At 45.8% G+C, this 576,716-nt stretch overlaps 1 protein-coding gene across 2 annotated transcripts; it reads left to right on the forward strand.

Moving 5' to 3' along the window:
* Nucleotides 1-30,860: 30,860 nt before the first annotated feature.
* Nucleotides 30,861-450,087, forward strand: IKBKB (inhibitor of nuclear factor kappa B kinase subunit beta). 2 transcript variants are annotated; one of them, XM_069214097.1, is made up of 22 exons: nucleotides 30,861-31,044; nucleotides 52,503-52,625; nucleotides 58,729-58,823; nucleotides 117,602-117,719; nucleotides 141,609-141,678; nucleotides 172,143-172,234; nucleotides 176,841-176,930; nucleotides 205,037-205,161; nucleotides 205,549-205,656; nucleotides 243,677-243,806; nucleotides 252,583-252,774; nucleotides 253,160-253,274; nucleotides 273,041-273,164; nucleotides 293,871-294,022; nucleotides 322,666-322,727; nucleotides 324,039-324,148; nucleotides 344,282-344,331; nucleotides 349,962-350,061; nucleotides 350,861-351,008; nucleotides 374,135-374,265; nucleotides 418,549-418,639; nucleotides 449,790-450,087. In XM_069214097.1, exons 1-22 carry the CDS (start codon nucleotides 31,027-31,029, stop codon nucleotides 449,856-449,858), a joined length of 2,313 nt encoding a protein of 770 aa, XP_069070198.1. In that variant the 5' UTR covers nucleotides 30,861-31,026; the 3' UTR covers nucleotides 449,859-450,087. The 2 variants fall into 2 exon arrangements, with proteins under 2 accessions (XP_069070198.1, XP_069070197.1); XM_069214096.1 differs by having other exon boundaries at nucleotides 31,026-31,157.
* Nucleotides 450,088-576,716: the final 126,629 nt, after the last annotated feature.

A 576,716-nucleotide genomic window follows, 5' to 3' on the forward strand; every position in this document is an offset into this window, starting at 1 on the left:
CCCTCCACTCTGTGTCTCCAGCAGAGGAAGACAGAAACCGCGCGTCCCAGTCAGACACAGACCACGCTCCAGCACATCATCAGCTCACCTCCAGGAAGGATTCCAGATCCCCTCCGCCATGGGATCTCTGAGCGCACAGCCCCGCCCCGCCCCATCCCTGCTAAGCCCAAGAGCCAGGGTGGGCCGTCCTTTCCAGAAGGTGAGCTTCAACCGCGGCATCTGCCGCGTCCACATTGTACACTAGGGTACGTGATGGGCCACGGGGGTAAAACGTCTTCAGCAACCTTGTGTGCCCCCGGCAATGTCATTGCCACTAGTGCGTCCCCGCGGAGATGTCCTCGCGCCCCTGCGCATCAACAACGCACCACGCGAGTCGGCGGCAAACGCAGTGGGGTCGCCTTGGAAAGCTGTCCATCATTCTGGCAAGAGGTGGGAATTCCCCTACCTACTTCGAGGGTTGACGGGGCGTGGCTCAGCGGGCAGAGCTTACAGGTGCTTCATAAAGGGAGAACCTTCTACTCTGTGTCTCCAGGAGAGGAAGATAGAAACCGCGCGTCACAGTCAGATACAGATTACGCTCCAGTACATCATCAGTTCACCTCCAGGAAGGATTCTGGATCTTCCTCTGCTATGGGATCTCTGAGCGCACAGCCTTGCTTTATCTTTGCCAAGCCCGAGAGTTAGGGTGGCTTGTCCTTTCCAGAAGCTGAGCTTCGACTGCGGCACCTGCTACGTTTATATTGGTAAGTGCTTCCTTTGAGGTTTAGTTTCTGTAAAATGAGCATCGTGGCCTACACAACCGGAGTATTTTCTACGAGTATGTCAGTAAGCGTTACCTAGCATGTTTTATATACCCTGTTTATATTGTACACTAGGGGTACGTGATGGGCCACGGGGTAAAACGTCTCCAGCAACCTTGTGTGCCTTTGGCAATGTTATTGTTACTAGTGCGTCTTTGTGGAGGTGTCCTCGTGCTTCTGCGCATCAACAACACACCACCGGAATCGGCGGTAAACGCAGTGGGGTCGTTTTGGAAAGCTGTCCATCATCCTGGCAAGAGGCGGGAATTCCCCTACCTACTTCGAGGGTGGACGGGGGGTGGCTCAGCGGGCGGAGCTTACAGCTGCTTCATAAAGGGAGAACCTTCTACTCTGTGTCTCCAGGAGAGGAAGATAGAACCCGCGCGTCACAGTCAGACACAGACCACGCTCCAGCACACCATCAGTTCACCTCCAGGAAGGACTCCAGATCTTCCTCTGCTATGGGGTCTCTGAGCGCACAGCCGTGCTACATCCTTGCCAAGCCCAAGAGCCAGGGTGGCTTGTCCTTTCCAGAAGCTGAGCTTCGACTGCGGCACCTGCTACGTTTATATTGGTAAGTGCTTCCTTTGAGGTTTAGTTTCTGTAACTGCATGTGTGCAGTTATCGGGCATAGGCCTTTTACCCCATGTCCCTGTGATTAATTAGGGAACTCTAAGTGCATGGCGTAGTGCAGAGGGCTGCTGTGTCTGTAGTGTCCGCCAACAGTAGTGGTATTGCATGCACTGAACATGTCTTCCTTCTGTCTCCCCCCCCCTTTTTGTGGTCTCCCTGTTCTTGTGTGCATTAGCATCATCAGGCGGAGGAGCATTGGCACCGGAGCAGGAGGGAGCTGCATCCCACATGGCCCTTGAGGGTGAGACAACGGAGTCTGAAGCCACCAGTGGGACGGAGGGCGAGGGGAGCTCCACGGTGGAGACAGGAGGTGACATCAGCGACAGCGACTCTTCCTCTGATGGGAGCTCCCTTGCGGTGGCGGGCCCCTCTGTGCCCCCCGCATCAACAGGTACAGCCGCCACCCCCCCTACCAGCACCGCCCTCCCAGCAGCCCCTCAGCATGTGTCCCGTGGCCGCTCACCCAGGAGGATAGGCATCTCCTTTGCCCCAGGCACCTCAGGCCCTGCCCCAGTCAGCCCTGCTGTCTTCAGTGAGGAGGCTATTGACCTCCTGAGATCCCTCACTGTTGGGCAGTCTACCATTCTGAATGCCATCCAGGGTGTAGAGAGGCAGTTGCAACAAATAAATGCATACCTGGAGGGCATTCATTCTGGCCAGGCAACCCAGCAGAGAGCATTTCAGGCTCTGGCCTCAGCACTGATGGCAGCCATTGTCCCTGTGTCCAGCCTCCCCCCTCCAACTTCCTCCACCCAGACCCAATCCCCTGTACCTCAGCCTATCCCAAGCACACCATCAGACCAGCATGCAAACACCTCAGCACACAAGGGTGGCTCTGGCAAACACAAGCACCACACATCTCACAGGCACTCGCACAAGCATCATACCCATGCCCACATACCAACATCCACTGCCTCCACCTTGTCCCCCTCCTCCAAGTCTCCTCCTCCCTCCCTGTCTCGTCTCCACTCACACCTGCATGCACTACATCTTCAGCCACTACCTCCATCACCACACACCGCTCACGTGCACTCACCATCCCCACTACCATTCACACATCCCCTGTGTCCTCTACCAGTGTGTCTGTGAGCCCTCCTCCCAAACTACACAAACGCAGCCACACACCCACCCAACAGCCATCCACCTCACAACAGCCTCCAGCCCATGCACCTTCACCCAAAGTCAGCAAACGTACACCTCCTACAACCACTACCTCTTCCTCCACTCCCAAACCCCCTCCGTCTACCATCCCAGTGTGTCTAAAAAGCTTTTCCTGTCTAATATTGACCTCTTCCCTACACCTCCCCCCACCGTCCGTCCCCTAGGGCCCGGCTTTCCAGGTCCCAACCCAGCACCTCAGCCACCACATCACCGGGCATAGTGGTGCCAGCAACTGCGGGCTTTTGGAGTGCGCAAAGCAACAGGGCTGCCAGTGTTCCATGGAGCGAGGACAAGGATATTCCGCCACCTCCAAAAGTAAAAAAGTTGCCCACATCCCGGTGGGAGAAGGCGAAAACACCTGCCACCAAGGGCTCAGGCAAAACAAAAGTGGATAGTGGCAAGACAGCTGCGCCACCATCCAAGGTGGGGAAGGGCCAGAAAATCAAGGGCAGGTCCACGTCAACGCCAACCTGCACGGTGGACAAGACCACCACCAGCACCGCCACCTGCACCGCCACCTGCTCCGCCATCAGCACCACAGGCACTGAGGCCGCTACCAGCACCACAGTCACTGAGCCCGCCACAAGCACCGCAGTCACTGAGCCCGCCACCAGCTCCGCCGCCACAAAGACCGCCGCTACAGAGCACGCCGCCAGCACCGATGCCACAGAGCCCACCGCCAGCACTGATGCCACAGAGCCCTCTGCCAGCACCGATGCCACAGAGCCCGCCGCCAGCACCGATGCCACTGACACCGCTGCCAGCACCGCCAGCGGCCCCACAACATCCTGAGCCAGTGGCACCGTCGCAGACATGGCTCCCATCCCCAGTGGTCAGTCGTACGAGGCTGGTGGTCAGTTCAAGGAGCCTGGGCAGCTTGCATGTTGCACCACCGTCAGTGGAGTATCACATCCACTACCTCTGTCCTTGGTAGGATGAAGCACTTTGGGCAGAAAGCCCCCTCCAGAACCAGTGGAGAAAGGCATCCACTACCTCAGTCCTTGGCAGGATGAAGCACTCTGGGCACAAAGCCCCCTCCAGAACCAGTGGAGAAAGGCATCCACTACCTCAGTCCTTGGCAGGATGAAGCACTTTGGGCACCAAGCCCCCTCCAGAACCAGTGGAGAAAGTCATCCACTACCTCAGTCCTTGGCAGGATGAAGCACTCTGGGCACAAACCCCCCTCCAGAACCAGTGGAGTAGCACATCCACTACCTCAGTCCTTGGCAGGATGAAGCACTCTGGGCACCAAGCCCCCTCCAGAACCAGTGGAGAAAGGCATCCACTACCTCAGTCCTTGGCAGGATGAAGCACTCTGGGCACAAAGACCCCTCCAGAACCAGTGGAGTGTCACATCCACTACCTCAGTCCTTGGCAGGATGAAGCACTCTGGGCACAAAGCCCCCTCCAGAACCAGTGGAGACTGTTATCCACTTGAGAGACTGTGGCTTTGCACTCCCCAGGATAAAGCAGTGGGCAACCCACCCACTTGAGAGACTGTGGCTTTGCACTCCCTAGGATAGAGCAGTGGGCAACCCACCCACTTGAGAGACTTGAGAGACTGTGGCTTTGCACTCCCCAGGATACAGCAGTGGGCATGGGACCCCCTCGTGGAGCTGGCGTCGTGCACTCATCCTGCTGAGGTGCCCCCCCTTCCCTTCCCCCTGAGGTGCCTGTCTCATTTCAATCTGATGCCCCTGCAGTGTTCTCTCCATTTGGAGTCTGGTATCGAGTGTGGGCCTCGCCCATGCATTTTGGGCCCAGTGGTCCACGGACTATGAAGGGTGCACTATCCGGACTTGTGTAGTTGGTGTACATAATTGTTTATACTGTATTTCAAGTTTTGACTAACGGATTTTTATTTATTACAATTGTTCAACACATTTCCTTTTCTCCTTGCGTTCTTCCGGGGGGGTGTAAATGTAATGCTGCAGCATGTATTTGTGTGTATGATGTTGTGGGGGAGGGTGGGGGCGGGGGTGTTGCGTGTTGCGTGTGTGTGTCACTCTCTTTTCCCTCCCCCCTCCCCTGTGTTGTAGGTGCAGTACTCACCGTGGTCGTCGACACTGTCTTTCATGCTCCTGGTAGAGGAGCAGGAATACCATCGCAGGGATTATTTGGAGTTCTGGCTCCATGGCGTCCTGGTTCCTCGTGGAATGTGTAGAGGTGATTGTCCCTTCCAAGTCCTGTTTCCGCCGTGTTTTTGTTCGCGTTGGTTCCGCCCCAGAAAAGGTGGCAGATTGGACTCTCATAACAGTGTGGGCGGTACATTGTCTTCCGCCTGTCTATTGCCGGTGACCACCACAATGTTTGTTTGTACCACCGTGGCAGTCGGAGTGTTAAAGTGGCTGTCTATGTTGGCGTTTTCCGCCATGGTCGTGATTCCATTTTTTTTACCGCCGGCTTGTTGGCGGTCTTACTGCCGCTTTAGCACCGACCGCCAGGGTTGTAATGAGGGCCCAAGTCTGTAGAAAGCAAATACCAAGGGATAAGTCTCAGCACGTTTGGGGGCATCCAGAGTCCGATATGCATTACCTGCCAACACTCTTAAAGTCTTCTGCATTGAATAACAGGGACATTGTGGTACTACATGTGTTTTACCACCATGGCACCCAACAGCCATGGGCAGGAAGTCTCCTCTGGTGCTGCTGTTGCTTAGTCTTGGCTTCATCCTGAAAAGTTTGCATCAGTGGATCAGAAAGTTCCAGCAGACATTTGCCCCAGCATCCTTCATGAGTGTTTGTCTTTGGGCATGCTCTCTTGTATCGCAGGACCACCAATGCAGACAGATACTGCAAGGTTTATGGCTTTCTTTTCAGGCAGCAGGAGCTTTACATTTGGTTGAGCTTTTTCAAAAGCTAGCTGGATGTCATAATTCCATTCTTATTGATAATCATCTATTTATATACGAATTTATTGAAAATTATAACCACTAAAACATCCTCATATAGCTCCACTACTGCCTATGAGTGTACGGTTGAAATTCATCATCTACATTTTAAGTCCCATGGTACCTCCAATTGGGAGGACTGTTTTCTGATGTGACCACACTGGCTGAATTAATCAATGAGTTAGTAAAGTAAAAACAACAAAAAATGTAATCTTGGGTTCTGACAATTTTTCAGTTGATTATAGTGAACCTTACAGGAGACTTTGTAAACATGTTAAGCCAATACAATGTTCAGCTGCTTTCTTGCTATGAACATCTAGGACAGGGTTATTCAACCTTTTCTGTAGTGAGAACTACTTCTGATCAATGAAAATCATTGTGAGCTACTGAAGGCTAAGCAACTCAGGCATTGTAACCAGATGCCTTCACACCCAGCTTAATTGACTTCAAGCCTAATGTCCATAGAGCCAGATACAAAGGTTTGAATAAAAGACTTTGACTAGGGGCGCTATGACAGCGCTGCCATGTGTGTCAGTGACAGCATGGTTCTTGGGGATGTATAAACATGTGTGCATATGAATGGGATATATGTGTTTAGGTGACTGAGAGACTATGTTGTATGTACTTGTGGCACAGGACACACCTTTTGTAAAATAATTTCACTATCTGATGCATGGAGTGTCCTGTCTGTTCAGGAAGAACGTCAGCACCTGCTTTTCATTAGATTATATATATATATATATATTCATATATATATATATATATATATACACACACACACACACACACACACACACAGAACATTTGATGTTTTTGATGTGTTATATTTAGGAATCTGAATTCTCCTCTGTGTAGGATCAAATCAGCCTCCTCCAATCTCTAAAGCATTTTGTGTCTTGGGTTTAGTTCAGTGAGCGACTGGCCATATATGAGTATTTCCCTGCATAGACTGCTAACACCTCCCACTCCATTTACTCACCCTCACATCTTTTTTAAACACTTTGGCTGCTGGGGACACCCCAAATCTCAGCCACTTGTACCGCCAAAGTCAGGCGCGAGAAGCGCGAGAAGCACGAGCTGATGGTATCCAGTATTGAAGTCCTTTTTTGAAAACCACCTTGCCTCCATTTAGGTCAGCCAGTAGATCGCCCAAAGAAGGAGTAATGTTTCTCACTCTACAGCCATGTTTGACATTCTCATGTCAATGTCATTGCATATTCTGATGTGTCAGGTTGCTGTCGGTTTTTGCCATCACCATCGGAGAGATCCAAAGAGTATGTCCTGACACTTTTTCAATGACTCCTAAGTTTTCTAGTCGTTTGGGTTCCACTTCTACTTTGCCCTAGACCTGAATGGGAACATCCTATTTCGGAGGGCAACAGGCTTGATGGTGGTGTCTATGTGAAGTTTCATTGGTTTGATCTTAGACACCACTGTCCTTTAAGAGGTCGTTAAACTCTGTATTGCTCTTCTTCACATTGATGCCACAGATCAACAAGATGAGGCCCAATATTTCTGTTGTGTGGCATCTGAGGAGCATGCCGTACCTTCGATGAAAACAAAAAAGATTGTCATTAGAGTTCTGGCTTCCTGATGTATCATCGTGGTGAAAACACCCCCACTGAAAAGGGGTCTCAACTGCCATAGGCAAAAATGCGGTGCCCATCAGCTGGATGGGTGGTCTTGGTTTGAGTTTGTCCTGTAGTGTCCTGTCTGTGATGTTACGGATGCTCCTGTGTCTATGATTGTGACAATACTGGACCTAGGGATGTGATGTCACATATGGGCGATGGCCTCCACCATTTTGATTGTTGTCCCAGTACCAATGTGAGAACAATGTCTTTATCATCCTCTTCACTTTGACCAAGACCACGTGAGATTGTGTTGTTTCTCAGGGAGTGCCCTATGTTAAAGGCCTATATATTTATGTATGTCTCTTCCATTGGCATGAGTTAAAGTTCTTCTTCCAAATAGCTCTCTGCACGCCTTCGTGAAGTGGTTTTGGCAGCCAAACACTGAACATATCTTGCCTTGAGCCGGACATTAAATGGTTGAGTTGGGTTTTGCTCCAGTATGTGCATGCTTGAGGAATGCCTCCCACACTTCTGGCTTTACTTGGATTCTGTCTGGGCATCAGTCTGGTGAATCTTCGGCTTCTGACTCGAGGTGGTTCTTTGCTATCTTTGGCCTCAAGTTTCAGGAGGGCATCTTCCATAGTTGTAGCACAAGATGTAAGTGAGTTTGTGTGACCTCCCAATGGTTTGGATTTCAGTCAGGCTTACTCTGGGACCAAATGCCTTATGGCTGTGGCGCGGCATCCTTGAATGAGTTGGACACTTTCTTTTCACTCATTTCCTGTGTCTCCTGTCCTATGCAGGAAGAGGTGTCATGTATCCAGTTAAATACTGACCTCTTCTGACTTTGAGGTCACATGGAGCACATCTCAGTGACACCACAATTGGCACCTTGTAGTAACAATGCAATAGATGTACGTAAAGGATGTTTGACAGTTAAAGGAGCACCAATGACTGACTGGAATAACGGTCATAGAACATGTATCGTAAACAGCGTGTTTGGCTCGCACATACACAGCATGGAGGGAGTAAAGGTAGAGAACCATGCAATTATCTAATTGCAATAAAATGATCATGCATAATAAAAAGATATGCTACACAACTCCCATCTGAAGGTGTGATCGAGCTGTGACAATTACACCACCATAACAGTAGTGCTAGAAGGTCTATAAGTGAACGATTTTGAGCTTCCACTATGCAGTAACAAGCACAAGTCCACTGAGAATGTGCCTGGAAACTGGCAGAGGGCCACCCAGGTATGTTTGCTACATTCTGGCTGGGCTCTCTCATCCCAGGTTAGATATGAGAAGCTATAACAGGCATGTCAATGTTGTGTCCTTTCTATGCCATTTTTAATTGGTTTGAAGAAACCAAGAACCAAACATTGGGAACAGTCACTTTGTTTTGGTGCTGAAAGAATTCACTTTCCACTGGCATTCAACCCAATTGCTTTGTCTTTCCAATCAGCACGGGTGTTCTACATTTTTTTTCTGTGCACCTGACCATCTCTCTAGTGAAATCTCAATAAAGTTTAGAATGGTTTTACAACAGTTTTCACCCTTCTGCCTTTGATGCGTGATATTTTAAGGGAAATTAACACCTATGACTGGGTATTCTTATTTCATTTGATAATGTACTGCACTGTATTTCAAAGCACCTCAGAATATCCTGCAGCACTGGCCTTGGTGCCTGACCCTGCCACTAAAGGTGAACCAAGGAAACAGAGGGGCATATTTATACTTGTTTTGCACCAAATTTGTGTCATTTTTTTAATGCAAATTCGGTGCAAAACTATCTCCATATTTACACTTTGGCGCTAGACCCGTCTAGCCGCAAATTTATGGAGTTAAAGTAATTTCTTGGAAGTGGAAACCTACTTTGCGTCAATGAGATGCAAAGTAGGCCTTCCCGTGCAAAAAATGACTCTATGGCCTGAGCGCCATATTTATCCCCTGTGCTAAAATCACGCACGGGAGGGAGGAGGGGTAAAAAAATGGTTTAAAGCTTCCTTTGCACCATTTTTTAACGCCTGGTTCAGGACAGGCGTTAGGGGACCTGTGGGCCTATTTCCATAGTGGAACACCATGGGATAGGCCCACAGGTGCCCCCAAGGCCCCAGGGACACCCTCACCCACACCAGAGGGACACCGAAGGATGGGGGACCTCATCCCAGGTAAGTATAGGTAAGTACAGGTAAGTATTTTATTATTTTTTAAGTGCCATTGGGGGCCCTGAAATGCCCCCCCACATGGCACTGGGTGCAATGGCCATGTCCAGGGGACCCTGGTTTCCTGTGCTGGCCACTTGGGTGGTGGGCATGACTCCTTTCTTTTCTAACACAACAGTCATGTGGTATGGATGGTTTGTGTCAGAAAATTACTCAAGGCAGGTTAGAGTCTTTTTTTTTTTACTCTAACCTGCCTAACGTAATTTTCTGGTGCAAAATCCCCTTTCCATACCGCCAGCCACACCCTGTAGGAAAGTACCATCTTGCCTGGCATGTTACCCCCATATTTCACTGTATATATGTTGTTTTAGTATATGTGTCACTGGGACCCTGCCAGCCAGGGCCCCAGTGCTCATAAGTGTGCCCTGTATGTGTTCCCTGTGTGATGACTAACTGTCTCACTGAGGCTCTGCTAACCAGAACCTCAGTGGTTATGCTCTCTGCTTTCTAAATTGTCACTAACAGGCTAGTGACCAATTTCACTAATTCACATTGGCATACTGGAACACCCTTATAATTCCCTAGTATATGGTACTGAGGTACCCAGGGTATTGGGGTTCCAGGAGATCCCTATGGGCTGCAGCATTTCTTTTGCCACCCATAGGAGCTCTGACAATTCTTACACAGGTCTGCCACTGCAGCCTGAGTGAAATAACGTCCACGTTATTTCACAGCCATTTACCACTGCACTTAAGTAACTTATAAGTCACCTATATGTCTAACCTTCACCTGGTGAAGGTTGGGTGCTAAGTTACTTAGTGTGTGGGCACCCTGGCACTAGCCAAGGCGCCCCCACATCGTTCAGGGCAAATTCCCTGGACTTTGTGAGTGCGGGGACACCATTTCACGCGTGCACTATACATAGATCACTACCTATGTATAGCGTCACAATGGTAACTCCGATCATGGCCATGTAACATGTCTAAGATCATGGAATTGTCACCCCAATGCCATTCTGGCATTGGGGAGACAATTCCATGATCCCCCGACTCTCTAGCACAGACCTGGGTACTGCCAAACTGCCTTTCCCTGGGTTTCACTGCAGCTACTGCTGCTGCTGCTGCCAACCCCTCAGACAGGTTTCTGCCCTCCTGGGGTCCAGCCAGGTCTGGCCCAGGAAGGCAGAACAAAGGACTTCCTCAGAGAGAGGGTGTTACACCCTCTCCCTTTGGAAAAAGGTGTCAGGGCTGGGGAGGAGTAGCCTCCCCCAGCCTCTGGAAATGCTTTGATGGGCACAGATGGTGCCCATCTCTGCATAAGCCAGTCTACATCGGTTCAGGGATCCCCCAGCCCTGCTCTGGCGCGAAACTGGACAAAGGAAAGGGGAGTGACAACTCTCCTGACCTGCACCTCCCAGGGGAGGTGCCCAGAGCTCCTCCAGTGTGATCCAGACCTCTGCCATCTTGGAAACAGAAGTGTTGCTGGCACACTGGACTGCTCTGAGTGGCCAGTGCCATCAGGTGACGTCAGAGACTCCTTCTGATAGGCTCTTACCTGTGTTACTAGCCTATCCTCCTTCCTAAGTAGTCAAACCTCCTTTTCTGGCTATTTAGGGTCTCTGCTTTGGGGAATTCTTCAGATACTGAGTGCAAGAGCTCACCAGAGTTCCTCTGCATCTCTCTCTTTACCTTCTGCCAAAGGATCGACCGCTGACTGCTCAGGACGCCTGCAAAACCGCAACAAAGTAGCAAAGACAACTACTGCAACCTTGTATCGCTTAGTCTGCCGCCTTCTTGACTGTTTCCTGGTGGTGCATGCTCTGGGGTTAGCCTGCCTCCTTTCTGCACCAGGAGCTCTGAAGAAATCTCCCGTGGGACGATGGAATCTTCCCCCTGCAACCGCAGGCAACGAAAAGACTGCATCACCGGTCCTCTGGGTCCCCCCTCAGCACGACGAGCGTGGCCCCTGGAACTCAGCAACTCTGTCCAAGTGACTCCCGCAGTCCAGTGACTCTTCAGTCCAAGTTTGGTGGAGGTAAGTCCTTGCCTCCCCACGCTAGACTGCATTGCTGGGTACCGCGTGATTTGAAGCTGCTCCGGCTCCTGTGCACTCTTCCAGGATTTCCTTCGTGCACAGCCAAGCCTGGGTCCCTGACACTCTAACCTGCAGTGCACAACCTTCTGAGTTGTCCTCCGACATTGTGGGACTCCCTTTTGTGTCTTCGGGTGGACTCCGGTTCACTCCTCTTCCAAGTGCCTGATCCGGTACTTCTGCAGGTGCTGCCTGCTTCTGTGAGGGCTCCCTGACTTGCTGGGCGCCCCCTCTGTCTCCTCATCCAAGTGGTGACATCCTGGTCCCTCCTGGGCCACAGCAGCACCCAAAAACCCTAACCGCGACCCTTGCAGCTAGCAAGGCTTGTTTGCGGTCTTTCTGCGTGTGAACACCTCTGCAAGCTTCTTCACGACGTGGGACATCCATCCTCCAAAGGGGAAGTTTCTAGCCCTCTTCGTTCTTGCAGAATCCACAGCTTCTACCATCCGGTGGCAGCTTCTTTGCACTCTCAGCTGGCATTTCCTGGGCATCTGCCATCACATTGTTGCGACTCTTGGACTTTGTCCCCTTGTTTCACAGGTACTCAGGTCCGGAAATCCACTGTTGTTGCTTTGCTGGTGTTGGTCTTCCTTTCAGAAACCCCCTATCACGACTTCTGTGCTCTCTGGGAGTTATAGGTGCACTTTACACCTACTTTTCAGGGTGTTGGGGTGGGCTATTTTTCTAACCCTCAATGTTTTCTTACAGTCCCAGCGGCCCTCTACAAGCTCACATAGGTTTGGGGTCCATTCGTGGTTCGCATTCCACTTTTGGAGTATATGGTTTGTGTTGCCCCTATACCTATGTGCTCCTATTGCAATCTACTGTAACTTTACATTGCTTGCATTACTTCCTTTTGCTATTACTGCATATTTTTGGTATTGTGTACATATATCTTGTGTATATTTGGCATCCTCATACTGAGGGTACTCACTGAGATACTTTTGGCATATTGTCATAAAAATAAAGTACCTTTATTTTTAGTATATCTGTGTATTGTGTTTTCTTATGATATTGTGCATATGACACCAGTGGCATAGTGGGAGCTTTACATGTCTCCTAGTTCAGCCTAAGCTGCTTTGCTACAGCTACCTTCTATCAGCCTAAGCTGCTAGAAACACCCCTTCTACACTAATAAGGGATAACTGGACCTGGTACAGAGTGTAAGTACCCCTTGGTACCCACTACAAACCAGGCCAGCCTCCTACACACATAATTTCTTTTTTACGCTAGTCTACCCTTTGCACCAGCTTGCACCATTCCATATATATGGTGTCCCGCTGGTGCACAGAAATGGTGCAAGCCGGTGCTAATCGTTTTGGTGCAAAACTGCGTTAGTGTAGTTTTGCTCCAAAAGGTATAAATCAGGGCATTAGTGAGTTCCTATTTTACCAGTTTCTTCAGAAATAGTAATTGCAGTGCTGGATTTGATAGAGGGCGCAGTAGTGTCAGCTTTGTTACTGTCTATCATTCCTTTCTCACTGCATCTTCTCAAAGCCTAACCTCTTAGACCTAAATGGCTCAGTGTGTATTTTCAATACGTTTTTATTGTATTTTATCTCTTTTAAAATTGTTATTCCACGTGAAATGTGGTGTTCTTCTCCATGCTGCCAGCAAAAGCAACACGCTGGTAGAAAATCTGGAAGTTATTTACACCAGTCAAGGACACTTCCTCTATTTCTTGGCCTGGTGCTTTTTTATGCAGCCTTCCAGCTGTTTCCTGGAGCTGACCCTAACACAGGACCGAAAACCAGGAATCAGTTTCTCAGAACTCTTAGCCATTGCACTGACTACGGTGACCTTCCTTACCTAGGCTCTGGCCTTACTTACAGAAACTATAGCCCAGCAGTCCTCCTACCTAGCGCAATACAACAGTCAGGTACACAGTCTTGGGTAGGACACCCATTTAAACGTCAATAAGATTTTTTTTTTTGCTCATGCAGGACCTCCTTATCCCTGTTGCACCACTCATTAATATACTTAACTAAATAGTAAAGAGGTATGCATAAACATTCCCCACCCCTAAACAAATCATTTCACTTGGGTCAAAAGCATCCTCCCACATGCCCCGGATAAATCCTCCAGCCTCTGGACCTTTCCTTCGTTCTCTGTACATCCTGATCCACTCCTACACCCAACTGACCTCCCTTCACCCTTTTATTCCTTTTGTTTCTTCTTGGCTGTCCTTCTTTTGCTCAGCTGGAACTACTGTTCCTCAGACCAGGATACACGCTCAGTTAGGAAGGGTTGCCTGTATCCCTATATGTATCTCTCTAATCACAGAGTTGCTTATATCTCACAACCTAAGAGTACCCATCAACTTGACCGAACTTTAAATTCAACTTTACCCCAACTTCCTTTCTTCTGGCATTGCAGCGGCTATTCAGAAAACCCTTTCCAGATATTGATTTTTCTGCCTTTCCATCACATGCAGCTAGTTCCTTTTTCAGAAACTGAACTAACTCCTCCATAATTTTCATGTAGTGCACAATCGTACTCAGATTTGGCAGGTGAAAATGTGCCCCGTTTAAGTAAATTAAGATATTTCGACACAATTGCACACTCTGAACTGACAACATTGTGCCATCTACAAGTTATTTTACTATCTGTGTCTAGTTAAGTGTCATGGACATTACAGCTCAACTCCTTATCCAAAGGGGTAATGGATTCAGTGTTAACACCTACATTTCTGGCCATTTATATGTAGCACCTCCATTAATTCGCTCTACATTTCCCAATGGATCTTCCACAATGTCATCTGCACCCAATCGTTTTCACCTAAATAATAAAGACCAGCTCAAATATTCTGCCCTACAATTATATTAGCAAAGTTAAAAGTTGGGGCTATCTCATTATTTTGATTGGTGTGCTGCCACTTTCTCAAGTGAACATCATAGCTTCTTTATCTAAGCTTTATGTGCATGTCCCCTGGACCACTTAAGAGCGAAGTGGTCAAAGATGCTTAGGGCCAGATGTAGGTAGACAGCAAATTGCGACTTGCAATTTGCGAGTCCGAGCGACTTGCAAATTGCAACTCGCAATTTGCTATGCAGAAAGGTGTCTCAGACCCCTTCTGCGACTCGCTATGGGGTCGCAAAGACCCACCTCAATAATATTAATGAGGTAGGTTGCAGTTTGCGACCCCATAGCGAGTCTGGGCGCTCACGGGGATGGTGGCCTGCTGGAGACAGCAGACCACCATGTCTGTGACTGATTTTAAATAAAGCAGTTTTTTTTTTCTATCTGCAGCCCGTTTTCCTTAAAGGAAAACGAGCTGCACATAGAAAAAAATACCGAAACCTTTTTTTTTTTTTTTTTTTTTTTTAGAGTAGGCAGTGGTTCATAGGACCACTGCCTGCTCTGAAAAAATAATTTTGTGATCATTCACAAAGGGGAAGTTTGCAAATGAGTTACCATCCACTTCAAGTGGATGGTAACTGCGAGTTGATTTGTGACCGCTTTCGTGGTCGCAAATCAATTTACATTGCGGTGCGAGTCGCAAATAGGAAGGGAACACCCCTTCCTATTTGCGAGTCGGAAACGCATTTTGCGAGTCAGTTCCGAATCGCAAAATGCGTTTCTGCATCGCGAGCGGGCATTAGCGCCTCGCAAACTGCGTTTTTCGCCATTTGCGAGGCGCTAATGCCTTGCTACATCTGGCCCTTACTTCCTGCTTTTTTCTCCAGTCAACTTGTATCTTACATCAACAGATTTCAGTTTCTGCCCTTCTAACCTACCCTGAAATCAGTTGGCATGCATAAACCTCATCAAGCCCTCAATTGTCATCCTATTCCAGAATGAGTAGGTGCGTAAAACCTTATGTGCATGATCACTGTAGCCCAAATACTTCTTCAAGACCCCACAACTAATATCCATTTCCCAAAAAATACTCAGTAGACTTTTACAGCACACAACCCTATTCCCCCTGATCCTATTACCATTAGTCCTGCCTTCTAGCTCCTTTGAAAAATGCTGCTAATCTGTCCTGGTCTCACATATACACACACTCTTTTTCTCTATCTCTCCGTCTCTCCTTTTCTCTCCCTCCTTCTTTCCTACCCTCCACTCACTGATATCTGGCATTTCTAACCTCAATAACTCTTTTACTCCCTGGGACCAACATATGTGTTCCAGTGCATTAGTTATCCCCTTTACTACAGTAGCCAATCCTCCCAATATTCTCCAGTCCAACACATGCTCTTAGGCTTTCAGCGGCAGAAACATTTTCCATACAATGCTATTGATGTTATTTCTCTTGCTGTTGTGGCTGGTGACAACTCCTTCTCAATCCAATTTAGAGGTAATATTGTTATATAGTTCCTTTCTTGCTCCAACCGTTCCTTCAGCCTTCCGACACTCACCAAGTACTTACAGTTATCCTGGCTTGTCTGAATAATCTAAGTATATTGGGCATTAAGGATCCATCAGCCAGATGCACTCTTCAGCCTGCCAGAGATCATATGATACATGTGTCGCTCTGTCTTCTGATTCCACCGTCAACCAATAGACCACTGCAAAAGAGACAAGGCACCCAAGGGTCCTTGCTCAGTACGTGTTCTGTTCAATTTTAAACATTGCAATACCAATACCCTCAATAATCTTGACACACAATGGCAACGGTCAACAGCCTGCTCACAGTTTCCTTCAATGGCTTAGTCCATAAAAGATGTAATTCCTCAATTCAGCAGCGTAGCCTCCTATGATTACACCACTACCCCTATTAGCAGTTCCAGAGAGAATCCAGAATCACAGTCTTGCCTGCAATTGACTGGGTCATTTCTTTGCCACTCAAATAACATCCCAGAATAGCTCGACCTGCAACATCTTAAGAAATGTGCACTCTCTGGTAGAGTTGATTGGTCATTCTTGGCAATCTTTAGTACATATGAATTGGTATAAGGATTCTGTATCTTGTATTTTGAATTGTGAGTTTTGTATTTTGCGCTACTTTGTATATTTAATCACAAAAATACTTTTTATTTCACTTTTAAGAAGCTAATTAAACCTGATTTCACTTTCTAGCAGTGATTTGAGATGACTAATACCATCATACCATGTAGTGCAGTGCAGGGTTGGACCCCCACTTTATCATTATTGGAACCCGGGAACCCCCACTGAATCATTATTGAAATATGCGGACCCCCACACTAAGTCATTACTAGAAGCAGGGGACTCAGCCCTAAACATTGTCGTTATTTGAAAAGCAAAACAATACACAAAAAATACATAAACAAGAATTCCTGAAAAAGAAAAAGGAAAAGGAAAGAAAAGGAAAATAAAAGAACATGATCTACGACAACATCTATTACATTTCTGTTATGTATGTTTGCCTCCATCTAGCTTTAACCTTACTAAGCAGCTTTCATTCCCAATAACAAGGAATCCACCCCCCAAGGTCTCTAAAGTGGTACATTTGTTTTCTCCACATGATTCATAATGTTGCAGGAAACTTCATTTGGACCTTACCACCCAGCTTCTGCAGCTCTTCCATCCTCGATCCAAGTTCCCACTGTCGCTGTGTGGGCTTCTTTCCTATATCTGACAGAACCTTATACTTTTTACCCTCATAAGTCAGGTCCTTTGCTTTCCGGGCACGAGTCAAAATGATATCCTTAACTGCATATGTCTGAAAGTTTACAAGGATTTTCCGCAGGACTTTTCAATTTGATGACAGCTTAAAGGAATCCCTGCTGACTCTTTGAATCTCCTTCTGTAGATCGATATCTGGTCTATCTTGTAAGAAATGCATCTTCAGAAGACCTATCGTGAAGGACTTCAAATTCCCCAACACTGCTGGAATTCATAATATTTTAAGATCATTTAGTCTAGAATGGTTCTCCAACCTCTCTAAGTCATCCAATAGTGCTTTGTTGTGCATTTTCAGCTCTGCTCCTGGGTGCTGGTATGCAGAGTCAATCTTATTTTCTCCAGATTTTCCTCTAAAGTGGAGTTTCTTCCTGCCAACTCATTAAACATCTTCTCTAATGCATTACACTTGCTTTTTCATTTTCTTTTCTTCTAGTTTTTCTTTTTTCAGGTATAGGTTTGGGAGGACACCCCTTGTGGGAGGCTCTCAAATGGCTGATAATACGCCAAGCTAAGAGTGTGGATTCCTCAGGGAATGGGGGAAGGGAGGCACTTTGGGAGGGGAGCATGTGGATAAAAATGGAAAAAAGTCCTTCGAGCATACAATAGTTTTATGAGGGTGTAATGCTATCTGTGTTTAACCACTGACTCCATCTTGACCACTGACTCCACTTTGTGCTTAGCTTAGCTTCAGGTTCCGTTAGATCAGTGGTGCAGGTATTTTTCCAGAAAGCTTGTTTTCCATACTGAATATGTTTTTGCTTCTTCTCACCAGCACCGGGTTGCACCAAGCAGGAACTTAACATGGAGGATGTGGATGGTAGACATAATAAAAGAGTTTCAGCCTGGGAATGGTTTCAATGTTTTAATTACGGAAAAGTACTGCTCCTCTGTCTTTAGAAATGTGCATCGGGGCAGGGCCGTTCCTTTGCGTATTTTTGATGCAGACCGAGTACAGGCAACATTTGAAGTCAACAACCAAAGGAAGGAAGAGGTCTATTGCTTGAATCTTCTTCTCAAATTTGTTTAAGGTATACAAGGTGGGAAGGCTTGGCGCTAAGGCAGAATGAACTCATTTTGGGGGTGGATGCACTGCCCAGAACAAAGTCCCATCGGGGAAGCTTTTCCTGCCTCAGCTGTCCAGGGTTCCACAGCCTGACGTTGGCACCAGGATGATGTTGGATTCGATCCCCATGGTGATGCATTTTTTTTTTTTATTATTTAGCTTGGCTGTGCACATCCATCTATGTATATATTTACTGCATACATATTAATTGTTGACGCATTATGCTTTTTATGCCTGTCATTGTTTAACTGCTGTAAGTATTCTAGCACTTACACGTATTTTACTGCATTCAAATTAAGTGCTCGTATTTCTATCTTTGTGTGCGTATATTTGCTATCTGGGAAGTGCCTTAATAAATTAATCACCCAAACTAGAAGTGCTGCATTCATTGGCGTATTTTTCCTATTAGTTTGAAGCAAAGCAGAACAGAGAGGTTATAGGAACCATGAAAGATTTAGGGTGCAAGTACTTCTTTTCTTTCAGATATGTAAATTGCAGGGGTTAAAATAAAAAGAAAGGGCGAGTAATGGAAACTAAAATAGTAACTTGGAATATGAATGGGCTTAGACCCAGAAGGAAACAAGGTCTGGTCGCAGAGCATTTAAAAGATGAGTGGGCTCATATGACTATGTTGCAAGGAACACATTTGGAAAATTCAGAAAATAGAGGGCTCTTTAGAAAACATAGCTAGGTTCAGGATATGGTGTGTTCGGAACAGGTAGGGAGCACCAAGGGAGTGGCAATCATGATCCTAAATCATTCTGGGATAACGCTCCTTAATTGTGAGACAGATGGGATGGGGAGATGGCTAGTTTCTACATTATTAGTTGAAGACACCCAGTAAATGTGTGCCGTATATTATGGCCCTAATTATGACGACCCTTCATTATTAGGGGTCTTGCAACAGCATCTCATGGATAAAACAGCCCCTATTATAATTGGTAGGTATTTTAATTTAGTACTAAATCCTGAGATTGATAGGACCTCAAAAGGAAAATATATAAGATCCCTAAAATAAGGCATGTTTTAAAAGGAATTTTGAAAGATTTGAATTTAGTCAACATCTGGAGAAAGCAAAAGGGTATGGTTAAAGGATGTTTTTACAGTAAAAAGTATGGACACCATTCCAGAATTTAAATTTTCTTTTGAATCAGATCTTGAATGATTATATTGTGCAAATTACACACTCCCCTGCTTTGCTATGTGATCACTCTTCGGTATGTTTAAAACTGAGTTTACCGGGAGAGGGGGGTCTGAAAAGGTGGACACTGAATAGGTCCCTACTCTTAGATGAGACCCTGACAACAGAGTAAGCTAATTAAATTGATGGGTTCTTTACCTTGAATGAGGGAACAGCTAGCCAGCCTACGGTATGGGACACATATGAGGCTTACATAAGGTTAGTAATAACAACATTATCAATAGGGTGGAATCAGGGGATAGGGTAAAAAGAAAAGGCCTTGAAAGATAAAATGATGAGGAAGGAAGCAGAATTGTAAGATGCCTCAATAAATGATCCATCTAAACTGAGGGATCTGCAACATGGGTTAGAGGAAGCTTAAGCCCTATATCAAGGCAGTCTCACAAAGACAACGATAGATAAATGGAAGACAAACAAGTTAGACCATTTTGCATGTGGTGAGCATTGTAGCTCCCTTTTTGTGTGGAAAATTAAAACTGATAAAACCAGAAACACCATTCATACATTAGTTGAAACCGGCACTGGCAAGACGCTTGGCACCAATAAAGAGATTGAAGGGGAAATGTTAAAATTTATTAGTTGCCTATATAGAGGAGAGAACTATCCAGAGAGAAAAACTTAAAAATTGGTTAATGGATAAGGAACTCCCAGTCTTAACTAAAGCACAGGTAGCGGCGATAGATAAAGAGATCTCCGAAGAAGACGTTTGCATGCACATCATGTTTCAAAAAGGTGCTGAGGAAGCTGGACTTTGATGGGCTTCCAGCTGAGATATATAAATCGTTAATAGTAGTCTTGGCGCAGCCATTGACAGATATATTTAATAAGACATTTCAGCAGGGGGAAAAGGCCCCACCTTCTTGGTCATGTGCTAAAATTGTGATGGTCTTGAAACCAGCTAAAGACCCTACCTGGGCTGTATCAATCAGCCAGTTTACTGAATTCCGATTATAAGATCTTTGCAGGTATTCTAGCCAGCAGAATGGCAGGTGTGATTAGAGATATAGGGCCTGATTACAACTTTGGAGGAAGGTGTCAATCCGTCCCAAAAGTGACGGATATACCACCAGCCGTATTACGAGTCTATTATATCCTATGGAACTCCTAATATGGCTGGTGGTATGTGTAGGAAAGTACCATCTTGCCTGGCGTGTTACCCCCATATTTCACTGTATATATGTTGTTTTAGTTGTATGTGTCACTGGGACCCTGCCTCTTCACGACGTGGGACATCCATCCTCCAAAGGGGAAGTTTCTAGCCCTTGTCATTCTTGCAGAATCCACAGCTTCTACCATCCGGTGGCAGCTTCTTTGCACACACAGCTGGCATTTCCTGGGCATCTGCCCACTCCCGACTTGATTGTGACTCCTGGACTTGGTCCCCTTGTTCCACAGGTACTCTCATCAGGAAATTCATCGTTGTTGCATTGCTGGTGTTGGTCTTCCTTGCAGAATTCCCCTATCACGACTTCTGTGCTCTTTGGGGAACTTAGGTGCACTTTGCACCCACTTTTCAGGGTCTTGGGGTGGGCTATTTTTCTAACCCTCACTGTTTTCCTACAGTCCCAGCGACCCTCTACAAGGTCACATAGGTTTGGGGTCCATTTGTGGGTCGCATTCCACTTCTAGAGTATATGGTTTGTGTTGCCCCTATCCCTATGTGCCCCCATTGCATTCTATTGTGACTATACATTGTTTGCACAGTTTTCTATTACTATTACTGCATATTTTGGTATTCTGTACATATATCTTGTGTATATTTGCTATCCTCATACTGAGGGTACTCACTGAGATACTTTGGCATATTGTCATAAAAATAAAGTACCTTTATTTTTAGTATATCTGTGTATTGTGTTTTCTTATGATATTGTGCAAATGACACTAGTGGTACTGTAGGAGCTTCACTCGTCTCCTAGTTCAGCCTAAGCTGCTCTGCTAAGCAACCTTTTCTATCAGCCTAAGCTGCTAGACACCCCTCTACACTAATAAGGGATACCTGGACCTGGTGCAAGGTGTAAGTACCACTTGGTACCCACTACAAGCCAGGCCAGCCTCCTACATTGGTTGTGCAGCGGTGGGATAAGTACTTGCAACTACTTACCACTTTGTCATGTTGTACTTTTCATAAGAGAAAAATATACAAAACAAGTTCAGTGTATGTACACCTAACCAAAAGGTTTTGCTTTTCTTCTCTTACTCTTTTGCTAAGTGCTGAAAAGTACCTCTAAAACTTTCAAAAAGTTCTTTAAAAGTTTTTAAAAAAAAGAAATTCTGTTCTTTAAAAAGTTCTGGAACTTTTTCTTTCTTTTTCTGTCCCTTAAACTCTTGTCTATCATGTCTGGTACAGGCCAAACTCTTGATTTGGCCAGCATAGCTTATGACAACCTTAGCTGGAAAGAAGCAAGGAGTCTCTGCATAGATAGAGGTTTAGGGGTAGGGAAGAATCCCTCAAGACAACTGTTAGTTAATATGCTCTTTGAACAAGATAAGACCTTAGTTGGCACTTCTGGTGAGAGATTAGCTGATGGTTCCCACTCTGATTCTGGGGCACCCCTAATAAAGGAGTTAGAAGGGAACCTTCCCAACCTGCCCATTAGCAGACCACCTAGCAGGGTTGGTACTGATGTGAGTTCTCATCATAGTATAGAGATAACTCCTTTAGGCTAGGTTGTTAGAGTGCCATCTGTTAGGGACAGGTCTCCCTCTGTTCATTCTCATCATTCTTCTATGTCAAAGCATGCCCAACCCACCCTCCCTGAAGACAGAATGTTAGAAAGGGAGCTCAATAGATTGAGAGTGGAAGAATCCAGGCTGAAGCTCAAGAAGCAACAGCTGGATTTAGATAGACAAGCAGAAAGGCAGAGGTTGGGGTTTGGACCCCATGGTGGCAGCAGCAGTATTACAGATAGTAATCCTGTAAAAGAGCATGATTCTAGGAATCTGCACAAGATAGTTCCCCCTTACAAGGAGAGGGATGACATTAACAAGTGGTTTGCTGCACTTGAGAGGGCCTGTAATGTACAGGGGGTCCCTCAAAGGCTGTGGGCTGCTATCCTATGGCTATCTTTCAGTGGAAAGGGTAGGGATAGGCTCCTTACTGTTAAGGAAAGTGATGCCAATGATTTTACAGTTCTTAAGAATGCACTCCTTGATGGTTATGGCTTAACCACTGAACAGTACAGAATCAAGTTCAGACAAACCAAAAAGGAGTCTTCACAAGACTGGGTAGACTTTGTTGACCATTCAGTGAAGGCCTTGGAGGGGTGGTTACATGGCAGTAAAGTTTCTGACTATGAAAGCCTGTATAACTTAATCCTGAGAGAGCATATTCTTAATAATTGTGTGTCTGATTTGTTACACCAGTACCTGGTAGACTCTGATCTGACCTCTCCCAAGAATTGGGAAAGAAGGCAGACAAATGGGTCAGAACAAGGGTGAACAGAAAAGTTCATACAGGGGGTGACAAGGATGGCAAGAAGAAGGAGGGTAAGTCTTCTGACAGGGGTGGGGACAAATCTAAAAATGAGATTTCATCAGGCCCACAAAAACACTCTGGTGGGGGTGGTGGGCCCAAATCCTCTTCAAATCAAAACAAAGAAAAGAAACCATGGTGCTATTTATGTAAAATAAAGGCCATTGGACAACAGATCCCAGTTGTCCAAAGAAAAGCACCAAGCCTCCTACCACTACAACCCCTGCTGCCACACCTAGTGCCCCTAGTAATAGCAGTGGTGGTGGGAGCAAACCTACTAATAGCCAATCCAAGGGAGTAGCTGGGCTCACTTTTGGTAATTTAGTTGGGGTTGGTCTTGTTAGGGAGACCACAGAGGCTGTGTTAGTCTCTGAGGGGGCTATTGATTTAGCCACCTTGGTTGCTTGTCCCCTTAATATGGATAAGTACAAGCAACTGCCCCTAATAAATGGTGTTGAGGTTCAGGCCTACAGGGACACAGGTGCCAGTGTTACAATGGTAATAGAGAAACTGGTCCACCCTGAACAACACCTACTTGGTCACCAGTAAAAAGTAACCGATGCTCATAACAACACTCTTAGCCACCCCATGGCTGTTGTGAATCTCAACTGGGGGGGGGGGTTACTGGTCCAAAGAAAGTTGTGGTTGCCTCAGATTTACCTGTAGACTATCTACTAGGGAACGATTTAGAGACATCAGCTTGGGCAGAAGTGGAGTTGGAGGCTCATGCAGCAATGCTGGGCATTCCAGGGCATATTTTTGCTTTAACCAGGGCTCAGGCCAAAAAGCAAAAAGGACAGGGTGACTTGGATCCTGGAAGAATGGACCAAGTGCTCTCTAAAGCTAGGGTTAGTAAAGGTAAAACACTACCTACTATCCCTCCCTCTACAGTGGATTCAACTTCTGAGGAAGAAGAATTTCCACCCTGTGCAGAACCTACACCAGAGAAGCTGGAAGCAGACACTGCTGAGCTTTTGGGTGAAGGGGGCCTGCCAGGGAGGAGCTGAGTGTGGCACAGCATACCTGTCCCACACTAGAGGGTCTAAGGCAGCAAGCTGTCAAACAAGCAAATGGGGATGTCAGTGACTCTCACAGAGTTTACTGGGAGGACAACCTTTTGTATACTAAAGCAAGGGATCCAACACCTGGAGCTGCCAGGAGATTGGTGATTCCTCAGGAATACAGAAAGTTCCTCCTAACTCTAGCCCACGACATTCCCTTAGCTGGACATTTGGGGCAAATGAAAACTTGGGACAGGCTTGTCCCCTTGTTTCATTGGCCTAGAATGTCAGAGGACACAAAGGAATTTTGTAAGTCCTGTGAAACCTGTCAAGCCAGTGGCAAAACAGGTGGCACCCCAAAGGCACCCCTTATTCCACTGCCTGTGGTTGGGGTTCCCTTTGAAAGGGTAGGGGTTGACATTGTTAGCCCCCTTGACCCTCCTACTGCTTCAAGCAATAAGTTTATCTTGGTGGTAGTGGACCATGCCACCAGATATCCTGAAGCAATTCCTCTAAGGACCACTACAGCTCCTGCAGTGGCAAAGGCCCTCCTGGGAATCTTTTCCAGGGTGGGCTTCCCAAAAGAGGTGGTATCAGACAGGGGAAGCAATTTCATGTCTGCTTACTTAAAGGCCATGTGGAAGGAATGTGGTGTGACATACAAGTTCACCACACCCTATCATCCACAAACAAATGGACTGGTGGAGAGATTTAACAAAACTCTCAAAGGAATGATAATGGGACTCCCTGAAAAACTCCGGAGGTCATGGGATGTCCTGTTACCTTGCCTCCTTTTTGCTTACAGGGAGGTACCCCAGAAAGGAGTGGGCTTCAGCCCCTTTGAACTCCTATTTGGACACCCCGTAAGAGGTCCCCTAACACTTGTGAAGGAGGGTTGGGAACAACCTTTAAAAGCTCCAAAGCAACACATAGTGGACTGTGTACTTGGCCTAAGATCTAGGATGGCTGAGTACATGGAAAAGGCCAGTAAAAACCTTCAGGCCAGCCAAGAGCTCCAAAAGCAATGGCATGACCAGAAGGCTGTTCTGATTCAGTACCAACCAGGGCAGAAAGTGTGGGTCTTGGAGCCTGTGGCCCCAAGAGCACTCCAAGATAAATGGAGTGGACCCCACACTATTGTTGAAAAAAAGGGTGAAGTCACCTACTTAGTTGACTTAGGCACTGACAGGAGTCCCCTTAGGGTGCTCCATGTCAATCGCCTGAAACCCTAGTATGATGTGGCTGATCTCACCCTGCTCTTGGCAACAGATGAAGGACAGGAAGAAGAGAGTGACCCTCTCCCTGATCTCTTCCCTTCCACAGAACAAGATGCTCTAGTGGAAGGGGTAGTTCTGGCAGATTGTCTGACTGCTGAGCAGAAAGACCACTGCATAAATCTCCTGGGTCCGTTTTCTGAACTCTTTTCTACTGTGCCAGGCACCACTTCTTGGTGTGAGCACACTATAGATACTGGAGACAGCTTGCCTGTCAAAAGTAAGATCTATGGGCAGCCTGACCATGTCAGAGACTGCATAAAACAAGAGGTTCAGAAAATGCTTGAACTAGGAGTGGTTGAGCACTCTGAAAGTCCATCGGCCTCTCCTGTGGTACTTGTACCAAAACCTCATTCCAAAGATGGGAAGAAGGAAATGAGATTTTGTGTAGACTATAGAGGTCTCAACCAAGTAACCAAAACTGATGCTCACCCTATACCCAGGGCAGATGAGCTAATAGATACACTGGCATCTGCCAAGTATCTAAGCACCTTTGATTTGACTGCAGGGTATTGGCAGATCAAGTTATCAGAGGATGCAAAGCAAAAACTGCATTTTCAACCATTGGAGGGCACTACCAATTCACAGTAATGCCTTTTGGGTTGAAAAATGCACCTGCCACTTTTCAAAGGTTGGTGAATACAGTCCTGCAAGGGCTGGAAGCTTTTAGTGCAGCATATCTAGATGATATAGCTGTCTTTAGCTTCAGCTGGGATGATCACCTGGTCCACCTATGGAAAGTTTAGGAGGCCCTGCAAAAGGTAGGCCTCACTATCAAGGCTTCAAAGTGCCAGATAGGGCAGGGGAAAGTGGTTTATCTGGGCCACCTGGTAGGTAAGGAACAGATTGCACCACTTCAGGGGAAAATCCAAACTATTATAGATTGGGTTCCCCCTACAACTCAGACTCAGGTGAGAGCCTTTTTAGGTCTCACTGGGTACTACAGGAGGTTCATAAAGAACTATGGTTCCATTGCAGCCCCTCTTAATGACCTCACATCTAAAAAAATGCCTAAAAAGGTATTATGGACAGCAAACTGTCAGAAAGCTTTTGAGGAGCTGAAGCAGGCCATGTGCTCTGCACCTGTCCTGAAAAGCCCCTGTTACTCCAAAACATTAATTGTCCAAACTGATGCATCTGAATTAGGGGTAGGGGCAGTCTTATCACAACTTAATTCTGAGGGCCAGGATCAACCTGTTGCTTTTATCAGCAGGAGGTTGACCCCTTGAGAAAAGCATTGGTCTGCCATAGAGAGGGAGGCCTTTGCTGTGGTCTGGGCACTGAAGAAGTTGAGGCCATACCTGTTTGGCACTCACTTCATTGTTCAGACAGACCACAAACCTCTACTTTGGCTAAAACAAATGAAAGGTGAAAATCCAAAATTTTTGAGGTGGTCCATATCCCTACAGGGAATGGACTATACAGTGGAACATAGACCTGGGAGTACCCACTCCAATGCAGATGGACTCTCCAGATATTTCCACTTAGACAATGAAGACTCATCAGGTCATGGCTAGTCTTATTGTCCTTCGTTTGGGGGGGGGGGGGGTTGTGTAGGAAAGTACCATCTTGCCTGGCATGTTACCCCCATATTTCACTGTATATATGTTGTTTTAGTTGTATGTGTCACTGGGACCCTGCCAGCCAGGACCCCAGTGCTCATAAGTGTGCCCTGTATGTGTTACCTGTGTTATGACTAACTGTCTCACTGAGGCTCTGCTAACCAGAACCTCAGTGGTTATGCTCTCTCATTTCTTTCCAAATTGTCACTAACAGGCTAGTGACCAATTTCACCAATTTACATTGGCATACTGGAACACCCTTATAATTCCCTAGTATATGGTACTGAGGTACCCAGGGTATTGGGGTTCCAGGAGATCCCTATGGGCTGCAGCATTTCTTTTGCCACCCATAGGGAGCTCTGACAATTCTTACACAGGCCTGCCATTACAGCCTGAGTGAAATAACGTCCACGTTATTTCACAGCCATTTACAACTGCACTTAAGTAACTTATAAGTCACCTATATGTCTAACCTTTACCTGGTAAAGGTTGGGTGCTAAGTTACTTAGTGTGTGGGCACCCTGGTACTAGCCAAGGTGCCCCCACATTGTTCAGGGCAAATTCCCCAGACTTTGTGAGTGCGGGGACACCATTACACACGTGCACTATACATATGTAACTACATATGTATAGCGTCACAATGGTAACTCCGAACATGGCCATGTAACATGTCTAAGATCATGGAATTGTCACTCCAATGCCATTCTGGCATTGGGGAGACAATTCCATGATCCCCTGAGTCTCTAGCTCAGACCTGGGTACTGCCAAACTACCTTTCCCGGGGTTTCACTGCAGCTGCTGCTGTTGCCAACCCCTCAGACAGGTTTCTGCCCTCCTGGGGTCCAGGAAGGCAGGACAAAGGACTTCCTCAGAGAGAGGGTGTTACACCCTCTCCCTTTGGAAAAAGGTGTCAGGGCTGGGGAGGAGTAGCCTCCCCCAGCCTCTGGAAATGCTTTGATGGGCACAGATGGTGCCCATCTCTGCATAAGCCAGTCTACACCGGTTCAGGGATCCTCCAGCCCTGCTCTGGCGCGAAACTGGACAAAGGAAAGGGGAGTGACCACTCCCCTGACCTGCACCTCCCCTGGGAGGTGCCCAGAGCTCCTCCAGTGTGCTCCAGGCCTCTGCCATCTTGGAAACAGAGGTGCTGCTGGCACACTGGACTGCTCTGAGTGGCCAGTGCCAGCAGGTGACGTCAGAGACTCCTTCTGATAGGCTCCTTCAGGTGTTGCTAGCCTATCCTCTCTCCTAAGTAGCCAAACCTCCTTTTCTGGCTATTTAGGGTCTCTGCTTTGGGGAATTCTTTAGATAACGAATGCAAGAGCTCATCAGAGTTCCTCTGCATCTCTCTCTTCACCTTCTGCCAAGGAATCGACTGCTGACTGCGCTGGAAGCCTGCAAAACTGCAACAAAGTAGCAAAGACGACTACTGCGACCTTGTAACGCTGATCCTGCCGCCTTCTCAACTGTTTTCCTGGTGGTGCATGCTGTGGGGGTAGTCTGCCTCCTCTCTGCACTAGAAGCTCCGAAGAAATCTCCCGTGGGTCGACGGAATCTTCCCTCTGCAACCGCAGGCACCAAAGAACTGCATCACCGGTCCTCTGGGTCTCCTCTCAGCACGACGAGCGAGGTCCCTTGAACTCAGCAACTCTGTCCAAGTGACTGCCACAGTCCAGAGACTCTTCAGTCCAAGTTTGGTGGAGGTAAGTCCTTGCCTCCCCACGCTAGACTGCATTGCTGGGAACCGCGTGTTTTGCAGCTACTCCGGCTCCTGTGCACTCTTCCAGGATTTCCTTTGTGCACAGCCAAGCCTGGGTCCCCGGCACTCTAACCTGCAGTGCATGACCTCCTGAGTTGTCCTCCGGCGGCGTGGGACCCTCTTTTGTGACTTCGGGTGAGCTCCGGTTCACTCCACTTCGTAGTGCCTGTTCCAGCACTTCTGCGGGTGCTGCTTGCTTCTGAGAGGGCTCCTTGTCTTGCTGGGCGCCCCCTCTGTCCCCTCACGCAATTGGCGACATCCTGGTCCCTCCTGAGCCACAGCAGCATCCAAAAACCCTAACCGCGACCCTTGCAGCTATCAAGGCTTGTTTGCTGTCTTTCTGCACGGAAACACCTCTGCACGACTCTTCATGACGTGGGACATCCATCCTCCAAAGGGGAAGTTTCTAGCCCTTGTCGTTCTTGCAGAATCCACAGCTTCTACCATCCGGTGGCAGCTTCTTTGCACCCACAGCTGGCATTTCCTGGGCATCTTGTGAGGAGGGGAAGCTCTGTGAAACTTCTGCCTGTGTCCAGGACTGTTGGAGTCCGTGGACAGTGATTTAAGATGACCCAGTATGTCGGTGGGGGTCACCAGGAGCACTAAACACTGCAACTTTTTTGCTTTCCCCAACCCAGAGAAGTGAGGATGCCATGGAAGCATCTGTGCACCTTCACCCAGGAGAGGGATCCACAACAGGTTCATCATAGCCACTGCCCACTGGAAGCTGAACAAACAACCTGCGGAAGGAGCTGCAGAAAGACTCCAGTCACTTCAGGAGTGCAACCACGAGTAAAAGGCCCTCCCTCTGCTGAGTTCAGCCGCATGGGCTGTGTGCTGCCAACTTATCTGAAGTGGGCTGCAGCCACTGTGAAATGCCCGTGGACAGGGCACACTTAGGAACTTTGAACGCTTCACACCTGCTGGTGCTGGTAAGGCTTGTTTTGGGCTGGTGCCCTGAGGCAGCTTGCTGCTAGTAGTGCTGCAGCACTGGAACAGTGTTGACTGCAACCTAGTCAAAATGGACTCTTGAGAGTAGGACTGCTAATAGGGCATACCCTTGTATGTTACCAATACTGATTGGGGAATAACCACTAACGCTAATACAAAGAGGAACACATGGAATCGCACTGTAAACACTAGACCCCCGACTTCAAGGGGGACTGTATAATTGTTTGTTAATGTCATATTTTTCCTTTGTGTGGTATGCAGTAGAAATAAAATGCTCCTCTTTTTTCATAAAAGTTAGTATTTCCCTACACATTGATTTATTGCTGCTGTGTGCATTTTGAGGTGTAAGTCCATGTTCGGTAATCTGTATCCGTACCTCCCCTCCTTGAGGGAAGCTTGGAATGCTCGATCACACATGCCAACATTTAAGATTTAAGAAGATTAAAGTGGGAGATTTAACAAAAATAATTCGGAGAATGTATTTCCTCCATTGATTTCTATTACAAAAGAGGCAATTTCACACGGGATACAGCCAAAATGAAGCCATTTTGGGCTTTAAAAACTCAAGAGTCTTCAACCTAAATCAGGTCTCTTGGCATGTATGCGCTATCCAGAGTGAAGTGCAGAAGAGATAGTTGGCCCAGTTATTCAGAATCCATAGTAGGTCAAGCACCAGGACATCAGGAGTAAAAGGCCTCAACCCCCACGGTTGAGCGTTGAAGCCCCTGTGTGCCTGTGACCCTTTGAATGGGGCACTGACATCATACATACCAACAGACCCTCTTCAGATGGGAGACTCTTGATTTTTTAAACCAAAATGGGTATATGTCAGCTTCCACCTGCTTAAACTTACCTCTGCTTTAATATAAGTTAATGGGAAAAATTACATTCCTCCAAACTTTTTTTCCAAAATCTCCCAGTTTAGTTTTAAAATTTTTGAATGTATGAACATAAGCTCTGCCAAGTTTAACTGGTTCATGTGTGACTAGCTGCTCAGGTCCAGGTTTTTCCCGTTGAATTCTGGGACTTGTAATCTTGTCCAATCCATTACAAAACCAACACAAAAGTCTCAGAATTCAAAGAAAAAACACCTGGACTGGAGCATGTCCAGGTCCTCACGCATGCAGCTGGGAACCTTTATAGCTATGTAACAGAAGACTCATGGAGAGGTAGTCAAATACACGTCGTTGTTTTGATTTACTGGCAAGTAAGCGACGCATGAAGTTTGACACCTTTTACAGTAGGATGCCATCGATAAGCCAGCATAAACTAGAGATATATCACACATAACTATTCTGAAAACTTGGCAGCTGCGAATCGAATCCTATTTACTTCGCGACTGTTCTGTAGAACTGAGTGGAGATAGTCTTCAGTGGTCGGCTACCAATGCATTATCAGAAATGAAAGATCGTGACTGAACACCCAGTGTACAGATGACATGGATTCGTCCAGTCTCGTTGACTTCCAAAAACAGCGCATAAAACATTTTGTGTGAAGGAAAGTAATTACCTTTCAACGGCAGCATCACATTCACTTACTTTATTTGATAGGCTATATTATTATTTGTTAGACTGGCCTTCATTTTCTGTGGACATTCGAGGGAGCTGGTCCTTCTTCTGTTTCTCCGACCTGTTGCGTTTTTGCATCTTTCCCTCTGTGTCCCCGCCCAACTAATCACGTGGGCAAGACACAGTAGGAAGTAAACGAGGAAGTCGAGACGCCAAGTTGCATCAAGGAGTATATTTGGGGCCGTCGCTGAATGGGGGGGGAGGTCTGCTCTATCTGCACTGCAGCCCATCATTCAAGGAGGCTTCGGCGCTGAGCTGGCCACAGCTGCTATGGCTCTTCAGCCAGCGGTGAGCGGGGGTCCTGCGGGATCTATGCAAGCGTGACTAGGACTGTGTATGAAGGAATAGTACTGAGTTATAACTACAAGTGTTAATGAATGTGCGTGTTCGGCTTCACAAGGGTAAGCGGCGATTGGTAATGTTGACTGTGTTATAAGTTATCTGTGAAGCCCCTTTACACTTCTCACTATCGAGAGGAAATTAAAAAACACCTGAGTACAGTGTTGGAATTCGAATATAATTATGTACATTCAATTATTTAGGAACGGGAGCGGGGTTATTTTCTCTTCAATGTGTGTTGAAGTTTAAAGCGAATCAACACTAAAGTAATTACTTTTTTGGGTATTTTTTCTTAAATACTCTCCCTCTTATATTAGGATTGTTAGCATTCATGCAATTACTCCGGTGAACCCACTCAACACCCCCACCCCCCAAAAAAATACAAATTAGTAGAACGTTGTGTGGAAGGGAGCGGAGTCGTTCATAATCTAGTGACTGCCAGTTTTAAACCATTATTTTCATCAAACTCTAAGCTCGACGAAATTGACTACAACGAGGAGTGCCATAATGAACTTTTCTGGCTTTACTCTGGATATTGACATACTGTTAGATCGTTTTAGGTGCCAAGGCACCCACAGCAGAGATTTATTTAACTTCTGGGCTTTAATGCTGGTATGATCACTTGAACGGTTAATGCACTTGTGGCGTAGTTCTGAGTGTAAACACAAAAAAGTTTATAAGCCTGCTGCAAAACACTGGATGAAAACTACAAGTTTACAGGTTTCGTTTGCCAGTAAGATTGTTCTGTGGGTTAATTCTTATGTTGCAGGAAGCCTTATATGATACGCAGGTCACAAGGTCCACTCTTAGTAAAATAGCTTAGTGACTTATCTGCTATGACAAATACAAAAAGAACTGGTGATGGATGGAATGCTGAACAATGCAAACATTCACCCCCAGTCACAAAGATCTGGGTTTAATCCATCGTTTGTTTGCTCCCCACGCCCAGGTTGGACCCAGCCATAGGCAAATCAGTCTTGACCCTGTTCCTCTTGGGAACAGTCCAGTCTGAACTGCTAAGCCAGGTCCCCCTGGACCGTAAAAAAGCATTCTGGGACAGGTTTCAGGGTGACCAAAAAATCTGATGGATTAAATCCAGATCTGTCACTGGGGGAGAATGTTTGATTTTGTCTACATTCCATCCATCAACTGTTCTTTTTGCATTTGTCGCCCCAAGTGGTAAAGGTATGCCCAGACGTGGGTCCTGTGCTCACTATGCCACCAGATTCAGGCTAGCCTGACTGAAGAGGGGTGATACCCTGAAACCGGTCCCAGGATGCTTTTTTCTGGTCCAGAGAGGACCTGGCCTGGCAGTTTGGTCTGGACTGTTCCCATGGGGATCAGGGTCAGGACTGATTTACTTACCGCTGGGTCCAAACTGGAATGGCATGGTGAGCAAAAAAACAGATGGTTTAAACCCAGATCTGTGACTGGGGGTGAATGTTTGATTTGGTCTACTTTCCGTCCATCATCTGTTCTTTTTGCATTTATCTGCCCAAAACAGCACAATGCAATGCAGAAACACAAGTGATTGATTAATTGCAGCTTTTAACCCAGTTTTTCGTTTTTTAAGATTGATAAAACTCACTACAATTAGAATTGGTAACGATTAATATCTAACTGTGCTCCGTAAGTCTTCCAACACCTCCTACCAGTCAGGAGACAACAATGAAAAGATTGAATCCTCTAAGTGACGGATTTGAAGCTGTTTTTGTTGAATAAAAAACAGAACCTTCATCCCTCAAAACCCCTGCAACCTGTTTGGCACTTCACAGCGTAACTTGATAATGCCCAGGCGCCTGTGTGTTTCAGCATTGTTAAACTGACTGCACCAGTACACAGTTGAGAGGATTCATGTGTAATCGTAGGGGCCCATGCCCATTCATAGGATTGGCTTCTCGCATCGCAACCTGTCTAGTCCCTTTCTTTACCATCTCTGCTTGGACCCTTGGAGGATGGTTGAGAGTGTTTATAAGGTGATTATGAATAATGTGAAGTTTATTGTTTCAAATGGTAAGCTCACTGAGAGTGTAAATAATTTTCTAGAGTCTAATGGTGAACTAAGTTGTTGAGGAGACACTGAATAACAATAGTTGGTACTTGGGGAGTGTTGAAGGATATCTTGATGGCTAGAGGGTACCTAGAAGCGCTGGAGAGAGTGATGATTCAGTAGGATTGAAATGTTCACTGTAAGTGTTGGAGATTATGCTATTGGTTATAGCACTTTTGCAGCCCTACATTTGTGTTGGGGGTCGGGGAACCGAAGAGAAATGAGGAGGCGGTAGGAGAAAGAAGAAAACAAACTATTCAGTAATACCAGGAGGATAACTTGGGTGGTGGGAAATGGTGCTGAGAGTTACTTAGAGGGAATGATGATATTGTTAGATTAACTGTGCAATATTGTTACATTGTGTGGTGATGATGGATGACTTGGAGGGACCCCTGTACTATGAAGGGGCTGGACGTGGCAGCGTTTGTATGTTGTGTGTGTGTGTGTGTGTGTTTGTAGGCAGATAGGTTTAGGCGTTGAAGAGGAAGGAACTGGAGTGATGGAAAATACTGGAAGTTTGATTGCACTGCTGTACGGATGAATGGCTGGATTCCTGGAAAGCTGACCAGGAGTGAGGAGGGATCACTGGAGTGAAGTCGGAACACTGGTAGGGTTACAGGGAGTTTTAAAAGTGAATGGGGAGTAATTGAAGCTTCAGAAAGAGTGTAAGGCAGGTTTTGGGGTAGGAGGTCATGGTGCACTGTCGCTGTGCTGTCCTGCTTCCGATTTTGGAGTAAACCAATATGCTCTGGAGACTTATGTCCTGAGTACTTTGAGAGGTGTTCCACTTTTGTTTTGTATGTCACTGTCATGTATGCTAGGTCGTGATGCAAGTATTGTTTGGAGGCTTTTCACTATAGCCACAGCTTCTAGCGCATGGGCTTTAGTAACATTTGGGGGCATCGTGGTCACCTATCAAATGTCCTTCTTCTTCTTCTTTTTTTTGTTTTTTGTTTTTGCCGATCGTACAAATCAAGCACGGAAGTAAAACGAGCATCAATTTTGTATACCGCAAAGTAGGTCGATTCATAAGAATTAGAGTCAACATACATAGTTTTTGTGCACTTTTACGGACTAATCCATACCATATAACATAATTAGAACTTGGCTCAGTGAGAAAGACCCCTCCCACACCTCTGGTCCTATATCCCATGTTCAATATCCTCTGTAGTCTCACAGGCCCCGCAGAATTCCCACTTTTTGGGGTAGTCCCTTCTCTGGTAAAACACCTGTTCTGCTCTTTGGTACCGGTCCAGTCTAACTCCCAGTCTTCCAGCCTTGGTGGAGTTGTAATACCTCAGTTTCTTGCTACATTCTGTTTGGCTTCCCCCACTGCCATCACCAGCCAGATTCTCCTGTACCACAACCAGGATTTGTCCCCCGTCATCATTAGTCAGAACCATTTGGGATCCAGGGTAACTTCTTGGGATAGAACCCGGACAGTGTCTCTGTAATCTTCTGCCAATTCTTGTATATAAGGGGGCACTCATATACAATGTACCCTCCTGGCCACACCCCCAGAGACACAGCTGTGAGGGTGCTCTCTCTGTCTTCTAGAGGAGAGTCCTTGAGTAGTAGGACCTGTGTATAATTTTGAGCTGAACCAGCCGAAACCTGACCTGGATCACAGTGTCCCAAGGGCTCTGAAGGACTTCCAGCCAATCATCGTCTTCAGTGACTGCCAAGTCCCCCCTCTAAGCCTCTCTATGTCACCAGTGGGTCAGGGGAGTTGTTAACCAGCTTTCTGTTGAGTATTTGAAATTGCTTTTTCACCTATGGGTCTGTCAGAAGGCGATCTTCAGCAGGGACACCTCAGGAAGCTGCACCTCCACTACTATATGACATCTGAGGTTGTGTCCCAGTTGAAGATATCTATATTTCTCTGACTCAGCCAGTTAATAATCCTGACGGAGGACCTCGAATTGTACCATGGCCTGTTCGCGCCAGACATCCCTTAGGTGTTCAATGCCAATTAACTCCCACCTTGAAAACCTGGGTAAGCCACCCACCTCGTGTAGTAGGCCACTATCCCACAACGGGATCATACTAGACAGCCTATCCCTCCAGCCTAAGTAATCCCTGACCACCTATTTGCCCTGACCACTGGCTGGATATGCTCAGATGGACGTGCTCCCGCATTCTACGGTATAGGATAGCTTCATTACCTCTGCGGCCCATGACCTCCATGTCACTCCGATAGGCAGGTTCCTGTTGGACCGAGAATACCCAGTCATTGGCCACTAGTAGCTTCGTCTCCCAGTAGTACTTCAGGATGTCTGGTACTGCAAGGCTGCCGTCATATCGTGCCCGCTGCAGTTTGTTCAGCACTAAGCGTGGAGCTCCTCCATTCCACAGCAATATGCAAACCTCATGGACACATTTTTTAAATAACTCGGGGGGAATTTGGTATGGTGTATTTTGAAGGACTTAGAGTAGGCGTGCGAGGGTCATAATTATGTGTAATGCTGCCTCACCCATTAGGGACAAAGGCAGGACCCTCCAGTGAGTCACATCTTGTCTATCTCTGTCTAGTTGGGGGAGCAAGTTCCTGTGTAGGAATTCCTGTGGGTTTTGGGAACTCTCCAGCACCAGTGGCACCGTGCACCCTGTTGGGAGGTTCGAGGCGATGACTTAACCCAATTAATTCTATAGACTGAGTGGCTCCCGAAGATATCGAAGACCTGAAGTATCCTATTAATGGAGAGGGAGGGTTGGGTGACATACAACAGGATGTCATCTGTGTAGAGGGAGATACCCTCCTCCCATCCTCCCTCTGTCCACGCTCCTTGTGTTAACGGGTCTTGGTGAATCCAGGCCGCAAGTGGCTCTAGTGGCAGTGCAAATATCATATAGGAGAGGGGTCACCCCGGACGGTTACCCCTCTGAAGGGCAAATTCACAAGAGACCTCTCTATTGACCTGCACTTGCGCCAAAGGGGAGCGATAGAGGAGTCTGACCCAGCTACAAAACGTAGGTATGAATCCCAGTCTCGCAAGTGTGGCAAAAAGATATGTCCATTCACTGCTGTCAAATGCCGTTTTGGCATCTAGAGCAATTGCAACTGCCTGTTCCACCTGTGGCGAGCGTTTGAAATACAGTACTCTGTATAGTTGATGATTGAGGCAGGTGCTTCTAAGTGGCATAAAACCGGACTGGTCCGGGTGTACGAGTGAGGTTATGACCTTTCACAGCCTAGTTGCCAGGGCCTTTGCCAGAACCTTGCCCTCAACATTGAGTAATGAGATGGTTCTATATGACCCACAGTCAGTTGGGGGCTTACCCTTTTTATGAATGACAACGATGGTGGCGGTCCTCTGAACGACTGGAAGGCAGCCCTCTGCTCACTCTGTCTGGAACATGTCCAGCGTTGGCTTAGCTATTTTGTCTGCCACTCCCTTATATAGTTCAACGGGTAGGCTGTTGGACCCTGCTGCCTTTCCCGACTGTATTCCACGAAAGCCAACATGAGCTCTTTGGCTGTCAGGTCCACCTCTAAGGCCTCCCATTCTTCTCCCATAAGTGATATATTTTTCTTTAAAAAAATGTTTGCAGTCTTCGTCTGTCATTTCATCACTGGGGTATATAGCCACTTGTAGTAGGCCGCATATGTAGCAGCTATTGCGGCACTGGTCATCTGCCGGACACCATGAACATCATCTACTGCTAGCACCCATGAAATATCCCTATCTCACTTTTCTAGCCAGGCCAGCCGTTTACCGGCTTTGTCTCCAATATCATAAAGTCTGCTTTGTATCACCAGTGTGTGGGTTCTTGCCCTATTTACGGCTAGCTTCCTTAGATACTACCGCTGGAGGTGCAACCTGTGGCAACAGTTAGCCTCGGCGTCCGCAGACGCCTCAGCCTCTAACGCCGCAACATCTCACTCAATGTGTTCGCATTTCAATTTTCTTTATTTGTTTTTTCACCCCCCCCATCAACGCCTGGGCTCGTCCTCTCACCACTGTCTTGTATGCCTCCCATAGTGTACAGGCTGAGTTGACGATTCCCTGGTTTTCTGCAAAATAGAAGTCTGTACCCTGTCAGAGCTTCTCTTTAATACCCTGATCCTGAAGATAACATGGGTCTAGTCTAGGTGACAGAGTCCTGTCTTGTGGTGGTCCGACCAGCGTGACCCCCACTGGGGAGTGGTCCGAGATGCTTCTTGGATGGTGTGTCACCGCTCGGAAATAGTATATGTTCATGCGTTGTGTAAGTTGCAGTCCAAATAGGAGAAAATACCATATGTGGATGAAAAGTATGTGCATTGCCTCTAAGTGGGATGGTGTTCTCTCCAGAGATCCTGAAGGCCCAATGCATCTAAGAAGGCCTGCTGTGGACTCACTGTGGTTTGGGGGGTTGTTGCCCCTGTCCTGTCTATCCCTGGGTCTAACGCTGCCTTCATATCACCTCCCGATTTGAGCATTCTGGATGGAAATTCCAGGAGCAGGATGCGCACATCTGGGAGTGTTGTGGCATGCAGTCTAGGTGGTATTTAGTGTGAGCACATATTGAGAATGAGCCCTCAAATGCCCCCGTAAGTGGCTACAAAACTGTCCAGGGGGTCGTGCCACAGGCGGTGTGGGATAAGTAGGTGTCACTTCTTGACTGAAATGCCAGGTCCCCTTGCGTCTGCTGTATATCCTGCGTGTACCAGGAGCGTATAACCAGGTTTGTCAAGGGCCTTGAAATGGTTTCCCGAGAGGTGTGTTTCCTGTAGTAGCATCAGATCAGGGGCGTGTTTTGCAGGTGCTGTAGCACTAATGTATGCTTAATCTTCCCACTCAGACACTGACGTTCCGTGTGCAGATATTAAGCCCCTCTATGACTGGTCAGGTCAAAGTACTAGCCACAGTAAACCTGTATGTTGCCCCCATATAAAACTGGTATATACCAACATGGAGCTAGTTGGAATCCCGGGGGTTATTCTCCCAGTCTCCGTCCCTTCGGATTTGTGTAGCAGCACAGATGAGCAAGTATAATATGAATGTAAACAATTGAAACAACCCCCAAGCTCCGCCCTCTCGGTCTCCCCAATAAGAACATTTACCAACTTGGGTGGGCAACTGCCGTTGTCATCCGGTTATGCAGTGAAGGCATCTCAATGTCATTTGCCACACTTTAGGACTGCTGGGGCAGTCCGATGCTCTGTTTTGATCAGTATCTGAGTGTTCCTTCCGTCAGGTATGAGTGAGCCATTCCTGATCCTATGCTCCGTCTCGGAGGAGGAGGATATTCACTGAAATCCCACTTCTTGTTATTATCCCCGCTCCTATCAGAGTAGCCTCAAGGGCCAGCTTTCTTACATGTCCTTGGGCAAGTCTTAGGTCTGCTGGCTCCCAGGAAAGACCTGCCCCAGCCCACCACTGTACCTTGAGAGTGTGGAGCTCTATGGTATCCTTCCAGCCCATTACTCTTCATCCCTTGATCCAGTCCCACGCCTCTGTTCTGCTTTCCCTCTTATCTCATAACCGAGCTTACAGAACCTCTCTGGAATGCACTTCTGAGTCTAAAGAAGACATTTATTGTTGTAAATTCCCTACCCACTAGTTCCTGAGAGACGAAATTAGTAGATTGGAAGCACACGTTCAAAAGTAGTCGCAGCAATGAAAGCAAAATATATCAAAGTACTTCTCAGTTGCAATGTACACAGCAAATAGATGTGATTATAACTTCAAAGCAAAGCATAAAAGTCAAAATTCATCACCGTATGGGCAAGGTGGTAGGGCCTATATTCAGCTTCATCTTTCTGGGGTCTGCAAGTTGATGACTCCGGTCAACTGCAAGAAAGAGATTCTCTACCCCAACGGGAGACGGGCAACTGACGTCTAGTTGCTGTCTGAAGTCAAGCAGATTCAATCTACCTCTCTGTAGCCCAGAGTCATCCTTAAAAGCAAACTCAGTGTGAGAGCCGAAGAACCTTGGAGAGAGGCCAATTCTCCTGAGCTCCCCGTTCTCAGACTGAATTGCGAGGTAAACACAAAATCTACGTGCTCTTATCAGCTAAGGTCTGGTGTGAAGAAAACAGCTTGGTCCATCTTGTGGAAAAACACAGCTTGGAAAAACACAGCTCATCTGCAATGTCTGAGCCCACGTTAAAGCCAATAGGCAGCTAACCTAAATAGCAAATCTAATGTCATGTCAAAGCAAATAGGTAGCTAAACTGCTAAACTGAATACAGAATGTAATGGCTAATGCCATGTCAAAGCCAATAGGCAGCTAAACTGAATACAGAATGTAATGGCTAATGCCATGTCAAAGCCAATAGGCAGCTAAACTGAACAAAACATATAATGTGCTACTGGTTAACATTGAGCAACTAATATGCGCAGTGGTGAAACACAAAGTCATTGGTCAAACACAATTAATAGCATCACAGCCTCCTCCGGGAATGCAAAGTGCCACGTCTTGCCACTTGACACCACTGGCAGCCTGGCAGGGTCCAACATCATATACTAAATCTCCTCTGTTTCTGCACCTGAAGGGTGAAGTCTGGGAAGATACGATTAAGGGCGTTATCATATCAGAGATACCCATGTGTGCAGTCTGCCTGCAGGATTGCAATCTGATCTTTATAATTGAAGATTCTGGCGATGTTGGTGTGCAGTGGGGTGCCTTGGGTCTGAAGTCCTCTGTGTCCGTTCGACAGAAAAGAAGTTGGAGAGGTGTTTGGGGAAGTGTGTGTTGAGGGCAAGGTTCTCGATAAAGAGATTTACACTCAGTCCTCCCACTCCCCCAGAGACCTCAACCACTTGGATGTTGTTGCGCCTTGCTGTCCCCTCTTGATTTTCCAGTCTGGCTGACATAATTGCATTTTGTTGTCCGTGTGCAGACCTGCTCCTCTAGGTGCTTTGTAGTGGAAGTTAGTCTGTTGATTTGTGATTCTGCCCCTGAGACTTTCTCACAAATGTTCCACAGGTCAGCACAGCATCCAGCTTCGGCTCGAAAGTGCCTTTGAGTTCCCGTATGGCTGACATAATTTCTTGGAGTGAGGGGTCACTTTCTAGTGGAGCCTCCCAGACTCTTTCTCCACCCTTCATTGTCTGTGTCGCGTCGCTAGGGGCTGCTATCAGTTGTGCGTATTTGTCACAAGAGTTAAGCCGCTGTCCTCCCTCTGCGCGAGGTCCCTGGCGACCTCTTAACACTGATTGCTCTTCCATGCAGAGTGGGGGTTCCTGTATTTGTTGTCTATTCTTGCTGATGAAGTGTGATGCACTCTGTCCCACAGAGTTTTGGGGGGAGGGGGAAGCTCCCTTTGAACCCCCTTTTGTCCCTGATACACTTCTCTGGCTAGGTGCCCGACTCTGCCGGATTCACCCCCTCCCCCCCCCCCCGTACCTGATTTTTGCCACAGATGGTGGGGGTGGGCTGTCCACGTAGTCATGCGCTACCATGAAGGGCTATCTCACAATGTCCCAGGTGCTGGCAGCTGTGTTGTTTTAGCGGTGGGTGCTTCAGGCCCTGCAGTCAGGTTGTAGGTGTTGCGGACCTTCTGCTCCTCTGTTTCCCGCCTTTGACATCACTGCTTCTCGTCACCTTTCCATCGTAGTGGGGGGAAGGCTCTACTGGTCTCAAAACCTTACCAGGCCCACAGTGATGTCTCCTCCATGCCTCTAGGCCACCGCATTGTGGTTCAGCTCTGCCTCTGCTTCGGATGTTTCAGCCACACCGGGCGGCCCTCTCTGCCAGCTGGTCTTCTCTATGGTCAAATACTGGCGTACCTCCAGAGAGGAACCAGCGCTGCGTGTAACTGCTGCTCTATCACCGCCGATCTTCACCATGGTTCTCCATGCTCGGGAGGAGGAGGAGAAGGAGGGGGAGGTCTGCTGAGCTATGCTGCTTCTGCACCTCGGCATCTACCAGGCCTCGACGCATGCCGCCGCGCTTCAGTGGGCTGCAAGATTTTCCTGTCGCTGTGGTTCCCTATTGCCTTGTTGACCCCCAGGTGGGCCACCGCTGTTCTCCTTGTGTTCTGGGTAGTGGCAATTGCGAGCACCATACGGGTTACCTACGGATGTCTGAGGATAGTCGTTTGGCCGTTAGAGAGCCGTCTTAGAGTGCGCCCATTTCTGCCGGCGGTTAACCACTTCCTTGCCACTGGGATATTCACTCCCACATCAAGCACACCTTCATGTGCTTCTCCTACAGCTTTATGATTGCCACTGCGCAGACCATCACTTTTCACATCATCTACTGGCCACCCGGTCCCCCACTTCACTTTTAATATTGAAACATTATGTTTTCCACATACCATGGCAGCTTCCACAGCCAAGACAGACACCGTTCTCAAAGAAATCTCCCAGGTGAGGCATCAGAGACAACTTTCCTGCTCACCAGTGACTTATATTGCTCTTTGCACCCATATCAAGGGTAACATTTTTTTTAAACCCCATATACACCACCAAGGCAAATATCACCTGCTGCTCCACCACATCGTGTAGACTGGACTGATAATGCCACAGTTGCCTTTAAGTGGGTCAAACTATTCCCAGCTAACCAAGGATGCCCAAAAGCAACAAAGTTGTGCTTCTCCTGTAAAAGCCCAAAATGCACACTAGGATATCTGTAATTGTTAAAGGATTGTAAACTTGCTATTTTGGAGGCCGGTATTCCAACTACACAAAAAGATAATGATTAATGCTGTTGGAGGTGGAGCTGGGACACACCCAAGAAGGCCGCTCCATGTTGGAGCTCCATGAGATGCTGCGGTTCTTGGCCCATTTTCTGTATGTTGGGGGCCTATACAGGGAGTGCAGTATTATTAGGCAAATGAGTATTTTGACCACATCATCCTCTTTATGCATGTTGTCTTACTCCAAGCTGTATAGGCTCGAAAGCCTACTACCAATTAAGCATATTAGGTGATGTGCATCTCTGTAATGAGAAGGGGTGTGGTCTAATGACATCAACACCCTATATCAGGTGTGCATAATTATTAGGCAACTTCCTTTCCTTTGGCAAAATGGGTCAAAAGAAGGACTTGACAGGCTCAGAAAAGTCAAAAATAGTGAGATATCTTGCAGAGGGATGCAGCACTCTTAAAATTGCAAAGCTTCTGAAGCGTGATCATCGAACAATCAAGCGTTTCATTCAAAATAGTCAACAGGGTCGCAAGAAGCGTGTGGAAAAACCAAGGCGCAAAATAACTGCCCATGAACTGAGAAAAGTCAAGCGTGCAGCTGCCACGATGCCACTTGCCACCAGTTTGGCCATATTTCAGAGCTGCAACATCACTGGAGTGCCCAAAAGCACAAGGTGTGCAATACTCAGAGACATGGCCAAGGTAAGAAAGGCTGAAAGACGACCACCACTGAACAAGACACACAAGCTGAAACGTCAAGACTGGGCCAAGAAATATCTCAAGACTGATTTTTCTAAGGTTTTATGGACTGCTGAAATGAGAGTGAGTCTTGATGGGCCAGATGGATGGGCCCGTGGCTGGATTGGTAAAGGGCAGAGAGCTCCAGTTCGACTCAGACGCCAGCAAGGTGGAGGTGGAGTACTGGTTTGGGCTGGTATCATCAAAGATGAGCTTGGGGGGCCTTTTCGGGTTGAGGATGGAGTCAAGCTCAACTCCCAGTCCTACTGCCAGTTACTGGAAGACACCTTCTTCAAGCAGTGGTACAGGAAGAAGTCTGCATCCTTCAAGAAAAACATGGTTTTCATGCAGGACAATGCTCCATCACACGCGTCCAAGTACTCCACAGCGTGGCTGGCAAGAAAGGGTATAAAAGAAGGAAATCTAATGACATGGCCTCCTTGTTCACCTGATCTGAACCCCATTGAGAACCTGTGGTCCATCATCAAATGTGAGATTTACAAGGAGGGAAAACAGTACACCTCTCTGAACAGTGTCTGGGAGGCTGTGGTTGCTGCTGCACGCAATGTTGATGGTGAACAGATCAAAACACTGACAGAATCCATGGATGGCAGGCTTTTGAGTGTCCTTGCAAAGAAAGGTGGCTATATTGGTCACTGATTTGTTTTTGTTTTGTTTTTGAATGTCAGAAATGTATATTTGTGAATGTTGAGATGTTATATTGGTTTCACTGGTAATAATAAATAATTGAAATGGGTATATATATATTTTTTTTGTTAAGTTGCCTAATAATTATGCACAGTAATAGTCACCTGCACACACAGATATCCCCCTAACATAGCTAAAACTAAAAACAAACTAAAAACTACTTCCAAAAATATTCAGCTTTGATATTAATGAGTTTTTTGGGTTCATTGAGAACATGGTTGTTGTTCAATAATAATATTAAACCTCAAAAATACAACTTGCCTAATAATTCTGCCCTCCCTGTATTGACAACACAGAGATGGAGTGGAGGACTGTAGATTTCCAGAATTGAATGAAACCTTTACTATTGCCAGGGAGAGAGTGGTTCGTCCCCTAAAATAAACACTGTCACCAATCTCCGTTCTTCTCTCCAGGCTTGATAAAGCATTGTCAGATTTTCCTGTGATTGGGGAGCAGCAAGTCAGAAACTTTTGGCAGTGCATCCTTGGTACTATTGGTGGCAGAAATTGAAGTGTGACTGGCACTAGTTCAGTGGGGCTAACATTAGGATTTCAGTTTAATGTGTATTGAAGCTCGCAGGGTAGCACAGTGAGCAACCTGGGATTAGCTAACGAACCATGTTCTAATTCCCTGCAGCTGAAAAAAAACTTGTAGAGATGCCTATGACATCTCCTTGCCCGCACCTGCTTTCTGTGTGTCCCCCATCAGTATTGTGAATTTCCGCTGCACAGCCTCTTGGTATATCACCTAAGACTAATATGACTTGGCTTTGAGTTTATAATGTGATACACCATCATTATTCTGCTGATGAGACCTGCACACCCGGTGGGACATTCTTCAATTTAGAGTACTGTATTGTAGATGCTGCAATTGAACCCTTCCTACCATCTTTTTCATAATTTGATCTTTTCAGTAGCCCCTTTAAAACCACTGTATCCAACCAAGGCTCTAGTTGTTTAGAGGAGCAATAGCACCTTTTTTGAGAGGAAAGTATATCTTCTTGGTTTATCATCCCAGTGGTCCATATTCTCTGAAGTGAGGTTCAGTGGCACAATCCTCTGTGAAGGCTTTACATAGAACTGTTTCCCAGACTGACTTAGATAGGCATGCCTACTGGGGCTCCATTGTGACAGACATTTCTGTGATTGGCTTTAGGCCAAGATGACCCTTTTATCATAAGAAGTGAAATCAGTGTGTTCTGACATCTCATTTTTTCAGGTTTGTCTCAGTACTACAGAGAAGAGGTTTGAGGAAATTGAATCCAAATATAACCAAGTTCCCATTTGTGGTCAGGATGTCAGATTCTTCATGTGCATTTTTGAAAGACTTTGGGAACAATCCAGGAGAGACCATATCCTCACTTACGATATATCAAAACAGGCCAAAAAAACATAACATGATGACCTGATCCCATGACTCCAGAGTCTACGTTTCAAGTAACCCCTTTAGTTTCAAAGGGCTTGTTGGCTAAGATGTTAGAATTTAAACCAGAAGGGTTGACCCTGCCTGATAATTGCATACCTTGTGCACCATCAACACTAGTGCTATCCTTCAGGCAGCCAGAAAAGGAGTGTCAGCCAAATGTAGATGATTAACACCACGGTCTTCAAAAACAAACAAACCAGCTATTTGCATACTGATAAATAAATCTATTGCCACAAACTATAAAACCAGACTGTGCCCAGAGTTGGAGATAAAAATCATGGAAACTCAAATGCAGATTTTAAGATCTGCAGCGAATGATCACTGCAGTTGGAAAGGGTTCTCTATTTTTAAACGGAACTGTTGCTTTATATTTCCACATTGTTTGAACCCTGTAATCCATGGGCTGATAATAAGTTCACATCAGTTCCTCCCCCCCCCCCCCCCCCCCCCCCAAGTGCTTTTAGTGGAGGATTCATTCTTGCGCTAGCTTTTACGTGATGGGCTTAAATTGTGATCTTGGATCATGTTTTATCCCTTTTTTGTGTTCATGATTCTATCTTAATTTGAGTTCTTGATTACTGCTTGGAGCTGAGTTTATTACTACCTATCTTTTCCTCCCTTGCACATATGACTATTTCCTATAGCGTCGGTTGTGCAGACCTTTCTTTAAATTGTGTAATTGCCCCTCTTATTTAGGTATTATACCACCGCTTAACTGGCACTTGGACAGTGGCGTACTCCGCCACAGGTGTTGGACTTCTGATCCACCAATACATTTAACTAGAACTTATTTGTTTGTTCCCCACAGGGTTATATTACTAAATTTCATCACCATCTTCTATCTATTACCTTTTTACTCCATTTTCTGGGAATTTCTCTTGGTTTTCTCCACCCAATACTCCGATCTTTCCTGTTCTTCTCTCCTGGCGCCTGCTTTGATTGTAATAAAGTAAGGTGTAGTTGTCGCTGTAGAGTTCTCGTTCTTTGAACCGATTAAGGCACATTCCTTCCTCTGCCTGTATCCGGTGAGCCTTCATTTGCAAGTGTCGAGGCTGACATCCCAGATTTCGTCAGATGCACACCCCACCACTAGTACAGCCCTGTCGATCCCTAAAACTTATGTCGGTGGCATGCCACATTTTGTTAAATTAAAAAATACTTCTAAACTTAAAGCACCAAATATGTTGTGATTACCCTCATCCAGGAAACCCATTTAACTGCCACTGAATCTCAAAAAATTAAAAATGAGTAGGTGGGAATGGACATTGTCATACATAGCAGTAGAACAATGGGGTCATGGTGAATGTTCTGACACATGTAGTTGTTCCAAAAAGTGCAGTGTTGCACTACTCCATTTTTAAATGACTACCGTATAGGGTTTTCAAGAGATGAATGGATGCGGAGAGTTAATTTCCTTTAATGAATCTGAAAACTTTGGGTTGTATATTGTCCCAGTAATTTTAGTACCTCGTCTGAACACACACCAACAGGATTGTTGGCAAGACTTTCTGGGCTGCTTTTTGAGTTTGCCTCTTATGAATTACTGTATGGCTCGGTTGGCATTGACAGGAGTTGAAGTTCTTTCAGGCATTACATTTGTGAACTATATCTCATGAAAGTAGGTCTGTTCTTGAGGGTTAACTTACAGAAGCTGAGATCGAGGATGCTATTTCAGACTTGGACACATGTTAGGATGACTTCTCTTTAAAATGATATAAGACTGGCCGATCTCTTATAGTGCCTATACTCTATCGGGTTTTCATGGAAGTGGAGTCCACAGGCTTCCTAGGCCAGATACTTAATAAAACTATCACCACACTTTTACCCAAGGAGGGAAAAGTCCCCCAAGGAATGTTCTATTTACCATCCTATATTTTTAATCACTGATGATATAAAGATATCAGTGAAAGTTCTGGTGTCTAGGTGGCATAAAGTATTACTGTTCCTGGCCTATGAATCACAAGGGGTTGGTTGTCCCAGACGATTATCAAAGAAGCATCTTAGGACACTGGCATACCACTTATAGCAAACAGAAATACAGAATTTTTTTTTTGGCTGGAGGCAATGGGTCTTTCCTCTTTATGACATTAGACCGAGCAGGACTTGGATGGATTTTATGCTTGAGTGGGCTAGCTGTATGGCTCTCTAACTACAGACACTAACTGCGGAGGCTTCTTAGCCAGAACAATAAATATAAAACCAGGCACCCTCCAAGAGTGCCCTCTTGCCACTTTTGTTTCTCCTGACCTTGGAGCAGTTGTCGGCTTGTGTCTGTTAGTCTAGACAGTGCAGGCAATAGAATATATATATATATATATATATATATATTTATATATATCTCAATCAATGACAGCAGTTCCACTTAATACCGGCTACGTCCACCAAACGAGGCTGGTGCTGACCAAACGGTTGTGGCCTCCATTTATAATACAAAATAAATCTTTCAGCTCCTTTTTAAGCTGTAAGAGAAAGTTGCACCCAACGTGTCTGCATCTCTGTATTAATTCTTTATTCGGCTACACGTTTCAACCCCAAAGGATCTTCGTCATGGTTTGATAAAAAAAAAAAAAAAATAGTGCTCAGTCCCCCATAAACATAAATACACCAGTTTTATAAACATAGAAAAAAAGAGAAGAAGAAGATAAATATATATACATTACTTCCCAATCTCCTAGGCTCATCAAATAAACTTAATTTCCTAAAACAAATTTTGTAGGAGGTCTAAAGACTTAAATAATAATACAGCAAACGTAAAAAAAACACTCTAATGTGACTATTAGCATTACAAATCATGGTAGTCTGTTGTAAGTGTCTTAATTCTTATCTCATAATACATATAAATATGACTCCCATAAATCACACCATCTTGGTTTCTTAGTTGATTTTCTCACAATCAAGTTATTATCGTAATCTGCAAAAACACAATATTCTATGATATATTATAAATCTTAATAATTAAATAAATAAAGTCTGAAACCACTAATAATGCTGTCACATCAGCCGACGTGTACATAAAGTTCTTCATCCTCATTCAAACCTCCAGCCGACTTACTACCGAATAAGATGGTATATTCTGACTCTTTAACTCTCACAATCCTTTCTCTGTCTCCTCCACGTATAGTCTTCTCAATCCTCTCAATACCAAATAATGTCAAAAGATCAGCATACTCTTGCCCAATGTCTAACAATAGGATAAGAAACATCATGATTTTTAATCGCTCTGTAATGCTCTAAAATTCTCTTTTTCACAGGACCAAGTTCTGCCAACATGTTGTAATCCGCACAGACATTGTAAGACATAAATACAATGATCCGAACTGCAATACATAGATTTGTTTATCTTCATAACCTCCCCCAGGGCCGTCTTGTATGTTTTCACATTCTTAATCTTTTTACATACCTTACATATTCCGCATTTAAAAGAACCTTTTTGTTCATTGACCATCCAGTCTTTTTACAATGTATCCCCAGATGGCTATGCACTAAAATGTCACGTAATGACCTCGATTTATGATACGTAACTTGGGAAGACTCTTGCCCCTTTTCCTCAATCACAGAATCTTGTTTTTTTACTATATGCCAATTTCTCGTCGCCATCCTCTTAATAGCTGTACTTTCTCGATTGAAAGTTATTACTCTCATCTCTGGTATACTATCCTTACACTTACTACTTTTTACCAAAAGAGTTTCCCATGTGGTTTTCGCCACTTTATCACTAGCTACCCTGAAAACCTTGTTTGGATAACCTCTTGCTCTGAACCTGCCGATCATTCTGCTTTCCTCCTCTTTATAGGCTTTCGAGGTGCTGCAATTCCTCCTAGCCCTTAACAATTTGCCATAAGGGATACTGCATTTCAGGTTTGTAGGATGATGACTGTTTGCATGTAGAATACTATTCCCTGCTGTGCTCTTGCAGTATAGCTTAGTCTGCAGTCTCATTTCCTCTACCTCAAGTAGCACATCTAGAAAAACCATTCTTGTGGGATGTACCTTCCTGGTAAATTTCAGATTCAAAGTATTCTGGGAAATGTGTTTCAAAAACTCATCCAACTCCTGTTGCGTACCCTCCCAGATCATAAAGAGGTCATCTACGTATCTAGTCCAGATCGAAATATGTCTGGTCCATTTCTCATTTTCCTCCACCCACACCAGTGTGGCCTCCCACCAACCCATGAAGATCCCAGCGTAATTTGGAGCAAAGCAGCTTCCCATCGCGAGTCCAACCAATTGGCGATACCTCATATCCTTAAAGATGAAAAAGTTGTTATTCAAACAGAATTCCAGCAACTCCAATAACATCATGGAATGGTCGTATTTGCAAAGTGGCCTATCACAAAACAAATATCTGCATGCCTGGATCCCCAGACCATGCTCAATAGAAGTATATAGGGACTCCAAATTTAGGGTGCTAACAAAAAATGTGGTTCCCAGGGAATCCCATCAATTTTAGAGATAAAATCCATACTATCCCTACAATAAGAGGGTAAGGCCAATACATAAGGAAGAAGGAAAAAACTGATACATAGAAGTACCCTCTAGGAGACTATTTTTGGTGGAGATAATGGGTCTACCAGGTGGATTTTCTCTATCTTAATATACTTTTGGTAACATATAAAAACAAGGTACAGTAGGTTTTTTTAACCAGAAGAAACTGATATTCCTTTGTAGTAAGTAGTCCTCTATCCCTCCAATCAAACAATTTTGCGTGATATTGACATATAGACTTGTCATAATTTTGAATAGATGTTTTTCATAATTCCCTGTGTTATCTAGTTCCCTCTCTGCTTCATTGCAATATATCTTGACATCCCATAAAACAACATTTCCACCTTTATCAGAATGTTTGATGACAATGTTATGGTCCTCTGTGAGGGTTTTTAGAACATTTTTCTGTTCATTATTAAGCTTGGACGTGTAATCACTTCTTTTAGTCTTACGCCAAATCTCAATAAGATCACAAATAATGTCCTCATGAAAAGTATCTATAGAGTCCTGGGTGGTGGATGGATTAAAAATAGATTTTGGTCTAAATTGAGTGATTTCTGATCTATTCAGTTCTAAGTCCAAAGACTCTAGAAATTCTTGCTTACTCATCCCAATAGGCTCAACTTCCTCCAACTCAACTAGAGTTGATAACCCCTCTATATCACCTAGGCATAAGTCATTAAATATAGAGTCGGGTACATATGAGGTGACAAAGTCAGCCTTTCTCTTCATATTTTCTAGTTGTAAAAACAGCTTTCTCAATTTTAATTTACGTACAAAGAGAAATAGATCAATTCTAGTTCTACAGAAATCCTAGTCAGCTGTGGGACAAAAAGATAAACCAAGTTCCAATAAAGATTGTTCCGCTGGAGTTAACTGATGTTTAGAAAGGTTAATCACTGTAAGGGAATCCTCACCCTTCATTTTCTTTTCGTTTGCCTTGTCATTCTCCCACAAGGTATTGTATCTTTGTTCCAGTTGCCCCTTCATGTCCTTTTTCTCCTGCGTTGCTTCCTCCTCTTCCTCTTGGTCGTCTGCCCCATACAGTTTGATTTCTCTGTAAAAAAACAATATTCATTCAACGATGGAAAGGGAAGAGGATCCTTACAAGAGGTTATCTGGATTATCCCTTAACTTGGCTTTCCTTAACAGTGTTTCCTGGACTAACTTTCTATCACATGAATCTGATTCTTGTCATTGTGACTGCTCCATTTTCATATTGACTGCCCGTGTTGCCATGAGGACTGCAGACATCCAATCCAAATAAGACTTAACTGGTATGTGCTCCCCTTGCCCCTTCATGGTCTCTTTTCTTACTGTGACTTCCGAAGTTTTTCCCTTAGAGATGGCACATGCACATATCTGCTTTTTTATTTGGTCTGGTATATTTGACATTTGATAGTGATGCTCTATTTGTGGCCATTCATATTTATAGTCTCTGTCCACCTGACTTCAATTTATATGTCTGGAATACCTTGCACAAATGGTATTTGTATTTCTTAAATAAACAAAATGTTGGAAAAAAGTGTAATGCTCTCTCCCAGGACTGCTATTCTGATATTACACCACGATCTATTATGGAAACAACTGCATCTTGATGATCAATGGAATATTCCTGATCTGTCAGCGATAACCCTGGGCTCTTTGTCTTATTTGGACCGTTACTCTCAAATAGAACTGAGTGATGTACTGTATGCAAGAAGAGCTGCAGTGCCATCCACATCCTCTGATCGATTAAGGCATCCCAGAAGTCGATGCACATCCGTGTAATATTCTGGGATTCCTTGTCACCATGGTACTAGAAGTGTGCACAATGGGAAATGTAGTTGAATTTGGTTGGCTCCTACCAAATTAATAAGTGTAGCTAATAATATCTCTATCTGGTTGGCCTGGCAACAACTACCGCAACTTTGGGATATAAGCTGAACTTTTGGGTCAGATTATCAGTTTCGTTGACTCTAGTGATGCTTTGTGAGCCGAGGCAGAGTAAGGATTGAATCGGAGGCAAGATTCTTGTAGCTCCCTCCTTTTGAATCCCGTCATAGGCTTGATTTCTTTGCTATGTCCTGAGGAGAATGAATTAGATTGTGTTATAAATTGTTAGAACCTGCCCAAACCAATCCCGCAAAGATCAAGGTGCTTCAAGTGTTCTGTGAGAACCTCCTGCTAGTAAGGAGCATGCCCAAGTAACAGGATGCTGCTGCCTTACCTAGCCCAACCAAGGTGCATTTGTATGCATGTGCAGTTTGCTTCTCCTCTGCAAGAGAGATTGTTTATTTGGTTGTTTTGCTGAGAATGCAGACTTACCCAGGTGCCCTATGGGCCAATGCCTGCCATACAGTGAGTTTACCAAGGTGCTCTTCCTTGTCTCACCCCATTTGTTTCTGGGCATGTGGTTTTCTTTGGTCCTCCTGTGCTCTTGCTTCCAGCTGTCTGCTGTGCAGCCCAGTAGTGAAACTCAGATTTTCCCCTCATTGGCTCCCGGTGACCACCTTTCCCTCACTCCCCCAGCTGGTATGTTTTTGTATCCCCTAGATTGTGTCTGTGGATGTCCCCCTGAGACTGCGATGACTCCCAGTGACAATAGCATCATTCCTAAACATGACTTGTCAGAACAGTGTTTCCTTAATTGCCGCTCTATCTTATGTACCTGATACTTGCCATGCTCAATCTGTATAAAAACTTCCCGACATCATGAGCTTTGCGTAGATCCTACCCAAATAAGTCTGAACTAGCATATGCTTGTAAACCGTTAGATACTGCTTGTGCCAACCAGACCCAAACATTTACCCTGCAGAGTATGATAACCCACATTTGTTCTCTATGCTTTGCTGGAGTGCTCACACAAAGAACTGTTCTATCTTCTAACGAGAATCAGATTGTTCCCATTTTTGGGTAGAAATAGTTTACTTATGATGTACCACAGTTTAACTGAACTCTTTCACCTTTGACTAAATAATAGTCGTATTTTGAAAATAAAGTAAATGAAATAATAAGACAGCCCATTTGTTGTGAATTGCTTATGTGTTAATTTGGAGGGAGTTGCAGTTAACAGTAGCACCACTAAGTAAGTAGTGACTGGGTATGCTCAAGGAATCCATAGTGGCCAGAAGTCTGCTTTAAGTGGCCAACAGGGATAACATACAGGAGATAGACTTGGTTGTAGGATGTGAAGATTGCTGAAGAGGGTTAAGTTGGGGAAGAATATGGCTGAAGTAAACATGGGTTTGGAAAGGATGGACCTTTCTGAGGAGCTGTTGAAAGAAGGTACTCAATATAGTTAGGTAAGTGCTAAATGAAGTATATGGTTTGGTATAAAGGGCTTGTGATAAATGCTTTTTGGGGTTGAAGGATGTTTGGGGGTGGATTGCTTAGGGAGTGATCTCCGCTGTAACTTACTCCCTTTTTCCCTTGTTCTGTTAGCCTGAAGCTGCAGGCAGGATGAGCTATCCTCCATCCCTGCAGACCCAGACCTGTGGTGGCTGGGAGATGAAGGAGCGACTGGGAACTGGGGGTTTCGGAAACGTCATCCGGTGGCAGAACAAGGTGAGACCATCATTCTTTGTTTGTAAAGCTGTGTTGGGTTTTAGAGAGGACTTTCGTAGAGCCTATGGTTATATTAAAATCATTTTGTCGGTTAAGGGTTTTTTAGTATGTGTAATGGCCCAGAGCCATAAATGTGGAGTGTTGCATCTTGGAGGTGACTGTGGAAGGCCATTCTTAGAATTTTGGTGCGAAGTTTCCAGCCTCTATTTTAAAACACTTTAAACATATTCTATTGTAATTCCATTCCATTGAAGCATTTAAAGTACAGATGAAAAAATGGTGAAGACAGATTTTCAGTTGCTCCAGCTGGTGTAGCAAAGGAGGATTTGACTATTTTAAGAAATGTCTCCCTCTTGAGTCTTTGCTGCTTAGGTACAGGGATAACAAGCATTTGAAATGCAATAGGTCTCGGATTTGCTTGAGTTAGAGCTATCGGCGTTGTAAATTCATAACTGGACTTTTCTTGCCACAAACATTGGCCAACCCTGCCACATAATTTGGTCCTTGATGCCACATAATTCCAGTTGCCCTGCATATAACTAAAGGACTTCCATTTACCTCCTCCTCTATCTGCAGCAAAAACTGACAATTTTGCCATTATTTACTATATTGTTTTATATTTTTATTTTGGGTTCCCCCTCAACCTAGCATGGGAACCCAGAGATGACCTAGACAGAGCAAGTCTTGTGGTGAGTTATGGGCAGAAATGTTTTGTCAAAGAAATGCCTTGCAGAGCATTTTGGGGCATGTTTCCAAGCGCACTTTTACCACTATAAAAATAACATTTGTAAGAAACAGGGTCATGTAACCATATATTCAGCCCCTAGAGGGCATAACAACGTGAAAACAGGATGGCAGAACATAAAGCAGTGTAACCATATACTTAGCCCCTAGAGGGCGTAGTGCATTATACATTTTCAGACCTAGCAGGCCTACTAGAACAATATTACAAACACAGTCCTTAAAACACAAACTACTCCCAGTTGTAAAACAAACGTTCCAGCCATGAGACAACTTCAAAAGACACTGACTGGTGGGTGGGAGGGGTTATTATTTTGGAGAGTGTGGGGACTCATAGATCCTCTAGACAGAAAGAGTGTGTTGTGCTGAACATTTTGATAGCGGTCCCATTGTCCTAGGACCACCATACAGTGAGTTACGGGCAAACATGTTGTTTTGTAAAATGAATGCCTTGCAAAGCGTTATGGGGCAAATTTTCGAGTGCAGCAACTATTGTAGTATCCTGACTGTAATGCTCTGAACAGCCCCTAGAGGACTCCATAATAAAATTAGCATTTGTATGAAACATGGTCGTGTAACCATGTAGTTGGCCCCTGGGGGACGTAATGACATGAAAACAAAATGGCAGAAAGTAATGCAGTGTAAACATATATATTTTAAAACTGTTTGTATTGTCTATACAGTTATTTCCTTATATCTACTCATTGACTTTACAGCAGATTTGTTTTTCATTAGAAATATGTTAATACTTACCCTGGGGGACTACACCTATTGAACTATTGCAGTGCCTCTTGTCCCGCATAGGCATGAAAAATGCGAGTCTAGTTGGAGTCAACAATGTTATTCAATAACAGGTGCCCCTGCCCCACAGGTATAAATTAACATATTGCAACACACCTATGGATTTCATATTCATAGCTGCATTATAATTGCTTTCAAATTCATTATTGAATATTTCAAGAATCCCCCTTCGTGCCTTCAAGCATAGTACAAGAGTGCATTGGCTTTATACCTTGTGAGGTCTGATTAGCCTCAGTGGAAGAGAAGCCCTTGGGGTTGTGCAGTCCGGCTCCAAGAGGCCGTGTGACGGGAACACGCTGTGTAGAGCGTACCCAAGCCAGTCAGAATGTGCCACCTAGCTGCTAAACTCAAACTCTGATGCAGCGCATTTTCCATGACCAAAGGCATGTAACCTCAAAACAGTGAAAAGTGGCATCCTCAAATGCAATAGCACAGTACTTCATTAAAACATCTTGTTCAGGATTAATTTGAGCCGGAAAATTACAGGATAGCCTATTAGGTTATTTATTTGGAAAGTTAACTGGAATCCAGGTTAGCATTAACATTTTTATTAGTTGTATAGATTATCTGTAAGCTATGGATGACCTTAGTTCACCGAACGTTCTTTAGGCAATGAGACGTGAGCCGGCATGTCATCCAGTCATAAAACATATACTTGATTATGAGGTCTGAGGATGGCTTAGATCAATACACTGTATCACTTTGAAACTGCGGATATTTAAGTGCCTCACTGGGATCTGCGTCTAAGGGGAATAAATAAGAAATGAATAAAGCAAAACATACTTTGTTCTCTTTTCTGACTATGTAATGCATAGTTTCTGTCCATTATTTATGTTCTGGAGATCCTAAGCCGTCATGATTTGTTCTTGTTTCTTTTAAGTTTCCATTACAACCGCAGGAGAAATTTATTCTCCGGGAATAGGAACAAAAAAAAGAGCACTGTGGTTTGACACTTGTTTTATGAAACAGTATTGAGAAGTGTGAGGTGTGCAGGTGATGGATGGACTGTCGTAGGCTATGAGGAAACAACGGGCTGCCTGGTGCAATGGCAAGGCTGCAGAGATTAATTCATGTTTTGCAATTGCTAGGGTGTTCTGAGGAGGCGTTGCAAGGGCAGGTGTGGCTATCAATGACTAGATTTTTCCACTGTCAGACCAAGCCACACCACTGCTTCAAATACCATACAAAACCTATTAAGGCAAGCTCACTGAAGATTTCTTGCATTGATGGTGTATTGTCTCTACAGCAATAATGTGACATAAATAACAACAAGATCAAGTAAAGTATGTGAAACGTAGGCAGGAATAACATGGTTATGTTTCCGCTTTTACACTTATAATATTCTGGCTGAAAAAAAAACCTGGAACATTTACAGTTCTAATGTGCACGAAGCATGGAAAGGGTGCAGTACCACAGGCTGACCTGAGGTGTACCTCTTTTTTTTGGCCACGTAAGTTAATGCACCCTGCAATCATGAATTGATCACATCCCCAGTGACTTTTATGCGCCATGCTGAAAAATGAAGTGCGGCACCCGTTTTGTGAAAAGTTTTACACTGTGCCTTCAGGTTATTAGGGAGAGGAGACAAAAGTAAGATGCTGTATGAAAAAAGCAAACACTCCTAATGAATGCTAGATTAAGTAAAGCATGTCAAATGTAAGCATGAACAACATGGTTACGTTAGTTGAGAACAAGAATGCTTTGGAAATGAAAAGGGAAGCTTCGCTGAACACGAGTAGGAAACCAAGGGAAAAATAGTCCCCCAAAGAATAGAAATGCATGATAAAGTGTAATTATACAGTAGTTAGTCCCTGTTCCCAAAGAGAAAAAGAAGGGACAAAGGGGCATGACTGACCACTAGCAAGTAAGGATTTTCAAATGACACTGAAACTAATGAAATTGCTTTAAGCCCACGGAAGACATATACTAAAAGTATACAAGTGGCCGTATGCTTACGCTCGACCTAAAAATGGTTCTTGGATTCTTTATTAAAAGTAGAAGTATTTTGCTTCCACTGTGAGAAAAATCATTGCTTGTGGAAATTTTAAATTACCATAAGGTATCGGAGAGTGAATATATCAGGGTCCTGAACACCTTAACTTACTGTCTGTGCTGATTGCTCTCTGACCTATGCCAATACTGATGCAAAGATCCAAGGCATCTTGCTACTGTTGCTCACCTCCAGCTGTACCTTCTCTTGTGCCAACCTGAACACTGCCCTAAAGCTGGAGAAGAGTGAGCATTGATTCATCTGTGATGCAGTGCATTGCCTGTCCTGTGGAGCTGGTTCAGAGCATACTGTAAACCTATGTGGGTTAACCTTCAGCACAAAGGGCCCAATTTAGAACTTGTCGTACAGCTTACTCTGTCACAATGGTGATGGATACCCCGTCCGCCAAAAGCGAATTCCCATTATATTCTGTAAGATTCAGATTTCAGCTGACGGGATATCCGTCACCGTTGTTATGGAGCACCTCCCCGACTCCATGCGACATGTTTGCTTCCTCATTGTTTTCAAAGGTACTGTGCCTGGGGTCCATGCGACTCCTTGACCAGCCTGTGCTCCTTTGCGAGTAGCACCACAATGCTGGGAACGAGTCAGTCACCGACATCGGGATAACCCCAGTTGAAGCTATTGTGTTTCTAAGCACTTTGAAATTTAACCTTTAAAAATGTGTATCCTTGCTTGTGTATGTTGGATTTTTTTCATTTTGGTCTTGTTTTATTCTGATAAAATTGGCTAACTTTCTAAACTGGTGTGGAATCCTTTGGTAGTGTTTTCACAGTGCTAATGTGTGTGCACGCACAGGGGTTATCTCAGCTGTGCGGCTCCCGTACCCTGACTACAGCAAAGGTTCCTTCTTGGACAGAGTGCAAACCACAGCGAACTAGAGACTCCATTTCTAACAGCTGGCCTAAGTGAGAATTGTTTGTTGTCTTCTCTGAAACTTGTAGGATGGCGCTGCCCCTAAGCATGCTTACTTTTAGGTGTGTATTGGCAGATGGACTACTCATATATTTATCAGTTGAAGGCATATAGTACAATAGATATGATACGTACTGATGAGTCAAACTTTTTTTTTTTTTTAAAGTTACCATATGTTCCATTATCCCTTCAGATATGAGGGCCTGATACGAGAAAGATATTATCTGTCAAAATACATGTGCTGTTTCCTGATTGGACTGAATTGGTTAGTGGAATCCACGATTTTGGTCAGTAACTCTCATGAGGACTAATGAATACATTTTCTGCTAGAACTGATCAGATCGAAAGCCAGGGACCAATTGGTAGGATTATGTAGTTTCCATCTTTAATAGGTTCACTGTTTGTTGGGGACAATAATATATTAAGTTGTTTGTTGGAAGAATATAACCTCTTGTTATGAGAAGGTAGTGGGATGTTTGCATCTAGGTTTATTTTTTAATGGTTTAATCCTATCATTAGGATGGTGGCAGAAGACATGTTTTGCGAGTTCTTTAGAAGCCCACATTGTAACATAGGACATCATTTTGAGTTTGGCATAAACGAACGGGAAACTCAAGGTTCGCTTAGAGGTGGCGAAGTATTAGGTATCCACTGGAGGACTCTAAGATGGCTCTCTAGGTATAAACCTCTTTTCAGTAATAGTTTCTAGAAATTGGGGTTAAGTTGCATTTTTATTTTATTTTTTATTTTATTTTATTTGTAGAGAATGATGCAGAGAGCTTCCAAGGCAATGTCTGCCCATTGGCAGCTGCAGTCCTTGCAAAGCTTTCAAACTGTCATTTTGAGGAGACCGGTAAGGGTTTACTTTTATTTTTGCACTAGTGATACAAGGTGCATTTCGTTAGCATAATCGAGTTTCGGGGGGGGGGGTACAAGTGCGAGGGTCACCTATATACTTTGTGTGAATCCAAGAATTTTGAATATTCTTCTTTGTAGCCTTAACATGATGGGAATGGGATTGACCATGTCTTCCAGTTCCAATGCTAGTTATAGATTAGAGCTAAGTAAAATTATCCAATAATTGTTGGCTGTTTGTAGATGCAAGAGTTTCCTTAGTCTAATAGTATGGTTTCTGTAGTAAGGTAGACTTCTTGCATATTAGAATCTGTTTTTGAAGGGTTAAGTTGAAAGTGGATTTAACCCATGAGGTTGTTATGCAAGAAGGCAAGGCCCTAAAGTGTTGCCTTTAGCATGTATCTGTTATGATGTGGCTGTGGGGAGGCTGAGGTTTTAAAGGTGCCTACCCATCGTAAATCATCATGTGACTTTGGGTAGGTTGGATTTGGAGGGGTGCTCTTCCATTAGGGATTGTGAAGCACCTCTTGTGTGCTTGGGGTTGGACGGGTGCTTTTCCCTCAGGAAATGTTGATGTGATACTGGACAGTGTGTTTTTAAAGGAGAGCAGTTCCATGCACATGAAGGTGTTGCTGTGTTGGGGAATGCAAAGGTGCTATCTTTTTGGACAGTGTGTCTTGCCTCTGATCAACCTACACAAACTGGGAAGAGCAGTTCTGTTTTACAGTTCCCGTAGTCTTGAAATGGTGGTGCTAACTCTTTATTTTTACACCTTTTCAGGAGCTTGGAGAACAAATCGCAATTAAACAGTGTCGTCAGGAACTTAGTCTACGGAACAAAGAACGCTGGTGCCTGGAGATTCAGATCATGAAGAAGTAAGTGGAACTTCCTTTCCTCCTAGGCACTGCATGCTTTCCTGTGATTCATTTTGTATAGAAAGCTTGCACTCTTCGTCGCACTACATGCATGAGTTTGTTTCTGTGATTAAATCTGTATGAGGTGCTTACTCCTGCACTAGGGTTGCTTATCACTGTTGGTTTCAGTGTATACGACAGTCTTTCTCCTCACTAGCGATGTGGGCATCTTTAGTAGCAAGTCAGCATTAGAAGGATTATTTCTTATTCAAACCTGTACCTCTTTTCTTGTAAAACAATTGCTGGAGCCTGAGTATTCGGAATCTCATTCCTCCTTCCCTCTTTGAGCAACGTGGAAGCTATAAAGACATTACTTGATGTAGTATTTAATCAGCTTTCTCTCTTACAGTTCACCCCTGCAGCTTTGCTTCTGTAAAACGTCTGCAGGATTACATGGTCGGCCTTTTACTGTGCCTGTCTGTGATAGCGCCCTTATTAGACCAGCGTCGATAAATTATTTCTAGTGGTGGTAGGTGATCTTTGAAGGTTGTGGGATATAAATCACCACTGAGTTACACAAAGCAAGTGAACCCAACTTGCTTCAGAGGAGTACATACATACTTTTTCCCACCCGAGGAAAGTCTGACAAATTTGGTACAGATTTTAAATGTTGCATAACAACTGTAAAATGAATTTGTTAAAAGCCATAGGCACTGGACATGTGCCCTCATGAAAAGTTTCAGTCCTTTGACTGACACTCCGCTGGAGTGTTTTTCACCCATGCCACTTAAAAAATTTTTTTTAAACTATTGTTCCAAACACTGAATTCATTAGCACAGCTTCCCTAAATTTGCCTAAAACTGTTGGTACCTGTAGGTCCTATTACATTTTCATAGTATTTTTTTTTTAAATTCTAAATTTCACTTTCTTTCACTTTCCTTATCCATTCCTTGCCAAGCACATTCTCAGTCTTAGGTTAGGACTGAAAATCACCCCGGAAGGGGCATCTTGGAAAAATAAATTAAGAAACAAATCTCACAATCTAGTCCGTGTCCAGCTAGGCTAGATACATTTAACAGGTTTAAACAGCAGCTCTTTTGTTGGTGAGGTTCCAATGACCTAATGGGTCAAGTCTGCAAACAATTGCTCTGCCCTTTACAGGTGAGGGTCTCGGTCACAAATGGCAGCTGATTTACATGTGTATTTGAACATGAAACTATTTTGTTTGTCCCCAAACGTGAGCTTTTCAGTGTATGAAAATTCATTTGTTTCTATCATCTTAAAGCTATGTATTTTCAAAATGTAAACCGAAAATAAAACTGTATCAGTTTCATGAAAACACAGTTTTGTTCTGAATGTAATCTTTTCATTTTAGTATATGCATGTTTGGTGCTCAAACACTAGTTTGTAATTTTCATCAAGGTCTTGCATGTTAATGTCACATGAATACATTATGTCTGGCATGCCCTGTATCGCCATCCCATACCATGGATCCCAATAAAATGCCAAGAATTACCACTGTTATGCCAGGGCCAGCATTACACCAGCAGCAGGCACCTTAATGCCTCGGATTTCATCATCATTTTGGGAATTGGCACCATTTGGACATGGCCAACATTATGCCAAGGACTGAGACCAACGTGCCATGGGGGTTCACAGTAGTTAGAGTTGCCACCATACAGGGGTGATCCTTACACCAGGAGCGGTTACCATCATGCATTGGATGCCCACAAAGTGTCAAGAATTATTGCCATTATGCTGGTGCCAACATTGTACCACGGACATGCATGACATGTTGATTGAATGAATGTGCGACAACTTACCATGTTTTTACTATATAACCTTAAAAGGCTTTGCAGTATTCCCCTCCTGGCTGCTTTCCACGTCACTCCCTTGCTTCTGTGCTTGGCTCTCAATTCAAATTCATGCTGCATGGCAGGTTCTGGGTCACTCTTACAGTATGATATTAAAGGGCTTAAACTACATATTGACTGACAGACTCTACCCTGTAAATCACACTGTAAGTGTGGTAGGGGGCCTGTTGTTCTTATTCACGTTCACATGCAGCACTCTGATGGAGAAAGGTGGTGTATGGTTTCAGGCCCCAAAATTCTTAGAGATCCTAAGCTCTAAGGATCCCCAAAATGTATGCCTGAAGGGCTGAATATGCAGTGCTAGCCTATCCAATATGATCTGTTTCTCCCCTATTTGGGCATTGCCCAAATGCTCTCATGGGCCAGCCATCCCATTTCCTTTTTTCTCTTTCTCCCAATTTATCTCTGTAAATATGTGTTTTAAACTTTCTACTGAATTCACGGTGTTTGAGCATCTAGTTCTCTGAGTAGTAGTATGTTTGAGTCACCTCCTACTGGACTCCATACTGATAGGAATGACCTACCCTCGCTTTGCATAAAGGAGTGAGAGGCAAAGATTTTGTGGTTCCCACTTGCATGCTGCTTTTTCCTAGCTGATTTGAGATATTCTTGGTTGCTTCACAGTAGCCAATCATAAGTTCACTTTGTGATCTTGTATGTACAACTGGGGAATTTGTCTTTTTCGCAGTCACTCTAAGATATTTGTGGTAAGACTATAGGAGACGGAATTGCAATTAACCACATCTATTATGTAAGACCTGGATGGAAAATTACAGAATTACTAGTCTGTGGGTAAAAATGTTATAATAATAATATTAATAGGAAGCACTCACATAGAGAAAATAGTGGTATATGATTTTGAAAGATAGATGACTGCACTGAGGTACAGGAAGATAAAGTTGGTTGACCGGGGTGTATCTTATGGCAAGACTATGATGTGCAATGTTCATCACCTCTTATATATCAAAATGATCTAAATATGATGGGTGCAAATTGTGGCATTATTCCGAACAAATGTAATATTGAAGGTCCTCTGCTTAATCTGATAAATCTTATTAGAAATGTGTTTCAGCATAATTTTCACCCTCCGGAAACCACAAATAAAATAATGTTGATTGAATCAAAAACAAATAGCTCTGTGTTTCACTAACACTTTGTATGTAAGTGTGAAAGTGAATAATTAAGCCACATAAAGAAATGTCTAATGAGAGAGTATGTCAAATGACATTGTGACAATTTCTGTTTTGTGTAGCACTTTCTAGTGTGTTGTTTGCAGTTTGTTAGTGCTGTACATAACAGACTTTATTACCCACATCAATGTATTAACCCTGGAGGGATGCCTGTCTTGACTCGCTGGCTATGCACTGTGATCAACAGCACTATATACATCCTGGACCTCCCCTCGCACTCCAGAAAACAAGCACTGGATATAGAGATGTAATTGGGATCTAGTTGGCTAAAGATGGTGTGCCATATAAGGCAGTGTGGATGGGCAACAGTGTATAAGATAGGGGAGACTGGTTCAAGGAAGACTGAGCATGATCCAGGACAAATACCACCATGAATGAGCGGGGACTGGTGTAGACAAGTGAAAGGATGCTAAAATAGACTGAGAGTCTGCAAAAAAGATGAAAAAGCCTGGGACAGGCAGAACGATCTATATGAAAACTACAGGAGAGCAGAACCATTATTGAACTGCACAGACTGATAGTTATGGCAACAGACAGAGAGACTGCAGGAGTTCAAGGAAAGTCTTGGACTCCCAGTGGAGTAGATCAGAGGCAACCTAGAACTCAGGTGGTGGATCGGGCATTAGAGACTAAACTGAAACAGTCAACAGACAGAACAGAGACAGACTGACTGGGACTGTGGAAGATAAAAGGAAACCAGAGATGTCATAGTTATTTTAAAGACCGGCTTTGGTTACCAGAAACTGAGGCTCAGAAACCATGAGATTACAGTGGATCAGAGACAACATAGACAGCCTAAGTCTGACAAAGGCTCTGGGGAAGCAAAAAGAAGTTTGAGAGGGAAGACAATGGTCCAGTTACAATGCTAGTGGAATAAGAAAACTGCTAATAAACTCAAGTGCAAAGGAGAGACTACTTTAATGAGTCAGAAACATTTTTTTTCCTATAAAATGTTCCCAATTCTGTGCTGGGTACTCTGCATTGGGCGAACAGCTCCAATAAATGAAACTTTTTGGTGACAGCAACCAGTCAGAATGTATAGATTCAAGGATCTGGCTGCAGATTTGCAAATCCACTGTGGTCAATGAGAGCAAAACTTCTCTCGTCCAAGTGTATATACCTGTTTGTTTTAAACAGCTTTGTGGATCCAGGGAGGATCTGAAAGATCCACAAATTAATGGATAGTAGTTCAATATAGACACATTTGTCAGTTAAATTTATGCAGTAAAGTAGATCAAATTAGTTTAAACACTATTCTAAAATTAAAAAGATTGATAATATCGTTTAACATCAAATAAGTAACATCGGAAATCTATCACCATATCTAAGAAATTCATATCTACCAACAGATAGAGAATTGTTATGTATTTTAAAAAGGTTAAAAAAAATAATTTAAAAAAAAAGAACTCCTACCTTGTGAATTCAGAAATGGTTAACAGTCCAAAACAAATGTATGTGAATTAATTCCACTATAATCCCCATCCATTAACTCTTCAAAGCCTGGCAACACCTTTTTATAATATGTTCTCAACAACTACTGTACAGATTTATGTGAAACCAAGCAACACCATATCGCATAGTATAGTTCTAGTATCATGCCATATCTTCTCTAATTATGTTCAGTAGGTTTGACTGTTGTGGAGTGCAAACATTCCCCGGAGTAAAATACATTTTTATGTGTCTGTTTTCTGTCGAAGATCTATTGTGGATCATATCAGTGCATACAGGGGTCTTTGGGTCAATCCACTACTAATTATTTTGTGGCTTTCTCGTCCATCTCGTTTGCTTAAGTCCTATTTAATAGCTTAATTTTTCTTCTTGTGTCCCCTCCTTGAAGCATAGGTTCTTTACTGTCTTTTTGTTTTGATAAATTGTGTCCTTTTGATTGGTCTTGTTCAGGAAACTGCTTTTCACCTTTTAGCACTTTGTGGGAGTACATGTGTGTTCTTGCACACTCTCTTTCCCATGTGCTGATTCCCTCTCACTCCAGCTCGCTTTTCGTGTTGCTCTGTCAATTTTGCATTTTTTTTTTTTAATTCAACGTGCCTCCTCACTTGTGTTCCCCACCTTCTTAACCATTTTTCTTACTCATAAGCAGCATTTACTCTCCCCCTCCTGCTCCACTGTTGCTCACGCATGACTCCCTCTCATGTCATTTCATTATTTTTTTTTATTCATTTATTTTTTTGGAGGCCCAACAGCTGGAATTTGCAGCTGGGGTGCCGCTTTTCAAAAATGTGCTTCCATGCATATTTAATTCACTTTTTATATTTATTGCTCTAAGATGCTGATTATTGATTTTGGAATACTGAGTAACAAAAAACAAAATGGCAACTGTCACAATGCGTATTGTGGAATGTAACAAAATATCTAATTGTCCATGGGACAGGCTGTGTCATAAATCCACTTGTCCTGTAATAAAATCCGCTTGTCTCTTTGGTGCCAATTTGTGCGGCGACAAATTATGGCAGCAATTTCATTATATAAGAGCTCTGATCATAGCCATTCTGATTATGCCAGGGCTCATACTATAGCATGGTTTAAATACTAGCAATTTCTTTAGTTTGCCACCATTCCACAGACCACATACTGGGTTTTGATGTAGCGGTGAGCAATAGTTCCAGGAATGTAATCTGTGCCAGTTTACCAATTTGCCTGATTTAGGGGTTTCACCAGCTTTTCTCTGATCGTTTCCTATACTGAGAAAGTTTGGAAATTTACTCCTAACTTGGAGAGAAGTAAAACCAGTGCTTAATTTGTGTTTGTTGTGTCTGGTGCAGAGCACCAACACTTATTTTTGAGGGCCGGCACTTATTTTTCTGCCTCAAGCATTTACTGCAAGCAAAAGACACATATGGGAAAGAAGAAGGAAGAGAAAAAAGAAAAAGCGTCACAATGAGAGAAATCAGACAGCTGCAAGAGCGAGCTGAAGGAGAAGGAAGTGGCTTTAAATATATTGAAGAGGCCCAAAATGGCTTCAGGATTACTCTACCTCAGTAGTCCCTGTTCGCACATTTAATTGCAGCCCCCATTTGTTTAAGAGGAGGGCTTTGGGCACCGGCATGTTTTTATTTACAAATTAAGCACTGAGTAAAACGTCTTTCAGGGTTTGCTGGGGGGGGGGGTTTGGGGAGGGGAATGGATGGCAGAAAGTGAACTTGTAAACGCCCAACAGAGATTCACATGAGCACATTTACACAGGCATATTTGCTTGTGCTAAAATGCAGTTCACTCTGTAAATTCACAAAAGCCATAAATCTGGTCTATTGCAAGGACATAAAACATGGATGCACTTTTGTGACTTTCTTTAAAAATTGGGCCCCTAATTAGTTCTAACATTAACCAAGACTTTTTCTTCTTCTCTTTTTTTTTTTTTTTTTTTTTTAAAGTCTGTCTTTCTGTTTATATATCTTTCTGTTGATCGGCTGGCTTCACTGTGAGTGACAGCACTTGCTCTTTCACAAGGAGTATATCTGCACACAAAGTAGTTGTGTTCAGTGTCAGGGAATACTGAGCAATGTGTGCTTTTTGAGACCAAAAAATAATTTATATTTTTGCCAATGTTTGTTATTACGGTGCGGGCCCGGCAGCTCCCACAACAATAGAGTTTTATAAAAACCATGTCAAAAGAAGACACACATTAACAAAACCAAAAGGCTTGTTTATTTTCATGTTTCCCTTTATCTTGTTTAAAATGGTTACACTAATTTTCCATTATGAATAGTTTAGCATGCATCAGCACATTTTACTAAATGATGCTTCAAAAAATGGTACCTAACATTTCACAGTAGTTTAGCAAAGCCTTTTTTTCCGAGTTGCATTTTTTGGTGAACATTTTATTATGAAATCAGAGTCAAACTTGCTTTCGAGCATTTTCAAATATTTGCATCTGATCAGAGAGCATTCTGGGAGCATCATACGTAGCTTCGTAATGTTAAACTTTCCAAACGTATGTACACATTTTTATTAATGGAACCACTCTCAGTAGTGCAGTCCCCGCTTACAACATATCTTTAGCAAACTCATCCTGATAATAAAAGCTTTGCATTAACAAACCATAAGTACAAGCTTAAACAGCATTGACATATAAACACAAATATTATCTGCAAACAATGCACTTCGCTGATCCCTAATATGGTACTGAAAGCTGGCAGCCAAAGGCTTTGTGCTGCAGGTGGTTGGACCTACTTGTCCTAAGGACAAAATTAACATGAAAACTTGTTCTCCTTGATCCCAAACACAATGTCCTGGGCATCCTGCTATCGGAATTCCACACCCCTGATATATGTTGAAACATGTGCTTGTATCTCAAGTGGCTAGCATGCCGTAGCATGATGCACTGGTTATGACTCGTGTATGTTCAGCAGCATCTGCACTAAATTTTTTTTAAAATTTCTGAATGCTAAAAAAGCTAATAGTGAGGTGTTGGCAAATTTAAAAGGCGGGCTGATTTGCTTTGCCAATGCTTGTGGTCTTTTGCACTTTTTGTCTTCAAATTTGGCAGAACCATGGTTATGTGTGCTACATTTAACAGCCTAAGGTGGTGATTTGATTTTTCATTTTACTGCCTAGCAGTTTGGTGGAGTGGTTATTACTACCTATTAAGGTGACACAGCAGGTCTTGAATATGATGTATCTGACATTGATACTCAGTGTACGTCTGACAAGGTAGGTGTGATGTGGCTGTAATTTACTTGTTTTGTCACTTTGTACAGCAGGATGATCTTCAGTAAAGCAAAGCGGACATCAGATATGCTACCAGGAAAAAGCAATGCAACCTTCCAGTTAGTAAAGTGTCTGGACCTCCTCTGTGGTTCTAGATTTGGCTTTAGAAAGGGAAATTTATGTTGTGGGCAGGAGTGTTAGCTGATACATGCAAGTATACTGCATTCCACGATAAGTGGGCTTTAGCTAAATCTGTATCATTCAATTAAAAACACTCATCATACCTGATGAAGACAAAACTTGACCCGTCATCAATACCAGTATAAAGTATGTGATACAAAAAATGAAACTGCTGACCTTTCAATAATAAGGGTATAGATGTGAAAGAAAAATGTTCAGGATTCAGTAATGATGGTAACCCATGGCCTTCAAGCTACACTAACCTCTCTTCACTCTTCCTCTCTCTGGTATTTTCCCTCCAACTGCTGTCTCTGGTACACACTCTCCTTATGGTGGTTCTCAACTATCACAGTATTTTCCCCTGTTCAGTTGTTGTCCTGTTTGACTTCTCTCTTTAAATGTCAGTCTCAATGTTGCATGCGTAGTTCTTTGCCCGTTTCTCTCAGCTGTTTCACATCCTACCGTGTTTGCCTATTATTATCTCTTCTTGCTAGTCTTGAAACATGCTTCATGCTGCCTTGTATGGATCTAACTGACTCTTAGTTTTACCAAGTGAGTTTGGATCCTGATCTCTTCCTGTTTCCAAGAAAGCATCTTTCTCAAACCTTCTCTGACCTACTACCGTTCTGCCTTTGTCTGTGTCCTGTGCAAGCCCCTAGTCCTACCTTTCTCTCATGCTACTTTTCGCAGTACTTCTGTTATGTTCCTCTTTTTTTTCTCTTCCTTCTGACCTCTCTTACAGACTCACTTGCATGAAGGAGGATTGCGAGTTTTAACATCTTGCCTTGGCTGTTCATTGGTTTAGTCTATGAGTGATATGTGATCACCCTGTTTCTTATGTAAGTCCAAGAACTTAGAGATGAGTCTTGGCATAAAAGCAAGGAGAAAAATAATCAGACTGGTGGAAGTATGGAAATACTTAGGTGACCGCTTTGAGTGCTATGTTATTTTTATTTTTTCCTTGGGGAGTGCTTCAAGACAGAATATTGGTCCCATACAAAAACCAGGCCTTGCTTTCTCTTTGGATAAGACAGGGACATGGTTTGGCTGAAATCTGTGCTTGTAGGGTTATTTCAAGGAACACTCTTCTCAGAGCCATGCGAATCTCACAGCACAAAACTCCTTAGGCACTTAAGAACAAGCTTCTCTGTAGCATGTCACTCTTTGAATATAGGAAGGGCGAAATCTCAGTAGCATGGGTATTACAGGGTATAAATATCTGTCAGTAGCATGTCACATTGGGTACACAAGAACAGAGATGTTAAGAGAATGCCAAATTCTCTGATTTGTATCTTTGAAAACCCAAAGCTGAGATCTGTTTTACATGTTACATGAATACAAAGGACAAAGATTGCTCTAGCATACCACTGTTGAGCATTCACAGTCCTTCTATAGTTTTATTTTCTGGCCTCCGATGTACATTTTCTACTCTTGTTGGTAGTGCCAGTAATTGAATTAAATGGAGACAACCCTTGGGGGTTGGGGGCTTACATCCTGTACTTGAGAACTTTTACAGGTTTAAACTGTCTGTACTGACATATATGTTAATATCTGAGTGAAGTCCTCCTTTGGCTGTACCTGTTTGATTTAAATTTGATCATCTAGCCTTTTTCTAATTTTTGCAGTGCATTGTAACATTTAAAGATCCAGAAATGAGTACCTTCGGCTACATTCCGTCCATCAACTGTTCGTTTTGCATTTGTCACCCCAAGTGGGAAAGGTATGTCCAGACGTGGGTCCCGTGCTCTTTATGCCACCAGATTCAAGCTAGCCTGGCTGAAGAGGGGTGATACCCTGAAACTGGCCCCAGGATGCTTGTCTCGGGTCCAAGGAGAACCTGGCCTGCAGTTTGGCCTGGACTGTTCCCATGGGGAACAGGGTCAAGACTGATTCGCATATGGCTGGGTCCATACTGGAATGGCATGGTGAGCAAAAAAACGGATGGATTAACCCAGATCTGTGACTTGGGGGTGGGGAGTTGGGGGGGGGGGTACTGTTTGATTTGGCCTACATTCCGTCCATCAGCTGTTCTTTTTGCATCTGCTAAACTGTAGCCTGAGCAACAGTCCTATCTTGCCTGGGCCCAGTGCTTCCTTGGCTCTCTTTTAGCCATTATTGCTTCTCCCTCAGCGCAAGTGCTATGTATTATCAGCAAGATTTGTGCCTCAGAACAGAAAGCGTGACGACAATCATTCTTCACATTGTTCACAGCTATATGTATGCTGAAAGATAGAGTGCAGTGTTCCTTGCTTTACATTTAAGGCTTTTGATTTCTTGCCTTCCTGCGTTTGGCTTAAAGAGTGATTTTTTTTCTGCCAGTCATGGATCTATAAGAAGTACTGATCTTTATGCTTGAGTTCCCCAAATCACAACAAGCTAAAACTCCTATCTGTTCATTGTTTGGCTTGTCAAGATGCTTACAGCGTTGAAACTCCTGAAACATAAGTTTGTTTTTTTCTGTGATGGGTGCTTGATTATTGGTCTTTCTTATATTGTTAATTAGTGTCCCATTATGTCGCATAGTGTTTTGGTGTACTGTATTTGTGCAAAAGGCTTTAAATTGGGCTGCCTGTATTTGTCCATTTTAAAACACCTTAGCCTAGGAGGGAGACAAAAAGACATCTCACCTGGATTCCTTGAAACGTAGACCACCTGTGTGAAATCAGCTGCTCAACTGTTTCAGCCTTCTTATGAAATACCTCTTGGAATATCATCGTTCTGGGAATAAGGTGTTCCATAGCCATTGGCCCAAGTATTCCTACTAGTTCTGCCCCACTATTCTGATGGTTATACCACGTTTGGGTTATCAGCTGGGCAGGTCCCAGCAGAATCATGTAACTTAGGTTGTACAGGTGAGTCTTTATGACAACCCTCCTGCTCATTACTCATTACTTTACATACTATGGGCCGCGAAAGCGGTCGCAAACCAACTCGCAGTTACCATCCACTTGAAGTGGATGGTAACTCATTCGCAAAAGGGAAGGGGTCCCCATGGGACCCCTTCCCCTTTGTGAATGCCCACAAAAATATTTTTTCAGAGCAGGCAGTGGTCCTATGGAACCAATGGTTTCGGATTTTTTTCTTTTTGTAGCTCGTTTTCCTTTAAGGAAAACGGGCTCCAAAAAGAAAAAAAAAATGCTTTATTAAAAAAGCAGTCACGGACATGGTGGTCTGCTGTCTCCAGCAGGCCACCATCCTTGTGAGTGCCTAGACTCGCTATGGGGTCGCAAACTGCGACCCACCTCATGAATATTCATGAGGTGGGTCTTTGCGACCCCCATAGCGAGTCGCAGGTGTCTGAGACACCTTTCTGCATCTTGGATTGCGTACCTACATCTGGCCTCCATATGCCTAGTGGTCAGCTTTAGCAGGGGAGTTGAGGCTTCTTCAAATCTCAGAGTAGCAAATGGACGAGGAGTAATGGAGGCAAGTCAAGGGTAAAGGTGGAACAATTCTCCCTTGAAAGGAGGCCATGATGGCTTCTTTCAAGGTTCTGCACAAAAACAGACAAAATGGAAGCATCTGTATGAGCACTGGAGGAATGACTGGAGTCTTTGAACTCTCTGGTATTTGAATGTTTTTTACCCACATAGTTACAGGTTACATTTGTTATATTTTTTTTGCTTAAATAAAACACCATCCTTTGCTTGAAAGGAAAAACACACTGATGGAAATGGACACTCTGTTACCAACCTAGAAATACAGTAAGTCGATGAAAGATGGTCAATTAATACTTCTCATAAGAGTGATGTGTTTTTTTTATTGTATTTTTTTTAGTTATCTGCAGCCTTGAAACTAAGGTGCTGTTAGTGGAAATGCTAAATGCTATTCAACATGTGTGCCAAGCATACATGCCCTGGTGGAATTCACACCTGAGTTAATGACACTTGCAACTACAGGACATACGGAGACTTTTAACCAGAAAGTATGGGGCCCTAGCATTACAAAATGTGGCTTAATCGAACATATTATCAAGTTGTTATGGGGTTAGAAACACAAATGGAGGTTTCCTATGATCTCTGACCAAAGCCTGCTGGAGCAGATGAAAAGATCTTCTTTAAAAATCTTTTTGCATTTTTCAGTGTCACCCACGAAACAGTTACATTGAGGAACCAGTAGTGCAAACATTTCTTTAATAGAATTGAATAGGCTCCAGCAGTCCATGCTTCTTGTACAGACACATGCACACTTAAATATCCAGCCTATACACACAAACACTCTGTCGCTATCTGTCCTCTCCCAACCCCCATGAATGAAGCTATTGTTAGTGTAGAAGATGCAGTGACTGGAGTGTCTGTTAGAAGGAAAATCTGTTAATAAAATAAGACATATCAATTTAACAAAGTAATATAGGTTTAATCGCTTTTCAGCTGGGAACAACAAGCAGCCTCAACATAGAGGCCATAACTAAAGTTCAAAGTTCTTGTTTACAAGCAGTGGTATTTATACTGTAAAATCCACAGAAAACTATGCTGACAAGTTCAGCATGGATGTAAGCAAGAACAAGCAGTACAGATAAGATAATATGGGAGATGTATCTCTTGACGAGCTCATGCACGATTATTGGTCACCTCATGGGTGGGTATGTAACATTGACGTCATACTGCATCTCTATCTTTTCTGCACAAGTGATTATATGTTACATGATGCTCATGGTAGCCCTACCTTGTGCACGTGCTTATCTGACCCTTACACAGTTCTCCTCTCCAAGATATGAATAACTTTTGGTTTTTAGGACCCTTGTGCTAAGGCAAGATACACCCTTTTGTTCCACCCTGTTCGTGCTAAGTGAAGATTTTGAAAGCGACAGTTGGTGCAGCTTTAAAGAAAAACTCTCATTCTAATGTGGCTTGGGCCTCTTGTGTGTTTGAGCACAGCTAACTTAGTGCAGAATGTTTATACGTTTCCTAAATAATAAGTGTTTGGTTGTCCTAAATATGACCTGCCTTTTCTATTGAACCCACAGTCTGTCTTTTTTTAGCATGTCATGTAGTAAGCCTTTCACTACTTACATTAGTTTACAACTATCCCTAGTCTAAAATGTTTGTATTGGGAACTTATGTTAGTATTTATGTGATGTATATGATGTGTTCCTATTCTTCCTACATCATTCCCCCCTCTAGTTGATTATTCAACTACTTTTCCTACCTTCCCATCTACTAATGAAACAAGGGGAATCGCCACATACCCACTATTCTGTCCCTCCCAATTTAGCTGTCATCCTTTTGCAACATGCTATTATTACCTGAAAAATAAGACACATCAAGAGCAACAACACTATCAAAGGCAACAAGGCCTTGGACAACCCCGACATCCAGGATGGCATCCATTCGAACCAGCCCTTGAACCAGCCATCAGAGGCACCCCCCTCATCGATCATTTTCTTTTGTAGATCATGCGATGTCTGAATGGCCTGAGTTAATGTCCCATTGTCTGCATCATTGGCCGGCACATAAGTACAACAGGCCGATCCGATCTTCTTACACACCCATCCTTCCATGGCAGTCATTAAATCAAGTACATATCTGTGTTGCATTACCATCAGCCTAACGGCTCGGAATTCTTCTTTGATAGCATTGAACCCATCTTCGGTTGCATTTATGGTCTTCATCAATTCAAAGCGTGTTATCTGCAGCCAGCGTGCAGTTGCTTTCGCCTGAATAAATGGTAGGATGCTACCAAAAAAGATTTGGGCATCATTAAATAGTCTGTGTTCCTGTGGAATGTCTTTCCACACTGCAGTACCAAAAAGCTCAGCAGCTCGTTTTGTCCGGTAATGGTGAAGCAAGGTTGGACGGCTCATGGGATGGTCATGTAACTGAGAGATGTCCACACCTGGTATCACCAGGGAGGGGGTGTGCAAAGTCACTAGGGAGCAGAGGCCATTCCAGTTCGGGGATAGTTGTATGTGGAGCCGGGCCCCACACATCCAGTAATGGTCCATCAGGCTGGAGGTGCCGCCCTGCATATCTGCGTTGTAGATGGTGATGTTGCAGTTGAGGTTACTCCCCACCTTCACTGTCCCATTCCCTCTGAAACAAAGAGAAAACTGTGTTAATTTCATTGCTATTCTAGGGTGTATGGTAGTTCCTGTCCATGTATATCTCTATATGTTCACATCCCATATTTCCTGACATTGGCCCATTATTTTATTAAAACTTAGTGGACCGTGTCTCAGTGCCATTCCATAATGATATTGCTCTACATATGACTTTGGCATACCATTTATCATGGGCAAATACTGATCCTGTGATACTAAGAACTGGCCTGCCTGCGCAATCGGGGGCAGGGGTTTAGCTAAATAGTTACTACATTCAGATGATGGGTAAGACCTTCCAAAAATACCTTGATGAAATACCCCTTTTTCCCAATCTGTGTGAGACCTTTTTTGTCCTGCTTTCTTCATTTTTTATATCTCTTCCATTATCTCTTGTTTTCCTGTCAGAACTTGTAGGACTTCTAGGGTGGTGTCAAATCTAGTTGTGTTAACTAGTGCAGTAACAGGACTAACGTGAGTTGGTTGTAGCTGTGCTCTCATTCTGCATAAAAATAGGTGCAGGAGACAATGTGTAATGTTTGGGAATACCTCTTTTGGGAGATGCTATCTATCTACTCCAGCAGCATGGGGGATGAGAGAGCATACATAAGAACTGGTGTTGGATGTGGATGTGCGTATACTATGCATTTGCTGGTACCACATATTATCAAACAAAGCAGTATGGAGAGGGTGATGGTCAGTGTCTTTATTAACAGCTCTGCGCATGCGTGTAATAATTAATATAAGATCAAAAAAATAAAAATATCCAAGGGCTAAAAGCATCGATATCAGTGCACCGAGGAGGAAAAACAAACATAAAATACATAACTGGAATGAAGAATTGTCTAATACTGGAGCTTTAGAGGGAGGCTTTTCTCCAGTTGCTTCTCCTGTTCTCCCCCTCTTTTTTCTGCTCGGTGTCCAAAGGGATGGATGGCATGGGCGGGGCCAGGCGGATGTCCTGGAGGTGGCACCATGGTTTGTGGCCTTGGACTTTCACTGATGTAGTTGTGCTGTCTGTCACTGGGAAGGGTCCATTGAATTTGCAGTCCTTCCACTTTCTGACAAAATTGCGACTATATACTGAAGTTCCCAAAAGTAATGGTGTGTGTTTGATCCTTTACAGGAGATGCGTGGGTTCGCTTCTTGGCTGCACGTGTAACCTGTTTAGAGAAGAACTTTGCAACTTTGATTAGCTCAGACATGTTTTCATTCTTTTCCGTTTGAACAACTTCAGGTGCACTCTGTCTCCAACTTATGTCTAGTTGATGGCACAAATGTGCTCATTGTTCTACCTGTCACTATTTGATGAGGAGTCAAATGGTGATCTGATCCTGGGGTATTTCTCGAAGCAAAGAGTGCTAAAGGGAGGCAGTATAGCCATTTCTTTTTCAATGTCGCACATAGTTTACTTATTTTGTTCTTGAGGAGGCCATTAAGGCGCTCCACAATCCCACTGCTTTGCGAATAATAAGCGGAGGACAGTTTGTGTGTTATTCCTAACAAGGTGGTGAGGTGAGAAAATATATTATTGACAAAGTGGGTGCCATTGTCGGATCTGATCCCCTCAGGGACACCCCACCACGGTATTACCTCACGGATCAAACAATTTGCAGCAGACTTGGCATCACAGTGAACACAAGGTCCTGCTTCAATCCTCCTTGAGAATGGGCAGACTACAACTATAAGATAACGATAATGATTGCATCTGTCAATCATATCAATGTGCAATTCCTTAAAGGGACCTTGTGGGCGAGGTATTGTGGAAGCTATTACCTTAGAGGTGGGACTTGGTGAATACTGCTGGCACACTGTGCAGGTGTGTATGTACATTGTAATCATCTCATGTAAGTTAGGGGCAAACCAATCCTGATGTATTTGGAGGGACATATTGTCTCTAGCAGTATGTGAAGGAAGATGTAGCTGGTTTAGAGCTATCAGTAGCAATGCTTGGGGCATGACAGGCTTCCCTGTTGACATTTGTCTGTATATTAAATCTGTTCCTGTCTGTGTGCATCCTCTGGCTCCCCACAACTGTTTCTCATGCTCTGGGGCCTTTTCTTGTATCTCTCTTATATGCAGATGAGCTGTCTCTGTGTAATGTCTGGATGCATTCAAAGGGTCTGAAGGTATCAATGTTTCATTAGCTAATAGAACTGTGGTATGTGTGTCACTGAGAGGGCATGTTGCTGCATCTTTGGCTGCCCAATCAGCCAGAGCACTTCCACGGGACACAAAATCCTGACCATTAGTGTGGGCTGCGCATTTCACTACTGCAACTGCATGTGGCAGTGTTAAAGCTAATATTAAGTCCTCTAAAAGGGGGCGGTGCATGACAGGGCTTCCATCAGACTTGAGAAATCCCGTCTATTCCACCGCATAATGCTGGAATGCAATGTCACAGTGACATAGGCTGAATCAGAGTATACTGCTTTTGTTTCTCCTTCCCCTTGTTTCAGGGCTGCCACTAAAGCTACTAATTCAGCAGCCTGGGCTGGATATTGAGATGGCAAAGTTATTTGTTCAGTTATCTGCACTGTGTCTGAAGAGTTGTGTTGCATCGCTCTGACCACTGCAGCACCTGTATGTCTTACCCCTGTGTCCTGATCTATTGTGGAAGACCCATCCACAAAATATACAACACTACCTGGAATAGGGTCTTCTGTTGCTTGGCTACACTCATCTGGAGTATGTGGCACAATCATGGGCATCATCGTCAGTGATTGAAATGGGGTGTGCAAAGAAGGTAGCAGGATTGACTGTGTGGCATTTAACCACCTTCAAGGATGGTAATGATAATATTATCTCATAGCCTGATAATCTCTGTGTTGTTAATGTTGTTTTAGCTTTCTGAATTATTGCAAACACAGCATGTTCAGCATACAGTGTCAGAAGTGCACCCATGACAATGGGGGCACTTTTCTCTACTGCAAAGGCTGCTGTGGCTAGTGCCTTGTCACAAGGGTAATGGCTTTTCATGACAGAATCAAGTAGGCCACTAAAATATGCAATTGGTTTGTGGCCTAAAGGATACTTTTGGGTGAGGACAGCCGTCATCACTTGGCCATTACAGTGGCAAAAAAGAAATAACTCTTAGTTGTTGTCTGGTGATCCTAACACTGGTGCATTTGTTATATCTGTTTTTAGCTTACTGAAGGTTTGTTCCATCTCCGTAGTCCATGTTATCCTGTCTTTCTGTGTTTTCACCTGTTTGATAGATGCAAGCAGTGGGGATATTAAAGTACTGTAGTCAAAAACCCATTGTCTGACATAATTACAAATGCCTAGGAACTTCTGCATTCCTTTCACAGTCTCAGGCTCTGTCATCTGCTGAATGGATTCTGCTCTCCCGGGCATAATTCTGCGGCCTGATGCTGACAGTAGTTGCTCCAAATATTCAACTTCTTCCTGGCAGTACTGTAATTTTTCCCTGTCCACCTTGTAACCTCTTTGGGCAAGGGTGCACAACAGGGACACAGTGTCCTTTCTACACTGCTCCTCTGCTGGGCTATAGATCAGTAGGTCATTGACATACTGCAACACTGTGCTGTCACATTGAAAATTGGTGAGGTCATTCTTGACCGTCCTGTTTAAGACACTAGGGGACTCACAGTACCCTTGAGGTAATCGGGAATGAAGGTACTGTGAACCGCTATAGGAAAATGTAGTCAAATAAGGACTGTCTTGGTGCAGGGGAATGCTGAAAAATGCATTCTTCAAGTCTATGACTGAAAAGTATGTAGCATCTTGGGATTTGTTGGTTAGGATGATGGAAGGGCCAGGTACCACAGGGAATTCTGGTATCACTGTCATTAAGGGGGCGCAGGTCTTGAATCATGCGCCACAAATTTCCCTTGGCCTTCCTTATAGGGTAAATTGAGGTGTTGCAGGGGGATACACCTGGGTATATGACCCCCTGCTCCACCAATGCCAGTATAACAGGTGCAATGCCCTCCTCTGCTTCTTTGGATAGAGGGTATTGTCTCACTCTTGGCAGTATTGCTCCTTTCTTCAAAATTATTCTGAATGGTACTGCTGTGCAGACGTGGCCTACATCATGAGGGCCTTTTGTCCACAAGTTGGAGGGTACCTGCGCAAGGTCATTATCTTTGATAGGACTGGAGACATTTATTGGTATCACAGGCTTTGGCTCCAGTGTGGTGCGTAGAGGTACACCTTTTTTGAAAAACAATCTCTGTCCTTTAAGGTCATCAGCAAACAAATGGTCATCTGATATGTCTCCCCCCTGCATGTTGGGATCATAAAAGATGACACATGCCCATATCGCACCAGTGTGGTCAATTGCCATCAGTGTGCCATAGGTGGGGGACATTTCTAGAGCCTCTATTTCTAGAATGAGGTGTTTTTCTAATATTTCAAAATAGGGGCCCTGTCGTCTAAAGAGAAAGCTCTTGGGTAATTCAACTAGCTTCCCTGTCAGTTCCGGTGTTTCTGCTATGATGGTGTACACTGCTCTAGTAAAAGGTAAATTGTCTACAAGTCTGGCTCTAACTTGGTTACCATCTGGGGGTGTGTTACCATTGTCATGATGCGTGTACTACATACTCCAGGTGTTGAAAAGATCATAGACCCATCCTCTTCAAAGTGAATAGTCATGTTTAATTTTGCCATGAGATCATGTCCTAGCAGATTAGATGGTGCGTTTGGGGAGAATAAGAAACATCCATCAACATATCTCCCCCTATTTCCATCTCCACAGGTTTAGTGAATGGAACCCTCATTACAGCCCCGGAGAACCCCTGTGTGTCCATTGATAAGTTTGACAGTGGCAGTCACCTCTCACGGATACAGGACCTAGTGGCCCCAGTGTCAATGAGAAAGGTGTACTCCTTGTCATTTATGGCTACCATCACAGTGGAGTGGGTTCCTCGTCTGGCCTGTGGGTTACCAATAAGACTGGACACATGAGACTTCTCCTTGGGCACCTTCATTGTGCATATCCTCCTATGTGGTTTTGCTGGAATGGGTTCCCTCGCCTGACAGTTACCCCTCCTTGTAAGTTCTGGTGCTGCAATGTGGGCTGCACTGTCTGCAGTGGCCCATACTGTATTTGGGGCACTGACTGCTGTAACTGCTGAGGCTGTATCTGTGGTTGAGACTGCAGTTGTATTTGGGTCTGTGGGAGATCTATCACTTGGGGACTCGTGGCAGGTTGTGCTACAATGCCACCAGACGGTGCCGTTCGTTGGCCATAATTTGCCTTTGTCTGGTTGCTAAGTTAATCTTCCTTTTTAAACCTACAGTCTCTAATGAAATGTCCTGTCATCTTGCAATAGTGGCATGTCTGTCCACTCTGGTTTACTCTATTTCCCCCAAACCTTCCTCGCCCTCCTCTTCGATTATTCCTGTTATTGTTTCTCTGGGCATACTGGTAGGGATGCATTGGGGTTGCCTGAAGGGGGCACTCCCAGGGACACTGCACCTGAGTGGTGGCAGGAGCAGTTCCTTCCTCTGTTTTCTTAGCCAGTTTCTGCTGGACCAATTTAGCTGCTCCTTTCTCTATTTTATCTTTCTCGCTCTTTTCCTTTTCTCTTCTTACAAAAATGTATTGTGTGCTCGTATCTCTGTCCATGGTTTGGCCTCTAAGGCCACTATATTATCTAATTTATCCCACACTTCAGCTGGCAGACCCTTTTTCACTATATTGTAAAATAGGATTGCATTCTGTCCAGTTACATCCCAAATCTCCCCCACTTCCTGTGTCCATTTTTCCTTCATTCTGCTAAGGAATTGGGCTTGGTCCTCATGTGGCTGCATTGTTTGTGCCATAAGGGACCCAATGTCTGGATACAATTTCCTCAGTTGTTTCCAAACAATTTCCCTTACTCTATTAAAGGGTGCCCCATCACATTTTGGGTTGGTCAATGTTGCATCCTTTACACCTGCCTTTGAGAACAGTAGGTCTGTCTCATCACCCATAAGGGAACTTAGTAAACTCTTAATGTCCCCTATTGCAAGAGTAATCCCTGCAGTATGTTTTTCCAGAGCTACTATCCATTTCCCAGCACCCTCAGCAAGTTGTGGCAACTGTTTTTTAAAGATTTTCTTTGTCCATCTGGGGCCATGGTATATACTGAGGCACCCCTGGGCCCTTGAATATCAAGGGCAGTTGTGACAGGACTGTAGTCCTATTGCCAGTAGAGTGACGAGAGTCATACTTACGAGCATATTTCTGCCACACTCTTAGACTTTTCTGCGTTTAGGGATAATCCCAGTAAGGATCCCCTGTGCCCTGAAAAATGCACATTTCTGCATTAGCCATGTCTCGGGGTTCAAAGGAACCCTCTTGCGGCCATGGTGTCATTTGTGATGCCAATCCTTCTGTCCAACCTGCTAGGTTGTCAGTAAAAGGGACAACATTATACCAACTATTTTCATACTGAGCTACTATTTCATTGGGTGTCAAATTATTGCCAGGGCATACGAGGAATGCATGTGCCATGTCTTTCCTCAGTATCATTTTTCCTGCCATATCAAATGTTCCCTTTTTATCATATGGGCGTGCATGCGCCCCATCAAATACTAATCTCTGTAATTCTCTTGGCTTCTTTTGTAAAGTCTGTCCTGTCTTATTGTTTTCTTCCCCCTCACAGGCATATTGTGACTGTTCCCTGTTATGGTCCTCAAGAAGGGACATTCTACATGTTCAGTGATGTCATCTAATGCCCCCTCTGATCCTTTGTAGGATTTTTCTAAATCCAGATCTTCTTCACCTAAGCTGCTATGTGTGGAGACTGTGTCCTCTAGTCCTTCTTGTTCAATCATTTGTGGCCCAGTGAGGGCCCTTGACTGCCTCAAGGGCCCTTCCTCCTTTTCCCAAGTCGCTCTTTGGTCTACCCGTCCATCTTCCTGCACTGTGACCCACTTGCCTACACTATTCTCCTCTGCTCCTGGGTACATGAACCTCCTGCACTCTGTGGGAGGACTTTCTGGTGTTGAAGCTAACCTTGTTTCATTTGTAATGTTGGTACTTGGTTTTTGCAAAACACCTTTCTTTTTTCTATCCCCATCCATTCTCCGTGCCTCTCTTAACCCCTCATTAGGTATACCTTCATTTTTCCTAGTGGGGGGCATCTCGTCCTCTAAATGAAGTGTAAATGTGGCATCTACTGTCCCTATGTATTTAGTACTGTCCCCACCTAACATTTCCTGTGTTGTACTGGCCATTTGAGGACATGGAGATGGGTGGACATATTCTCCATGTTCAGAAAAAGATTCTAATAGTGGGCTATACCCAGGGTCTACATATCCCACAGCAGGGGGATGTGAAGAGGTGGGTAGTGAGTGTGGGGTACCATGTTGCATTGTATACATGCCCTGTACCTTTGCACTTCCTAAACTTAATTGCACGTCTTGATACGGGTGTGGAGGAGCCGAAGGAAGGGGTCTGAGGCTTTGTATTTGACTCACTCATATTCGTTTCACAAAAGATCCTCCATAGGTCTAGTGTGATCTTCCTTTTCTTTAGTTTACTTCCCTTGAATTTACTCTACGTTCTATTGTTGTATTATCAAATGTGCCCTCTTTGGGCCAAGCGTGTGCAAGTTTTAATGTTGCTTTGTGCCATTCCTTTCAGTATTTTCCTATCCTGTCCTTGTCTCCTGAGAACACCTTAACCATGTGTTCTAAAGGAGACCCCATTTCTGTTTAGTGAACTTAATCTTTTGTACTATATGGTTTACACTCTAAATGGACTTCTATTTACTTCCTGGGGTATTTCCACACTTCACATAAACTGTTACTAGGCTGTGAAGGTGAACATCAGATATATATCCCTAATCTCTGAAAGACTTTGTTCATTTATATATATATATATTAGGTAGGTGCATTTATGTGTGGCCTAAGTGGTTTGTTTGCCTGACACACCAAACAATAATGTTATTGTGATATATATACATGTTTATAAGTTACTCGTATCCTACATTCCACACTGGGAGGTCCCTAATAAATGCATACATTAGGAGGTCTGATGCTAAATATGAGTGTTATTATTGCAGGGAATTCATGTGACTGTTGCCCATTGTTCCACTGAAAAATTGCGTTGACTTCAATATATTCACTTTCTGGCCACAAGGTGCCACCAGTGTCACAAATTAAAAATTAAACTGAATATTTTAGAGGCCTTCAAAGGGGTGCCTCACTCTTGGAAAGACAACTGCAACAGGCTTTGTAGATTTCGAAACAAACTCTTATTCTAATTATGCAAAGGTCCTGTTCACATCTCTCTGAAAGGTAGTTAAATATATTTGTATGTATAGTAGCTGATAATTTCTCTTCTATTTGTATACCCTCATGATATGTGTATATGTCCCAGTCTATACTGTTTTATAATTCATCTTGCCTCCAATCTTGAGGCTCTATAGTTTCATAATGGGGATACTAGTTAGTAGTGTCAGTATTTGTTATGGGGTTCATGAGGCTACTACACTACATTTAACTTGGAGGACAATGTCCTTGTATTAGTTCTTTGAATAATTATTTATAATTGTCTAACGGGCATTTCTCTTATGTCAATGTAGGGTGTTTTTAAGACCTAAAGGTGATATACTATAAATACCTAGGCATTCATAAACTTCTGACGTAAAAAGATTATTCTATGGTATTGATATTACTGTCAGTTCTGCTGCAGAGGGCGACAGCCTGGCCGTTATAAAAATGAATAATTAATTCAGGGATGTAGAATTAATTAATTGACTTTTTTGGGACATTTGCTCAATCCAGTCAATTACTTTACTTTTGAGTATACTGTTATAACTTAACCTTCATAAGGATAGGAGGTCTGATACTTATTCCTAAATTATACACTAAATAACATACACTTATATATTGACATTATTATGTGGCCACGTTTCTATCTATACATGCATATACAAACACAGTAATTCTTAATTTCATACTAGGGCAAACAAAATACTACTGGTCACTTCCCTTCGGATTCATAGAGGGGACAACTTTTCACTATTTGCAACTACAAATTGTGACTTCCAGACTTTAAGGTCTGGATTAGGTTGACTTGAGTGTTCTTTAGAACATACACTGATTGCTCAGCCCCAAGTCCAACATTACTCTTGACCACTTTTGACTTACTTAGTCAAGTTCCCTGTATCTTCAGGACTTACCACCGGGATCTCTTAATATTGTATTAATTTATACACAATCTTGCATGCAAACACCAAAATTATATACAGTACAGTGTCAAAATTGTAAATGTCTTTATAAAATAAAAGGAAAAGATCTTGTACTTTGTCTACCTCAATGCCATCACCTGAGTCCCATCTGTCCCCACAAAATCAGAGCATTTTACTTAAATGCTGGCATCTCCCTTACCTCTTTAAAAAGTGCGCAAATCACTTCGTGGAGACAGGCAGGGGCCCCCAGTCCAGCAGTTGGTGAGATCAAAGTAGAGCTCCTGGCTGGCTCGCCAATATGTTCGAGGGAAATCTGTTAATAAAATAAGGCATATCAATTTGACAAAGTAATACAGATTTAATCGATTTTCAGCTGGGAACAACAGGCAGTCTCAACATAGAGGCCATGACTGAAGTTCAAAGTTCTAGTTCACAAGCAGTGGTATTTATACTGTAAAAAACACAAAAAACTATGCTGATAAGTTCTGCTTTGACGTAAGCAAGAACAAGCAGTACAGATACGATAATAGGTGAGAGGTACCTCTTGACAAGAGCACATGCACGATTATTGGTCACCTCATGGGTAGGTAAGTAACATTGATGTCATTCTGCATCTCTCTTTTCTGCACAATAAGTGATTATATGTTACATAATGCTCACGGTAGCCCTGCCTTGTGCAAATGCTTATCTGACCCTTACACAGTTCCCCTCACCAAGATATGAATGACTTGTGGTTTTTAGGACCCTTGTGCTAAGGCAGGATACACCCTTTTGTTCCACCCTGTTCGTGCTAAGTGAAGATTTTGAAAGCGACAGTTGGTGCAGCTTTAAAGAAAAACTCTCATTCTAATGTGGCTTGGGCCTCTTGTGTGTTTTTAGCACAGCTAACTTAACAATGCAGCATGTGTATATGTTTCCTAAATAATAAGTGTTTGTTTGTCCTAAATTTGACCTGCCTTTTCTATTGCACCCACAGTCGGTCTTTTTTTAGCATGTCATGTATTAAGCCTTTCACTAATTACATTAGTTTACAACTATCCCTAGCCTAAAATGTTTGTATTGGGGTTTGGTAACTTATGTTTGTATGTATATGATGTGTTCCTATTCTTCCTACATCATGTCCTTGGCTGTGAGGAGACTACTAAACACAAGATATGACTGTTTGTCTACCCATTGAAAGTCAAGAGAACCATTTTTCTCACCTTCTTTAGGATACACCACGGATCTCCCGTCTCTACCATTTCCTATATTCCCATGTGTCCCTCACCACCCCACTTGGGACCCTCAGCACAGGTTACAGTAATGCACAATCTATGCTTCACCAATCCTTTTCCTTCTACCGCGTTCACACAATAGAGTGCATGCAATAGATCTGCAGGCTGCCCAAACCCACAGACCCAATGTAGTCGAAGCAGTAGGTGGATGTTGAGGCTGATTATTCTTAATAATCCTCTACTGTTCACACACTTCTTTAAGCCAAGTAACCGTAAGTGGGGTCTCTTGTTTTTGCCTTATCCCACAATTCACAATGAAATAACACCTGAACGTATCTAGCAGGAAGCTTCTTAAGGACCACAAGTCAGGGTATGTCCCAGGGGCATAATCCAAAACAATGTTTTTCTAACTGATTTATTTTTATTTAAAAATAAGTTCATAATTCGTGAATTGTTCTGGAGAATGGAATAAAATTGTAAAATCCTTTTAGAAAGATGACAAAAATATTAGAACCACTCGGTTAATGAAAATGTTGAGCATGAATAAATGGGAAAATTACTGCAGTAAATTTATCATTTACATTCCTCTTCTATTGAGAAGCTGGGATGGACTAAAATGGCAGCTACATGGACGTGTGCTGATTCTGTCCTGGCCAGGATGCGCAAAAGTCTGTTATGGAAGGGGCTTAATTTTTCTCTGAGAAGTGCAATCTGCATAAAACATCTTGCCTATACCACCCGCCAGAGTTGTCTGCGCTGATACAGATTCTGACCCTGGTTAAGCCTGGACTCCTTATGCCCCCACCTCTGGGTACTATGGGTCTAGCAATGGCAAGAAAGCAAATCCAGAGCAGCACCTCAGGAACAATAGCAGGGAGAGCAGGTATGGAATGTTATAAAGGAAAGAGGGAATTGGAGCTACAAGCGGGTATATGAAGAAGTACAGGGGCAAAAAAAGGGAATCGGGAAAGTGAGGTGGAAAAAAAAGAGTGAATGTGAGAAGGAACGGGGAGAGGAAGACATCGGCTCTTTCAGTCAGTATATTACAAGTGCCTGTAGACGTTGGTCACAACGAATTAGTATATTAAAAAAAAAAACTGCCTGCTGAATACGTGTGCTGATGATCTGTCGGTATACAATCTACAGCTAAAGGAAACCAGCTATAGTGCCTGCCAGTTCAAGGGAGCAAAGCATAACCATATGGCGTCAAAGAACAGAAACCCAACCCTTTGTAAACAATCAAAGTATTCCATCAGGTGGTTGATGTTGAGCGTCGCACATCCGATATAGGTAAGTCAGAATATCAAATACAAAGAAATGTAGTCATGTGGAGGGTGCCGAAAACAAGAACTCTCACGATGGTGGGACTATACGATCTTAGAAAAATACATGGAAAACAACCAAATCCCGAGGGGTCTGAGGGTTATCCTCTTTCCATCTTTCGATGACCTTAGCCCTGACTTACTCAAAGAGTGGGAACAACTGCTGATCACTTCATCGTATGGCATGATGGATATACTTATCCGTGATGCCAAGAATAAGCGGGAGAAACTTTTACAGGACATTGCACAACTAGAGAAAGAAATCAATGACATAGACTCTCCCGACACTAAAACAAGAAACTTTAATATCCTTAAGGATGTTCTACAAAAACACCAATTATATATCAAGGACAAGAAAGTACGTAAACTTAGGAGGGATGACAATGACTATAAGAAGGGGAGGGTGTTTACTTTCGCACGTAAGTTTGACAATTCCAAACTAGACATAGACAGGGAATCCCCTATTACGGATAAGAACCCCCCCCTTGTCAAATCTCACAACTAGCGACACAGACATATCCAGCATCTCCAGTGGGACTAGTGAAGACACTAGGGAAAAAATACCTCTGCCTTCCACCTCATATAGATCCCCTTTTTTATTGGAACTGGAGCGATTCCGGAGGGGCCAAAAACAACTGCAAAGCAGGGAAGAAGCAACTACAAGGCCACTAGACGGGGGAAGCACAAGTGCAAACCCAAACAGACGTCAAGAGGGAGTGGCCACGCGCTCAACAACTCGCAGTGCCCAACAGTGATAGACACCCCTGACCCCAAGAATGATACTTCCAGTGCCATTTCTATCGTCAATCTATCCTCTAGAATCCTGACCCCCAACCAAACCAACATGCTCAAAAAAGGCTTAGGATTTGTACCTACCACACTTCCAGACTTCACAGAACTCCATATCAGTTTGTTCAAATTTGTTCGCAAATGTAAACTCTACAAGTATTTTTACGATGTAAACACTCGGGCTCGGGCTACTACTACCCTACACCACACTCCCAGCACAATGACCATCAAGGACGTTAAAGACGTTAAAGACATCCAAACGCTGCTCTCAATTGAACATCAGGAGGGACACTTACCTACTCTTACAGAGATCCTTACTGATCTGAACATAGATACTAACCCCAGGACCTACAGTGATCTAAAGATAAGCTCTAAATTCACACCCATAATACCCAGGGACTTTGCAATTGACTCTTTCTGCAATAAGGTTACCAGTGAGTTATACCACATGGAGGAACAATACTTGTCAGGACATAAATCTATCCCTTGGCACAACATTACCTTGGCCGAAAAGCAAGCCTTAATCTCACTTGGTACTTACAATGACATAATAATCAAAGAAGCTGACAAGGGTGGGAATATCGTGATCATGGACAGGGCGGACTATATATCAGAATTAGATCGACAAGTATCAGATCGCTCTGCATATCTCAAACTCACTTCCAACCCCATGCCGGAAGTTAATAGATGTATCCTACGCAAACTCCAAACGTACCTGGACCAGGACTTGATATCTGATATGGAGTTTAAATACCTATACAATAACACACCTACCTCACCGTGCATCTATATCCTACCAAAAATACATAAACCGGGCACGTTTCCCCCAGATAGACCTATCATTTCCGGCATTGGCTCTCCTACGGAGAAACTATCGGAATATATAGATATCTTCCTACAGCCCTTTGTGCAGAATTTACCTTCTTACATCAGGGACACCAAGGACCTACTATGCAAAATCACTGACTACGACTGGACGGACGGTCACTATCTAGTCACTTTGGATGTCACCTCATTGTACACGAGTATCCCGAGAACAGAGGGGCTTACTGCCATCCTACACTACCTAGACACTAGGGATGCTGCCTTACTAGACCATACAAACATGCTCATGGACCTGATAAGTTTAGTCTTAGACAACAACGTTTTCCTACATAATGGATGCTGGTATCGCCAGATACAGGGAGTGGCAATGGGAGCCAAATTCTCCCCATCATATGCTAACCTTTATATGGGTTACCTAGAGAAAGTACATGTGTGGCGTTCCTGTCCTCCACCCCTTACACAACACATTCTATATTGGGGCAGATACATGGATGATATTTTAGTTTTTTGGTCAGGCGATGTACCCTCACTCCTATTGTTCACAGAACATCTTAACAACAACATTTTCAACATGAAGTTCACACATGAGGCCAGCCAATCCTCCATCAATTTTCTTGACCTCACCATCTACATAAAGAATGGTAAAATATGCACCAGACTATTCAGAAAGCCCACAGCATGCAACGCTTTACTGCATGCCACCAGTTCACATCCTAAATCCCAAATTGATGCCATTCCATATGGGGAAGCAACCAGGATCCGACGCAACTGTAGCGAGGAACTGACATTCCGTGAAGAATTACACAACATGGAACAACGCTTTAGGCACAGAGGTTATCATCCTCAGACCCTGAATAAAGCCGTTCATAAGATCATGAAAATGAAACGTCCCAATTTACTTACTAACACAAAGAAGAACGGGTCACAGGAACACATATCCTTGGTTATAAAACATAGTGCACTAAGCTCACAAATCTACAAGACTGTACGTAAACATTGGTCTACATTACTAACAGACGACATTTTAAAAAATGGACTTACTACCAACCCTAGCATCATTTACATGAGAGGCACCACCCTATGGGATAAGTTATGTCACAGCTTTATGCCACCAGAGAATAGGGATACCTGGATGCCCAAACCACCACCTGGTACGTACAGATGTGGACACTGTAACATCTGTGGATACATCAAAGATAAGACAGTGAATTTCCAATACAATACACAGATCACACATAAACTTAAACATTTTATTAATTGCAACACAAGTTTTGTGGTGTATTGCATTGTTTGTACATGTGGACTCATCTATGTGGGAAGTACCATCCGACCATTGAAAGAGAGAATCCAAGAGCACTTGAGAGCCATTCGATCTTCGAACATTAATTATCCCTTTGCGACCCATTATAATGAGACACATGGACGTAGAGAAGTCCTGGACATTCTTATCCACGGGGTCGACTCTGTAAAAAAGATGCCTCGAGGAGGTAACCGCACTTTGGCCCTCAGACGCCTTGAAAGTAGGTGGATCATTAAGCTACGAGCAGTAGAACAGGGCCTTAACATGAATAAGGACCTGCATGTTTTTCTCTAACAAAGGTGCAGTGCCCCACCTCCCTACTATATACCTAATACATTAGTCACCTGTACATCAATAGGATCCACATTTTGGTTTTTACGCAGTTCCTTCTAGCTGTCCCTTTTAGGCTATATATAAAAAATAAAAAACAACTCATAATAATATACGTGCCCCAAGATGTTCCATACGTATTGCAACATTGTAATGCCTAATGTAACTCTCGCATTATACTTGGTCTTTATCCCCAATGTATTGTAAGCACCTGGCACTAATATGAACAACTTTTACATTCTGTTTTAACAATCTTCTCAACATTTCTTATTTCTGCCTCTCTCTATAAACCTTGGAATGTTTTTGTTTGTGCCATCCATAATATACCTATATGAAAATGCCAATACAGTAGTATTGTTAAAACACCATGTTAAATTTTCTACAAACTGTACACTGTATGTATATAGATTTTCAATGGATACTCATGCATTTTTTGGTTGTTCTGTTTTTTACATCCCTCCCTATTTTCTTCTTTACGTAATTCTCTATGCATGCAATCCCCCTTTGTCTTCCACCCCTCCATTTAACAGTACTCATTTATCAGTTGAATTCTAGTAAGCATGTAGCAAGTCTGGTGAATTTGGTCTCCACGCAATACCACTTTCTTGCTTCCTATATATATCAGTGGCACCCACTCGCCTGCTTTATAATGTAGTGTGACCATGGTCTCTCACACAACCATTGTGGCACATAGTTACTGACTATCCGCTCTATTTCTTTCAATATGGCGTCCATGGTGTGCTCCTATCACGGAGCCTTCATCCCCATGCGCCAATGCAGACTAGACGCTAGTCCCTCTTTTATTTTTGGAGTACGCGTATACATACGCCGACACTCCTCAAACGTTCTGTTGTCGGACTGAACACGGCAGCGTTAACACGCGCTGTCGATCGCGCACACATACTGGTGTGCAGTTTCCCGGAATCTGGGGAAACACGGGTAAGTGCTTCTACTGCGTATCCCTGTAGTTTATTTAGCTCCGCAATATAACCTGATTAGAATTATGGGTTTTACTCTTTTTACAATATGCCCCGGCGCACCGAAATAGAAGTCGTTTGACTTCGGCTAGCTAGCAGGGGACTAATCCTGGTATCTCTGGGGAGTGGCCCTTTACCTCTTGACATACTTAAAGCTATAGAAACGAAGACCCGTGTTTTATATAAATATATTTGTTCGTGTTTTTGTTTTCTCTCCCACTTGCACTTTAGTTAACTGGAATCTCCCGTACAGCTATCCTAGTCGATACTCTCGGTCCTATGCTATGATTTTAATTGGAACTCATTCTCCCCTTTCTCCCTAGCTCAACTTATACAGACTGGTTTTACCAAGGCCGCATTCAGAGTGTTCTTCCTACTACGGACACACTCTACATGATAGCTTGCTAGCTTCCTAAAACAATACTCGTTTCTTGAATATAAAGGGACCTTGTCACTATGATGGAGAACCCTTCGGTCTCCCTGGTAGGTCATATGTTTGACCTCGATACACTTATTTTCTCTTTTTATACTTTATCCATATGAGCCCTCTACACTAGTAATGTGTTTTTCCTCTGGGCTTTCTCTACCATTTTCGAATTCTTACGTGGAACTCCAACGGAAACATTTTGATTCCCATTTACAGTTTAGTTCATGAGGTAATTGTATTTCTCTACGGGCACCATGTTAGATCACTCATGTGCATGGAATGTCAATCCTAGCACGACCCTCTCTCCTGGAAAGATCTTACACCCCCCGTAGCACACCCCGTTTCCCGGTGATGGGTGTTACTATCTTCATCATTCACAAACAATAACGTCTGGGTTTTCTCACTGTCACGCACCACTTTTGTCATCTAAAGTAATACTCTTTGGACACAACACATCATGAACGAATGGGTTATCTCTACTTTGATTGTATATTACCCATAATGGGTCTTTACACTTGACCTATATAAAATGTTCGTTTCTCACTACTTTCAATTTACAATTAAGGTCTTAATTCATACATGTACCTACCGGATGGTAGTGAATTTATATTTTTTAAGAGCTCCAATCTGTTTTTGTTTCCAGCCTTGAAGAAGTCCGTTGAGGACGAAACATGTGTTGGCTGTTACCGAATTTTCATGCATTTATCAGAACATATGGACACTATTATTACTGTATAAATATTAAGTTATCACCAAGGAGGTTTACTATTAAATTCCTCTGCTAATCTACGTATCTCGGTTCCATGACTTAGGAGTGCCCTGGTTGCCTTTTTTCCCTTACAGAAACCCAACCCTGTTGAACTAACGGTTCACTGTGCATGTTGGTGATATCCCCTTGTAAAAGTTCAGGAATACATATCTTTGCCTCTTTAAAACTGCCCTTGATGGCTTAAACATTTGAGTAATTGAGTTATACGCAATGTGAGTAGTCGCAACCCTAATAGTTCAGAGGTACAGAATATAAGCACACAGCATCTTGGAGAGGAAAAGAAGAGCAGCGCTGTTAAACAGACACATCAAACCTCCGCTGTGGGAGTGTAAAAATCCAATAATAAGAGCTAACGCCAAAACACACTGAGTGTACTAGTAAACCGGCATTAGAATGTTTTCTTGTTTGTTTTTTTTTCTTTTCATGGGGATATCAGGGACATGCTTAGTGACGTTTAGCAGTATCTCAGCATATCTGTTTAACTTTTGCTGTAGCTTGTCTATTGACAAATATCTTGGGCACATGTATGCATCATAAATCTTTTTAATATTCTAATTTGTTGTCATACACCTACAGACACTTGCACGTCATTGACTAAAAGAGCTGATATTATCTGTTGTGCTGTTGAAAACGTTTCTACATGACGGACTATGGTTACTACTTTTGAATTCTTTGCAGCTATAGAAATCAATAACAATCACGATATTACATGACGAGGAATCAAGCAAACTATTTGACAAACTGTGCTCCATTATGTAAACAATTCATGTAGCAGACCGCGGTGTATAAACGGAATAATGCAGGATGAGCTCCTCAGCAATATAGCTTTATTTTTCAAATTATCAGCACCATTATCCTAATATTTAATGACTCGCACAATGCCATGTCCTGATGGTGGTTCTGGAGAATTGTTAAAATAGGACCGAAACATTGACTGCACCAACGAAGAGGAACAAATCAAGTTTCTCCTTGGACTGCACTTTGAGGAACATTGCATAAGCCTCTTGTACTTTGTTCTCTGTCTGGCCTTGAGTCTATTATTATTTTTTTAATTAATGATACGTGTTCTGTGTTGACCATATGTAGGTGGGGTCTCGGTGCCTATATAAATTATCTATAAATAGTACTGTAATAAAACAGACATTACTTAAGTGGTCATGTCCCCTTTCTCTGATACTTGGGACAAAATTGATTAAGAAAAAAATTATTCGATGTAGTATGGTCTATAGTGTTGGCCAAAAATTGGGAGACACACTTCTGGCTGAATCAAGCTTAAGTGGGACTTTATCTCTTTTGTGATTATTACAGACCCCATCCACTGAGTAACAGAGTACTTTCTTTCCCCGCAGTGATGTATACTTAGGGAGCATTAATTATATGTATACTGAGAACATAGGAACTCATTTTCATCAAGCTATGGATGCTGCTTACAGTGGATTCAAATTTCAATTAAAAATGTCAATTCCATCGTCTGCTTCCAAACTTGACTTATCCTGCGCCAGAAATAAAAACCATTGACATTTCTTGTGGCACTGAAGTTTTAGGTGGGCATAAGGTGCTATTTGCATAACACTACAGATCCCCAAATTTAACCTGATGCTCCACTCCCCCAAAACCCGGGAAGGGTCATGGTCCCGATTTAAGTGTGAAAATAGAAAACAACACTACCCACTGAACATAATATAGTGTAGAACATTTGTTATTGGCTTGTCATTTCCTGGAAGTTGGAAAGCTTGCCTTTTGGCGGCCCTGTTTTTAAAAAGCCAACCTTGTTTTCTGTCCCAAAAGGGGTTTGAGTTTCTGCCTAGCCCTAACCGCATTTGACTGCTAAACCCATATGATAAGTTTGCAAATAAAAACAAATGCATTACATTTAATGATTTTTTAGAATAGTTAAATTAAAAAACACCGATTGTTTTGTTTAATGCCATGGTATTTATTATAACTGCATAAAGCGTGCTTTAAGTTGCGTTTACGTTTGTGGTTTTAACAACGCATAACTTGATGATCTTTATCTGCACCACCCATGTATTTCATAAACTATACTCTTAAAACCCTTATTGGATTTACTGAATATTTATGCGCTCGAGGAAGTAGGTGCAGTGTTTGTTGTGCGATCGTCATTCGAACTAAGAGCATCATCCTTCCCTCCATTGGTTTGACCTTTAACCCTAAGTGAATCATTCTCTGCCGTCCGGTTTTAAACACTGATAGTCTAGTTAGTTTACCGGAACCAGCTGCTGTAGATTTAACTGTGAAACAAGAGCTGTTTGGATGTAACTTCTTAAAGCTCCTCAGTAAAGTGTAAGTAGGATGAGGCACTAAAACTAGAAGTTGGTACATCTTTTCTCTATTAATTGATCAAAAATACCTGCGCTCGAGGAACCAGATGCCACGCTTACCATATGTGATGAAGTGTGAATAAATGTGCGTGTGTATATGTATGTGTGTGTATATATATATATATATATATATATATATATCAGTTGTGGCAAACATTACAAACGTACAAATGTCAAAAGCCGAAAAGTATTGGCAAGATGTCGGTTTTGCACCATACCCTGCACAGCACATGCTGTACCACTGTAAATGCACCATTATTATTGTGTAGATTAAAAAAATACCCTCCTCCAACCCATCCATTTGGTGCACATCCGGTAACATTGATGACACAAGGAAGCGGGGCATATGGCACAGTGTTGTACACTATGTATGATGTGCATGTCTACTAGTCAGTACCTGACTGGTCTGGGCATGGTCTAGGGTGCATCCTTCTCTACAGATACCTGCTATGTATCAAGAATCACCTTCCCCCGTCCATGTTTCGGAGTCCAGCCTCGCCAGGTAAGTATGATATGGTCCCCAGATATCTCTAGGGTGGCTGCAACTAGGAAGAAGTTCACCATATGTTTCTGGCTGTGTATTGCAGTATATTGTATCCTTTAGCCACTCCTGCAGCGTCATTAGTGGCCCTCTGGCCCCTCGCATCGCCACTCGTCTGTTCGCCAATAACAGCCCTGCAACCGTCATTCGTCTGGTGGAAGCCAGTAGTGTTTGTCACATCCAAGCAATGCCAGCAGTGGTTAAGGGTCCAGATGCTCATCTACAGTAATACTCAACTCCCGGAACACGGCTTGCCGCAATTTATATATGAATCATGAATATTGATTACATTGTTGTCTAGAAGAAAAATCTCTTCTGGGATGCTGCTTGACTTTTGCCTGCTTCTATTTTTTTTTTTGTTCTTTTCTATAGTATCGGAATTCATCGGGATTGATCTAATAATAGAATTAACGTGTGTTTGGTAAATGTATTTATATAGTGCTTAGGAATTATGACGAGGCATTGAAGTGCTTTTTCGGCCCGTAGGGCGCTACTTAGAGGGGAAAAGGGATGGAAAGGATGGAAGGTTTATTTTATACCAAAATGAAACTAAGTTATACGTGCATACATATATATGCACCTGATGTTTGGTTAAGTTTTGTTTGCAGAAGCTTATCTATATAAATGCCCAAATGTACATTAAAGCAGCAATATTTACATGATCTGCTGCCAACATTTTTTCATGCAGTACATTTTTATGGTTTCAAATAACTGTAATCATATATGCAAACATATACATGGCACTTAACGGATTACTTCATGTTGTCTGTAGTGATTGTATTTTAGAATAAACCCAGGAATCCTGGAAACCTTAAATCTGGAATCCTTGTCAGACATAAGGCTTTGGACTAAGCCTTACTAAGACTCACAAGGTCTTTTCGAAGACTCCGTCCCAATCTTGTGCATTTATCCTCTTAATTAGTTCAATAGAGCCACGACAGCCTCAACCTCACAACCCCTTTATCACTTTCCCACAGTCATAACCTTTGACTTCAGGCCTCCGCAACGACCATTCACACCCTTCAACCTCAGTGCCACAATCAAGCCTCGCCCTTCAAACTCACACCCTTCGTTTCCCAGAAAATAAATGAATGTTCTCCTGAACTCAGAGGATCACCCTTCAATATCCTTCTTCTTTTCATTATTCAGTTTCTGCCTCACCTTTTAACCTCATCCTGTAGTCCCATCCAAGCAAGCTCATCCTGTAGTAAAATCCAATAACCCCAGGCCTCACATTCCAGTATTAAAAGTCTAGTCACATCCTCGCTGTCTAACCCCAATAGTCTAATCCTTTAGAAATCGCTATCAAACATTGTCTGGCCTCCTCTGCCTTACAATTAACTCTTGGACCGCAAACACTGACCTCATCCGCATCGTAGGTGTAGGAGGCTGGACTGGCTTGTAGTGAGTACCAAGGGGTACTTGCACCTTGCACCAGGCCCAGTTATCCCTTATTAGTGTATAGGGTGTCTAGCAGCTTAGGCTGATAGATAATGGTAGCTTAGCAGAGCAGCTTAGGCTGAACTAGGAGACGTGTGAAGCTACTACAGTACCACAAGTGTCACTTGCACAATATCATAAGAAAACACAATACACAGTTATACTAAAAATAAAGGTACTTTATTTTTATGACAATATGCCAAAGTATCTTAGAGTGTACCCTCAGTGAGAGGATAGGAAATATACACAAGATATATATACACAATAGCAAAAATATGCAGTATAGTCTTAGAAAACAGTGCAAACAATGTATAGTTACAATAGGATGCAATGGGGAAACATAGGGATAGGGGCAACACAAACCATATACTCCAAAAGTGGAATGCGAACCACGAATGGACCCCAAACCTATGTGACCTTGTAGAGGGTCGCTGGGACTATTAGAAAATAGTGAGAGTTAGAAAAATAACCCTCCCCAAGACCCTGAAAAGTGAGTGCAAAGTGCACTAAAGTTCCCCTAAGTACAAAGAAGTCGTGTTAGAGGAATAATGCAGGAAAGACACAAACCAACAATGCAACAACGATGGATTTCCAATCTAGGGTACCTGTGGAACAAGGGGACCAAGTCCAAAAGTCACAAGCAAGTCGGAGATGGGCATATGCCCAGGAAATGCCAGCTGTGGATGCAAAGAAGCTTCTACTGGACAGAAGAAGCAGAGGTTTCTGCAGGAACGAAAAGGGCTAGAGACTTCCCCTTTGGTGGACGGATCCCTCTCGCCGTGGAAAGTCGTGCAGAAGTGTTTTCCCGCCAAAAGAACGCCAACAAGCCTTGCTATCTGCAAATCGTGCGGTTAGCGTTTTTGGATGCTGCTGCGGCCCAGGAGGGACCAGGAGGTCGCAAATTGGACCAGGAGGTAGAGGGGACGTCGAGCAAGACAAGGAGCCCTCTTAGCAGCAGGTAGCACCCGGAGAAGTGCCAGAAACAGGCACTACGAGGATGCGTGAAACGGTGCTCACCCGAAGTTACACAAAGGAGTCCCACGTCGCCGGAGACCAACTTAGAAAGTCGTGCAATGCAGGTTAGAGTGCCGTGGACCCAGGCTTGGCTGTGCACAAAGGATTTCCGCCGGAAGTGCACAGGGGCCGGAGTAGCTGCAAAAGTCGCGGTTCCCAGCAATGCAGTCTAGCGAGGTGAGGCAAGGACTTACCTCCACCAAACTTGGACTGAAGAGTCACTGGACTGTGGGGGTCACTTGGACAGAGTTGCTGGATTCGAGGGACCTCACTCGTCGTGCTGAGAGGAGACCCAAGGGACCGGTAATGCAGCTTTTTGGTGCCTGCGGTTGCAGGGGGAAGATTCCGTCGACCCACGGGAGATTTCTTCGGAGCTTCTAGTGCAGAGAGGAGGCAGACTACCCCCACAGCATGCACCACCAGGAAAACAGTCGAGAAGGCGGCAGGATCAGCGTTACAGAGTTGCAGTAGTCGTCTTTGCTACTATGTTGCAGTTTTGCAGGCTTCCAGCGCGGTCAGCAGTCGATTCCTTGGTAGAAGGTGAAGAGAGAAATGCAGAGGAACTCGGCTGAGCTCTTGCATTCGTTATCTAAAGTTTCCCCAGAGACAGAGACCCTAAATAGCCAGAAAAGAGGGTTTGGCTACCTAGGAGAGAGGATAGGCTAGCAACACCTGAAGGAGCCTATCACAAGGAGTCTCTGACGTCACCTGGTGGCACTGGCCACTCAGAGCAGTCCAGTGTGCCAGCAGCACCTCTGTTTCCAAGATGGCAGAGGTCTGGAGCACACTGGAGGAGCTCTGGACACCTCCCAGGGGAGGTGCAGGTCAGGGGAGTGGTCACTCCCTTTTCCTTTGTCCAGTTTCGCGCCAGAGCAGGGCTAAGGGGTCCCCTGAACCGGTGTAGACTGGCTTATGCAGAATTGGGCACATCTGTGCCCAAGAAAGCATTTCCAGAGGCTGAGGGAGGCTACTCCTCCCCTGCCTTCACACCATTTTCCAAAGGGAGAGGGTGTAACACCCTCTCTCAGAGGAAGTCCTTTGTTCTGCCATCCTGGGCCAGGCCTGGCTGGACCCCAGGAGGGCAGATGCCTGTCTGAGGGGTTGGCAGCAGCTGCAGTGAAACCCCAGGAAGGGCAGTTTGGCAGTACCAGGGTCTGTGCTACAGACCACTGGGATCATGGGATTGTGCCAACTATGCCAGCATGACATAGAGGGGGCAATTCCATGATCATAGGCATGTTACATGGCCATATTCGGAGTTACCATTGTGAAGCTACATATAGGTAGTGACCTATATGTAGTGCACGCGTGTAATGGTGTCCCCGCACTCACAAAGTCCGGGGAATTGGCCCTGAACAATGTGGGGGCACCTTGGCTAGTGCCAGGGTGCCCTCACACTAAGTAACTTTGCACCTAACCTTTACCAGGTAAAGGTTAGACATATAGGTGACTTATAAGTTACTTAAGTGCAGTGTAAAATGGCTGTGAAATAACATGGACGTTATTTCACTCAGGCTGCAGTGGCAGGCCTGTGTAAGAATTGTCAGAGCTCCCTATGGGTGGCAAAAGAAATGCTGCAGCCCATAGGGATCTCCTGGAACCCCAATACCCTGGGTACCTCAGTACCATATACTAGGGAATTATAAGGGTGTTCCAGTAAGCCAATGTAAATTGGTAAAATTGGTCACTAGCCTGTTAGTGACAATTTAGAAAGAAATGAGAGAGCATAACCACTGAGGTTCTGATTAGCAGAGCCTCAGTGAGACAGTTAGTCACTACACAGGTAACACATTCAGGCACACTTATGAGCTCTGGGGCCCTGGTGAACAGGGTCCCAGTGACACATACAACTAAAACAACATATATACAGTGAAAAATGGGGGTAACATGCCAGGCAAGATGGTACTTTCCTACACAACCCCCCCCCCCCCCCCCCCAAACGAAGGACAATAAGACTAGCCATGACCTGATGAGTCTTCATTGTCTAAGTGGAAATATCTGGAGAGTCCATCTGCATTGGAGTGGCTACTCCCAGGTCTATGTTCCACTGTATAGTCCATTCCCTGTAGGGATATGGACCACCTCAATAATTTAGGATTTTCACCTTTCATTTGTTTTAGCCAAAGTAGAGGTTTGTGGTCTGTCTGAACAATGAAGTGAGTGCCAAACAGGTATGGCCTCAACTTTTTCAGAGCCCAGACCACAGCAAAGGCCTCCCTCTCTATGGCAGACCAACGCTTTTTTCTAGGGGTCAACCTCCTACTAATAAAAGCAACAGGTTGATCCTGGCCCTCAGAATTAAGTTGTGATAGGACTGCCCCTACTCCTAATTCAGATGCATCAGTTTGGACATAGAATTTTTTAGAGTAACAAGGGCTTTTCAGGACAGGTGCAGAGCACATGGCCTGCTTCAGCTCCTCAAAAGCTTTCTGACAGTTTGCTGTCCATAATACCTTTTTAGGCATTTTCTTGGATGTGAGGTCATTAAGAGGGGCTGCAATGGAGCCATAGTTCTTAATGAACCTCCTGTAATACCCAGTGAGGCCTAGAAAGGCTCTCACCTGAGTCTGAGTGGTAGGGGGAACCCAATCAATAATTGTTTGGATATTCCCCTGAAGTGGTGCAATCTGTTCCCCACCAACAAGGTGTCCCAGATAAACCACCTTACCCTGCCCTATCTGGCACTTTGAAGCCTTGATAGTGAGGCCTGCCTTTTGCAGGGCCTCCAAAACTTTCCATAGGTGGACCAGGTGATCATCCCAGCTGGAGCTAAATACAGCTATATCGTCCAAATATGCTGCACTGAAAGCTTCCAGCCCTTGCAGGACTGTATTCACCAACCTCTGAAAAGTGGCAGGTGCATTTTTCAAACCAAAAGGCATTACAGTAAACTGGTAATGGCCTCCAATGGTTGAAAATGCAGTTTTAGGTTTAGCATCTTCTGACAATTTGATCTGCCAATACCCTGCAGTCAAATCAAAAGTGCTTAGATACTTGGCAGATGCCAGTGTATCTATGAGCTCATCTGCCCTGGGTATAGGGTGAGCCTCAGTTTTGGTTACCAAGTTGAGACCTCTATAGTCTACACAGAACCGCATTTCCTTCTTTCCATCTTTGGAATGGGGTTTTGGTACAAGTACCACAGGAGAAGCCCATGGACTGTCAGAGTGCTCAACCACTCCTAGTTCTAACATTTTCTGCACCTCTTGCTTTATGCAGTCCCTGACATGGTCAGGCTGCCTATAGATCTTACTTTTGACAGGTAAACTGTCTCCAGTATCTATAGTGTGCTCACACCAAGAAGTGGTACCTGGCACAGTAGAGAAGAGTTCAGAGAATTTATCTAGGAGATTTATGCAATGATCTTTCTGCTCAGCAGTAAGACAATCAGCTAAAACTACACCTTCCACAAGAGCATCTTGTTCTGTGGAAGAGAAGAGATCAGGTAGAGGATCACTGTCTTCTTCCTGTCCCTCATCAGTTGCCATGAGCAGGGTGAGATCAGCCCTGTCATAGTAGGGTTTCAGGCGGTTTACATGGAGTACCCTAAGGGGACTCCTTGCAGTGCCTAAGTCAACTAAATAGGTGACTTCACCCTTTTTCTCAACAATTGTGTGGGGTCCACTCCATTTATCTTGGAGTGCTCTTGGGGCCACAGGCTCCAAGACCCACACTTTCTGCCCTGGTTTGTACTGAACCAAAACAGCCTTCTGATCATGCCATTGCTTCTGGAGCTCTTGGCTGGCCTGAAGGTTTTTGCTGGCCTTTTTCATGTACTCAGCCATCCTTGATCTGAGGCCAAGTACATAATCCACAATATCCTGCTTATGAGCTTTTAAAGGTTGTTCCCAACCCTCCTTTACAAGTGTGAGTGGACCCCTAACAGGGTGTCCAAAAAGAAGTTCAAAGGGGCTGAAGCCCACTCCTTTCTGGGGTACCTCCCTGTAGGCAAAAAGGAGGCATGGTAATAGGATATCCCATCTCCTGCGGAGTTTTTCAGGGAGACCCATAATCATGCCTTTGAGAGTTTTATTAAATCTCTCCACCAGTCCATTTGTTTGTGGATGATAGGGTGTTGTGAACTTGTAAGTTACACCACACTCCTTCCACATGGCCTTTAAGTATGCAGACATGAAATTGCTTCCCCTGTCTGATACTACTTCCTTTGGGAAGCCCACCCTAGAAAATATTCCTAGGAGGGCTTTTGCCACTGCAGGTGCTGTAGTGGTCCTTAAAGGAATTGCTTCAGGGTATCTTGTGGCATGGTCCACTACCACCAAGATAAACCTATTGCCTGAAGCAGTAGGAGGGTCAAGGGGGCCGACTATGTCAACCCTTACCCTCTCAAAGGGAACCCCAACCACAGGCAGTGGAATAAGGGGTGCCTTTGGGGTGCCACCTGTCTTGCCACTGGCTTGACAGGTTTCACAGGACTTACAAAATTCCTTTGTGTCCTCAGACATCCTAGGCCAATGAAACAAGGGGACAAGTCTGTCCCAAGTTTTCATTTGTCCCAGGTGTCCAGCTAGGGGAATGTCGTGGGCTAGAGTTAGGAGGAACTTTCTGTACTCCTGAGGAATCACTAATCTCCTGGCAGCGCCAGGTTTAGGATCCCTATGCTCAGTGTACAAGAGGTTGTCCTCCCAGTAAACTCTGTGAGAGTCACTGACATCCCCATTAGCCTGTTTGACAGCTTGCTGTCTTAGACCCTCTAATGTGGGACAGGTTTGCTGTGCCACACTCAGCTCCTCCCTGGCAGGCCCCCCTTCACCCAAAAGCTCAGCAGTGTCTGCTTCAAGCTCCTCTGGTGTAGGTTCTGCACAGGGAGGGAATTCTTCTTCCTCAGAAGTTGAATCCACTGTAGAGGGAGAGATAGTAGGAAGTGGTTTGCTTCTACTAGCCCTAGCTTTAGGGAGCACTTGGTCCATTGTTCCAGGATCCAAGCTTCCCTGTCCTTTTTGCTTTTTGGCCTGAGCCCTTGTCAAAGCAAAAATATGCCCTGGGATGCCCAGCATTGCTGCATGGGCCTCCATCTCCACATCTGACCAAGCTGATGTCTCCAAATCATTCCCTAATAGACAGTCTACAGGTAAATCTGAAGCTACCACAACTTTCTTTGGACCAGTAACCCCCCCCCAGTTGAGATTTACAACAGCCATGGGGTGGCTAAGTGTGTTGTTGTGAGCATCGGTTACTTGGTACTGGTGACCAAGTAGGTGTTGTTCAGGGTGGACCAGTTTCTCTATGACCATAGTTACACTGGCTCCAGTGTCCCTGTAGGCCTGAACCTCAACACCATTTATTAGGGGTAGCTGCTTGTACTTATCCATATTAAGGGGACAAGCAACTAAGGTGGCTAAATCAATAGCCCCCTCAGAGACTAATATAGCCTCTATGGTCTCCCTAACAAGACCAACCCCAACTAAGTTACCAATAGTGAGCCCAGCTACTCCCTTGGATTGGCTATTAGTAGGTTTGCTCCCACCACCACTGCTATTAGTAGGGACACTAGGTGTAGCAGTAGGGGCTGTAGTGGTAGGAGGCTTGGTGCTTTTCTTTGGACAACTGGGATCTGTTGTCCAGTGGCCTTTTATTTTACATAAATAGCACCATGGTTTCTTTTCCTTGTTTTGATTAGAAGAGGATTTGGGCCCACCACCCCCACCAGAGTGTTTTTGTGGGCCTGATGAAGACTCCTTTTTAGATTTGTCCCCACCCTTGTCAGAAGACTTACCATCCTTCTTCTTGTTGCCTACTTTGTCACCCCCTGTATGAACTTTTCTGTTCACCCTTGTTCTGACCCATTTGTCTGCCTTCTTTCCCAATTCTTGGGGAGAGGTCAGATCAGAGTCCACCAAGTACTGGTGCAACAAATCAGACACACAATTATTAAGAATATGCTCTCTCAGGATCAAGTTATACAGGCTGTCATAATCAGTAACTTTACTGCCATGTAACCACCCCTCCAAGGCCTTCACTGAATGGTCAATGAAATCAACCCAGTCTTGTGAAGACTCCTTTTTGGTCTCTCTGAACTTTATCCTGTATTGTTCAGTGGTTAAGCCATAACCATCCAGGAGTGCATTCTTAAGAACTTTGTAATCATTAGCTTCATTTTATTTTACAGTAAGGAGCCTATCCCTACCTTTTCCACTAAATGATAGCCATAGGATAGCAGCCCACTGCCTTTGAGGGACATCCTGTACAGCACAGGCCCTCTCAAGTGCAGCAAACCACTTGTTAATGTCATCCCCCTCCTTATAAGGGGGATCTATCTTGTGCAGATTCCTGGAATCATGCTCTTTTGCAGGATGACTATGGGGAATACTGCTGCTGCCACCATGGGTTTCTAAACCCAGTTCCTGTCTCTCCTTCTCTACTTCTAAAGTCTGTCTATCCAAATCCAGCTGTTGCTTCTTGAGCTTCAGTCTGGTTTGTTCCACTCTCAATCTATTGAGCTCCCTTTCTAACAATCTGTCATCAGGGTGGGTGGGAGGGACATGCCTTGAAACAGAAGTATGGTGAGAATGGACAGAAGGAGACCTGTCCCTTACAGAGGGCACCCTAACAGCTTGGCTAATAGAAACATCAGTACCACTGTGGTGTGAAGAAATGCTTTTGCTATGATGTTAGACAACACTATTTGTATGGTGTGGCTCTTCATCATTACCAACTATGCTAGACTGTCTAGTAATGGGCAGGCTAGGACGTTTCTTTCCTGAATCTTTTCCTGGGGGAGTCCCTGGATCAGATTGGGAACCATTAGCTACTTTTTCAACAGATGGGGCACTTCTTGCCTTATCTTGTTCTCTAAGCATGTTAAGTAACAATTCCAAGGAAGGATTCTTCCCTACACTCAAACCTCTCTCTATACAGAGACTCCTTGCTCCTTTCCAGGTAAGGTGGTCATATGCAAGTTTGGACAGATCAACATTTTGGCCTGTGCCAGACATTTTTAGAGAGAGTTAAAGTGATAGAAAAAGATAAAAAGTTTGTCAGAGCTTTTAGAAATACAGAGAAAAAAACGTTTTAAACTTTTTAGAACTTTTTAGAAAGTTAGAAGTACTTTTCAGCACTTAGAAAAGAGTGAAGAGAGGAAATGCAAAACTTTTTGGCTATGTGTATATACACTGACCTTGTTTTGTATATTTTTCTCTTATGAAAAGTACAATGACAAGAGTGGCAAGTAGTCTCAAAGCACTTATCCCACTGCTGCACAACCAATGTAGGAGGCTGGACTGGCTTGTAGTGAGTACCAAGGGGTACTTGCACCTTGCACCAGGCCCAGTTATCCCTTATTAGTGTATAGGGTGTCTAGCAGCTTAGGCTGATAGATAATGGTAGCTTAGCAGAGCATCTTAGGCTGAACTAGGAGACGTGTGAAGCTACTGCAGTACCACAAGTGTCACTTGCACAATATCATAAGAAAACACAATACACAGTTATACTAAAAATAAAGGTACTTTATTTTTATGACAATATGCCAAAGTATCTTAGAGTGTACCCTCAGTGAGAGGATAGGAAATATACACAAGATATATATACACAATAGCAAAAATATGCAGTATAGTCTTAGAAAACAGTGCAAACAATGTATAGTTACAATAGGATGCAATGGGGACACATAGGGATAGGGGCAACACAAACCATATACTCCAAAAGTGGAATGCGAACCACGAATGGACCCCAAACCTATGTGACCTTGTAGAGGGTCGCTGGGACTATTAGACAATAGTGAGAGTTAGAAAAATAACCCTCCCCAAGACCCTGAAAAGTGAGTGCAAAGTGCACTAAAGTTCCCCTAAGGACAAAGAAGTTGTGTTAGAGGAATAATGCAGGAAAGACACAAACCAACAATGCAACAACGATGGATTTCCAATCTAGGGTACCTGTGGAACAAGGGGACCAAGTCCAAAAGTCACAAGCAAGTCGGAGATGGGCATATGCCCAGGAAATGCCAGCTGTGGATGCAAAGAAGCTTCTACTGGACAGAAGAAGCAGAGGTTTCTGCAGGAACGAAAAGGGCTAGAGACTTCCCCTTTGGTGGACGGATCCCTCTCGCCGTAGAAAGTCGTGCAGAAGTGTTTTCCCGCCAAAAGAACGCCAACAAGCCTTGCTAGCTGCAAATCGTGCGGTTAGCGTTTTTGGATGCTGCTGCGGCCCAGGAGGGACCAGGAGGTCGCAAATTGGACCAGGAGGTAGAGGGGACGTCGAGCAAGACAAGGAGCCCTCTTAGCAGCAGGTAGCACCCGGAGAAGTGCCAGAAACAGGCACTACGAGGATGCGTGAAACGGTGCTCACCCGAAGTTACACAAAGGAGTCCCACGTCGCCGGAGACCAACTTAGAAAGTCGTGCAATACAGGTTAGAGTGCCGTGGACCCAGGCTTGGCTGTGCACAAAGGATTTCCGCCGGAAGTGCACAGGGGCCGGAGTAGCTGCAAAAGTCGCGGTTCCCAGCAATGCAGTCTAGCGAGGTGAGGCAAGGACTTACCTCCACCAAACTTGGACTGAAGAGTCACTGGACTGTGGGGGTCACTTGGACAGAGTTGCTGGATTCGAGGGACCTCGCTCGTCGTGCTGAGAGGAGACCCAAAGGACCGGTAATGCAGCTTTTTGGTGCCTGCGGTTGCAGGGGGAAGATTCCGTCGACCCACGGGAGATTTCTTCGGAGCTTCTAGTGCAGAGAGGAGGCAGACTACCCCCACAGCATGCACCACCAGGAAAACAGTCGAGAAGGCGGCAGGATCAGCGTTACAGAGTTGCAGTAGTTGTCTTTGCTACTATGTTGCAGTTTTGCAGGCTTTCAGCGCAGTCAGCAGTCGATTCCTTGGTAGAAGGTGAAGAGAGAGATGCAGAGGAACTCGGCTGAGCTCTTGCATTCGTTATCTAAAGTTTCCCCAGAGACAGAGACCCTAAATAGCCAGAAAAGAGGGTTTGGCTACCTAGGAGAGAGGATAGGCTAGCAACACCTGAAGGAGCCTATCACAAGGAGTCTCTGACGTCACCTGGTGGCACTGGCCACTCAGAGCAGTCCAGTGTGCCAGCAGCACCTCTGTTTCCAAGATGGCAGAGGTCTGGAGCACACTGGAGGAGCTCTGGACACCTCCCAGGGGAGGTGCAGGTCAGGGGAGTGGTCACTCCCCTTTCCTTTGTCCAGTTTCGCGCCAGAGCAGGGCTAAGGGGTCCCCTGAACCGGTGTAGACTGGCTTATGCAGAATTGGGCACATCTGTGCCCAAGAAAGCATTTCCAGAGGCTGGGGGAGGCTACTCCTCCCCTGCCTTCACACCATTTTCCAAAGGGAGAGGGTGTAACACCCTCTCTCAGAGGAAGTCCTTTGTTCTGCCATCCTGGGCCAGGCCTGGCTGGACCCCAGGAGGGCAGATGCCTGTCTGAGGGGTTGGCAGCAGCAGCAGCTGCAGTGAAACCCCAGGAAGGGCAGTTTGGCAGTACCAGGGTCTGTGCTACAGACCACTGGGATCATGGGATTGTGCCAACTATGCCAGGATGGCATAGAGTGGGCAATTCCATGATCATAGACATGTTACATGGCCATATTCGGAGTTACCATTGTGAAGCTACATATAGGTAGTGACCTATATGTAGTGCACGCGTGTAATGGTGTCCCCGCACTCACAAAGTTCAGGGAATTGGCTCTGAACAATGTGGGGGCACCTTGGCTAGTGCCAGGGTGCCCTCACACTAAGTAACTTTGCACCTAACCTTTACCAGGTAAAGGTTAGACATATAGGTGACTTATAAGTTACTTAAGTGCAGTGTAAAATGGCTGTGAAATAACGTGGACGTTATTTCACTCAGGCTGCAGTGGCAGGCCTGTGTAAGAATTGTCAGAGCTCCCTATGGGTGGCAAAAGAAATGCTGCAGCCCATATGGATCTCCTGGAACCCCAATACCCTGGGTACCTCAGTACCATATACTAGGGAATTATAAGGGTGTTCCAGTAAGCCAATGTAAATTGGTAAAATTGGTCACTAGCCTGTTAGTGACAATTTAGAAAGAAATGAGAGGGCATAACCACTGAGGTTCTGATTAGCAGAGCCTCAGTGAGACAGTTAGTCACTACACAGGTAACACATTCAGGCACACTTATGAGCACTGGGGCCCTGGTGAACAGGGTCCCAGTGACACATACAACTAAAACAACATATATACAGTGAAAAATGGGGGTAACATGCCAGGCAAGATGGTACTTTCCTACAGTAGGTCTCACAGGTGACCTCCTGCAATCAGAATAACCCTCTGCTGGTCCCCCAACCCACTCCAAGCAAACTACTCTCTTCTTTTATACTCCAGGTCATCTGATTCCCTCCACTCCCAATTATTCACTTTCTACAGCTGGTCATCATATAATCATATTTTAACCTCTTACCTATGTGTTTAATGCCACATTTGATTTTCCACAGTAGTCCACGACTTCCACTATTGCCGACCTTAGTTCCACCACTCTACATCACAATCTTCCTATCCAAGCTCAGACCCTCCCTGCAACTTCCAGTTCAAAACCTGTAGTCTCAGTCCAGTCATCCACTCTAGAGCCATCTAAAGGGTAGGTAAGGGGAGGTGGGGGGGGGGGGGTGTCAAACCTTGTACCCTTCAACTCTCACTTGCCCATCCTTAGAACTGCTGGCTGTGCGGTGTCAAGAGGCGCCCCCTTAATCTGGATTCCTCAGCATGCCACACACCCTTCCCTGTGTGCCCTCGCAAGCAGGGGTGTAGCTGGGGCAGGGTGGGGTTGGTGGGGGGGGGGGGGTTGATTGGGGTTTAACATCTCCCAAATAAATGTATTATCTGGTCTGTACTTCGTTACAGCTGCTTTCAGTTGCATATGGTGAGGTGTATGTTGGAGTTCACCAGGAGTTTCTAACATACAGACAAAAACACACACACTACCTCTGTTTTCAAAGTCTTCAAAGATATTGGTTATTTTACAAAATATTGTGTTGTATCTTACTTATTACCCTTATCAATCTGTGTTCCTCTCTCTTTCCACTGCCTCTCAAGCCTCCCTCATGCACCCTGCTTGCCACGTAATGTATCTTAAAATGATATGCTAACATACTTTTTGGAAAATCCAGTGCTATACTCCCTCCCCACCCCCTAAATCTTGCTGACCAAGCTGCGTCCCTTCTCAGAAGAGTAGGGCCTTCACTCTCCTCAGGACTCTGGCCAAGCGGCATGCTCAGGCTGGCTGCATACAGCACTGTATGTGATTGGAAAGGATTTAGTGCAAGTTTGCAATCTCGGTTACTCATATTAAAGGGCACAGGCAGAAAAGACAGGAAATGGCATGTAAGTGTTTTGTGCTTCCCCCACCTGACGCCCACCCCTCATCATCAGGTGCCTAACTGCATCAATGTCTGCCATTGACCTGTACAGTAGAGGGCCCATGAACCTGAATTGATGGCACATGTGGCAGATTTATGTGTGGATGGAAGGTTCTCCGTATAACCTCTCAAACCATGAATACAACTCAGGAAAAAGTATCTGAGTTTCAGAGTGGTTCACCTGATCCAGTAGTAATGCGTTGCTTAGAAATAAACACCTTAGGCCAAGTGCTTATCTTGGGTCTTTCTTTAATTGCCCCTGTTACAGAGGGTTCGTAAAAACTGTCTGCAGGGTGGAAATGTATCTAGAGAGGTATCAGAGAATGACACCATGACCATAGTGGTAATTGGGTCATGTAAACGGGTCACTCTTTCAATCAAATCTTCATCCTTCTATTTCCTTCAGCATCACTTGTACCTTGAAATGAGGTACAGCATCACTGTATTGTTTTTTCCTTTTCCTTTTGTTCTTTCCTCACGACCAACACATCTCCCTTGCCAAGAAGGCTTCCAAAGGCATCTGTCATCTCACCCTAATTGCGAGTACAGTTAGCAGCGAAGCAAGTGACTGGATCTTCTGAACTAGTGTTGACGTACAGACCCTCTAGTGTTCATGATGACACCCTGAGCAATCAGACATGCCCAAACTTACTTCCAGGTTGAGACATTGTGGCATAATCACCTTGCACGGAACCAGGCCAGTGTGGATATGGAACTAGGTCCTAGCTGTGCTCTTCTCATCCATCTGTTTTGTAACCCTAAATTGGTAACCTAGTGTGTATTAATCACTTACTGCCTCATACTTTTCTGAAGGATTGGGATTCCAAATAGTTTCCTTCATGTCTTAAAATGAATGGAAAGTTCTGTGTAGGCCAATGATGCCATACCTTTTGCCAAGAGATGTATTAGCCACCAGGCACAACCTAGTGATAGAATCATCCTTGGCCACGCTGGTTGTGACAGACGCCTTGGTCCATTTACTTTAAGGCCACCTACAAGTGGGGTACTGTATTTCTTTTACTGAATTGTATTGCATTCTGCACTCCTGTGGTACCATCAAGGAATTGTCATTCCAAAACAGCTGTGTCATTTGTATTTCAGAGCAAACAATGGGAATACAGGGTATTAAAGTAACCTTTGAAGTACCTGTTGAGATTTCCTTATTACTTATTTTGTTTGGGGAGGGTCTGATGGATATAATTCTGGGTGATGTTTCCATCTTGCTAGGTGAGCACTTTAACAAACTGGGAGTGACAGGTGTGAAAGACCTAGAAGGTATTCGCCTTGAGCATCCGGATTATTCTATGCTGCTGGTAGGAGACCTGAATACTCATAGCTGAGAACATTTGTGATTCTATGTTAAACGCAAGTAACAAGATTTGTGGTCTAGGACTCGCTGCTGTATTACGGGAAAAGAGGGGAGAAATACTTTGATGTGGGCTCAACAAAAAATATCGTTCTTTTCAATGAGAGACTTAGCGAATATATTCCAGCCAAGGCTACCTATTTCAGAGGTGATTACTGTGCCACTATTTGTTATGTTCTCGTTAGCTTGTGAGTACTTGTCTGGCAAGTGTGACTTTTGGCACTGAAAGTGACCACAATTGATTAATTTTGGACTTCTTTGGGTCCCTTGAGCAAGCATTCTACATGCCTTGTAGGTCTGGTAGTTTACAGCTGCTCTTAAGTCCAAACACTTATTTGGTTTATACTTTCCTCTCCCTGATGCGCATAGCTAGCGTATATCCAGAAGTGAGAGCCACTTGCCCCAGATGCAGGATCGAGGTAGTGGGTTTCTTTCATATGGTGTGGCAGAGACCTACAAAAATGAACCACCCTCCTAGAATGAAGGGCAGTAGTTACACTGTGTAAACAAACAATACATTTGATGCAGTTGGTAACATTTATGCCAAATATCTCTTGAGCCTTCTGAAAGACTGGCTAAAGTGGCCAATGGTTTGAACATTACATGAGCAACTAAACGGCTTAGCGCTTTTTGTGTGATATCAGCTGAATTAGTTTTAAATAGAGGAGCAATTTACTATTTAAAAAGTATTGAGAATTTAAATTTGTAATTATTAGAAGGCGGGGAAAGGGTGTGGTTTTGGTTCCTACTGACGTTTGTAATGAAAGGGGAGTGCGCTTTTGCTTTAACTATATGCTTGAACATTTGATGGAATGCTGCTCTTATTTTGTGTAAATAAACAAAGTCTAGTACTTTTAGGTTACATTTTATCATGATTGACTTGCTGAGAACGTTAATTGTATCATTCACGCACGCCGAATCACTGTTTTGGTTGAAGAGTTTATTTAGCCATTCGGAGTGCGTGTTTTTCAGTTGCTCATTTCAGTAAAGTCCAAAAACACAATAGTTGTTAAAAAGATGGTAATTGATTCCAGCATGCCTCGTTAAATTAAGGGAATTCTTTGAAGTCCTGTTAATTCCGGACAGGCTACGCAAGGGTGAGAGTGTGCGTCGTGAATGACGTCATAGGCGCTAGACGCTCACATAGGAGCACCTCATAACATTCAAGGACATCGTTCTAGAGAAGTGGGGTGTTATCGTTCGAGCACGCTTATGGCTGGTTTGACGACAGTGATCTGACACTGTGAACCATGTATCCATGGCAATGCCACTGTTTGTCTAGAAATGTGTGGCAAGTTCATTATCCCCTCCCTGACCTTGCCCATTATTAAACATTTCAATCACTCTTTGAGTAACCGGTGTAATACTCGAGCTGCCGACAGGATATGCTTGTAGGATCCTGCATACGGTAAACACGAGCGGCCGGGGTTGGTGAGGGTCCAGCGTTTGATTACATGACGACTAGAGGGATGTTAACTCTCTGTCTAGCTGGTCAAGCTAACCTTGCTATTTAATAGCGGAGTAAACAGTGAGTTTGATTCTTAAAGCATCTTTCAACTTTGGTGCTGAAAAATCATTACTTGCAAGGGCAACATTGCATTCCCTGTTCACAGAATCAGGAATGGTACATTTTTACCCCACAATTTTTCACCTCAGACATTGCAGCGGTATGCTTAAGGTCACAACAAATCTGAGCAGGGGCTGGTGTAGGCATTCCTTGGTGGGTTTCTAAAAGTTGGATAATACCCACAAACTTGAAAATGCATGGGTAATCAACAGAATCTTGCAGTGTGTTTCTCATCCTGCATACACTTAACATTCTCTTCTGGTAAGAGTAGGAGTAAATGTGTTTTTTTTCTGGGTCAAGAAGAGGACACAGCCATTATTGATAGGATGTAGCAAAAGGAATCTCTTCAGGGGGTTGAAAAAACGCGTTGAGAAACTGGTTCAAGTGCTAATGTACATTTGAGTCATCATTTTCTCTCCTAAATGCAAACATAGTACATTTCCTTATACTGTAAAGTTTACAAATGTGTGTGTGAGAAAGTAGCCTCTTTATAGCATGGTTACCCCCATTTTTGGCCTGTTTGTGAGTGTTTGTCAGTGTGGTTTTACTGTCTCACTGGGATCCTGCTCGCCAGGACCCCAGTGCTTCATACATTGTGGCCTATGTGAGTTGTCAGTATGCTTAACTGTGTCACTGAAGTTCTGCTAAACAGAGCTTATGTTCTCTGCTTACCAAATCTGTCACTATACTTTAGTGACTCCATTTTCCAATTCTAATTGGCACACTGAAACCCCTTATAAGTCCATAGTATATGGTACCTAGGTACCCAGGGCATTGGGGTTCCAGGAGATCCTTATGGGCTGTAGCATTTCTTTTGCCACCTATAAGGAGATCAGACAAACCTTTCTTCTGGACTGCCACTGCAGCCTGAGTGAAATAGTGCCCACACTATTTCACAGCCTTTTTCACTGAACTTAAGTAACTTATAAGTCACCTATATGTCTAACCTTCTTTTACTGAAGGCTAGGTGCAAAGTTACTGTGTGTGAGGGCACCCTTGACTAGCAAAGGTGCCCCCACGTCTAGGGCCAATCCCAAGGACTTCGTGAGTGCAGGGATATCATTACACGCGTGCACTACATATGTCAATACATATATGTAACTTCACAATGGGAACTCAGAAAATGGCCATGTGAGGTGTCTAAGATTGTGTAATTGTCCCCCCATTCCAAATCTGGTATTGGGGGGCAATCCCATGCACCCTGGGGACTCCACCATGGACTCCCGGCACTGCCAAACAAGCTCTCTGAGGTTTCCACTGCAGCCCCAGCTGCTGCCACCTCACAGACAGGTCTCTGCCCTCATGGGAACTGAGCAGCTTAATCCCAGGAAGGCAGAACAATGCATTTACTTTGGGAGGAGGGTGGTAAACTCTCTCACTTTGGAAATAGGTGTTGCAGGCTTTGGAGTGGTATCCTCCCAGAGCCTCTGGAAATGCTTGGAAGGGCACAGATGGTGCCCTCCTTGCATAAGCCAGTCTACACCAGTTCAGGGACCCCCAGTCCCTGCTCAGGCGCGAAACTGGACAAAGGAAAGGTGAGTGACCACTTCCCTGTCCATCACCACCCCACGGGTGGTGCCCAAAGCTCCTCCAGTGTGTCCCTGGCGTTAGCCATCTTGGATTCCAAGGTGTGGGGACACTCTGGAGGCCTCTTAGTGGCCAGTGCCAGCAGGTGAAGTCAGATACCCCTCCTGATAGGTGCATACCTGGGTAGGTAGCCAATCCCCCTCTCAGGGCTATTTATGGTCTCTCCTCTGGGTGTTTCTTTAGATTCAGCTTGCAAGACTCCTCCAGGAATCCTCTATCCTCTGCTTCAGCTTCTGACCGTCGGATCAACCACAGACTGCGCCAGAAACCGCTGTAACTGCAACAAAGTATCCAGGACAACTCCTGTAACCTGAAACTTCAGCTCCAGCCAGCATTTGCAACAGTTTCCAAGGCGTGCATGCTCTTAGGACTGCCCGTCTTCATCCTGCACCAGAAGAACCAAAGGAATCTCCTGTGGAGTGACAGTCACTTCCCTGCTTCTGCAGGCACCCTTCTGCGACGACGACCGGTACTCTGGGACTCCTTTCATGATGAGCGTGCTCCCTGGAACACAGGTAGTGGACCGACGAGACCCAGACTGTCCCAAGGTCCAGCTGTCCAAATTTGGTGGAGGTATGAGCTTGCCTCTCCGTGCTGCGACAGTACGCCTGTGCACCCCGTCTTCTCCAGCTCCTTGGGCTTCTGGGCACTCTTCCAAGAATCCTTTGTTAACAGTGTAGCCCAGGTCCTCAGCACTCCGTCCTGCGACACACAACTCACTGAGTTGTTCTCCGGCTGCTTGGGATCTTCCTTTGTAGTGCTGCAACGACCACTCTTTGCATCTTCTTTGTCCCTGTGTTCTGGGACTCCCATGGGTGCTGCCTGGTCTTCTGAAGGCTCTCTGAAGTGCTGAGAGCCCCCTCTGTCTACTCAGTCCGAGTTGAGAACCCCAGCTCCCTCTGGGGTCCAGACAGCTCCTTTTTGACGCAAACCGCGTACTTGCTTGAACCTAGGCTTGTTGGCGGAATCCAACGACGCAAACAGCCTGCATCCAACAACTCGATGTCGGACATCACCTGCACCAATCAGGAACCCGCAGCCATCTTCTGTGGTGCACTTCTGTACTGTTCTTCTTACCTGAGAATCCACTTTTGCACCATCTTGTAGGTTGGCAGGGGCTCCTGTCCTTCCTGGACTCTTGTTAGACTTATAGCCTTGGTCTCCTCTCCCCACACGTCTTCAGGTCCAGGAATCCATTGTTTGTTGCTTGCCGCATAGTTGGGGTGGAGTTACTTGCCCTAAGCAGGTGCTGGTATCACCTAGCTTACCTGTAGACTGTCTCTTAGGTAAATACCTCGAGGCCTCAGGTTGGGCTGAGGTAGAGTTTGGGACCCATGCATCCATGCTTGGTATCCATGAGAAATTGCTTCCTCTCATTTCAGGCGAAATGAAAAAGCAAAGGAGAGAAGAAAGCCTGAAATCTCAGGATCCCTTTCCACCAACAGGTAAAAAGGGTATCAAAGTATCCCTTCCCCACCCTACCACTAAGGATACCATTCCTGTGGTGGGAGAAACCTCTCCTTGGGTGGAACCTGTACCAAAAGAGCCCACAGCTAAAACAGCTGGACTCCCAGAGGTAAAATTACCTCTCTGTGGAACCACTAAACCAGATGTGCAAAATTCCACTGTTTTAGTAAATTTGGAGCAACCCTCCAGCCCTCCCAGAGAAACTCTAGTGCAGCAGCCCTGCACTACCTCTGAACACTTACTACAGCCACCCTGTTCTAATGTGGAGCTTATAGGACAGAAGCCCTGCTCCAACCCAAGAGAAGCAGCAACCCTGTCCTCTCTTTCAGCCATATGGACAAACCTTTTGCCCAGCTGTGGCTTTACTGAGATAGCATCCTTGTCTAGCATTTTCTTCCTGAGGACCGCAACTCTGTCTTGACATAGGCTCAGTGGACCAATCCCACTGCCCAACTTTAAAACTTACAAATAGAGACTCTGGGAATTTACACTTGCACTGTTTTCTAGGTAAAAATCTCCAAACAGGGTGGTTTACATCCCCACAGGGAAATAACCGTATAGTGGATGAAAAAGGGAGTAATCAGTCTATTGCAGATCTGCTCTCCACTTATCACCACTTAGACAATAAAGTCTCAACTGGCCAAAGTTAGCCTTATTGTCCTTCGTTTGGGGGAGGTGGGGGTTATGTGAGAAAGTAGCCTCTTTGTAGCATGGTTAACCCCTTTTTTGGCCTGTTTATCAGTGTTTTTTACTGTCTCACTGGGATCCTGTTAGCCCCCAGTGCTCATAGTCTGTGGCCTATGTGTGTTGTATTTATGCTTAACTTTGTCACTGAAGTTTTGCTAACCAGAACTCCAGTGCTTATGCTCTCTCTACTTACCAAATTTGTCACTATACTTTAGTGACTCCATATTCCAATTCTAATTGGTACACTGGACCCCCCTTATAAGTCCCTAGTATATGGTACCTATGTACCCAGGGCATTGGGGTTCCAGGAGATCCTTATAGGCTGCAGCATTTCTTTTTCCACCCATAAGGAGTTCAGCCAAACCTTTCTTCAGGACTGCCACTGCAGCCTGTGTGAAATAGTGCCCTCACTATTTCTCAGCCATTTTCACAACACTTAAGTAACTTATAAGTCACACTATATATGTCTAACCTTCATTTACTGAAGGCTAGGTGCAAAGTTACTGTGTGTGTGAGTGCACCCTTGCACTAGCAAAGGTGCCTCCATGTTGTCCACGGCCAATTCCCCGGACTTCGTGAGTGCGGGGATACCATTACACGTGTGCACTACATATATGTCAATACATATATGTAGCTTCACAATAGTAACTACGAATATGGCCTTGTGAGGGTGTCTAAGTTCATGGAATTGTCCCCCCCCCATTCCAAATCAGTTAGTGGGGGGGGCCAACGCAATGCACCCTGGGGGCTCCACCATGGACCACCAGTACTGCCAAACCAGCTCTGTGAGGTTTAATGTGCAGCACCAGCTGCTCCCACCTCACAGACAGGTTTCTGTACTCCTGGAAACAGAGCAGCTCAATCCCCTGAAGGCAGAACAATGCATTTCCTTTGGGAGATGATGGAAAAATCTTAAGAGTTCTCATGGAAATATTTATGTAGTCCTAAAGAGTAGAGCAGTTACTCCTGCTCGACACTGTGTACATTTCCATTTTATTCAAGGGATTTTGTCAGTTGTGTCCAAAAGATACGTTTTCCTTTCTTTTTTTTTTTTTACTGATCTTTAGGCGACAAAGCTGTTTTCCTTCTTTTTTTTTTTTTTCTTTCTTGCTCGTGATTTCAACATTAACCCCACTTAATATTTTAATGGGTATAGCTGTGGTTTAGCTGTCAGATAGTTCATGGGCTCGAGGCTCCTATTGCAAAAACCTTAGATTTAAGAGAGATTTAAAAATGTATTACTTTATTTCTGTTAATGTTTTAGTCGATTTGTGAATTTAGATAAAAGGCCCCATTTGGATCTTGGCAGACGGGTTACTCTCACAAACGTGGCGGATATTCCTCTGCCATATTATTTTTTTCCATAGGGTATAATTGAATCGTTATACGGCGGTGGGGATATCCATTACGTTTGTGACAGAGTAACCCGTTCCACCAAGATCAAATCAGGCCCATAGTCTGCCCTGCAATTGGGTGGACAGAATCTGACTGTGCTTTCCTGCATTTGTTTTCTTTGTTTCATTTTAACATTGTGAAGCCCTCAAAAACTATTTGCGGGGTAAATTGAAGTTGGTGACTTGGCATAATCCTATTGCCTTAAACGTAGTGGAGAGTAGAGAATTCTACCAAATGCTCACTCACGGCTGTAGGTACATGAGTATATAATTCATTTATATAAACACTCTCTTTGTTGCCTATCCACTCCTTAACGGGAAAGGGTAAATGCTCAGGGCAAGTAGTAATGTCCGAGATAGTTGTGTCCGCAGTACTGCCTGTTCTTTTTTTAAAACTTTACTGTGAATAAAAAAAAAACTCTCTTGCGGTCGCTTTCTCTCTCTCTCTCTCTCTCTCTCGCGTGCGCTCTCTCTCTCGCTCTCTCTCTCTCTATATATATATATATATATATATATATATATATATATATAAATATATATATATATATATATATATATATATGGTGTGCTTTGAATAAGCAAGTGGTTTGGCTTGTGAAAGTTGCAGAAAACCTATACTTCATGTCAGTGAAGCAGTATTCTAGTGAGTATTGATTTAATCAGGGCTTGAGATGTAATATTTTACTCTACCATGATCAGTCCGTTCTCGTAAAACAATAAGTGCTCTTAACATCACCTTGTACTTAAGCTGAAACATTACAGGTTAAAGCTGAAACGTTGCAGGTTGTGTGATGTACTACTTGCCATGGCTTTATTTCTCTTTTAAAACCTAATAAAAATATTCCGGAAAAAAAAATCACCTTGTACTCTCTTTGCTCTAATGGACATCTTGTTCCAGTTTTTTCCGCTGCTTGACAGTTGCTCCCCAAGAGGTATTATATAGTAGTTGCATCCCATGTACTTAGTGTTTCACAGTAGGAAAGGTGATACCAGATTCCATGGAATATAAAACACTATACAGTGCTTGAAATTGAAAAATTAAAGTGCAGGTGCCCTGTGCCAGAGTACCTGCTTGTTTCCCAGAAGTGCCGCTACTCTCCAATTAAAAGTATTACGTTTTTCTTGAGTTGTGCCCGTACTCTCCCTCACAAAATAAAAAAGTGCCGGTACTCAGTACCGGACAGTACCGCCCCATTTAAAGCACTGACTATACAACATTGGTACTCTCCCATCACTTTAACTGCGGTGTTTGCAGCTTCAGTCACGATTTCTGTCTAGGCAATCTGTCTGCCTGGGAATGGGAACACGGAGTTGCACGCTTTGATCTGCAAAGTAATCTGTACAAAAACAGTCAGTTTTGTGTGTTACTCATTTCTTAACAAAAATGCCTGTGGGCCGTATTTACTCAAAGAACGTATGTACCCGTTCTTCAGTAGATTACTTGGAGAAATCTAGTGGTCCTCCTTTAGTTAGCGCTTTGTCTATTATCACTATCACTTACATGTATTCCCGTTTACCAGTTGTTTTCTTGTGTTTAAGTATTCTTTTCGACGTTGACGCTGGAGTTTTGAGGTACATTTATTTCTCCGGCAATAATTTACACCTGCTACATCGAGGCTTTGCTGTAGCTTTACAGTTTGTTATCGAGAATACAGCAAGACGAGCAACCAAGTCAATATATTGTTGTAGCGCGCAGAAATGGTTGATTCAGTATGGCATTCCAACAAAGGTTCAGAAATCTCAGACTTGGCTTTTTATGTGAACTTTCACTGCTATGTTTCACCATCAGATAAGTAGCTTGTCAGCACAATGAACTTATTTCGGAAATATTTTTTACGTATTAGCCGAATATCTGCAAAGGAAAGCAAACAGTGTATAGGAATCGGAGCATAGCCTTGCCGAATCCCCTGTAATCGTGGAAAACTTAGTATCGCCCATAGAGTTGATGGATGTTGAAATGCCACTTTATGACGCACGCCTGGTGTAAAAAGGCTGGTATCTAGGGAGCAGCAGCATTGCAGTAAAAGGACACCGAAAGGGGAGGAGCACTGCTGGTGGCTGGAAGTCCGAGTTCTCCGTGGTGTGTTGTTGTTGGTTTTTTTTTTTTTTTAAATATAAGTGGACTGATTTGACCATCACTCCACAGGTGGAGGTGTTACAGAGAGGGGCATTGGCTCTTAAAAAAAAACAGGATTTACCAGTAAGTAATGTTGTTCTTTTTTGTTTTTTGTTGGAAGCTGTCTTTGAGATGCTTTCTGGACCAATTGTTTTTCTCAGTTGGTAACCTATGTAGACCGTAGAACTCTACTGAGTTTTTCAATTAAGAACCGAGCGTCTTAAATTGCCTATCACCCTGTTCTTTATCCTGCTTTGGCAAGGAACAATCAGTTTCTACCCTGTAAGAGTTCAAAGGCTGCTTTTCCAAGACAGTTATAACACACAAATAAATTTCTTTGACTTTCCATCCATCCTTCCAGCCATTTCTAAATATCTGAAAAGTATATATTTCACTCCATTCTGCTGTCGTATGCCTTGTGTGTTGTAATACTTGTAGAGACTTGTTAGGTATAGCATTTTGTCCCTGTATTTTCTGCTTGTGGGTGTTCAGTTCCACGTTAATTAGAAGTTATTGTGATAATGTTTATACCCTAGAGATAGATCTCAGACCTATTAGATTACCCAGGGCTCCAAATTCCCCTTCTGCCGCCTCATTCTGTGTCTTCTAGGTTTTCCTGCCACCAAACCTAGGAAGCAGACCAACCCCAGAAAGACGCAATGCTGAAATCCCCTAAGGCATTAATAGTCTTTGTAACAGGTACCTGTAATTTGACCATCTAGAATAGGTAGTAGAAGGAAAAAAATATATATCATTTTAATTGGATGCAGTGGGTGAGGAGTTAGGTTTTCTGTTAATTGTGGGCTGCATGTTGATCGTCAGGGGACAGTATGGACTCACCAGGATGTCATACAGCATCAAAACATCTCTGCTTTTTGTTTCTCAGGTTGAATCACCCAAATGTGGTGGCAGCCCGTGATGTTCCAGAAGGAATGCAGAAACTTGCCCCCAATGATCTGCCACTGCTGGCGATGGAGTACTGTGAGGGTGGAGACTTACGAAAGGTAAGAGAGAAGGAAACAACTTAAAGGAAAAGGGGCTGTAGGGTCTGGGTGGCATTCAGACCCCCCACCCAACACTAATTAAATATGCTTAGCTTGTCCCACTGCCTGCTTCTGTGTTCAACTTCAAAGGACCCATCTAGCAGTTGTAGGCGAAGAGGCCGCTCTGAATCATTTGCTCAGTGCTTTCAGCAGTTGCTGTTCTCCATGGGGACGAAAGCCCACAGTCATGGCCTCATAAGCCTTTATACATCTCACCATGCAAAGTTTTGGGGAATGTGAAAAAGAAGGGTACTTAATCGCACAAGTGTTAAATTTCGTACATCGTGAAATATTGAAAGAGACCCTTTTTGGGGTAAATACTCTACCAGTTGTCCAGTGATCTGACGTCTGAGACGCATCTGCAAGAAATGAGACAAAGGAGGGTGGCTAGTTTAGTTGAGATTTTCTTCCCAGATAGGTACTTTTTTGATGGCCTGGACAGGAATAAATTGAGGACATTGTTAACATCCCACAGAACTGAATATCTGAGATCCGAAGGGTAAGAAAGGCGACTACCTCTCAAGAGCTTGCACACCAACATGTGTTCGCCTACTGGGTGGTCTTCCACCTCTGAATTGTCGGCCGAGATTACCGACCTGAAGGTATTGGTTGGTCTATAGGCTAGGCCCTTCGAAGCCAGAGAGGCTAAGAAAATCAGGATATGGACAATCTGTCCCCCCGTGGGATCTAGATGTCCTGTATGACACCAGCCCATCCATCAAACATATGCCGATTGACAATGTTTCTTCTGCTCAAACTTTGGAGAGGAGGGAAGAAGCCTGTCTCGAAAGGCCTTGGATTTTCCAGCGGGTCCTGTAATCCTCCATGGCATGAGAGACAGGGACCCCTCCAGCACCAGGGGATGGAGATTATCATCTGGATCTCAAAGGAGATCTGGTAACGGGTAGAGGGATTGGAGAATCCCAAGAAAGTTCCAGAAGAACTGGCTTGGGATTGGAGAGTCCCAAGAAAGTTCCAAAAGAACTGGCTACCAAGCTTGAGAAGTCCATGTTGGGGTTACCAAGACTACGTTCGCCATTTGATGCCTAACCTGGGCTGAGAGGTGTATGATCATCACGAACGAGGGAAATACATTTCCCTGTTCCTGTTGCCAGTCTTGGAGAAATGCGTCTGTGGCTGCTGCCTCTGGATCTGGGCGCCAACTGAAATATTTCAGTATTTGGTGGTCCAGACTTTACGAGAAGAGTTCCACTAAAGACGGGCCCCACAGCTTGCGTAGGACTTGAAAAACTGATGGATGTATACTCCAGAGGCTCGCGTCTTTGAGATGACGAGAGTGCAAACTGGCTACCTGGTTGACTGTCCCCGAAAGATGTTCTACCGTTACGGAGACGTGATTCTGCAGGCAGTAGTCCCAAAAGTTGTAGGCTAGTTTTCCCAGGCTCTTGGGCTGAGATCCTCCAAGGTGATTTATGTAACAGATTGCCACTACATTGTCCATTTTGAGGAGGACACAAACACTGCACTCCCTGCTTGGTCCAGCAACAAACTGCGAAGGGGGCCGCAAGGAGTTTGAGGCAATTGATATGCATAGATTTTTCTTGTGCAGACCATCTTCTACCAGTGGAGAAATCCCCACACACATCTCGCTCCCCAGCCCGTGCCACTGGTGTTACCTCTATGACCAGGTCCGGGAGGGAGCTGAAGATCACTCGACCATTACAGGCCTCCATATGAATTGCCTCTCGGGTGTCCTAGGACAGCAGAGCCATTTGAGAGTATGTCAGTCCTTTCCTGAGGTAAGAGAGCCTTTAATTGTTGGCGGGCCCAAAAATAAAAGGGGCCCGGGAAGATGTCCTTGATCAAGGATTACAGGAGTCCCGCTACGCTTGCTACTTGGCATATGGAGGTGGAGGGACACATTGCTAGATGACGCAGTTTGTGCCTGATCTTGGACATCTTCTGGGAGGGATAGCTGAGAGTGGCCCGAACTGAGTCCACTACGAAACTCAAGAACACTAGTGACTGAGAGGGGGAGAGGGAAAACTTTTGTTGGTTTATAGTGAATCCGAGGGACTCCAGGAGCGATACCGTCATTTGTAGCTCCCTTGAGAGTCTTTGTAGACACTGGTCCATTAGGAGGATGACGTCCAGGTAGATAATGAGGCATACACCTCGAGCTCTGAGGAACTCTACCACAGGATGCATCACTTTGGAGAAGCACCAAGGCCCAGAAGACAGACAGAAAGGTAGGGAGGTGAAATCAAAGGTCTCCCCGACTGAAACTGGAGAAAGTGGCTGTGAGGAGGGAACACCGGGACTGTGAGGTAAGCGTGTTTGAGATCCAGGCGTGCCATCCAATCGTTAGGAAGGAGAAGATCCTGGAGCAGGTGGATGCCCTCTATCTTGAAATGTTGGTAAACCAACCCTTCGTTGAACTCCTTCACAGTGATGACTGGAGACTGGTCCTATCCCTCTTCTCTACGAAGAAGAGATTGCTTAAAAATTCCCCAGGATGTAGCGGATGTTCTCACTATTGCCCTTTTGGGCAACAAGTCCGATACCTCTGCGTCCACTATAGCCGCGGGAGAAAAGAGCAGGGGAGTCGGGGTTCCCCCTTTGTAAGGTGAGACTTAAAACTCTATATAGAACTCTCTCACAGTTTGACGGACCCAGGCATTAGATGTGAGTGCATGCCAGTTGTGGAATAAATTCCCAAGTCTACCCCTAGACACTGCTGAGGAAAGGAATGGGCTCTCACTTGAATTGTTTCCTTGGCTGAAACCTCCACATCACCCTCCTCTCGCACCATAGTGGCGAGGGTACCCCTGAATGGGGGGAAGGTTTCTGAACTTTGAGGAGACCTAGTACAGCCTTGTTCTCATCCTTTGGTGGAGGCTGGGTGGTGAGCGCAGCTGGCCGAGCACCCCCTATCTCGGCTAGTCCTGGTGAAAATCCGAGGTGTAAAGATGTGCTTCATGGAAGCCTGTGCCTCCTTGAGGGAGTTGAAGGTCTGGACGAATTTACCCTGTTTCTGTATTAATGGTTCCCCAATAACCCCCCTTGAACAATGGGGCCTCCCTCCCAGGTGGCCAGGACTCCCAACTTAGGGTACTTTTTTTTTTTTTTTTGAGGAGCTATGGGCGCTTCTCTGAGATGGTGCAGTTTGCGTTACCAAGGAGGATGATGGCCCATTGGGCCCAACCTGAGAGGACCTTTCTCAGGAGGCAGCAACATTTAAAAGGTGATTTGTGGGGAAGGCCTGTGTGTCACTGGCTAAATTGTTTGTATGCTTGTCCTGTGAGAGTCGGGAAGGGGTCCAGCAGGGATCAGACTGTGTCTCTGCAACAGTTTCTTTAAGTGTGCATCCAAACCCAGTGAAACAGGGTCTGGTGTCTTGGGGCTCCTGATTACCACCTGTGGGATTTGCAGACTTATACACTTATAATGACTTTTGGCAAAAGTCTTGGTTCAGTACTAGCACTTATAATAAGAGCTAGTGTATGGTGTACATTTTGGGCAGCTGCTTAAGTGCCAAACGTCTCAAGAAATTTATTGTTTCTTCTTTTTACTGTTGTTGAACAAGATAGCGTATGGTGCAGTATTCACTTCCACGTCTTTAATTTAATATTTTAACCACAAACAAGTTAAGGTAACATTATAGAAAAAAGATGAGAAGCCGATAAAAAAGGACAGATTGTTTTGTTTGCAGAGTGACAAACCACAGACGCAAAACTTAAATCAGAATGAGAATGATCTGTAACTGTCACCTCCTGCAAAAAGTTATTTTATCGATATGTGGATGCCGCTGGTTGCATTTAGGGCGCAACTGGGAGAGATGGACACTTACTGAAGCTTAGAAAGTATGAAGTACTCTGCTGTTATGTACAACCTATTCAATTTGCCAAATTACTTATATGATGATTTCCTATAGCGTGGGCATGATCTGTCGCATAGGAGCAACGTACAAACGGAAACCTTGAAAAGCTTGAGAAATAGCTATTAAAACTACGTTTACAAAAGTTCACACCCGGAAAGCCAAAAATTCAAAAGGAACAAAGTGTTTAATTGTTTGCGAGTGTGTGACTGTATTTTGTATAGCAAACTGTATAAACCAAGTCTTCTTAGGGCAATGTTGACTTTTGGACCACTTCTGCAAGCAAGAATGGGGGATAACACAAATGAAATACAGATGAGGCTTAAGAAACTAGAGGAGAAATTGATTTGAAAGCTTGAAAGAGACCATATCACACCATTTCACCTTTGACAGATAATCTTCAGCTTCATTTTGATAGAAAGCTTCTCCTGAGACATCAAATAGAACTCCACCACAGACCAATAAGAGCACAGTGACTGATGAACCATTGGCTAACTAGTTGGGGCTTCCCTCTCGCACATCAGGATCATGCAAGCTTCCCTATGAGGTAGGAGCTGCAAGTACTGTAGAAAAGTAGCCACTTTCTAGATTGGTTACCCCCACTTTTGGCCTGTTTGTCAGTGTGTTTCACTGTGTTTACTGGGATCCTGCTCCCCAGAACCCCAGTGATTATGCTCTCTCCTTTAAACTTGGTTGATGGAACTGCTTTTCATCCAACAGTTGGCACACTGGTGCCCCATTATAAGTCCCTAGTATATGGTACCTAGGTACCCAGGGCATTGGGGTTGTAAGGGATCCCTATGGGCTGCAACATATATTTTCCACCCATAGGCAGCCGAAGCAAAGGGTTCTGCAGGACTGCCATTGCAGCCTGCGTGAAAAGGTGCAAGCACCCTTTGACTGCTACTTTTCACTGCACTAGGTCACTTATAAGTCACCCCTATTCCAGGCCTTATAGCTCAAAGGGCAGGGTGCAAAGTACCTCTGTGTGAGGGCACCCCTGCACTAGCAGAGGTGCCCCCGTGAACTCCAGGCCTATTTTCCCAGACTTTGTGAGTGCGGGGACGCTATTTTATGCATGGACTGGACATAGGTCATTACCTATGCCCAGCTACATAATAGTAACTCCGAACATAGGCATGTTTGGTATCAAACATGTTGGAATCCTACCCCAATGCGTTTCAAGCATTGGTTGTATGACTCCATGCACTCTGGGGGCTCCTTAGAGGACCCCCAGTATTGCCATTACAGCCTTCTGATGGTTTCCAGGCAGCCCAAACTGCTGCCACCTCCCAGACAGGTTTCTGCCCTCCTGTTGCTTGATAAGCTCAAGCCCAGGAAGACAGAACAAAGGATTTCTTTAGGGAGAGGGGTTTTACACCCTCTCCCTTTGGAAATAGGTGTTACAGGCTTAGGAGGGGTAGCCTCCCCAAGCCACTGGCAATGCTTTGAAGAGCACATTTGGTGCCCTCTGTGCATAAACTAGTCTACACGGTTCAGGGAAACCCAGTCCCTACTCTGGCGCGCAACTGGACAAAGGAAAGGGGAGTGGCCTCTCCCATGTCCACCACCACCCCAGGGGTGGTTCTTAGAGCTCCTTCAGAGAGTCCCTGGGTTTTACCATCTTGGATTCAAGGTTGACAGGGAACTCTGGGAGCATCTGAGTGGCCAGTGCCCGCCGGTGGCGTCAGAGCACCCTCCTGATAGTTGGTCACCTAGCTAGGTGACCAATCCCCCTGTCAGGGCTATTTAGGGTCTCTCTCTTGGATGGTTCCTCATATTTTGGATTGCAGGAATCCTCTGCACCCTCCACTTTGACTTCTGACCGAAAAAAAAACTGCATCTGGACGCTCCAGGACCCGACCAGCTGCAACAAAGAAGCAAGACGCCTCCTGCAACATTGTATCCATGGCTCCTTCTAGCACCTGCAACATTTTCCCGGTCGGGCATCCTCTGAGGACGGCCCGTCTTCAACCTGCATCAGAAGGAAGAAGGAATCTCCCTTAGGGTGAAGGAGTTACTCCCCTGCTTCTGCAGGCACCAACTTTGACGACCAGCTGCGTGGCTTCCCTCTCCTGCTGAGCTGCGTGAATCCTGCATCACTGGTGGTGGACTGAAGTGGCCTCTTCCTCGACTTTCGTGTCCTTGTCCTGTACGAATCCTGTGGGTGTGCCTGGGGTTCTGTGGGCTCTCTGTGTTGCTGAGGGCCCCCTCTGGCTTCCCTCCTGGGTAGAGTTCACCTGGTCCTTCCTGGTCTCCGGCAGCTCCACTTTCCGCTAACTGGAAACTTTGCATGTGCCAAGGCTTGTTGGCGGAATCCGAAGACGCAAACCAGAGTGCAATCCTCCTTCCGGCGTGGGACATCACCTGCATCCTCCAGAAACTCAACTTCGTCTTGGGTGCAGTGCTGACTTTCCTTCTTCATCATCGACTCACCTCTTGCACCTTCAGTATGGTGGGTAGGGGCTCCTGCCCTTCCTAGACTCTGCCGTGCTTCTTGGACTTGGTCCCCTTCTTCCACAGGCCCTCTTGTGCAGGAATCCACTGTTGGTGTCTTGCAGTCTTTTCTGGGTTTTGCATTCTTCTTCTTTTCTTGCATGTGGGTGTTCCGGGGAATTTATAGTGATTTACTCCTGCTTTCCTGGTCGCTGGGGTGGGTTGTGGTACCTACCTTTGGGCTTTCCTAGTACTCCCAGCTCCCCTCTACACACTCTATTTACCTCGGTGGGGGACCTACTTTCGCATTCCATTTTTTTTTGTATTTGGTTTGTGCCTACCCTAGGGCTATTTCTCTCTTTTGTGATTTTCACAAATTGAACTGCTTTCTAACTGTTGTAATGCCTGTTTCTGCATACTAGTGTTATAATTTGTGCATTACTTACCTCCTAAGGGAGTATACCCTCTATGGTATTTTTGATATTTGTATCACCAAAATAAAGTACCTTTATTTTTGTAACACTGAATGTTTTGTTTCATGCGTGTAGGTACTGTGTGTAACCACAATGGTATTGCATGCACTTTACATGTTTCCTAGATAAGCCTTGGCTGCTCATCCACAGCTACTTCTAGAGACCCAGGCTTCTAGACACTGACTACACTACACTAATAAGGGATACCTGCACCTGTTATAAGGTGCAAGTGCCATAGGTACCTACCACACACCAGGCCAGCCTCCTACAAGTACAAATATGTATGTATGTGTGTGTGTGTATGTGTGTGTGTGTATATATGTATATATATATATATATATATGTTCGGTGGCATGTGTAGCTGCAGATACACATGCTGTGCACATCCCGCCATCTGGTGTTGGGCTCGGAGTGTTACAAGTTGTTTTTCTTAGAAGAAGTCTTTTCGAGTCACGAGATCCAGGGACTCCTCCCATTTTGGCTCCATTGCGCATGGGCGTCGACTCCATCTTAGATTGTTTTTTTTCCGCAATCGGGTTCGGACGTGTTCCTTTTCGCTCTGTGTTTCGGGTCGGAAAGTTAGTTAGAATCTCAGAAAAATCGTCGGTATTGTTTGCGTTCGGTATCGGGTTAGTTATAACAGATCGACACCGACTTTTGAAGAGCTCCGGTGGCCCTTCGGGGTTTTTTCGATCCCCCCGTCGGGGCCTGGTCGGCCCGGCCACGTGTTTCTTCAAGGCTGATGGAACGGACCCCATTCCGCTTCTGCCCAAAATGTCATAACAAGAATCCATATACAGATCAGCATCTGGTCTGTAAATTGTGTCTGTCTCCAGAGCACAAGGAGGATACCTGTGAAGCCTGTCGAGCGTTTCGGTCGAGGAAGACATTAAGAGACCGAAGAGCAAGAAGACTGCAGATGGCGTCGGCGCCGACAGGACAAGGGCGTTTCGAAGAGGAAGAAGAAAGCTTCTCCATCCATGAATCGGACTCGGACGAGCTCGATCCCGAAGAAACTCCGAAAACCGTGAGTAAGACGTCGAAACATAAAACTCACGAGAAGACAACAAACGCCCAGGGGACGCCACCGCCAACAGGCCATGGCTTAACCCGAAAATTAGGTGACCGATCATCGGCACCGAAAAAGGGCATGCATGTGGCGAAGTCATCCGACTCCGGTCGAGATACCGCCACACAGCTATCTCGGGCCCGAGACAGCGGCTCCAAACAGATTCTGCACCGAGACAGTGGCACCAAAATGGTTCGGCACCGAGACACCACGACGCCGAAAATAAAGAAGGTTGCCTCGGAGCCCAAAAAGGCGACCGAAAAGATTTCGATTCCGAAACATCCAGCCTCGGAACCGAGAACAGGTTCCTACACAGAGGAACAGGGATTGTCCTCCCAGATGCAAGGACATAAGTTCGGAGAGGAACTTCAATCTGTTGAGCCAGACTACACTCAAAGAAGGCTCCACATTCAAAAAGACACAGGGAAGATAAGCACTCTTCCCCCAATTAAGATGAAAAGAAGACTTGCCTTTCAAGAAAAGGACAAGCAGCCACAGGCAAAGGTGGCAAGACAAACAACTCCACCACCATCAATGCACACATCACCGGTAGCCACTCCACCACTGATGCAATCCCCGACTCATACTGCAATGAGTCAAGATGATCCTGATGCATGGGACCTTTATGATGCTCCTGTATCAGATAACAGCCCAGACTGTTACCCTACAAGGCCGTTGCCACCTGAAGACAGTACATCCTACAAGCAGGTGGTCTCAAGGGCAGCTGCGTTTCATAACATCACCTTGCATTCAGAACCAATTGAGGATGACTTTTTATTTAATACACTCTCCTCCACTCACAGCCAATACCAAAGCTTACCTATGCTCCTGGGAATGCTAAAACATTCAAAACAAATATTTCAGGATCCTGTTAAAGGCAGAGCCATAACTCCAAGGGTGGAAAAAAAGTACAAGCCACCACCAACAGACCCCGTTTATATTACGCAGCAATTAACACCAGATTCTGTGGTTGTTGGGGCAGCTCGCAAGAGAGCAAACTCTCATACCTCAGGAGATGCACCACCTCCAGACAAGGAGAGTCACAAATTCGATGCTGCGGGTAAAAGAGTTGCAGCACAAGCAGCAAACCAATGGCGTATTGCCAATTCACAAGCACTTTTGGCAAGATACGATAGAGCTCATTGGGACAAAATGCAGCATTTCATAGAACACTTACCCAAAGAGTTCCAGAAAAGGGCACAACAAGTGGTAGAAGAAGGACAAAGTATCTCCAATAATCAGATACGGTCATCAATGGACGCAGCAGATACAGCTGCAAGGACAGTAACTACTGCAATAACAATAAGGAGACAAGCATGGTTGCGTACGTCCGGATTCAAGCCGGAAATACAACAAGCCGTGCTGAATATGCCCTTTAATGAACAGCAGTTGTTTGGGCCGGAAGTCGACACTGCTATTGAAAAACTCGATACAGATACCGCAAAAGCCATGGGCGCACTCTACTCCCCACAAAGCAGAGGCACATTTCGCAAGACACCATTTAGGGGAGGGTTTCGAGGTCAACCTACAGAGGCCACAACCTCACAAGCAAGGCCCACTTATCAAAGCCAATACCAGCGGGGAAGTTTTCGGGGGCAATATAGAGGGGCACAATTCCAAAAAAATAGAGGGAAGTTCCAAAGCCCCAAAACCCCTCAAAACAAACAGTGACTTCCAAGTCACACATCCCCAACCCATAACACCTGTGGGGGGGGGAGACTAAGACTATTTTACAAACATTGGGAGGAGATAACAACAGACACTTTGGTACTGGCAATTATCCAGCATGGTTATTGCATAGAATTTCTCAAATTCCCTCCAAACGTACCACAGAAAACACACAATATGTCAAAAGAACATATAAATCTTCTAGGACTAGAAGTTCAGGCATTACTACTAAAAGAAGCAATAGAATTAGTACCAGAACACCAGAAAGGAACAGGAGTTTACTCTCTGTACTTTCTCATACCCAAAAAAGACAAGACTCTGAGACCTATATTAGATCTCCGAACATTAAATACCTACATCAAATCAGATCACTTTCACATGGTGACATTACAAGACGTAATCCCACTACTCAAACAACAAGACTACATGACAACACTAGACCTAAAGGATGCATATTTCCATATACCGATACATCCTTCACACAGAAAGTACTTAAGGTTTGTATTCCAAGGGATACATTACCAATTCAAGGTGTTGCCATTCGGAATAACAACTGCGCCAAGAGTTTTTACAAAGTGCCTAGCAGTCGTAGCTGCACATATCAGAAGGCAGCAAATACATGTGTTCCCGTACCTAGACGATTGGTTAATCAAAACCAACACGCTAGAAAAGTGTTCACAACACACAGAGTATGTCATAGAAACCCTCCACAAACTAGGTTTCACAATCAACTACACAAAGTCACACCTTCTGCTGTTTCAAACACAGCAATACTTAGGGGCGACAATCAACACAGCAAAAGGGATTGCCACTCCAAGTCCACAAAGAGTTCAGACATTTCACAATGTAATACAGGCCATGTATCCAAATCAAAAAATACAAGTCAAAATGGTGATGAAACTCTTAGGCATGATGTCCTCATGCATAGCCATTGTCCCAAACGCAAGGTTGCACATGCGGCCCTTACAACAGTGCCTAGCATCACAGTGGTCACAGGCACAGGGTCAAATTCTAGATCTGGTGTTGGTAGACCGCCAAACATACACCTCGCTTCAATGGTGGAACAGTATAAATTTAAACCAAGGGCGGCCGTTCCAAGACCCAGTGCCACAATATGTAATAACAACAGATGCCTCCATGATAGGGTGGGGAGCACACCTCAATCAATACAACATCCAAGGACAATGGGACACTCACCAAAAACAGTTTCACATAAATCACTTAGAACTATTGGCAGTATTTCTAGCGCTGAAAGCATTTCAACCCATAATAAGCTACAAACACATTCTTGTCAAAACAGACAACATGACAACGATGTATTACCTAAACAAACAGGGAGGCACACACTCAACACAGTTGTGTCTCCTGGCACAGAAAATATGGCATTGGGCAATTCACAACCGCATTCGCCTAATAGCACAATTTATTCCAGGAATTCAGAACCAGCTAGCAGACAATCTTTCTTGGGATCACCAACAGATCCACGAATGGGAGATTCACCCCCAAATACTGAATACTTACTTCCAGAGTTTTGAGGAACACCACAAATAGATCTATTTGCAACAAAGGAAAACGCAAAATGCCAAAACTTCGCATCCAGATACCCACAAGATCAGTCTCAGGGCAATGCGTTATGGATGAGTTGGTCAGGGATATTTGCTTACGCTTTTCCCCCTCTCCCACTCCTTCCATATCTAGTAAACAAGCTGAGTCAAAACAAACTCAAACTTATACTAATAGCACCAACATGGGCAAGGCAACCTTCGTACACAACACTACTAGACCTCTCAGTAGTGCCTCATGTCAAACTACCAAACATACCAGATCTGTTAACGCAACACAAACAACAGATCAGGCACCCAAATCCAGCATCGCTGAATCTAGCAATCTGGCTCCTGAAGTCCTAGAGTTCGGACATTTAGACCTTACACAGGAATGTATGGAGGTCATAAAACAAGCTAGGAAACCTACCACTAGACATTGCTATGCAAATAAGTGGAAAAGATTTGTTTATTACTGCCATAATAATCAAATTCAACCCTTACACGCATCTGCCAAAGACATCGTAGGATCCTTACTACATTTGCAAAAATCAAAGCTAGCTTTTTCTTCCATTAAAATACATCTTACAGCAATTTCAGCTTACCTGCAAATTACGCACTCAACCTCTCTATTTGGAATACCAGTCATAAAAGCATTTATGGAAGGTCTAAAGAGAATTATTCCACCAAGAACACCACTAGTTCCTTCATGGAACCTCAACATTGTCTTAACACGACTCATGGGTCCACCTTTTGAGCCCATGCACTCTTGTGAAATGCAATACTTAACATGGAAAGTTGCATTTTTAATTGCCATCACATCTTTAAGAAGAGTAAGTGAGATTCAAGCATTTACCATACAAGAACCATTTATTCAGATACACAAGCATAAAGTAGTTCTACGAACAAATCCTAAATTTTTACCAAAAGTCATATCACCGTTCCACTTAAATCAAACAGTAGAATTACCAGTGTTCTTCCCACAGCCAGACTCCATAGCTGAAAGAGCACTACATACATTAGACATCAAAAGAGCGTTAATGTACTACATTAACAGAACAAAACTAATTCGCAAAACAAAGCAATTATTTATTGCTTTCCAAAAACCTCATACAGGAAATCCAATTTTTAAGCAAGGCATTGCTAGATGGATAGTTAAGTGCATTCAAACCTGTTATCTTAAAGCAAAAAGAGAACTGCCTATTACACCAAAGGCACACTCAACTAGAAAGAAAGGTGCTACCATGGCCTTTCTAGGAAATATTCCAATGACAGAAATATGTAAGGCAGCTACATGGTCTGCGCCTCATACATTTACCAAACACAACTGTGTAGATGTGCTAACAACACAGCAAGCCACAGTAGGCCAAGCAGTACTACGAACATTGTTTCAGACAACTTCAACTCCTACAGGCTGAACCACCGCTTTTGGGGAGATAACTGCTTACTAGTCTATGCACAGCATGTGTATCTGCAGCTACACCTGCCACCGAACGGAAAATGTCACTTACCCAGTGTACATCTGTTCGTGGCATTAGTTGTTGCAGATTCACATGCGCCCACCCGCCTCACCGGAAGCCTGTAGCCGTTTAGAAGTTGATCTTGAACATCTGTATATTTGTAAATATATATATTACTTTAAACTACATTATGTACATACATATTCACTCCATTGCATGGGCACTATTACTAGCATATACAACTCCTACCTCACCCTCTGCGGGGGAAAACAATCTAAGATGGAGTCGACGCCCATGTCGAACACCAGATGGCGGGATGTGCACAGCATGTGAATCTGCAGCGACTAATGCCACGAACAGATGTACACTGGGTAAGTGACATTTTCCATATATATATATATGTGTGTGTATATGTGTGTGTGTTCAATGGCATGTGTAGCTGAAGATACACATGCTGTGCACTGTTCCTGCCATCTAGTGTTGGGCTCGGAGTGTTACAAGTTGTTTTCTTCGAAGAAGTCTTTTCGAGTCACGGGACCGAGTGACTCCTCCCTTTCGGCTCCATTGCACATGGGCGTCGACTCCATCTTAGATTGTTTTCTTTCTGCCATCGGGTTCGGACGTGTTCCTCTTCGCTCCGTAATTCGAATCGGGAATCCTTAAAAAATCATCGAAATCCGTTGGTATTGTTTGCGTTCGGGACCGGTTTAGTATCAACACATCGTCACCGACAACAAGACCGCTTCGGGGCTTCCGCACTTAACCAAGGCCTGGTCAGCCCGACCACACCCGTCGTCGAAGACTCATGGACCGGACCCCCTTCCGTTTCTGTCCGACGTGTCACACCAAGTACAGACCAGCATTGGGTCTGTAACCTGTGTTTATCACCCGAACACAGAGAGGATACTTGTGAGGCCTGCAAAGCGTTTCGATCCAAGAAGACCCTAAGAGACTGACAAGCAAAACGGTTACAGATGGCGTCGAAGCCGACACAACACCTTGACGACGAGGAAGAAGAAACGAGAATAGGGGATCGGCCATCGACGGCGGCACAAAAAGTGAGTACACCTGCCTCGTCCCACACCGAAGGACAGATAAAAAAAAACAAAAGGCCTCGGGAACGCCACTGCCGGAAGGCCATGGCTCGACCAAAAGAAAAGGCGGTGACCAAATAACATCGGCACCGAAAAAGGCCAAAATATTGCCGAAGACTTCTGACTCTGGTTGAGAAACCGGCACCGAAAAGAGTCGACCTCGAGGGGTCTAGTTCAGTAAACCTCGGAAAAGCCTCTCGGAACCGAGACCGACCGTTTCCATCGGGGTTTTGGTACCGAAAAAACAGCTTTGGAGCCGAAAAAGACTTCCTACGCGGAAGAGCAGGGGCTTTCTCTACAGCTCAAGGAAAGGCACAAATTCAAGCAGGAACTGGATTTGGAAGAGTCAACCAAGGCTACAAATCCAAAAGGACACAGGGAAAATACAAACCATCCCTCCGCTCAAGTTCAAAAGAAAACTGGCCTTTCATGAGACTGAAATGCAATCAAAAGCCAAGGTGATTAGAGAAAAGTCACCACCCCCACATTTCTCACCAAAACGTCCCCACTTCAATCACCGCAGCTGTCACCAGTGGGTACACCAATGGCACAGTCACCCACACATACTAGGATGACACAGGACAATGGGGACCCCTGGGATCTATAAGACCCACCAGTTTTGGACAACAATCCAGAGTGTTATCCAACAAAACCTTAACCTCCAGAGGATAGCACGTCCTACACGCAGGTACTGGCCTGAGCAGCAACATTTCACAATGTAACAATGCACTCGGAACCAGTGAAGGATGACTTTCTATTTAACACTCTGGCATCCACGCATGCATCGTACCAAAGCCTGCCAATGTTACCGGGCATGCTTAAACATGCACAACAGGTTTTCCAAGAACCAGTAAAAGGGAGAGCCATCACGCCAAGGGTCGAGGAAAAAATATAAACCGCCCCCGTCAGACCCTGTGTTTATTACGTAACAGCTCCCTCCGGACTCAGTTGTAGTGGAGGCTGCAAGAAAACGGGGAAATTCAGTCATCAGGGGATGCGCCACCCCCTGATCAGGAAAGCCGTAAGTTTGACACAACAGGGAAAAGAGTGGCAACGCAAGTGGCCAATCAGTGGCGTATTGCCAACTCACAAGGCCTCCTTGCCCGCTACGTCAGAGCACATTGGGACGAGATGCAGGACATTATCCAACATCTACCGAAAGAGCATCAAAAACGTGCCCAACAAGTGGTGGAAGAGGGACAGGCCATCTCAAACAACCAGATCTGCTCTTCACTAGACTCTGCTGATACAGCGGAACGGACTGTCAATACAGCAGTCACCATTAGAAGGCACGCATGGCTGCGAAGTTCTGGTTTTAAATCAGAGATACAGCAGGCAGTATTGAATATGCCGTTCAATCAACACCAGCTATTCGGGCCGGTGGTGGACACCGCAATAGAAAAAATTAAAAAGGACACGGCCAAAGCCATGGGCGTGCTCTACTCCTCTCAATACAGGGGAACATTTAGGAAACCACATTTTAGGGGAGGGTTTAGACACCAGACCTCAGAACCATCCACCTCCCAAACAAAACCCACTTATCAGTCTCAGTACCAGAGAGAGGGGTTTCATGGTTCCTACAGAGGACAGTTCCCAAGAGGAAGAGGGAAATTTCAGCCTGCCAAGCAAACCCCTAGTAGCAAGCAGTGACTTAAATGTCACACTTCCCCAACACACATCAGCAGTGGGGGAGATTAACAAAATACCACAACAATTGGGCACACATTACCACGGACACATGGGTTCTATCAATTATCCAACATGGTTACTGCATAGAATTCACAAAATTCCCTCCAGATGTTCCCCCCAACAACGCACAAAATGTCCATACAACACTTAGACCTATTACAAATAGAGTTCCAAGCACTACTAGCAAAACAAGCCATAGAACTGGTACCTTATCACCAGAAGGGAACAGGGGTTTACTCCCTATATTTCCTTATTCCAAAGAAAGACAAAACGTTAAGGCCTATTCTGGATCTCAGAATGTTAAATCTATTCATCAAATCAGATCATTTCCACATGCTAACACTACAGCACGTAGTTCCCTTACTAAAACAAGGGGAATACATGGCAACACTGGATCTAAAAGATGCGTATTTCCACATACCCATTCATCCATCTCACAGGAAATACCTAAGGTTTGTAATACAAGGCAAACATTACCAATTCGAGGTGTTACCCTTCGGGATAACAACGGCACCCAGGGTATTTACAAAATGCCTAGCTGTAGTAGCAGCTCATATAAGGAGACATCACATGCACGTATTGCCGTATCTAGACGATTGGCTAATAAAAGCCAACACTCAACAACAATGTCAAATACACATGCAATATGTAATAGATACTCTAGACAAACTAGGGTTTTCTATAAATTACAAAAAATCTCATTTACAACCATCCCAAATACAGCACTGCTTGGGAGCAACACTCAACACACAAAAAGCAATTGCCACTCCAAGCCCACAAAGAGTTAAATCGTTTCAAAATATGAAAGCAAGCATGCAGCCAAACCAACAATACACGGTCAGGTTTGTGATGAAACTACTAAGCATGATGTCCTCATGCATAGCTATTGTCCCAAACGCAAGACTACACATGCAGCCCTTAAAACAGTGCCTAGCAAAACAATGGACGCAGGCACAGGGTCAACTCCAAGATCTAGTGTTGGTAGACCGCCAAACACACTCCTCGCTTCAGTGGTGGACCCCTGTAAATTTAAACAAAGGTCGGCCTTTTCAAGACCCAGTGCCTCACGCCATTATCACAACAGAAGCCTCCATGATTGGGTGGGGAGCACACCTCAACAATCACATCATACATGGTCAGTGGAACAGTCAACAAAAACAACTTCACATAAATCTCTTAGAACTGCTAGCAGTATTTCCAACACTAAAAGCCTTTCAGCCCCTTCTAGTCCACACACACATTCTTGTCAAAACAGACAATATGACAACAATGTATTATTTAAACAGACAGGGAGGGACACACTCGTCACAACTGTGTCTCTTAGCACAAAAAAATTGGCATTGGGCAATTCACAACAACATTCACCTGATAGCACAATATATACACCAGGCATTCACAATCAGTTAGCCGACAATCTCAGTCGAGATCACCAGCAAACTCATGAGTGGGAAATACATCCCCAGGTTCTACAGGATTACTTCTACCGCTGGGGGACACCAAATATAGATCTGTTTGCAACAAAACAAAATGCAGAATGCCAAAACTTCGCGTCCAGGTACCCACACCCTCAGTCCAAGGGCAATGCTCTATGGATCAACTGGTCAGGGATATTTGCTTACACTTTTCCCCCCTCCCGCTCATTCCTTTTCTGGTCAACAAACGGAGTCAAAACAAACTCAAACTAATACTAATAGCACCAACGTGGGCTCGCCACCCGTGGTACACCACACTGTTGGACTTCTCTGTAGTACCGCACATCAAACTACCAAACAAACCAGATCTTTTAACACAACACAAACAACAGATCAGACACCGGAATCCAGCATCGCTCAACCTAGCAATCTGGCCCCTGAAGTCTTAGAATTTGGATATCTAAACCTTTCAAAAGAGTGTATGGAGGTCATTAAACAAGCAAGGAAACCGACAACAAGGCATTGTTATGCTAATAAATGGAAAAGGTTTGTTTTCTACTGCCAGGCAAATCAAATCACGCCGCTAGAGGCCTCCATACAAAACATTGTAAGTTATTTACTACACATACAAAAAGCAAATCTAGCTTTTTCTTCCATAAAAATCCATCTCACTGCAGTATCTGCTGATCTGCAGATTAAACATACAAAGTCGCTTTTTAGAATCCCAGTTATTAAAGCCTTTATGGAAGGACTAAAAAGAATCATACCTCCAAAAACACCACCAGTACCTTCGTGGAATCTTAATATTGTACTTACACGACTCATGGGTCCACCATTTGAACCCATGCATTCTTGTCAAATCCAATTCTTGACTTGGAAAGTAGCCTTTCTAATAGCCATCACTTCACTACGAAGAGTTAGCGAAATACAGGTGTTTACTATCCAAGAACCCTTTATACAAATACACAAACATAAAGTGGTTCTCCGTACAAATCCACAATTTTTACCAAAAGTCATATCACTGTTTCATCTAAACCAAACAGTTGAACTCTCAGTCTTCTTTCCACAACCAGACTCAGTAGCAGAAAGGGCACTGCATACATTAGACATAAAAAGAGCGCTAATGTATTACATAGACAGAACAAAAGCATTTCGTAAAACAAAACAATTGTTCGTAGCTTTCCAAAAACCCCATGCCGGTAACCATATATCCAAACAGGGCATAGCTAGATGGATAGTTAAATACATTCAGACCTGTTACCTTAAAGCTAAAAGAGAATTACCCATTACACCAAAGGCACACTCCATTAGGAAGAAAGGTGCCACAATGGCTTTTCTAGGTAATATACCAATGACAGAGATTTGTAAGGCAGCCACTTGGTCTAAACCCCATACATTTACTAAGCATTACTGTGTAGATGTGTTAGCAACACAACAAGCCACAGTAGGACAGGCTGTATTAAGAACATTATTTCAAACAACTTCAACTCCTACAGGCTGACCACCGCTTTTGGGAGGATTACTGCTTTGTAGTCTATGCACAGCGGGTGTATCTGCAGCTACACATGCCATCGAACGGAAAATGTCACTTACCCAGTGTACATCTGTTCGTGGCATGTTGCGCTGCAGATTCACATGCGCCCTCCCACCTCCCCGGGAGCCTGTAGCCGTTTTAGTTGCATGTAAATAAATATTCCTTTACTACAAACTATGTACATACATATCTACTCCATTGCATGGGCATCTTTAGTATCCTTATTTTACCAACTCCTACCTCACCCTATGCGGGGAAAACAATCTAAGATGGAGTCGACGCCCATGCAACATGGAGCCGAAAGGAAGGAGTCACTCGGTCCCGTGACTCGAAAAGACTTCTTCAAAGAAAAACAACTTGTAACACTCCGAGCCCAACACTAGATGGCAGGAACAGTGCACAACATGTGAATCTGCAGCGCAACATGCCACAAACAGATGTACACAGGATAAGTGACATTTTCCATATAGTACATTACATTACATGCTTCCTCCTGTGCCAGCGTTTTTGCATTGATGCTGTTTTTCTTTTTATTCTGAAGAGGACTGGGTCGTGCTGACCTGTCCCCAGTGAATGTGCTTGACCCCTCCAAGTGTATGTTCATTTGGCTAGTCCCTGAATGGGATATTTACTTATCTATTAGTCCCTAGTATAAGTTATAAAGGTTATCCAGGGCTAATAAGTTGAAAGTCACTCATGGACTGCAGCATTTATTGTGCTACAACTGATGTGGCACAGTGAAAACATGACTCCAAGTCTGCCACTGCAACCTAGTCAGTCCGCTTTTAAACTTCCAGCTCGACTTGGCAAAATACCCCTTTAGCCATGTCCAGACTTTACTTTTTTATTGCAATTTGCAAGTCAGCCCTAAGGCATGCCTTAGTGGCCCAAAAGACTATGTGGCAGATATTAAAAAGGACATGCCGAATTTTATCTTTACATGTCCTGACTATGGAAACTAGAAATTATTATCACTGTAGCAAGGCTAGTAGGCCCATAGGCTAACAGGGTGGTTTCACTAGCACACGGGCTAAGTGTTAACTTCTATTTGGGACCATTGAATATAGTATTCAAGATTTTAATTAGATTAGATCTGAGTTATTGCTGAAGTTGGTTTAAAGGTAACTTGTATTACAAAGATTACTTTAGAAAGTCACCAGTTCCTTTCCCAAAACATCTAGTAGCCACTTCTGATTACCTGCAGCAGTTGTCACCTAAGACAGCCTGCTCCCCTTATGTGAAGCGGTCCCAGGAAGGTGGAAAAAAGGGTCTGTTGTAGGGTGGCCCAAGGACGGTAGCCACAGATGGCCCAACTTCAAAGGGGTTACTGCCTCTGAGAGGCAAATGTGAGTCACACCCTATCTTGCCCACACCTTTATGTAGGTAGACGAACTGGCATCTTCTCCAGGGAGTGAAGCCATTAGCCACAACCGGTTTTCCAGGAGGGGCGCATCATTACATTTCCAGGAAAACCTTCAAGGCAGAGTACAGATGCAGGCACTGTTACAAACAACAAACGAGTTTGCAAGTCCTAGCGTCTACAATAGCAAACCTAAAAAGCCATGGAATTTGCCATTTAAGGTGGCTATGTACCTTAACTCCAAACCATAGGATTCATTGTTCATGGCCTGCTATATCCAACAAGATATCATGAATAAAACACAGATGACACTAGATAGCTGTACTATTGGTTAATAATGCTGAAGCTTTTAAGTGCCCCCCCCCTCCCCCCAGCCATCAGGTGTAGGCCAATGACTTCCACTGTGGGGAAACAACATTTATGCACAAGGTCTGGAATTCCTTCATATTCTGTGCTGTTTCTCCTTCCTTCTAAGACTGCCACATAAGGTAAGGTTTGCATTGTTAAAACCTTTACGGTGTAATGAGTCAGCTTTGATTGGACATAGTACGAAGCTGGCCTGTTGTGCGGTGTGCACCTATGGTGTTATCAACTTATACCAACCAGGTCCAGGTATCCCGTATCAGTGAGGTATAGACAGCGTCTAGGAAGCCAGGGATCTCTAGAGGCAGCTGTGGATGAGCAGCCAAGACTTATCTAGGAGACATGCAAAGCTTATGCAATACCACTATAGTCACATGGTAAGTACTTGGTTTTTCCCCAAACCCACAGGTAAACTTTGTAAAAGCAAGAAAGACTGGAAGAAACAGAAGATGGAGCCTGACAGAAGAGGACCTGCAAATGAAGGGGACCAAGTCCAGTTCCAGTTCCAGTGTCAGGTTGAGGCAGGAGCCACTACCCACACTTCTGGGGATGCAGGACCAGGTCAAAGGTGAAGACCAGGAGTCGGCTATGCAGCGCAGTAGAAGAGTTCCAGAAGTGATGCAGTCTATGTCCCACGTTGGTAGAAGAGTTGCAGTCAGTCACTGGTGTGGAAAAAACGCCAACAATCCTTGGCAAAGGCCAGAGTTGCAAAATAAGAATTGCAGAGCTGCTGGGGACCAGGAAGGTTGTGTGGGGGGGAGGGGATCCAACCCAAGTAGGGGAGTTCCAGGTGACCCTCAGCAGTGAGGAGAGCCAGAGGTCGAGGATGCATCCCCCACAGGCATCTCGCAGGCAAAGGAGTTGCTGTGAGGGCCACTCAGCACACCTGTAGAAGAGTCCACCTCATTGGAACAGCAGGCAGAAGACTGTACTTTGCAGGGAATGTGCTGGAGGCCAGGGCTACATGGAGCCTGAAGACATCTTGGAAGAAGAGCCAACAAGCCTCGTTAGCTGCAAGAGGCGCAGTGGACAGGGGTAGTGTCCTGCAAGGAGAGGCAAGGGCTTACTGTCTTCCAAGTTGGGCAACTGATAGAGAGGATCAAGGGGACCACTTCAACCCACCACCTGTAACGCTGGAACCAAGCAGTTTTGCAGGAGATAAGATCCACACAGCCAATCGATGTTGCAGTTGAATCCTGTGGATGCATGGTAGTGTCTTCTTCACTCCAATGGAGAGCCCTTCTTGCTTCTTGTACAGGTTGAAGACTCGTCGCCCTCCCAGGATGCTCAGCCAGGGAAATGTTGCAGTTGCTGGAAGGAGCTGGCGAAACAATGTTGCAAAGCGGAGTGTTGCTCAGTTGCAGATTGTCAGTTCCTGGAGGGTTCAATTGCAATTCTGGTGCCCAGAAGATGAAGTAAACGATGTAGAGGAGTCCTGCTGGAATCTTGCACATCGAATCTGAGGACCCACCCGGGAGGGAGACCCTAAATAGCCCAGGAAGGGGGATTGATCACCTAGCAGGATGACCACTTATCAGGAGGGGCCTGTGACATCACCTGCCGGACCTTGCCACTCATATGCTCCCAGGGGCCTCTTCCCACCTTGGATTCAAGACAGCCGAATCAAGTGGCCACCTGGAGGAGCTCTGGGCACCACCCCTGGGGCGTTGATGGACAGGTGAGTGGTCACTCCCCTTTCCATTGTCCAGTTTTGCGTCATAGAAGGGACTGGGGTCCCTGGACTGTGGCAAACTGGTTTATGCAAAGAAGCACCAAATGTAGCCTTCAAAGCATACCGGTAGCTTGGGGAGGCTACCCCTTTCAACCCATGTAACACCTTCTTCGAAAGGGAGGGGGGTGTTGCCTCCCACTCCCAAAGGAAATCCTTTGTTCTGCCTTCCTGGGCTTGAGCTGGTCAAACAGCAGGAGGGCAGAAACCTGTCTGAACTGCAGCAGCGTGGCTACCCAGGAAAACCCTGCAAACTGGTAGGCGTAAAGTTGGGGGTCCTTTAACGAGCCCCCAGAGTGCATGGAATCATACTTTCAACACTGGCAACAGTATTGCGGTAAGATTCAAACATGTTTGATACCAAACGTGCCCAGGTTCAGAGTTAACGTTATGTAGCTGGACACAGGTAGCGACCTGTTTCCAGTACATGGGTAACATGGCTTCCCCTCCCTTACAAAGTCCAGGAAAATGGAGCTGGAATTTGTAGGCACAACTCTGCTCATGTAGGGGTGCCCTCACACACAGATACTTGCACCCTGCCCTCTGGGTTAGGAGGGCCTGCCATAGGGGGCGACTTACAGTGACCTGGTGCAGTGAACTATAGGGAAAGGATGAATGCACCCTTCCATGCAGGCTGCAATGGCAGGCCTGCAGACACATTTTGCATAGGCTCCCCTTGGTGGCATAATAAATGCTGCAGCCAATGGAGAACCCCTGGTGCCCCAATGCCCTGGGTACCTAGATATGTTAGGGACTTGCATGAGTGCACCAGTATGCCAATTGTGGGGTGTACAAAGTCAGGAAAAACAAATTTAGAAGGAGAGAGCATAGTTACTGGGGTCCTGGTTAGCAGGGTCCCAATAAACACAGTCAAAACACAATGACTTCAGCCAAAAAGTGGGGGTAACCATGCCAAAAAGAGGGTACTTTCCTACATTCAGTACTTCCACCGAGTAGCCATCATTCTGAGCATTTTAAATTCAAAGCACAGGCTTCACAATATAAAATGGCTAAAGTAGAATATTTTATGGCATTTTGCCATGTGAGCCCTGTGTTGACACAGCAGTACTGTGGTTAAGGGTAAGGCTACCGTAGTGCTGCCCTTTGTTTTAAGAAAGTAGGTGAATGTGTAGGAATCTCCAGGCAAAATGCCTTAGGAGAATGTTTATTTGTTCTTAGTTCAAATCCTTGTAGCCTCTGCCATGGTATTTACTACTAAGCAGAAGTGAGACAATTTCAGTACGTTTTGAAGAATTTTGACCTTTGAATGTAACAGAGGAATTCCTCCTTTGGCTGTCAGAGAGAAAGGAATTACCTTTAAAGCAGCTACATAAGAGACATGGCTGAAACTACAGCTCGTGCCAAGAACACATATGTGGTTGTGAGGTTACATGTTTGGCCGCAGCCTTCCTTTCTTCATACTGACGACATTAAGTACAAAGTCATGGACGTACTTTTAAATGCTAAAATGTTTTCTCCATTTACAAAAGAGGCTTTGGAAAATTGGAATACTGAAGTAGCAGCATGCAAATCTGAGTGCAAATATCACAACAATTATTCCAAAATAATCTAGGAAATGTTTGTGAATATCCACTAGGTTAGAAATTGGTACTCTGTCACATCTTCCTCAGCACCAGCTGTACTCCATCCGTGGACGAACCCATGTTAACACGTCTAACCATAAATTTGCAAATCATGGAAATGTACAAATCTGGTAGATTTTATACAGCAGACGTTTCATCTGCCTGTGTAAACATCCAAAAATGTGATTCTTTGAATTGGGATCGGTCATGGGCATTTGCAGGTGGTAACTTCTAGGAAAGGTTGTGTGTGTTTGTCCTTCCATGTACAGAACAGCTACAAAGCAGTATTTAGTTCCAAGTTAGAAGGTCCGTTGTTTCGTACGTCATGCAGTGTGGTGTTGTGTAGGTAACTTTGAATCAGTGACCTATTCAAACCCTATGACTTCCTTCTTTGTTGTGGAGCCTGTCAATTCTTGTCTCATAACTACATATGTTACATTGGTCTTTCTGCCCCCACCCCCAACACACTCCTTCTAGTTGGATCATCTAAATCAGCCTGGCTTATTCCTGTGTATAAAGTTGAATTGTGCGAGTTTCTTTTTAGTTGGCAGTCTAAAGTCAGGGATACATCACATTTTGCTCTTTTTTTTTTTTTCTTCAGCATCTGAACCTATTTGAGAACTGCTGCGGTCTTCGCGAGAGTGCCATCCTTGTCCTACTGTCTGACATTGGTGAGTGGAGTATCAGATAGCACCTTTCAGCAGCTACTTTATAAATATAAGTAAATTGTATTTGATTGGGGTTTACGTGAGCTGAGAGAAGTCATTGGATTGGCTGTGAGTAACTCTAAAGGTTTTTTGTTGGACCAGTTTCTGTCTGGTTAGCTCTCAGTATGAGTTAGTGGAAGAGGAGGAAGTGCAGTGTTGAGAGCTTCAATAACTCTTCTTGAAGATTAATCAAGGATAGTACATAGATACATATTGTACATACTATGTTGTTAGAAAACCCATTTGAGAGTTTACAACAGAAGGCCATTTAAAATATTGATATGCATACCTTAACCATGCCACTGATAGATTTCACAATGTGGCATAATAACTTTGACATACCTTATCTTACTGGTTCATGCTAAGAAAGCTTTATGAATTGGACTGACTAGTATTACATCTATGCATAAGTATATTCAAAGGAAAAATACATGAGTAGAAAACGCACCTAACATCCTTTACAAGTGTATGTATGCCACCTACTAAATATGCTGCTTTGAAATGATAAAATTAAGAAGGCAACAAACTCGTAACTTACTCGGAAACATATCTGGGAAGCTCTGCGGCTCCTGGGTGTGGACCACTAGCTACTGAGTGCCAAGTAACTACATTTGGAAACAAAGGAAAGGAAGCACATTTGGTAAAATGCCAAGCATGCAGGAAGATTAAAATGCAGAAAGTAAGTCTAAAGTAAATAAGGAAAAGGTTCCTGGCTGGGATGTCTGGCCAGAGTCCAAAAATAAATACACCAAATCCTTCCTATGTGCAAGGAAACCAATTAATGACTCGAAACAGAAATACTAAGTGAACTCCAGTGTATTCAAGGAATTCAGATTAGTGTGTGAAGCATCTGGACATGGCTCATTCAAGGTAGTTTCTTTTTAAATGCTTAAGGTGAAGTAATTCACATGAACTTCTTTTGTTTAGATGGTTCTTAACCTGATTTTTGGGATTGCCTCAAAGTCTAAACCTAAACATCAAACTGTTTCTGTCACCTGCATTTAACCCTAACCCCTATATCTAATTTAGGTGTGTGTCCTTGGAGATTTATGTTTAGCAGATTATGGGTGCAGTTAAACAGCTACGCCTCAAATCTAGGAGTAAATGTAAGCCTAACACGATGAGCATAACCCTTAAGGCTTAACCTCAACATGAAAACTGCAGCGGGGTGCCTTTAGACTCGAACCCTTAAACCTAAATTTCCTACTCCAAAGTAAGTGTAAATTCAGTAGTCTAAGGCTAAACTCACAGGTCTTTGCCAAGCTCCCTAACCTAAACTTCCCAAGCCCGACTAAAATTATTAGCAAATGAAGCCTAAATTTGCAAGCCTTAAAACTAAACCCCAAATTCTAAACATAATTTGACAATTCTGGAGCCTGCATCTAAATGTTAACTTTGAAGCTTAAATTCCTAACTCTGAATATTAAGCATAAAAGCTCCTAAGACAAATCTCTGCAACTTATTCCCCAAAACTCATATCTTTACCACAAATCCTAACCTTAACTGTGCAACCTAAGCCTAACCTTTACACTTATGTGCCCGTACTTATTGATTCTAATTACTGAATTTTGTATTAAATCCTGGGTGACCTAAAATATAATTTTCAAAACAACCATTAAAAGGAACCATTGAGCAAGTTTGGTAAATTCATACTGCAATTTTGAATGATCATAAATGCAATTTGGACAAAGCAACATTACTGTTCAGCACACATTGTAGAAACAGAAACCATATTAGGAAGAAGACTTTTAGAGCAAGGTGCTTTCATTCTCTTACCAGAAACAACTTTGAATAGTAGGTTCACTAATACAATGTTGATCCTGTGATTTATTGCTATTGCCATTGAAACCTGTTATATCTCACTGGTGCCCCCAAGTCTTGTCAGCTTTTAGTGGGCAGCCCTCTACTTGCATATACTGTTTTCTCCCCTGCCATTTACAAACCCATACTGTCTCCTTTCCTCATCTGACTGTGGTGTTGGACTATCCCATCACCATGCTGGATCTCTCTTTAACATAATAAAACCATGCCCACTGAATGCTTTTTGATTGCTAGAAATCTCCTGTTCACCTGTTGCCTCCAATTGTTTACAAACTTGCATCCAGTGTACCTCGATAATCTGACTGCCCCACAAAATGCATATAAAAGCTCCTTTTAGTCCAGAGGCTTGCAAGCAAATATCGCTAGTAGATCAGCCAAACTTCCACAACTGGACTCTTGTATAATACACTTTATGGAGAATCTGTAGTTGGATTAGCCTGTGTTTGCCTTTAACTCCAGTATTGAAGTCTAAACCGGACATCAAAACCCTAAACCTACACACCTCATCATGATTAACCACTTAACCCCCTCCCCTGGTCATAAAACCTAGTAAATATTTGTGTAAATAAAATTAACCTCTTAAATTGAAACACTGCGCCTTAGCCCTTACTCCTAGCCTAAATTTAAAGCCTATAACATTAAAACCCTAGATCGCAGCCCCATAAAGATGAACCATTAAGCCTTAATATACACTCTATGCCTCTGAATTCGAGGCACTTTACCAAACTACCACATCTAAATCAAAAACACAAAAGCCTCAACCACATTCCAAGGCAAATCCATGAATGTGACTACAGACTACCAGTGACGTTGCTGTGACACCACTTTTTTATCTTTTAAAAAATAAATAAAAATAAAATAAAGATCCCTCAACTGATAGCAACTTTGCAGACTTGCTAATACAGAAAGCTCATCAGGGGCAAGTTCATACTTCAGCCCGTTGGTGGATGACACTCGGAATCAGCATGAAATCATTCTACTTGACCATGGGGTGTTTATGGTGTTTTTGAACATGCAAAGGTGGCCACATAGTGCCTGGGTTAGACTTTGACAGACGGATTAAATACTATTGCTATGGCGAATTACTTTACTCCTGCCATGGTGAGGGTACTTCTTCTGCCAGATTGAGAGATGTCTGCCAGCTCAGCAGACAACTCTTGCATTTTATGAGAACCACTTTCAGGAAAAGTTGTGAAAATACTTTGAAAAGTTGACGGACATTAAACTTTCACCTTTCCTTTTATTTTAAAAAACAAAATCCCAAAGTGGGATTTTGTTTTTGAAAACTGAAAAGCAGTGACCCCCTCACCATGGATGTTTTCTTCCATGGCCTAGGAGTCATGTTGTAATTTTCACTGCCCCTTAACTCCAGGTTGTACCTGATGGTGACAGACTGTGCGAACTTGCCATTTGCCCTAATTTCCATGCCTCCCCCCACACCCACCACCACCAAATGGGATGGGTGTCATAATGAAAACACCTCAGGAGGCCATCACTCTGTCGAGCTGTCAGAGAATCAAGTCGGCGGTGGAGTAGTTCCTGCTATCGACAAACTGAAGGTCTGCCTGACTCTCAATGGGGCGGGCAGGCCTCCAGTTTGGTGGAGAGGGCACTCTGTCACCATTGCAATAGAAAACCCTGTCCACCAAACTCTCTAAGTTGGGACTTTAGTGTTCACATATAATATTAACATATATGTTCTAGACATTACTCCCATAACTTGGTCAACTCACCTCACCATCGCTTGTCAATAGAACCCTCCTACCAGAAACTCTGTTAGAGATATAAAGAAGGTTGTATTAGACTTTTATCTTAGTTTCAATTGATGACTTTGCTCAAGAAGGCAGAGACCATTTTAGTTCAATGTTACGCTGCCTTCCCAAAACCTTTTAGTTTTCTTTTGTTTATTTCTGGTTAATAAGCAACCTTACCTGGAAAGATCCAATAAATCTTTCAATTCCACTAAGCAATGAAAACTTTTTTGGAGCTGATAAAATATATTAACAGAATATGGATTTCAAAGACTCGTCTTTGCTGACTGGATATCATAGATTGCATTTCTAGTAAGAATTGGCTAAACTAATTTATAGTGCTAGTTGTTTTTTTGTTTTTTTTAAACTTTGACAGACAAAAAGGATATGCACTTTGTTCATTAATCCTTTGCAACAGAGAGTAAAGTTTATTTTTGCCTTTCAATCTATACTAGGTTCCTCCTAATGTTGTTAAAGGGACTTTTCCCAAACTTATGAAAAACTGAATGTAATTCAAGGGTAGTTTTTAAGAGTAATTGCATTTCTAAATGTCAGATATAAACATAATTGTTTTGAAAAATTAAATAATTCTCTGTAAGACATGAGAGCACCCAGAGAGGACAAGAAGAAGAAATCGGATCAAAGGACTACAGAGTTAGCATCACTGAAATGAGAGGGATTGAAATTATTGTGCATGATGCATGCTTATTCAGTGAGGCTACAATGCAAGTTTCAAACAGGCCAAGACAACCCATTATACACACAAAATGATGAAGTAAACTAACCCATATAAGATGTGCTTCGAGGTTGCCTGGAAAACAGCTGTGAAAGAACTGTGAAAATCTCTCAGCCGGGCTCACATCAAAAACTTTAACAATCTGCACAATGATAATAGGTAACCTTCCTCATCGAGAATCAGCAATCGAGTTTCAGGTCTTTACGAGGAACCGGCACAGTACTGATGAACATGGGTGATAACTGTCTTGCTGTGATGAACGTAAAGCATCTGTTGCCTTCAGCTCTTCTCATTTGGTTCACCATGTATGACACAGAAACCACCATATCCTCATCAGTCACCTTTGAGAATAGTCTGAAACAGCACTATAATGGGTTAAAATACTTTCCTATTAACCAAAGGTAGCAAGTTGGAATCTCCATTGCAAACTCTAATATTTAAGGGCATGTCTGTAGGGGTTCGCAAATGTCCGCTCTTCCTTCAATGTCAAATGTGTGCATGTGGCCTCTGACTTACCTTGCTGATGCACACCACCTGTAGTTTCAAACAATACCAACTTTTTTTAAGATAGGGAAATGGGTTTGGAAAGCCTTGCAATATTGCTGAATTCCTTGCATTCATTAATCACTGCATAAGTGAGAGATCACATATGCTCCCAGCCAGTAGATGGTACCAGGAGGCCGCAGAGTATATTTTAATTGTGGATTTCTCTTACACTGTTGATCAACATAGTAGTCAAAAGCATGAACCATTTATTTAGAACGCACAAGAAGGCACTTTATAACTCAAAATATATAAGTTTAACTACAGGGTAGTGCCTAACCCCTCTGAACCAGTAATACTGGACAATAGACACCCAAGTTAAGTTAGTTGGATCACTCACACTAGTGCACAAGAGTTTAACCACTTGTTATACATGATGCCTGCATATATTTGCATGTCTTAATATTTATGTATGTGCGGTGGAGTGTATGTGTGCTTTTACAGTGTGCAAGGTACACAAGAAGGAAGTATTGCCCGGGCAATCACAATAAGGTTCTTGTAAATGTGCCTATTTGCAGTGATCACTAATGGGCAAGCGACACAGTTATGGAATAGAGTTTGGAAAAAAAACTATACTATATCATTCTATCTCCTTTGCAGGTGATTTTTAACAAATAGACAGGAAGGCGAGCCTTATGACTTTACTTCCATTTGTATGCTTGACACTGTTCAGAAGCATATAGCCAGGGAATCTAGAAGCCCTGAAGAAAGCTGGGGACATTTGTGGGCTTTGTAACTCTGCTGAAACATGTAGGCAGTAACTTAGTGAATGGGATGTTTCCACCATTATGTGTCACAACACATCCTCACAGCATATTTTAACCATGGCTTAGGCACCCCAGAAATAGAGAGTTATCTTTGGGGCATGCCCAGAGCCATTTTTACAAAATAACTGAATCCTCCATTTATCCAGATAAGACCGATTATATGGAGATCCCAATCAGCTGTTGAGCCCATTCATTGGTATTCACCTACCCGAATGAAGGGAAGGCACCTGTACCGAAGCGTGACACTATTAATTGTGGGATTCCCTTAATATCTGAATATATATACAAAGCAGTAGGTGAGCGCACACACTGGAATTCCCATGGATAAGTGGCACACACATCTGTTGGTGTTTTGGTATAGTGACTAGGTAGAATCTGTCAGTTCTTAAGTTTTGCTCTCTCCCTCTCTAATTAAGTGTGAACAAACCATGGTATAGAGCATTCAATGCAATGCCTCTGAGGAAGCCATAAATAAAATAACTTCTGCTTTCAGCTGTCATTGTAACATGCCTTCCCATCCTTTATTGAGTGATGTGACTCTTTAGCTCATTCCATGTCCACTTTCGACCTAATGTGGTAACACTGCCACCCAACCACTGGTAATCAGCAGAAATCTCTTTTTGGCTGTCTTCTGAGCAAAAAGTAAGACCTGACACTGCTTATGTTTTTGACTCTATTTGGTGTAAAAAGATTGTTTAAGTATCACAAGGCAGTAAACTACACACCACAAACCATCTAAATAAAAATAATTCTAAAATGTCTAAACTTAAATTAAACCAAAATTGTTAAGCTACTAAACCTAAAGTCCTATACATTGGCTTCTGAAAGTAAGAAAAACCCTTGAACCTAAAATCTTAATTCAGGTGTGGGTTATCCAGCTTCTGTTCACGGGAGCCAGAACCATGCATGATCTACAGGATTGGTAATGATTTAAAAAAGTCATTTAAATACGTTTTATGTGTCTTGTCATGTACACATTCTGAAAAACTGCCCTTTTTGGGCACTTGTGGTCCACCTTTGGACATCGTTGCTATAACATGAAGTTTACTCTTAACACATTTACACCAAAGTTAAAGGCTTAACCCAGATCTCATAAACTACAACTCTTTAAACTCTATAAAGGGAAAGGTACTTAGCAAATCTGGTCAATACCATTGCCCTGGGCGGGGCATTTATTGGGTGGGATGTGATTATTCCACAACTTAAAAATTGCAATTTGTCCCCGTTCGTACGTAATCACAGCCTTTGTCTGAATTATAGGTATAAACTCTCAAGATCTAACCCATGCCGATATGCTAGCGCTGCTCTCAGAACCCTTCAACTATATGTTGAAGAGAGTGGTAGATGCAGAGCACCTGCCAAAAAAAGGCACACACCCTATTCACTGACCTCATGGTTCTCCCACCTCATTTAAAGGTGGGAGAGCTTCTGCAATTCTACTGTCGATCCTCAACCCCGGCAGAAACCTTTGATCTGGATTGCTAGATCACAGTGACATTTGCTCCACTTTATTTACCTGGAGTGGGCAGTGTAAAGTGCTTGCCTGTCAGAAATTGCTTTTTTGGGGGAAATTTGTTTCAGAAAAAGAAACAAAAAAAAGAATGCTGTTAGGGCAAAACAGACGAGGCACCTGGTTTGCTGTCTGCTCTGCCTTCAGTGCTTTGCCCACTTCAGCTAATGAACTTAAGGCATAGAAATCCCAGCCAGGTGAATCTTTAACTATTGTGGGTGGTCATCTTCATGTGTTGTGGAGTCCAGGGCCTCAGGAGACCAGTTGGACTTCCCACTAAGCAGCAAATGATTCCCCTAAATCTAAATTCTGAAGTTTTCAAAATTAGGATTTAACCTGTTCCTCTAATAAAGTCCAACAGTAAGTTACTTCAAATACCCATTGTACCATAAAACATCATGAACTAATACACAGCATGTAAAGCGGCATGGATTCAGTGGCATAGCGTGTCATTGGTGCAAGGATTTAGGAATGGTGAGTGCTGATAAGTCTGCAGGATAATAGAGAACCAGTAATTTCAGTGCAACTCTTTCATGGTAAAGCAAATGTGTAACCAAGGGGAGCGGGAATAGAGTTCAAATACTTTGGTTGAAGTCAAGTTCAGGCTGTGGGAGGAGAGGCGGTGGGTGGTATACAGGACCAGAGTTACAGCCTGGGATCATTTTCTGATGAGGACACCATATATGTCACATACAACCTAGTGGCTACCTAGAGCACATTCCAGGAACAAGGTTATCTCCTCTTTTGTCTTCATGCATTCGGCGATGGCCTTCATTCCTTTGTGGAGGTTGATCTTGGCAGAGTCCTTGGTGAGGGAGACTATCAGCTGGGTGTCGTCGGCGTATGAGATGATGTTGAGGTTGTGGGATCGGGTGATGTTAGCAAGCGGGCCGTGTAGACATTGAAGAGGGTCAGGCTGAGGGACGAACCCTGGGGTAAGCCACCGATGATTTGCCTGGCCTCCGCGCGGAATTCGGGAAGGCAGACTCTCTGGGTTCTGCTGGTGAGAAAGGAGGTACCCCAGTTCAGGGCTCTGTTGCAGATTCCTGCATTGCTGAGGCGTGAGTGTAGGGTGTGGTGGCAGATAGTGTTGAATGTGGCCGAGAGGTCTAGGAGGATGAGGGATTCGGTTTCTCTGTTGTCCAGTATGGTTCTGATGTCATCAGTGGCGGTGATGAGGGCAGTTTCGGAACTGTGGTTTCTGTGTGTAGGGAAATGCCTCCCTTGGCATGGTTACCCACTAACTTTTTGCCTTTTGTTGCTGCTAGTTCTGATTGAAAGTGTGCTGGGATCCTGCTAACAAGGCCCCAACAACACTGTTCTTTCCCTAAACTGTACCTTTGTTCTCACAATTGGCACAACCCTGGTACACAGATAAGTCCTGTGTAAATGGTACCCCTGGTACCAAGGGCCCTGTGGCCAGGGAAGGTCTCTAAGGGCTGCAGCATGTATTATACCACCCGGGCTACCCCTCACTCAGCACATGCACACTGCCTCACAGCTTGTGTGTGCTGGTGGGGAAAAAATTACTATGTCGACACGGCACTCCCCTCAGAGTGCCATGCCCTCAACCCACTGCCTGTGGCGTAGGTAAGTCACCCCTCTAGCAGGCCTTACATCCCTAAGGCAGGGTGCACTATACCACAGTTGAGGGCATAGCTGCATGAGCACTATGCCCCTACAGTGTCTAAGCCAAACCTTAGACATTGTAAGTGCAGGGTAGCCATAAAGAGTATATGGTCTGCGAGTTTGTCAAACACAAACTCCACAGTTCCATAATGGCTACACTGAAATCTGGGAAGTTTGGTATCAAACTTCTCATCACAATAAATCCACACTGATGCCAGTGTGGAATTCATTGGAAAATGCACACAGAGGGCATCTTAGAGATGCCCCCTGTATACCAGTCCAGTTCCCAGTGTTAGGCTGACCAGTTCCTGCCAGTCTTCCACAACCAGACAGGTTTCTGGCCACATGGGGTGAGTGCCTTTGTCCCACTCTGTGGCCAGGAACAAAGCCTGCACTGGGTGGAGGTGCTTCTCACCTCACCCTGCAGGAACTGTAACACCTGGTGGTGAGCCTCAAAGTCTCATGCTTGTTGTTACAGCTCCCCAGGGCATCCCATCTAGTGGAGATGCCTGCCCCTCCGGACACAGACCCCACTTTTGGCAGCAAGTCCGGAGGAGATAATGGGAAAAACAAGGAGGAGTCATCCAATAGCCAGGACAGCCTCTAAGGTGTCCTGAGCTGAGGTGACCCCTGCATTAAGAAATCCTTCATTTTGGTTTTGGAGGATTCCCCCAATAGGAATGGGGATGTGCCCCCCCTCAGGGAGGAGGCACAAAGAGGGTGTAGCCACCCTCCAGGACAGTAGCCATTGGCTACTGACCCCAGACCTAAACACACCCCTAAATTGAGTATTTAGGGGCGACCCTGAACCCAGGAAATCAGATTCCTGCAACCTGAAGAAAGAAGGCCTGCTGACCTGAAAGCCCTGCAGAGATGACAACTGACTTGGCCCCAGCCGTACTGGCCTGTCTCTAGACTGAAAGAACCTGCACAGCGACGCATCCAGCTGGACCAAGAACCTCCTGAGGACAGCGGCTCTGTCCAGAAACAACAACAAAGCAAGCAACTTTAAAGAGACTCCAACTTCCTGCCAGAACCGTGAGTCTTCACACTCTGCACCCGACGCCCCCAGCTCGAGTTTGGAGAAACCAGCACTGCAGAGAGGACTCCCAGACAACACGTGGACACCCTGAGTCGACCTCCCTGCACACCCACAGCGACGCTTGCAGAGAGGATCCAGAGGCTCCCCCTGACGACGACTGCCTGGTAACAAAGGAACCCGACTGGACCAAGCACTGTACTTGCAGTCCCCAGGACCGAGAGGAACCACCTGCCAGTGCAGAAGTGACCTGCAGGCGGCCCTCATCCTAGCCCAGTCGGTGGCTGGCCCGAAAAGCCCCCCTGTACCCTGCCTGCATCGCCAGATTGACCCCCGGGTCCCTCCATTGTTTAACCGGAAATCTACTTTGCACACTGCACCCAGCCGCCCCTGTGCCGCTGAGGGTGTGTTTTGTGTGCGTGAGTCCTCCCCCCCCCCCCCCCCCCCCTCCTTTCCCCCAGTGCTCTACAAAACCCTCCTGGTCTGCTCCCCGAGGACGCAGGTACTTACCTGCTAGCAGACTGAAACAGGAACACCCCTGTTCTCCATAGGTGCCTATGTTGTTTGGGCCCTCCTTTGGCCTCTGCAACTAACTGGCCCTGTGTTGTTGGTGCAGTGGCTTTGGGGTTGCCTTGAACCCCCAGCGGTGGGCTGCCTATGCCCAGGAGACTGAACTTGTAGGTTGTAAGTGCTTTACCTGAAAAACTAGCTATTACTTACCTCCCCCAGGAACTGTTGATTTTTGCACTGTGTCCACTTTAAAAAAAAGCTTATTGCCATTTGAATCAAAACTGTGTGTACTACTGTTTTAAATCAAAGTTCTATACTTACCTGTGTGAAGTACTTTACAATTTATGTACTTACCTAAAATTTGAATCTTGTGGTTCTAAAAATAAATTAAGAAAATATATTTTTCTATATAAAAACCTATTGGCCTGGAGTTAAGCCTTTAAGTGTGTGTTCTCACTTATTGCCGTGTGTGTGTGTGTGTGTGTGTGCACAACAAATGCTTAACACTACACTCTGATAAGCCTACTGCTCGACGACACTGCCACAAAATAGAGCATTAGTGTTAACTAATTTTGCCACCATCAACCTCTAAGGGGAACCCTATCTCTCACTTTGAGATAGTATATACAGAGCCAACTTCCTACACCTCGGGATCCGGATTGGGAAGGGTGCAGGGTGCGGTATCTCTTCGAGGACGTAGGTTAGTTGTCTGTTGACAGCCTTCTCAATGACTTTTGCCGGGAACCAGAGCAGGGAGATAAGCCGGAAGTTCTTGAGGTCCTTTCGGTCTTCCTTAGGTTTTTTGAGGAGGGCGTTGATCTCAGCGTGTTTCCAGCTCTCCTGAAGGTGCGGACTCGAAGGAGCTGTTGATGATCTTCCGTAGTTGTTGGTGCGATGACGGAGCTTGCTTTGTTGAGGATGTGGTGAGGGCAGGGGTCAGATGGAGAGCCGGAGTGGATGGTGTTCATGATTTCGATGTTGACGGGGGTCCAGGAGAGCAGGACGTTGGTCGGAGGTGAGACTGTGGTGTTGGTGGTTGCTGGGGGGTCTGGGTGCTGAAGCTGTTGTGGATGTCTGCAATCTTGCGGTAGAAGTTGGAGGCTAGAGAGTTGCAGAGGTCTTGGGATGGCAGGATGGCGTTGGAGAGTTCCTTCATGACGTTGAAGAGCTCCTTGTGGCTGTGTGCATTGTTGTAGATTCGGTCTTTGAAGGCGGTTCTCATGGCGGCTCGGATGTGTTCGCGGTGTCGGCGGATGGCATTTTTGAAGGCTGTATGGTTGTACAGACTCTGATCTTGGCGCCACTTTCTTTCAAGTCCTCGACAGCTTTGCTTAGATTCGTGGAGGTCAGCGGTAAACCAGAAGGCCTTTCTGTCGGTGCATCTGTTGGAGGGATTCTTGATGGGGGCGAGAGTATTGGCACAGGTGTCGACCCATTGCCTGAACTTGCAGGCAGCTGCATCATTGCCGTGGTGTCAATGAGTGGGTACCGGAAGAGGGTCACGATAAGTTGGTCTTTGATGACCTTGCTCCAACTGCGGTGGGGGATCCATTGTGGGTGGTGGTGTGTTGTGGGTTTCTCGAAGGAGAAGTGGATGCAGCGGTGATCTGTCCAGTGGAGTTCAATGGTGCGGCTGAAGGAGACGTGATTGCTGGCGGAAGAAATAGAGTTGAGTGTGTGCCCTGCGGAATGGGTTGGTGTTGTGATGAGCTGTTTGAGCCCGAGGTTAGAGAGGTTGTCGAGCAAGGTGGCGGAGTTTTTGTTGTCAGTTTTCTCAAGGTGGAAGTGTATGCCCCCAAGGGGTATGTAGTCAGTGGATGCGAGAGTGTGCGTGCTGATGATGACGGTGATGGAGTCACTGAACTGCTGTCGGGGCCTATAGACGAGGGTCCCTCAGAGGGTGGTGTTTGGGTCAGTGTGGATCTGGAAGTGCAGGTGTTAAGGCGGTGCTGAGGGTGTCTTTGGTACTGGTCGTGATCCTGAGGGTATTCTTGTGGATGACAGCGATGCCTCCTCCTGGTTTTTTGGAGCGGTTCCTGCAGGAGATCTTCTAGCCATCCGGGATGGCTATAGTGATGTCAGGTGCTGAGGAAGGGTTCATCCAGGTCAGGAAGGGGACGTCTGGGGAGGCTGAGTCGAGTAGATTCCATAGCTCTACTGCATGCTTGTGGACAGAGTGGGTGTTGAGGAGGATAAATCTGAGATGGCTGCGTCCTGCCTTGGTGGGTGGGTTGTTGGAGTGGAGGCTGATGAAGGTGCAGTTCCGGCAGGAGAAGGGTCTGTGGGTGGTCTGCGGAGAGGCTTGAAGGCAGGCGGGAGGGCAGCTGGTGTTGAGGGCGCAGAGGGTGGCGTCGTCGTAGTGAAGACGTGCGTGGTGGTGGTGGGGGGGGATGGGAGCCAAAGGTTCTGGTGCTGGGTGCGGTCCAGGCGCCGACGGGCACAGACGGACTTGCCTTTGGCAAAAAACGGGGCGAAGGTGCAAAAAAGTGGGCGGGCCAGCAGCGGTGGGAGTGCAGGGCGCGAGAGAGTGTGTGAGGTGGGGGGGCAGCAGAGGGGGAGAGCGAAAGTAAGAGAGAGAGCAGTGTGATAGAAAAATGAGGAAGAGTGTAGCACAAAGCAAAAGGAGCACAAAGGGACCAAAGTGATGCAGAACAGAGAGCAAAGCAGAGAAAGGAGGAGAGGCAATAGGTAGCCTAGTAGGAAAGCAGAGCTCTCCCACTAGACACCAAGGATGAGGCGCAGGCAGAAGCCTGCGGGTGGAGGAGGGCCTCGAACTCCTGACAGGGGTCAGGAGTTCAGAGGAGCCAGGGAAAGGGCTCTACTTGCAAGGTGGAGCCATGGGAGGCAGAGCAGTGTACTGCCAGGTCAGTAATATTGCTCCATCGGGTTCAGGCGTTTATTTCTTCCCTCAGTCTTTTACTTGCTCCGGTCCAAGATTTTCTTTCCGTCTTTTCTTTATTCAATGGTATTGTTATTTTGATTGCGTTTTCCATCTCGTCAGGTCCAGTACTGAACGTGCGCCCTTCGGGACCTGCCTTGCCCGGACTCTGGCCTACCTCCATGCGGCACAGAAGAAAATGCTGAGCTGGTGGAATGGACACTGTTCCATTTCTGCCCTCGGTGCCACTCCAAGTTCTCCCACACTGACCATCGTCAAGTGTGTAACTTGTGCCTCCCACCGGATCACTATGAGGCTGCCTGCGATGCAAGCAGATCATTCAGATCAAAGAAAACCCTTAGGGACCGAAGAGCACATAGGTTAGAGATTGCGCATAAATCACCAGGAAACACCCCGGACATCTTTGGGGAAGAGCACGTGCAGGAGGAACCGGAACAGGAGGAGGTCGTCTCCATTCAAGATTCAGACTCCGGCAGACAGAGAAAGCTAACTTGCCAGGAGGCCTCTGACACCTCACCACCTCCCAAAAAGACCTCAAAGGATAAGGCTCCCACTTCTTCAGCCAAGCCTTTTCCTCCTCCTCCTGATCCACCATGTTCACTATCCCTCTTCCCCTCCATGTTCTTCTGCTTCTCATTCTCCTGTCCCTCCTACTGCAGGAGACCTCACCCGCTGAAGATTCATCTTTGTTTGTAGGGGAATACTTGGTGGATACACATTAAGATCCTGGCCCTTGGGAGTATTACGATCCAGATCCTATTGTTAACATGAATCCAGGCTTATATCCTGCATGGCCCTCTCCTCTAGAGGATACTACTAACTACCAACAGGTCATTGCTAGGACAGCCACTTACCATAATGTGCAGCTCCATAAAGACCCAATAGAGCTGGACATTTTGTTTGATAACCTCCCCAAGACATTCAGTTCCTCCCTAGGCTTCCACGGATACTTTGTCACGCACACAACATCTTTAAAGAGCCTGTCCACTCTGGGATTAGAACACCTAGGGTGGACAAGAAGTACAAGCATGCACCTTCCGACCTTCTATTCATCACGTCTCTGGTCCCACCAGATTCGATAGTGGCTACCCCGCTAGAAAGAGGGTTAACAGCCAGGCTACTGGGAACTCTCCTCCACCAGAAAAGGTGAGGAAGAGGCATATTGCCAATTCACAGGCCTTACTCTTTTGGTACAACCGGGCTTGCTGGGCTGAGATGGAGGAGCTCCTCCAGTATCTCCCAGATCAGAGGGGAATACAATTGCGAACCATAAACGCAGGTTTCTTTTTTCGTCTCCCAGCATACAGAAGCGGTTATAGAACATCATCTTCATCCTCTGACCCAAACACCTCCTAAACTGAACAAGCCTCAACCTCATACTCTTGAGGTTCTTTCAGAGGGACAAATAGAGGCAACAATTTCAGCAGCAGGGGTAAGAGCTCTACAACTCGTGGCTCACCCTTCTCAGGAAAACACTGACTATATACATCCCCCACACCACACCTATAAGGGTGGGCACCTTCAGTATTATCACACCCAGTTGCCAGACCCAACATCAGACCTATGGGTCCTCTCCGTTATCCAACATGGTTATTGTCTGGAGCTTACTTCCACACCTTCAAACATTGCCTCTCGCACACAGAGGTTATCTCACAAACATCTCGCCCTTCTAAAACAAGTGCAGTCTCTACTCCTCAAAGGGGCCACCGAGCCTGTACCATTACAGTATCAGGAAACAGGAGTATACTCCCTATACCTCCTCATCCCCAAAAAGGATGGGGTCCGTCAGACCCTTACTGGATCTCAGACCCTTAAACTCCTACATTCTCTCAGAAGTCTTTCAAATGGGTACTCTTCTGGATCTTATGCCACTCCTTCAGCATGGCCACTTCATGATGGCTCTAGATCTGAATGACACCTACTTCCACATCCCCATTCACCCTGTACACCGCAAACAAGATTATCAATTCATAGTTCTCCCTTTGCAGTCCCAGCTGTTTCAGGGTATTTACCAAGTTTCTAGCCTTTGTTGCAAGACATCTCAGAAGACCGAAAATACATGTGTTTCTTTACCTAGATGACTGGCTCATCAAAACCAGCACACTACAGCAGTGTCAATCGCACACTCAAACCACAATAAACCTTGTTCACAAATTAGGGTTCACAATCAACTTTCTCAAATCCCACCTACATTCTCCTTATATTCAACCTTATCTGGGAACCATTCTTAATGCGGAGCTGGGGTTAGCATACCCCAAACCAGCCCACATTCACAGTTTTCAGCATCTTCTTCCTCCGTTTCAGGAGAATCACACTTACAAAGTCAGGGTTGTCATGAGTCTCTTAGGGATGATGGAATCCTGTATTGCCATTGTCCCTCATGCCAGAGTCACATGCGTCCACTACAGCAATGTCTATCTTGTCAGTGTTCTCAGTCACTGGATCACCTTCAGGGCCTAGTGTTGTTACACTGCCAAACTTTCCTCTTTCTGCAATGGTGGAACTCCACCAGTCTATTAAAAGGGCTTCCTTTTCAAGACCCTGTCCCTCAGCTCATTCTGGCCACGGATGCATCCCTGACAGGTTGGGGTTCACATCTTCAGGGCTTCACAGTCCAAGGCATCTGGATCTCAATCACCAATCTGTGCATATCAATTATCTTAAACTTCAAGCGGCATTTCTAGCCCTGAGAGCTTTCTTTTCTCACCTGTCACATAACGTTTTCTTACTCTGGATGGACAACAGGACAGCAGCGTCCTATCTACAAAAACGGGGGACACGGACATTACAGTTACAGGGGTGTGGAATTTAATAAAATATCTACTTGACCATGGGACAGGTTGCTTCTTAAATCTACTTGTCACTTTGGTGCCTTGTAGTGCAGTGATAAATTATGGCAGCAATCTCATTATGTAAGAACTCTGATAATAGGCCCTGATTATGCCAGGGCTACTACTATAGTAGAGCTTGAAAACTTGTAATTTCTGTCCCTACTATAGCAGTTTCCTTATTTTGCCACATATCTCCAAATCTACATACTAGGGTTGGAGAAGGCAGTAAGCAATAGTTCCAGGACTGGAATGCCTTTGAGTCTGCAAACCTACTACCTTGCATGTTTTAAAGATTTTCATCAGTTCTTCTCTAATCTTTTCCCATAATGAGAAAGGTTGGAAATGTACTCCTGACAAAGGCAGAAGTAGACATTGTTTCAGGGTTGGGGAAAAAAGTGGTTGGAGGGAAAGTGAACTTGTAAATGCTTAATAGACTTTCACATGAGCAAATCTACAGCATGCTTGTTTGCTCGTGTTAAAATAGAATTCACTAATATTTTCTAGGAGTATGATTGCCTGGTCTACTTCTGTAAGTTCTTGTGAATTCATGAAAGCTGCTAATTCAAAGACACATACCATGAGTGCGCTTTTGTGACTTTCTTTAAGAATGGAGTCCCTAATTAGGACTGGCATTAACAAAGACATTTTCTTTTTATTAAACTTCTAGTTCTCTCTATCAGCTGGCTTTACTGTGAGTGATCTCATTCTGCTCTTCCACAAGGGGCATATTGGCACACAAAGTAGTTTTGTTCAGTGGCAATCAGTGGCGTAATGAATCTGTGCCCCCACCCCCAACAAAAAACATGGAGGGCTTCCTTCCAGACTCACCCAGGGCAGGTGCTGTGCTGAGGGGGCTCCTGGAGAGGGGCTTCAGGGCCCTAGTTATGCCACTTGTGGCAATGTGTGCATTTTGAGACCAAAAACCTTTTTTTCTTTTCAACAGTGTTTCAGTGGTGAGGGCCTGGCAGCTCCCACAACAATAAAGTGTTAAAAAAGCCATGTCAAAACAAAACATGAATTGATGAAACCAAAAGACTCACAAAAAATGTCAGATCGGTTGGCTTTGCCAGTGCTTGGTTATTTTCAATCTTCCCATAATCTTGTTGAAAATGGCTATTCTGATTTTATATTAGGAATATTTTTTGGAAACACTAGCATGCATGAACACATTTTACTAGAAGACGCTTCAAAGAAACCGCACCGAAAATTTCATAGTAGCAAAACTTTTTTTTTTCCTTACTTGGATTTTTTTCTGAAAATGTTATTTTGAAAGCAAAGAACCATCATTTTTGCTTACAAGCTTCTGAAAACATTTGCATCTAATCAGAGAGCATTCTGGGGGCACTATACTTAGGGCCATATGTAGGAACACATTTTCCCATTGACACAGAATGGGAAAAACCCTTTGCTACATCTGGCCCTTAGCCTCATATTGTTGAACTTTTCAAACGTGTGTACTGTAGGTTAATTTTTTTTTTTTTTGCCAGGACCACTATCAGTAGTGCAGTGTGACCTTAAAATGTTTATTTATAGCGTTCACCCTAATAATTAAGGCTTTTCAATATTGAACCATAAACACTAGTTTGAACAGCATTAATATATGGACACATGTATTACCTCGACTGCAGACAGTTTCCTTCTCTGTAAACTGGCAACCAAAGGGTTTGTGCTGCAGGGGGTTGGGCCTACTTGTCTCAAGGACAAAATAAACATGAAAACTTGTTGCTCTTAACCTCAAACAATATGTCCCAGGCATCTGGTGTTAAAAATTCCACATCCCTGAGTTATCACAACTTGCACAAACAATATGGAGGTGGGCTCATCACCACCACATTCAACTACTGGTAGAGTATCTCCCAAGAATGGACAACGAGTTCGCAGACCTGCTCTGTAAGATGCATCAACAACCAACAGTAGAAAATGAAAAATGCCCATGCTTCACATCCAGGTACCCTCATCGTCTGTCCAAGGGCAATGGTGTATGGATTAACTGGTCAGGGATATTTGCTTACGATTTCCCTCCTCTCCTCCTCATTCCATTTCTGGCTCGGAAACTCAGACATCTCTCACCATGATCTTGGCTGCTCCCGCTTGGGCACATCAGCCATGGTTCACAACTCCTCTGGACCTTTCGCAGATACCCCACTAGAAGCTCCCCACAGGCCAGACCTTCTCACACAGGACCAAGGACAAATCCAGACCCCAAGTCACTCGACCTTGCGATATGGCTTCTGAAGGTACAGCGTTTGGTTTCCTTAAGTTATCTTGTGAGTGTATGGAGAGTCTTAAGGAAGCTCGTAGGCCAGCAACATGTTACGCAGCGAAATGCAAATGTTTTGTTTGCTAATGCCAATACAAAAACACTGACCCCCATTAAAGCACCTGTCCAAGCTATTGTTTGCTATTTGCTTCACTTGCAAAAAGCAAACTTGGCTTACACTTCAATACTATTACATCTTGTAGCCATAGCTACGTATTTACAAAACACAACATATTTCACTTTTGGGAATCCCATTTATTAAAGCCTTTGTGGAAGGACTTAAAAGAGTAATCCCACCTAGACTACCCCCAGTCCCATCCTGGAATCTTAATGTAGCACTCACTAGGCTCATGGGCCTCGACTCACTTCATTCATGTCCTATTAATTTCCTTTCTTGGAAAGTGGCGTTTTAGTCGCTATTACATCACTCAGACATGTAGGTGAGCACCAGTCATTAACTTTAGAAGAACCTTTCTTTCAAAACCACAGAGACAAGGTGGTCTTCCGTACAAACCGAAGATTCCTACCAAAAATAGTTTCTCAATTCCATGTCAATCAAACCATTTCTTTCCTAAGCCTGACTCAGTAGCAGAAAGAGTGCTCCACACTTTGGATGTCACAAGGGCACTCATCTATTAAATTGACAGACCTGAAGAATTAAGGACAAACAAAACAGCTTTTTTTGTATTTACAGCCTTACATGCCATTGAACAGAAAATGTTACTTACCCAGTAGACATCGGTTTGTGGCATGTAGTGCTGTAGATTCACATGCGCCCTCTCTGCTCCCCAGACACCTGTGGCCATTTCAGTTACCTTATAATTGTATGTTCAATGGCATGAGTAGCTGCAGATTCACATGTTATGCACAAATCCTGCCATCTAGTGTTGGCCTCAGAGTGTTAAAAGTTGTTTTTCTTCGAAGAAGTCTTTTCGATTCACAGGACTGAGTGACTCCTCCCTTTCTGCTCCATTGCGCATGGTCATCGACTCCATCTTAGATTGTTTTCTTTCCGCCATCGGGTTTGGACGTGTTCCTCTTCACTCCGGTTGTTCGAGTCGGAAAAACGTATAATTCATCAAAAACCGTCGGTATTGTTCTCAATTGCGTCCCATCTAGCATCAACACCTCGGTACCGGCAAACACACATCTTTGGTTGCCCTTCGGGGCACCCGAGCCCAACTTGGGCCTGGTCGGCCTGACTGCAAGAAGCGTTGAAGCCTCATGGACCGGACCCTGTTCAGATTCTGCCCTCGGTGCCACGCCAAGTATCCCTACACAGATCAACATCTGGTCTGTAATCTGTGTTTGTCTCCAGATCACCGAGAGGATACTTGTGAAGCCTGCAAATCCTTCCGTTCCAAAAAGACCTTGCGAGACCGAAGAGCAAGAAGGTTACAGATGGCGTCCAAAAGAGAACGCCTCTACACAGAAGAAGAGGAGATGATTCACACCGCCATTTCCGTTCAAGGTTCGATTCAGAGGAATCCGACGTCGACCAACCACTGACAGCGGGGCAGCATGTGAGTACACTTGCCCCAACCAAGACCAAACATAAGGCCTCGGGGACGCCACTGCCGGAAAGCCATGGCTCTACCATTAAAAAATCGAGCGGTGACCAAGTAACACCTTCGGCACCGAAAAAGGCCACACCCGCTACGAAGTCTTCAGACTCGAGCTGAGACACAGGCTCCGAAACCATACGGCACCGGCCCATCGAGTCGAGACCCCGAAAGTCACTTTCGGAACCGAGGCCAACTACCACCCCGGGCCCTTCGGTGCCAAAGAAACCAACTTTGGAGCCGAAAAGACAGTCCTACACAGAGGAGCATGGACTTTCGAAACAGCTAAAAGAAAGCCATAGATTTGAGGAAGAGCTACAACAAATGGAGGATTTTGATGACCGACAAGCCAGGATACAGATCCACCAGGGCACTGGCAAGATCCTCACAGTACCTCCTCTCAAAATTAAAAGAAAACTGGCTTTCCATGGACGTTTGGACACGGATCAGCCAAAGGCTAAAGTGCCAAGAGAGAAATTTTCCACCTCACCTGTTTTCTCCTCACCGGTCTCCTCCTCACTCTCCTCAACGAACTGTCTCCCCACCTGCTACACCCACTGCACAGTCTCCTACACACACTATGCAGTCACATGAGGACACAGATCCATGGGATCTTTATGATGACCCCGTATCAGACAACAGTCCAGAGTGCTACCCATCTAAGCCGTCGCCACCTGAGGATAGAACCTCGTATACACAGGTTCTAGCTAGGGCAGCAGCTTTCCATAACGTGTGCATGCATACATAACCTCTAGAGGACAACTTCTTATTCAATACTTAGCCCTCAACCCACACCACATAGCAAAGCCTACCCATGCTCCCCGGTATGCTCAAACATGCCCAACAAATATTCCAGGAGCCAGTTAAAGAAGGGCTATAACCTCAAGGGTAGAAAACAATACAAACCACCACCCTCAGACCCAGTGTACATCACACAACAGCTGCCCCCGATTCAGTAGTGGTCAGCGCAGCGAGAAGAAAGGCTAACTCGCAGTCCTCTGGAGATGCACCCCCTCCAGATAAGGAAAGCAAAAAAAATTATGCTGCAGGGAAAAGGGTGGTGTAGCAAGCAGCCAATCAGTGGCTCATAGCTAATTAGCAGGCCCTCCTCACTAGATACGATATGGCTCATTGGGATGAGATGAAGGACATTATTCAGCATCTCCCCAAGGAACACCAAAAGAGAGCCCAGCAGGTAGTAGAGGAGGGACAGGCAATTACAAATAACCAGATAAGATCAGCGCTAGACTCGGCTGATACAGCTGCAAGGAATATAAATACGGCTGTCACCATTAGGTGGCATGCGTGGCTCAGGTCATCAGGTTTCAAACCTTGTAATCCAACAGGCTGTCCTCAACATACCTTTTAATCAGCAACACTTATTTGGCATACAAGTGGACACAGCCATAGATAAAATGAAAAAAGATGCCAACACTGCTAAAGCGATAGGAGCGCTTTACTCATCCCAGTACAGAGGCACATTTTGGAAGCCTCGATATAGTGGAGGCTTCAGGCCACAGCCCTCCGAACCATCCACCTCCCAATCCAAACTCTCATACCAGACACAATATCAAAGAGGGGGATTTTGGGGATCCTACAGAGGACAATTTCCCAAATCTAGAGGAAAATTCCAATCCTCAAAACAAGCCACTAACAACAAACAGTGACTTTGTCATCACCTTCCCTCAACACGCTTCCCCTGTGGGAGGAAGACTGAAAATGTTCCACAAACAATGGTTAGACATCACAACAGACACATGGGTACTATCCATTATCCAACATGGTTACTGCATAGAGTTCACACAATTTCCTCCGGACATTCCCACAAAACCGCACAAACTTTCATTGCAACATCTTGCAATGTTACAAACAGAAGTACAGGCACTATTGCTCAAACAAGCCATAGAACTAGTGCCTCAACCTCTACATCCGATCAGAACACTTTGACGTGGTGACACTACAGGATGTAGTCCCATTGCTACAACAGGGAGAATTTATTTAAACACTGGATCTAAAAGATGCGTACTTTCACATACCCATCCATCCAGCTCGCAGAAAATACCTCCGGTTTGTTATACAAGGAAAGCATTACCAATTCACCAGTTCAAGGTATTACCCTTCGGTATAACAGCCCCCAGAGTCTTTACAAAATGCCTTGCCGTAGTAGCGGCATACATAAGGAGACAACATATGCATGTATTCCCATATCTCGACGATTGGCTAATAAAAGCCAACACTCAAAAACAGTGTCAACATCACACACGTTATGTGATAGATACCCTTCACACACCAGGGTTCTCAATAAATTACCAAAAATCACACCTGCAACCATCGCAAATTCAGCAGTACATAGGAGCTACACTCAACACTCAAAAAGCGCTTGCAAGACCAAGCCCACAAAGAGTGCAATCGTTACACACCATGTTGCCAAAAATCCAGCCAAATCAGCACTTCACTGTCTGTTTTGTCATGTGTAGGAAGTTGGCTCTGTATGTACTATTTCAAAGTAAGAAATAGCATGCACAGAGTCCAAAGGTACTTAAGTATCTGGCAGCACCTAGTTTGTCAATGAATTCATCTGCCCTTGGAATGGGATGGGCATCTGTCTTGGTGACAGAATTAAGACCTCTGTAGTCCACATAAAACCTCATCTCTCTCTTTCCATCCTTGGTGTTAAGTTTGGGGACTAAGACCACTGGGCTAGCCCAGGGGCTATCAGAGTGCTCAATGACTCCAATTCTAGCATCTTGTGGACTTCCACCTTGATGCTTTCCTTAACTTGGTCAGACTGTCTGAAAATTTTGTTTTTGACAGGCATGCTGTCTACTGTGTCCACATCATGGGTACACAGGGGTGTCTGACCAACTCAACCATAGCAGCCTTTTGGTCATACCACATATTCTGGAGTTGTTGGCTGGCCTCAAGGTTTTTGCTTGCCTTTTCCATGTACTCTGCCATCCTGGAACGTAGGCCTAGTACATAGTCCACTATATCTTGTTTAGGCTCATGGAGAGGTCTCTCCCAGCCTTCTTTTACAAGAGCTAGTGGTCCCCTGACAGGATGACCAAACAGAAGTTCAAAGGGGAAAACCCTTCTCCCTTCTGAGGCACCTGTCTGTAGGCGAAAAGCAGACATGGCAAGAGGACATCCCATCTCCTTTTGAGCTTTTCAGGGAGCCCCATGATCATGCCTTTCAATGTCTTGTTGAATCTTTCTACAAGACCATTGGTTTGTGGATGGTATGGTGTGGTGAATTTGTAAGTCACCCCACACTCATTCCACATATGCTTCAGGTATGCTGACATGAAGTTGGTACCCCTGTCTGTAGGAAAGTACCATCTTGCCTGCCATGTTACCCCCATATTTCACTGTATATATGTTGTTTTAGTTGTATGTGTCACTGGGACCCTGCCAGCCAGGGCCCCAGTGCTCATAAGTGTGCCCTGTATGTGTTACCTGTGTTATGACTAACTGTCTCACTGAGGCTCTGCTAATCAGAACCTCAGTGGTTATGCTCTCTCATTTCTTTCCAAATTGTCACTAACAGGCTAGTGACCAATTTTACAAATTTACATTGGCATACTGGAACACCCTTATAATTCCCTAGTATATGGTACTGAGGTACCCAGGGTATTGGGGTTCCAGGAGATCCCTATGGGCTGCAGCATTTCTTTTGCCACCCATAGGGAGCTCTGACAATTCTTACACAGGCCTGCCACTGCAGCCTGAGTGAAATAACGTCCACGTTATTTCACAGCCATTTTACACTGCACTTAAGTAACTTATAAGTCACCTATATGTCTAACCTTTACCTGGTAAAGGTTGGGTGCTAAGTTACTTAGTGTGTGGGCACCCTGGCACTAGCCAGGGTGCCCCCACATTGTTCAGGGCCAATTCCCCGCCGCCCGCCAAGCATAGAATCACCCCCTATGTTTCTAAAAGTTGGAATACTTTTTAAGAATCTAAAACTATCTTTATAACTTAATTCAAACTTTTACAAAACTTTTAAACTCTAAAAGAAATGCTAACAGGGACTAACACAAGGCCCTAGCAGGACTTTTAAACATTTAGAAAAATAGCTCAAATTTCAAAAATCTGTTTCTAATGACAATTTTGGGAATTTAGTCGTGTGATCAGGTATTGGCTGAGTAGTTCAGCAAATGCAAAGTCTTGTACCCCACCGCTGATACACCAATGTAGGAAGTTGGCTCTGTATGTACTATTTCAAAGTAAGAAATAGCATGCACAGAGTCCAAGGGTTCCCCTTAGAGGTAAGATAGTGGCAAAAAGAGATAATTTTAATGCTCTATTTTGTGGTAGTGTGGTCGAGCAGTAGGCTTATCAGAGGGTAGTGTTAAGCATTTGTTGTACACACACACAGGCAATAAATGAGGAACACACACTCAAAGACAATTCCAGGCGAATAGGTTTTTATATAGAAAAAATCTTGTCTTAGTTTATTTTAAGAACCACAGGTTCAAGATTTACAATCAATACTTCAAATGAAATGTACTTCACTTAGGTATCCTAGGAACTTTGAATCAGCAAAATAGCATGTACAGTTTTGGCAAAAATGGCAATAAGCTATTTTAAAACTAGACAGTGCAAATTTCAACAGTTCCTGGGGGAGGTAAGTATTTGTTAGTTTTGCAGGTAAGTAAACCACCTACAGGGTTCAAAGTTGGTTCCAAGGTAGGCCACCGTTTGGGGTTCAGGGCAACCCCAAAGTTACCGCACCAGCAGCTCAGGGCCGGTCAGGTGCAGAGGTCAAAGTGGTGCCCAAAACACATAGGCTTCAATGGAGAAGGGGGTGCCCCGGTTCCAGTCTGCCAGCAGTTCCGCGACTTCGGAGGGCAGACCAGGGGGGTTTTGTAGGGCATCGGTGGGGGGACACAAGTCAGCACAAAAAGTACACCCTCAGCTGCACGGGGCGGCCGGGTGCAGAGTCCAAACAGGCGTCGGGTTTGCAATGGAGTTCAATGGGAGACCCGGGGGTCTCTTCAGCGAAGCATGTGGGGGGGGGGGGCTCCTCGGCGTAGCCACCACCTGGGCAAGGGAGAGGGCCACCTGGGGGTCGCTTCTGCACTGGAGGTCGGATCCTTCAGGTCCTGGGGGCTGCGGGTGCAGTGTCTTTACCAGGCGTCGGGTTCTTAGAAGCAGGCAGTCGCAGTCAGGGGGAGCCTCTGGATTCCCTCTGCAGGCGTCGCTGGGGAGGGTCAGGGGGGTCAACTCTGGCTACTCACAGGGTCACAGTCGCTGGGGAGTCCTCCTTGTATTGTTGTTTCTCCGCAGGTCGAGCCGGGGGCGTCGGGTGCAGAGTGGAAAGTCTCATGCTTCCGGCGGGAAACGTGCAGTCCTTTAAAAGTTGTTTCTTTGTTGCAAAGTTTTTTCTTCTTTGGAGCAGAGCCGCTGTCCTCTGGAGTTCTTGGTCCTTTTAGATGCAGGGCAGTCATCTGAGGCTTCAGAGGTCGCTGGACCCTGGGGGACTCGTCGCTGTTGCAGTTTTTCTTGAAGTGGGGAGACAGGCCGGTAGGGCTGGGGCCAAAGCAGTTGGTGTCTCCGTCTTCTCTGCAGGGCTTTTAGGTCAGCAGTCCTTCTTCGTCTTCAGGTATAGGAATTTGTTTTCCTAGGTTCTGGGAGCCCCTAAATACTCAATTTAGGGGTGTGTTTAGGTCTGGGGGGTTAGTAGCCAATGGCTACTAGCCCTGAGGGTGGCTACACCCTCTTTGGGCCTCCTCCCTGAGGGGAGGGGGGCACATCCCTAATCCTATTGGGGGAATCTTCCATCTGCAAGATGGAGGATTTCTAAAAGTCAGTCACCTCAGCTCAGGACACCTTAGGGGTTGTCCTGACTGGCCAGTGACTCCTCCTTGTTTTTCTCATTATCTCCTCCGGCCTTGCCGCCAAAAGTGGGGCCGTGGCCGGAGCGAGCGGGCATCTCCACTAGCTGGAGTGCCCTGTGGCACTGTAACAAAGGGGATGAGCCTTTGAGGCTCACCACCAGGTGTTAGTTCCTGCAGGGGGAGGTGAGAAGCACCTCCACCCAGTACAGGCTTTGTTACTAGCCACAGAGTGACAAAGGCACTCTCCCCATGTGGCCAGCAACATGTCTGGTGTGTGGCAGGCTGGCAAAACTAGTCAGCCCACGCTGGAAGTCGGGTATGTTTTCAGGGGGCATCTCTAAGATGCCCTCTGGGGTGTATTTCACAATAAAATGTACACTGGCATCAGTGTGCATTTATTGTGCTGAGAAGTTTGATACCAAACTTCCCAGTTTTCAGTGTAGCCATTATGGTGCTGTGGAGTTCGTGTTTGACAGACTCCCTGACCATATACTCTTATGGCTACCCTGCATTTACAATGTCTAAGGTTTTGCTTAGACACTATAGGGGCATAGTGCTCATGCACCTATGCCCTCACCTATGGTATAGTGCACCCTGTCTTAGGGCTATAAGGCCTGCTAGAGGGGTGACTTATCTATGCCATAAGCAGTGTGAGGTTAGCATGGCACCCTGAGGGGAGTGTCATGTCGACTTAGTCATTTTCTCCCCACCAGCACACCCAAGCTGGCAAGCAGTGTGTCTGTGCTGAGTGAGGGGTCCCCAAGGTGGCATAAGACATGCTGCAGCCCTTCGAGACCTTCCCTGGTATCAGGGCCCTTGGTACCAGGGTTACCAGTTACAAGGGACTTACCTGGATGCCAGGGTGTGCCAATTGTGGAAACAAAGGTACAGTTTTAGGGAAAGAACCCTGGTGCTGGGGCCTGGTTAGCAGGCCTCAGTACACTTTCAAATCATAACTTGGCATTAGCAAAGGCAAAAAGTCAGGGGGTAACCATGCCAAGGAGGCATTTCGTTACATCATGAAACTCCTAGGCATGATAGCATCATACATAGCCATTGTCCCAAACGCACTGTTACACATGCGTCCTTACAACAGTGCCTTGCAAAACAATGGTCGCAGGCACATCTCCAAGATCTAGTGTTGATAGACCGCCAAACACACAATTCGCTTCAGTGGTGGAATCCCACAAATTTAAACAAAGGGCGGCCTTTTCAAGACCCTGTGCCTCACAACATTCTCACAACAGATGCATCAATGATTGGATGGGGAGCACACCTCAACAATCACAATATTCAGGGACAGTGGGACAGCTAACAGAAGCAGCTACACATAAATCACTTAGAACTGCTAGCAGTCTCTCTAGCACTAAGAGCCTTTCAACCTCTTCGTGCTCACAAACACATTCTTGTCAGAACAGACAATATGACAACAATGTACTACTTAAACAAACAAGGAGGAACCCACTCATCACAACTTTGCCTCCTAGCACAAAAAATTTGGCATTGGGCAATTCACAACAACATTCACCTGATAGCTCAATACATTCCAGGGATTCACAATCAGTTAGCAGACAACCTCAGTCGAGATCACTAACAAATTCACAAGTGGGAAATTCACCCCCAGGAACTCCACAAATACTTTCGTCAGTGGGGGACACCAGACATAGATCTGTTCACCACCAACCACAACGCAAAATGCCAAACCTTTGCGTCCAGGTACGCACACCCTCAGTCCAAGGGCAATGCTCTATGGATCAACTGGTCAGGGATATTTGCTTACGCTTTTCCCCCTCTCCCACTCGTTCCATTTTTGGTCAACAAACTGTGTCAAAACAAACTCAAACTCATGGCACCAACGTGGGCACGCCAGCCATGGTACTCCACACTGCTAGACCTGTCAATAGTACCACACGTCAAACTCCTAAACAGGCCAGATCTGCTGACGCAACACAAACAGCAGATCAGACACCCCAATCCAGCGATGCTCAATCTAGCTCCTGAAATCTTAGTTTGGCTATCTAAATCTTCCACCAGAGTGTATGGAAGTCATTAAACAGGCAAGAAAACCTACCACCAGGCAATGTTATGCTAACAAATGGAAAAGATTTGTTTTCTACTGTCAAGCAAAACACATAACACCTTTTGGATGCGTCCATACAAGACATCGTAGGTTATTTACTCCACCTACAAAAAGCAAATCTAGCTTTTTCATCCATCAAAATACATCTCACAGCAATTTCTGCTTATTTGCAAAATAAACAGACCAAATCCCTATTTAGGGTACCAGTCATTAAAGCCTTCATGGAGGGCCTAAGACGAGTCATACCTCCAAGAACTCCACCAATACCCTTGTGGAATCTTGACATTGTACTTACACGACTCATGGGTCCACCATTTGAACCCATGCACTCTTGTCAGATCCAATTCTTAACTTGGAAAGTAGCATTTCTAGTGTCAATCACTTCATTACGAAGAGTTAGTGAAATACAAGCATTCACTATTGAAGAACCCTTTATACAGGTACACAAACATAAAGTTGTACTCCGCACAAACAGTGGAACTCCCAGTCTTCTTCCCACAGCCAGAATCCGTGGCAGAAAGAGCACTGCATACATTAGATATTAAAAGAGCTCTAATGTATTACATCGACAGAACAAAATCATTTCGTAAAACTTAACAGTTGTTCGTCGCATTCCAAAAACCTCATACTGGTAATCCTATATCCAAACAAGGCATAGCCAGATGGATAGTGAAATGTATGCAAACTTGTTACCTGAAAGCTAAAAGACAACTGCTCATTACGCCAAAGGCACACTCCACTAGAAAAAAGGGAGCAACAATGGCATTTCTGGGAAACATACCAATGACAGACATTTGTAAGGCAGCCACTTGGTCCACACCTCATACTTTTACCAAGCATTACTGTGTAGATGTGTTAGCAACACAACAAGCCACAGTAGGCCAGGCTGTACTAAGAACATTATTTCAGACAACTTCAACTCCTACAGGCTGACCACCGCTTAGGGGAGGCTTACTGCTTTGTAGTCTATGCATAGCATGTGTACCTGCAACTACACATGCCACCGAACGGAAAATGTCACTTACCCAGTGTACATCTGTTCGTGGCATGTTCAGCTGCAGATTCACAAGCACCCTCCCTCCTCCCCAGGAGCCTGTAGCCGTTTAAGTTATAATAAAAATGTGTACATATGTATATAAACATTCCTTTATTAAAACTCTGTAGATACATCTCTATTCCATTGCATGGGCATCTCTGTCTTTACACTCTATCACTCCTACCTTACCTTCTGCGGGAAAACAATCTAAGATGGAGACAATGCCCATGCGCAATGGAGCCGAAAAGGAGGAGTCACTCGGTCCTGTGACTCGAAAAGACTTCTTTGTAGAAAAAACAACTTGTAACACTCCGAGCCCAACACCAGATGGCAGGACCTGTGCATAGCATGTGAATCTGCAGCGGAACATGCCATGAACAGATGTACACTGGGTAAGTGACATTTTCCATATGTTTCCATATGTAGATACTCTTGTATGGACATCTCTTTTTCTGTACTGCTCTCACCCGCCTGCGGGAAAACAATCTAACAAAGGACTCGATGCCCATGCGTATAATCACGAGAAGGAGGAGCCATCAATCCAATGACTCAGAAAATGCTTCTCTAAGAAAAACAACTTGTAACACTCCGAACCCAACACTAGATGGTGGAAGTATGCAGGGCATGTGAATCTACAGCACTAAACGCCACAAGCAGATGTCTACTGAGTAAGTAACATTTTCCTTTTGGCCATCTTTTTGTGGACTGCAAGACATTGTGAATACATCACAGTATCCAGGATAATAAACTTAAGGGCAATCATTTTCATCATGCTTGCTTTTTCTCTGCCAAAGTCTTGATTGAGCCTGTGAGAATCACCTGCAGGACTTTATTTATTGAATCAAGGCACCAAGTTGGCAGGAATGCTGAAGCAGGGTGCCACAGAAGGTTTTGAGAAATGTAGTCTGCAGCATCTGACCACTTGCAAGGTTTGGGTGTCTTACAGATTGAATCTGGTAGCAGTTTTTGCACTGAACAAGTACAGAGTTATGTAAGTGCCAGCTTGAGCCTGTGAGTCTGTGCCAACTATCAGCTGAAAGATACTTAAGGTAGGATCACCCCTTCATCAGCTATCAGACACTCTGCTTTCATACCGTAGTGGGGTAATGACAGTGCTGCAGTAGTAAGGAGGAAGTGAATGCAGAGCTATTGTGAGCAGGAGTGAGTCGAGGGCTTGGGCAGAGGGAAATATGAGGGAGGATAAGACTTCCGCTGTGGGGAAGAAAAGAAGCATGTGGTTAGTAGGTTATAGGAGGAGGAGGGAATGGATAAGTGGATGTGTAGAAAGACCATAGTTGACAAAGGGGGAAAGGAAGAGAAAGATATAAAAAATAAAAAAGAAGCTCCAAAGGTGGACTATAGAGCAAGAAGTCGTGGGTGGTAAAAGGAGGATGCGCAAGTTAGTATCAAGTATCAACGCTGTTCGGCCGTCCCTGGCATTCAGCAGCGCCAGGTGCGGATCTATAAGAAACACTTTGCTTGTCTGTAGATATCCTTTTACATTTTCAAATTATGCACTGGATGTCCATGCTAGGTGAACACTTTTTTTTCAGGGCTGTGTCAGTCCCCTTGCCTATAGTTGTCTGACATTTCCTCTTATGTGTCTTGCAGCGTCAGCTCTCCGGTATCTGCATGAGAATCGCATCATCCATCGAGATCTGAAGCCAGAGAATATCGTCCTTCAGCAGGGGAAGCAGCAGCGGGTGAGGCTAATGGTGCTCGTGCTGAGGGAAGGTGGCAGTGGTCATGGGAGGAACTGCTTGGGAATATCTCTTTGGAATGTTAGAGCCCTGCTAGTGTTGGGAATTAATCTATAACAAAGCAAAGACCTGCCATATTCCATTAATCTACCTGCCACGGCCTATCTTTACTGAGATTCCCTAATCCATCTGGGTTCTTGTGTACTGCTGTGGTACAGCATTTTAAGTTGCAAGTTACGAACCAGGCCTAAAAATCACTTGCCACCAGCATGAATGGACCTCATTCAGTATATAAAAAACTGATTAGAGCTCAGATACTTCCCTCTACCTTGCCTCTTTGGTTAATATGCCAGAAGACAACTACTGTTTCAGCCAGACTGTTTTAGGATAGCTGATGAGTTAATTGCTCATTGCTGGGAGCTGTTATGTGCAGATGAAAAGTTCAGATTCTATCAGCGCTGACTCAGGCGTTCAGCCTTCCTTGGGCAGTACATTAAGTGCCATTCATTTGAATGCTAACCCCTGGTATGTGCATTGCTGCAAAGCAGCAAAAGAACATTTCTCTAAAGTCTCTATAGAAATAAAATAGGGCATTTGTGCATACCCACTTAACTTAAATGTGCAGCTATCTTGATTTATTTATGATCTCAAAGCAACACAAAAGATGTTTTTAGTTATGATGCTCTCAATTTTCCTGCATTTTCCTCCATACATAGGACATAGTTTTATACTTTACTTCTCTTTCCTAATCCTTTCGTCCCCAGTGGGGGACCGCCTGTTTCATATTAACAATATGCTGTCTTTGATCTTTTTTCAAAAGAGTACTAAAGATGCTTTAAATATTCTGTTCTTCACTTGGGAGCATGGGCCATTCTTAATTCAGCATGCTTAAACATCAGCTCATCACATGGCAGTAGATTCTTGTAATCTTACACTTTATGTACGCTGTCTTTTTCAAAGCACACCTCTCCCTCCCCCAAAACTCTTTCTCCCTATTTAAATCGAAAGCCCTGTTGGTCACCTCTGAAAAGGATGCTAACTATTTGATGTGTCCACTCTGAGTAGCTGAAGTGGATATTTGCTCTCTGAACATCTTAATCATGGGTCCAGAGTGAAGGCTTGGCAGAGACTATACGTCCATGTCCTCTCAGTGCAATGAGTTGTGCTAGTACCTGTTTTATCCAAATAACCATACTGCCTAAGAAATCAGTAGTACTTATGCTTTTCACTGCTCTTGAGGTTTCATGGAAGAGAATCTGATGATATCTGGCACATATGTCGGCAGTGCCTAAACAAAGGATTCGTTATTGCTGTGCTGGCCCTCAAATCCTTCATATCTTTCAAACATTCAAAACAAATACGTGAAAGCTAGAACTCTGTCCTTCCAAGGACTCCAGGGACGTAAAATTTTGTGGAAATGAAGAGGGATGGAACATGAGTCTTCTGTAATCACAAAGCATCAGTGATGACGTTAACCTTAACAGTATTTGGAAGGTACATTGCAAGCCCACTTGGAGATTTTTAAAATAGATGATGACACAATGTCCCCCCTTTCCTGTAAACCCTGTTGTCGCATTTGAGGTGTAGCGTTGTAATTGATAGATGATACACGAGGGAATTGTTTTTCAAAATGCTTTTTGCAAGGCATTGCTTGCACCATACGGGGGCATTGATTATGATACAAATATGAAGGAATAAAGTGGATAAATATGTCTTCTCCATTTACCCTTACCCTAAGGGCTGTGTTTGCAGAACTGCAAAACTGGGAGTTTGGCTCTATAGGTATATGCCTGGACTTGTGGGCTTCATTTATTTTCTTCTTCTGAGGGTGGCTGTAATATTTCTTGTGAGAGGTTATAGATATTACAATACTGTGTTCAGGGGCTTCACTGTTTAGAACAAAGCTGCAGCTGTTTGTACAGCCTACAACCCAGTTTAAAAGGGACTGCAGTATTTATAGCAAACCTGTGCAGGACACACCGAGCTAGAAGAATTACACTGGTATTATTAAGGAAATGGATTCCTCCTAGTTTTTTAGTCAGAAAGAAATTGTTGTGGTACTAAGGAAAATAACATCTTCCTGGAACCTCCCCACATAAGGAAATCAAATGTAACCTGTATTGAAGAACTAATAATAAAAACAACAATTTCTGGAGTCTCTATGCTGAATCAAAATCAGATGGAGTCTGTGTTGCTTGGAATCCCAAGGGTACTTTTTCTTTTTGTGCAGCTCCATAGGAAATTAGTTTCAGAAGAGGGAGATGGAGAAATGAAGGGAAGGTGATAGGGAAAAAACTAAACATCAATAAAGTACCTAGTTTCTTGCAAGCAATTTACCTTGTTAGTATTTATGTTGTGTTACTGTCTCCTGTACTTCTGGTTGTTTACTATCAGGTTTTTGTGAAATTGCTCACTTACTGGATTGCATGGCATTGCATTTGGTTGTACTTTCTTATTATGAGTAGCCGGAAGGTAGGCTCTTGTTTGCTTTGGGATTTTTCGACGAATGGAAACAAACCTATTTCTGAATAATATTTAGACAGGACGCATAAGCCGTACTGGACGGGATATTTTTCCTAATACTGTTGAGGACCTGAGTGGGCGGAGGAGTCCAGGATCTGGTAATGAAAACATTCTCTGTTTCCCCTTCGCCTTTCTAGTAAGGCCGCCACAGGATCTGGCTCAGAAACAATGGATTAACTCTCCAGTTTATCAGCATATCATTCTTGGCAGGCTGTACCCTGCCAGCTGTATCCGAGAGAAATTGATTATGGCTAGAAGGGCAGGTTTGGGACCATGGGGTGAAACAGAGGTTTCAAAATGCTGGGCCACAATAGAAAGTCACACTTGTCCCCTCATCGCAGCCTCTGCTATATTCATAAAAGCTTCAAAGTTCAAATTCCCGTGTGACCACAATGTTCAGTATTTATTAAAGTCACACAAAATTCTGTATCCACTTAAAGCCCACAGAAACCCCAAGCAAAACATAAACTCCATACGTCCTCCAGCAAAGCTCTGTATTTTAATCAGGTGCCCAGAAAAAAAAACTCTGTATCCGTCACCACCCCTGGCAAAGTTTTACATTTGACACAACTCCTGGCAAAAATGATTTGCACTTACTATGATCCTGTGACACGTTCTGCATCTTCTACAACCCCAAAAGGAGTTTTGTTTCATTCACATCCCAAAGCAAAACGTATATATGCCATAACCTCTTCCAGAGCTCCGTGTCCTCCTGAACAAAGAAAGAAAAGCTCTGCTTTCCACGCAATAGCAGTCAAAACTGTTCTGCATCTGTTATGGCTTCAGAAATGTTATGTATCTACAACCCCAAACAAAGCTTTGTGTCTGCTGTGATACCAGACAAAGCCTTGTTTCCGCTCAAAACCCCAGACAGACCTCTGTATTCCTCACAATCTCTGGAAAAACTTTATATTCCACTGAAACCCTGTGAAATGCCTTAATCTGAGGCAATCCCCACCACACATCTGTACCAACCACAACTTCAGGCACAGCTCTATATCCTTCTCTTCCTAAGGTAAAGCTCTATAGTGCAACCTCTGGAGCGGGTCATTGTAGCCCAAGAGCAGGTGCTATCCCTGATAATTTTAAGCAAACCTGATACACGTCCTCGATTCCTTGATATTCTAGACAGCTACCGGTGCCCCATCCTTTCCCAGGTGCTTCTCTCATTCCAACCCTTTAGTTCCACGTATTCCTTGGTGACATGTAGTTCAAGGCATTTTCTCTGTGTTTACCTTCACAGCCTTTTTCTCTATCTCCCTTACAGTACTGTCCGCATCACAGTGTTACTGTGCGACTTCATATTCCCCATGTCCTAGACTCTCCTGTGTGCCTCTTCTACAATCTTTGTTGCTTCTCTTGTCCTTATAATCTAAGGCCGTCCCTTGCCTTCCCACCCGCCTTTAAAGCTCCAGGCTTTTCTGTGTGGTCTGTTACTGACCCAGGCAGCATTGGTGTTTCCATCATTCCGTATATCCAGCATTCCTCCCCGCCCAACCCCCTTGCTTCCAGTCACTTCTCTTAACATGTTAACATGAAGACCAAGGTGCCTGCGTTTGTTATTCCAGAATATTAGTATTCTGTCTGCCCCCCCCCCCACCCAAACCTAGTGACCATTCTTTCCTCTCCTCTTTCAGTCCTGATGCAGTCATCCCTTTCTGCTCTAACATAGTGCCAGGCACACTTTTGCTCCCTCGTAGCTCCAAGAATGATAGTGATTTTGAGCGGTTCTATACCCTCTTCTTGGTCCTGACATTTAAACCCAGGAACATCTTCATAGCAACTCCTCTAATCCCAGACACTCCCAATCTTACCATTGTAGACTTAAGCAATCCATAGTACTCCTTTTAGTACCAGGCATTATTTCTGGCTTATTTATTAGGACTGCCCTTATAGTAGCAGACATTCCTATCCCTCCCTTAAAGCTTCAGTAATCCACAGTCCCCTATTTAGTTGCAGGCATTCCTTAGGTTTGTTGGAAATTGCGTATGCTTTAAACATCAATGTTGATACTAGTAATCATTTACTCTGCAATGGAATTGTTTCATGTTGCAATATTCTTCATCTATCTGTTTGTTCCTTTCAGTTAATTCATAAAATAATTGACCTGGGGTATGCCAAAGAGCTGGACCAAGGCAGCCTGTGCACATCCTTCGTTGGAACCCTGCAATACCTGGTACCATATCTACTTATAGAGTTGGAATGTGCATGTGTTTATTTCACAAAGCTGACAAGTTACCACTGGCATGCTGTAACTTTGTGTGGTGGTCCTATTCATAAGTGTGTTACCCAAGTGAAAAGATTTATCTTTTCAGAATACAATCAAAGTAATCCTTGTTTTAATGTTAATGATTCAGCAGTGCTAAAAATTAGTACAGATGAACTGTGATTGATGAGGACGTTGTTTGGGGGCATAGGAAGGGAGTTGTTAGTGTTGATTGACGGCTGGCTACCTGTTTGATTGAGAATTTAATTTACAGTGAATTTGGATGGTGGATGGCCCATCTTAATTTTACTAAATGGGAGTTGATTACGCAGGGGCAGCTACCCAAGAGTGGTTGGTTGCTTGTATTGTGATTCTGCGCAGTTTAGTTCCTTCATGGTGTGCATTTATTGTCATTTTTGAAGCTTGATAAATGAATACCTAACTTCAGTGCATTTGACACTTGTTTCGGGTCTGTACTTGTTGATTTGTTGTCTATGCTGTGATTGCTTCATTTACAGTTTGAGAGTTAGCTGTGGGTTTTGAGTTCTTTGGCTGGCATGATTCAGATGGGCTATCCATTTTTTTTTTTTTTACTGAATTGGATGTGAGCTTTATTGTTGTATGTGGTTTGGATTGTTGCTGGTTGAGTGAGGTGGTGTTTGTGAGCAGGTTGTCACTGATTTTAGGCCTGCATTTGGATGCAGTCAGTTTTATTAATGTATGCTTTGTAGAAAGTCGGTCTGAATAGTTTATTTCAGGTATGAACCCACAAACCCAAGGTGCAATCATTCAGTTAATTTTAAATTAGCTTTGATAATGTACCATATAAGACACAGATGTAAGTGAATGGCAGCTTCTGCTCCAAGCAGCAGCATAAAATATTTAATTGTTATCCAGTTTACGTAAACTACGGAATCCCTGTAGCTCCTTATACCTTTATTTCTTTGTAACTATTTTGTCCACTTTTTTAATGGAATAGTGTATACTGAATAGAAAAACAGTATGCCTCATTTACAACCCATGCGCTAGATGGGCCATTATGGAAGACCCAGTTATGCACAAAGGATGTAAATTGCGAGGTTATTAATTGAAATTTCATATGCGGGACATTTATTACTAAGAATGTGCCTGTTAGCCTTCCTAGAGATGGACTGGCGATATGCTTCTCAGTTGGCTATTCCATGTGGTCTAATTTCATTTCACATAAATTCTGGGGTGTTTTTCTCCGGAGCTGTCGACAAATGTGACACACCCAAAGGCTCGGCGAGTTCATACATGTTGGAATCATCCTAAGCTCCCTCGCCCAGGCAGTTGGACTCATTAAAGATTGTTCATAAAATCTTTAGTTCCCCAGATCCTTATCCAGTAAAGGAGTAGCCTTAACTAGTCAAAAAATGCAATTCTCTTGCCTCCAAGTCCAGAAACAGAGGGTCATTTTATTTGCTTAATAGTTGGCTCACTAATTATTTCAGGATAGTCGGCGGGATACATTTGCATACCCTCAGATTTCTGCCCCATGAAAAGAGGAGTTTGTCCCTGTAGCTTATACCTCTGCTGCAGGAGACTCCAAACACCCATCCATGTCCTCAGCCAAGCAAGCAGTGGCAGCAGCATGCTCAGCCAATATTCTCTAAATCCCATTATATCTTATGGGAATCGTAATACGGTGGACGGGATATCCACCACATTTATGACATAGAAATCCGTCCACCAAACTCCAAATCAGGACTTTAGTCCTTTTGCAAAACTAACCAGCTCTTTATAGCTTTTTCAAAGCCCCACAAAGGGCACCCCATTTCCATGGAAGACATTGCAAGATGGATTGTGAAATGTATTGAAACCTGCTGCGCCATATCTGAACATGTACTCACTGTACACCCCAGGGCACGCACTACACTTATCAAGCACTTACAATGCAATGGGTCTTGCATATACACGAGGTAGAGCTATTAGCGTTGTAAAACTCCTAACAGGACTTTCATGCCACATAAATTAAAAATGAAAAGTAAAATAGTTTCATATAAGCGAGCTGATTCAAAGCCACCAGGGCCGCCATGAGCATTAGAATGAAGGAGACACACAAAAGGAAAAAGAAGTTTGCTTGCAGTCAAACAGATCAGCGAAAGTGCAGTTAGCCATGTAACAGGGTCGATGTCGAAGGCGGTAACCAAACTTTCCCAAGGAGGGACAAACGTAAAGCATTTACCAAGATAACAAAAGATTTTTGAAGGGCATGCTCATGAACGAGCTATAGTGATGGGCGTGAGGTGGGTGTAGTTATAAGCCCAGCTAGATAACAACACGTCTGAAAAGCAGCGCTTGTGCGATGCTATGCTCGACCTGAAAAGGAAGCTACTATTGCTTTCCTAGCGAGCATGCCTTCAGCAGACAACTGCAAAACAGCTAGCTGAATGTTAGACCTGGCATCCTTGGTGTGGTTTTCCCCAAACTTTTTGCCTTCAGATCTCCTGTTTTTGCTGACTTAGTTTTTGCTGACCTTATGACTCTGCACACTTTTCCATTGCTAGCCACTGCCAACATACTTGTCCTTTGCCTAAACATGGTAATATTTGGTTATACCCATTTGGCATATTAAATTCACTTGTGAGTCCCTAGTTAAGTGCCATTACTTGTGCCCAGGGCCTATAAAACTAATGCTACTAGTAGGCGTGCAGCACTCGTTATACCACTCACTTAAGTCAATCAATCAATCAATCAATCATTCGCATTTATAAAGCGCGCTACTCACCCATAAAGGGTCTCAAGGCGCTGGGGGGGGGGGGGGTCAATGCTCGAAGAGCCAGGTCTTGAGCTGTCTTCTGAAGGAGAGGTGTTCAGGTATGGCGCGAAGGTGGCTGGGCAGAGAGTTCCAGGTCTTCGCTGCCAGGAAAGAGAAGGATCTTCCTCCGGCGGTGGCTTTGCGGATGCGGGGTACGGCTGCCAGGGCCTGTCCGGCGGATCGTAGGGTGCGCGGAGGAGTGTAGAAGGAGACGCGGTTGTTGATGAGTTTGGGTCCGAGGTTGTGAAGGGCTTTGTGTGCGTGGGTGAGGAGTCGGAAGGTGATCCTCTTGTTGACGGGGAGCCAATGGAGTTTTTTCAGGTGTCCTGAGATGTGGTGGTGGCGAGGGATGTCCAGGATGAGTCTTGCGGCAGCGTTCTGGATCCGTTGGAGTTTCCTCAGTAGCTTGGTGGGGATGCCCGGTTACAGGGTGTTCCCGTAGTCCAAGCGACTGGTGACGAGGGCGTGGGTGACGGTCTTCCTGGTGTCGGTGGGGATCCAGCGGAAGATCTTGCGGAGCATGCGTAGGGTGTTGAAGCATGCCGAGGTCACCGAGTTCACCTGTCTGGTCATGGTGAGGGATGAGTCCAGGATGAAGCCGAGGTTGCGCGCGTGGTCGGTGGGTTGGGGAGTGCTGCCTAGGGCGGGGGGCCACCAGGAGTCGTCCCATGCGGTGGGAGTGGGGCCGAGGATGAGGACCTCCGTCTTGTCGGCGTTCAGTTTCAGGTGGCTGTCTGTCATCCAGTTCGCCACTTCCTTCATGTAATCCGGTCCTGGCTGAGGTGGGGTTGTTTGTGAGGGATAAGATGAGCTGGGTGTCGTCGGCGTATGATATTAGGTCGAGTCCGTGTTTGCGTGCGATGTTCGCCAGGGGGGTCATGTAGATGTTGAAGAGAGTGGGGCTGAGGGAGGATCCTTGGGTAAGTAGCCCTTCAAACACGTCACAGGCCTGCCATTGCAGAGCCAGTGTGTGCGCTTTAAACTGCTTTTTCGTCCTAGCAATGTAAACCTTTTAGCAATAACTGGTAACCAAGTGGGAAACCAGACCCAGAGTGCACAACCTTCAAGCCCTCGGACTCCCAATTCAAACCAAAAATTATGAAATGATTAGGTCAAAGCAAGAATAACGCCCTTCAGTGCTTTATTGCTTTATTGAAGTCATGGTGATGCCAGTATTCAAGGTTCATACAGAATGTTGCTCCATACTTGTAGCTACAGAATCTGACAATTCATCGCTTATAAACAGTTGTGTCTAAAACCCAATGCATTTCGGGAAAACCCTTTCTTTATCAGGGGTAACTGTAAAACACATAAAAAGGTCTATTCAGAAGAGAATGAAGGTAATCAGGGTTAATGTTTTAGAAATTGACCTCTGTGCCACATGTGAATCCAAGTGCATGCAGGTCCAGCATGCCTTAAAACTGCTCCCCAATATTCATCCGTACTAGTAGTCCTTGATAACATGGCATGCCACACGTGAAACTGAAACTGTCAAAATGCAAAAAATGTGTGAAACAGATGCCCACCCAGCCATATTAAACCATGCAACCATAGCGCATGTAAACCTTCAACCAGAAACGTTGACTCAAAAGCTAAACACCAGTACTATTAAACAGCTCTTCACTGAAGTGCAGCGCCAACCTACTCCAAATGATTTTATTGTTCATGTTCTTAGTAATCCAATGTTTCATGTACGGCAAAAGTCTAGGTGCTACTTCACTCACATACGTGACTGAGGATAAACTGTCAACGTTTAAATTGACGAGTCTCTAAGCACGCACAGTGAACCTGTGCACCAGTGCAAACACGTACATTTAAAATCCCTCTGCGTTTTATGACGATGAGCTGCCGCCGGTGTGCTGCGATTCTCAAAAGTGTAAAACGCAGTAGACTGCTAATCGAGAAGGATTACTTGAAAACTGTGAAACGCGGAGTGAAAGTGTATGATTCACTTGGAAAGCTGAAAGGAAAGCGACCTCTCTCAAGGGTGGCGCCGCGAACGTGCTCTGTGAACAAGATTAAGGAGTTGACTGCCATTTAAATTTAGCATGCGACTCAAATGGAGCGCTTGACCAGGAAGGTAACTATGCAAATAGTAAACATGAGGCATACTCCCTTACACGTGAACGGGTATATCTCTTTACCTAGTGTCTTGAACATACCAATTGCCAAATGTAAAGGTTAACAGCAGAAATTTTCAAAGTGGCAACAAAAAGTGCAGAGGTTCCCATGTGGATAAATACAATCAAATAGCATATGCCCATGACAATATTGCAAACACAAAAGATGCCATAAGGGTAAACAGCCGTGACAGGTCACAACTGTGTATCAAACCGACAATAACAACTTGAAATAACAAACTTTGATCATTATGTGATATGGCAATGAAAAGAGCAAGACAACAAAACATAAATAGCAATTACATTAACAATAGCAGTTTGTGACTTCTATAACAATAACATAATTGCAAACATGCTCATTGAACACAAATCCACGAGTGTAAAAAGACCCCTTTGAGGGCTAATCAACTTGCATATGATTAATGACATTTATACCTATGCAAAAAACCATGGTATGATGCATGGGTACACAGCGATAGTATGAAGAATTTCACAAAGATCCTGTTACTTGGCAATACGACAGGATTGTGCACATGTAAAATGTTGTAGCTGATGATTTAGGATCGTATGAATGTACAATATATAAATGCCAGTAATGTGAAGTGTGCCCGTCATAGAAGGCACACCATCTCCATTTTGTCAGTTAACCCCTGAGTTGCAAGGGTTTTGAATTTCCTAATCCACTAAGTTTCTTGTTGGGATATGATGAGCCCTTTTTTGGCTATTTGGGGTAGTTTGTGGTTAGTACTCCATAACCTTTTGTTCATATATGCTGTCCACGCCAAACATACGCCCTTTTTTTCAACATTACCCCTGGAGGGGACTGAGAAATTTGCCAACATACAGCTATATTTTGTTTTACGGGGCGAAAAAAGGGGAGAAAGTGCTGCAGAAGAAAACTTTTTTTTTTTTTAACTGCAAATGGAATCAAAAAAAGGATTTGCAGTGCTAAAATAACCATCTTCCCAGCTTTCAGGAATAGGCAGACTTGAATCGGAAAACCGACATTTTCAATACAGTTTTGACATTTTACTGGGACATAGCCCATTTTTTCTGTTTTTTTTTGTGCTTTCAACCTCCTTCCAGTTAGTGGTAGAAATGGGTGTGAAACAAATGGTGGATCCCGGAAAGCTATACATTAAAAACATGTAGGCAAGATTCTGAATTCAGCAGAGTCGTTTGTGTAAGATCCTTTTAAGGTTTTCCATTAGAAGGTTTAACAGTTCAAATTAAAATTGAAGTTGAGTTGAAAAACCAGCCACTTTTCTCTGTGCTTTCATTGATAACTTGATAACTATCTTCTATGATAAATTTTTATAAGTAATACACTTTTACATCCACTGGACCCTTCTGGTTGCAGGGATATATTGGGCTTATAGGTTCTCCAAGAACCCGAGGTACCCGGAGCCAATAACTGAGCTGCACCTTGCAATGTTTTTCCACTGTGTACCCGGTGTACAGCAAATCATTCGGTAAAGTATATAGAGTGAAAAATAGGTATCAAGGAAGCCTGTGTATTTCCGAAATGGGCACAAGATAGGGAGTTTAGAGGTAGTGGTTATTTGCGCAACTCTAAATTTGTGGTTCCCATACTAGCATGTGAATTAGAGGGCATTTCATAAAATGACTTCTTTCTTACACACTCTTACATTTGGAAGGCGTGAATGCAGAGAAAGACAATTGGTGGGGGGGGGGGGGGGGAAGGGAATGTGCCTAGCTCTAGATTTTGGGAAAACTAGCAAACCTGTACATTTTGGAAACTAGACACCTAGGAGAATCCAGGATGGGGTGACTTGTGTGGATTTCACCAGGTTCCGTTGCCCAGAATCTCTTGCAAACCTCAAAATTTGTATAAAAACACATTTCCCCCACATTTCTTTGATGGAAAGTTCTGGAATCTGAGAGGAGCTACAAACTTCCTTCTACCCAGCATACCCCAAAGTCTCCCGATTAAAAATGGTACCTCACTTGTGTGGGCAGGCCTAGTGCCCGGTGCAGGAAACGGCCCAAAATGCAATGTAGACACATCACATTTTTCCACTGAAAATTGACCCTTTTTTTTTTTTTGCAATGTGTCTAGCTCTAGATTTTGGGCCCTAACTCATTTGGCCATCTAGGTAAGCCTAGTAAACCTGTACATTTAAAAAAAAAAAAATAGACACCTAGGAAAATCCATGATGGGGTGACTTGTGTGGCTTGCACCACGATGGGCTGCCCAGCCTGGCCCAAGGACGATCCAGAGTGGCTGCTGCAATCCCTTCCCCTGTGTGGCTGCCGGGAGAGCTGAGTTGACCTCATAACCAGGGATTGGCTCGCTCGCCCGTCCGTCCCTGCCCGTGTGCTGGCATTTCCCAGTCAGTCGGATCCCCTGAGATTGGGCCAGTCACCACGGCGGACCTTTGGGTGATTGAGGCCTGGGGGAGACTGGTACACATTGCAGATTGGGACATCCCAGTTCGGGTGGCTGGGCTTATAAAAGGGACTGTGCTTTATTGTGGCCATAGCTGCGCTGCACCTTCAAGGGCAGTTACATTTAACTATTTCAAACATGGGAGGGACCCATCAGTCTCCCCGCTGACCCTGCCATGTGTGTGCGCCACCCACTTCTCTTTGGGGCCATACATAGGGGCGCCTAATAGTTTTTTAAGACATTATGGGGTGATTCCTCGACGGAGACCCCCGATGAGAAACTTGGCACTTCCTGAGGACTACTGGAATTACTGTAACTCATGCAGTAGGTGCGCAGGTGTTCCTGTAACCTACATGGGTGCAAACTACAATGTAGTGGATAGTAGGAGCACAGACACTTTGTTCCAGATGACTTTATGGTAATAATCTGGGCTAATTTGTGTTTCATTCATTACATGTTGCATGATCGTCTTTGGTGATTCATGTGTTCATTCATGATGTGTAGGAAAGTACCATCTTGCCTGGCATGTTACCCCCATATTTCACTGTATATATGTTGTTTTAGTCTGTGTCACTGGGACCCTGCCAGGCAGGGCCCCAGTGCTCATAAGTATGTGCCCTGTATGTGTTCCCTGTGTGATGACTAACTGTCTCACTGAGGCTCTGCTAACCAGAACCTCAGTGGTTATGCTCTCTCTGCTTTCCAAATTTGTCACTAACAGGCTAGTGACCAATTTCACCAATTTACATTGGCATACTGGTACACCCATATAATTCCCTAGTATATGGTACTGAGGTACCCAGGGTATTGGGGTTCCAGGAGATCCCCATGGGCTGCAGCATTTCTTTTGCCACCCATAGGGAGCTCTGACAATTCTTACACAGGCCTGGCAGTGCAGCCTGAGTGAAATAACGTCCACGTTATTTCACAGCCATTTACCACTGCACTTAAGTAACTTATAAGTCACCTATATGTCTGACCTTCACCTGGTGAAGGTTGGGTGCAAAGTTACTTAGTGTGTGGGCACCCTGGCACTAGCCAAGGTGCCCCCACATCGTTCAGGGCAAATTCCCCGGACTTTGAGTATGGGGACACTATTACACGCGTGCACTGTACATAGGTCACTACCTATGTACAGCGTCACAATGGTAACTCCGAACATGGCCATGTAACATGTCTAAGATCATTCTGGCATTGGGGGGACAATTCCATGATCCCCCGGGTCTCTAGCACAGAACCCGGGTACTGCCAAACTGCCTTTCCGGGGTCTCCACTGCAGTTGCTGCTGGTGCCAACCCCTCAGACAGGTTTCTGCCCTCCTGGGGTCCAGGCAGCCCTGGCCCAGGAAGGCAGAACAAAGGATTTCCTCTGAGAGAGGGTGTAACACCCTCTCCCTTTGGAAATGGGTGTGAAGGCTGGGGAGGAGTAGCCTCCCCCAGCCTCTGGAAATGCTTTGATGGGCACAGATGGTGCCAATCTCTGCATAAGCCAGTCTACACCGGTTTAGGGATCCCCCAGCCCTGCTCTGGTGCGAAACTGGACAAAGGAAAGGAGAGTGACCACTCTCCTGACCTGCACCTCCCAGGGGAGGTGCCCAGATCTCCTCCAGTGTGTCCCAGACCTCTGCCATCTTGGAAACAGAGGTGTCTGTGGCACACTGGACTGCTCTGAGTGGCCAGTGCCAGCAGGTGACGTCAGAGGCTCCTTCTGATAGGCTCTTACCTCTCTTGGTAGCCAATCCTCCTTCCTAGGTAGCCAAACCTCCTTTTCTGGCTATTTAAGGTCTCTGCTTTGGGGAATTCTTCAGATAACGAATGCAAGAGCTCACCAGAGTTCCTCTGCATCTCCCGCTTCACCTTCTGCCAAAGGATCGACCGCTGACTGCTCAGGACGCCTGCAAAACCGCAACAAAGTAGCAAGATGACTACTAGCAACCTTGTATCGCTTCATCCTGCCGGCTTTCTCGACTGTTTCCAGGTGGTGCATGCTCTGGGGGTAGCCTGCCTCCTTGCACCAGGAGCTCTGAAGAAATCTCCCGTGGGTCGACTGAATCTTCCCCCTGCAACCACCGGCAACAAAAGACTGCATCACCGGTCCTCTGTGTCCCCTCTCAGCACGACAAGCGTGGTCCCTGGAACTCAGCAACTCTGTCCAAGTGACTCCCACAGTCCAGTGACTCTTCAGTCCAAGTTTGGTGGAGGTAAGTCCTTGCCTCCCCATGCTAGACTGCATTGCTGGGTACCGCGTGATTTGCAGCTGCTCCAGCTCCTGTGCACTCTTCCAGGATTTCCTTCGTGCACAGCCAAGCCTGGGTCCCTGACACTCTAACCTGCAGTGCACAACCTTCTGAGTTGTCCTCTGGCGTCGTGGGACTCCCTTTTGTGACTTCAGGTGGACTCCGGTTCACTTTTCTTCTAAGTGCCTGTTCAGGTACTTCGGCGGATGCTGCCTGCTTCTGTGAGGGCTCCCTGACTTGCTGGGTGTCCCCTCTGTCTCCTCATCCAAGTGGCGACATCCTGGTCCCTCCTGGGCCACAGCAGCATCCAAAAACCCTAACCGCGACCCTTGTAGCTAGCAAGGCTTGTTTGCGGTCTTTCTGTGTGGGAATACCTCTGCAAGCTTCTTCACGATGTGGGACATCCATCCTCCAAAGGGGAAGTTCCTAGTCCTCTGCGTTCTTGCAAAACACCAAGCTTCTTCCATCCGGTGGCAGCTTCCTTGCACCCTCAGCCGGCATTTCCTGGGCTCCTGCCCACTCTTGACACTGTTGCGACTCTTGGACTTGGTCCCCTTGTCTTACAGGTACTCAGGTCCGGAAATCCACAGTTGTTGCATAGCTGGTGTTGGTTTTCCTTGCAGAATCCCCCTATCACGACTTCTGTGCTCTCTGGGGGTTGTAGGTGCACTTTAAACCTACCTTACAGGGTCTTGGGGTGGGTTATTTTTCTAACCCTCACTGTTTTCTTACAGTCCCAGCGACCCTCTATAAGCTCACATAGGTTTGGGGTCCATTCGTGGTTCGCATTCCACTTTTGGAGTATATGGTTTGTGTTGCCCCTATACCTATGTGCTTCTATTGCAATCTATTGTAACTTTACACTGCTTGCGTTACTTTTCTTGCTATAACCTGCATAATTTTGGTTTGTGTACATATCTTGTGTATATTTCCCATCCTCATACTGAGGGTACTCACTGAGATACTTTTGGCATATTGTCATAAAAATAAAGTACCTTTATTTTTAGTATATCTGTGTATTGTGTTTTCTTATGATATTGTGCATATGACACCAGTGATATAGTAGGAGCTTTACATGTCTCCTAGTTCAACCTAATCTGCTTTGCCATAGCTACCTTCTATCAGCCTAAGCTGCTAGAAACACCTCTTCTACCCTAATAAGGGGTAACTGGACCTGGCAGAAGGTGTAAGTACCTCTGGTACCCACTACAAGCCAGGCCAGCCTCCTACATGATGTCCAAGCATTTATGGTGATAGTTGATTATTCCTGTAACGTAATGCTGCATTTTCATGCCCTGAGTATATCCTGGTATTGTGAGGTATGTCACCACTGGGTGTTGCATTACCCAGAGTAATGATTATTAAATTATTCCAGTGATAATATGATACGCACAATATTTATGAATAATGGCATTGTGATTGATGGTTCATGCACAGTATGTATGTTTTATGATGTTCTTGGTCCATGATCTATACTTACAATATTACACCTATATTTGTAAACAATTTGGTGTGGAGTCTCTTTTGTGGTGTGTTTGTGTCACTGGTGTGAGTGTGTTGCACAAATGCTTTACACATGACCTCTGGAGATGAGCCTGACTCATCTATGCCAGTCTGCCAGTGGGTGAGCACAGTTATCTTTGGTGTCTAACTTACTCACCCTGACTAGAGGGGTGGGTCCTATCTGGCTGAGGTTCATACCCTAACCAGCCAGAAGCCCCATTTCTAACACTTCCAATAAAAATGGTACATCTCTTGTGTGGGTAGGTCTAATGCTTGTGACTGGAAAGGGCTCAAAACACAACGTGGACTCAACATTTTTTCACTGAAAATTGATCTTTTTTTTTGCAATGTGCCTAGTTGTGGATTTTGGGCCCTAGCTTAACAGGCACCTAGGGAAACTTAGCAAACCTATACATTTTGAAAACTAAACACCTAGGGAAATCCAGGATTGGGTGACCTGTGTGGCTGACGCCAGGTTCTGTTACCCTGAATCCCTTGTAAACCTCAAAAGTTGTCTAAAAAACACATTTTCAAAACATTTCTGTGATGGAAAGTTCTGGAATCTGAGGGGAGCTATGAACTTCCTTCCACCTAGCATTCCTCCAAGTTTCCCGATAAAAAATGGCACCTCACTTGTGTGGGTAGGCCAAGTGCTTTTTGACTAGAAACGACCCAAAACGCAACGTGAACACATCAAATTTTTGGCCCCTGCTCAGCCGGCTCTGAGGGAAAAAATAGCATTTTTTAAAACTAGATAGCTGTGGGAATCCAGGATGGGGTGACTTGTGTTGCTCTCACCATGTTCTATTAGCCAGAATTCCTTGCAAACCTCAACATTTGTCTCAAACACATTTTCGTCACATTTCTGTGATGGAAGTTCTGGAATCTCAGGGGAGCCACAAATTACCTACCACCCACCTCCCTCCCCAGATCTCCCAATAAAAATAGCACCTGAATTGATGTGTGTGAGCCAAGTGCCCATGACAGGGAAGAGCGCAAAACATATTGTGGACACATCAAAATTATATATTACAAAACAATCTGTGTTTGCAATGAGGGCACCTGCGTTTTTGGTCCCGGGCTCAGAGGCCATCTAGGGAAACCTGACAAACCCAGACATTTCAGAAAACTAGACACCCGGGGGAGTCCAGTGAGGTGTGGCTTGTGTGGATCCCACAACGTTTTCTTACCCAGAATCCCCTGAAAACCTCAAATTTAGATTTTAAAAAATCAAATTTTTCTCACATTTGTGTGGGATCACCGCACCAGCACACATTTCTTACCACCTAGTGTTCCCCTCATTCTACCAATGAAAATGGTATGGATGGTGTGCGGGGATCCAATTCACACACAATCTGTAACCAAACAATTTGATTCCTTGATGTACTGTTTGAGTTAACCCCAGTGAGTATCAAGAAAGAAGTATACAAAAAACTGACTGATCATAATAATTACTTGCTCTTTCAAAGATTTCTTCCCCAGAGTTGAAACAGCATCTACCATTTTTGCAGTTTCTTTATATAAAAAGGATTACATCTGATATTGAGGAGTGTGCATCAACAATGGAAGAATACAAATCGAGGTTCAGCAACAGAAGATATCCTCCTGATATACTTAACTCAGCTGCACAACGTGTGTAATCTTTAAATTGAACAAGTCTGCTCATTGACTAACCCGCTCGTCTAGCGTTTGTTTCCAAATTCTCCACAAAGTCCCCTGTCATTAAAGCTTCATTAACCATCGATGGGAGCTGCTTCAAACTGAACCAGACTTGACGTGTCTGTTTTCCTATAAACCCAACTTTGCTTAACAACGGATGAGAAATTTAAAACAAGTTCAACCTCCCAAAAAAATCCTTGACCTCGGAAACCTACGTTGCTACCAAAATGGCATACATTGCAATAATGCCATCGTTGACAATACAGTCCTCCATCCAAAATAGGTCAGCCCATTAAATTGCGGCATTCATCTAACTGCAACTACAAAAATATATTCTGCAGCATAAAATGCCCTTGTGGCTTGGTGTACATAGGAAAGACTGAAAGAAAGGTTAAGATACGTATAACTGAATGCAAAAGTATGATATGCAACAACAACAAAAATTCCAGTCTAGCTGCACATTGGCTTAAAAATAAACACAGCATAGCGCACATTTGTTTCCATATTTTAGAGGTGATTAAGTCTAATCCTGAAATCAACAGTCATAAATTTTTAGCCCAAGAAGAAAATTACTGGATTAGGAAATTCGATACCCTTCTGTCTCAGGGGTTAAATAGCAAAATGGAGATGCCTTGATTTCTGTGACAGGCACACATCACATTATTATAGGCATTTATATGTTGTACATTCATAGGATCCTCAGTCATCAGCTTTAGCATCTCACATATGCACAGTCTTGTCATAGTACCAAGTAACAGGGTCTTTCTGGAATCCTTCACACTATTGCTGTATACCCTTGCATCGTACCATGTTACTTTGCATAGTTAAGTGTGCTAAATCATATGCAAGTTGATTTGCTCTCAAAAGTGTCTTTTCAAATTTATGGATTGTTGTTCAATTAGCATATTTGCAATTATGCTACGGTTATGAAAGTTCACTACTGTCACAAACTGCTATCATTTATATATTTTGCTATTTATGTTTTGTTTTCATGCTGTTTTTACTGATATCATGTAGTGATCAAAAGTTATTTCATGTTGTTATTATCAGGTTCACACACCATTGTGAACAGTCACTGCTGTTTACCCTTATGTCATCTTTTGAGTTTACAATATTGTTAGGGGCGTATGCTATTTTATTTTATTTACCGGCATGGGCAGCTCTTGGGTTGGTTCACTGTGAGCCCTTAAACACTCATCAATTGATTCGTTGACAGTGTGTCACACATCCGTGAGTGAAGTTGCACCTAGAGTTTTGCCATTCATGAATCATTGGATTATTAAGAAAATGCACAATAAACTCATTTGGAGTATGTTGGTGTTGCATTTAAGTTGAGAGCTGTTAATAGCACTGGTGTTTAGCTTTTGAGTTAATATTTCTGGGGGAAAATTTCTATATCCTGTGGTTGTATGGTTTAATATTGCTGTGTAGAACTTTGTTTCACACAGTTTTTTGGCAGTTGAACACTTTCATAATTTTATGTGTCACATGACATTTTATCACTGACGCACCTGGTATGGATGAATTTTGACTAGCAGTTTTAAGGCATGTTGGACCTGAACTTGGATTCACGTGTGACATGAAGATCGCGTTTTAAAACATTAACCCCAATTCCCTACGTTCTGTTCTGACTAGACCTTCCTGTGTTTAATATGAAGGGGTTTACCCCGAAATGCACTGGGCTTTGGACACATCTCTCCATGCGTGATGAATGTTGAATTGTCAGATTCTATAGCTACGAGTATGGAGCAACAGTCTGTATGAAATTTGAATAATGACATCATCACAACTTCAGTAAAACAATCAAAGCACTGAACAGCTTTATTCTGGCACCTTTATTGATTTTGGTTTAAAAGGTTGTGTACTTTGGGTCTTGCTTCCAACTCGGTTACCAGCTATAGTGATTATTTTACACGTGCACTGAGGAGAGCATGCATCATTGTTGCACACCAAAGATATTGTTGATGCCACAACAAAGTGAAGTTTGATTACTGTATGGACATTGTATGTTTACATTTAGAGTGCTTTGTAACACATTTCTTTTATTAATAAAGTAAACTTTTTCCCAGGCCTAAACATTCCTTCTTAATGCATATAAGCCACCCCAACGGTAGGCCCTGGACAGCCCAGAAGCAGTATCCAGTGTATTTAACCCAGATCTGTGACTGGGGGTGAATGTTTGATTGGCTCCGCATTCCGTCCATCATTTGTATTTTGCTTTTCTTTTGCCGCCATAAGTGCGCCCGGTATGCCCAGACGTGGTTCCCGGGCTCACTATGCCACTGGATTCAAGCTAGCCTGGCTGATGAAGGGTGAAACCCTGAAACCGGTCCCAGGATGCTTGTTTCCGGTCCAGGGATGAACTGGCCTGGCAGTTCGGGCTGGACTGTTCCCATGAGGAACAGGGTGAAGACTGATTTGCATATGGCTAGGTGTAAACTGGGGTGGCATGGTGAGCAAAAGAACGATGGATTAAACCCAGATCTGTGACTGGGGGTGAATGTTTGATTGGTTCCGCATTCCGTCCATCATTTGTATTTTGCTTTGCTACAGCCATCTTCACCATTCTTTGTGACTTCAGTATCTACTTTGATAATCCGTCCTGCAAAATTGCCTCCTCTCTGATAAAGAATTTTATTGCCTTGGATATCCAGCTCATCAGTAACACTCCCACCCATAAGGTTGGACATCTGCTGGACCCTCTATTTACCAATCTGAAGAGCTTGCAGACTGACCAGCCATCTCCTCTATCTAGGTCTGATCACTTTGCATCCCTTTTTTCCACTATATCCCCTTGAGGACCCTCACTCAGGAAAATCAGCCAGTCTCTACAGACGGGAACTGGGCAAAGCTCAGCATCCCTGCTCTTAATCACAGTTTAGAGTCCAACAGCCCTATGACAGAAATTAAGTTCAATCTGTCAAATTCCTTATTGATACCTGGCCCAGGTCTTCTCTCGTCTCTTTACTTCCTATATACGAGCCGGAAGCCTCATAGAACCCCCTCCCTCCAGCCCCTTGGTAGAATGTGCACGAAAACAGAAAGGTATGTAAATGATTGGAAAGAGTGTGGTGCAAATCCTATAGTAAATAGGTCAACCAGAAGTATAAGTCACATTTAAAGGAATAGCATAAAAACTGTTGAGTCACTAGAGTCTTATTATTTGGATAAAATAATCTTGCCTCAAAACCGCCCTAAAATTCTGAGGTAGTGAAAACACTCTCAGATCCCACTAACATTGCTCCAGTCGCCCCCTCTCAGATCCTCAGTGTGATGGGTTAGCTGGTTTCTTAAAAAAAGAAAGTAGCAGACATACAGTCTTCTTTCTCTGACATACCCGCCTCCAGCATTCATCTAATACAATCTAGTGTGCCCTGCACCTTGAGTGTGTTTCATTCTACAGGGAGTGCAGAATTATTAGGCAAATGAGTATTTTGACCACATCATCCTCTTTATGCATGTTGTCTTACTCCAAGCTGTATAGGCTCGAAAGCCTACTACCAATTAAGCATATTAGGTGATGTGCATCTCTGTAATGAGAAGGGGTGTGGTCTAATGACATCAACACCCTATATCAGGTGTGCATAATTATTAGGCAACTTCCTTTCCTTTGGCAAAATGGGTCAAAAGAAGGACTTGACAGGCTCCGAAAAGTCAAAAATAGTGAGATATCTTGCAGAGGGATGCAGCACTCTTAAAATTGCAAAGCTTCTGAAGCGTGATCATCGAACAATCAAGTGTTTCATTCAAAATAGTCAACAGGGTCGCAAGAAGCGTGTGGAAAAACCAAGGCGCAAAATAACTGCCCATGAACTGAGAAAAGTCAAGCGTGCAGCTGCCACGATGCCACTTGCCACCAGTTTGGCCATATTTCAGAGCTGCAACATCACTGGAGTGCCCAAAAGCACAAGGTGTGCAATACTCAGAGACATGGCCAAGGTAAGAAAGGCTGAAAGACGACCACCACTGAACAAGACACACAAGCTGAAACGTCAAGACTGGGCCAAGAAATATCTCAAGACTGATTTTTCTAAGGTTTTATGGACTGATGAAATGAGAGTGAGTCTTGATGGGCCAGATGGATGGGCCCGTGGCTGGATTGGTAAAGGGCAGAGAGCTCCAGTCCGACTCAGACGCCAGCAAGGTGGAGGTGGAGTACTGGTTTGGGCTGGTATCATCAAAGATGAGCTTGTGGGGCCTTTTCGGGTTGAGGATGGAGTCAAGCTCAACTCCCAGTCCTACTGCCAGTTCCTGGAAGACACCTTCTTCAAGCAGTGGTACAGGAAGAAGTCTGCATCCTTCAAGAAAAACATGATTTTCATGCAGGACAATGCTCCATCACACGCGTCCAAGTACTCCACAGCGTGGCTGGCAAGAAAGGGTATAAAAGAAGGAAATCTAATGACATGGCCTCCTTGTTCACCTGATCTGAACCCCATTGAGAACCTGTGGTCCATCATCAAATGTGAGATTTACAAGGAGGGAAAACAGTACACCTCTCTGAACAGTGTCTGGGAGGCTGTGGTTGCTGCTGCACGCAATGTTGATGGTGAACAGATCAAAACACTGACAGAATCCATGGATGGCAGGCTTTTGAGTGTCCTTGCAAAGAAAGGTGGCTATATTGGTCACTGATTTGTTTTTGTTTTGTTTTTGAATGTCAGAAATGTATATTTGTGAATGTTGAGATGTTATATTGGTTTCACTGGTAATAATAAATCATTGAAATGGGTATTTTTTTTTTTTTTGTTAAGTTGCCTAATAATTATGCACAGTAATAGTCACCTGCACACACAGATATCCCCCTAACATAGCTAAAACTAAAAACAAACTAAAAACTACTTCCAAAAATATTCAGCTTTGATATTAATGAGTTTTTTGTGGTTCATTGAGAACATGGTTGTTGTTCAATAATAAAATTAATCCTCAAAAATACAACTTGCCTAATAATTCTGCACTCCCTGTATAGACCTTCTGTCCTTCACTTCCGTTTTTGCTACCACCAAATCAGGTACTTCTCTTGACCCCTGTGCATGCTCTGTGTTAGGCAAGCTTGCCCCTCAACTCATTGCATCTCTTTAAGAAGCCATTGTTCCTAAATCCTGGAAACATGCTTTGGTTACACCACTACAGAAAAAGCCAAATCTTTTTTTTATTTTTTTTTAATTCTTTTTATTTGAATAAACAGCGGCTCATCACATAGCGATTAACACCAAGTCATTTGCAGAATATTGTTCTTGTCCATCGTAGAGAAACAATAATTGTCAGTGCATCATCAGTATAGGATCACAAATAGGGATGAAGTTAGTCCCAACAACCTACAATACACAAAACATTAATTACCCCTCAACTAACACGAAAATGGTAGATTTACGTGAAAACCCACCTAATCTTTCCACCCAACCCCATTCCACTACATACCTCCATAGTCTTTCCATTTAAACCAGATTTTGTTACACTTCTGGGGGCAGCCACGGCTCGGGTAAATCACCTGTTATGCGTGCTGGCACCAGTCCAAGTTGTTTTCCCAGACCTGAATCTCTGGAGGCTTGCCCCCTCTCCCCATGTTCTCGCTATATCTCATTTGGCTGGTCCTGACACCAGCATGAGCCACAATCTCTGATAGTGCAGCCACCTTTCCTCCCCAGATATGTGAAGTATTGGCCATCTGTCCTCCAGTGGAAGCATGAGGCCGGTTATCTGGGTCATAATGCGAACCACTCGTCGCCAGAAATCCTGTATGGTTGGGCAGTTCCATATTGTTTGAAAAAATGAGCCCACCATGACACACTCCGTTCTACATAAAGAAGACTCGCAGCGGCCAGTGCAGTGCAGAAGAGATCTGGGGTAATATGATCTGTGAAGAATTCTCAGCTGTATTACGCAAAATTGAGCATGGATTGCCACATCCCTAGTGCTCTGAAGGGCCTCCTGCAAGTCTTCCTTGTGTATTGCACCCAGGTTGCCCTCCCACGCCACTCCTAGAAACCGCCAAGGGTCAGAAGAGTTATTCATAAGTTTTTTTAGTTTTTTTATAAGTCAGGGAGATTGCCTTCTCTGGTATTGGATCCAGTTGTAACCGGTCCTCTAAGGGAGATGTCTCTGGAAGCTGGTCGCCCACCCACCTGTACATGCCTCTTGAGCGCATGGCCCAGCTGCATGTTCCCTCTGCAAGTCCCTGAGAAAAATCAGCGCCCCATTCCTCCAAATGTCCCCCAGACGGTCAATACCTATTAGGCCCAATCTGCAAAATCCCTTCAGATTGCGGAGTTAGCTGAGATGGTCGCTAGTCCACAGGGTAGTCACGCTTGTTAACTTACCCTCCCATCCTAAGAATTTGGTGGCCTCCCTCCACGCTTTCACCATTGCCTGCATATGGATCGGAAGCAGGCCCTCTCCATCTTTGTATAGAGGACTGAGAGGTGTGACCTCCCTCTCCTGTGGCCACTCGGTCCACCCTATAGGCAGGTGCTCTCTTTCAGCAAATACCCATTTGTTCACTGGGACCAGCTGGGACGCACAGTAGTATGCTTGGACGTCTGGAACCGCTAGACCCCTAACAAAAACTCCTCATTGGAGCTTACTCGGGTATATGCTGCCCCTGTCCTACAGAAGAATACGCTATTCACTATTGGCCTGAGAAAAGAAGGTCGGCGATACTTTAAATGGTGTATTCTGAAGTACACACAGTAGGCGAGGTAGTGACATCATTTTGAAGAGGGCAGCTCGGCCCATCAACAAGAGCGGGAGCCTCTGTCAGTGCGAAACGTCTTTGTGGAGACGATCTAGTAGTGGATATAGGTTGAGAAATTCCTCCAGATTACTTGTTATGCATATTCCTAAATATGGTACTCCCTACACTGCCAACGGAGCCATACATCTCGCCGGCAGGCTCAGTTTGCCTCCTGTTAAAGGATCAATTCTTGATTTCTCAGAGTTTATATGGTATCCAGAATATGTTCCAAACAGGTGGAAGATGTGCCGCAATCTATCTATTGAGCGGCAGGGTTTAGTGACGTAGAGGAGGACATCGTCTGCAAACAGGGATATAATATAGCCGCCCACCACCCCCTTCTGGAATACCCCATATGAGAGGGTCTTGTTGCACCCAGGTGGCCAACGGTTCCAGCTCCAGGGCAAACAACCACGGGGACAGAGGACAGCCCTGCCTCATGCCCCTGTGTAGGGCAAAGGAATGGGACGTCACCCTGTTGACTCTCACTCGCGGGCCATTGTATAATGATTGGACCCATGCACAGAATTGAGGGCCAAAGCCCAATCTGGTTGGAACTGCGCAAAGGTATGCCCATTCAATACTATCAAAGGCCATTTTTGCGTCAAGTGATAGTAATGTTACTTCCTCACCCTCCGTGGCACCCATTGCATGCAAGATCCCATACAGGTGCCTCAGATTCAGTCTGGTGTTCCTGCGTGGCATGAAACCTGTTTGGTCACAATAGATCAAGTACCTCACTACCGGTCGAAGCCTATTCATTAAGTATTTTAGCCAACACCTTAACCTCAAGGTTCATCAGTGGTATGCGTCAATATGAGCTACACGTAGTGTGTGGCTTGCCATCTTTATGTAGTACTACAATGGTTGCCATTCTTTGATCCATTAGCAATGTACCGTCCACCCTGGCTGCCCGAAACATGGCCAGCATATGTGGTCCAACAATGTTTGTCATTGTGTCTCCCTGATTGCCCTCTGCACCTCCTCCACTTTTATCTCCTGATCTAACACGTCTCTGCTGCAAGGAGTTCCACCAGCAGAAGGTCCCTAAGGAGTTTCATGCCATCCGCTTAAGTTTGGGCCGTCATGGATGAATATATATATTCATAATAGGCGGCAAAGGCCTCGGCAATGGTGTCTCCAGTGGTATGTTGCCTGCCTGCCTCGTCTCTTCTCAGCCACCCAGTTCCTGCCCTGATCTCTTTTTTCCAACCAGGCCAACAGCTTGTTCGCTTTGTCCCCTACTTCATATAAGCGCCTCTGCATGACCAAAGCATGATTGTGTGCCTTATTGTCTGCTAGGTCCCTCAGCTCCTGTTGCTTAAGACAGTGGTGTGGGTCTACCGGGCCCCACGCTAGTGCCTCTATCTCTAATTTAAGAATCTCATTCTCAGTCTCTTCACACTGAAGACGCTGCTCTCCCCCTACCCCCCAGTATAAGGGTGCCAGGGTGCAAGCCAGGTACCATGGCCCCCGAGCGCCGGCAGGGTATTTGAATGCAGCTTTGGAGGCACATTTACAGAACAGAGATTTAGAGTCTGCCATTCCAGGTGCCGGTCTGTGCCATAAACCGGCCCAGTGGATCCGTCCTTAAAGGACCTGGGACAAAAGGTGTCGTTTTTTTAGTAAGATGCCCACTCCCCTAGAACTAGAGGTGAATCCGGCATGTGCAACCAGAAAGTAGCCGATTCGATTTAAAGCACTGCATTGGTTGAATTGAAGATGCGTTTCCTGTATGAGTGCCACATCTGGTACATGTCTGTGAAGAAATTGTAAGGCCAATGTTCTTTTAATTTTATTGCCCAGGCCATTGACTTTCCACGTCATGACCTTCAGTGGCAGGGGCTTAACGGTCGTCATAATTCACCTGGTCATGTTGTGGGGTCTGTGAGTGTCTATCATGAACCATCCACCATCTCCCTCCTCCTCTCTGGGGTCTCTCTTTCTTCCCGTCGGTTAAGTGTTGTGAGCAGAACTTAAAAAGTACTTTAAAATACCTCAAACATCTGGGCCCTTGAACTCCCAAAGACCCCTTCCTCACTGCTACCCTGCGCAGAAGGCCTAAAACTTCCCACCCCCTGAACTTGCAGAGTAGCCTGGCTCCCTCCAGGTGGACCATATTATGCAGCAAATATATCCATCCCTTAAAAAAAAAAAAAAATTGTAGTTCATGAAGCATCCTACTTAACGCCTATACAGGGAGTGCAGAATTATTAGGCAAATGAGTATTTTGACCACATCATCCTCTTATGCATGTTGTCTTACTCCATCTGTATAGGCTCGAAAGCCTACTACCAATTAAGCATATTAGGTGATGTGCATCTCTGTAATGAGAAGGGGTGTGGTCTAATGACATCAACACCCTATATCAGGTGTGCATAATTATTAGGCAACTTCCTTTCCTTTGGCAAAATGGGTCAAAAGAAGGACTTGACAGGCTCAGAAAAGTCAAAAATAGTGAGATATCTTGCAGAGGGATGCAGCACTCTTAAAATTGCAAAGCTTCTGAAGCGTGATCATCGAACAATCAAGCGTTTCATTCAAAATAGTCAACAGGGTCGCAAGAAGCGTGTGGAAAAACCAAGGCGCAAAATAACTGCCCATGAACTGAGAAAAGTCAAGCGTGCAGCTGCCACGATGCCACTTGCCACCAGTTTGGCCATATTTCAGAGCTGCAACATCACTGGAGTGCCCAAAAGCACAAGGTGTGCAATACTCAGAGACATGGCCAAGGTAAGAAAGGCTGAAAGACGACCACCACTGAACAAGACACACAAGCTGAAACGTCAAGACTAGGCCAAGAAATATCTCAAGACTGATTTTTCTAAGGTTTTATGGACTGATGAAATGAGAGTGAGTCTTGATGGGCCAGATGGATGGGCCCGTGGCTGGATTGGTAAAGGGCAGAGAGCTCCAGTCCGACTCAGACGCCAGCAAGGTGGAGGTGGAGTACTGGTTTGGGCTGGTATCATCAAAGATGAGCTTGTGGGGCCTTTTCGGGTTGAGGATGGAGTCAAGCTCAACTCCCAGTCCTACTGCCAGTTCCTGGAAGACACCTTCTTCAAGCAGTGGTACAGGAAGAAGTCTGCATCCTTCAAGAAAAACATGGTTTTCATGCAGGACAATGCTCCATCACACGCGTCCAAGTACTCCACAGCGTGGCTGGCAAGAAAGGGTATAAAAGAAGGAAATCTAATGACATGGCCTCCTTGTTCACCTGATCTGAACCCCATTGGGAACCTGTGGTCCATCATCAAATGTGAGATTTACAAGGAGGGAAAACAGTACACCTCTCTGAACAGTGTCTGGGAGGCTGTGGTTGCTGCTGCACGCAATGTTGATGGTGAACAGATCAAAACACTGACAGAATCCATGGATGGCAGGCTTTTGAGTGTCCTTGCAAAGAAAGGTGGCTATATTGGTCACTGATTTGTTTTTGTTTTGTTTTTGAATGTCAGAAATGTATATTTGTGAATGTTGAGATGTTATATTGGTTTCACTGGTAATAATAAATAATTGAAATGGGTATATATTTTTTTTTGTTAAGTTGCCTAATAATTATGCACAGTAATAGTCACCTGCACACACAGATATCCCCCTAACATAGCTAAAACTAAAAACAAACTAAAAACTACTTCCAAAAATATTCAGCTTTGATATTAATGAGTTTTTTGGGTTCATTGAGAACATGGTTGTTGTTCAATAATAATATTAATCCTCAAAAATACAACTTGCCTAATAATTCTGCACTCCCTGTAAGGTTAGGGTCGCTCACCGCTCATTTCAGTTATTTTGCTCGTAGGTCTTTCTTTACTTCATCAAAGGTATGTCGCTGTTTCTGTACCTGAACTGTAAAGTCGGGAGAGGGAGGAATCGTATGAGGGCATTGTGAAGGTGCAGATCCGCATGTGTGCGGGCAGTTTGCATTGCGATCTCTATGATTGAAAATTCGTGCTACAATCATTCCTGGTGGGGGCCCCAGGCTTTGGTGGTGGAATCGGCCCATCCCACCGAAAATTGTTTTGAAAAACGCTTTCGACGAAAGGTGTTAACTATGAGGTCCTCCAAAAAGAGGTCCAGGCAAGGCCCCTCTGCCCCTTCCGGGGCCCCAACTACTCGTTTTCCTTGCCCTAGCTTTCTGGTCTTCCAGTCTGGTAGCAACTGCCAAGTTCTGCTTTGTTTCTTAGAAGTGGACTGTAGTGCCTGAATATCGGTCTTAGCTGTAGAGACCTTGTTGGACATTTTTTTGGAGGTCTGCTCGTAGGAATGAAACTTCTGCTGTCACTGCACTGAGCTTGGGCTCCAGCGTGCTCTTCAAGTCTGAGATTGTTGCTCAACTAAGGCTCCACTGTCTCTGGCGTAACCGCATCTTGCTCATTGGATGGAGGGTGCTGCTTATGTACTGCATGTTTGTCCATTTTTTTTGTCTGCATATGGGACAGCCCTTTTGGTTTCATATTGACACTCAGGAGAAAGTCTTGGCCCTGAATGTGATGGGACTGGGAGCCCGTAATCCTCTGCGTGCAATCAGTGCCTCCCCACATCTCTTTAAGGCTTTTCACCTCTATGTTCGGCGGGTCCCTCTTCTCAGGCTCCTCTAGGCCGCTTCCCCTGAGCCGATGTGTAGCCCTCTGTAGAATTGTGATTTCCGAGTCCCAAAGACATCGGGCCAGGCAAGTCCGGGGGACCCCCATCCTCAGCTATAAGGACGAAAGTCGTGCAGCAGAGAGAGGCACACCGCCACGTCAGGGGGGCTCCCTTCACGACCGGCCAGGCGGGCAGAAGACATCTGACCCTCAGGGAAGCCCCTCCAAGTTCTAATATCATTTTTCTGTGTAGCCCACCCCCTCACTCACATGTTCCAGGCCAGGGAAGCGGAGGACCCACCTCACTCGGTCCACTCCGTCCGAGGGTTCGTGTCTTGGGCCCCAGGCCCGCTGGTTCCGCCTTGCTACACCACACTCCCAGCAGGCGTCCCAGGCAGCGCCTCGGCCTCGCCGGTGCCCCGCTATCCGGAGGCTTGAATCTGCCGTGCCGCCTGGCAGTCTGGTTCACGGGTGCGCAACACCCCTCCTGAATATGGTGGCCTGCGGCCGCCGTCTCATTTACTGGGGCGGCGTTGGGGACAAAGTTCTCTCCGCGCTCAGCGGTTTGCCATGCTCCCCCTGCTCTATTTGAAGTGCGGGATGCTGTTGGATTGCAGACGGATGGCGGAATAGTTCGTATAGGCGCCCCGGAGCTCCTTTAGGTGGTGGCCATCTTAGCGTGAGCCCAGCAAAAACCCCCGAAAAAGCCATATCTTGATCCATTTTTATGGTCTGGCTACAGAACAGTCTCTCTATTACCTACTGTGGCCAAAGTGTTAGAAAATATGTGATTAAACAGCATATGTCGCACATTGAACTAAATTGCTTACTCAACCTCTCACAATCAGGCTTTAGAGCTGGCCCTATCACATATTCAGCCAATTTGATGTTTCCGAATATCTTGAGGCATTAGCTGGACAATGGTGATACTGCTACGCAGTGATCCTTTTAGATCTAAGCGCCACATATGATACAGTAAACCACACCACTCTTCTCCAAAGTTTATGGGCATTGGGGGGGGGACTGGTTCCAGCCCTGTCTTGGTTGAAATAATTTCTGCAAGACCATGTCTTCCAGATGCACACGCATCAACATAATTCAAAGCCTTACCGTCTAGCATCTGGGGTACCTCAAGGCTCCACCCTTAGGCCGCCCTTTTCAATCTCTATGTAAGAGGTTTGGCAGAGTTTGTAGAAACGTAGTCTTGCACTTTTCCCTTATGTAAACAATACCCAGATCGTGATATCCCTGTCGTCCAAGGATAATCACAGTGTAGAAGCTTTAAACATCTGCCTTTCTCAAGGTTCATCTTGGATGACTGTAAATTCCCTAAAACTAAATGTGGATAAGACGAAGGTGCTGCTGGTGGACAACCTCCCCCATCTCTGGGGACCTAATCTATGGCCTGGGACCATGGGTAATATTCCGATTCCAGGACCTGTGGTCAAAAACTTTGGGGTCTGGCTGGATGGCAGTCTACCCATGAGCCATCAGATTAACAAGGTTGTTGCCACCTGGTTTGATATTCTTAAATGGCTCAGGAAAATTACTTTCTGTGTTCCTGTCTCAGCCCAGAGAACCATAGTCCAGGCCTTGGCTATTTCCAGGCTGGACTGTAGTAAAATCCTCTACCTAGATGTTTGAAAATCTTAGCTTAAGCGGCTCCAAACAGGGCAGAACACCGCTGAATGTCTCCTACTCCACCCTCCTAAATTGATCTCCACAGAGAGCCTGCTTCATGGCCTACACTGGATGTCAGTTAAACTCCAAGTGCAATTCAAAGCTTTATGCTATATGCAAAAATGCCTGACCAAATTTGGGCCCATGTATTTGAGATCCCAGGTGTCTTCGTATTCACCCAAGCACACTCTGCATTCAAGCAATCTTGAGCTGGCCTTAGTTCCCAGAGTATGGAAATCCCGTCAGGGAGGTTGTGTTCTCCTATCTGGGTCCTAAGCTTTGCATCTCCCTGTACCTCACTTTGAGAGCTTGTTGTTTGCTCTCAGTTTTCCGTAAACTGCTAAAAAAAGTGGCTGTTCTAAATCTTGTCTTAGCAACTAGGTTTGACACGCATTATCATGATTAGCTTAGTGCTGAGAAACCCATGCACTTTTATTTTGTATATGATAATGATAATGAGTTAATCTTTAGTGTCTTTGGAACTTAATTTTAAATTTCTAACACGGTGTAGTTGGGTTTTAAATTACAATCTTAAAAACGCCACTTTAAGAAAGTTGGCATTTTTCTTGCCTTACCCATTTAGTGCCTGTGGCCTCTCTGTGGGTCACATTACTGGGTGCTGGTGACAGTTGTGCTTTGTGTATTCCTCCTAGACAGCCAAACAAAATGGGGTGCTTAGGTGTCACTGACTGGGGCCATTACTGGCAGGATTGGTGGGAGGAGCTGGCCATGCTGACAGCCTCCCGTGATGCTCTCCTTGCGGCCTTCTTCAATGCAAATGGGACTCTGCACAAAGCTTGACAAGTTAAGCCTTCAGTGGAGCTAACCTGGGACTGTGTCCAATCTTTGCTCCTTTGCAGTCGGCCTTAACGTTTTGAACTTGACCCTGTCCAGCATGCCCTGATATCCTGATTTGGCGCTTTGTGCATTTTGGAGCTAAATTAAATTTAATCTTTAAGAATTCATAACTCCGGTCTTCTGATTGGATTTTTGTCATTTTGGTGTTTTAAATTTGGCTCTATTTTTTTCTGACCTGATGTGGGATCTCTTTGTGTGGTGTTTTCACTGCTTTATCATTTGAAGTGTTGCACAAATGCCTTACACATTGCCTCTTAAGTTAAGACTGACTGCGCTGGGGCAAGCTACCAGAGGGTTGAGCACAGGTTCATTTAGCGTTTGCTTGTTATTTCACCCTGACCAGGGTTGTATTTACTGCTTGACCAGAGCTTATGCCCCAGTAAACCAGTAACCCAGCTCATCACACTGGACAACACCAAAGACCTTTCTTTACAAAGCATTGAAGTGTGGACATGCTAGTCTGTCAACAGGCTATTGTTGGACAGACGGTATTAAGAACATTGTTAAAAACATGAACATCTTCGGGAAAAGATCGGATATGAAGTCGCCGCAATTAACCTGTGCCGTGGGACAATCATAGAGTAGTCAAACCAAGGCTATGAAGTGGTCACCCAGTCCGAATTTCCATGGTGTTGCAAACAGGTAGTCTCACTCGATACGGTCAAACGCTTTTTCAGGATCGAGGGATAGTTCTAGGGATGGCTATGGTTGGACAGACGGTATTAGGAACATTGTTAAAAACATCAACATCTTGCTCCTAACCACTGCTTAGAATGAAACTGCTTTATAATAGATCTAGAGTATGTGTATCTACAGCCACACATGCTATTAACAGAAAATGTTCTCCTGCAAGCATCTGTTGTAGTGTGTATTACTGTATTTTCACATGTGCCCGTCTTCCTCTCCGAAGACTGGCAATGATAGACATATTTTACTTTTCTCACACTTTACTTACTTAACAGCCTACAATACACAGGTTTCATCATAATAGTCCTAATCTACATTCCACTTTCACTTCTCAACCGCTGAGCGAAAATAAAATCTTTGGGGGAGTCTGTGCCCATACACGTTGTGGACTAAGAGGAGTCACAGCACATTACGAGTCTGAAAAGTTCTTAGTAGAATAAGAAGTTATAATGTCCGAGCCCAGTACTAGATGGAAGTAGTATGCAGAACATGTGATTCTACAGCACTATATGCTACAAACAGATACTTACAGGGTAAGTAACCGTTTCCTTACTCAACATACAGGATGATAATATGCATGTAAGACAGTGCTTGTTTGGGTTTCTTATCTGTCATCTGGTTTGTTGCTAAATGGCTGAGCTCCTGCCAAAGGGCTGGTTTGGTATGGCTGGTTTGGTATGACTCTGCTTATAGTAGTGCCTGTAGTATGGTAACCATGCAAGGTATTCATTTCTGTATGCTTGATGTATATAGTGCCATCACTAAGGAAGCATTGATTCTGTCTGCAGTAGATTATGACTGATAGTTGGAATTCTATCTTTGCAGGCACCGGAGCTTCTTGAGCAGCAGAAGTACACTGTGACTGTGGACTACTGGAGTTTTGGCACTCTTGCTTTTGAATGCATCACTGGCTTCCGTCCGTTTTTACCCAACTGGCAACCAGTGCAATGGTGAGTAATAACAGGACAAGAAATCTTTATTTGTTCTTTTTCAGTAGTGCCGAAGAATTTAGTTTTGTCGTGGGTGGCTAATGTTTTATGGCAGTGTTCTTCCAATTTAGTCTTGGACTCAGGCAGGCAGTTGCGTAGCTGAACGCAGAAATGGTCTCTCTGTCGAATGAGAGCTGTAGTGGCTGTTCTCGGTTTTTCTAATAGTTGGTTTCCTTATTTTTATGGGTGAGAAGGAGGGCAGTTCTTAGGTGAATATATAATGTGATTTACCCCACTAGGAAATTACGTTCTTAGATTGACAGGTCATCATTTGACAGAAGGGGTATAGCAGCAATGAAAACACACAGGCAATGCTGAAATGTTAATTGTGTTCTCTTCTTTTATTAGGCATGCAAAAGTAAGGCAAAAGGGTGAGCTGGACATCGTGGTTTCTGAAGATTTATTCGGTGAAGTGAAGTTTTCCAGTCACTTACCAACTCCCAATAATCTTCAGAGGTGAGAGAATGTGACATGGAAAGCTGAAACCCCTTGACTGAAGAATTTGCATGGGCTGAACCCCAGGGAATGAAGAGTGGAAATCACTGAGAACGATAGGCAGAAGATGGCTTGTCTGTCCTTCCCACCCAATCGTATTTCGACTGGTCCCTGTTAAATGAAGGCTGACGAGAGACTAAACTCAATAAATAAGAGAAAGGTGGGGGTTCATCCCTGTAACTGAAAAATGAGGGCGGGCAGGCTCTGCATAACTGAAGAACAGCGGAGGCTTCACCTCAACAGCTAAAGTACGAGGAGCATACCTACCTCAGTGGTTATAGTGTAACAAATAACTGAACCCAGGTAACAGATTTATCAGGAAGGGATGAACCTATTTCCAGAAGGATTAGGAAGGGCTTTTCCCAGTACTTGAAAGTGTGTCCATCCTCCTAATACCAGTAGCTGAATTATGGAAAGGGTCTTTACATTTTACATTTAAAAGTTTTGTTACATGACTGTTATATACTCTAAGGTTTTAGTGGTTAGTCCTGTACAGCCTCTACAGTTGACATTCATAAAAAAAAAAATCCCTTTTGGCTATTGACCTCAGTGAAGCCACCAACAGAAGCAGAACACTTTAGAGACATTCAAGCACTGCATCAGCTGCCACCGCTGGACCACATACGCCTCAATCCAGAGAAAAGTGCAATGTTATCAACCTCTTCTTCTGTGAAAAAATACAGAAGAGCTGGCAGCATATCAACAATACTAAGCCTGCTTCAATTCTTACACCCACTCTTTCCTGTAGAATTCCGCAGTGGTCAGCCTTCAAAGCCCTCTCACTCCCCCAGATCTTGCTGACTTTCTCACCTCCTTTAAAGCTACTTCTTATGAAGATAATGTTTTACCCCTAAAAAGTGCTGTAAATGCTTCTCTCAAAGCACGTTCCCAGAAGCTCTCAATACAGGCCAGGTACTCCCACTCCTAAAGAAACTCTACACTAGACCCTTATGACCAAGCTAACTATCGACTTATGGCTCACCTACTGTTCATCGGCTAGCTCATTGAAAAGCAGTCTATGTTCAACTTTGAGACCATATCAGTGCTAGCGATCACCTGCACAACTACCAGTCTTGATTCAGATCATGCTGCAGCTTGGAAACAGCCATGTTATATATAATTGACAATCCTTTCTTTGACCCCTGCCTCCTGAGATTGCTGGAACTCTCAGCTACATTTGACACAGTAGACCATCGGACCCTCAAACACACCCTGCAGTCTTGAGTGGAATTCACCAGCAGTGTCCTTCACTGGTTCTCTTCTCTTTCCAATTGACACCAGTTTGTTCAGATGTGTATATCAAGGTCACAAAAGATCCCTATCATCCCAGTGCTCATACTGTCTCCAGTCATATTCACCCTATGCTTGGTGCCACTTGGTGATCTAACCACATATAACAGCATCATAATTCACCAATATGCTGATGATAAACAGCTGTATTTGAAAGTCTCATCTGCTTCAGACATCCAGCGTATCAAACACTGTTTGCACAGTGCATGTCTTGAATGTCAAGCACCTGCCTGAAGCCCTTTCCAATGAAGATACAATTCTTGTTATTTATCATAAACAATGAACAACATAAAGTACCAACATGGCTCAATAACCCGAACCTTCACAGCTTCAAGCCCCAACTTTCACCCATTGCCAAGTCCCTTTGATTCACCTAGGATGCCAACCTCACCCTAAAGGAACACATTTCCACACTACATAGAGAGCCTGTTTTAGCTTTCTCTTCTAAAAAATGTCAATACTTTTCTTCCAGAAAGCGACTTTAAGCACTTGTTCTTTGGCATCTGTAAGGTGATAATGCCAGGCCAGATGCCAACTAGCACCCCTTAGTGCTGCAGGATGTGTTATCCAGGGCCTGAAGAAATAATGATCATTTCATCCCCATCCTGATGGAAGCAGGTGGCTCCCCCAATCCAGGCCCGCACCATCTTCAAAACCAGCTGCATAATTTTGTTAAGCTGTCATGACAGCATCCCTCTTTTCTTGCGGACAAGCTCCCCTTTTGTGGTGAATGTCAGCACACCACCAGCCAGAACACCATCAGACTGTAGACTCAAGTGTAAAAAAAAGAAAGAAAACACAAGAGCAAGTCTTTTCCACCTATGCACATAGGATCTGGAACAGCATCGCTGTATCCATCGGGACCATCTGAGCGCTGCTCCAGTATAGGAAAGAGTTGACAATGCACCTTTTTAAAGAACACTTCACCACATTGCATTAACCATGCGCAACTCAGCTCCATAAACTCTTAATTGTTAACTTCAAGCTCATCTTTGACCATGTACAGGTCTATGCTGCCTTTTGGCTAGGTTTGTGCTGTAGAAATAACATACACCAACATACATACCAGGGGATCTGAGACATACCAACATTGATTTTTATTTTATTTTTGTTGTTGATGGATATGGCTCTTCTCTGGGCCTTGCTTTTCCATCACAAGGGTTTGATTTTTTTGGGCAAACCATTCGACATGTTTCCTCTTACCTTCAGTGCTGACACCGTGTTGATTGCCTCCTGCATCTATTGTATCACTTTGACATGTTTGCAAATGAATGATCTTAAGCAATGCATGGTTCATGATGGTGATCAACAAGGGGTGCTGCAGTGTTTTGCAATCCCAAGTCACATACTGCAGTCACTTCTTCGGCTGAGTAAAGAGAGGACTTTTAAAAGTGTCCTAATATCATCCTGTGGTCCTTCAACTTTTAAGGACCACAGGATTAATCTTATGTGAATCCTTGGGAGTGCATTATCAAGCCTGCTAGGCTCTGGTTAACTCAAGACACAGATCTTTAACTATTCATCTGAAGCCCAAGACCACCATCTTGGCTCTCAAACCTTTCTTCCTCTGCTCAGTGTTGAAGGCATTTTGGTTCTTACGGATCATGTTTTTTTATATCACCTGAATGGGTGTATCTGATTTGTTATCATCCTTTGACCATACTGTGGAATTTTATCCTTAAGAACAACACCATTCCAATTGCTTCTCTTCTGGACAGGAAGAGGAATGTGGAGGTGAATACTTACAGAAGACCCACCATGCTTCACAAATGAAAGATCTTTTGAAAATATTAATCAGCTACATGTCCAGTTTCGCCTCCCACCTGCAGGTAGAAAAGTCATCTTTGGCAGATACTCTGCTCTTAATGTTCAGTGAATTGTCTGTACCTTTCTCTACCTTTTCTATCTTTTTCCCCATTCACCACATTCTACAAAGATTCAAGAGGTCCCCAGTTCCAAAGTGATACTGGTATTCCCATTTAGATTTTGCAGGTTTGTTTCTCAGAACTCTGACTCCACTCCTATGATAATATGATGTTCATCTGGATCGGTAAAGGTTAGCATACACACTTATAATGGCCGTGATGCTAACTGTGTCTTCGTGGGCTTGCTAAAAAGGAATACAAAAGGGGTTATGCAAGGGACAATGGCTTCGGTCTGCTGCAGTGTTATTACGAGAACTCAAGTCCTTTCAAAGCTTCCTCGAATGATATTTTAATTTTCATTACTTTTCTGGTCAGATCAACGATCTTAGTTGATTTCTTTTCTAACATTACCCCGAGTGGCTCCAAGATGGCTCAGTGAATAAATGCTCTCCACTGACGTGCAGTGATCTGGATGTCACAAGTTTAAATCCCAGTGAGATCATCTTTGTATTCTGTGCTTCTTAGGATGGTAAATTGAGTACGTCTAAATTGAATATTAGTAACACTTGTTGTTTTTTTAAAAATGTGTATTTATTTATTGAGTATTATATGAAACATACAATAAAAACCAACAGAAGACAAGCCCAATGAACAGAAAAACATTGGCAATGTGACAACGTTCCAGCCTACATCTAGGGCCCCAATCCTTGGCGCCGAAGCACCCAAGGGATGCCGGCCGATGTGGGTCATCAAAAGTTCCAGTGCTACCAAAGGAGCCCCAACCATAGCAATGGAGATGTGTAGAACATAAACCCAGGAACGTTTGACAAGAAACTAGGCATTCATAGGGCTAGGAACTAACACAAAACCAACAGGGACAGAGAGAGAAGAGGGAAGGGGCGGGCAAAAAGAAGGGCACAGTGGCATGCAACGTCCAATCAGCTACATATTATAAGCACAGCACAGTAGGAGGCGCCAGAGATCACACACAGAATGCATGCACATCTGCACTATAAAGACTCCAGAAAAGTACGCAGTAGAGCCCATATGTCCGAGGCCAAGACCCCTCAGGAGCCAGCTCCCAAAAATCATCAATTGCTCTCGGCAATAAGAAGCGTCGCGCAACCAGTCAGATCCCCGAGGGGCGCGGCCCCAACACATAGCAACCCTACGCTTAGCCAGCAGGAGAAGAAGGCCCACCAACCTCCTATATGTCTGCCGCACCTCATCCACGCATCCAAGTAGCGCCAGTCAGGGTGACAGGGGCAGTACCAAACCAGTCATCTCCTCCATCATATGAATGACCTTTGTCCAAAAAGCTTGGACCTCGGCGCACTCCCACGCGAGATGGAGAAATCCGGCATCAGAGGCGCGACACCATTCACAGCACACAACACCATTCACAGCACACATCTGCGCGAAGGCCTATAGAGCAGAGGCCTTGTGGGTTGTAGTAGAGGCGATGTAGGAACTTGAAATGGATCAGACGCAACCTATAATTGGGAGACAGAACTCTCATATGCGCACAGCATCTCCGCCACTCTTCCTCCGATATAGTCACACGAGATCCGCCTCCCAGCGAGTCCTAGCTGACCCCGCAACACCACTTTGCTGATCTTGCATACAATTGTACAATTTAGTAATGAGTCTGTGCGGCGACTGAGCGCGACACAGCACCTCCAAAGCCTGGCACACCAACAGAGTATCAGAAGAACCAGAGAAGCGGGCACGCAGCATGGCGCCGGCTCGCAGAGCATACAACCACTGCAAAGCAGTGGCGCCACCGCCCCCAAGCGCCTCCCCTGGAGAAATCAGACGGCCATCCACAAACCAGTCACCCAATGCAGCTAAATTCGAATCATGAAGGAAGCCGCGAAGTTTCACATCTCAAAACATTTCAGCGTCTGCGACCGAGAGAACCGGCAGCGAGGGGGCAAAGGGCACGCCCAACCCGGAGCGATGCATCAATGCAGTCCAGTACACGTCATAGTGTCAACGCCGCGCGTCCTAGGCCTGGAAGGGTTCCCATGTATGCGAGACAAACCATCCGGCCACGCTGCGTCGGTCTCAGGAGCAAGATGCGGCAAATATCGGACCGGGCGCAACCAATAGTACGCAAAATGACCCTGAGCACAGAGATAATAGAGCTACAGATCCGGGGCAGCCAGGCTGCCCAGCTCAAACGGAAACGTCAGCTTCTCCCAAGCAATTCGGGGCTGCCAGCCAGCCCAGACCAGACTTATCAAGGCGGAGCGAAGACGCCGCATAAAGCTCACCGGAAGAAGAGGGAAGTTGACAAACAAATACAACAATTTGGGCAGGACCACCATTTTTGCAATAGCAATATGCCCAATGAGCGGGATCGGCAAAGAGCGCCACGCCTCGACTCTATCTTCCAACCACATCAGCGCCTTACCATAATTGGCCGACCAGAGAGTCTCCACGTCACAGCTCAACCAAACCCCCAGGTAATGCACTGGGCCACTCGTCCAACCAATCAGATACCCGAAAGGGAAGTCCGCCACCAAAGGCATCACCACAGACTTGGATCAATTGATCGCAATCCCAGAGAAGGTACCAAAGCGCACAATTTCGTCCTAACAAAACATCAAGATTCTTCCACGGCTCGTGAACGTATAACGCAATGTCATCCGCATACATAGATATTAAAATGGCCCGCTGCCGGAACGGCAGTCCCACTTCACTATGATGTTCTCAGCCGTGCCGCAAGAGGCTTCATGGCCACAGCAAAAAGGAGTGGGGACAAAGGAAATCCCTGGCGGTTTCCCCAAGCAACCGGAAAAGGGTCAGAAATATTCCCATTGAGGCGCAGCCTAGCGGTGGGGGCCGAGTACAGTAATCGGATCAACTTCACAAAGCACTTAGCTCGACCCTGGCAAGCAACGCAAACAAATACTCCCAAGCTAGCGAGTCAAAGGCCTTGGAGGCATCTAAGAACACCATCACCACGTCGTCCGCAGCCCCCATAGAGCCGGCCCCCGCAAAGAACGTATGCAAATTATGTGACGTGAACTGGCCAGGCACAAACCCAGACTGATCTGGCAGCACCAGCTTCGGGAGCAGTGACTGTAGCTGCGCCGCAATCATCTTAGCCAAGATTTTGTTGTCAATATTAATCATAGAGAGCGGGTGATACGAGTCGCAGCTATAAGGGTCCTTGCCAGGTTTAAGGATTGTAACAATCAAAGCCTCTATCGCAGGGAGGCGGGAAGAATCCCGGTCTCCATAGCTTCCGCACAGACCTCCAAGAGGTGTGGAGCAAGTATTTCAGAGTACTCCTTATAGAACGCAGGAGTCAAGCAATCCAGCCCAGGAGCCCTGTCTCCAGGTAAACTACGAATCGCAGCAGTGACCTCCTCTACTGAAAAGGGAGCATCAAAATAAGAACGGTGCGCATCGTCAAACCAGAGCAGGGCAATCTCGGGCATAGCGTGAGAATACCGAACAGTGATATTCACCGATCGAGCCAGCCCTCAGCCTGCCCTGCGCAGAAGCCACCAAGTGAGTTTCCTGTAACATGCAAATATCGATGTCATGACGTTTAACATAAGCAGACATGAGGCGCATCTTCCGTCCATCATTCAAGCCGCGCACATTCCAGGTGAGACAACGAACCGTTGTCACATTACTCGACATCAGCGCAACCTCCCAGCAGAAGCGAAGCCCTGCCCCAATGACCAAACATGCCCATCCACAGGTAGCCAACAGTGGAAGGTGAATAGGGAAGAACACCAGAAAAGGGAAGAACAGAACAAAAACAGACCCCGCCCCCACCCACGCAGACCCCCCCAACCGGGTCAAAGCAGGAAACCCACCCCCCAAGAAAACAAGAGGCCCATGCAAAACAGATAAATTAATATAAGGACTCATCCAAACGGCAGAAGCCAAGCCACCCATCCCACCATCCAAAGAGGACTGAGGAAAGGAGGGCAAAGGGCCATACATGAACGCAGAGCAGTGGAGCAGCCGAATAACAAGGAGCACGTCTAGAGAGCCCCCAGTCTGCAAACCAGGAGTCCCCAGTTAACATCGCCACACCCAATCAGTCATTGTCACTCAGGGCAGCGTGCTTAGTCCCAGAGCCTTCCGGGCCCAAAGTCTCCAGGCGCTTCGACACCGTCTTAGCAAATTTAGCCGCCATCTTTGGGCCAGTGAAGAAAAACAGTTTCCCTTTATGCTGGACCTTGAGCTTTGCGGGGTAGACAAGAGAAAATCTAGTTTCTGTTTGACTCAGCAAGCGCTTAACCGGCAAAAAGGCACGCCGCGCAGCCTGAACCCCGGGGGTTGTAGTCCGGGGAAAAAATGAAGTTCAGTATTCTTGTATGTCACCGGTCTCCGCTCCCGGGCCAACCTGAGGACAGCATCCCTGTCACGATAATTTAGCAGGCGAGCTATTTTGGGACGCGGAGGAGTACCAGGTGGGGGCCAAGGGCCCAAGGACCTTTGCGCTCTCTCAACCACTAGCAACCGGGAGAGCTCTCGGGGAAAGAGTTCAGAGAACATGGCCGCCACAAAATCTTCCATGCGTCCTGTGAGAAAGTAGCCTCTTTCTAGCCTTGCTACCCCCCCTTTTGGCCTGTTTGTGAGTATATGTCAGGGTGTTTTCACTGTCTCACTGGGACCCTGCTAGCCAGGACCCCAGTGCTCATACGTTTGTGGCCTATATGTATGTGTTCCCTGTGTGATGCCTAACTGTCTCACTGAGGCTCTGCTAACCAGAACCTCAGTGGTTATGCTCTCTCTTTACAAATTGTTACTAACAGGCTAGTGACCAATTTCACCAATTTACATTGGCATACTGGAACACCCTTATAATTCCCTAGTATATGGTACTGAGGTACCCAGGGTATTGGGGTTCCAGGAGATCCCTATGGGCTGCAGCATTTCTTTTGCCACCCATAGGGAGCTCTGACAATTCTTACACAGGCCTGCCATTGCAGCCTGAGTAAAATAACGTCCACGTTATTTCACAGCCATTTACCACTGCACTTAAGTAACTTATAAGTCACCTATATGTCTAACCTTTACCTGGTAAAGGTTGGGTGCTAAGTTAGTGTGTGGGCACCCTGGCACTAGCCAAGGTGCCCCCACATAGTTCAGGGCAAATTCCCCAGACTTTGTGAGTGCGGGGACACCATTACACGCGTGCACTATACATATGTCACGACATATGTATAGCGTCACAATGGTAACTCCGAACATGGCCATGTAACATGTCTAAGATCATGGAATTGTCACCCCAATGCCATTCTGGCATTGGGGAGACAATTCCATGATCCCCCGAGTCTCTAGCTCAGACCTGGGTACTGCCAAACTACCTTTCCCAGGGTTTCACTGCAGCTGCTGCTGCTGCCACCCCTCAGACAGGTTTCTGCCCTCCTGGGGTCCAGCCAGGTTTGGCCAAGGAAGGCAGAACAAAGGACTTCTTCAGAGAGAGGGTGTTACACCCTCTCCCTTTGGAAAAAGGTGTCAGGGCTGGGGAGGAGTAGCCTCCCCCAGCCTCTGGAAATGCTTTCATGGGCACAGATGGTGCCCATTTCTGCATAAGCCAGTCTACACCGGTTCAGGGATCCCCCAGCCCTGCTCTGGCGCGAAACTGGACAAAGGAAAGGGGAGTGACCACTCCCCTGACCTGCACCTCCCCTGGGAGGTGCCCAGAGCTCCTCCAGTGTGCTCCAGACCTCTGCCATCTTGGAAACAGAGGTGCTGCTGACACACTGGACTGCTCTGAGTGGCCAGTGCCAGCAGGTGACGTCAAAGACTCCTTCTGATAGGCTCCTCCAGGTGTTGCTAGCCTATCTTCTCTCCTAAGTAGCCAAACCTCCTTTTCTGGCTATTTAGGGTCTCTGCTTTGGGGAATTCTTTAGATAACGAATGCAAGAGCTCATCAGAGTTCCTCTGCATCTCTCTCTTCACCTTCTGCCAAGGAATCGACCACTGACTGCTCTGGAAGCCTGCAAAACTGCAAAAAAGTAGCAAAGACGACTACTGCGACCTTGTAACGCTGATCCGGCCGCCTTATCGACTGTTTTCCTGGTGGTGCATACTGTGGGGGTAGTCTGCCTCCTCTCTGCACTAGAAGCTCCGAAGAAATCTCCCGTGGGTCGACGGAATCTTCCCCCTGCAACCGCAGGCACCAAAAGACTGCATCACCGGTCCTCTGGGTCTCCTCTCAGCACGACGAGCGAGGTCCCTTGAACTCTGCAACTCTGTCCAAGTGACTCCCACAGTCCAGTGACTCTTCAGTCCAAGTTTGGTGGAGGTAAGTCCTTGCCTCCCCACGCTAGACTGCATTGTTGGGAACCGCGTGATTTGCAGCTGCTCCGGCTCCTGTGCACTCTTCCAGGATTTCCTTTGTGCACAGCCAAGCCTGGGTCCCCAGCACTCTACCCTGCAGTGCATGACCTCCTGAGTTGTCCTCCGGCGTCGTGGGACCTTCCTTTGTGACTTCGGGTGAGCTCCGGTTCACTCTTCTTCGTAGTGCCTGTTCCGGCACTTCTGCGGGTGCTGCTTGCTTCTGAGTGGGCTCTTTGTCTTGCTGGACACCCCCTCTGTCTCCTCACGCAATTGGCGACATCCTGGTCCCTCCTGGGCCACAGCAGCATCCAAAAACCCTAACCGCGGACCTTGCAGCTAGCATGGCTTGTTTGCGGTCTTTCTGCATGGAAACACCTCTGCAAGCTTCTTCACGACGTGGGACATCCATCCTCCAAAGGGGAAGTTTCTAGCCCTTGTCGTTCTTGCAGAATCCACAGCTTCTACCATCCGGTGGCAGCTTCTTTGCACCCACAGCTGGCATTTCCTGGGCATCTGCCCACTCCCGACTTGATCGTGACTCTTGGACTTGGTCCCCTTGTTCCACAGGTACTCTCGTCAGGAAATCCATCGTTGTTGCATTGCTGGTGTTGGTCTTCCTTGCAGAATTCCCCTATCACGACTTCTGTCCTCTTTGGGGAACTTAGGTGCACTTTGCACCCACTTTTCAGGGTCTTGGGGTGGGCTATTTTTCTAACCCTCACTGTTTTCTTACAGTCACAGCGACCCTCTACAAGGTCACATAGGTTTGGGGTCCATTTGTGGTTCGCATTCCACTTCTAGAGTATATGGTTTGTGTTGCCCCTATCCCTATGTGCCCCCATTGCATTCTATTGTGACTATACATTGTTTGCACTGTTTTCTATTGCTATTACTGCATATTTTGGTATTGTGTATATATATCTTGTGTATATTTTCTATCCTCATACTGAGGGTAATCACTGAGATACTTTGGCATATTGTCATAAAAAATAAAGTACCTTTATATTTAGTATATCTGTGTATTGTGTTTTCTTATGATATTGTGCATATGACACTAGTGGTACTGTAGGAGCTTCACTCGGCTCCTAGTTCAGCCTAAGCTGCTCTGCTAAGCTACCTTTTCTATCAGCCTAAGCTGCTAGACACCCCTCTACACTAATAAGGGATACCTGGACCTGGTGCAAGGTGTAAGTACCTCTTGGTACCCACTACAAGCCAGGCCAGCCTCCTACACGTCCCATATCTGTGGATTCAGGCAGACCAATTATATGTATGTTGTTACGGCGAGAGCGCACCTCCAAATCCTCATTCTTATTGCGAATAATGTCCAACACTCCCTCCATTTGGAGCAGTCGTTCCCTTTCGCTATTATGGTGGTCCTCCAGATCAGATGTGCGCAACTCCAAATGATCAAGTCTAGAGTCATGGTCGTCCACTCTGGCCTTAGTGCGGTCCAGCTGCTCAGTCATATGGTCTAGCTTCGCATCAATGCCTGCAAGGCTGCTCTTGAGATCCTGGAACATAGCCTTGACCGAGGCCTCCGGGCCGCCCTCAGCCACGGGCCCATCCCCAGGCAGAGAGGCGAAGGAGCCTCCTCTCTTTTCCCCACCATCGAAGGTGAGCTTTGACCGTCGCTGATTGGATTGGCCCATATCCAGCGGTCGCCCAGCGTTGGCGCAGACCACTCAGCCCCAGACAACACCCGAGAGGGTCAACTCAAAGACTTCTCACGTCAGCAGGCAGCACCGGAGCTCCAGGAAACCACACGGATCAGGCCTGCCAAAGCGGAAACAGGCTGCAGGCTCGCACCTCAGTCACACCAGCCGCAGCTGCCCGGCAAGGCCAAGCACCAGACAGTTCCCACAGCCAGCGCACAAGCAAAAACAGCAAATTAGCAGCGGCCTGAACAGTCTGGCAGCCCGACCCCTATCCAGCTAAGTCCACACTCAGCCACGCTGGGCAGCCCGAAAAAAAAAAAGAAAAAAAATCCCTCAGGGGACCAGAGAGCAGCGACGCCATGAATTCCACTGACCCCTATAGTGCCAAGGTCTCAAAATCCAGTCGCGCCAGGCCGATTCAATCAGCAGCCGACCCCCAATAAACAGGGCGTGCTGCCAGGCCCCCACAGCAGCAGGCTCCCTCGACTCCCAAACAATGTGGAGGCCCCCCCAGGCCGCCCCCCTCGCCGACCACTCGGAGAGAGCAACCCGCAGCACACCCGCAACACATCCACATCCGGGGCCAAATCAAGGCTCCAGACCCGCACGGCAAAAATCCAAGCGCAGGCGGGACCACCAGGGAGGCCTCGTCTCTCCGGCCCCACCCGTACCACCAGGACAGAGCTGCCGCGCTTCAGCACTCCAAGTCCTGTGAGGCCGCGGTCCGACCTCTGACCTGTTTCAGGTCCTGAGCTCGCCCCCCACGAGTGTTTTTCGTTTTTTTCGCTTTTTCCAGCGCCTCGCCGCCGGCGCTTCTGCCCCCTTTGTGCCCCCCTGATTGCTGTCTCCCCGATCGTATATTGTGCCATTATTGTTTTTCTGATTGTGTGCTTTTCTTATTGTATCTGCTTCTATTTTGCTCGTTTTCAGTGTTTTGCCCCTTGTGCGCTCCCCGTTCCCTGCCGCTGCCTCCCTGCGGCCCCGCCCCCCTCGCGCCCCCATTTGCCGCTCCCTCCCGCTCCTCCCTCCCCCCTCCCTTCTTAATGGCTGGCGCTGCGCGTCGCGAGTGAGCGACCTCTGACCTGTTTCAGGTCCTGAGCTCGCCCCCCACGACCGCAGCACCAACCTGCTGCCTCCTGCCTCTGTCCCCTGACCACGCTGCTGTTTGCGTGTTCGAGGCCCTCCTCCACCCGCAGGCATCCTCCTGCGCCTCATCCCTGGGGTCTAGTGGGCTCTGACTAGCTTCACTTGACCCGTGTGCCGCTTTCCGCCGTCCCGTAAGTGTTTTTCGTTTTTTTCGCTTTTTCCAGTGCCTCGCCGCCGGCGGTTCTGCCCCCTTTGTGCCCCCCTGATTGCTGTCTCCCTGATCGTATATTGTGCCATTATTGTTTTTCTGATTGTGTGCTTTTCTTATTGTAACTGCTTGTATTTTGCTCGTTTTCAGTGTTTTGCCCCTTGTGCGCTCCCCGTTCCCTGCCGCTGCCTCCCTGCGGCCCCGCCCCCCTCGCGCCCCCATTTGCCGCTCCCTCCCGCCTCCCAGCTGCTCCTCCCTCCCCCCTCCCTTCTTAATGGCTGGCGCTGCGCGTCGCGAGTGAGCGACCTCTGACCTGTTTCAGGTCCTGAGCTCGCCCCCCACGACCGCAGCACCAACCTGCTGCCTCTGTCCCCTGACCACGCTGCTGTTTGCGTGTTCGAGGCCCTCCTCCACCCGCAGGCATCCTCCTGCGCCTCATCCCTGGGGTCTAGTGGGCTCTGACTAGCTTCACTTGACCCGTGTGCCGCTTTCCGCCGTCCCGTAAGTGTTTTTCGTTTTTTTCGCTTTTTCCAGCGCCTCGCCGCCGGCGCTTCTGCCCCCTTTGTGCCCCCCTGATTGCTGTCTCCCCGATCGTATATTGTGCCATTATTGTTTTTCTGATTGTGTGCTTTTCTTATTGTAACTGCTTGTATTTTGCTCGTTTTCAGTGTTTTGCCCCTTGTGCGCTCCCCGTTCCCTGCCTCCCTGCGGCCCCGCCCCCCTCGCGCCCCCATATGCCGCTCCCTCCCGCCTCCCAGCTGCTCCTCCCTCCCCCCTCCCTTCTTAATGGCTGGCGCTGCGCGTCGCGAGTGAGCGACCTCTGACCTGTTTCAGGTCCTGAGCTCGCCCCCCACGACCGCAGCACCAACCTGCTGCCTCCTGCCTCTGTCCCCTGACCACGCTGCTGTTTGCGTGTTCGAGGCCCTCCTCCACCCGCAGGCATCCTCCTGCGCCTCATCCCTGGGGTCTAGTGGGCTCTGACTAGCTTCACTTGACCCGTGTGCCGCTTTCCGCCGTCCCGTAAGTGTTTTTCGTTTTTTTCGGTTTTTCCAGCGCCTCGCCGCCGGCGCTTCTGCCCCCTTTGTGCCCCCCTGATTGCTGTCTCCCCGATCGTATATTGTGCCATTATTGTTTTTCTGATTGTGTGCTTTTCTTATTGTAACTGCTTGTATTTTGCTCGTTTTCAGTGTTTTGCCCCTTGTGTGCTCCCCGCCGCTGCCTCCCTGCGGCCCCGCCCCCCTCGCGCCCCCATTTGCCGCTCCCTCCCGCCTCCCGCCTCCCAGCTGCTCCTCCCTCCCCCCTCCCTTCTTAATGGCTGGCGCTGCGCGTCGCGAGTGAGCGACCTCTGACCTGTTTCAGGTCCTGAGCTCGCCCCCCACGACCGCAGCACCAACCTGCTGCCTCCTGCCTCTGTCCCCTGACCACGCTGCTGTTTGCGTGTTCGAGGCCCTCCTCCACCCGCAGGCATCCTCCTGCACCTCATCCCTGGGGTCTAGTGGGCTCTGACTAGCTTCACTTGACCCGTGTGCCGCTTTCCGCCGTCCCGTAAGTGTTTTTCGTTTTTTTCGCTTTTTCCAGCTCCTCGCCGCCGGCGCTTCTGCCCCCTTTGTGCCCCCCTGATTGCTGTCTCCCCGATCGTATATTGTGCCATTATTGTTTTTCTGATTGTGTGCTTTTCTTATTGTATCTGCTTGTATTTTGCTCGTTTTCAGTGTTTTGCCCCTTGTGCGCTCCCCGTTCCCTGCCGCTGCCTCCCTGCGGCCCCGCCCCCCTCGCGCCCCCATTTGCCGCTCCCTCCCGCTCCTCCCTCCCCCCTCCCTTCTTAATGGCTGGCGCTGCGCGTCGCGAGTGAGCGACCTCTGACCTGTTTCAGGTCCTGAGCTCGCCCCCCACGACCGCAGCACCAACCTGCTGCCTCCTGCCTCTGTCCCCTGACCACGCTGCTGTTTGCGTGTTCGAGGCCCTCCTCCACCCGCAGGCATCCTCCTGCGCCTCATCCCTGGGGTCTAGTGGGCTCTGACTAGCTTCACTTGACCCGTGTGCCGCTTTCCGCCGTCCCGTAAGTGTTTTTCGTTTTTTTCGCTTTTTCCAGTGCCTCGCCGCCGGCGGTTCTGCCCCCTTTGTGCCCCCCTGATTGCTGTCTCCCCGATCGTATATTGTGCCATTATTGTTTTTCTGATTGTGTGCTTTTCTTATTGTAACTGCTTGTATTTTGCTCGTTTTCAGTGTTTTGCCCCTTGTGCGCTCCCCGTTCCCTGCCGCTGCCTCCCTGCGGCCCCGCCCCCCTCGCGCCCCCATTTGCCGCTCCCTCCCGCCTCCCAGCTGCTCCTCCCTCCCCCCTCCCTTCTTAATGGCTGGCGCTGCGCGTCGCGAGTGAGCGACCTCTGACCTGTTTCAGGTCCTGAGCTCGCCCCCCACGACCGCAGCACCAACCTGCTGCCTCTGTCCCCTGACCACGCTGCTGTTTGCGTGTTCGAGGCCCTCCTCCACCCGCAGGCATCCTCCTGCGCCTCATCCCTGGGGTCTAGTGGGCTCTGACTAGCTTCACTTGACCCGTGTGCCGCTTTCCGCCGTCCCGTAAGTGTTTTTCGTTTTTTTCGCTTTTTCCAGCGCCTCGCCGCCGGCGCTTCTGCCCCCTTTGTGCCCCCCTGATTGCTGTCTCCCCGATCGTATATTGTGCCATTATTGTTTTTCTGATTGTGTGCTTTTCTTATTGTAACTGCTTGTATTTTGCTCGTTTTCAGTGTTTTGCCCCTTGTGCGCTCCCCGTTCCCTGCCTCCCTGCGGCCCCGCCCCCCTCGCGCCCCCATATGCCGCTCCCTCCCGCCTCCCAGCTGCTCCTCCCTCCCCCCTCCCTTCTTAATGGCTGGCGCTGCGCGTCGCGAGTGAGCGACCTCTGACCTGTTTCAGGTCCTGAGCTCGCCCCCCACGACCGCAGCACCAACCTGCTGCCTCCTGCCTCTGTCCCCTGACCACGCTGCTGTTTGCGTGTTCGAGGCCCTCCTCCACCCGCAGGCATCCTCCTGCGCCTCATCCCTGGGGTCTAGTGGGCTCTGACTAGCTTCACTTGACCCGTGTGCCGCTTTCCGCCGTCCCGTAAGTGTTTTTCGTTTTTTTCGCTTTTTCCAGCGCCTCGCCACCGGCGCTTCTGCCCCCTTTGTGCCCCCCTGATTGCTGTCTCCCCGATCGTATATTGTGCCATTATTGTTTTTCTGATTGTGTGCTTTTCTTATTGTAACTGCTTGTATTTTGCTCGTTTTCAGTGTTTTGCCCCTTGTGTGCTCCCCGTTCCCTGCCGCTGCCTCCCTGCGGCCCCGCCCCCCTCGCGCCCCCATTTGCCGCTCCCTCCCGCCTCCCAGCTGCTCCTCCCTCCCCCCTCCCTTCTTAATGGCTGGCGCTGCGCGTCGCGAGTGAGCGACCTCTGACCTGTTTCAGGTCCTGAGCTCGCCCCCCACGACCGCAGCACCAACCTGCTGCCTCCTGCCTCTGTCCCCTGACCACGCTGCTGTTTGCGTGTTCGAGGCCCTCCTCCACCCGCAGGCATCCTCCTGCGCCTCATCCCTGGGGTCTAGTGGGCTCTGACTAGCTTCACTTGACCCGTGTGCCGCTTTCCGCCGTCCCGTAAGTGTTTTTCGTTTTTTTTGCTTTTTCCAGCGCCTCGCCGCCGGCGCTTCTGCCCCCTTTGTGCCCCCCTGATTGCTGTCTCCCCGATCGTATATTGTGCCATTATTGTTTTTCTGATTGTGTGCTTTTCTTATTGTAACTGCTTGTATTTTGCTCGTTTTCAGTGTTTTGCCCCTTGTGCGCTCCCCGTTCCCTGCCGCTGCCTCCCTGCGGCCCCGCCCCCCTCGCGCCCCCATTTGCCGCTCCCTCCCGCCTCCCAGCTGCTCGTCTGCGCCCGTCCGCACCTGGACCGTGCCCAGCGCCACACCCCCTGGCCCTCGCGCCCCCCGCATCCGCTACTCGATCAACGAACTCCGCGCCTTCAACCCCGGCCCCTCCACTGAATGCTACCGGGCATCCCCGAAGCACACTAAAGGACCTTTTTCCTGCCGTACCTGCAACTTCTCCTGCATCAGAACGACCAATCCAACTACGAAAACATCCAACCCCAACCACCTGAACTGCATCCTCATCAACACCCGCTCCGCACGAAAACACGCCATCGAGCTCTGGGATTTGCTCGACACCACTGCTCCTGACGTGGCTTTCCTGACTGAAACCTGGTGGAACGACTCCTCGTCTCCGGACATCGCCATCGCCATACCGGACGGCTACAAAATCACCAGAAGAGATCGAACCAACGGAATCGGCGGCGGAATAGCCATCGCTCACAAAGCTACCCTCAAAATCCACACCCACTCGGACGACACCCTCAGGACAGCCGAACACCTCCACTTCCAGATCCACACTGACCCCAACACGACCCTCAGAGGAACCCTCATTTACCGCCCTCCAGGACCAAGAGCCCCCTTCAACGACACCATCGCCGACCTTGCAAGCACCCACGCCCTCGCTTCCCCGGATTACATCCTCCTGGGAGATCTGAACTACCATCTGGAAAATGCCAACGACGTCAACACCGCGTCACTGACCTCCAACCTCCTCAACCTCGGTCTCCGCCAGCTAGTCAACACACCTACCCACATCGCCGGTCACACCCTTGACCCCCTCTTCACCTCTAGCAACCACATTTCCTTCAGCCACACCTCCGAACTCCACTGGACTGACCATCACTGTGTCCATTTCACCTATAAGAAAACCACAGAGCAACACCGCATCCAGCTACCTCCCCACCGCCGCTGGGGCAAAGTCACCCAAGAACAACTGACCAGCACCCTCATCAACAACCTTCCACCCGACGCAATCGACCCGAGCACAGCCGCCAACAACCTCCATCAATGGATCCTCGACTGCGCCAACACCCTTGCCCCTCTCAAGAAACCCACCACCATCCAAGGAAAGAAAAAACCAGCCTGGTTCACAGACGATCTCACCACCTCCAAAAGCAACTGCCAGAAGCTCAAAAAGAAATGGATCCAAGAACGCACACCCGACAACCTCGCCGCCCTCAAAAACGCCAACCGCGAACACCACCAACGGATCCGCACCGCCAAGCGCGCCCACTTCACCGAACGCATCAACAACAACGCCCACGACTGCAAAGAACTCTTCGGCATCGTGAAGGAACTCTCCAATCTGAAAGCCAACTCCAACGACATCCTGCCCTCCCAGAAACTCTGCGACGACCTCTCCACCTTCTTCCACCAGAAAATCACCACCATCCACGACAGCTTCATCACCGGTCCACCGCCAGACCCCACCCCGACGTCTCCTCCCGCGACTGCCGCCTCACCGCCTGGACCCACGTGGACGAGGCAGAAACCATAGCAACCATGAACACCATCCACTCAGGCTCCCCCACGGACCCCTGCCCCCATCATGTTTTCAACTCAGCCAACGCCACCATCGCCCCCGAACTCCGCAAGATCATCAACCTCTCCTTCACTTCTGCCACCTTCCCGGACAGCTGGAAACACGCAGAAATCCAACCCCTCCTCAAAAAACCCAAGGCTGACCCCAACGACCTCAAAAACTTCCGTCCGATCTCTCTCCTCCCTTTTCCAGCGAAAGTCATCGAGAAGATCGTCAACACTCAGCTCACCCTCTTCCTCGAAGACAATTCCATCCTGGACCCCTCACAATCCGGATTCAGACGAAACCACAGCACTGAGACCGCCCTCCTCGCCGCCACAGATGACATCAGACATCAAATGGACAACGGCGAAACCTCAGCCCTCATCCTCCTCGACCTATCAGCCGCTTTTGACACCGTCTGCCACCGCACCCTACTGACCCGCCTCCAGGAAGCCGGCATCCAAGATAAAGCCCTCCACTGGATCTCATCCTTCCTCTCCGACAGAACGCAGAGAGTCCGTCTCTCCCCTTTCCGCTCCAAAGCCACCAACCTCATCTGCGGCGTCCCCCAAGGATCCTCCCTCAGCCCCACGTTGTTCAACGTCTACATGGCCCCCCTCGCTCAACTGGCCCGCCAACATCATCTCAGCATCATCTCCTACGCCGACGATACCCAGCTCGTCCTCTCCCTGACCAAAGACCCGCTCACCGCCAAAACAAACCTCCACGAGGGACTAAAATCCATCGCCGATTGGATGAACAACAGTCGCCTGAAACTCAACTCCGACAAGACGGAAGTCCTCATCCTCGGACGCACTCCCTCGGCCTGGAACGACTCATGGTGGCCCTCCGTCCTCGGACCCCCACCCACCCCTGCCAGCCACGCAAGAAACCTCGGCTTCATCCTGGACTCCGCCCTCACCATGTCCAAACAGGTCAGCGCCGTCTCCTCCTCCTGTTTCAACACCCTTCGAATGCTCCGCAGAATCTTCAAGTGGATTCCAACAGAAACCAGAAAGACGGTGACCCAGGCCCTCGTCAGCAGCAGACTTGACTACGGCAACGCACTCTACACAGGCATCCCAACCAAAGACATCAAACGCCTCCAACGTATCCAAAATGCCTCCGCCCGACTGATCCTCAACATACCCCGCCGAAGTCACATCTCCCCTCACCTAAAGGAACTCCACTGGCTCCCGGTAGACAAGAGGATCACCTTCAAACTCCTGACCCACGCTCACAAGGCACTTCACAACACCGGACCCTCCTACCTCAACACCAGACTCAACTTCTACACTCCAACACGTCAACTCCGATCCGCCAACCTCGCCCTCGCCATCGTACCCCGAATCCAGCGCAAGACATCCGGCGGCAGATCCTTCTCCTTCCTCGCCGCCAAGACCTGGAACTCTCTCCCCACATCTCTTCGCCAGACCCAGGACCTCCTCGCATTCAGAAGGCTCCTCAAGACCTGGCTCTTCGACCGCTAAACCAGCAGCGCTCTCCCCCCCCCCCCTCAGCGCCTCGAAACACTGACGGGTACATAGCGCGCTTTATAAATACTATGATTGATTGATTGATTGATTGATTGATTGATCTGACTGCCGATAAGGCCTCTGGAGGGAGGCCCCAGTGTCGCCCTCCAGCTCCCCTCAATGCCACAGAGAACATCGCGGCCTGGCAGGGCCCGCCAGCCACAGCGCGGCTAAAGGGCGGCGCAGCCTTAAACGCCACAGGGCCCGCTCGTCCGCAAGGCCCATCCCCAGGAAGCTGGCAACGTGAAGCAAGCCCGCAGCTCACACCGAGACCGCCGCCGAGACCAATGGCGGCACACTGGTCCCATGGGGTCCCCGAGGCAGCACAGATTAAAATCACTCCATAAGGAGAAATGAAGGATTTAGGCCCGAAGCCGGGAAGAGCCTCACAGAGTGACGGCCATCTTGCCGAAGGCTAGGCCACACCCCCCCCCCCCCCCCAACACCTGTTGTTTAGGGCTTATCAACAACGAAGTGTAACCAAACACACTCCTTAAATTAGTTGTTATTATTATTATAATTATTATTATTACATAATAAATGAGGCTGTACAGCATGACACATCACTTTGATTTACTCTTCTCCATATTTTTATTAGGATTCTGAATCGTCAGTGGGATTTTAATATTTTTCACAAACAATTTGAGTAGCAATCGTCTACAGCAGAATAAATATATATATTGAAGCCCTTTCCACAAAGGAGCCTCTATATACAGTCACACAAACACAAGGTTATTTTGTGGACAGTTGTTTGTTTACTCCAGAAGTACTTATGACATTTTACTTAAATTAGGAAATCATGTTTCTTTTGTTAAGCCATCAGTCCATGTTACATAAGCTGGGGAAGCATTACCACAGCCTTGACCGCTGCGAAACAATTACATTTTACCTGTAGGCTTTCCAGAGCTTTTAGACATCTCTTCATAAGGTGCGGTGGACTTCCTAAGGCAAATAAGCACAGATGATACAAGTACAAAATGGATATTCTCTTGTACCTCAAAATCATATACTTTTAGTGTTCGGGTTAATCAGCCTTCATGATCGTTGCACAACACCAAATAGTGGCATTGTTGGTCTTCCTAAGAAGCATACCCATAGTAGACATTTGGAAGATATCATTGTGGGTGGCTGCATGTGCACTTTGCCATCATTTATCACTTGATTGTTTTGTTAAAAAAGTTGCATCCTTTGACTTGGAAATCCTGTGCAGTTTCTCTGCTTAAATCCCGTTTGGGTGCAATGTGTCTTTCCCCTTTAGAGATGTTTTATCAGGTTCCCCATCGTTTGAGCAGGCAACACAGGTACTCCTAGTCCTTTGTCCTCTTCTGACACAAAAGCAATCCATCCTTCTCTGAGTATATTGCATACCTCAGCTTTACATTTAAATAAAAACATTTGGGACCTGGGTTGGAATGGCTGTCAATGCAACAGGTGGGACAGATCTCACTTCCTTAAATGGATTTGCATGTGCAGGGAACCCCTCATCCAAAAATAAAGTTTCTGGTCTTTCTTGCATCACACAGGCATTTCTGAACTAGTTCTGAAGGGGTTAGCATACACTAAAAGTGGTACAATCGCCATAAAGTTAATGATTTCTACTGCCTTTGTAATGTATGACTTGTATTGCTTGCCTGTTTTTTTAGCAATCCATATATTGGTTCAGTTAAATCGGTACTGATAGTTATGTGCTGTTGTGTAAGTACAACAGTTATAATATAATATCTCTGACCTCAATATTTTTTGTAACTATTTTTAGTTTTTTCAATTTATAAACAGATTTATAGCATCCTCAAGCGATTTCTCTTTATTAATTCTGAATGTGCCTTTCTGCCACTAAAGCTACAAAGGTCGCTCCTGAACTTTTAGAATCATTACTATCCTTTACAAACTTAAAACAATAAAGCAATACATGGTTTCACTGCAAAACTATGACCCTTCTTGCTTTGGCAGGTGGTGATGATGTAGTAGCAATCAGCTTGTTTTATAGTACGAAAAAGTAGAGCATCTTGCTATGAAAAATATTATATAGTATTATTTAGATCGAGAAACAAATCAAATGGTCTGCCAGTGGTATACAATTCAATATTACTTATTACTTCATAAAAAAAAAAAAATCATTCATTTAATATGTAAAGTAAACACAGAAGAACATATTTTTTAGTAAAAACAATCTGTGACAAATATAATTTTTCAATGTTTGTGCTATGCCACCAATGAGCATGTATTGATATAATAAATAGAGACGTGAAGATATTTTTCAACAACAAAAAGAGAAGAGAAGAAATCATAACGGTCTAGTTCCAATTTTCAAAGGTATGACTTGTTTCTCCATGAGTAAGTTCAGTGCCACCAAATTTTAGAGAATGTCCAACGGAAAGCTGGGCCTGTGTTAATCTGTTACCTGGATAGTTGTGGTTGCCTTTGTTGGTTAATGTACACCTTCTACATGTGACTGTCTAATCGATGCAGGGATTACGTAATGCTCTTCTCACTCATGTGCAAGTGTTGATGCGTTTCAACCACACTGATTCTGGCGCCTATGTAGGACTGGAAACTGAAGAGTCAACTCCTTGTACTCCTCAAATGCCTGCTTTTGGGGAACCCATGCAGTGTCTGTTCGTCCTGCAACATCAAATATTATAACTACCTGTTTTCATTTGAATTATTGCTGCATGCTCAGTGTGCTGCTGGGCCATGTCTCCTAATGTGCTAACTAATCAGTAGTCCTATGAGGTGGGAATGTAATAGCCTGCAGCTGCAATAATCCTTTCTATTTTTCAGTGGAAGCCACTTTGGACCCTGCCAGTCACACCAATAACATCATCACTTTATTCTCTCCCCTGATTCAGTGCAGCATGCACCTCATGTCCCTCTGGACACTGATGATGATCGGTGATGATGAGGATGATAATAGTCTTAATGATGCTGATGCTTTCTTACTTTCCCCTCATTATACTAATGATGGCATGTATTTAGCCCTCCAAAATACCAGTGGGCTAAACAGTCTCCTAAAACAGTGCTTGGGTTGCCATCTCATCCACCAATGGAAGAAAGTGCATTCAGAGCTATAACCTTGCTTTGCATTTGCTCTCTATTGAGACAAAGACCGATGTCTTGAGGTTCTTTAACCAGGACTAGCTTTGCCTGAGCCATTACTTTATTTCATTGAAGCCATTACTGATGTTCTTATGATCACATGATCCAAGCAATGCTCATGCCCTTCAGCATTTGACCTGTAGATAGGTGACTCAGACTGGTCTTGGTGATCAGAGCTTGTTAACCAAACATCCTACACCAGTAAATCTGGTAGATCAGGCATTGACAAGTAAAGTCAGTCCTCAAAGGACCAAGTTATACATGAAGGTAGGGATGCCGCTGAAGCATGTGCTCTGATCTGGCGTGGATACTATTGAATGAATAGGTGGAGCTGTTGGCACCATTGTCGTGTTCAGGCAGCGCAGCACGACCGGATGAGACCAATCAGGATCTCGGGGGATTTGCGCATGTCGTTAATGGACTTGCCCTTGATGGCTTCAGAGTATTTGTTAAAAAGGCTAATTTGTTGCTGCAATGCTTTGAAGACAGTTGCACAACAACTACGTCCTTTTGGGTTGTCGCCACCTAAGCATTTTCCACACTTTGCAGTAACTGTAAGTGCTACTCCACAAGGTTAACTTACATACTATGCCAGCCTTTCCAACCTGTACTGCAGTAAACTGTCACAGCTCTTTGGAGGCAGAGGGGGATGGCAACAACCAAAATGGTGTGTTCCCGCTGAACCAGAATTCTTTCAACTCTTCTTTCTCTGCTGCAGCAGCTGGCAAGCCACTTAGCTTGCTCTTACAGGCCTATGCCTGGCCAGTAGGAGGCAGCATGGCATTTCCTGCCAGCAGGATATCCCTCTTGTCCAAGAGATGAGTCTTACAAATTGTTCAATGGGGCTAGGGCCTGCCTCTTGTTTCTTCCCCACGCAGTCTTTCTCCTACGCCAGAGGAAATTCTGAGGAGCACTTCACGATCCCGATGCAGGTGGTCATTCTTGTGTTGCCCAAAGGTGTGATCAGCAGGATCCAGTTTTGGCAAGGGTGCTATTCGTGCTACTCCCTAGTTCGGAAGTAGGACGGAGGGCTCCGACCCATCTTGGATCTGCGCCAGCTTAATACATTTTTTTTTTTTTTTCTTTTTTTTAAATGGATGAGTTCAAAATGCTCATGTAAACTCAGGTCTTTTCAGGTCTTGGCCCCAGGAGACTGGTGTCCCCAAACTTGCAGAACACATATTTCCATATAGGAGTCCTGCTGTTCCACAGATGTTAGGTGCGATTCAAAAGAGGTTAGGAGCACTTTAAATTTACCGTGCTCCCTTTTGGCCTTACATTGACACCTTAGTAGTTCATGAAAGTGAAGGCCATCTTCAGAGGTCAGGAATACATATACTCCCAAACCTTAATCACTGCCTGGGGGGGACAGGGAGGGGCGTGGAGAGGAGGTCATGGTATAGTAATGTGAACAGTCTTAGCATTGACAGTAGCAGACAGGACTACGGTGGGAGTGCCGGAATGTTCAGTTGTTCCCCAGGGAGGAAGGGCGCTCATACCAGAGTTAATAAGGCAGAATGATCTTGTAGGTTATAGATGACACGTTCATGGTCAACTGTCCGTATCATCACTACTAGCCACTCCTCAGGGGTAGGTGGAGTGGTAGATCTCCAGTGGCGGAGGATGCATATCTTGGCTGTCGCCAAAGCAGTGTGTAGCAGTTGGCGCTGCGGTCTGGGCAGGTTGGGAAGGTCCCTCAAGTCGTGAAGAAGGATAAGAGAAGGGGAAAGTGGTTGTCTGAAAGTGATAGCCACCAATGGTAGTTTCCACGTCCTCCTACAAGGGCTGTATCGAGGGACAGTCACAAAGGATATGGGTCAGATCACACCATGTCTCTTCGCATCTCCAGCAGTTTGTGTGAGGTAAGAGACCCATTCTGCACAATTTCACTGGGGTCCAGTACCAGTCATTAATTATTTTAAAGAGACAGAACTTCAGGTGGGCTTCCTGGGTTCCCCTGCCCAGGGCCGTCATGTCAGTCCAGTCCTCTCCCTCGATTTCCATTCGGAGCCGGAGTTCCCACCTTGAGTATAGGTGATGTGTAAGCACTTTCATTCATTAGCTTTATTTCAGTAAGTATAAATACCATAAAAGCACATCACATTTAACAATTTCATAGTTAAAAAAAAGAACAGCAAACTACATAAAAGACAGTTTTAGTCATAAAAGATTAAAAAAATGTTTGGACATAAGCATTTCCCTACTGGAAAAATCACACCATATTATAGATTTGCATAAAAATACATAGTAGATATTAAAAATCAAATACAGACCTGGCCAAACGTATCAAATAGAATAAAACATTACTATTTAAAAGTGTAAGAGTATCTAAACAAAACAAACAAAAAGAGAGAAGGGGAGATGCATCTAGGCAATGTAAGATAAAAAGTGCATACAAAGATAGGTTCATCAATGACTGCTCCCCACATCCGTTGTTAGCTTTTCCTCTATTTCTTTGAGCGTATTCAGTCTAATGTGCCAGATTGAATCTAAATATTTTGCCAGGCAGCAAGTCACTAAAACAGATGAGTCAGATTAAAAAATTCTCAGAGCCAGTGAGCAGTTTTTAAAACCCATTTTCCTACATAAAGGAATAATCCAGCGGACTCTTTGTTTGTGGTATGCGGGGCATTGGGAAAGGATGTGAATTAGAGATTCTTCTCTGGCACAGCCCATCGGACACATCTTAGAAGTGCAGCTAGAGTTAGACCATTTATATGTAAGGGTACGCAGAGGAAGAGAGCCTACCCTGAATCTAATATATAATGCACGTGCATACGGAGAAGAGACTATGTCCATATATTGTACAAATTCATAGTGGCATTTGAATTGTAGGAAATTGCCCGTCATGGAAGATGGCGGGACAGCAGACAATTGTGAAAGTTGGACATAAAGCCAAAATGCATCCTTTAATATCTGTGTTGCATTTTTTGGGATAGATAGCGGGTCCTTCCAATAAGAGCCCAAGCCAAGTAGTGAGAAGGTTCGTTCTACGTATACACACCACTTAATTTTTGGACTGGTGTTGTTGGCCATCAAATTAGCTAGCCCACATCTATAGGGGGCGAGAGAATCTAATGACCATAAACTAATCCAATATAACAGGGGCCTAAGTGCGACTATCTGGCTGATGGGGGGCAGGTTTAAGTCCATTCGTATTCGGAGCATTGGGGTGCTGGAAGGAACTTTTAGCAACGACCTTAAGAAGGAGTTTTCCACCTTTGTCAGATCATCTAAGCTACAGTGGCCCCACAGTTCGGCTCCATAAATGGCCCCCCCTCTTGCTTGTAATTTATAGATTTCAATGGCGGGCGTCATGGCAAAGCTAGGAGATCTAGCTGCGAATCTTATAATGCCACTCGCTCACTGGTTCAATCGGAGGGTGGCCTTCTGGATATGACAGTGCCACTTATGCGAGTCTTCTAATTTCAAGCCTAGGTAGTCAAAGTCGCTGACTCTTTCCAGCGCAGCCCCCTCTAAATAAATAGGTTGTCGCATCCTGCCTTTTTTGTCCCCAAACACCATACACTTAGTTTTTGATCGATTAATTTTGAGGCCATGGTCATTACAAAAATCCATGAACCTCGAAAGCAGAGTTGAGAGGCCTGTGGCTGTTTGGCATATCAGCAGGGTGTCATCGGCAAATAGGAGGCAGGGAATCTTCTGCCCTCCTAATTTGGGGGCGTCGTTGGAACACTCCATGAGATAAGGAATACATGCGTTTATGAAGAGGAGGAATAAAGTAGGGGCGAGCACGCAGCCTTGTCTTACACCACGAGCAGTAAGAAATGTTTCAGTTAATTCACCTTGGCAGGCCCATCTGATTCTTCCATAATTGCCAGTATAAAGATCTCTGATAATGTTTAAAATAGAGCAAGGGACTCCTATTTTGAACAAGACTTCCCACAGTTTGTGGCGGGGTACTAGATCAAAGGCCGATTTTAGGTCAACGAATGCTACATATAGATGACCTAAGTCTACATCGACAACTTTCCATTTGATAGAGATAAAACGGAATATCTGATCTATTGTGCTAGTTTTTTCTCTGAAACCCGCTTGAAGGTGATTTAGGATTTGATTTTCTACTGTCCATTTGTTCAGCCTGCTCAACAACTGATGGCAAAATATTTTTTGAAGGTTGTCGAGGAGGCTGATTGGTCTGTAATTTCCCGGGATGTTCTTCTCTCCTTTCTTGTGTATGGGCACAATAATTGCCTCTTTCCATGAATCAGGATAAATTCTGGTAGTCAAAATGGCATTAGAGAGCCTATTGATATATGGACCCCAGATGTTCTGGTCCACTTTAAACATGTCAGAGGGAATCCCATCCGACCCAGGGGCTTTTGCTGCTTTCTGAGCAGAGATGGCAAGCATAGTTTCGTTCAGTAAAAAGGGAGGCAAGGCGGGCGTGGGCTCACCCAGAGTTGTTGACTCCCCCAGGGTTATGTCAGGAATATGACTGGCCAGAGAAGGGCCATACAGTTCCTTGAAATAAGAAAGCCAAGTGTCAGGAGAAATATGAGACTCCAGATAAGGTACTCGGTTCTGATCGCTGCAAGAAACCAGAAGCCAGAACCGTTTGGAGTCGTGGACTGTGGCTCCCTCAAGTAGATTGCTCCAGAGCCCCTCTTCATACTCAAGTTTGCTTTTGTTACATGTAGAGGCATAATGACGTCTAGCATTAATAATACCTGGTCTATCCTTTGTCCTTAACACATTGACCAAAGTATTTTTAGCCTCCCTACACCTCTTGTTAAACCATTTAGAGTGAGGTTGGGTACAGGAGTTAGTCGGTGGCCTGGGACATTTAATAAACAACTCTTTCAAAGTAGCAAAGAGGTCCATGTGGAGAGGCAGTACTTTGGTAGAAGCAAGAGTGAGGTTATCGTCAAATAACTGATGGGAAGAGGTTAAGGCACACAATTTTCCTCGAAGCTTATTTGATTGCACAAAGGAGTCCCATCTGACCATACGCCTATTACTAGACAACTCCATAGCAGTAGAAGAAACAGGAGGGAGTACAGCTCCTGCTAAGAGAGGTCTCTTATACGTAATCTGGAGAGGTGCATGATCACTAGTGTGTGGGTTGCCCACTTCCACATCTAGTATATGGTGCCAAGCTCTTAAGTCGAAAAAAATATAATCCAATTTATTACTGTATGAGCCCCTAAAAAAAGTTGGTCTGGCAGGAGTGTCAGCTGGGAAACGGCCATTACCAAAACGGAGGCCGTGGGATATCATAAGGTCTATTATCTGTGTAGCCCTGGCACACGATTTATATGGATTTCGCTGGATGGAATGAGGAATCGAAAAGGAAGGGATGTTCCATACACTATCTTCAAGCTGCATGACCTCTATGTGGTCTGCATTAAGTTCAAGTTGAACATTAAAGTCTCCTGCTATTATGATATGGTATTTAAGACGGAGGTCTGGGATTAAGGTATTCAATTGCTCGATAGTGGTAGAGCGGTGGTTGGAAGATCCCGGCCTACTGTAGATGTTTATACAAAGGACAGGAGAGCCTGAGACAGGGTGGATGGCAACAGCCAAAATGTCATAAGAATCCACATATATCTCCTTTGTACCTCTCACCTCTGTAGATTTTACCCAAGTAATTAAACCCCCTGCCGCCCTACATGCTGGAGATGGCTTAGCAGGTTTAAAAAAGGAACTAAACCCTTGTTTGTACGTACAGTGTGTTGCCCATGTTTCCTGGAACATACAGACATTGAAATCTTCGACAAATGCCCCCCACTCAGTGTCAACGAGTTTGCCATTAATGCCAGCCACATTCCAGGACAGAAGTTTTGCTGTGTCCTGGGGGATAGAATCGCTTAAGTTCGTAATAGTGTCGACTGGAAAATGGCTGTCAGCAGGATTCGCCTTAGATGAATTTGTGACTTTGTTAAAAGTTTCAGGTTGTAGATCCGATGGAAGAACAACGCCCGGACTGAATGGATTAGATGGAAAGTCAGTAGCCGCTGAGTCTGAACTAAAAATGGAAGTGCAAGGGTTGGTGAAACATAGTCAGTCAATGTCCGAGGTAGCCCCCTGAAAATCGGGATCGTGTACTGTTTGGGCCCTTGGAAGAAGACCAAAGCTGTTCATAGGAACCAGATCGGATAGTGGATCTCTCTGAGCCTGGTGGCCTAGTGGTCTTAGATCTTGAGTATTTATAGAGTGGTTCGGAACCAAATTAACTGTTCTGATGGAAGAATTCGGCCGCATGAGACTGACAGTAGGGCAGCTAACTGAAAGAAAAATTGCTGAGGGCTTCCTGCTTGTAGTCCGCGCTTCCATATCTAAAAGGCCTGCTACCAAATGGGAATTTTTAAGATTGAGTCTTATGGAGTCACTGCAACCAGGAAGACCAGAGGAGCCATTGAATCGTTCGACAGATAAAATGTCGTCATGGATGATTGAACCACAGCCCCTGACATGTCTCAACCAATGCGAGACCTTGTTGGCTAGTGAAGCTTTATCTTCTCGCTTGTTTGGAGGCAAAAGTGGGACGTTGCACATATATATGTAGTTGTGTAAGCACTTCATAGAGCCCTGACATCACACCCTTAAATCTGCCCCATGTCACTAGGTAGAACAGAACAGGAGAGGCTTGGAAATTCCAGGGATGGGCTCCCATAATACACCGAAGACAGTGCTGAAGGGTGTAAGTACCTCCACGCTTGGTCTGGTTGTAGGTCGTATTCCTCCCGTAATGTCACAAATGATTTGAGTTCTACAGTCACGATAAGTTGGTCTAGGTGCTCAACGCCAGCTGCTCTCCATTGAGCCCAATGGATGTTATCCCCACCTATGCGTAGGTATTCATTATCCCATATAGGGGCTCTTTTGTGTAGATAGGGGTGGAAGCCAAGAAGACGATGTGCCCAGCGCCAGGCTGCATGCGTCGCCCCCGTCACTGGGTTTTTGGGGCTGAGCCTTGAAGTACAGGTTCTGTATAGGGAGCGAAGACCGCCCTGGCTGGAGAGCAGCTTGCATTCTGTGAGTACCCATTGTGGTGGGTCCGGCACTTCAGGTAACAAAGATGCCAGTTGAGATAGGTGGAGAGCTAGAGCATATGGTTCCACAGATGGGAGTCCAATACCTCCACATGAGCGATGTGCTAGGAGTTTAACAGACGACAGACTGGGACGGGAGGAGCCCCACACAAAAGCTTGGATTGTTGTCAGTCCGTCTAAGAGTCGATAAGGGTACTTGCATGGGTAACATGCCCAACATGTAGGTGAAGCATGGTAGTGTAATCATCCTCACCGCCTGTATTCTGCCCCACATGAAAAGCCCTAAGTGAGTCAATTTTTCAAAATTGTGGGACATATGCGTCATAAGGGGGTCCAGATTATCCGTCACCATGTGATCCAGTCCCCGGTTAACAAGGATCCCTAGGTATTTAAGACAGGATGATGTCCAACTAAATGGGAAACCATGTATCACCGCCCTTGTGGTGTTAGTGGAAAGGGGTAGTGCTTCGCTTTTGTCCCAGTTCACCCGGTACCGTTTGTACTGCTACCTCTCCTGCCTTGAATTCCGCAAAAAAATAGACTAGACCCGGTGCACACTGTCCTGACATATTGTTTGATGTCCCATTCTGAGTTCAGTGGAAGGCTAAATTGATGAAACTTATGTCAACATGCAGGGGTGGTCCCTACATGTAGCTCCACTACCTTGCTTCTGGGGCAGTGGGAAGCCGCACAGTGCCACTCACTAGTGTGCTGGAGCACTGCAACAAAAATCTCCAGAACCAGTCTGACACCTGGTGATATTCTAAAGGAACTAGTGGCGATTGTAATAGTTTTCATAATTCAGTGCTTCAATCCTGCACACTAAGTAGACAGTTTTTTTTGTAACCTATTCAATTGTAGGAGCCCCCCCCCTCCAAGCCCTCTCCAAATATGTCAATTAAAAGTAAAAAAGCTCAGCTTACTGAAGATGTTTTGAGAGAAAGGTTTCTCTATATGCTGGAAAATGTACGACTCCCTGTGTGTGTGTATATGTATAATTGTGACCATAAATGCCCTCCCAAACAGCTGTATTGAAAATCTTGGTTTCAATCCCATACTGACTGTAAGAACACTGTGCTAGTAAAAGTCTTGGCTCTGGGTGTAAGTCCTTTCAGTGGGATCCTGGGACAGTTGTAAATGAAGGAACCTATCCTGGTTTGGTACAAGTGTTCAACCACAAGTGTTTTAGCATCATCATACTTTTGCATTCCACTGAATAATCAAGTTACTTTCTTTGGTCACTTGCCTCTCCTTGTGTTGTGAGAGTAAGCAGCCAGGTGTTACTCTCGGAGTATGTAGTGGTTAGAAACTCAGATACAGTGTGACACGGCAAATAATAAAGACAGTGTTAAGTCACTGATAAAACTTCTACAAATAATATGGCTTTTATTGTCAGGTAGGTAAGAAGGAGAAGTTAATAGTAGTACTTTCTCCAAAAATTAATAGGTGTGGTCATCTGTTGGATCTGGGATGCACCTCCAAATAATTTTTAACAGTTCAGTTTTCTAGGTGCTTGATTTTTAACTGGTGTTAAGCCTTGTGTCTAGTGTTACCTAGCAGCGTCCCAAGGCTGTTGTTAATCTTCAGGACACATTTGGTTTACTACAGTGTCAGTAAACACCATTCAATCTATCGGACAAAAGAGCAAGACTGAGGAAAACAATATATTGAGTTGGCTATGCTTTGTCTGGTCCTTTCTTTCAATGCTTTCTTGCTCGGAGTGCAAATTGAACAACTCAGTTTAAGGTTTAGTAAATTGGTAAAAAATAATGGAGCCCAAAACAACACACAAACAACAATGGCCCATCCCAAGTAAAACCAAAAAGGGTTACTGCTGAGGTGGCAAATCTTTTGGTGGCTAGTTCATGGAGCTACTGGAGATGTGGTAGCTCCCCTACAGTCTGGGCATAGTTCAGAAGAGGTCAGCACAAGATGTATTTAGTCTTTTGTCTTTCCAGATGAGATTTGGAGGAGCAGATGTAGCAGTGGTTCAGTACCCACAAGTTAATTTGGAACTGGTCAAGCTTACAAGTTGTATCCCAGCCTGACGGGTGCAGTCAGAAAGTTGTTGCTAAGCTGTGTCCAAAAAGAAGTAGTGGATAGTTTTTATTGAGCCAAGGTGAAAGATAAGCTTCCAGCAGAGCTGTTGATTTCTCCCTTATTGGGTCCGAAGATAACCCAAGTTTTGGGGGTGTTAGAAGGCTGTCACATCCACCATAGACAGAACTGGCAGCCGAGAGACCCACTATTTTGTTCGGTCATGAGAGACATAGAGATCCACTGTTTTATGTTTAACGTGAAAGTAAAGTGCTTTATACGCTTCCACAAGGACATACACACATGAGATTAGGCAACTCAAGGTATGGGTAACTGGATAAACCTTAACATGGAAGGACCAATAACGTTCCCAACAGGAAGCAAGGTAAAAAAGGCCTCTATGGCTGAATTATATTTGTTGTTCCCTTGTCAGTAGCCTGGCAGCATAGAATTTGGGTCTCTTTCCGCTTGAGGTGCTTTTATTGGCAGGTGTATTCTAAGATTCCCTACTCAACAAAAAATATAAAGCAGATGTGATAGAGACTTCTAGTTGTAGATTCCTTGCCTGTGAATTCTCCCCAGGCCTCAGACTGGATCTGGAAGATTTTTGTGAGCAGTACCCCTGCGTGCTGTTAGGTGGCGTTGATCGGCTCCGTCATGGGAGTCGTCTGTGCCGGATATGACGTTGCGAGTTGTATGTAGGTTCCATCCTGGTGCGCCGACGTCAGTTCTTTTCTTTCCACGTCAGCAAGCACTGATCTGAAGAGAGCTACCCCTCAGTCAGTTTTTTGACAGACTTTTTTTTTCATTTTGTCAATACTTTTTGGAATTTCTTTACTCCTTGTGTGTCGAGGATGTCCTGTAGGAAGACCGGATTCAAGCCCTGCAGTTCCTTTCATCAGGCAGTGTCAGTGACTGATCTACACCTCATGCGTCTTTAATGTTTGGAACACGACCTGAAGTCGTGATCTGAGTGTCGGGCCATGAATCTGAAGGCTTTGTGGGATCGTGACACTTATGCTCCCTGTGTCGTCCAAGCCGCCGGGTGGCACCGACCCTATTGTAATTCCCGATGCAGAACCGGATGGGAGTTGTACAATGCTGATTCAGATGCCGGAGGGAGCAGTGTCAGATCCTTAGCATTTTGCTTATGGCCTAAGCCTCTGGGGAGCACGGAAGGGGTCGCTGGAATCTTTAGCATACCAGTTCCCTGAAGAATATATGGACTTGTGTTCAGTCTTGGGTTAAACCAGCAGCCTGGATACCTCTCCAGATATTGGCAGCCCTATCAGATGTCCTCCTGGCTACCAGGTCCAAACCCAGCACAGGGGCAGGTGCTCCTGTGAAAAGGACTATTGCCCACCGCCAATTTTTCTGACTCAACACCCGACCACTTAGAGCTTAATTATCCAAGCCTTCACCTCTCTTAGTGCATTCCCTTCCGCAACTCTGGATAGAGAATCCAAGAGACTGGATACAAGAAGGTGTTTTCTTCCGCCAAACTGGCATTGTGGTCTGTGAACACCACATGCCTTTTGGGCTGTTATTCGAACACGCTGTGGCATACGGTTGCACAAGTGCTGCCATAGGTCTCAGAAGAGACCCGGGATGAACTTGCCCAAGCAGTTGCTGATGGAAGAGACACAGCGAAGTTCACGATCCGATGTGGACTGGACACAAGCGACTCACTGGGCAGAGAGGTTGCATCAGCAATGGCACTGAGGCACCATTCCTGGTTGAGGACGTCTGACTTTTTTGGGTATGTCCAAGCCAATCTTATGGACATGCCCTTTCATGGTACCTGTCTCATTGGAGAAAAAAACAGAGTTGGCCCTCAAGCGCTTCAAGGATTCTCGTGCTATGGCCAGGTCCTGGGGCCTTGTGGTGGGCCCTCACCCCACCTGCTTTTTGCCCCTTTTGTGGCTTCGGAAGAGGTGCTCCTCCACATCCGTTCATGTCGAGTCACCATGCCGCGCTTGCTGTCCAGCCTGTGCATGGCCGGAAACATTGGATCTACCGCCCTTGTTGATCAGGGAGCCAGTGGACTGGCCAGTCCACCAATCCTCTCTATGCAGCTGCCTCCAAATCTTCCTAGTCTGACTCGTACCCACCAGGGACCAGTCGGAGGCAGGATCCGTCATCACATGCTCCACTGGGAATCCATCACGTGAAACAAGTGGGTTTTGTAGATAGTCCGAATGGGCTACTTCCTCCCCTTTGAGACTACCCCTCCATCCATGCCACCATCCTACTATTGGATGACAGAGAATCACTTGGCAATTCTCTGAGTGGAAGTTACGGCTCTCTTGGCCAAGGACCCATAGAGAGGATTGCTGTGCCAGAAAGACATTGTGACTGTTATTCCAACTGCTTTCTGGTGCCTAAAAAGGCCCTGCCCACAGACATTACTTGCAGTTCATGGAAGGCCACAATCACTTTGTTTACTGTGCTCCCCCTTGGCCTTACCAACACCCCTTTGGTGTTCGCCAAGGTGATGGCGGTGGTCACTGCTCATCTGTGCAGATCAGGGTTTTCAGTCTTCCCCCTAGCTCGATGACTGGCTGCTGAAGACAAGCTCTCCCCAGGCTGTCATCTCCTTCCTGCAGACTAATGCGGACCTCCTGCATATGCTGGGGTTCACTATAAACATGGTCAAATCACACCTGACTCCCTCTCAGATGCTCCCTTTCATCAGAGCAGTTCTGGACACAGTGCAGTTTCTGGCTTATCTTCCCAAGCGGCGAGTCCAGGATATTCAGGGTATGACACAGAAGTGTCAGCCTCTGTCCTGGATTTGTGTGAGAATGACTCTGAGGCTGCTGGGCCTCATGGCTCCTGCATCCTGCTGGTGACACATGGCATATGCAAGCTCAGCAATGGGACCTGAAGTTCCAGTGACTACAGCATCTGGAAAATTTCTCAGACAAGGTCCAGATCTCGGTTGAAAATGTGCAAGATCTGCAGTGGTGGCTCACAAACCCACGATTGGATCAGAGGCAGATCCCTCTCCCTTCTCCAATAAGATCTGACAGTGGTGCGTCACTTCTAGAATGGGAGTGGCTATCTGGGGGAGGTGGCGATCAGAGGCATCTGTTCTCTGGCAGAATCCAGACTCCACATCAACCTGTTGGAGCTCTGTGCCATCCTGGTGGCATTGAAAGCATTTCTTCCCTCTGTCAAGTCAAAGAGAATGCAGGTGCTCACTGACACCACTGCTGCCATATGGTGCTGCAGCAAGCAGGGTGGTGTTGGGTTGTGAATCCTTTGTCAAGAGGCCCTGCACCTCTGGGTGTGGCTTAAACAGCAGGTCATATCCAAAGTGGTTCAACATCTGTTGGGCTCTCTGAGCGTCAGAGCAGACATACTCAACCAGAAATGCCTACCAGATCTCGAATGGCATCGCCATCCAAAGGCTGTGCAAGGTCTCATTTAGCGGTGAGGAGAGCCTTGGTTAGATGTGTTTTTCTCCATAGAGAACGAAGGTCCGCAGTATTGCGTGTTGAAGTTTCTAGGGTAGCAGTTGCTTGGAGATGCTTTTAGTCTCGAGCAGAATTCAGACCTCCTGTACACTTTTCTGCCCATACCACTTCTGCCCAGAGTTCTGAAGAAGCTCAAGAACAACTGGGCCCGAGTAATCCTTGTAGCCCTGGGCTGGGCAAGAACAGTCCGGGATCCTGAGCGGTTGAGCTTGTCCGTCAGTCTTCCAATCAAACTGCCCCTTTGGGAGGCTCTTCTGGTCCCAGCAGCAGGGGAGGGTTCCACACCTGAACCTGTCCACTCTGCCTTCTTGTATGGAGATTTAACAGCGAAAGCTGACGGCGTTTGTCCTTCCACTGAAGTCTGTAACATTGGCAGCCAGGCGCCCCTCCACCAAACGATATACGCCTGTCATTGGAAGAAATTTGTGGCATGGTGCACAGACAAGTCTGTTGCCCCCCCCACCCCTCACCCCTACCCCCCCCTTTCTGCCTCTCTAAGGTTCTGTTGTTTATACTTTCTCTGGCTCAGCAGAGCTCTGCTATGGGCACTCTAAAAGGTTATTTTTCTGCAATTTCTGCTTTTTGCGGTTTTCTGGTGAACCTTCCTTATTTAAGTCTCCAATTGTAAATAGGTTCCTTAAAGTCCTTACACATAGGTTTCATCCATCTCCTTTCGTTATGCCCCAGTGGGATTTGCATTTGTTTTTGACATTTCTGATGTGCGCTCCTTTCGAGCCTCTCCACAATTGTCCTCTCAGGTTTCTCACTTTAAAAACAGCCTTCCTTGTGGCCATTACATCTGCCCGCAGGGTGAGTGAGATGCAGGCATTTTCATCTAAGCCACCCTACCTTTCCATCTATCCTGGCAAAATAACTGGTCACACTAGGCTTCCTTTCTACCAAAAGTGGTAACTCCCTTTCATGTAGACCAGTCCATCACCTTGCCTACTGTTTACACCCCCCCCCTGCCACCACACATCATTCTAAGGAAGAGGAGAAACTCCACTTTTTGGAACCAAAAAGAGCATTGGTGTTCTACCTTAATTGTACAAAAAGGTTCCGGGTGGATGATCAACTCTTTGTAGGTTATGTGGATGCGAAGAAAGGTCAGGCAGTGCACAAGCGGTGGGTCGTACTCTGTATAAAGATGTGCTACTCACTGGCCAAGAAGCAACCCCCTGAAGATTTGCTTGCTTGTTCTACCAGAACCAAAGCAGCAACCACTGTGTTAGCATGCAGAGTTCCTGTCCTTGATAACTGCCAGGCGGCCACGTGGGTATCCTTGCACACATTTACCAAACACTATTACCTGGAGAGTCCGGTCTGGAGGGAGGGGCACTTTACCTGTTCTATCCTGCAGGGCTTTCTAGTAGGAACTTGGTTTGCAGACCCACTTCTGTAGATTGTATTGCTTGGGTATTTATTCAAAAGTAAGCAATCTGCAACTAGAAGTCTATCAGATAAACATGTTCCTTACCTTTGTAACGCCTTATCTGGTAGGGACATATTTTAGTTGCAGATTTCTTACCGACCCACCTATAGTTCCCGCTCTGTGAACCGATTTCCAGGGACAAGGACTCTCCTTTCAGGGCCTTAGTTAGGATGCACCAGTTGTCAGTTTCTTTATGGCGTTGCTCTTCTGGCATGGAAGGTCCTAAAAAGAAGCTGATGTTGTCCCGCTGGGGTGGCTCCTATATAGGACGCGCAATGTCCTATCTGGCACCAATGATGAACGCAGAGCCAATCGAGACCACCTAATGATGCGCAGGCCTCCTGCTTACGAAAATCTTTTGGATCCAATCCGACACTTGAGGAGAATTCAAAGGTAAGGAATCTGCAGCTAGAATATGTACCTACCAGATAAGGCGTTACCAAAGGTGAGTAACTTGTTCGGCAGAATAAATGGCCGGGCAACGTGAAATGACCTTTTCAAGCCTTGTGTTGTACCTTTTTAGCAAAAAGCACTTTTCTGCTACCCACTGTGCTATGACGCTCTTTGGGAATGCATTCTGAACATTCTGCACAGACTAACTGAAAAAGAGGACTTAATCTCACTAGGCACTATATGGTAGGCATTGTAGATCCCCATCAGACTGGATACATCCTTCATCCTCCCCTTTCGGTTTATTCTGCTGCTCCTTGGACAATTTGGCCAGCTTGCCGTAAGAGTTTAGTTTATGGTCTCGTTAACTTATATTAGGAATCTACTTAGGTACTACATGTCACAAAACAAACATAATGAATATGTTTTAAACTACAAACCGAGATCTCAGCTAAAAAGGTAACTTTACAATTAATATACAGATAGGGCAAAAGGGAAAGAAAGCCAAATTATTCTTTTTTTTTTTAATTATTATAACCAGGACCCCAAAATGTTGTCTAATTTCCTAAATTTGTATGATTTTTATATCAAAGCAAGCATTAGGGCACTGGTAATTACTACAGTTGTGATAGGACTTGAATTTATAGATGAAATGTCACAGCATCTTGTGAGCATCTATCTCCTCCACAGTTACCTTTAAAGTCGTCCTGTATGCTGTGATCATTTCTTCTGATCAGATCAAACACTAATCCAGAAAGAGCATAAGGAAAACTTGTTCTCAAAGTGACTCAGTTCAATAGAAATTGGTCCAAGATTGATCAGGGTGTTAATGGTTCTTTGGGTATATTATAGTCCACCTCTCCCATAATGTTGCTCATTCTTATATGCTTTATTTTCCCAGCTGAAATGCCTCTTCTGATCTTCAGCTGGATGCAATTGATATATTTTTTAATTTACAGGGATGGTTTGATGATAGTGCCCTTCTCCATATATGATTGGCCCAGGATGTCATTTTGGGTCCTTTATGATTTTTCCCAGTGTCCGTATCTTTCTCTTTGTTTCCCTTCATTTCCATTCTGCTGATTCCCTTTTTCCTCATCTCATCCTTCCTTTCCTGCTTTTACTAATAGTGTGTCTTTGTCTATTGCAGAGTCCTGGCAGAGAGGCTGGAGAAATGGCTACAACTGATGCTGATGTGGCAACCACGTCAAAGGGGAACTCATCCAACATATGGCCCACATGGATGTTTCCGGGCACTGGACGATATCCTCAATTTAAAAGTGAGTTTAAAATGGAATGGTTTTGTGGACTGGTAATCATAGATTGGACAGGTTTGCTTGAAGACATGGCAAGGGGTTGTAAACGGTCCTCAATTGAAGATACTGAGAGTCTTATGACCCAAGACAGACAGGAATGAACGTAGTTTGTAACATGAAAGATTGAAATGGGTCAGGTCTTTTTGCCAGATGGGGAGAGTATGAAAAGGCATGCAATTACAAACTTGTGTTGAAATAGAGATTTTGGTTGGTTATGTCCTGAAGCGGGAGAAAACTGCTGGTGCAGGTAGGAAAGAACAAAGTAGGGTTGAGTACCTCAAGAGACCTTAACAGGGACAGAAAATGTTCAGGAAAGGATGATGTAGACTAAGGTACCTGAGCTATGGGTACCCATACAGGACAGTATCCACTAGGAACGCCCAAGAAAAAAAAACACTGGCTGAGGGGCCATCTTAAGATGTATAAGTGGATTGTTAGGTACCCTTATAAAGAAACACTGAGATAACATCTCCAGCTAAGTAGATAATGGATATCAACACTTTATAGTACATACCACGGTCTGGGCATGAGAGCTTTTGTTCATATGAGTGTGCATTTTGGAGTGCTAGTTTATTTAAATGCCTTTCATGACATGTAGGCTTAGTTTAATTGCCTTTGTTGTCTTAGTGATTAAATTTGTTCTCACAGCTTTGGCCCAGGATCTGTGAGTTATTGAATCTGCCAGTCAGCCACCATGTTATAATCACCATATTCATCAGTGCTCTGCTGATGGCAGGGGTGGTTTCGCAGAGCAAGCATTTGTATCCTAATTCACATTATGGCCAATTTTTAGACCTATCTTCCGTCTAGCATCCTTTACAAAGATTCTTGCAATAGGGTTTCTATCACAACGCTGGTCCCTCCTTCAAAATTATGGTTTTATCAAAGCTTCAAAACAGGCTTCAGTCCACGTAAGGATTTTGAAATCACCTAAATTGCTGTTTTGAAAAACTGCTCTTTGCTAGAGACCAAGGCCTTGACTCTGCACGGATTCACCTTTAACCTGTCTAGAATCTTTGACAAAGTGCACTACTGATTTATCCACACGTAGCTGGACACTTATTTTAGAATCAGTGGACCAACTTCAGAGTTCAGGTCGTAAGTATCTAACTGCAGTCAAGTCAGTAGCTGAACCTCGTATCTGAAATCACCAGGCCATGTACAGTGTGCTCCAGGGATCAGCTTTGTCACCAGTCATCACCTGTCACACTGATGTCATCCGAATCCACGTAAGAATGCCTCAGGATCTGGTAGACTATTACACACTCTAGGAATGTTAAATCGTGGGACAATGGATAGATTGCAATGGGATCTGCCTCAATGGATCAGAATTGTATGTCATACTACTAGGATGCGCACAGGTGCTCCTACTTGGTCCTATCTCATCCGTGGGCTCCCTGATACCTTAAGACATGTCTGAAAGCTGGGCTGTCTTTGGGTGAGAACTATGCTTCAGTCACTAAGTAAATAATGTGACTAAAATGTGTTAAACTGAAACATGGCTCATCAAGCCTGCTAATAATCCTACTAAATCCTACAACTGTCGAGTAATGTATTAGTGTGTCCGACATCACCCTTAACCCTGGAAATGAAGGGAGGTCCTAGGAGGCCTCAGTGACGAGCAAAGGAGTAATAACACTGAACTGGTGAGGAGTGACTTTCAAGCTGCACTACATACCCATGGTGCCATATGGCACATGACTGGGAGAAAGTCCGTGACCTATGCCAGTGAAATATGTGGCAATACCAAGACCAACATGCTGACAGGAGGATCTGTGTGGAGTTCAAAAGTGTCACTAGTTGTTGGTTAGGACCAGCAGGAAAACAAAAGGTTTTTGGTTGGACCAGATGCACCATGGGCCTAGCCCCCAGGAAGTTGCAGTATGGAGCAGAAATTCGATGCCCGAGAAAATCCCACTGCCTTTCCCATGTTGCAACAGTCTCAACATGGCTGTCGGAACCCTGGAAAGGGAGAAAAATGCTGTCTTCAGCGCAATTAGATTTATTGTGACTGCCACCTGAAGAGAATTCGGTGAGGGGAGAACAGTAGGGTAAAGTGAACTGGTTGGCATATTACACACTGCACAACACAGGTTAAGGCTAGGCCTGAGGAGAAAAATGAGAGCGCAGCTGCTGTCTAAAGTAAATATAAAGATGAACAACTTGCTGGAAGGCCCCAGAGGCAGATGGAAACCAGCTGAATATTAACTTGCCTGAATGCACAGTGATGCTTTGGAGCAGTCGAATGTAAGTGGGGACATCTCTGAGGAATACTCAGATCCTCATTATTAGTGAATGGGCAGTAGGACTAATTAAACCAGCATTGGCAAAACCAATAGGTCTTGTCTTTCCTTCAGTGCAAACCAATTGGCTTTGGCAGCATTGTTCTACAGGTGTTGTTCAGCTTTGGCAATAACAAAAATGGTTATTGATGTATTGCCAGCAACAATACATTTAAAAACAAACAAAAGCGGTGATGCATGTGTTCACATGCCCATGTATGTGTCTTGATGCAATGACATTCCCAGAGTCACCATGCACATATAAAGATGCAGCGGCCATTTTGTTTTAATTTACGATTTCAAGGTTTAGGACACCCATTTTAAAGAGGTAAATTTAAGAACAACATATAAAGCTTGTCTACAAACAGCATCACAATGAATTCAAGGAAGAAGAAAGGAAAAAGGTGGTGTGACACATGCAGATTGATCTAGGGGGGCTTTTAAGGACTGGCGTAAGCTGACAATTTCCATACCACTGCTTATGTGATAAGAGGGGATCTCACATGCCCTCTGTAAAGGCATGCGTAGGGGAAGGCAATGTGTCTTGATGATAGTATACTAAACTAGAGGCATTTTGTTGATACTGAAAACAGAATTTTGTTTGTAAGAGTGAATTACAGTTGTTTAGCAACTAAAATGTTGAATCATCAAAAAGATTCCATTCTACAGAGTTGAATCTTGTAATGTTAGGATGAAGGGCACATCATGCTTTGGGCAGTTTGAGGTGCATTGCACAGTGTCTGGGTGGAAGGAGTGGTAGATCTAGTATTTCAGTGCTTTGGGTTCATTGGGCAAGCAAACTATAGAGTAGAGTTTCACCCAGGGTACACCTCTGGGTCCCGAGGGGGGGGAAGCACTAATTTAAAAACACTAACATTCCACCCTGAGTTAACGTGGACAGACACCACAGAAAGATAAACAATTTTGCAGAGAACGTGAGGTGGAATAACTACATATGGCCTGTTCATATCTGCCCTGAGTCTGCAAAATAAAACACTGGAGACATTGGGCACACTCATGACAGACCCACCACCAGCAGTAACAATGATGGGTCTGATTACAACTTAGTAAATGATGTATGAAAAGATAAATACCAACCCAAAACACTTGTTGTGCAAAACCCATTCTAAACTAAGTAATTGTGGTTGTGCAGAGAGACTAATCCACAGTGCTGGCTGGCCGTAACCGGCATCAGGTGTTAATCCAGGAGGCTGCAAGTGTGGGGGCTGGTATTGTTACTGGGGGCCAGTTTTGCAGCAGTGCTGCAATATCTGCCCCCAGTTACAAAAGCAACAGTGCTTCACACTTGCACCCCCTCTTCTCCTGGGGGTTGGCCTGACAAAGTTGCCAGGGCTGCACCAGGTTCCCAGTCCGGCCCTGCTTATTCTATATATTATGGGGACTTCATGGTAACAAAAGGCACTTCTCTGCTGGGGCCCATAACTCCAACTCCAGGATCAATAGTTTCTTTACCTGACAGTTATATACTAATAGATACTCTGATACCAGTCATTTAGTCAACAAAACCTCTGATCACTCCTGTCATGCTAGTACTACACACCAAAATTAGAAAGTGATTTGGGATTGGTGTCTAGCCTCATGGGTGACTCCTGATTGAACTGGTTGACAAACTGCTACTTGCAACAGAAAATTCAGTTTGTGGCATGTACAGCTGAAGATACATGTGCTGTTCATATTCCTGCCATCTAGTGTTGGGCTTGGATGTGTGCAAGTTGTTTTTCTTCGAAGTCCTTTAAAGTCACAAGGTACCGCATCTCCACCTATTAGTGGTATTATGCATTGGCTCCATTGTTAGATTTTTTTTTTTTCTTTTTTTTTTTTTTTCTCCGCCATCTGGTTCAGAGGTGTTCTTTGGAGCTCAAGTTCAACACTGTGTGATGTTCTTGCCAGGCCTGTGTGCTTTGATCTTCCTCTTTGGTTGAATAAACAGTGTATCTGTCAATTCCTGGTGTTTCCATTTTCTCTCCTTTATTTCCACGGTTGAATACTTCTGTGCCCTGCACGGGGCCTGGCGTCCTTCCATTCCTTGACATGTGCCCGTAATGGAAAGGAATCCATTTCAGAACTGTTTACTAAAGTACCCCAGGTCAGACCTTCTTCAGGTTAGTATCCTTTGTCTGTTCCCAGACCATCAGGAGGGCTCTTGCTCCAGGCTCCTTTTCTTTTGAAATAAAAATACTCTTCGATACCATCAGGATCGTCCTCTTGCTTCTGCATCCATGGCACACTAATGTTCTGAAGTCACTCCGGACCTTTTCAGAGAACAGGAGACTGAGGCCGAACAGCATCCAGAGGCTAATGGGGCAGAAATCCAACATTCTGAGCTGGAAGGGGACCCAGCCTCCAACATTGCCTCCACCCTTTCAGCACCCTTCTACCAGTTGGCTGCAGTATCCCCACCTTCCATCTCCCAACACCACGTGGAAGCCGAGCATCAAGCTTACAGGCCAGCCATGAGGCCTTCGGTCTGCCAATTCCACATGGCCATGGTCTGCACTGAGGTACCGAGTCTGAGCTGACCAGAATACACCACTCAGCATAGAAACATGGCTCCAAGACACTCCCTTCGACCTTCACAAGGTTTTTGGCTCCAACCTCATAACTGCCCTCAAAGTAGAGTTCACACTGGAAGACCTCGGAGTCAGATTCAAGTATGGCACTGGCAGCCCATAAGACTCACTCGGCTCCACGAAAGCCGACCCCTAAAGTACCATTCTCCTCCTACTCTGCTGAGGAACAGGAGCAACCTATCTTTCAGAAGCAGCAGCAGAGGAACTCAGTATCAAGCCAGGCAAAAGGCTCCCTCCCTCCAAAGAAGAAATGTACTTTTGAGGAGGCCATCAATCCACCTTTGAACATGGGGCCTTTAAAAACCTTGACACCACAATAAGAGCACATCACCTCCACCTCGCACTTCGTCTCTTCATCCCCGGCCTCCTTCACCACATCAACATCCATTCTCCCCGTGGCTACCAATGAACCTGCCATCAGAGTCTGCTAAAAGTTTCCCTGCTTCAGTTTTGGTGGGGGAAGTGGGGGTGATAGCCTTAGGTCATCTAGTGACTTCTAGGACACACTTTGACACTCAACCACATGATGATATTTTGGAATTACCAGATGAGACACATGTAGATTTATATCTGGCTAAACCTTTCTCTCCAGAATATATAACTGCATATCAGGAGGTACTGCAAGAAGCAGCTGATAACCATAAAGTTGCAATGCAGCCTGAGGAGGATGAATTCCTCATTGAACCTCTATCTTCCACACAAAGATCTATGCAGTACCTTCTGATGCTTTAAGGGAATGCTCAAACCAGACACTGACATCTTTAAGAAGACAGTTAAGGTACGTGCCATCAAGCTAAAGATGGACAAGAATTTAAAGCTTCCCCCTTACACCCTCCTTACTTCCAGGGACAACTGCAACTTGATTCTCTAGTGATGCACATTGCACAGAAATGTGCAAATTCACAGGGCACTTTGGATACCCACCAGCCCCCCCCCCCCTCTCTCCTCACTATCAGACAAGAAGAGTAAGAAGTTTGATGCAGCTGGGAAGAGAGTAGCAGCCCAATCTGCTCCACTTTGGTGTATCGCTAGTTCCATAGTGTTACACGTTCGGGATGACCATGCCCACTGGGAAGAGATGGATGAGTTGATGCAACACCTCCCGAAAAAGTACAAAAAGAGAGATCAGAGGGTGAGCTTCCTGCTCCCATTCCCAGTGAAGGTACTGAAAAAGATCACCACCAAGCAACTCATGACCTACCTGAAGCAGAACCAGCTACTCAATGCCTCCCAATCCGGCTTCCACAGCAATCACAGCACGGAACTGTTCCGATCGCAGCCGGTGAGGTCATCTAAACCAAATGCTGATCAAAAGACTCCACCTCATCAGCATCCAAGGGGATGCGCTCAGATGGATCACCTTCTTCCTCGCTGGAAAAACCCAGAGGATCCACCTCCCACCTTTCACCTCTGAAGCCAAGGAGATTACTTGCGTTGTCCTCCAGGGCTCATACTCACGCTTTTCAATGCGTATATGACCCTGCTTGCCAACACCATCAGATCCCATCATCTCAACATAATTTCCTATGTAGACAACACCAAATTCACCCTCTCACTCACCGACGACCCCTCCACCACCAGAATCATCTTCCACATATGCATGACAAGTGTTGGTTAATGGATGAAAAACAACTGCCTGCAGCTGAACACAGAAAAGGTGGAAGTACTGATCTTTGGCAATAGCAGAAACCCATGGAACGACTCCTGGTGGCCATCAAACCTAGGGCTTGCATCCACTCACTCCGACCATGCCAGAAACCTCTGAATGATCATTGACAACAAGCTCACCATGAAGTCACAAATCAACACCGTCTCCTCCACCTGCCTCCTCAATTTGTGCATGCTACATAAGATCTTCAAGGGCTACCTCTACACATGAGGAGCACCATGACACAGGCCCTCATCACCAGCCAACTCGACTACGGCAACACCCTCTACATAGAAATCACCACACACCTCCTACAGAGTCTTCAGACCATACAGAAAGCCGTAGCCAGACTCATCCTCTGCCTTCCCCGATGAACCCACATCACACACCACCTCAGGCAATTCCACTGGCTTCCCGTACAGGAGAGATGGCAGTTCAAGCTGCTGACCCACACACATAAGGTTCTACACAACCAAGAGACCGCCTGAACTTCAACCAACCATTGAAGACTATGCTCTGCCTCCCTTTCACTTTCCCATACTCCCTGCATCTTCCACAGCAGAAGTGGAGGACGCTCCTTCTCTCGCATCACAGCTAAAACCTGGAACAGCCTCCCCATGCAACTCTGGACCATCACCTCGCTTCCGGAATTCTGAATGGCCTTCAAAACCTGGCTGTTTGAATAAGCCTCCAGGACCTGCAAGCACCTGGATACCTTTCGGGTGATTAGCCGGGCTTTATAAATCCAGATTGAGTGATTGAGGGGAAAATGATTTCCAATACCAACATTAGGTGTGCCTTGGATGCAGCAGACACTACCACTGTCACATCAATGCTAGTAACCTTCTGCGCAGACACGCCTGGTTGCCTGCTTCTGGTTTTAAGCCAGAGGTTCAGCAGCATCTGGTCAACTTGCCTTTCGATGATAAACATCTCTTCGGGCCGCAAGTTGACCAGATGCTGGAAAACATTAAGGATACTGAAATGGACAAAGCTATGGGTGCCTTGCAGACCCCCACATGTTGTGGATCATTTTGCAGCTTACAATTCCTTGGAGGAGTCAAAACCTTCACTCCTGATGCATCTACTTTCTTCCCCAAACACCAACTGCTGCAAACGTCCTCATGGTGTTACTACAGGGTAAGATACAAGGGCATATAACAGTCTAACAATGAAGCCGATGCAGATTACCAACAATACGTGATGTCACGGTACCTTGTAACTCAAAGAGACTTCTTCAAAGAAAAACATCTTGAACCCATCTGAATCCAGCAGTAGATGACAAAAGTATTCACAGCATGTGAATCTACCATACTACATGCCGCAAACCGATGCTTACAGGGTGAGTAACATTTTCTATTATGAACAACACATGGTCAGTCAATAGTGCTGGCGCAATCTAGGAGGCATATAGTCTTAAGCGGCTGCCTGATGTCCAGAGAATTAGGGGACAAAAGACAGAGGGGGTGACAATGTGATATTTTAGAAGAGAAAGTACAACTAGAAAAGTAGCATGCAGATTGGAAACGGTGACAACCCTAGCGGGTTTTAGACACTAAGATGATATCAGAATAGCCACACTGAACGAGGTATGAAACCCAAAGGCGTTAGTACCATTTGCACACCTATAGGCCGAATTTGAACTGGATGAACCACAGATCTTGAGGTATCTCCAACTCAAACATGCACTATTCACAAACATAAAAGTAGATGAAGAGACTTTGGAAGACTAACCCCTAGAGAGAAGTAAATGGAAGTTTTAGTGTTTTTTCGGTACTGCTTGTGCAGGTTACGACATGTCACTTTTGCACCTTGCTCGTGTTCTAAAGAATTGCAGTGCTGTTGCCCTAATAGTGGAGTTTCTGTGTATAACAGAAAATACAATAGAATGTTTTCCAAAAAAATTATGTTTTACTGTTTCCACCAACACTTCAACAGAATCTTCTTGCTGTTACTGGTATATTAACCACTCACATTTATCCTACATTAGCGCTCCCGCTCATTAATTATTCCAGGTCTGTGTTAGTATATTCACTTGTCAGAGGCACAGTGACTGGCTCAGTGAGTGTGGGTTTGTTCACATTTCTGTGACCCAAATGACGCTTATTTGTTTTCATGCCTGAAGATCACCTACTGTGTGTTTGCCTAAATATCTCTGAGGACCAGTGCTAATGGCTTGTTTCATGTCAATCTGTGGTATAACCCCCTCATTTTTTCAGTTGGTGCAGGTGTTGAACATGGTGACAGGCATACTACACACGTACTCTGTGGTGGATGAGAGCTTGCAAAATTTGATGACTCGTATTGCAGAGGACTCTGGTATTCCAGAATCAGACCAGGAGTTGCTCCAGGAGGCAGGGCTTGCTTTAGACCCTCAGAAACCAGTCACTCAGTGTATTGCTGAGAACAAGGTAAGTAATATTCTGTACTTTAAATGAGCCATAGATCTTACATAGTCAGCTTCATCAGAAATATGGTGAGATCATTTTACCACTGATAGCTCAGTGGGTCAGTAATTTAGCTCCTTGACTTCCTCCCCACATGTAATAAGCCTATTAGATTAGAATTGTAATGTGGCCTGCAATGTTGTGAAAGCACTAGATCTTTCATACACAGCTCGGATGTCCCCCTTCCACTAGGCATAGTATGTGACACACATTAATGGCATATGGCACCTATGACACTCTGTCTTTTTTTTTATTATTTAAAGCAGTTATTGCTTGTTTCAGATTCAAGACACAATAACATTCCTATCAACCTTTCTGAAACTTACCCTTGATCTTTGTTTTTCTTTAGCTAAATGATGGACGGACCACAGAAACCGACCTCTTTTTTCTGTTTGACAATAGTAAGACTGTTTATGAGCCTCAAATATCATTACGGCCCCATCCTGAGTGTGTGAACTGTATCCGTGAGTATCTGTTAATTACTACTATTTAGACCCATTTCTGCTACTACTAATACTAGTATTATTATTACAGCCTAGTTTTGCAGAGTACTTGGCATTAGTTTTGAGGCTTGTATGTCTGTTTTTTATGCAGGTTGCCTTTGAGTGTTTTAACACTTTAATGTCATCGTTATTTATGCTGGCTTTTGTGGTTCTTGATGTTTGCCTTTATTTGTACTGCCTTTATTTAGACTTCCCATGTACCAGTAATTTTGACATGTATGTTTTAACCGATTAATGCATATGTGACATTTGATTCAGTGCTTGTTTTTGATGTTTATGGTGGCACTGGTTCTGATCCACATCGTTGGTTTCCGTGCTTTTAATTTGTTTATTTTAAACATTTCTGTGCCTTTGATGTTTGTGCCTGCACATGCTTGGCCTTGATGCTTGAACATCATTAGTTTTAACGTATCCTCACTACTTGTTTTTGACATCTGTTTGTTATTTATTTTGACAGCTGTTTCATTGATTTTGGTATTGAATGTCATTAGTTTGCACTTGCATGTTGTTTGTTTTCGCACATGGGGCATTGCTTGTGGAGCTGATATTTCATTGGTTCTGTGGTGTACCAGGCAGAAGTTTTAATGGTTTCATTTAATTCGTTTTAGTGATTGCAAGTCATTGATTCGGATGCTGGAGTTCATGGTTTCAAGAATTTAGTCTTTCAGAGCTTTGTGTCCTTGGTCTCCATGCGTGTGTGCCACATGTTCTGATGCTGACATGTCATTAGATTAAGAGTTTGCTTTCTGTTGTGTTAGCCTCTTGGGTGTCCTCTGTCTTGTAATTGATACATGTGCTTTCAAGTAACCAGTAATTGTGTGGCAAATGTATTTCTTTATAATATGCCACACAAAAATTTCAAGCGAACAGTAAAACCGTATTGAATGTAGCAGAAATAGTGTGTAGCAGTAAATGTAAATAAATTAACCTACCCTTTTCTGGCTGCATTCTCTAGTTGTTACAGGTTGAAGATATACGTCTGAAAGCAAGTGTTTGATTTGCATCAGGGAAATATTATATTAACACTCTTAAATGCCTCACAAATTAAAAGTAAAATACACGTGTCAATGCCCATGGATGTTTGGAACCTTATGAGTTTTTTGTGTATCCTACTTGAATCTGTTTTTTGGAAAATGTATGGTTCGATGGCATATGTTGCTGCAGATACACATGTTTGGCACAGTTCGCTGCCTGGTGTTGGGCTCGGAGTATTACAAGTTGTTTTTCTTCGAAGAAGTCTTTTTTGGTCACGGGACCGAAGGACTCCTCCCTCTTCGGCTCCATTGCGCATGGGCGTCGACTCCATCTTAGATTGTTTTTTTCCGCTGTCGGGTTCGGACGTATTCCTTTTCGCTCCGTGTTTCGGTTCGGAAAGTTAGTCAGAATCTCGGAAGAAAGCGTCGGTATTGTTCCGTTCGGTATCGGGATAGTTAGGTACATCGACACCGATCATCGGAAGACTTTGGGGTAGCTTCGATTCCCCCATCGGGGCCTGGTCGGCCCGACCGCGTGCGACATCGAAGCCGATGGAACGGACCCCGTTCCGTTTCTGCCCAAAATGTCACAGTAAGTATCCTTATACAGATCAGCACTTGGTCTGTAACTTGTGCTTGTCCCCCGAGCACAAGGAGGATACCTGTGAGGCCTGTCGAGCCTTCCGGTCCAGAAAAACACTCCGGGACCGAAGAGCCAGGCGTCTACAAATGGCGTCCACGCCGACAAAACAACGTTTCGACGACGAAGAGGAAACATTCTCGGTTCCGGACTCAGAATCCGGAGACTCCGACGTCGAACAACAGCAACAAACTGTGAGTAAGACGTCGAAAAGTAAAACCATCGACAAAACGAAAGCCCAGGGGACGGCACTGCCAACAGGCCATGGCTCGACCCATAAAACAGGCGACCCGTCGAAGGCGCCGAAAAAGGGCACGCCCATAGCGAAGACACCCGACTCCGGTCGAGGGACCGCCATGGAGCAACCTCGGAGCCGAGATAGCGGCTCCGAGAGACAAAAACAAGATACCGGCACCGAAAAACATCGGCACCGATAATCCATGCCGAAAGGAACAAAAATTCTGTCGGTGCCGAAACCGAAAAAAGATTCTCTCTCGGCGCCGAAAAATACCACACCTTCATCCTACTCAGAGGAACAAGAAATAAGTGGCCAGATGCACAGATTTGGACAAGAGCTCCAAAGTGTAGAATCAGACTACACACAAAAGAGACTGTACATCCAGCAAGACACTGGGAAGATATCAACCCTTCCCCCAATAATGAGGAAAAGAAGGATCAGTCTCCTCAAGGATGACGCACAACCACAAGCCAAAGTGGTTAAAAAAGTCACGCCTCCGCCCTCTCCACTACAACAGGCATCGCCGGCACAAACACCGCCACAAATGCACTCACCAGCGCAAACTACCATAAGTCAAGATAATCAGGATCAAGACGCTTGGGACCTATACGACACCCCAGTGCCGGACAATGATCCAGATTCATACCCCACAAAGCCGTCACCGCCAGAGGACAGTACCTCATACTCACAACTGGTGGCTAGGGCTGCAGAATTCCACAATGTCCAACTGCATTCCGATCCTATAGAGGATGATTTTTTATTTAACACCCTCTCGGCTACACATAGCCAATATCAATGTCTCCCAATGCTACCAGGGATGTTACGGCACGCAAAACAAATTTTTGAAGAGCCCGTAAAATCAAGAGCCATCACCCCAAGGGTGGATAAAAAATACAAACCACCACCCACAGATCCAGTGTTTATTACTTCGCAGTTACCACCTGACTCCGTAGTAGTAGGGGCAGCTCGCAAAAGAGCAAATTCCCATACATCTGGCGACGCCCCACCTCCGGACAAAGAAAGCAGAAAATTTGATGCGGCAGGAAAAAGAGTAGCATCACAGGCAGCCAACCAGTGGCGCATCGCAAATTCTCAAGCGCTGCTGGCCAGATATGACCGCGCTCACTGGGATGAGATGCAACTTCTCGTAGACCATCTTCCCCAAGAATACCAAAAAAGGGCGCAGCAAATAGTTGAAGAGGGACAAACGATCTCAAACAATCAAATCCGCTCTTCACTGGACGCAGCCGATACTGCAGCGAGAACAGTCAACACTGCTGTCACCATAAGGAGACACGCTTGGCTCCGCACTTCAGGCTTCAAACCTGAAATCCAGCAGGCTGTCCTTAATATGCCCTTCAACGAAAAACAACTTTTTGGCCCTGAAGTGGACACAGCCATTGAAAAACTTAAAAAGGACACAGACACGGCCAAAGGCCATGGGCGCACTCTACTCCCCGCAGAGCAGAGGCTCTTTTAGAAAAACTCCATTTAGAGGGGGGTTTCGTGGCCAACCCACAGACACCACCAGCCAACAAACAAGAACCACACCATATCAGGGTTCCTTCCAAAGGGGAGGTTTCAGGGGATATAGAGGGGGTCAATTCCCAAGGAGTAGGGGAAGATTCCAGACTCCAAAAACACCTCCACCTAAACAGTGACTTTCAAGTCACGCAACCCCTTCACTCAACACCAGTGGGGGGAAGACTAAGCCAATTCTACCAATCTTGGCAACAGATTACAACAGACAATTGGGTATTAGCAATAATCCAACATGGCTATTGCATAGAATTCCACAAATTCCCACCAAACATCCCTCCCAAAACACGCAAAATGTCACCACAACATTTAGAACTTTTAGGACTAGAAGTTCAAGCACTACTGCAAAAGGATGCAATAGAGTTAGTACCAGTACAACAAAAAAACACAGGAGTTTACTCCCTGTACTTTCTAATTCCAAAAAAAGACAAAACATTAAGACCAATATTAGATCTCAGGACACTAAATACCTACATCATATCGGACCATTTTCACATGGTCACACTACAAGACATCATTCCACTGCTCAAACAGCAAGATTACATGACCACATTAGACCTAAAGGATGCGTACTTTCATATACCAATACACCCTTCTCACAGAAAGTACCTATGGTTCGTATTCAAAGGAATACATTACCAATTCAAAGTGTTGCCATTCGGAATAACAACTGCACCAAGAGTGTTCACAAAATGTCTAGCAGTAGTAGCAGCACACATCAGGAGACAACAGATACATGTGTTCCCTTACCTAGACGATTGGCTAATCAAGACCAACACAGTAAAAAAATGCGCAAACGACACCACATGTGTCATACAAACCCTTCACAAACTGGGGTTTTCCATCAACTATACAAAATCACACCTAGAACCGTGTCAGACACAACAATATCTAGGAGCAACCATCAACACATCAAAGGGAATTGCCACTCCAAGTCCACAAAGAGTGCAGGCATTCCACAAGGTAATAAGTGCTATGTTTCCAAACCAAAAGATACAAGCAAAATTTGTGCTAAAACTTCTAGGCATGATGTCATCATGCATAGCCATTGTCCCAAACGCAAGACTACACATGCGACCCTTACAACAGTGCCTAGCATCACAATGGTCACAGGCACAGGGTCAACTTCAAGATCTGGTGTTGGTAGACCGCCAAACATACCTCTCGCTTCTATGGTGGAACAGCAAAAATTTAAACAAAGGGCGGACATTTCAGGACCCAGTGCCTCAATACGTTCTAACAACAGATGCTTCCATGACAGGGTGGGGAGCACACCTCAATCACCACAGCATTCAAGGACAATGGGATATACACCAAACAAAATTTCATATCAATTACCTAGAACTGTTAGCAGTATTTCTAGCGTTAAAAGCCTTTCAACCCATAATAACACACAAATACATTCTTGTCAAAACAGACAACATGACAACAATGTATTATTTAAACAAACAAGGAGGAACACACTCAACACAATTGTGCCTCCTAACACAAAAAATTTGGCAGTGGGCGATTCACAACAACATTCGCCTAATAGCACAATTTATTCCAGGAATACAAAACCAACTAGCAGACAACCTTTCGCGAGACCACCAACAAGTCCACGAATGGGAAATTCACCCCCAAGTTCTGAACAAGTACTTTCAAATTTGGGGAACACCCCAGATAGATTTGTTCGCAACAAAAGAAAACTCAAAATGCCAAAACTTCGCATCCAGGTACCCACACCGCGAATCACAAGGCAATGCTCTATGGATGAGTTGGTCAGGGATATTTGCATACGCTTTTCCCCCTCTCCCTCTCCTTCCATATCTAGTAAACAAGTTGAGTCAAAACCAACTCAAACTCATACTGATAGCACCCACATGGGCAAGACAACCTTGGTATACAACTCTACTAGACCTTTCACTAGTACCGCATGTCAAACTACCCAACAGACCAGATCTGTTAACACAACACAAACAACAGATCAGGCATCCAAACCCAGCATCATTGAATCTGGCAATTTGGCTCCTGAAATCCTAGAATTCGGACACTTAGACCTCACACAAGAATGCATGGAGGTCATAAAACAAGCTAGAAAATCTTCCACTAGACACTGCTATGCATCTAAGTGGAAAAGATTTGTTTACTACTGCCATGCCAATCAAATACAACCATTACATGCCTCTACGAAAGACATAGTAGGATACTTACTACATTTGCAAAAAGCAAATCTCGCTTTTTCATCTATAAAAATACACCTCGCAGCAATATCTGCTTACCTACAAACTACTCATTCATCGTCTCTATTTAGAATACCAGTTATTAAAGCATTCATGGAAGGGCTAAAAAGAATTATACCACCAAGAACACCACCAGTTCCTTCATGGAATCTTAACATCGTCTTAACAAGACTCATGGGTCCACCTTTCGAACCCATGCATTCCTGTGAAATGCAATATCTAACCTGGAAAGTCGCATTTCTCATTGCAATCACATCCCTCAGAAGAGTAAGTGAAATACAGGCATTTACCATACAAGAACCATTTATTCAAATACACAACAATAAAATAGTTCTAAGAACAAATCCAAAATTTCTGCCAAAAGTAATCTCACCATTCCATTTAAATCAAACAGTAGAATTGCCAGTGTTCTTCCCACAACCAAATTCCGTGGCTGAAAGGGCACTACATACATTAGACATCAAAAGAGCACTAATGTACTACATTGACAGAACAAAGCTAATCAGGAAAACAAAACAACTGTTCATAGCTTTTCAAAAACCACACATAGGAAATCCAATCTCTAAACAAGGCATTGCTAGATGGATAGTCAGATGTATTCAAACATGCTATCTTAAAGCCAAAAGAGAATTGCCTATTACACCAAAGGCACACTCAACCAGAAAGAAAGGTGCTACAATGGCCTTTCTAGGAAACATTCCTATGAGCGAAATATGTAAGGCTGCAACCTGGTCTACGCCTCATACGTTTACTAAACACTACTGTGTAGACGTACTAAATGCACAACAAGCTACAGTGGGCCAAGCTGTACTAAGAACATTATTCCAAACTACTTCAACTCCTACAGGCTAAACCACCGCTTTTAGGGGAGGTAACTGCTTTATAGTCTATGCCAAACATGTGTATCTGCAGCAACATATGCCATCGAACTGAAAATGTCACTTACCCAGTGTACATCTGTTCGTGGCATTAGTCGCTGCAGATTCACATGTACCCTCCCACCTCCCCGGGAAGCCTGTAGCCGTTTAGAAGTAGATCATAAATCTTAAACATCTGTACATTTGTAAATAATTATTATAAACTCTTAACGTACATACATATTCACTCCATTGCATGGGCACTATTTATAGCAAACAACTCCATCCTCACCCTCTGCGGGGAAAACAATCTAAGATGGAGTCGACGCCCATGCGCAATGGAGCCGAAGAGGGAGGAGTCCTTCGGTCCCGTGACCAAAAAAGACTTCTTCGAAGAAAAACAACTTGTAATACTCCGAGCCCAACACCAGGCAGCGGACTGTGCCAAACATGTGAATCTGCAGCGACTAATGCCACGAACAGATGTACACTGGGTAAGTGACATTTTCATTCGGTGGCATGTGTAGCTGCAGATACACATGCTGTGCATAGTCCGCCGTCTGGTGTTGGGTCGGAGTGTTACAAGTTGTTTTTCTTCGAAGAAGTCTTTTCGAGTCACGAGACCGAGGGACTCCTCCTCCTTTGTTTCCATTGCGCATGGGCGTCGACTCCATCTTCGATTGTTTTTTTTCCGCCATCGGGTTCGGACGTGTTCCTTTTCGCTCCGGGTTTCGGGACGGAAAGATAGTCAAAACTTCGGAAAACTACGTCGGTATTGTTTCGTTTGGTATCGGGTTAGATAGAATCGACACCGAATCGTGAAGAGCTCCGGTAGCCCTTTGGGGTAACTTCGACCCCCCGTCGGGGCCTGGTCGGCCCGACCGCGTGTAAAATCGACACCGATGGAACGGACCCCGTTCCGATTCTGTCCTAAATGCCACAGCAAATATCCGTATACAAACCAACATTTGGTCTGTAACTTGTGCCTGTCGCCCGAGCACAAGGAAGAGACGTGTGAGGCCTGTCATGCGTTCCGGTCCCGAAAGACGCTCCATGACCGAAGAGCCAGAAGGTTGCAAATGGCGTCCACACCGACAGGACAACGTGGGTTCGAGGAACAAGGAGAAGAAGAGGAAGCCTTCTCCATCCATGAATCGGACTCGGAGGAGTTCGACGTCGAAGAAACCGTGAGTAAGACGTCGAAACAAGCACCACACGGGAAAACAGACAAGGCCCAGGGGACGCCACTGCCAACAGGCCATGGCTCAACCCATAAAATAGGTGACTGTCCATCGGCACCGAAAAAGGGCGAACTGGTGCCGAGATCGTCCGACTCGGGTCGAGACACAGGCACGCAGCAATCTCGGGACCGAGAAAGTGCTGCCGAAAAGGGTCGACGCCGAGACAGCGGAACCGAAGCTGCTCGACGCAGAGACAGCGGCACCGAGGATGATCGACACCGAGAACACTCGACTACAAAAAAGAGAAAATTCTCCTCGGAGCCGAAAACAAGCAAAGACACAGTTTCGGTGCCAAAACGCCCTGCAACCGAACCGACTGCCAGCTCGTATTCAGAGGAACAATCACTGTCCTCTCAAATGCGCAAACACAGATTTGAAGAAGAGTTACAATCCACTGACGTAGACCACACCCAGAAGCGGATCTTCATACAGAGTGGGACAGGGAAGATCAGCACTCTTCCCCCAATCAGGAGGAAAAGGAGACTCGAGTTCCAAACACAAGAACAAACACCACAAGCGAAAGTGGTGAAGAAAGTAACTCCACCACCCTCTCCTCCACCTGTAACTCATACATCACCGGCACAAACTCCGTCACATTCACCAGCTCATACCACCATGAGCCAAGATGACCAGGACGCTTGGGACCTATATGACGCCCCAGTATCAGACAATAGTCCTGAGTCGTACCCTACCAAGCCCTCACCACCCGAGGACAGCACAGCGTATGCACAGGTGGTAGCTAGGGCAGCAGAGTTCCATAACGTGTCGTTACACTCAGAACCTGTCGAGGATGACTTCCTTTTCAACACCCTCTCCTCCACCCATAGCACCTATCAAAGCCTGCCTATGCTCCCGGGAATGCTAAGGCACGCAAAACAGATCTTTAAAGATCCTGTCAAAAGCAGAGCGATAACTCCACGGGTGGAGAAAAAAAATAAAGCACCGCCCACAGACCCTGCTTTTATCACATCACAACTGCCACCAGATTCAGTTGTAGTAGGGGCAGCTCACAAGAGAGCCAACTCGCACACATCAGGCGACGCCCCACCTCCGGACAAAGAGAGCCGCAAGTTCGACGCAGCTGGAAAAAGGGTTGCTGTACAAGCTGCAAACCAATGGCGCATCGCGAACTCTCAGGCGCTCCTAGCGCGATATGACAGAGCCCATTGGGATGAGATGCAGCATCTCATCGAGCATCTACCCAAAGAATTACAGAAACGGGCAAAACAAGTAGTCGAGGAGGGACAAAATATCTCTAATAACCAAATACGCTCCTCTATGGATGCAGCGGATACAGCTGCAAGAACAATAAATACCGCGGTAACCATAAGACGGCACGCATGGTTGCGCACATCCGGGTTTAAACCCGAGATACAACAGGCAGTGCTCAATATGCCGTTCAACGAACAACAATTGTTTGGACCCGATGTGGACACGGCGATTGAGAAATTGAAAAAGGACACTGACACAGCCAAGGCAATGGGCGCACTCTATTCCCCGCAGGGCAGAGGCACTTTTGGCACATTTCGCAGAACACCCTTCAGAGGGGGGTTTCGGGGTCAAGCCACACAAGCCAGCACCTCACAATCAACACCGTCTACCTACCAGGGACAGTACCAAAGGGGAGGCTTTCGGGGCCAGTACAGAGGGGGACAATTCCCTAGAAACCGGGGAAAATTTCAAGGTCCCAAAACCCCTACAACCAAACAGTGACTCACAAGTCACTCAACCCCTTCACACAACACCAGTGGGGGGAAGACTAAGCCAATTTGACAAAGCTTGGGAGGAAATAACAACAGACACTTGGGTCTTAGCAATTATCCAACATGGTTATTGCATAGAATTTCTCCAAATCCCTCCAAATGTCCCACCAAAAACACAAAACATGTCAAAACAGCATTTAGACCTTCTGGAATTAGAAGTTCAGGCATTACTGCAAAAGGACGCAATAGAACTTGTACCACGTACACAAAGGAACACAGGAGTTTACTCACTGTACTTTCTAATACCAAAAAAAGACAAAACACTGAGACCAATCTTAGATCTCAGAACACTAAACATCTACATCAAATCGGAACACTTTCACATGGTCACGCTACAAGACGTATTACCACTGCTAAAACAACAAGACTATATGACAACCTTAGATCTAAAGGACGCGTATTTCCACATACCAATACATCCCTCGCACAGGAAATACCTAAGGTTCGTATTCAAGGGAATACACTACCAATTCAAAGTGTTGCCGTTCGGTATAAGAACCGCACCAAGAGTATTTACAAAATGCCTAGCAGTAGTAGCTGCACATATCAGAAGGCAGCAAATACACGTGTTCCCCTACCTAGACGATTGGCTAATCAAAACCAACTCCCTAACAAAGTGTTCACACCACACAGAGTATGTCATACAAACCCTCTACAAACTCGGTTTCTCCATCAACTATGCAAAATCACACATTCTGCCGTGCAAAACACAGCAATACTTAGGAGCGACAATCGACACAACAAAGGGGATAGCCACTCCAAGTCCACAAAGGGTTCAAAATTTTTACAAGGTTATACAAGCCATGTATCCGACACAAAAAATACATGCAAAGATGGTATTAAAACTCCTAGGCATGATGTCTTCATGCATAGCCATTGTCCTGAACGCAAGACTGCACATGAGGCCCTTACAACAGTGCCTAGCATCGCAATGGTCACAGGCACAGGGTCACCTTCTAGATCTGGTGTTGATAGACCGCCAAACATACATCTCGCTTCTATGGTGGAACAGTATAAATTTAAACAAAGGGCGGCCTTTCCAAGACCCAGTGCCACAATACGTGATAACAACAGATGCTTCCATGACAGGGTGGGGAGCACACCTCAATCAACACAGCATCCAAGGACAATGGGACGTACATCAAACGAAGTTGCATATAAATCACCTCGAATTGTTAGCAGTATTCCTAGCGTTGAAAGCATTTCAACCCATCATAACCCACAAATACATTCTTGTCAAAACAGACAACATGACAACAATGTATTATCTAAACAAACAGGGGGGAACACACTCGACACAGCTGTGCCTCCTGGCACAAAAGATATGGCAATGGGCGATTCACAACCACATTCGCCTAATAGCACAGTTTATTCCAGGGATCCAGAATCAACTAGCAGACAACCTCTCTCGAGATCACCAACAAGTCCACGAATGGGAGATTCACCCCCAAATTCTAAACACTTACTTCCACATTTGGGGAACACCTCAAATAGACCTATTTGCAACAAAGGAGAACGCAAAATGCCAAAACTTCGCATCCAGGTACCCACACAGGCAGTCTCAAGGCAATGCCCTATGGATGAATTGGTCAGGGATATTTGCATACGCTTTTCCCCCTCTCCCTCTCCTTCCATATCTAGTAAACAAACTCAAACTCATACTAATAGCACCAACATGGGCAAGACAACCCTGGTACACAACACTACTAGACCTGTCAGTAGTACCCCATGTCAAGCTACCCAACAGGCCAGATCTGCTAACACAACACAAACAACAGATCAGGTATCCAAACCCAGCATCGCTGAATCTAGCAATCTGGCTCCTGAAATCCTAGAATTCGGACATTTAAACCTCACCCAAGAATGTATGGAGGTCATAAAACAGGCTAGAAGGCCATCCACTAGACACTGCTATGCAAGTAAATGGAAAAGATTTGTTTGCTACTGCCATAGTAATCAAGTTCAACCATTACATGCATCTCCAAAGGATGTAGTAGGATACTTATTACATTTGCAGAAATCAAATCTGGCCTTCTCTTCCATAAAGATACACCTCGCAGCAATTTCTGCATACCTGCAGATTACCCATTCAACTTCACTATTTAGGATACCTGTCATTAAAGCGTTTATGGAAGGCCTAAAAAGAATTATACCACCAAGAACACCACCTGTTCCTTCATGGAACCTCAACAACGTCTTAACAAGACTCATGGGTCCACCTTTCGAACCCATGCATTCTTGCGAAATGCAATTCTTAACGTGGAAGGTTGCATTTCTCATTGCCATTACATCTCTAAGAAGAGTAAGCGAAATTCAAGCGTTTACTATACAGGAACCTTTTATTCAAATACACAAAAATACGGTAGTTCTAAGAACCAATCCTACATTTTTACCAAAAGTTATTTCACCGTTCCACTTAAATCAAACAGTAGAACTACCAGTGTTCTTTCCACAGCCAGACTCAGTAGCTGAAAGGGCACTACATACATTAGACATCAGAAGAGCACTAATGTACTACATTGACAGAACAAAACTAATTAGGAAAACAAAACAACTGTTTATTGCATTTCAAAAACCTCATACAGGAAACCCAATATCAAAACAAGGTATAGCCAGATGGATAGTTAAGTGTATCCAAACCTGCTACCTTAAAGCAAAGAGAGAGCTGCCCATTACACCAAAGGCACACTCAACCAGAAAGAAAGGCGCTACCATGGCCTTCCTAGGAAATATTCCAATGAACGAAATATGTAAGGCAGCCACATGGTCTACGCCTCACACATTTACTAAGCACTACTGTGTAGACGTGCTATCCGCACAACAAGCCACAGTAGGTCAAGCTGTACTAAGAACTTTATTTCAAACTACTTCCACTCCTACAGGCTGAGCCACCGCTTTTGGGGAGATAACTGCTTACTAGTCTATGCACAGCATGTGTATCTGCAGCTACACATGCCACCGAACTGAAAATGTCACTTACCCAGTGTACATCTGTTAGTGGCATTAGTCGCTGCAGATTCACATGCGCCCACCCGCCTCCCCGGGAGCCTGTAGCCGTTTGGAAGTAATCTTCAACATTTGTACATTTGTAAATATATTACTTAAACTTTATTTTGTACATACTTATTCATTCCATTGCATGGGCACTATTACTAACATACACAACTCCTACCTCACCCTCTGCGGGGAAAACAATCGAAGATGGAGTCGACGCCCATGCGCAATGGAAACAAAGGAGGAGGAGTCCCTCGGTCTCGTGACTCGAAAAGACTTCTTCGAAGAAAAACAACTTGTAACACTCCGACCCAACACCAGACGGCGGACTATGCACAGCATGTGAATCTGCAGCGACTAATGCCACGAACAGATGTACACTGGGTAAGTGACATTTTCATTTTGGAGCATGAACTTCAGAGTACAAATCATAGTTTTGGGGTGGTGTGAGATGAGGATTCTTGAAAGTGCTGTGCTGGCCCTCAGGTACATACGAAGAAGGAAAGGTGAGTTTTGGTGAGGAGAATTGACACCATACAGAAACAAAACCTCATATGAACACCTACACAACACACACTCTTAGTTCTGTGTAAATTATCCTTTTCATGTGGAATAGACATTTCAGAGAGATAACTTCCGTACAATTACTTAGAGTAATTTTGAAGATCGAAGTTAGCCCATTAAGTATTTTTGCTTTCAGTATTTGGTTGTGCAGTTGTATGTGGAATTGGTTATGGTCCTGCATACATCATGGTTTGGTTGATATCTCCCGTGTTGACATTTATGTTAGTTTATGTAATGCTGATGGTATGTTGCTCTCTAGTGATTTTAGTTTTGTTATTTGTGTGTATGCAACACAAATCCCTTAAGTTTGCACAAGGTTTGTACTGCTTATTTGTGTTCTGCCATATATTTTGAAAGTTTTGTTCTCTTCCTTCTTTTTTCCGTCTCTTCTTTGTTGAGTGTCCAGGCTTGGAACTAACACAACTGAGTGCTCCTGCCTCTCTATGCTCAAGTAAATCTGTGGTTAAGTATATGTTCCAAAACTGAGACAGCTGTATCTGCCAGAGGGTGCAGGTCTAAGCAGGCAGGACTTCCCTCCATAGAACACAACACACATTCTGATCTAGCTACATTTGGTCTACACTGTTTGATAATTTTACCATTACTTTTCAGTGCAAAACAGTTTTGTTTCTGGATGAAAATGCATTTAGAATGTAGTGGGAGTGCTTTATGGACTGTTAAGTATTGAAGTTTGAATGTGGCTTTGGTTACTACCGGAAGTCAATAAAATGGTTTTAAAAAGCATTTTTAATGCAACGGGTCTTGCATTTGCTCGAGTTAAAGCTATTAGCGGTGTAAAGAAGAAAAAAAAACGCAGCGCGATTGCGCTATGTAAAATGCAGCGCGATCGCGCTGAGTGGAAAATAAACAGATAAAGTAGTCCGGACCCCAGGCTCAAAACATCGAGCCTCGTATGTTTCTAGCAGTTTGCCGGTGCTCTGTAGGTGGGCTAAACACTGGAAAAGGCATGACGTATGCATGCCTTTCACAAATGAAAGCAAGCAGATTTTAAAAGGCAAGCCCACAAACCAATGTAAGTGACTGACTTGACATGGGTGTGGTTTGAAGCCGAAAGAGAGATTATTGAATGGACTGAACGCTTTGCACTCGCCCATAAAAATTGGATGGTGAGTGGCATTCTGCTTGCTTTAACTGCTAATCTGGTTGTGGTATCTTGACACTTTCATAGGTGATCCAACAGCTTTTGCAGAATGCCCACAAATTGTATATCACTGTAGTCCTTCTTTGCATTTGTTGATGGCTTGACCAATAATGGCTTAACTCACTTTTCCCTAGGAATAGTTGATTTCTTCTCTTTCACTGGAATTCATAGTGACTGTGTCTCACTATCTTATTAATTTAACTTTACAAGCCTAGTCAAGGATCAACATTGTAACATGAAACATTCGCTGTCTGGGTACGTACATGCTTACCGAAGTAAAGGTCTATAACATTGGATTAAGCTCCTTAATCCGAATCAGGATAATAATATGTATATTATTTTGGAGGTAGTAATGCTCGCTGTTTTGGTGGCAATCATTGTCTGATGATATTGAAGATACCGCTGAGTCTTTCAGTAACTCTGTGGATCAGGTGAGGGGCTACAGAGTGGTTGTGTTTTGAAAGTACACATAATAGCATATGTCAAGCTGCAACAAAGTGCTGTGGAGAGTGTTATTTATTGAACATTTTGCGAGAATAAAGGTTATCTCTAAAGAATTACACATCACTGGGGTGGGCTCATTTATGTGAGTGTCTTTTGCTACATGTACTGATTGGCCTATGAGAAACAAGTGAAACCAAGTTTTCATTTTGGCTGTAACTTCACCACATATGTTAAGCTCACTAGGGTGATATTGTGATCAGTGATCTTGAAGGCCCTAGAAGGTTGTGTTCAGCTCAAAGGGCTGTTTCTTCTTTGTCATCTTATGATAGCTGGATGTTTTTAATAGTGATCAGGATATTGCTGATCAGAATCTGTGGTCAAGTTGCCTATGAAGTTAGCATGCAGCTGAGCCCCCAACATACACTCTTGCAGCTTACTGGTGTTTTTTTTTTTGTTAGGCGCTGAATGTTGGGCTGTGCCCAAAAACTGGATGGTTGGTGTGTTTGACGTCTGATGTATCTTTTGCCTTAACTTTAATGTATTCTTTTTGAGAATGTTATAGTTTTCTTTGGAAGATTCTTTTAGGTTTGGTGTGGACATGGTCTACTTTGTAAAAGTTAGAATTGTATACCTATGATTGCATGTAGGCTGTAGTTGTAGGTGTATTTGAAGGTTTCTGCATATGCTGGCTAAACGATGCTCATGACGCCAATGAGGATTAGTGTGTGCTTATTGGATCTGGCAGTTTGAAGGGCATATAAGTGGTTTTAAGACAACATGTATTTTCTGCTTATTTAAACATATTGCATATGTGCAATCTTTGTTTTTGAGTAGGGAATAGTAGGATTGTGGAAATGCCGAGGAGAAGTGTTTTGAGTCTGTGATCTGTGTTTTCCAGGCATTCATCATGACTGTTGAGATGTTTTTGTTGAAGGTAGGCTACGATCCAGTCAAGAGTGTACCCTTTTATTTTTTCCTACCTGATCACCAATGATTCCGTTGGTTATTCAGTGTTTACTTGTAGCAGGTCGTGGAGAGGACAAGGCCTCTAAATGCTATGTTTCTTACTGTTGGACTTTTTTGCTTATGCAGGGTCATCCCCAATCTTTTTGCCTCCAATTTTTTCTGACCGGTTGCTGTTGGTTTTTTAACTCTGAGCACTTTACCACTGCTAACCAGTGCTAAAGTGCATATGCTCTCTGTGTAAATTGTATTGTCGATTGGTTTATCCATGATTGGCATATTTGATTTACTAGTAAGTCCCTAGTAAAGTGCACTAGAGGGGCCAGGGCCTGTAAAGCAAATGCTACTAGTGGGCCTGCAGCACTGGTTGTGCCACCCACATAAGTAGCTCTGTAATCATGTCTCAGACCTGCCATTGCAGTGTCTGTGTGTGCGGTTTGTACTGTAAATTCGACTTGACAAGTGCACCCACTTGCCAGGCCTACACCTTCCCTTTTCTTACATGTAAGGCACCCCTAAGGTAGGCCCTAGGTAGCCCCAAGGGCAGGGTGCAGTGTATGGTTAAGGTAGGACATATAGTAATGTGTTTTATATGTCCTGACAGTGAAATATTGCTAAATTCGTTTTTCACTGTTGCAAGGCCTGTCCCTCTCATAGGTTAACATGGGGGCTACCTTTAAATCTGATTACAGTGTAGATTCCCTTTGGGAGCGGATGGACATGTGGAGTTTGGGGTATCTGAGCTCACAATTTGAAAATACATCTTTTAGTAAAGTTGATTTTAAGATTGTGTGTTTGAAAATGCCACTTTTAGAAAGTGAGCATTTTCCTGCTTATACCATTTCTGTGACTCTGCCTGTTTGTGTATTCCCTGTCTGGGTCAGTTTGACAGTTGGGCTGGTTGCACCTCACACTAGACAGTGACACAAAGGGAGCTGGGGTGTAGCCTGCATATCCTGATGAGCCATCTGTGCTAGGAGGGAGGGGAGGAGTGGTCACTCACACCTGGGAGGGCTGTGCCTGCCCTCACACAATGCAGTCTCCAACCCCCTGGTGAGTGTCTGGGGCCTGGCCTGGGCAAGGCAGGATTTCACATTCCAAAGAGACTTTACTTTGAAGTAGGACTACTTCAAAGGAGAAATTGGGTATAAAAAAGGCACCCAAAACCACAGACTTTTGAAACACTTCTGGAACCAAGAGGAACCTCTGCCTGGAGAAGAGCTGAATAGCTGAGGAGGAAGAGCTGCCCTGCCTGTGACTGTGCTTTGTGGAGCTATCCTGCAGTTGCTGCTTCTGCCAGAGTAAGAGGGCAAAGACTGGACTTTGTGTGCCTTCCATCTTGAGAAGAAATCTCCAAGGGCTTGATCTAGAGCTTGCCTCCTGTTTGAAGTCTCAGGGACAGCAAAGACCTCTCTCTGCCAGCACCTGGAGTCTCTGGAGAGACTTCTACTCTGCCCTGTGGTGCCCATCCAGTTCCTGGGACCCTGAAAGGAGAAGTTGTCAGCCTAAAGACAAGAAAATCCACGCACAGAGCTCCGTGCGGGGAAAAGATTGACGCAAATCCGATCTGCGGCTGAAAAAAAACGATGCGCCGCCGGCTCCGCAGTTGAGAAACGACGCTCGCAGGAAACACAACCGAAAAATCGACGCACGGAGCAGGAGAAACTACGTGCAGCATCGCTGATGGAGGCTGGGAGATCACAACCTGCGCTGCAGGATTTTCGGATCATTGTGCGGCTGGATTTTTGACTCAAGAACCGCCGTGCGTAGTTATTTTTGACGCACACCCGCCCGTGTTGGGTTATTTTTGACGCACACCAGGTACATTTTCACTCTAGCAGCGCTAGTGTGTGTTTAAAACTACTTAAAGACTCGTTTTGCATTTTTTTATAACTAGACTTGTGTATGGTGGATTTTTGTCGTTTTGGTCTTGTTTTGTTTAGATAAATATTTCCTATTTTTCTAAACTGGTTTTGTGTCATTTTGTAGTGTTTTCATTAAGTTACTGTGTGTGTTGGTACAAATACTTTACACATGGCACTCTGAAGTTAAGCCTACTGCTCTGCCAAGCTACAAAGGGGGTAAGCAGGGGTTAGCTGAGGGTGATTCTCTTTTACCCTGACTAGAGTGAAGGTCCTTGCTTGAACAGGGGGTAATCTGACTGTCAACCGAAGACCCCATTTCTAACACTTACCCTCCAAACCTAGCCATTGAAATCATTTGTACTGTGTCTTTCTTATTAAACCACTCCACCAGCAAAGCATGTTGAGCACAACACTTTGTCCTGGTGTTGTAAAAGTCTCAGCACAGTTCTTAAGATGTCTATCCTCTAAATATGTATGAGGTTGCATGGGTGTTTTATGCAGTAAGTAAAATGAAAAGATACACAGTTCAGTGTGGCTTTAGTTTCCAATTAAAGTTCTTAAGAATGTCAAGATTCATATTTTAGGTTGTTTAACTTTCAGTACGTTTGATGTGCCTCATGGCTGTTGGTAAGAATGGGGACTTAAGGGTATGCATCACAATAACCATGCGCTAAATGATGGTTTGCCCTTTCTAAAGGCAAACACTGTTGTTCAGTTTTAGAATTTTGCATTGTTCAAGAGGTACCAATTTATGCGCATATGTTTTCAGAGTACTAAAGGTGGTAAAGAAGACCATTTTGAATTCTTTTGTTTCAGACCAAGAAGCTTGACTGTTGTACCAAACTGCAAGACTGTGTGCAGATGGACATCTTTTTGGAAAATAATTTCTAGGAAATAGTCATCTTTCTTTTGATCATTGTTCCTTGAAAGTTGGCTTTATGCTATATTATTGTTAAGAGTGTTGGGATACTGACTATCATTGTTATAGTGTTCTCTGTGTATGTTTTTGGAGATGCGGTTTACTGGTTTCCTTCCCAAGGAATGAATAAAAAATGACAATGTGTTGATGCTGACTGGTAAAATGAACTTCTTTACTTATTCATTTATTTAACTGTGGAGTGATTTAAGTGTGTCAGTCTTCCTTTGCAGCAATGGAATGTTGTCAATATTTTTTTTAATTACAAAGTATTATTGGTTCCATGTAGGCGTTGTCATTAGAAAAAATAATTTCTAATACTTCTAACAACATATTCCTCATCTTTAGAATGTCCCACAGGTGCACAAATTGGCTTCAAAAAGTTTTCATAGCAGTGCTCCCGTGCTCCGCTAGGTAAAATCCTTTGTGAAGTTAGTCATTTCTGTTAAGAGACAGTGCTGCAGTGCAGTATATTATCATTCTACATCTAAGTTTACCACCAAGCCTATAAAGAAGTCAGTCAAAAATTCATTGTTGATGTGCTCTTGCTCGTGAAGGCTTTTGTCTTGAATGCTTATTAGCAGTCCAGACCTTCTTAAGGACTTGCTAGCATGCTTGTGTCCGATGGATGGCGTGTGTGCTCTGAAATGTTCGCTGGGCTGTAGTAGGATATTTGGAAGATGCAAGTCAGTGAGAAAGACATTTGTAGAGTGGAAGAAAAGCAAAAAGGGAGGTTTGAGAATTTACTGATAAATGTTCTATGGAAATTACATGGTCTGTAGGTTAGATGAAATATGAGGGAGTTGCTGAGAGAGAGAGGGAGGTGGTAGAAGACAATCTCTTATTTGTCTCTACTCTTTAGACAGTTGTAAATATTGAGTTGATCTCGTGGTTCACAGTGATTGGGTTGATCTACCACTTGTTGGCAGCTTGTTTTGTCTCAGATGGTGGTTTGGTGCCATCCATTTTGTTTCATTTCAGTTGTTGACCGTCTTGGATATTGCTGTGTTGACTTGCTTATGTTGTCGTTTTCAGATGTTGGGATTGAGGTTGGTTCTTTTAGTATTGGTAACAAGGTTCCTCTCTCAAGTGATGATAGCTGTACAGGTGTTTGGTGTGCATGGGTTATTTTGGGGCTTTTTAGTCGCCACAGCTGTGTTTCTGGTTTTGGTAGCTGTGTCATTTTTAATAATTATTACTGTTCTTGCTGCCCTGATGATACTTGTTTTTGTCTTTGGTGTTAACTGACTCTCATTATTAGAGTTCTAACAATGTTTTGACTGTTGCTCTGGTTCTGTAACATTTGTCTCTGTTTTTATTGTTATGTTTGTTTTCTTTTTGATAGTTCAGGACCCTAAGCGGCAATTTTCTTATCAGCAGCTGCGGAGGGTCTGGGGTCAGACCTGGCATACAGTTCGTACACTGAAGGAAGATTGTAACCGGCTGCAGCAGGGACAACGATCAGCCTTGTAAGGAAATCTATTGATTGTGTACATTGAGAACACTGACCTTTTTCCAAGGCTGCGGTCCCCAGACAACACCATAAATTACCAGTCTACCTGGAAAGAAGCACCTTTTGGGCACTTGTGTGGGATTTGGTAGTACTTGCATAGCTTGTGGAAGCAACCACAAAGTGGGCACATGGGGTCATTTTTATGGCTTCTTTGTAATTTAATGGTACATAGTGGGTGTGTTCATGGCTCTTAGAGAAGCACTTTTTCATAAAAAATGAGAACAGGGGCATAGACCAGTATGGAGAAGTACAAGGGTTAGAAATGTGTTTCTTAAAGTGATTTCATAATATATGTAGGCATGAATTCTTGACCTGGGGGGGGGGGGGGGGGCTTTTCATTGCACTAGTGTGGAAACATTTGTGGTTTAGATCAGCAGAAATAATGGGCTCCTGGTAACAAATCACCTACATGGTTAGACATTATAATATTTATTGTAGTGCATTCTCATTATGGGAAAACCTCATAAATGATTTTAAGGATGATATTAACGTTAGTGGCATTTCATTGTGTCATGGCCTTTCCTTTCGAATAGAAGGAAGACAGTTTAATGATCCATTGGTTCATTGAAATGTCTAATCTGAAGTGCTTTTTACCTTGACATAGAATTGTTTAAGGCATCTTTAAGGCCGATTTTTATGCACACCTTATACTACTATTAGTTGAGATTTACGGTGCAGTTAGCGGAGTCATTTCATATTTACAGCAATTCCATGGTAATGGTGAAGATCAAGCTTTTTCGATGGGGTCAATATGTTTTTTTTTGTATCATAAGGTTCCTAAGGTTCGTGAGCACAATTCCTGTATATTATGTCCACATTTCACCTGAATGTCATTGTTCTTTTAGGACAGTGTAATGACTTGCATGACAGTAATACGATTGCTCCTGCAGTCAATATCATGGCTTGTTTATAGGAATTGCATGACTTGTATCGGATGTATTCATGATCATTCTGTAATGTGATTCAGGGCCTCCCTGAAGAGTAGTTCTTATTCATTGGATCTTCAGTAATATTCTCAAACACTGAATACCTTCACATTATAGTTTAAACATATTTTATTAAAAAGTTGTTTTTCTCAAAAATAGTTCAAATATATTAATATTGTATATCTAAATAAATGTCCTTTTTAATCCCAATAGAATTAAATTAAACTGTTAACTTATCCTATGAAGACCTTTTTAATTGCCCCATACAAAGAAATGTGGCCAAATAGGCATCATTCCTATTAACTAGGAATTTCACACTTAGGTCCTAATACATGGTGCTGCTCAAGAGTACCAGCAGGCAGTATGGTTGCAGCTATTTTCCATAAATTCTTTTGCTATATGGAGCCAAGCCTCTAAATGAATCGTCAATTTTTTCACTAAAATTAGGTCTGTTTAAACCACTTTTTACTTCACCCAGTGCTTTGTCATCAAATAAATGCAAGACTATTTTTTTAGCTTATTTTTTTAATCCGTTTTTTTCCCATGACATTTCTTCTCACTTGCCATTAGATTTCATTTATGACGGGGTTTCTTGTTGTGTGCAAGACTACGTCAGATAGTGTATTTTTATTCCTTCTTGCAATGAAAGCTTTTCTCTGCTCACTTGAAAGGAATTTTAACAGGTTATTTTTAGTTAGCGAGGAATGTATGTAGCATTTAATCAGCTTTCATAACTTATGGGTTACTATGGACTGTCCTTCAATGAAACAACTCTGCACAAGCTGAGGGCAACCCGTTCTTTTATCCTTGCTATTATACCGTCAATACCACTAGGTGTTCTCTTGTATTTTTGTGCATTCTTCAATCCTTCTTGTAGCTGCTATAGAGGCTTCATCATCAAGAATGTAGCAGTGTTCTTAGATGTTTTGCTAATGCTAAGAAAACCTCAGTGGTTTAAGAGTTTCTTCCACCAAGAGGGTCTCAATGTTGTAAATGAACCACTAGAGTGAAAGAATCCTCTATGCTAAAAGTGCTTTGACTACAGGGAGCTCTAACGTATTTCTATACTGTGCTTCAAAATCTAGCCAGAAAAGTCATGAAGTTCCTGAAAAAAAATAACCATGAAAAGAATATTTCATGAATGTCATATGTGACTGAGATTTGATACTCTTCATCTTCTTTTGTATCCATGTCTCCATTTACTTTGCTAACGCGCCCCTCTATGATTAATTTATACACTTTGGGACTCGTTTTAGGCCAATTAATCTTTTGACCCTGATTGAAGACACCTTAGGACGAGATAGCTAATCAACATGTCAATCAATACGTCAATAATATCATCAATATTTATTACCACAATGCATTTCACCTAAGTCAATGACATTTAGTTAGACTCAAGACACCACCATGACCTTTCAGTCATGAATAACCACACAAGTTTGTATGTTTTGTGATATTTATTCCCTATTTATTACAATACTACTAGCAAGTTTATTAGTCCCAAAACGAGAAAACACTTTAGCATGGTCACAATATGGCAACTCTGATAGGATTTCATCAAAGCAAGAATCACAAATATCAGAACGTAACAAGGCGTAAACATAAGCTATCCCTAGCAGAATACCATTAGCACGTTGTTCAGCAAAGCATAGATTCAGTCATTTGTCTATTTGCGTCAGCTTTAGTGAACCCCTTAACTAACCTCGAATTAGCATTGGCATGTTGGGCTTTATGCAAAACAATTTAGTAACACTAATTTGGAAAACATCTAGCTATGGTCTATGTCAAAAGAAAAGCAGTTGGTACGTAGAAAGGAAAAGCAAACAGACAATCACAATTTCATTGTCATATAGTTACCCTCCAAGTTTGGGTCAGCACTCAGGTTCGGTCTTCATCTTCAGGACATCAGTTGATTCGCCATCAGTCAGGAACTCAGCTCTCAGGTAAAGGGCACTTCCCTCAAAAGGAGGTAAAGTGTAAATGGGCAATCTAAGGACAAGAATGGTTAAAATACCAATCTAGTAAGTCAACAAACAGAGTGACAAAGTTTCTGGATTAAATCAATAGCATTTCCCTAACAAAATCTCTCTCGTCTCTGGTCTCTCTAGTTCTAATTTACTTCCTGGTGTCATGGATTTTTATTCCCTTTTCGTTGTACATTCCCCTAAAACTTGATTGGACAAGGGGTTGCACCCCACTATCTTTAGCCAATTAACTTTACATTAGGTCATTGAATTTGTCATCCTACAACAGTTCTCAGGCATTTTATTGGTCCATATGATTGACTTCTTTAGAGGTAGAATGTCCGGTATGATTCCATCCTTTTGTAATTCTTTGCGCATCTTCGGTCAGTAACTCCATTGTCTGTACCGGTTTGGGCGACCTTGTGCTTAACATTAATCTACACTGTTGCATTCAGTTAATACTTTTCTACAAGTGCGATGAACTTCATGAGAACGGATCTACCATAGTTACATTCAGCTTTAATTCGAAGAAAAAAACAAGAGTTCATGTCCTTTAGCAAGTCAGCACACTGCACGTTTAGAAAACACATTTAATATGAGAGCCAGGCAGCTAGGCCTCAACTCATGCTAACTAAAGCCTAATGATTTATTAGCAAAACTTCCATATGTCTATTATTATTAGTATAAAATCATATCATAACATATCATTTCAACATTATTAGCCAGTTTTATTAGTCCCTGTATATATTGGCGGCCACTCCCCGTGGGCACGTTTAGCAAAATACATATTAATACAGTTTCTATGCGACATTATTATTTATTAGTTCATAAACATTTCATGTTAATATTAATTATATAAGCTACGCTCTCTCAACTTGATACCCGTGCATAACCTTAGAGGGTCATTCAGCTGCTGAAAAGGTTGTCAGTATCTAGCGCCCAAAGATATAACAATAAAAAAAATATGTTCAGTGGCATGTGTAGCTGTAAGATACACATGCTTTCCATTATCCTGCCATCTAGTGTTGGGTCTGGAGTGTTACAAGTTGTTTTTCTTTGAAGAAGATGTTTTTTGAGTTACGGAATTGAGTAACTCCTCCCTCTCTGCGATACTTTGCATAGGCATTGAGTCCTTTTTAGATTGTTTTCTCTCTGCCGTCTGTTCAGATGTGTAATTCTTCGCTCCTCTCAGAGGCTGTCCCCTCCGTCTTTTCAATTCAGCAGTATTGTACATTCAATCAGGGTTTTCTGACTCTCGCATCAACAGTTTTCTTACATATCCGTTCCAGTTTTTTGATTGTACGCCCATTGGGGCGGAGGCCTGTTGGGATATTAGGATTTGAAACTCTTGGTACCAGAGAGAATGTAAGCCCAATGGAACGGACACTATTTTGGTTTTGCCCTCTGTGCCATTTGAAGTACCCCTACACTGATCGTCATGTGATTTATGCCTCTCGCCAGACCATCAAGAGGCTACCAGTGAGGCATGTCGATCCTTCGGGTCCAAGAAGGTGCTCCAAGACCGAAGAGCTCGTAGGCTAGGGATGGCGCACAGATCTCCAGATGGCACCCCGGATATCTTTGGGGAAGAACATGCACAGGAGGAGCCCCACCAGGAAGCCATCTCCATCCAAGATTCTGATTCAGACATCCAGTCTGACGTCGAGAGCCAGGAACTGTCTTCGGTGCAAACTGAGAGTACAGTGGCCCCACCTGTTACCACAAAAACCCCAAAAAGACCCCATACTGAGGTCCCCGGACCACCACTACATTCAAGCCATGGTCTGTCTTGGAAAGAAATTTCTGTTGCCCCGCCCATCGGCTTGGCACCGAAAACAATGAATGCTGCAGCAACATCTTCTGCTCTGACCTATTCTACTTCAGTCCGCCCTTCCTCCACCAAGCACTCGGCACCAACCACATTGGTTGCAAGCCGGCAATCTTCGCATCCGAGCTCCACATCAAAAAAGATCTGATCAAAAATGTTGGTGCAGAAAACAAAGGAACATGTTCCTTCAGTGCATTTGGACTTAAGCCACTCCTCCACCACTCCTTCAACTATTCAACCAACATTAGAGACAAAGGATATTAGACAGCACAAAAAATATATTCAGGAAGCCACAGTATGAATTGTAGCTTCCTCTGCAGTTACTTTTAAAAGGAAGCTAACCTTCCAGGAGGCATTGGACACCTTGTAGGAAGCTGGCACTCTCAGCCGCTGAGCCCAATACGGTTTTCCACTCTGTAGGAAGCTGGCTCTGTATATACCATATCAAAATGAGATATAGTGTGCACAGAGTCCAGTGGTTCCTCAGAGGCTTAACAGAGGCTAAAATAAATAATACTACTGCTCTCTTTTGTGGTAGTATAGTCGAGCAGTTCGGCTTATCAGCGGGTAGTGCAAAGCATTTGTTGTACACCCACAGTCAAGGAATGAGGCACACACTCAATGGCTAACTCCAGGCCAATGTTTTTAATATATTTTGTTACTTTATTACAAGAAACAAAAGGTCTTTGTTGCTGGAAAGTGCAGTTGTAAGTAGGTATCAAGCATATCTGTCAAGTGTACTTTGTTTAGGTTTTGCAGACAAAACAGTTTAAAGGTAAGTAATACTTTTCAATTTTAAAAGTTGACTCTTGCAATTTTTCATAGGAATCAATGCAGTCCTAGGGGAGAAAAAGTGTTAGCACAGTTAACAGGTAAATACTCGACATAACGATCCCAGTCTTCCCGGGGGTTAGGGTGTCAACAGATCAAAGTTCAAGTTTATCCCAAAAGTGCAACACCGGGCCGGCCGAGTGTAGAGGGTGAAGTTGGTGTCGGGTTTTCAGTGGAATTCTAGTGGGGGCAATCAGAAGAATACAGGTTGCAGGTAAGTACCTGCGGTTTCAGGACAGAGGCCTGCGAGGTTTAGTTAAGCACCTGGGGAGAGCCAGAGGTCAGCACCAAACGCACACCCTTAGCGGCACAGGGGCGGCAGGGTGCAAACAGTGTCGGGCACCCAATGCTTTTCAGTGGGGGAACCCCAGGTGTCACGAAGATGCTTCAGGCTGGGTCCAGGGGGTTCCCGAAAACCAAAGAATGGACAAGGAGGAGAGGCACCCACTGGATGTTGCTGGATTGTTGGTCGGATTCCCCAAGTCCAGGGAGCTGCGGGTGCAGGAGTACCTTTGGGGGTCGGGAATCTTTGTTGGACCTGGTCGCGGTCAGGGGTGGTCCTCCAGATTCAGGCTGCAGGCATTGTGTTGGCTTAGGAGGGGTCAACCTAGGGTGGCCTTAAGGTCTAAATTGCCTGGAGACCTCCTCCAGACCAGTGGGCCACTGGGGCTTTGGGTGTCTGGTGCAGAGTGGACAGGGCTCACGGATCCTGGACAGTTCTGGAGTCCTTTTGGAGGGTTTCTTCTGGACAGGGCCACAGTCCTCAGGAGTTCTTGGTCCTCTGCTAGGCAGGCAGTCCTCTGGGGGTTTGTGAAGGTTACTGGTCCTGCAGGATGCGTCGCCTTTTTGTAGAAGGAGTCTTGAAGCTGCAGACCCGCCAGCCGGGCTGGGGCCAAGTCAGTTGTCTGGGTTCTTCACTGCTAGGGTCGGCTCTTCAGTCCTCCTTTCTTGAGGTCACCAGGAATCTGAAGAGCAAGATTTACAGGTGCCCTTGAATACCAGATTTAGGTGGGCATTACAGGGATCAGAGGGCAGTAGCCAATGGCTACTGTCCCTGAGGGTGGCTGCACCTTTCCTGTGCCCTCTCCCTTTAGAGGAGGGGGGGCACATTCTATCCCTGTTGGTTCTTCTCCTCCATGCCAAGCTGGAGGATTCTGCAAGGAGGGGGTCACATCAGCTCTAGACACCTTAGGGGTGGTCCTAGCTGCAGTGGTCACTCCTCCTTGTCTTTCCTAATTTTCTTGCCGGACCTGCCGCCAAAAGTGGGGATTGGTGCTGGGGGGCAGGCATCTTCCCTAGCTGGTATGCCCTGGGGCACTGTAACAGGAGGCCTGAGCCTTTGAGGCTCACAGCCAAGTTTTGCAGTTCCTGCAGCGGGGAGTTGAGAAGCACCTCCACCCAGAGCAGGCTTTGTTCCTGACCCCAGAGAGCACAAAGGGTCTCACACCATGGGGTCAAAAACCTGTCTGTTAGTGGCAGGTTGACACAGACCAGTCAGCCCTACACTAAAGGGTTAGATAAAATGCATGGGACATTTCTAAGGTGCCCTCTGTGCATTTTACAATAAATCCAACACTGGCACTGGTGTGGGTTTATTGTGCTGAGACGTTTGATACCAAACGTCCCAGTCTTCAGTGAGGCCATCATGGAGCTGTGGAGTTGGTAATGACAAACTCCCAGCCCATGTACTTAATATTTCCACACTGGACTTAAAATGTCTAAGAATGGGCTTAGGACACTGTAGGGGCATATTGCTCATGCAGGTGCGCCCTCACCAGTGGTATAGTGCACCCTGCCTTAGGACTGTAAGGCCTGCTAGAGGGGTGCCACAGGCAGTGGTTTGCGGGCATGGCACCCTGGGAAGGGTGCCGTGTCAACTTTACTTTTTTTTTTTTTTTTTTTTTTTTACACAATCTGCAATGGCAATGTTGATGTGTTTGGTGAGGGGTCCCTTAGGATGGCACAATACATGCTGCAGCCCTTAGGGACCCTTCCTGTCCACAGAGCCCTTGGTACCACGGGTACCTTTTACAAGGGACTTAGCTGCATGCTAATTGTGGAGACAATGGTACAGTTTAGGAAAAGAACACATGTGCTGGGGCCTGGTTAGCAGCATCCCAGCACACACTCAGTCAAGTTAGCATCATTATCGGGCAAAAAGTGGGGGGTAACCATACCAAAAGGGGCACTTTCAAACACACCTCACCACCTTAAAAAAAATAAACTCCCTAAGGAAAAGACTGCTTCCACAGAGGAGCTTGTTTGTCCTCTTGCTCCTCCTACTTCACCTCTGCCTACTTCTCCTCCCCCTCATTCTCCCACTTATTCAACTGAAGGAGACCAAACTCAACAAGGTTCACCATTATTTGAGGAACACTATTTAGAGGAAATACCACCAGATCAGGATCCCTGGGATTCTTATGATCTAGACCCAGTTATTAAAACGGATCCAGATTTGTATCTCGCCAGACCTTCTCTCCAGAGGATACTATCAAAAGGTCATTGTTAGGGCAGCTGCATACCATAATGTACCTTTACACAAGGATCCCATTGAACAGAATTTTCTATTTGACATACTGACCAACACACACAGGGACACTCAGTATCTCCCTATGCTCTCAGGTATGATGTGGCATGCAAATGACATTTTTAAAGAGCCTGTTTGTTCAAGGATAATAACACAAAGGGTAGATTTAAAAAGAAATACAGACCAGCTCCATCTGACCCTTTAACAGACCAAAAGTGCTGCCAGACTATTTAGTGGCTAAAGCTGCCAGGAAAAGAGCTAATAGCCAGGGCTATAGAGACTCTCCCCCGCATGACAAAGAAAGTAAAAAGAATGAGGCAGTATGCAAAAGAGCAGCTGCACAAGCCGCTAATCATTAGCAGATCTCCAATTCCCAAGCCCTGCTCTCTAGATATAACAGAGCTCAGTGGGATGAAATGTAAGATATCCTCCCATATCTCCCAGAAGAGCATTGCAGACGTGGCCAACAAATTGTGTCCGAGGGGGCAAACTATTGACGACAGCTCGATTAGGTGTGCCCTGTATGCTACAGACACTGCAGCACGAGACATAAACACAAGTGTCATAATCCGAAGACGTGCATGGCTTAGGTGCTCTGGATTTAAGACAGAGATACAGCAAGCAGTTTTAAATATGCCCTTTACTACAGACCATCTCTTTGGTCCACAAGTTTATTCCACCTTGGAAAAACATAAATAGGACACGGACACTGCAAAGTCCATGGGGGCTCTACAGACACAGGCACAAAAAATGTTTTTTTCTTCGCCCACTCTACAGAGGGGTTACAAATCAACAACTTCATCTGAGCCTTCCACATCTCCAAACAAACAAAACTCAGCTTCTTATACCAGAGGCTCCTTCAGAGGTCAGTTTTTTAGAGGCAGGGGCAAGAACAACTCTTCTCGAGGCTCAAGTTCCACAACAAAACACTGACTACCTCAACATATCCAGTTCCCATATAACAGCAGTTGTGGGACACCTTCAGGACTTCTATACTCAATGGACACCGCCATTATCCAACATTGTTATTGCATGGAACTCACAACCACACCTCCCGAGATCCCTCCTCTTGCACATAGGTTATCTCTAGAACACCTCACTCTCCTCAAAGAAGAGGTACAAGCTCTCCTTTCAAAAGGGGCTAGAGAACCAGTTCCATCCAATATCAAGGAACAGGAGTATATTCGCTGTATTTCCTCATTCCAAAAAAGGATGGGTCACTCAGACCCATCTTAGATTTCAGGCCCCTAAATCGGTACATTCTGTCACAACATTTTCCCATAGTCACTCTTCAAAATGTCGTTCCATTCCTTTAACAGGGAGATTTTAGGACAGCTCTAGACCTCAAAGGTGCATACTTCCAAATTAACATCCATCCGGCACACCGAAAATATTTAAGATTTATAATTGCCGGCAAACATTATCAGTTCAAAGATCTACATTTCGGGGTCACAACTGCTCCCATGGTATTTACCAAATTCCTAGCAGTGGTTGCAGCACATCTCCGACGACAAAAGATTAATGAATTCCCATATCTGGATGATTGGCTTATCAAAGCCAGCACTTTGCAACACTGTCAATCCCACACACAAATGACAGTGAACCTTCTTCACAAGGTAGTGTTCACAATCAACTGTAAAATCTCATCTACAACCTCTCCAGGTTTAACCATATCTGGGAGCCATTTTTAACTCATCTAGGATTAGCATACCCCAATGCAACTCGGATACAAAACGTCCAGCATCTGCTCCCTCAGTGTCAACAGAATTGCATTCACACAGTAAAAACTGTCATGCGGCTCTTAGAGATGAAGGCATCTTGCATTGCCATTGTATCCCATGCCAGACTCCACATGTGTCAGCTACAGCAATGTCTGTCACATCAGTGGTCTCAGTCACATGGTCAACTTCAGGATCTAGACTGCCAAACTTGCCACACTCTGCAATGATGGAAATCCACCAGCCTCTTAAAAGGGCAGCCTTTTCTGAGACCCTGTGCCTCAACTCATTCTGAACACGGATGCACCCTTAACAGTTTGGGGAGCACATCTTCAAAGCTTCACAGTCCAGGGTCTTTGGAATTACACACCTAGTTCAATGCACATCAACTATCTGGAACTTCAAGCAGTATTTCTAGCCCTCAAAGCTTTCTTACCTCACCTCACGCCCAAAGTTGTCCTTGTCTGGACAAACAATACGACAGCGATGTGTTACCTACAAAAACAAGAGAGGACACAATCGTTCCAGTTTTCACAACTGGCACAAACCATATGGAAATGGACTCATCACCACCACATTTACCTGCTGCCAGAATATCACCGAGGGATGGACAGCGACTTTGCAGACCTGCTCAGCAGGATGCATCGACAAGTCCTCAAATGGGAACTCTACCCACAAGTCCTTCAAAAATACTTCCAAAGGTGGGGAAAACCTCAAATAGATCTTTTTGCCACAGAAAAAAGGCAAAATGCCCAAACTTCACACACAGGTACCCTCCCCCTCGCTCCAAGGGCAATGCTCTATGGCTGAATTGGTCAGGGATATTTCCTTGCAGTTTTCCACATCTCCCACTCATTCCATTTCTGGTTCACAAACTCATACAGGCGTCATTAACTATGATGCTGGTAGCTCCCACATGGGCATGTCAACCTTGGTTCACAACACTTCTGGACCTCTCGCATGTTCCTCACAAGAAGCTCCCCAATAGACTGGATCTTCTCACGCAAGACCACGGACAGATCAAGCATCCAGACCTCAAATCACTCAACCTAAGCTATATGGCTTCTGAAGTCATAGAATTTGGTTATCTTAATTTACGTCCTGAATGTATGGAAATCCCGAAGGAGGCACACAGACCAACAACTAGAGCACGTTATGCAGCAAAATGGAAACGGTTTGTCTGCTACTGCCAGTCCATACACCTTAACCCAGTAAAAACCACTGTCCAAGAAATTATTTGCTACTTCATTTGCAGCCAGCTAACTTGGCTTATACTTCTATCATATTACATCTTGCAGCTATTACTGCATACTTACAAAACAGAGCATTGTTCAGAATCCCTGTTATTTAAAATTTCATGGAAGGGCTTCAAAGGGTAATTCTACCTAGACTTCCACCTGTTCCTTCATGGAATATTAACACTGTACTCACTAGGCTTATGGGCCCTCCATTCAAGGCTCTTCACTCATGCCCTATTCAGTTTCGACATGTAAAGTCGTTTTTCTGGTTGCAGTCAGATCACTTAGAGGTGTCAGTGAGCTCCAGGCATCATCTCTAGAGGAACCCTTCTTTCAAATTCATAATGATAAGGCAGTCCTTTGCACAGATTCAAGATTCCCACCAAAAGTGGTGCCTCAATTTAATATCAGACCATTGTTTTTTTTTGTTTTTTTCTCTCACAACTGGTTTCAGTAGCAAAGAGGGCACTCCACACTTCAGGCATACAGAGGGCACTCATACTATATTGACAGAACAAACGCTTTTAGGAAAACCAACACCTTTTGTGGCTTTTGCTTTACCATTCAAGTGCAATCCAATTTAAAAAGAAATGGCATAGCTAGATGGATTGTTAAATGTATACAAACATGTTACCTAAAAGCAAAAAGATAATCGCCACAAATCCTTTAGCTAACATTTGCAGAGCAACTACTTGGGCTACACCACACACATTCCCAAAGCATTATTGCATGGATGTACAAGCACAACAAGAACAAATTTAGAACAAGCTGTTTTAAATACACTTCAACTCCTACAAGCTAGCCATTGCGGTTTGGATGGACTGCTTTACAGTTTATGCAAAGCATGTGCATCTACAGCTGCACATGCCACAGAACGGAAAATGTTACTTACCCAGTAGACATCTGTTTGTGGCATGTAATGCTGTAGATTCACATGCAGCCACCCTAGTCCCTGGATGTTTGTGCCTGTTGCAGTTGCCTTATATTTGTATATATATTTGTACACATGTAAGTACACTTGCTTGGCCATCTTTCTCTATACTTTCTTCTCATACCTCTTTATCCCCTGCCTGCGGGAAAATAGTCTAACAAAGGACTCGATGCCCATGCTCAGTATCACCAAGAGGGAGGAGTCACTTGATCCTGTGACTCGAAAAACATCTTCTTTGAAGAAAAACAACTTGTAACAATCCGGACCCAATATTAGATGGCAGGATAATGCAAAGCATGTGTCTATACAGCACTGCATGCCATGAACAGATGTCTACCGGGTAAGTAACATTTTCCTCTTTATGTATATACTCTTCCATTATATAGAACTTCATACTTAACATCGACCAATTCTCTGTGATGTAATAAGTAGGTGTTGGCATTACCGGCTTCAGTGTTACTCTGTTTACTAACATCAGAATGATGGAAAGCTGTGTTGGCCATGCCAAGATTTTTAGATGTGACCTGTAGATCACAGCAAATGTCAGCCGTCAGTGTTGAACTCAGCCACCTTGTCTGGGTGAAGGGGTCTAAACAAAATGGTAGCCTTTTGGAGACACCATTACTGATTATGTTACTGCTACAACCCTTCAGTGACTTTAGAGTTTACTAGGCACTCCCTATAAAAGAATAAATCCTGGTTGTTTTGCTCTCATGTTTGTTACTCTGTTATTTTTTATCCCAGTAGAAAACTCCTTCTAGGTGAGGGCCTGACCCCTCACTGGCCAATGTAAATTCCAACACCTCACTGGAAGATGTCCATCAACACCATGCAGCATGGTGTCACAACACTGTGTTTTTTGTAAATGTAATTTTATATGGATGCATTTTCATTAAAACTTCCTAATTGAACCCACTGTAGACGTAATAAAATCTGTGGTTGTGATGTGGTTGATACACCCTTCTCTAAAAACAATAAATATATAGTAGTTCCTGTATCAATAAATGAATATCTGGATTACCATAGACCTGATTCTGATGTGTAATCTGCATTTGAATTATCAGAACTGCCAGATAGATATTCACATATCTCCAGGGTAATCCCAAACACAGACAACAAATAGATCATACTCGGGTGTGCCAACAGAGGCAGAGATTCTTACATATTATTCTTGAAAAAAGATTGAAGAGTGTGACACAATGCAAATACGTGAACTTGGTCTGCGGCTAGTGAGCAACACCGAGGAAATTGACAGCATATTCCAGAGTTAGTATTTCACCTAAGTATGCTCACATAGGTTATATAAAAATCACTAAGAATCAGATAATGTTGAAGTTTAAATTTGTATCTATCTGAAACACGGAACACCCAATAAGTGAATCCATGATTATATTCTATTGTGTCTCTGTGGCTAACCAATTGGATGATTTCATGGCCCTATGGAACTGTCCATCTTTAAGCTTGGAAGCAAAGAGATGGTAAAAGATACATTTTTGAATAAGGACAGTTATATAAATGACAAAATTGCAGGATCCACCTGACTCGCACATCGACGTTTGGTAAGTGGATGAATTTCTAGATAGTCGAAAAATGCTAGAATGTGCTGGATTTTTCCTTTCTGGAGAATAGCGTGAATTCTCAGCATCTAATATTGTATGAGTAGGTCATTATTACATATGCAAGTAAAATTGAGAAGGTTGTTGAAACTTACGTGTCTGGCGGTGTCCAGGATTAGTATAAAATAATTAAGAAAGGCAAGGAGGCTTGTTAAAATAGATATTCATAGAAGTCTGAATTCTGCAGATCTGTTGCACAAGCTGTCCAGCAGTATGAACTGAAGAAAGCGGATTGCACAAGTGGCTTCTGGTTAAGAACATTTATATGATAAATTATCCGTGTCAAGTTGAATAAAAAAAGACTGTGGGACATAAAAAAAAAAAAAGAAAAAAAAAAAAAGTCTTGCATGGGTATTTCCATTTCTTTAAAAGCAGACCTCATATTAGATAGCAACCCCATAACTCAGAATATTGTTTTTCATATTTTTCAGTGAGCCATGTCCCAAGTTATTTTGTCATATTGACTGAATACAATTCTTGAACCTTTGTAAATCCCAGCTGAGCATAAAATAAGCTTTATGACATTTAAAATGTAGTCTCTTATTGTTTGATGGCGCCTTATTGTTTGATTTTATCTTAGCCTTTCTTAATGTCCCTAAGGCTGGAACTGTTGCAGTAGTATTGATGCTCCTCCATCGGGTATCATCTTTGAAGATTTGAGATCTAAAGTTAATTCATTTGATTTGTTTTGAGTCATAGCATGGGATTAGGCCTTTGCCTAGACAAATTGTCTGTCTTCACACAAGCCCCTAACCTTGAACCCAGTGACAAAAATATATCTGTGGCAGAAATCGTAAATAAGATACATCAGAGATCAGTATTAGGTCTTCCAGAAAAGAAATGCCTGGGCTTAATTTTGTCTTAAGATCATTGGCTTATTCATTCCTTCACCAGACAAAGGTGGGTTAGATATATATGATAGTAATAGATTCATAGACTTCCCCCAGAAGAAGACTCCGAGGGTAAGCCCCAGTGAGGTCAAATGGAGGCTCCAAAAATTCCACTTTCAAGTAGCCAGAAGTCAAGGGCTGATATAAAACTTGTTGACTCCTCTGGAGCATTGCGATCCCCATTAAAAGCATGTTTGGTGACTGGTGGCAGCGGAAGATTTAGGATTTCTTCTGGATTTGTCAGAAGAGGGCAATGGGGGCATGAAGCGGGGAAAAAAAAGCTGCAGCTGCAGGGTCTGTCCCCGTAGTGGATAATGTGTTGTTCAGTAATCTCCTTCGGCACAGCTTTGTTTTTATGTGATGACCCCCCCTTCCCTTTTCCACACACTGCCTAGATATTTGAGTGCTTAGAACCATCATACTTTTGCCCCCATTATAATAGTGAAATAGATAGTCCAGCTAAATGTAAGAAATCTTGACATGCAGTTAAGATCAGAGCCACCTAGGATTTTCCCATGAATGGAGTTTACCCTGAGTTTTCTTTACAAAAGAGGCATAGCTAAGCAAAAAAACTGGGATAATGTACACTTAACGGTGCTAAGAGCACATTAAAAGCAAAGTCATTATGGAAATCTATAGCCTATGTTGACTCTGGTGATATCTTAAGTACAATATAAACAAATCTGGAGTGAGCTCTCCACACACTCGCCTACAGTGCTGCCTGCCACATTAATTGACGTTATCTGCACTCCATTCTGCCACTGATATTCTAATATAGTTCACTCCAGCTACCGTGGATGTTCAGTGTTCACTGTTTTCTGCGGTCACTTGGAGGCGAACAGGCTGACAGGAAAGAAAGGAAATAAAAGAACAATTTGCATTATTGGCCCATTAGACCATAGGCACTTTTGGAATAGTGATGACAGTGTTCCACGCCTCAGTGCTCACAGACTCCAACCAGCCCAAGAATGGGAGTGACATAGCATGGCATGTGTAGGAAAGTACCATCTTGCCTGGCATGTTACCCCCATTTTCACTGTATGTATGTTTGTTTTTGCCCATGTGTCACTGGGATCCTTCTAGGCAGGACCCCAGTGCTCATAATGTATGCCCTGTATGTTTTCCCTTTGTGGTGCCTAACTGTATCACTGAGGCTCTGCTAACCAGAACCTCAGTGTTTATGCTCTCTCTGCTTTTTAAAATTGTCACTGCAGGCTAGTGACTAATTTTACCAATTCTCATTGGCACACTGGAACACCCTTATAATTCCCTTGTATATGATACTGAGGTACCCAGGGTATTGGGGTTCCAGGAGATCCCTATGGGCTGCAGCATTTCTTTTGCCACCCATAGGGAGATCAGACCATTCTTACACAGGACTGCCACTGCAGCCTGAGTGAAATAACGTCCACGTTATTTCACAGCCATTTTTCACTGCACATAAATAACTTATAAGTCACCTATATGTCTAACCCTCACTTGGTGAAGGTTAGGTGCCAAGTTACTTAGTGTGTGGGCACCATGGCACTAGCCAAGGTGCCCCCACATTGTTAAGGGCAAATTCCCCGAACTTTGTGAGTGCGGGGACACCATTACATGCGTGCACTACATATAGGTCACTACCTATATGTAGCGTCACATTGGTAACTCCGAACATGGCCATGTAACATGTCTAGGATCATGGAATTGTCACCCCAATACCATTCTGATATTGGGGGTGACAATTCCATGCATCCCCGGGTCTCTAGCACAGAACCTGGGTACTGCCAAACTGCCTTTCCGGGGTCTCTACTGCAGCTGCTGCTGCTGCCAACCCCTCAGACAGGTTTCTGCCCCCCTGGGGCCTGGGCAGCCTGGGTCCAGGAAGGCAGAACAAAGGATTTACTCTGACAGAGGGTGTTACACCCGCTCCCTTTGGAAATAGGTGTTAAGGGCTGGGGAGGAGCAGCCTCCCCCAGCCTCTGCAAATGCTTTGATGAGCACAGATGGTGCCCATCTCTGCATAAGCCAGTCTACACCGGTTCAGGGATCCCCCAGCCCTGCTCTGGCGTGAAACTGGACAAAGGAAAGGGGAGTGACCACACCCGTGACCAGCACCTCCCAGGGGAGGTGCCCAGATCTCCTCCAGTGAGTCCCAGACCTCTGCCATCTTGGATTCAGAGGTGTTGGGGCACAATGGACAGCTCTGAGTGGCCAGTGCTAGCAGGTGACGTCAGAGACCCCCTCTGATAGGTGCTTACCTTTCTCAGTAGCCAATCCTCCTTTTGGGGCTATTTAGGATTTCTCCTCTGGGCTATTCCTTAGATTACGAATGCAAGAGCTCACCAGTGTTCCTCTGCACTTCCCTCATCGATTTCTGCTAAGGATCGACCACTCACCGCTCCGGGACGCCTGCAAAACCGCAACAAAGTAGCAAGACGACTACCAGCAACATTGTAGCTCCTCATCCTGCGGCTTTCTCGACTGTTTCCTGGTGGTGCATGCTCTGAAGGCTGTCTTCCTTCACCCTGCACTGGAAGCCAAGAAGAAATCTCCTGTGGGTCGACGGAATCTTCCCCCTGCCAATGCAGGCACCAAACTTATGTATCACCAGTCCTCTGGGTCCCCTCTCATTCTGACGAGTGTGGTCCCTGGAACACATGAGCTGGGTCCAGGTGTCTCCCACAGTCCAGTGGCCCTTCTGTCCAAATTTGGTGGAGGTAAGTCCTTGTCTCCCCACGCCAGACAGTAATCCTGTGTACTGCGTGATCTGCAGCTGCTCCGGCTTCTGTGCACTTTTCCAAAGATTCCTTTGTGCACAGCCTAGCCTCGGTCCCCAGCACTCTGTCCTGCATTGACCAACTCGCTGAGTTGGACTCCGACATCGTGGGACCCTCCTTTGTGACTCTGAGTCAACTGCTGTCCTCAGATCTTCTAAGTGCCTGTTCCGGTACTTCTGCAGGTGCTGCCTGCTTCTGTGGGGGCTCTCTGAGTTGCTGAGCGCCCCCTCGGTCTCCTCCTCCAAGGGGCGACATCCTGGTTCTTCCTGGTCCCAGCAGCTCCCAAAATCCTCAACCACGACTCTTGCAGCTAGTAAGGCTTGTTTGCGGTATTTCTGCATGAGAACACTTCTGCATCCTCCAGCACGCCGTGGGACATCTTCTGACCAAAGGAGAAGTTCCAGGCACCTTCCGTTGTTGCAGAATCTTTGGCTTCTTCCACCTGGAGGCAGCCCTTTTGCACCTTCATCCGGGGTTTAGTGGGCTCCTGCCCCCCTGGACACTTGAGTGACTCTTGGACTTGGTCCCCTTCCTTTACAGGTCCTCAGGTCCAGGAATCCGTCTTCAGTGTTTTGCTGGTGGTTGTGGTTCTTGCAGAATTCCTTAACTTGACTATACTGTCTTTCTGGGGTACTAGGGTAACTTTACTCCTACTTTTCAGGGTCTTGGGGTGGGTTATCTTAGACAGCCTTACTGTTTTCTCACAGTCCCAGCGACCCTCTACAAGCTCCCATAGGCCTGGGGTCCATTCGTGGTTCGCATTCGACTTTTGGAATATATGGTTTGTGTTGCCCCTAGGCCTATTTCTACCTATTGCATCCTATTGTGATTCTACATTGTTTGCACTACTTTTCTTACTGTTACTTACCTGTTTTTGGTTTGTGTACATATAATTTGTGTATATTACTTACCTCCTAAGTGAGGGTATCCTCTGAGATACTTTTGGCTTATTGTCAATAAAATAAAGTACCTTTATTTTTAGTAACTCTGAGTATTGTGTTTTCTTGTGCTATTGTGCTATATGCTATAAGTGGTATAGTAGGAGCTTTGCATGTCTCCTAGTTCAGCCTAAGCTGCTTTGCGATAGCTACCTCTATCAGCCTAAGCTGCTAGAAACACCTCTATTCTACTAATAAGGGATAACTGGACCTGGCACAAGGTGTAACTACCACAAGGTACCCACTATAAGCCAGGCCAGCCTCCTACAGCATGGGACTGAAATGCTGCTGTTTCTTGGATCATCATTGTTATGTCGCCAAGAGAGGAAAGAGGATAGTACAGATGTTGGGCACCTCCATCCTGCTTTTGCAGTCTGTCTAACTTCCTGTGAAAATTTCTCCCATGATAAGGACACAGAACTTATCTTTCAGTGAAAGCCTGTTAATTGTTGGTCATTGGCAGAACTAGAGGGATTTCCTCTGGATGAATGTCTGCCACCCAGACTGCTTTAAATAGGAGAAATGTGTCATCCGATAAATAAATAATAAACCTGTAACTTTTTTTCTCCAATTATTTCTGCCCTCCTCTGAAATAATGCTGTGTGTGTTCAGATTTAAGAGGTCATCTTCAAAAATGTGTTTTTATTCTACTGCTGCTTGTTCTTCCCTTCAATAGCTTTTAGCCGTTATGTATAGTTGTACAATGAAGGTTATTCTGATATCTCAATGTTGGCATGTAAAGAGTCAACAAACTGTTGTGTTCTTCTCATGGAATTCACAATCAATTAATTCTTTATCTAGGAGGGGCGGTAACTCTCTGCACATTGTGTTTTTGAATAGTTCTTAAGTATCTTTTTTTGGGTTACTGTCTCATGCTCTATGACTCGTGTTCTAGTTTACATGGCGTTTTTCTAGGAAGTCATGTGCAAAGTTTAAAATTCTCTTTTTACTGCAGAAAGAAGGGATCTGCATTGGATGGTAGAACAAGAGCTGTGTTCTTGGAGCATGCCATGAATTAACAATGCACTTTTACCTGTTTTGCCAGGCTGTTTCTCAGCTTCTTCTCTGCAGCTATTACAGCATTCAAATAAATGCCCTTCTAATCCAAAATTAATAAGCAAAGCACTATTTTCCAAAACAAAAGGAATTAATTGTCTTCTACACACAAGGATGCTTCTTTCTGTCTATTTAACGACTTTACAGAGTATGCAAAAATGAGAAGGTTTTAAAATGAAAAGCTTTTTCCATTGTGTGTTTGTCCATGTTGTTAATTGGTCTGTTGTTTGACAAATGTTTAGATCTGGTACCTGTTTGTGGTGAATCACGGTTTAACTCACAATCATGTCAAGTTAAAGTAGACTTTATATTTTTGCTGGAGAGTGAAATCTATTTAGGATCCTATTGCTCAATCTTTATAGATATTTGTATTACTAAATTCTCAGTGTATTCAGTTTAAGCTAAAGCATATTTTCTAGCTTGTCAGCCTTTACACACACTCAAGATCAAAGCAACACATTTATTAGGACAAAAAGGGTGAAATCAAGGATATATTTACATTTTCTAAATTGATATGTCTGCATTCTCTCAGCATCTAAATAATACATAGTCAGATAGTCTTTTTTCATTACTTGTAACCCAAGAGCTGGCAGACCCAATCTAGACCAGGAAAGAGCTTGCTCTGCTACCAGTACAGCAGCTTGTCATGCTTCTCTCTTACAAATTCCCATAATCAAATGTTAAAACATGACAATATGGCAGTTTCTCCTCCTTTGGTGGACTCTACTGTCCTAATTTCCATAGAGATCACCCTCAAGAGAAGTGGGCCTCTCTAAAGAACTTGAATTCCAACTGGGTTCTTATATCTTTTATTGAATATTGTACTATAGGCGCTGTGTCCTTGGCTTATCCAATAACCTGAAAGTGGGAAAACCTGCAAGTGCTTTTAGTCTCTGTGAATAGTAAAGAGTATCACTTAATGAAAACGGGATTGCTACTTCTAATCTTCTTTTGCATCTTGGTGTCTTTAATTTATGCATAAATAATCCTAATTCTATCAATCTTTTCTGGTAAAACGTCTCTCTTCCTGTTTTCATCACCTCTTCATTGATGCAGGAGATTGATGCTTGGGAGGTGACGTCCATTCTGGTGCCTGGTGTTCTCTGCAAAGTCCATCTGGTGATTTGCTATGTAGCTGTGAGGAAGTTCCTTAACGTGACTTTATATCTTGAGGGAGTGGTGGAATTTTTCTAACCTTTTCCTTACATACGTTACACTGAGGGCGGTGTTATTTATGATTCCAGCATTTTTAAAGGACATTGAGGTGGAGATGGTTGTGTGATAGAAGGGTGATTCACTACTAAATGTCTTCGGCGATTGTACATTTGTTGAGATCTCAGGCAGACATATAGAGTTGCACTTGTGAATTGCAGGTGGGTATTTTAATTTTGGTATTGTATTGGATGTGCATTCCTAAACACATACTGTTTTACATTGCAGGATGAATCTTTTGCGATATAACAGTACTCTCTCTAAGCAGAAGAACTCAATGGCCTCTCTCTCGCAGCAGCTCAAGGCCAAGCTGGACTTCTTCAGAACCAGCATTCAAATTGATCTGGAAAAGTATAGCGAACAGATTGAGTTTGGCATCAGTAAGTTTTCCTTCTTTTTTTTTTTAAACAGTGTCCCGTTCACACTCATCCTTCTGTCATACCTTTGATTCACCTCTTGCACATCTTCAGACATTGACTTAACTTGCTCCTTTCCCTGTTCTATAATTCTTTTTTCATTTTCTCTCTTTATGTTCTGTTGTTTTGCTCTGACCTGTGGACCTTCTCTGCATTGGCACACGTGGCATATTCTCTGCCTGTCTTAAAGATACACCTGGCTTGTTTTAGTCATAGCTCTTTGACTATGAATAACATAAGAGCATTTTTAATTCAGCTAGTCTGCTGACTCCCAGACAGAGGAGCTATCGTAGGATGAATTTTGTATTATCACAATTGAGCTTTTTAATAAAATCGATTCATGAAGCAATTGCTAGCACAGATTTTACAGAATCATAGTGCTATAAATCATAGGTGCCACTGTCACCAAATTATTTGGTAAGGAATTCTAGTTATATGTTCATTCTATCTTCCTACAGTGAAGTAGATGAGTTACCAGAGCATCCTTTTTCAGGGCAAAGAGTTGGCAAGCCCGGTGCTTGTGCATCTCCTGCTCTGCCATCTTTACACACTATTCAATTTCCATTTACCATCCATTTTCTGTGATTTGAGGTCATCAGACCTTTCTTTCCCTTGTGCTTAGTTCTCCACAAGTAATTTCTAGAAACTAGCTCATTCTTTATGGGTCTTCAGCTTTCTCAGGCTCATTTAAGTTATGTAATTGACTCAGAGGTAGATACCCTAAGCAGTAATCTCATTGGAAGAATTCCCTACAAGTGGGCCCCTTCCATGGCACTAGTGTGTTTGACAATAATTGTTGCCTTCTCTGCAGTCCTTTGACCTACAGCTATTCTGTGGTAAATTGACGAACTAAAGGCTTTTCTTAAACCAGACTGCGCTGTAGGTCTTTTAGTTTGGAATGTGACTGCCTGTGACCCATTCCTTACTCCACATGTGAGACTGAGAAAATGGGTTCTGTGGCCAGTGTCACTGCCTCTGAAACACTCATTAATCAAACCTAATCATTGCCCGTCTGCTGCTCCCGACGTGATGGTACTTTTTCTACCCCCCACCACTCCTGTTGCCTGCTGCTCCCTCCTCCATTGCTTTGGCTCTTTTTAGATTGAGCTTTCCAGACCTGTTGTATATACGTTAGTATATGTGCAGAACCTGTTGTATATATGTTAATATATACTTCGTTGTGGGCCTAAAGCTCGCCCACTGCTTTTCATTTAAGTGTCCTTCAAAAATCCTTGCTTGCCAGTGGTCAATCCTTTTTGTCCCTCTTTTTTCTTTTGTTACCTCCCACAGAGCACTGCCCAAGTACTGTATTCTTACGCTTTGCTATTTATCTGTTGTTTTGTGGGACATCTAGATTACTGTTCCAGGCTTCCTCCATAAACAGACCTATAAACATGGTTCTGGTCTTGCCACATTCGTCTGACTGTGCCCATCGCGTGCTATCAATCCAGAATTTCTCCAGGCAGCACTCTTTATTTTCTTTCCACACGCTTTGCCTGTGACTTCAAACTGTAGCAGAAGAAGGCAGGAGTAGCTGCGGGCAAAGCTGTGAAATTTGATTTTAAAACGCTTACAACCTCTGACGAGGCATTCTAACATGTGTAGGAAAGTACCATCTTGCCTGGCACGTTACCGCCATTTTTACTTGTGTGTCAGTTTGTTTTTGCCTGTGTCACTAGGATCTTGCTAGCCAGGACCCCAGTGCTCATAGTTTGTGGCCTATATGTGTTCCCTGTGTGGTGCCTAACTGTGTCACTAAGGTTCTGCTAACCAGAACCTCAGTGCTTATGCTCTCTCTGTCTTTTAAATTGTCACTGCAGGCTAGTGACCATTTTTAGCAATTCTGATTGGCACCTGGAACACCCTTATAATTCCCTAGTATATGGTACCTAGGTACCCCAGGGTATTGGGGTTCCAGGAGAACCCTATGGGCTGCAGCATTTCTTTTGCCACCCATAGGGAGCTCAGACAATTCTTACACAGGGCTGCCACTGCAGCCTGAGTGAAATAACGTCCACGTTTTTTCACAGCCATTTTACGCTGCATTTAAGTAACTTATAAGTCACCTATATGTCTAACCCTCACTTGGTGAAGGTTTAGGTGCAAAATTACTAAGTGTGAGGGCACCCTGGCACTAGCCAAGGTGCCCCCACATTGTTCAGGGCAATTTCCCCAGACTTTGAGTGCGGGGACACCATTATACGCCTGCACTACATATAGGTCAATACCTATATGTAGCTTCACAATGGTAACTCCGAATATGGCCATGTAACATGTTTAAGATCATGGAATTGTCCCCCCCATGCCACATCTGGTATTGGGGTGCCAAGCCCATGCATCCCCGGGGCTCCAGCATGGACCCCGGGTTCTGCCAAACTAGCTCTCTGGGGTTTTCTCTGCAGCTACAGCCGCTGCTAACCCTCAGACAGGTTTCTGCCCTCCTGGGGTCTGGGCAGCCCAGTCCCATGAAGGCAGAACAAAGGATTTCCTCTGAGAGAGTGTGTTACACCCTCCCCCTTTAGAAATAGGTGTTAAGGGCTTGGGAGCAGTAGCCTCCCCCAGCCTCTGGAAATGCTTTGAAGGGCACAGATGGTGCCCTCCTTGCATAAGCCAGTCTACACCAGTTCAGGGATCCCCCAGCCCCTGCTCTGACACAAAACTGGACAAAGGAAAGGGGAGTGACCACTCCCTTGTCCATCACCACCCCAGGGGTGGTGCCCAGAGCTCCTCCAGTGTGTCCCAGACCTCTGCCATCTTGAATGCAGAGGTGTGAGGGCACAATGGAGGCCTCTTAGTGGCCAGGCCCAGCCGGTGATGTCAGAGACCCCTCCTGATAGGCTCTTACCTGGTTAGGTAGCCAATCCTCCTCTGAGGGCTATTTAGGGTCCCTCCTGTGGGTTTCTCTTCAGATAACGAATGCAAGAGCTCACCAAAGTTCCTCTGCATCTCCCTCTTCGACTTCTGCCAAGGATCGACAGCTGACTGCTCCAGGACGCCTGAAAAACCGCAACAAAGTAGCAAGAAGACTACCAGCAACATTGTAGTGCCTAATGCTACCTGCTTTCTCGCCTGTTTCCCAGTGGTGCATGCTCTGAAGGCTGTCTGCCTTCACCCTGAACTGGAAGCCAAGAAGAAATCTCCCATGGGTCGACCGAATCTTCCCCCTGCTAACGCAGGCACCAAACTTCTGTATCACCGGTCCTCTGGGTCCCCTCTCATCTTGATGAGCGTGGTCCCTGGAACACAGGAGCTGGATCCAAATGACCCGACAGTCCAGTGGTCCTTCTGTCCAAATTTGGTGGAGGTAAGTCCTTGCCTCCCCACGCCAGATAGTAATCCTGTGTACTGCGTGATCTGCAGCTGCTAGGGCTTCTGTGCACTCTTGCAAGGATTCCTTTGCACAGCCTAGCCAAGGTCCCCAGCACTCCGTCCTTCATTGCTCAACTCACTGAGTTGACCACCGACTTCGTGGGACCCTCTTTTGTTGTGTTGAGACGACCACCGTGCTCAGATTTCTTGAACGCCTGTTCAAGTACTTCTGCGGGTGCTGCCTGCTTCTGTGTGGGCTCTCTGTTGCTGAGTGCCCCCTCTGTCTCCTCCGCCAAGGGGCGACCTCCTGGTCCTTCCTGGGCCCGGCAGCACCCATTATCTTCAACCGCGACTCTTGCAGCTAGCAAGGCTTGTTTGCTGTCTTTCTGCGTGGAAACCACTCTGCATCCTCCAGCACGCCATGGGACATCTTCTGACCAAAGGAGAAGTTCCTGGCACCTTCCGTTGTTCCAGAATCTTCGGCTTCTTCCACCCGGAGGCAGCCCTTTTGCACCTTCATCCGGGGTTTAGTGGGCTCCTGCCCCCCCTGGACACTTGCGTGTCTCTTGGACTTGGTCCCCTACTTTCCTAACTGTTTGCTTACTTGATTTTGGTTTGTGTGTGTTTTTTGTGTATTTTACTTACCTCCTAAGGGAGTATATCCTTTATTTTTAGTAATTCTGAGTATTGTGTTTCTTTTGATATATAGTGCTATATGATATAAGTGGTATAGTAGGAGCTTTGCATGTCTCCTAGTTCAGCCTAAGCTGCTCTGTTATTGCTACATCTATCAGCCTAAGCTGCTAGAACACTATTAATCTACTAATAAGGGATAACTGGACCTGGCACAATGTGCTAGTACCATCAAGTACCCACTGTAAGCCAGGCCAGCCTCCTACACATGGTCCCAGGATGTCGCATGCACAACTTTGGACATTTTTTAAATCATTGAAGGTGGTTTTCTTGAAGGATAGCTTGTGAGAGGAGGTTAGCTCGGCCACTGTGTTTGTTGGGGAGGGGATTAGAGGTTGACTTATTCGGTTCTTTTGCTAGCTTGTAGTGTCTGGGGGCTGGCATCAAAGCTGTGAATCATGCAATTTAATTGTGTCCATTAGGTGAGGTGGAGTAGCGTGTTATCTCTTGCTGTCCTGCCATAGGTCTTTGCTCACATGGTGTACATGCTACATAATGTTGCCCCCTGCAGTCGAGAAAAACAAATACACATTTGTGTTGCAGAAATTTGAGTGCATCTCTATATTTATTTTGAAGAGTAACTCGGTCTTGCTTCTTTAAGACCCTGTATCAGGACTTAGCAGCTTTTCAAACAATTGCATCCACATTGTGTGAGAAGACCAGTCATGCCTCCTCGTTCCAGGCAGCCAGCCAGGCTCTTGCTTCCAGTCACTAAGTGCTCCGACATGCAACTGTAAACACTCACAAAATGTGTGGAGGTCAAAATTCAAGGTTAGTGTTAGAATGATGGCTCGTATAAGCCTCTCGGTATGCCGCGAGCTAACATGAAATGAGCATGTTTGACAGAGACTGTCGAACAGAAATTTATTTAAAAAAAAAAAAAAACTTCTTTGGATTTCTCATTCTTTTCTACCCTTTCTGCAATGTAGATAACGCAGCATCCTCAGTGAACAATTTCATTAATCACTGGGATGTAAGTAAAGCACATTACATTCATTTTTGTGTAACCAGGAAATATGGAAACAGACCATTGGATACAGTACATTTTAACATATTGCTACGAAGAGAAATGTAGTGGAATATAAAGAAACGGCCCAGATTAATTTTACGAGGATAAAGAGACAGTCGTCAACTACCTCCCATGACATTTTCACCTCTATCCCCCCCCCCCCCCCCCCCATGAGTCAGAGTGTCCAGCTTGTTCTTTTCTGTTGTGAGGCATCTGCGACGCTGTATGATTTAGATGGCTGTGGGACACGTGTCCCTTTACCAGGGAATTTACTTCCCAGTCAGCTTGCAGCAGTTTCGATTACTGTTTACTGACACAGAGTTTGAATGCTTCAGCTGAAGGGTTAGTGAGTCCCTGTGCTGTGAAACCAAGCTGAGCAGACAGCTGCCAGGGTGCTTGCCTGAAAGAAATGAAAATATGCACAGCAAGTTGGTCTGCAAACGTAAAGGGTAATCTGCAAATGTATAGTATGCTTGGGCGCATGTACTGGCTTTAATCGATGAAGTAACTTGAAGCTCTGTGATGACAGAGATTTATTATTTTTGAGAGGTAGTGCAGAGTTAACAATTAAGTTGTGAATTGCATGCTTTTAATTGTATTTATTGAGCCTTTACTACCCCTGGAGGGGTTGAAGCAAAAGTTATGTATAAAATTGCATTACGTCCAGTCTAGGTATTACTGAAATCTATGTTTTGGAAGCACCATTTTATCTTAAACCTTTTAGCGCATTTTGTAGCAGTCTGTCATATACTGTGTGTAATGCAAGTTTAAAATAATGACTTTGATATTGACAGTGCTTTCTGTCAAAGGCTGTGACCTCGTAGCACCAAAAATACACATGCTGCTGTTCCACATGGATAAAAACATGGACATTGACAACGCCAACAACAACTAGCTTTTGGATTGCCGAGACCTTTTGCTCCACAACGCACAATACCACTACAAATAATTACACGCCATGTCACACACTCACTCCTTGTAATTCCAGTACACTCAATACCACATAATTACTGTCCACATATTTCCACTGCGCAACATGCCACATAATTCCACCACACAACTCCCATCAACGCCACACAAGTCCACAACAGACTATTAAAGTCATACTACATAATTCCACTCCACACCACATATACCCACTCCGCTCCATAGCACATGGCTGAAAGATATTGACAGTGCTGATAGCTCTCAGGTTGCCACATACACGAGACCTTTTGGCTTTGCACCATCAGCAGGGCCATTGGAATTGTGGAATTATACAGCCGCAAAGTACAACATGGCTAAAACATATTGGCAAAGCCATAGGCACGACCCATTGGCTATGCCAATGCTTGTTTTTTCTGACGTCGAGGCGCCATTAGACAGTATGGCACCTTCACGTTAGCATTCCAATCTTCCTTAAACTGCAGTTCCACTTGGCTTTCAAGGTCTGAGTAACCACAGTGCCACCTAGTGGCATGCCTAACTGCTTGAAATGTGATATTTCACAAAGCTAACAAAACGATGTTGTACATAAAGCCGATAAACCGCTTTATAGCCAAAGCCATAACTATAAATATACACAAGGCATACGAATTTTAGGTGAAATGTAAACTACTGTCTAGACTCCTCTGCGGCACAGTCGCTGAAAAAACTGTCGTGTCAAATCAGTATCACTAAAGTCTGCAAGAAATAAAGGCTTTGTAAAAAAAAAAAAAATAGTAAGACGTCTATTGTGCTTAGTAGCTGTGCGGCTTTATTTGACTGACAAAAGGTGTGCTGTTAATTAATGGCATTACCAGTTGTTGCCAGGTTTACAAAGAAAATCTGGCACACCTGCCATAGTTAAGAAATATGTGGGTTTACATGAGAACTACGGTCAGCAGCAGTGTAACAAAACAGACTAATCATTTAATAATACTAATGTTGAGTGTTGGCCAATCAGCGATTAGTTACTGACCTTTTTTGACCTGTAACTTTTGACATATGAATCCACAATGTATATGGGTCATTGCAAAGGTCATAGGTTTGTGTTGGATCCCGTGACCAGTGTGATGATAATTGCAATACGCCTCTGCTCGCTGTCAGTGGGGCACATAGTGCTTATACACTTCTGTGCACTTTTCAACGAGGTCTGTGGTTCAGAAGTAGTGTCACTGTGTTACAGACACACAGTAGGAACAGATAAAAATTATGTTTCATGTCCGGCTTGTGTTGTCCCTCAGTCCACTCTTCAAACCATGGGCAGTAAAATTACCTCAATTGGTTGTCTGTTTCAGTGTCCACCGATTAGGCATACTATTATCTGCTGACGCAGTCAATATTTTATGTTGGTGTTACTGTTTTGTTTAAAAGATATATATATATTTTTTTTTTTGAAGAAATACCAGACGTCCTGTCACGTGTGGTGAGGTGCAGGCCACTGCTGGTGAGAAAGACAAAGACCCTTTTGGGTCAATTGATGAATTTTCAGTGTGTGGTTGACTAAAGTTAATGATGATTTCCCACTTAAACTGCTTCAACCTCACATTATTGGGGTCAAACCTGTGAGGGCATGCAGTAGCGCGAATGTGTCTCGCTGGCGAGACTCAGTTGTTGTCTAAAAAGGCCTTGGAGCCCACCTGTTCTTTACCATGTGTTGGCTTAGGTAGCATTATTTGTTGCTATGCAAAGAATAAGCCTCGTAAATATCACTGCAAGCCAATCATCATTTACATTCCTATCTGCGGAGCAGAGACCAGGCGCTGATTGATTCAACTTATTCAGTGCTCATCTGCGGCTCCCAATCTGATTGAGATACTTGGTTTTAACTTATAGGGCCCTGCAAACAGAAGACGTGTAGCTGGCAAAAACGTGCCCAGTAGGACAAACAAAATTGCAAAGTTTTATTTTCTACAGTTAGCTCTTTTATTTTACCAAGTCTTCTCTTCTCACTTTGCACTCATGTTCTGTTTTATTTTTGCTCCTGGACGCTGCTCTCAAAAGAGAACATCTGATAAACTTCTAGTTGCAGAGTCCTTACCATAGAATTTCTCACAGGCGTCAGTCTGGATCCAGAGAGTTTTCTCGAACAGTACTCCTTTGTGCCATTAAGTGGCATCGGTCCACTCCACGTCCATCATTGACTTAGTGTTCGCCAGATATAATGTCGCAGGTCGTATATAGGTGCCATCCTGGCACGCAGACGTCAGTTCTTTTCTTTCTGCGCCAGCCTGCACGCAGATCTGAAGAAGAGCACCCCTGTAGGAGGCTGGCCAGGTTTGTAGTGGGTACCAAGGGGTACTTACACTCTGCACCAGGTCCAGGTATCCCTTATTAGTGTAGAAGAGGTGTCTAGCAGCTTAGGCTGATAGAAAAGGTAGCTTAGCAGAGCAGCTTAGGCTGAACTAGGAGACATGCAAAGCTCCTACTATACCACTGGTGTCATATGCACAATATCATAAGAAAACACAATACACAGATATACTAAAAATAAAGGTACTTTATTTTTATGACAATATGCCAAAAGTATCTCAGTGAGTAGCCTCAGTATGAGGATAGCAAATATACACAAGATATATGTACACAATACCAAAAATATGCATTAATAGCAATAGAAAGCAATGCAAGCAATGTACAGTCACAATAGATTGCAATGAGAGCACATAGGTATAGGGGCAACACAAACCATATACTCCAGAAGTGGGATGCAAACCACGAATGGACCCCAAACCTATGTGAGCTTGTAGAGGGTCGCTGGGACTGTAAGAAAACAGTGAGGGTTAGAAAAATAGCCCACCCCAAGACCCTGAAAAGTAGGTGTAGAGTGCACCTAAGTTCCCCAGAGAGCACAGAAGTCGTGATAGGGGAATTTTGCAAGGAAGACCAACACCAGCAATGCAACAACGATGGATTTCCAGACGAGAGTACCTGTGGAACAAGGGGACCAAGTCCAAGAGTCACACTCAAGTCGGGAGTAGGCAGATGCCCAGGAAATGCCAGCTGTGGGTGCAAAGAAGCTGCCACCGGATGGTAGAAGCTGTGGATTCTGCAAGAACGAAGAGGACTAGGAACTTCCCCTTTGGAAGATGGATGTCCCACGTCGTGAAGAAGCTTGCAGAGGTGTTCCCACGCAGAAAGACCGCAAACAAGCCTTGCTAGCTGCAAAGGTCGCGGTTAGGGTTTTTGGATACTGCTGTGGCCCAGGAGGGACCAGGATGTCGCCACTTGCGTGAGGAGATAGAGGGGGCGCCCAGCAAGACAAGGAGCCCACTCAGAAGCAAGCAGCACCCGCAGAAGTGCCGGAACAGGCACTACGAAGAAGAGTGAACCGGAGCTCACCCGAAGTCACAAAAGAAGGTCCCAAGACGCTGGAGGACAACTCAGGAGGTCGTGCACTGCAGGTTAGAGTGTCGGGGACCCAGGCTTGGCTGTGCACAAAGGAAATCCTGGAAGAGTGCTCAGGAGCCGGAGCAGCTGCAAATCACGCGGTACCCAGCAATGCAGTCTAGCGTGGGGAGGCAAGGATTTACCTCCACCAAACTTGGACTGAAGAGTCATTGGACTGTGGGAGTCACTTGGACAGAGTTGCTGAGTTCCAGGGACCACGCTCGTCGTGCTGAGAGGGGACCCAGAGGACCGGTGATGCAGTCTTTTGGTGCCTGCGGTTGCAGGGGGAAGATTCCGTCGACCCACAGGAGATTTCTTCAGAGCTTCTAGTGCAGAGAGGAGGCAGACTACCCCCACAGCATGCACCATCAGGAAAACAGTCGAGAAGGCTGCAGGATCAGCGATACAAGGTTGCAATAGTCGTCTTTGCTACTTTGTTGCGGTTTTGCAGGCATCCAGAGCAGTCAGCGGTCGATTCCTTGGCAGAAGGTGAAGAGAGAGTTGCAGAGGAACTCTGATGAGCTCTTGCATTCGTTATCTAAAGAATTCCCCAAAGCAGAGACCCTAAATAGCCAGAAAAGGAGGTTTGGCTACTTAGGAAGGAGGATAGGCTAGCAACACAGGTAAGAGCCTATCAGAAGGAGTCTCTGACGTCACCTGCTGGCACTGGCCACTCAGAGCAGTCCAGTGTGCCAGCAGCACCTCTGTTTCCAAGATGGCAGAGGTCTGGAGCACACTGGAGGAGCTCTGGGCACCTCCCAGGGGAGGTCAGGAGAGTGGTCACTCCCCTTTCCTTTGTCCAGTTTCGTGCCAGAGCAGGGCTGGGGGATCCCTGAACCGGTGTAGACTGGCTTATGCAGAGATGGGCACCCTCTGTGCCCATCAAAGCATTTCCAGAGGCAGGGGGAGGCTACTCCTCCCCAGCCCTGACACCTTTTTCCAAAGGGAGAGGGTATAACACCCTCTCTCTGAGGAAGTCCTTTGTTGTGTCTTCCTGGGCCAAGCCTGGCTGGACCCCAGGAGGGCAGAAACCTGTCTGAGGGGTTGGCAGCAGCAGCAGCTGCAGTGAAACCCCAGGAAAGGTAGTTTGGCAGTACCCGGGTCTGTGCTAGAGACTCTGGGGATCATGGAATTGTCTCCCCAATGCCAGAATGGCATTGGGGTGACAATTCCATGATCTTAGACATGTTACCTGGCCATGTTCGGAGTTACCATTGTGACGCTATACATAGGTAGTGACCTATGTATAGTGCACGCATGTAATGGTGTCCCCGCACTCACAAAGTCCGGGGAATTTGCCCTGAACAATGTGGGGGCACCTTGGCTAGTGCCAGGGTGCCCACACACTAAGTAACTTAGCACCCAACCTTTACCAGGTAAAGGTTAGACATATAGGTGACTTATAAGTTACTTAAGTGCAGTGGTAAATGGCTGTGAAATAACGTGGACGTTATTTCACTCAGGCTGCAGTGGCAGGCCTGTGTAAGAATTGTCAGAGCTCCCTATGGGTGGCAAAAGAAATGCTGCAGCCCATAGGGATCTCCTGGAACCCCAATACCCTGGGTACCTCAGTACCATATACTAGGGAATTATAAGGGTGTTCCACTATGCCAATGTGAATTGGTGAAATTGGTCACTAGCCTGTTAGTGACAATTTGAAAAGCAAAGAGAGAGCATAACCACTGAGGTTCTGGTTAGCAGAGCCTCAGTGAGACAGTTAGTCATCACACAGGGAACACATACAGGGCACACTTATGAGCACTGGGGCCCTGGCTGGCAGGGTCCCAGTGACACATACAACTAAAACAACATATATACAGTGAAATATGGGGGTAACATGCCAGGCAAGATGGTACTTTCCTACAACCCCAGTCACTTTTTGACTGGACTTTTGATGAAGCTTTTTGACATTCTTGTGCATCAAGATGTTGTCACGGAAAACCGGCTTCTGTCATCGGACGATGTCCGTGACGGATCTGCACCTTATGTGTATTTCTTTTTTTTTATTTTCTTTTTTTTAAATAAATCTTGGTATTGTTGTACAAGTACAAGTTCTGTACTGTTATATTACATGAAGCATAGGAAGTACATAATTAACAATCCAGCACACATTGCCTAGTGTCAAGGAGCATACCATCAAAAATCCCTTGTGGTGCTTTTACGGCCACTATACGCATGGACAATCCATCTCCCCATCCTTACGTACCACTCTCTGGACTGCCCTGATGATTTCCCCCCTCCCCCAACTCACCTGTAACCCCACTGCAAGCCGCTGCCCAGCCTCCTCACACTTTGTCCCATTTCTTAGGTCGGCCCCTTCCTTTGTATATAGTTTTTTCAGGCCTCTGGCACCAGTCCAAGTCAAGCTGCAAGTCTATTAGCTGAGGAGCAACCGTGCTACCCCAGTTTCTTGCTATATTACGTTTGGCTACTCCCGATGGCAGTCTCAGACAGATTTCCTAATATATAGGCCATGCGTTTTTCCCCCGTAATTCCCAATATGAACCATTTAAGATCCAGAGGTGTCTAGTGTGGTGATCCGAGACATCTTCCGGGCAATGCTTGTCCAGTATACCAGTATCAACGGACAGCCCCAAAGTATATGTGTGAGTGTGCCTTCCTTATTACAACCTTTCAGACATAATTAGCTCTCTACCCTTTCAATTTTGTGCAGGAATGTGCACGTGTAGTATGATCTAGGTAATATCTTTAACTGAACTAGTCTAATCCTGGCCCTTACGGCTATGTCCGTGGGGCATCCAAGAGCTTCAGTCCAATCATCATCTTCTAAATGGATAGATCGACCTCCTAAGCCTCCCTCAATCTACCCAGCAGGTATGGAGAATTATTGATTAATTTCCTGTAAGTCACAGATACCCTTTTTGGGAAGCGGTTCTGACAAGACCCTGTCCTCCAGAGGAGAGGCCTCCAGCAATTGCTTCCCCACTCCAAGGGAGATTCCTTCTTGCTTCTTGGTGCAGACTGAAGACTTGCCACCTTCAGGGGATGCACAACTGGGTAAAAGTTGCAGTTGTTGGAAGGAGCCGGAGAAACTATGTTGCAGAGCAAAGTAGTCGCTGGAGCTGCATAATGTAGGTTCCTGTGAAGTCCAGTTGCTGTGCCAGTGGCCAGAAGTTGAACTAAATGTTGAAGAGGAGTCCTGCTGGAATCTTGCATGTCAAATCTGAATACCCACCCAAGAGGGAGCCCCTAAATAGTCCTGGAAGGGGGATTGGTCACATAGCAAGGTAACCACGTATCAGGAGGGGGCTGTTACGTCACCTGCCTGGCCATTCAGATGCTCCCAGAGGCCTCTGCCCACCTTGGATTCAAGATGGCCTTCACCAAGTGGCCAACTGGAGGAGCTCTGGGCGCCACCCCTGAGGTGGTGATAGACAAGGGAGTGGTAACTCCCCTTTCCACTGTGTATGTTCACACTAGAGCAGGGACTGGAGGTCCCTGAACCAGTGCAGACTGGTTTATGCATGGAGGGCACCAAATGTGCCCTTCAAAGCATACCAGTGGCTTGGGGAGGCTACCCCCTCCTAAGCCATGTAACACCTATTTTCAAAGGGAAAGGTTGTTGCCTCCCTCTCCCAAAGGAAATCCTTTGTTCTGCCTTCCTGGGCTTGAGCTGTTCAAGCAGCAGGAGGGCAGAAACCCATCTGAAGGATGGCAGCAATGCGGGCTGCCTAGGAAAACCCTGCAAACTGGTAGGAGTAAAGCTGGGGGTCCTCTAAGAAGCCCCCAGGGTGCATGGACTCACACAACCAATACTGGCAACAGTATTGAGGTATGATTCCGACATGTTAGATACCAAACATGCATAGGTTTGGAGTTACCATTGTGTAGCTGGACATAGGTAGTGACCTTTGTCCAGTACACGGCTAAAATGGCAATCCCGCACTCATGAAGTCCAGGAACATGTAGGTGGAGTTTGTTTGGGCACCTCTGCTCATGCAGGGGTGCCCTTACATGCAGGTAATTGCACCCTGCCCTCTGGGCTAGGAGGACCTACCATAGAGGTGACAAACAGTGACCCGGTGCAGGGACCTGTAGTGAAAAGAGGGTGTGCACCCTTTAACGCAGGCTGCAATGGCAGGCCTGCAGACACACTTTGCATGGGCTCCCATGGGTGGATAATACATGCTGCAGCCCATGGGGAACCCCTGTGTCCCAATTACCTGGGTACCATATAGTAGGGACCTTTGTGGGGGCACCAGTATACTAATTGTGGGGTGTAAAAAGTTAGGGACAACCACATTCAAAATAAGATAGCACAGTTACTGGGGTCCTGGTTAGCAGGATCCCAGTAAACACCGTCAAAACACACTGACATCAGGCAAAAAGTGGGGGGTAACCATGCCAAAAAGAGGGTACTTTCATACAAAGACTATGCCAGTGAGTGACATCTCCCTTGAGTCTCTCCAATTGAGGAGTTAGGTTTTTCTCCAGGAAGTCCGGGGAATCCCTGGCCACCCAGATACCCAAGTAGCAAAAGCCCGTTGTAGCCACCGGGGCCTCCCAATCTCGGGGAGGTGAGACCGCACTCCTGAGAGGGGAAAGATGACCGACTTTGACCAATTTATGGTGTGTCCAGAGTGGTCTTCAAAGATTCTAAATATTTGCATGAGCCTACCAAGAGTACGAGAGGGTTTTGACACACAAAGTAGGATATCATCTGCGTACAATTTAATATGCACTTCCCACCCTGCTTGTATTCCCTTGACTAGGGGATCCTGTGAAATCCAAGACGCCAGTGGTTCAAGTGCCAGAGTGAAGAGCTTGGGAGACAAGGGACAGCCCTGGCAAGTGCCTCTCCCCAGTCTGAACTCCCAGGACACCACCCTGTTGACCTTCACGTGTACTACGGGGGAGGTGTATAGTGGCTTAACCCATGCACAGAACCGCAGTCCAAATCAAAGCCTCTCCAAGACCGTGAACATGTAGTTACATTCCAGAGAGTCAAACACCATTTTGGAGTTTTGCGCCATCAGGGCGTTTGCTCCTCTCTGAAGTCAGCCGCCAGGTAGAGTGCCCTGTACAAGCGCCGGAGGTTAAGCCGCATGCTCCTGTCCAGCATGGGATTCGAGGACCCCCCCCCCCCCGACCTCCTCCCAAGCCTTTCTACACTTCGACTGGAAGCCAATTCGGGCCTGGGGCCTTTTCCTGACTGTAGGTCTTGCAAAGTGCTGGCTACCTCTTCTTGTGTCCTGTCAGCCTCCAGTGCTTCTCTTTCGTCCCTCTGAAGTACCTGTTGCTGAATATCCTTGAGGAAATCAGTAAAGTCTTCCATAGACATAGTAGTTTTGGAGGCATAGCGAGGTCTTCATAGTAATCTGCAAAGGTCACCACTATTGTGGAGGCCATAGTCTGCAGGGCACCCTGTGCATTTTCTATCTGCTGCACCCATGAGCGCTCCCTGTCTCGTCGTTCCAGCTAGGCTAGCAATGTGCCAGCTTTATCACCAACTTCATATAGTTGTCGATGGACTGCGATAGCATAATTCCTGGCATGATTTTCAGCCAGATACCTCAATTCCTGTTGTCTTAATTGTAGTTTACATCGGTCTTCTGAAGTGCCCGAGGCGAGGGCTTTTTCCTCTAGTTTAACTATGTCTCTCTCAATGGCTGCGCATGCTAGCCCGGACTCTTTCTTGACTGCCCCAATTTATTCTGGTGCCTATCCCCTCAAGACTGTTTTGAAGGCCTCTCATAGTGTGTACACAGATGCCACAAAGCCCCGATTTTCTTTAAAATAGTAGTCTGCCTTTTCCAGTAGTTTTTCCAGAGTCCCGCAGGCTCCAGGCATCCAGGCGACCCGGCAATGAGTATTCCTTCTTGTGCCCCATTAGTGTGACCCCTACAGGGGAATGATCCGAGATCCTCCATGTATGAATGACAGCATCCTGGAATTCGGAATCAGGAAGCATGGATGCTCAATGTCAAGATTTAGTCCAATCGGGAGAAGCTCCCATGAGTTGCAGAGAAGTACATGTATTGTCTTGTGAGGATTGCCGTCCCTCCACAGGTCGACCATGCTCAGTGCCCCTGCAAACTGAGAAAGCAGGCCCACCACTCCCTTTATTATCGGGTCCCCCAGATCTTTCCACCCCGGGTCTTTAGGTAGGTTCAGGTCCCCTCCCATAATCAAGATACCAGGTGGGGTAGGTCCCCAGCCTCTGGAAGTGTCTCTTCTTGTAGGCGGGGGAGATATATTGAGCAAATGTTTAGGGTGATTCCCTCCCATGTTCCCTAGAGCGCCACATGCCGTCCGTTATTGTCATACCATAGCTGATGTGGGACAAGGGCTACTGTTTTTTTGACAACTATTCCCACGCCCATGGAGTTGGTGGTGTACCCTGCATGTGCCCTAAGTGTGTAGCCCATCCTGTCCTGTGGTTTGTAGTGGTTCCCTTGGAGATGAGTCTCCTGAAACTGGACTATATAAGGTTTGTACCCCACCTGATGTGTTGCATAATCAGGGTGTTTAATCTTGCCGCCTAGACCATTAACATTCCATGACCATATAGTCATGTTTTTTATAAGACCCGCCATTTGTAAGTGCATAAATGGTGCTGGGGCCAGGTGTACCTCTCAGTAGTAAAGCAAAACACAAACGCTGTGGGATAGCGTAACTGGATGGTAGTTCCTTCCCTCTCATCTACCCAAACCTTCGAACAGTGTGGCCGCTACACAGAATGCCTATGAACTAGGCTCAAGTAATGAAACTTTTTCCAAAAAACAGAACAACAGAACTTGTCTCCCCCCCCCCCCCAAACACCTCCTTCCTGCTACTCTGCATTGTGGGCCCATTTCTACCCACCACCCCAACTTGCAGAGCCCCTGTTGCCCTGGATATACCATGTCCCAGCTGGGGTGTGTCGCCTGTGCAATGTTGTTCCACGGATGGGAACAGTATTAATGTCCTGATCTCTGGGATATCGCCTCATCGTCCTTCAGGCTTCTGTGAGAGACCCTTCTTGCGCCTCCCACCAGGTGCAGTCTATTTGGCCCCCTCCTCACCACTGGACCGGGTCTTCCCTTCTCCTCCCTGCCTCTTCTCCGCTACCCTCCAGCTCTCCAGCCAGTTCCATGCCTCCTCTGGAGATCTGTGCCAGGACCTACCATTTGCCACCACTGGGAGCCACGATCTTTGCCAGCAGTTTCTTTCTCCCATGCTGGTTCTCGCCCCTCTCTCTTTGGGGCCTTTGGGAGTTAGATGTCCCACAGATCACTAGGGCAGTCCGCTCAGCTCCCTGGAGCCTCGACCTTTGCCAGCAGCCTCCGTTCTCTCGTGCCAGCTGTCACTCCTCGGGGCCTCAGAAACCAGATGTCCCAAAGGTTACCAGGGCAGTCCATTCAGCTCCCCTGTCACTGCTGGGGAGAGGAAGTTTGGGGGGGGGGGGGGGGGGGGGAGTCCCGCCCCCTCCCCCTCCCCCTCCCCTCCTTGCAGTTCCAGGGCTGTCGGACCTTGCACTCCACTGCTGCCTCTCTTCTGCAGCTGCCCTGGGAAGTCGCTCGGCCGTTTCCCACTTCAGCCCGATACTCTCCTGGACAGCATGGCGGCAGCTGCTACCAACCTCCGGGGCACACCTCACCTCGCCCTCTCAGTCGCAGTGGGGTGGGGCCATCACACCGGGGTCTTCGGGCCATGTCCGCCATTTTGTTTGAGGTTGTTCTTGGAACAGGATCCGCGTCCCAGGGACCCCACTAGGGGTCCCCAGCCTCTCGCCTGTGTCAAGAGACCAGGGCTTCCACTGTGCCCTGTTATCCGCAGGATTTTTACAAGATTAGGGGGATCGTTTCCCCAGGCGGCGAGGGAGCTCTCTCAGCTTGCGCTCATCATCGCCGGCAGCAAGCTCCACCCCGTGTATTTGGTGTTTGGAGCGTGACCACGACCCGAAGTTGTTCTCAGAGTGCCAGGCCATGAACCCAAAGGCTTTGAGGAAACGGTCCCTAAAGCTGCTTGCAGCCCTGCACTCCGCTCCGCGTCACTCCCAGTTTCTGTCGAGAGGATGGTCCTGAGTTCGCTCGTAGAGTCCACACTCTTCGTCGTTCCACTCAAAATCTTCGGGACGTTTGGGTAAGCACAAGAAGAAGTTGGAAAAGAGCAAGCATTCTTCGACTTCAACCCTTCAGTCAGATGACGCAACGCAGGAAAAGGAGCGTTGCCTCACTAGGCCTCTAAACTTGGATCCTGCTTTGGGATCAGCTGCTCAACTCCCTAAGGTTCAGGGAGCCAGATCAACCCCTGCCCAACTCAGTGGGTTCTGTGAGGCCAGGAGCCTCATATTTCGGCAGTCGAACCCTGCTGGAGTGTCTTTGGGCCCCGTAGGGTTGGCAGGGGGTAGGTCGGGTGCTGCGGCTTCTGCCTCGGCTCTGGAGGGCACCCAAGTATTGAACCGGCGTCGCTCGTGCCATTGTGACCTTCCTCGACGACAGTGCAGACATCGACACTCCCAGCACCGCCCGGGCCTGCTCTTGGCGTCCAACCCATACTCATTCACAACTCTGACATGGAGCTGGACTGGCATCTTTCAACACAGATTCCGGCTGGGACCCTTCTCCCTGGGTCAATGGAGGGGGTTTCTCAGCCCTTTAGGATACCAGCTTGATGACCCCACGGACTGGGTTCAGGACCTGGATGAAGCCAGTGATCTGCACCCTTCCTCTGATGCTGGCATGCTTTCCCCCTTGACTCTGGCTACGAAGGTGGCAGCGTCTTATTCAGTGGTCTTATTCAGTGGTGGTGAGGAGATTGGCCAATAATATGATCCACTCCAAACTAAAACAACCTGCCCTACTCCAATCTAAAACAATCTGCCCTACTCCAATTCAAAACAATCTACCCCATTCCAGTCCCAAACAATCTTCCCCGTTCCAATCTGCCCCATCCCAAGCCAAAAGAATTCCTCCTACCATATGCCCTACTCCAATCCAAAACAATTTGCCCTACTTTAATCTGCCCACACCAATCCCAATAAATGTACTCCACTTCAATCCAGAACAATGTGCCCCACTCCTGTCTCCCCCACGCCAATTCCAAACAATCTTTCCAAACTCCAGTCCGCCCAAGCCAATCCAAAACAATCTGCTCCACTCCAATGTAAAAAAAAAAATCAGCTTCTCTCCAGTCTACCCCACTCCAATCCAAAACAATCTTCCTCACTCCAATCTAAAACGATGTGCTCCACTCAAATCTACCTATCTCCAATCTGTGCCACTATAATCTGCCCCACTACAATCTGCCCCACCCCATTCTGCCCCACTTCAATCCAGAAAATATTGCCCCACTCCAGTCTTCCCCACTCCAGTCTAGTCCCAGGTCCCGGGATGCTGATTTCCGGCCCAGGAAGGACCTGGCCTGGCATTTCGGGCTGGACTGTTCCCATGGGGTGCAGGGTCAAGACTGATTTGCATATGGATGGGTCCAAACTGTGGTGGCATGGTGAGCAAAAGAACAATGGACTAAACCCAGATCTCTGAATGGAGGTGAGTGTTTGGAAAGTTTCAGCACTGCTGCTAAAGCCACTCCAATCCAGTCCACCTCACCTCAGTCCTATCCACCCCACCTCAGTCCTATCCACCCCACTCTATCCCATTTCACCCCACCCCAATCCACCACACACTAATCCAATTTAACCCACTCCAATCCTTTCCATCTCACACCATCTGCCCCCACCACAGTCAGCCCCACTCTAATCCAAAAAGCTTTGCCCCACTACAGTCTGCCCCACTCCAGTCCAGTCCCAGGATGCTTATTTCTAGCCCAGGGAGGACCTGGCCCGGTAGTTCGGACTGGACTGTTCCCATGGAAAGAAGAGTCAAGACTGATTTGCATATGGATTTGTCTAAACTGGGGTTGAATTGTGAGCAAAAGAACAATGGATTAAACCCAGATCTATGACTGGGGATGAGTGTTTGGAAAGTGTCAGCACTCCGTCCATCATCCTTTTGTGCTGCTAAAGCCACTCCAATCCAGTCCTCCTCACCTCAATTATATCCACCACACTCCATTCCATTTCACCTCACTGCAATCCACCACACACAATCCAATCCAACCTAACCCACTCCAATCCAATCCACCTCACAAACTCCCACTCCACCCCAGTCCACACCAATCCAATCCACCACAATTCACCCCTCTCCAATTCAGTCTACCCAACATCGGTCCAATCCACCCCACTCCAGTCCAATCTACCCCACATCAATCCAGTCCATCTCAGTCCACCTACTCAAATTGATTCCAATCCATCCCTCTCCAATCCATCCCTCTCCAATCCATCCCTCTCCAATCCATCCCACTCCAATCCTTCCCACTGCAATCCAGTTCACACTAATCCAACCCACTCCAGTCCAATCCCACCCACAACAGTACCTTTCACCCCACTCCAATGTACTCCACTCCAATCCATCCAACTCCAAAAATCCACCCCACTCCAGTCCATTCCTGCCCACACCAATACACTCCTATTCACCCTACTTCATTCCGCCCCACCCCACTCTCAATCCAATCCACCCCACTCTCAATCCAATCCACCCCACTCTCAATCCAATCCACCCCACTCTCAATCCAATCCACCTCACTCTAATCCAATCCACCTCACTCGACTCCAGTCCACCCCACCCCTGTCCACACAACTCCAATCCACCCACCCTACTCCAGTCCACCACACCACACTCCAATTCAGTCCACTCCAATCCACCTCACCCCATTTCTGTCCACTTCACTCCAGTGCAACCCAGTCCACCCCACTCCAGTCCATCCCACCTAGTCTACCCCACTCCAATCCACCACACCCCACTTCTCCAATCCACTCTGGTCCACCCCAGTCTACCCCAATCCAGTACACCCCACCCCAGTTGAGTCCACCCATCTCCAATTCAGCCCACTAATCCACCCTACTCTAGTCCACCTCACCCCATTTAATCCACTCTAGGCCAATCCACCCCACTCTAGGCCAATCCATCCCACTCTAATCCAATCCACCCTGCTCTAATCCAATCCACCTTGCTCCAGTTTTGTCCATCCCATCCCACTCCAGTCCAATCCACCCCACTCAGTCCACCCCCACCCAAGTCCAATCCATCCCATCCAGTTCAGTCTAATCCATCCCACTCTACTCCAGTCTATTCCACACCATTCAAATGCATCCCACTTCAGTCCATCCCACCCCAGTCCAATCTATCCCACCTGAGTCCTATCACTCTAATTCAGTCCACCCAATCAAATCTACCCCACTCAAATCCACCTGGCCCTATTTTAATCCAGTCCACCTCATCCTGTTTCAATCAACCCCTTTCCACTCCACCCCATCCAGTCCACTCACTTAAATCTACCCCACTCTAGCCCAATCCAATCCACCCCACTCTAGCCCAATCCATTCCACCCTGCTTTACCAATCCACCAGACTACCTTAATACACTCCAACCTACTCTGCCTGCAAGGCTGCAAAGCCTTTTGGTCAAAGAAGACTGAAGAGCTCGCTGGTTGGAGATGGTGCACAAGACTCTGGACGAAACCCCGGACATCTTTGAGGAGGAACACGTCCATGAGGAGCCGGAACAAGAGAAGATGTTCTTGGTCCAGGACTCCGACTTGCAGTTGGATTTCGAACGTATTAGGTAATATCAGTACAACCTTTGAGTACTGTGGACCCTCCTGCCCACCCTAAGACTGTAAACCTGCCACCAGGTGATGGCCAGATCTGAAAACCTGTTTTGGCTGCCTCACACTTAGGTTCGGCTCCAAAAATATCCAAGACAAAAACACCGTCCGAGGCTTTAACCCCCGGCACCTCAGTCCAAGACATTGTTGCCGCACAGTGCGATCTTCGGCTCCGGGTAATTTGGCTCTGAGCCGACCAGCTAGCACCTCCGCTTCGGTGCCGATGAACCCGCACTGACTGAAAAGTTTGGTGCCTAAAACCACAGAACCAAGAACATCGGAGCAGAAAGACTCCAGTCAGTCTTTGGCTGCACCTTCCCCTGTGGAACCCATTTTGAAAACAATGGGCACTCGTCGATGCCGCCTTCATATCAAGGAGGGTACAGGGTGCATTATTGCTTATCCCCCTGAACTTTTAACAAGGAAATTGTCTTTCCAAGAGTCTTTGGGCACTTCTACACCTCCAAAGAAGACTATCAAGGAAAAGGCTACCAGCATACCTCACAAGCCTCCTCTTCCTCCTGAACCACCATCTCCACCTCCTCCACCCCCCCTTCTTCTCCTCCACCTCCCTCCCCCCATCATTCACCTGTCTCACCTACTGCAGGAGACGTCTCACCTCAGGGATCCTCTTTATATACTTGGGAAGATTAGGGTGAGACACAGAAGTATCCGGATCAATGGAACATATATGACCCTGACCCCATATTGAGCAGTGTCCCAGATTTGTATCCTGCACTCCCCCCACCACCAGAGGATAGTACATCCTACCAGCAGGTAGTGACAAAGGCAACTGCTTTTCACAATTTAGAGCTGCACAGGGACCCCCATCGAACAGGACTTTCTGTTTGATACCCTTAAATCTACCCATAGTGATATCCATTTTCTCCCTATGTTCCCTAGCATGCTTTGTCACGCTGACAAGGTTTTCAAAGAATCTGTCCGCCCTTGTGTTATCACCCCTGGAGTAGATTAAAAAAATGAAGCCTGCTCCGGTATATATTAGGTCACAGGTCCCTCCAGACTCTATAGTAGCCATCACTGCAGGACAATGTGCCAATAGTCAGGCCACAGGGTCTCTCATCCTCTTGACAATGAGATTAAGAAGTTAGATGCTGCTGGAAAAAGAATGCCAGCACAAGCAGCTAACCATTGGCGTATTGCCAATTCACAGGCCTTACTAGCTAGGTATCACTGGCTCACTGGGATAAAATGGATGAGCACCTCCAGTTTCTCCCAGAAGAGCACCACAAAAGAGGGCAGCAAATTATTGTTGAGGGTCAAACTATCGCTAATAACTCATTATATTGTGCCCTAGATGAGACAGATACAGCTGCATGCAATATTAATACCAATGTTTCGTAAAGGAGGCATGCATGGCTTTGATGCTCCGGTTTCAAACCAGAGGTCCTGCAAGCAGTGCTTAACATGCCCTTTGATAAGGAACATCTTTTCGGCCCTCAAGTGGGTTCTACGCTTGAGAAGCTAAAAAAAGACATGGATACATCTAAAGCCATGGATGCTTTAAAGTCTTCCACACAAAGGGGCACTTTGTCGCCCCACCTTCAGAGGTGGTTCTAGTTCCACATCCTCAGACGTGTCTATCTCCCAACCCAGACAGCCTTCACCCTCCTATTCTAGGGGTTTCTTCAGGGGGTCCTGCGGAGGCAGTAACAAGGGCAGATGTAAGATCACCACCTCCAGAGGCTTTACCTCCTTTGCCCCTGCCCAATCCACACCTATCATGGGACGACTTCAGAATTTTCATCCTGAATGGGTCACCATCATCACGGACCAATGGGTCCTTTCCATTATCCAACAAGGTTATAGTCTGGAGGGCATTACCACTCCTCCAAACATTTCCCCTCACTCTCACAGACTATCCCACAGATGCCTCGCCCCTTTCAAGCAAGAGGTTCAATCCCTTCTTCTCAAAGGGGCCATCAAGCCTGTTCCCTTACAACACCAGGGATCGGGGTATACTCCCTCATTCCCAAAAAAGATGGCTCTCTCAGGCCTATTCTGGATCCCAGACTAATAGACCGCCACATTCTGTCAGAACACTTTCATGTGGTTACTCTTCAAGACGTTAATCCACTTCAACAACAAGGCAGTTTTATGACGGCCCTAGATCTAAAGGATGTCTACTTTCATATTCACATCCACCCTGCACACCGAAAATACCTAAGATCCGTGGTTGCAGGCAAACATTATCATTTCAAAGTCCTGCCTTTAGGAATCACATCTGCTCCCAGAGTCACAAAATGCTTAGCAGTAGTCACTGCACACCTCAGGAGACAAAACATAAAAGTGTTCCCATACCTAGGCGTCTGGCTCATCAATGCCAGCAGACTACCACAGGGCCAATATCCCACTCAGATGACGGTGAACTTGCTTCACAAAACGAGATTCACAATCAACTTTGCTATTCTCAATGCAGTGTTGGGGCTAGCATTCCTCAGTTTGGCTCGGGTTCATCGTTTTCAGTCTCTTCTTTCCCAGTTTAAGGGAATCGTACATACAGTCAGGACTATCATGGGCCTGTTAGGGCTGATGGCATCCTGCATTGCCACTGTTCCCCCATGCCAGACTCCACATGCATCCCCTACAGCAGTGTCTGTCTCGTTAGTGGCCTCAGTCACAGGGTCACCTGGAAGCTCTAGGGTTGTTAGACTACAATACACACCGCCCTCTGCAATGGTGGAACACCACCAACCTCTTGAGAGGGTGGCCTTTTCTAGACACTGTCATTCTGACCACTGATTCATCACTGACGGCTTGGGGAGCTCGCCCTCAAGACCTCACAGTACAGGACCTTTGTGGTCTCAGGCTGCAATCACTACATAGCAATCACCAAGCGCTTCATGCTGCATTTCTAGCCATGAAAGCATTTCTCTCAACAAGTTTGTCTTAGTCCGCACGAACAACACGACAGCCATGTATTACCTACTGAAACAACGCGGGACACACTTGTCCCATTTGTCACAACTCTCTCATACAATATGGAAGTGGCCTCTCCACCACCACATTCACCTGGTGGCAGAGTGTCTTTCAGGAACGACAACGACTTTGCAGAGCTGCTCAGCAGGATGCAGCAACAAGTCCATGAATGGAAGCTCCACCCGCAAGTTCTTCAAAAATACTTCCTAAAGTGGGGACCTCCTCACATAGATGTTTTTGCCACAGCAGAAAAAGCTAAATGCCCAAGCTTCGCCTCCAGATATCCATTCTATATATTCAAGGCCACCGTCATTTGGATGAACTGGTCAGGGATATTTGCTTTTGCTTTTCCACCTCTCCCTTTCATACCATTTCTGATTCGGAGGATCAGGCAGACATCGCTCACCATGATCCTTGTCGCTCCTACCTGGTCACGTCAGCCATGGTTCACCACACTTCTGGAACTCTCGTTAGTTCCCCACAAGAAGCTCCCCAACAGGCCGGACCTTCTCACTCAAGGACTGATCAGATGTCCAGACCCCAAGCCACTCAACCTTGCAATATGGCTCTTGAAGTCATAGAATTTGTTTACTTAGGATTGTCTGTGGAATGTATGGACATTCTCAGGGAAGCTTGTAGACCCACACCCAGAACATGTTATGCTGCAAAAAGTAAATATTTTGTATGATACTGCCAACCCAAACATATTAATCCAATTAAAGTCACTGTCCAAGATATCATTTATTTGCTCCATTTACAGAAAGCACATTTAGCTTATACTGGCATTCACTTGCATCTCGCAGCTATAGCTGCATGTTTACAGAACAGACAACATACTTGTTCAGAATCCCAGTCATCAAAGATTTTATGGAAGGCCTTAAAAGGTTTATTCCACCCAGAGTGCCTCCTTTCCCGCCCTGGAGCTTCAATATTGTGCTTACCAGTCTCATGGGCCCTCCTTTTGAGCCACTTCACTTATGTCCTCTTCAGTACCTTTTATGGAAAGTGACGTTCTTTGTCCCTATCACATCACTCAGATGTTAGTGAGCTCCAGGCCCTAACTTTGGAAGAACCTTTCTTTGAAATTCATAGAGACAAGGTGGTCCAGAAGTTCCTTCCTAAAGTGGTTTCCCAATTCTGTAGCAAACAATCCATTTAGCTACCAATCTTCCTGCCACAGCCTGATTCAATTGCAGAAGGAACTCTCCACATCCTAGATGTTAACCGACGAGCACTTGTATTTTACATTGACAGAACTAAAGACTTTAGGAAAACTAAACAGCTCTTTGTGGCTTTTTCACTACCTCGCCAAGGCAGTCAAATATCCAAAAACAGCATAGCTAGATGGATAGTAAAGTGTATACAAACTTGCTATGCTAAGCAAAGAGCCAGTTACCTATTACTCCTAGAGCACATTCGACTAGGAAAAAAGGAGCCACTATGGCTTTCCTTGGAAACATACCTATAGCTGACATTTATAAGGCAGCTACATGGTCTACACAACATATATTTACAAAGCATTAATGTGTGGGTATACTGGCATGTTAGCAAGCCAATGTAGGTCAAGATGTGCTATGAACACTTTTCCAGTCAACTGCAACTCCCACAGTCTAGCCACTGCGTTTATGGAGGGACTGCTTTACAGTCTCTGCGGAGCATGTGTGTCTATAGGTGCACATCATTGAACAGAAAATGTCACTTATCCAGTAAGTATATGTTTGTGGCATGTAGTGCTATAGATTCATGTGCGCCCTCCCTCCTCCCTGTGCACCTGTGGCTGTTCAAGTTCCTTTCTATGTGTATATACTTGTACATATCTAATTACATTTGCATGGTCATCTTTCTCTATACTTCCTCTACACTCCTTTTCTCACCTGCCTGTGGTAAAACAATCTAACAAGGAGTCAATGCCTGTGTGCAATTTCACCGAGAAGGAATCACTTGATCCAGTGACGCGATGCTTCTTAGAACAAAAAACAACTTCAAACAGTCCTTACCCAACACTAGATGACAGGGGTGTGGAGAGCATATGAATCTGCAGCACTGCATGCCACCAACAGATGCTATTTTAGCAAACTAGGCCCGCTGCTGTGCACTTTAACCTATATATGTTTTATTCTAGCTTTGTTATATTATTTTTAACAATAGCCACATTTGCGGTCTGTTTTTTTTTTTTTTCTCTGTTTAGCTGTTCTTTGCCTAGGTCAGCACTGTGTTCTTAAATAAGACATTTCTTTCACTCTGTGCTTTCTCAAGGCTGTAGTGAGAGGTTGCCAGCAAAAGTGGCACACTCTGTCTCCAATGTTCACAGAAACATATACACTCTTACGTGGGGATCCTTTCTTGGAACACCAGCTGTTTTATTATAAAAACACTACTTTGGCCCATGTACATTAGAGGGAGATTCCAGCCAGATAACCACAGCTGTATGCTGATTGCTTCGCTGCAGCTGCTTATGTAGACTACGGGCCTCTTGCTCAGGTATGAAGGATGATTTCTTCCCAGGGGAAACCTAAAGGGAAGAATTGGAGCTTAACATGTTGTGCTCTAACATAGCCTTGGTAGGAACTACTCCTAATGATCTTAGTGACAATATGGTAGCGTTATTTTTGTTTCACTCTCCTTGTGACAATTTTAATCTTGTTGTGCTTCATCGTCCTAGTTATTGCAATACATGTTTATTATCTAGGATGTAGTTACTTCAGTAAACCTTTTTGAACTATACTCTGCCTCTGATTGTCCTTGCATATGTGAGACTAATGTAACTGAGAGAAACGGATGAGATCTGAGTGACCACGATTTCCCTGAGGAGTCATTTGTGTCATGCGCCTCGTTGCCCAATCATCCCTGCTCTTGGGTAGAGATGAGGCACTGCTAGTTAGCCAGAACAAAACCCGGATTAGACCGACAGTTGTCACATGGTGCGGGCTAAGATTCAGTCCCCCACAGTACAGGTGATTCTGCCGCCCAAATCCAGTAGTTTCATAAGGATAATGAGAACCTACGCAACACTTGCAGTAGACCTCTAAAAGTCTAGCTTCACTTTTCTAATTTTCATAATTTTCCTAGGAATTGAGCTAGGCACAATCTTAAACAGAGTGCCTCCAGCAAGGCAGTAGATTCAAGGCTTTTCACAAACGGCTTCGGAATTCACTAGTAACTCCTTCAGAAACTCCTGAAACATACCTGGTATTTCTAGACCTGATGTTGCCCTACATCATTGTGCTGAGGTTGTGCAGACTCTGAAGGGGAGTGCTTCAAGAAGAGCTTCCGCTTCAGTGGACATACATTTTGGAAGACTGAAAGGGCAGTGTTTCTCTCTTAACCTGATTCATGGTGCCCCTTAATAGTGGAAACAATAAAGCTGCCTCTTGAAGGGCTTGCATTTTTTTCATCCTTTACAGCCGCGAATCAGAGGGGCCACTATCTCATCTCAGGAAGAATTATGTTCACATCCAGTATTTTGGAATGAAGGGTTGCCACGATGGCCTTGAAAGTATTTCTACCCCCACAAGTGGCAAGAGTTGGTCCTAAGCATGATGGGTGAAACCACAGCAACGTATTTCATTTTGGTTCAAGGGTCTTAAGATGCCTAACTTTTGGGAGAACACCAAGAGGACGTGTGCAATGGCAGGCTTTAGCTCATCTTGTTAGCATAGCATCTGCCAGGATTAGGAAAATGAAAAGTAGACCAGCTCACCAATTGCTACGCAAGATGCTATGTGGTGATATTGGAGTAAAACGTAACATACCAAGTGACCTTTATCTGCTTTTGTACACACCATCATTAGATCTGTTTGTGGACAAAGAAAACACAAAACACTGACCAACTACAACAGAACATTTCCCTGATCCTTTTCTCAAACTTTCGTTTTCCCCACCTAATGAAAAGGTTGATGGCATTTTCTTGTCAAATGATTCTAGTGGTCTCCGCCATGGTATCGGGGCATTCTGTAAATATCAGTACAATGGCAGCAGTGTCCAAAAGGGCATCCTAGACTATGCCAGGGTCTGACGTCCAGAATATGTGTTATCGTTATTTGTGTGCAGGCTTGAGCTATTGTTTCATTGTTGTTTTTTCAGCAGAATGCTCTGTGTACTACTCTAGCCACTTGCATTAAGAGATTTGAATCCTTGCACATGGTTTTGCCTCGATTGATGCAGGTTTCATTTTGCGCTCTCTGCTTCCTCCTCGACTGTGGGAAGAAACCAGATACCATTCAAGAAGTATGCTCATCAAAAGTAGCATCCTATCCAGCACACAATTGTTGCAGATGGCATCTGTGGCCTGCTTTGTTTTCTAGTGATAGTCTCCATTAAGGTGACTTTTGGAGGCCTGAGGAGCATTACATGAAGTTAGTTTGTTATTGCAAGAAGTATGTTCTAGAGGCAATACTTCCTTAAGCCCTCTAAATATATTCTCTCAGTTGCAATGTCTCAAATGTCTCTGGGTGACAAGTCAAGGTTTGCATGGCTTGCTACATTCTAGCTTTCTGTTTTGTAGCATTTGGCTTGTTTTTAGGCTCTTTCCTTCTGTATATTCAAGCAGTTTTTACTGCCTTATAGTTGACATTAAAGTTCTAATCACTTGATTTGTTGAGGTTCTTTTCAATTGGACTTCTCTTCCAAATCTTTCCAGCATCTGAAAAGCTTCTGTCGGCCTGGAGGGAGATGGAGCAAGCAGTGGAACTATGCGGACGGGTGTGTATCAGCAACAAACTGCAGGGTACTGGAGACTAAAGAGTGGGTAACTGTGGATGGCTTTGTTCAGGGAGGGTCAAGCAGAATGGAGTGATAGGGACAGAAGGGTGGTGGCATAAAGTGCAATTTGCTGTGTTTATGTGGACTGAGTCATCAACCCTGACATGGTCTCATGAAGAATTTCCAGTTTTATGGGCAGAAAATTTGTACAGAAACCATTTAAGGCTCATTAATGAGTATAGTGTAACAAATCTTAAGCACTAGTTTGGTCACATGTTAGCAACTTATCTTGAAAAACACTTCGAGTGTAATAAGAATCCTTTTCTAGCACCTTTATTAATACTTTGAGCATGAGCCAGAGGTGCTTCCTTAGATCCTTGATCTTCCCTGCTTTTGTATAATAGTGATTGAATTGAAGGAACGAAGTCCACCTAAATTAATGACAGTCCTGCTAAACTAATTTGTGTATTAGCTGTGCTGGTGGACTTTCAGGTAGGTCAGCTGTACCCAGTGCTTTAGTAGACCTGTTTTACTTGTATTTATGTACGAGTGTTTATCCCAAGAGATCCTATCAGACAGTATAAGAAAAACTGAGATGTGTTGGGGATGTTTATCTAATGTATTTGAGGAGTGGGCTAATGCAAAGGACCTTGTGAAGAATGGCGAGTTTAGTGTGGAAATGACTGTTGTGGAGGTGAGTCTATGGCATGAAAGTGTGTGAAAGAGTGGTGTAAGTGTGGGAGGTCCTGCCTTCAAAATTAGACACTTAAAAAATATGTGGTGACAGTGAGTGTGTGGTATTGTTGCATGAATGTGTGTAGAAACAAGGAGGTTGTGAAAAGATGCAAGGCTGTCACCTGAGTGGAGTGAAAAAAGATGTTGCAAATATGGTGGAAGATTGACTGAGGATAAGGAGTACTGGATGAGGGTGTGCCCCTGCAGATTAATTTGAAAAATTTCATAGTTATGGTAGCATATTGATTATATAAAGAGTAGGTACAGGAAACCTTAGTGTAGTTGTGGTTCTTATGTGGGGTTTAGGGGGAGGTGGTGCAGGAGTGTTGTAGGTTTTGAGGAAATGAGAAGTATATCCGGGGTTTTTACAGAGCAGTGGTGTTTTGAAAGGAGTAGGTTGTAGAATGATGATGTAATTAGAGTGTGTGCTGCATTCCCAAGTGTGATTGTATATTGACAGATGCGAATAAACTCAAATTCTGAGTGTGCTGCTGGGTTAATATGATGAAAGTGGGTATAGACAGTCTGTATCATCAAAATGCAAATCCGTTTATCAACTGTATCCTTTGCCAATAGGAGGAAGAAGTGGAGCAGTTGGTTGGTAAAATGATGGCGCTGCAGACTGACATTGTGGACCTGCAAAGAAGTCCACTTAGCCGTAGACAGGGCGGCTCTCTCGATGACTTGTGAGTATAAACATAACAAAGCTCTTGCTATGTGCTGAAAGTCTTCCTCACAACTTTGCCTACAGATTGAGGGCTGTGTGCCTGCACGGAAATGAAGGTTGTAAACAGAATAGATGTAAAAATTATTTTATCTCCTTTATTCACAACTGACGCTCACCTATCACTTTGCAGAGGCCCTCCGGCATACTTACATGGAGCTTTACAGTGAGAGGCAGAGGAGTGGCCATAAATAAAATACCCTTACTTGAAGCGCATCCTGAACGGCTTTAAGCGAGCAGAGCAAAGCAGGTTAGCGAACAGAGCAAAGCAATGTAGCCCAAACCTTCATAAGAAGGTTTGGTTGTGGTGTTCTCCACTACAATTTTTTCAAGTGGACCCAAACAGTCATTCCGCTGAGCATCCCTTCATACAGGATGTTAACAAGTGGTAGCTCTTCATAGATCTGTGCAGGAGATACATGAACTCATTATTTGTTATAAGTATGTATGCTTCATGCATTGTTATCCTTGGTCAGAAATACATCCACCTCCTTTTTCTTTTAAGGATTGTGACATTCTGTATAACAGATGCCACACCACTCCTACCTCTGTGGTATCTTCCTCTCCTGTGATCTATACACTGCCCCATACCTGTCATTGAGCCAGTGCCTGTCACCACGCCGAGCTCATCTCTTGCAGAACTGTGCCTTTTCTCTACTGTTTAACCTCTTTGACATACTGTTCCCAACTGAAAACATAGTGGAAAATGAGTTGTTTGCCAATAATTCAGTCATGTAGCAATTAAATTGGTATGGTTAAGAAGTAGAGAGCCTGTATTGTGGCATCTGTTGAAAAGCATTTGATGATGATTCTCCGAGCATCATGAGATATTGGAAGTAAATGATTTTTTCATAGCATGTGTTGCTGTAGATACACATGCTTGGCAGGCTGCTGCAATATAGTGCTGTCCTTTTTCAAGTTGTTTTTCTTTTAAGAAATTCTTTTGAGTCACAAGATGCATTGTGACTTCACCCTTAGTCACCAATGTGAATAGGCACAGACTCCAAGTTAGATTTATTTTTATTTTTTCTGCCGTTGGTTTTGGATGTGTACTCCTGGGACTCAGAATTTCATCCCATTCCCTACGCTTCAGCTCAGGCACAAAAGGTGCAGTTTGATTCCGAACCTTTGGAAAAGCCTTTGTCATCAGAGTTCTTCCTAGTGGTGACCTCTAGAGACACTCTTTTCAGGGCCACGTGCACTTGTCTAAGACAATGTCTCCGTAAAACATGCCCTCACATTGATGAAATAAATGCCACCCCAATAGTGTCCCAGTGCCACACCAAATTTCAGTAGTCTGATGAGGTTTGTAACCTCTGTCTCTCCCAAACCATGATGACGCCATGTGCAAGGCTTGTCTGACCTTCCACACCAAAAAGACCCTCCAGACTCCTTGACATGCATCTCTGCCTCAAAGCTTTCTTTACCTTGATTCATGACAAAGTGGTACTAATCAGAACAGCCAATATGACATCTCTGTACTGCTTCCAAAAAACAGGGCGGTAATCACTTTCTCTCCGTCTTTACTGGCACACAAGATAAGGCAGTGGACACTTGACCACTGCATTAATCTCATGGCAGAGTACCTTCTAGGGGTGGACAACAACCTGTCCAATCTGTTCAGCAGGACTCAGCAACAAGTCCACGAGTGGGTAATCTACCTGCAAGTCCTACTTCAATAACTTTCAGCTTTGTTGCACACACATATAGAACTGTTTACCACCCTGAGAATGGAAAATGCCCAAACTTCACCTCCAGGTAACCATACCCACAGTCCATTGGCAATGCACTATAGTTCACCTGCTCAGGGTTATTTGGTTACAGTTTTCCACCTTTCCCCCTCCTTCCAGTCGTAGTCTGGAAGATGCAGCAAACCTCGCTGACTCTCATCCCTGTAGCCCCCACGTGAGGCAGACAGCCCTGGTATTTAGCACTCCTGGAGATGTCAATCAGCCCCCAAGAGAAGCTTCTCAACAGGCCAGGATCTTCTCATTATGAGTCAAGGCCAAATCAGGCATGCTGACCTGAAGCAGCTCAGTCTAGTGATTTGGCACTTGCGGTCCTAGAGTTTGGTTACCTATGTGCCCACAGGAATGTATGGACACCTTACAGGAGCCGCACAGGCCTACCACACAAGCCTGCTATGCAGCAAAGTGGAAGACAATTGTCCATTTTTGCACCACTAAAACCTAGATCTCCTAAAAACCATGATCAAGAATATTACCTGTTACTTACTTCACCTGCAAAAGTAAGGTCTCATCTATACTTCCATATGACTCCATTTAGCAGCCGCAACCGTTTATATGCAAAACAGGAAACACTCATTCCTTTTCCGCAAACCAGTAGTTGAAGCCTTTGTGGAGGGATTCAAAACTCATCCCTCCCAGAATCTACCCTACCCCCTCCATAATATAGTTCTCACCAGACTCATGAGACCTGCTTTTGAGCCTTTACGTTCTTGCCTTCTCAGCACCTTTTGTGGAAGGTAGCTTTTCTTGTAGCCATACCATCCCTTAGATGCATTCATGAGTTGCAAGCCTTCACGCTACTAGAACCCTTCACTAAGGTTCATAAAGATAGAGTAGTACTCAGGATGAACCCAAAATTTCTCCTCAGGGTGGTTTCTCCTTTGCACCTCAATCAAGCCATAGAGCTCCACGTCTTTTTCCCTCAGACATACTCTGTAGCAGAAAGAGCCCTTCATACTCTAAATGTCAAAAGGGCACTGATGCACTACATTGACAGGACTAAGCTCTTTTGAAAAACTGACCAGTTGGTTGCATTTGGTAAACCCCACAAGTATCAGCCCATCTCTAAACAGGCTTTGCCAGGTGGATAGTCAAATGCATCTAACCTTGAGATCATAAAGCTTAAATGAGAGATCCTTTGCTTCCCCTAGGTCACACTCTATACGTAAGAAGGCAACAATCTTTGCTTTTCTGAGCATATGCAAAGAAGCTGCTTGGTCAACCCCACACACCTTCAATAAACATTATTGTTTGCATCTCTTAGCAAGACAACAGGTCATGGTTTGTCAAACGATCCTCAGGATACTATTTGAAATCTGCATCATCCACATGCCTGGCACTGTTTGTAGAAGGGTACTGCTTTACAGTCTAGTCATAAGTTAGACCGACCATCATCTCCTGCTATTTAAAACGGAATTGAAGTGTACTCGCCCCTCCCCTTGTAATAAGGAGAATCAAGTATTTAGACCATGGAAACAAATTAAATAAGTAGAGCTGATACCAGCTCTAGAAAATACCCTGGTAAAGGACAACAAGTTCTCTCTGCCCCCTCTTGATGGCCTTTATCAGGGCCTGGAGACTGTTATGTCTCAATTGGCACCTCCTAAGATTCTTAAGCCCACTAATAGGAATAAGCTGAACCAACCATGGTTTACTAGTGAATTGAAGACTCTCCAAAGGAAATGCCGTCAATTGGAGAGACTGTGGAAATTAAATCCTGGCACTGAGGAAAGGGAGCTACTCAAGTCTACCTTTAAAATTTATAGAGCGGCTCGTTTTAAGGCCAAGTCGGCCTTTTATACGGTTAAGGTCCAGGAAGCTTTGAGTGTCCCGAGAGAGCTATTTAAGGTGATCAAGGAATTATCCACCCCTTCTAAGCCACCTGATTTAGTAAATACACAAGAGTACTGTGACAAGGTTGCAAAGCATTTTGAAAACAAGATCCTTTGCTCTTATGCTAACTTTGCCCCTCTTGATGTCAGTGGGGAGTTAATTCCCTGTATTTCTCCTCACTCGTTAGCTAGCGAAGTAACTTTGTCTGATTTCCTTGCCCGTCTCATGACGATCTTAGTAAACTAATTTTGAATATGAAGTCTAGCTCTCCGTTAGATCCTTGTCCACCTTCAGTGATTCATATGATCCCTGACTATATAGCTTGGATTCTCATTCCGAGTTTTCAGGAAATTCTTAAATCTGGATGTTTTCCTTCTAGATGGAAGGAGACCTTAGTAGTCCCTGTAAAGAAGAAACCACTTGGAGACGTGCAGGACCTTGATAATTTACGGCCAATTGCGCTCCTTCCTTTCTTTGCCAAGATCTTAGAGAAAATCATGACTAAGGCACTAGTGGATTTTCTGGGGGAAGTGGAAGTTTTAGATCCTTCGCAGCATGGCTTCAAGATCATAGTACGGAAACGGCCCTTATCTCCTCCACTGATTCTATTCGTAGACTTGTGGATGAGGGACAGGGTGCCATCCTAGTCCTGTTAGATTTATCTGCAGCCTTTGATATTATTTCTTCCCAGATTCTGATAGCCCGTCTCTATCAAACAGGTGTTCGAGATAGGGCCTTGAAATTACTAGAATCTTTTCTAACTAACAGATGGACTACGGTCAGATGTGGTAACTTCGATTCCACACCTTACCTTCTTCCTTGTGGGACTCCACAGGGTTCCTCATTAAGCCCTACTTTGTTTAACATTTATGTTACCCTGCCAGCCAATTTGGTTAGTTCTTTTGGCTTTATCCCCACTTCATATGCAGACGATATTCAGCTTATTATCCCTGTTAATAAAAACTGGGGGGTGGTGGCGGACCGTTTTAACCTTTGTATGAAGGAAGTTAGCAATTGGATGGGATCTAATTGGCTGAAATTGAATGCTTTGAAGACTGAAATTCTCTTTTTCGGAACTGGTGTTAAATATTGGAATCCATGCTGGTGGACATTAGACTGTGGTTCTCTTCCTACCCCTTCTAATGTTAGCAAAAATTTGGGTGTTATGTTTGACAATCAACTATCCTTCAAATATCAGGTCAATCATATGGTTAAAATTGGTCTATGGCTGATTAAAATGTTAAGGAAAGTCTTTCCTTTTCTTCAGCACAAATGGAGAGTTGCCGCCACTCTAGCCTTGGTAATATCTAAAATGGATTACTGTAATGCTTTGTTTCTCAATTTAGACAAAGGCCTTCTTAACAGGCTACAGCTGGTTCAGAATTCAGCTGCCAGAGCAGTTCTCAATCTTTTACGTTGGACCTCTGTGAGAAGTAGTCTCAGACAACTGCACTGGCTTCCAGTGGCTCAGCGGATTACTTTTAAATCCCTCTGCCTGTCTTTTAAAGCTGTGCATGGCCAAGGCTCTAAATATCTGTCTGCTAAATTAGGCTGGTACAAACCAAAGAGGCATCTTAGATCATTATCAGCCTGCTATATTCATGTTCCCCGCACTTATAGAGCGAAGTGGGGTGATAAAGCCTTTACTGTGGCTGCTGCCAAGTACTGGAATACCCTCCCTCTCAATATCAGGGCTGAAACATGTTATTTACGGTTTAGGAAGTTGATTAAAACGTGTCTCTTTCCTAACTCATTTTTATTTTTGTTTCTCTATGGGTTGGGTTTTCTCTGAGTGTAGTGACTTTTGTTTTACCTATGTTAGCGCTTCGAAGCTCTTTGTGAGCCGGAATGCGCTTTATAAATATATCTACATACATGCATACATATAATGTGTATCTACAGCTAAGCATGCTATGAACAGAAATTATTTTTTATCCTGCAAGCTCTGTTTGTAGGGTGTAGTGCTGTAGATTCACATGTGCCCACCGTCCTCCCCGGAAGTGTGTGGCTTCGATTACAAATCTTGTTCTTTACTAAATAACGTCCTTTACCATTGCACATGTCCTCCATCGTTTCCTTACTCACCACTCCATGCTGCTCACACAGGGTGTGCAAAATATAATCTAAACTAGTTTTGTTGCCTCTGTGCATTGTCAAATAAGGGAAGAGTCAAGGTGCATCTTGTAACTTGAAACTTTCTTTTCAAAAACAACATCCAAACCCAACACTATTTGAAAAAGTATATAGAGCATGTGATTCTGGAGTACTACACTTTATGAACAGATGCCTACATTTTCCTTTCCTTTATCCAATCAGTAAACTTCTTAATATAAAGCTGAGAAAAATATGTTCTCTGTCCAGACTGTGGAATCTCCGGGCGTGGGAAACTCCAAACACACACGTTGGTTGGTGGTTCATTGGGTCGGACAGCAACCACAGTCTTAGTCAGAGTAGGACTCAAGCCAACCTTAAATTTATCTGTGCTTACCCTCTGGTAGCTCGACACAGAGCAGTCAGGCTTAACCTGGAGGCAATGTGTAGAGTATTTGTGCAACACATCAAACAGTAAAAGAGTGAAAAAACCACACAAAAATGTTCCACACCCGGTTAGTAAAATAGATCTGAATTAATTAAATAAAACAAGACCAAAAATCCAATAAGTGAAGCAGGGGATATTGAATTTCAAAGCTTTAAGTAAAGAGAAGCGATACTGGGAATATTTGTTTGCATGGGACCGGGCTGAAGTCAGAATTTTAGGCCAACCGTAATGAAGCATGGGCCAGCTACAGTGTCCGAGTTTAGGCCCACTGTACCAAAGTACCTTAAATTCTGGTAGGAGAGCATTGCATGGATGTGCGTCGAAGATAAGGCAGGCAGCCAAGGCAATGCATTGATTCCTAGATGCAGCAGGGCTGCAGTGGGAGGTCCTGCTGCGTCGACGATCCTGTCAATGGGGCTTGTAATGCGAAAGCCAGTGTCGTGGATACGTTGTGCAGTCAAGACAATGCGTTGGTACCTATGAGCAGTGAAGCTGCGATGCATAGTGTCGTTGAGGCTGCCGTCAAGGGGAGATACGAGAACTTGCTGCAGGAAAAGCATCACGCAGTGGCAGTTTCGAAGGTGATGTGTCAAACCAAAGATGCAGGGGCAATGCTAGTATGTTTCGATGGGTCCAATCCATGCAACAGCAGCAATGTGGTGGTTCTGCTCAAATATGCGCCGTTCAGCTGAGGCGATGGGCAGGTTCTTGTCGGGGATGCATTGCTCAGCATCAAAGGCGTTTGATCTGCTGAGAAAACACCTTAAACCCCCTTCCAAGGGTCCAGGACTGTGGTGGCACTGCCTGGCATGGTAGACTCATAGATGACAGAGTCCAGGTGCAGACGCAGAGTGTTTGGAAGTCTTTTATCTCCCTGAGATGTCAGAAAACAGGAAGCCAGCCAACTAGCCCTTGGAGTCTTTCTGGGTTGAGCGTTCAAGTGATGCAGACCTAGTCATTCACACCCAGGCAGATGGCATCAGGCAACAGGTCAGCATAGCAAAGCTGAAGTCCAGCAGAGTGGCAGCCCTTCAGCAGCACAACAGTCCTTCTTCCTGGCAGAGTCACATCTGGCTCAGAGTCTCTGGGTTTAAATCTGAGGTTCAACAGGCTGTGTTTGGTCCTCAGGTGGACTCCACATTAGAAAAAAATTAAAAAGGTCACTTAGTCAGCTAAGGCTATGGGAGTCCCTCCATACACCTGCTTCCAGTGGCACTTTTCATCACCCAGGTTACAGTGGAGCCTCTAAATTCACCTCTTCTGAGACCTCTACATCACAGCACAAACAGACTCAGGACGTATACTCAAATGGCTACTACTGTGGCTCCTATAAAGTTAACAACACTTGAGGTAGGGGTAAGGTTGCCTCCCCGATGGATCAATACCCTCCACCAAGCAGTGGCTACCCTTTTCTACCCCCCAATTACATAAACCTGTCGGGCAGAATACAAATTTCCCTACCCAAATGGCAACCCATCACATCAGATAAATGGGTCATTATCCAACATGGCTATTGCCTGGAGCTCTTTACTACCCTGCCCTTCATTCTACCTTGTGTTCACAGGCTATCACACAAACACCAAAAGTTACTCAAACAAGAGGTTCAAGCTCTGCTACTCAAAGGAGCTATAGAGCCAGTTACTCATTAACATCAGGGTTCAGGGGTATACTCACTGTACTTTCTAATCCCCATAAAGGATGGCTTTTTATGGCCAATCTTAGTCTTCAGGCCTTTAAACGAACCCTTTCTATCGGAACACTTCCATATGGTCACCTTACAAAAGGTAATTCCTCTTAACCAACAGGACTTCTTTATGGATACTCTTAACCTAAAGGATGCATACTTCCACATACCAATACACCTGGCTCCTCGCAAATACTTAAGATTCGTCATAGAAGGTAAACATTACCAATTCAAAGTTCTCCCGTTTGGAGTGATCACCCCACCCCGAATATTCACCAAATGCTAGTGGTGGTAGCAGATCACTTATGCAGACAAAATATTAATGTATTCTCATATCTGGACGATTGGCTCATCAAAGCCAACACTCATCACCAATGTCAACAACATACTCGGATGACAATAGATCTACTACACAGCTTAGGATTCTCTGTCAACATTCCCAAGTCTCACCTACATCCATCACAGGTCCAACCATACTTATGAGCAATCCTAAATACACAAAAGGATTAGCCTACCCCAATCCCACGAGAATCCAGTACTTTCAGGTAATAGTGCCCTAATTTCAAACCAACCAACAACTCACAGTGAGGATAGTCATGCATCTTCTGGGGATGATGGCTTCTTTAATTGCCATATTAGACTATGCACCACTACACATGTGTCTGTTACAGAAATGTTTAGCTAGTCAGCGGCTTTGTCTCATTTGGATATAGGGCTGCCTTTGTGTAGAGGTGAGAAATCAACAAAACATTGCTTACATTTTCTAAAAGTTTTAGGTCTATCAATATACAACATAAGTGCTCTTTTAACATCTAATATATGAAGAGCCCTTTCTGCAACAGAATCTGGTTGTGGGAATAAGACTGCCAATTCAATGGATTGATTGAGGTGAAACTGAGACATTACTTTAGGAAGGTATTTGGAGTTGGTACGGATCATACAAAGCCCTTTTTACAGTTGTGAATCCTGTTTACAGTTATGCTGAATGTCAAGGCTAATTGCACACTGCTACACAGCCTGGAAGTTTTTCAGTAGTTTGAATGAGAGACTCTCAGCAGTCAGATGTGTGCAGGTTTAGACATGAAATTCAACCCACAAAACATTGGAAGTGAGATCAAAAGTCCATAATATTGTATAGGAATTATGAGTTTGTTCCCTCTCCTCTCCATTTCACCCTCATAAGTGGATTCATGTTTACATTATAAAGTTGTTAAATCCATTCAGTTCCTTCTGTGGTTGCATGCAGGAAGAGTTATTACAGGCATTTATAATCCTTACTGGAATCCTCGAGCTAATGAATTAACTGGTTAAAACATTTCTATAGCTAACTTTGTAAAGCTTCCAATGGCCTTCTCCATGTCACCTAGAACAGGCCTTCTCCCTGGTCGTTGCCGAAGGATCAACAATATTCAGTAAGTCTAGTTGTTGAAGACGATGGCACCTAAACTCTTGCTGGACCTTTAAACAAATGGACTCTGCAAGATATCTGTGAAACCTTAATTCAACATGCTGATCACTGAATGACTGACAGATTCTTTGTCATCTTAGGGTGACAAAATCTGTCAACAGTCTACATCATTTATTTAAAGACCTCAATTTTGACTTTCTTACTCAGGCTTCATAATGGGTTATCCCCACGCTGTCTAGAAATTGCAGCACAAGATTGTCACTGAGGTCATTCTTAGAAAGACCATTAGGGGAAATAGCAGCCATACGATATTCTAGAAGTTGGCAAAAGGGGGTGTTAGAAGGAGAATTTCCCAAGGACAGAAAGTACCACTACCTTGGATGCACCTATGCCACAACATATTCAACCCATACTGCGGGTCTAACCTTAGTCCAAGCCCTAGATTGAAAAAGATAGTCAACACAGTTAGAACTCCTGCTGTACAAATAGTCCTTTTAAAAAAAAAAAATTATTATAAAGAAAATCTTACACACATCACTTCCTGCCACAAATCTGTCTTAAAAGATTTATCTGATAGAGACTTCTAGTTGCAGATTACTTACCTTTGAATTTTCCACTAGGCGTCAGACTGGATCCGGAGATTTTTCTTCGAGCAATACCCTTGTGCGTCGGTAGGTGGCGTCGGTCGCCTCCGCAGGCGTCGCAGTCGTGGTGGTCGCCGTGATGATCGGGAGTAGTACATAGACACCGCCTCGTGCAGTGATGTCAGTTCTTATGTTTCCGCACCACGTGCTGATCCAGAGAAGAGCTACCCTCTGCTATTTTTTGGGCCAAATTCAACCGTTTTGTCAATTTTTTTGTGTGCGAACTTTGGTGCGTCGAGGATGTCCCCAAAGACTGGGTTCAAGCCTTGTGAGGACTGCCATCGAACGATGTCGGTGATGGATCCTCATCGCGTTTGTGTGTGGTGCCTCGAGCGCGACCACGACCCGAAGTCGTGCTCAGAGTGTCGGGCCATGCACCCGAAGGCTTGGAGGGAGCAGTCCCTAAAGCAAATGGCTGCCCGGCACTCGACTCCGCGTAGTTCCCAGTCTCGCTCGAGAGAAAGGTCTCGAACGGCCACGGAGTCATCACCACTCGTCTTCTTCTAAATACTCAGGTCAAGGTAAGAAGTCCCATCACTCTCCGACTTTGCCCCGTTGCTCGGCCGACGTGATGCAAGAAGAGCGTCCATGCTCTAGGCCTCCGTCCTCGGAGCCTGCGTCTGGGTCTACTCCACGCTTCCCTGAGTTTCCCCAAGCCGGAGCGACCCCCACCCAACTAAAAGAGTTTTACGAGGCCATGCACCTCCTTTTTGGCCGACCCCAATACAGTGCCTTTGGGCCCAAGGGGCTCGGCGCCGGCGGCTTTGGCCCCGGCCACCGAGGTCACCTTCGGATCCGCACTGGCGCCTGTCGCACCCTCGAGACCTTCCCCGGCGCCGGTAGTGGCCACTATTGGCATCGACGCGATTCTTATCCCCGACGACTCAGTCAGAGCGGCGTCGACAGACTTCGGCTTCAGTGCGGCCTATTCGCCCCAGGTCGGATTCGGACCCTTTTCCGAATGGGAATTGGAGGGGTCCCTGCACCCTTATGAATACCAGGATGACCCAGCTATGGACTGGGCACAGGATTTGGGCAAAGCCAGTGGTCTGGCTACTTCTCCTGATGCTGGCATGCTGTCTCCTCCTACCGTGGCTACGGCAGAGGAAGCAACTTATCGCATGGTGGTCAGTAGGGCCGCTGAGGTCCTCGGCCTTGAGCTGCCTACTGTAGAGGTCAGGTCTAATCTCCTGACGGAGGTGCTTCAGCCTGGGGCTTCTACTTCAGAACCCCTTTTACAATTCAATGAGGCCCTCACTGATGTCCTTTTGGGTACATTGTCCAAACCCAACACAGGGGCTCCTGTGAACAGGACTATCGCATGCGGCCATCAGCCCGCTCCAAATGACCCAAAATTCCTGTCTCAACACCCCACGCCTGCGAGTCTTGTTGTCCAGGCTTCCTCTTCTTCAGGCGCATTCCCTTCTGCACCCCCGGATACGTAATCCAAAAGACTGGAAACAGTTTGGCAAGAAGTTGTTTTCTTCCTCCAGTCTAGCGCTGCGGTCTATGAACACTGCAACCCTTTTGGGTTGTTAGATCCACTCCCTGTGGGATACGGTTGCACAATTCTGCCGCTGATACCAGAGGAGGCCTGTGCTATCGTCTCCCAAGCAGTGAACGATGGGAGTGACGCTGCGAAGTTCACAATCCGTTGTGGGCCGGATACGACCAACTCTCTGGGCAGAGTGGTTGCAACGACAGTGGCCTTGTGGCGCCACGCCTGGTTACACACTTCTGTTTTCTCTGGGGATGTCCAACAGTCACTCATGGACATGCCCTTTGATGGCACCTGTCTCTTTGTAGACAAAGCGGACTCTGCCTTGGAGAGATTCAAGGATTCCCTAGCTACAGCTCGGTCCCTCGGTCTTTCCTCAGCCTCTCGCACACCATAGTCCGCTTTTCACCCCTTTCGTGGGCACGGAAGGGGGCGCCCTGTCTCATCCTCCACTCAGCCACTGTGCCACGCTTGCTGGCCAGCCTATGCATGGCCGAGGACGCAGAATCCCACGTGGCTGTGGGACAGGGAACCAGAGGTCTATCCAGTCCACCTCTGTCCTGATGCAGCCTCCAAACCCTTCTAATCCGTCCCCTCACTCCTGCCCAGTTGGAGGCAGGATCCGCCTTCACCTGCCCCACTGAGAACTTATCACCACGGATGGGTGGGTTTTGCTGATCATTCTGAAGGGCTACTCCCTCCCTATCGAATCTGCTCCACCACACATGCCACCATCCTTCCATCACCTTCCGGAGGATCATTTGGCGCTTCTCTGCCAGGAAGTCGTAGCTCTGTTGGCCAAGGGAGCTATAGAAAAGGTCCCTGTGCCAGAAGTAGGTTGTGGTTGTTATTCCCGCTACTTTCTGGTACCAAAGAAGGACAAGGCCTTACGTCCTATCCTAGACCTTTGGGACCTGAACTACTTCCTCAAGAAGGAGAAATTCAAACTGCTCACCCTGGGTCAGGTTCTGTCTGCCTTAGACCCAGGAATCTGGATGGTAGCATTGGACTTGCAGGACGCTTATTTCCACATCCCTATCCTGCCTGCCCACAGACGTTACCTACAATTCGTGGTAGGTCACAAGCAGTTTTTAGTTTACAGTGCTCCCCTTCGGCCTTACCAGCACCCCTCAGGTGTTCATGAAAGTGATGGTAGTGGTTGCAGCTCATCTGCGCAGGTTAGAGGTCTCAGTCTTCCCCTACCTCGACGACTGGCTGTTGAAGGCAGACTCGTCCCAGACAGTTGTCTCCCACCTTCAGACTATGGCGAACCTCCTGCACATGCTCGGGTTCACTATAAACGTGCCGAAGTCACACCTGACTCCCTGTCAGACCCTCCCTTTCATCTGGGCAGTTCTGGACACAGTGCGGTTTCGGGCTCATCCTCCCGAAAAGCGAGTCCAAGACATTCAGGCTATGATTTCAATCTTTCAGCCTTGGTCTTGGGTTTCGGTGAGACTGACTCTGAGGCTGCTGGGCCTCATGGCCTCCTGCTAGTAACACATGCCAGATAGCATATGCGGGCTCTGCAGTGGGACCAGTTCCAGTGGGCGCAGCATCAGGGGAATCTCTCTGACATGGTCCAGATCTCGGAGGGGACTGCGAAAGACCTGCAGTGGTGGCTTTCGAATCCGAATTGGGCCCACAGCAGATCCCTCTCCCTTCCCCAACCAGATCACTCTATAGTGACAGATGCGTCACTTCTGGGTTGGGGAGGCCACATGGGAGAGGCGGAGATCAGAGGCCTCTGGTCTCCGGCAGATTCGGGGCTCCATATAAATCTGCTGGAGCTCCGGGCGATCAGGTTTGCTTTAAAAGCATTCCTTCCCTCTCTCCAAGGGAAAGTGGTGCAGGTGTTCACGGACACTACTACCGCCATGTGGTACTCCAACAAACAGGGTGGAGTAGGGTCCTGGACCCTTTGTCAGGAGGCACTACGCCTCTGGACATGGCTGGAACATCAGGGCATTACCCTGATGGTTCAACATCTGGCAGGCTCCCTCACCGCCAGAGCAGATGAACTCAGCCGTCGATGCTCAGTCGATCACGAATGGCAGTCCTCCCACAGGTAGCACAAGGTCTCTTTCAGCAGTGGGGAGAGCCTTTGTTAGATCTTTTTACCCCTGCAGAGAACGCGCAATGTCAGCTGTTTTGCGTGTTGGAGTTTCCAAGGCGGCACTCGCTCGGAGACGCTTTTTGCCTCGAGTGGAATTCCGACCTCCTTTACGCCTTCCCGCCTATCCCTCTTCTTCCCAGAGTTCTTAAGAAAATCAAGAACGACTGGGCCCAAGTCATCTTGGTCGCTCCGGACTGGGCTCGAAGAGTGTGGTATCCAGAGCTATTGAGCATGTCCATCAATCCTCCACTCAGACTGCCTCTTCGGGCGGATCTTCTGTCGCAGCAACAGAGGACGGTTCTGCACCTGAACCTGTCCAACCTCCGCCCTCATGCGTGGAGATTGAGCAGCAACAGTTGATGACTTTTGCCCTTCCACCCGAAGTCTACGATGTTATCTTGGCAGCCTGGCGTCCATTGACTAAAACTGTGTACGCCTGTCGTTGGAATACATTTGTGGCATGGTGTACCAACAAATCTGTTGATCCCCTTTCTTGCCCCTCTGTCAGAGGTTCTTCTGTTCATTCTTTCTTTAGCCCAGCAGGGCTCTGCTTTGGGCACCCTTAAAGGTATTTATCTGCCATTTCCGCCTTTCTTAGGCTATCTGATCAGCCCTCACTCTTTAAATCTTCTGTTGTTCGTAGGTTCCTAAAAGGGCTCGCCCATTTATTTCCTCCCACTCCATTTATCATGCCTCAGTGGGACCTTAATCTTGTACTTACTTATTTGATGTGTACCGCCTTTGAGCCAATGCATAATTGTCCCTTGCGGCTCCTCACCTTCAAAACTGTCTTTCTGGTCGCTATCACCTTTGCTCGCAGGGTAAGTGAGCTTCAGGCCCTTTCCTCAAAACCTCCATACTTCCTGACAAGGTAGTGCTACGCACTAGAGCTTCTTTCCTTCCTTCCTTCCTTCCTTCCTTCCTTCCTAAGGTGGTTACACCATTTCATGTAGGCCAGTCCATCACTTTGCCTACCTTCTACGCACCCCCACATCCTTCCCATGAGGAGGAGAGACTCCACCATCTGGACCCAAAAAGAGCGTTGGCGTTCTATCTCAATCGTTCTAAAGATTTCCGGGTGGACGATCAACTCTTCGTTGGCTATGTGGGTGTGAAAAAAGGGATGGCAGTGTAAAAGCGTACCACCTCTCGATGGGTGCTTCTTGGCATCAAAGTGTGCTATACTTTGGCTAAGAAGCAACCTCCTGAAGGCTTGCGTGCTCATTCCACCAGAGCAACTGCTGCTTCCAAGGCGTTAGCACGCAGAGTTCCTGTCCTGGATATTTGTCAGGCAGCTACGTGGGCATCCCTGCACACTTTGCGAAGCATTACTGCCTGGATTATCAGGTCCATCGAGACAGCTACTTTGGTTGTTCGGCCTGCAGGACTTTCTAGTATGATCTTGGTTTGCAGCCCACCACCGAGGATGGCATTGCTTGAGTATCTATTCTAAGGTAAGGAATCTGCAACTAGAAGTCTCTATCAGATGTACAAGTTACTTACCTTCGGTAACGAAATATCTGGTAGAGACATATTCTAGTTGCAGATTCCTTACCGCCCACCCATCCTCCCTGCTTGCAAACTGATTTCTAGGGACAGGGATTCCCCCTTTCAGGTCCTTAGCTCTGGCGCACCAATCTCAGTGTTCCTAGCAGCTCTGCTCTCTGGCGTGGAAAGTCGTTAAAAGAAACTGTCACTGCGCGAGGGTGGCGTCTGTGTACTACTACCAATGTAATCACAGCGACCACAACGCCTACGACGCCTGCGGAGTCGACCAACGCCACCTACCGACGCACAAGGGTATTGCTCAAAGAAAAATCTCCTGATCCAGTCTGACGCCTGGTGGAAAATTCTAAGGTAAGGAATCTGCAACTAGAATATGTCTCTACCAGATATTTTGTTACCGAAGGTAAGTAAATTGTACGATACCAAATGTCACACTTGTACAGATATCACATTCATGTTTCAGATTTATTAGAAGGCTGTCAAATGAGTAGGTCTGAGGAGCCAAAATAGCACCATTATTTGCAGTGTGGGAATAGATTGAAGTTTCTCACACCAGCAACTCCACCCAGCCAAGGGGCTCTGACCCTCTGCAGACAGAAGCCACACGATTACCACCTGACTGATTGTCAGTCTCAGGAACCTAGTAATGGCTGAGTTACGCTGATTGCTGCTTAGTAACTGTTGAATTGGTAAGTAGTTTACACTCTCCATCACAGACATAGGCTGATGCTTGGGTTGTTAGCTTTCCCTTGGCTAGTGTTTGTGTATCTAACTATGCATGTGTGCATCAATGAATATTATTTACACAGCCTTTAAACATTTCAGTGTCTTGCTATCCGAATAGTGAATGCTGTTTTCATTGGTCTAAACAGGAGGCTGTTTGCGCATGCTAGGCTCATACTGCTTGTAGAGCAGTTTTTTAAAATGTGTTTGTTAGTTGCCTCTCAGAGGGTGAGTGCTCTGCCGATTCACATTCTGGGTTCATCCACTTTGAATTTTCCAAGTCCTTTGTTTTTCTTTTTAAAAGAAGTGGCTTGATCTTTTTTTCAAAGGTAGTTGGTGACATGCCTGTGCAGGAATTGATGTACTATTAGGGGTGAGGTTTGTACAGGGAGTGCAGAATTATTAGGCAAGTTGTATTTTTGAGGATTAATTTTATTATTGAACAACAACCATGTTCTCAATGAACCCAAAAAACTCATTAATATCAAAGCTGAATATTTTTGGAAGTAGTTTTTAGTTTGTTTTTAGTTTTAGCTATGTTAGGGGGATATCTGTGTGTGCAGGTGACTATTACTGTGCATAATTATTAGGCAACTCAACAAAAAAAAATATATACCCATTTCAGTTATTTATTATTACCAGTGAAACCAATATAACATCTCAACATTCACAAATATACATTTCTGACATTCAAAAACAGAACAAAAAAAAATCAGTGACCAATATAGCCACCTTTCTTTGCAAGGACACTCAAAAGCCTGCCATCCATGGATTCTGTCAGTGTTTTGATCTGTTCACCATCAACATTGCGTGCAGCAGCAACCACAGCCTCCCAGACACTGTTCAGAGAGGTGTACTGTTTTCCCTCCTTGTAAATCTCACATTTGATGATGGACCACAGGTTCTCAATGGGGTTCAGATCAGGTGAACAAGGAGGCCATGTCATTAGATTTCCTTCTTTTATACCCTTTCTTGCCAGCCACGCTGTGGAGTACTTGGACGCGTGTGATGGAGCATTGTCCTGCATTAAAATCATGTTTTTCTTGAAGGATGCAGACTTCTTCCTGTACCACTGCTTGAAGAAGGTGTCTTCCAGGAACTGGCAGTAGGACTGGGAGTTGAGCTTGACTCCATCCTCAACCCGAAAAGGCCCCACAAGCTCATCTTTGATGATACCAGCCCAAACCAGTACTCCACCTCCACCTTGCTGGCGTCTGAGTCGGACTGGAGCTCTCTGCCCTTTACCAATCCAGCCACGGGCCCATCCATCTGGCCCATCAAGACTCACTCTCATTTCATCAGTCCATAAAACCTTAGAAAAATCAGTCTTGAGATATTTCTTGGCCCAGTCTTGACGTTTCAGCTTGTGTGTCTTGTTCAGTGGTGGTCGTCTTTCAGCCTTTCTTACCTTGGCCATGTCTCTGAGTATTGCACACCTTGTGCTTTTGGGCACTCCAGTGATGTTGCAGCTCTGAAATATGGCCAAACTGGTGGCAAGTGGCATTGTGGCAGCTGCACGCTTGACTTTTCTCAGTTCATGGGCAGTTATTTTGTGCCTTGGTTTTTCCACACGCTTCTTGCGACCCTGTTGACTATTTTGAATGAAACGCTTGATTGTTCGATGATCACGCTTCAGAAGCTTTGCAATTTTAAGAGTGCTGCATCCCTCTGCAAGATATCTCACTATTTTTGACTTTTCTGAGCCTGTCAAGTCCTTCTTTTGACCCATTTTGCCAAAGGAAAGGAAGTTGCCTAATAATTATGCACACCTGATATAGGGTGTTGATGTCATTAGACCACACCCCTTCTCATTACAGAGATGCACATCACCTAATATGCTTAATTGGTAGTAGGCTTTCGAGCCTATACAGCTTGGAGTAAGACAACATGCATAAAGAGGATGATGTGGTCAAAATACTCATTTGCCTAATAATTCTGCACTCCCTGTAGTTGATACCAGTGATGTTTTGCAAATTATTGAAGTAGCGTGAGAGTATTAAGGGCTACCTGTTGGTGCTATTCCATCACAATTTTTGTCTTATTTTTAGGTGACAGGTCAAGTTTAGGGCATTCTGAGGAATTTGCAGAGATAGAATTTTCTCTTAATATCATTCACAATATTGTCAAATTGCACTTCCTTGTGATGTATGTAACAGTACAGCCTTCATTAACTTGTCATTTTCTTTTTGTGACTTGCACGCCAAAGTTTTTGCCCTTAGGTTGAGAAATTGGTTTGGGTGTTGGCCAGCAGGATGGGAAAAATGCTGCTGTGAGTTTTGTGACATTAAACCTACAAGCAGTATTAAATTGTTCCTCTTTAGATTCAATGAGCTTCTGTCCTACAGTTTGAAGATCCAAAGGTGTTTGCTGAGAGGGCTGGGTCAGTATTTGGATTTCTTGACAATGCAAGGAAAAAGTAGTTGCCATCTTCTTACTTTTGTCTATATCACGGTTAGTAATTAGATCATAAAATGGAATTACATTAATAGTGAACAGTATAAGAGAGCTGGTCCTTCTAAAGTTTGGATTGTGTTGGTCAAGTCGAATGTATCATTCAAGGAGAACCATTTCTGGGTAATCTGTGGTTTTCAGTGTCCACTCTTTTTTTTTTTTTTTTTTTATTTTACTGAAAGATTTTGACCAGTTTGGGAGAAGTTTGACTGTGTTGAATATGTCATTAATGGATAGACACTCATCTTTGCTTTTTGAAATTAGGTTAAGGGCAACTGCTTCCACTATGAATGCACTGTTTGTACCAACAGTTGTTGTGGCACAGGGTCCTCAGAGCATCGGGTACAAAACCACAATGTTTTCTCATGTCCCTACATAACCCGCTCAGAGGATTCCTGTGAACTGGAAAGGACAGAAGAAAGCAAAATGCAGATTTTTCTACTGAAGTAGACTGTTTTCAAAACCCAACAGTAATGACAAAAGACAAATTAACCCAGAAGCTATTAGTTTATAAATTAATTGAGTTATGGTTAACTGCTTCCTTACCCAGTTGCCTCCAGCAAGAGACTCTCATCCTTGCAGTCTACAGGTTAGAGAGCACATGCTTCACCTTTAATTGTGTTAGAATGAACAAGCGCTACCCAACCAACTCTAGAAGGAACCTGGCTGGGTAGGTCCGTAAATGAAGGAAAGCAGTGGTGACCTTGGGAAATGAACTCATTAAGCTCCAGGTATCCTTAAAGACACTGAAGACAACCAATGTACTCAGTGTATTGTATACTCGATGCACAAACAAAACTGTAGCCGAGTCCTTTACCAAAGTGTATTTTTGTTGTTCCTTATGTTTGTGATTCACAGAGGTTCCAGTTAAGCATTTTACTTCTGGAATGTGTCATAACACAGTTAATTATTGTCGGTTCTTAAGGCATAAACATGTACTTTGCTCAGCTTTAGATTCCCCAATTACTGTCAAAGCTAGTTCCCACAATAGAAAACGTATTGGATGGGTATTTGGTATGTAGAATACTTGCGGGTCTGGTGCTTTTTTTGTATTGGCTCTGGTAGGGCATTTTCCTTTAGAGATGTGGTTATGTCTGCTGTAAACTTTAGGTCCGTAGCTTTCCATTACATCAGTCAGGGTTTAGATCGTTATGGTGACTAGTGATTGCATGTGGAGTTCTGGTTATTCTGGTCTATTGCATTTACTGCTAAAAATTATATTGCAGTCTCTTTTCCTGCACTGACCCGTGCAGAGCTCAGTGAATATGGAATTGTTGGATTTTATTTGGATAGTGATGGATGGTAGACTATCTTCTTTCCCGCCAGGCATATGTCAAATATGTGTAATTGTCTCAGAAGTTCGGTTGGCCAAATCAGAAGATGCTGCTCTGTTAAATGGCCCATACTTTAGGTAGGGCGGAGAGGCCTGAGCATCATTTATTGGCATGCCTTTTTGGAGCTGGACAAAGATAACATCATCACAAATCTGTTACTCATGTTCAGCAGGTTTATTAATCTTCATGCAAAGTGTCATCTGGGGACTGTCCCGCTGGACTGAGCCCATAAGACCAAGAGAGCACCTTGATCGATCACCTGGTCAAGGCCGATGAATTAGAAATTCATGTTTCAGTACAGTGCGGTTCTTTATTGTGCGATTGCTAATGCAGAAAGACAGATTTGATAATTGAGGTTTGTTTTGTCTTTTTATTAAAAACTGATATATCAGAAAGTACAGTGTTCTGATTTTGTTGAAAGTGATTCAGATGTAAAGTGTTTTTGAGTTCAGTCTTGATGCACAGCCAGCCAATGGCAATTTTATAAAATGTTGTTTAAGCATTTCTAATTTTTGGTCCCTGCATATAACTCTAACCTCTGCATTCTCCACTGATCATGTTGACGTTAAGCATAATTAATAGCATTGATAACTGTTTTTTCTTTCCTGCAGAGAGGAGCATGCAAGGGATTTGTATCGCAAGCTGAGAGAAAAGCCTCGAGGTAAGGATACTCTGACTGTGGCACATTATACTTAAAGTAGATTTTTTCTTTGTAATGCTGGTTGGTTCTCTTGTCTGATTTACTTTAACGTTCTCACTGCGGGAACATTTTTTCAACTTTTAAGAGTAGTGTTCACCTTTTTACAATTCATCTCTATGGAATGGAGTAAACTGCTTAAACACTTCTTAACATGAAGGTTTGTCTCTGTGTTGCCATGTCTAGAACCAGATAATGCATCACTACCCTGAGGCATTTCATTGGTCAATGCTTCCTACGTTTCACCAACCCAGGTTTCTGTCTGGACTCTGTGCCTTCTTTCTCCCCATCCTCTCACACTAGTCTTAACCAACGTTGTCAGGTCTCTGAAGGCTGTCCACAATTTATTGCTGCGGGTGCTATGCCTCATTTCATGTGAGGCTATGCATTTATCAGGGAGGAATTCGCAAAGCTTTTTTTTCTTTTTCTGGAAGGATTTTTAAGCCCTTGGGCCCTGGAGTTTACTCCTTTTTCTGTCTTGTCCAGTGTAGGAAGCTGGCTCTCTATATAGTGCACTGCGTAGAGAGTCCAGTGGATCCCCAATTGGTATTGCAGAGGCAAAAGTAGATAGGACTAATGCTCTATTTGTGGTAGTGTGGGAGAGCAGTTAGGCTTATCAAGGAGTCGTGTTAGGCATTTGTTGTACTCACAGAGGCAATAAACGAGAGACACAATTAATCTGGGACCAATTTAGAATAACATTTGCTTTTATTTATGCTTTGAACCAAAGAACTTTGTTAAAAAGTAAGCAGTTTTTAAAAGATAAATACTTGAAAATCAATTCTCAGTGCAATTTTTCAGTTCAGCATTCTTAACCTATGGGAGGAAAACAAGCATGCAGTTTTGCAGGTCAGTACACAACTTACAAATCCAGTCTTTGGGATTTTAGGTCAACACCAGGCAAGGTTGAAATCAGTAGCAAGTGTGCACCCACAGCGGCACATAGGTGGCCAGGTGCAGAGGTCAAATTCAGAGTCGAGTGCCCAATGTTAACCAATGGAGACTGAGGGTAACTGAAGATGCGCTGCTCACAGGTGAGTAAAGTGGTTTCAGGAGTCAATCTCCTGAGGTTGACTTAAGCACAGGGGAAGGCCACAACGCAGCACCAAACATACACTCTCAGCGGCACAGGGGTGGACGGGTGCAGAGTGCTAACACAGCGTCAGGCATCCAATGCATGTCAGTGGGGGAGATCAGTTTTGGAAAAAGGCTGCAGGCTCAGGCCAGTAGGCTGAACGAAGAAAACCCACAGCTGCCCAGGTAGGTTCTGATGCTAGGGGACATAGGGACACTGACTGTCCAGCTCCAAGGCACAGGGGCTCCAGGTGCAGGGGTGTCGTTTGGTGTTGGGAACAGCCTCCAAGGCAGGTCGCGGTCAGGGGGAGTCTTCAGTTTGAGGCTGCAGGCTTTGAGGCAGAGTCCAGCAGGGGTTAGCCCGCACTGGGGAACCTTCATAGGAACGGTGGGCCAGTTGGACCCGGGCTGTGGGAGTCAGGTGCAGAGGTGTGTCCGGAGGCTATTTTGCAGTTCCTCAGGGAAAATATATTTTTCTTTTAAATATATTTTTTTTTTTCTTGAACAGGTCAGCTGTTCTCGGGAGATCTTGATCTTTGTCGTTGAAGGCAGGCAGTCCTCCCAAAGCTTTGGAGGTCTCTTGGCTGCAGAACACTTTGTCTTGATGCAGGATCGTCGAGGGCTGCAGACAGGCCGGTAGGGCTTGGGGCCAAGTCAGTTGGTGTCTGCAGTCTTCTCTGCTGGTGCGACACTGTAGTGTCAGGTTTTTCTTAGGCCGTCAGGAATCTGAGTTGTAAGGTTCAGGGATGGCCTCTAAATACTTAATTTAGGGGCGTTACAGGGAGTGTCAGGTGGTAGCCAATGGGCTGGCCACCTTCAAGAGTGTCTACACCCTTCCTATGACCACTTCCATTGGAAAGTGGGCATAACACTAACACTAGTGGCCTAATTCCTTCCAAACAAGATGGAGGAATTTAAAAAGTAATGTCCACCTTAGGGTTGAGACTGGCATGAAGTAGGCACTCCTCCTAATTTAACTAACTTTCCTGCCTGTTCTGCTGCCAAACGTAGTGTCAGAACAGAGGGGTTGGTCATTTCCACCATCTGGAGAGACATGGGTCTCATTACAAAGGCGGCAAGGCCTTTCAAGATCCCTGCCTTCGAATGTCCATCCTGCCCGGGAGAGGAGGTAGCATCTCTGCTCAATGCAGGCTTTTGTCTCTGCGCCTAGAGAGCACTGGCTCTCACCGTGGGGAACTAGAAACAAGTCTTTGGTGGCTCAACTGGTCAGGACCAGTCAGTCAACACACTAGTAGCTGGTAGGTTTTCAGGGGACACCTCTAAGGTGCCTTCTGTGAGCATTTCTTAATATAAATCTATCACTGGAATCAGTGAGGGTTTATTATTCTGAGATGTTTGATACCAAACATCCCAGGGTTCGGAGAAGCCATCACATAGCTGTGGAACTCGTAGTGACCAGCACATCCATTTAAAATGGCTTACCTGTGCACTTACTATGTCTCAGAATCGAAAGAGTCATAGCAGGGGCATATCTGCCCATGCATCTATGCCCTCATATAATATAATGCACGCTCGCTGCCTTTGTGCTGTAAGGCCTACTAGAGGGGTGACTTACATATATTGCATGTATTTTAGGGGACATGGCACACAGCCTGTGTGCCATGTTGTGTTTTCAATTTTGGGAGCACCTTGTCACGCAGCCTGCAATGGCTGTCTGCATTAGGTTGGTGCTTGGTCCCTTAGAGTGGCATAAGTTGTGCTGCAGCTCTGAGGGGGCCCTCTTCAGTACCCATGCCCTAGGTACCAGGCATTCCATTTAGTAGGGACTTAGTGGGCTGAAGGGCCTGGTCGCTTAGGATCAAGTGACCAGGTGTCTTTCTTTTAGGGAAGAAACCTAGTTTAGAACACCTAGTTAGCAGGAACCCAGTGCACTTCATTTGAAGGTGCAGCTAAAAAACAGGCAAAAAGAGAGGGGGTTACTGCAACCAGAACCCAACTCCCTACATCCAGTTCAAGTATTAGCCTATTAAACTGCGTATCCCGAGTAAAGTATACATTAATTGTAAGAGATTTCATCACTGCTGCTTTCCCAGGCATTCTATGCGTTTGGATACTGTTTCCCTAACAAGGCTGAATCTTGTCTACTATACAGAAAACATAATTAGTTATTGTAATAATCAAAAGCTGTAACAACTGGTTATGTTATTGGGGAAATATCTTTACTGAACAGGAAAAGTGGGAGTAGGTTTTTCTTTGTTTCCAAATTGGCGTGACAGGTGAGGGGGGACGTTGGTGTCTATTAAATGTAACTACAGATCAATAAGAGACTTGATGTTAATATAGAGTTATATTAACTGTGTCTGTTACAGCATATTACAGCTCCCACCTCCATTTGAAAAATGATAATTTAAACACACTGACTAGCTAGTCTGTTGGCCAAAGTCTGGAATTAGGGAACATTGTTATATAAGGGTCTATCCCTGGATCTAGTTGACTAAAATCATCCAGCAGTTAACCTTGCTTCTGGACTGAATGTATTGGGGCGGGGGGCATGTCAAACATTGTGTCCCACCCATGTTGATTGGAAGACTTCAGATGTGTGTTGAAAATAACATGAAAATCAATATCAGGCAGCTCCCTCATATCCTGATTATTCCAGCCCTGAAACATTGTGGGTGACGCGGTGGACATTTTAGCTGTGCTCGACTTACGACAGGATAGACATGCTGATCCCTGTTTTTCAGATAGTATTCTTACTTTGAGGGGACTGGCAAGATAAACAGGGATAAAGGAGAGGAAGAACTATCTTGACAGAGAAGCACAATTAGATGGCATCATAAAGTAAGTTTAGAAACCAATCTTGCTGCAAATTGTGTCAATAAAAGTGTAGCTGATGGTTGTTTTTGTCATCTAAAAACAGGCAAATCATACTGATATGCACAGCCAGTATCCACCTTCACATTTTGCCTGTCAAAAGCTGAGCTCCTTACTCAAAAGATCAGAAGTGGGAGGGAATGAAAAGCTAGCAGTGACTGCATTTTCCTGCTCATCCCAAATAAATTGCAAGTGACACTCCATCCACACCCACTACCATGACTGATAAATTTACATTGTCACATTCAGGAATGACCACCTGACTGACTTATTTATTTATTCAGTATTAGCCAGCAGTGTTCACAGCTAGTTGAAGCAGAGTCTAGTTAAACCCATCCTTAAAAATCGATTTTGGATCGAAGAGCACAGGTACTATCATTATTTTACCATGCTCTCAAAGCTAATGGAAATTCTGAGTGAAGAGTTTGTGGCATTGCAACTGCAGTATCTCTCCAAGTCCTGTGGGCCACTATATTTGTGTCTGTCATGGTTTAGACCCAGAAGTGGGTTTAAGTGTGCACTAAATTTGTTTCCAGCTCTCTGGGTTGACATTCTGTGCATTGTTCTTCATTGCCGCCTACAAAGTGGTTGATATCATTGATTTAGGACCGTGGTAAGGGAAGAAAGGGCAGGTGTTGCCTGATGTTAGCAGATCGTTTTGATCCTTCTTTCTAAAAGAGTACCAAACTTTAAGTTTTGATCAGTTCAGCTCTCTCAAAAACATTTAGCTCTGTTACCTACTGGATGTCTCGCATCTTTCCCCCCAAACGTTTTAACATAGACATACAGTACTGTTGATGGAGAGAGGCTGGTATGTCATTAATTTGCAGTTGATTAAAAGTTCTACCCTAGAGTAAATAGGAGTGGAGAACAATGATGGAACTAATTAATTTATGTGGGAGACGTTGGAGGGTTTGTGAGTAGGAGGTGGTTAAAAAACATTTATGTGAAGACTGAAGTCTTATTGTTCAGCCTCCAGTATTGGCTGGACTGTTAAAGTAAACTCCTTCTGATTGCCTAAGGGGAGTATGACAATGCTTAAAATACCACTGTGAAGCTAGTAGGAGGCTCGCGAAAATGTGATCAACTATCGGGGTTATTCAACAAATCCAGTGACTACCAGTGGCTGAAACATTGTGCTTCAAGTTTACATGTATTTTCTTTACATTTCTAGTGGGCAGTTGACTACTGCATTTGTGTGCCAGGATAAAACATTATATAACATCTTGAGCTGAAACATAATTTTCTCCTAGTTACCCATTTCAAACAGTTTTTTTAATTGTGGGCAAAGGATTTTCCAAGTATCAGATAGTATGTCATAGTATACATTTCTTGATAGTTTTAGGAAAGAAAGTAATCTTATTCTGTTGCTGAACGAATTAAAACACTTCGATACCCTCTTCTCCTTCTTCACCATTTCCAATGTTTTGAGACCTGTTTGTTCTTATGATATCTACTTCTTCCCCATCCTTCCCTCCAAATCATTTCTAGTGTAAATCTCATCCTAATTTTTCTCTCTGTCCTAACCTCTTCTATCATCTCACTATCCTATGTCAATCCACCTTTTCTATGCATTTTTAACTCGCTGATCTCAGTGACAACAAACATTTAAAAAATGTACATCCTTATTAGTAGACAACCACACTTGATTTGCCCTGGCCTAAATTCAACCATGCTCTTTTCAGACCAGCGCATGGGTGGAGACTGCCAGGAGATGGTACGCATACTGCTGCAAGCCATTCAGAACTATGAGAAGAAAGTCAGACTCATTTACACTCAGCTGAGGTGAGTCAAAGAATGAACAGTCCATATTTCAGTTACAAATGATATATTTGCAACATTTTTGGTGCGAAAATGTCTCCATTCTTTCATCACACTTAATGCTGACTGCTGTTATTTACACACTGAGCTGAGGATACGAACTCTTTAGGTTTCAAGGAAGCCAGAAAAACCTTAATGTTATAATGGACACATTACAGCATTTTCACTTTAAACAGGGGTTATTTTATAGATCATGTCACATGCATGTGAATTAATAGGCCTTGACACAAGCTTTTACATCAGCTTATTGAATTAAAATGTGGGTGGTTCAAGATTTCCATATAGCTGGCTCACTCAAAAAAACTTTCTCATTTAGTTTATTCCAGTTTGTGATTCCAATGCACTTGTCACAATCCTGCATCCCTCCCAGCTACAGTTTCCTTGCACTGTTGCAATTATTGAGCCTTTCCTCAGAAACCGTTCATGATTTTGATTGCTCATCAAGTCCAGTTACAATCCCTGCAACACATGCAGCGCTCACTCGTGGGAAAGGCTTTGTTTTACAGTGTCACTGCTGTTAGCACAGCACCAACTTCCTCCTGGCTGACTGAGTCTTGCTGTATCACCGATCCCAGTCCAAAACACTGACTGTATGTGAAGGCAGGTGCTTGCAGTGTCATTGCTTCCTTTATCTCACCCTGGGGCAAGTTATATTTTCCGCTAGTAATCCCCAGGTAAGGCCGTTTTGAAAAGTATTGCTGTCTTCATCCGTTTTTCCTTTTTGCTTTCCTCAGATGATTTTCTTTTTTTTTTTTCTTTGCAGCAAGACAGTGGTCTGCAGACAGAAAGCTCTGGAACTCTTCCCACGAGTAGAGGAGGTGATGAGTTTAATGATTGAAGACGAGAAAACTGTAGTTCGGCTTCAGGAGAAAAGACAGAAAGAACTGTGGAACTTGCTGAAGATTGCTTGTGTAAGACTTTTTCCAATTGCTTTGTGATATTGCCTGCCTGACCTTCTTCATGATACTAACCCAACTCTGTAATTAGTTCATTTCATTGTGAAAAGGTGAACTGCAGTATGGAGTGATTATAATATGTGCATCCTTTCACACGCTGTCTGTCCTCCTACCTCTTGTGGGATTGTCAGTTATCTTTCCTTTGGAGTCTTGTAGAAATCAGTGAAACAGCCTGGGAAATTATTTTCCCTTGTTGATGTATGTAGGAAGCTGGCCTGGCTTGTAGTGGGTACCAGAGGTACTTACACCTTGTGCCAGGTCCAGTTATCCCTTCTTAGTGTAGAAGAGGTGTTTCTAGCACCTTAGACTGATAGAAGATAGCTATGGCAAAGCAGCTTAGGCTGAACTAGGAGACATGCAAAGATCCTACTATACCACTTATATCATATGCACAATAACATAAGAAAACACGATACACAGAGTTACTAAAAATAAAGGTACTTTATTTTTATGACAATATGCCAAAAGTATCTCAGTGAGTACCCTCAGTAAGAAGGTAATATATACATACACAAGTTATATGTACACAAACCAAAATGAGGTAAGTAATAGCAAGAAAAGTAATGCAAACTTTGTAGAATCACAATAGGAGCACATAGGTATAGGGGCAACACAAACCATATAATCCAAAAGTGGAATGCGAATGAATGGAGTAAAGTGCACCTAATACCCCCAGATAGCACAGAAGTCGTGATAGGGGGATTCTGCATGGAGAACAAACACCAGCAGTGCACTGACAACGGATTTCCGAGCCTGAGTACCTGTAAGACAAGGGGACCAAGTCCAATAGTCGCAACAGTGTCCAGAGGGGGCAGGAGCCCATGAAACTCCAGCTGAAGGTGCAAGGAAGCTGCCACTGGTTGGAAGAAGCTTGGAGTTCTGCAAGAAAGAAGAGGACTAGGAACTTCTCCTTTGGAAGACCGATGTCCCACGTCGCGATGAAGCTTGCAGAGGTGTTACCACACAGAAAAACCACAAACAAGCCTTGCTAGCTGCAAGGGTCTCGGTAGAGGTTTTTGGGTGCTGCTGAGGACCAGGAAGAACCAGGATGTCGCCTTTTGGAGGAGGAGACAGAGGGGGCGCTCAGCAACTCAGAGAGCCCTCACAGAAGCAGGCAGCACCCGCAGAAGTACCCCAACAGGCACTTATAAGAAAAGTGAATTTGAGTCAACGCAAAGTCACAAAAGGGAGTCCCATGATGCAGGAGGACAACTCAGAAGGTTGTGCACTGCAGGACGGAGTGCTGGGGACCCAGGCTTGGCTGTGCACGAAGGAAATTCTGGAAGAGTGCACAGGAGCCGGAGCAGCTGCAAATCACGCACTACACAGCTTTGCAGTCTAGCGTGGGGAGGCAAGGACTTAACTCCACCAAACTTGGACTGAAGAGTCACTGGACTGTGGGAGTCACTTGGACAGAGTTGCTGAGTTACAGGGACCATGCTCGTCAGGATGAGATGGGACCCAGAGGACCAGTGATGCAGTCTTTTGGTGCCCGCGTTATCAGGGTGAAGATTCCGTCGACCCACGGGAGATTTCTTTGGCGCTTCTGGTGCAGGGTGAAGGCTGGCTACCCCCAGAGCATGCACCGCCTGGAAACAGTTGAGAAAGCCGACAGGATTAGGCGCTACAATGTTGCTGGTAGTCGTCTTGCTACTTTGTTGCGGTTTTGCAGGCGTCCTGGAGCAGTCAGCGGTCGATCCTTTGGTAGAAGGTGAATATGGAGATGCAGAGGAACTCTGGTGAGCTCTTGCATTCGTAAACTAAAGAATTCCCCAAAGCAGAGACACTAGCCAGAAAAGGAGGTTTGGCTACCAAGTTAGGAGGATTGGCTACCAAGAGAGGTAAGAGCCTATCAGAAGGAGCCTCTGACGTCACCTGCTGGCACTGGCCACTCAGAGCAGTCCGGTGTGCCCCCAACACCTCTGTTTCCAAGATGGCAGAGGTCTGGGACACACTGAAGGAGCTCTGGGCACCCTCCCCTGGGAGGTACTGATAGGGGAGTGCTCACTCCCCTTTCCTTTGTCCAGTTTTGTGCCAGAGCAGGGCTTGGGGGATCCATGAACTGTAGTAGGTTGGCTTATGTAGAGATGGGCACCATCTGTGCCCATCAAAGCATTTCCAGAGGCTGGGGGAGGCTACTCCTCCCCAGCCCTTCACACTTATTTCCAAAGGGAGAGGGTGTAACACCCTCTCTCAGAGGAAAAATCTTTGTTCCGCCTTCCTGGGCCAGGGCTGCCTGGACCCCAGGAGGGCAGAAACCTGTCTGAGGGGTTGGCAGCAGCAGCAACTGCAGTGGAGACCCCGGAAAGGCAGTTTGGCAGTACCCGGGTTCTGTGCTAGAGAAACGGGGGATCATAGAATTGTCCCCCCAATACTATTGAGGTGACAATTCCATGATCTTAGACATGTTACATGGCCATGTTCGGAGTGACCATTGTGACGCTATACATATGTAGTGACCTATGTATAGTGCACGCGTGTAATGGTGTCCCCGCACTCACAAAGTCCGGGGAATTTGCCCTGAACGATGTGGGGGCACCTTGGCTAGTGCCAGGGGGCCCACACACTAAATAACTTTGCACCCAGGTGAAGGTTAGACATATAGGTGACTTATAAGTTACTTATGTGCAGTGGTACATGGCTGTGAAATAACTTGGACGTTGGTTATGGGTGGCAAAAGAAATGCTGCAGCCCATAGGGATCTCCTGGGACTCCAATACCCTGGGTACCTCAGTATTATTTACAAGGGGATTATATGGGAGTACCAGTATGCCAATGTGAATTGGTAAATTTAGTCACTAGCCTGTAGTGACAAATTTGGAAAGCAGAGAGAGCATAACCACTGAGGTTCTGGTTAGCAGAGCCTCAGTGAGACAGTTAGGCACCACACAGGGAACACATATAGGCCACAAACTTATGAGCACTGGGGTCCTGGCTAGCAGGATCCCAGTGACACATAACAAACACACTGAGAACATAGGGTTTTCACTATGAGCACTGGGCCCTAGCTAGCAGGATCCCGGTGAGACAGTGAAAACACCCTGACATATACTCACAAACAGGCCAAAAGTGGGGGAAACAAGGCTAGAAAGAGGCTACCTTCCTACAATGTATGAGTTGACTGTGCTCCATTTGACTGTTTCTAGAAAGGTTAATCCTCTACCCTAGTAATGGATTTTGTCCCTCTTGGCATTAAAGTGCTACTGTTGATGTTACTTTTCAATGGTGGAGTCCTATCGCTTGTGGCAGTGTCTGGATGGCTCCTCCTCCTATTCCATGCAATTTAAATCTTCTCATCCTTGTTGTGGGGTCTGAATGTGTGGATTCTGGAAAACTTTCTAATACAAATCTTCTTTTCTTGCAGAGGTGTCTGTAAGTACTCTTTAATTCTTACATTATCTCCTTCCCAGCTGTTTGGGAAAGCATGTGCCACAGGCAGTACCTGAAAAGGCTAAATAGTATGAGCATGTGCTGAAATGTTAGGCCGCAGGGTGGCTGTCTACTTTGTTGTACACTCAGTCAGTGTACTACCTGCTCTAATTGTACACATTATTGTGGTAGTTCGGGAGGGTGCATCACCGTGGAATAGCTCCTACGATTTTCTGAGCACTCCTGAGACGGGTCTGAATAATAATATTGAGGAGTATGAGATTGAAAAAATAATATAACAAAGTCATAGAGGATTGTTTTGATGACAAAGGATGAGAACATGAAAAGCAACACACTTGCCTCCAGAAATCAGTAATGAGAATAGTTTCTGCAAAAAAGTGACCTTCCTGTGAGCCTGCTGCTGTGTGTGTACAGCACCTCTGGACAGACAACGTGTAGAATGGATTCTTTGATTACCAAAGTCAGCACAGACTATTCAAATTGTCAAGATTGTAAATGCACTAGTTGCACTTTCCATATACGACAGGTAGATGTAGCAGAACATTGACCCAGTTATTTCCCTCCACCAGAATAAAAAAATAAAAAAATGGAGCTAGATGGCAGTGATGTTCAATGTACATATCTCGGGGACTTTCAATGATATTCATGAAAGGTAGACTATCTCTGCATATCTGCAAACCTACGGTACACAGTTTTTTTGTTTTTTTTTAATTGTGTTTGTGACGTGTTGCTGTAGATACAAATGCTGTGGATACTTGCCCCATCTTGTGTTGGGCTCTAACTTTAACGACTTGTATTTCTTTGAAGGAAGTCTTTTCGAGTCACAGGACCTAGTGACTTCACCTATCAGTGGTACTGCGCATAGTCATCAGCTCCATTGTGAGATCGTTTTTTCTCCATGTCTGGTTCAGATACGTCATTGTGAGCTGTGGTTCAACCCTCTGTGGTGTTCTCACTAGGCCCTCGGATCTATTCCCCTTGTCAGTTTTTACAAAACAATCCTGCTTCTCATTGGTTTTCAACCGTTGCATTACGTTCGACTCATTCATGTCAGTTATATACCTCTCAACTCTCACCTTCAGGACCGAGAATGTCACAGTGATCGAAAGGACCCCATTTTGATTCTGTCCTACTTGTCATGCCAAGTAACTGAGATTTGACATCCACAAAGTCTGCCATGTCTGTTTGTCTCCCGACCACCAAGATGACTCCTGTTTGGCTTGTCTTGCGTTCAGTTACAAAAAGAACTCTTCAGAGCTGAAATGCTTGTTCCCTTGCCTCGGGTACCATGACACAGAAAAGAGGCGGAAGACGCTCCTGATATCTTTGGAGAGAGCGTGAGGAGTATGAGATTGAAAAGATAAATGCTCTAGAGTTTGAAATGGAGCCAGCCTTCTCGCAGGAAAGCATTGACTCTGTGGTGGATTTTGACACCGAAGAGCCACAGCCAACCCAACAGCAACAGAGGTCCATACAGAGTAGTGATGCTCCCCATCCTCACCACCTAGAGGCACCAGCCAGAGCTCCTGTGCCCACCCATGAGGCCTCGGGCATGCCACTGCCGTTTGGCCATGGCTAACACTGCCTTTCTAAGATGGACCTGATGCCTGTTCCACACAACGCCAAAGTCCTCCTTGAAGCACAGACCCTCAGCCCCTTCTTCAGCAATGGATCTGAGGGTGCACTCCCAGAACACCCTCTGACTTGAGAGGGATGGAGCCAGAGGTTTTGGAGCTGAGGCAGATTGCATCGAAACACTCTGAGCCAAGGGTGAGTTTTGGCACCAAGACCCACTGACCCTAAGCATTTGGTGCAGAGATAGAGCTCAACACCATCTTGTGGACAACCATCTTCAGTCCCATCAAGACCCTTTTCCACCACTGCCTCCTCTGAAGCTTCCAAAGACTTCAGTCAGCCAAACCTTGAGCTACCGAAGGAACATTTTGATGCTTTGTAGCAGCTGGTCGATATCCAACAAGGCACTGGTTGCATCCTGGTGAAGCCTCTACAGGTGCCTAAGGACTCTGTTCCTCATAAGAAGTTGATTTTTGAGGAGGCAATCAACCCATCAGCCCTTACTGCTCCCAAAAGACCTAAAAGCACAACAGAGCTACCTCACTCCTGCCTCCTGCTCGTCCGTTTCCTTCCTTCCCCCCTCTGCCTTCATAGCCTTCAGCTCCTCCTCCCCATACCTCCTGTGTTGCTTTTAGAGTTTTGCCACAACACTCACCTCAGGCTTCCTCACAATTGGGGTGGGAGGGGGAGTGGGGGTGTACATTCTTAGCTCCCATATGGCCCTACTCATGATCCATAGGACCTGGACCCTTGGGATGGTTATGATATTGAACCCACTGCAGACACAGACCCAGACCTCTGCCCTACTAAACCTTACCCTCCAAATGATGTCACTGTATATCATGATGCTCTACACAAGTCTGCCATGTTCCACAATATCGAACTCTATGTGCAGCACAAAGAGGATGATTTCATTGTGGAAACCCTTGCCTCCATCCAATGCTCCATCCATTACTCCTTGATACTCAAAGGGTTCCTGGAAAAAAGAAAACACAAGGGTAGTAAGGGTGAGAGGTGCCGCACCTCTAGGTAGTAAAACAATATTTTTTCTTGGGTTCCTCAAACCTGCCTTGGATATTTTCAAGGAGCCTATGAGAGTTATCACACTTAGGATGGACAGGAAGTATAAAGCCTCCTGTAGTGATCCTCCATAAGTTTATGGACGGTTACCCATTGACTCTTTGGTGGTCCGTACTGCCAGAAAGCGCACTAACACCCATGGCCCAGTGATGCACCTCCTCCTGATTGGGAGAACAAGAAGATATTTTTTCAGATTATGTGTATATTTCTATTTATTTATAGTTTCTTTAGAAAATATGTATCGCTACTAGGTCATAACAATAAAATACACACACACTCTTTAAACCTGTTTGACTAAGTATTTTTTAACCATGGTTCTAATTATGTATTGTATGTGCATATGTGTGTGTATTCATGTGTGTGTGTGTGTGTGTGTATGTATATATATATATGTATGTATGTGTATATGTTGTTTCTGTGCTTGGCATGTTCGTGGATCATTGCATGGCTCTTGGGTGGGTTGTTATACTAGATATCTATGAATTCCTGCTCTCATCTTATCACAGTTATCTACTCATCATCATATGTCATGTCTCTATCAAACTATCCTCCATTCTCACTCTGACTCATCCCAAATCCCTTCTACTACTTCCATCTCCTAAATAACTCTGCCTAAGCTCTTCCCTCCGCTTCCACATCTAACTCACCAAACCTCACTCTACTACTGTGACCTTCCACACAACCCTACTAAATTCTACCGCAGTTGGAACACATATGGCTTTGTGTGCCATACAAACGCCGCCCACTCAAGGTTCGTTTCAGCACTCAGTTTCATGGCAGGGTTACCACTGCACCAAGAGTCATCAAATGTCTGGCCATGGTGGCAGCTCATCTCAGGAATAGCAGCATCCATGCTTTCCCTTACTTGGATACCTGGTTGAGCAAGAGCGCCATGCAGCAACTCTATCTAGTGCACACCAAAGCCACAATTGACACCCTTCACAATCTGGGTTTCACCATCAATCTGACCAAATACCACCTTCAACTCCTTAAGGTACAGCCCTTCCTTGGGGCAGTTGTAAATGCTTGAGTGGGAAAACTTAGTCCAGGCAGAGTACAGGCTTTCTAAAACTTGCTGCATCTTTTTAAGCCAGTCAGTCAGAACTGTGATGGGCCTACTAGTCATGATGGTGTCTTGCATAGATATGGTCCCTCAGACCAGGCTCCACATGCACCCGTTACAGGAGTTCATAGCAGCACAGTGGTCTTAAACGGAGAGTTGCTGATAAGGGCTAGTGTCAGGCCGCACACATCACTCTCTGCAGTGGTGGAATACAGATATCCTGTAGCAGAAGCAAACCTTCCTGGACCCAGTTTTTCAAGAGATGATTACTGCAGATGTCTTGCTTTTGGGGAGCTCATCTCGATCCCTCACTATCCAAGGGCAGTGGACCCCTGTCCAGCAAGTTCTTCACATCAGTCACCTGAAGCTTATGGCCATTCAGCTAGCTCTCCGGGCTTTAAACCCTCTCTATCAAAGACAGTCCTACTTTGCACAGAGAACACAAATGCTGTGTTTTACTTAAAGAAACAAGGGAGCACATATTCACCACAGTTGTCTAGTGTGGCCCAAAACATCTGGCAATGGGAAGTCCACCACAAAGTCCATCTACTCATTCAGCAGATTTCCAGGGTGGACAACGATTTAGCGGACATCCTCAGCAGGACCCATCAACAAGTCCACTAATGGGAACTCCACTCACTTGGTCCTATGCATGTACTTTCAGTGTCTGGGGTTCCCACAGATAGTTCTGTTGGCCACCACCAAAAACATAATGTGCCCAAATCTCACTACCAGATTACCACACCCATAGTCCCTGGGTGGTGCATTATGGACGAGTTGGCTTGTGATATTTGCTTATGCTTTTCTGCCTCTCCCACTCCTAGTGTTTGTGGTAAGGAGGTTTAGACAGATTTCCCTCATGCTAATCTTGGTGGCCCCACCCTGGAAACGACAGCCATGGTACTTCACACTGCTAGAACAGTCTCTAATTCCACACGAGAAGCTCAGCTACATGCCGGATCTTCTCACACAAAACCATATAACTCTCATAAACCCCAAGCTTCAGCAGCTCATCTTTGCAACCTGGCTCTTTAGGTCTTAGAATTTGGTTACCTCAGTCTACCAGAAGAATGTATTTCAGTTCTCAAAGAGGCACCACAGCGTCATACCAGGATATGTTACGCAGTCAAATGGAAACACATTAATCCACTCAAAGCATCTGTCCAAAATATTGTTTGCAACTTTCTTCACCTGCAAAAGTTATGTCTAGCTGACACACCTATTTGTTTACATCTGGCTGCTATAGCTGCCTATTTGCAAAATAGGCAACATATTTCACTATTCAAGATTCCAATCATTATGGCGTTTATGGAATGCCTCAAAAAAGTTATTCCACCACGGATGCCCCCTTCTCCTGTTTGGAACCTTAACATTGTCCTCACAAGACTAATGGGTCCCCCTTTGAACCACTTCATTTTTGTCCACTTCAGTTCTTGTCCTGGAAGGTGGCCTTCCTTTTAGCCATCACCTCTCCCCAGAGCGTCAATGAAACATATGCTCTTACCTTGGAAGAGCCATTTTTTCCAAGTACATCATGATAAAGTGGTTCTCCAAACCAGTCCAAAATTCTTCTCTAAGGTGGTCTCAATTTGCCATCTTAACCAGACAGTTGAACTGTCTGTCTTCTTCCCACACCCAGACTGTTGCAGAATGAACTCTGCACACTCTTCATGCCAAGAGAGCTTTAATGTACTATATGGACAGGACAAAGCCTTTTTGTAAGACACAACAGCTGTTTGTTTCTAAATCCAAGCCCCATAAGAGAAGTGCTCTTTTCAAAGCAGGAGTTGCACTATGGTTGATCAAGTGAAAACAAACCTGTTATGCTAAAGCAAAAAAGAACACTGTCCGTCCTACCCAGCACTAATGTATCATTGGATTATCATTAGATATTTGAAGCAGCTACTTGATCCATCCCTCATACCTTTATTGAGCACTATCATGTGGATGTCCTGGCCATACAAACTAGAGTTGGCCTTGCTGTCTTGCACATGCTTTCCCAGTCTTCTGCAACGTCTTCAGGCTAATCCACTGCTTTCAGGAGTGCTGCTTTACAGGCTACAGGTACACATGCCGTGAACGGAAAATGTTAGCTTGTAAGCATCTGTTCGTGGCATGTAGTACTGTAGATTCACATGCACCCAACCTCCTCTCCGGTTGCCTAAGGTTGTTGCAGCTATCTACTTTTCTTTCTTTATCCTTATTTTCTTTGCTCTGCATGGTCATATTTTCTGTATTCTCTGTGCTAAATTTCCAATCATGTTCTACCTGCTGTCAAAAAACAGTCTAATAATGTAGCCAATGCCCTTGAATAATGCCACTGATAGGTGGAGTCACTAGGTCCCATGACTCAAAGACTTCCTTCGGGGAAAAATAAGTTGTACACAACGAGTCCAACCCTAGATTGCAGCAGTATGCACAACATATGACTCTACAGCACTACAGGCCTCAAACAGATGCTTGCACGGTAAGTAACATTCTTGTTTCTCAGATTGGACAAATCATAGACAAGAAGGCAGCATTTAATGTTTTTTTTCCTTCAGTTAGTCAAAAGACAAGTTCAGCTGTACATTTGGTTGAAAACACCATGTACAACAGTGTATTTCAGAGATGTTCTTTAGCAGGCTGAGGGACTGGGATGGAGTACACCAGGGGCAAAGAAAGTGGTAAATGTGATGCAGGATGTCACATACATTGTCCACTTCTGCCTCGCAGGAGGGAGGTCACCTGTCCACTCTCTCTATTTCCCAAAATGTCACCTCTTCCATTTCTGGAGCTACGTTTGCAGCTACTCATCCTACTTGGCAGGCCAGATCACAGTTGAGATGGAGAGGCAGACAGTCAATTACAAAACATACCCATGCTTAAACATTGAGAGACTCAGATTATTTTGAGTCAACTTTAAAGTACCTATTGATGATGAGAAACATTTCTATGTTGGTGTGGCTCTCTTGTCTCTGTTGCTAAGAGCCTCTCTGTCTTCAGCGAGACCTTAGCTACATTCCACCTAGTAGACTAGGAAGAAGCTAGTTCCTCTTGTGTCCTCTGGATACTTCATGTGGTGTAGTTAAATATTTTCTGCCCATATAATCCACATAAAGTTTTTGCTTTTTGATCAGCTGGTTTTTGGACCATTGCTGTGTAATCAAAAGCTAAATTTACTTCATGTGTTTACTGCCAGTGTACACTTTTAAAGATACAGCTGCCTCAATGCAGCTAGGTTAAGGGGCCCTCTGCTGGCCACATGTCAATACATGTGCACATGTGAGAGGGCTGCACTTAAGAGACTACCATTGTGTGCAGCTCGGTAATTGTGCAGCAGTACCCTTGTGTACGTGGGGACTCTGCAAAGTTAGATGCTGATGTGGGGTAGGCCTTTTAATATTAATGGGCACTTATAAGTAAGATCAGTATGGGTTACTGGTTTAAAATCTGCCTTGAAATGCTGTTTTGCTTCATTTAGGCCTACAAAGTCCAGTAATGTATAAAACTGGGGTGAAACATGTACACCAAGTTTGATTATGCAAGTCTCTAGAACCTGCATTTACACATTATGGGTTGTCCAGAATTGTCACATTTCTCTGGCTCAGCTCAGAATCAGATTCCAGGCCTTTTGTCACGCTGTTGGGCCAAGTTAATTACTTTGCTCCTCAGCAGAGGAGAAACAAATCGTCCTACACAAGAGGAGCAATTAACAGTTCTTCACTTGGCTCCGGAGGAGGAAGGGGTGGGGGAGAAAATCTATACCTGTTAATTAGCTGTCGCACTCTACCAGAATTTGCGACAGCCCACACCCACTGAACAAAGGAAAAAGCCCAGACCTCTGGGGCCAAAATAGAAGGGAGCTCCCCATTGAAGTTTTAGTGAGAAAGTCCCTGGCAGTGATGTCAGTTAGGGGTAAAGCTTAGGCCCCCAGTGGAAATGTGCACAGAGGCCACTTGATAGTGCCATCTTGGATTGACCTAACATGCTGTGCAGGAGGGTTGGGACTGGGGTCGAGGGTTAATGTGGCAACCGAGGAATGGCCAGGAATGCCTGGCATCAAGAACTTTTCACCCCACTTAAACTTAAAAGCTCTTGCAATAGGGAGAGACTGAGAGTTGGACACTGGAATTGGATGGCCATGGACAGCTTCAAGGGCAAGCCCCCTTATGGCCTAAATACTCTGCCTACTGCTGACCCCCAGACCAGTGGGTCTCTCCAAGACCAGTGAGGCTGGATCCCTCGCAAGGACAAGTTGGTGGAAGATCTGAACTTTTGTGCCCAAGCAGGAAAAGAGGAGCACCATAGACAGAGAAAAGGGAGGGAAAAAGCTGGTTCCAGCGTGGTAGGGCCCACCACAGGAGCAAAATGAGCCAAGATTTTGGAAATCGGGCCAACGTAGCTGGAGTTATCCATCATTAAAGGATTTGGCCTTTGACCTCTATGAGAAAACAGAGCACATGGGGCTCCGCCACAGGTGGGTGTGTGTGTACTCAAGAATGTGGCCCATGCCTTGAAGATAAAGAGATAAGGAAGAGCAAAAAGAAGTGGCCCAGGACTCCATCGTTGGGCAGCCGATGGCCCTCAGTCCCCAGCTAGGGAACACAAAGGGGCAGAGTCGTCAAACCTCCCACAATTGTTCTAAACTCGCCCCCTATCCCTGTGTCTGGGGAGGGGGCAGGGCGGGCACCACGAAGGGAACATCCTGCCCCACATGTAGCAGGCAAGGATAATCAAACGTCCGAGTCCAGTGCCAGAAGTCAATAGCGCTGGATGGCCAGGAAGCTGGCTGGACACGGCAGGAGTGGGCTCCCACACTGTCCCAACAAAAGTGCATGTCGGGGTGTCCTGGGTGGGACTAGGCACCTCAACAAGGAAAATAAAAAAAAGGAAAAGCAGAAACAGCAAGAAAATGCAGAGTGCAAAGGCCCACGCAACAGAGAGAAGACTCTCATTGAAAATGCATGATCCATGGAGGGGCTAAGTCTGCCCAAAGGTTATTTTTTTGTGGTGGCCCCATGATGGCAAAGGCACCACTAACACAGTAAAAAGAGTTCTGGGTGCTTCAATAGTGCAGTAGCCCCTTCCACTGGTTTTCAAAAGTGAACCTAAGTTTCTGGTGGCAAAGAATTCAAGCCCCCTGGCTTTCCATCAATATTTCAAACACTCCTAAGGCTGTATCTCTTGATCTACAGCATGAGAGTGCAGGGTCCTCTAGTGGTTGGCCCTATGGCTGCATATTTTGTGGCCTAACTGTAGGAGGCTGGCCTGGCTTATAGTGGGTAACTGATGGTACTTATACCTTGTGCCAGGTCCAGTTATCCCTCATTAGTAGATTAGTAGTGTTCTAGCAGCTTAGGCTAATAGAGGTAGCTACAGCAGAGCAGCTTAGACTTAACTAGGAGACATGTAAAGCTCCTACTATACCACTTATATCATATAGCACTATATCATAAGAATCACAATACTCAGAGTTACTAAAAATAAATGTACTTTATTTTTGTGACAATGTGCCACAAATATCTCAGAGGATATACTCCCTTAGGAGGTAAGTAAAATACACAAAATATACACACAAACCAAAATCAGGTAAGTAAACAGTTAGAAAAGTAGTGCAAACACTGTAGAATACAATAGGATGCAACAGGCCTACGGGCAACACAAACCATATACTAAGAAAGTGGAATGCGAACCACGAATGGACCCCAGGCCTAGTGTAGTGTGTAGAGGGTCGTTGGGAGTGTAAAAAAACACTAAGTGTGTCCAAGATACCCCACCCCAAGACCCTGAAGAATACGAGTAAAGTTACCCTACTTCCCCAGAAACACACTAAATTAGTGATAGGAGATTCTGCAAAGACCACAACAGACTGCAAAGCACTGAAGACTGATTCCAGGACCTGAGGACCTGTAAAGGAAGGGGACCAAGTCCAAGAGTCACGAAAGTGTCCGGGGGGGCAGGAGCCCACTAAACCCCAGATGAAGGTGCAAAATGGCTGCCTCCGGGTGGAAGAAGCTGAAGATTCTGCAACAACGGAAGATGTCAGGAACTTCTCCTTTGTACTGAAGATGTCCCACGGCGTGCTGGAGGATGCAGAGTTGTTTTCACGCAGGAAGACCGCAAACAAGCCTTGCTAGCTGCAAGGGTCGCGGTTGAAGAAAATGGGTGCTGCCCGGGCCCAGGAAGGACTAGGAGGTTGCCCCTTGGAAGAGGAGACAGAGGGGGTGCTCAGAAACACAGAGAGCCCACGCAGAAGCAGGCAGCACTCGCAGAAGTATTTGAACACGGGTTCAAGAAAACTGAGCACGGCGGTCATCTCAACACTACAAAGGAGGATCCCACGAAGTCGGTGGTCAACTCGGAGAGTTGAGCAATGCAGGACAGAGTGCTGGGGACTTGTCCTGTGCTGTGCACAAAGGAATCCTTGCAAAAGTGCACAGAAGCCCTAGCAGCTGCAGTTCACGCAGTACACAGGATTACTGTCCGGCACGGGGAGGCAAGGACTTACCTCCACCAAATTTGGACAGATGGACCACTGGACTGTCAGGGTCACTTGGATCCAGCTCCTGTGTTCCAGGGACCACGCTCGTCATGATGAGAGGGGACCCAGAGGACCAGTGAAGCAGACGTTTGGTGCCTGCGTTAGCAGGGGGAAGATTCCGTCAATCCACGGGAGATTTCTTCTTGGCTTCCAGTGCAGGGTGAATGCCGACAGCCTCGCGAGCATGCACCCCCAGGAAACAGTCGAGAAAGCCGGCAGGATTAGGTGCTACAATGTCGCTGGTAGTCTTCTTGCTACTTTGTTGCAGTTTTGCAGGCGTCCTGGAGCAGTCAGCGGTCGATCCTTGGCAGAAGTCGAAGAGGGAGTTGCAGAGGAACTCTGGTGAGCTCTTGCATTTGTTATCTGAAGAGAAGCCCACAGAAGAGACCCTAAATAGCCCTCAGAGGAGGAGTGGCCACCTAGTCAGGTAAGCACCTATCAGGAGAGGGGTCTCTGATGTCACCTGCTGGCACTGGCCACTCAGAGGCCTCCATTGTGCCCTCACACCTCTGCATTCAAGATGGCAGAGGTCTGGGACACACTGGAGGAGCTTTGGGCACCACCCCTGGGGTGGTGATTGACCGGGGATTGATCACTCCCCTTTCCTTTGTCCAGTTTCTCACCAGAGCAGGGGCTGGGGGATCCCTGTACCGGAGTAGACTGGTTTATGCAAGGAGGGCACCATCTGTGCCCATCAAAGCATTTCCAGAGGCTGGGGAGGCTACTCCTCCCCAGCCCTTAACACCTATTTCCAAAGGGAGAGGGTGTAACACCCTCTCTCAGAGGAAATCCTTTGTTCTGCCTTCCTGGGACTGGGCTGCCCAGACCCCAGGAGGGAGAAGCCTGTCTGTGGGTTGGCAGCAGCGAAAGCTGCAGTGAAAACCCCAGAGAGCTGGTTTGGCAGTACCCAGGGTCCATGCTGGAGCCCCAGGGATGCAGGGGATTGGCACCCCAATACCATATTTGGCATGGGGGACAATTCCATGATCTTAGACATGTTACATGGCCATATTCGGAGTTAACATTGTGAAGCTACATTTAGGTATTGACCTATAAGTAGTGCACACGTGTAATGGTGTCCCTGCACTCACAAAGTCAGTGGAAATTGCCCTTAACTATGTGAGGGCACCTAGGCTAGTGCCAGGGTGCCCTCACACTTAGTAACTTTGCACCTAACCTTCACCAAGTGAGGATTAGACATGTAGATGACTTATAAGTTACTTAAGTGCAGTGTAAAATGGCTGTGAAATAACGTGGACGTTATTTCACTCAGGCTGCAGTGGCACTCCTGTGTAAGAATTGTCTGAGCTCCCTATGGGTGGCAAAAGAAATGCTGCAGCCCAAAGGGATTTCCTGAAACCCCAATACCCTGGGTACCTAGGTACCATATACTAGGGAATTATAAGGGTGTTCCAGTGTGCCAATCCGAATTGGTAAAAATAGTCACTATCCTGCAGTGACAATTTTAAAGGCAGAGAGAGCATAAGCACTGAGGTTCTGATTAGCAGAGCCTCAGTGACGCAGTTAGGCACCACACAGGGAACATTAAGGCCACAGCTATGAGCACTGGGGTCCTGGCTAGCAGCATCCCAAATGAGACAGGCAAAAACAAACTGACAGACAAGTAAAAATGGGGGTAACATGCCAGGCAAGATGGTACTTTCCTACACTAACGGGGATGAAAGGAAGACATAATGTTTATAATTTTCTATTAGAGAATGTATTGCTAACAGGGATTTTTCATGAATGTTGCAATGCTTTATTGATACTGATGATTGCAGATAAGACACGTTTATTAATGTCAGTGATAGACCGTTTTCTAACATGTGACACTTTGTCTAGTAATGTGGTAACCTTGACAAAGCCAATAAGCCTGCTTCAATTAAAGTGACACCCACCCATATTATAGTGTGTGAACAGTAGAGGTGGGGAGTACTGTGATTTTTTGGGGGGTCATAACCCATTAGTGGTCAAATGTAGTAATGTCATCAGAGGTAGTTTCACCAACTTTATGAAAATATTTGTAAGTTACTGCATTGTATTGACTAGTGTGTGTTTGAGAGATAAATTTACTTTTCCTTTGCCAAAGAATAATTAAGGACTGGACATACATTTATGGAGTATTTTTATTGCGTGCCAGTGAATGGTGATTTACTAGCCCACGCCCACGCCACCGCTCCTGAGTGGGGGTCGCTCTTTCCCGCATCATAAGACATATAATAGTTGAGTCTGTACACTTCCTCCCCTCCAGTTTGCCCCCTCGTGGGCGTATGAACTACAGTAGTTCGGTCTCTTGTACCAAATGGGATAATTTCTTATTCTGTGCCATCGCTGTGGCAATCTGTTCTGTCTCTGTAGACTCGGAAGGATTCAGCAGTGTCCGGGACTTTCCCCATTTGTCGACTCTCAGTACTGTGGGTGGAGTCTGATGGTTTTCTGGCTTTGCATCTTTTTCCAGGTTCCCCTGGTCGCCCCTCCACCCGCCCCCAACTTGGCTGAGGGCGAGAAGGTGTACCACTCATTGTATCCAACCATATATGGGCTTTCTCAGGAGTAGTGAAGAACAATGCTTTGCCCTCATATTGCACTCTGTTTGGCAGGGATCATTAGATTGCATCGAAGGTCTTGCTCTCGTAGACTTTTCTTGACTGCCATATAGTCCCTGCAAAGGGTTTGGACCTTACACGTAAAGTCCGTAAAAATAATAATGGTGGTCTCATATTTGGGGGTTCCCCGAGCCCTTACATGTGATAGTACAGCATCTCTGTCCCGAAAATTGAAGAGGTGGGCAATAATGGCTCATGACAGTGCCCCTGGTTTTGGTGGCGGTGCAAGTGCCTGGTGTGTGCGCTCAATAGTGAAGAATTTGGGGAGCCTCCTTGACTGTAGTATTGTAGTTATCCAGACCTCCAGAAACAGTTCAGGTGACTGACCTTTGGCTCTTTGGGAAATCCAAAGAATCCTAGATTGTTCTGTCTGGACCGACCTTCTCAAACTTCCACTCGGTCTTCCAGGGTAGCTACCAATGATTTCAAGTCAGTGTCAATTTTTTTCTTTTCTTTTTTTTTGTGTGCTGTCCTCTTGTTGAAGTTCTGTGACCTGCCCTTCTGCCTCAGTGATTCTATCTGAGGCCTTCGACAGATCTGCCTGCAGCAGGCCTACCTCAAGCGCCACAGAGACAATTCTGGCCAGTGTCTGATTTCTGGACCCCCCTAATCTCCATCATAAGGTCGGCCATGGTGGCGGTGGATGTGCTTCTGGGCAGGGCCTGTCCCCGTGGGTCACTCTCCGCACTTCCTAGTGATACTGGTAATGTATAGTTATCTATTTTGCCATCTTGGGCACCCGGCAAGCACCTGTACTACTCCTCAAAAGGACCTGCGCTGTTCTGCTGGATGCCAGGGCTCCCCAAGGAGAGAACTGTTTATGGTCTCTTCCCCCCCATTTCACCCGTAATGAGGTGGTCCTCAGTTAACAAAGGTGGGAGGCAGTCTGGTCGTCCTGAGGTACTTTATCAGTTGGTCCAAAGATGTCTGATTACGACGTATGGGGCACCTCTGGTGTGTTTCGTGCACGTTATGGGGACCCTCACTGTCTCTAGAATGTCGGGACGGCACTCCGGCTTGTTCCTTATATTTTCAGAATAGGGCGATCCGGTTTCCAGCAATAAGGCTATTTTAATCAGTCAGTCCTGGAAGGGCCCCGAACCACATCGATCATTGAGGTGGGCCCTCCCGCAAGGACACGATCTGCAGTAATGAAGGTGCCCCCCACCCCAATGGAAACATGTGATCCAATGCTTGGAGCTCTGATAGGGCTCAGTCCAGTCACAGCCGTCAGGGGGTGGGGACCTATATTCTGTTCCCCTGACCCGCAGTTTGGGATTGGCTTGGTCCAGGTATGTTTAGGCCTGCCGGGCCTAACTGGTCGCAGCACTCAATTGAGGCGGGACAAGCGCAAGGCCGCAGCCAGACCCTCGCACTAACCTGATGGGCCGCAAGCCTTCAACTGAGCTTCTCTCGGTCGTCAGGCAGTTGACTTTTCCTGTCAGTGGACGTTTTTCAGGACTATGTGAGGCTTTATTTTATTTTTTTTTCTGATGTTGCGGCGGCTCCCAAATGCCTCCCCATTCCTCGCAGTCCGCTTCCAACCATGCACCGGTGGGTATCAGGAATCCACCACTACCCCCTTTCCGCCCCAGCCTAGTCAGCGCAACAACAGGTCGGCTGCCTCCTTGCTGTTTCGGTGTTCCACCGGGCTCTCTGATGCACCCATCACATATTCCCCCACTATAGGTCCAGAGGTAAGGGTCTGTTACGTCTGACATAGCTCCTTGTCTGCAGGACACACTGAGTCGGGCCCCCAGAGCTCTTCTCGGACGGGTGCTCGCTGTTCTCGGGCCGGAAGGTCGCAGGGAGAAAAGTTGCCCTGAGGAGCAGTCTCTACTTGTGGTCCGGACGCGATTAGACACCCGGTTAGATCTTCCTCTTCTGGTCCAAAATAATGACAGGGCACCTCCAATGCGGGCCATGCCCACGCAGCCCCTCGGAGTCTGTTCTTGACACATGGGGATCAGGAGAAAACCCGGGGGTTCTCAGTGATGCCGCTAGGGTATACAGGGAGGTGATTTTGTGTATCAAGTAGGATTTAGCACAGGATGAATTTGATGATGACGGGAGCACCAGGTGAAGGCGTCAAATCAACCATATTGCTTGGCTGCGCGCCCTCCCACACCTCCCCCTTTCTCTTATGAGGTAGTTAGTTTCTTTGTGCTCATTGCTATTGCAATCTGAGGGATTGGTGGTCTCTGGGGCAGTGAAGTTCAGAGTTAACCTACCACACTAGCTGCAGTTCAGTTATGTCATGGATAGGCTACAAAACACTATTGCTAGCATTTATATATGTTCTTATACCCCTGTATCTCAACACTTTAACAGAGATTCTCAGCCAGATGACAAATCCTGGCACATGATTTTAAACAACCAATGTATACTTTAAGTTATCCTTCCTTCCTTGCCCTTTAATACCGGGCACAACCATGGCAAAACCCACTGTGATGAAGTCAATATTATCCAAATCCTTTTAAAATGCATGGCTAAACAGATAAATAGGAGACAAGTGATGCTACTAACTGATATATTCCATACTCATTTCTACCCCCTCAACTGCCATAACCAAGTGAAAGCCTGCTTAGAGGCTGAAGATCAGCCTCACTCAAGAAACAAAATTCATGCAGTCACGCAAAGGTCATTAAAGCTCTTGTGTTGGTTCTGCCATATGCAACTGGGCTATTTTCTAGAATTGCCCCATTAATTCCTTAGAAAACACTTTTGGCATTGGAGCTGTCTCTCATTGAAGACATGGCCACCTTCAGGTCATTAGCGTACAGTGTCCATGTCTATGTATGCCAAATATCATAGCCCAAAGGATGATCCTTTTGTAGCAGTGGGAATCTCCCAGGACCGTACTTAAAGTTCTAGCAATCTTGGGGCCTGATTTAGAGTTTGGCAGACGGGTTACTCTGCCACAAACGTGACAAATATCCCGCCCACCGTATTACAATGTCCATAGGATATAATGGACTCTTAATACGACAGAAAGGATATTCATCACATTTGTGATGGTAAAACCCCACCTGCCAAACTCTAAATCAGGCCCTTGGCAAAAAAAAGTTCCATCATCTCAGTCTTTTTCAATTGAATTAAATCAAAGAGCATATGCAAGGCAAACAAGCCCTTAGAGTATCAGAGCACTGACATGATTAGCACCAAGGAGGTTAATGTTTTAAAAAGAAACCTTTATTGCCTAATATCACCAGGCTTTTCCGTCGTTGGACCTAAGTAACCTGCAGACAGATAGCCTCAGTAGTGTGTCGTTTGAATGCGGAAACACCCACTAAGTCCTTTCCTTATAAGACAGGACAGTTTACCTTAACACATCCTATTCTTTTAATGAGTGAGTCCTCTATGATAAACAATTTTGAAGATGGAGACAGCCTCCAATTTCAGATGATTTAGATTGTGGGCTATAGATAGTGTGGTTAACAGGTTCTCATAAATGTTCTCATCCATTAAGACCCACCAAAACCTGTGCTGCAAATGTTTGATGTTTTCTACTTCTGCTGTATGAGTTAATTTACGGCGTCTGCAAAAGAACCATTAACCTACTGATTTTATCCGGTCTACCGGTCAAAACATCAAAAACTCCCCCTGTCATCAAAGACAACATCCTTCTTAGGGAGAAATCATCAAAGGGCTTGATTCAAATCTTGCTAAAAATGTCCAGACACATGGTGTCGATACTGCAGTGATTGTTCAGGTGTTAGAAGTTACTTCTCTGTCAGATTTCGTTTTGTAATCCACTAATCGGCAAAGGAAATCGATTGGAGAAAAGCAAGAACTCCAAGATAAGTAGTGTGCTTATGGGTAGAATCTTTCATCTTAGATCTCACTGCATCATATCTCACTGCAAGGCTTGATTCATCAGTGGACGAAAAAACATAACCAACTCTATGTGGCAACCCATTCAGTGTTCATAGCATCTAAAGATCCTCATTTCAGGAATGACCATACCAGTAGGGACAGCAGCCCTAGAAAACCTAACAATAAACTGTCACTGTTAATAACTAGAAAGAAAACTACATATAAGCATCTTGAATTATCAGAAGTAACACTTATGCTCCAATATTTTCTATTCGTAGTGCGTTGACAGCAAAATGTTCAATGACCAGAAAACAATAGTGTTTAAAATCAGAACGTGGTAGGTATAGGGGTGGTTGATATCTACTATTCTTTCTAGAGATGTTCAAGAACTATGGCCTTGGGCACTAATGTGCAAGATCCAGGTATCAGCAGAACATATTACTGACTTAATAATAAACATATTTATCCTTGAAGTTCCTTCAGACTTGGTTATCAGCTCATTTAGCTAGTAACCTGATTTTTCTGAAGAGCATTCTATTCATGCAGACCTGGTGTTGAGTGCAGTTTATTTACAATTGCTCCAAGCTATTATATAAGGTGATCCAAAGACCTACAGAAATGAGAGAAACTTTTCATGTCCTTTGGGCTGGTAACGAAGTGCAGTCTCTTTCTAAAGGTGGGATTGCTTGGGGATTAAGCACCTAAGCAAATGCACTGTGCTGTGGGAGAACAAGAGCACATTTCAACAGCTAGTGCTTAAAGCTAATGTGTCCTTAAAAGAGATCTGTAAAGTGGCAACCACATGCCATCACCAATTATTAATATCCGTGTGTACTCTCCAGAGATGAAACGCTTGAGGAGAAAACTCTTCTGAACCTATTTCAAGGAGAGATAAACCACTCTTTCCCGACCTTTTATATACTACTGTATGAACTATTCTCAGCAGGTGCATCTATAATAGATTCAATGCACAGGATTTACAGGTCAGTAGCATTTTCTTTTTCATGGCCTCAGACTGAAGAAGGGGAGTGTCTTTCTGTTACTGTGTAAGACTATTCCCTCTCTTATGTAGATCTTCTCTCTTCATATGGTGCACAGAAAATGCTTTCCATTATGTTGTTCCTGGAGTACCTTCCCCTTTGCATGTTCAGAGATATCTGCCTTTCCTTCTTTCCAGATGCCCCATGTTTGTGATCCTGGAGAAAGATCTCAAATATGCTGTCTCTTGGTTTGTCATAGCTTTTGTACTATGACTCACAAGACGTTTGCATGTTTTGCAAATCAGCTTCATCTTTTTTAAATAAACCAATTTTTATTGATTTTATGAATTAAAACAGCAAACCTTACAACACTAGAAGTAAAATTAGCTCCAGTGAGAAACGTACATTATATGTCAACATAAAATTATTCCAGCCCACAATAGCTCCACCACTTGCCCCACATTTTCTTATGTTAGTGGAGACATCCTTGTGCTGCATAGATGGATTCCTCCAATTTTGAGGACCAGTCCATCTCCTTGTGCCAAGCCCTCAGTGAGGACTGGTTGGCAGAGTTCCAAGGCCGGGCAATGTCTCCTTTGGCGATCAATGTCCCTGACCCAGCTAAGAGCTGCTCCCCCTCCAGATCCTTTAGTAGACCCAAAACTAGCAATACGTAGTGACAAGTCAATGGATTTTCCCAGAATATGGGAGAGGAAGTGAAAGAAGGCCTCCCAGTAGTTTGTGAACACTGGACACGACCAGACTACATGCAAAAAGTATGTGCTCTCCTCATCACGTCAAGAAGAAGCAGGGGAAGAGTGCTGATGTGCCCTCCACAACCGCAGCAGTGTAAAATAAGTGGTGTGAAGGAATTTCAGTTGAATCAAGTGGAGCCTTCAGGAGATTGGCAATTCCCTCAGTGCTACGAGGACGCCTCTCCACTTGCTATCTTCTACGGGGCCCACCATGACTCAAGATTAATAAATGTGGGAAATGCCTCCTTTTTCCAGGGAATCCAATAAGTGATTTGGTCTCCAGGGTGCTGAACTCAGGAGCCTCCAGGAAGGAGTCCGCAGAAGACAACCAGGCAAAGAACCACATGTGCGATCTCTGCCACACATTCCACAACTTGGAGATAACAAAAACATTGCATTTGCTAAAACCCTCAAATCGAGCAACCTACCCCAGCCAACCGCCTTTCCAGAGGGGGCTCTAAAGGGTAATCTTTCTGTCCCACCCCATCCAGAGAAGCGTCAACCTTGAAACCATAAACACTGATCTACAGAGGTTTGCAAGGGAGTGAGGAAAAGGTGTTGCATAGACCACCCCCATGATGGCATCACTGCCAATGAAGGGCACTTCAGTCTGAAAGGCCTGGTCTACAAAAAGCCTGTAGATCTAGTCTTTCAGAACAACTAAATGAGTGGCCCAGTAATACAATTGCACATCCGCGGCAGTCATGTCCTCCTTCAAGGTTGAATTGGACACTGCTGTGGGATCGCATGAGGAAAAGTTTGGAGGCCGTACAGAGATCGCGGGAGGACCATCAACTCAGAGTACTTACCTTCCTAGGATGCTAAGCGACAGCCACACCTGCTTACAGGAATCTTTTCTCATCCTAGAGACCCGAAGCACAAGATTGAGAGACTAGGAGCGGTCCGGGAGCAGAGAGAAATGGGTGCCCAGTTATTGGAAACTAAACTTACGGAGAGACATCTGATTCTGCCAGGCCGTTGCCTCTGTATTCCCTGTCAAGGGGATCAGGAGGGACTTGGCCCAGTTAACTAGTAAGCCAGAGGACAGTCCATATAGGTCCAATATCTGTAACAGTTGTAGTCTTGTGATATCTGAGAGGGATACAAAAAGCAGTACATCGTTCTGCATACCACTTTCATCTTGTGGTTTGATTACATTTTTTATTTGTAAGACTTTCAATCTTAACAATAGTATTTTTCAATCTATATTTGTGTATATATTTTCTGGAGGGTACTGTGTGACCTGGTTATATTTTTAAAACTTTGTAACATTTGAGTGTCTTCATTTAACAGAGCAAAGTGCGTGGCCCTGTCAGTGGCAGTCCAGACAGTATGGGAACGTCACGTCTTGCTGTCCCAAGCCAGCTCTTGTCTCAGCCACCTGTGCATCCGTCCAGCTTGGTTGCAGATTCCATGAAGAAAAGGTGAGATGTCTGTAGTTGGAGTTCTATCTGTTCATTAATGGTGTTAACTCAGGTCTTTATATCTTGTGCTACAAGAGTTATCCCATAGAAGAGCAAAGATCAGAGAGAGGTGGACTTAATGGAGTTACATGTAATGGCATTGGTAAAGACTATGTACTAACCTGTAGGGCTTGACAAACTCCCACAAATCAGTGACCATGTAATGAAAAACATTTGGTGTAAATGGAGAGCAGTAAGCTTCAACAGATGGTCTAGGTTTCGGCTCATGTTGCCACATGCATTATCGGTCTAACCTACCACGACTATGCTTTTTCACTGCTCCCGCATATAAACCCAGGTTTCCCTTTTGGCATAGTTCTCAGTATCAAAGATACCCAAACATCCTCTATCAGAGAAACGCACCCTCCCTCCCCCAACAATACATGATAGATAGAGCGTCCCTTATACATCCAGCAAAAGCTCCGATAAGTCCACAATGGGCTGTGTTATCACTCATAACAAACCTTAACACAGACACATGTGAGAAACAAATATCCAGACAGCCAGTAGCACCAGGTGTAAACTATCCCTAATCATTGGCAATGGGCATATTTCTTCCTAAGAGATGCATAAGGAAATCGTATATGCCCTGCCACAGACTTCTGACTTCAGACATGCACACCTCACTGAACATGACACTGTCACGCAGCAAGAGACAGACCAGAACAAATCATTATAGGATGAACTCCGATCTGAGATGGAATTCCTGGAATTGTGTGCTGAGTGACCCAGGACTGTGCCACACACAGAGCTGTAAATCACACATCTTTATTCTTCTGCGTGTACCTGTGAACTCCAACATTTTAACCAACCTTTCATTACGTTCTGATTTAGTGATTGCGTCACATGGCTACAGAGTCAGTTTGGAGCCAAAACGATTCCGTCATAAATCTCCTCCTCTGTTAAATTAAAAATGACAATTTTTACAAAATCAGTAGAAATACACATACACATTTATATAAGTATGTACAACGATCTCTTTGATCAGTCTTGTTGCCGCTTTGATCATACAACCCATTCTGGTTACTGGAAGCTGTCATCTTCAGTGTCGGAGATTGCTAACAATGGTGACTACACAGCAGTAGTCACTGAATTTTTAGGGTCAGTCCTTCTTTAACTATTTCAAGTTGAAGACCAATGAATCAAGGCCTAAAATGAGAAAAGTCTCTGGTAACAGACTTACCAAGGTGCTGGGCAGTTACCACATGTCGCATGTTAGGCACTGTGTGGAAAAGTTCAGCATCGTATGGAGCATCAGATTTTCTTTTTCACAGCTGTCAGGTGATCACCAAATCACCTTGTAAACGTGCTGTCCTTTGCATGTCGCCTCTTCTCTGTGTAAGCTTTCATTTTCAGCTTGTCAACCAAGTCCTTTGTACTAATCATATTATCACTTTTGTCTCTCTTGATGATCCATTGAGGTAACTTTGTTGTCATTGCTTTCCCAAGCATCAAAGTCACAGGACTTTGATCTATGGTTGATTGCAGTGTTGAATGAGAAGCTCTTAGAGTAGAATTAAGTACTGTTTTCAAAACTGAGCTTCGCAAGAATTGCACTCTGTACTGCTTTCTTCAGCGTGTTCATAATACCCTCAACAAGTCCATTATCCTGCGACCACAAAGGTGTGCTGTTTTGATGCTTTTTGTTCAGATGCTCCAGGAATTTTTTGCATCCTTTACTGTGAAAGGGCCGGCCATTACCAGATTTCATACTGACTGGAATGCCTCAGGTTGCAAAGATGCCATAACAATTTTCAATGACTTGTTCGTAACTCATAGATGATGGATCTTCAACCAAAGGGAAACATGAGTACTCTCATTTACCGTCATGTGATGTCCATTATCAAGTGCACCGAAAAAGTTGATGGCTGTGCTCTCCCATGCATGCTTAGGGAGGTACAGACATGTTCAGAATATTTTGAGTAACATTAGTAGTAAGGCAGTTGCATATATGAAAGGCCTTGAGTTCCTTTTTAACTCTTTCATTTAAGTACGAAAACCAATCTCTGCCTCGGAGAGCTCTTTCTGTGCCAACAATGCCACAATGTCCTTAGTCAGCCAATTCAGTTACTTTCGGTCACAGACTCTGGATTCTCGACCCTCACAGTTTAACTCCCTCTTGAGTTACGGACAGTTCATCTTTGACAGGTCCTTATTTTTAAAATTTAGCCTCATTGGTGAGAGGTCAAGTGTGTCAATTCTGTTACTGATGTGAAATGATGTCCTTTAACGTCAGCATGTCACCATTATGTCTTGTGGCAGTCATAATCTGGGCTAACGATGTAGCAGCTGGTTATTTGACTTGACAGTAAAATTATTGTATGATTCAGCCATCTCGGATAGAGTACTGTGACCTTGTATAGGAACTTTCCTAAAGCAGTCAGAAGGATTCTAATCCTTTCTTTGCTGATGCACAATTGTATAATCATATTCTTGCAATCTGAGTCCTCATCGTTCAATGCAAGGAGGCATCTTGGCTTTTGGATTGTCAAAGATGGTCAGTAAAGCTTGGTGATCAGTTGCCAGCATAAAATACTTTCTGTACAGGAATTGTGAGTAAGCACATTCTATTTGGGGACAAACATGTACTAGCATAGCCCACAATATACCATCTATCATTTGAATGTCCGCTGTGCAAGGATAGCCCCTGACCTGACTATGCTAGCATCAATGACAACCTCTATATGGAGCTTTGGATTGAAGTATGCCATTTCAGTAGTATTTTCAATGGTTTGTTTGATTCTCTTTACAGTCTTATGACCACTAACAGGAAACATATTGTTTGATGGCATGTGTGACTAGATTGACATGCTGTGCATAATCCTGGCATCTAGAGGTGGATCCAAATGTGTGCATGTTTTTCTTCAAAGAAGTCTCTCACGTCACAAGGCAAAGTGGCTCCTCCTTTCGGTGATGATGAGCATGAGCATCGACTTCATTGTTAGATTGTTTTCTTTCCGCCATTGGGTTCGGCTGTGTTCTTTGGTGTTCCAGTTCAAGACCGTTTTCAGGCTCCCTTCAGTCTGTTGTTCTTCCCTATACCCATTGGTATTGTTTTCGGTTGCATTTCACTCTCATCCTTTGGAAACAGAAGAAAATAGTCACCCGTCAATTCAACCTTTGTCTTTCTTCTCGCGGCCTTTGAGCCTCGCTCGTTTGGGCCTTTTCTCATCTAATCAGGTTCCTAAAACCATGCCCTGCTGATGGAACTGACTCCGTTTTGGTTCTGTCCCAGCAGTCACGCCAAATACCCGCATACCGACCACCTTCAGGTTTGCAACCTATGTTTGTCTCCAGACCACAACGAGGAGAATCTCTCACTGACTTTATCAGGGCTGTAATTACATATATACATAGTGTTGTATATTATCTCTTTTAGATCAACATAATTGCTTTAATTAATTATCCACTCCCTCATGAAGCATTTGGGAACCTCTAATTAATTCATACCACAATTTATTTTCTCCACACCCGTGTATTATGTGAACTTAGGAACATATAAAGCAATGTGTAAAACAATGTGTAATAAATACTCCCATCTTATTCTTCTCACGCAATGGTTACTATATGTAATATTTGAGGTATCATATTTTGTGCATGCATATACCTGTGAAATCCTCCTTTATTAACGTGCCTCTGTGTTTAAGCATCTTCAAAAATAGTGAGGTACTTGCATAATAATACTCGCATATGAAACAAGTGTTGATTGATTCACATTTGTATCTTATTCTCACCCATCTAATAATCCATATTGCTGCCAAAATAATAAGAAATTACTCAAAGATGTTTTATTTTATATTCATGGTCCTTCATTTCATCAAGCTGATAGTGATCCAGTCTAAAATCATCTTTGCAACACAACATGCTTAGCTTCCCTAAACCTTCTGTATATATATATATATATATATATATATATATATATATATATATGTTCGATGGCATGTGTAGCTGCAGATACACATGCTGTGCACATCCCGCCATCTAGTGTTGGGCTCGAAGTGTTACAAGTTGTTTTTCTTGGAAAAAGTCTTTTTCGAGTCACAAGATCGAGGGACTCCTCCCCTTTCGGCTCCATTTCGCATGGGCATCGACTCCATCTTAGATTGTTTTCTTTCCGCCATCGGGTTCGGACGTGTTCCTTTTCGCTCTGCGTTTCGGTTCGGAAAGTTAGTGAAAATCTTGGAAAATTCAACGGTATTGTTTGCGTTCGGTATCGGGTTAGTTACAACAGATCGGCGCCGAATTTTGAAGAGCTCCGGTGGCCCTTCGGGGTTTTCGTTTCCCCGGCAGGGCCTGGTCGGCCTGACCATGTGCGTCTTCAAGGCTAATGGAACGGACCCCATTCCGCTTCTGCCCCGAATGTCACAACAAGTATCCTTATACAGATCAGCATCTGGTCTGTAATTTGTGTTTGTCTCCAGAACACAAAGAGGATACCTGTGAGGCCTGTCGAGCGTTTCGGTCGAGGAAGACTTTAAGAGACCGAAGAGCAAGAAGACTACAAATGGCGTCGGTGCCGACAGGACAACGACACTTGGAGGAAGAGGAAGAAACCTTCTCCATCGCGGATTCGGACTCGGACGAGGTCGATCCCGAACAGACGCCGAAAACCGCGAGTAAGACGTCACAACACAAAACTCACGGAAAAACCGTTAAAGCCCAGGGGATGCCACCGCCAGCAGGCCATGGCTTAACCCGAAAAATAGGTGACCGAGCATCGGCACCGAAAAAGGGCATGCATGTGTCGAAGTCATTCAACTCCAGTCGAGATACCGGCACAGAGCAGACTCGACCTCGAGACACCGGGTCGGAGCAATCTCGAAACCGAGAGGGCGGCACTGAAATAAGTCAGCATCGAGAGATCAGTTTGCCAAAAATTTAAAAAGTGTCTTCGGAGCCGAAAAAGACTGCCGAAAAAGTTTCCATACCGAAACTTCCGGCCTCGGAACCAAAATCGAGTTCCTACACCGAGGAACAGGGCCTGTCCTCACAAATGCAAGGACACAAATTCAGACAAGAACTGGAAGCAGGGGAGCCAGATTACACTCAAAGAAGGCTCCACATTCAAAAGGACACAGGGAAGATCAGTACTCTCCCTCCAATAAGAATGAAAAGAATACTTGCCTTCCAAGAGAAAGACAAGCAGCCTTAGGCAAAGGTGGCAAGACAAGTGACTCCGCCACCATCTCCACAACGCTCACCACAATTATCACCAGTAGCCACTCCACCAATGATGCAGTCCCCAACTCACACAAGGATGAGTCAGGATGATCCCGACGCTTGGGATCTTTATGATGTGCCTGTATCAGGTAACAGTCCCGACTGTTATCCAGCGAGACCGTCACCACCTGAGGACAGCACTGCCTACACACAGGTGGTGGCAAGAGCAGCAGCGTTTCATAATGTCACACTGCACGCAGAACCTATTGAGGATGACTTTCTCTTTAATACACTGTCGGCCACACATAGCCAGTACCAGAGTCTCCCTATGTTACCAGGAATGCTCAAACACTCCAAACAAGTGTTTCAAGAACCTGTGATGGGCAGGGCCATAACTCCAAGGGTGTAGAAGAAGTACAAAGCGCCACCAACAGACCCTGTGTACATCACACAGCAACTAACACCAGACTCAGTGGTAGTAGGGGCAGCTCGTAAAAGGGCGAACTCACACACCTCAGGAGACGCCCCACCTCCAGACAAAGAAAGTCGTAGGTTCGACGCAGCGGGGAAAAGGGTTGCGACACAGGCAGCCAACCAATGGCACATTGCCAACTCACAGGCATTGCTGGCGAGATATGATAGGGCTCATTGGGACGAAATGCAACATTTCATTGAACATCTGCCCAAAGAGTTCCAAAAAAGAGCACAACAAGTGGTGGAGGAAGGCCAGAGTATCTCGAACAATCAGATACGCTCAGCAATGGATGCAGCCGACACAGCTGCGAGGACTGTAAATACAGCAGTGACCATACGGAGGCACGCATGGCTAAGAACCTCAGGATTCAAGCCTGAAATACAACAAGCAGTCCTGAATATGCCATTTAACAGACAGCAGTTGTTTGGGCCGGAGGTGGACACTGCCATAGAAAAACTTAAAAAAGACACAGATACGACCAAAGCCATGGGCGCACTCTACTCCCCACAGAGCAGAGGCACATTTCGAAAATCACAGTTTAGAGGGGGGTTTCGGGGACAGAGCACAGAGCCCTCACCCTCACAAACAAGACCCACTTATCAAAGCCAATATCAGCGGGGAAGTTTTCGGGGACAATACAGAGGAGGACAGTTCCCAAAGAGTAGAGGGAAGTTCCAGAGCCCCAAAACTCCACAAAATAAACAGTGACTTCAACGTCACAAATCCCCAACACATGACACCAGTGGGTGGGAGACTAACCAATTTCTACAACAACTGGGAACAAATAACCACAGACACGTGGGTCCTAGCCATTATCCAGCATGGTTATTGCATAGAGTTTCTTCAATTCCATCCAAATGTCCCACCGAAAACACACAACATGTCCAAACAACACATGGATCTCTTACAACTAGAGGTCCAAGCGTTGTTGCAAAAAGATGCAATAGAGCTAGTACCAATTCATCAGAAGGGAACAGGAGTTTAGTCCCTGTACTTTCTCATACCCAAAAAAGACAAAACTCTAAGACCTATACTAGATCTCAGAACATTAAACATATACATCAAATCAGATCCCTTTCACATGGTGACACTGCAAGACATGATTCCATTGCTCAAACAACAAGACTACATGACAACACTAGACCTCAAGGATGCGTATTTCCATATACCCATACATCCTTCCCACAGAAAGTACTTAAGGTTTGTAATCCAAGGGGTACATTACCAGTTCAAAGTGTTGCCATTCGGGATAACAACTGCGCCAAGAGTTTTTACAAAATGCCTGGCAGTAGTAGCAGCTCATATCAGAAGGCAGCAAATACATGTGTTCCAGTACCTAGACGATTGGTTAATCAAGACCAATACGCAAGAACGGTGTTCACAACACACGAAGTATGTCATAGAAACTCTTCACAAGCTAGGTTTCTCACTCAACTACAACAAATCACACCTACAGCCGTGTCAAATACAACTATACTTAGGAACAACAATCAACACAACAGAAGGGATTGCCATTCCAAGTCCACAAAGGGTACAGGCATTTCTAAACGTAATACAAGCCATGCACCCAAACCAAAAGTTACAGGTAAAATTAGTGATGAAACTAGTAGGCATGATGTCCTCATGCATAGCCATTGTCCCAAACACAAGATTGCACATGTGGCCCTTACAACAGTGCCTAGCATCACAATGGTCACAGGCACAGGGTCAACTTCAGGATCTAGTGTTGATAGACCGCCAAACATACACCTCGCTTCAATGGTGGAACACTATAAATTTAAACAAAGGGTGGCCTTTTCAAGACCCAGTGCCTCAATACGTAATAACAACGGATGCCTCCAAGATAGGGTGGGGAGCACACATCAACCAACACAGCATCCAAGAACAATGGGACACTCAGCAGAGACAGTTTCACATAAATCACTTAGAACTACTAGCAGTATTTGTAGCGCTGAAAGCATTTCAACCTATAATTACCCACAAACACATTCTTGTCAAAACAGACAACATGACAACAATGTATTACCTGAACAAACAGGGAGGAACACACTCGACACAGTTGTGTCTCCTGGCACAGAAAATATGGCATTGGGCGATTCACAACCACATTCGCCTAATAGCGCAGTTCATACCTGGAATTCAAAATCAGTTAGCAGACAATCTCTCTTGGGATCACCAACAGATCCACGAATGGGAAATTCATCCCCAAATACTAAAAACGTACTTCCAAAGGTGGGGAACACCGCAAATAGACCTATTTGCAACAAAAGAAAACGCAAAATGCCAAAACTTTGCATCCAGGTACCCACAGGCTCACTCTCAGGGCAATGCGTTATGGATGAGTTGGTCAGGGATATTTGCATACGCTTTTCCACCTCTCCCACTCCTTCCATATCTAGTAAACCAATTGAGTCAAAACAAACTCAAACTCATACTAATAGCACCAACTTGGGCACGACAACCTTGGTACACAACACTACTAGACCTCTCAGTAGTGCCCCATATCAAGCTACCAAACAGACCAGATCTGTTAACTCGACACAAACAACAGATCAGACACCCAAATCCAGCATCGCTGAATCTAGCAATTTGGCTCCTGAAGTCTTAGAATTCGGGCACCTAGACCTTACACAGGAATGTATGGAGGTCATAAAACAAGCTAGGAAACCAACCACAAGACATCGCTATGCAAATAAGTGGGAAAGATTTGTTTATTACTGCCATAATAATCAAATTCAACCATTACACGCATCTGCCAAAGACATCGTCAGCTACCTACTGCACTTACAAAAGTCAAAGTTAGCTTTTTCATCCATTAAAATACATCTCACCGCAATTTCTGCTTATCTGCAAATTACGCACTCAACTTCATTATTCAGGGTCCCAGTCATAAAAGCATTTATGGAGGGTCTGAAAAGAATTATCCCACCAAGAACACCACCAGTTCCTTCGTGGAATCTCAACATTGTCTTAACACGACTTATGGGTCCACCTTTTGAACCCATGCACTCATGTGAGATACAGTACTTAACATGGGAAGTAGTTTTTCTGATAGCTATCACATCTCTCAGAAGAGTAAGTGAAATACAAGCATTTACTATACAAGAACCATTTATTCAGATACATAAACATAAGGTAGTACTACGAACAAATCCTAAATTCTTATCTAAGGTCATATCACCGTTCCACTTAAATCAAACAGTGGAACTCCCAGTATTCTTTACAGAACCAGATTCGGTAGCTGAAAGAGCATTACATACATTAGACATTAAAAGGGCACTAATGTACTACATAGATAGAACGAAACAAATTTGCAAAACAAAACAATTGTTTGTTGCATTCCAAAAACCTCATACAGGGAATCCAATATCCAAACAAGGCATAGCCAGATGGATAGTTAAATGTATTCAAACCTGTTATATAAAAGCAAAAAGAGAATTGCCTATTACACCAAAGGCACACTCAACTAGAAAGAAAGGTGCTACCATGGCCTTTCTAGGAAACATACCAGTGACTGAAATATGTAAGGCAGCCACATGGTCTACGCCTCATACAGTTACCAAGCATTACTGCGTGGATGTGTTAACAACACAGCAAGCCACAGTAGGACAAGCAGTATTACGGACTTTATTTCAAACAACTTCAACTCCTACAGGCTGAACCACTGATTTTGGGGAGATAACTGCTTACTTGTCTATGCACAGCATGTGTATCTGCAGCTACACATGCCATTGAATGGAAAATGTCACTTACCCAGTGTACATCTGTTCGTGGCATGAGACGCTGCAGATTCACATGCGCCCTCCCACCTACCCGGGAGCCTGTAGCTGTTTAAGTTGCAATTAAAATTGTATATATGTAAATAAACATTCTATTACCTCAAACTGTGTACATACATATCTATTCCATTGCATGGACATCTTTACTATTCCCATTCTACCACTCCTACCTCACCCTCTGCAGGAAAACAATCTAAGATGGAGTCGATGCCCATGCGCAATGGAGCCGAAAGGGAGGAGTCACTCGGTCCCGTGACTCGAAAAGCCTTCTTGGAAGAAAAACAACTTGTAACACTCCGAGCCCAACACTAAATGGCAGGAACAGTGCACAGCATGTGAATCTGCAGCGGAACATGCCACTGAACATATATATAGCAACTCCTGGGTAAGTGACATTATATATATGTATATATATATATAATCAATCACAATATTTTTATAAAGCGCGCTACGTACCCGTTAGGGTTTCAAGGCGCTGAGGGGGGTGGGGGGGGCAGCTACTGGTCGAAGAGCCAGGTCTTGAGGAGTCTCCTGAAGGTGAGAAGGTCCTGGGTCTGCCGCAGGGGGGTCGGGAAGGTGTTCCAGGTCTTGGCGGCGAGGTAGGAGAAGGATCTGCTGCCGGAGGTCCTGCGTTGGAAGTGGGGAACAATGGCGAGGGAGAGGTTGGCAGAGTGGAGTTGGCTGGAGGTGACATAGAAGTTGAGTCTGTTGTTCAGGTAGGCAGGTCCGGCGTTGTAGAGTGACTTGTGAGCGTGGGTGAGGAGCTTGAAGGTGATCCTTTTGTCCACGGGGAGCCAGTGGAGATCTTTCAGGTGGTGGGAGATGTGGCATCGGCGGGGTACGTTGAGGACCAGTCGGGCGGAGGCGCTTTGGATGCGTTGGAGTCGTCGGATGTCTTTTGCTGGGATGCCTGTGTAGAGTGCGTTGCCGTAGTCTAGTCTGCTGCTGACGAGGGCCTGGGTCACCGTTTTTCTGGTTTCCGTCAGGATCCATTTGTAGATTCTACAGAGCATGCGGAGGGTGTTGTAGCAGGTGGAGGAAACTGTGTTGACCTGCTTGGACATGGTGAGGGCGGAGTCGAGGACGAAACCAAGGTTGCGTGCGTGGTTGGGGGGGGGGGGGTCCCAGCGCGGTGGGCCTCCAGGAGTCGTCCCAGGCCGAGGGGGTGCGTCCGAGGATGAGGACCTCCGTTTTGTCAGAGTTCAGCTTCAGTCGGCTATTTCTCATCCAATCGGGAATGGACTTCATTCCCTCGTGGAGGTTGGCTTTGGCGGTGTGTGGGTCTTTAGTGTGGGAGAGGATGAGCTGGGTGTCGTCGGCGTAGGAGAGAATGCTGAGGTTGTGCTGACGGGCCAGTTGTGCGAGGGGGGCCATGTAGACATTGAACAGCGTCGAGCTTAGAGAGGAGCCTTGTGGTACGCCGCAGTTGATGTTGGTGGCTTCGGAGCGGAAGGGTGAGAGTCGGACTCTCTGGGTTCTGCCGGAGAGAAAAGAGGAGATCCAGTTGAGGGCTTTTTCTTGTATTCCGGCTTCGTGGAGGCGTGTTAGTAGGGTGCGGTGGCAAACCATGTCGAAGGCTGCGGAAAGGTCCAGGAGGATGTGTATGTGTGTATATATATATATATTTATATATATATATATATATATATATATATATATATATATATATATATATATATATATATATATATATAATAATAATATAATATAATATAGGTAGGAGCCAATAAAGGTGTTTTGATATGAAAACCAGAATTTTTCTTAACTTATGTTGTTTTTTTCAGTCTTTTATATCCTGTGTGCTTCATTAACTTCATCAAATTACCAAAGTTCAATACAGTTCTTGAATTCTGGTTGTTTTGATAGTCAAAATAATTTGGTCAAATTGAATGTTGATTATATTGGAATATTCATAGAATGTCTTTAAGAGCCTGTAACCACCAAGGCTTCTCTAATCTGCTCGATAATCCTCCTCTCACTGGACTTGTTCGTAAAAAGGTCAAATTTTATCGACAGTTGAACTTGAATTGTCTTTTTTAAAACGTGCGAAACAAAATTAGCCTCAAAAAACGTTCACCTCATAACAAACTTTCGACTTGTTTCTAATGGTTAAATATTATTGAAGGTTAAACTTGAATTGTCCTTTTGAAAGCGTGCTAAGCAGAACTTGCCTCAAACTTTTACCTCATAACAAGCGCTCTTATCCCACATCTGGATTCCTGTCAGGTCTCAGTTGAAGTGCGAAGCTCTTTAGCGGCTCGCGCGTATCGCAGCAACCAAAAAAGAATGCAACACTAGAACTGCAACTTAGCCCTTGGACTACTCGTCGATCATCTTGGATTCCTCATTCTGCATTTTTTTGTTTGCAACACATGTAGCACGACTAGCAAACCATCTTCCAATACGGACATTGTCTTTTCCACTGTGGATACCCCTACTCCTACTGCTTTTCTCTTTCGTTTTACAGTTGTTGCATAACATGCTTGAGGTTTCTTGAAAAGGGTCTCCATGCCCATTGCTTTGTCCTGGGGAGTGCAAGGCCACAGTCTCCGAAGTGGGTGACTTGCCCACTGGTTCTGGAGGGGGCTCCATGCCCATTGCTTTGAGGGGCTACTGGAAAGGCGGTGCTGGTACGGAAGGTGGCAGCTGTATCTGCAGCTGGGGTGGTCACCGATGTGTCCACCACCACCAGGGAGTTCCATCTGAGGAGGTATCAGAGCCTGTGCTGTTCCCTCCTGTCTCTGCCGTGGTGCTCCCCTCACCCTCTGGCCCACTTATTCCCTCGAAGTCGGTGGACTCTGCCTCCAGCGTCCTGTGGGATGCAGCTCCCTTGGTCACCGGTGCCTCTGCTCCTCCGCCAGATGATGCTAATGCACACAAGGACAGGACGACAAAACAAGAAAGGCGGGTGAGAGAGACAAAGGATACACTGGGTCAGTGACTGCTCCAGCACCATTGTTGGCATACACAACACACTCACACAGGGAACAGGCCTACGCACTATGCATTGCACTACCAGTGAAATTGCTAGTCACCAAGGCATGAGGAGGAACACACACCGCCAACTGCATCACACCTGGGACCCACGCAGCCCTGCCTAGAAGTGACTATTAACAAGCTAGGTTACCTGTATTTGCCATGCAACCATTACCCTTCAGAGGAGCCACGCTGCAATGTCTGGCCTGGCCTTAGGGGCACCCACTAACACACAACCATCACCCGAATACCACCCCACCAGCCATAAGTTGTAATGATACCCACTGTACTCACCCCCTTGTGGCTGCTGTGATTCCCTCAAGTGTCCTACCAGCTCAGGGTAGGACACCGCCAGTATGTGGAGTGGAGTGGAGTGGAGTGGAGTGGAGTGGAGTGGAGTGGAGTGGAGTGAGGGTGTGGGGGTGAGATGACATCCAGGTTTTGAGGGAGGGTGATAGGTAGTAAATATTGACTTACCAGTGTCCAGTCCTCTGGCTACTCCAGAGAGTCCCTCAGGATGCAGTATTGCTAGTACCTGCTCGTCCCATGCTGGGAGCTGTGGGGGAGGAAGTGGGAGTCCACTTCCAGTCCTCTGTATGGCGAGCTGGTGTCTTGCTGCTATGGAACGTACCTTCCGCCGTAGGTCGTTCCACCTCTTCCTGATGTCGTCTCTGTCTTGGGTGCTGTCTCATGGCATTGACCCTGTCCACGATTCTCCCCCATAGCTCCATCTTCCTTGCTATAGATATCTGCTGTACCTGTGCTCCAAAGAGCTGTGGCTCTACCCTGACAATTTCCTCCACCATGACCCTGAACTCCTCCTCAGTGAAACAGGGATGCCTTTGTGGTGCCATGGGTGTTATGTAATGTGTGTTGGTGAGGGTGTGTTGGGTGATTTGATGTGATGTGGTGGGGTGTGTGATGTGGAGTGCGTGAGGGGTGTATGGGTGTAAGTGGTGTGTGTGCCCAATTGTCTCTGTGCTCTTCTTCTCAGTCTCCTGGTGGCAATTGTTGTTCGTAAGGAGTTGTGGGTAATGTGGGTGGGTGTTTTATAGTGGTGTGGGTGGGGTGTGTGTATGTGTGTGTCAGGTGTGTGTTTTTCATCGTGGCCAATGTGGTGCTGTTTTGTATGTGGGTGTCCTTTCTGAGCACGGTGGTATGTACCACCAATGGTTGACCGCCGTTGAATGTCGGCCGTGGTGATTCATGGGTCATAATGCGATGGGCATTGTTTTGTTGACGCAACGGTAGGGGTTTTGGGACTGGCACTTTATCACTGACCTTTGGCCTGTCAGAATTGTGTATGTGGCTGTATTTTGTCGGATTGATGTGTGTCATAATATGGTGAACGGATATTCGCCACTGCGGCGATATGTTGGCAGCCGTCACAGCAGCGGTAAGCAGCATTTACCGCCAATGTCATTGGGCGGGCCTATATGTCTTAATGCTTGCAAACCCATTTTATGCTTTATGCTCGTGTACAACGCCACCACATCTAAAGTAACCAATATCATACTACTTTCCCATTGTATATCTCCCAATAGGCGCAAAATATGTTTTGTGTCTTTGATGTAAGAAAGCAAATTTGCTACCAAGGGTTACAGAAATATATCTACAAATTCCAATAGCTTCTCTGTTGGTCCCCAATCCCAGAAACTATTGGTCTTCCTGGGGGAAAGGAGAGATTCTAATGTTTCTTAGGGAGAGTGTAGAAACATGGAAATCTTGGGCAATCAACTTTCAAATAAGTGTACTCGTCATCATCTAATAGACCATGTTGGTGCCACATTCTTAGCGAATTGTTAATCTTGTTTGTCAGACTCATAATAGGGTTATATGTTAAATTTTTATAACAATCTTCATCCTTTAATTGTCTATAAATCTCATTTTCATAATCCACCCAATTCATTGTCACACTATTCCATCCCTTATCAGCCTGTCTAATAATACTACTGTCATCCTCCTGCAACATCCTCAAAGCCTGCTGTTCCCCATGGCATACGTTATTCAGGAGTTTCTTATCTGTGCTCTTAAATAACTGTCCAAATCTTCACACACCAATTTAACGGCACTAAGACCACACAGTCTGATGCCTCTACTTCCTCCTACAGGCAACAAGATCACGCATTCCCTTCAGTGGGCTACTACAAAGGCACATATAGAGGGAATAATTCAAAGGGTTGTGAAATGGGTGCCTCCCCTCGCACTGCACCATCCACCTCAAAACAGTGATTCTGTCCTCATTCTGATCACTTAACACCTGTTGGGGGAAGACTACTCAGTACTACCACAAATGGATAACAAATACAACAGATCAGTGACTATTGGATATTATCCAACATGGTTATTATCTGGAGCTCCTCAAAACACCTCCAAGCATCCCACCTTGCAGACAGTCTCTCCAAGCATCACCTAGCCCTGCTCAAACAGGAAGTACAAGCTCTTTTTCTCAAAGGAGCCATAGAAGCTGTTCCTCCTCAACAGCAAGGCTCAGGAGTATATTCTCTGAACTTCAAGTTCACTACAGCCTATAATAGACCTCAGATCATTAAATCATTACATCCTATCAGAGCATTTCCGTATGGTGACTTTACAGGATGTGATTCCTATAATAAAACATAGCAGCTTTATGCCTATGTCTGCACTAGACTTGAAGGACACTTATTTCACTTCCCAATACATCCAGCGAACCGCAGATACCTCTGATTTGTGATAGCAGGGACACATTACCAGTTCAAGGTGCTCCTATTTGGAGTCACTACAGCTCCCCATCTTTTCACCAAATGTCTAGCGGTAGTTGCAGCACATCTACGCAGGCAAAGTATTCATGTCTACCTATATCTGGCGACTGGCTCATCAAAGCCAGTAGAAATCAGTTGTGTCTTCAACATAATCTATCCACTCTACAGCTTCTTCATCAGCTAGGGTTTACAGTCAACATACAAAGGTCTCACCTTCACAGATTGAGCCTTATTTAGGGATTATTCTCAACACACAACTGGGACTAGCCTATCCCAATACAACCAGGGTGTACATCATCACAATGTTGATTCAACAATTTCATCCCAATCAACACAACAGTCAGAACAATCCAGAGACTTTTGGGTATAATGGCATCTTGTATTGCAATAGTGCCACATGCAAGAATGCGACTGCTGTAAGAGTGTCTGGCGAGTCACTGGTCACAGTCACAGGGTTAGTTACAAGATCTAGTGTTGGTAGACAGCCTCACAAATCATTCTCTGCAGTTTTGGAACACACAAAACCTATCAGAAGGTTTGTTTTTTCTAGACCCTGTTACCCAGATAATTCTCACAGCAGACATATCACTTACAGGATGGGGGGCACACTTACAGAATCTCACAGTTCAGAGTCTGTGGGACACCAAAACATCAGACCCTTCACATCAAGTACGTGGAACTTCAGGCAGTTCACCTAGCACTGAAAGCTTTTCTAGTTTACTTGAAAGGCAAAGTTGACTAAGTCCACCACAGACAACACAACAGCCATGTTTTATCTACAAAAACAGAGAAGGGGCCACTCTCTATAGTTATCACACCTATCTCAGATGATTTGGCAGTGGGCAATACGTCACAACTTTTGCCTGTTAGCAGAATACCTCCCAGGGATGCACAATAACTTTTCCTACCTCCTCAGCAGGATGCAGCAACAAGTCCATGAGTGGGAACTCCATCCCAGAGTCCTCCTCCCATACTTCCACAAATGGGGGTTTCCACAGATAGACCTATTTGCAACCCAGACAATGCAAAATGCCCAGACTTCTCCTCCAGGCTCCTACACCACTATCCAAGGACAATGCTGTATGGATGAACTGGTCAGGGATATTTGCCTATGCTTTAGCACCTCTCCAACTTCTGCTTGTGGTTCGGAAACTCTCATTCTAATAGTTCCCACTTGGGCTTGTCAACCGTGATTGACCACACTACTCGAACTTTCTGTGGTGCTCCACGAGAAACTTCCCCTCAACCCTGATCTTCTCTCTCAAAACCATGGGGAAGTCAGACACCCAAATCCAAAGTAACTTTACTGTGCGATTTGGCTCCTGAGGCCATAGAGTTTGGTTAACGTAATCTCCCACCAGAATGTACGACAATACCTAAAGAGGCCTGTAAACCCACAACAAGGATGTTTTACACTTTTAAGTGGAAACAATTTGTTTTCTAATGCCAGAGTAAACACATTGATCCATTTAATGCAACTGTTCAAAATATTGTCGGTTATCTACTTCATTTGCAGACTTCTGGTCTAGCGTACACTTCAATGTGATTACTTCTGGCGGCAGTTGCCGCCTACTTAAAAAACAGACAGCATTCATCACTTTTCAAAGCACCAGTCATTAAAGCATTCATGGAAGGACTAAAGAGTGATTCCACCTAGGATTGCCCATGCACCTACATGGAATCATAACGTTGTATTTACCAGATTTATAGGTCCACCATTTGAGCTGTTGTATAACTGCCCTCTCCAATTTCTGTCTTGGAACATTGCTTTTTTTTACTAGCCATCACTTTACTTAGACATGTCATTGAGCTCCAGGCATTAACATTGGAAGAACCTTTCTCTCAAATACACAGGGACAGGGTAGCCCTCAAACTAAATCAAAATTCCTATCAAAGGTAGACTCTTCTTTTCACCTAAACCAATCAGTTTAATTACTGGTTTTCTTTCCTCAACCTAAATGAGTTGCAGAAAGAGCCCTTCATACATTAGATGTACAAAGAGCTTTAATATACTATAGTGATAGGACTAAAGTTTTGTAAAGCCAAACAAGGTTTTGTTGCTTTTTTACCGCCTCACACAGGGAATCCCATATCCAAATGAAGCATTTCAGGATGGATAATTGTAGGAGGCTGGCCTGGCTTATAGTGGGTACCTTGTGGTACTTACACCCTGTGCCAGGTCCAGTTATCCCTTATTAGTAGAATAGAGGTGTTTCTAGCAGCTTAGGCTGATAGAAGGTAGCTATGGCAAAGCAGCTTAGGCTGAACTAGGAGACATGCAAAGCTCCTACTATACCACTTATATCATATAGCACAATATCATAAGAAAACACAATACACAGAAGTACTAAAAATAAAGGTACTTTATTTTTATGACAATATGCCACAAGTATCTCAGTGAGTACCCTTAGTTAGAAGGTAAGTAATATACACAAGTTATATGTACACAAACCCAAAACATGTAAGAAAAGTAATGCAAACAGTGTAGAATTACAATAGGATGCAATAGGTGAACATAGGTCTAGGGGCAACACAGACCATATACTCCAAAAGTGGAATGCAAATCACGAATGGACCCCAGACCTATGGGGGCTTGTAGAGGGTCGCTGGGACTGAAAGAAAACAGTCAGGGTGTCCAAGATATCCCACCCCAAGACCCTGAAAAGTAGGAGTAAAGTTCCCCTAGTACCCCAAAGGGACACAATAGTCGTGATAGGGGGATTCTGCAAGAACCACAAACACCAGCAAAGCACTGAAGATGGATTCCTGGACCTGAGGACCTGCAAGACAAGGGGACCAGGTCCAAGAGTCACGATAGTGTCCGGGGGGGGGCAGCAGCCCAGGAAACCCCAGATGAAGGTGCAAGAAGGCTGCCTCTGGGTGGAAGAAGACGAAGATTCTGCAACAACGAAAGGGTTAGGAACTTCTCCTTTGGCTGGAAGATGTGCCACGGCGTGCTGGATGTTGCAGAAGTATTCCCACGCAGAAATACTGCAAACAGGCCTTGCTAGCTGCAAGGGTAGCAGTAGAGGTTTTTGGGTGACGCTGGGGACCAGGAAGGACCAGGATGTCGCCCCTTGGAGGAGGAGACAGAGGGGGCGCTCAGCAACTCAGAGAGCCCCCACAGAAGCAGGCAGCACCCGCAGAAGTACTGGAGCAGGCACTTAGAAGATTTGTGAACCGGAGCTGACTCAGAGTCACAAAGGAGGGTCCCACGACGTCGGAGTCCAACTCAGAGGGTTGAGCACTGCAGGACGGAGTGCTGGGGACCCAGACTAGGCTGTGCGCAAAGGAATCCTTGGAGAAGTGCACAGAAGCTGGAGCAGCTGCAAATCACGCAGTACACAGGTTTGCAGTCTAGCGTGGGGAGGCAAGGAGTTACCTCCACCAAACTTGGGCTGAAGGATCACTGGACTGTGGGGGTCACTTGGGTGTAGCTCCTGTGTTCCAGGGACCATGCTTGTCAGGATGAGAGGGGACCCAGCAGACCGGTGATGCAGTCTTTTGGTGCCTGCGTTACCAGGGGGAAGATTCCGTCGACCCACAGGAGATTTCCTCTTGGCTTCCAGTGCAGGGTAAAGGCAGACAGCCCCCAGAGCATGCACCACCAGGAAACAGTCGAGAAGGCCGTCAGGAATTAGGCTCTACAATGTTGCTGGTAGTCATCGTGCTACTTTTTTTGTGGTTTTCCAGGCATCCTGGAGCAGTCAGCGGTCAATCCTTGGCAGAAGTCGAAGAGGGAAGTGCAGAGGAACTCTGGTGAGCTCTTGCATTCGTTATCTGAAGAATACCCCAGAGGAGAGACCCTAAATAGCCAGAAAAGGAGGATTGCCTACCAAGAGAGGTAAGAGCCTATCAGACGGGGTCTCTGACGCCACCTGCTGGCACTGGCCACTCAGAGCAGTCCAGTGTGCCCCCAACACCTTTTTCCAAGATGGCACAGGTCTGGGACACACTGGAGGAGCTCTGGGCACCTCCCCTTGGAGGTACTGGTCAGGGGAGTGGTCACTCCCTTTTCCTTTGTCCAGTTTCGCGCAGGAGCTGGGCTGAGGGATCCCTGAACCGGTGTAGACTGGCTTATGCAGAGATGGGCACCATCTGTGCCCATCAAAGCATTTCCAGAGGCTACTCCTTCCCAGCCCTTCACACCTATTTCCAAAGAGAGAGGGTGTAACAACCTCTTTCAGAGGAAATCCTTTGTTCTGCCTTCCTGGGCCGGGGCTGCCTGGACCCCAGGAGGGCAGAATCCTGTCTGAGGTGTTGGCAGCAGCTGCAGTGGAAACCCCGGAAAGGCAGTTTGGCAGTACCTGGGTTCTGTGCTAGAGACCCGGGGGATCATAGAATTCTCCCCCTAATACCAGAATGGTATTGGGGTGACACTTCCATGATCTTAGACATGTTACATGGCCATGTTCGGAGTTACCATTGTGACGCTATACATAGGTAGTGACCTATGTATAGTGCACACGTGTAATAGTGTCCCCGCACTCACAAAGTCCGGGGAATTTGCCCTGAACGATGTGGGGGCACCTTGGCTAGTGCCAGGGTGCCCACACACTAAGTAACTTGGCACCCAACCTTCACCAAGTGAGGGTTAGACTTATAGGTGACTTATAAGTTACTTATGTGCAGTGAAAAATGGCTGTGAAATAACGTAGACATTATTTCACTCAGGCTGCAGTGGCAGGCCTGTGTAAGAATTGTCTGAGCTCCCTATGGGTGGCAAAACAAATGCTGCAGCCATAGGCATCTCCTGGAACCCCAATACCCTGGGTACCTAAGTACCATATACAAGGGAATTATATGAGTGTACCAGTGTGCCAATGAGAATTGGTAAATTTTGTCACTAGCCTGCAGTGACAAATTTAGAAAGCAGAGATAGCATAAACACTGAGGTTCTGGTTAGCAGAGCCTCAGTGATACAGTTAGGCACCACACTGGGAACACACACAGGCCACAAGCATATAAGCACAGGGTTCCTGGCGAGCAGGATCCCAGTGACACATATCAAACACACTGACAACATAGGGTTTTCACTATGAGCACTGGGCCCTGGCTAGCAGGATCCCCAGTGAGGCAGTAAAAACAACCTGACATACACTCACAAGCAGGCCAAACGTGGGGGTAACAAGGCTAGAAAGAGGCTACCTTCCTACAATAATTAAATGCATTCAAACTTGTTACACTAAAGTAAAAAGAGTTTTGGCTACACCTCCTAGAGCACACTAATAGTAGTGGGAGGAGCATCTGTGGCTTTCCTGGGCAATATACCAAAAGCTGAAATCTGTAAAGCAACTACATGGTCAACTTGACGCACCTTCACTAAACATTACTGTGTGGATGTATTAGCATGACAACAGGGAAATGTAGGCAGACAGTGCTACATACACTTTTTCAAACAACTGCGACACCCACAGGTTAGCCACTGCTTTGTAGTCTATGCACTACATGTGCATTTAAAGCTACACATCCCATCGAAAGGATTATGTTACCTACCCTGTAAGCATCTGTTCGTGCCATGTAATGCTGTAGATTCACATGCACCTGCCATCCTCCCCAGACACCTGTGCTCATTGCAGTACTTTTCTTATACTCCCATATGCATTGACATCTTGTTACTAACACTGTCACACTCCATTCTGACCCGACTGCGGTAAAGCAATCTAACAGTGGAGTGCCCATGCACACTATCACCGAGAGGAGGAGTCACTTTGCCTTGTGGCTCGAGAGACTACTTAGAAGTAAAACAACTTTCACACATCCCGACCCAGCACTAGATGGTAGATGTATGCACAAAATGTGAATCCACAGCATTACGTGCTTCCAGGGTAAGTAACATAAGCCTCTTCAACAACTCTCGTAATTAAGCACTGACAGTAGCAATGTCTTGTATGTACCTTGAACAGCAATTTGCCAGGCCAAGAAAGGAACATACCATCTTGTGGGTGTTAGCATTTGACATAGCTTGTACTTTTGCATGCTACCCCCATCAGAAAAGATATGGCCAAAGAATTTTAGTTTTGTCTTCTTAAACTCACACTTGTCTGCATTCAGATTTAAACCTGCGTCACTGAGTAAACAACATATTTGTGTGAGAGCTCTATTGTTCTCCGTGTTGCTCCGAAAACTAATAGGTCATCGCTATAAGTAAAGCATTCACATCAGACTGTATGGCACATTAAATGACATCTTGGTAAAGTTCTGCAGCCGATGACACACCAAAGCTAAGGGCCTGATTATGACCTTGGCAGAGGGGATTACTCTACCCCAAAAGTGACGGATATCCCGTCCGCTGTTTTACAACTTCCATAGGATATAATGGAACGGAGTAATCCCTCCACCAAGGTCGTAATCCGGCCCTAAGTCTTTTACATCAAAATAAATCAATGTGTGTAGAAAAGCTTGTCATGTACCCGCTTGAATCAAAACAAACCAACATGTATAGAAAAAGTTGTAAACTACCTGCAGTTTTATCAAGTTCCTTTATTTTAATCAAGGCGAGAAAAGACTTTTGCACCATTCATTTGCATTATAATTTCACCTATGTGTGGACATGGATGTCTTTTTCGTTCAGTTGCCTTGTTTGCCTGATGCATGTCAACACAGATGCGTACAGTTCCTTTACTGTTTTTTTTATTTTTTTGGACACTACTACTAAGGGAAAACCCATGGTGTTGAAACAGTGGAAAACCCAGTGCCCTCCTTGAATAACAATTCATGTTCTTTTTCAACAGCTTCTTGTAAACAAAGCAATTTGTCTCTGAGCAGTGGAACGGACATCCTCATTAATATGCAGTTTTACTTTCATAGTCCTAAGCTTTCCTAAACCATGGAACAACAAAGGGAATTGACTTACTATTTCATGATGAGTATTAATGTTGTAATTCACAGAAATTAGTCCCTTATCAGGAACTATACTGAAGCTGAGAAAGCATGCACCTGACGATGTACCTTGAAGTACATAGATTTGTGCTTGTATCTTCATTTTCCTATGCAATCACTTTCTTCACTTTCACGTAATATATTGAGATGGAAGAACTGTTTGACGATGATTTAGATGATGACCAACTTTGTTTAGTATCAGTTTGCCTCATCTGATATCACCGCTTGTCCTTGAGGGCATGCATCGAACACTGCTTCTGGAACATTCTGGTGGCAATTTTGTCTTCACGCCATGGCACGCTCAATTTTTCCTTCGCTTTACACACCATCACAAAACGGTTCTCTTTTCCACTGCCTTTACATATCTGTCCAATGGAGGGACATTTTCCTTTGTGCGAAAACGAAAATCCACATCTACAACATAACTTTTTTGCATGTAGGCATTGCTTTGCATCCTTCAGTCTTTTGCTCCAACCTACTTTTCACACTCATGACTGATTTGCTCTGGGCGCCTCCAGCCTCCATGACAACAGCTTGTCTTTCAGCACGCTCTTCGGCTCTGGAAGCCAACAACACTCGCTCAAAACTAAGAGTTTCTCTCAGCATTCATTGTCTGAACAAAGCTGACAAGCATCCATCAATAACTGTAAGACGCATAGCTTCTTAGTCATTAAATTAATTGAATCTAAAGTGGTTGAGAGTGTATTTGGTCTTTTCACAAATTCATCCATGGTTTCACCAACTCTTTATGTTCTTGCCTGAAAATGTATAACTCGTAATCAACCTTTAGTACTGGATTATACTTGAGATTCAAAGCGTCTTTAATCTGACGGTACGTGACTTCTTGATCAGTTCTCTGCATTTTCTTTAGAACATCTTTCTCACCATCACCAGCAATATTCTTGAAATATTTGATAATCTATCTATGTGTCTGTATCACTGTCTTCAAGTGCATCAGTGAAATCCTCAGATGTCTCTATCCAGGCAGTCCATCTATCACCAATATTTTTGCTTTTTGGTGTTATCAGAAGGTGGTTGGTGGTGGTTTCAGGAAGGTGGCAGCATGATAAACTATTATGGAACTTACAGATGTCAAGAGTATCGTGCTCTCTGATGCTGTTTGATGATCATGTTTATGCAAACTTTCTCCAAAGTCTTTTGACGTATGGGCTTCAGGATCGTCCTTAACATTCATTGGAACAGTGTCTTCTCTCTTAGCTGCCATTGTAAGATTCCATGAATCTAAACAATTGCTTTCAGCTCTTTATTCATTGAAGACTTCTGCAGTTGTTCTCAGCCCCACTTGGCAGCCTTGTGGCAGCTGCTTTGGATAAGAATGGCTCTGTAAGCACAACCCTGGGCACTTCTCCTCAAACCACTACTTTGAAAATTGTGTCAGAATTACTTTCTTTAGTGGACTCCTTAAGTCATTTATTTTCTCCTTTCTAGACTTCAGTTTGTGTTTTCTGACACCTGGTTTATCTCTTCCTTGGAGAGCTTCTGTTCGCAGTGTTCTTTGGCGAGTTAAAAATATCTTTGACTGTGCGTCATTAACCTGGTTGTAGCCGCCTTCAGCGTTAATGCTCCGTACAATGTATAACTTAATTTTGCGTGGCAGAACGGTACCTTTTAGTATGACCTAGGGCGTAGTTTCTTAACCAGCGTTGCGTATACTTCTCAGTGAAGCTTTCTTTATCTTCAAATGCTTCACACTGGCTGGAGATGCTCTTTGACTCCACATATGCGAATTGTCGACTCAGCACTTTGACGAAGGCACGCGTGGCACGCATGAGTAGTTTCTGTGCACCATTGCAAATTCCCTGGGAGAAGACTGTCTTTAAGTCATATATCCATTATCTTATTGCTAGTTGTGCTGGCCTCTACTCTAACATCCTAAACCAAGCTTTCATGCCATTCTGTTCTGGCGATTACGTCACATGGCTACAGAGTCTGTGTGGAGCCAAAAAGGTTCCATCTTAAAACTTCCAAAACATAACACCCTAGGCAGCCGGGAAGACTAAAAGGAAATACTAATGATAGCCTGTGCACTGTGCAAATGCTTACAACCTAACAAGGTGTGGCTGTTGAATTACAAAGTCATTACTGCTCTCTACTTTTCTAATTGATACTTCTTCTCACAAATCCCTCACATTTTGAATATTCCCCATGTATCAAACTAGTTTTGAAAATCTCTTCAGCAGTGCCTCTGCATGCCTGTAAGTGGCACTGTGCGTCTCCGCACCTACACCATTCCATCCAGTAATGACATTTGGAACCTATAGAAGCACCACTCCGGTTTGCTAATGTCCGTTCCTTTCTCTCTCTCCCACCAGATGTAGATTTGTAGCTACCTCTCAACTCTGAGTCACCTTACCTCTAGCTTTCAGTCAAACGTTTTACAGTGTATAAGGGCCATCTCCCCCTAAAACAACAGGTTTTAAGCATAATATGGATGGCTGCAAACCCTGTGACAGATCCCCATCAGGTGTGGCTATGGTGTCTGGGGTCAAGCCACAACTACAAGGCTTACAGTGACTGCACATCACAGAATCTGAAGGCTATCTGGGACCGAGAAGCAAAACTCTATATTGCCAACATAAAAATACTCCATGCTGAGGCTGCTCTAAATTGCTGTCCAAGGTCCGGTCCCAGTCTTGTTTGCGCTCCAGGAGTCACTGAAATTGTTTGAAAGACTGTCTTTGCCACAATCTAAATCGTCTGGTATGTCTAAGAAGAAACATAAGCCATGTAAGTGGGACTAGACCCGCTATGGCACTGCCCGGCGGAAATGGCTCCGCCCCACTTGCAGGAATATGGGTTGAGAACGTGCAAAGATGCCCTAAGGTTGATGTTGAGAGATTGCTCCTCTTTCCTAACTTGTGCGGTCAGCAAGTTCCTTGCGTCCGCTTGGCATATACGTACACATTTTTTAAAAGATCACAGTGATTTGTTATTAATTGAAACTTGATTCTAATTTATTTAATCCAACAGTTTTACTCATTGATTTTTTTATAAAATTATTGATGAGGATGTCAAGGCAGCCAATAAAAAGGAATTCTGTTGTTTCCCCCTCATATATAGGATGGGAGACACATGTGAAGATTTATATCTATTTTTTCTCCTTTGTACATTCGCAGATCTCTCATTTTATCTTTATCTTATCCTCATTATTTACTTTTTAATCTTGTTATTATATATTTATTGTGTATAGATCATGGTTTTACTGTTGTAAGTTATTGCTTTGATGGTTTAATTAGACCGAATAAAGCTTATGTGACTTGTGTGACTTGAACATAAGCCATGTAAGTGGGACTCGACCCGCTCTCACCCCTCGCTTCTGTAGGAGCAGGTGTGGGTGTGGCTTTGTGGATCTAGATCACTCTTTTGGAGTCAGCCGACTTTGGAGCTGATCCTGTATCTGACTCTGGCATAATCTGAGTTTTAGGGTCCATCTCCCCCGCACCAGGTCGAAGAGTTCTGTTCAGCCATACTCTGACTCTTTGGCTCCTTATGGACTCATTCTGGCATGCCTTAAGGCCCCAAGGAGCCGAGAGGCTTTAACCTGGAGTACCACCAGCGGATTCACCCTCTGCACCAGCTTGGAGCCTCTGAGTCTGGTCAGCATCCTATGGCATCAGTCTGGACCCTGCTGATGTCCGCACTTGTGCTAGAGACTTCAACACCAATCCTGACTCAATTGACACTGGACAAAGAGTTTCCATTTGTCCTGTTCATCTCCAAGACTGCACCAGTCCAACCTCATCTGATGGCACACTCAGCGGCAGTTGAGATGCTGATTCCTCCACCACCTCCAGAAGGATGAGAACATATTTTACACTTTTTTTGGTACAGACTCAGACTATGACTATGATGTGGGTGAAGAGTTTCTTCAGCCCTTTTATGATTCCAATTGGTATGATGACTGTAGGAAAGTACCATCTTGCCTGGAATGGTACCCCCATATTTCACTGTATATATGTTGTTTTAGTATTATGTGTCACTGGGACCCTGCCAGCCAGGGCCCCAGTGCTCATAAGTGTGCCCTGTATGTGTTACCTGTGTGATGACTAACTGTCTCACTGAGGCTCTGCTAACCAGAACCTCAGTGGTTATGCTCTCTCATTTCTTTCCGAATTGTCACTAACAGGCTAGTGACCAATTTCACCAATTTACATTGGCATACTGGAACACCCTTATAATTCCCTAGTATATGGTACTGAGGTACCCAGGTTATTGGGGTTCCAGGAGATCCCTAAGGGCTGCAGCATTTCTTTTGCCACCCATAGGGAGCTCTGACAATTCTTACACAGGCCTGCCACTGCAGCCTGAGTGAAATAACGTCCACGTTATTTCACAGCCATTTACCACTGCACTTAAGTAACTTATAAGTCACCTATATGTCTAACCTTTACCTGGTAAAGGTTGGGTGCTAAGTTACTTAGTGTGTGGGCACCCTGGCACTAGCCAAGGTGCCCCCACATTGTTCAGGGCAAATTCCCCGGACTTTGTGAGTGCGGAACACCATTACACGTGTGCACTATACATATGTCACGACATATGTATAGCGTCACTATGGTAACTCCGAACATGGCCATGTAACATGTCTAAGATCATGGAATTGTCACCCCAATGCCATTCTGGCATTGGGGAGACAATTCCATGATCCCCGAGTCTCTAGCACAGACCCGGGTACTGCCAAACTACCTTTCCCGGGGTTTCACTGCAGCTGCTGCTAACCCCTCAGACAGGTTTCTGCCCTCCTGGGGTCCAGCCAGGCTTGGCCCAGGAAGGCAGAACAAAGGACTTCCTCAGAGAGAGGGTGTTACACCCTCTCCCTTTGAAAAAAGGGGTCAGGGCTGGGGAGGAGTAGCCTCCCCCAGCCTCTGGAAATGCTTTGTTGGGCACAGATGGTGCCCATCTCTGCATAAGCCAGTCTACACCGGTTCAGGGATCCCCCAGCCCTGCTCTGGCGCGAAACTGGACAAAGGAAAGGGGAGTGACCACTCCCCTGACCTGCACCTCCTCTGGGAGGTGCCCAGAGCTCCTCCAGTGTGCTCCAGACCTCTGCCATCTTGGAAACAGAGGTGCTGCTGGCACACTGGACTGCTCTGAGTGGCCAGGGCCAGCAGGTGACGTCAGAGACTCCTTCTGATAGGTTCTTACCTGTGTTGCTAGCCTATCCTCCTTCCTAAGTAGCCAAACCTCCTTTTCTGGCTATTTAGGGTCTCTGCTTTGGGGAATTTTTTAGATAACGAATGCATGAGCTCATCAGAGTTCCTCTGCATCTCTCTCTTCACCTTCTGCCAAGGAATCGACTGCTGACTGCTCTGGACGCCTGCAAAACTGCAACAAAGTAGCAAAGACGACTACTGCAACCTTGTAACACTGATCCGGACGCCTTCTCGACTGTTTTCCTGGTGGTGCATGCTGTGGGGGTAGTCTGCCTCCTCTCTGCACTAGAAGCTCCGAAGAAATCTCCAGTGGGTCGACGGAATCTTCCCCCCTGCAAACGCAGGCACCAAAAGACTGCATCACCAGTCCTCTGGGTCACCTCTCAGCACGACGAGCGTGGTCCCTGGAACTCAGCAACTCTGTCCAAGTGACTCCCACAGTCCAGTGACTCTTCAGTCCAAGTTTGGTGGAGGTAGGTCCTTGCCTCCCCACACTAGACTGCATTGCTGGGTACCGCATTATTTGTAGCTGCTCCGGCTCCTGTGCACTCTTCCAGGATTTCCTTTGTGTACAGCCAAGTCTGGGTCCCCGACACTCTAACCTGCAGTGCACGACCTCCTGAGTTGTCCTCCGGCGTCGTGGGACCTTCTTTTGTGACTTCGGGTGAGCTCCGGTTCACTCTTCTTCGTAGTACCTGTTCCGGCACTTCTGCGGGTGCTGCTTGCTTCTGAGTGGGCTCCTTGTCCTGCTGGGCGCCCCCTCTGTCTCCTCACGCAATTGGCGACATCCTGGTCCCTCCTGGGCCACAGCAGCATCCAAAAACCCTAACCGCGATCCTTGCAGCTAGCAAGGCTTGTTTGCGGTCTTTCTGCACGATAACACCTCTGCAAGCTTCTTCACGACGTGGGACATCCATCCTCCAAAGGGGAAGTTCCTAGTCCTCTTTGTTCTTGCAGAATCCACAGCTTCTACCATCCGGTGGCAGCTTCTTTGCACCCACAGCTGGCATTTCCTGGGCATCTGCCCACTCCCGACTTGATCGTGACTTTTGGACTTGGTCCCCTTGTTCCACAGGTACTCTCGTCTGGAAATCCATCGTTGTTGCATTGCTGGTGTTGGTCTTCCTTGCAGAATTCCCCTATCACGACTTCTGTGCTCTCTGGGGAACTTAGGTGCACTTTGCACCCACTTTTCAGGGTCTTGGGGTGGGCTATTTTACTAACCCTCACTGTTTTCTTACAGTCCCAGCGACCCTCTACAAGGTCACATAGGTTTGGGGTCCATTCGTGATTCGCATTCCACTTTTGGAGTATATGGTTTGTGTTGCCCCTATACCTATGTGCTCTCATTGCAATCTATTGTGACTGTACATTGCTTGCATTGCTTTCTATTGCTATTACTGCATAATTTTGGTATTGTGTACATATATCTTGTGTATATTTGCTATCCTCATACTGAGGGTACTCACTGAGATACTTTTGGCATATTGTCATAAAAATAAAGTACCTTTATTTTTTGTATATCTGTGTATTGTGTTTTCTTAGGATATTGTGCATATGACACCAGTGGTATAGTAGGAGCTTTACACATCTCCTAGTTCAGCCTAAGCTGCTCTGCTAAGCTACCCTTTTCTATCAGCCTAAGCTGATAGACACCTCTTATACGCTAATAAGGGATAACTGGACCTGGTGCAGAGTGCAAGTACCCCTTGGTACCACTACAAACCAGGCCAGCCTCCTACAATGACTTGCAGAAGGCTGGTGATCGTGATACCTCCCCTGAAATGGGCCTCCTTTCACCCCCGGTCCAGCTACAAAAGAGTCCACTTCCTCCACCATGGTAATGAATAGGGCAGCTGAAGTCCTTGATCTCCAGCTCCCCACTTTGGAGGTCAGGACTAATGTACTGACTGAAGTTCTCCAAACGGGCAGTTGTCTTTGTAGCCATTCGTTCCCACTAAATGAGGCCTTGACAGACACCTTATTGAGGGCATGCGCCAAACCTTGCTTTAGACACCTATTAACCGTCCGATTGCAAGATGCCATCGCCTTGCCCTGGGCGATTGATTTCCTACCTCAGTTCCACTCACCTGAATGTTTGGTGGTGCAGATGTCCGCAAGTAAGAGCAATCCCAACACATGCCTAATTACTCCCTTGCACAGAGTCAAAATGTGTTGAAACTTTTAAGAAACAAATGTTCTTGACTACAAACATGGCACTCGCATCAATGAATGCCAGCTGCCTGCTGGAACGCTATTGCCATGGCCTTTGGGATTCAATGGCTCAAGTCCTCCCAGGTCAACCTATAGCTCTCTAACCTGTGCTTGCCCAAGCCATTTAGGATAGTCTGGATGCTGCCAAGTTACTGATTTGTTCTGACTTGGAGACAACAGATTTATTTGAGTGTGCCATTGACACAAGTGTTGCTATTCGCTGCTATGCCTGTCTGTGGTCCACCATTTTTTCAGATGATGTCCAGTCATCCTGCATGGACATGTCGTTCGATGTGACTCGTCTGTTTTGAGGACAAGGAGAGCAGAGCTACGGCACACCCCATGGGCTTATCTGTCCCATTTCACCAGCCGCATCAGCCCTACCATTCCTTTTGCAGCACCATCCAATCCCACCTCAGCATTACACCCAGAAGGTCCGTTCTCATTGTTTCTTTCCACACCCTGCACCCTTCCACCTTCTCTCTGACTGATGAAGGACATTCTTTCTGTTTTGTCATGGGACATGCAGGCCCTTTTGGCCAAAGGGGCTATCAGAAGGGTGCCTGTGCCAGAAGTAGCACGTGGTTGCTATTCCTGCCACTTCCCAGCGGCCCACAAAGAATAGAGGCCCTTCATCCTGTTTTAGACCTGCGCCCTTTCAATGCCTTCCTCTGGAAGGAAACTTTCAAAATGCTTACATTAGCCCAGGTCATGTCTGCCCTCAACTTGTTATATGTTCCTACTAAGATAATAGGACTGCATATTTAGGATGACAGAACTTCAGTGTAGGGGACTGAGTCCTTCCACACCATCAGTGACCTAGTTCCTGTCTAGCTTAAAATGCCTCAACCAAACCCCTACACTTACTGGGGTGGAAAGTGATTATGGCTACCCAAACATGACAATCTGACTTCCAAGGAAGTCAGGAAAACGGATCTCACCCTTTCATTGTAGTACTCATGCATGCCCAGGCTAAACACCAGAGAGAGACAACGTAAGTTTTCAATACATTTATTGCAACAGTCGTAATCTTGCATGGAAAAAATGAGCTGCGATAATTAGGCAGATCAAACAAGGCAAAGTTACCAGCTTTATGAATATGGTAAAGTTAACTGATAATTCAACCGTGGTAAGTGAGTTGTAGAGGATCTCACGTGATGTTAAGACTATACAGACAGCATAGTGGGGGGACCCTTCTGCCTTTGCCCGATCTAAGGGAGTAACCTTAGCCCCATACCTAGAAACTGCGTCCGGAGTCAGCCGGTAGTGTGGAAGGCAATCCTTTCAGGAAGCTGAAAGATTAGCACCAGCAGAGCTGCATGCCGAACACAGCATTTGTTCCAGGTGGTCGTGGCTGGTGTGCCCCCTTCCCCTTCTGGGTCAGTGCACCATTTATATAATAAAACCATACTGTATTAGAAGCACAGCTCTGATGCAATGCTATGTAGATGTTAGAAGCTGTCTCCTGAATGGGCAACGCAAGTACTAGGATATTATGTACTATGTTCACAGTCTTGAACAGAACTTACTGATTATATGTCAAGAAAAGGCTAGCTAAGACAAGCAACTCGTACAATATAGTACTAGAATACTATCATGCAAGCATAAATGTGTAAAATGTCATAGCTAAAAGCAATGCAGCTAAAGCGTGTAAAGTGTACAAAATAAAATCAAGCTAAAAACGAGAACCAATGTGGGTCCAAGAGGGCCTTACTACAGACCCGGCAGACTGGATTGTAGTATTGGACATACAGGATACCTAATTCCACCAGCCGTCCTGCTGGCCCACTTGTGTTACTTGCGACTTGTAGTTGGACAGTAGCATTGTCATTTTGCTGTGCTCCCACTTGGTCTCATCAGTGCACCTCGGTTGTCCGCGAGAATGATGGCAGTTGTGGCAGCACATCTTCGGAGGTCAGGGGTGCCAGTCTTTTGATTGATGAAGGTAAGTTGTCAACCACCTCAAGACTATGGCGACCCTCCTATTGTCTTTGGAGTTCACTATCAGTGTACCAAAGTCTCACCCGACTATTTTTGAGATGTTTCCCTTGTTCTCACCCATTCTGGACACCTTTGGTTTACTGTCTTTCCCCTAGAAAAAAAGGGCCCTGACATTCAGGCTATGTTCCAGGTTTTTCAGACTCTGTCCTGGATTTCAGTGAGGTCAACTCTGAGGGTATTGGGACTGATTGCATCCTTCTGGTCGAGTATGCCTTGGGGCATATGTGATCTCAGAAGTGGGATCTGAAGTCTCAGTGGGTCTGACACCAAGGGGTCTTCCCTAACCAAGTTCAGGTGTTGGAGAAAACTGCAGTGGTGGTTCCTGGCCACCGACTGGGTCAATGGGTGGACCCTTCTCCCCTCCCCACTCGGAGCTGACAGTAGTGACTGATACGTCACTTCTGAGTTGTGGCAGACACCTTGGAGAGGTGGAAATCAGAGCACTCTGGTCTCAGTGGAGTCCTGACTCTATATCTAACTCCTCAGTCATCCTATTGGCTTTGAAAGCCTTTTTTCCATCCATCAAGGGGAGTCTGGTGCTGGTGCTCATGGGCAACACCATCGACATGTGGTACTGCAGCAAACAGGGTTAGGTGGGGTCATGGACCCTGTCCCTGAAGATCATGCACATCTGGAAATGGGTGAGCCTCCAAGGAGCTTTCCTGGTGGTGAACCACCTGGCAGGATTGTTGAATTTCAGGGCAGACGTCTCAGCCGTTGGTGCCTTGCAGATCACGAGTGGCAGTTGCAGCCTGAGGTTGGATAGGATCTCTTCCATGAATAGGGGAGAACCTTGCCTCGATCTGTTCACCAAGCCGAGAACATGCAGTATCTGATAGAGACAACCAGCCGCAGATTCCTCATCTTCGAATTCTTCCCCAGGTGTCAGACTGTATCTGGAAATTTTTCCTCAGCAGTACCTCTGCGTGTCAGTAGAGGGCATTTAGCAACTCTGCAGCGACATCGGGCCCAGACATGTCAGCGGAGTCCACATATACCCTCCTCCTACGCGCTAACTTCAGTTTCTTCTTTTCCGCGCAGCAACATGGATCCGGGTGTCTCGAGTAACTCAGGCCCATGTGGCTTTTCTACCCAACATCGGGTATTTTGTGTCATTTCTTAAACAGATAATGTGTATATCCCTTCTAAGTTTAAGCCCTGTGGATCTTTTTCCCGGCAGATGTCGGCCACGGATCCTCGTTCTGTTTGTTTATGGTGTCTGGGGTCTCATTATGACGCCAACGATTGCAACGCCTGCCATAGTTTGAAGCCGAAGTCTTTGAAGGAGCATCACATGAAGCTCCTTGCGGCGCGGGCAGACAAGTCCTCTTCGCGCCAGCATTGCAGTCCGTCTTAGTCTTCCCCGGAGTGCTCCAGGAGTCGGTCTCGGATGGTTCTGTCGACCTCAGTGCACCTTCGGCGTCTCCAGGTAGGTCTACCCAGGGGACTGCACAATCTTCGGCTTCTCCTGCAGTGGAGTCTGTACCCGTGTCGACCCCATCCCTTCTGATGGATCCCGGCGCCAGGGCAACTATGGACCAAATGCAATGTTATTATACATCCCTGCATTTTATTTTTGGTCCTCCCCCCCTCAGGAGCTCCTTTGGGCCCTGTGGAGGTGGTGAGTGTTTTGGCAGGGTCTTCGCCAGCGAGTTCCACCTCAGTGCCTGCTCACACTCTCAAATCAGTCGGATCGGCGCATGGCCTAGTACAACCTCAGTTGGCTTCATCTAATCCTCTTGTCTCGACGCCCCTCACAGCGCTGTTGGACCAGCTGACACTGCTTGACACACTATCCTGATCTCTCCGGAGTTGGACGATGCCACTTCCAAGGCAGCTTCCTCCACTCAACATCGGTTGGCGTCACCACCGACTCCAAGAGCGGCGCCGGGGAACTTACTTGAGTCATCTGTGCTTCCGCTTTCTGAACTTCTTGCACATCCTGTTGAGCCCCTTGTGGGGCCCATTCCTGGTTCATCCTCATATTGAGTATTCAATTTGAGAACTGCCAGTGGTCTAAACGCCTCTCTAGCGTCTAGCCTGCTCTCATCCCCTGGCTTGGTGACAGAAGCCAGCACTGCATTCGCAGATATTTTGATGCTGGTGTCTGCTGTTTGGGCTTGCATCTTCCTATGGTGCCATTGTCTATTGATCAGTTGTTATCTTTTATTCTGGATCAATCTGACACCGAACCAGCTCTGCCTTTTTGCGAGGTTCTCTACGACATCCTTGTAGGTGCTGGGCTCAGCCTGTCTCTGGTCCTTCATTCAATCAATCAGAGAATTTATAAAGCGCACTATGTACCCGTCAGGGTTTCGAGGCGCTGGGGGGGGGTGGGGTGCTGCTAGCGTTCGAAGAGCCAAGTCTTGAGGAGTCTCCTGAAGGTGAGGAGGTCCTGGGTCTGGCGTAGTGAGGTGGGGAGAGAGTTCCAGGTCTTGGCGGCGAGGAAGGAGAAGGATCTGCGGCCAGAGGTCTTGCGCTGGATTCGGGGGACGATGGCGAGGTTGGCAGAGCGGAGTTGACGTGTGGGGGCGTAGAAGTTGAGTCTGGTGTTGAGGTAGGTGGGTCCAGTGTTGTGTAGCGCCTTGTGAGCGTGGGTGAGGAGTTTGAAGGTGATCCTTTTTTCCAAGGGGAGCCAGTGGAGGTCCACCAGGTGGGGGGAGATGTGACATCGGCGGGGTATGTCGAGGATCAGGCGGGCGGATGCGTTCTGGATGCGCTGGAGTCGTTTGATGTCTTTCGTTGGGATGCCTGTGTAGAGTGCGTTGCCGTAGTCAAATCTGCTACTGACGAGGGCTTGAGTAACCGTCTTTCTGGTTCCTGTTGGAATCCACTTGAAGATCCTGCGGAGCATGCAGAGGGTGTTGAAACAGGAGGAGGAGAAGGCGTTGACCTGTTTGGACATGGTGAGAGCGGAGTCCAGGATGAAGCCGAGGTTTCTTGCGTGGCTGGCAGGGGTGGGTGGGGGGCCGAGGGCTGTGGGCCACCAGGAGTCGTTCCAGGCCGAGGGGGTGCGTCCGAGGATGAGGACTTCCGTCTTGTCGGAGTTGAGCTTCAGGCGGCTGTTGTTCATCCACTCGGCGATGGATTTCAGTCCCTCGTGGAGGTTGGTTTTGGCGGTGAGCGGGTCTTTGGTCAGGGAGAGGACGAGCTGGGTGTCGTCGGCATAGGAGATGATGCTGAGGTTGTGTTGACGGGCCAATTGTGCGAGGGGGGCCATGTAGACGTTGAACAGCGTCGGGCTAAGAGAGGAGCCTTGGGGGACGCCGCAGATGAGGTTGGTGGCTTTGGAGCGGAAAGGGGAGAGTCGGACTCTCTGGGTTCTGTCGGAGAGGAAGGATGAGATCCAGTTGAGGGCTTTGTCTTGGATGCCGGCTTCTTGGAGACTGGTTAGTAGGGTGCGGTGGCATACTGTGTCGAAAGCGGCTGATAGGTCGAGGAGGATGAGGGCTGAGGTTTCGCCGTTGTCCATTTGTTGTCTGATGTCATCTGTGGCGGCGAGGAGTGCGGTCTCAGTGCTGTGGTTTCGTCTGAATCCAGATTGAGAGGGGTCTAGGATGGAGTTGTCTTCTAGGAAGTGGGCGAGCTGTGCGTTGACGATCTTCTCGATGACTTTCGCTGGAAAAGGGAGGAGAGAGATCGGTCTGAAGTTTTTGAGATCGTTGGGGTCAGCCTTGGGTTTCTTGAGGAGGGGTTGGATTTCTGCGTGCTTCCAGCTGTCCGGGAAGGTGGCGGTGTTGAAGGAGAGGTTGATGATCTTGCGGAGTTTGGGGGCGATGATGGCGTCGGCTTTGTTGAATACGTGATGTGGGCACGGGTCCGTAGGAGAGCCTGAGTGGATGGAATTCATGGTTGTGAGGGTTCCGGCGTCGTCTACTTGGGTCCAGGTGGTGAGGCGGTAGGCGTGGGAGGAGTCGTCGGGGGTGGGGTCTGGCAGAGGTGTGGTGTTGAAGCTGTCATGGATGGCTGTGATTTTCTGGTGGAAGAAGGTGGAGAGGTCATCTCAGAGTTTTTGGGAGGGAGGGACGTCGTTGATGTTGGCGTTAGGGTTGGAGAGTTCCTTCACGATGCCGAAGAGTTCTTTACAGTCGTGGGCGTTGTTGAGGCGTTCTGTGAAGTGGGCGCGCTTGGCGAGTCGGATCCATTGGTGGTGATCACGGTTGGCGTCCTTGAGGGTAGCAAGGTTGTCGGGTGTGCGCTCGAGGATCCATTTCTTCTTGAGTTTCTGGCAGGTGCGTTTGGAGGTGGTCAGTTCGTCTGAACCAGGCTGTTTTTTTCTTTTCTTGGTTGGCGGTGGGTTTCTTGAGTGGAGCTAAGGTGTTGGCGCAGTCGAGGATCCATTGATGGAGGTTGATGGCGGCGGCGCTCGGGTCGGTGGGGTCGGGTGGTGGGTTTTTGACGAGGGTGCTGGTTAGTTGGTCTTCGGTGACTTTTCCCCAGCGGCAGTGAGGCGGTAGAGGGATGCGGTGGTGTTCGGTGTTTTTCTTGAAGGTAAAATGGACGCAGTGATGGTCGGTCCAGTGGAGTTCGGAGGTGTGGCTGAAAGAGATGTGGTTGCTTGAGGTGAAGAGGGGGTCAAGTGTGTGTCCGGCGATGTGGGTGGGAGTGTTGACCAGTTGACGGAGTCCGAGGTTGAGGAGGTTGGTGGTCAGTGATGCGGAGTTGGCGTTGTTGTTGTTTTCCAGGTGGAAGTTTAGGTCTCACAGGAGGATGTAGTCGGGAGAGGCGAGGGCGTGGGTGCTTGCGAGGTCGGAGACGGTGTCGCTGAAGGGGGCTCTTGGTCCTGGAGGGCGGTATATGAGGGTTCCTCTGAGGGTAGTGTTGGGGTCCGTGTGAATCTGGAAGTGGAGGTGTTCGGCTGTCTTGAGAGTGTCGTCTGTGTGGGTGTGGATCTTGAGGGAAGATTTGTGGGCGATGGCTATCCCTCCTCCGATTCCGTTGGTTCGATCTCTTCTGGTGATCTTGTATCCGTCCGGTATGGCGATGGCGATGTCAGGGGCCGAAGAGTCGTTCCACCAGGTTTCGGTCAGGAAGGCCACGTCTGGGGAGGTGGTGTCGAGCAAGTCCCAGAGCTCGATGGCGTGTTTTCGTGCGGAGCGTCTGTTGAGGAGGATGCAGTGCAGGTGGTTTGTGTTGGTTGTTGCTGGCTTCGTTGTTCTGTTGCAGGAGAAGTTGCAGGTGCGGCAGGAGAAAGGTCCTTTGGTGTGCTTCGGGGTGGCCAGGAAGCACTCTGTGGAGGGGCCAGGGTTGAGGGCTAGGAGATCGCTGGCTGAGTATCGGAAGCAGGAGATGCGGGGGGCTTGAGGACCAGGGGGGGTGGTGCTGGGCGCGGACGGGCGCAGACGGGCTTGCCTCTGGCGCGCCCGCTGCGCGGACGCGCAGCGCCAGCCATTAAGAAGGGAGGGGGGAGGGGGGAGCAGCTGGGAGGCGGGAGGGTGCGGCGAATGGTGGCGCAAGAGGGGCGGGGCCGCAGGGAGGCAGCGGCAGGGAGCGGAGAGCGAGGGGGAGCACACAAGGGGTGAAAACACCAAAACAAGGCACAGAAAAAAGTCGGGCACAATTTTCAAAAACAGTCACAATATGAAAATGGTCACAGAAATACACTAATGGCACAGAATACAATCGGGGACACAGCAATCAGAGGGGCACAACGGGGGCAGAAGCACAGGAGGCGAGGCGCTTGGAAAATAGTGAAATGCACTAAAGGGTGGCGAAAAGTGGCACAATCAGAAGGGGCACGGCGGGGGCAGAAGCGCAAGAGGCAAGGCGCTGAAAATAGAGGAACACTTACAGGACGGCGGAAAAAACGGCACACGGGTCAAGTGAAGCCTCGAACACGCTAGCAGCAGCGTGGGCGGGGGTCAGAGGCAGGAGACAGCAGGTTGGTGCTGCGGACGTGGGGGGCGAGCTCAAGACCTAAAACAGGTCAGAGGTCGCTCACTCGCGACGCGCAGCGCCAGCCATTAAGAAGGGAGGGGAGAGGGAGGAGCAGCTGGGAGGCGGGAGGGAGCGGCGAAAGGGGGCGCGAGAGGGGCGGGCCGCAGGGAGGCAGCGGCAGGGAGCGGAGAGCGAGGGGGAGCGCACAAGGGGTGAAAACACCAAAACAAGGCACAGAAAAAAGTCGGGCACAATTTTCAAAAACAGTCACAATATGAAAATGGTCACAGAAATACACTAATGGCACAGAATACAATCGGGGACACAGCAATCAGAGGGGCACAACGGGGGCGGAAGCGCAGGAGGCGAGGCGCTTTGAAAATAGTGAAACGCACTAAAGGGCGGCGAAAAGTGGCACAATCAGAAGGGGCACGGCGGGGGCAGAAGCGAAAGAGGCAAGGCGCTGAAAATAGAGGAACACTTACAGGACGGCGGAAAAAACGGCACACGGGTCAAGTGAAGCCTCGAACACGCTAGCAGCAGCGTGGGCGGGGGTCAGAGGCAGGAGACAGCAGGTTGGTGCTGCGGACGTGGGGGGCGAGCTCAAGACCTAAAACAGGTCAGAGGTCGCTCACTCGCGACGCGCAGCGCCAGCCATTAAGAAGGGAGGAGCAGCTGGGAGGCGGGAGGGAGCGATGAATGGGGGTACGAGGGGGGGGGGGCCGCAGGGAGCGGAGAGCGAGGGGGAGCGCACAAGGGGCGAAAACACCAAAACAAGGCACAGAAAAAAGTCGGGCACAATTTTCAAAAACAGTCACAATATGAAAATGGTCACAGAAATACACTAATGGCACAGAATACAATCGGGGACACAGCAATCAGAGGGGCACAACGGGGGCAGAAGCGCAGGAGGCGAGGCGCTTGGAAAATAGTAAAACGCACTGAAGGGCGGCGAAAAGTGGCACAATCAGAAGAGGCACGGCGGGGGCAGAAGCGCAAGAAGCAAGGCGCTGAAAATAGAGGAACACCTACAGGACGGCGGAAAAAACGGCACACGGATCAAGTGAAGCCTCGAACACGCTAGCAGCAGCGTGGGCGGGGGTCAGAGGCAGGAGACAGCAGGTTGGTGCTGCGGACGTGTGGGGCGAGCTCAAGACCTAAAACAGGTCAGAGGTCGCTCTGTTCACACAGGCGTCGTCCTGCACAAACAGACCCCTTGTGTCTTTGCCACCACCCTCCTCTTCAAGGGTTACTTACTCAAACTGCTTTGGGCGTTCCTGCTTTGGAGAAGATTCCACCTACACAGAGATTATAGGCAGCTGGATGCTGCTGGCAGGTGTATTTTCGCCTCCTCTAGTGCCACTCTTCGTTCCACCAACTCTTCGTTGGCCCGCTTTTCCCAAGCACTTTGGGGCTCTGTGGAACATTTACTACCATCGCTTTCTGATGATGTTTGACCTGCTCTGATGTCTTTGCTCCGAGATGGTCAACAAGCTGCTCGACTTGCAGTTCAGTCCAGGATGGATTCTACAGATTCCATTAGACGGATCATGGCTGCTTCTGTTGCCATACATCGCAGGGCTTGGTTGGCAGTTTCCAACTTCTCGTCTCTTTTGCAAGATGCCCACCTTGATATGCAATTTGATGGCCAGTTTCTTTTTTGGGCGCATGCAGATTCTGCCTTGCGTCGTTTCCGTGATTCCCATGGTGGGGAGTAGTGTCCTTCCTCTCCTGGCACGTCATCGGCTGTTGCAACTGTATGTGGACTGTTACATTCCTCTCCGGTGTGAGCCTCCTCACCCCTTCTCTATTGTTATGGAGTTTGTTGCGTCTGTTGGGTCACTTCAAACTCGTATTCTTGGTTGTGCTCTTGTTATCCACGTTGGACCGTTTTGCGGTTTCTTTGGTGTGCATATCGCTATTGCTATACTGCTGCTCCCATCAGTGGAGCAGTGGTTCCGGAGCATATCTTGTGTCTCGGATGGAGCAGCCTCCACTGTACTGAGGGTTACTTCCACAGCTATTACAGCATGGTCCACCATAATTGTCATGGTGGGTATCTGCTATTCCTTCTGTTTCCATTCGGCGAGACTTCGCCATGCTTGGTAGTATCTCTACATTTTAGATGGGCAGGGTGCCTTCTTCTCGTTTGGCCTGCTTCCTGGCAGAACGTCTGACTTCGTTTGGTCTTTTTCCACCACGGTTTGTGGTTTTCTTTCAGTTGTCCATTGCTTCCAACATGTCTCTCCTTTGATTTACTCTTGCCATTTTGCCATTCATCTCTGTTGCTATGAGAATGGGTTATTCTTCGCTTTTGAGCTTTTGGTGGTGGATGCTGTTTTACACATCTTTCTTGTTTTATTCCCCATGTGGACGTATATATACTCCTTCGGGAGCCAATTCTTGCCTACTTTTGGTATGGTCTTTCACCTCTGGTGTCCCTTCCGAGTAAGGTTTCTTTTCCCATTTTTTGAATGGGTTCTCCATTTCCTGCTTTTCCTCTGCTACGGGCTCTTATTTGTGCTTGTTGCGGGTTCTCCTCCCTGTCTTTTAGGATCAAGGGGCTATAGCTCAGTGGCAATGTTTTCTGCCTGTGGTGGTACAGGCTCACTAGGACAAGGGTTTACATCCCAACAACTGGATCCTCCACATGTTGTTCACAGGTTCTCGCTTTCTTTTCCACAGGATGTTGTGGCTTCTTTATCGTACTCCCTTTTCTGCAGGCAGTGCGGTTTCTCTTTTTGGCCTTTACGGAGGTGTCCTTTATTCTTGTATTTGCTTAATGGTGCCACTTTACTGTTTCTCTTCCATCCCCCCACCTCTTTAATAGGTGGGGTATGGTGCTAATTCAATACTGGCTTCTGCAGGATTTTACAAATTGCTTGGTGCCCTTTTTGTCCCTCAACCTCCTTGGTAATGGTGATGGCCTGGGAGTTGTACTATCTTTTGTTTCCTGTTGTAGGTATTCCTTCCGTTATTTTGCTGCCGGCATGTAGTTTGGGCCCCTTTCTGGAAATGCCTCTAGGGTCCCTTCCCTAGTGTTTCTTATCCACTTGGTCATTGGTAATTAACATTGATTCTGTTGGATACTTCCCGGACCCTCTATTCTTCTACCGCTGGGATGGTTCTGTATTTTTTTTTTCGGCTGCTGTTATTGACACCTTGTATATTTGCTATCTTTCTTCCTTGGCATAAGCCATGATTGCCTTTCAAAATATTTTTACGTCTTTTCGGACCTCCTCACTCTTTCAGACTTTTCTCTTCACAGGTATCAGATTCCATGTTCTTTCTACTCTCATATTCCTTACGAGGTGCCAAGTTTGGTTTCTTTGCAACTTCAAGGAGCTCTGGCTTGGTGGCTAGGTCCACTGTCTTTGGTGCAGTAGGCTACCTCTTTGCAGGGGTTCAAATGTGCCAATGCTTACGTATTAGCAGGCTCCTTCCTTTATTATCTGTGCTTTCTGTTGCACAGTTCTTTGGCTGCCTTGGTATGCGGTTGATAATTCTGCCTCCAGTTCCCCTGTCAGCTTTTTTTCTGGCATAAAGTTTTGCTCTAAGCTCTCACAGAAACGTCTGCTCCTGTTCTCCTTCAATGCTCTCCTTCTCCCCTCTATCATCCCACGCCTAGTATATATCTATACACTTTACACCCATTTTGTTGTTCTTTTGAGCCTGGAGCTGTTTCTCCGCCTCTTCTGAGCCTCCTATCCAGTCTATCTGTACTCTTTCAGTTTCTTTGAGATTGTTGTAAGTCACGGTTCTGCTGGTCTTTCTCTTTGCATCTTTTACTAGTTTTATATCGCGTGTGTCTGACTTTTCTGGTGCCCCTTTACAGGGTTCCATTTAATCATCTTGCTGGTTTTTTCACAGTTTTTCCTCCCCTATGGGGTGTTGCTGCCTAGTCACCGGTGGAGGCTTTTCCTTACCAGTTATGACTTAGCTTTTCCCCGGTGGATTTGCAGTTCCTTTTTTCGTATGAGTCACTTATATTTTTCTCTCGCACACTCTGTCTCGCGCCTGGTTATTCCTCTGTGTTAGGTTGTTTTTTGCGAGACTGGTGTGGTCTGTTCGGATCCCTCCACCAGGGGTTGGGATTGCTTGGGTATCTAATTCTAAGATGGACTCTACGGCTAGTTGTCTCTATGAAAAGGACAAGTTACTTACTTTCAGGTCCCCCTTATCTGGTAGAGACGCAGTCTAGCCACAGATTACTTATCGACCCACCCATCCTTCCCGCTTGTGAACTGTGTCCTCTTCAGTCTAGCTGAGGGTGGTTTTGGGTGTTTTGTGGTTCTGCTATGTCTCAAGACTTATCTTTTCTTTTCTGGTTGGCATACACACTATTGCGCTGTTTGCCAGTTTCTCTGTGGCGCCGCGTTGTTCGGTGCTTCAAGTCACGAAGAAACTGGCATCAGCACGTCGGAGGAGGGAATAGGTAGACTCCGCCGACGTCATGTCCAGGGACAGCATCGCTGCGGAGTCGCTCTACACCCTCTACTGACGCGCAAAGGTACTGCTGAGGGAAAATGCCTGGGGAAGAATTCTAAGATAAGGAATCTGCAGCTAGTCTGTGTCTCTACCAGATAAGGCGTTACCGAAGGTAAGTAACTTGTCCGTCAGCACTTCTGCTCATTGGACTTTCCAAGGGATCTCTTATTTGGAAAATCTTTCTGCCTTGAGTGAAGCTTTGGATTCCTTTACGCCCTCTCGATTATACCACTCATGCCCTGAGTTCTCAAGAAGATCAGACCCAGTCATCCTGGTGGCCCCAGATTGGACCCAGGAGTGTGGTATTCAACACACCAGGGCTTTATCTTCTGTCCTCTGATCAGGCTGCCACTCGGAGGATCTGCTGTTGAAACAGGGAAGGGTTCTGCATTGATTGAGCAGCAAATCCACTGTAATGCAATTTTTGATAGGATTACAACACTTGTTTACTCCCCATAACTTTGTCATGCTTTGGTGGAACCCTACCTTTAACCTCACATTTCTAATGTGCACCCCATTTGAGCTGCTTCTCAGCCTTTCCTTGGGGCTCCTCACCCTCAAAACAGTGTCCCTGATCACCTTAACATCAGCACGGCGTGTGATAGAGCTTTAAGTTCTTTGTGTCTACCCACCATACACCACCTTGTTCCCAGACAAACAGGGTCTGTGGACTTGGGCATCTTTGCTGTTAATAGTTGTAACACTGTTAGGGGGTCAGTCAAGCCATTGCCGTGCCATTGTTCTATGCTCAGCCTCGCATCTCTAAAGAGGAGGAGAGACTCCCATCGCTTGGACCCCAGGAGAACACTGAGCTTCTACATAGATTGTACGAAGGAATACCAAATAGATAACTCTTTGTGGTGCTCGCTGGAGCAAAAAAGGAATGGCTGTGCAGAAGAGAACCATCCCCCACTGAATCATTCTCTAAATTGAGATCTGCTATGAATTTACTCAAAAACAGCCACTGGAAGGACTGCGTGCTCTTTTTACCTGGGCCAAAGCTGCTGCCGCTGCATTACCATGTGTAGTCCCTGTTCCAGACACTCGCCAGGCTGCTATGTGGGAGTCCCTCCATACGTTCACAAAGCTCCATTGTCTTGACAGTATTGTTCGACAAGAAAGGCGTTTTGCCAAATCAGTCCTGCATGACTTTCTGGTTTGAGTCCGTTTACAGACCCATATCCTGATAATAACTGCTTTGGTATATATTAAAAAAGTGAAGAATCTGCGGCTATCAGTCTCTCTCAGGATAACAAGTTACTTACCTTCAGTAACGCTCTTAGGTAGCAGACCCTACCTAGCTGCAAATTCCTCACAGATTCTCCCATCCCCCCAGTTCTGTGATTGGACTTTATCCATTAAGAGGATCTCCAGTCTAGGAATCTGCACACTGTTTGACCAGTTTGATTTTGGGGCTCTGTGTCTGGGAGTGCAAACAATCTTCAACGCAACTGACAGCATGTGGGAGTGGCACCTATTTTGGCTCTTCTCGTCCTTAACAGAACGATGTTGGTGCAGAACCACACGGCTCCACCTACTGGTGTGCAGCGGTATTGGTGAACAGTCTCAGTTTCCAGTCTGAAGCCTGGAGAATATTCAAAAGATGAGGATGCTAGTTAAAGTCTCTACCAGAAAGAGCGTTACCAAAGGTAATTAACTTTTTCAACAATCCCACACAGCCTTTACAAATTCCATTTACCAAAACACTGCTCTCTGGCTGGGGCTTAACTAAATTCAAGATGAATATTAGTTCAGAAGCACTGAGGTGCAGACGGTGGCCCTGAATATTGCCAGCTACTTGACTGTCTCTATTGCAGGTTGGTGGGCTTAGCTGTTGGCAGGAGGTAACCAACAGAATTTGACACGTGTTGGCTGCCAACTGGTATTGGATCCCAAGGTCGCACTATTGGGGATTATGGACACATGGGAGAGACCTGCACAATACGTGCACTTATAGCTATGGCATACCTGGTGGCCAAGAGACATAGCTAGGCACTGGAGGGATGTACAGGTACCACAACTGAATGAATGGGTTAGGGGCATGAATCACTGCACAGCAATGAAAAATCTGGTATACAAGGCATGCAGGGTTCCACATAAATATGAGCGAATATAGACGCCCTTGAACTGTGGCAAGCTCTTTCCCTGATTGTACCTAGAGAGCCAGAAGAGGGACTTAGGCCCCAGTCATTCTCCAATAAGAGCAGTATCCATTTTGAGGGCCTTGTGCTCAAGCAGGGTCTCTGGAACCACGTTCGTGATATCGCTTTTGTTTCTTGTTGTTACGTAAAGAACAATGAAATGTGTTATTAAAAAAAAAAAAAAAAAGTTGGTGGGCTTGAGGTGATGCTGTATTATTTGTTTGTATTGAATTTCGAGTTAATCTGGGATGGATCACTGAATTTTGAACATTGGCGCTACAGATTACTGTGTAACTTTGGTAAAAATTATTAATAAGTCTGTTAATATGTCTCACTCAGTGATGATCTCTTAACCGAGTCCCAGAGTCTCTGTAACCAGTTGGAGAGTGTAATGATCACCACCTTGCGGGAACAAGACCATAGCTTTATGGTAAGGATCTTGGCAGGCCATTCCTGCATTACCGCCAGACATGGCAGATGGTGCTCTGTATCAATTTCTGTTGTGCTCTGCTATATAGAAAGTGCACTGTTTGTTGTTGAAATTGTCTCAACTCTTTCTCTTATTTGTCCTTGCATCTCTTCCTAATCCTTTGACACAATTTTCAAAAAGTACGCTTTAACAACTATGCTTAGTGATCTTGCCCTAGAGGGGTAGTTTAGCTAGCTGTTCAAGGTAGCACTGTAAAGTGCTCATTTGATTGAGTGGAGAATTTGCAGAGTAGATTGAAATCCTGAACCTACTGAGAGATATTTGACATTCCTGGAAACAGTTTGTGTATATTGTTGAATTTGACACATTTCCAGTTCTGCCACATGTAGCATTGTGGTTAAAGCCAAATTGGATGATGATCCAGAGAAATATTGGAATATAAAACACTAATGTGTGTGGATATATTGATGAAAGTGTTGTATGTTCTAACCAGGTATCAGTGCCTGGTTGTCAAATGCCCTGTGTCTGTCTTTTGTCTACTACACTTGCCATGAAACATAGTAGTGTTCAGGTGCAGAAGTAAATAAAGTACCTTGAATTTAGACTACATAGCTGCTTTTCATGCCATTTTAGCTTATTCCCAATCAACCATGAGGAGCCAATGTCTGAATGGCGACAACTGAATGGGTTTTCACTCTTCCAAAATTTGTAAGGTAAGTATTTCCCCCTTGCTCATTTACATGCAACCTAGCATAAAAGAAACATTTTCAGACAACTTATTCCTCTAGTATGCCTGCAGAATAATCTCTACTTGTTATTGTCCTCCACCTCAGTACTTTGGTATCGTTCATATTAGACCCTAATAAGCACATTCTGTTTCTCCGGAATTCGAATTTGCATTGATTTACTTGCTTTAAACATATTCATGGAGTCCTAGGTATATACATGCAACAGCCCTAAAAGTATTAAGGAGTCTGAAAGATTATTTCATCTTAAACAGCAAAAAATCAACCATGCTGGTCCATCCTCATTCCAGTGAATACTGAAGCACATCTATACATTCCCAAGAGGATAAATAATTTTAGCTAAAATGCACACTGTTAAACTGTAGAACCACAAACTCAAGCTGCACTGCTCTTACTTACATATGTCTACTACCCCACCTGGGGTACAGCTCATCAACTAGAACTCTCCAGCTGTCTATGTGCTGGGCTTTTCTTTCAGTCTAACTTACGGTGTAACCCATCTCCTTGCAGTCAGCCTCGAGGCCTCGGTGCCTGGTGTTTCTTGGCCTTCCACGTTTAATGTTCCCTTTAGGGTTCCAGGTCAGGTCTTGCCTGGAGTGATAGATGCGGGCTTGCAGAGAGTGTGACCTATCCAGCCTCTTCATGATTTTTTCATGTGCAGCTCACCCTAGATAATTGCTACAGATATCTCATGCTTACTGAGACATTGCTGAATCACACTTCTACCACTAATCTGTTCCATCCCCAGTAATGATAATGGTTACCAACGTGGTGGGATAGCCATCATTTTAAACATGAATTCAGTATGCACAGCTATTCATATCATTTAAAGTTTTTTAAATCTAGATGTCAAACTCTCCTTCCCCCATACTTAAGACTTATCTCTGTATGTTTTTTGGGCACCTTAATGTAAAAATGGAATAACAAATCCGATCATCCTTCCTTTGAACTCATTTCATTCCTTCTAGCAAACAACCTCTTGCAACATTGCATAAAGCAATACACTTAAGGTTTAATATGATTTATATCAACAGTTTCAAACCAACTGATGACTGAAAGAGAAAAGGTAGACATCTCCTTTCCCACAACTCTGCCTTTGTAAAGTTGTTATAGTTGTGAAATGACAATCATTTTAGTAAAGGACTTTGTGCTCCCCTTCCCTTCTGCATTCAAATTGAATAATTTGGTAAGATCTGTAATGCCCTCAGATCTTGGGCAAGTCACTTTTCTGTAGTATGTTGTGAAGTTTTCAGTTGTGGGTTCCATATACTAAAGAATTCTGCATCAGTGCCATGCATGAGTTATTTTCTCTATTTTTAAAACCATAATTTGCTATATCAGTAATACATATTTGGTGCTGTGGGTGTTCCAGTTTAGTTGAAAGGGCCATCTGGCTGATAGCAATACCAAGTTGGTCAATTAATGAGGTCTTTTTGTCTCCCTAAACTATTTCTGGCAACCAACCCAATAAGATAATGTCTGTGGTTTTGGCTCCTTATGTGTATTAATTTTGTCATCTAGCATTTGTTTTAGTGCTGCCATATGTGGGTAATGTCCCACAGGATGTGAGATTTTTGCTTTTCTGTCCACTCCCCTCTAGCAGTGAATTGTTCTCATTCTCCAATGCATGGGGCATTGTGGATTCCATTGCCAATGCAGCAGTATTTTCCTGCTGATTATCACGCCTTAGCATGAGTGATGCCCTGGTGTATATTGACCAGAATAACTGTCCATTGTTTCTTTGTAAAAGATTGGCAAAGTTCATTCTTCTACTTGTGTTAAAACCCACCTTTAACGGAGTGAAGTTTATAGATCCTAGAACTTAGGTGAGTATCAGCTGCTACATTATATAGTAACTTCTCAAACTGGGATAGAGGATAAGTCACATCTACGGTGACTAATGGGGTTGTAACTCCGTCCCTAACCTTTGTATATCTAAGTGTTCATCGTTTTCTTATCTCTTCTCAGGTGTTTAAAGGATGTGACAGACTCTTTGTCAAATAGGTTGTTTTTGTTCGAAGTAAGTATTGGCGTATATGCACATGATTTGCATACTCCTACCATCTAGTGTTGGATCTGCGCATTACAATTAATGTTTTTTATTTAGAAGATTTTTGAGTCACTAAGTATAGAGTGACCCCTCCCTTAGTCCACAGTGTGCATGGGTCTCTGCTCCTCAGATTTATTTATTTTCCCATCAGATTTGGATGTGAGAAGCAGCAGCTCTGATAATGTCCTGCTTGGGTTTGTCGATTTCCAGACCTAATCTTCAGTCAGTTGCATCAGGTCATTCCTGTCATCTCCGTCAACCTTGGAGAATGAAGGCAAATGGAGCAGACTCCCTTTCAATTCTGCCCACATTGCGACTCTAAATATTGCTGGTCCAATCTACATGAGGTTTGTAACCTCTGCTTCTCTGTGGGCCACCAAGAATCATAGTACAGTTTTTGTCAAGCCTTTAGGTACGAAAGGACACTCAAATGGTGGAGAAAGGCACTGGGACTTTCTGAAGATGCAGACTTAGATAATGTCAGACAACTTCAGATATTTTCAAGGAAAAAGATCCCTTTGATCCACAGAAGAGCTGCCTAGACCCTCAGAGCCTCAGGTCTCAGAGAACACCAAGCCCCGAAACACTGTTGACAAAGGCCTCTGTTGAAGAACTCGACCTTTCAGAGTGGAGACGGATAGCACCACCGAACCGATGAAGAGAACACTATGGTCGGTGAGTACAGATACAGGGCATAGGGAAAAATGCACTGAAAAAAACCTTATTGCGGAGAGTAGCACTGCTCCAAAGGGAGTTGGGCATCCAGCTCCTCATAGGCCCACTGCTGCCCTTGGGTCCCGGATGGAGCTTAGACAGTGGTTCAGAGACAAAAAAAACTGCTGCAAGCACTCACAGCGTTGACGCACCCAAAGGGACACAAACCACAGGCTTCAATGTCAAAGCAGTCTTGCTAGGAGCCGACATTGAAGTTGAAAGTACTTTAAATGCCCGCTTTGGTAACCTCTGTGGCACCCATTTTAGAAAGGTTGGCATGGGAGCGGAATACTCACTAAAAAATAATTCTTTATTCATCCAGACACAAGCAGAATTATGATGAAGCCTCCACAACAACCAGTAGCCTCTATGCTTCCTCCCATCCCAAAGAAAAGGAAGCTTACTTTCAAGGAAGAACTAGAGTATGAATGTCAACATCCAAGGCACAAAAGTGCAAGGAGCAAATTACACTACCTTGGCTTGCACCTGTGCCTACCATGCGAAAGCAAGTAGCACCAACTACGCCTTTGCCACCTTGTTCACCACAGACACACACCACTGCCTCTCACACCATTGAGGCCAATCTTACCACTGCCTCCTTTGCCTCCACCACAATCTCCAGAAGGATCTAGCTTCTATGTTGGTAGTTTTTGAGACACTTCATCAGTGCTAAGCTCTGCCTCACTCGCATACATTCCCTGCATTCACAAATGCAAAATTGGAGGTCACTCATTCTCCCACATTGCAACCAAGACATGGAACGACCTCCCTCAACACATCAGAGCCTCCTTCTAATTTCTTGAGTTCTGCAAGAAGCTGAAGACCTGGTTTGTCATGTGAGCATCTTGGGGGCCACAAATCTGCATACAAATCAATATAACACAACTCCTCCTCGGATACAGGCAGTCCATGTGAGTGTTGGATGACCAATACATACAACTCTTAGAGACAGGGGGATTATCCTTGGGAGCACCACAGTGTTGATCCCCCAGCAGTTCAAGACCTTGAGCCTTATTCAGCGAAACCTTCTCCCACAACGATGCAACTGCATATCAGAGAGCGACTCATCGCCATAGTGTCACAGTGCATGTTGTGAAAGAGGAAGACTGTTTCCTCGTGGAGGCCCTCTCAAGAACAGAACCTAAGCAAGTAGAGCCAGCTGCACCTTTGCCACCGCCTTCACCGCAAACACACAACAACCGCCTCTTCTATAACAGAGGCCAATCTTACCACTGACTCATTTGCCTCCACCACAGTCTTCCAAAAGAATGCATCCACTGTACATGTGTAACACCACATAGAGGTTGCATAAATTCAAGGCAGGAATTGAAAATGGATTGTAAAATGCATTCAGACCTCTTACGTGAAGGAAAACTGGGTGATCCCTGTACTTCCAGTAGCACTTTCTATACATAAGAAGGAAACTACAATGTCCTTTTAAGTTAGCATCCCCATTGCTGACATATGTAAGGCAGCAACTTAGTGAACAACTCTCATCTTAACTAAATATTACTGTGTGGATGTACTATCCTGACAACAGGCTGTGGTTAGCCAAACAGTTCTGAGAACACTTTTTCAGACATCTGCCTCAGCTGACCACTGCTAGGAGGATACTACTTTATAGTCTATGCAAATCATGTATATCTCCACCACACATGCTACGAATAGCTTATGTTAATTACCCTGTAAGCATCTATTCGAAGTAGGTGATGCTGTAAATTCACATGCACATTCCCACCTCTTCATAAGAGGGCAGTCTCATTATACATTTACTAAACATAATGAATACACAATTTATTTAAATGTATTTATACACTTGTGCTCACCCTCCCTTTCTCTCTAATAGACAGAAAAAATTATCTAAGGTTGGAGCCGAGGCCCATGAACGTCTGAAGAAAAACAATTTGTTTAGTCTAGATTGCAACATAATACGTTTTCTGGCTCTAGACTCCAGCCAAGGGATTTACCAGAGTGGTCATAAATTAAGGAACCCTTTGCCTCCTTTGTTTTTTACTGTTCTCTGGTAGCCATAACCCTGTGCTCATTGCTTGTGTTGCTGATGTAGGTACACATGTCTGCATACTTCTGTGTAGTGTTGGGCTTGGACGTTTGCAAGTTGTTTTCCTTTGAAGAAGTCTTTCGATTCACGAGGTACATAGTGACTCCTCCCTTAGTTGGCAGTGGGCACTAACTCCATGTTAGATTGTTTTTCTCCTCTATCTAGTTCAGACGTGTACTGATAGGGCTCGGTGTTCGGCTACTTATCTCGCTTTTCTTTGAACCCAACTGGTTGTTTTGCCTTTGGCATCTGCAGAAGAAATTTGACTAAGCTTCATTCTCTGGATTGTCTCTGTGGACACAGGTCTCCCAACAATGCTTAACTGCCCAGACCTCAGGCACGCCCTCGGCCTCAAGGGCGTTCTGATGGAGAATAGATGTAAAGTAATGGAAAGAACACCCTCCCAGGATTGCCCTTAGTGACATGCAAAAATGTGGACTGATCACCACTAGGTGTGAAACTTGTGTATCTCCCCTGACCACGAGGGCACCACCTGTGAAGCATGCCTCACCTTCATCGAAGAAGTATTTTTGGTACCGACACAAGCAAAGTGAGCACACCAGAGAATGCAAGGCAGACAACACTCCCAGCATCTTTGAGGAGCAACACCTAAGGGAGGTGAAAAAGTCAATGGCTCCCGTCGTCACCCAGCCGAACGCTGCCTTCTCCTCATCAGTGGAGGAAGAGCATGTGGCCCTCAGTGCCTCAACGTCCCTAGACAAAGACTTTGTGAATATGGTTTGCATCAAGACACTTATGAGGTTTCCAAAAACAGCCTCGAGTCAATGCAGAAGATTGCCCCTGAGGGGGTTAGCGTTAAGCCTATTGACTAAGATTCAACCATCAATTCCACCACCGCCTTCGAACACTGGCCAAATAATTCTGAGACACAAACGTTCCCACTTGTTGGCACTTAAACCTCTTGGTCATCAAGCCTGAAGATACTACTCAATTATGGATCTCCCGTGGTTAAGGAATCCTCTGTGCCAAAGCCACCACCAGCACAAAGGCAGGAGTCGGGCCGAAGTCACTCTTGACCACAACTTGTTGGCTTCGAGAATGCACTACAGGAGGAGTTGAATGTGAGACAAACGCACATGTTTATTTATTCACAGATACACAAAATCTCAACAAAGTTGCCTTCAAGGCCAAAAGAGACATTGCCTCAGAAAAGGAAGCTCACTTTTGAGAAAGAACCTCATCTGGAGCCTTCTTGAGCTCCCAAGCACAGCCGGACACCATTCCCCTCCCAACTGCACCCTCTCCTCTTCATTTCATATTTACCAGAGGGTTCCCCCACTCCTCTTACAGGCAGTGCAGCCCATTATATCCTGCTGACCCCTATGATGTCCTGTTTATCCCAGTGCCCAATGATGACCTGTGGGACAACTACAGTATCACTACCTGTTTAGGGGATCACCCCCAAACAATACCACCGCAAAGTGGACATGCATGTTCTCCTCGAGAATGATAACTTCCTAGTAGAGATATTGTTGATGATCCAGCATACTGTACAGTTAAAGGTTATGTTGTAGTCCACCTCGGACACTGTTAAAGAACCTGTGAAAATGAGGGTGGTAGCTCCCCAGGTGGATAAAAATTATGAGCTATCACTCTAATGACTTGCTGTACATAAGAGTTTGCGTCCTCCAGACTCCCTCATGGACCATGCTGCTCGTGAGCACCCTAATGCCTAGGCCACAGGTAGTGCTCCGCCACAACAAGGAGAGTAAGAAAACAGCAGTTGTGGGGAAAGGGTTAGCCACCCACTGGTGAATCACCCAGCTCCTTAGGCCTCCGTAGACCAGTTTGCTCTTGAGGTTCTGCATATTGGGACACAGCCTCGGTAGCAACTGACAAGGGCGCGGGCATGATGCCTTTATGTGCCGGGCATGTCATTTCTGAAGCAGAACGGCATCATTGCGGAGCCGCACCATGCCATCTGATGGAGTACTGAGGTACTGGTGAAAAGCTTCCAAATCCAGTCTGACGCCTAGGGAATAGTCAAAAGGTGAGGATTCTTCAGCTAGATAGTCTCTACCATAAGGGGCATTACCAAAGGTAAGTAACTTGTTTATGTAGCCTCAGCCTGTCTTACAAAGGTCACCTCTTTGAGTTTGTGCCCGTTGCAGCAGGACCAGTCACACCTCCCTAAAGCTGCCATTGCAGGCAATATCCGGAGCTTCTTCTCGTGGACACCTATTTTACTGCTCATAAAGGCCCAAAAAAGACTGATCTCATCTTCTTCACTAGACGCCCGGCTAAATGGAACACCCTCCTCACTACTCACCTCCACCCCTTCAAGTCTACTAATATCCCTTACGGTTGCAAACTCTCTATCTCCAGCTCCCCGGCTTTCCAGGGAAATCTCATCATCTCCATCTTCAGAAATGGAACCATCATGATTCAAGCTAATGACTCCAACCTCCGTGCCTTTGAATCCTTATTCCCTGCCCTTAAGTCCACACTCCCTCCCCCCCAATCCACCCCCAGCCCTTTGACACCCCTCCCCACCCCCATTATTCCCCTTACCACCACCCCTTGCCCCCCCCCGGCTCCCAGTGCCGTCAACCCCACCCTGTCTGTCCCATCCATCCCCACTTTCCCCTCTCACCTTAATCATGCCTCTTACTCCCGCAACCTCAATACCCCCAGTTACTACGCCCTCCCTGTCTCCTCCTCCTCTACTCCCCTGATCCTCCCCCACATCACCTCTCCTCTCCCCGAACCCCCCTTCGACTCCCCCCCCCTCTATCGCCCCTCATTCCCACCCTCTCCCCCGGATCTCCTCTAGACCCAACTTGTTGACCTGTAGTAACTTTCTTACCAAGCCTGCCTCCCCTTTCCCACCTTACCCTTACTCCGACTCTAACCCCTTCCACTCCTCAACAGCCTCCCTTAACCTTCTGCCCAATGATCCTATATCCCATCGCAATCAAACCCCCCAGCCCCTTCCTAAGAAGAATTTTTCCTCCCACTCCTTCACCCCTAATTTCTCTCCCTCCACCAACATTAATTCATGGCTCTCCAACCTTGAATCCCAACTAAAACTCATCACTCAAGGCATTAACAAACTAGCGAGAAGCCTTGACTCACTATTCCCCCCTGTGCCGACCCAGTCACTCACGCTTCTGTCGGCCAACAACTCTTCCCAGTACATCCACTGGCCCTCTATACCCCTTCCTCGTAACATCCCGAGACCTAGAAGAACCAGCCCTCCTCTATCCCATAAGGAAGCCACCATTCTCGCTCTCTCCTATAACCCCCCCTCCCCACACCGCCCCCCCCCCCCCTCCAACATTCCAGTCATCACCGGTCTCAGGAGACAGCATATACAACCTCCCTCTCCCAGAATCCCTGCCCAACTTGTCATTATCCCCCCTCTCCCTTCTAATCCCGAGCCTAAGATCCATCCTCGCACCAACTGCATGCTCATCAACTGTAGATCAGCAGTCAAACACGCTACGGATCTTGCTGACGCTATCCTCAGCCATAACATTGACATTGCCTTCATCACAGAGACCTGGCTAACCGAACTCTCTCAACCAATCCTGGACACCCTTGTCCCTCCCGGCTACTCTATCTACAACAAAGAGAGAAAGAACCGACGGGGGGGAGGTATTGCCATCATTCACAAAAATACCATAGAAATTGATTTAAAAGAAACTCTCATTTTCAATTCCTGTGAACACTTGAACGCCTCCTTGAAGACCAACGCCAACTCTAAGGTGTCCTTCCACCTTCTCTACCACCCCCCGGGTAATACCCAACCTTTTGCGGATCACCTAGCTGACCTAATAACTCACTGCTCCCTCTCTGACCCCAACTTTATCATCTTGGGCGATCTCAACCTTCGCTGGAATGATGAGAACAATGCACTCATTCAATCCCTACATGACCTCCTTCACAGCAACAACCTTTCTCAACACTGCAAGGGCCAAACCCACAGCAAAGGTGCTATACTAGATGCGATCATAGCACATAAAGATTCCCTCAAGGTCGTTGACATCCTTCCTGTCGACTGGTCAGATCATCACATCATCCTTTTCCATCTCAACTTTATCCCCCAACCCACTCCCCATCCCCAAAAATCCTTTAGTTGGAAAAGAAATGTCAGCCAAATCCCCTTATCTACCCTTGAAGAAAAAATCACCTCTCTTCTTCCCCCCCCCCTCGACCATCCTCTCCACGACGGACTTAACCACCCACTACAACTCGACTATAACTACCATATTGGATCAGCTTGCCCCTCTAAAACTGCGAAATATCCCATCTAGAGCTTGGTTCAACAATGACCTTAACTCTGAGAGAAGACAACTCAGAGCCACGGAAAGACTTTGGAGATCTGACCCCTCCTCCACCCACTTAGATCAGCTCAGAAGTGCACGGAGAAGGTACAAAAAACACATATATAATGAAAAAAGATCCTTCTTCCAGAATACCCTTGACAGAGCCAAAAACCGTCCGAAAGAGCTCTTTAACATCATTAAACAACAAACGACCAAACCTACTCCCAACCCCTTACCCAACACTGAGGCCACCTGCGTTAACTTTGCCAACTTCTTCAACGATAAAATCACTGAGATTGAACGTTCTTTAGCAAGGGACTCTCCCCCCAACATTGTGCCCCTCCTCCCATCCACTGTCAATCTTACCCCCACTCTATACCCCTCCGACAACTCTTCCCCCCTAACCGAGATCACTCTCCCCACCCGGTCCATCGGCCGGTCCCTGCCAACTGGAGTTCTTTCCAACCCCTCCTGGTATCGGACATCTCCAAACTCATGTCCTCCTCCAAAACCTCCTCCCACCTAGCTGACCCCCTCCCTTCCTCCTTGGCAAAAAAACTCCACCAGTCCCTCTCCCCTACTTGGACAATGATCATCAATAGCTCCCTTCAGACTGGCGTGTTCCCTGACTGCCTAAAACTAGGCCAAATCACGCCAATTTTGAAGAAACCAGGAGCAGACCCGAACAACCTCCACAACTACAGACCTGTCTCCAACCTTCCCTTCCTGGCCAAAATTCTCGAAAAATGTGCTCTCCAACAATTAACCCAACATATTGACTCCAACAGCCTCCTAAACCCTCTTCAATCTGGCTTCAGGAAAGGCTGCAGCACTGAATCCGCCATCCTCAACATTGTAGATGACCTCCTCATCTCTCTTGACTCTGACAGACCCTGCCTACTCATTCTCCTTGATCTTACAGCAGCCTTTGACACTGTCGACCATAAACTCCTTCTCGACTCCCTCCAAAAGAGAGTAGGCATTGAAGGCACTGTCCTCCGCTGGTTTTCCTCCTTCCTACAAAACCGTACACAACTAGTAAAGCTTCTAAACTCGACCTCGCCCACCTCCCCCATTACCAGAGGGGTCCCCCAGGGTTCTGTCCTCTCTCCAACCCTCTTCAACATCTACATGGACCCTCTTACCACTATCCTCACCCGAGCTAATATCCCCTTCCACCACTATGCGGATGACACGCAACTCTATATTGAACTATCTTTCTTAGATGACATCCACCACCTGAACAATACCCTTAAAGAAGCCCTTTGCTGGCTCTCTCATAACCACCTCAAACTCATTCATGAAAAGACGGAAATACTCCTCCTCTCGAAATCTAACCAGCTTCCTCAACTGCAAGAATGGCTAAAATCTATTGACGCCCTTAAATGCGCACTCTCCCCATCTACCACGGTCAAATCCCTGGGAATCTCTCTGGACTCTAACCTGACCTTGCAGGACCATATTAAGTCAAACGCTAATAATGCCTTCCGCAGCCTTAAACTTCTTCACAAAATCAAATCCTTCATACCCCACGATGACCTCAAACAGGCCACTCAAGCACTGGCACTCTCAAGACTAGACTATGGGATCTCTATCTTCACTGGCACAGCCAAATCCCGACTCGCCCCTATGAGGTCCACTCTTCATGCAGCAGCTAGACTAGTGACAGGAACTAATAAATTTGACCACATCTCCCCAGCCCTGAAGAACCTGAAATGGCTCTCGATTGAGGCCCGCTGCCTGTTCCGCACTGCCTGCCTGACACACAAAGCCCTTCACACTGGAAAACCTGAATACCTCGCTAACAAGCTAGTGAAAGCTGGTCAAACCAGATCTCTGAGAAGCACAAACTCTCTCCTCCTCCTCCTTCCGAAACCCAACAAGCAAAAAACTCGATCATGCTCCTTCTCTAACAACGCTCCGAGAATATGGAACTCCTTACCCATCCACATCAGATCTAACACCTCCCACCTGTCCTTTAAGAAACTACTGAAAGAATTCCTCCTAAACCACCCCTCTCATTAATAAGGGTCTCTCCCTCTCCACCCCCCCTTCCCCGAACTGCCACCCTTCTATCCGTGAGAACCCACTTGTACCCCCATTGTACAAAATGACTTTTGACTTGTTGTGTCTCTTATGTTTATTCTTATGTTTATCATGTTTATTCTTATGTTTACTTCCTGTTATGCTGTAAAGCGCTCTGTTACCCTCTCGGTCTTGCTAGCGCTATAGAAAACTCTTAAAAATAAAAAAATAAAAATTGCACAAGATGCTAACATTCGGCCTGTTCAGTAAAAAAGTTTCCTTTAGATATAGGAAGCACTCCCAGGTTGGTTCTTCAGAGAAGTTGCTCTTCTTCTTTTCCATTCATTCCCTGTCTTCATGGTGTCCTTTTTAGGTCTCGCCTAAGACCATGTGCTGTAGGTTGCTAGACATCTGGTTAGCTTACAGTGGGCTTTAGGGCCTGCATATTGCTTACCATTTACTTAGCTTCATTGTCACTCATTTGCTTGCTTCTCTTTTGGCCAGTGCATGCCAACTTCACTTTCTCTTCCTGTGTTGTTTGACCCTAAAATAGAGCATAGCCCAAGAACTTATGTCCCTACACTTCTTGAACTGAAGCTAGATTTTTTAATTTATGTTTTTGTGTTTGCAGGCAGTCTGCCTCAAGTGCTTATCTCCCCCCCCCTCCCCCAACTTCTCTCCCTTCCCTGTGTGCTTTTATTCTCCTTTGGTGTTGCTGCTTGCCCCTTCCCGCCCTCCTCACCTTGTTTGTGCTGTTGCTTTCCCCCGCCCACTGTCAATGTTGTTGTCTACCCCTGCCCCCCTCTCTGTTTTTGCTTCTCCTCTCCCGCTGTCCCAATTATTGCTTGTACCCTCCCGGTTGTTGCTTGTCCCCTCCCGGTTGTTGCTTGTCCCCTCCTACCCTCCCAGTTGTTGCTTGTCCCCACCTACTGTAGATCTTGTTGCTTGCCCTCTCCTGCCCTCCTTCTGTTGTCCTTGTTACCGACGTCCCCAAACCCGCCATTACAAAAAAAACACGCTATGAGGCAGAGCTGGCATTGTCGTAGCACTTTTTTTTTTTTTTTTTTTTACTTTTATGCCATGTACCAATTGCCTGGTTGTGCATTACTCCCACCCCAATTGTCACTGCTTGCCCCCTCCCAGCCACCATAATAAAAAGAGCTCTGACTCAGACCACTTTGGCCACGTCATAGCATATTTTTCCCCCCACAACCTCTGTGTTGCATGCCCTCCCTCCCTTTGAGATGCCTCCTTCTCTGTCCTTCAGCAGACATTTAAAAAAAACAACAAAAAAAGTGCTATGACACACCCGGTGCTGGCCACGTCATAGCACTTTTTGTGCAACATGATTAAAAACATTGACAACGCCAGTAGTTCTTGTAGACAAGATCTATTGTCTTTGACATTGCTTGTTTCTTTTTGGTGTAAAAAAGTGACTCTTGGTTTAACATATGAAGAAACGCATAGAATGGTTCTGTGTAGGGAAGTAGATTATTTTTTGGTCTGGACAAGTGTACGTGCGAGATTTCACACAACAAAGGACACAAAGCAGTCCAACCTAAATCAAAGCCAGTTGGTGAAGCACTTAAGCATTATATACACAATAGACGAAGACCCACAAAACACAATAAGATTCCACAACCAGTTTTAACATAATAAAAAATTTGGGAGGGAGATAAGACCAATAGGACAAAAATACATTAAAGTGAACCACCAGAGAAATTAATTTGTAAAGATTTAATTGAAAATAACGCCAAGAAGCACAAGACGCCAATGATAGCCAATGGAAAAAGTGCACTGGGACCTGGGTGCGATTTGAGGCAGAGTGTAAAGGAGCCCGGGTCGGCTACAACATTTGGATTGGTCCCAGTAAAAGTCATGAAGTCAAAAAGTTTTTAACTTCCAGTGTTGCATGAGGCATAGTTGTCTTTCTGAGGTGCTGAGAGCCTTGACTTAGCAAAGCTGAAATTCAGCCGTACACTTAAAAGGTGCCACATTTGACCTCATAATTACTAATAAACGTTTTCTAAAAGTAGACTGTTACATAACAACTTGGTTCCTTTCTCCATTCATTGTCACTCTCAACCACACAGCAAAAGAATAATACATTTGAAAGAGAAACTTTAAAATTATCGACGAAGTCAAACTCTGCACCATAATCACCTCATGAATAAATACCTTGCCTCAAGCTGTTGATTCACCACCCTCTTCCATAATTTCAACTGAACTCTTCAGAAAATTGCAACTGACAATTCCCATCTCTAGGAAAAAAAAAGCAACAAAAACAAATCCAGCGGCATAGTTGCCAAGTTTCCCAATTTCATGCATGATGTGCTGCTCCAGTCCATTTTTTTTTCCTTTGAATTCTGAGGCTTGTAGTCTTCTTCTATAATGGAATAAACAACAGTACAAATCCCAGAATACAAAGAAAACTCCTGGACTGAAGCAGCACATCACTCATGGACCTTGGAAACTTGGCAGGGCTGCAGCAGTGACTCACTTCTGAACATCAAGCAGTGAAAAAAGCTGAAAGAGCCGGAAGGAAATGTCACTGCACCAGGTCTCTCTAAAACTTAAAATGTGAAAGAAGAATATAATTTTTTAAATCGTAAAAGCAAAATTAGCCTAAACCCTCCGCACCGATTTATTTAAAAACACCCTTTTTGAACCCGTGAGAAGCACTAGCAGATCTTAACATCTTGTTTACCAGAATATGCAAATAAAGCCCAGCTACTTCTAAACCTAAACCTACTGACTATTGAAAACTTGAAGTCCCAACTTTAATGCATCCTGCTCTGAAGTAGACGCATGAAATTCAATGCATTAAATACACAATTTACTCTTCTTGACTACTAAACAGCACACATATTGTATATTCTGGGACGAATGCTCTAAACGATGTTACCATCAAGTACAGAACTGCTGCCACAGCAAAATGCATACTTTGTTACTAGACAAACATCATTTCGATGCCCACATACAAGCCATGGCTACCAGGTTCCACTTACAATCAATCAAAAAACTCAAGCACATACTATTGAAAAAGATCATCAAAACAGCAGTTAAAGCATGATTGATATTATCATAGAACGCAGTCGTGCACTTCCCAAGAGCCGCCTAAGTCAGCATAATGCATTCCTTCATTTAGCAGCCCATTTCCATCTAAACCCAAAAAAGATATGAACAAATCGCTGCCACACGAACAGTTTATTTGGCTGCACCTAGAGCCAGATGTTCATTTACAACAGCATGCATAACTTTAGAGTGCTAAGCTTTAACTCCCCCAGATATTCAACACAGAAATTAAAGGTTTAAGATTTCTCACAAACAGAAACTCATTCTCAGTATTCCTCTCTTCAAGAAGAATACCACTCCCCAGATACTTTTCAGGTCAGACTCTCAAAATCTAAACACCCTCCTTAGTGACATCAGTAATTCTCCTTCATTGTCCGGTTTCACAAAGCTTCTCAAATTCCTCTACAAACACCTGATCATCTGAATGCAAAATGTACCAGAGGATCACCGGTGCAACATTACTTTTGTCCATATTAACAATCGCACCCTGCTGCCTATGCAAAGCATTATGCAATCTTGCTGTTCTTTGCTTATGCAAATGAATTCTCCATGTAAAAACGGTGAGGGTCTCCTATCCTTGTTGGTCAACTACCTCCCTCCTTAGCACAAGATTGCTTACTTCTGAAATCCAGTCCTTAGTGCCTGGTTCTTCTACTTTGTGGCATAATTAATTTGTACACTGACAGGGAATTATGGGTCTTCAATACCGGATCTTGTGACCATGAGTACATTGATGTGAATGCTTGAGGCTATCAATGTCACCTCAGTGATGCAAGCTCAAAGATTCAGCAAAAACTAGACCCGTGATATTCACGCTGTCCACTTCCTAGACCAGAACTTCTACAGTCACCCATACTTATTTCATCCATTAGTATGCCTTTGAAGTCAGCTGAGCTCTGGTTTTCAGCAGCGCCCTAGGTCCATTACTTAGCCTGAGCTAGTGATCTACCAGCATTTGTTAGTAGGGACTAGGAATATTTTACGAATGTCCTGCGCACATAGTCCCCATCTTCCAAGTTTGAGAAGAAAACAGAATATTCTAACCTTGCTTCATATCCTGTGTCTGAGATCAGGCCTGCCCAGGCAGTGATGTTGTCTGTGTGCTGTACTACTGTTTTGACATGTTTCTCAAATGCCTCTGTGCAGCTTGTTGCTGCTGTTGTCAGCCTGTCTCTGTGGCTCAGTGGACCTAGACAGCTGTCCATTTTTAGTAGGGGCGTACAGTGTTGTGTTATTTGCTCTGTGTCCCTGGCCTTGGGGGTGGCATGCTCCTACCCACTTTGTTACTCCTAACCTTTGCTCAGTGCCCACTACAAGTGTACCCCAGAGACCGAAACGTTCTGCCTGCTGTGGGTGTTTGACAGTCAGTGTGCCCCCAATTGCCAACTTGGACACAACTACTGGCTACATCATGCTGACCTGGACTGCAGTACAGAGGGATACAAGTTTGTGTCCCTCTCGTGTTGTCCCCTTTGCCTGCTGAGGTGTAGAAAACACATTTGCTGCAGACTTAGTTCTTCCTCAGAAGTGACAGAGCTGAACTATTATAGAAGCCACTCCTCCATGTTGGTGTTCGTTCCTTTCCTTCCATGCCCTCAGGTGCAGATCAGGAGCTCTGCTATTTGTCATCATTTGATTAACTTTTTGTCAAAATCATCTTCTTCCAAAGTAAAACCAATGTGCAAGGGAGCTATGTCCCATCCGAAGACAACAGGATGCAGGGACTGTCGCAAATTGAAGTCTGTGACAGACTCCAACCCAGTATGCCATTAATGTTTGGGGTCAGTATGCGTGTCCAGCCTAGGTGAGGAATGAACCCAAAGGCGATCCACGAACGTGAAGTGTAACTGTACATAGCTGAACACCGGAAGAAACCACATAAGTCCCAATCTCATTTGAAGTTGAGAGCTTCAACTTGCTCTTGTTCCCATGACAGGCTGTTGTCAAGGTCATTGCCTCAGGGTAAATCCAAATCTAAGTTGAAGAGGATACACAAAAATGCCAAGTGAGACTCGTCCCCTTCCCACCATTCTCTGTCCAGGGTTGTCGAAAGTGTGTCAATGCGCCACTCGGTCTTGCTCAAGATTCACAGGTAACAAATTCCACAATTAATACCAATGCACCCTAAATTCCCTGGGTCTTCTGCAACATCACAGCAGATAGTCCTTCAGTGAAGCCTTGAGAACCATTGATTGGCATTGAATGGTTAAGCCAAGCCGTCTGTACCAATGTGGTCTTCCAGCATCACGTTTGGATGAGATCTACTGACCTGGCTATGTCCATGTCTTCCTTTTGGACATGCCAGTTGAAGGATCTCACCTATTCGATGAGAATACGGGTTCTACCTTCCTGTGCTTTAAAGAAAGCCTATCCATGGGGCATCCCTTGGGGCTTTCGACTCCTACCAGGCACTTCCTTTTAAGGGTTCTAAATAGGGATAAAATGCAGGCAGTGCTAGGCCCCCAATCCCCACAAAAGCCACAGAAAGCACTCCAGTCCTTTTTTGAGGTAAGTGGCAGGGATTAGGCAGACAATGTGCTGATCAACAGGGACACCAATCTTCTTAGTTCCCCAGTCCTGCGGCAGCAGCCTTCAAGCCATGTTAGCTTGCCCTTAGCAGTTCCTGACCACCATGTAGGAGGCCAGATCAAACACTTTTTCACGGGGTGGCCACAGATTACATTGGGTCCTCCAAATTGTCCCTCAGATCTTAGCCCTAACATTAATTTTCTAAGCACACATCTCCCACCTACCACAGTGCAGCTTTTTAAGATCCATCTGTCTGTCTGTCTTATTGTAGGAAGAGCAGCTCTCATATTAATAAAGAGAGTTCCTGCATCAGAAATAGGGACTGAGTGTTATTCCTGCAATTTCCAGGTCCTGGAGTAGGACAGTGGCCTCTGTCCTATTTTGGATTGTCGCCCACTGAATGCTTTTCTGCGGCAGGATAAATTCAACATGCTCACAATGTCTCGGATTCTGTCTTTTCTGAAGCTGGGTGATTGGATTGCAGCCCTGGACCTGCATGATGCGTATTTTTATATACCAATCCTGCAGTCCTACAGATTGTTTGTTACCTGCGGTTCAGGGCAGACCAGTAACATTTCCAATTTGTTGTGCTCCCCTTCAGCCTTACAACTGCCCTTCAAGTGTTCACAAAAGTGACAGTAGTGGTCACAGTTCATTTTCATCTTTGGAATTGATACTAGCTTTCCACTACCTTGAAGACTGGCTGTTGAAGATGGGTTTGTCACTGTTAGTCATACCACCTCTAGATGACAAAAAACCTCCTAACATCATTGGGGCCCACAATCATCATTTTTAAGTCACATCTGATATCCGTGCAGACTGTGTTAGAGGCTTAAGAGGCTTTAGATACACATTCTCCAAGAAGACTCTTAGCGACCTTCGTGCTCTTCGACTCGAGCTGTTGTGTAGGAGCGGAGATGACACACCAGATCTCTTAGGTCCCAAGGACATCAAGGAGGAGCAACACCCACAACAGTCAGCTGCGGATGAAGAGGCTTTCTCCCCTGAAGAAAGTTCGGACTCTGACCTGGAGATCAAGGGCCTTCCACCAGCCCAGAAGTCTAAGTATGGCACTCCCCACTCCGACACATCTCTTAGACTGAGCATCCTTCAGCCAAGCGGCACTCAGCCAGTCTGGAGCAACAGAGACAGATATTCAGAATATCTCTGCCTTCAGGCCATGGTGGGCGCTGACAAACCACTTTGAATGTCCTGCCCAGCTCTGACTCGGAGCCGGAACAGCCTTCGAGACCAACTGCTTCTGCGCCAGCTGCCCTGTCTGTGGCACCGAGCCACCTGCTGTTCTGACCACATCTGCCTTCACACCAACAAGAACCTCAGCGCCACACCTGAAGGCACCGTCTCAGTTAAAGGCTTTGTAGGTCAACCAACATGTCTGTCACTAGCGCAGTTGAGCCGATTCTCTGTAAGCTGCAGGAGGAGCTCAACCCCCAGACAAGCACCTGGGGATTCCCCTCCACATGTCCACCCCTCAGGCCCTGCTGCTCCAACCTCAAAACCTCAGCTGTCCTTCAAGGGGCATTGGACTTTCTGATTCCTAGCAAAACAATGCAAGAGAACAGTTAAGGGTACAAGACCCTTAACCCCAAGCTCCACCATCCTCTCGCTCTGTTCCCTAGGCTTACCTCACCCCATCTGCTTCACCAAGGGACCCCTTGACATAACACCTCCGGGGTCTCTCCACTCTGACATGGGTGGGTGTGGGGGGTGATGACACATTTGGCACTCCTCCACAGCACAACCCATTGGATTCTTATGATGTAGACCCACCAGGGGACACATACCCTGACCTTTATCCCGCCAGCCCCTCCTTTTCAGATGGTTCCACATCCTTTCAGGAACTCATTGGTAGGGCCGCCTTCTTTCTTAAGGTGGAACTCCACACTGAGCCTTAGAATGAGGGCTTCCTTTTCAAAACCCTCTCTTCCACTCACTGCTCCAATCAGTATCTCCCCATGCTCAATGGCATGTTATGTTACACTCCTGACATTCTTAAAGACCCTGACTGAGGTAGGGTTAGAACACCTAGTGTGTATAAAAAAATATAAAGCATCCCCTTCTGACTCCTCTATATTCATGGTCGGCTCATGCACAACTCTCTGGTAATCACTTGTGCCCATAAGAAAGCTAAATCCTAGGCCAGTGGGGGGGTCCCTTCCCCCAACCCCCTCCACACCCCAACCACCATCAGAAAAATAAAGTAACTGCATAGATGTGGCAGGGAAATGGGTGGCCACGCAATCAGCCAACCACTGGCACATAGCTAATTCTGTTGTCCTTCTAGCAAGATAAGATCATGCCTACTGGGATGAAATGGGGACGCTCCTCCAATACCTCCAAGCGGAACATAGAAAAATGGGACAAGAGGTAGTTTCTGAGAGCAAGCTTACATCTAACCCCTCTATTAGTTGTGCCCTAGATGCAGCTGACACCACTTGCAGGGGTGGAGGGATGTAAATGCCAGTATTCTACTATTCAGAAACACCTGGCTCTGTTTCTCTGGATTTAAGCTAGATTTTCAAGAACCTGCTGAACATGCCCTTTGATGGTGAGCATCTCTTTGGTCCACAGGTGGATCAAGCCTTAGAAAAGATCAAGAAAGATACGAAAACAGCCAAAGCAGTGGGGGCACTGCACACACATGCACCTGTCTCCTTTTGCTGCATCCCTTACTGTGAACTGCGTCCTCTGCAGTCTCCACGTTCTCTCAGCTCAGCCAGGACCAGACTTCCTCCCCCAGGGTTACTTCTAGCGGGTCCTATAGGGGCAACAATTACAAAGGCAACAGTAGCTCCTCAAAAGGAGCTACACCCACCACCAAATCCTGACTTGCCCCTCCCTCCCCTCAACCACACAACACCAGTGGGGGCCTACAAGGCTGCTTCCCTACGTGGCAAACTGTCACCTCAACCCAGTGGGTGTTGGATATTACCCAACATGGTTATTGTCTGGAGCTCCCTTCCACGCCTGCCACTATTTCAGCTCACATACACAGACCCTCACCAGAACATTAAAGGCTCCTCACAGAGGAAATCGAAGCCCTACTCCTCAGAGGGGCCATAGAGCCCGTCCCCTCACCAGTAAGGCACATGATTATACTCGCTGTACTTCCCATTGCTCAGAAAAGACAGGTCCCTCAGACCCATTCTGGACATCAGGCCCCTAAACAAATACATCCTTTCAAAGCATTTTCACATGGTAACCCTTCAAGATGTCATTCCACTTCTCCAGCCAGACTACTTTATGGCTGCACTCAACCTGATAAATGCCTATTTCCGCATATCAGTACATCCAGCTCATCGCAAATATCTTAGATTTGTGTTCAGTGAAGGCTTTACCAGTTCAAACTGCTCCCCTTTGGGGTGTCACTACTGCTCTTTGGGTGCTAATCAAGTGCCTTGCTGCGCAGATAGGACATCCATATTTTTCCAGATCCGGACGATTGGCTTATCAAAAATACCATCCGTCATCAGTACCGAGAACATTCACAGGTCACCATAGACCTGCTTGATCGCTTAAAGTTAGTCATCAACACCTCAAAATCCCACCTCCAACAGCTCCAGATACAGCCCTACCTAGGGGCTATTCTCAACTATGAGTTAGGCAAAGCCTATATATATCCTGCCAGGATCCAATCCTTTAAGACACTACTCCCTTTGTTTCAACCAAACCAACAGCTCACAGTGAAAACAGTCATGCGCCATCTAGTTATGATGGCCTCCTGCATTGCAATAGTAACCCATGCCAGGCATGGGTCCATTGCAGGAATGCTTAGCGCAACATTGGTCTAAGGTGTAGGGTCACTGGGACAATCTGGTTTTGATCGGCAGCTGCATTCATGACTTTCTACAGTGGTGAAAGTCAACATCCTGTTGGAGGGGTGGCCTTTCCTTGACCCTGTTCCGCAGAAGTTTGTTACTACGAATGCCTCCTTTATAGGGTGGGGCCTGCACTTAAAAGATCTGACGATACAATGTCAGTTGGAGGCCAAGTACCAGGGCCTCCACATTAACTACCTGGAAATTATAGCTGTTCACCTAACGTTGAAGGCTTTCCTACCTCACCTCGCAAGCAAAGTTATTATTTTCCAGATGGACAATATGACAGCTATGTATTACGTTCAGAAATAAAGGGGAGAATTGCGCTCCACACCTGTCTGGGTTATCCAAAAACATTTGGCTGTCCACCACAAAATTCATTTATTAGTGAGTATTTTCTGGTGATGGACAACTGTTTTTCAGACCTTCTCAGCAGGATGCGGCAACCAGTCTACAAGTGGAAACTCCACCCAGAAGCACTCCTTTGTTACTTTCACAGAGGAGGGTTCCCACAGATAGACATATTTGCAACAGCAGAAAACACCAAATGCCCAAACTTCACCTCCAGGTTCCCCTATTCAGAGTCCAGCCGCAATGCACTAGGTAAAAAATGTTGAGAGATATTTGCCTACGTTTTTCTTCCTCTCCCTCTTCTTCCATTTGTGGTTCAGAGGCTTTGGTTGATGTCTCTCATGTTCATGCTGGTGAAACCCACATGGGACCACCAGCTGTGGTATACGACTATGTTCGAACTCTTGCTGGTTCTGTACAAGAGGACCCCCAACAAGCTGGACCTTTTCACGCAGAACCATGGAGAAATTAGGGACCAAGATCTCTCAACCTTGCGATCTTGTACCTGAGATCATAGAATTTGGATACCTTAATCTTCCACCTGGATCCATAAGCATTCTCAAGGAAGCACGTAAACCTACCACCCATGCTTGCTACAAATCTAACCGGAAAAGATTTGTGTGCTACTGTCACTTAACTCAAATCAAAATCAAATCAGGATTTATAGAGCGCAGCTACTCACCCGTAAGGGTCTCAAGGAGCCAAGGCGGTTTGTCTTCTGCTTCAGTTAAAGAACCAGGTTTTAAGGTCCTTCCTGAATTGCGGTAACAATGGTGACTGCCTGTGGTGCAGGAGAAGGGTGTTCCAGCTCTTTGCCAGGAGGTAGTCGAAGGATCTTCCTCCAGCCGAGGTCCTCCATATGCGGGGTACAATGGCTAGTGCCTTTTGAGCGGAGAGGTCTGGTGGGGGAGTAGAAGTTGATGGGGTGGCTGAGGTAGGTGGGTCCTAGGTTGTGGAGGGCCTTTTATGTGTGGATGAGGAGTTTGAAGTTAATTTTGTTCTCGATAGGAAGCCATTGGAGGTCTCTGAGGTGATTGATGATGTGTTCACGGCAGGGAAGTCCAGGATGAGTCTGACGGAGGTGATTTGGATGTGCTGTAGTTTCTCCAGGTTCTTCTGGGTGGTGTTGGTGTAGAGTGCATTGCCATAGTCAAGTCTTCTGGTAACCAGGGCATAGGTGACGGTTCGGCGGCAGTCCTTTTGGATCCATTTGTAGATCTTCCGGAGAAGTCAAAAGATACTGACCCATTAAAAACCACAATGCAAGACTTTGTTGCTTACTACACTTGGAGGGTTTTGGGCTAGCCTTTGCTGCCATACAATTACACCTGGCCACTGTGGCTGCCTACCTTCAGAATATCCAACACATCTCTCTCTTTATGATACCCGTCATTAAAGCTTTAATGGAGGGTCTCAAGGGCGTCATTCCTCCTCGAGTCCCACCGGCACTCTTATGGAACCTCAGCATTGTACTCACACAATTCCTGGGTCATTCATTTGAGCCCCTCAACACATCCCCCTTCAGTTTCTCTCTTGGAAGGTGGCATTTCTAATTGCTTTCACCTCACTCAGGCATGTCATATGGGCTTCAGACATTAACCCTATGAGAATCTTTCTTCAGAGTGAATACAGATAGTGTTGTCCTCCACACCAACCCCAAATTCCTCTGTATGGTACTTTCTCACTTCCACATTAATCATTCTATTGAACTTCCTGATTTTTTCAAAAACTGTAATCAGTTGCAGGACAGATTTTCCATAATTTGGATGTAAATGAGCCCTTGTGTACTACGTTGACAGAACCAGAACATTTAGAAAAACACAACTTTTTGTTGCTTTCTCTGAACCCCTTCTCCTCCTAGGGCACACTCTTCAGAAGAAAGAAGCCTCTATGGCTTTCCCAAGGAACATTCCGTTAGCTGATATATGGAAAGCAGCTACCCGGTCAACACAACACACTTTTGCAAAACATTACTCTGTGGATGTCCTAACCCGCCAACAAACTAATGTTGGTCAGGCAATTCTTTGTACACTTTTTCAATCTCCTGCAACATCCACAGGCCAGCCACCACTTTTTGAGAAGGACTGCTTTACAGTTTATGTACAACATGTGTAACTACAGCCAAACGTGCCTTGACTGGAAAATGTTACTTACCCTGTAAGCATCTGTTCGTGATATGTATTGCTGTAGAGTCACATGCAAACAATGGTGACTGCCTGTGGTGCAGGAGAAGGGTGTTCCAGCTCTTTGCCAGGAGGTAGTCGAAGGATCTTCCTCCAGCCGAGGTCCTCCATATGCGGGGTACAATGGCTAGTGCCTTTTGAGCGGAGAGGTCTGGTGGGGGAGTAGAAGTTGATGGGGTGGCTGAGGTAGGTGGGTCCTAGGTTGTGGAGGGCCTTTTATGTGTGGATGAGGAGTTTGAAGTTAATTTTGTTCTCGATAGGAAGCCATTGGAGGTCTCTGAGGTGATTGATGATGTGTTCACGGCAGGGAAGTCCAGGATGAGTCTGACGGAGGTGATTTGGATGTGCTGTAGTTTCTCCAGGTTCTTCTGGGTGGTGTTGGTGTAGAGTGCATTGCCATAGTCAAGTCTTCTGGTAACCAGGGCATAGGTGACGGTTCGGCGGCAGTCCTTTTGGATCCATTTGTAGATCTTCCGGAGAAGTCAAAAGATACTGACCCATTAAAAACCACAATGCAAGACTTTGTTGCTTACTACACTTGGAGGGTTTTGGGCTAGCCTTTGCTGCCATACAATTACACCTGGCCACTGTGGCTGCCTACCTTCAGAATATCCAACACATCTCTCTCTTTATGATACCCGTCATTAAAGCTTTAATGGAGGGTCTCAAGGGCGTCATTCCTCCTCGAGTCCCACCGGCACTCTTATGGAACCTCAGCATTGTACTCACACAATTCCTGGGTCATTCATTTGAGCCCCTCAACACATCCCCCTTCAGTTTCTCTCTTGGAAGGTGGCATTTCTAATTGCTTTCACCTCACTCAGGCATGTCATATGGGCTTCAGACATTAACCCTATGAGAATCTTTCTTCAGAGTGAATACAGATAGTGTTGTCCTCCACACCAACCCCAAATTCCTCTGTATGGTACTTTCTCACTTCCACATTAATCATTCTATTGAACTTCCTGATTTTTTCAAAAACTGTAATCAGTTGCAGGACAGATTTTCCATAATTTGGATGTAAATGAGCCCTTGTGTACTACGTTGACAGAACCAGAACATTTAGAAAAACACAACTTTTTGTTGCTTTCTCTGAACCCCTTCTCCTCCTAGGGCACACTCTTCAGAAGAAAGAAGCCTCTATGGCTTTCCCAAGGAACATTCCGTTAGCTGATATATGGAAAGCAGCTACCCGGTCAACACAACACACTTTTGCAAAACATTACTCTGTGGATGTCCTAACCCGCCAACAAACTAATGTTGGTCAGGCAATTCTTTGTACACTTTTTCAATCTCCTGCAACATCCACAGGCCAGCCACCACTTTTTGAGAAGGACTGCTTTACAGTTTATGTACAACATGTGTAACTACAGCCAAACGTGCCTTGACTGGAAAATGTTACTTACCCTGTAAGCATCTGTTCGTGATATGTATTGCTGTAGAGTCACATGCAAACCACCCGCCTCCCCTGACGCCTCTGGCTGTTGTGGTATCTTTTACTGTCTCATTTCCTCTTATGCTTGGACATCTCTCTATATATCGCTCTGCTTCACATTCCATCCACACCCGCCGTGCAGGAAGACAGTCTAACAGTGGAGTCGGTGACCATGCTCATTGTTTGAAATTGGATCTCTAGTTGGCAGAGGCATGCCTCCTGTCCAAGTAGGGACCACAATCCTTGTCAGGGTAAGTCACAACACAATCCAAATTATCCTGTGCTCGCCCTTTGATAGCTTGGCACAGAATAGAAAGGCTTAATTTATAAGGCAATGTGTAAAGTATTTGTGCAATAACTCATACAGTAACACAGTGAAAACACCACAAAAAGTATTCCACTCCAGTTTACAAAAATAGATATTTATCTGAATAAAATAAGATCAAAACGACAAAAAAATTCCAATATGCCCAAGTCAAGATATCACTTTTTAAAGGTTTAAATGAGCCTTAATCAGTGGTTATATCCTTGTAACACACAGTACCTGGAATGCGTAAAAAATAACAATGCACGGGGACTGCAGAGGAGGAGATGCGCTGGAAAAAAAAAAAAGGCAATGCGTTGCATTTTCCAGCGCGGCACAGACTGTACATTGTTTCTTTCCACGCTGCAAGGTGACACCTCGATTTCCAGGAGGGCAGCCTTGGCTCCTCACAGCGATGCAGGGATATTTTGTCTCCCAGGGATGATGCTTTGAATATCCTTGATGCGCTGGTAATTAGGAGCAGCCGCTGCATTGATCCAGTATCGATGCAGCAAATTTTGAGCTGCGAGGCAGGCGCTGTCTATTTCTGTATGCATTGAATCTATTTTCCGACACACGGGGATTTTCTTCTCTGGGGTGAAGTCTTTGTGTCCCTGAGACTTCAGAACAGGAGGCAAGCTCAATCCAAGGCCTTGGAGAGCACTTGTAGGGAAAGCAGAGTCCTTCTAGCAGACTCATAGTCTAGGTGTAGATCCAGAAGTCTCAGATTTAGTGGGGTCAGTGACCCAGTACATATACCCAAAAGTGCCTTTGAAGTGGGGGAACTTCTAAGAATGGTTTTAAAGTGCACAAGTTTCCCTTTCAGCCCAGTCCTGTCTGCCAGGATCCCTGTGGGGGGTTATCAGTCCTTTGTGTGAGGGCAGGCCATTGGCCTTTGAAGTGTAAGGAGAGCACCTCCACACTTCCTGCCCAGGGAGACCCATTCAGTATGCAAATGAATGCAGATGTGACTAAGTGTCCTGTGTTTATGGCTGGCTGAGTAGAATACACAAGGAGAGCTGTCAATCAGCACAGACCAGATGTGGAATCGAGACAGACTGTAAGGGACAGATGGCAATAAGTGCAGCGAAATGCCCACTTTCTAAAAGTAGCATTTTTAATATAGTAATATTAAATCCAACTTCACCAGTAAGTATGATTTTCTGTTGCCATTCTGGCCATACTAAACATGACAGGGCTACTCATTCCAGATCAAAATCTATCACTTAAAAGTATGAGGGCAGTCCTAATGCTGGTCTGTGAGAGGAGCAGGCCTCACAGTAGTGGACAATGAATTTGTGTGTTTTTCACTATCAGGACACGTAAAACACATAAGTACATTTCCTGCCTTTTACTGACATAGCACCCTGTCCTATGAGTTACTTATAGCCTACCTTAGGGGTGACATATGTAGAAAAGGGGAGTTTAAGGCTAAGCAAGTAGTTTTAAATGGCAAGTCAAAATGACAGAAAAACTACACACACAGGCCATGCAATGGCAGGCCTAAGGCATGGTTAAGGGGCTACTTATGTGGGTGGTACATTCAGTGCTGCAGGTCCATTAGTAGCATTTAATTTTCAGGCCCTGGGCACCTCTAGTGCACATTACTAGGGACTTGCAAGTAAATTAAATATGCCAATTGGATAAGAACCAATAGTACCATGTTTAGGGGAGAGAGCACATGCACTTTAGCACTGGTCTGCAGTGATAAAGTGCGCAGAACCCTAAAACCAGCAAAAACCGTGTCAGAAAAATGGAGGCAGGCAAAAAGTTGGGGGATGACCACCACCCTAAGACTGTCCGGTCTAACACTCCTTATCACCAAAAGGAGTCACAGCACTTAGTGACTCGAAAAACTTCTGCAAAAGAAAAACAATTTACACACATCCAGGCCCAGCACTTGATGGCAAGAGTAAGCACAGCATGTGGATCTACAGCACTACATGCTACAGTCAGATGCTTACAGGATAAGTAACATTTTGCTTCATCTGCTATTGTGATTAAAGTGCAGTTTTGGGCCTGGCCTCCATCACAACGACAGTGTGGCTATAATCACAATGTTTCAACCTCAGTCCTGGGTCTCAGTGAGAATGGCTCTGAGGCTTCTCTGCCTGTTGGCCTCCTGCATCATGGGTGCTACATGGCACATGCATGCTCTGCAGTGGGATCTGAATTCTCAGTGGGCCCAGCACCAAGAAAACCTGACCGATTCCATCCAGGGTTTGGAGGAGACTGTAAGAAGCCTGCAGTAGTGGCTGCTTGATCACATTTCCAGTGGCAAAACCTCCTCCAACCAGCGATGATGGTTGTGACGGATGTGTCACTGCTGGGTTGGGGAGGTAATCTGCCAGAGGTTGAGATCCGCACACTCTGGTCCCTGGCAGTACCATGATTCCACGTCAGTCTTTTGGAACTGTGAGCCCTTTGCCCGGCATTGAAGGCCTTCATACTGTCCATCCAGGGGGGCTGGGGCAGGTTCTCAACAGACAACACCAGCCAAAGAACAACTGCAACAAGAAGAGCTGAGTGGGGTACTGAGTTCAGTGCCAAGAGGCTAATGGATTCTGGAGTTGGCCAGACTGTTGGGGCATATTACTGGTCCTGAACCACCTGATTGTCAGTGCAGACAAACTCAGCCGACGACGCCTGGCAGATCATGAATAGCAGCTACATCTTTTGTGACAGTTGACAATGTGCAGTGTCACAATGTTTGTGCGTTGGAGTGCCCAAAAAAGCTGTTTCTATGAGTTGTATTCAGGCTAGAGTGTAGCACAGGACTCCTGTATGCCTTTCTTACCTTGAGTTCTGAAGATCAGTAGCAACCGGGCCCAAGCAATCATAGTTGCTCTGGATTAGGCCAGAAGAGTGTGTTACCTGGAACTTCTGAAAATTAGCATCTGTGCTCAGGCTACCACTTCAGTAGGACTTTATTGCAGCAGCAGGGCAGAGTTCTGTACCCCAGCCTGTGCAGTCTACATCTCAATGCGTGGAGATTGAGCTGCAGGAGTTGACTGCATTCGACCTACCTTATGAGGTTGAAGATGTTATCCTTGCTGTGTAATGCCCCCTTGCAAAATTAATTTATGTTGGCAGTTGGGGTAAGTTTTTGGTCTGGTGTGATGCCCACATAAAGCACCTGTTGCAGGCTAAACTTGCTGACGGTTTATTGTTTTTGTCTTTGGCCCAGCAGGCACTTGCAGTGGGCACCATCAAAGGTTATCTTCGACCTTTTTACATTTACTGGACGAACTATTCTTGTTTAAATCACCTGTTGTGATGAGTTTTTTAATAGGTTTGATACATATATTTCCCCTAAAAGTCTTTGTGATGCCACAGTGGAATCTGTTTGGTCCTGACTTTCCTCATGTGCTCCCCATTTGAGCCGTTGCACAGTTGCTCATTGTCTGCTGATTCTGAAAACTGTTTCTCTTGCCTCTGCCACATGAGTGAGCTTCAGGCCCTCTATATGCAACTACACCATCTTTTTTCCAGACAAACTGGAGTAGAGGATCAGACCAGCCTTGTTGCCTAAACTTGTGACTCCTTTTAACATTAAGAAATCTATCAGACTCCAAATTTTCTTTGACCACCTCCCTATTTGAAAGAGGAGAGACTCCATTGGCTGGACCCCCAAAAGGGCTTAAAGATTTTACATCGATTGCACCAGAGCCTATATATTGCACAACTGTTGGAAATTACCCTTTCTACAGGGTCACCCCCATACTTTTTGCCTTCCTTGTCCTACACTTTTCTTGATTTTTTCTCATGTTGGCCTTAGGACTCTGTGCACTTTACCACTGCTAACCAGTACTAAAGTGCTTGTGCTCTCGCCCTAAAACATGTAGATTGGTTTACGATATACCCAGGGTCTGTACATTAAGTATTACCAGTGGACCTGCAGTACTTTTTGTTCCACCCACGTAACACTTTAAAACGTGTCCCAGGCCTGCAATTGCAGCCTGAAGGCAGTGTCTCCCTGCAATGATGATTTGGCATTTAAAACCACTTGCCAAGCCTTATACTACTCTTTTATTGCATGTCACCCCTTAGGTAGGCCCTAAGTAGCCCATATGGCACTGTGCTGTGTAATTAGAAGGTAAGCCATGTACTTTTAAGTTTTGCATGTTCTTGTAGTGAAAAACTCCCAAATTAATTTTTCACTGCTGTTAGGTTTTCCCTCCCATAGGGCAACATTGGGGACTCCTTATTATGTTTAATAAGCCGTAATTCCTAAACCAGACGTGTTAATTATATCTTACTATCTGAGCTTTTAATGATAAACCATTTTTAATGGTAAAGTCAGATGTATCATTAAAAGTTAGAAAATGCCACTTTTTGAAAGTTGGCAATTTCCTGCCCTTAGCCCTCTGTTCCTGCAGCCAGCCTTAGTTCACATGATTGTGTGTAACTGACAGTTGAGACTTTATGAATTCCTCCCAGACAGTCACACTATAGTGGGATTAGCAAAGCCTGAATGGGCTATTAACTATCTTGATGGAGGTGGAGCTAAGCACAGCCCCACTTGCACCTCAATAGGCTGGGCTCTGCCACTACACAATAGACGTAATGACCCTGCATTGTCAGTGCAGCAAGCTAGGAGCCAGGGCAGGGGAAACGGGAAGTTCCTGGAACTTCAGAGAACCCTTCTGGAAGGTTCTCCCAACTTCTAGGAGCAGGGCACCAGGGTATAAAAATAGGGCTCTCAGGCCCACTCTTCAGTTCACTACTGGACCTGCGGAAGGACTCTAAAAGGACTGCCTGCTGCGGTGACCTGCTGTGTACTCTACCAGACTGGGGCTGTACCTCGAAGGACTTCTTTGCTGCCTGGAGCCTTCCTAGAGCCTTCAGAGGACAGCCCTGCTGTGGAGCCCTGCATCTTCACCTGCACCCAGGACTTCAAAAATGGCTCCTAGGGCTAGTTTAGCTGGCCTCCTGTTCAGAGCCAAGGGACATACCACAATTTTGAAGCCATCCTGAGTGAGTCTTGAACCCCCAAGTGGTCCCCATCCACTCCTGCACCCTTGGTTGTGGTGCTAAATGTGCCCAGGTGACCATTTTCTGAAAATGAGGATTTCGGTTTTGAACCTTAAACTTTAAAACATCATAACTCTAGTTATACTAATTGGGTTTTAATTGTTTTGGTCTCAATTAATTTATTAAAATGTACTCATTTTTTCTAAATTAGTTTTTTTTTTTTTTTTTTTTTTGTGTTTCCACTGTATTGCTGTTGATGTACTGCATAAATACTTAACACATTACCTCTTTTTAGTCCGACTGCTTTTTTTGTGCCAAGCTAACCAGGATTAAGCACAAGTTAAATTAGTGATTTTTTTGTGGTTCACCCCGCAAGCATTGTGACTGTTGCTTCCCACTGATCCATTGTCTTCATTTTATGATTCTTAGTTCTTTCCTCTCATAGTTCTGAAATGCTACTTCCTTATCTCTGCCTCTTTCCAGTTCCCTAGTTTATCTTAAATTAGTTACATTTTCATGTTCTTGCTTTTGAGCTGATGCTTTGTCAATTCTAATAATTTATCTACTCCCCCCACAGGCTCTGGACTGGAGCTGGCTTCAGATTCCAGAAGAGGAAAGAAATGGCTGTGGGCAAATCCCAACATAAGAGAAAAAGCCCAAGAATGATCCCATCCGGAAAACGAGTTGGTGCAGCAGGCAGCATCACATGCAAACATCACTACACAGTGTTGTGACATTAAGAAACCGAAGTGCACCTTTATCTTGAGATTGTCGATGGAAGCAAGAATACATTTGTATAGTTTTGCAAATCATGTTTGTCACATTTTTAAATTTTTTGATGTAGACGAATAAAGCCTTTCTGGTTTACAGACCCATTTGAGAGTGTGTGGAGCAGCTGGGGATGTGCCTGCATGTCACAGTTTGATTTCTTGAGGCCTTGTAGGGGGAAGTGTGCTCTTCACAAGAGGGTAAAACTGAAAAGTCCACATTTTTCATCTATATTGGTGTGACAACTGGAGTTGGAGTATCCCATTCACATAGGATGCTTATCTCAGAATATGGCCCTCTTCCTCCATCGCCCTCCTCTTCCACCTCCATATTTCTCCTCCTCCTCTACCTCCTTCTCCTTCTCCTCTTCCCTTCTCCTCTTCCCTTCTCCTCCTCTTCCCTCCTCTTCCTTCCTCCTCCTTCCTACTTGTCTTCTTCTTTTTCATTCTCCTTCTTACTACTTGTCTTCTTTCTCTTACCCATCTTCCCTTTCTCCTCCTCCTTCCTCCTCTTTCTTCATCCTCCTCATCTTTCTTCCTCCGCCTTCTTCTTACTCCTCCATCTTCTTCCTACTCATCCTCCTCCTCCGCCTTCTTCCTACTCCTCCTTCCTACTCCTACCTTGTTCCTACTCCTACCTTGTTCCTACTCCTCCTCCTTCGTCCTTCCCCTTCCTTTTCCTCCTTCCTACTCCTCCTTCCTCATTCTCCTCATTTTCGTTCTCCTCCTCCTTCATTCTTCTCCTCCTTCTGCCTCCCCCTTCATTCTTCTCTGCCTCTTTCTTTCTTGTCCTTCCCTTCCCCACCTCCTCCTCTTCTTTCTTCGTCTGCTTCTTCTGCCTACGTGTCTTCTTCCTCTTCTCCCTCCCCCTTCTCCTGCTACTTCTTCTTTTTCTCCTTCTTCCTCATTCTCCTCCTCCGTTCTTCCTCCTCCTTCCTCTTCCTCCTTCATCCTCCCATTCCACCTCCCCTCCTCTTCCTTCTCCTCCTCCTTTTCCCGCCATAGTTTTTTGGGAGAAGCTATTAGGCCCTCCACAGGTAACAACGCTTGTGCCCCTGTAATTAGCATATATTGCCGCCAATTGTCTTTCGTCCAGTATGATAATAGGGCAGAATTCAACCTCAGCTGTTTTTGGCAGCTCAATTAAAGTGCTCTTTTTAACCAACAAAACGCAGACTTGGCAGTCAAATTTAATCTTCAAAATGAAGCTCCTCTAGAGAATCATAGCCAAATTGCCATGAGTAGTTAACAAATTATTCCAGGAAATAAACGCATGGATTCCCTTTAAAAGATGTACAGAAATGTGAATGCAGTGCATCACACTGCATTACTGCATCTTGCCCAGCATTCCTACATTAGTTTCTTGTCCTTATTGTAATTTTCTTGCAAGGTGTATATTTTGTCGAGACTGTTTTTTTTTTTTCTGACGTAATTTATTATTATTATTTTATTTTTATTTTTAGATGCCTTCCTCTTTGCTGGTCGTGGAGGCGTTATTCTTCTTTTGGCATTTTACTCTCCTCCACACTAGTTCCTATCTTCTTCTTTCATAGAAGTGAACTATACAGAGAAAATGATGAGTGGAATGCTTGAATAAATCTCAGCCACTGGTAAATACTTGGGACTGCGTCCCAGTCCACTGTTCCTTTGCATACCTTGCACCCAGCCATATGCAAATCAGTTTTGACCCTGCTGCAGTAAGAACAGTTCAGACCAAATTGCCCATCCAGGTCCTTCTTGAACCAGAACACAAGCAACCCAAGGCTTGCTTGGCAGTTCAGGTTGCACTGTTCCCATTGGAGCAGGACCAAGGCTGATTTGCATAACGCTGCTCTTAATCTGAGGTTGCATTGTAGGCAAAAGAGCATTGGGGGGTGGGCCAGCCAACATGGCCGACCGGTCGTGAAGCCTGGAGGCTCCCTGGGGTTTCATCGACTCAGTAGGCATCGGCGGGCGGGCGCGCGAGTGAAGAGGCGCTGCTGCCTTTCTTCTGCTGAGTGCTCTGTGCGGCTCCAGCTCAGAGCATTGGCCGGGGAACCTGAAGAAGGGCTTTTTGGTCTGGCTGAGCACACGCCCCCCACTCCCCCTCCCCCCCCACACACACGGACCCCTGGGGGGGTAGGATCCCTGAGGCTCGTTTATTTTTAGTTTTTTACATCTTTGGGGCCTGCCTGACCTGGATGCCTGACCCTAAAATGGCGCCCGGTGCCAGTCTGTGTGGAACTTTCCTGAAGCAGCCCAGCAGTGAGCAAGTGTAGGAGGATCGACTCACCTATCCCTGCTTAGGGATTTGGTTTCCTTTTTGTGTCTCCACCAGCATTTTTACGGTGGGAGATATGTCCTAGTGAGTAGCAGCAGGGGGCTAACAGCAGGAGCGGCACTTATTGTGGACAAGAAGAGCACCACAGCGAGTGAGATCTGCAGGGCGCTTATGCCTTGGAGGAAGCTACAATCTAATAGGGTCTATGCCTGCTGGATCTGAGATCCCTGAGACGCAAGGGCCCGGCAGCATGGCGCTCGCTAAGAACGATCTTTTGGCCTCTCTCTGCACCTTTAAGGTGGAACTACGAGAGGAACTCACAGCGGATTTGAAGTCGGTGCTGGAGACACTTCAATCAGACGTTACAAGTTGCATTATCTCTCTACAAGCAGACGTGGATTCGGTGGGGACCCGCACGTTAGACCTTGAAACCCAGGTCCAAGAGATAAAACAACAAGTAAGTCCTTTGGAGAAGGAGGTATCGCAGCTTAAATCGCAATTCCAACTATCGATACTTAAATGTGAGGACTTGGAAAACTGTTCTCGACGAGACAACATTAGAGTGTGGGGGCTGGAGGAGGGCAGTGAGGATCCAGATCTGGAGGCGTTTGTGGTGGGTATCTTCTCGCAACTTTTGGGCAATGATCATCCCAAAGTACAGATCGAAAGGGTGCATAGGGTGGGGAGCCATCCCACCATTGAGAATAATAGACCCTGTGATATTTTGGTGAAATTTAGCTCCTTTAATGTTAAAGAGCGCATACTTTATGGGGGCTCAGGAAGATATGCTCGGTCCGAAGTGCTCATGGGCGAACACCTCCTAGCCACTTTGGTGTGATTGTACACTTTTTAACCTGGAATGTTAAGGGGTTGAACTCTCCCAATAAGCGGTCACAACTACGGAAATTCTTTGATCACCAATACGATATAGTGGCATTGCAGGAAGCACATCTCAAGAAAGGTGACGGCCATAGACTGCAACATAAATACTACCCGCAGATCTTCACTGCGTCCGCGACAACAAAACACTGTGGGGTAGCCTTGCTGTTTCATAGATCCATGCATTTTCAGTTTTCGGGGTCGCATTTAGATAAGTACGGCAGATTTTAATTGGTCAGGGGATCCTTGGGTAGATGGGTTTGTACGATAGCCACACTCTGTGTGCCTAATAGTGGCCAATCACACATTTGGATGTGTTGGGGGGGATTTGCAGAGGGTGAGATAGTGCTCCTGGGAGAATTTAACCTGATTTGGGATACTGCTCAGGACACAACACACCCTCAGAGACCGCTTACTAGTTTCTTTACCAAATCCGTTAAAATGGCCTTTCATAGATTGGGGCTTCTTGACTCTTGGTGTGCATATCACCCCACCGTAAAAGACTATACTTTTTTCTCACACTCGCATAGGTCCTATTCTCGGATCGATTATATTTTCATAAGCAAGCCCGACGGCAGCTCCTCCGAACGGCCACTATCCACCCGATAATCATCTCCGACCATGCACCGGTGGAGGTGAGTTTAGAGTGGGCCCTCCCGAACTCTCGGAGGGGGCGCTGGTATTTTCCACACGTGCTAACTAGAGACTCTACGGCTTGAGATGCGCTGAGGAGAGCTATCAGGGAGTTCTTTCAGAACAATCACCCGGGGGATACCCCTCTCCCTACTACTTGGGATGAGTTCAAAGCTGTCATCCGGGGCACATGTATCTCTTTAGCGACCTCATTGTATCGGTTAAAGGCTGAAGAGCGACTAGGTTTGGAGAAGGCATTGCAGGAGGCTGAATGGGTACACAAATTCTCCCCTACTTGGCAGATTCAAAGGAAGGTAACCTCCATAAAGGGAGAACTGCAGTCTTAGCTATATGAATAGGGCAGAGGTGGCACTATTATGACTCCAGAGGTTTCATTATGATGGGGGGAACAAAATTGGCTCCCTTGGCTAGGCAATTGCGGGTTAAGCAATCCAAGGGTTACATTGCGCAAGTACAGGATGATTCTGGGGAGTACCATTCGGAAGAGGAGAAAGCATGGGCTTTCAGGAAATTTTATACTTGTTTGTATACCTCGGATAACCCGAGTGTTGCCACCCAGGAGAGCTATTTACACATTCAGCTTCCGCAGGTCTCCAGGGATACTACTGATTTTTTAGAGGCCCCCTTTACTTTAAATGAAGTACGGAAGGCCATCGACTCCCTCTGCATTAAGCCCCGAGTCCTGATGGTTTCACTGCGCATTTCTGCAGGACCTTTGGGGCTGAGCTAGTCCCACACTTAGCTGCATTGTTCAATTTCATACGATCCCAGCACACACACTCCCCTACTATGGGGGAAGCCCTGATCTCACTTATTCCCAAGGAGGGGAAGAATCCTCAGCTCTGTGCAACCGATCAGCCCATTGCCCTGCTTGATCTTGACGCTAAGCTGTACACCAAAATACCGGCATGGAGACTGGAAGGGGTGTTGCCGGATTTGGTTCATCCGGATCAATCTGGGTTTATAAAAGGTCGGCAAACCCATGATAATCTTAGAAGGGTCATCCATCTGATGGAAAAGGTGGGGAAGAAGCAGGTCCCCGCTGTGTTATTAGCACTAGATGCGGAGAAAGCTTTCAACTGGGTGGAATGGTCCTTTTTGGTAGAAACCCTTCAGCACTTTGGGTTTGAGGACCAGTTCATAGCTATGGTGATGAGCAACTATTCGGGCCCCCGGTCACGGATATGTGTTAATAGGGTGATATTGGATTTTTTTTTTACTTATCCAGGGGAACCAGGCAGGGATGTCCTCTTTCTCTGCCGCTTTTTGTTCTAAGCGTGGAGCCATTAGAGGCCCAGATAAGGGCAGATCCGAATGGTCAGGGCATTCAGTTCGGCTCCGATCAGCACAAGATTTCATTGTTTGCCAATGATATTCTGCTTTTTATCACTAATCCACACAAAACCCTTCGGGCTGTTTTGGAGGAGTTGAGTTTCTTTGAGCAGGCAGCAGGATTCAAAGTGAATAAAGGGAAATCTTATATCCTCAATCAAACAGTCCCTTCTGCAGAAATGGGGGTGGTGGCCTCCGCTTCTTCATTCGCCATGGCTAAAAAAGAAATCTTATACCTGGGAGTTCGGCTCACCCCTAGGGTGACCGACCTTTTTAAGGCAAATTTTCTGCCCCTCCTTAAGACATTGCGAACTGATTTTAAGAGATGGTCCATACTTTGCCACTCCTGGTTAGGCCGCATTAATATGACGGTTCTCCTGCAGTTGTTACATTTGTTCCAAAGCCTGCCCATTGAAAGTCCCCAGAATTATTTCACCGACCTGCGTAGGTTGTGTGCTCAGTTTATTTGGCAGAACACAAGAGATCGGCTCTCCAACAAATTGCTTACACGCCCCAGAGATAAGGGCGGGATAGCTCTCCCGGACCCTCTTCTATACTACAGAGCAGCACGGCTCTGGGTTTTTGCGGAGTGGTCCCTTCGAGAATCAGACAAGCTGTGGCTGCATATGAATAGGGCAGTGGCGGGGCAGACATTGTGGGATGTGTTGTGGAAACCTAGGGGTGACTGCCCGAAAAATGCTTATCTTAGCACTCCCACGACTACTACTCTTAAGGTGTGGGACACGGCGACAAGCACCCTCTGACTCACGACCTTCCCCTCACCACATACCCCAATTCATTATAACGCGGCCTTCACCCCGGGAGCCACAGCAGGACCTTTTGATAAGTGGAGAGAGGGGAGGTGTCTAACGATTGCTGATCTTTTTCATGGGGACCAGGTGCGCACCTTTGAAAATTGGTGTAGGGATTTTCATCTACCCATCTCCGAGCGCTTTCATTATAATCAATTACTCCATTGGGTTACTCAACCTCATATGAGAGCGGCGGCCGTTAGGGAGCTTCTTCCTATTGAGAGATTTGTTCAGCAGGGTGGGCTGGCTCGGGGCAGCATTTCCACACTGTACAGATTATTGCTATCAGCACAACGTACGTATAATCCCTGCAATTTGGAGTTTTGGGAGCGGACGTTAGACTCTCCGGTGGAGGAGGGACTTTGGTTCTGCCTGTTCCAGGATATAGTCAAATATAACCACTCCATGGGGACTAGGGAAGCTCATTACAAACTTCTTTATAACTGGTATCTTTACCCGGAGAAGCTTAAAAAACTCTTTCCTCAGGCATCGGATAGGTGCTGGCTGGAATGTGGGATGTTGGGAGATTTTAGGCATATCTGGTGGGATTGTCCTGTTATTCGACCATACTGGAATGAAATTCTGTCACATCTAAAAGAGATTCTGGGCTATCCTATTCCGGCATCACCAGCACATATTCTATTGGGTCTGCACGCTCCCAAACTGCAACATCAAACACAGGGTGATCGATCTATCCTTTGGCTGGCCTTGGGGCCAGCAAAGACTGTCCTAGCGTCATACTGGAAGAAAAAAGATCCGCCCCCAATGGCGCTGTGGTATGCCAGACTCTGGCACAGGCTTGCTATGGAGCGCTTAGCTGACAAACTGGATAATTCTAGAAGGAGCTTTGACTATATCTGGGACCCCCTAGTGAGGTTTCTTTCTAAGGGTGTACCGCTTACTGCCTGTAGCCGGCGTCTTAGGGCTTTACAACTTTCACCTTTTTCATGTATAAAGCTCAGTCCAGGTGGGCGACACTGGGGAAGGTGAGAAGGGAATGTGTCCTGGGGGCAGCTGCGCCCCTTGTCTTCTGGTACGCCGACCTCTGATTGTATAGCATACACTGTAGGAATATGGGACATATAGTTTTGTTGTTAGTATTATGTTATTTCTGTTTCTTTTTCATTTATCTATGGTTTAATGTGTTTCTTGCTCTACTCTTTCTCTGAAGTATACTTTCCGAAGTTAGCAAGGTGGTGTATACTCCGGGGGAATTTTGAGAGCTCTGTTTGCCTGGTAACTTAGGGCCATATGTACAAACACATTTTCCCATTGACACAGAATGGGAAAAACCCTTTGCTACATCTGGCCCTTAGTTCCTCATGGATATAGAGAGGCTTTCCCCTCTAGTGGGGGGGCTAACATATTTGGCATCTTGCCGGAGTATTTGTGTGGTCTGAATTGTCACTTTCAGTGTTTCTTAAATGATGAATGTCAATAAAAACAGTTTCACAAAAAAAAGAACGTTGGGTTGGAATGCTACCCTTAGTGATTGCTAGTGGTTAGACTTTTTGCATGCAAACTCTCATCAACATTTGTTGTTTGGTCTTTCAGAGTAGTGCCGGCATGCATCACTGGGAGGTTGTCATTTCATCCTTTTGAGTTAAAGTTGAAGTTAAGGCTCATAAGTAGAGGGGGATGTGCAATGGGCAGGGGTGATGGTGGAGGAAGGTCCAGTTAGAGTCCAGTCTCTTGGTATCACAGGTGCATTGTCCAAAGGGGCATAGGAAGGGGAGTAATGGCAGTTAAAGATGGACAGGGTGACATAGTGGGACAGAAGGGTGACAATCAGGAGAGTCTTATTTCCTGGCAGGGGTCTTGGCAATGTTCTCTGTCTTCTGCCTGGATCGCAGGGACCGTTTGTGGGGTGGTTCTCCTTCTGCAGGGGGTGGGGTGCTGGTGGCCTGTTGGTCCTGCAGCAGGGCCTCCTCTCAACTAGTGCTGGCGGAGGTTGAGGGCTGTTCATCTGTGTGGCTAGTTTCAAGGGCCCGTTGTTGTGCCACTGCCTCCCTCATGGTCTTGGCCCTGTCACCCAGCACCCCTGCAGTGGTGACCGGGATGGTGTAGATGTTTGTTAGGTCATCCCTGATCCCTAGGTACTGTCCCTCCTGCAGCTTGGGCAGTATCTGGCCCATGGTCTCCTGGGAATGGTGGTATGCTCCCAGGATGGTGGAGAGTCTCATGGAGAGTGGGTTCCCTGGTCCTGTCCTCCCCCTGTTGCACAGCAGTCCTCCCAGCTTCCCTGTTGTCCTGTGCCTCTGTCCCCTGAAAAGTGTGCCCATTGACCCCAGGTCCCTGATCGTCCTGTGTTTGTGGGGTTGCCTGGGGTCCCTGTAGTGGTGGACACACTGCTGATTGATGTGTCCTGGGGACAGTGGCATGGGCGCGCATGGGTGGGTCCTGTGCTGGTGTTTCCTGAGGGGGGAGGCTCTGTGGTGGGTTGGGACTGTGGCAGGGTAACCGACTGTCCAGAGGTCCCTGATGGGCCACGTTGGTCATCCTGATCCAGGAGTGCAGAGCTGCTGTCATCACTGTGGGCCTCTTCAGGGGATGGACTGGTTGTATCTGGCACCTCCTCTACGGTGACGTTGAGTAGGGGTCCTGTGGGGATGCAAATGCAGTGTTAATGTATCTGTGTGTGCCATCTTGTGCATGGGTGTGTTTCCCTGTAGGTTTGTGATTTCCCTGCCAGCTTGTCCTTGTGTTCGTGGTGGTTTTGTGGGCTGGGTGAATCTCTGTGATGGACAAGCTGTGGTGATGGGTGTCCACGCAGGTCTGTGATGGGTGTCCATGCATTGGTGTTTCATGCAGGGCTTAGTATTGGCATGGGTGGGTTGTGATGGTGGGGTATATGTGATGTGGTGGAGTGATGGTGGTGAGGGTAGGGGTAAGAGTTTGTTATGGCATGCAGGTAGGGTGGGGGATTTAGTAGTAAAGATTTGACTTACCAGAGTCCAGTCCTCCTGCTACTCCTGCGATGCCCTCAGGATTCATGATTGCCAAGACTTGCTCTTCCCATGTTGTTAGTTGTGGGGGAAGATGTGGGGGTCCACCGCCAGTCCTCTGTACTGCTACCGGAACGCACCTTCCCCCGTAGATCGTTCCACCTCTTCCTGATGTCATCCCTTGTTCTTGGGTGCTGTCCCACGGCGTTGACCCTGTCCACGATTCTCCGCTATAGCTCCATCTTCCTTGCAATTGACGTCTGCCGCACCTGTGATCCGAATAGCTGTGGCTCTCCCTGGATGATTTCCTCCACCATGACCCATAGCTCCTCCTCAGAAAACCTGGGGTGTCTTTGGGGTGCCATGGATGTGGTGTGAGTGGTAGGTGTGAGGATGTGTGGGGTGATGTGTGGGATGATGTGGTGTGAGGTGCGTGGATGGTGTATGGTGTTCTGTGCCTCTGATTCAGTGGGTGCTCCTTCCTTGTCTCTCTCTCAGTTGTCAAATCCTTTGGGTCGTAAAGAGTTGTGGGTAGTGTGGGTGTGTGTTTTATATTGGTGTGGGTGTGGTGTATGTATGTGTGTCAGGTGTATGTAGTTTGAATTGTCCAATGTGGTGGGGTTTTGTAAATGTGTGTGTATTTTGAGCGCGGCGGTGTGTACCGCCAATGGTTTACCGCGATTGAAAGACCACCGCAGTGATTCGTGGGTCGTGATACTGTGGGCGTGTTCCTGTTGGCGTAACAGTGTGGGTTTTGGTACCGCCAGTTTATCACTGACCTTTGGTGTGGCTGACTTGTGTGGGTGTCTGTATAATGGCGGATTTCTTTGTGTGGGTCATAATACCTGTAGCGGATTACCGCCGCGGTCACGGTATGTTGGCGGTAGGTGGCATTTACCGCCAGGGTTGTAATGAGGGCCATAATGTTCTCTATCGTTTTTATTTTTTTGGTGACAGTATTTTCCGCATGGTGTATGCTCCTAGCCCATGGCATGCAGTCACGTGTAGTATCTGTAACATTCTCATTTGATATACTATATGGACCTATCTTACAACAAAACGCATATGGGTTTGTGTGCAGGCATATTCTGTTTGTGACAATAGTCTGCTCATACACTTCCCTAGAACTGGATGTCTAATACCAGCGTTCCGTCAGGTAATGGCTAAAGGATACTATCCATGTCAAAAGGTAGTTAGATTAGCATGGTAGTGGAAAGACATCATGTTTTAGAAATCTGAGGACAATACATTACTTACTTGCACAGTAGGAGAGCGAGCCTAATCAACCATTTAATGAAAGGCCTAGTTTCAAGTTTGTTGGACGGGGTGCTCTGTCAGTAATGTGGCAGATGTCCCAACTGGCATGTTACAAGTGCATTATTGGGTGGCGATAAGAGAACTTATAGCATCTCCCCAGGGCCCGGAAAAAATCCTTTGGCTGAAGGCGATGAAATCTGCCTGGGACAAATTAGGATTTCCCCACTACTGGAAACACCCTGAACTGATCCCTACCAACGCAAGGCAACTTGTCAAAAGGAGATATTGGAAGAAAACCAATGAAGATTTTCTGCATCATAACAGGGTGGGCAGGCTAACAATCGAATTCCTTCAACTCAAACATGAACCCCGGCCCGAGAACTTCATGGATCTCCCTATGCCTGCATACGCCTGTGCCTTATTTCTCCAGCTAAGATATGGCACCTTGCCTATTAACAGCTACACGGCTCGTTGGCCATCAAGCAACTCTTTGACTGACAGATGTATACTTTGCCACCATTGTAAGGATACAATTGAGCACATGCTGTTTTTCTGCCCCCTATACAATAGCCCCAGAGGGAGGTGGATCATTCCCCTCTGCAAAAACTTATTACTGCAGGACAGAGCCAACGCCATCAGAATATGCAAATATGATACATCTACACTGGTAGTTATCTCAGTCACCAAATATCTATTCGAAGCCTGGTCTGTCCGTCGTAGGAATATCTCAGCCAAGGGTCCCCGAGTCGGTTAGGCACCTCTTTTGTTTACAGAAGGAGATTTTAATAAGATATAGTTATCTCTGTTTTTAACTTTTAGATGTGTCATGCAATCTGATATTGATGTGAATTTTATTCAACTTTTATGTGGTCTCTTTAGGAGCTTGCGGTCTCTTCTATGAGAAGTTGAGACCCTATAAGTTTACAGAGATGAACTTCCAGCCTAAATTGCCACGACACTAGATAAAACATTTTAGATGACAAGAAACTCATTAGTTCATAAATCGGCCATGATACTGAGTAAAGTTCCATGGAAGGCACTAACTGTATGTATCTGTATGATGGACACAAGCTTTTTATTTAAGTTCTTCTTAGCTTATTGCACGACTCTTTTATTGTATTTTAAGTATGATCATAGCCTTAGTTCTAAGGAACGCACCATCGATATTTATTTGATTGCTGGCTATTGGGTTTTATCAGTACTATGTGTGGTTGTTATTATGAATTTTAACGGCTCAATTTCATCATGTAAGATTGTTATTTTTTAATTTTAATGGTCTAAACTTTTAGACCGAATGCACATAAATAAATAAGTGCATTATTGTCTGTTACTCAAAATAAAGCAGATGGGATATCATTCATGTTCATAATGGAGAAACACGCCTTAAAAAAATATATAAAAAAATGTTTTTGGTTTTTTTTATTTTTAATTCAGGCTTGTTGGGTATCCTATGCATGTAGTAGAAATATTAAAGTCCTTGCATGTTAACATGCAAAGCTACAGGCAGAACTTGAGTAATGAATTGTTAGTATTGACACAAACCATTATGGAGGCATATCCGGCTTGAGTTACTATTTGGTGTCTGGGTAATTCTGTGACTAATGTGATGGATATACCATCTGCTGACTTAAAAATGTATTATTTCATGTGACACTTGTAATACAGTAGAGAAAATATTTGTCACATTTGTGGCATAGTATTCCAGTCATCAAACTATAAAGAAGAAAAATCACTATGTGTTTTTTGAATTACCCCCCTTGTCACTGTTCAATGGCATTGAGCTCCCCATCCACGTTGGGGCAGGAAACTGCCAGAATACGCTCATTACAGAGCTCCACAACTGCCACACCTGATTTATGTGCTGGGCTGTCCTTCCCAAGAGATTTAATACAATAAGACGTGTTTGCCATCTAAGGTCCTCTGAATGTTTGCAGTAGTGGATGCTATGATACCTAAAGACTCACTGTTAGCACACTGTCCTTGCAGTGGCTCGCCAGATCATCATCATCATCTGATGGGGGGCTTACTTACACAGAGGGAGATGAAAAAATGAATAATAATAATTCTATTAATAAATATGTAATGGCAAACATCACAAGTATTCAATAAATATTATGGAGCTATTATGTGAAGTTGAGTTAACATACATTGGTCTGATTTGGTGGTATTGCCAGATTATTTTTAGAATTTTCTGAAGGACAAATTTTTGTGTGATGCCATTAAGTACTTTATTGTGGCCTGGATTTAGTGTTTGGTTGACCTGTACTCTATCACAACATGACGAATATCACGCCCCACCCTATTACAAGTGCACATACTATGGGACTTGTAGTAAGGTGTACAGGATATCTGTCAAGTTGTGATTGCGTAACCATGCTGCCAAACTCCAACTCTGCACTTTTGGATTTTAATGGAGAGGTTACTCCATCTGACATGTGATGGAGTTCTCTGTCCACCAAATTGACAGTATGAACGCTCTCTTTAGAGTTTAGTGCACTGTGATCATTCCAATGCTGTCTTGGGCGTAGGGAAGGTTAGTTTTACAACCCGGGCCGCCATTGGCCCACATAGTGCCATGTTCTAAATCACTGTCATCCCTGCACCATTCAGTGCACAACATGACATGCTTGTGACACAATGGATGTCCATCAGTTTGTCTCTAAGATTGTAGTTTCCCTGGTTGACCTCCCAGCTTCCTCATGCCATTGAGAGGCCCTGCATGCCATGAGCGCAGTCTGACAGATTACTGTATTTTGTCTGCATATTTAGGCCAGGAAAGCACTCTGGGTCTGATTTTGAGTTTTGTGGCTCTTATTCCATCCGTCATGGTGTGAAAATACATTACGTAACAAATCCTGACTTACTACTGTACTGTACATCAAATTCAAAATCGGGCCCAGGGTACTGACCCAGGCAGATCTGTATTTTAAAATATTACTACTCTGTGGGTCTGTTGTCAAGCCATGCCTTTTAATTGCAAAGGTTGGGTGGTCACTCGGGGCTCTGTCATTTGAATGTTCCAAGATAACCCAAATGTGAAATAAAGTGGCCAAACTTAAAACATTGGAACACAGGTACTTAAAAATATTTGTGTTATGGTTTCCTGTGTGGAAAACATAATTGGGAGATCGTAGGATTTGGTGGCAATTTACATTTTAAAAAAAGTTCAAAAATAAATTTATATAGCTTAGGTTACTCACTGCTGGACCATATAGCTAGCTGGCTATAGTTGGTCAGCCCACCCGTGTGTCCAACTAATCTGAAGTGACCACTGCGAGCCACTGTGTGTCTCAACAGAGATTAGTGAGTCTCAACAGTGGAAGAGGCCTGCCACAGATGGTAATTAGGAGGCAAGTGACCTTATATGTCTAAAAAACAAGTACATAAGGTTGACAGATAACATAGGATGGCCACTGAAAATGTTTGAGATAATTATTGATTTCTGTCACCTTTCTAGTCTTGTCACAGATATCTCAACCTCCAAGAACCTCTGTAATAATCTGGCAAAGGTTTTCTCTACCAAGTTTACTAAGGATTGTTATGGTCAAGGAGAGTCGGATCTGGTTACTCGTATACAGATTGCCACTCAGGCATTAGTGCCCATCCCTTTTTGTGCCTATCTTTTCGGACGGTCTTGCTATTCAAGTGTCGCCTTTGCTGGGTGCTCCAAGAATAAATGTGCAAAAGTTAGGCTCTCCTAATGATCTGCGCCCCATGAATGTTTTTTTTTTTTTTTTTTTTTTTTTGCCTCTTCCTGTTATAAGTTGGGTTTCTGGTTAGAAGAGGTATGCACCTTGTCCAAGCAGGAACCACAATCCGAGTCAGGGTAAGTTACAACCGCAGCTTAAGTGAACCTGTGCTCATCCCCTGATAGCTTGGCAGAGAGCAGTCAGGCTTAATTTAAGAGATTACTTAAATTAACACAACAAGACCAAAATGACAAAAATCCGATAGGTAGAACTTGAGATACGAATTTTTAAAAGAATAACCTGATATGTATTGCCTAAAAGCATAAAGCACCAACCGGCCCATCTGGTCGCACTGGACTGGGTTAAATGTGAAAAATCAGGCTGACTGGGTTGGCGCATGGGTCGTATACAGGGACCAGCCTTTGCCTGCTGAAACAGTACCTTGTTTCGCGGTTGCGTCGAGAATGAGCTGCGAGGTGCAAAGGAGGCAAAGCATTGTTTCACTGTGGAGGGATTCTGCTTTTGGATCTCTCTGCAGTATTTATCACTTTAAATCATAATCTATTAGAACATCTGATAGAAGTGAGGTTGAAAGACACTATCCTGGTTTACCAGCTTTTTGAAGAATAAGTTGCTATCTGTGATAATGTCACCATTTCGATACCCCAAGACCACAGTGCATGATTAAGCTCTGCCTCTTTTCTTTTTAACTTGTGTTCATTCCCATTGTATCTGATTAGAGCCTATGAAAGTTAACAGTTTTTCATACCCTGATGACATCCAGCTGCTTTTGAATTCTGACCAAGGGTCTGCAAACATCATCATAAGGCAGGAGGAGAATCTCGTGGAAAACCAGAAATGGAGACCAACAACTTCTTAAAACTTAATTGGAAAAAAGAAAAGGGTGTTCGCACTCGGTGGGGATGCTCAAAGCCAGTCTTCGAATATTGGTCCACAAGAATTTAGAGATACACTGGCTGTAAGCCCCACATTAAAGAATCTAGGAATTTTGTTTAATCAGCGCCTTTCATCTCTTTCCCAAAATTCATGTTTGGACTCCAAGACATAGCCTTCTTAAATCCCTGGAAAAAATCTGCCCTTTCACCACTGCTGTTTGGTCAAGTGGTCGGAGCCCGCGTTTGCTCTCATATTGATTATTACAAAGCTTTTTAAATGGGCTTGACCAATCTTGCCCCAAGAAAGCTGCAGTGTCTTCAGTACATAGCTGTGAGTGGTGATGGGTCTGAAGAAATGCAATCATGTTTCTGTAGCCAGAGTTTGGTGTGATTGCCTATAAGAAAGATGATCACACGTAAAATTGCCTTTCTGATGGAGACTTCCAGCTACTGATTCCTCACCTTTTGAATATTTCCAAGGTATGAATTGGATCTGGAAACGTTTCAGCAGTACCTACATGCGCCGGTAGGTGGCACAGTGTGGCTCTGCACTCACACTGTTCTGCTCCAGACATGATGTGCATAGCCTATATAGGCCTATGTATGATACGTACTGACATCAGTTTTTTCTGTGCGACTAGATGTGAATCCTGAGCTCTCGCTAGTGTTTCAGACACTTTACCTTAGTATTTCACCAAATTTTCTACAGTGTGCAAGGGGTGTCACCCACTAAAACAACCGCAAGTGAGAGCTGTGAGCTGAGCTGTGTTGCGCTGTGCCCGCAAGCCTGTGCTTCAAGCCACGCACCGTGGCCCAGGACCACCGTCGGTAGGCCCATCGAGGGCCCCCTGCAAACAGGCTGTAGCTAGATGCCATTTATCGCCACCAACATCAGGCCGAGGATTGCGTACGTGCGGCGCAGCACCGAGCAAGAACTGAGGTGATGCCGGATGCTGGGCTGGGTGAAGCCTCAGTGACGCTGTGTGAAGCAGGGAAGCAGGAGAAGGCTTAAGGTGAGGTGAGGTGCAGAACTTTTGGCATGGTGCATATGACGCTAGAAATAACACCTCTTGAAGCACCCCCCCTCCATCCACCAGACCCTTCCAACCTGTTGCAACTTGTGACCTGATGGCAACCTGGGACCTGTAAACCTGTTGCCAACATTTAGCAAGGGCGCTTGGGAGTTCTCAGCCATTTCAGCCCCTTGTGTACTCATGTGGACTTGGGTCTTGGGTGCCCACAGTGCTTTCAGAGCAGAGAGTGGTGGATGCAGGAAGCCGCTGCTGAGGGTGTGCCCCAAAGCCCTGCGGAAGCGGCCCGGGTAGCGCTGGGTGCAGCTTGCTGGGTGTTGGTGAGCTTTGCTCTGACCCTTCTAGCCTGTGTTCAAACTGTGTCCAACCTCCTTTCGGCCACCACTTGACCACTTGTTTCCTGCTTTCCCTACTGGATCAGGTGACAGTGGCCCATTATCTTATCTTATCTTTGACTTACAGGTGTCTACAACATAAGCTGCATCCACCGTCGTTGGACCTGTGGTATCGGGTCTGATGCAAGCAGCGCCTAAAGCACTTAAAGCATGAGAAAACAGAGTAAGAAAGCGAACAGCCTTGTTAACTCCACTAAGCATGTGTCCAGCGGCTTGGAAAATATCCTGTCTACAATCTTTCTGTCACCTACTTAAGACAATGACTTAAGCCCTTAATTCTACAACAGCCCTGGAAGGCCGAGTATCTCCAAAACCAACCGCGCCTATGGTGACTCTTCACCAGCAGGACAGACCATCTAATAATCTTAATATTGGAGCGGATGGCCACATTGAGGCCTATTTTATAGTGCAACAAGTCCCTGGAGTGCCTCAACATAATACAGAGGCAAAGGTAGATGCTAAGTGCAGTGCCAAGGATCACACAAGCAGTGTGGACTCATATTGGTCAAGGGCTTTATCAAAGAGAGCCAAAAAGTGTTTATAAAAGACAAATAACAAAGTTGCAAAGGATCAATTGCAAGCTCAGCCCACTAAGGAACAAACACTTGGGGCTGACACCAAAACTAGCATATACCCTATCTTTAAGGACAGGAAGACTGGCAAAAAGCACCTGGAAAGCCAGAACCCACGCTTATCGTCAGACCGCCAGCTTGCACAGAGCACTATGAGGGATCATTTGCTGGTTCAGACTAGTATACATAACATTGGCAACGCATGCCTGAAGCTTAGTGAGTCTCAAGGGCATCAGACCCTAGTAACATCCCCACCAAACTCCAAATCTTTGGATTCACTTCATTCAGTCGTATTTAATCCACTAGCGCCTTAGCTGGGCCCCAAGAGCCCAAACTTCATGTAGCAGCAATTCCTGTTTCATCTGGGTAGTGCTATGACAGCACAGATGGGACCACTCCTGTGCAGTCAAAAGCCATTCATCTAAACAATTTCGAAGGGTCGAAAGAACTAGGAAGTAAGCTAGTGCCCGTCAAGTTGGTACTTACACCCCAATATCAAACAGAAGGCAACCATGACATCCTGAACGACTCAAATCTTTTATGGCTCTTTAAGGCATTACCAAATTTGATCAATATAAATTCTGATGCCATTTTAAGTGTAGCATTTAAAATGTTAGAGTACTACAAACATCGTGAATCAACAATATTGTCTCTAAGCACTTCGGTGCTGGCAGATCAAAAATTAGCAAATAAGACAATCTTGGAGGAATGGGGTATAGTGGTTGTCAAAATAAGCCCGCCCGAATACCTTCTACCTGTTAAAAAAAAAAAAAAAAAGTGAATTCTCAAACCGGAAAGCTTGCATCTACAGCATTTTAACGGGGGTAGGGCATCTTAAACCAATTTGGTCGAACAATAATATGTCCATTTCCCGCAATTATTTGAGCTCAACTGAGAAGGGTGTCTCTTGAATCTGGCAATGAAAATAACACAACTGATTGGGCATGGCTGCCTTCTGTCCTCTTCAGCAATGCACAGAAGTACTCATAGCAATAGTAATCAAGGGCTTGAGATGAAACACCAACTGCAAATCGTCTCATGGAATGTCGCTGGCCTAACAAAACTCCATCAAAATGATTCAGCATATCAGTTCTTGAGGGGTGCTGATATACTTTGTCTCCAAGAAACTTGGCTGACAAATCCCTTGGCAAGCCCTGGATTCTATGAAGTGTACAAACCTGCCATAAAAATAAACATCTTTGGGAGGCCATCTGGTGGCCTCTCTTTATACTTAAATATTGGTTTGGATCTGAAAGTAAACAATGTTCCTGTCCAGGATGACACGCTACAATCAATCATGTTGGAAGGCTTAATATCAAAATGCCGCTGGCTAAACTCTTTCATAGTTAACCTCTATTTCAACTTCTTCGTCCTTGGGAGGGCCGCAAGAATGTCTCAATTATTTGATACTTTGGACGCTGTGCTTTGCGATCATGCTGGATATAATATCATCTGCGGTTACTTCAATCTCAAATATTTGGGGATAGGGGCTGGTGACCACCAGCCATTATGTCCAGCAACTCAGTTTTTCCATCGTTTGCTCACCAAACATGGCCTTGCTTCTTTTTAACACACTCTTGAAAATAGTTTTCTGGCACAAAAGTATCTAAAATCTTTTCATGGGAAACACACTCCTGATTATATCTTTGCTTTATATGAAGTTATTAAGTGTTTGGAGATCTTTGAAATTCTTCAGACTAAAGCTAGTGACGATTTTGCCCCTTCTCGTAAAATTGAACATGAACCTAAGCTGCCTGGACATTTAAAATACACTGGGGACTTTTCATGGAGAGGAAACCTTACAGATAATCAAATTAATAAAATGGGGGCCAATCTACTGGAAAATCTGGAAAGCCTTCAAGGGACCCTCTGTCGTCCCTGACGGGTGAAAACCTGCAGACCAAATAGCCAGAAATTATCCAGGATGTCCTTCAGAGAGTAGGCTTCTCTCCATACCTTCAGCGGATCTACGCAACTCGGCTCCCTCCATACTCCATAATGGAAAGTAAGCAGAGACTCCGCAGGTTGCGGACTTTATGCCGCAAAACAAGAAAGTCGGAGCTAGTGCCAAAGTTGCGGGCTCATTCCAAACAACTAAACTGGTCCTTAAAACGCAATCAGGCAGACAGGGAGTGCTTATATATTTTTACTTTACTAGTTAAACACAACCCGGTGGACTTATGGAGGTACATCAAAAATAAGATGAGCCATGAAGGGTCACAAATTAATGTGATCAATGACTACACCTGGATAAATTATGTGAATAAATAGTATGCAACTGATTCAGCTACCCTGGTGGGCCCCTGGGTCAAAACCTGCACACAGGATATACATCCAGACTACAACCTAGTTCCTTCTCCTAGGGAAATCTCTACCATCTTGCGTGGCATTAGGGCTACAGGTGCTCCAGGCTCTAATGGCAGTCCATCACTTGTCATCAACTTTTTCTACGCTGTATTGCTCATGTCTGGAGACTCAGGAGGCACTCAGCAGCTGGAGGGGCTCTGTTGTACACCCAATTTACAAGAAAGGGAGCATGCTAGACCCAGCTAACTACCGTCTCATTGCCCTGCTGCACATCAAAGCCAAGGTTTTTGCTTCAGTTTTCTTAAGAGTTAGAAAACTGGGTGGAAGCCAATGGGATTGTCCACTTTTGTCAACCAGGTTTTAGGGCAAATTCTGCAATCATAGATAATATAGTGGCTCTTTCCTATTTAATACACCAGGCCGCCACTAGGAAGTCAGCCCCCCCCCCTCTTTATGCCTGTTTTGTGGACTACGCCACCCTCCGCGCTATGGAGGAAGCTTCAAGGCTGGGGTATTCCAAACAAACTATTAAGGGCAGTAGTCTCACTTTATACATTAACCTGGGTAAGAATCAAGCTGTCACATACTACCATTAGCAGGGAAATCCCGACTGACAATGGCCTAAAGCAAGAGTGCATCCTAGCCTCTCTTTTATTTAACCTATACACAGGAGACATTTCCATGTCCCCAGCCTTAAGACATGCTAAACTGATACTGCCAAAATTGGGAACCTCAAAATCCCTTTCTTACAATATGCACATGATATTGTTCTGTTAGACCAATCCAGAATTGGGCTTCAAAAAGCATTACCTGTCCTTCACGATTACAATACAAAAAATGAAATGAAGGCAAACGCTTCTAAGACTAAAGTAAGAACCTTTGAGGGTACATCTAAACATCAGAAATGTCGCTGGAAAATGGGTCCCCTTATGATTAGCAGATCCATCTGATCTAGCTGAATTTGGGAAGTTTATTTTTCAGTTATAAAAGCAGCTGAACAAGAGTACAATCACTGCTCAGACTTCTACTCCTTAAAGTGGAAGGGAGAGGTAATATTTTTTGTACTTTTTGGGCAGCCTTAAACGACTAATCAACAACATACTGCTTTTCTGACATTTTATTGATATTATCTGGCCATTCTGGTTGTGGTTCTTTGCATACTTTAGATGGAAATAATATTTTATCATGATTTGCACTGCTAGTTACCTCTTTTTAGGCCTTTGATCAATAACAATCATGATATATTGTACATATGCTTTTTTTTTTATCCTTTTGGAGTAATTACTCTGCTTGTAAAGAAGTGTTTTGCTGAGCTCTTATTTCTTGAAAATTTGTTTTGATTTCAGGTTGGAGTCTTTATAGGCTCATTATTGTTTGACCTGGGCCTCGTCATGGAAATGTATGTGCCTTCCATAGAGATGGATTTGACTTGATTGTAAAGATTTTAAATAATCATACAATAAGTTTACTTTTTACTGTACTGTAACAGCTTCTAAGCCCCGTAGGGACTGTCTCAAGTAAATGTCTGTGACAGATATCCATCAAGTGTGCCTATGGTGTTTGGGGTAGATGCATGGCTCTAAGGACTCCAGTGACTGCACGTCTGTGATCCCGAAGGCCATTCAGAACTATGAGGCAAAACTTTACATTGTCCAACATAAGAAGGCTGTTCTCTGAGATCTCTTTAAGTCGCTGTTCAAGGTTCAGTCCTGCTCCAGGAGTCGCAAAAGCCTATCATGAGGTTAGTCTACATCACAATCCAAATCGTCTGGTAAGTCTAAAAAGAAACACAAGAAACCAAAGCGGCTGCTGGCATCCTCCACCCCTCCCCTCCTCCTCTCCCCACCCCTGCCCCACAATCGCCTGAGCAGGCACAGGAGAAACATCATGGAGCGTAATCCAGCTCCCGGAGTCAGTTGACTTTGGAGCCGATCCCACAACTGGTTCGAGCACAACCCGAGTTTTGAGGGCTGTCTTCCATCCACAATTTACCAAGGAGTTCTGCACAGCCATTGTCAACTTTTTCTGGCCCTCCTTCGGGCCCTAAGATATGGAGAACACTTCCACCTGGAGTACCACCAACAGGTTCACCGTTGGTGGCAGTTGGACACTCCAAACCCGCTATGACGCTTCTGACTCCAGTCCAAACCGTGCTTCTGTTGCCATGCTCCACGCCAGTGTCTGGAGCCTCAACTGTAATACTGAATCCATCAACGCTGGACAAAGAGCTAACAATAGTAGTGTCTGATTTCGAGGCTGTGCCAGTCTGGCCTTGCCTAGTGTCGCACTAGTTGACAGTTGAGGCACCACTTCCTCTACCACCTCTGTAGTTAAAAAACACACTACTTTAACTTTTTGGCATGGATTCGAATCATCATGATGATGGCACGAGTGATGAGTTTCTTCAGCTCCACCAAGGCGACAGTTGGTAAAATGACTTGCAGGACGCTAGTGGTCTTGATACCTCCCCTGAAACAGGCCTTCTGTTACTCCCTGGGCCAGCCACAGAGAAGCCTGCTTCCTACGCCATGGTAATGCACCTTTTTTGGGAGCATGGGCCAACCTTTCTGTGGTCCATCAGTCAACCACTAAATAATGCAACACCATTGACCTGCCCCAGGTGATCCTGAATTTTTATCTCGGCGTCTATTCCCTGACAGCTTGGTGATGCAAGCATCTGCAACCATAATTAACATTTTCCCAACTACTACTATTCCCACACCCTTTGGGACTCAGTGGCTCAGGTCCTTGCAGGTGTCCCCGAAGTTCTATGACGTGTCCTTATCCAGGCCATTCAAGACAGCCAAGATGCTTCCATGTTAACAATTTGTTGTGACTTTGACGTCACCAACTCAATCAGGTGGGCTTTTGGCATCAGTCTTCCAATTTGCCACCACACCTGGCTGCAGTCCACCGGTTTTTCAGGCGATGTGCATGGCCCCCATGGACAAGCTTTCAATGGGACTTAACTGATACCAGTTGGGGACAAGGCAGACTCTTCTCTTGAGCATTTCACAGAGAGCAGGGTCATTGCACACTATCTGAGCTTGCCGGACCCATCTCTGGAAGGAAAAATTCAGAATGCTCACCTGGGCCCAAGTCTTGTCTGCCCTAGATCCTGGAGACTTGGTGATAGAGTTAGACCTGCCGGGTGCCTAATTCCATTGACATGTCCTGCCTGTGGTGACCAATGTCACTTCTGAGTTGAGGGGCATCTGAGGGTAGTTGAGATAAGAGGCCACTAGTCTCCGGTGGAGTCCTGGCTCTAAATTAACCTTCTGGAGCTAGGAGCCATCAATTTGCTGTGTAAGCCTTCCTTCCATCCATCAAGAACAGTGTAAGGCAATGCCTCTTTTTGAATGGAGGCCCCCAAAGTTTTAGACTGATGATGCTGGTTTTTTGACACTGTTAACCAGACCTCTGTGCCAGTGCCCTGACCTTAAAAAGTTTATGTTTGATTGGCTTATACACAATTGACATAATCTAACTTACTTGTAAGTCAATAGTGTATGGTACCCTGGGGCCTGTAAGTTACATGGTCACCCCAGGGGTTGCAGCACTGGTTGTGCCACCCTGGGTGTCATAAAGGTAAAACATGGATCCCAGTCTGCCACTGCAGACTGGAAGAGCAGTTTTAATTTGCTAACTCGAAGTTGCCATTTAAAGCAATGGCAAAGTCCAATCCTGCTTTTGTAGTATATGCAAGTCTTACCTAATGCAGGCCTAACAAGCACTAAGTTACAGTTATGTATATTAGGACTGTAGATAAGACTAGTAGCCACATTGGTGAGTGGAGAGTTATAAGCAGACACCTCAGCCTTGCTAACTTCTGACTGGGACTACTAAAGTTGATATCATAATGTATCAAAAATCTTATTGCATTAAGCCCAACTTGATGCCCAAGTCGAAAGCAAAGTAACATGTTACAGTGAGCAATTTTTAGAAAGTTGCTGCTTTGTTGCGCTAAATCACCTATGCTTGTCATTGGTTGCACATGGGGTTTGTCCCTGAGACAGTTTTCTGCCTTCCTGGGGAGAGGTGCAGACTGCTTCCAGAAAATCGCACAAAAGAAGCCTGCATGGGGGAAGAGATGTTATCTCTCCTTGGCAGGAAGCCACACATCTGTTGGCCCAAAAAGCGAGCTTCAAAGGAGAAGCCACCCTTGAAGGACAAATGGCAAATAGTTCTGTTGTTTAGGTAAGCAGGCTGGCACCCAGGAGAGAGAGGGGAGACTGTTTTTTTCAGGGAATGTAGCTCCCTTCATAGCCACAGCTCTGGGTTGGGCTAGGGAGCTTTATACACCAAGAGTGTTTCTGCCATCTTGAAGGTGGGCAGAATGAAGAATTCTGGAATAGCTAAATGCCACGCTTTATAGTAAGATGTCATCAAGAGGGATTAAACCTAGTAGCTCATTGGCTGCTGACTGCGTCCTACTGTAATGGCATTTTCTGGGCATAAAAGGGGCACCCCTGGCACTCAGAACTCAGATCCCAATGGACTGGAGCAGTGGGCCAAAGTACTGCCGTGCTGCACCAAGGACCCAGCAAAGAGAAGCTGAACCTGGTGGCTAGCAAAGGAGAAGAAACTGTGCCTGCTGTGTCTTGCTCATGGAGAAGTCAACTCCTGAGACCAACAGAAGCAAGAGACTCCAGGATTAGTTGGCTGACCTGTTCACAGCTCAGGGCCACAACAACAGAAGAAGCCTGTTGGAGCAAGTTGGTAGCTCAGATTCTTGAATGGTCACTTCTCGCTGCTGTGCAGCACCAGGGTACCAGATGCTCAAAGTTGCTCCTGTGTCGTCTGAACCTGAGAAATTCATTGAAGTTCAGCTAGGTCATCCAGAAGGCAAGTTATAGCCATAGGAAGAAGACTGCTATACCGGGCGAATTGTAGTCCAGTATGGCCTGGAGTTTTGCCAAGCTCAAGTGGACTTCAAGGGACATTGACCCTGTGGCCAATATCTCCTCAACAAGCCTGTGGACCAAATTATAGCCAGAAGAAGACCCCTTTGAACGCAGCACCTTCAGCATTCTGTATCCCTTGCATTAGTACCACTTGAAAGAAGTCAGTGCCCACTGACGTTGGAATTGGACTGCAGACTGCTTTTCCTCCTGACATAACTGTTGCTGAGTATCTTGCTGATTCTCCTGACTGGCTCTCTGCTGGAGTTGGTTGCGTAAAGTAAGTCCAAGTAACCACATTGTTACTTACCAAATTAGTTGAATTTGCCAATGGTTGTACCCCAGTTAAGTCAAAAGTGTTGATTTACTTTACCTTGTAAATTCTGTTTCTCCGGAACCCCCAGGAGAATCTTTTTATTTTGGTGTCAAAAATAATATAAAAATCTAATCTGTTTTCATAAATTGGTATCAGGTTTCCTTGGTGTCTTGTGTGTTTCTTCTTCAGTTGTTTTGGTGCTGTTTAAATGCTTTACACTTGTTCCTTTGTGTCAGTCTGACTGCTCAGAGCAACAGCTACCCAGAGTTAACAGGTTTAACAAATAAAACCTACTGGTCCTAAAGGAGCTGGTAAGTGTATTACAAGGTGAGGTTGCACAACCACACCATATAACACACCCCATTTCCTCACAGGGAGGCTGGTGCAGGTGTTCATGGACAACACCACCAGTATGTGGTACTGCCATACTGCCACAAACAGGCTGGGGTCACAGACTCTGTCAATAGGCCTTGCACATCTGGATGTGGCTAGACCACCAAATAATTTTCCTGGTGGCACTATCTGGCAGGATCACTGAAAGCCAAGACAGATAAGCTTAGCTGTCGGTGCCTAGCGGATCTCGAGTGGCAGTTACACCTGAAGATGGCGCAATGTCTTTTCCGCAAATGAGGAGAACCTTGGCTTGATATGCTTGCCATCCCAGAGAATGTCAGCACTTCTGCATGTCGGACTTTACAAGGCATCTCGCTCGGAGATGCTTTCCGCCTCAAGTGGAACTCAGGACTCCAGTATGCCTTTCCGCTGATCCCACTCATGCCATGAGTTCTTAAGAAGATCAGGAATGACGGGACCCAAGTAATTCTAGTGGCCCTAGATTGGGCTCAGAGTGTGATACCCAGAACTCTGCCCTCAGATCAGGCTGTCCCTTCAAAAGGGTCTGCTGTTGCAGCAGGGGAGCAGGGTGGTTCAGCACTCTGGCCTTCACAATCTCCACCTTCTTACATGGAGATTGAGTTGGGACAGCTGAATACCTTGGACCTTCCTCCAGAGTTGGTTGATGTCATCTTAGCAATGAGGCATCCTTCGACTAAAACTTACACCTCTGTCGTTGGGGCAAAACTGTGGCTTGGTGCATTACTCAGCAGATTGACTTCCTTCAAGCCAGATTATCTGATGTTTTCTTGTTTGTTTTGTTACTAGCCCGGCAATGCTTTACCTCAGGCACAGTTAAAGGGTACCTTTCAGCTTTTTTTGTGGTTGCCAGATCAGCTCTCTTTTTCCAAGTCTCCTGTAACAATCTTTTTGATAGGGTTACGTGTGTTTCCTACCACTCCATTTGTCATACCACAGTGGGACCTTAACTTGGTCATCACTTTTCTAATGTGCACTCTATTTGAGCCACTTCACAGCTGTTGCTTGCTTCTCCTTGCCCTAAAAATGGTGTCCTTCATTGCCATAACTTTGGTGCAGCGTGTGAGTGAGCTTCATGCTCTCAGTGCCAACCTGCCACAAGCCACCTTCTTCCCAGACAGAACTAATTCTGCTGACTCTGTCATCCTTTCTGCCAAAAAGTCAAACCATCACCCTGCTGGTGTTCTGTGCTAGTCCTCAACCCTCTGAGGAGGAGGAGAGAGACTCCATTCCTTAAGCCCCATAAGAGCTCTCCACTTTTATACTGAACATACCTAAAGACCACTGGGTGAACAATCTGCTCTTTGTGGTCTTCTCTGGAGTGTAAAAAGGCAAGGCTGTTTAGAAAAGAACCATATCCTTCTGGATCATGATCTGCATTAATATCTGCTATGCACTGGCCGTAAAGCAGCCTCTGAAGACCTGTGTGCCCATTCTGCCAGGACCAAAGCTGCTACTACTGCATTAGTACACTGAGTCACTGCCCTGCACAATAGTCAGGTGGCTACATGGGCATCCCTCCATACGTCCATGAAGCACTAATGTGTGGGCAGTCAGATCTGCCAAGGAGGGCATTATGCCTGCTCGGTTCTACAGGTCTTTTTGGTTTGAATCGATTCACAGCCCACCTCTAATTAGGTACTGCTTTGGTATCTATTTAAGAGGTAAAAACATCTGCTGCTAGAAGTCTCTATCAGAAGAATATGTTAATTGCCTTCAAAGTTTTGTGCAGAAGCCTGTGGCTGCCACAATCAAAAATCGGAATTGCTGAATACCATGGCTGCGTAGTGCTGAATCAACCTCATGTCTCTTTCATCTTCCACCATTTCCCTCTTTATCTCGCTCTTGCAGGTTCTGGTTCATCCCTGCTTTCTGTCACAATATTTCCATCTTCATCTTCTTCTTATTCCACCCTGTTTTTTTTTTAGGTCGAGCATTTGAGACCTCTTGTATATACTTTAGTATATACTTCTATACCTCTTTGTGGGCTCTCTGCTTTTTCACTGGTTTGTTTCAGTGTCCTTAAAAAATCCTTGCTTGGTAGTGGTCAATCCTTGCTCTTTGTCCCACCTTTTCCACAGTTGTACACTCCCCTGGAGCATGTCCCCAGTACTTGTACCCTTCCACTTGTGCCAATGTAGCATGTGCTTGGGGACTACTTTTTTCTGAGGCTAATAGCATTTGACCAGAGCGCTGGATGTTTCCAGTGGCTCCAGTCTGTTTTTGTTAACAGGGCTCTAAATCATGTTCTTCTCTGGTTACATGTGCTGTGCATTTAAAGACAGAGTTCAAATGTTAGAGGCTGTTTTATGAGGGTGCCTATTTCTGCCCCTGCCTCCCCGGTGCAAAGACAATTGATTTTCTTACGCTCTGCCGATGTGTAGAGATAATCGCTACTGTTACAATATTTAGTTTAAGGTATTATCCCCAATTCAAAATGGCCGTCGCACGTCATGCACGATGACGTAATTCACGTCATGACGAGGCCGTCTCTTTTCTTCGATGTTGCGTGTTTACTTTGTGATTGGCTTGATGAAACGTTTGCAGCCACTTTATTTGCCGTGCTTGTTATTCATTTGTTGTATGCCAGGAGTGTACCCTAACTCCCTTGAAGGGAGAGCTCCAACCTTTGGTTTGCTGGACATTGTGCCTAGCGGGGGACTGTAGGAAAGTACCATCTTGCCTGGTATGTTACCCCCATATTTCATTGTATATATGTTGTTTTAGTGTATGTGTCACTGGGACCCTGCCAGCCAGGGCCCCAGTGCTCATAAGTGTGCCCTGTATGTGTTCCCTGTGTGATGACTAACTGTCTCACTGAGGCTCTGCTAACCAGAACCTCAGTGGTTATGCTCTCTCTGCTTTCCAAATTGTCACTAACAGGCTAGTGACCAATTTCACCAATTCACATTGGCATACTGGAACACCTTTATAATTCCCTAGTATATGGTACTGAGGTACCCAGGGTATTGGGGTTCCAGGAGATCCCTATGGGCTGCAGCATTTCTTTTGCCACCCATAGGGAGCTCTGACAATTCTTACACAGGCCTACCACTGCAGCCTGAGTGAAGTAATGCCCACATTATTTCACAGTCATTTTACACTGCACATAAGTAACTTATAAGTCACCTATATGTCTAACCTTCACCTGGTGAAGGTTGGGTGCAAAGTTACTTAGTGTGTGGGCACCCTGGCACTAGCCAAGATGCCCCCACATCGTTCAGGGGAAATTCCCCGGACTTTGTGAGTGTGGGGACACCATTTCACTCGTGCACTATACATAGGTCACTACCTATGTATAGCGTCACAATGGTAACTCCGAACATGGCCATGTAACATGTCTAAAATCATGGAATTGTCACCCCAATGCCATTCTGGCATTGGGGAGACAATTCCATGATACCCCGGGTCTCTAGCACAGAACCCGGGTACTGACAAACTGCCTTTCCGGGGGTTTCACTGCAGCTGCTGCTGCTGCCAACCCCTCAGACAGGTTTCTGCCCTCCTGGGGTCCAGCCAGGCCTGGCCCAGGAAGGCAGAACAAAGGACTTCCTCAGAGAGAGGGTGTCACACCCTCTCCCTTTGGAAATAGGTGTCAGGGCTGGGGAGGAGTAGCCTCCCCCAGCCTCTGGAAATGCTTTGATGGGCACAGATGGTGGCCATCTCTGCATAAGCCAGTCTACACCGTTCAGGGATCCCCCAGCCCTGCTCTGGTGCGAAACTGGACAAACGAAAGGGGAGTGACCACTCCTCTGACCTGCACCTCCCAGGGGAGGTGCCCAGAGCTCCTCCAGCGTGCCCCAGACCTCTGCCATCTTGGATTCAGAGGTGTGCTGGCACACTGGACTGCTCTGAGTGGCCAGGGCCAGCAGGTGACGTCAGAGACTCCTTCTGATAGGCTCTTACCTTTCTTACTAGCCTATCCTCCTTCCTAGGTAGCCAAACCTCCTTTTCTGGCTATTTAGGGTCTCTGCTTTGGGGAATTCTTCAGATACCGAATGCAAGAGCTCACCAGAGTCCCTCTGCATCTCCCTCTTCACCTTGTACCAAAGGATCGACCGCTGACTGCTCAGGACGCCTGCAAAACCACAACAAAGTAGCGAAGACAACTACTACAACCTTGTATTGCTTCATCCTGCCGGCTTTCTCACCTGTTTCCTGGTGGTGCATGCTCTGGGGGTAGCCTGCCTCCTTCTTGCACCAGGAGCTCTGAAGAAATCTCCCGTGGGTCGACGGAATCTTCCCTCTGCAACCGCAGGCAACAAAAGACTGCATCACCGGTCCTCTGGGTCCCCTCTCAGCATGACGAGCGTGGTCCCTGGAACTCAGCAACTCTGTCCAAGTGACTCCCACAGTCCAGTGACTCTTCAGTCCAAGTATGTGGAGGTAAGTCCTTGCCTCCCCACGCTAGACTGCATTGCTGGGTACCGCGTGATTTGCAGCTGCTCCAGCTCCTGTGCACTCTTCCAGGATTTCCTTCATGCACAGTCAAGCCTGGGTCCCCGACACTCTAACCTGCAGTGCACAACCTTCTGAGTTGTCCTCCGGCATCGTGGGACTCCCTTTTGTGACTTCGGGTGGACTCCAGTTCACTCCTCTTCTAAGTGCCTATTCCAGTACTTCTGCGGGTGCTGCCTGCTTCTGGGAGGGCTCCCTGACTTGCTGGGCGTCCCCTCTGTCTCCTCATCCAAGTGGCGACATCCTGGTCCCCCCTGGGCCACAGCAGCATCCAAAAACCCTAACCGCGACCCTTGCAGCTAGCAAGGCTTGTTTGCGGTCTTTCTGCGTGGGAACACCTCTGCAAGCTTCTTCATGACGTGGGGCATCCACCCTCCAAAGGGGAAGTTCCTAGTCCTAGTCGTTCTTGCAAAACACCAAGCTTCTTCCATCCAGTGGCAGCTTCTTTGCACCCTCAGCTGGCCTTTTTCTGGGCATCTGCCCACTCTCAACACTGTCGCGACTCTTGGACTTGGTCCCCTTGTTTCATAGGTACTCAGGTCCGTAAATCCACTGTTGTTGCTTTGCTGGTGTTGGTTTTCCTTGCAGAATCCCCCTATCACGACTTCTGTGCTCTCTGGGGGTTGTAGGTGCACTTTACACCTACCTTACAGGGTCTTGGGGTGGGCTATTTTTCTAACCCTCACAGTTTTCTTACAGTCCCAGCGACCCTCTACAAGATCACATAGGTTTGGGGTCCAGTTGTGGTTCGCATTCCACTTTTGGAGTACATGGTTTGTGTTGCCCCTATACCTATGTGCTCCTATTGCAATCTACTGTAACTTTACATTACTTCCTTTTGCTATTACTGCATATTTTTGGTATTGTGTACATATATCTTGTGTATATTTGGCATCCTCATACTGAGGGTACTCACTGAGATACTTTTGGCATATTGTCATAAATATAAAGTACCTCTATTTTTCGTATATCTGTGTATTGTGTTTTCTTATGATATTGTGAATATGACACCAGTGGTATAGTAGGAGCTTCGCATGTCTCCTAGTTTAGCCTAAGCTGCTCTGCTATAGCTACCTTCTATCAGCCTAAGCTGCTAGAAACACCTCTTCTATACTGATAAGGGATAACTGGACCTGGTACAGAGTGTAAGTACCCCTTGGTACCCACTACAAGCCAGGCCAGCCTCCTACAGGGACACCGCTTTAAGTTTAGAGAGCGTGGGAGTTGGCAGAGATGTCTTTACATGCAGTACTGTTGCTAGTGCGGGGCACCTTGCTTCTGGTAATAACGCATTGCAGCTGCCGTGTCACTGGCAGAACACACACGCCAGCACTGCCAGCATTGAGATAGTACTTGCTCTCTCCTCATTCGGAGACTCTTCCTGACGTGATGCTGCTACACAAATGAATTACCCCATCAACTTCAATAAAACGCACTTGTCAGGGCTGATTAGGAGCCTCGCAACTGCACACCCTAAATTGGGCAAAAGCCCGTGACCAGAGGGAACTCGAGGGGCCGGAGCATAAACCAAACCGAGGCCCCCTGAGCAAAGAAGGCGCGCAGGATGGGCGTGCAAACAAAGAACGGGCTGGGGGACCGGAAGCGGTCTCTCTGCAAAACAACACTATGTTCCCTGTTTCCGGCCCGACACAAGAAGGGGGGCACAGGGCGGAAGTAAAGAGGGGGCAAAGTCAAAGGTGACTAATCAATGGGGTCAGAGCATTTTTTAAAAAAAGGAACATCTCCATGCCCCGAGGTCAGGAATGGGGTTTAAAAAAGAGGCTGCCTGGCTCAGACCCTCCTATTCTTATCCAGGGCAGCCAGGCAGCAGAGCGGAAGAACAACCCACCCACTCACACCTGGAAATTAGCACCCAGAGCGTTGCAGGCTGGAGCACAAGAAAGGTGGCGGAGGCTAAGGGTGGCGGAAAGGTGAGATAAGGGACAAATAAGGCCACACCCAACACAGGGGGTGGCAGGGCTACTTACCTTGGGATGCCTCACGGCAGGGTAAGGCAGTTGGGGGAGTTACTCGGAAACACAGCACTCGCAGCCCGGGTGCGCCGGAGAGTTGGACACAAGGACTAAACAAGGTAGCGAGTTAAGCCTAAAAGAAACGAATACCCTCCTACGCAAAAGGCAAAAGGAATATTGGCAAAGGAACAAAGGAACCTGTAACAGGCAATTTATTATCAAGGATAAGGTTGTTAAGATACTAAACAATGAAAGACACAAATGTAACAAAATGGATCACAAACCCCAAGGTCTGTAACCTCAGGGAGATACCGCGATTATAACAACTGCTAATTGCTTGTAACAAGGATATATATTGCAGACCACAGAGGGTAACCCAGTAACCCGGGATGGGCTGGGTAAAAGTTATCAAGAGACTACAATGCCCACTCGGGGAAATGAGCTATTAATAATAATAAGCAGCATAATAAAAACAATATAGAAAACATATCATTTATTAATATACAAACAATTAAATCACATACAAAACTACAAAACCCCTATCCCAACCTTAAACTTCCGTAGGACAGAATAAAGTGCTCAGAAATATAGTGCACGTGATCATAGAAGAAAGGACAGAAAAGGTCCATCAAATAGAAACATAAGTTCACAGACAAGAAGCCTGTTGTTTCAACTTTCTCCTCATTGGATCATTAGAACAGGAAATAATAAATACTCATTAAAGTCCAAGAAAAAACTACATCCAGGCTCAAAATACTATTGTCGACGTTTCGACCCATCCAGTTCTTTGTCTAAATCCGGGCTCACATACGGGTCTTCATCAGGACTAAAGCGATAGGGGTATCGATCCCAAATTCCGTTAACCAAATCTTCTTCCATAAAAAATCACACGTCACTTTAAAGAAATTATAAGGAGTACCATTTTAGGAACCTTTTATGTGACGTGTGATGTTTTATGGAAGAAGATTTGGTTAATGGAATTTGGGATCAGTACCCTATCGCTTTAGTCCTGATGAAGAACCCGTATGTGAGCCCGGATTTAGCCTGGGAACTGGATGGGTCGAAACGTGCACTATGCAGTATTCCTCAGCATATTGTTTGCCCAGACACGCCAATGCCTCTTTATACTGGTCCCATTCATCACCTGGTGCCCCATGTGGGGCAATTGCTGGCAAATTGTCAAATACTTGTTGTACTGTAAGGCCTATGCAACTGTACAAAATTGCCAGTTTGCGTGGAGGTGGAAACTTCACAGCTTCTATAGCTACCAAATAGTTCTAAAAAATTCTAAGCCATTGACATCATTTGATGTTTGGTTTGTCAAACTGCTGTAGAAATGGGGGTGGCTGGGCAATATGCTGCGCTATTGCTATTACAAAATAAGACCTACTTGCTGTACAACTGCAAGTGGATGACTACCAGAAGTAATCAAGGGAAAACAAATTGCACTTGAAGTGCTGCGTTGATTTGGGCTAAACCCTGTGGAGTAAACACGTTAATAGCAGACGGTAAGTCAAAGTCCTATTATTAAGAGCAGGCCGCACACATCCATCTCGGTCCTCCACCAACAACCGTCTCCACGCTCCCACCTTCGATTCTCAACCCCCCAGACCATCATTCCACAAACACTAAATAAGTCAAATATATAAACAGGCAAATGTTAATTCAGTATGTTAGCTCCCAACCACTTACATTAGTTACTCAGAAATGCTGAAACTACACTTCTAGAAAATGTCTGTCATCAACTCTCAGTGCTCTGCTCTCTCAGAGAGCATGTTGCCTGCATGTTACCTACACATCCAAGCGTTACCTTGGAAACCACTAATAACACGCCGACCATTGCTGAGCTCGTTGCTTGGGGTAAAGCGTTAAGCTTTTTCTTGGTAACCACGTTGCGCTGCACAGAGCGTTAACCAACAGATGCATAGACACTCTCATGCATGCAAGCACACAGTGTCTTACACGCTTGTGTGCGTCTCATGCGTTTGCGCTTTATCTCCAATGATTTGTACGCGTCTGCTCCACCCAAAGGCTTGTTGAGTGCAGGAGCAGAGATTTTACTGATAAAATGTATAACTAAATATGTACTGATCTTGATGAGCTAATGTGTGATTTTCTAATAAATGCTAACAAAACGGGTGACTTTTGTAAATGGCCACCATAATCCATTTTATTTTCTACTTAAGCCAACTTTAGCTTATAATGGAATTGTTTTTCATTATTCAAAACTTACTCAAAAAGAGTGTGTTTAATAGTTTATAAAAGTGTAAATAATTACCCCTAGTGGAATTATATCTAACAAGGTCAGATTTATTAGGTCATTGCTAGAGTTTTACTGTCTTATTGTATTGAAAAATGTTACTAACGTGTGTTTTTCCCTCGAGGGTGGTAGTAGATGCAAAATTTTTAGAAGTCTCTTCCTGAGCATGAAGTTTTGTTGTGATGGAACTATGGATCCACAGACGGGACGGAAGAGAGGAAGAAATTGTTATAAATTGAGTTAAGTTAATAATTTCGTCAATGAGATGTTAGCAAATCAAAACTTAGGGCCTGATTACAACATTGGAGGAGGTGTTAATCCATCCCAAATGTGACGGATATACCACCAGCCGTATTACGAGTTCCATAGGATATAATGACTCGTAATACGTCTGGTGGTAAATCCGTCACTTTACCGTCACTTTTGGGACGGATTAACACCACCTCCAAAGTTGTAATCAGGCCCTTAGTGTACTATGAATGTGTAACTTTTAGTTATCTAACAGCAGTTTTATTGGTTGAATGTATAACACCTCCTGTCCTGACCAATCATGGGATTTGGGAGGAATAATTTAATATGGCGCTCTCTTGATGCATTCTTAATGCAATCTCTTCTGAGACAATCCTTAATTTATGCTTTTGAACGTATGCACTTTCTATGCAAAGGGTTTAGTGTATCTTATAGTCTGAAGTCTAAACCATTACCCCTACTTTGTATCCTGTTACCGGTGGCTGATGGTGTCCCCTTGCAGAAGTGATTCCTGTTGTTATTCATTGGTCATATGGGTAATGTATAGAATTTAAATTGTTATGTGTCCTTTGTTTTACATGTACCAGTTGCAACTTGTTAACTAATTGCTGCATAATATTATTTTTGATATAACCCAAGTTAGTATGTTTTGTAAATTTGTGTTTCTAAAACTTTTACATGAAGCCCAACATGTTCATGCTAATTAGTGGTTAGATAGGGAGTCTGTCGTCACATGCTCATGATTCGTGTTGATGTTTTGATCTATTGCTTCAATGTATATTATCTCACTGGCGCAGATGTTGGTGCTATTAAGTTGTGTCATAACTCTTGAGTTAATTCATTTACTTGCTTTGATTAAATTCAGATATATAAGGCGTTCTAACCAGCCATTGATGACTCTTTATATGTATCATTTGTGTTTGAGAATTATTTTCGTGACTTTAGCATTGTTAATATAGTGAAATAAATTTACAGATCTTCTTAATCAACTGGTGTGGCCATTGCAGTGTAATCAGATTGTCAATTTCTTGTTTATTATTATTTATTGTGATGATTATGACGTATGCTATTTGACATCCTCTCCAATCAATGTTGGGTCGGTCCATCGGCCTATGGTGCAAAATCCACATTTGGTCTGAGATAATAGCTAGGATTTCTCCAGGCTGGAGCAGTTTTTGTTAGCAGAGTTACGGTTATGTCATTATTTGATGATGTCATAGTGTTGACATAATTTGTAAAAGAATTTTCTTGAAATTTTTATATTTACTATTTTTTCTGAACTGTTTTACGGATCCAATAAAATGAGTCGCTAGATGCCCTAAGTGACTTTCCCAGTCCTTGGAGATGCTCAAGGTTGATGGGTATGTTCTTAGCGGTGTTTTGATTGAATCAAGTGAGGTTAGATTAATTTGCGCTTGCACAGCTTGAGCTAATTTGCAAATGATGGAGATGTTCATGAGTTTAGAAGGAGTGGGTGTACTCCAGTAGAGTTTATAGGGAAGTGGCGTTCTTCATTTGTGTGTGGCTCTTCGTGCAGGAAAAAATTATCCACGTGGTTGTTGATAAGACGGAGAGGTCTAAGACTCCATATTGACAAGTGTAGTGAAACACTTGGTACAAGTGTAGAGAGACACTTGGTATATGTTGTAATGTGTCTAATTAGTAGACTGATCCGGCGTGGTTAGTAAGTCGAGTTTGTGAGATAATTTGTGCGGTCGAAATTATAACTGAGATTTGTTGAGTTCTATGTTCACCAGGACAATAATCCAATTGACCAGTTGAGAAGTGAAATTTGCAGGTCCAGTTTTGCTTACGAACATTTGGGAACTGTGAAAAAGAGTAACTGTAGATGCGAAAGCTAAAGATGAAATTTGGAAGGTTCCTGAAGCGATTGTATTACCCTACTTGTAGTAAATAGACAAATTAGTTTTCTTTATTTTTGGTTTAAGTTTTGCTTGCAAACTAATATTGCATTCGTTTGGTGTGTTAGTTGTGTGGAAGACAAGCCTAAAGACTTTTTCAGCACCTCAGCGGTTGTGCTGCGAGGGGGTGTGTGTATTAGTGTGACGTAAGTTTGTGCCACGCTGAAATAGGTTGGTTAGTGAGAAGGGTCACGCACAGATTTGTCCATCAGTCTTACACTTGTGTAGTGTGATTGGAATGCAAGAGCATAGAAAAGGATTGTGGGGATTGTAGTAACTTTTTCTGATTGATTATTTTTAAACAGATTTCATTTTATTTATTTTTTTGGATAGATTTTGTAAGTCACTTTTTGCTTAAACTGCTTTTTCAACAGATTATGTTGAAAACATTAAGTTTTGCAAAGCTTTAGAAAGTGCCTTTAGAGGTGATGAGTATATTCTGGCAAGAGAGGGAGAAATTTGTCCACCAGTAAATACTCTAGCACATATCGTGATTGAGGAGAAGGGTACAGTTGGTTGAAACATTGGATTGAGATCACAAAGAAAGAAGGTTGCTTGTCTTTTCCAGAAAATGGTACTTTTAATTTGAACTTTTTGGAGAATCTGAGGCAGAAAATGTACAGTTTAAAACCGTCTCCAAGACCAGCTCAGTTTGAAGCTTTAGCGATTTGGGAGCTAGTAGCTAGATAGCAATAAGGTTTGAAATTCGAGAATAGAAAAGTCACTAGTAGAAGCTAGATGGGATGATGAGCAGAAGGAGTGGAGACTAGCTACCCTACAGGGAATTAGGTTATTTCCTGTAAGAACAAAAGATGATAACTAGTCAAAATCTGAGAAGAAAAAGTTCTTCAGTAAATAAGGAACAAAAATTAAAAGAACTGAAAAGAGTTATGTTTAATGATGATGAATCAGGCGATGATTAATTCATTGTTGAATTAATGCGAAATGGCCCACCACCATATGCAGCTCAAGAAGGTCATGGAACCAGTGAGAGTAGAACTAGTGAGAGTGGAACCAGAGGAAGTGAGATTGGTAATATGAATTCTACTGCACTGTCAGCAGTGGGGGTATCACAGAATATTCTGAACAGCGATCAAGTTACTTTGGAATGGCCCTTCCATATTAGTTCAAATTTGAATCAGAATTTTCCAGGGAGAGATACACAAAGCTTAGGTCAGACTAATTATGGTTTTGGAGAACAAGTTCAGATGCAGAGTAGTTTTAATGATTCATTTAACAATGGACCGCAGACAGAGATCAACATTCCTGAGACTTATCCAGAGGTTCCGATTGTAAGGACAACTACTAATTTAGGGGCATATTTATACTCTGTTTGCGCCAAATGTGCGTCCAAATTTTTTACGCACATTCAGCGCAAATCTTGCCCCAAATTTATACTTTGATGCCCTACCCCCGTGGATGTCGAAAATCCTCAGTGTGCGTCATGTTTGGGATGCGGTAAACCGCCTTCCGTTAATGACATGCAAGGTAGGCGTTCCGGTCCAAAAAATGACTTTAAGGCCTGTGCGCCTTATTTATACTCCGTCATTTTGACGCACGGGAGGGGGCGGGCCTTAAAAAGATGTGCGCCGTTTTTTAACGCCTGGGTGAGGGCAGGCGCTAAGGGGCCTGTGGGCTCACTTTCATGGTCTCTGACCATGGAAGCGGTCCACAGGTGCCCTTCCCTGCCCCCAGGGACACCCCCTGCCAGCCTCGCCCACCCCTCGAGGACACCCATGGATGGGGGGACCCATCCCAGGTAGGGACAGGTAAGTTGGGGTAAGTATCAATTCTTTTTTTTTAAGTGGCATAGGGGGGCCTACCTTGGGCCCCCCTACATGCCACTATGCCCAATGACCATGCCCAGGGGACAGAAGTCCCCTGGGCATGGCCATTGGGCAAGGGGGCATGACTGCTGTCTTTGCTAAGACAGGAGTCATTTCAATGGGGGTTGTGTGTCAAAAAATGGCGCAAGTCCGGTTTGAGCGATGATTTTTTACTCAAACCTGACTTGCACCATTTTTTTGCTGCACTACCCCCATTTTCCCCTACGCCGGCGCTGCCTGGTTTGAGTACTTTTGTTTTACTCTGACCAGCCCGCAGCGACGGCTAACGTCAATCCTTAAATAAGGCGCCCACCTGGTGCATAGGAATGGCGTTAGCTGGCGGTAAATATTTTGAAGCAAACCAGCTCCGGTGCTGGTTTGCGTCAAAAAGTATTAATATGGGCCTTGGTGTTGTCTTCAGGTCACCAAGGGCTGAGATTAATTCAAAAAGAGCCTATTCTAATACAGATTCCTCAAATGCAGAGCATGAGAACAATGCAGACACAGAGTGCTGGACCTCTTGTTAGTCCAGATTCGATTTCAGTACCTACTAGAATGGGTCAGCTTATACCACTATAAGTCCAGAGTAATAATAGTGGAGTGAGTTCTTTGGTCCAGTTTCAGAATGGGGTTTTGGAGAAATCAACTCCAGGGCAAGAACAAAACCTGTTGGGAATTCTGGGATCAGACCTTGCAGTAATCTGGAGAGAAGATTGTCTCCACAGCAATGTGCGAGCACAGTACAAAAGCAAAGCTCGAGAGCACAGTCAAATGAGATTTCTTTGAAGGGTTTATCTGCACAGGAAATAACCAGATGGTCAGAAGATCTAAGTAGTTCAAAGACCCTAGAGAGGCAGAATAGGGAGAAAGACTCAATAAACAGAGTGAGATTATCAATGGAAGGAAATAACCTTCTTGAAGGGACAATGTGTGTGAACCCACTCGAGTCATAAACTGAAGCGCAATTGAGATACTTGTGTAAGATCATTACAAAGGCAGCAGGAAAGGTACACCAGCAGTTACAAGAAATAGCAGATGAGTATCAGATCAACCTCAAAAAATTGAAAAACCTGAACAGAAGTTCTAGATTTGATCTTGAAGAAGAAGATTTTGCACACATGAGATCTGCAGGGATGAAGACACATCTTAGGGAATTGATTGAAAGAGTCTATGAGAGCCTTAGATAAATGGGAAGGCAGATAAGTCAAGAAAAGAGAAAGACCGAAGAAAGAATTAGGAACTCCTTTGCTAGATGTGACGCTGAAAGGAGAATCAGTGAAGATGTTACTGATGAGAGAAATACCAGGAGGGAATTTTGTTTATGTACCCTGGAGTAGGAGTGATAGCTTAAGTTTTACAAATGATTACCCAAGATTAAGAGAAAAGCGAGTAGAATGGTATCAGAAGATAGATAGGTTTGCGAAGCTTGCAAAATGTCTGTGGGAGGACCTGAATACTCTTTGATATTGTTGTTCCAGAAGATTTGTGGATTGAGTGCAAAAGTAGTGTAGATTGGCCGACAAGTGAGCGACAGAGAGATTTGAAAGCAGGTGCACCATCCCCAGAAGTAATGAAATATTACTATAAAGTTGTTGAGTTCCTGAAAACAAAAGTTTTGAAGAAAAAATATTGATTGGCAATGCATAGATAGAACAGAACAGGAAGCAAAAGAATCAATTCATGCATAAATATGAAAGGTTGTTGAAAGCATTCAAACATTTCAGTGGTACAGAAACAGTTGGGAAACAGGATATGTATCATTTTGTGTTCAGGTTTGTTGAAGGATTGAGATCAGAGATTAGCCAGATGATTAAGAGTCATTTGATCTTTTGGCTAGCTAACGGATTGATGAGGTGTTGCAATATGCAAAATACTGTAGTGGCACGATTGAAATGAAGCAGAAAAAATTGAACGAGAAAGCAATGGTGATGCAGATCAAGGCTGCACAGACAGGAATGCAAGGACATTTTCAGCAGCAGTTGCAAGGGAATGGTATGTTTCAGAATCAAGGCAGATGTAGAGGTCGAAGTGGAATGATGTTTCCGGTTATCAATAGAAATGTGGATTTGAGTTCAGTGGTGATGCAGGATGAGCAGCAAGGAAAGGGAATGTTACCTTGTCATAATTGCAGGGCAATTGGACATTGGAAAAGACAATGTCCATTGTTAAATGAAGGTGGTGTTGTTCAGCAGACAAATTGTGTTGATTCCTATCAGAGCATGAAAGGACCTAGAATGAGAGGTCAAAATCAAACTTTTCAGAATAATGTTAATACTATGCAGGTTTTTCAACCTTTGCAGCTGATGCAGCAGATGCAAAATGTACAAGTACAAATGCCACAGGTACAACAATTGCAGCCACAAGTGCAGATGGTGCCTGCACAACAAATTCACATGACACAGGGTCCTATGGATCAACAACAGGTGATGCTTTCGCAGGTGGTCACAAATCAGAAGTCAAACAAAAGTGAAAAAACAGCTGATCAATTTCCTTTACATAGTGAGAATGAAATAAACGATGAATGTCCATTGGATAGTGCAGATGAGGAAGAGTGTGTGTTGGCAACATCATTAGAAGTGGATCAGAAGGGTCCTTATGTAAAGAGTAAAGTACATGGTAATGAAGTTTCTTTTCTGGTTGATAGAGGAGCTACACGCTCAACAGTAAGATCTGTAGAAGTTCCAGATTTACCTTTATCAGAGAGGACAGTTCAGATTGTAGGCGTGGAAACAAGCATTTGACTAACACTTACAGAACCAGTTATTGTTAAAATTGGTAATTTTAAAGGTTTGCACAGATTTTTTTTTACTTTCTTTTTTCTTTGTCCTCATTCACCCTAGGAAGTGTATGAAACCTCCTTTGCTTATCAGCCAGCACATGGGAAATTTTTCTCGGCCAGGGGTTGCCCTCTTCTCGACCAATCCTTAGACTGTCTTAACTCCCTAAGGATTTCAGAGCAGGGTGTGTAATCATTGGACCAATAACACGGAACCGTATCAATTTCAACATTCAGTACAATAAGATTACATGCATCAATGATCTGCTTTCCAATCCAACAATGGTGCCCAGAAATCCCCTCGCACCTTATCCTTTCCCTCTATGGCTTGATCCAAATCTGCTGTACTTAAAGCATCCCTAAGCCATTCTACATGACCTGGCGGGGCTTTCGACATCCATTTCCTACAGATTTCTCGCCTCCCCAGCACTATTGCATAGAATACTAACTTCTTGTCTCTCGCTGTATCAGACCGCCCCAGCCAGTCCTGGGCTTGACCGAAAATTATCAACTTTAAGGAGGGTTCTATTCTCTGCTTTAAAATACTCGAAATTGTTCTGCATACTTCTTCCCAAAAATGTCGAACATCCAAACATTCCCAAAACATATGAATATCTGTAGCTTGAGCCAAGCCACATTTTAAACAGTTCACCCCCTGGCCTCCTTTCATTTTGGATAGTTTCTCTGGGGAAATGTAAGCTCTATGTAACGTGTAATAGTGGTTTTTCTTTAGCGCAGCAGGCTTCATAGTACCATAAAGCAGTGCTAATGACTCTTTCCACCACCTCTTAACCGACTTTTCCGGGAAGCAGTCTCCCCACAATTTAGTGGGAAGATCAAACTCGCCGTCTACTCCTTCTAGGATCCCGCAATACCAAGCTGACACTTTGTGGGGACCTACCAAAGGGCTCGGGATGATCACATCCAAAGAGTTATACATCCCAACACCTTTCTTAATCCCTTTAGCCCATTCTCTTATTTGCAAAAACTTCCACCTAGACAGAGCGCCCCCCGTTATTAACACCAATTCTTCCCAAGAAAGAAGATCCCCTTCAGGAAACAACTCTCCCCAATACTCTACTCCAGCCTGTTTTATCTGTAACGCTAATACATCTTGAAAACATTCTGGAGTACCCAGGGAATCCCATATAGGTGCATTGAAATTATAATAGGTAAGTTTTGCTAATCGTCTAATCTGATACCAGCATTCTGCTAGTCTCATGATTTTCAGCCTTATCTTTATGTAGAATTTAGAGTCCCCGAATTTAAAAATGAAATTAGTTGACGCACCCTTAATATTAGAAACCATTGTCTTAAACATTGAACCCGTGGTTGTAGAGTCCGATGTGCAGAAAGCTCTAAAATTTTTCAAAAGAAAGGCCCAAGCATAATATTGCAATTCAGGTAATGCCAAACCACCCTTTTGCTTACGCCGCCTCAACTTTCTCCTAGAAATTCTAACCCCCTTAGAATTCCAAATAAAGTCAGTTATTAGGCATTGCATTTTTTCTATATATATTTTTTCTGCATAGGGAGTGGAGAAGTAGAAAACAAAAAATTCCATTTTGGAAGGATAGACATTTTTACCAAATTAACCCTGCCAATAATTGATAAAGGGAGATGGGTCCAGCCTTTTAATAGGCCCTTACATTCCAGCAGCAATTTTACCTGGTTCCTCTATGCTAATTGATCAATATTGTGAGGTATCAAAATTCCTAAATATCTAATTTCCTTCTTGCAGTAAACCGATTTATAATCCATATTCCAGGCCATAATCTCTGTTTTTTCCACATTCACTTGATACCCAGAAACCTTGCCAAACTCTTCAGCTAGCCTGAGAGTCTCAGGAAATGCCATTGATAGATTGTCTGTAAAAAGCAGAAGATCGTCAGCATACAAGGATAGTTTTTTCTCCCAGCCCTGACAACAGAAGGGGGAGATCACCGTATTCCGCCGAATCTTCCTTGCAAAGGGCTCCATATATAAATTGAATAATACAGGAGATAACGGGCAGCCCTGTCTAGTACCCCTCGCAATAACAATTGGGCCAGTAAGATTCCCATTCACAAGTATTCTAGCAGTTGGGGCCCTATAGATTTACTACCCCGCACACATTAGTTCCCAAGTTAGCCTTCCTTAACAAAAACTTTAAATAGCCCCAACTTATTTCATCAAAGGCTTTGGCTGCATCGATTGTGATAATCCCCAAAGGGGAATCAAACGATACCGCCAGATCTATGGCCCCAATCAATACATATGTCAGCTCGTGGAGGTATCTGCCCTTTGAAAAGCCCTTCTGATCTGGATGTATTAGGTTGTTTACGGCTCTATTTAATCTGTCCGCTATGATTTTGGAAAACAACTTATAGTCACTGTTCAGAAGTGAGATAGGTCTGTAAGATGCACGGTTGATCGGGGTTTTACCAGGTTTCAAGATCAGCGTAATAACTGCGTCATTTCATGAGGAAGGCATATCTATCTCGTTAAAAAAAACCTTGCCAAATAATTCCAACAGAATCAGGCTTATTAAGTCCCCTAAAGCTTTATACACCTCCACCGGGATACCATCGGGGCCCGGAGCTTTCCCTTCTTTGCCCCCCATTAGGGCCGCCCATACCTCACCAGCCGTAATAGGGCCATTGAACACTTCCTGAGCTTGTTGCGAAATTTCTGGTAAGAAATCTTGAGCTAGCCAGTCTTCCACCCACTTTTCTTGCCCGTCCACGTGTTCTGTATACAGAGATAAATAAAAGTCTTGAAACCCACGTTCAGTATCCTCCCTACGTATCAGTTTTTCGCCTGTATCCTCGATCATTATTTCCTTAATCTGATTCCTGACCTGATCTGATTTAGCTTTCCAGGCTAGCAGCTTCCCTGAATTTTCCCCATATTCAAAATGTTTTAATTTGCTAACCTCCCATCTTTTCGCAATACGTGCCTGTAGAATATCAGCCAATTGTATTCTTAGCTCAGCCAGTTCCACTCTTCCTGCCTCCTCCTCCTGAGACCCAGCCCCTTTACCAACCAACATTTCGGTTTTCATCAGCATCTCCTGTTCTAAAACCCTTATTTTTATCTCTGAACACTTTACGTTTGTAACATGAAATACTTTTGAGCACCCCTCGTATTACCGCCTTAAAAGAGTCCCAAACCACTGATAATGATGCCGACCCTATATTGATATTAAAAAAAGCCTCAGTTTCCCTACGTAATTGCAGCAAGACATCTTCATCTAATAATAACGCACGCTCCAGTGTCCACCTCTTAAACAGCCTTCTCTGGGGGGAAGTCAAGTGCAATATTACTGCCGCATGATCTGATAAGTGTGAAGGCAAATATTCGACCCCTTCAACATTTTCCAACAGCCTTTCATCCACTAAGAAGTAATCGATACGTGACGCATGACTATATTTCTTATTAAAAAAGGAGAAGGCTCTGGCCTCCCCTTTCTTCTTTCGCCAAATATCACACAAGCCATGATCCTTCATCATTCTCTTTAAAAAACATTGCGATTTGGGTGTACCTAAAGATCTGCAAGAGTCAGATCTATCCAATCTATTGTCCGCCATAATGACCGAATCTGAAAATTCAATTAGCTGAGAAAATACCTTCTTCAAAGGTTCGCTGTCATCACAGTTCGGGCCGTAAAGACCAACCAAAACTAAAGGTACTTCATTAACCTGTAATTTTACTATGATCCACCGGCCCGCTTGGTCTGCCTTTATTTCGAAAATTTCTGGTCTGGCTTGAAATCCTTGTTTAATTAAAATAACTACCCCCCTTGTATGAAAATTATGGGAGGTGCAGAAACACATTTGCACCCACTTTTGGGTCTTAAATAACTCTTTACACTCGTCTGCCGCCAAATGAGTCTCCTGCAAAATTAAGATTTGAGCCGGTGAATCCTTTAAGTATTGTAGAATTTTGTTTCGTCTCGACTTAGTCCTCAAACCATTAATATTCCAAGAGAGAAGTTTTATCGTAAACATCCCCTCCCCCTGGCCCTTACCAATTTTAATCATTTAAAACTAACCCGCCACCCCACCGCCTAGGTGAATGAGGAACCATTCCATCCTTATCCCAAAAAACCAACCCCCTTGTACCCCCCCTCCCTACCCTCTCCCATGGAGAACCCCCCCAGTATATCAGCCACCGTGGGCCTAATTTTAGAGTGCCCTGCCTACCTGGGGGGCTCAAAATTCCAAAACCTATTACAAATATTACACATGATCAGCCTGTTCTTTCCTTATAGCATCTAACAATTCATCTGCCTTATCTATCTTCCTTATATTATGCATTTTATTATTATACATTATTCGCAAGAATGCCGGAATTTCAATTGTGCCGTAGCTCCAAGTTTTTTTTAATTCATCTAGCCTTTTTCCCAGTTCCCACTGTCTATCCATTGTAATTTTAGATAGGTCAGATCTAATCTCAAAAGTCACATTATCCGTCTTTAATGCTTTCTGTTTTAGCGCCTTAGTCAATATTTTCTCCTTTAGATGATAAGTTAAGAAATTAACCAAACTTTTTCTCGGTCTTGTGCTGTTCGGCCACCTCATAAAGGGATCGCAGTGGACTCTCTGAATGTCTCTTTCAGTCTCTTCATTGCTCTCTTGCAACTCACAGACAGATTTGATTAGGGAGACAACATATGACTTAAGATTTGCTCCTTCTGCTCCTTCCGGAACTTTTAACAATTTTATATTGTTCCTACGTGAGTAGTTCTCCAGATGCTCAATCCTAACTTGTAATCCTTGCTCTTTTTCATTCAAGCCTCGGATTTCATCTTTGTGGAGTTTCAGCTCCTCCTTCATCCCCCCTACCGTCTCCTCTAATGTCTGAATCCTCTCCATCAAGTTATCGATTTTTTTTTTTCCAGTACCTCGCAGGCCTCTTGAATTTCCCCTTGGTTACACTCCGAACTTGCAAACCCTTTCTTTATATCCTCCGAGATGGAGAGGATCACTTCCTCCTTAGAGGGGGTGTACCTCAAGTCAGGGGCCCCAGTTTGGTCTGGGGGGGGACTGACTACTTGTATTACTGGGCCTTCTTCCTCCTGTCGTGGGGTGGACAAATTACCACCTTGACACGTCATATCGGTGTCAGGTCCAACCTGTATATTCTCATGCAGAGACAAATTCTCGACTAAGGAGGGGAAACCCTCTTCAGCCCCCTTGCCAGAGTCTATACCGTTTCCAATATCCTTGACCACAAAGGTATCCATTTTTCCTTGTCCCGGCACTAGCACAATATCCTCTGGCCTAGCCCTGAAGTAGGATCTTAAAGAAGGTGCCAATCTATGCTTTATTTTAGTTCTCCCTTCAATTCCTTCTTTTTTTTTTAAGTGAATATTTCGCCTGGTCCGAGGATTTTCCCTTCAACCTCCCTTGGTTATCGCTGACCGCCCGATCCCTTTTATCCCCCCTTATCCCCAACCCCTGCCCCCCTACCTGCCATAAGCTGATGGAGGACTGGGGTGAGGAGAGGCTCTTCTCTTCCTCTTGAGTCCTGGTTGCAGTCCCAGCACCAGCTGCTGGCTTTTTAAAAATTATCTGAAAAAGCGCTTGTAACCGCGCTACCAGGCTCCCGGGATACCTTCCCGGGAGCCTTGTTAGTGCTGGCGGTGCCTGGATTCCCCCGAAGGGGAATCCTTGCCGAACCTCTTGGCGCCTGGCGGAGCTCCAGTGCGGCACGCCCCCAGTGCCGGAGACTCCCACCGGGCGACTCGTCCGATTTCCAACGCGGCCGGCTCTCTCCGAAAATGGCGCATCCGTCTGACACATTCGGCCGATCACACCGTGCAGGTACCACGCCCCCCTGGTACGGCAGGCGTCACGTCTAACGAGCTGCGGCCGTGACGCAGCCCGCCATGTCCTCCCCTTGCACAGATTTGTTGTTTGTGACTCCAGTCCAGTGTCACTTCTGGGAAGAGATCTGTTGTGTAAAATAAAATGTTCAATTACCTGTTCAGTTGAAGGAATTGAGATTGAGACAAACAGTGATGATGAAGATTCAGTGATTACTGCTGACAATGAACAAGTGTCCAGAGCGTTTCCTCTGATTAATGTCAATGAACCCGGTGGTGAGGACTATAATTTGACTGATTTGATTAATTTCTTTCCAGTTTTTGAAATAAAATATCTTCCAGTCGATTTGCAGGAAACGGTCAAGTCTAAAGTTTGGGATCTTTCAGGGAAAGACATTGGGTTGATTAAGGGAGTTGAAGGAGTCAAAGTGAAAGTGAAAGAGGATGTGGTATTTCCACAGACTGCACAATTCCCGATGACAAATGAAGCAATCGAAGGTATAAGCCCTTTGATAGAGCAGTTTTTGGAACAAGGAGTTCTGAAAGAAGTGCTAAGTAGTCCGTGTAATTTACCAATAATGGGTTTGAGAAACCCATGTGGGAAAATTCATCTTCCCAGGATTTGAGAAAAATCAATGATATTGTGATTAAATGTTGTCCAGTTGTGCCAAATCCAGCTGTGATTGTGTTCCACATTCCCTGTGATGCTGAATGGTTTACCGTGGTAGATTTATGCCAAGCATTTTTCTCCATGCCTCTTCATGGGGACAGTAGATATCTCTCTTGTTTTAAATTCCTGACCAGAGTCTATTGTTGTTGTAGAATTCCTCACAGTTTTTCAGAGTCACCATTGATTTTCAATCAAATTTTGAAAAAGAACCTGGAATCATTGATAATGCTTTACCAGTCGACATTAGTGCAGTACATAGGTGATCTATTGATTGCATCAAAGACAAAAGAAGGCTGCAAGAAGGATACAATTGCATTGTTGAATTTTCTAGGAGACAATGGTCACAAGGTGTCCCCTACAAAATCGCATTATTGTCAAAAAGAGGTGATATACTTTGGTCATTTGATTTGGAAAGAGTCTAGGAGAATTTCAAGTGAAAGAGTAGCAGCGTTTGTGCAAATGAAAATACCAAGTACTCAGAAAGAAATGAGGATGTTTCTAGGAATGGTAGGATATTGTCGTCAATGGATTCTGATTTTTTTCAGCTATTTCGAGACCTTTACAAAAGCTGACACATAAAGATGTTTCAGATCCTTTAATGATGGATGAAGACTGTATGAAAGCATTTACTGAGTTGAAAGACAATTTGTGCCAAACTCCAGCTTTAGGGATGCCTGATTACACAAAACGTTTTCTGTCGTTCTGTCATGAACGAGATGGATGTTCTTTATCTGTTTTGACAAGACACTTGGTGGTGTCAATCGACCAGTAGCATATTTTTCAGCTACTTTGGATCCAATCGCAGCAGCCTTACCGGGATGTTTGTGAGCAGTTGCAGCAGTAGAGCAGAGTATACTCCAAAGTGAGAATATTGTGATGGGTTATCCCCTGACAATAATGCTACCTCATTCAATAGATCTGTTGACATGATCAAAAACACAATACTTGACCAATGCAAGATTGACACATTATGAAACAGTGATTTTGGGAGCACCAAATGTAACAATTAAGAGATGTACAGTTCTTAACCCAGCAACTTTATTACAAGTTGAAATCATTGATTCAGATCAAATGGATGATCTTGGACATGATTGCTTGGAAATGACAGAATTGTGCACAAAACCGTGGGTGAATATTAGAGACACGTGCCTAAAAGACAATAATCAAATTATCTTTATTGATGGTTCCTGCTTGAGAAATAACGTGGGTACACTGAGAGCAGGATTTGCAGTATGCACAATTACTGGCATACTGGAAGCTTCATGGCTTCAAGGAGTGTTTTCTGCGCAGATAGCAGAATTGGTGGCTCTTACTAGAGCATGCCAAATTTCAGACCAGATGAACGTAACGATCTATACAGATAGCCAATATGGATTCGTCATTGTACAGGATTTTGGCCAGATTTGAGGAGGGTGTCTTCAGAAGAGAGTGATCAGAGACGACTGAGTGAGAGAAATTCTGCTCAGAGGAGGGTGTCCTCAGCAGCAGGTGGTTTGACATACCAAACTGAACAAGTGACTGGCCCCATTGGAGAAGGAATCGAGACAGATCCTGCCCAAGTGGATTTTACTCTTCCTGAACCAGTTGCGGGAACATCAGAGGAAAAGAGTTCAAGATTGAGTTAAAATTAAATTTTGAAAAAGATGCTGACAAGAAAGCCACTGAAAGGTGATCATTGGCCAGAGAAAAGTTCAACAGGAGAGAAGATAAATGTAGTTCTGCCAATTCAGGAGGAAAAATTATTGAATGAAAGAGAAAATAGTAGTGTTGAAGAATGTGAAAATAGTAAAAGACCAAAAAGGAAGAGAGTTGCAAGCAGAAGATATTCTGGTCCAGAATGGACATATGTAACTACCAATGAATGGCAAGAAGAATTTTTGAGTTTTTGTTTTGATAGAGACATTCCAAATTTTCAATTTGGCACATGAGGAACAACAGTGCCTGACTGGGAACAAGCTGAAATAGAAAGAAGAGTTGAAAAGTCATACCTAAAAGAGACATTGATAACTTGATTTTGACATTGATAACATGATTTTGACAAGTTGCAATACTTATTTTGACAAACTGCTATATCGGATTTGACAAGAAGACTGTCCTGTGTGAATGAACATTTGAAAAAAACAAATTACGAAGGATTTGTTGAATGACTGAAAATTGTTTCAAACTTTTGTTTATTTTTTTTGTTTTCTGTTTATTTTTCTAATTCTTTAAAGACCATGAGAAACGTTGGTAATCAAAACAATAGAATTAGTCATTGTAAATGTGGTTTGACGGTAGCAAGTGTAGTAATATGCTTATTGTTATTTGTAGGTGTGATTGTTTATGAGATGAGTGGAGCCAACCATATTGCAGAGACACTTACTATTGACAATTCTTTAGAAACAACTACTACATTATTAACCAAAGATGGGTTTAGAATAAATGTCAAATACTTACATGAAGAGAAAGAGCTTACTTCTAATGTTTTCTAACGCTTATTGCGTGAGTATGTTGAAGTGATGGACGCAAAAGATTGTTATGTCTGTAGGCAGATTCCGACTTCTGTGGAGGAAGGAATTGCTTATCTTAGTTTACCTTTAACTTACGCTATAAGTTGCAGTCTTTTATTAACACACTTTTATAACCAAGAGTATATACAATATTTTTACTCTAATTATGACATAGTGTTTTCGCTTGTGTCTGTCATTGGTTATTTGAATAAAATAGCCAAGGATAATAACATAGTCATTGTGAGAGATTTCTTTGAACCTACACTAACTTTTGGCACTGCTTTTGCACAAACATACAGGAATAATTTAACCTGCTTACTAACATTTGTAAAAAAAAAAGAAATGTTTAGATAACACAGAAGGTAGGAAAAGAGAAATCAAGGCTAAAATAAATAGAGGAATTATTAATCGTGGACCTGGACTTGGTTATGCTTATACTGGCTTTACTAAACAAGTAAAATTAACACTGGTTGTTGAGCATGTGGGAAAGCTTTGTATATATAGGCCACATAGTAGTATGGATAGAGTGTTTGTGGGTACGAGCGAATGTAGACATGTGTTTTTGTTTCGGAGTAAATGGGATTTTATGATGAATGGACAGGATCCACCAGTGCCTGGTGTTTACTATATCTGTGGAAAAAATGGTTATTACCATCTTCCTAGAGGATAGTGTGGCACATGTTATTTCGGCATATAATTTCTGAAAATGCACGAGTTGAAGACTTAAATAAATTTCCTAAATTGACAAGAATTCAAACGAGACACAAGAGAGAATCAGTTTCTAGCATTTTTGGAGCCATAATTCCCTCAGTGGGAGTAGTTCTAAATTCAGTCAAGATACAGAAGTTGTCTACAATAGTGGATAACATGTTGATGAGTTATTCTGGAGCTATTATTCTGCTAGATACCGAATTGGCTGCTACAAGAGCTATGGCTCTTCAGAATCACCTTGCGTTAGACATTCTTTTGATGAAGGAGGGAGGAGTTTACAAATTCCTTGGTCTGAGTCACTGTTTTTCATACATACTCGACAATTTTAAAGAAGTTAGAGGTTTGATTAATAATTTAACAAATAACAAAGAAGATTTAAAAGCTTGCAAGGGAATTGCAAGTGTGGGAAATTGGTTTGGCAGTTTGGGGAAAGGAATTATATTAAAAATAGTCAAATGGTTCTCAATAATTGTGTTTTGTTTAATTGGAATTTGGGAATCATATAAATTATTTAAATTGATGAAAAGGAAAAGGTTTGAAAGGAATCAGAAGATACTTGATGTTCAGATGGATTCATTTTATGGGAAAAGTACAGGAAAAAAGAAAATTCATGAAAAGAGGAAAGAAACAAGATTTTAAAATTGAAAAATAAAAATAAATACATTTATTAGAGAATTTGTGTGATGACATAATTAGTCATCAGAGTAGGAATTGCAGGAGCAGAGATTTTACTGATAAAATATATAATTAAATATGTACTGATCTTGATGAACTAATCTGTGATTTTCTAATAAAGGCTAACAAAACGGGTGACTTTTGTAAATGGCCACCATAATTCCATTTTGTTTTCTACTTAGGCCAACTTTAGCTTATAATGGAATTGTTTTTCATTATTCAATACTTTCTCAAAAATAGTGTGTTTAATAGTTTATAGGAGTGGAAATGGCTGCCCCTAGTGAAATTTTATGTTATACCTTTCAAGGTCAGATTTATTAGGACATTGCTAAAGTTTGACTGTCTTATTGTTTAGAATAATGTTACTAACGACTGTTTTTCCCTCAGGGATGGAAGTAGCTACAACATTGTTAGAAGTCTCTTCCTGAGCATGAAGTTTTGTCGGGAAGGGAACAATGGATTCACAGACGAGATGGAAGAGAAGAAGAAATTTTAATAAATTGTGTTTAGTTAATAATTTCGTCAGTGCGATGTTAGCAAGTCAAAACTTAGTGTATTATGAATGTGTAACCTTTAGTTATCTAACAACAGTTTTATTGGTTGAATGTATAACACCTCATGTCCTGACCAATCATAGGATTTGGGAGAAATAATTTAACGATTTTTCACTTATTCTTTGGTTTAGATTTTTGGGAGAATTGCAGATTTTCCTTGGCGCTCTCTTGATGCATTCTTAATGCGATCTTTTCTGAGACAATCCTTGATTTATGCTATTGAGCTTTTGCACTTTCTATGCAAATGGCTTAGTGTATCTTATAGTCTGAAGCCTAAACAATTACCCCTACTTTGTATCCTGTTACCGGTGGCTGATGGTGTCCCCCTGCTGAAGTGATTCCTGTTGTTATTCATTGATCATTTAGGTAATGTTTAGACTGTAAATTGTTATGTGTCCTTTGCTTTACATGTACCAGCTGCAACTCGTGAACTAATTGCTGCATAATATTATTTTTGATATAACCCAAGTTAGTATATTTTCTAAATTTGTGTTTCTAAAACTTTTACATGAAGCCCAACATGTTAATGCTAATAAGTGGCTAGATAGGGAGTCTGTCTTCACATGCTCATGATTGGTTTTGACGTTATTTGATCTATTGCTTCAATGTCTAGTATCTCACTGGTGCAGATATTGATGCTATTAAGTTGTGTCATAACTCTTGAGTTAATTCATTTACTTGCTTTGATTAAATTCAGATATATAAGGCGTTCTAACCAGCCATTGACGACTCTTCATATGTATCGTTTGTGTTTGTAAATTATTTTCGTGACTTTAGCAGTGTATTATATAGGGAAATAAATATACAAATCTTATTAATAAACTGGTGTGGACATTGCAGTGTAATCAAATTGTCAATTTCTTGTTTATTATTATTTATTGTGATGATTATGGCGTATGCTATTTGACATCCTCTCCAATCAATGCTGGGTCAGTCCATCGGCCTAATGTGCAAAATTGACTATTTGGTCTGAGATAATAGTTAGGATTTCTCCGCGCAGGAGTACAGGCATCTGCTAAAAACTTGTTGGGTGACTGTCTGCAGCTCCGTAACATCTGTGGTTGTATGAGTTCTGTGCCACACACCAGGTCTGCCATGCAACAGCTTAAAGCACACGGAGACAAATCCCGGTTTGTGGGTATATATCCCTAAATAATCTGCAGTTTTCCCAATCGCCAAATGTGCTAAAGGAGGACATGGGACGTCAGCGCAGTTTACAAGGCTTTATTTCCTGAATAGGACACACCCACAACCAAGAGCGTCCAACACCTCTGAGCTTTACCCAGGCACTGACTGGTGTTGCGTTGAGTCTCGCAGGTACAATTCTACTCCAGAGCGCGGAACCAACATTGAACAATAACAGATACAGGTTCATAAGTAAACTACAAGAACAGCGCCTCGTGGGTTCCTACCACACCACCCTCATCCCATCTCCTCTCTCGCTTGTTATACTTGCTTTTCACCTTTTTACATCTTCCCCATTCTAGCGGCCTTCTCTTCTCTAGCATAAACCCCTACCTCCTCTTCTTGCCATATCAACTTTCTGATGTTTCCGCTTTCCCTCCTTCCTCCTTATTCTAAAAGTGAGGCTAGCCAAAGCAGGAACAGTGACACAGGAACTAGGACCCCGTGGAAGGACAATAAACAGTAGGGCACAGGACATGATTTCCTGTAGACAGGGAGGAGGGAGGACCGGAAGTGCAGTGTGACAAAGGACTGTCCAGACACAGAGAGGTCATTGAGAAGCGTGGCTGGAAAAAAGAACCTTCAGCTATAGGAGAACAAGAGTATTAGACGAGGGCTAACACATTTTAAACTCTATCATGGAGTGTGTATGTGTGAGTGCCCCTCAATGCAAGATCCAGCAACTGGCCATAGATCAAACAGTGACAGTGTCATTGTCTTTGAGCACTATACTTCAGTTAGAAAGGATAAAGCTGGAGACCTTGTAGAGTCTGAGAGAACCGAGCAGGCTGGAAACTGGCACCTTATGTGGATTTGAGAAAAAAGGGAGAAATAGGACTAGAGAAAAAAATGGTAAATCTGTAGTCATTTTTATAGCACATAGGGGGTTATTCTAACTTTGGAGGAGTGTTAATCCGTCCCAAAAGTGACGGTAAAGTGACGGATATACCACCAGCCGTATTACGAGTTCCATAGGATATAATGGACTCGTAATACGGCTGGTGGTAAATCCGTCACTTTTCCGTCACTTTTGGGACGGATTAACACCTCCTCCAAAGTTAGAATAACCCCCATAGTCCTGTAGCATAGAGCAATTTGGTAATCTCCTGTGGTGTCATAAGTATATTAATTAATATTTTTAAACTTGAACATTCCTAAATATTTTCCATCATAGAATTTTGACAAATAACATATGTTGATCACCGTACCATTCACTGTGCTCATGATAATGTAGCATTCAACATTTCTCACTTAAGACATGATGTAATGCATAACAACACTGCAAAATGGGGATGCGTTGCTGGTGAGCTACTAGACACTTAGGAACTTTACCCAGAGGTCTCAATTTTCCCAGATTCATGCATGAGTAGCTCATACAATTCAAGTTTTGCTTTGCATTCTGGGACTTGTAGTCCGGTTTACCTCATTAGAAAATCAGGATTACAACAAAACGCAAAGCCTAGTCAAAGTTCTCAAAAATATTTTTAAAGAAAACTAATTGTTCTTTATTGTGAATAAACTTTTTCAGAAAGTGGCCAGATGACCTTTTTTTTACTTCACTTATTTTCATTCTGTAAACTGGTCCCTCTGAATAATAATACATGAGAACTGCAATTATCAGTTTTCATGAAACCTTGTTCATAACGGATCAGCAAATGTTTAGAACAGAAAGTTCAACTCAGGTTAGATACTGTGGATTTATTTGACCGAAGCTTGATTATCATATTGCAAAAATAATGACGTTAATAAACTTCTGTTCTATATTCATCACTTGTGTCTAAATAATCAACATATATAGTTCATCAACGGGGATGCATAGAAAGGAAAGAGAAATAATAGGATAATTATAATACCTCTAGAGCACGTGGAAGATTGAAGAATAGAGTATGAAGACTGGCTAGAGTGAGGTACATGCGATGATCGAAGTTAAACTGCAGCAAATTAAGCTTTGTGTTTCTGGAGGTCTTGGATGACTGCAGCCAATTCGCTGTCAATGAGTTCTGTATCAAGAACCCTGTCTCATTTACGTCTCAGGACCATTTCTGCATTGTTCCTAGGGCTTAATGTATGTGTTGCTGTGGAAAAATGTGTTGGTATGCAGCGTAAAGGTGATCTCTAAACAGATATTCTAGTATACAAATATCCCCAAATGAGACCCTCACCATTTGTTCCGAGGGGCCTGTTGGTCAAACCATGTTGTTAACCATTGAAGCTGTGTCACTAAGTGTAAGGAAATGCCTCCTTGGCATGGTTACCCCCTGACTTTTTGCCATTGCTGATGCCAAGTTATGATTTGAAAGTATGCTGAGGCCTGCTAACCAGGCCCCAGCACCAGTGTTTCGTTCCCTAACCTGTACCTTTGTCTCCACAATTGACACACCCTGGCATCCAGGTAAGTCCCTTGTAACTGGTACCCCTGGTACCAAGGGCCCTGAGACCCGGGAAGGTCTCTAAGGGCTGCAGCATGTCTTATGCCACCCTGGGGACCCCTCACTCAGCACATGCACACTGCTTGCCAGCTTGTGTGTGCTGGTGGGGAGAAAATGACTAAGTCGACATGGCACTCCCCTCAGAGTGCCATGCCAACCTCAAACTGCCTGTGGCATAGGTAAGTCACCCCTCTAGCAGGCCTTACAGCCCTAAGACAGGGTGCACTATAACACAGGTGAGGGCATAGGTGCATGAGCACTATGCATCTACAGCGTCTAAGCAAAACCTTAGACATTGTAAGTGCAGGGTAGCCATAAGAGTATATGGTCTGGGAGTCTGTCATACACTAACTCCCCAGCACCATAATGGCTACACTGAAAACTGGGAAGTTTGATATCAAACTTCTCAGCACAATAAATGCACACTGATGCCAGTGTACATTTTATTGCGAAATACACCCAGAGGGCATCTTAGAGATGCCCCCTGAAAACATATCCGACTTCCAGTGTGGTCTGACTAGTTTTTGCCAGCCTGTCACACACCAGCCATGTTGCTGGCCACATGGGAAGAGTGCCTTTGTCTCTCTGTGGCCAGTAACAAAACCTGTACTGGGTGGAGGTGCTTCTCACCTCCCCTTGCAAGAACTGTAACACCTGGCATTGAGCCTCAAAGGCTCACCCCCTTTGTTACAGCGCCACAGGGCATCCCAGCTAGTAGAGATGCCCGCCCCTCTGGCCACAGCCCCCACTTTTGGCGGCAAGGCCGGAGGAGATAATGAGAAAAACAAGGAGTCGTCACTGGCCAGTCAGGACAACCCCTAAGGTGTCCTGAGCTGAGGTGACTCTGACTTTTAGAAATCCTCCATCTTGCAGATGGAGGATTCCCCCAATAGGATTAGGGATGTGCCCCCCTCCCCACCGGGAGGAGGCACAAAGAGGGTGTAGCCACCCTCAGGGCTAGTAGCCATTGGCTACTAACCCCCCAGACCTAAACACACCCCTAAATTGAGTATTTAGGGTCCCCCAGAACCACGCAAGATAGATTCCTGCAACCTGAAGACGAAGAAGGACTGCTGACCTGAAGCCCTGCAGAGAAGACGGAGACACCAACTGCTTTGGCCCCAGCCCTACCGGCCTGTGTCCCCACTTCAAGAAAAACTGCAACAGCGACGCGTCCCCCAGGGTCTAGTGACCTCTGAAGCCTCAGAGGACTACCCTGCATCTAAAAGGACCAAGAAACTCCTGAGAATAGCGGCCCTGTTCCAAAGACACTGCAACTTTGCAACAAAGAAGCAACTTTTAAAGACCCCACGTTTCCCGCCGGAAGCGTGAGACTTTCCACTCTGCACCCGATGCCCCCGGCTCGACCTGCGGAAAACTAACTCTACAGGGAGGACTCCCCGGCGACTGCGAGCCGGTGATTAGCCAGAGTTGACCCCCCTCTGCCCCCACAGCGACGCCTGCAGAGGGAATCCAGTGCCTCCCCCTGACCATGACTGCCTGCTTCAAGGAACCCGACGCCTGGTAAAGACACTGCACCCGCAGCCCCTAGGACCTGAAGGAACCGAACTCCAGTGCAGGAGCGACCCCCAGGTGGCCCTCTTCCTAGCCCAGGTGGTGGCTACCTCGAGGAGCCCACCCCCCCTTGCCTGCCTGCATCACTGAAGAGACCCCTGGGTCTCCCATTGAAACCTATTGCAAACCCGACGCCTGTTTGCACTCTGCACCCGGCAGCCCCTGTGCCACTGAGGATGTACTTTCTGTGCTAACTTGTGTCCCCCCCCCCCGGTGCCCTACAAAACCCCCCTGGTCTGCCCTCCGAAGTCGCGGGTACTTACCTGCTGGCAGACTGGAACCGGGGCACCCCTATCTCCTTTGAAGCCTACGTGTTTTGGGCACCTCTTTGACCTCTGCACCTGACCGGCCCTGAGCTGCTGGTGTGGTAACTTTGGGGTTGCCTTGAACCCCCAACGGTGGGCTATCTTGGACCCAACTTTGAGCCCTTTAAGGGCTTTACTTACTTGTGAACTTAACAAATACTTACCTCCCCCAGGAACTGTTGTCCAATTTTAAAATAGCTTATTGCCATTTTTGCTGTATATGCTATTGTGATGATTCAAAGTTCCTAAGATACCTGAGTGAAATACCTTTCATTTAAAGTATTGTTTGTAAATCTTGGACCTGTGGTTCGTAAAATAAACTAAGAAAAGATATTTTTATATATAAAAACCTATTGGCCTGGAATTGTCTTTGAGTGTGTGTTCCTCATTTATTGCCTGCGTATGTACAATAAATGCTAAACACTACCCTCTGATAAGCCTACTGCTCGACCACACTACCACAAAATAGAGAATTAGAATTATCTCTTTTTGCCACTATTTTACCTCTAAGGGGAACCCTTGGTCTCTGTGCATGCTATTTCTAACTTTGAAATAGTACATACAGAGCCACCTTCCTACACTTAAGTAATAGGTTTCAAAATCTGATGAGCCCCAAGACATGGTTCTGAAAAACTTGATAGTTCTGTGACTGGATCTGACCTCCGTTCCAAAAACAGCAGTATCCAGAAAGACATCCAGAGTTTCTATATTGCATTATCATCAGAGGTGCTCTTGTTATTGAAATGTAGTTTATATCAAGCATGACACATGCAGTGGCAACGAAAGATTCATCACTGCACCATGCCATGTGGGGGGGAAATTACAAGTGTGAGGGAGGTCATCGAAATCTAATAAACAGGAGACAATGTCACTTTCTCACCCTTGTTTCCAGTCACAAAGAAAGTAATAAATCTATGCTTCCAGATTTACACTTACGTGCAAGAGTAGATTTACTACTTTCTGTGATTCATAAACATTCATAGGACTCCACTTGTTTATTCCTGGAAGACTTACCTGACATCCCCATTGTGATCTTGTTCCTGCTTTGCGAAGTTATTAATAGCAGAAGACTCTGCACGTGGGGGGAGGAGGGGAGGATTCCCTATGCCAACACTCATTTTTTAACTCCACTGTGGAAATATTTTTCTTAGCGCTCACAAACGTTCAATGCTACGCACACTTCAAACACCAATTTTCCCCCTACTTAATTGGAATGTGTGGATACGGAGAGCTCTACACTTGTTGTGAAGATCTCCTACCTCTTTATGGGTTGATGCTTGCCAGGAAAATTGATACATTTCGTCATAAGCCTACTTGCATGACCGAATTATCCTCAGTGAATAGGACAACCAAAATAAAATGTACTACATTTCTGCCAGTTTCAAGAGGTCCATCTCTACAGACACAGGTTTGAACAGCAGCCAAAAATTTGATTGTTAAGCAGAGCATCTCACGTGATAGGGCACGTTTTTCCAGCAGTTTGCAGGTCAACTTCCTATGACTAGACAAATGATGAGAAAATATCTGCCTAGTTATGCAGCAAAGGCTTCCTCGCATGGCTACTCTCTTGTGAGTCTCTAGTGCAGCTCCCCTCCCTGACTGTACGTGGCAGCTTTGCTCGAGTCTGGGGCTCATACCTTTACGGACAAATTACACCAGTGGTTTCCTTGTGTACATTCCTTACATTTTTATCTAGCTCTTGTTTTAGTGTTCAGTGTGTACAGGTTTATGTTTTATAGTTATAATCATTAAAGAGAGCTTGGGCATTTGAAGGTCTACTCACAAACTTCATTTTGAAGAACACCTAGAGGTACTACAGTTGTACTGCTAAACTATTACAAAATGCCATTCACGAACATACAAATGTAAATCTCCATCTCCACCTCACCTATCTTTTCTTTGGGGAGACCTTCACATATACAAGTTTACTACTTAGTAGTAAATGTGGTAGGGACCAGAGGAGAAGCTGGTAAAAAAGCTTATTTACTACTAAATGGGAGGGGATCAGGGAAACTAAGAAGAGTTTTATTGAAGGTTAGGGAGGGGTTTAAAGAGGTGTAGGCATCCACCCACAAAAAAGGTAAGCCTGTTGATATTCACAAACTGCGCTTAGGTTACTACAACCAAAAAGGGACCCAAAATAGTTGTAAATTATTCCAGCTCAGAGTAGGAATAAACCCAGCTCCACACATGGCCGACTACTGGTACTGCAACACCATCCCATAGAAAATAATAGAAGAATGGACTTAAAATAAAACCCCATAGGAAATAATGTTAAATCAAATTATGTAAACTAGTTAAAAGTATGAATAACATTAATTTAACGTTACAAATTCTAAATAGAAAACATATGTATTATTTAATTATTGTTTTAAAGTTTTCAATTTAGAAATAAATGTAATATTCATTTTATTAAAATATTATGACATTATATTTAATTAATTCTATGCATCACTTTTAATAATAATGCACAATAATGCATTTTATATTTTGATGGATTTGGTTTAAACTTCAGAAAAACAATATTTATTTAATTTAATATATTTAAGTTAATTCAAATGTAGTTATTAGTGCTGTAGCATTTTGTCTTTTGTTCTGTATTTAAAATAACTATATACAATTAATTTACATCAATATTTAACATGAGAATGTGTTTACAGTTGTTTTGTTAAATAAACGTTTTCTAGTTTTCCCTATACTTCACCAATGGGAGACTTCACAGTTGGGGTGGAGAGCTCCCTGTGGAAAAGTATAGTTAAAACAAAAAAAGTGTATTAAACTGTATAATAAATTAATTTAAATTAGTAAAACAATTTCAATTCATTATGTATTAATAGTATTAACACTGATGTTTATAATTAATTTAAAGTAGTTTAATTATATTTCAATCAAAGGTAATGTTACATTAATTTGTAAATTCAAAAATATTAATATATTTTCTAATTAAATGGTATGTTTTATTTTTATATTGTTTTAACATTAAAATATATATATATTTATGTTTGAATCTACTTTGAATAATTTAATTTTACATGCTTTCCTATGGTTTTAGTTTCCGGTGTTATTTTCTTTGAGGTATGGCTGCAGTATCACTAGTTTGCTATGTGTCTTGCTGAGGTTACTACTAGTTACAAACTGCCAATATTAGCTTACACTTGTACATTTGTCTCAACCCCCCTTTTTCAAGGGGGTGGAGACACATAAGTCTACTCTTTTGAGTAACTTCACACTTGGATTTTGTGACTAGCTAAAAGCAGTAAAGTTAATCAGGGGTGTAAAAGTGAATTACACATCAAAGTTACTCACAACTGCCAATTATCTTTGTGAAAGAGCTCAATTAGTTGTAACATGCAAGACCCTCATAAACACTTTGACATTAACCCATACCTGATGGTCATTAAATGGGCCAAGCAGCATGACTAAGATGGTGACCAAATTAGAATTCTTGAGAATGCAGCAAGGACAACAAGAGCTAGACTATTGTGGGACCCACTGACACTGAATAGTGAGGACAGCTAGTCTTCACTTCTAGAGTTCTTCAGGAATTAGGTCTTTGGGTGTTCCCTACCAACTTGATTTGCAAGCAAGAAGGCCACTCGTATACATTCAAGAGTGTCAAGCCTCCCCAGATGGCATGGGAATCATCATTGTAGATTTGGGCTGCACAGGCTAAAAGGAGGAATTGATGAATGTGGCACCAAGAAGAAAACACTCAATGAAGACCTTCCAAGCCTGAGCAGCCTCACCCAGCGAGTGAAGGGACTGACCCACATTGCTGGACACCTCCTGGACTTTATTGTCACCACTTTCGACAACATTATAGTCTACAAGCCCACACCAGTCTTCTAAACAGACCACGCCCTCATCAAGTTCAGCATCCCTGTCCTGATTCAACACACCACCCCCAGACCAGTCTGCCGAAACTGGAACAGCATCGCTGACAAGGACTGGAACACCGCTTTCAATATGAAGAGTGCATGTCTCTTCCCAAACAGGCAATGGGATGGGATATATTTTTGGCAAAAAAGATATTGTGATGAGAACACTGCGATCCCCTTGAGTTACTTAGAGCGTAAGTAACAGTCACATTTTAACTATGTGACAAGCAAGCTTCAATTGTGGGTTCTGCTGCTTCTGGAAATTTTCAAGAGTTATTGCATTGTTAGTAAAATTGAATAGAACTGTGTTTGGCTTTATTAAGTGAAGATCTGCATTAGATTTTGCCATACTTGCGCTGTCATGAGACATTTCAAGTGAGGTCACAGCATTGAGGAGCGTTCTATATTTGTTGTGCTGTGTTAAGGGAGTGTGTGAGGCCAGAACACTGAGTCGCATTCAGTACTCTGTTTGCCAAAGAACTGTGTAGCTGTGAAGTCCAGAGCACACTGACCATGAAGCGAAGAGAGACAAAATACAGACAGAGTAACACTTGGCGTTGCGGATTGGGCTGGGAATTTGCTGGTGAGTGTTTGTTCTAAACCTTGATCAGTGGAAGGAGTACTGGCTATGTAGGCATAATTTCACCTATGCATCTTCTGTTTCACATAGGATTTTTCGAGATGAATCAGTAGAATAGGAGAAACAGCAGAAACAGAAAGAGGACTGAAGTAGAAGGTAAGGAACAAGCAAAACAAACAAAGGATAGTGATTCCTTGATAATGGAATGCTTATTGGATATTAATTGGTTGTCCACATTGTGATTTGGGGTTAATGCTCATCCAAGTTTTGTTCATGGTGATCAACGGTGACTATTTTGTTTTAGCTTGTTGTGTTAAGTACCACTTCTTACAAAAGACTACAGTGACCACATTCTTTATTTTAATTTGTTGTTTAAGTTTGTATCATGTCTGTACAGACTATAGCTGCTCTTCCCATGTCTTTACAGGGCCTAGGCTTGCGATATACAGTGTGGAATGATTGTAAGGAATCTTTGGAAACATACCTTCAAGATGTTGGGGGGATGTGTTTGTTGCTAAACATAAACTAGCTATTCTGAAACATAGTTTGGGAGCAGAGGGGAGGAAAGCTTTGAAAACTTTACCAATTCCTGAGTTGAATGAGGAGGCTGCTGTGGCAGGGTCAGATGCTGATGATGGACCTGGAGACAAGTATGTGAATGCAATGAGAGCTTTAAAGGAGAATTTGGGACAAAATGAGTGTGGTAGTCAAAAGTCACAAGTTATTTTCATAGGTCCAAATGCTTGGATGAATCCATATAACAATTTGTAGTTGTTCTAAGAACTCTTGCAGTCACATGTTAATTTAGAGCGTTACAAGAGAAAATCATTACAGATCAAGTGATTAATAGTACTTGTACCATGATGATTCAAGATAAATTATTGGGGTTGACATATCCTTCTTTAGAGAAGTCTATTTCCATAGCACATTGTATTGAGAACACCCCATGTTATCTCAAGGAACCAAGGATCTGATTTATACTGTTTGGTGCAAACTGCACTAACACAGTTTTGCACCAAAAAGTTTAGCACCGACTTGCACCATTTCTGTGCACCACCCGGGCACCATATTTATGGAATGGTGCAAGCCGGTGCAGAGGGTAGGCTAATGTAAAAAATGACGTTAGTCGGGTGGGGCTGGCGGTATGGAAGAAGGGGGTTTTGCACCAAAAAATGATGTTAGGCAGGTTTGAGTAAAAAAATAAAATGACTATAACCTGCGTAGAGTCATTTTCTGATGCAAAACTATCCATACTACATAACTCCTCTCTTAGGAAAGACAGGAGTCATGCCCACCACCCCAGTGGCCAGCACGGGGAACCAGGGTCCCCTAGGCATGACCATTGCACCCAGTGCCATGAAGGGGGACCCACTACAGGGCCCCCAATGGCACTTAAAAAAAAAAAATACTTACCTATACTTACCTGGGATAGGGTTCCCCCATCCTCCGCTGTCCCGCTGGTTTGGGTGGGGGTGTCCCTGGGGAGGTCACCTGTGGGCTTATTCCATGGTGTTCCACCATGGAAATAGGCCCACAGGTCCCCTAACGCCTTCCCTGACCCTGGTTAAATAATGGAGTAAATTTTAGCACAGGAGCGACTACTTTGCATCTCATTGACGCAAAGTAGGTTTCCATGTCCAAAAAATGACTTTAACTGCATAACTTTGGCGCTAGTATGGAGTTAGTTTTGCACCTAATTTGTGTAAAAATAATTACGCAAATTCAGCACAAAACAAGTATAAAGATGCCCATAGGTTTCCACGTCCTAAAAATGACTTTAACTCCATAAATTTGGCACTGGACGGGTCTAGCGCCAAAGTATAAATATGAATTTAGTTTTGCACTGAATATGCGTCAAACAAAATGACGCAAATTTGCCTCAAAACAAGTATAAATATCCCCCTAAGTGGAGGCTAGCATAAGATAAGGACTGAACAGAACAAGAAGACTAGTGAGGCAAATGCAGTCCACAAATTTGAAAAAAATGTTACCTCGAAAAAATGTAAATGTATCTAATTGATAGTGAAAAAAACAGTGTTACAGGTGTGGAAGTGTGAGGCAATTAGCAGAATTCAACGCATGTCCAGCAATCAAGGCAAGGTGCTACAAGTTCAAAAAGCTGGGGAATTTTTGTAGGATGTGTAGAATGGAAGATAGTGTGGTAAGTGGGCGTAATGTAAATTTGCTTGTAGAAAATATAGATGTGGGTGACCAATCCATTAGTGATGAGAACGATGTGGAGGTGTTAGTAGTGAGAGGAGTGAATACTCAGGACAGCACTGAGCATGTAGGTAAGGGAACATATAATACCCCAACATGTGAGTTGATGTTGAATTGCAGTGAACTTGAGATGCAGGTGGATTCTTGCTCTCCTTTTACCTTAATTGACAAGGCATTATGGAAAATCTTGAGGAACAATGATTTGAAACCAAAGGATGAAGAGCCAGTAGGTTATTGTGAAGAGAATTACCTGTTGTGGGTTATTTATCTGCACAGTTGGAATATTGTGGCAGAAGACTGTTTGGCAAAGTGTATGTTATTGATGAGGGTAGGACTTTATTAGGATGGAAGTAACAATGTGCATTGGGAATAGTTCTTGATTCTCATCATCCTGACCAAGTATTGCTTTTGGGAGGCAATAGAAGTGAGAATTGGCATTTTTTATGTACCTCAAATGATTTGCTAAAAAGTATGGTTGATTACATAAATTCAAGCACTGTATCATTCTTAAAGAAGGTGCGATACATAAGTTGCACAAGATACGCAATGTGCCATTGGCAATAGGAGCCCAGTTAAGGGAAGAGCTGTGTGAAGCAGGGGTGATAGAGCTCGTTGAATCTTCAGAGTAGCTTAGTGCCATAGTTTGGACCAGACAAGCCAATGGGAAGTTACGAATGTGTGTAATCTCAGAGGTCTGATTGAGAATATCTGGATAGATAGACGTCTCCGTCCACAAATTAATGAGATGCTCATGGCAGTTAGTGGAGGTAAATGTTTCACAACTCTGGATTTGTGAAGTGTGTATAATCAGGTTTGTTTGCATCCTAGTTCTAGATATTTTACATCTTTCAGGACACCTGTATGGGCGTATTGATTTGTCTGCATGCTTTTTGGCTTATCCTTGGCTTTTTCTAAAGGGTGGCCAGGCAGCGGGGGATGGGGTCCCTGGGACTGAAATAGGTCTAGGGAGGGGTCTGCGCAGCCCCCCACCCTTCTAAATGAAGGCTAGGCCCTGGGGAAGGTCTCCAGGACCACAATTGGGCCGAGGAGGGGTGGCCTCCCATCCCCACTCCCCTAGAGTCCACGGGACTCCCTTTATATTGCTACAAGTATACAAATCTGCAAATTACCTGAAAGCTCCACCCATTTAGCCCCACACTGTCCTCTTTAGTAGTATGCAGAGTTCTTACTGCCAGTTGCCAAGATGATGGACAGCTTACCAGTGCATTTCCCGACAATTTTGGCAGGGCTTTCTTCATGCCGGGGAATATGAGGAGTTCTTCACAAAACAAATAAGCACTTTAGTCAAATAGATATGAGGTAGGACCCTGGTTTGGTGTAGATTTACGTCTTTGTAGTCTCATTCGTCTTTCTTTATCAGAATTCATTTTATCACAGAATTCTGGAGAAAGACGCATGAGCAACAATCACACTGGTAAACCCATACAAAGTCGCCTGGAGACATTTCCTCGTGGTCCATTATGCAGCTGTAGTGTAGAATGTACAATGGACACTTACCCAATGAATTAGCACTTACTAACCAGAGAAAGAATTTTAGTTGGGTAGGCACTTTGTGCAAAACTGTGGACTCTTGTTGGATAAACAGACAGGTGCGGATCCCTTGTGGCCAAGTCACTCAAGCAGCTACTGACACACCCACACAGACACTCACAGACCCATCCAGGATCACGCACCACTTCACAAACCCACTCAGAGTCCCATGCACTCACTGTAGGAGGCTGGCCTGGCTTATAGTGTGTACCCTGTGGTACTTACACCCTGCGCCAGGTCCAGTTATCCCTTTTTAGTAGAACAGAGCTGTTTCTAGCAGCTTAGGCTGATAGAAGGTAGCTATGGCAAAGCAGCCTAGACTGAACTAGGAGACATGCAAAGCTCCTACTATACCACTTAAATCATATCCACAATATCATAAGAAAACACAATACTCAGAGTTACTAAAAATAAAGGTACTTTATTTTTATGACAATATGCCACAAGTATCTCAGTGAGTACCCTCAGTAAGAAGGTAAGTAACATACACAAGTTATATGTACACAAACCCAAAACAGGTAATTAAGAGTCAGAAAAGTAATGTAAACAGTGTAGAATTACAATAGGTTGCAATAGGTGAACATAGGTCTAGGGGCAACACAAACCATATACTCCAAAAGTGGAATACGAATCACGAATGGACCCCAGACCTATGGGAGCTTGTAGAGGGTCGCTGGGACTGTAAGAAAACCGTCAGGGTGTACAAGATACCCCACCCCAAGATCCCGAAAAGTAGGAGTAAAGTACACCTACTACCCCAAGAGAGCACAATAGTCGTGATAGGGGGATTCTGCAAGAACAACAAACCCCAGCAAAGCACTGAAGGTGGATTCCTGGACCTGAAGACCTGCAGAGCAAAGGGACCAAGTCCAAGAGTCACGATAGTGTTCAGGGGGGGCAGGAGCCCAGAAAACCCCAGATGAAGGTGCAAGGAAGCTGCCTCTGGGTGGAAGAAACTTGGAGTTCTGCAACAACGCAGAGGACTAGGAACTTCTCCTTTGGATGTAAGATGTCCCACGTCGCGATAAAGGTTGCACAAGTGTTCCCACGCAGAAATAATGCAAGCAAGCCTTGCTAGCTGCAAGGGGTGGGGTAGAGGTTTTTGGGTGGTGCTGGGGACCAGGAAGGACCAGGATGTCGCCCCTTGGAAGAGGAGACAGAGGGGGCACTCAGCAACTCAGAGCGCTCCCACAGAAGCAAGCAGCACCTGCAGAAGTGCCCAAACAGGCTCTTAGAAGATTTGTGAACCGGAGCTGGCTCAGAGTCACAAAGCAGGGTCCCAGAACACCGGAGGCCAGCTCAGAGGGTTGTGCACTGCAGGACAGAGTGCTGGGGACCCAGGCTAGGCTGCGCATGAAGAAAATCCTGGAAGAGTCCACAGGAGGCGGAGCAGCTGCAAATCACGCAGTACACAGGTTTGCAGTCTAGCGTGGGGAGGCAAGGACTTACCTCTACCAAACTTGGACTGAAGGATCACTGGACTGTGGGAGTCACTTGGATAGAGTTCCTGTGTTCCAGGGACCACGCTCGTCAGGACGACAGGGGACCCAGAGGACAGGTGATGCAGTCTTTTGGTCCCTGCTTTAGCAGGGGGAAGATTCCGTCGACAAACAGGAGATTTCTTCTTGGCTTCCAGTGCAGGGTGAAGGCAGATGACCCCCAGAGCATGCACCAGCAGGAAACAGTCGAGAAAGCCGGCAGGATGAGGCATTACAATGTTGCTGGTAGTCGTCTTGCTACTTTGTTGCAGTTCTGCAGGCGTCCTGGAGCAGTCAGCGGTCGATCCTTGGTAGAAGGCAAAGAGGGAGATGCAGATGAACTCTGGTGAGCTCTTGCATTCGTTATCTGAAGAATTCCCCAGAGGAGAGACCCTAAATAGCCAGAAAAGGTGGTTTGGCTACCAAGAAAGGAGGATTGGCTACCAAGAGAGGTAAGAGCCTATCAGAGGGGGTCTCTGACGTCACCTGCTGGTACTGGCCACTCATAGCAGTCCAGTGTGCCGCCAACACCTCTGTTTCCAAGATGGCAGAGGTCTGGGACACACTGGAGGAGCTCTGGGCACCTCCCCTGGGAGGTACTGGTCAGGGGAGTGGTCACTCCCCTTTCCTTTGTCCAGTTTGGCGCCAGAGCAGGGCTGGGGGATCCCTGAACCGGTGTAGACTGGTTTATGCAGAGATGAGCACCATCTGTCCCCATCAAAGCATTTCGAGAGGCTGGGGGAGGCTACTCCTCCCCAGCCCTTCACACCTATTTCCAAAGGGAGAGGGTGTAACGACCTCTCTCTGAGGAAGTCCTTTGTTCTGCCTTCCTGGGCCAGGGCTGCCTGGACCCCAGGAGGGCAGAATCATGTCTGAGGGGTTGGCAGCAGCTGCAGTGGAAACCCTGGAAAGGCAGTTTGGCAGTATCCGGGTTCTGTCCTAGAGACCCGGGGGATCATGGAATTATCCCCCAATACCAGAATGGTATTGGAGTGACAATTCCATGATCTTAGACATGTTACATGGCCATGTTCGGAGTTACCATTGTGACGCTATACATAGGTAGTGACCTAAGTATAGTGCACACGTGTAATGGTGTCCCCGCACTCACTAAGTCTGGGGAACTTGCCCTGAATGATGTGGGGCACCTTGGCTAGTGCCAGGGTGCCCACACACTAAGTAACTTGGCACCCAACCTTCATCAGGTGAAGGTTAGACATATAGTTGACTTATAAGTTACATATGTGCAGTGAAAAATGGCTGTGAAATAACGTGGACGTTATTTCACTCAGGCTGCAGTGGCAGGCCTGTGTAAGAATTGCCTGAGCTCCCTATGGGTGGCAAAATAAATGCTGCAGCCATAGGGATCTCCTGGAACCCCAATACCCTGGGTACCTAAGTACCATATACAAGGGAATTATTTGGGTGTACCAGTGTGTCAATGAGAATTGGTAAATTTAGTCACTAGCCTGCAGTGACAAATTTAGAAAGCAGAGAGAGCATAAACACTGAGGTTCCGGTTAGCAGAGCCTCAGTGAAACAGTTAGGCACCACACAGGGAACACATACAGGGCATATTCTATGAGCACTGGGGTCCTGCCTAGCAGGATCTCAGTGACACAGGGGCTAAAACATACATACATACAGTGAAAATGGGGGTAACATGCCAGGCAAGATGGTACTTTACTACACAACCCCCTACCCCCAAACGAAGGACAATAAGACTAGCCTTGTCCTGATGACTCTTCATTGTCTAAGTGGAAATATCTGGAGACTCCATCTGCATTGGAGTTGGTACTAACAGGTCTATGTTCCACTGTATAGTCCATTCCCTGTAGAGATATGGACCACCTCAACAATTTAGGATTTTCACCTTCCATTTCTTTTAGCCAAAGTAGAGGTTTGTGTTCTGTCTGAACAATAAGGTGAGTGCCAAACAGGTATGGCCTCAACTTTTTCATTGCCCAGACCACAGCAAAGGCCTCCCACTCTATGGCAGACCAACACTTTTCTCTAGGGGTCAACCTTCTGCTGATAAAAGCAACTGGTTGATCCTGGCCCTCAGAATTCAGTTGTGATAAGACTGCCCCTACCCCTAATTCAAATGCATCAGTTTGAACAATGAATTTCTTGGAGTAACATGGGCTTTTTAGGACAGGTGCAGAGCACATGGACTGTTGAGATCCTCAAAAGCTTTCTGACAGCTGCTGTCCATAACATCTTCTTAGGCATTTTCTTGCTTGTGAGATCATTAAGAGGGTCTGCTATGGAGCCATAATTCTTGATGAATCTCCCGTGGTACCCTGTGAGGCCTAAAAAGGCTCTCACCTGGGTCTGAGTTGTAGAGGGGACCCAATCCATGATTGTCTGGATTTTCCCCTGCAGTGGTGGTAATTTGTTCTCCACCTACCAGGTGGCCCAGATAAACCACTTTCCCCTTCCCTATCTGGCACTTTGAGGCCTTGATAGTGAGGCCTGCCTTTTGCAGGGCCTCCAAAACTTTCCAAAGGTGGACCAGGTGCTCATCCCAGGTTGAGCTAAAGACAGCAATATCATCAAGTTATGCTGCACTGAAAGCCTCCAACACTTGCAGGACTATGTTCACCAACCTCTGAAAAGTGGCAGGTGCATTTTTCAAACCAAAGGGCATTACTGTGAATTGGTAGTGCCCTCCTATAGTAGAAAATGCAGTCTTTGGTTTAGCATCTTCTACCAATCTGATCTGCCAATACCCTACAGTCACATCAAAAGTGCTAAGATACTTGGCAGAAGCCAGTGTATTAATGAGCTCATCTGCCCTGGGTATAGGGTGAGCATCAGTTTTTGTTACCTAATTGAGCCCTCTGTAATCTTACACAAAACCTCATCTCCCTCTTTCCATCTTTGCTATGAGGTTTTGGTACAAGCACCACTGGGCTAGCCCAAGGGCTTTCAGAAGGTTCAATCACCCCCAAGTCCAACATTTTCTGCACCTCTTGTTTAATGCAGTCTCTGACATGGTCAGGCTGCCTATAAGTTTTACTTTTGACAGGGAGGCTGTCTCCAGTGTCAATTGTGTGTTCACACCAGGATGTAGTACCTGGTACCAGTGAAAAGAGGTCTGAACATTGGCTCAGGAGATTGATGCAGTTGTCTTTCTGTTCTGCAGTCAGACAATCTGCTAAAACTACTCCCTCCACTAAGGCATCTGCTTCAGTGGTGGAGAAGAGATCAGGGAGAGGGTCACTCTCTTCTTCCTGTCCCTCATCTGTTGCCATAAGCAGGGTGAGATCAGCCCTGTCATAATAGGGTTTTAGGCGGTTGACATGAATCACCCTAAGGGGACTCCTGGCAGTGCCCAGGTCTACCAGATAGGTAACCTTACCCTTTTTCTCAACAATTAGATGGGGTCCACTCCATTTGTCCTGGAGTGCTCTTGGGGCCACAGGCTCCAATACCCACACCTTCTGTCCTGGTTGGTACTGGATCAGAACAGTCTTCTGGCCACGCCATTGCGTTTGCATCTCCTGGCTGGCCTGAAGGTTTTTACTGGCCTTTTTCATGTACTCAGCCATTCTGGATCTTAGGCCAAGTACATAATCCACTATGTCCTGTTTAGGAGATTTTAAAGGTTGTTCCCAACCCTCCTTCACAAGAGTAAGTGTACCTCTTACAGGGTTCCCAAAGAGGAGTTCAAAGGGGCTGAAGCCCACTCCTTTTTGGGGCACCTCCCTGTAAGCAAAAAGGAGGCAAGGTAACAGGACATCCCATCTCCTTCTGAGTTTTTCAGGTAGTCCCATTATCATTCCTTTGAGAGTTCTATTAAACCTCTCAACCAGACCATTTGTTTGTGGATGGTGAGGAGTGGTGAACTTGTAGGAAACACCACACTCCTTCCACATTGCTTTTAGGTATGCAGACATGAAGTTGCTACCTCTGTCTGACACCACCTCTTTAGGAAAACCCACCTTGGAAAAGATTCCCAGGAGGGCCTTTGCCACTTCAGGAGCTGTAGTGGTCCTTAAAGGTATGGCTTCAGGATATCTTGTGGCATGGTCCACTACCATCAAGATAAGTCTGTTGCCTGAAGCAGTAGGAGGGTCAAGGGGACCAACTATGTCAACCCCTACCCTTTCAAATGGCACCCCAACCACTGGAAGTGGAATTAGAGGGGCCTTTGGAGCGCCACCAGTCTTGCCAATGGCTTGCCAGGTCACACAAGACTTGCAAAAAACTTTGGAGTCCTCTGACATATGAGGCCAGTGAAACAAGGGGACAAGTCTTTCCCAAGTTTTCGTCTGGCCCAAATGCCCAGCCAAAGGAATGTCATGTGCTAGAGTGAGAAAAAACTCTCTGTACTGCAGGGGAATGACCAATCTCCTGGCTGCTCCAGGTTTTGGGTCCCTTGACTCTGTGTACAAGAGGTTATCTTCCCAGTATACTCTATGGCTGTCACTGACATCCCCATTTTGCTGCTTGACAACTTGCTGTCTGAGACCCTCTAATGTGGGACAGGTTTGCTGTGCCACACTCAGCTCTTCCCTGGCAGGCCCCCTCCACCCAAAAGCTCAGCAGTGTCTGCTGCCAGCTCCTCTGGTGTAGGTTCTGCACAAGGAGGAAATTCCTCTTCCTCAGAAGGGGAATCATCTGTGGAGGGATGGATAATGGGTAGGGATAATCGGCAGGGATAATGGGTAGGGATTTACCCTTGTTACCCCTAGCTTTAGGGAGCGCTTGGTCCATTGTTCCAGGATCCAAGTTACCCTGTCCTTTTTGCTTTTTGGCCTGAGCCCTGGTTAAAGCAAAAATATGCCCAGGAATGCCCAGCATTGCTGCATGAGCCTCCAACTCCACTTCTGCCCAAGCTGATGTCTCTAAATCATTCCCTAGTAGACAGTCTACAGGTAAATCTGAGGCAACCACAACTTTCTTTGGACCAGTAACACCCCCACCCCCCATTTGATATTCACAACAGCCATGGGGTGGCTAAGAGTGTTGTTATGAGCATCTGTCACTTGGTACTGCTGACCAAGTAGGTGTTGCTCAGAGTGGACCAGTTTTTCTATCACCATAGTTACACTGGCTCCTGTGTCCCTGTAGGCCTGAACCTCAACACCATTGATTAGGGGAAGTTGCTTGTACTTATCCATATTAAGGGGACAAGCAACCAAGGTGGCAAAATCAATGCCACCATCAGAGACTAAAACAGCCTCTGTGGTCTCCCTAACAAGACCAACCCCAACTACATTGCCAATAGTGAGCCCAGCTACACCCTTGGGTTGGCTATTAGTAGTAGATTTCCCACCACCACTGCTATTACTAAGGGCACTAGAATTTGCAGCAGGGGTTGTGGTGGTGGGAGGTTTGGTGTTTTTCTTTGGACAACTGGCATCAGTTGTCCAATGGCCTTTGACTTTACACAACACCAAGGCTTTTTAGGTTGATTATTACAAGAGGATTTGGATCCACCACCCCCAGAGGATTTTTGTGGGCCTGATGAAGACTCAGAATGTTTACTTTTGCACCCACCCTTCTTCTTGCCATCCTTGTCACCCCCTGTATGAACTTTTCTGTTCACCCTTGTTCTGACCCACTTCTTGGGGAGAGGTCAGATCAGAGTCCACTAGGTATTGGTGCAACAAGTCAGACACACAGTTGTTCAGAATATGCTCTCTCGGAATAAGATTGTACAGGCTTTCATAGTCAGATACCTTACTGCCATCGAACCACCCTTCCAAGGCCTCCACTGAACAGTCCACAAAATCTGTCCAGTCTTGAGAAGATTCTTTTCTGGGGTCTCTGAACTTAATCCTGTATTGTTCAGTGGTTAAGCTAAATCCATCCAAGAGTGCATCTTTCAAAACTTTGTAGTCGTTGGCTTCACTTTCTATAACAGTGAGGAGCCTATCCCTACCCTGTCTAGTGAAAAGATAACCACAAAATAGCAGCCGACTGCCTTTGAGGGACCAACTGTACCATACAAGCCCTCTCAAGTGCAGCAAACCACTTATTAATGTCATCCCCCTCCTTGTAAGGGGGGACTATCTTATGCAGATTCCTGGAATATTGTTCTTTAACAGGATTGCTATCAGGAATACTGCTGCTGCCACATGGGGAACTAACCCCAGCCTCTGTCTTTCACTCTCAATGTCTAGGGATTCCCTATCTAAGGCCAGCTGCTGCTGTTTAAGCTTCAGTCTGGTCTCTTCAACCCTCAACAATTTGAGTTCTCTTTCTAAAAAGTTATCCCCAGGGTGGGTGTGTTGGGAATGCATTGACACAGATGAAATCTGGGAAGTTACAGAGGGGGACCTGTCCCTAACTGTCTGGACCCTGGTAGCCTGGTCTCAGGGGAAAAAGGATGCCCTACTGTGATGGGAACCTTTCTCACTACCAGCATCACTAGGTGCCCTGCTAGGGGGGCAGACCCTTGTCAGAACCCTCCCCAGCTTCTTCAGGAGACTCCTCTGAATCAGACTGGGAAGCTTCTCCCTTTTCTAATCTCTCATTTGATGGTCCAGACTGGTTCTGGTCATCCACAATGAGCATATTAAAGAGAAACTCTTTTGTAGGGTTCTTTCCTATACATAAACCTCTATCCAGGCAGAGACCCCTTAAACTCTTGTAGTTCAAACTCTCATATGTTGCATTAACAGTCTTGAGAGTGGCGTCTACAACAGACATGATAGAAAAGGTTTAAGGGTAGTGAAAAGAGAAAAGGTTTTAGAACTTTTGAAAGCACAGAGAAAAAACTTTTTCTAACTTTTAGAAAACTTTTAAAAGTTTTAAGAAACTTTTCAGAATTTAGTAAAAAGTTTTAGGATAGAAAAGCAAAGTTTTTGGGTTAAGTGTACATACACTGAACTTTTTTCTTTATGATTCTCTTAAGAAAAGTACAAAATTACAAAGTGGTAAAGCAGTTGCAAGTACTAATCCCACCGCTGCACCACCAATGTAGGAGGCTGGCCTGGCTTACTGTATAGTGGGTACCCTGTGGTACTTAAACCCTGTGCCAGGTCCAGTTATCCCTTATTAGTAGAACAGAGGTGTTTCTAGCAGCTTAGGCTGATAGAAGGTAGCTATAGCAGAGCAGCTTAGGCTGAACTAGGAGACATGCAAAGCTCCTACTATACCACTTATATCATATGCACAATATCATAAGAAAACACAATACTCAGAATCACCAAAAATAAATGTACTTTATTTTTATGACAATATGCCAAAAGTATCTCAGTGAGTACCCTCAGTAAGAAGGTAAGTAATATACACAAGTTATATGTACACAAACCCAAAACAAGTAAGTAAGAGCCAGAAAGGTAATGAAAACAGTGTAGAATTACAATAGGTTGCAATAGGTGAACATAGGTCTAAGGGCAACACAAACCATATACCCCAAAAGTGGAATGCGAATCACAAATGGACCCCAGACCTATGGGAGCTTGTAGAGGGTCGCTGGGATTGTAAGCAAACAGTCAGGGTGTCCAAGATACCTGTAGGAGGCTGGCCTGGCTTGTAGTGGGTACCAAGGGGTACTTACACTCTGTACCAGGTCCAGTTATCCCTTATTAGTGTAGAAGAGGTGTTTCTAGCAGCTTAGGCTGATAGAAGGTAGCTATAGCAGAGCAGCTTAGGCTGAACTAGGAGACATGCAAAGCTCCTACTATACCACAGGTGTCATATGCACAATATCATAAGAAAACACAATACACAGATATACTCAAAATAAAGGTACTTTATTTTTATGACATTATGCCAAAAGTATCTCAGTGAGTACCCTCAGTATGAGGATGACAAATATACACAAGATATATGTACACAATACCAAAATTATGCAGTAATAGCAAAAGGAAGTAATGCAAGCAGTGTAAAGTTACAATAGATTGCAATAGGAGCACATAGGTATAGGGGCAACACAAACCATATACTCCAAAAGTGGAATGCGAACCACGAATGGACCCCAAACCTATGTGAGCTTGTAGAGGGTCGCTGGGACTGTAAGAAAACAGTGAGGGTTAGAAAAATAGCCACCCCAAGACCCTGTAAGGTAGGTGTAAAGTGCACCTACAACCCCCAGAGAGCACAGATGTCGTGATAGGGGGATTCTGCAGGGAAAACCAACACCAGCAATGCAACAACAGTGGATTTCCGGACCTGAGTACCTGTAAAACAAGGGGACCAAGTCCAAGAATCGCGACAGTGTCGAGAGTGGGCAGATGCCCAGGAAATGCCAGCTGAGGGTGCAAAGGAGCTGCCACTGGATGGAAGAAGCTTGCTGTTTTGCAAGAACGAAGAGGACTAGGAACTTCCCCTTTGGAGGATGGATGTCCCACGTCGTGAAGAAGCTTGCAGAGGTGTTCCCACGCAGAAAGACCACAAACAAGCCTTACTAGCTGCAAGGGTCGCGGTTAGGGTTTTTGGATGCTGCAGTAGCCCAGGAGGGACCAGGATGTTGCCACTTGGATGAGGAGACAGAGGGGGCGCCCAGCAAGTCAGGGAGCCCTCACAGAAGCAGGCAGCACCCGCAGAAGTACCGGAACAGGCACTTAGAAGAAGAGTGAACCAGAGTCATAAAAGGGAGTCCCACGACGCCGGAGGACAACTCAGAAGGTTGTGCACTGCAGGTTAGAGTGTTGGGGACCCAGGCTTGGCTGTGCATGTAGGAAATCCTGGAACACTGCACAGGAGCCGGAGCAGCTGCAAATCACGTGGTACCCAGCAATGCAGTCTAGTGTGGGGAGGCAAGGATTTACCTCCACCAAACTGGGACTCAAGAGTCACTGGACTGTGGGAGTCAATTGGACAGAGTTGCTGAGTTCCAGGGACCACGCTCGTCGTGCTGAGAGGGGACCCAGAGGACCGGTGATGCAGTGAAGAGGGGATGCACAGGAACTCTGGTGAGCTCTTGCATTCGGTATCTGAAGAATTCCCCAAAGCAGAGACCCTAAATAGCCAGAAAAGGAGGTTTGGCTACCTAGGAAGGAGGATAGGCTAGTAACACAGGTAAGAGCCTATCAGAAGGAGTCTCTGACGTCACCTGCTGGCCCTGGCCACTCAGAGCAGTCCAGTGTGCCAGCACACCTCTGAATCCAAGATGGCAGAGGTCTGGGGCACACTGGAGGAGATCGGGGCACCTCCCCTGGGAGGTGCACGTCAGGGGAGTGGTGACTCCCCTTTCCTTTGTCCAGTTTCGCACCAGAGCAGGGCTGGGGAATCCCTGAACTGGTGTAGACTGGCTTATGCAGAAATGGGCACCATCTGTGCCCATCCAAGCATTTCCAGAGGCTGGGGGAGGCTACTCCTCCCCAGCCCTAACACCTTTTTCCAAAGGGAGAGGGTGTAACACCCTCTCTCTGAGGAAGTCCTTTGTTCTGCCTTCCTGGGCCAGGCCTGGCTGGACCCCAGGAGGGCAGATCCTGTCTGATGGGTTGACAGCAGCAGCAGCTGCAGTGAAACCCCGGGAAAGGCAGTTTGGCAGTACCCGGGTCTGTGCTAGAGACTTGGGGGATCATGGAATTGTCTTCCCAATGCCAGAATGGCGACAATTCCATGGTCTTAGACATGTTACATGGCCATGTTCGGAGTTACCATTGTGACGCTATACATAGGTAGTGACCTATGTATAGTGCATGCGTGAAATGGTGTCCCCGCTGTAGGAGGCTGGACTGGCTTGTAGTGAGTACCAAGGGGTACTTGCACCTTGCACCAGGCCCAGTTATCCCTTATTAGTGTATAGGGTGTCTAGCAGCTTAGGCTGATAGATAATGGTAGCTTAGCAGAGCAGCTTAGGCTGAACTAGGAGACGTGTGAAGCTATTACAGTACCACTTAGTGTCATATGCACAATATCATAAGAAAACACAATACACAGTTATACTAAAAATAAAGGTAATTTATTTTTATGACAATATGCCACAGTATCTTAGAGTGTACCCTCAGTGAGAGGATAGGAAATATACACAAGATATATGTACACAATACCAAAAATATGCAGTATAGTCTTAGAAAACAGTGCAAACAATGTATAGTTACAATAGGATGCAATGGGGACACATAGGGATAGGGGCAACACAAACCATATACTCCAAAAGTGGAATGCGAACCACGAATGGACCCCAAACCTATGTGACCTTGTAGAGGGTCGCTGGGACTATTAGAAAATAGCGAGAGTTAGAAAAATAACCCTCCCCAAGACCCTGAAAAGTGAGTGCAAAGTGCACTAAAGTTCCCCAAAGGACAAAGAAGTCGTGATAGGGGAATAAGGCAGGAAAGACACAAACCAACAATGCAACAACGATGGATTTCCAATCTAGAGTGCCTGTGGAACAAGGGGACCAAGTCCAAAAGTCACAAGCAAGTCGGAGATGGGCAGATGCCCAGGAAATGCCAGCTGCGGGTGCAAAGAAGCTTCTACTGGACAGAAGAAGCTGAGGTTTCTGCAGGAACGAAAAGGGCTAGAGACTTCCCCTTTGGTGGACGGATTTCTCTCGCCTAGGAGAGTCGTGCAGAAGTGTTTTACTGCCGAAAGACTGCCAACAAGCCTTGATAGCTCTAAATCGTGCGGTAAGCGTTTTTGGATGCTGCTGTGGCCCAGGAAGGACCAGGATGTCGCAAATTGCGTCAGGAGAGAAAGGAGACATCGAGCAAGACAAGGAGCCCTCTCAGCAGCAGGTAGCTCCCGGAGAAGTGCCAGAAACAGGCACTACGAGGATGCGTGAAACTGTGCTCACCCGAAGTCGCACAAAGAAGTCCCACGTCGCCGGAGAACAACTTAGGAGGTCGTGCAATGCAGGTTAGAATGCCGTGGACCCAGGCTGGACTGTGCACAAAGGACTTCTGCCGGAAGTGCACGGAGGCCGGAGTAGCTGCAAAAGTCGCGGTTCCCAGCAATGCAGTCTAGCGAGGTGAGGCAAGGACTTACCTCCACCAAACTTGGACTGAAGAGTCACTGGACTGTGGGGGTCACTTGGACAGAGTTGCTGGATTCGAGGGACCTCGCTCGTCGTGCTGAGAGGAGACCCAAGGGACCGGTAATGCAGCTTTTTGGTGCCTGCGGTTGCAGGGGGAAGATTCCGTCGACCCACGGGAGATTTCTTCGGAGCTTCTAGTGCAGAGAGGAGGCAGACTACCCCCACAGCATGCACCACCAGGAAAACAGTCAAGAAGACGGCAGGATCAGCGTTACAGAGTTGCAGTAGTCGTCTTAGCTACTATGTTGTAGTTTTGCAGGCTTCCAGCGCGGTCAGCAGTCGATTCCTTGGCAGAAGGGGAAGAGAGAGATGCAGAGGAACTCGGATGAGCTCTTGCATTCGTTATCTAAAGTTTCCCCAGAGACAGAGACCCATAAATAGCCAGAAAAGAGGGTTTGGCTACCTAGGAGAGAGGATAGGCTAGCAACACCTGAAGGAGCCTATCAGAAGGAGTCTCTGACGTAACCTGGTGGCACTGGCCACTCAGAGCAGTCCAGTGTGCCAGCAGCACCTCTGTTTCCAAGATGGCAGAGGTCTGGAGCACACTGGAGGAGCTCTGGACACCTCCCAGGGGAGGTGCATATCAGGGGAGTGGTCACTCCCCTTTCCTTTGTCCAGTTTCGCACCAGAGCAGGGCTAAGGGGTCCCCTGAACCGGTGTAGACTGGCTTATGCAGAATTGGGCACATCTGTGCCCAAGAAAGCATTTCCAGAGGCTGGGGGAGGCTACTCCTCCCCTGCCTTCACACCATTTTCCAAAGGGAGAGGGTGTAACACCCTCTCTCAGAGGAAGTCCTTTGTTCTGCCATCCTGGGCCAGGCCTGGCTGGACCCCAGGAGGGCAGATGCCTGTCTGAGGGGTTGGCAGCAGCAGCAGCAGCTGCAGTGAAACCCCGGGAAAGGCAGTTTGGCAGTACCAGGGTCTGTGCTACAGACCACTGGGATCATGGGATTGTGCCAACTATGCCAGGATGGCATAGAGGGGGCAATTCCATGATCATAGACATGTTACATGGCCATATTCGGAGTTACCATTGTGAAGCTATATATAGGTAGTGACCTATATGTAGTGCACGCGTGTAATGGTGTCCCTGCACTCACAAAGTCCGGGGAATTGGCCCTGAACAATGTGGGGGCACCTTGGCTAGTGCCAGGGTGCCCTCACACTAAGTAACTTAGCACCCAACCTTTACCAGGTAAAGGTTAGACATATAGGTGACTTATAAGTTACTTAAGTGCAGTGTAAAATGGCTGTGAAATAACGTGGACTTTATTTCACTCAGGCTGCAGTGGCAGGCCTGTGTAAGAATTGTCAGAGCTCCCTATGGGTGGCAAAAGAAATGCTGCAGCCCATAGGGATCTCCTGGAACCCCAATACCCTGGGTACCTCAGTACCATATACTAGGGAATTATAAGGGTGTTCCAGTAAGCCAATGTAAATTGGTAAATTGGTCACTAGCCTGTTAGTGACAATTTGTAAAGAGAGAGCGTAACCACTGAGGTTCTGGTTAGCAGAGCCTCAGTGAGACAGTTAGGCATCACACAGGGAACACATACCTATAGGTCACAAACTTATGAGCACTGGGGTCCTGACTAGCAGGGTCCCAGTGACACATAACAAACATACTGAAAACATAGGGTTTTCACTATGAGCACTGGGCCCTGGCTGGCAGGATCCCAGTGAGACAGTGAAAACACCCTGACATACACTCACAAACAGGCCTAAAGTGGGGGTAACAAGGCTAGAAAGAGGCTACTTTCTCACACAACCCCCCCCCCAAATGAAGGACAATAAGGCTAACCTTGGCCAGTTGAGACTTTATTGTCTAAGTGGTGATAAGTAGAGAGTAGCTCTGCAGTAGACTGGTTACTCCCTTTATCATCCACTATATGGTTACTTCCCTGTGGGGATGTAAACCACCCTGTTTGAAGTTTATTAGCTAAGCAACAATGTGAAGATGTATTTTTAGAGTTTCTATCAGTAGTTTTTAGTTTAGAGCAGTGGGAATTGTCCACTGAACCTATTTGTAGTGATGGAAATGCCAGACAGGGATGCTGTCTCAGAAAAGCCCTGGCTGGGCAAAAACTTTGTCCATATGGCTGGAAGAGAGAACAGGGATGCTGTTTCTCTTGAGTTGGAGCAGGGCAGGGATGCTGTCCTATGAGCTCCACACTAGGGCATGGATGCTGTCCTAAGTGTTGTGAGGCAGTGCAGAGTTTCTGCATTAAAGTTTCTCTGGGAGGGTTGGAGGGATGCTCCATGTTAACTAAAATGGTGCTCTTTTTCTCACCAATGTTAGTTATCCCACAGAGAGGTACTTCCACCTCAGGGAGTACAGTTTTGCCAACTGATGATTCCCTTGGAACAGGTGCCACCCCAGGAGAGGTTTCTCCCACCACAGGAATGGTATCCTGAATGGTAGGGTGGTTAGGGGATACTGTGATACCCTTTTTACCTGTTGATGAAGAAGGATCCTGAGTTTTCAGGCCTTCTCTCCTTTGCTTTTTCATTTCAGTAGAAATGAGAGGGAACAATTCCTCTGGGATGCCCAGCATGGCTGCATGGGCATAAAACTCTACATCAGCCCAACCTGAGGCCTCTAGGTCATTACCTAAGAGACAATCTACAGGTAAGCTAGGTGATACCACCACCTGCTTAGGGCCAGTAACTCCACCCCAACTAAACTGAATTATAGCTAAAGGAAGAAACTTAGTGGAGTTATGGACATCAATAATCTTATACTGTTGTCCAATGATGTGTTGTTCAGGATGCACTAGGTTTTCAGTCACCAAAGTGATACTGGCACCTGTGTCCCTGTAGGCCAAGGCCTCAACACCATTTATTGAAACTGTCTGCCTGTACTTATCCATTGTAAGGGGACAAGCAGCCAGTGTGGCAAGGCCAATGCCACTAGGTGTGACAGAAACTGTCTTGGGACTGACTACCCCAGTTTCTACTATGGACCCATAAGTGAACCCAACTACACCCTTAACGTGACTGTTGCCAGCAGTCCCACCACTAGTACCACTACTGCTAGGGGCACTAGAGCTTGATGTATTAGTGGTGGTAGGCTCAGGGGGTTTACCTGGACAGGACTTATCCCCTGGCCTATGGCCTCTGTTTTTACACACAAAGCACCAAGGCTTTTTAAATTGTGTAGGTTGAGAAGAAGAAGAAGAATTTCTTTTATCCCCACCCCCTGAAGAGTGTTTAAGATTTGAAGTGGGATCTTTGGTTTTACCCTTATCCCCATGCTTATCTTGAGATTTTTCACCATCTTTCTTCTTATTGTTCTCTTTGTCACCCCCTGTATGAACGTTTCTGTTCACCCATGTTCTGACCCATTTGTCTGCTTTCTTTCCAAATTCTTGGGGAGAGGTCAGATCAGAGTCCACCAAGTACTGGTGCAACAAATCAGACACACAATTATTAAGAATATGCTCTCTCAGGATCAAGTTATACAGGCTGTCATAATCAGTAACTTTACTGCCATGTAACCACCCCTCCAAGGCCTTCACTGAATGGTCAATGAAATCAACCCAGTCTTGTGAAGACTCCTTTTTGGTCTCTCTGAACTGTATCCTGTATTGTTCAGTGGTTAAGCCATAACCATCCAGGAGTGCATTCTTAAAAACTTTGTAATCATTAGCTTCATTTTCTTTCACAGTAAGGAGCCTATCCCTACCTTTTCCACTAAATGATAGCCATAGGATAGCAGCCCACTGCCTTTGAGGGACATCCTGTACAGCACAGGCCCTCTCAAGTGCAGCAAACCACTTGTTAATGTCATCCCCCTCCTTATAAGGGGGAACTATCTTGTGCAGATTCCTGGAATCATGCTCTTTTTCAGGATGACTATGGGGAATACTGCTGCTGCCACCATGGGTTACTAAACCCAGTTTCTGTCTCTCCTTCTCTACTTCTAAAGTCTGTCTATCCAAATCCAGCTGTTGCTTCTTGAGCTTCAGTCTGGTTTGTTCCACTCTCAATCTATTGAGCTCCCTTTCTAACACTCTGTCATCAGGGTGGGTGGGAGGGACATGCCTTGAAACAGAAGTATGGTGAGAATGGACAGAAGGAGACCTGTCCCTTACAGAGGGCACCCTAACAGCTTGGCTAACAGAAACATAATTTCTACTGTGATGAGAATGAATGCTCTTGCTATGATGTGAGACAACACTATCTGTATGGTGTGACTCAACATCAGTACCAATTATGCTAGACTGTCTAGTAATGGGCAGGCTTGGAAGTTTCTTTCCTGAATCTTTTCCTGGGGGAGTCCCTGGATCAGATTGGGAACCATTAGCTACTTTTTCAACAGATGGGGCACTTTTAGCCTTATCTTGTTCTCTAAGCATGTTAAGTAACAATTCCAAGGAAGGATTCTTCCCTACACTTAAACCTCTTTCTTCACAGAGACTCTTTGCTCCTTTCCAGCTAAGGTGGTCATATGCAAGTTTGGACAGATCAACATTTTGGCCTGTGCCAGACATTTTTAGAAAGAGTTAAAGTGATAGAAAAAGGAAAAAAGTTTGTCAGAGCTTTTAGAAAGACAGAGAAAAAAAACTTTTAAAACTTTTTAGAAAGTTAGAAGTACTTTTCAGCACATAGAAAAGAGTGAAAAGAGGAAATGCAAAACTTTTTGGTTATGTGTATATACACTGAATTTGTTTTGTATATTTTTCTCTTATGAAAAGTACAATGACAAGAGTGGTAAGTAGTCTCAAAGCACTTATCCCACCACTGCACAACTAATGTAGGAGGCTGGACTGGCTTGTAGTGAGTACCAAGGGGTACTTGCACCTTGCACCAGGCCCAGTTATCCCTTATTAGTGTATAGGGTGTCTAGCAGCTTAGGCTGATAGATAATGGTAGCTTAGCAGAGCAGCTTAGGCTGAACTAGGAGACGTGTGAAGCTATTACAGTACCACTTAGTGTCATATGCACAATATCATAAGAAAACACAATACACAGTTATACTAAAAATAAAGGTACTTTATTTTTATGACAATATGCCACAGTATCTTAGAGTGTACCCTCAGTGAGAGGATAGGAAATATACACAAGATATATGTACACAATACCAAAAATATGCAGTATAGTCTTAGAAAACAGTGCAAACAATGTATAGTTACAATAGGATGCAATGGGGACACATAGGGATAGGGGCAACACAAACCATATACTCCAAAAGTGGAATGCGAACCACGAATGGACCCCAAACCTATGTGACCTTGTAGAGGGTCGCTGGGACTATTAGAAAATAGTGAGAGTTAGAAAAATAACCCTCCCCAAGACCCTGAAAAGTGAGTGCAATGTGCACTAAAGTTCCCCAAAGGACAAAGAAGTCGTGATAGTGGAATTAGGCAGGAAAGACACAAACCAACAATGCAACAACGATGGATTTCCAATCTAGGGTACCTGTGGAACAAGGGGACCAAGTCCAAAAGTCACAAGCAAGTCGGAGATGGGCAGATGCCCAGGAAATGCCAGCTGCGGGTGCAAAGAAGCTTCTACTGGACAGAAGAAGCTGAGGTTTCTGCAGGAACGAAAAGGGCTAGAGACTTCCCCTTTGGTGGACGGATTTCGCTCGCCTTGGAGAGTCGGGCAGAAGTGTTTTCCCGCCGAAAGACCGCCAACAAGCCTTGCTAGCTGCAAATCGTGCGGTAAGCGTTTTTGGATGCTGCTGTGGCCCAGGAACTACCAGGATGTCGCAAATTGCGTCAAGAGAGAAAGGGGACGTCGAGCAAGACAAGGAGCATTCTCAGCAGCAGGTAGCACCCGGAGAAGTGCCAGAAACAGGCACTACGAGGATGCGTGAAACGGTGCTCACCCGAAGTCGCACAAAGAAGTCCCACATCGCCGGAGAACAACTTAGGAGGTCGTGCAATGCAGGTTAGAGTGCCGTGGACCCAGGCTGGACTGTGCACAAAGGATTTCCACCGGAAGGGCATGGAGGCCGGAGTAGCTGCAAAAGTCGCGGTTCCCAGCAATGCAGTCTAGCGAGGTGAGGCAAGGACTTACCTCCACCAAACTTGGACTGAAGAGTCACTGGACTGTGGGGGTCACTTGGACAGAGTTGCTGGATTCGAGGGACCTCGCTCGTCGTGCTGAGAGGAGACCCAAGGGACCGGTAATGCAGCTTTTTGGTGCCTGCGGTTGCAGGGGGAAGATTCCGTCGACCCAAGGGAGATTTCTTCGGAGCTTCTAGTGCAGAGAGGAGGCAGACTACCCCCACAGCATGCACCACCAGGAAAACAGTCGAGAAGGCGGCAGGATCAGCGTTACAGAGTTGCAGTAGTCGTCTTAGCTATTATGTTGCAGTTTTGCAGGCTTCCAGCGCGGTCAGCAGTCGATTCCTTGGCAGAAGGTGAAGAGAGAGATGCAGAGGAACTCGGATGAGCTCTTGCATTCGTTATCTAAAGTTTCCACAGAGACAGAGACCCTAAATAGCCAGAAAAGAGGGTTTGGCTACCTAGGAGAGAGGATAGGCTAGCAACACCTGAAGGAGCCTATCAGAAGGAGTCTCTGACGTCACCTGGTGGCACTGGCCACTTAGAGCAGTCCAGTGTGCCAGCAGCACCTCTGTTTCCAAGATGGCAGAGGTCTGGAGCACACTGGAGGAGCTCTGGACACCTCCCAGGGGAGGTGCAGGTCAGGAGAGTGGTTACTCCCCTTTCCTTTTTTCCAGTTTCGCGCCAGAGCAGGGCTAAGGGGTCCCCTGAACCGGTGTAGACTGGCTTATGCAGAATTGGGCACATCTGTGCCCAAGAAAGCATTTCCAGAGGTTGGGGGAAGCTACTCCTCCCCTGCCTTCACACCATTTTCCAAAGGGAGAGGGTGTAACACCCTCTCTCAGAGGAAGTCCTTTGTTCTGCCATCCTGGGCCAGGCCTGGCTGGACCCCAGGAGGGCAGATGCCTGTCTGAGGGGTTGGCAGCAGCAGCAGCTGCAGTGAAACCCCGGGAAAGGCAGTTTGGCAGTACCAGGGTCTGTGCTACAGACCACTGGGATCATGGGATTCTGCCAACTATGCCAGGATGGCATAGAGGGGGCAATTCCATGATCATAGACATGTTACATGGCCATATTCGGAGTTACCATTGTGAAGCTACATATAGGTAGTGACCTATATGTAGTGCACGCGTGTAATGGTGTCCCCGCACTCACAAAGTCCGGGGAATTGGCCCTGAACAATGTGGGGGCACCTTGGCTAGTGCCAGGGTGCCCTCACACTAAGTAATTTAGCACCCAACCTTTACCAGGTAAAGGTTAGACATATAGGTGACTTATAAGTTACTTAAGTGCAGTGTAAAATGGCTGTGAAATAACGTGGACGTTATTTCACTCAGGCTGCAGTGGCAGGCCTGTGTAAGAATTGTCAGAGCTCCCTATGGGTGGCAAAAGAAATGCTGCAGCCCATAGGGATCTCCTGGAACCCCAATACCCTGGGTACCTCAGTACCATATACTAGGGAATTATAAGGGTGTTCCAGTAAGCCAATGTAAATTGGTAAATTAGTCACTAGCCTGTTAGTGACAATTTGTAAAGAGAGAGCATAACCACTGAGGTTCTGGTTAGCAGAGCCTCAGTGAGACAGTTAGGCATCACACAGGGAACACATACCTATAGGTCACAAACTTATGAGCACTGGGGTCCTGACTAGCAGGGTCCCAGTGACACATAACAAACATACTGAAAACATAGGGTTTTCACTATGAGCACTGGGCCCTGGCTGGCAGGATCCCAGTGAGACAGTGAAAACACCCTGACATACACTCACTAACAGGCCTAAAGTGTGGGTAACAAGGCTAGAAAGAGGCTACTTTCTCACACCCGCACTCACAAAGTCCGGGGAATTTGCCCTGAATGATGTGGGGGTACCTTGGCTATTGCCAGGGTGCCCACACACTAAGTAACTTTGTACCCAACCTTCACCAGGTGAAGGTTAGACATATAGGTGACTTATAAGTTACTTAAGTGCAGTGGTAAATGGCTGTGAAATAACGTGGACGTTATTTCACTCAGGCTGCAGTGGCAGGCCTGTGTAAGAATTGTCAGAGTTCCCTATGGGTGGCAAAAGAAATGCTGCAGCCCATAGGGATCTCCTGGAACCCCAGAACCTGTAAGAAAGTACCATCTTGCCTGGCATGTTACCCCCATATTTCACTGTATATATGTTGTTTTAGTTGTATGTGTCACTGGCACCCTGCCAGCCAGGGCCCCAGTGCGCATAAGTGTGCCCTGTATGTGTTCCCTGTGTGATGACTAACTGTCTCACTGAGGCTCTGCTAACCAGAACCTCAGTGGTTATGCTCTCTCTTTGCTTTCCAAATTGTCACTAACAGGCTAGTGACCAATTTCACCAATTCACATTGGCATACTGGAACACCCTTATAATTCCCTAGTATATGGTACTGAGGTACCCAGGGTATTGGGGTTCCAGGAGATCCCTATGGGCTGCAGCATTTCTTTTGCCACCCATAGGGAGCTCTGAAAATTCTTACACAGGCCTGCCACTGCAGCCTGAGTGAAATAACGTCCACGTTATTTCACAGCCATTTACCACTGCAGATAAGTAACTTATAAGTCACCTATATAGCTAACCTTTACCTAGTAAAGGTTGGGTGCTAAGTTACTTAGTGTCTGGGCACCCTGGCACTAGCCAAGGTGCCCCCACATAGTTCAGGGCAAATTCCCCGGACTTTGTGAGTGCGGGGACACCATTACACGCGTGCACTACATATAAGTCACTACCTATATGTGGCTTCACAATGGTAACTCCGAATATGGCCATGTAACATGTCTATGATCATGGAATTGCCCCCTCTATGCCATCCTGGCATAGTTGGCACAATCCCATGATCCCAGTGGTCTGTAGCACAGACCCTGGTACTGCCAAACTGCCTTTTCAAGGATTTCACTGCAGCTGCTGCTGCTGCCAACCCCTCAGACAGGTTTCTGCCTTCCTGGGGTCCAGCCAGGCCTGGCCCAGGAAGGCAGAACAAAAGACTTCCTCAGAGAGAGGGTGTTACACCCTCTCCCTTTGGAAAAAGGTGTCAGGGCTGGGGAGGAGTAGCCTCCCCCAGCCTCTGGAAATGCTTTGATGGGTACAGATGGTGCCCATATCTGCATAAGCCAGTCTACACCGGTTCAGGGACCCCTTAGCCCTGCTCTGGCACGAAACTGGACAAAGGAAAGGGGAGTGACCACTCCCCTGACCTGCACCTCCCCTGGGAGGTGTCCAGAGCTCCTCCAGGGTGCTCCAGACCTCTGCCATCTTGGAAACAGAGGTGCTGCTGGCACACTGGACTGCTCTGAGTGGCCAGTGCCACCAGGTGACGTCAGAGACTCCTTCTGATAGGCTCCTTCAGGTGTTGCTAGCCTATCCTCTCTCCTAGGTAGCCAAACCCTCTTTTCTGGCTATTTAGGGTCTCTGTCTCTGGGGATTCTTTAGATAACGAATGCAAGAGCTCATCCGAGTTCCTCTGCATCTCTCTCTTCACCTTCTGCCAAGGAATCGACTGCTGACCGCGCTGGAAGCCTGCAAAACTGCAACATAGTAGCAAAGACGACTACTGCAACTCTGTAACGCTGATCCTGCCGCCTTCTCGACTGTTTTCCTGGTGGTGCATGCTGTGGGGGTAGTCTGCCTCCTCTCTGCACTAGAAGCTCCGAAGAAATCTCCCGTGGGTCAATGGAATCGTCCCCCTGCAACCGCAGGCACCAAAGAACTGCATCACCGGTACCCTGGGTCTCCTCTCAGCACGACGAGCGAGGTCCCTTGAATCCAGCAACTCTGTCCAAGTGACTCCCACAGTCCAGTGACTCTTCAGTCCAAGTTTGGTGGAGGTAAGTCCTTGCCTCCCCACGCCAGACTGCATTGCTGGGAACTGCGACTTTTGCAGCTACTCCGGCCTCCGTGCACTTCCGGTGGAAATCCTTTGTGCACAGTCCAGCCTGGGTCCACGGCACTCTAACCTGCATTGCACGACCTCCTAAGTTGTTCTTCGGCGACGTGGGACTCCTTTGTGCGACTTCGGGTGAGCACCATTTCACGCATCCTCGTAGTGCCTGTTTCTGGCACTTTTCTGGGTGCTACCTGCTGCTAAGAGGGCTCCTTGTCTTGCTCAACGTCCCCTCTGTCTCCTGACGCAATTTGCGACATCCTGGTCCTTCCTGGGCCACAGCAGCGTCCAAAAACCCTTTCCGCACGATTTTCAGCTAGCAAGGCTTGTTGGCAGTCTTTCGGCGGGAAAATACTTCTGCACGACTCTCCACGGCGTGAGGGATCCGTCCTTCAAAGGGGAAGCTACATGGGTCCCATCAATAGCACCTATGACGTTCGGGATATGTCCAAGGGCATAGAAGTCACCTTTCACTGTAGGCAAATCCTCCACCTCAGGGAAAATGATGTATCTCTTTACGTGTTTCAGCAGGGCAGACAACACTCTGGACAACACGTTGGAAAACATAGGCTGGGACATCCCTGATGCCATGGCCACTGTTGTCTGAAAAGTCCCACTTGCAAGGAAATGGAGCACTGACAGCACCTGCACGTTGGGGGGATTCCAGTCAGATGGCGGATCGGTGACATCAGGTCTGGCTCCAACTGGGTACATAGTTCCTGGATTGTGGCACGGTCAAACCTGTAGGTGACAATGATATGTCTTTCTTCCATTGTCAACAGGTCCACCAGCGGTCGGTACACCGGAGGATTCCACCATCTTCTCATATGTCCCAGCTGACGGTGCCTAAGAAGGACAACAGCGAAGAACCAGTCAGTATTCCTCCAGGTATGTGCCCACAGTTACACACAAGACTACACCAGACAAAACCCCTTCCTGTATGTGTGTTGAGTATAGGCCTAGCTATGTGTGACGCAGTAGTAAATGAAGCCATGTGGGCCCCTGAAATGGCGGCTGCCTGACCTCTAAACTGGGACAATGGGATTGTGGGGTAACTGCGCTGGAGTTGCACACCGTCACGGTAGGCGGTCGTAGACCGCGGCGCAATGCTGCATTGGTTAACATTGGACCCTATGGGTCCCAGGAGCCAATGAACAGGTGTGCTGGCGGTGATGATGCGCTCCGCCGCGGACGTCACCTCCATTTTCTATCTCTTCAATCACTAGATACCTGACCTTCGACAGGAGAGGACCTACACTGCTAGTGCTGCTGTGACCTCGGTCTGGAAGCAACGATGGCTGCTGCGTCTGGGGAAAGGGCCCCTGCCTTCACTGCACAGGAGTTGGAGAAACTTGTGGATGGGGTCCTCCCCCAGAACACGCTACTCTACGGTCCTCCAGACCAACAGGTTAGTACACAGGAAGCACGTTGTATGGGCTAGGCCTGGGTGGAGAGGGCTGGGTGGAAGAGGGAAGGGGGCAGAGTTCATAGAACATTAATACATGGGAATGAATGGGCCACATGGCCAGAGTAGGGAGGGGGCCACTCACATTGACGGTGCAGTTGGTAATGACTGTTCCTCTTTCCTTGTGCATGTCATGTAGGTCAGCGCCCACCAGAAGAGGGACATTTGGCGTGCAATCGCCAAGGAAGCGTGGACCCTGGGGGCCCACCAGAGACGGGGCACCCACTGCCGGAAGAGATGGGAGGACATTCGCCGCTGCAGCAAGAAGACGACGGAGGCTCAGCTGGGGATGGCCTCCCAACGTGGGAGGGGTGCCCGTCGCACCATGACCCCCCTGATGTTCCGGATCCTGGCGGTGGCCTACCCGGAGTTGGATGGGCGCTTGAGGACATCACAGCAGACACAAGGGGGTGAGTACAACCTCATTCTGCGGACTTTGCGCGCATTAGAGGGGACTGGTTGGGGGAGGAGGCCTGTGGGTATACCAAGGCCAGGGCGAGTTAGGTAGGCAAGGCCCCTCCTTAATGTAGGCCATGTGGCACTCAAGCCCACCTCAGCAGAGTGCCAAGTTGAGGTATAGTTGCCCCTGTGGCATCCATGTGCGCAGATTTCCACCATTGCCATGTAGGCCATGTCCCAGAAATTGCATGTGCAGAGGTCAGGAGCACGGCGTAGTGCAGGGGGCTGCTGCGTCTGTCTTGTCCGCCAACGGTAGCGGAATGCCATGCACTAAAACTCTCTTTCTTCTGTCTCCCCCCCTTTTCCTGCTCTCCCTGTCCTTTTGTACATCAGCATCATCAGGCGGAGGTACAGTGGCACCGGAGCACGAGGGAGCTGCATCCCACATGGCCATGGAGGGCCACACCACAGACTCTGAATGCACCAGTGGGACGGAGGGCAAGGGGAGCTTAACGTCGGCCACCGGATCAACAGCCAGCGACACGGACTCGTCCGCCGATGGGAGCTCCCCTGGGGTGGCGGCACCATCTGTGCGCCCCACTTCTACAAGTACAGCCACCACCCCACCTACCAGCACCGCCCTCCCAGCAGCCCCTCAGTGTTCGCTCCGTGCCCGCTCACCCAGGAGGGTGGGCATCACCTTCGCCCCAGGCACCCCAGGCCCTGCCCCAGTCACCTCTGCTGCCCTCAGTGAGGAGGCCATTGACCTCCTCAGGTCACTCACTGTTGGGCAGTCTACCATTGTGAATGCCATCCAGGGTGTAGAAAGGGAGTTGCAACACGGTAATGCATTCCTGGAGGGCATTCATTCTGGTCAGGCTGCCGTTCAGCGAACCCTGCAATCTCTGGCCTCAGCATTGATGGCAGCCATTGTCCCTGTGTCTAGCCTCCCCCCTCCAACTTCCTCCACCCAGACCCAATCTCCTGTACCCCAGCCCATCCCAAGCACACCTACAGACCAGCATACACACAAGTCAACACACACAAGTAGCTCAGGCAAACATAGGCACCACAAACACCACAGGCACTCACGCACGCCTCACCACATACAGACACAGCAACATTCACTGTCTCCACTGTGTCCCCCTCCTCCTCTTCTCCCTCCTCCCTCCCAGTGTCATCTACACACACACCTGCATGCACCACATCTGCAGGCACTAGGACTCGCACCAGGACACCCAGCACCACAAGCCGTTCACCTGCACTCAACACCTCCACTACCATTTACACGTCCCCTGTGTCCTCTCCCAGTGTGTCTGTGACGCCCCCTCCCAAAATACACAAACGCCGGCAATCACTCACCCAACATCCATCCACCTCACAACAGCCTACAGTACCTGCACCTGCACCCAAAACAGCTAAAGTTACACCTCCTACAACCACCTCCTCTTCCTCCACTCCCAGACCCCCTCCAGCTACCCATCCCAGTGTTCGTCAGAAACTGTCCCCCTGTGAATTTGCCCCCACAGCCCCCCCTCCAATTCATCAGTCCCGTCGTAGCGCCTCAGCCAAAAAGCCTCCAGTACCAGTGGTGCGTGTTCCTGGTTTTTGGAGTGCACCGTCCACCAGGGCAGGCAGTAGGACCCGGAGCCAAGGCACTGGCAGCCCACCCCCTGTAAAGGCTCTTAAAATGGAGAGTGGACGACGGGACCGTGTTAAGACTCCTGGTGGGACAACAACTGACATGGGTTCGAAGGGGATTGGTGAGTCAGCTGTGACTCCAACAAAGGTGGGGAAGGTCCAGAGGAAGTCTGCCCAGCCTGTTGTGAGTGTCACGGCGGAGAAGTGCGCCATCATGTCCGGCGGTCCAGACATAACCGCCAGCACTGTCGTCACTGGTCAGGAGACCACCACCGGAGTCACAGCCCAGGAGGGCCCAAGTATCGTCACTGGTCCAGAGACCACCGCCGGAGTCACAGCCCAGGAGGGCCCAAGTATCGTCACTGGTCCAGAAACCACCGCCGGAGTCACAGCCCAGGAGGGCACAAGTATTGTCACTGGTCCAGAAACCACCGCCGGAGTCACAGCCCAGGAGGGCACAAGTATCGTCACTGGAGGGCACAAGTATCGTCACTGGTCCAGAAACCACCGCCGGAGTCACAGCCCAGGAGGGCACAAGTATCGTCACTGGTCCAGAAACCACCGCCGGAGTCACAGCCCAGGAGGGGCCAGGATGCCACAGCCCCGCTGGGCAATGATGGAACGTCATGCCACACACCAATGCCCAGTGTAGAGATCGTCATGCCACCCACCAATGTCCAGTGTGGAGATCGTCATGCCACACACCAATGTCCAGTGTGGAGATCGTCATCATGCCACACACCAATGTCGAGTGTGGAGATCGTCATGCCACACACCAATGTCTGTATCAGAACCGCCATGGCAAAGCACCGCTAAACAGTCCTGAACTGCCATGTCAAAGCACCGCTGAACAGAGCAAAGACCGCCATGGCAAAGCACCACTGAACTGTCCAGAACCGCCATGGCAAAGCACCGCTGAACTGTCCAGAACCGCCATGTCAAAGCACTGCTGAACAGGGCAAAGACCGCCATGGCAAAGCACCGCTGAACCGGCCAAAGACCGCCATGGCAAAGCACCGCTGAACAGGGCAAAGACCGCCATGGCAAAGCACTGCTGAACTGTCCAGAACCGCCATATCAAAGCACCGCTGAACAGGGCATGCACCGTGTAGGAATGAAAAGGCCGCCACATCAGGCATCCTTATCCCATGTGCTGCTGGGACAGTGACAGGACAGGTACTTTCACGTGGAGACTCATCCAGTCTGGGCACCAGTCCCCCTCCAGAACCAGTGGAGACCTGCATGTACTTGAGAGACTGTGGCTTTGCACTCCCCAGGATTGAACAGTGGGCAAACCACCCACTGTAGAGACTTGAGAGACTGTGGCTTTGCACTTCCCAGGATTGAACAGTGGGCAAGCCACCCACTGTAGAGACTTGAGAGACTGTGGCTTTGCACTCCCCAGGATTGAACAGTGGGCAAGCCACCCACTGTAGAGACTTGAGAGACTGTGGCTTTGCACTCCCCAGGATTGAACAGTGGGCAACCCACCCACTGTAGAGACTTGAGAGACTGTGGCTTTGCACTCCCCAGGATGCAGCAGGGGGCAACCCACCCACTGTAGAGACTTGAGAGACTGTGGCTTTGCACTCCCCAGGATGGAACAGTGGGCAAACCACCCACTGTAGAGACTTGAGGGACTGTGGCTTTGCACTCCCCAGGATACATCAATGGGCATGGAGCCCCGTCGTGGATCTGGCGTCGCATACATCTGGCTGAGGTGCCCCCCTTCCCTTCCCCCTGAGGTGCCTGTTTTATTTCCATCTGATGCACCGGCAGTGTTCTCTCCGAATTTGGTCAGGTATCTATTGTGGGCCTCGCCCATGCATTTTTGGACTGTTGGTGCACGGACATTGTTGTGTACATATCTGCACTACTTCTCGGATTGTATGTGTAAATAAGAGTGATTTTGAGATATATTTATCTGTATATTTTTTTTATGACATGTATATTGGCACATTACAATGTTTGCCCGAATTTGGCTTTGTGTTTTCATTCTTCCAGGGGGATTGTGGGTTGTTACTGTGATTTTTGATAATGCATCGGTGTATGTTGTAGGTTGTTTGGTGGGTGTCCCCCTAACTTTTGCTTCCCCTCTCCCCCGTGTCGTAGGTGCAGTACTCACCGGTATCTTCTGCGCCTACGTAGCTGTTGGTCGTAAAGGAGCAGAAAAAGTATTTGGAGTTCGGGCTCCATGGTGTCCCCGTTCCTCGTGGGATGTGTTGAGGTGAGCGTTTTCCCATTGCAAAAGCTGTTTCCGCCGTGTTTTTATCCACTGTGCATCCGCCCCGGAAAAGGTGGCGGATTGGCGGGTTGTAATAGTGTGGGCGGTACATTGTCTCCTGCCTGTCTGTTGGCGGTAACCGCAGCGCTGCTTGTCTGTACCGCCGTGGCGGGCGGTGTGTTAAAGTGGCTGTCTTTGTTGGTGGTTTCCGCCAGGGTCATAATTGCCTTTTTTTGTCCGCCGGCCTGTTTGCGGTATTACCGCCGCTTTAACACCGTCCGCCAGTGTTGTAATGACCCCCTTGGTGTTTTGCAAGAACGAAGAGGACTAGAAACTTCCCCTTTGGAGGATGGATGTCCCACGTCGTGAAAAAGCTTGCAGAGGTGTTCCCACGCAGAAAGACCACAAAAAAGCCTTGCTAGCTGCAAGGGTCGCGGTTAGGGTTTTTGGATGCTGCTGTGGCCCAAGAGGGACCAGGATGTCGCAACTTGGATGAGGAGACAGAGGGGGCGCCCAGCAAGTCAGGGAGCCCTCACAGAAGCAGGCAGCACCCGCAGAAGTACTGGAACAGGCACTTGGAAGAGGAGGCTGTGAACTGCAGGTTAGAATGTCGGGGACCCAGGCTTGGCTGTGCACGAAGGAAATCCTCGAAGAGTGCACAGGAGCCGGAGCAGCTGCAAATCACGCGGTACCCAGCAATACAGTCTAGTGTGGGGAGGCAAGGACTTACCTCCACCAAACTTGGACTGAAGAGTCACTGGACTGTGGGAGTCACTTGAACAGAGTTGCTGAGTTCCAGGGACCACGCTCAACGTGCTGAGAGGGGACCCAGAGGACCGGTGATGCAGTCTATTGTTGCCTACGGTTGCAGGGGGAAGATTCAGTCGACCCACAGGAGATTTCTTCAGAGCTCCTGCTGCAAGAAGGAGGCAGGCTAACCCCATAGAATGCACCACCAGGAAACAGGCGAGAAAGCCAGCAGGATGAAGCGATACAAGGTTGCAGTAGTCGTCTTTGCAACTTTGTTGCGGTTTTGCAGGCATCCTGAGCAGTCAGCGGTCGATCCTTTGGCAGAAGGTGAAGAGGGAGATGCAGAGGAACTCTGGTGAGCTCTTGCTTTCGGTATCTGAAGAATTCCCCAAAGCAGAGACCCTAAATAGCCAGAAAAGGAGGTTTGGCTACTTTGGAAGGAGGATAGGCTAGTAACACAGGTAAGAGCCTATCAGAAGGAGTCTCTGACGTCACCTGCTGGCCCTGGCCACTCAGAGCAGTCAAGTGTGCCAGCACACCTCTGAATCAAAGATGGCAGAGGTCTGGTGCACGCTGGAGGAGCTCTGGGCACCTCCCCTGGGAGGTGCAGGTCAGGGGAGTGGTCACTCACCTTTCCTTTGTCCAGTTTCACACCAGAGCAGGGCTGGGGGATCCCTGAACTGGTGTAGACTGGTTTATGCAGAGATTGGCATTATCTGTGCCCATCAAAGCATTTCCAGAGGCTGGAGGAGGCTACTCCTCCCCAGCCCTTCACACCTGTTTCCAAAGGGAGAGGGTATAACACCCTCTCTCAGAGGAAATCCATTGTTCTGTCTTCCTGGGCCAGGGCTGCCTGGATCCCAGGAGAACAGAATACTGTCTGAGGGGTTGGCAGCAGCTGCAGTGGAAACCCCAGAAAGGCAGTTTGGCAGCACCCGGGTTCTGTGCTAGAGACTCGGGGGATCATGGAATTGTCTCCCCAATGCCAGAATGGTATTGGGGTGACAATTCCATGATCTTAGACATGTTACATGGCCATGTTCGGAGTTACCATTGTGACGCTATACATAGGTAGTGACCTATGTATAGTGCACACGTGTAATGGTGTCCCCGCACTCACAAAGTCCGGGGAATTTGCCTTGAACGATGTGGGGGCACCTTGGCTAGTGCCAGGGTGCCCACACACTAAGTAACTTGGCACCCAACCTTCACCAGGTGAAGGTTAGACATATAGGTGACTTATAAGTTACTTATGTGCAGTGAAAAATGGCTGTGAAATAACGTGGACGTTATTTCACTCAGGCTGCAGTGGCAGGCCTGTGTAAGAATTGTCTGAGCTCCCTATGTGTGGCAAAAGAAATGCTGCAGCCCATAGGGATCTTCTGGAACCCCAATACCCTGGGTACCTAAGTACCATATACAAGGGAATTATATGGGTGTACCAGTGTGCCAAGGAGAATTGGTAAATTTAGTCACTAGCCTGCAGTGACAAATCTAGAAAGCAGAGAGAGCATAAACACTGAGGTTCTGGTTAGCAGAGCCTCAGTGATACAGTTAGGCACTACAAATGGAACACATACAGGGCACATACTATGAGGACTGGGGTCCTGCCTAGCAGGATCCCAGTGACACAGGCGCTAAAACATACATACATACAGTGAAACTGGGGGTAACATGCCAGGCAAGATGGGATTTTCCTACACTCACTCACAGGCCCACTCAGAAACTAATTTACTCACTCACTAATGCACTCAGAGAGTCCTGTACTGACTGACAGACCTACTCACACTGATTTACCCACTCACAGACCCACTTAGACACTCATGCAACCCCTTAGGGACTCACTCACCGACCCACAAACCCACTCAAAGACTCACGCACCCACTCACAGACCCAGTCAGAGACTCACGCTGTCACTCACAGACCGCCTCAGAGACTCACGCGCCCACACACAGACCCACTCAGAGACTCACGCACTCACTCACAAGCTCATTCAGAAATTCACGCACCCACTCCCAGATCTACTCACTCACACACACCCACTCAGACCCTCACACACCCACTCACATACACTCTCACACCCAGATACTCCCTCTCACACCTGCTCTCACTCTCAGATACTCATACTCTTTATTGCACCCACGTAGACCCTCTCACCCCCACATAGACCCTCTCACACCCAGACACTGTGACAGCCACTCTCACAGCCAGAGACCAGTCTCTCACACCCAGAGGGAGGCCATGCAGCCAATCCCCATGCCGCATGTTCGGTGGTTGTACGGGGTTAACCCCAGGGCTTGGCTGCAGGCCAAGTGCGACGGTGTTTGGATTAATTTATAGTAATTAAAAATACTTTGTGTTAAAAAAATAGAAATTCACTGAAAAAACAAAGGTTACAGGGATGTTATAGTTAAGTTATGAATTTGCTCGCACAAAACCATAGACCTTAACAGAAGACCCACAATACCCCCATTACCAGCAACAAGGTATATTTCTAAGGACTCCTGTCTTCTCACATCTGCCATCCTTCGTAGTGGCCATATCAATTGTGATGCACAGTAGCATGTCTTCAGATGCGAGCTCCCATAACACCCTCCCTAATTGGTCTAGTCTGCTTAGCTGGGCAAGTCCCCTCCTTTGGGGCCCCCAGATAAGGGTACTCTATAAACTGCCTAAGTCCCTGAAAAACAATTTAGAAAATATCACCAAAATGGCAACAAAGTGATTTGAGACGTGATAGTATAATCATGTTTGTGATAGTAACCCATCCCATTGGAGAGCAAGGTGGTCTGGACCAGAACGAGATGGAGGCCCTTATTCCTGCCAGGATCCTTCCAAAGTTGCCTGCTATGAAGCATTCTTTGGTGTGATGTATGTCTACCCCCAGATGTTTGAAAGTACCAGGTTCCTATTTGAGGGGGGAGTACAGAGGAGTACAGTTCACTGCAAAACATCCTCAGAAAATAGGAAAAAGAGAGGACTTTCCCAGCCCGGAATGTACACAACACATTTCCGATTTACCAGTGAATCAGCTTGTAACAAAAATCGCCCATAGGCAATGGTAACTCAACATAATAAGAATTTTAACGTCCACATCCCGAAGGAATCATCTGGTAACTCACCGATTTTTAGTAAATCATATCACATTAAGTAATAATCTCAAGTATATCCCCTTAATGTCCTCAAACATTTGCAGCTGATCATTAAGGCCCTCATTACAACATTGGTGGTAAAAGCCGCTCACCACCGCGCAGAAGACCGCCAACACACCGCTGCGGAATTCTGCCACGATCATTATGACCCAAAGGCCGGAATCCGCCAAAATCTAGACACCCACACAAGTCCGCCACACCAAAGTTCAGTGATAAACTGGCAATAAGAAATCCTCCACCGTCACACCAACAGGAATACTCCCACACTATCACGACCCACGAATCCACGCGGCTGTCTTTCAACCGCGGTATTCCATTGGCGGTACACATCGCCGCGCTCAAAATACACACACATATACAAAACACATTGGACAATTCGAAATACACACACCATTCCCACACACCCAACACAATATAAAACACACACCCACATCACCCACAAACTCTTACGACCAGAATTGCGACTGAAGGCCACAGAGAGACACCACCATCTACAAACAAGCATCCACAGGCACTCAACACCATCACCCACATAACATCCACGCACCTACACAACACACCACTAAATATCACCCCACACATCACAACACACACCACCCCACACATCACCCACACCACCCCATGGCACGGCAAAGACACCCCAGGTTCTCTGAGGAGGAGCTCAGGGTCATGGTGTAGGAAATCATCCGGGTAGAGCCACAGCTATTTGGATCACAGGTGCAGCACACCTCCATAGCTAGGAAGATGGAGCTATGGCGAAGAATCGTGGACAGGGTCAACGCAGTGGGACAGCACCCAAGAAATAGGGATGACATCAGGAAGAGGTGGAACGACCTATGGGGGAAGGTGCGTTCCGTGGTCTGAAGACACCACATCGCGGTACAGAGGACTGGCGGCGGACCCCCATCTCCTCCCCCACAACTAACAACATGGGAGGAGCAGGTCTTGGTTATTCTGCATACTGTGGGCCTCGCAGGAGTAGCTGGAGGAATGGACTCTGGTAAGTCAAATCTTTACTATTACATCCCCCACCCTACCTGCATGCCATCACATGTCCCCACTCTCGCCCTCACCCCCATCACTCCTACTCTTCACACATGTCCCAATATCACAAACCACCAATCCCGACACCAAGCCCTGCATGTAACACCAAAGCATGGACACCCATCACCAAAGCATGGCCACAGCACATACCCATACACCCCCCTAAACCATCATCATACAAGGTCCTACACAGGAATGCAAGCACTGGGGTACACGGTCACCCACCCATTGCACACCATGGCACACACAGATTAAATAATCATGCTTTTACACCCCTGCAGGACCCCTACCCAACGTCACCGGACAGGAAGGTCCAGGCATGTCCCCTCCACCCACAGAAGAGGCCCACAGTGATGACAGCAGCTCTGTCCAACTGGATATAGACGACCAGCCCGGCCCATCTGGGACATCGGGACAGTCGGTTCCCCTCATACTGGCACAGGCCACTACAGAGCTTCCCCCCTCTGGAAACACCAGCACAGCACCTACCCAGCGGGCCCATACCTCTGTCCCCAGGACACGTCAAGCAGCAGTGTGTCCACCACTACAGGGAACCCAGGCTAACCCACCACCCCAACAACACCAGGGACCTGGGGGCAGTGGCAGTGGGCACACCGTTCAGGGGACAGAGGCCCAGGAACACAGGGGAACTGGGAGGGCTGCTGTGCGACAGGGGGAGGACAGGCCCAGGGAACCCACTCTCCACAAGGCCCTCTCCAACATCATGGGAGCCTACCACCATTCCCAGGAGACGATGGCAACGGCACTGGCCAAGTTTCAGGAGACCCAGCCACTGCAGGAAGAACAGTATTTGGGCTTCAGGGAGGAACTTAAATCCATCAATTCTACCCTGGGCACCATTGTAGGGGTGCTGAAGGAACTCCTCAACACCAGGAGGGACACTGTGGCACAACAAGGGGCCCCTGACACTAGCCTGGACGATGAACTGCCCACCACCTCCGCTGGCGCTAGTGGACAGGAGGCACTGCCACAGGACCACTACACCAGCACCCCCCCCCCTGCAGAGGGAGAACCACCTCACAAATGGTCCCTGAGATCCAGGACAAAGACAGAGAACGATGCCAAGACCCCCGCCAAGAAATGAGACCACCCTGATTGTCATCCATTTGTCCCACCTTGTCACCCTGTCCATACTTAAACTGCCCCAACTCCACTGCCTGTGCCCCTTTGGACAATGCACCTGTGAGACTAATAGACTGGACTCTGCCATGGACATTCCTCCACCATCACCCATCACCATTTTACAACCCCCTCCAATATTGAGCACTTAAGTAAACTCCCTTAAAGCACAAAACAATCTGGAGTCTTTCTATGATTTCGAAATAGTGTATTAGCAATTACAGTGCCAAAATACTCTTTCAAATGTAATGTCAACATACCTGTGTCACACAGCTCTAGTCCATGAGGAAACAAAGCAGATGTCACACAGTGGGACCCACATCTGTGAAATCGTAAGGGAAAGTCTCAACTCAGTGACCATACACTGGGTGAAAATGACAGACAGTAGAAAGGTAGTCGATTTAAATTAGATGTAGCAGGCAGGTTTGTTTTCTTACCTGTGTCTCACTAGAAGTATTGCAGAATCACTGTGTTCCTGTTATCGATGTCCTCTTCTTCTGCTTCCTCATCTTCACTGTCCACAGGTTCCACAGCTGCCACAACACCTCCGTCTGGACCATCCTCTAGCAGAAAAGGCAACTGTCATTGCAAAGCCAAGTTGTGAAGCATACAGTAGGCCACGATGATCTGGCACACCTTCTTTGGTGAGTAGAATAGGGAACCACCTGTCATATGTAGGCACCTGAACCTGGCCTTCAGGAGTCCGAAGGTCCGCTCTATAATCCTCCTAGTTTGCCCATGGGCCTCATTGTAGCATTCCTCTGCCCTTGTCCTGGGATTCCTCACTGGGGTCAGTAGACATGACAGGTTGGGGTAACCAGAGTCACCTGCAAATGGCGAGGGACAACTGTTAGACACACACTAACTCATAGGGACATCCACAGACCCAGACAACTATTCCCACTGATTTGGGTCCAGGTGCTCACCTAATAGCCACACCTGGTGCCTCTGTAGTTGCCCCATCACATAAGGGATGCTGCTATTCCGCAGGATGTAAGCGTCATGCACTGAGCCAGGGAATTTTGCATTAAGATGGGAGATGTACTGGTCTGCCAAACACACCATCTGCACATTCATCGAATAGTAACTCTTCCAGTTTCTGTACACCTGTTCACTCCTGCGGGGGGTACCAAGGTCACATGTGTCCCATCAATTGCACATATGATGTTGGGGATATGTCCCAGGGAATAGAAGTCACCTTTCACTGTAGGCAATTCCTCCACCTGAGGCAAAATGATGTAGCTCCGCATGTGTTTCAGCAGGGCAGACAACACTCTGGACAACACGTTGGAAAACATAGGCTGGGACATCCCTGATGCTATGGCAACTGTTGTTTGAAATGACCCACTTGCAAGGAAATGGAGCACTGACAGCACCTGCACTTGAGGGGGTATTCCTGTGGGATGGCGGATAGCTGACATCAGGTCTGGCTCCAACTGGGCACACAGTTCCTGGATTGTGGCACGATCAAGCCTGTAGGTGATGATCACATGTCTTTCCTCCATTGTAGATAGGTCCACGAGCGGTCTGTCCCGGAGGATGCCGCCATCTCCTCACATGCCCCAGCGGACATGCCTATGGAGGAGAACAGCGAGCACAGAGTCAACCAACTCTGAGGTACATAAACACAGCTTATTCTGAACATATTTATAAATTGAAATTTGCCTGTATGAGTGGTTAGGCAAGGCCTAGGTATGTGTGACGCAGTCAAAAATAAAGCCATGTGGGCCCCTGAAATGGCGGCTGCCTGACCTGTAAGGTGGGACAAGGGAATATGAGGTAACTGCGCTGACGTTGTACACCGTCGCGGTAGACGGTCGTAGACCGCGGCGCAATTCTGCATTGGTTAAAATTGGACCCTATGGGTCCCAGGAGCCAATGACGATGTACGCCGGCGGTGACGGTACGCACTGCCGAGGACGTGACCGCCATTTTCTCTCTGTTCAATCACTCGATACCTGATCTTCAACAGGAGAGGACCTACACTGCAAGTGCTGCTGTGACCTCAGTCTGGAAGAGACAATGGCTTGTGTGTCTGGGGAAAGGGCCTCTGCTTTCAGCAGGGAGGAGTTGGAGAAACTTGTGGATGGGGTCATCCCCTAGTACACGCTACTCTACGGTCGTCCAGACAAACAGGTAAGTACACTGTGAGCATGCTGTATGGGCAATGCCTGTGTGGAGTGGGGTGGATGAAAGATGGGGGGGTGAGAATGAGGCGTGCATGAAACGACAGTGAGTGCATGTGCGTCATGGCAAGGGTAGGGATGCGGGCCAATGACTGTGACAGTGCAGTTGGTAATTAATTATCTTTTCCCCTGTACAATTCCTGTAGGTCAGCGCCCACCAGAAGAAGGACATCTGGCGTGCCATCGCCAAGGAAGTCCGGAACCTGGGGGGCTACCACAGACGGAGCACCCACTGCCGTAAAAGATGGGAGGACATTCACCGCTGGAGCAAGAAGACGGCGGAGGCCCAGCTGGGGATGGCCTCCCAACGTTGGAGGGGTGTCCATCGCACCATGACTCCCCTGATGTTCAGGATCCTGGCGGTGGCGTATCCGGACTTGGATGGGCGCTTGAAGGCATCACAGCAGCCACAAGGGGGTGAGTACATTCTCATTCTGTTGATTCAGCGCGCATTTTAGGTGTCTGGGTGTGGGAGGTGGGCTGTGGGTTCCCCTAGGCCAGGGCGAGTTTGCTAGTTAAGTTCCCTTCTTCAGGCAGGCAGGCCCTGTGGCACCCCACCCCACCTGTGTACAGTACCAACTACACTTAGTCAGGCTCCTGTGACATCCATGTGTGCAGAAATCGGCCATAGCCTTGTAAGCCATGTCCCTGGGATTGAATAGTGGACCCCAAGTGCGCGGTGTAGTGCAGGGGGCTTTCTGTGTCTGTCGTGTCTGCCAACGGTAGCGGTATTGCATGCACTGAACATGTCTTTCTTCTGTCTCCCCCCCCTTTTTGTGGTCTCCCTGTACTTGTGTGCATTAGCATCATCAGGCAGAGGAGCAGTGGCACCGGAGCAGGAGGGAGCTGCATCCCACATGGCCCTGGAGGGCGACACTACGGACTCCCAATTCACCAGTGGGACGGAGGGCGAGGGGAGCTGCACAGCGGGGACAGGAGCTGACACCAGCGATACGGACTCCTCCTCTGATGGGAGCTCCCTTGCGGTGGTGGCCCCATCTGTGCCCCCCGCATCTACAGGTACAGTCGCCACCCCCCCCAACCAGCACCGCCCTCCCAGCAGCCCCTCAGCCTTTGCCCCGTGCCCGCTCACCCAGGAGGGTGGGCATTACCTTCACCCCAGGCACCTCAGCCCCTGCCCCTGTCACCCCTGCTGCCCTCAGTGAGGAAGCCATTGACCTCCTCAGGTCCCTCACTGTTGGGCAGTCTACCATTTTGAATGCCATCCAGGGTGTAGAGAGGCAGTTGCAACAGAGGAATGCATACCTGGAGGGCATTCATTCTGGTCATGGCAGCCCTTCAGCGAGCTTTTCAGACTCTGGCCTCAGCACTGATGGCAACCATTATCCCTGTCTCTAGCCTCCCCCCTCCAACTTCCTCCACCCAGACCCACACCCCTGTACCTCAGCCTATCCCAAGCACACCATCAGACCAGCATGCACACAAGTCAACACACAAGGGAAGCTCTGGCAAACATAAGCACCACACATCCCACAGTCACTCACGCAAGCATCACACACGTGCAGACACACCAACATCCACTGCCTCCACTGTGTCCCCCCTCCTCCTCGTCTCCCTCCTCCCTCCCTGTCTCATCTCCACTCACACCTGCATGCACTACATCCTCAGCCACTACGTCCATCACCAGCACACCCAGCACCACACCCTGCACACGTGCAGTCACCACCCCCACTACCATTCACACGTCCCCTGTGTCCTCTCCCAGTGTCTCTGTGAGGCCACCTCCCAAGGTACACAAATGCAGCCACACACCCACCCAACAGCCATTCACCTCACGACAGCCTCCAGCCCATGCACCTTCACCCAAAGTCAGCAAACGTACACCTCCTTCAACCACAACCTCTTCCTCCACTCCCAGACCCCCTCCAGCTACCCGTCCCAGTGTTCCTAAGAAACTTTTTCTATCCAGCCTTGACCTCTTTCCCTCACCTCTCCCACCCCATCAGTCTCCTAGGGCCCGACTCTCCAGGTCCCAACCTAGCACCTCAGCCACAACATCGGCAGGACCAGTGGTGCCAGTAGTCACCGGATTATGGAGTGCACCAGGCAGCATGGCAGCCAGTGTGTCAAGGAGCCACAGCACAGACAGTCCCTCACCTGTCAAGCATCAAAAGTTGGCCAGTGCCCGGCGGGAGAGGGGAAAGAAACCAGCCACCAAAGCCGCTCCCAGGGGTACAGTTGGGAGTGTGGAGACAGCTGCGACACCATCCAAGGTGGGAAAGGGGCACAGTAAAACCGGCAAGTCTGGGAAGATCAGCACAGCGGACAAGACCGCCAGCAGCCACACTACCCAGGAGAAGACCGCCAGCAGCAGCCCCGCTGCCCAGGAAGCAACCGCCAGCAGCCCCGCTGCCACAGACAGGACCGCCAGCAACAGCCCCGCTGCCACAGACAAGACTGCCAGAAGCAGCCCCGCTGCCCAGGAAGCAACCGCTAGCAGCCCCGCTGCCACAGACAGGACCGCCAGCAGCAGCCCGCTGCCCAGGAAGTGACCGCCAGCATCCCCGCTGCCACAGACAGGACCGCCAGCAGCAGCCCTGATGCCCAGGAAGCGACCGCCAGCAGCCCCGCTGCCACAGACAGGACTGCCAGCAGCAGCCCCGCTGCCCAGGAAGCGACCGCCAGCAGCCACACTGCCACAGACAAGACCGCCACCAGCTGAACCGCTGCCCAGGAAGCGACCGCCAGCAGCCCCACAGGCCAGGACAAGACGGCCACCAGCTGAACCGCTGCCCAGGACACCGCCAGCAGCACTGCAGGCCAGTCAGCGCCAATGATTCCGACGCTACTAAGTCCGCCACTGGCAGGATGATGCACTCTGGGCACAAGGGGGGGGGGCAGAACCAGTGGAGAGATACATCCACTACCTGAGTCCTTGGCAGGATGAAGCACTCTGGGCACAAGGCCCCCTCCTGAACCAGTGGAGTATCACATCCACTACCTGATTCCTTGGCAGGATGAAGCACTCTGGGCACACGGCCCCCTCCAGAACCAGTTGAGTATCACATCCACTACCTCAGTCCTTGGCAGGATGAAGCACTCTGGGCACAAGGCCCCCTCCAGAAACCAGTGGAGACTGATATCCACTTGAGAGACTGTGGCTTGCCATTCCCCAGGATTGAACAGTGGGCAACCCACCCACTGTAGAGACTTGAGAGACTGTGGCTTTGCACTCCCCAGGATTGCACAGTGGGCAACCCCCCCCAACCAGCACCGCCCTCCCAGCAGCCCCTCAGCCTTTGCCCCGTGCCCGCTCACCCAGGAGGGTGGGCATTACCTTCACCCCAGGCACCTCAGCCCCTGCCCCTGTCACCCCTGCTGCCCTCAGTGAGGAAGCCATTGACCTCCTCAGGTCCCTCACTGTTGGGCAGTCTACCATTTTGAATGCCATCCAGGGTGTAGAGAGGCAGTTGCAACAGAGGAATGCATACCTGGAGGGCATTCATTCTGGTCATGGCAGCCCTTCAGCGAGCTTTTCAGACTCTGGCCTCAGCACTGATGGCAACCATTATCCCTGTCTCTAGCCTCCCCCCTCCAACTTCCTCCACCCAGACCCACACCCCTGTACCTCAGCCTATCCCAAGCACACCATCAGACCAGCATGCACACAAGTCAACACACAAGGGAAGCTCTGGCAAACATAAGCACCACACATCCCACAGTCACTCACGCAAGCATCACACACGTGCAGACACACCAACATCCACTGCCTCCACTGTGTCCCCCCTCCTCCTCGTCTCCCTCCTCCCTCCCTGTCTCATCTCCACTCACACCTGCATGCACTACATCCTCAGCCACTACGTCCATCACCAGCACACCCAGCACCATACCCTGCACACGTGCAGTCACCACCCCCACTACCATTCACACGTCCCCTGTGTCCTCTCCCAGTGTCTCTGTGAGGCCACCTCCCAAGGTACACAAATGCAGCCACACACCCACCCAACAGCCATTCACCTCACGACAGCCTCCAGCCCATGCACCTTCACCCAAAGTCAGCAAACGTACACCTCCTTCAACCACAACCTCTTCCTCCACTCCCAGACCCCCTCCAGCTACCCGTCCCAGTGTTCCTAAGAAACTTTTTCTATCCAGCCTTGACCTCTTTCCCTCACCTCTCCCACCCCATCAGTCTCCTAGGGCCCGACTCTCCAGGTCCCAACCTAGCACCTCAGCCACAACATCGGCAGGACCAGTGGTGCCAGTAGTCACCGGATTATGGAGTGCACCAGGCAGCATGGCAGCCAGTGTGTCAAGGAGCCACAGCACAGACAGTCCCTCACCTGTCAAGCATCAAAAGTTGGCCAGTGCCCGGCGGGAGAGGGGAAAGAAACCAGCCACCAAAGCCGCTCCCAGGGGTACAGTTGGGAGTGTGGAGACAGCTGCGACACCATCCAAGGTGGGAAAGGGGCACAGTAAAACCGGCAAGTCTGGGAAGATCAGCACAGCGGACAAGACCGCCAGCAGCCACACTACCCAGGAGAAGACCGCCAGCAGCAGCCCCGCTGCCCAGGAAGCAACCGCCAGCAGCCCCGCTGCCACAGACAGGACCGCCAGCAACAGCCCCGCTGCCACAGACAAGACTGCCAGAAGCAGCCCCGCTGCCCAGGAAGCGACCGCTAGCAGCCCCGCTGCCACAGACAGGACCGCCAGCAGCAGCCCGCTGCCCAGGAAGTGACCGCCAGCATCCCCGCTGCCACAGACAGGACCGCCAGCAGCAGCCCTGATGCCCAGGAAGCGACCGCCAGCAGCCCCGCTGCCACAGACAGGACTGCCAGCAGCAGCCCCGCTGCCCAGGAAGCGACCGCCAGCAGCCACACTGCCACAGACAAGACCGCCACCAGCTGAACCGCTGCCCAGGAAGCGACCGCCAGCAGCCCCACAGGCCAGGACAAGACGGCCACCAGCTGAACCGCTGCCCAGGACACCGCCAGCAGCACTGCAGGCCAGTCAGCGCCAATGATTCCGACGCTACTAAGTCCGCCACTGGCAGGATGATGCACTCTGGGCACAAGGGGGGGGGGGCCAGAACCAGTGGAGAGATACATCCACTACCTGAGTCCTTGGCAGGATGAAGCACTCTGGGCACAAGGCCCCCTCCTGAACCAGTGGAGTATCACATCCACTACCTGATTCCTTGGCAGGATGAAGCACTCTGGGCACACGGCCCCCTCCAGAACCAGTGGAGTATCACATCCACTACCTCAGTCCTTGGCAGGATGAAGCACTCTGGGCACAAGGCCCCCTCCAGAAACCAGTGGAGACTGATATCCACTTGAGAGACTGTGGCTTGCCATTCCCCAGGATTGAACAGTGGGCAACCCACCCACTGTAGAGACTTGAGAGACTGTGGCTTTGCACTCCCCAGGATTGCACAGTGGGCAACCCCCCCCAACCAGCACCGCCCTCCCAGCAGCCCCTCAGCCTTTGCCCCGTGCCCGCTCACCCAGGAGGGTGGGCATTACCTTCACCCCAGGCACCTCAGCCCCTGCCCCTGTCACCCCTGCTGCCCTCAGTGAGGAAGCCATTGACCTCCTCAGGTCCCTCACTGTTGGGCAGTCTACCATTTTGAATGCCATCCAGGGTGTAGAGAGGCAGTTGCAACAGAGGAATGCATACCTGGAGGGCATTCATTCTGGTCATGGCAGCCCTTCAGCGAGCTTTTCAGACTCTGGCCTCAGCACTGATGGCAACCATTATCCCTGTCTCTAGCCTCCCCCCTCCAACTTCCTCCACCCAGACCCACACCCCTGTACCTCAGCCTATCCCAAGCACACCATCAGACCAGCATGCACACAAGTCAACACACAAGGGAAGCTCTGGCAAACATAAGCACCACACATCCCACAGTCACTCACGCAAGCATCACACACGTGCAGACACACCAACATCCACTGCCTCCACTGTGTCCCCCTCCTCCTCGTCTCCCTCCTCCCTCCCTGTCTCATCTCCACTCACACCTGCATGCACTACATCCTCAGCCACTACGTCCATCACCAGCACACCCAGCACCATACCCTGCACACGTGCAGTCACCACCCCCACTACCATTCACACGTCCCCTGTGTCCTCTCCCAGTGTCTCTGTGAGGCCACCTCCCAAGGTACACAAATGCAGCCACACACCCACCCAACAGCCATTCACCTCACGACAGCCTCCAGCCCATGCACCTTCACCCAAAGTCAGCAAACGTACACCTCCTTCAACCACAACCTCTTCCTCCACTCCCAGACCCCCTCCAGCTACCCGTCCCAGTGTTCCTAAGAAACTTTTTCTATCCAGCCTTGACCTCTTTCCCTCACCTCTCCCACCCCATCAGTCTCCTAGGGCCCGACTCTCCAGGTCCCAACCTAGCACCTCAGCCACAACATCGGCAGGACCAGTGGTGCCAGTAGTCACCGGATTATGGAGTGCACCAGGCAGCATGGCAGCCAGTGTGTCAAGGAGCCACAGCACAGACAGTCCCTCACCTGTCAAGCATCAAAAGTTGGCCAGTGCCCGGCGGGAGAGGGGAAAGAAACCAGCCACCAAAGCCGCTCCCAGGGGTACAGTTGGGAGTGTGGAGACAGCTGCGACACCATCCAAGGTGGGAAAGGGGCACAGTAAAACCGGCAAGTCTGGGAAGATCAGCACAGCGGACAAGACCGCCAGCAGCCACACTACCCAGGAGAAGACCGCCAGCAGCAGCCCCGCTGCCCAGGAAGCAACCGCCAGCAGCCCCGCTGCCACAGACAGGACCGCCAGCAACAGCCCCGCTGCCACAGACAAGACTGCCAGAAGCAGCCCCGCTGCCCAGGAAGCGACCGCTAGCAGCCCCGCTGCCACAGACAGGACCGCCAGCAGCAGCCCGCTGCCCAGGAAGTGACCGCCAGCATCCCCGCTGCCACAGACAGGACCGCCAGCAGCAGCCCTGATGCCCAGGAAGCGACCGCCAGCAGCCCCGCTGCCACAGACAGGACTGCCAGCAGCAGCCCCGCTGCCCAGGAAGCGACCGCCAGCAGCCACACTGCCACAGACAAGACCGCCACCAGCTGAACCGCTGCCCAGGAAGCGACCGCCAGCAGCCCCACAGGCCAGGACAAGACGGCCACCAGCTGAACCGCTGCCCAGGACACCGCCAGCAGCACTGCAGGCCAGTCAGCGCCAATGATTCCGACGCTACTAAGTCCGCCACTGGCAGGATGATGCACTCTGGGCACAAGGGGGGGGGGGGCCAGAACCAGTGGAGAGATACATCCACTACCTGAGTCCTTGGCAGGATGAAGCACTCTGGGCACAAGGCCCCCTCCTGAACCAGTGGAGTATCACATCCACTACCTGATTCCTTGGCAGGATGAAGCACTCTGGGCACACGGCCCCCTCCAGAACCAGTGGAGTATCACATCCACTACCTCAGTCCTTGGCAGGATGAAGCACTCTGGGCACAAGGCCCCCTCCAGAAACCAGTGGAGACTGATATCCACTTGAGAGACTGTGGCTTGCCATTCCCCAGGATTGAACAGTGGGCAACCCACCCACTGTAGAGACTTGAGAGACTGTGGCTTTGCACTCCCCAGGATTGCACAGTGGGCAATCCACCCACTGTAGAGACTTGAGAGACTGTGGCTTTGCACTTCCCAGGATTGCACAGTGGGCAACGCACCCACTGTAAAGACTTGAGAGACTGTGGCTTTGCACTCCCCAGGATTGCACAGTGGGCAAACCAACCACTGTAGAGACTTGAGAGACTGTGGCTTTGCACTCCCCAGGATTGCACAGTGGGCAAACTACCCACTGTAGAGACTTGAGAGACTATGGCTTTGCACTCCCCAGGATTGCACAGTGGGCAACCCACCCACTGTAGAGACTTGAGAGACTGTGGCTTTGCACTCCCCAGGATTGAACAGTGGGCATGGAGCCGACTTGTGGATCTGGCGTTGTGCACTCAACCGGCTGAGGTGCCCCCACTTCCCTTCCCCCTGAGGTGCCTGTTTTATTTCTATCTGATGCCCCTGCAGTGTTCATTCCGTTTTGATCGGGTATTGAGTGTGGGCCTCGCCCATGCCTTTTGGGCCCAGTGATCCACAGACTATGATGGTGGAATCCCTTGGACTTGTGTTCTTGGTGTGTATAATTGTATATAGTATAAATGTATGTATTTGTAAAATTTTTGATTATATCACAATTATTCAACTCATTTACTTTTGTCCGTTCATTCTTCCTGGGGGGTTGGGGGGTGTAATTGTTATGTATCAATATGTATAAGCGTGTGTGTTGTAGTGGGTGAGGGTGGGGGTGTTGCATGTGTGTGTCACTCTCTTTTCCATCCCCCCTCCCCTGTGTCGTAGGAGCAGTACTCACCGTTGTCTTCGCCGCTGGCGGTCGTGCTCCTGGTAGAGGAGCAGGAAGATAAAGGCTGGCAGGATCTGGAGCTCGGGTTCCATGGCGTCCTGATTTCTTGTGGGTTGTGTAGAGGTGAGCGTTTTTCCTTCGAAGTCCTGTTTCCGCCGTGTTTTTGTTCGCGGGGAATCTGCCCCGGAAAAGGTGGCGGATTGGTGGGTTGTAATAGTGTGGGCGGTACATTGTCCTCTGCCTGTCTGTTTGCGGTTACCGCTGCGGTGTTTGTTTGTACCGCTGTGGCGGTCGGAGTGTTAAAGTGGCTGTCTATGTTGGCAGTTTCCGCCACAGTCGTAGTTCCATTTTTTTTCCCGCCGGCCTGTTGGCGGTTTTACCACCACTTTAACACCGACTGCCAGGGTTGTAATGACCACCTAAATGTATAAATCCCATGTTCGTGAGTGGGACCTATCCTTATGACTTCAGACCATTCTGCCAAGTCTGGTGGCAAAGGCGCCACCCAGGTTCTCAGTATACGGTGTGATTGGTACAAGCCATCTATCTCTCCTATGGCTGGTAGTGCCAACAATGTCCCGTCTATCCTGAAGAAGTACCAGTTCAGGAAACGGAAGTAGCCACTAGTAGCAACACTCTCTGCAGCTAGCGCCAGACGGAGTTCCAGTGCGTTTGCAACATTGGCTGTACCCGCAGAATATGCACCATGTCTCCTCCGGGTTGGACACATCTCCTACATGTTACACTGGGGGCTCGCCATATACAGTACAGTTTATATCGAGACCAGTGCTAGTTTTGCAAGATTTAATAAATAATTAATTTTAACTCGGCTTAAATAAGGCTCCCATCATGCAGTAGTACATAATACCACTCCGCCTGACTGTAGGGTTTTTGGAAGAGTGGTCGTCACCTATTGTAAAGGTGCTTCAGGGTTAATTGGAGTACACTACGTCATATACGCTCAAAACTAACCCCTGACCTTGCCTCAGCTGGGGTTGACACAGGACACATTTATGGGGCACGTACACGTTGAGTTTCCTTGGCCATCATCTATGGCTCTGAGAGCTCTTATTTTCTTTATAGTTCAAACACCAGAAATCGTTCACTTCACGGGCAATTACTAATTCTATTTGTCTGAACTTAGTCCCTGATGTCAGTGGTTTGAGCTTAGATGGATCACAGCTGAAACGTTGCCTCCAGATTCACCGACAAAGGTACATAATACTATATGCCTCCTTAAATTTATAGGGATTCATAATATTAATAATAATAATAAATAACGTTCAGTATAACATTATACAATTTAATACATGATAATCATGGTAAAAATTCACAATTATTCAATTTTCCTAATTTGAAAATAATACAATACAAATGATAGTCAGTAAAGAGAATACTCGCTTTTTGGGCTTTAACCAACTTGGCGCTTAATGTTTTACAGAGTTACTGATCTCAAATCGAACAGGTGCAACTCAACTAGTGCAATCTCAATGTTGGTGCGGGAAATATTGTGGCTAGATCAGACGGAGAAAGGGTATAGCTGACTGGCATTCTAAAGTGCGCTGGTTGTGAAGTGCAGGGGATATTATGGCTAGATCTGTTAGACATAGGGTAGAGCTGACGGGCATTCTAAAGTGCGCAACACATAAAGTGCTAGTGTATTTTGCCCTTCCAGTGATGTGCCCAACAGCAGCAGTCACAAGACAGAGTTTTCGAGTGTACTGGAGGTGAGGTGTTTGCGTGTTTGCCCACCCTCCAGGGATAGGTCCAACAGCAGCTGCCGGAAAACAAATTATCAGCCCACCTGAACATTGGGAAGATAGAAAGAGAAAAGTGCTTTCAACATCCAAAGTTGGCTTGATGATGGGCTCTGCGTAAAGTGTCAATACATTTAAAAGGGCCATAGGGTACATCTAAAACAGACTACTTATGACACTAAGGCATATGCAACATAAGAACTTTAGCACCCAGCTCGTCTATTTCTTCTGGTCTTTAAAGAAACGTTAACAAGTGCTCAAATTCTATTTACTTGTTAGGACCGTGCTAGGGATTTTGTTGGAAGAAATGTACCAAAATGTATTAGCAACATGAAAGGCACAGTTACACAGTTTCTTGTAACCTGTAGTGGGTGCCAAGCCTAGGCTGGAAAGATTTAATAAATATCATGAAATCAATTTGCCAAGACACAGCTTTATAGGCATTGTTTATCTGTGTGCAACATTTTTCTGCTCTTCTGTTCTTTGTTTCCATACTTTATAGATGTAGGATGAAACAACCAGCACAATGTCTCTGTCGTCAGATCCGATACACAGAGCCTCTGCCTCGTTGCACGTTCTGACCTTAGACTTTAAGAAAAGTGGGCATAGATATTGCTTACGAAGGCATGGAATAACGTGACACAGCAGGAGGGAGGGAGATAATGTTTCTTGGCCACCCAAACAATGCAAGCAGTGATCTGTCAACTCATCAGAGTTTGATGACCACCTATTGGTTACGGAAGCCACCAGCAATATTCCCAATCGAAAGTTTAGATAAAGGGATCTTTTTCTGCTGGGTAGATATCATCAATAAAAGCAACAGGGCCCCCATCTTGATAAAATGACAAGTAGTGTTTTAACAGGGGGCCTGGTTGATTGAACTTAGCTTGATTACTAGGGTCTGAATATGCCTTCATAGCCACATCAAGACTGTCCTTCATGATTGTTTCAGGATGAAGCCAGAATGCTTTTAGGCCAATAATAGCTAAAACATTTGACAGATGAGTGAACCATAGGAGATTATGATAATCTCGAAGCTTCATGATGTCTATTAATGAGGATCTATATGATGCGAGTTCTACCTTGGAACATGTACAGAACCAATATTTCAGTGGTGCCAGTGAGATGTAATTCTCGATTTTTCCAATATCTAGATCTGTTCTCACAGCGTCCATTGGCACTCCACAGCCCAGATGAGGTAACCATTGTATGAAGTTGTTTTCGGTGATTTGCATTGCTGGAGTCTTTTTGCGTCCATAAATCTCAGCGCTATATGAACTTGCCGCCCTTGCTTTCATTTTGTAGGCCAGCATTGCTGACCCCACTGAGTGATTACCAAAGGATTTTGCAAATCTCAGTGCCACTCCAGCTTGCTGGGCCAAGATGGTGTTGCTTTTGGAAAACTGCAGAGTCCACAAGAGTTTAGCATCCAAATGAATGCCCAGATAGTAATATGTAGGTACTTGATCCGTACTTGATCCAAGGGTTTGTAACAAACCTTAAAAGTGTCTCACAGTTTTCTGCTTTTGATTAAGCATCATATATTTAGTTTTCCCAACGTTGATGGTTAATTTGCTGGTGGTGCAAAAAGACTCAAACCCTTTCAGCAAATGGTGCATTGATATCTTTATTCTAGCCAGCAGAATCATATAGTTGGTAAAAAGCAGTATTGGCACGCATTTGTTATTTAATTCAGGCGCATCAACATTGAGATCCTTCAAAGTATTTATAACACCATTTATGTAACAATTAAAGTAAGCTGGCGCTAAGATGCAACCTTGTTTAACACTCCCCTATATTGGGATCTCTGTTGTATATTTGCCTCTAGTGCTATAACTGACCCTAGTGGTATTACCAGAGTGCAATGCGATTAGTAACTTCAGAATCTTTTCTGGAACTTTCATCTCCCTTAAAATTTGCCATAATAAGGGGTCGGTGACCCTGTCAAAAGCTGTTTGAAGGTTGACAAATACCAGATATAACTGTGACTTTTTTTAAACAGGAATATTTTGAGCAGATTAAATTCAGTCTAAATACTTGGGGGCATATTTATAATGCCCTAGCAAAAACGTGCGCCACATTAACCTCATTATTTTTTACGTAATGTGGCACAACGAGGCCGAAATCCCTGCGTCGTATTTACAGAGTGGCGCAATGCATGCATTGCGCCAGTCTGTAACCCTTTGCGCTACATTATGCCTGTGCCCGGCACACTGTATACAAACGGGGCGTTCCCCTGTTAGGGGAGCTGGAAAAATGCCGTAATGAAATCTATGAGATTTCCTTGCGTCATTTTTTATGGCACTCAATAGCAGGCGTTAAAAGGGGGCTTCCATTCTTTAGAATGGGTCCCTATGTACTCTGCAGGAGTAGCGCCAATATTATGGCGCTACTCCTGCAGAGTACATGAATAGCGCCATGAGAAATTCGCTATTGCCCCCTACCCTGCGCCATGGTGCACCGTATTTTAAATATGGTGCACACATGGTGGCGGTAGGGGACTGCCCAGGGGCGCAGGGAAAGTGGCACTGCACTCAGAGCAGCGCCACTTTCCATAAATCTGCCCCTTGTTCTACTGTACTCTGATCTCTCCTGAAGCCTGATTGGTATGATGAAATTAGATCTCTTTCTTCCAACCACTGATCCAAGCAAGATAGTGACAGCTTTCCAAATATTTTGCCCACACGATCAAGCAGCGAAATGGGCTGATAATTGGACACAGGTTCTCTAGAGCCTTTTTTGTGTAGAGGCACAATTATTGATTTTCTCCATGATGAAGGAATTTCTTCTAGGGACCAGATATTATTAAAAGAACGAGCCAGGATCGGTGATTTAGTGTTAGATGGTTGTGATAGATATCTGAAGTAATTTTACCAGACCGGCTGCCTTATGAGGTTTTTGAGCCTGAATCACTTGGGCTACTTCCTTTTCATTAAATTCATGCAGTTACTCTGGATTTAAAGGATTACCAAGGATTATAGTAACTATCATAGAAAGTGTATGGTCTGAGATGTACTGTTTTAAGACTTCATGATCATTCATTAATGACTTTAAATCTGGTTTCCTGCTGAGGTCTTCTCACTGAGGTGTCTCATTTGGGTTGGAGTTACCCCCAGTCACCGTCTGATGTTGTGCTGGTAGATGGTTCGATCCATACAGTGGAGTATATCCATCTCTCTGGTACAGAGTAGTAAAGTGGTCTATCCAGAGTTGTGGGCTAATGTTCAACTCCACGTTCTTTGGAGGACCTTCTCAGTCCTATCTGATGATCTCCTTTGGTTTTAGTGAGGATATTGCATCCAACAGACCTTGCCAGAGCTTGTATGAGTGACACTTCTTTTTAAACTTTAATAGCCTTATATACTGTTTCCTGCTATCAACGTTGGTTTCAGACAAATGTCGGTTCTTCAGAGCTAGTGACAAAGCTTTTTTAAGTTTCACACATTCCTTGTCAAGCTAGTCCAGGCCCTCAAGAGGAGTATTCAGGGACAGAATTGATTCTGTTCTTTCTTTGCACCGTTGCCTGTTTCAGCAGCTCCTCAAATTTGTGCAACTGCTGTGCCACCTCATTTGCAGGTAGGGTTAAGGTTGTGGTATATAATACTGACCATTTTGACTGACCGCATAGATATTTGGGTCGCACTTATTGTCGATCATGTTTTCCTGTTTGACTTTAAGGCACTTTTAGGGCTGCTTGCTTTTTGGCTAAAAGTTGGCACCCGAGAACCCGAATTTGGATGCACCAAAACCAGAAGCAGTGGGTCATGGTTGCTTTCAATCCTACTGATTACTCCGATATATAGACAATTAGATGCCATGCTTCGATATTTATTGCCATGTATTCAATGACGCTTTGTCTGTTGTCAACTCGAAAGGTGCATTTAGGGTGTTTGCCTGGTGGAGTGTGGCCATTCAGTGGGTGCAACTACCTCGATTAGAGCTTCGAAGACTAATTCACCCTTCTTTGTGCTCATGCAGCACTCTGTGGATGGTAAAGGCACATTCTGTATGCTGTCTACATTAATTATCAATTGGTCCCACATTAGCAGATGCAGTTTTGTATTATAATTGCTGCAGACCAGTGTGCAATTCTTTCTAGACCGAGTAGGCACTCCTGGCGTGATTTCAAGCGGAGGCTTTGGCGATTCTTCCAATCTTTTCATCAGGAGATGTTATTTGAAAGGCAGGTTGTCCGGTTTGACTTGGACCAGGACGCCTTGTGGGAGGTACATATTTATAATCTCAAATGACCATGCCTTACTTCTTAAGTTAATGATTTCAGTGTTCTTATTTAATATATTATGAGTTATTCAGTATTTTCAAGCAAAGCCGTTCTTATCCAGGTAATTAACCCTCTCCTGGTCTGCCTTTTTGCTGTTTAATTGTCGGTAGATAATATGTTGAGTAGCCATCTAGATCAATGGTATCTGCAGTCCACGTTTCCTGGAAACAGCAGGTGTTTTGTTGTGTTAAAAAAGACAACCAATCCTTATCCTCTGTCTTGGACTTTAAGCCTGTTATGTTAAAGCTTATATTTTTTAGGTACGCTTTTGATCTAGTTCCCAGTTTATGGGCCAGATTTAGAAGGCCCTTGCACCCATTAGCCCCATATTTACAGCAACAGTTTTGCCACAAATGTGACTCTAACATGCTAATTTAAGGCTTGGTTCATGTGTTGGTTCCCCAGCTCATTCCTTACATTAATTTGTTGATTTTTATCTAAAAAATGTAAATACTCCAATGTTATACTATTCATAGACGATTGGTCCTGTTGCTGTCAAGATTATCTAATGTAGAGAGTTCTGGGTTAAGAGGATCCAAGCCCTGTGTATCTAGAATATAACAATTATTTTCAGCCGGAAAAATAGGAGACACTAACGACTGCAGCTGGGGGGCTCTTACTCCTGCTAGTGCCTCTGATTCATTGTCCATGGTGTTTAGGGTAGAAACCGGGGTAACATATTTAGCTGGACCTGATGTTAACAGTGCAAGGGACTTCCTTACATTTATCACTTCTGTGACGATGCCTATAGTGGATTCCTGAGACTCAAGTCTACTCCTTTCAGAGCCTGAGTGTAATTAGAGTTAAAGTTAGCGTTAGAATAGAATGATGTTCCTGGAAATATACCTTGTGACGCCTGATTTAATATTAGATTTCCTGTTGATGCTGATTCTCCTGTTACTTAATTGAACTACTCATTAGGGTCATTTGAGTCTAGTGATGGTAAAGATATTGTGGGATGCTGTTCGCCACTGACACCCTTGGTTACTTCAGCATGTTGGATTTTCTCAAAACTGAGTTCCCACAGTTGCCGGTCAGGAGTAGGAGCGTTGTACAGAGTGTGGGGTGAAGTGCTGGAATACGGTTGCAGAGCTCTGGGGTCTGAGGCCTCCACGGACTCTGAGGCATGAGGATGTGAAGGTTCATGGGTGCTGATAGTCAAACTGGATGGGCGCCAACTATTGTATTGTGTGCAAGCCGCACTACCCTAATGCTGCCCGCTTCCGCACAACAAGGGCAGTATTGCAACCTAGGCCCATATTTATACTCTCTTTGCGCCGGATTAGCATAATTATTTTTATGCAAATCTGGCGCAAACTTAATACCATATTTATATTTTGACGCTAGACCTGTCTAGCATCCACATATTAGAGTTTGCGTCATTTTCTGGATGCGTGAAACCGACTTGCGTCAATGAGATGCAAGGTAGGCGTTCCCCTCCAAAAAATGACTCAAACACCTGTGTGCCATATTTATCCATCCTGCAAAAATGACACACGGCTGGGAAGTGGACCCGAAAAATGACGCAAAGCCCGATTTGCGTCAAATTTTAACGCCTGGGTCAGGGCAGGCGTTAAAGTTACCTAAGGAAAACTCACACAAGCAACATCATTGCTCAAAAAGGACGACATGGAGGTGCTACTCATGCAGCATGCCAGACAACGCAGAGCACAGGACCAACAGCAGCAGCTACCACCACACCAACGTAGACCCCAAAGGCAACTCAGAAGGCTGGAGAGGCTCTTCAGGACCAGGACAACCCTCCTGGGCCTCAGAGAACAGGATATCATCCAGAGGTATAGACTGAACTGGCAAGCCATACAGCAGCTGCTGCGCCAAATTGAGCCACAGTTAACATTCAGCCTGCAGACACCCCACAATATTCCACTGGAGACCAAGCTGCTAGCTGTCCTGCACATGTTGGCAAGTGGCTCATTCCAAACTACGGGTGCCCTGGTTGCTAGGGTATCACAGCCCTCATTTTCCGCCTTCCTTCACAAGGTCATTGATGGTATCATCTCCCTTACACCCCGCCACATCAGTTTCCCCAACACACAGCAGAAGCAGCAGGAGACCAAACAGGGGTTTTATCAAATACATGGCGTCCTGCATGTGTTTGGTGCTATTGACTGCACCCATGTCCGGATTGTACCACCTGCTGCAACCGAGCACCTATACCACAACAGAAAGCACACCCACTCCATAAATGTGTTGACTACCAGGGATTGTTCACCAACATATTGGCAAAGTATCCTGGGAGTGTACATGATTCCTTCATCTTCCGACACAGCACCATCAATCAGCACTTCCAGGATGGATGATATGGGAAAGGCCTTCTTGTCGGTAAGTCCATAAACCTAGTAATATACACACGGCACAGCAACCCCGTAGGACACACAATACATACACCACTACATTGACATGTGGCCAGGAAGACACTGAGGTGTGACACAGGTAGTTATGTTTGACATCCTGACTCAATGGGATACACACCTATGGACAAATGACGACTGCCAATAACAATAGATGCCACTCTAGAGCCACAAGGGACCAATTTAAAACCACACAGTGACAATGACATGGCCTGCACTGGCAGTACAACTTGGAAGATTAACCATTTAATATTACGTAAGGCCACATAGTCAATCCCACACCCTCCACAGCAATAAGAACTGTGGAAGGGGTTTGAATGTGTGTTGCTGCAGGTCAAAACCATGAGACACATAGCATGATGATGCTGACTCACATGTAGGTGACATGGTAATACTGAGGCAGTGCCAACATCGCACATTATTCCTGGGGTGACGTTTCCAGCTCGCAAGAAGGAAGTGGACTGTGCTATGAATGCATATTGATGTGACACTAATGCAAAGTGCACACTGCTGCACATACTGAAAGAGCCAATTCTCCATCTACATAACAGATGTACAGGGAGATGCCCCTTCCTGCACACATACATCCACCTCCACAAGCCAGTTAGCCAGCTCACCTGGAGCAAGTTCAGTAGTGTAGGTACACGGTTGCACATGAGCCACTGGCAGAGGGAACAACAAAGGTCTACACAGAACCAAGTCACACCTAGGACAATTGGGCATTGTCAATACTGAACACCTCTGTGCTGCCAACTTAGGGAGATGTGTTGGGCATTGCCACTAAGCCCAATCAGAGGGCCTCACCTCTGGTTTTCATCTGAAATTACATATGTCCAAGTGGATGGGATGTCCAGGCCATTTAGTGCAACCATGTTACCACCACATTGGAATCTATTGTGTGTGTGGAAGTATCATGTCCCCTCCAGTGAACGCACACTAAAAACATCTTGCTCACTACATAACGCATGGGAGATACATAATGAACTGCAATTTGGAAACTAAACCATAGATATCCGGTCAATGAGTCAAACACAAGTTTTCAAGTCAAACAACCCAATGTAGAAAGAACCTCACAGAAGCCCAGGATCCCACACAATGCCACAAACACATATGAGTCACAGACAACACAAGACATCAACTGCCATGCTACATGACATTCCTGGTGCAAGCAACAACAAAATACTTACTCCTATTTTCTCCTTCAGCTGATCAGGGTTAGGGGATCCAGCCATGGATCATAACCCCATTCCCCAACCCAAGCACAGCAGCAGAGCATGCCTATAATGAGGCACATCGGAGGACACGCAACATTGTTGAACGCACCTTTGGCATCCTGAAGTCCAGATTCAGGTGCCTGGACATTACCGGAGGCAGCCTCCTATATTCCCCAGAAATGGTCTGCAAGATCATATTGACTTGTGCCATCCTGCATAAAATTTGGGTTAGGAGGAACATTCGCCTATATGAACCTGAACAAGAACTGCCTGAAGAGGAGGAGGAGGTGGAAGGTGCCTGGGAAAATGAGGGGGAACATCCAAACACAGCTGCAGGAATGCGTCGCAGACAGCAGATAGTTCAAAACTTTTTCAACAATAGTCACTATAAACACATTGTTGCGATATGGAATTAAACACCTCACTTTCATCACTGAATCCTGCTCTGGGTAAATATTTATGCATCACATGTGTTCTTTAGGAATCTGAGTATTACCTCAGGGAGCATGTCACAAAGACAAATCTGACTACTTCTGATGCCACATCACATTTGATGGACATAATTGTACAGCAAACATCACACATAGTTTGTATGAAAACCATCTTTTCTATTTCACATTTGAAGGGCAAAATCATAGGACCACAGCTATGACAGACATCCATGTTGCCAACATGGTCTACTGTAGCACATGACACACAACTATGACATCTTCAATCATAAGGTAAATAAGCGCATCATACATGAGGCAGTGGATGTGAAATTGCATTGGTAACAGGAATGTATGAACAGATCTTGGCATTAGTAAGTGTGGCATTAGCTATCTCTGCAAGAAGCTTGTGTGACAAGTGGTGCATCAATCCTGAAAATAGATAGCACATGTGTCCCAGGTATGACAGGCAATGCTCACAAGACATGCCCTGCGCAGTCCATCCAGGTAATAAGTCCTGCCACAGCCATGTTTTAAGTCTCTGCCCTCCCATCTCTAGGGGCGCTGTGAATGTAAATCTGTACCCTGGTGTAAGGAAATGCCTCCTTGGCATGGTTGCCCCCTGACTTTTTGCCTTTGCTGATGCTATGTTTACAATTGAAAGTGTGCTGAGGCCTGCTAACCAGGCCCCAGCACCAGTGTTCTTTCCCTAACCTGTACTTTTGTATCCACAATTGGCAGACCCTGGCATCCAGATAAGTCCCTTGTAACTGGTACTTCTAGTACCAAGGGCCCTGATGCCAAGGAAGGTCTCTAAGGGCTGCAGCATGTCTTATGCCACCCTGGAGACCTCTCACTCAGCACAGACACACTGCTTGCCAGCTTGTGTGTGCTAGTGAGGACAAAACGAGTAAGTCGACATGGCACTCCCCTCAGGGTGCCATGCCAGCCTCTCACTGCCTATGCAGTATAGGTAAGACACCCCTCTAGCAGGCCTTACAGCCCTAAGGCAGGGTGCACTATACCATAGGTGAGGGTACCAGTGCATGAGCATGGTACCCCTACAGTGTCTAAACAAAACCTTAGACATTGTAAGTGCAGGGTAGCCATAAGAGTATATGGTCGGGGAGTCTGTCAAACACGAACTCCACAGCACCATAATGGCTACACTGAAAACTGGGAAGTTTGGTATCAAACTTCTCAGCACAATAAATGCACACTGATGCCAGTGTACATTTTATTGTAAAATACTCCACAGAGGGCACCTTAGAGGTGCCCCCTGAAACTTAACCGACTGTCTGTGTAGGCTGACTAGTTCCAGCAGCCTGCCACACCAGAGACATGTTGCTGGCCCCATGGGGAGAGTGCCTTTGTCACTCTGAGGCCAGTAACAAAGCCTGCACTGGGTGGAGATGCTAACACCTCCCCCAGGCAGGAGCTGTGACACCTGGCGGTGAGCCTCAAAGGCTCACCCCTTTGTCACAGCCCAGCAGGGCACTCCAGCTTAGTGGAGTTGCCCGCCCCCTCCGGCCACGGCCCCCACTTTTGGCGGCAAGGCTGGAGGGAACAAAGAAAGCAACAAGGAGGAGTCACTGGCCAGTCAGGACAGCCCCTAAGGTGTCCTGAGCTGAGGTGACTCTGACTTTTAGAAATCCTCCATCTTGCAGATGGAGGATTCCCCCAATAGGGTTAGGATTGTGACCCCCTCCCCTTGGGAGGAGGCACAAAGAGGGTGTACCCACCCTCAGGGCTAGTAGCCATTGGCTACTAACCCCCCAGACCTAAACACGCCCTTAAATTTAGTATTTAAGGGCTACCCTGAACCCTAGAAAATCAGATTCCTGCAACTACAAGAAGAAGGACTGCCTAGCTGAAAAACCCCTGCAGAGGAAGACCAGAAGACGACAACTGCCTTGGCTCCAGAAACTCACCGGCCTGTCTCCTGCCTTCCAAAGATCCTGCTCCAGCGACGCCTTCCAAAGGGACCAGCGACCTCGACATCCTCTGAGGACTGCCCCTGCTTCGAAAAGACAAGAAACTCCCGAGGACAGCGGACCTGCTCCAAGAAAAGCTGCAACTTTGTTTCCAGCAGTTTTTAAAGAACCCTGCAAGCTCCCCGCAAGAAGCGTGAGACTTGCAACACTGCACCCGGCGACCCCGACTCGGCTGGTGGCGATCCAACACCTCAGGAGGGACCCCAGGACTACTCTAAGACTGTGAGTACAAAGACCTGTCCCCCCTGAGCCCCCACAGCGCCGCCTGCAGAGGGAATCCCGAGGCTTCCCCTGACCGCGACTCTTTGAATCCTAAGCCCCGACACCTGGGAGAGACCCTGCACCCGCAGCCCCCAGGACCTGAAGGACCGGACTTTCACTGGAGGAGTGACCCCCAGGAGTCCCTCTCCCTTGCCCAAGTGGAGGTTTCCCCGAGGAACCCCCCCCCTTGCCTGCCTGCAGCGCTGAAGAGATCCCTAGATCTCCCATTGACTTCCATTACAAACCCGACGCTTGTTTCTACACTGCACCCGGCCGCCCCCGCGCTGCTGAGGGTGAAATTTCTGTGTGGGCTTGTGTCCCCCCCGGTGCCCTACAAAACCCCCCTGGTCTGCCCTCCGAAGACGCGGGTACTTACCTGCAAGCAGACCGGAACCGGGGCACCCCCTTCTCTCCATTCTAGCCTATGTGTTTTGGGCACCACTTTGAACTCTGCACCTGACCGGCCCTGAGCTGCTGGTGTGGTGACTTTGGGGTTCCTCTGAACCCCCAACGGTGGGCTACCTTGGACCAAGAACTAAGCCCTGTAAGTGTCTTACTTACCTGGTTATCCTAACAAATACTTACCTCCCCTAGGAACTGTGAAAATTGCACTGTGTCCACTTTTAAAACAGCTATTTGTGAATAACTTGAAAAGTATACATGCAATTTTGATGATTTGAAGTTCCTAAAGTACTTACCTGCAATACCTTTCGAATGAGATATTACATGTAGAATTTGAACCTGTGGTTCTTAAAATAAACTAAGAAAAGATATTTTTCTATATAAAAACCTATTGGCTGGATTTGTCTCTGAGTGTGTGTACCTCATTTATTGTCTATGTGTATGTACAACAAATGCTTAACACTACTCCTTGGATAAGCCTACTGCTCGACCACACTACCACAAAATAGAGCATTAGTATTATCTCTTTTTGCCACTATCTTACCTCTAAGGGGAACCCTTGGACTCTGTGCATGCTATTCCTTACTTTGAAATAGCACATACAGAGCCAACTTCCTACATTGGTGGATCAGCGGTGGGGTACAAGACTTTGCATTTGCTGGACTACTCAGCCAATACCTGATCACACGACAAATTCCAAAATTGTCATTAGAAATTCATTTTTGCAATTTGAAATTTTTCTCAATTCTTAAAAGTCCTGCTAGGGCCTTGTGTGTTAAGTTCCTGTTTAGCATTGTCTTTTAGAGTTTAAAAGTTTGTTAAAAGTTTGAAATTAGATTCTAGAAACAGTTTTAGATTCTTTAAAAAGTATTCCAACTCTTAGCAGAATAATGTCTGATACAGAGATGCAGGTGGTGGAACTCGACACCACACCTTACCTCCATCTTAAGATGAGGGAGCTAAGGTCTCTCTGTAATATAAAGAAAATAACCATTAGCTCCAGACCTACCAAAATTCAGCTCCAGGAGCTGTTGGCAGAGTTTGAAAAAGCCAACCCCTCTGATGATGACCTCACAGAGGAAGAAATTAGTGACTTGGAGGCCAATGTCCCTCCTCCAGTCCTAAATAGGGAGAACAGGACCCCTCAAGTCCTGTCTCCAACTGTGTTAGTCAGAAATAGTGAGTCCCTCACAGGAGGGTCCCACATTTCTGAAATCACTGAGGATGCTCTCAGTGAAGATGACCTCCTGTTAGCCAGGATGGCCAGAAGATTGGCTTTAGAGAGACAGCTCCTAGCCATAGAAAGGGAAAGACAAGAGATGGGCCTAGGACCCATCAATGGTGGCAGCAATATAAATAGGGTCAGAGATTCTCCTGACATGTTAAAAATCCCCAAAGGGATTGTGACAAAATATGAAGATGGTGATGACATCACCAAATGGTTCACAGCTTTTGAGAGGGCTTGTGTAACCAGAAAAGTGAACAGATCTCACTGGGGTGCTCTCCTTTGGGAAATGTTCACTGGAAAGTGTAGGGATAGACTCCTCACACTCTCTGGAAAAGATGCAGAATCTTATGACCTCATGAAGGGTACCCTGATTGAGGGCTTTGGATTCTCCACTGAGGAGTACAGGATTAGGTTCAGGGGGGCTCAAAAATCCTCGAGCCAGACCTGGGTTGACTTTGTTGACTACTCAGTGAAAACACTAGATGGTTGGATTCAAGGCAGTGGTGTAAGTAATTATGATGGGCTGTACAATTTATTTGTGAAAGAACACCTGTTAAGTAATTGTTTCAATGATAAACTGCATCAGCATCTGGTAGACCTAGGACCAATTTCTCCCCAAGAATTGGGAAAGAAGGCGGACCATTGGGTCAAGACAAGGGTGTCCAAGACTTCAACAGGGGGTGACCAAAAGAAAGGGGTCACAAAGACTCCCCAGGGGAAGGGTGATGAGACAACCAAAACTAAAAATAGTAAAGAGTCTTCTACAGGCCCCCAAAAACCTGCTCAGGAGGGTGGGCCCAGAGCCTCTTCACAAAACAATGGGTACAAGGGTAAAAACTTTGATCCCAAAAAGGCCTGGTGTCATAGCTGTAAACAGCATGGACACCAAACTGGAGACAAGGCCTGTCCCAAGAAAGGTTCCACTCCAAACTCCCATCCAGGTAACACTGGTATGGCTAGTCTCCAAGTGGGATCAACAGTGTGCCCAGAGCAAATCAGGGTCCACACTGAAGCTACTCTAGTTTCTGAGGGTGGGGTGGATTTAGCCACACTAGCTGTCTGGCCGCCTAACATGCAAAAATACAGACAGCAACTCTTAATTAATGGGACTAGAATAGAGGGCCTGAGGGATACAGGTGCCAGTGTCACCATGGTGACAGAGAAACTGGTTTCCCCTGGCCAATACCTGACTGGAAAAACTTACACAGTCACCAACGCTGACAATCAGAGAAAAGTACATCCCATGGCAATGGTTACTTTAGAATGGGGAGGGGTCAATGGCCTGAAACAGGTGGTGGTCTCCTCAAATATCCCAGTGGACTGTCTGCTTGGAAATGACCTGGAGTCCTCAGCATGGGCTGAGGTAGAACTAAAAACCCATGCAGCAATGCTGGGTATCCCTGAACTGGTGTGTGTGAAAACAAGAGCACAGTGCAAGGCACAGGGTGAACAAGTAGAGCTGGAGTCTGGAAGAATGGCCCAGCCTACCAAGAGGAAAGGAAAGTCAGTTGGGAAACCAACTGCAACACAGCAAAAGAAAGGGAACCTCTCTTCTCAGGAAGAAGTTCTGCCCTCTGAGGGAACTGAGCCTTTGGAGCTTGAACCTTATCAGGTTGAGCTCTTAGGCCCAGGGGGACCCTCAAGGGAGGAGCTGTGTAAGGGACAAGAAACCTGTCCCTCTCTTGAAGGCCTTAGGCAGCAAGCTGCTGAAGAGTCCAAAGGCAAGAAAAATGGAACACATAGGGTCTATTGGGAAGATGGACTCCTGTACACTGAGGCCAGAGACCCCAAACCTGGTGCCACTAGGAGAGTGGTAGTGCCTCAGCTGTTCAGGAAGTTCATCCTAATATTGGCCCATGACATTCCCCTTGCTGGACATTTGGGACAAACCAAGACGTGGGAGAGGTTAGTCAACCACTTCTACTGGCCCAATATGTCCAACATGGTTAAGGAGTTTTGCCTCTCCTGCCCCACCTGTCAAGCCAGTGGTAAGACAGGTGGACATCCAAAGGCCCCCCTCATTCCACTTCCAGTGGTGGGGGTTCCCTTTGAAAGAGTGGGTGTGGACATAGTTGGTCCACTAGAACCTCCCACAGCCTCAGGAAATATGTATATCCTGGTAGTAGTGGATCATGCTACCAGGTATCCTGAAGCTATTCCCCTTAGGCCGACTACTGCCCCTGCAGTAGCCAAGGCCCTCATTGGTATCTTTACCAGAGTGGGTTTCCCTAAGGAGGTGGTGTCTGACAGAGGTACCAACTTCATGTCAGCATACCTAAAGCACATGTGGAATGAGTGTGGAGTGACTTATAAATTCACTACACCATACCATCCACAAACTAATGGCTTGGTTGAGAGATTCAACAAGACATTAAAAGGCATGATCATGGGGCTCCCAGAAAAACTCAAAAGGAGATGGGATGTCCTCTTGCCATGTCTGCTTTTCGCTTACAGAGAGGTGCCACAGAAGGGAGTAGGATTCTCACCCTTTGAACTTCTGTTTGGTCATCCTGTAAGGGGACCACTTGCTCTTGTTAAAGAAGGCTGGGAGAGACCTCTCCATGAGCCTAAACAGGACATAGTGGACTATGTACTTGGCCTTCGCTCTAGAATGGCAGAGTACATGGAAAAGGCAACCAAAAACCTTGAGGCCAGCCAACAGGTCCAGAAGTTTTGGTATGACCAAAAGGCTGCACTGGTTGAGTTCCAACCAGGGCAGAAAGTCTGGGTTCTGGAACCTGTGGCTCCCAGGGCACTCCAGGACAAAAGGAGTGGCCCTTACCCAGTGCTAGAGAGGAAGAGTCAGGTCACCTACCTGGTGGACCTGGGCACAAGCAGGAGCCCCAAGAGGGTGATCCATGTGAACCGCCTTAAGCTCTTCCATGACAGGGCTGATGTGAATCTGTTGATGGTAACAGATGAGGATCAGGAGGCAGAGAGTGAACCTCTCCCTGATCTTCTGTCATCAGACCCAAAAGATGGCACAGTAGATGGAGTGATCTACTCAGACACCCTCTCTGGCCAACAGCAAGCTGATTGTAGGAGAGTCCTACAACAGTTTCCTGAACTCTTCTCCTTAACCCCTGGTCAGACACACCTGTGTACCCATGATGTGGACACAGGAGACAGCATGCCTGTCAAAAACAAAATCTTTAGACAGTCTGACCATGTTAAGGAAAGCATCAAGGTGGAAGTCCACAAGATGCTGGAATTGGGAGTAATTGAGCGCTCTGACAGCCCCTGGGCTAGCCCAGTGGTCTTAGTCCCCAAACCTCACACCAAAGATGGAAAGAAAGAGATGAGGTTTTGTGTGGACTACAGAGGGCTCAATTCTGTCACCAAGACAGATGCTCATCCAATTCCAAGAGCTGATGAGCTCATAGACAAATTAGGTGCTGCCAAAT

This window comes from Pleurodeles waltl, chromosome 11 (genome assembly GCF_031143425.1).
Source record: "Pleurodeles waltl isolate 20211129_DDA chromosome 11, aPleWal1.hap1.20221129, whole genome shotgun sequence".
Classification (NCBI taxonomy): Eukaryota; Metazoa; Chordata; class Amphibia; order Caudata; family Salamandridae; genus Pleurodeles; species Pleurodeles waltl.

Bases quoted from the DNA above. Each gene is read 5' to 3' on its own strand.
- IKBKB (XM_069214096.1), top strand. From the start codon at position 31,134: ATGTGCGTGTTCGGCTTCACAAGG. The intron at 52,626-58,728 runs GTGAGACCATCA...ACACCTTTTCAG, and splicing joins TCATCCGGTGGCAGAACAAG to GAGCTTGGAGAACAAATCGC. The intron at 253,275-273,040 runs GTGAGTATCTGT...TCTTTTTGATAG, and splicing joins TGAGTGTGTGAACTGTATCC to TTCAGGACCCTAAGCGGCAA.